The sequence below is a fragment of the Sarcophilus harrisii genome, chromosome 1 (assembly GCF_902635505.1).
Source record: "Sarcophilus harrisii chromosome 1, mSarHar1.11, whole genome shotgun sequence".
NCBI classification, from domain to species: domain Eukaryota; kingdom Metazoa; phylum Chordata; class Mammalia; order Dasyuromorphia; family Dasyuridae; genus Sarcophilus; species Sarcophilus harrisii.
In genome coordinates, this window is record NC_045426.1 from 162,130,150 (window position 1) to 162,706,865 (window position 576,716).

Genomic DNA, 576,716 nt, shown 5'->3' on the forward strand with positions numbered 1-576,716 from the left:
CCTCATTTTTAGATATGGATACTGAGAACCAGAAAGTCCTCAAATAATTTGCCAGAGCTCAACTACTTAAGCTAGTAGCAGAAGGACTTGAACAAAGATCATCCATAACTCCAAATCCAATACTCTTTGACCTATACCAAGTTGTTCATATGGTTATGGCTCCTTTTTGTCCGTGTTAAAATATACTACATACAGGTGGAGATGTCCTGTAATTTGAGGTGGGCATCTGAAGTTCCTAGGAGATTCAATGCTGGGGACTATATAAATTAGTATGTACTAGCACTGAGGATTGTTGAAGATTAGGATGTGACAGGAGGGAGTATACAGAGAAAGCACTATAGAAAAAACCTTCAAAAGTATCCAATTTAAGCCCTTGAAAAGAGATCCAGGAGCTTCAGAGGTTGGAAATCCCCCGATATTACTGTATGCTTAAAGAATTGGTATACTGTACAATTGTTAGATGAAATTCTAACAAAGGTGAAGTCATTAAAATAAAATCTAGAAAAGTTGGATAGATAGATAAACCTGGAGAGAAGCAGATTCATTAGACCCAGTCTCCTTGTTTAAATCAGCTCCTCAAACCACCAACCTCTGCAACTGGAACTTAGCTTTCCAATTCTTACAGTCATCTTTTAACTTCTGAATTATCAAGTTTTGATGGCTTGGCTACAGGTAAGGTTTGTGGCTGTTGCTTTTCCTATAGATTATTTTGTTTTTAATAATTTAGTAATTTTAGTATTTAGTAATTCCATAGTTAATATGAATTCATGGTGGAAATAAGTTTCATGAAAAGAGATCTTGAGACAAGAAATCATTTGTTTTATATCGGCCCATCTCAGCTTAGTGCCCTTTCTCTACAGGAAAAAATCCAGCACAGCAATAAGTACATTGTGTAGACAGGACCGAGGCCTGACCAAATTGTGACAGTCTGTTATCCTTTTTTCCCCCTTCTCTATTTCCCTTCTTCCTTCCTTCTCTAAATCGGTCTCAGAGTTCACAGCTGGAGAGGGCAAGGCTTTTTGCCACACACCCCCATCCCATTTCCTCTCTACTGTCGGTGGACTCTGCTACATCCCTCTGGCTCCGGGATGGCAGCTGGCACATCTTCTTGTCCAGCTCTGGGCTTCCCCCCCCCCCTTGCCAGCACCGTTCGGGCATAGGGGAGGTGCCCCAGGACTCCGCCCTCGTCCCTCCCTAGCCGGCGCCAGGGGCCGGAACTCGGCTTGGCTATTCTGCAGCTTGGAGTTCGCTCTTGCTCTCGTGAGAGAGTGGGTCTGAAACTACTTCTGCGTTCCCGGGGGATTCCCCCAGTCGGGTCCGGCCCAGGCGTATTCGTCCCCGGGACTCCTGCAGTTAGTGGGCCAGCTTTTAAACCCCTAGGTAGCCCGACCTCCAGTTCTTGAGCCCAGGGGCACCTGGGAGTGATGACTACTCCACACACCAACCAGATCCGTTGCTCCCTCTTACCACCCCGCTGCCTGACCCACAGATGCCCTCCCAGCGAGCGCTCCCAGGCTTTCCAGTCCCGCGTTAATCTGCACTCCATTGGGTTCCTTTGCCCCTCCTCTTCGGGATCCCCTTTCTGCAACACACTCCCCCTCTCTGCAAGACACACCTCTCTCCCCTGCCCCCATCCTCCCCTAGGACATCCCCTCGGTCCCTTCCCGCCAGCCAGGACCTCTCTTTTCTCCACTCTATCCCTTCCCCCGGCCCAGATCTTTGACTCTCCGCCCCCCTTTCCCCTGTACATCTCCCTCCGAGCCCCCGTTGGGCCCTCCTTTCTGTTCCTCCCAACTGCCCCGCCCCCAGAGGAGAACCCCCTTCAGCTCTCTCCGCCCCTCCCACCGGGACACCACGCCCCCCCCGGGTTTCTAGGGGACTGTCTGCAGGGCTGGAGACAAGGAGCTGGGAGGCAAGACCCTGGTGAATGGAGAGTCAAACTCTGGCCAATCCTGGACCTTGAGGCTCGGTTGCTCTCTGTCTCTCTGGGCCTCCGTGGTGGTGGAGGTTAGAGCTCTTTTAACATTAACCCCCGGTTCCTCTCCTCCCCCAAACTCTGTCGACCCCCCTTTCCCCTCCCCAATCCTGTTGCCTCCTCCTCCTCCTTTCCCTCGTCCCTCCTCCACTTTACAATCCCGAGACTAGCGGCCAACCGGGCCAAGAGCGAGGTGGGAAAGAGGCGTAACGGGAAGAAAAGGCTTGTTGGCGAAGTCCCGGGCCACTTCCCGGCCCAGGGTCCGAGCCCTGTGGGCTCAGTTGGCGGCCAACTTCCCAGCAAGGAGAGCGGCCGCTCTCATTCTGCTCTGGGCGGGCGGGTAAGTGGAGAAAAGGAATTGGGGGGTCAACTCCATTCATTCACTGGCCAGTCCGGGAGAGGAGGGGCATGGGTAGAGAGCCTTAGGCTTCTTTGGCAGGGCAGGGGGCACCTCTCTGTTCCTTCCCCTCCCGCCCCCCCGGAAGCGATTTATTTCTCTGATTTAATTTGGTGGGCTTGGCAAGAGAAGCCTGTCTGGAGGAGAGGCGGCGGTGCCGGGAGAACAGCCTGTGGCGGGCCCAAATCTAGCAAAAAGTGGAGATGCAGGACAGCGGCTGCTGAGTCCTTTATTGCGGGCGGGCTTTCTGCGGAGTTTCACTCTCTCAAAGCCGCTTCCCTCCTACTCGGGAACCTGGGTTGGAGAAAAGTGGAGGAAGGGTAGGGGGGGAATCCCTCTGCTGAAACCTCAGTGAGCTCCCTTTGGCCTGGAGTAGGGGCCGGAGGGTTAGTGAGAATGGGAAGGAAGCAGCTTCTTCTGTCCTTGGCTCCGGCTGCTACTGCCTGCAAAAGAATTAAAAAAAAAAAAAAAAAGGTTCCTGGAACCGCTTTCCCCGGGGATGCTGGAGGGAGGCAGATCAGTCCGGCCCGCCCGCCGCTCCTCTTGGGCTCTGGAGGTTGCGGTTGGGTGCGTGCTTCTGGTGGGCTGGTGCTCCTTGCGCTCCTCTCCGATGGCCGCGTTGGTCCTTCCTGGGCGCTCCGAACGCCCAGCTGAGGTTGGGTGCCAGCGCCTTTTCCTACAGTATTGTGTGGGGGTTTCAGTCGCGCCTGCTACAAACGCCCCGGCTGCATTTTTGTGGGAAGCGGTGGGATGGGGGTGGGTATGGAGGAGTTGCGGGATGGAAAAAGATGGGCGTGGAGGTGGGGCAGACCACATCTGGGCTGATTGTCTCTGTGGGTTCAGCCTGGGTAAAGGACTGAAAGGCGAATGTGTGTGTGTGTGTTTCTGGATTTATTTAAGCACATGCTTGCTTGCTTGCTTTTTTTCCATTTAGCGGTCCAGGGTTCTTTGAACTTGGAAATACTAAAAGATTCTCACAATTTCCCCCCAACCCAGACGTGTAGGGTTATTTCAGGAGGATCGAGATTTTTAACAACTGGAGATGATAACTTTCCAAGGGGAAGGGGGGGCGGGAGAAAGTGCGGACATGGGTTAAAGTAAAGACTTTTCCTCCACTCCCACTACCCCCATCCCAGAACCATTTCCTGTATTTCTCGTTTTCTCCACTGTGATTGTGTCTACAATTTACCATTAGTGCCTTGCTAGAAAATGTGTAACTTTCAAAACAACACCAACCAGAGAAAAGGCAACAGCTATAGGAGAGGGGGAGAGTAAACCTCCAGAGCCCCAGATTGAGGCTCGAATTTATCAGGAACCTATTGCTTTCTGACTTGTGCACTAATCAGGGATTTCCATCCATTCCATGGCTAGTTTTCAAAAGGGAATGGATACTAGCTATTTCCTCTCACAGTGTTATTTTACTGGTGTATCTGTTCATTACCTCCCATTTACCTCTGCCCTCCCCAGTGGAGAGGAAGGGAGGACTAAAAATATATCTAGTGAGAAATGCAAATAGTTAAGGGGAAGAGAAATGAAATGTGAGATTATCTCATTTATTTGAACTGTCATTAAGGAAAATCATAGCGCTTGTGATATTCTTGAAATTGTTTACCTGGCAGAAATTTGATTCTAAAGTGGATAAAATTTGATGGAATTGAATTACTACTAAATAAAACCGTGATAATACTTTATGCTAAAGTGATAATTTAGATATTGAACAAAAGGGATTTTTGTTGCAAAAATATAATGAATGTTTTATGTGGGGAGGGGAAATAAACATTAAGACTAACTAATTAAGGACTTGTGGGCAGGATAGAGTCTGGAAGCTGTAAAAATCCACTTTTTCCCAGAGCAGAACCAAATAGCAGTAGTAATGAGTTTTCTAAAAAGGGTCTACTTGGAAGATGATGGGAATTATGAGACACAACTGATCTCAAACTACTGGATAGTAGATGCAATCCTTTGTGGATAAGTGCAAAGTAATGCATGCTGAAAACAGTAATTTACACTGCTCATCTATGCTGATGGGTTCTGAATTAGTGATAGTCTCCTGAGGAAAAGTTTGGAGTGATGAATTAAGAGTTTTACTGCATAGTATTCTGCCAAAATGAATAAATTATGAGTTTATTGTTAAAGTAATATGGAAAAGTGTATCCATTAGTAGTGTTTTCTTTACCTTATAACTTCTAAACTTTTGTTTGTGCATTAGCACAAACCTCTGTACTTAGAAGAAACTCCTTCCTCACTTCTGCTTCAGGTCTCAGGCTACCTACTGCTCCTTCATGAGATTTTTTTCTCCCCTACCCCTGCTGAAAGTGATCTTTTCCCAATCAGATTTGCTGTTTGCATTGATGTCTTTTTTTCTTATATTGCATTATTTATTTGTGTATGTGTCTTGTATTCCACCCCCATTATATTTCAAACTCTGAGGAAAAAAGACTAACTCATTTTTTTCATCTTTCAATTCCATCTCTGATCCTATTTTTGTATAACTTTGAATAAGTCAGCCCTCAATATCTCATCTGCAAAAACAAGTCTATAAAGAAAAGAGATGGCAGCTGAGATACCTTGGAGTTTTTTTTAAGTAATAGCTTTTAATTTTCAAAATATATGCAAAGATAGTTTTCAACATTCATCCTTGCAAAACCTTGTGCTCCAAATTTTTCTCACTCCCTTCCCCCACCCACTCTCTTAGACAGCAACTAATCCAATATATGTTAAACATGTACAATTCTTCTATAAATAGCATAATTCCACAATTATCATGCTACACAACAAAAGTCAGATCAAAAAAGGAAAAAAAAAAAGAGAAAAAAAACAAAATTCAAGCAAACCACAACAAAAATAGTGAAATGCTATGTTGTGATTCCCCACTCAGTTCCAGTCCTCTCTCTGGTTACAGATGGCTCTCTCCATCACAAGTCTATTGGAATTGGCCTGAATCACCTCCTTGTTGAAAAGAGCTAAGTCCATCACAGTTGATCTTCATATAATCTTATTGTTTTGTATGATGTTCTCTTGGTTCTACTCACTTCACTCAATATTAGTCCGTGTCTCTCCAGGCCTTTCGTTTTTATAGCATTTTATTTACAAAACATATGTATGAGTAATTTTTCAGCATTGACCCTTGCAAAAACTTCTGTTCCAACTTTTCCTCTCCCCCCCCCCCAGATGGCAGGTTGACCAATACATGTTAAATATGTTAAAAGTATATGTTAAATACAGTATATGTAGACAGATCCATGCAGTTATTTTGCTGCACAAGAAAAATCGGACTTAGAAATAAGGTTAAAAATAACCTGAGAAGGAAATCAAAAATGCAAGCAGACAAAAACAGAGGGAGTGAAAATGCTATGTTGTGGTTCATACTCACTTCCCATAGTTTTTTCTCTGAGTGTAGCTGGTTCTCTTCATTATTGAACAAATAGAACTGATTTTTGTTCATCTCATTGCTGAGGATGGCCACGTCCATCAGAATTGATCATCATATAGTAAGTATTGTTGTTGAAGTGTATAATGGTCTCCTGGTCCTGCTCATTTCACTTAGCATCAGTTCATGTAAGTCTCTCCAGGCCTTTCTGAAATCCTCCTGCTGGTCATTTTTTATAGAACAATAATATTCTATAATATTCATATATCATAACTTATTCAGCCATTCTCTGATGGGCAGCCACTCAGTTTCCAGTTTCATGCCATTAAAAAAGGGTTGCTACAAACATTTTTGCAGTGTGGATCCTTTTCCTTTTTCTATGATCTCTTTGGGATACAAGCCCAGTAGAGACACTTCTGGATCAAAAAAATATGCAGAGTTTGATAGCCCTTTGGGCATAATTCCAAATTGCTCTCCAGAATGGCTGCATTCCTTCACAGTCCACCAACAATGTATCAGTGTCTCAGTTTTCCCTAGTTCCCTCCAACATTATCATTATCTTTTCCTGTCATCTTAGCCAATCTTGAGAAATGTGTAGTGGTACTTCAGAGTTATTTACATTTCTCTGATCAGTAGTGATTTAGAATATTCTTTCATTTGACTAGAAATGGTTTTATTTCTTCATTAAGAAGAATCGGTTCATATCTTTTGATCATTTATCAATTGGAAGAATGGCTTATATTCTTTATAAATCTGAATCTATTCTCTATATATTTTAGAAATGAAGCCTTTATCAGAATCCCCTCCCAGTTTTAGAGCTACAATCCTATGACTTTGAGTACCAAGCACATTTTAGGGACTTAATAAATCTTTGTGGCATTATTTACCAAATTTATTCTCCAAACCTGTGATTTTGTCAGTGTGCAGACAGCTTGTAATGAGGAAGCTCCACTGCCTAATGTACCTAATGTACCTCTCCCCCATTTAGAAAGTTGCCTGGATAAATAGTTTGAGAGCATTTAGAGGTTAAATTGCTTTCCCAGGGTCATGCAGCTGCTATGTATCAGAGTTGAGACTTGAACCAAGGTTGTCCTAATCCATGTTAACCTCACTGTCCACTATGACAGGCATCCCACCCATCCCTTCTTTCTCACAGCTCAGGCTCTATTGTGGTTGTCTGCTACCTGTCAGTCTCTTGTGCAGATTCATCATCCTTCCCCTTCCCTGTGTGGTCAGGTTTACCCCTGGGCTATGTTCTGGGCCCTTTCCTCTCTTTTCTCTTGGTGATTAGAGACAAGTAAGTGGCACTGTGGATACAGAGCACTGGTCCTGGAGTCAGAAACACCTGAATTCAAAGCCAGCCTTCAGATACTAACCATGACTCTGAGCTATCAACTGACCAGACCTCTGTCTGCCTGAGTTTCCTCTCTTGTAAATTGTTGTGAGGATGAAATGGGGTATTTGTGGAGTGCTTAGTAGAGTACCTGGCACACTATAGGTATTTTAAAATCTCCATTTCCTTCTTTCCTCCTGATATAGATGACTTCCAGATCTACATATTCAGCCTTCATTTCTCTCTTGAGCTCCAGTTCTTGCTTGACAGTTTCTCCAGAACATTCCACGGGTAGATACAATTCCTCATGTCCAAATCAGAAGTCTTTCTCTTTCCCTTCCCCCTAATTTCCCTATTTCTGTCTAAGGCACATTCTTCTTGTCACCAAGGTCCCTTGACCTTTCACTTTTCCCATTCCCTCTCCCTCTGATCCAGTCAGTTATGTCTTAAAGGTTCCACTTCCTTGACATCCCTCATATCCACTACCACAACCACATTCAGTCTCACCTGTCACCTGGACAGCATTGTAAAATACATAGGTTCCCTTTATCCAAGAGTCTCTTCCCTCTCTAATCTATTCTCTCGAAAATGGCTAAACTCCTATTCTTAAATGGATAAATGTGACCATGTCAGTCTCCAGTCCAAGAAACCTCAGTTCCTTGTCCTCAGGAGAAAATAAAAACTTTTTGTTTGGCTTTTAAAGTCTTGTACATTCTGACTCTAGATTTTCTTTTCTTTTACTTGGACTAATTACATATTATTCTCCTTCACAGTCTTTTTGTCCTAGCTTGACTAGCCTCCTTAAATGTTCTTTACAAGTATATTCTTTCACACCTATGCTGAAATATTCTCCCACATAATTTCCACTTCTTGGAATCCTGGCTCTCATCAAGGCTTACCGCAAGTAATACTCTCTTTAAGGTGCCTTTCCCTCAGTCTCCCTCAATTATTAGCCCTAACCCCAACACTGTATATTTATTTTCTATATTTTCCTGCATGTGCTCTTTTGTGGGACACTAGGTGGTGCCATAATGCACAGAGCACTGGACCTGGAGAAGGGAAGATTCTTTTTCCTGAGTTCAAATCTGGCCCCAGATACTTACTGGCCGTGTGACCCTGAGCAAATCACTTAACCCAATAAGCTTCAGTTTCCTTATCTATCAAATGAGCAGAAAGAAATAGTAAATCCGTCTTTGCTAAGAAAACCTTAAAAAAGGGATCACAAAGAGTTGAACATGAGTGAAAAACAGCTGAACAACAAACCCTTTTGTAAATATCTTATATACCTCCAGAAGGATGGAAAGTCCTTGAGGATAAGGTCTCTTGTGTCTGTATCCCAGCACTTAGCTCAGTTCTAGGCATTAAATAAAAGCTTGTTTACTTCATTGAGATGAACCTGACTGCTCAAAGGTCATTTCAGTGAAACAGATGAAGGGCCTTTCAAGTTGGAAAATGTTCAAGGGCAGCAGTGGACTGTGTGCCCATTGTCTGAGGATGACCTTGGCCAAGAGTAGTGAGGCTTATCACTAAGTCACCTACCAGGTGGTGAATTTTGGGATCATGGAGACTGGCAACAAAGGCATGTAAGACTTTCATCCTGCAGCCTGCATTGTTCAGTAGAGTGATTAGATATTCCAGTGTAATCTTGTTGAAGTGAAAAAGATCTAGGATAATAAGGTAATACACTGGATAAAAGTGCCAGGCCTGTAGTCAGGAAGACTCATCTTCCTGAATTCAAATGAAGCCTTAGATACTTAGTAATAGTGTGATCCCCTTCACTCCATTTGCCTCAGTTTCCTCATCTGTAAAATGAGCTGGAGAAGGAAATGGCAAACCATTGTAGTATCTTTGCCAAGAAAACCTTAAATGGAGTTATAAAGAGTTAGACATAACTGAAGTAAACTAGGAAGAATTTTTTTATATCCAAGGGTTCTGATAAAGGCCACATTTCTAAAATACATAGAGAATTGACTCAAATTTATAAGAATACAAGCTATTCTCCAGTTGATAAATGGTCAAAGGATATGAACAGACAATTTTCAGATGAAGAAATTAAAAACCATTTCTAGTCATGAAAAAAGCTCTAAATTACTATTGATAAGAGATATGCAAATTAAGACAACTCTAAGGTACCACTACACACCTCTCAGATTGGTTAAAATGACAGGAAAAGGTACATAGCAACATGTGTATGTGATGACCAATTCTGATGGTCATGGTTCTTTTCAATAATGAGCTGATTCAGGCCAGTTCCAAAAGAACTTGTGATGAAGAGAGTCATCTGCACCCAGAGAGAGGACTGTGGGGACTGAGTATGGATCACAACATAGCATTTTCACTTTTTTGTTGTTGTTCGCTTGCTTTTTTGTTTTCTTTCTCATTTTTTTCCTTTTTGATTTGATTTTTCTTATGCAGCATGAAAAATGTGGAAATATGTATCGAAGAATTGCACATATTTAACATATATTGGATTATTTGCCATCTAGGGAGAGAGAAAAAATTTGGAACATTAAGATTTTGCAAGGGTGAATGTTGAAAATTGTATATGCATATGTTTTGAAAATAAAAAGCTTTAATAAAAAAACATGCTGCTGAAATGACTCAATAACAAAAACCTTTAAATCATATTCTCTATGTCACAATTATTGTAGGAATCAAGAGAGATAATGCCTTTCAAGAAAATATTCTATAAACATGAACTTTTGTTCAATATATTTTTGCATGCTAGTTCTTTGAAAATTAGTAATCAATATATAATAGATAAATATCTACATATATGTATATGTATTTAGCATTTCTCAGTTTATTAAAATATTAAATTAACCAGAAATCTCTATTCCATTCTAGAAAGACCCAAGGGCGGCTGCACAGAACAGCTATTCAGTAAATATTTTTAGCCTGGTTAATTGGTCAGCTAACAAGCATTTATTAAGCATTGCTAGTTCCTTGGACCCTGAGAACCCCTCCTCCAACTCTGAGTTCTGATAGGTGAGCCTTCTTATATTTGCCCTAAAGCAGGCTGCCACTTCACCTGCCCTTTCCACCCTATACTTTTTCCATTTTGTCTTCTGCTGTTAAAATATAAGTTCTCTGAGAATAATGACTTTGATTTATTTAAATCAGCAGTTAATACAATGTTTGGCATATGGTAAGTGATTAATAATGTTTATCTATGTATATATATATATATATGTATACGTATATATACATATATATGCATCCATTTATATTTATGCCTAACTAAAATGGGGGGAAAGTGTCAGCAACACGCAGTCATTGAAAGCTTGAAGGTATAAAGCCAAAGCACCATTCATGCATTCCACAAACATTTACTTAAATTCTTAACCACTGTCTGAGGTTTGGAAATACAAAGTGAGTATGTGTGTGAGGGGATGGCAGTGTTTTTACTAGAGGGAAAACAATATCTGCATCAAAAATTAAATACCAAAGATTTATAAAATAATACAGGGTAACTTTGGAGTCGGGTTAGTGCTGGGGTCAGGAAGACAAAGGTCTTGGCAACTCCATCATCATGAGTTTCCTGGAGGAGATAGCACTTAAGGTGAATTGGGGCTAATACTAAGCAGAAGTAAGGGTTTGTGCATTTCAGGCAAGAGAGATACTTAGCTCCCTCTCTATACTTATAAGATGAAGGGATTAAACTTTGAAGACTCCTCCAGCCCTGTAGATCTATGACCCAAAAGACAATGTTGAGTATGGGGAATGGCAAGTAAGCCAATCAGCTACTAAAGAGAAATATAGAATAATAGATAATAATTAATTCAGGAAGCTCAGTTATAACCCAATGGCATCAGTCCATAAAAGAGATGAGATTGGTCTGACTGGTGCTTGAATCCCTTTCCTGTTATCTTAGAAAATGTGGCTGATAAAGTGAAAGAAAAAGTGGGTGACTAGACCCATTAGCTTTTAAGCCACACAAACCAAGTGTTGTTTTATCATTTCATGTCTGATTTCTCATGGTGCCATTTGGAGTTTGCTTGGCTGAGATACTGGAGAGATTTACCATTTCCTTCTCTAGCTCATTTTACAGATGGGGAAACTGAGGCAAATAAGATGAAGTGACTTAGGCAGTGTCACACAGCTAGTAACTGAGGTCACATTTGAACTCAGGTCTTTCTGGTTTCAGGCTAGTATTCTCTAGCTACTGTATGACCCAAGTAGGTCTGGGCTTATTGCTTATGATTTTCTATAATCTTCATACTCAATATTGTTCTTTGGCTCATGGGAGACACCATCTAAATGTCCTCCATATCAGAGGTCTTTAGGATTGTGTCTGACAAGAGTGAATGAGGGATATAGCAGGAAAGTGAATCCTAAGCAGGTATCTAGAAGTCAGTGTTAGGATAGAATTAAGAATGGGCCTATGAATATGACTTAGTTCAGAGAGAGATGGAAAGTGAGTGAGGATGAGGTACATAACAGGTTTAGAACTGGGAGCAGAACCAGGGTTGAAAGTGGATACTTGAAGATATTTTTAAAATTTTTACTCCTTCATTTAGTCGACATGTGGCTCTGCAAACCCAGTTAGGAGCTCAAAAATCTCTTTAATAGTTATTCAGTTGTCACTAGATTTAGTTGTTATTAAATAGATTGTTTTGGAATATTGCTTAGCTCTCACTTTTTAAATTTGCTTTATCCTCTTATCTTGAGCAGATGGTAAATTTCTCCAAAGTAGGAACCACATTTTGTATTCTTTTTGTCTTTTACTCTCCATTAAATGGACACTTAATAAATGTGAGTAAATATAATGATAATAATAAATACCAAATATTTACATGTTACTTTAAGGTTTGCAAAGTAGTTTACAAAAACCTTTACTTTCACAACAACCCTGAGAAATAGGTGTTATTATTATCATCATGTCCATTTGCAGATGAACAAATTAGGCTGAAGGAAGCTGAATTCACTTATTACCAGGGTCATGAAATTACTAAGTGTCTGAGGCTGAATTTTACTGAACTATGTAGCTGCCTGTGCACAATGCAAAGATGCATTTGAGACACAAACCAAATACAACAATAACAATATTATACCTATTGCCCAATTATTATAGTAATTCTTCATTTAGGATCTTTACCTACGCTGAGAATAGATTTTTTATATCATATTCCTCAATATACTCTTTAAAAAAATTTTTAGTAAATTTTTAATAGAGATAGTTTTCAGCAAAACTTTTCTATCCTTTGATTTCACTGAAAGATGTGAAAGATATAGTCTTCATAGGTTAAAAAAACTATTTATAATAGTTATGCTCTGTGTTTTTTTGCTTTTAAAAAATAGCTTTTTATTTTCAAAATACATGCAAAGATGGTTTTCAGCATTCACCATTGCAAAACTTTGTGTTGCAAATTTTTCTCCTTCTCTCCCCATCTTCTCCCTCCCCTAGACAGCAAGTAATTCAATATAGAATAAACATGTGCAGTTCTTCTAAACATTTTTCCACATTTATCATGCTGCACAAGAAAAATCATATCAAAGGGAAAAATGAGAAAGAAAAAAAAAAAAGCAAGCAAACAACAATAAAAAAAAAAAAAGGTGAAAATACTATGTTGTGATCCACATTCAGTCCCCATAGTACTCTTGCTGGCTGCAGATGGCTCTCTCCATCACAAGTCTATTAGACCTATATATTCTTTTATTTCACCATGCCTTATTCCCCCTTCTGTACAGAGAGGATAATTCAGTGTATATATATTGCATTTAGGTATGGAATCAGCCAAGATTGTATCTGGGTTCTGCCTTTTTTTATAGTGACTGAGAATGTGAACATGAGCTAGGTATTGATTTCTCTGAGATTCAGATTCATCTAGCAGTGTTTATTGCTACTGTTATGAGCATATCCAAATAATTCTATTGTTCAAGAAAATTGACACTAAATAATAAAGTTTCTACAAACATTTAAACTCCACAAATTTTATCTCACAGAGTCCTCCTAACCACACTGTGAGGTAGGTCTTTTTTATTCCTATCTTATAGATGAATATAAGGGAAATGAGGCAAAGAAAGAGGTTTAGGAGATATCTAGATATATCCCAAATGGCTGGAGAATTTATGAAGAAGTTTAGATTGACTGATATACCTTCAGTTATAAACTACAAAATACTCTATTTATCTTGGAAATTCTACATAATTTCCTTATAGAGTAACAGATAATTCAATATCATTGCCCTGATTTGGCAAATTCTATTTCATAGTATATAATGTATCCCAAAAATCTTAGTTTAATTTTAAGCTATTAAAAAAATCAGGCAAAACAGGCCTCCAAACAGCCAAAAATATATATCACAAGATTTCTACCACTAATGAAATTTTGTGCACTTTGTTTTTTTTTTTTTTTAATACCCTTTTGTTTACAGGTTATATGTATGGGTAACTTTACAGCATTGACAACTGCCAAACCTCTTGTTCCAATTTTTCCCCTCTTTCCCCCCATCACCTCCCCCAGATAGCAGGTTGACCAGTAGATGTTAAATATATTAAAATATAAATTAGATACACAATAAGTATACATGACCAAACCGTTATTTTGCTGTACAAAAAGAATCAGACTCTGAAATATTGTACAATTAGCTTTTGAAGGAAATCAAAAATGCAGGTGGGCATAAATATAGGGATTGGGAATTCAATGTAATGGTTTTTAGTCATCACCCAGAGTTCTTTCTCTGGGCGTAGCTGGTTCAGTTCATTACTGCTCCATTGGAAATGATTTGGTTGATCTCATTGCTGAGGATGGCCAGGTCCATCAGAACTGGTCATCATATAGTATTGTTGTTGAAGTATATAATGATCTCCTGGTCCTGCTCATTTCACTCAGCATCAGTTCATGTGAGTCTCTCCAGGCCTTTCTGAAATCATCCTGTTGGTCATTTCTTACAGAACAGTAATATTCCATAATATTCATATGCCACAATTTATTCAGCCATTCTCCAACTGATGGGCATCCACTCAATTTCCAGTTTCTAGCCACTACAAAGAGGGCTGCTACAAACATTCGTCACTAATGAAATTTTGTGCACGTTGTTTCTGAGAAGGCTTAGCAGATCCTCATTCAGAGCCTATTTACTCTTATTTTAAATATAATTCAAACAAGCTTATTTATTCAATTTCCCAGTTCATAGCAATCTATAAAAACCAAATTAGAAAGTGAGGAGAGAGCAACTACTTGAGGAAGATCCATTAAAGTAAGGAAGAGGTAACAGCTGATGGTAGCAAGAAAAGCAAAAAGGAAAATTATTCAATGCAAGCACAAAAACTGAAAAAGTATAACAATCTGGTGGACATTTCTTATAGGGACATTGTATTACAACATGGTATACAATTAAGTCACCTAAAGATAATCCTGAGTTATCTTGAAAATGATATAAATATCTTTTATCTTCTGTTTTAAAAGACAATACAATGAGCAGTATATTTTTATTTTATTTTTATTTTTTTGTTGAGGCAATTGGGGTTAAGTGACTTGCCCAGGGTCACACAGCTAGGAAGTGTTAAGGGTATGACTCTAGATTTGAACTCAGGTCCTCCTGACTTCAGGGCTAGTGCTCTATCCACTGTGCCACCTAGCTGCCCCAGCAGTATATTTTTAGAAAGATTTTTATCAAAAATAGCTCTGTTTTCATTCGTGATTTTATTGACATAGTATGAAGAATTATCATTTCTGAAGGCTGATATAAAGTAAAACTAAACATATGGGATCATGTAACTGAATATGGGAATTGAGAAATTATGATTTATTATCAGTAAATGTTTAATTTATATATATCTATTTTTATATCAATATCATGTAAACAATTTTCAGTTAGTAAGGGGTTGTGAGTAGAACTTTACAAATTTGGGACCTTAAAAATGAATTTAGGTAGAAAAGCCCGCCAGAACAGCGCTAGATAAAGGTACCTTACTCTAGATCGATTACCTGTGCACTCATATTTCATTCATTGAAATTTTAGAATTTAAAAAAATCTGTTTACTCATTTTATTTTGAAAAGTTAAAAAAACACTCCAGTTTATCTCATGTATTAGTCACATTTTTAGCTATTTTTTTGTATGCGTCTCCTTGTACTTGGACCTTGGTAAATAAGTGAAGGAGAAACTCAGTGTATTTAATCTTTTTACATTGACATGTCCTCTTATTGTTTGGTATAGTTTATTATTATTGATTGAGTCTTCTAAGAAGTCTTATAAGCAATATTTGGAAAAGCATTTAAGTTAAACTTTTAAATAACGTATTTATTCATGCTAGGACTTTGAAGGTGACATTTAGAAAGGTGTGGCAACTAGATCAATATTTAGAGGTCTTCACTGAGTTCCTGAAACAACAGTTACTGAAAATGATGTGTAGTTACAGTATTTAAAGAGAGAATATTTAGGAATACCAAAGGGTACTTTTACAATTCTGAAATCTAATTTGAAAGCAGGAATAACTAGGTGGTGCAATAGATTTGGTGATGTCAGGAAGGCTTGAGTTCAAATGTGACTTCAGACACTTACTAGCAATGTGACCTTGGACAAGCCATTTTCCTTATCTATAGAATGAGCTGGTGATGGAAATGGCAAACTACCCCAATATCTTTGCCAAGAAAATCCCAAATGGGAGTCACAAAGAGCCAGGTATGATTGAAAACAACTGAGCAAAACACCAATGTATAAGTAGAAGTCCCTCTTTAGCTCTGTTTTCATTCGTGATTTTATTGACATAGTATGAAGAATTATCATTTCTGAAGGTTGATATAAAGTAAAACTAAACATATGGGATCATGTAACTGAATATGGGAGTTGAGAAATTATGATTTATTATCAGTAAATGTTTAATTTATATATATATCTATTTTTATATCAATGTCATGTGAAAAATTTTCAGTTAGTAAGGGGTTGTGAGTAGAAAAAAATTAAGAAATCTTGATATAGAGGATGTAGCATAGGACAGATTGGAAGAGGATGATGTCTCAGCCCAGAATAAGAGCTATGAGGTAGATGTTTTTTCAAGAACAAAATTTTTAGGAAACATGTTTGTATGCTTGAAATGTCTCTGAAAGTGTTATAGATTCCATTTTTCACCCAATATACTCCAATGTTCACAGATATCTTGGGATAATTGATGGCTATCTGTATACATGTTGCAGAAGATGATAAAGATATTACCTCCTTAATTTCTGACTTGAAGCTGACATCTTTTCCACTCCTCTCATAGTAAAAGACCATTGGTGACTTTGACACTAAGTTCATTGCTTTTCTATATGACAGAGTGTGAAGAGGAGTAAAAAAGTGACATTTGGGAGAAATCTTTTTTAGGGAACATAGGAACCAAAAAGGCAAGTGATAAGTGGTGTAGTGGTTAAGACACAGGACCTGCAATTGGGAAGATGCATCTACCTGAGTACATATTCATCCTCAGAAAACCATTACCTCCGACCCTGGGCAAGTCACTTAATTCTATTTACCTCAGTTTCCCACATCTATAAAATGAACTGAAGAAGGAACTGGCAAACCACTCTATATTTTTGCTAAGAAAACCCTGAATGGAGTCACAAAGAGTCAGACATGATTGAAGCAAATAAAAAAACAGTAACAGAAAGGGGCAGAGAGACCCACTTTCTGGTTGTATGCCCATGGACAAATCATTTTCATTTCTCATCTGTAAAATGGGGATAATGACCAAACTAATTTGTAGATTTGTTGTAGAAATCTGGAAAACTCATGGAAATATGAACTATAATTGACCATTCTGAGGGCGTAAATTGTAAATACCAGTGGGTATTTCTAGTATTTTTTTGAGGGAGGGAGGAATGAGGCCTTGCCATCAGTATATACTTTAAGTCAGGGAAGTAATTACTAAAGTAAAGAGAGAAAAAGTTCATGACACTGCCCATTGACAGCTGCCTGAAAGATGAAATAGGAAAGAGAAGGGATGGAAATAATAGCCATTTATATGACACCATCTAAGGGCCAAGCACTACATATAATTATTTTGTCATTTGAGTACCCTCAGACATTCCCCTTTTCAGAAAAGCACCGCCTGCATACAAAGACTTTCCTTTCTAATGAGTAGAGAATATATGGGGAAATACCAAGGTTGGGGAATTGGAAATGCTTCATAATTTTTACTAACAATAATTAATATTAAAATACTAAATAATTAAAAATTAAACATGGTGATGAAGGGCTACCCTAACTGATAGAGAGGCAGCTTGGCACAATGGGTAGAGAGTTGGCCTTGACTAGGTTTGAGCTTTGCCTCTCATATACTGACTGTGAATTCTGGGAAATTTTCTCTCTCTTTATTTCAAATTTTAATAATAGTTTTTTATTTTCAAAATACATACAAAGATAGTTTCCAACAATCACCCTTGCAAAACCTTGTGTTCCAAATATTTTCTCCCTCCCTTTTCCCCATTCCCCTTTTCCTAGACAGCAAGTGATCAAATATATGTTAAATGTGCAATTCTTCTATATATATTTCCACATTTAACATATTGCACAAGAGAAATCAGATCAAAAAGGGAAAAAAATGAGAAAAAGAAAAAAGCAAGCAAGCAACAACAAAAAAGGTGAAAATACTATATTGTGATCCACCCTCACTTCCCATAGTCCTCTTTCTGGATGCTGTCTATTGGAATTGACCTGAATCACCTCATTGTTCTCCTAATCAATCAGGCTTAAAGCTAGGTATCATTCTCAACTCTTCATTTCTCTCACCACCCTCTCCCCATAGTCAATCAGTTGCCAGATCCTGTCTTTCTACCTTTTTAAGTAAGAAATGTGTAGGCCCCCTTCTCTTCTATGACACTGCCACCACACTGACAAAGCCCTCATCATCTCATGAATGAACAATTGCAGTAGTTTTCTGGTTAATTTCCCTGCCTCAAGCCACAGTCCACTCCAGTCCATCCTCCATTTAGCTGTCAAATCGATGAAGGTCTGACCATCACATACACACACACTTAATAAAACCCCAGATTGTCCCCTCTTATTTTTATGACCAAATATAAAATCTTGTTTCACTTATAAAATTCACTGTGACCCAATCCTTTCTTACCTTTCCAATCCTCTTCCCCCTAACCTCTATCCCTATATTCTGGGTCAAATGAGACCAGTCTCCTTGTTATTCCTCCATCTCCTAACCCCGGGCATTTTCACCAATTGTCTCCCAAACCCGAAATTCCCTCACTCTTCATCTTTACTTACTGGCTTCCCTGCTTTCTTTTAGAATCCTGTATTCTGCAACAAACTCTTCCCAGTTCTGCCCTCTGAGATTATCTCCACCTTAAATCTGTGTATATCTTGTTCTTACATAATTATTTGCATATTGTCTCCCCACATTAGACTGTTGCTCCTTAAAGGCAGGGACTATTTTTTGCCTTTGCTTAGCATAGTGCCTAGCACATAGTAGGCTCTTAATAAATCCTTGATGATTTTATATGACTTGGTTTAACCTACCCTAGGCATCCAAGACTATAAATTGTGGAGAAGTTGCCAACCTGCAGAGAAGAGGAAGTTTTCTCCTTCATTATTCCCATAAACTCAGATCTGGTCCCAGGTCTACCCACCAAATTGTCTCTGCAATCTCCTATACAACACACCCAACTTGCACAGAGAGTGGTCAGGGCCATTCTTTCTCCAAGCATATACTAATAGAATATTGTCCAATTGCTAATCAGCCTTAAGTGCTTGGGACCTCAGTACAATGAGAGCTTCAAGAGCTTTCAGCCCATTACATCTAAGCTGAACATTGCAATAGATGTTACTCAAGCAAACTTTCAGCCTTGAAAATCCGATTCCACGTTATCTGGGCCAGGCATATTACAATATGAATAAATACGAATGAAATGAGCAATTCCGTATCTTCAGGCAGACAAGCACGGTGTAGGGAAAGACAAAAAACTTGGGATTCAGTACAATTTAGGCCAGGAACAAATTAATGCATAAATGAAGATGATGGTCCCTATTGCCAGGAAGGCAAGTATGGTATATGGGAGAGAGCATTGAATTTGGCATTCAGAAGGTCTGGCTGGGTTCGAGCTACAGTATCTCTGACTATCTTTGTGACTTTTAGCAATATAATCAATATCTCTAGTCCATAATTTCTTCATCTGCAAAAATGAAGGGGTGTTGACCAAGTGATTCATAAGATCTTTTTCACCTATGAAGTTCTCTAATCCCAGTCAAGGTATGTTCTTTGAGTCATTTTTTCCAGGAATGGAAAGGGAGTGTCCCTCTGACCTGTTTGTTCATCCCTCCTAGTCGAGGGTATTTGCCAGAGTTCTAGCCAGGGGTAGGGGTGAGGTCTGTAACTAAGGTACAGAGGAAGTTAATCAAACCGATGAATGAGCGACCTTGGCCTTATCAGCACCGTGTTGTAACAAAGTTACCTGATATTCCATGGGCTTGTTTACATTGTTTCAATATTTGTTTTGCTTATTTGGTCGTCCCCAAGGGTTTATGATTATAGGGTTCTGTATTCCTTTCCTCTGGGCAAATTATTTCCTTTGTTAGCAGGGAGTTAGATGAGGTTCAAGGGAGATGAGTGATCTTCATTTCTGCTCTTTCCTTTACTGAAAAGAAGGCTGCTGGGCCAAGTGCCAGTTGCCACTGGCATTGCCCCAAGTCAAACTGGACCTGAAAAGTGAAGGAAGAGCTTGAGCTTGAGGGAGGATAATTTATTACTCAGAACATGGAAATCAATGTCCAGCTTACTGCTGCTGATATATAAAGGTAGTGGAACAAAAATAGCCTTTAAAGGTCATTTTTCTCTTCCCTTACCTAATAATAATAATAACAGGCAATTATATTGCACTTTCCTTACAATAACCCAGTGAGGAAGGGACTATATTATTATCATTTTACACTTTAAATTTGAATTTTCATCATTCTTTCAGTGCTTGTTATTAGGGCAAATGATAAAAAAAAAATTGGTATCTGAGAACTAAGGTACAAATTCTAACTTGGTCAGTGATTTTAACCTCTTTGAGCCTCAGTTTCTCCACCTTAAAATTAGGATATTGGACTAGATCATTATTAAGGCTCTTTTTGGCTCTAGATCTGAGAGACTATTAAATGGATCTCCCAAAAGTGAAAAGGGAATCCCCAGTTGTCTGTTATCATAATGTAAAATGGAAATGCTCTTTCATCATTATACTCATTATGTACCCAGAAATGAAAAATCTGTTTTCTGCCAGTTGGTATCATCAACAAACCATATACATTTCAGCTGTACTAAATTATTTGAGAAGATGAGTCTTACTTAGAGATGCTTCATAACTCTTAACATATGATCTTTAAATTTTGTTTTGTCTGTCTCATCTGCGTCATTTTCTCTACTCCTTGAGAAAATAGGTCTTTAGAGGTCAGGGATTGTCATCTGTCTAGTTCCTTGCCTTCCACCTTTAACTTAATTTAGGACTTTATTTATTTGATTTACTGAGGCAATTGAGGCTAAGTGACTTGCCCAGGGTCACACAGCCAGGAAGTGTTAAAAGTCTGAGGCCAGATTTGAACTCAGATCTTCCTGACTTCAGGGCTGGTGCTCTATCCATTATACCAACTAACTGCTCCAATTTAGGATGTTTTTGATCTTAGATGAGAAGTTTTAAATTCTGTGTTAATAGATTGGACCAAATCAAAGAATTACAGAATCATAGATTAAAAGCTAGAGGAGGCACTAGAGTTTGTTGACTACAACCTCATCAATTATTGATGAGAAATAGAGGCTGAAAGTGAGTGGTTAAGTCACTTGTTCAGGTCAAAAGACTTTAAAGTGTTTGGGCAGGATTTATATTTCAGTCTTTCTGAATCCAAGTCCAGCACCTTATCTAGAGTCTTTAGTTACTACCATGAATGAATGAATGATGAAAAAGAATTTATTAAGGGCTCACTACTTGCCAAGTCTGGTGCTAAACTTTGGAGATTCAAATAAAAAAGTGAAGTATTTCCTTCCCTCACAGGATTTATGATCTTTTTTTTTAAAAAAATAAATGTTATTAAAGTTTTCTTGGCAAAGATACTGAAATGATTTTCCATTTTCTTTTCCAGCTCATTTTACAGATAAGGAAACTGAGGTAAACAAAATTAAATGACTTTCCCAGAGTTACATACCTAGTAAGTGAGACCAAATTTGAATTCAGGAAGATGAGTTTTCCTTATTCCAGGCAAAGTGTTCTATCCACTGCACCACCCAGAGTGCCCCAACTTTTCATATTGCCTAAATTTTCCCCAGAATTCTCCTTCTTTTCCTTTCCAAAGAATCAAGCTCTTATGTTAAAATATTTTTATAATAGCTTTTTATTTTTCTAAATACTTGCAAAATAGTTTTCAACATTCATTTTTGCAAAACCTGGCTTTCCATATTTTTCTCCTTCCACCCTCTAGACAGCAAGCAATCCAATATGGGTTAAACTTGTGCAAAAGAATTTTTTTTAATGAAAAAAAAAAAAGCAAAACTGTTCAATATGTTGAACCATCCCCTCTTTTCCTCTCTCTCCCCCCTTCTCCACTGTATATGCAATGTTTCACACTTGTGTAAAGGAATGCATAGGTGATATCTTCTCATTTCTCCAAGAATCCAACTTCTTTGCAATATTGTGATTGTATTATTGTATTGTATTCATTTTAGATTATTTTTGGTTGTTCTATCATTTACATTGTTATACTATTGTTTATTTTCTTTTCTTGACTTTGCTTGCTTCAGTTTTTACCAGTTGTCATCTTTTCCTGCTTCTCTGTATTCATCGTACTTGTCATTTCTCTTGGCACAGTTATATTCATTATATTGATTTACCACAATTTGTTTAGTTATTTCCCAATTGATAGGGATCTACTTTGCTTTTAGGTCTTTGCTACAGCAAAAAATGCTGATAGAAATATTTTGGTATGACTGCAGTTTTATGCTTATGAGTGAACTCTTTAAAGTATATGCCTATCAATATATCAATATAATTATTATTGCTTGATTATTGATATTTATATTTTAAAATTCCATCTCTTATAGGAAGCCTTCCCTAACCCCTCATAATTCCAGTGCCTTCCTTCTGTTAATTATTTTCTATTTATCCTCTATGTAGCTTGCTTTTTATATATTTGTTTGTGTGTTGTCTCCTCATCAGATTGTAAGATCTTTGAAAACAGGAACTGTCTCTTGCCTATTTTTTGTATCCCCAGGACTTTGCACAGTACCTGGCACATAGTTGGTGCTTAATAAATATTTATTGAATATATGAATGGACTTCCTACTTTCTTTGCATACTTTCCAGTTGCTTTCTGGAACAGATGAATTAATTCACAAAGAAGGTTATATTCTAATGGGGAAAGCAACACATATACATGGGAATTGTGGCCAGAGAAGGGGATATTTAGAAAGTCATAGGAATAGTGAGTTTTATCCATAGTGTAGTCAGTTGGTATGTCCTTTTCAGTAATGGCACTATGATAATATGATATAATTACTGAATTCCGAGCAGAAGGAGGAATATAGAGTTAAAGGGTTGCATTTTAAAAGAAGGATGGATTGGAAAATATAGTGTAGTTGGGGGTGGGAGTATATAGGGATTGTGCTTGCTCACCAGTTGCAGTATTTCAATGAATTAACTTCCCCAAAGGGCAATTTTCACCAGGGATTGGTGTAATTTTTTCTGTGCTTTATCCAGAAGTGCTCATCCAAATGAGGAGAATTTGGCCACAGTAGAATAGATTACAATTCTCTAGCAAGAAAAGTTCATGTCTAGAATTAGAAGGCCATGCTAAGAGCTCATCATAAGATCAGAAACATTTTAAGTTAAATCAAAGAGACACTGATGAACAAATGTTCTCTGCTTTCCTTGAAATTACTGGTGCTCTAAAAGGCAGACCAAAGAATGAGAAAGATTCTCCTGGGGAGTTAATTCCCTTAGCCTTTTGGAAGGTCTTCTTTGGGCCCAGCTATTCTGATTGGTAGGAGTGTCTACTGTCAGGAGATGACATTTCAAGTCATATTTTTCATTTATTATAGTCACTAGGAATGTTGACAGGTAAATAGTATGTATATACTCAGAAATTGGATGGCTGGACACTCTTTGAGAGATAACATCTGGAAAGCACTTTGCAAACCATATAATGCTATATTTAAATGCTATATATTATTATCCTAAGAATCTAGGAAGAATAATGGGTGAGGAAGAAGGAACACTCAACATGATGATGTATTCATGCTTCCCACTGTTCTGCAAATGAAAGTCTCAGTTGGAAGAACAGAGGCAGGGCCAGCCTTACATATAAATGAAATTGGCAATAGTCTCGATGATCTTATATGCATAGCAGACCACTTACCCCTTATTTTTTTTCCAGCCACTTAGTAATTAAAACTTTGTTATTAGTAATTAAAACAATGCCTATCCCAGATTCTAATTTATCCATTCATTCATTTTACCCATCTTTAGGTCCAATTTTTTAAAAAGCAAATAATCCTTTGAGAGTTTTATACATTAAACTGCTATCAATCATTTATAATTTATTGTATTAGGTATTTTTAGGTGCTTTCTTGGATCAATTAGCTGAGATCATGGCACTCAGGAAATGAGACTTTTGATGAGGGAGGAGGTAGGGAGAAATTTGGAGCTAGGGACACTGTCCAGAAAAAAGAAAGACTGGTCTGGGTGGGGGTTATAAAATAGGAGACAATAGCCTTGTGAAAAAATGAAGGGGAGGGGACTATTTCATTAGGCAAAACAATCTGACTTGGGAGCTGAGCAGAAGGAATCCAGTTCCTCTTGCAGAATGGGGATACGAAGGCAGAACTGTCTATCTCTACTTTGTGGGTGAAAGATGAGGTGTAAATAAAGGGGGAAAGGGACATACATCTAAGAAGTGGTATGAAGGAAGCCTGTGCCTGAGCCACTGGGGACTAACTGCATGGGGTGAAGAACAAGGTTGGTTTCAGATGGTTGGCTAAACACTGGACCTAAGATTAAAAGCAATTCGGCATTTGTTCTACAAAGGGCAAGTCAGTCATGGGTTTATAGTCTGCAAACTAGAAGTATTCTTAAAGGTCATTTTAATCTCTTTTAGCATCAGTTTCCACAATAAGATTTGTATTCTATATTTTATGGTTGTTGTGAGTCAACAAGTATTTAGCTACCCCATATATAGCACTTTAAAGTTTACAAAGCACTTTATGCCTATTATTCTCTTTGATCTTTACAACCATTCTGGAACATAGGCACTATTATTATTTCTACTTTACAGATGAGGAAACTAAGGGAAACAGAGGCATGCCTAAGGTTACACAATGAATGTCTGAAGACCTATTTCAACTGAAGTTTTCTGACTCCAGGTCTAATACTCTGCAGTCTCTAGTAATTACTTGCTGTGGGTCAAGCAACATTCTAAGCCCTTGGAATACAGAGAGAGATAAGGAGAATTTAATAAGATAACGTATATAAGTGCAACTTCATGGTGTACTGGGTAGAATGCTGGCCCTGGAGTCAAGAAGAACTAATTCAAATCAGTCTCATGTTTAATTGTATGACCCTGGACAAGTCACTTAACCCCATTTACCTCCCCAATAAAATGTGCTGGAAAAGGAAATGGCAAACTACTCCAGTATCTCCAAAAAAACAAACCAACAAACAAACAAAAAAACAAAAAACCATATAGGGTCCTGAAGAGTCAGACACAATTGAATTTACTGAATAACAATAACATACATGTATGCATACTCTGCAAATTGTAAATGTAAGCTATTTTAATAAAATTGTTTATATTATACTTCTAAGATTGGATCTTGGTAAACATTTGCTACATGTTACTTATATGTAAAAGGAGTGTCATCTTTGATACTTAATTTGAATGCTAAGTTCTCAGCTTTTGAGAACCCCATGAAGTGTCTTTCATCCTTGAGGAGAGCTCTCAAGTTGAGAGAGGAAGAAGAGAGGAAAGGGAAAGAGGGAGAAAGGAAAAGAAAAAGAGAGAGAGAGGCAATGAAATAGAGACAGAGATAGAGACAGAAAGAAAGGAAAAGAGAGAGAGAGAGAGAGAAAATGAGAATATCCATTCAAAATGCAGCCATAGAAGAGTAATAATAGGTTGCTTTCCTTTGGTGGGAAAGGAGGGCGTGAGTCAGACTTACTACAGCACTATCTGAAATTCATTTGAGAGAAGGTAGGCTTCAGGACTCTGGCACTACATGCTATTTGGTCCCAGAGTCTCACCCAGAGTCTTGAAGTGGCTGTAGAAAGAGAAAGCTAACCTTGAAATTAGACTGCGGTTCTGACAAATGTTGTATCTTCTTACTGGGTAAGCTGTCTTTATCCTTGCACTAGTTTTGTACTTTAAACCCTTTCTTTCTTTCTCTCAAAGGCAAACGAGATTTAAGAACATAAACCAGGGTTTGTGAATTTGTCTGATGTGCACATAAATATATGTTGTTTTGATGGGGAGACTGTTTTCTTTGAAAAAGGAGCAGAGCTATAGATATTCAAAGAAAGAGACCGACTACTAAATAGGTTGTCCTCAGTACCAAATTACTTCATGGCATCTAGGACTTGGTGGCTGTGTAGCCACAGGATTTGTTCCATATTCCAAAAAGAAACTTGGCTCTTTGCTGAAACTATGTAATGCTTTCCAGGACTGTGGGACTATGCTTCTGCCCTAAAGTAGTCGGGCCCCTTTCAGTTCAGAGGAAAAAAGCTGACTTAAAGGGCTAATGCTTCTTTCTTTCTGACTGAATGTCATTCTTGAATAAGTAAAACAATGCCAGTATACCAATGTTCACCAGATGAATATATCTTGTAGGTCTGAGAAAGTTACTAAAGGCTTCTTGGATTTTTTTGTATGTGGAAATGAATTTTTTTTGAAGATTTTTTTCAGTTGTCAAGCTTTTTTTTTTTCTCCCCCCCCTTTCCACTTCTCTCCATCCCTTCTCTGAAAAAGAAAAAAAAGAAAAACAAAACCCTTCTAGCACATAAGGACAGTCAAGGAAAACAAATCCCCATATTTACCATATCCAAAATATGTGTTTCATTTGCATGGTTGTCCATCACCATCCTGTCTATCATAGGATGGTTAACATTCTTCATCACCAATCCTTTGGAATCATGGTTGATCATTGCTTTGATTCTTTAGTCTTTTAGAACTATTCCCTTTTGCAGTATTGATGTTATAGTATAAATTACCTTCCTGGTCCTGCTCACTTTGCTCTGTGTCTGTTCGCACAAGTCTTCCCAGGTTTCTTTGAAATCAATTTTTCATTTCTTAATAACAAACAGTAGTCCATTAGATTCATTTATGATAATTTTTTCAGCAGTTCTTCAGCTGAGGGGCATTCTTCTGAAAGTCAATTTTTAAAAGTCTTTAACACTCTTAAGCTCTTTGAAGACAAGGATCATATCTCAAAAGATTTTAACCTTGGCTTTTTCAGTCCTGAGACTCTCTAATCCATTTAGCAACCTTACTGGTAGTTTTCTCAGCCCAGACCATGGTACTGTGATCCTGATCACCCAGATCATGGTGGAGGAATGCCTAGACTCTATAGACTTATTTACATTGAAGTGGGGCACAAGAAACGCAGATTATGTGCCTTTATAGTTTTGCTCCCATCTCTCTGTCTGCTGGGCTAGAGGCACTCATTTCTGTAGAAAGAGCTAGCACACAAGTCTGAAACAATAATTATAGAAGAATTGCTACATAGTAATCCAGTTTTTAGAATATCCATAAGATAATATAATCAGAAGAGACCCTAATAGTGATCTAGATGGTGAAATTGTAGTCAATGGAGGTTATGATTGTCCAAAGTCACTCAGGTAAGAGGTATCAGAGCCAGAATTTAAAACCAGGTTCTATGGGTCTAAACCAAGGATATCTTCCACTGGAGAGTGTTATGATATAGTAAAACATCTTGAGTTGGGAGTCAAGAAATGAGGTGTTGTCTTGTCTCCTCTGTTAACTTGGAAGCCTTAGAAAACTCCTACAGGGCAATGATCTTATTATCCATCCTCCTGAATGTCTTACCCAGGGACCCACCCATCCAAGGATTTCATAGCAGTTGGCAGGGACTTTTCTAATCATTTCCTCATCCCAATTCAGTAGTATTACCAATAATTCTTTTATGCCTCTGCTTTCATGCCAGCATACTACTCTGTAAAACAATTTGGGAAGTGGTTTTTACATCTACCATTATGCCCCTGGTACAATAGTACAAGATTCACTAGATCCATAGCTAAACCTGGTGTTTAGCTGACTTAGTGACTACTGGTACAAAAGATGAATACTAATATGGATCATCAAGGATGGGCCCTCAAAAGGCCCAGAAATATTAATGATGCATAGTAGATTAGTCAGAAACCTTTCCCTTCCCTTGAATTTTTCTTATGAAACTTGTCAAAATTAATGCATCCCCTTCTAGCTTTCACTATAATAAGAACACTTTCCATTCATAGGCACATGTAGTATTATACAAGAAAACTTCTTAAAAGAAGAAGGCAAGAATGAGCATCCAATGAGCCCAGAGAAGTACATAAGTTGTAATTTGTAGTTGTTACTGAACTTCTAACAAGTCAGGAAAGAGGAAGGAAGAAAAGAAGGAAAAAGGAAGCAAGGAAGAAGGAAAAAAGAAATAATAAAGGAAAAGAAGGAAGTTGTTGATCTTCTAGGGATGTTCTCTAGTTCTCAATGTCCTCCTACTCCAATAAAGTGGTCTGAATATAGAGAAATTATCACCTCCTTATTCCTTATAATTCTCAATGAATCCTAAAGTCATGTTAGCTTTTTTGGTTGCTATATCCTTCTGCTAAATCATATGGTACTAAAACAGTCCATATATTTTTTTTTGGACAGACTACTATCTACTTATGATTAATCTAGATCATAAACCCCCTGAAGGCAGTTTCATTTTTTTTCTTTGCATCCCCTATCACAGTGCCTACCACAGTAGTAATTATAATTGAATTTACTGCTGAAGTTTTCCCAATTATGAGCTATCGCCAAGAAGCCAGATTCTTCTCACTACTTTCTAGATAACTAGGAAGAGAAAAGGGTTAAATAATTCTATACAGCCTCTGTGATGCTTTTTTTAAAAAAAAATTATGAAATAAAACAAGCATTTTCATAACATAATAGAATAAAAAGAGATGATTGCACATAAAACTGAAATCTATTGTGCATTTTCTTTTAAGTATTTCTTTTTTTAAGTATATAATAAAGTTAGTATACATACATATGTATGTATATATGTATAATCATTCTATGCAAGCTTTTATCTCTTCTTTCTCTTGATGAAGATAGTATCTTTTTCTTCCAAATAAATTTTATTATATTTCTAATTCAGTAAAATAATTTTTGGTAATTTAATTGGAATGACATTGAATGTATAAATTAGTTAGGTTAAATTGTCATTTTTATTATATTAGTCCTGTCTGCTCATGTGGTTTCCTTAGCATGACTGGTGCAGAGGTGTCATGAAATCTCTCCATATATATATATATATATATATATATATATATATATATATATTAGCCAATTGGTGGCAGAAAGACTTCAGTTTGACTCCTACTTTAAACACTTATTAGTTATGCATGAGCTTTGGTAAGGCAATTGGGACTGAGGAGCCTCTCTAGTTCTCAATCTTGGATACTGGCCTTTTCTCCTAAGTCAGTGTGTTACCATTTGTCTGATTTTCTTTTTTACTAAGTTAAAAAGGACATTCTTTGTCACACTTCTTTTTTATTTAACCTTAAACGCTGAATGGGTATTCCCTCAGTCTAACTGAAAACTGAAAGACCTTAGCTTAAAAAGGCCAAGGTCTCCCACTGGATCCAGGGCCATCTCCAATAGTATTGATCTATATCTGGACACTGGACCCAGATGGCTCTGGAGGGGAAAGTGAGGTAGGAGACCTTGCAGAGTCCTCCCTCAATAAATCCAATTCCCTTGCATGTCATGGCATCACATACTTGATGTCATGGTCCTCTTGGAGAATGAAGGAAAAACAACATTTATCTGATAGATGACAAGTAGATTAGGGGACTTGATAGAGCATAAAGGCCAGTATGGGACAGAGGAGCAAGGGAACCAGTTTAAATTTCCCAGGACAATGACTGGCTTAGCTAAAGTTTGACTTCTGTGTCTTTGTTCATGCTGACCCCATGGCTTGCATAAACTCTGTCCCAGTCATCTCCACCTATTGAAGTTTTTCCCTCTTTTATGACACACTTCATCCTTGAAACTTTCTCTGACCCTAGCTGAAAGTGAGCTCCCTATCCTCAGATTTCTCAAAGCTCTCCTTCTCTTCTTCTTTGCATGCCATCTCTTCATTCTTCCCCATGGACCCCCTACTATTAAATGGTAGGGTAATCTATTGCATCTGTCTCTGAAGGACCAGCACTTTACACTATGCCTTATACTTAATAAGGATGTATGCAGTGTAAGCTCAAACTTAGTTTGTTTTAAGTTTATAGAAATGACCATTTCCATTTGGTTTTACAGGTAACAGAGGAGATAGAGTCCTCAAGTAAAGTTGAATTCTGCAGTTTTAACTTCTTCAATTTGGAGATTTCTGTATATTCAGGTAAGAAATTTATCCCATATCTACTTCCCATTTACTGATTACATATTGGAATTCCTAGCTCTTGATCTATTTTTCCATGACATTGTAAAATAAAAGTATGTTATATTACCCCTAAGAAAAGCAAAAGAATCAACTATATTTTACGATTATATAGTAAAAAAATTCTTAATTCTGAGTTAGTAAGCAAAGCTGGGGGCTGCATGTGGCATGTGTTGAAGAAAAGAAAAATCATTTTAATATTAGCAGAAGACTATTTTAATTTATATATAATATATAATACATATTATTTATAATACTATAAATAGTATAAATATATTTATATAACAAATATATAAAAATAAATATAAATAATATAATATATAATATTATCATTATATTCATAATATATATAAATGTTAACATTTAAATATTGTAGTATATTCCAGAATTGTGATTCCAAATCCCTTATCTTCCTACCTGAAAGTAGTGTCTTCCTTATTATGATTTTTAAATATAATTTTTTTCTTTATCTGTCTTTATCCTTTTATATAGTCTACTATTTGTTATTCTTTTATGTGTATGTATATGTCTCATTTTCTTAATGGAATGTAAGCCCCTTGAGGTTAGGAGTTGTATCAGTGACTTTGTCTGATTCATAGTCCCTTATACAAAATAGCTGTTGGTTAATCAATTGTGTTTTGAATAGAAATACATGGTATCCCAACAGTTTCAGTACGATTCAAAGTCTTTAAAATTCAATAACATTTAAGCTTATATTTCATAGTTTAATATTTATATTTAAATAGTTTATAGTTTGGAAAAACTATAAAAGATTAAAACCATACTAAGACTTTTGAGGGAGAGTGAGGCAATGCAGTAGATAGAAGATCTAAGTTCAAATGTGGCTTCAAACTCTCACTAGCTGTGTCACCCTGAGCAACTTACTTTATCCTGTTTACATCAATTTTCCTCATTTGTAAAATGAGTTAGAGAAGAAAATGACAAATCACTCCAGGGTCTTTGTCAAGAAATCCCCAAGCGAGGTCATGTAGAGTTTTATATGATTAAACAACAATAAAAACAACAAAACTCTTGGGACACTTGTATAAGGAATTAAAAAAATACTTATATGATAATAATATTATATTATCATAATATTAATATATCATATTATAATAATTCTATAATAATAATAATAATCATTTAACAGTCATCTATTAAGCTTTGTGCCTACGCCTTGTGTTTGGGGGCAGAAATGAATCAAAACAGGCCTTGTCTTCAAGAAATCTCATTTTCTAGGATGATAATTGAGGTTTCACTCTATTGCCAATATACAGACAGGTTTTTGAATCCTACTACTCTCCTCACCTATTCAGACCCATCAAGGTTTCCTAGAAAGTGAGTGATAATTTCGAAGAGGCAGTGTGATGTAATGAAAACATAACTAAACCCAGAGTAGGGACTGCTGGGCTTAGTCCCCAGTTCAGATGCTTCTTGTGCGGTCAGAGTAAGCACTTAGCCCAGACAGATAGCATAATGTACTTCATAGAATACTGAGTCAGAAAGATGTAGGTTAACATGCTGCCTTTTGACATACTCCAGTTGGGTGAACTCTGGGCAAATCCCTTAATCTCTCTGAACCTCAGTGTCCTTGCTGGAGTCTGACTAAGATCCTTTCTAGGTCTAAATCCATGATATTATGAGCTTCCCAGAGCTTCAATTTTTTCACCTTTTAGAGCCATAGTATCTATTAGCTTTAGATATGGAAAGAGCTTTAGAGGGAATTGTATCCAACTTATTCTACAGATGAAAAAAGAAGTGGAAAACCATATACTTGTTTTATTCCATAATTAAAAATAAAATTTAATAATTAAAAAACCACAGGTACTACTCACCTCACAAGTTTGTAAGGAAAGCATTTGGCAGAGTTTTATATGTTCTATAAATGTGTAGTATTTGTTTTTTTTTTTTTTTTAATCCTAGTAGCTAAGTCTCTGTCTTTGGTAGTCAGTCAGTAATGTTTGCTAAAAGGCATTAACATTTTTAGGGCTCTGGTATACAAAGTCACTGAAGCCAGTAATGTACTAAATGGTAGCCTCGTGGCTAGAAATTATTAATTTGCCTCCATAGAAAGCTCTACTAATGACCCATAAAAGAAGTGCCATTAGGCAGTCCCAGAAACCCGGCCTCAGGTATTCCCAGGGAGGAATAGACCATGCCCCATTAGCTCAGTGGTTGGCAGACCTGAATGGCCCTGAGTTGGAGTCATAGAGGTCTTTAGAGAAAAGCAGTATCTTGGAAGCAACAAACCTTTCAAATTAATGGGCTGAATAAAAACCACAGACTCAGTTTTCCTCTGAGTCTAAAGGGCTGCCTGGTAGTGAGTGAAGAACATTGTGGGCCCTGAAGGGACTGTGAGGGCCACTGAGCATCGTGTGCTTTGACATTAAGAGGGGAGGAACTTTGGCTGGGGATAGCGGGGCAAAGCATGGTTTGTGTGAGGCTGGAAGTATTTATTAAGCCAACTTGCTGTGTGGTAGGGCAGTGGATAGAGAGCTGGACCCAGAGTTAGGAAAATTCAAATCCGGCCTCAGACACCTGTGAGCCATGTGAGCCCAAGCAAGTCTCTTCATCCTGTTTGCCTCAGTTTCCCCATCTGTAAAATGATCTGAGGAAGGAAAGGGCAAAACACTCCAGTATCTTTGCCAAGAAAACCCCCAAATGAAGTCATGAAGAGTCATCCAGATCTAATGCAAATGATTAAACAATAACAATTCTGGGTGATTTCTTAAAGTTTAAGGTGTTTTTTCTTAGTTTCTACTGTAGCACTCCAGGTCTCTGTGAATCTCTAATGATTATAATGACAAGTCACCACAAGGAGAGATGACTCGGTGACAGATGAGATTATTTCTATGTGTTGTTCCTACTCATGCAAGCAGCTGATTATCAGGAAGATGGGATAAAGAATCCTGTCTCTCCTCAAATTTTCTTCTAGAAAAGTTGTTTCTTCTTGGCCCTTCCTACAGTCTGGTCAAGTCTGAAAAAGAAACAAAACAGGAAAAATAAAACTAGCTTTAAAATGTGCTCAGTATTGATTTATATGGGCCTTGTGACTAGATATGTGAAATTTTTCATACAGCTCTACCATTATCCTCACGTTTCCTGAACTCTGCTGCTTGGCCCAGAATGTGAATGCTGATTTTCCATGGGAATAGTTGCAGTCCAGCCAACCTAATTTCCTTGTGACCAAGGATAGATATTGATGCTGACCTCCTAGCTTTGTGACTAGCAAGCAAGTCATGGGATTCAGGGCTGAAAAGAATCCTAAAAACAATCTGGTCTTTTCACCTTTCTGGGTTTCCTTTTTTCATCTTTAAATTATGGGGGTGGAACCAAATGGTCTCTTAGGCCTTGAATAGGACCTCTAGAATTTTGTGATTCTGTAAGCTTTTAGACCAAGTAGAAGGGTGGAATTTGGGAACAGACCAGAACAAAGTTTGCTGGTCCACTGGGGAATCAAATTCTTGACCTCATTAGCTCTGTGCTCTGAACAGCTATTGATGATTTACTTTATATCTCAAATATTTCCTACTTCTTTGTGTGGGTTGAACAACAGCTGGCTACAAAAAAAAAAATTAAAATAACCTTTACCCTCCTTTGATGTTGCTAAAGTGATTTTCTTATCATCAGCTCTTTGTTTCTGAAAGACAAGTCTTTCAAGCTTCATTTTAACCCTATTGGATTTAAAATCTACTCGTATTGTTTGTAGCTTGCTCTTTTACAATTCAGAAACTGAAATTGTGTGATGCAACAAATATATTCAACTTAATAAGGTCATTTTCTATGACATTTTATTGATTTTTAGTAGTATTTTTATCTTCCCAAATACATATAAAGATAATTTTCAACATTCATTTTTGTAAAATTTTGTGTTCCAAATTATCTCCCTTTCTCTCTCACTTGCTTGCATCTTCTCCCCAAGAGAGCAAGCAAGCTGATATAGATTAAGTATGTGCAGTTCTTTTAAACATGTTTACATATTTGTCATGTTGTGCAAGAAAAATCAAATCAAAAGGGAAAAAAATCATGAGAAAGGGAAAAAATCAAATAAACAAACAAAAAGGTGAAAATACTTTGATCCACATTTAGTCTCCATATGATGTGGATGGCATTTTCCCTCCCAAGTCTATTGGAAGTGTCACATTTTGTTTATTTATTTTCTTTGTTTTCATTGTTTTTTCTGGGTCTTTTTTTAAAATCTTAACTTTTTATCATCAAAAGGGAAAAAAATCACAAGAAGGGGAAAAAAACAAATAAACAAACAATAACAAAATGGTGAAAATACTATGCTTTGATCCACATTTACTCTCCATATGATGTAGATGGCATTTTCCATCCAAGTTTATTGGAATTGTCACATTTTATTTATTTATTTTCTCTATTTTCATTGGTTTTTCTGGGTCTTTTTTTTTAATCTTAACTTTTTATCATCCAAGGGCCTTATCCAGCAGGTGCTTCTTAGGTGGAAGAGTTAGTTGGTCCCAAATGGAATGCTCTAAGATTTTACTTTGCTATCACTGGGAGATAACCCCAAGGCTTGGCCTTTCCATTTTGTCAGGCATAAGATTTTTTATCTATTTTACTTTATCTTGCAGTTTATAAGGGCTGTGAGCCAGATCACAGCAGGCCTCTTAGGAAATGAAGTAGTTGAAGATTTTTTGAAGGAGGAGCTGATAAAACCATATTTTTCCAAGTTAACAAAGGTGGGTGGAGAATTGGAAATACTTTTTTCTTCAGTCCTTGAGTGATAATGTTAGCAATAATTAATACTGGACTTTTTAAAAAAGATTATTTTACTGTTATTATTTGTTTTGCCTAAGGCTCCCTCTGTACTCTTCCCCTTTCACTTCTCCTAGAAGGAATTCTGGACTTTAAAAAAAAAATGCAGCACTAATTTCCTCTAAAACAAGTTTTGATACCAGGCACTTTGAGGTGATTACTTAATTCTGGATTCCCAAACAAATTTTAAGATGCATCCCGAGGCTCTGTTTAAAGTTCCTATTAGACCATTTTCCCCCTTCCCTTTTCCATTGATCTGTATCTCTCTATTTTGTTTCCTGATTAGCAAAACAGCCTAGTGGATTCCCTGGCTTAAATTCTATCTGCCTGCCTGGGGTGACTGAAAGGTAGGACTATTTCCCTTTATGGCCACAATTGGAAAAAGAAAACAAACAAAAGGGGCTCCAGTTGCTGCCCAGCAGGCCAGGAAAATAGTTCTAATTCTCTTTATGCTTGGGTTCAAAGAACACTTAGCATTTTATGGGAGTGACCAGCCTCCCTAGGTACTCCTGGTTTGTGTGAGTCTGTGTTTTAGCCCAGTGGACAATTAACTATGTTGATCCCTGCCCCGCCTCCCTTCTCTCTATCTCTGTCTCTCTGTCTTTGTCTCTGTCTCTGGCCCTTTGTGGACTGGAAAGAAGAGAATTGATGCTCTTGCTTTGAAGATTTAAAAGAAGGGACTAGTGCCCCTTTTGAGCAGAGCATCAGGCAAGGGTGGGGAAGCATTTGATCTGGTTCAAAGGAGATGTTCCTGAAGCATGAAGATTGAACTGATTGTGAACTCACTCCATGGAAAGAAACTCAGTCTGGAAAACAAGTCATCAAGGAAGAATCCTTCCGTTATGAAGTCCATTGGCATATAGATCTTTATTCTCATATCAGTATAAAATAGAGAGGAGGTGAAAGTGAAATAAGAAACCATTCCCTAAAGTAGAGAAAATTGAACAACTTAATGGTCATTTCTAAAGAATAAAATGCAAAGAGAATAATTTTGTTTAATTCATTAAGCTCCATCCAAAATGAACTAGCATTTTTGGGGCACAAGACTACCTGAAAGCTGGAACCATTTCTTCATATTTAAGTATAAGGCAAAGTTTTTTCTCTTACCAAGTCCCATGCTCCTCTTCCCCTAATTTGAACCTCACAACCACCCTGAGAAATAAGAATATTTTATAGATAAGAAAACTGAGGATGAGATTAAAGTGATTTACCAACTAGAAAAATGTCAAAGGCAACATTTAAATTTAGGGAGAAACAGGAACATATCTAGAAATTATTTTACCTTATTAAAATCTCTATAAATAAGCCTACTTGGAGGCCACATTAACTTTTTTTTTTTTTTTTTTTTTTTTTGCTGAGGCAGTGGAGTTAATTGACTTGCTCAGGGTCACACGGCTAGGAAATGTTAAGTGTCTGAGAACATAATTGAACTCAGATCCTTCTGACTTCAGGGCTGGTGCTCTAACCACTGCACCACCTAGTTGTCCCCCACATTAACTTTTCAAAAAATTGATATATTTTTATTGATATCTTTTGTTTTGACATCATCTAACTTTTCCAATGTAAAGATCCCTCTCCTCCTCCCAAAGAGCAATCCTTTAGAAACAGTGAATATAAAAGAAAAAAATTAAGTTCAATAATATTAGCCAGCATATGGAAAAAGCCTCACATAGGTAGTATTCCATCCCTGTGGCCCCTCCTCTCTGCAAAGAAGCAAGGGAGGGATATATTCATTATTACCTAAGAATTGCATTTTTGAAGTTGTCAGTTTTCCACTGACTCTTCTTACATTTCAGGATGCTAGTGTGACGATAACTAGAGGTTGGAAGACTAAGAAGAGATATAGTTACCTTAGTTACTGAGCTATGTCTCCCTTTCTCCAACATACACTTTGATTGTTAAGTATGTAATGAAACTGTTTAATGTCCATTAGTTGGAAGAACAAATATCAGATCTCTAATTGGGAGATGAGGTTTTGGCTCAGCTATTGCTTAGCTTCACGACCTTAGGCAAATCTCTGAGCCTTGGAGTTTTTTGTTTGTTTGTTTGGTTGGTTTGGGGACTTTTTAAAAATCTGGAAATGTGGAGACTATATTGCAAGATCTGTAAGGTCCCTTAAAATTCTAAAGTTTTAAGATTTCCCTGAGGGACAATGTGGCATAATGAATAGAGGGCCAGCTTTTTTGGTAGCAAGTAGACTTGGGGTAGTTCAAATTCTGGCTCTAATGGGATCCCTGCTATATGACCTTGGACAGCTAATATCCGCTCTCTGCTATAGGCAAGTCTTTAGGATTAGATGTTACACACAAGGAGCCAATCTGCATCAACAGTTCAGCTTTTTAGAAAAAAATTCTTTAATGATCTGTGAGTCCTAATACTAGGAACTATTAAAATAATATTTCAGCCTCTAATCACAAGAACTCAAAATAAGAGAAAAGAGTCCAAGTCTTTATAGAAGATTTGTCAGTTTTGTATTTAACTTAAGGATAAGTATTCCAAATTGTTATTTTTGATGTTGTTTGTCCCTGGTTCTAAAAGAGAACCATGACATTATGGAGGTCATGCTGTGACATGCAAGTGAATTGGATTTAAGTGAGGGAGGGCTGTGCAAGGTCATCTGCTTCACTTTCCCCTCCAGAACCATCTGGGTCCAGTGGCCAAATATAGATCAGGAGGACTGGAGATGGCCTTGGATGCAGTGGGTCTTTTAAATGGGTCTCAATTTAGGTAAACTTTCATTAGATGTTGTCTGTATGCAAAGCTCAGTATTGTGTATGAAGAAGAATTACAAGAGATTTTCACTTTGAGATCTGGGCTTTTGAGAGAGAATCTGGTCAAGGGAATCTGGTTGGAAGAGAGAGATAGTAAATAATGGCTCTAAGTAAGAAAAAATGAGTGTATGGGGGACAGACTGGAACCTTGCATAGACCATGAAGTTTCAACCCCCACCCAACATAGCTTGGCAATTGTTCATAAGGGATGGAGAGTAGGATCATGGCTGTAGAGACTGAAGGAACTTATAAAGACCATTGGATCCAACTCCTCCTTCTCACAGATGAGAACACAGGAGCTGTAAGTTGCCCAGGGACAATCACCTAAGGGTCTGCAGCACAATTTGACCTTGAGATCTTCCTGAACCCAGGCCCAGCCAGCCCTCCATATGTTGTGCACCTAGCTGCCTTAACACACTGATTTCTGGATTATTTAAGAGAGAAGGATGTAGTAAATGATTTTATACTTTGGACTTTCACAAGCTGGGTGTTCATTAGTCTGAGAAGTGCCTGTACGTTCATCAGAAAGTGCGGAAATCCAAACACATATATAACTCCAAAGCTTGTTAACAGGCTGATTTCTGAATTCCCCTTCCTGTGCCCCTTTCCCAGAGGCATAACAGCCCTGGTTCAGGCCCTAATAATCTCATGCCCCACAAATGGCCTCATTTCTCCAGTTTCATTCTCTCTGATCTCCAACACATTCTTGCTAACTATTTTAGGGTCAGGTAAGGCTTCATTTAAATTTAATCAGCATTTATTAAGTGCCCATCATGTCCTAGACAGTTCTAGGTGCTTGGGATACAGAGATAAAACCAAATTGTTTCTCAAGAAGCTAATGTTCTAATGAACGGGTACATAAAGAACAACAAATACATAGATAAGTAAATATGAAAGACACACCAAATACAGTGATTTCCTCAATAAGACTTTTGAAACTTGCTAATACACTATTAAGTCAATGTTCATTTAACATTTACATTTATATTATGTTATAGTTTAGGTGGCTATGGGCTTGAAATCAGAAAGATCCAAGTACAGTGATGGTCTCAGATAGCTATTGGATCATGTGGCCTTAAACATGTGAATTCACATTGTCAACCTCAGTTTCCATATCTGTAAAATCTGTAAAAATCTAGGGCTTACCGCCTAGCATTGATGTAAAGATAAAATGTGTTAATATTTACAAAATAGCTTATAAACTTAAGGTGCTATAATGTTGTTGTATCCAACTCTCTATGATCCCATTTGGGGATCCTTGGCAAAGATACTAGAGTGGTTTACCATTTGCTTCTTCAGCTCATTTCACAGATGTGGAAACTGAGGCAGATAGGGTTAAGTGATTTGCCCAGGCTAGTAAGTGCCTGGGGCTGGATTTGAATTCAGGTCTTTATGTTTCTATCTGCTGTGCCATCTGGCATATGTATGTAAATTTTAATTATCATTATTTTTTTTTAAGATTGTAAGAGAACTTTCACATCTCTTATCTCTTTTTCCAGAAGAATGTTGTTGTTTTTTAACTTTATAACTATATAACTTTATAAGTTTACAACTTTTATAATTTTATAACTATATGTTTTATAACTGCTGTTGTAGAAGTGAGCATAGCTTGCTTATAGCTTATAATTACATAGATTTATATACTCATTCAATCCTCATTACAACCCTGGGATCCAAGTGGTTGAAGTTCCATCACACCCATTTTACAAATAAGAAAGTTGAAACTTAAGATGTAAATTGCCCGAATAATAAGTTGAACTCACATCTTCTGACTCTGTGGCCACTGTCTCTAGGACTTCTAAGTCTATAAAATCCTAATCCCCTTCAGCATTTTGCTCCATTGAAATGCTATTTCTGCCAAGTTCACAAAGAGATATAGCTGAATGTGCTCAATCAGTGCCTTCCTTCCCATCTCATAACCATAGTAGTAGCACCTAAGTGGTATAATGGATAGAATATCAGCCCTGGAATTAGAAAGAACTGAGTTCTTTCTAGCTGTATGACTCTGAGCCAGTCATTCCAACTCTGGGGCAGAAAAATTCCATTTTCTCATCTGTGAAATAAAGTAGAGAAGGAAATGCAAGTCCCTCCAGATTCTTTGTTGGGAAAACTCCAAATGGGGTCATGAAGAGTTGGACACAACTGACAAATGACTGAGCATTAAAAAGCCATAGTTACAAGAATTGTCTTGTTTGGGTCACTTGTTGTGAGTTGGCTGGATGACATTTCCTCCTATAAGCTTTTCCATAGAGTCATGTCTAGTAAGTTGAAGCAGAGAATCAAAAAGGAGATGACTGGATAAAGAAGAAATAAATAGACATGGGATGCATGCGGGAAGTCTCCATGTCCCAACCTTGTGCCCTCTCAAGTTCATTCTTCAACAAGCTGCCAATGTCATTTTCTAGGCCAGACATCTGCTCAAGGGTCATCTTCCACAGAGGCTTTCCTGATTTTTCAGCTACTGGTGATCCCTTTCCTTCTTTCAGTAACCTTTTTTATTTTGTATATGCTTATATGGATATATTTTGTCTCTCTTGATAGAATGTAAGCTCCTTAAAGACAGGGAATATTTCATTTTTGTCTTTGTTTTCACAGTTTTAATATAGTATGTATGTACATAGGAGGCTTTTAAGGAGCTAAATGTAGTTTAGGTAGCAAGGTGTCACAGAGGAGAGTGTATTGGATCTGGGGTCATCAGGAATTAAATTCAAATCCAGCCTTTGATACTTACTAGCTGTGTGATCCTAGGTAAGTGACCAACCTTTGCTTGTTTGTAAAATGGGAATAATAATAGCACTTTTTTACCCCTGGGGCAATTGGGGTTAAATGACTTGCCCAGAGTCACATAGCTGGGAAGGGTTAAGTGTCTGAGACCAGATTTGAACTCAGGTCCTCCTGAGCTTTATCCTGAGCTTTATCCTGAGCTTTATCCATTGTACCACCTAGCTGCTCCAAAAATAGCACTTTTATAGCGTTTTTGTTGTAATAATCAAATGAGATATTTGTAAAGCAATTAGCATAGTGCCTGGAACATAGGCACTTAATAAATGCTTTTCTTTCTTTCCTTTCTCTTTCCTTTCTTCCCTCTCTTTTCCTTTCTTCTTCCCCTCTTCTTTTCTTTCTTCCTCCTTTCCTCCTTTCACTCCTTCCTCCATTTTTCCTTTACCTTTCTCTCCTTCCTTCCTTCCTTCTTTCTTATGTTTTTAAAACCATAGTACTAAGACACCCTGTTTCTCTAAATCTCACATTGTTCTGTAGAATTAAAAAAATTGCAGTTATTTTAAGTTGGTATTTCAGTGCATGTTCAGATTTATCTTTTTGGCTTATCTTACACATGATACAAAATAATCATACAGGAGAATACTTTTCAGATATGGTAATATGACTGCAGGAAGATTAACTCTGATAATACAGACAATTGGAGACTGAAGGAACTTGGGAGGCAACAATCTTTGTGTCAGTCTCCAAGAGGTGACATGCTGAGACTTCATTGTCTGTTGCTATGTAACTTTCTTTTTAGCTCTTGACTGATCATCCTAACCATCCTAGGAAGGAGGGTGGAACTCTGTGTATGTGTCTGTGTGTTTTAAATTGACCCTTTGGAGACGCCACATGTGGCCTTTGTGTCTGGGAGAGTATGTGGGAATTCTTGTTAGTGCTTTCTGGAGCCTGTTTCATCTCAGCACTGCTGCCATAGTCGCTGATTCCTCTGATGCTTTCCTTTTAGTTTGAGCTTCACTTGTCACTAACTTGTTTGACTTCTGCTGATTCTGTTTATTAGAAAAGCAATCAAAACTTTGAGGCCTCTTTGTATTTCTCCAGCCTCATTCTCTCTCCCCCACCTCTAAAGCCTTCACACCCCTCCACCTCTGCTTCACCCACCCATCAGGAAGCATGTAGCCAATTTTAAATCTCCTACTGGATCATAAGATAGCCTCAAGCCTTGCCCTGATTTATTACTACAGAAGGAGAAAGCTGTGCATCCTGAGTTATTGACTTGTGTTGTGCATTAAAGATCATATAGCTTATTGATCTAAATTTGGCAGACTTACAAATGCCTGGGAGTGGGCTCAATCCAGATCTATACTGATAAAATAAAGAATCATAACCATTTTTCAAAACTCCAAGCTAACCCTAGTAGTGATTTCAAAACAAAACAGAACAGACAAAAAAATTGATCTGGACACAAAAATCAGTTCTCTACTTTCATTTTCTGGTTATTTTAGAATTCAATATATTCTTTGTATAAAAATCATGAAAATCAGCAACAGAATATTCAATATTGTATTCAAATACATTTATTAAAATATCTTATTTGGAAAAGTTCGTTATCTAAATTGTCAAGTTAGCCAAGACTTCTTTTTGGAAAAAAAGCTTAATCATTCTTTCAGTATTCATTAAATCACACATTAGTTTGACAGGGGAGAGTTATATTATTTAATTATGGACTGACACTTTAAAAAAGGCTTATTGATGCCTTTTGCTTTTGTATTATATTGATTTCTGAACCTTATTCTATCCCCTACCTAGCAAATCTTCACTTATAATGAAGATAAAACGAAAAAAACATTTCACTAGAACCAATCAACATATTTATCAAGTTTGACAGCACACACAACATTCTACATTCATGGACCCCTATCTCTTTCATGAGGGGAATGTGTGCATTTTTTTATCTCTTCTCTGGATCTAAGCTTGTTCATCATTCTTGCCCCATGTTCAATTTCATTTTATTGTTCTCTCTGTTTACATTATTATAGCCATAGTTTATGTTTTCCTGTACTGACTTACTTTATGCTGTATCAATTCATATAAATCTGTCTATGTTATTTTCTGAATGTCCATATCTTTGTCATTTCTTGATGGGACAACATTATTTTATTATATTCAGATAGTTGTTGTCCTTCATTCTTGAAGAGGACCAAAATGACATTACTCTGTAGGGTATACCCTCATGTCCCATTGTGACTAATCAGACCAACATGAGCTCTGAAGTTTCTACCACAAGTCAGGCACAAATAATCCATATAAACATTTGGAGTGGAGATGTTTCTGAATTTGCACATCTCATATTTCTTTTGAGCTATTGCAATTCTGCTTTGTTTATAGAGCATATCTTTTTCAATGCAGCCATATCACATTGTGAACCTATATCAATTATCTTCCATGTCTTACAATTGATTACAAAGTTATTTAAAGAGATCTTGAGAGTGACCTTGTATCACTTCTGATCTCCTCTTGAGCATTTGCCTTATGTGAGTTCTCCAAAAAAAAGTAGTCTTTCAGGCAAGCTTACATTTGGCCTTCAAACAACTTGGCCAGCCTATCAGAATGCTTTGCAATTCACCTTGCGAAAGAACTTCAGTGTCTGATACCTTATCTTGCCAGGTGATCTTCACAATCTTCCTGAGACATTTCAAATGGAAGTGATTCTATTTCCTAGCATGGTACAGGTATACTGTCCGGGTATCACAAGCATACAATAATAAGATCAGCACAATGGCTCTGTAGTCCTTCAGTTTAGTAATCAATTTAATACCTTTTCCCTCCTGTTATTTTCTTCAGAGCCTCCCAAACATGTTTACAGAAATACATCAGCTGTAGGAAAGATACATCTTCTTGGTTGAGTTCTTTTGTTACAAATGAAGAATTTCTAACCCAATAGCTACCTTTCATTCTCTTTTTCCTTTGGAGGCTGAGATGAGAGGAGAATCTATAGCTTCAGTGGTGGTGTCAAGAAAGCTAATAGATTTCAAAAGAATTTTCTTTTGAAAAAAATTGAACTTGAAAATATTGAAATGTGAAGCTATCCTGTCTCCATGGACTTGGAGTCATTTATTTATCATTCTAAAGCCATTGTTAAACTTCAACAAAATCTGTCAATTCTACCTTCCCATTATATCACTAACTCACTACTTCTGATTATTATTGTCATCCCTGCTCACTGCCCACACCCAAAGTCCCCAGCAATTGTCCTCAATTACCTGCCTGAAAGACCATTAGGTCTTCCTGAATTTATAGTTTTCTCCATCCATCTATCTTTTACATTGCTGCCAAGATAATTTATCTTACACACAGAACTGTCCATTTCACCCCTCTCTACAAGAGCCTTTGCCAGATCCCTAAAGCCTATTCAATAACATCCTAATTCCTTAACTTGGTTTTTGAAGTCCTTTGTAATCTGATCACTTTACCTTTCCAGTCAACAATGTGCCAACCAAACGAAATGGCTTAACATCCCTTTTATGTAGCGTGGTACTCTCCTGCTTTGTCCTTACATATATGATTCCTTTGATTTTGACTTCCCCTTAAATCTTTCGATATTCCTATCTGTTGAAAGTTTACCCATTTTCAAGATCCAGTAGAGAATGCCTTCTCCTTTCTCTTGGACCTCCTCAATCAGGAATGATTGTTTCCTCTTGAGACCTTGATTAAACATTTGTTTGTATCTCTTCTGGATACTTTACAGATTTTTATTTTGTGAAATGGATTATATATGTATATGCCTTATTTCTTAATTTAATTCAATTTAATTTAATTCAGCATACTTTTATTACTAGATTGTAAGTTCTGTGAGGGTAGATACCATGTGTTGTATTTTGTACCTTGTGCCTAGCCCTAGTCATAGAGCTCTTTATTGAGTAGAGAATTGATAAATGGTAGTTGAAGTGAATCTGTTGAGATTGAAGGAGGCTGGTTTGCACCAATGATTTCTTTATTCTGAAAAGATTATTCCAAAGATAAATCACTTTCATCAACAATATTAAGGTGACTCTGTGTAAGAATCATAAAAAATAAATAAATGGAAGAAGGGCATTTCTCTCTCATGCACAAGGCATTCAAAGTAATCTTTCACTAGACTATCTCCAAATTCTTATATATTTATTTTTTTCTTTCTATTTTCCTGTTCTATGACCAAAAGCTTTGGCCATCTCAATGCTTCTGCTTATTTAACAAGTATTTTCAGTACCTAGACCAAAGGTTCTTAACCTAAGGATCACAAATTTGCATTTTTTAAAAATTAACTTGACAAATGTATCTCAACATAATTTATTTCCTTTGTAATCTTTTGTATTTATTTATACACTTAAAAACATTGTTCTGAGAAGTCTTATAGACTCTATCAGATTAGCAAAGGGGCCCATGACCCAAAAAAGGTAGGAAGCCACTGGCCTTAGATGTAAATTCTTTTTGATTCTATCAAAGGCCAGTTATCTCCTTCCTGGTTCATACCAACTGCTACTACATGACCCCATTTATATGCCAGTCCCTAAGTACCACCATCCATTACTCTGTAAACTTTTCATTGGCAAGATTCTACCTCAGACTGGTCTAATCATAAACAGCACTAGCTAGTTATGAATTTAAGACATTTGTTGTTTTTTGTTGCCTGCAAATGTTAATGATTAAACAAAAGCAATGAATACTATCCAATGGTTCTGCAGTCTGTTTAAATATTTCACTAATTAAGAAGCAATGGAGAGACATTTATTGGCTATTTTGAGAGAATTATTAGGTAACTATCATTTCTGGGTTTATTTTTTTTCCTGTTAGGAACTATAAGCTACTGACAGGAATTTTTAGGGTTTTCCCAAAGGACCTTCACTAAAATGCAGATTGTCTAGTGGGATCTCATCATTTCCCAATATGGCTGAGTTTCTTGAGTTTTATCTCCAGAGGAGCAGAAAAGTGTATACAGTCCGATTTAACATTTTCAAACCCATGGTATCATCCCCTAAGAGGAGTCTTAAGCACCCTGAGACACCACTATGAGTTGATTCAAAACTTTTTAATGACTGAATTTCCTGTTACTCTTGTGTCCAATGCTTATTCTTTTCTCTTCATCACATGCTGATTCCATAAACTGGCATTTCCATGAGATTTCCTTCACTTTCAGGATCAAAGGCGTTCCAGAGCTTGTATTTTGACATGATTTAAAATTGATAGGCACTTAAAAATTAAATTTAACCCTGTCGTGCAACTTATTAGAAAACACTTATTTTACTAGAGGAAACTCCACCCAAATAGGGAAGATATTCTTTGTGTTAAAAGTGCCTTCTTGGAAGGTCAGGAGCTAAAATGCCCTTCCAGGGCATAACCTGCTCAGTAAAGAAGGAGCAAAATCAAAAAATTTATATTTTAAAATGATTTCTGTGTATCTCTGGAAATAAATTGCAAAAAATATGATCCAAAATAAGAGTCTTAAAAGTCAAGAGAGATTTTTAAAAGTCTAATTAAAGTTCCAAATGGAAACAATCATTTTTGATTTGGGGGATCAAAGAGAGAGAAGGAAATAATTCAATTTTAAAAATTACATTCCTTAGCTAATATATCCAACAAGTTGAACAATTCTGTACTAATATTTTCATCAACCTAGAAATGTAAATTTTTGCCTTTCATTGGTACCCTTGAAACCTCAGTTTTAAAAGGATTTAAAGCTTGAGGAGAGCTTAAAGGCCATCTCATCTAGCTCCTTCCTTTAATTAATAGGTTAAATGAATTACCAGGGCCACACAAATCATTTGCTTTAGAGGTAGAATTTGAACCCAGAATGTCTGACTGACTTTCTATGAATTTCTAAGATTAATGCTCTTTCTGTGGTGTTATGCTGCTTCCTCAGAATAATAGCTGCCAGTGATGTAAAGCTCTAAAGCGGTGGTTCTCAAACTTTTGTTTTCAGTATCTTTATCCTATTAAAAATTTTTGAGGATATCTCCAAAGCATTTTTGTTTATCTGGGTTATATTTATAGACATTTACCATATTGGAAATAAAAATGATTTTTGAATTTGTAGACCCCTCTAAAAGGGTTTCAGAGATCCCCAGGATTCTCTAGACCATACTTTGAGAACCACTGCTCTAAAGTTTACAGAACCACTTGGCTCACAATGGCTTGCTAAGGTCTGGAGTGCTACTATTATCCTCATTTTTCATATAAAGATCCTGGGGTACCCAGAAAGGTTAAAGAAAAGAGCGAGACATTGTCCTCAGATCTTCCCAATCCAAATCGTGCCTCTTGCCACTAATACTCTGAAGAGGAAAGCAGAATTACAAATAGTGGTTGAAGAGATTTTTTAAAATGGACTCTTCAAGAGATCCCCAGAAATGAAGGTAGTAGCTTGCAGATATGGTTGTTTGACCATTGACTCCCGTTCAGTGTAAAACTATGTCTTGGGATATTCACTTGCTGCAAAATTCTGATCTTTTCTGACTTCTACACCTGCTTTTGTTTTTAAGGACTCATTATAAGAGCAAGTAATTACTGCACCAAGTAGATAAGGGAAAATTGCTGCAAAGTGGAAAGTGATTCCATTGTGAAATACAAACATCTGTGTTGTCTTAGTAGCAGCTGGCAGTAGACGGCAGTAACCCGGCTATATTGGGGTTGTGTCTGTGTCATTGCTGCTATTGTTCTCCTGCTGTGCAATGACAGATGGACTGGGCCATTCTGAAAAAGCAGGGGTTAATTTGCAACTCTTAGTCTGCTTGCACACTCATGCATAAAGATGCTTTGATTCACTCTTAAAGAAATAAAAGGTCAGGTTGAATGGGAGCAGCTGAAGACTAGATCCTGTCTCCTTTTTGAAGGAAACTTCAGTATATAGCTGCTCAAGCTAAACTTAATATGACTCCCTAAAATGGTAGTTGAGTGAGAATAGATAGGAGTTAATCATTCCAATGATACCTTCGGTTTTAAAGCTTTGTAATTCACTCTTTCTTCCCTTAAAAACACTCTTGTTAATTAAAAAAAAAAGGCACAGATTAGGAATGACTTACATGGTAATTAGCAGTAGTTTGTAAGTTAGCTTATACATTGAGTGGGAAGAAAAATAAAAAATGTAGGTTTTTTAAAGTATATGTTTGAATACACGTGTACCCTTATTTTCATTGCTCTTTACAGGCAGAACTATGTGTTTATAGGCTGATCAGCCCTATTAGTCAATTTGGCCAAATTGGCTATTTCAAAGCTGTGTCATTGGAGTAATCACAGAACTGCATGAGAAACTGAAATTGTTGGTATTCTAGTAAGGAGAAGAAATAGAAAAATGAAACCCATGAAAAGATGCTTGTGAGATACTGAGCCTTTGTTTCTGAGGTAGAAGTCAGCAGAAGTGGAAATCGTTTTGCCAGGTAGCATCCTCTAGATCATAGCGGAGCCAGGTGATGCAGTGGGTAGAGTACCAGGTTTAGATTCAAGAAGACTCACTTTGACTTCAAGTCTCAGACAATTCCCAGTTATGTGATCCTGGGTCAGTCACTTAATCTTGTCTGCTTCAGTTTCTCATCTATAAAATGAGATGGAGAAGGAAATGACAAACTATTCCAGTATCTCTGCAAAAAAACGCTAAATGGGGTTTTGTAGAGTTGGACCTGACTGAAACAACTGAATAACAACTAAAAAATTCATAGCTAGACACTATAGGATCACAGATCTGAAACTGAAGAAAGGCTGTCCAGTCCAGTTTCTTCATTTTTTAAGTAAGGAAATTGAGACCCTTTGACTTTGCTCAATCAAGAGTGTCCGAAGCAGGATATGGACCAGGTCCTGCTATGTTACTCTGTCCCCAGATGACCTTAGACCATTTTCAGAATAGGAGCCCATGAAATGTATATTCAATATATGTACAGAGAGGTGAGCAAAGAATTCCTAAATATAATAGCAGATTACTTTCCAGTTTAAATATTTTACTGAAACACAGGACATTTTTAAAAGTTTTTAATAGCATTTTATTTTTCCAAATACATTCAAAGATAGTTTTCAACATTCATTTTTGTAAAAACTTGTGTTCCAAATTTTTCTCCCTTTCAGAGGAAAGGCCCCTTCTCCCTCCCCAAGACAGCAAGAAATCTGATGTAGATTAAACATGTGCAATCCTTCTAAATATATTTCTATATTCATCATGCTGTGCAAGAAAAATCAGATCAAAAGGGAAAAAACACAAGAAAGGAAAAAAAATAAGCAAGCAAACAAGAATAACAAGGATGAAAATACTATGCTTTGATAAATATTCAGTCTCCATAGTTCTCTTTCTGGATGCAGATGGCACTTTCCATCATAATTCTACTGAAATTGTCTTGAATCAACTCAATGCTGATGAAAAGAGCCAAGTCCATCACAGTTGATCATTATTACATAATCTAGTTGTTTTTGTACAATGTTCTCTTTGTCACTTAGAATCAGTTCATGAAGTCTTTCCAGGCTTTCCTGAAATCAGTCAGGACATATTTTTTATAACACTGTGATATGAAATAGCTAGGCTCCTAAGCCAGTCCCCAAAAGCCTTTTGAACTAGTATTGTTTTTTTTTATAATAGTTTTTATTTTCAAAATATATGCAGATAGTTTTCAACATCCACCCTTGCAAAACCTTGTGTTTCAAATTTTTCTCCCTCCCTTTCCCCACACCTTCCCCTAGATAGCAAGTAATCCCATATATGTTAAACACATGCAGTTCTTCTATACTTATTTCCACATTTATGATACTGTGCAAGAAAAATCAGATCAAAAAATGAGAAAGAAAACAAAAACAAGCAAACAACAACAAATATAATGCTGGAGAAACTAAGGCAAGATAGAGAATAGAATATTTAATATTTTATTTGAAAGGGAGAGATTTACTAGGACCAAATGGACTCTTGGTTTGGTCCCAGGGCTGAATGAGACTTTCCTCTCCAAAAATCCAGCAAACAATGTAAGTTCTCAATGACATATATACACGTGGCTCAGACTCAGGGGATAGACTGAGGCAGGGGCTAAGTCAAGGTGCTAAGAGTGGGAACTGGACTCTTACAGGGTGGGGAGAGGCACTGGAGATGGGGATGACATAATGGGGGGAGGAATCCCAGAGATTGGGAGAGGCATCTGATAAAACAGTATCTGATATTCTGATAGCTTGGGATGGGGAGAGGCATTCTGATATTCTAAAACATAAGATCTTTTATCCTTATCAAATATTCTGATCATTAAGAAGCAGGGGTGGTTTTGTAAGATTGAGCAGAACAATTAGAAACTGAGGCAGAACAATTCAGGGAAACTGAATCAGGACAATTAGGGAAACCAAGTCAGGACAATAAAAGAGAACTGAGGCACAACACAAAGAGTGAAAATGTTATGTTGTGACCACATTCAGTGCTCATAGTCCTATCTCTGGATGCAGATGGTTCTCTCTTTTACAAGTCTATTAGAACAGGGAAGGTGTTAAAAAGAGCAAAGTCAGTCAGAGTTGATCATCATGTAATCTTGCTGCTGTGTGCAATATTTTGTTGGTTGAATTAGTGTTGTACTGTTTATAGTCCTATTGAAGCTGATATCAGTGTTTTTATTTAAAAATACATTCAGAATCTCAACTTGAAATCCGTGGTCAGTCCTAAGTATTGTTAACCTCCCCCCCCCACACACACACACATATATTAACAAGAAGGGATATATAATAGCATTATAGATTTAGAATGAATAGGATCTAAGAGGTCGCTACCCTTTATCTGAGAGATGGGGAAACTGATACAGAGAGCCCAAGTGATTTGCCCAGTGTCCCATGTCTAGCTACTGAGTTTGAACCATGGTCCTCTGATCCCCCCAAAGCTTCCTCTCTTTCTGCTTGACTATACTACACCCTGAACAAAGTGAACATTAGCATCCTTCCTATCTACCTTTGTTGGTGTCCCTTAACGTAGAGAGTCCTAGGCTGCCACCCAATTTACCAGGACCTTGGAATTCCTGGTGCACAATTCTCTCTGTTCCTCCTTTTCCCTTTCCTGGCTCAGTGGTGGGATTGGAGTTGGCAACCCATTCCCTCCTCAGTCTCATATCTGCCAGACAATGGAAAAGGAGGAAGGAAGGAAATGAGCACTTATTAAGTTCCTATTGTGTGCCAAGTACTGTGCTAGTACTTTACAATTATTATCTTTTCTCATCTTCTCTGGGAGGTGGGTGCTGTTGTGATCACCATTTACAGTTGAGGAAATTGAGACAAATAGATATTAAATATCATGCCTAGGATGATACTGCTAGTAACTGAGGCTGGATTTGAGCTCGGGTCTTCACTGCACCAGATCCAGTACAGAGCTAACTGTAGAAGAGTCTTCTTTTGCCTTTTCTGAAATCTGAGAGACACCATTATAGTCTCTGTATGCTTTTGACTTTGCCTACTGTTTGTCCTTCATTTTCCAAGATGACCATGATATCAGGGAGGCGATGATATGACTTGCTAAGTACCTTGGATTTGAGGGAGGGAGGGAGGGCTGTGCAAGATCACCTACCTCACTTTTTTTCCCCTAAGGCAATTGGGGTTAAGTGACTTGTCCAGGGTCACACAGCTAGGAAGTATTAAGTGTCTAAGGCCAAATTTGAACTCAAGTCCTCCAGACTTCAGGGCTAGTGCTCTATCTACTGCACCATCTAACTGCCCAACCTGCGTCATTTTTAAAGGAACAGCCATATAATTCATATGAAGAGATAGTCTTTCTTCCTCTCCCCAAAATGAATCACAGAAAAAGGAAGGGGGAACAGCAGAGACTGAGAACTAACGGAGGAAAATTAGGGATGTTGCCTGCTAAGTCTAAACTAATGTCAGTTTTCTCCTTATTGCCTATTAAGTCAAGTTAAATCTTCTTAGCCCATTATTCAGGGTTATAGCTTAGCTATGTCTTAGGTGGTAAGCTTTCTCAGAAGCAGGGCCTGAGTCTTGCCTGAACTCTGGTTTGTCCTTAGACTATTGCAGTGATCTATCCACACTAGTAGGCACTTAGTAATTCTTTATTGAGTTAATTGAATAGAATTCTAGAGGTGTTTCTCTTAACCTTACCTCTGAAAGTTTATTTTTTATCATTGTGTCACAGACTTATCCTCTCCATTTCAGCCAGACTGGCTTACTAGCTATTTCCCCATTGCATCTCCTGCTTCCATACCTCTGTATTTGTGATCCTCCATCTCCAAAATGTACTCCTTCCTCTTCCCCTTGGAGAATCATTAGCTTCCTTCACAGTCCTCCTTAGTTGCCACTGACTTGAGACCTTTCTTGATCTCCCAATTAAATTAATCCTTTCTTGAAACAACTTTGAATGTACATTGTATTTGTATATCTTTGTACATATTATATCTCCTTGCCCTCCCTTGTGTAATATGAGCTCTTTGAAAAGTAGAAGCGGTTTCTTGTGTGTTTCTGTAAGTGCCTAGCATAGTGCCTTGCACGTAGTAGGTACTTAGTAAATGTTTGTTATAATTTTGTAGGGAGAGTTCAATATTTGTTGCATTGAATTGAAGGCCAAAGCAGAAGTATACTGCTAGATAAGGAAGGATCTCCAAACAGGCAGATGAGTTAAAATCCAACCTTAGGCACTTATAGTTATGTGATTCTAGGCATGTCACTTAACCTTCTCTCTGCCTCAGTTCTTTCAACTGTAACCTAAAGTTTTTTCACCAGTTCCAAAATAGAGATAATAATTGCACTTGCCTCCCAGGGTTGTTGTGAGGATGAAATTTGATAATATTTGTAAAGCACTTAAACACAGTGCCTGGCAGAGAGTAGGTGCTTAATAATACTTATATTCTTCCTTTCTAATAGTTCTTGTGATAAACTGTATGTGCAGACCATTCTTAGGTAGCAATTCATATATATATATATGGAATATGTGGACATAAGTCAAGGACTCACTTTTATATTTATAGGTACTGTCATTATTAGCTAACATTTCTATCATTTTTATGTATGAAAAGCACTTTAAATGTCGTTGTATCCTTGGATTCTTACATGCAGATGTTAGTCTTTGAGAAGGGTTAGCTTCAGAGTGGTAAGAATCATTTCAAGAAGAGACTACAAAATCTTAACTGAGAGACAGAAAGAGACCAAGAATAAAAAATTGGATTTATTCAGGTGGACTATAAAGATCTCTCTTAGCCTTTGTCCTTTTTAATCACCTCCAACATGGGATAATTTCTCTTCTGTTTTCTCTCTCTCTCTCTCTCTCTCTCTCTCTCTCTCTCTCTCTCTCTCTCTCTCTCTTTCTCTCTCTCTTTCTTTCTTTCTCTGTGTGTGCCTGATATCTCTATTTTAATATAATTTTCTAATGTATCACTTCAATTTTCTAATGTAGAAAAGTGAAATTTGGGCTTCCAGATCCCCAAAATACAGAGGGCTGCCAGAACTAGATTAAAACATGGTTGGAAAATATTCAACAAAATAAATAAAAATATAATACAATTTAGATAATGTTAATTTGTGGTTTTCTAAATGAATATGGATCTCTTCCTATTTAAATTTTATGCCACTGCTTTAACGTGGTCAATAACATGTGTTTGCCTCAGTGTTTATATCTTCCTTCCGCCTTTAGAGAATAAATTATCATATATTTCACCCCCAGGATAGCTCTTTATGTCCATTTATAAATGTTTGTTTAACAAATGAGAGGGTAAAGAAAGGAACTAGGAGAAAACATGTGTTGAAACAGAGAAATGAGAGTGAGGAACAAAGGAAAGAAATAGAAGGGAATGAATGTGAGGAAGGCAGTGGGTAGAAGAAGGTCAAAGGGATACAGTAATGACAGGTCTGTTTGGCAAGTCAGTGCAATAGATCAACTGTGCCAGCCCCTCCACCACGGTTCACAAGACTGTTCACTGAAGATAAACACAATAAATACACAAATTAACCACAAAGGACCTATAAAGAAAGATACTATCTGTATCCAGAGAAAGAATTGATAAATGGAAGTGTTTACAGAATGATTTTACATACACACACACACACACACACACACACACACACACACATCATCTCTAGGACCTGGAGGGAGTGATGGAGAAGAAGGGATTGGGGGAGGGAAGGGAGGGAAGAAAATTAAAAAGAAATTTACACAATAATGTTATATATATTAAAGAAATAGCAAGTTGTATGTAGTAGATGCATAGTTTTATGGGCAATCATTTTCTTTTTTATACTGTGTTATGGAAATGTTTGTTTTATTCCATAAATTATTTTTTTTTAATAAAATTAAAAAAAAAACACTGCATATGAAGATATGTTCTGGTGTTACTCTGAGAATTTCTTTTCTTATGTAGTTGGATACCAGGTATATAGGAAGAGAGGACAGATAGTCAAATGTAGTCTTTAGCTTTTTCTTGTATACAACCTTTACCTAGTCCTTTTGAAGGTTATCAGTGCTTCTACTGCCAAGCATTGGTAATTCTGGTAGGTCAGAATGTAGATTCCTCCCTCCCCTCCACCAAACACTTGGCCCCCAACTCATATTCCTATGTTTTAAAAGCTAGACTTTCTAGATGAGGCAGTACAAGAGGTAATGTGTCCTTATTATGCCCTCATAGGAAGGAAAATGCCTCTTGCTTTATCTTGCAGGCCACAAGTTGCTTTGGAGTCTTATGCTTGATGTTTTCATAATAACAAATGAAAAATGTCTACCATATATGGTTTTGTTTTCAGAAAATAGTTCTCCATTAGCAACTGAGCCTTACATTGTTTTTAAAATCGAGTTTGTTTTTGGTTTAATTATCAGTTTAACAATGCAGTGTTTGATTGCAGGAAATGGGATGAAATCAAGCATGCCTTCTTCCTATGATATTATTCTCTCGTCTCCCTCCCCCACCTCCTTCTTCCCTGGCAGGCCTTATTGATTCAGATCTCCATGAAGACTGGAAGAGTACAGCTCTGCCCATTTTATATAGATGGCAAATGTACCAAGTAAAACCCTATAAACGAGAAGAGTGATAATATTAAGAACTGATTATTGTTAGCTAGTAGAATCTGTGTTTACATCTTGAGAGGACAATAAAAGAAGGCTAAGGGGAGTAGTAATTCAAGTATATATGTCTCATAAGTATAGAGATGAAAAGGACCTTAGAGACAGGGCCTGAAATCAGGAAGGCTCATCCTCTTAGTTCAAATCTGGCTTTAGTACTTATTAGCTGTGTAATTCTGTGTAAGTCACTTGACTCTGTTTGCCTCAGTTTCCTTATCTGTAAAATATGCTAGAAAAGGAAATGACAAACTTATCTAGTTAGATATGACTGAACAACAAAAAAAAGACTTTATAAGTATGTCATTTAGCTCCTTTCATTTTACAGATAAGGAAACTGATACTCAGAAAAGTGAAATATCTTGTCATAAGTCATACAAATCATCCAACAAACATTTATTAAGCATTTTCCATGTGCCAAGTGCTGTGCTGAACTATGTGAATACAAAGAAAGGCAAAAACAATCCTTATCCTTAAGGAGCTCACATTTGAATGAAGGAGAAAATATGTAGATACTGTGTATAAACAAGATAGATATAGAATATTTGGAAATAATTTCAGAAGGTAAAGCACCAACATTTGAGGAGATTGACAATGGTCTCTTTTACAAAATAGAATTTGGGCTAGGATGTCAGGGAGACTAAAAGGCAAGAGATGAGAAGGGAGAGTTCCAGGAGTAGAGAACAATCTAAAGGCAGAATCAGGAGTCAGAGTGTTCTATGCTAGGAACAGCAAGGAAGCCAATATAACTAGATCATAGAATGTATAGGATTAAAATGTTACAAGATTAGAGAAGTAGGAAGAGCTAGGAATTTATATTTGATCCTAGAAGTAATGTGGAGTTGTTGGCATTTATTGAGTTGGAGGTGGAAGGTCCCTTTTATGTCTCAGTTTTTCCACATCCCCTCCAACATTCCACATTATCTTTCCCTGTCATTCTAGCCAATCTGACAGGTGTGTAGTGGTATCTCAGAGTCGTCTTAATTTGCATTTCTCTGATTAATAATGACTTGGAGCATCTTTTCATATGGCTAGAAATAGTTTTCATTTCTTCATCTGAGAATTGTCTGTTCATATCCTTTGACCATTTATCAAAGAATGGCTTGATTTCTTATAAATTAGGGTCAATTCTCTATATATTTTGGAAATTAGGCCTTTATCAGAACTTTTGACTGTAAAAATGTTTTCCCAGTTTATTGCTTCCCTTCTACTCTTGTCTGCATTACTTTTGTTTGTACAAAAACTTTTCAATTTGATATAATCAAAATTTTCTATTTTGTGATCAATAATGATCTCTAGTTTATCTTTGGTCATACATTCCTTCGTCTTCCACAGGTCTGAGAGGTAAACTATCCTATGTTTTTTAATTTATTTATATTCTTATTCTTTATGCCTAGGTCATGAACCCATTTTGACCTTATCTTGGTATACAGTGTTAAGTGTGGGTCAATGCCTAGTTTCTGCCATACTAATTTCCAATTTTCCCAACAATTTTTGTCAAACAGTGAGTTCTTATCCCAAAAGTTGGGGTCTTTGGCTTTGTCAAACATTAGATTATTAAATTTATTGACTGTTTTGTCCTTTGAACCTAACCTATTCCACTGATCAATTAGTCTGTTTCTTAGCCAATACCAAATGGTTTTGGTACCGCTGCTTTATAATATAATTTTAGATCTGGTACAGCTAGGCCACCTTCATTTGATTTTTTTTTCATTAATTCCCTTGAAATTCTTGACCTTTTGTTTTTCCATATGAACTTTGTTGTTATTTTTTCTAGGTCATTAAAATAGTTTTTGGGAGTCTGGTATAGTGCTAAGTAAATAGATTAGTTTAGGTAGTATTTTCATCTTTATTATATTTGCTCACCCTATCCAAGAACATTTCATATTTTTCCAATTGGTTAGATCTGACTTTATTTGTGTAGAAAGTTGGAAGGTCCCTTTTAGGGAGATTGCTTTGACAGCTGGGTAGAAGATGGATTGTGGTGGGGGAGAATCTTGGGGCAAGGAGAACAGTTAAAAGACTCTTGTCTTACTTCAGTTGATGATGATCTGAAATAGAGAGTTTGTTGTAGGAATGCAGAAAAGGAGACTTATGTTAGAGATGTTTTGGGGTAAAATGACAAGATTTGGCAACAGATTGGACATGTAAAATGGAGAGCAAGGAATCAAAAATAACCCTAATGTAGTGAGCCTTTGTGACTGGGAGAATGATAGGATCTTTGATAATGATGAGGAAGTTGAGTATGAGAAGAGAATTTAGAAGGAAAGGTAATAAGTTCAGTTTTAAACATTTTAAGCATAAGATGCCTTAGGACTATTCAGTTCCAAATGTCCAAAAGACATTTAATGATGTGGAACTCTGGAAAGAGGTTAGAGAGATACAGTATTTAGATCTGGGAATCATTTGCACTGAAAGGCTCATTGGATTTTTAGGATTTGATGAGATCATATAATAGTGAGACAAGATGACAGTAGTGAGACAAAAAGATTCTCAGGATTGGACTTCCATGATTCATAAATATTCCATGGATGAAGATCTAGCAAAGGTGATTAAAAGGTGGTAAGATAAATAGAAGAGTGGTTGATGGAAGCCTAAAATATCTTGGAGGAAAACAGGGACTTTGTCAGATATCGTAGAGAGATGAGGAATGACAAGGATTGGGAAGAGCCTATTACATTTTGAAGGGATTTGTCAGATATTGTAGAGAGATAAGGAATGACGAGGATTGGGATGAAGGGAACAGTTCCAATTGAATTATGAAATTGGAAGCCAAACTGGAAAGAATTTAGAATAATTGTGAGAGGAGGAGTGGAAGCATTTCATGTAGGTGGCTGTTCAAATGAAGTGAGACTTTTCTAGGAATGGATGATAGTTGAACATATTTTTAGGCCCCAAAGAGGGAAATGGTAGAAGGGAGGGCTTGAAAATTAGAGAGAAGATTATAATGATTGTGGGAAAAATCACTCAAAAAGATGATCATCAAGAAGATAGAACCTAAGGGTATGTGCAGAAGGATTCATCTTGGAAAGAAAATGGGCTACCTCATCATCCCAGACTGGAGTAAGTAGAGAAAAAGTAGGAAAAGACCTCCAAGTCATATGAAATGAGGAAATGGAGGGCAGAGGGAGAATCTTTTAGTAAATAGTCTTAAATTTTCAAAAGTCAACAAACAAGAGAGTTTGTTAAATATATAATAGGTACTAAGGTATTCTGTTAATACTAAGAATACAAATACCAATGGGAGGAAAAAGACAGACCTGCTTTCAGGGAGCTTACATTTTAAGTAGAGAAGAAAACTCTTAAAAGATGAATGGAAATCTGGGCAGGTGGGGATAATAAGGTACATGAAGACATGATCAACCTGGAAAACTGCTAGAAGCAACGGGTTAATTAGGGGCTGCAGGGATATAGTGAACTTTCAGGCTAAGAAGATTTAGAGGACATACTAAATTTCCAGGGTAAGAAGAAGGTTACTTGGGCATGTGGGAAAAACTAGAATTCTAACCCAAGTTCTATAAATCTATCACTCCTTCACTGTCCCCAGCTCCTGCCCATTGCCTTCCACACCTCTTCTTTACTTGAACCTTTCCAGACATATTTAGCCTTATGTCCCTGTCTTTATCTAAGCAGGACTAAAATCCTACCAGGCCATGCTACATGGTGGAACCCATTCAAAGTACAAGGAAGGAATCAAGCCAATTCTGTTCCAAAGCCATTAGTGGATTTTTTAAAAATCTGAATTATTCAGAGTGGTTTTGTAGTTACCTTTGACTCCACTGGAAAATTGCCATCTCTTCAGTTCACTTGTAGTGAAGAGAGCTGGTCTTTAAAGAGCATTTTAAATGTAGCTCTTAGTGCTGATCTAAAAAGAACAAGAATTATTTTTTTTAGCATTTGACAGTTCCTGGCATTATTATGCTAAGAGACCTGGAATCTTAGAGTTGGAAGGGATCTTTGTGACCACTCTGTCCATCCTTGTCATTTTACAGATGAGAAAACTAACTTGCTCCTGAGGGTGGGAAAGGTAGCCTTTGTGCAGAGTAAATGTGTCACAGGTAGGCAGTAGACTGCTTATTAAGGCACTTCACCATCCAACCCATTTGTATTATAGTTAAAAATTAATTTTAATAACTACTTTAGGATTGAACTTTTGAATAATCAAGCCAAGTTTTCATGTTGTATGCACTTTTATAATGAACTCTATTGACCTTGTAGAGAAGTTGTGAGGATGTCTGTAAAATATTCCAAATTGCATAAAAGCAGACATTGAATAATATCAAGGCAGAGTAATATTTAATGGCTTCAGAAAATGCATATTATTATTACAAAAGACATGAGAGGCACAGTGGAAAGAAAACTAGATTTTTCTAGAGAGCTAGATTTGGGAAGGTTGGATTAGATGGCCTCTCAAAGGTCCTTGTTAACTCTAGATACATAATCCTATGATTTTTAAAAAATTGACTTTAAAAAATTGACTGTGTTCATTTTTTTTCACCTTTTTAATTTAAAAGGGAATCTTGAGGAGAACAAGATTTATTTTTTAGAAGACACCACTGTATTTTGGATAGCTCAACTTATTGAGAAACTTTTTGTTATTATGGATTGAAATCTGCCTTTCTACAGCTTCTAGTCAATTTGTCATGGTGGAATGAGTTCTGGATTTGGAGCCAAATGCCTGGGGTTTGTATTTTAGTGCAGTCACCTATTCCCTGTTTGTTCTTGATCAAATAATTTCTTCTCTTTGAGCCCCATTTCCCCATCAGTCAAATGAGGGAGAAAAGACTCTTAAGGTCCCTCCCAGATCCAAATCTGTGATTCTCTGGTTCTGCCCTCTAAGTAAAATGAATCAATTCTAATCCTTTCCCTATATAATCACTCCTAAAATACTTTCAAGATGGCCTTTTTTTTTCTCCCAGATTAAACATTCTGAGTTCCATCATACAATTCTCCTTAAGGAAGTACCCTCCTCTGCTTAGTAACTTTCAACTTGTGAATGCCCTTTCTAAAACATGGTACTCAGAATATTCTGCGTAGCTCCACAGGAGAGGATGCAAATATTATAAATGTATGTATTTCAGAGTTCCTGGCAACCACATGTGGAAACATTTTGGAGTTATGAAAATAACTCCCCCAAATCTTTGTAGTCTCAGTCAGGTTGAACTTTATGAAATGTATTTTGAGGTTCCACAATAGACTTTCAGTTAATAATTATAACTGCTGAGACAGTTTAAAAAAAATTGCAACCATATGTTCCACATTATCAATAAGGTGAAAGATATTATAAATAAAGTCTTTAAATCTATTTTTAGATTTATTATTAAATCCAACAAATCCAACAAATTAATCCAACAATTAAATCCAACAAATCCAATAAATCTCCAAAAAATGAAGAAACTTTTGTTACAGAGATTTTTTTATCCGGGTCTTGTGAAATTTTTTTGAGTGTTGAGTGTATATGCATATATATATATATAAAAAAATATATATATACATATTCACATACACAATGTATATATGTATTTTAGTAACTTTCTATAGAATTGGTTTTCTCTTAATCTTATGTTTTATATTTATACATTTAGAAACATTATTCTGAGATGTAGTCCAGAGACTTTACCAGACCCCCAAGTGGGAATTCTGACATAGAAATGGCTAGGAGTACCTATTATTCTCTGATTCTGCCAATTCGGTAAGGAGATTCTGAGAACACTTATCAAACACCCGTTTTATGTCAGACACTATTTTAGACCCTAGAGACACATAAAAAAGAAATCTACATATTTGCAGCTGTTGACAGATATCTCTACGGCTCCATTGGTTGGGACATTCACACTGAGCAATTGCTCTCCATTCCCATATGTTCCTTTTTTTCCCCTAGGCCCAAAAGTCACTCCTGCATTATAATGGTAGTTTATAATATTTAACAAAAGTGGAGGAGAGCCTTTTCTAAACTGTCATTTGCTTCTATACTTCTAATATGATAAAGGTGAGGCACAGAGCATTGAAATGGGGATTGGGGGGTATTCTGGAAATTTGGTTTCTAGTCTTGTTTTGGCCACTAAGTTGCTATGTGGTCTTGGGACTGTCATTATACTTCCGTCAGTCTCAGTTTTCTTTCCTATAAAATGTAGAGGAAATGTAAGAGGAAAATCTTGTCTAGTCTTTCTTCCAGCCCTAAAATATCTATGGCTTCTTATACCATTGTAACAGCATGGCTTTCTTAAGAAGTATTAGTGAGAAAAATTAAAGAGTTGAGGGGATAGAAGAAGAGGCTGGAAAAAGAGGGCTGGGGATCCAAAAAGAACCAAATATTTTAATCCAAGAAGAGTCATGTTGACTCAGGAATTCCGATTCATATTAGTGACTCATTTCTGAACTAGCAGCCCTGGCACATAGTAGGTGCTTAATAAAGACTCATTGATTGCCTTTTCTCTTTATCCTCCTCTCTACCCTCTTTTTTTTTAGATTTCATTTTTATAAGTCCCGTTTCCTTGCTTTTTTAACCTCCATAGAGAAAGAGAGCCAGCTCTGAGAGCTCAGCGTCATGAGTCACTGTTGCTGCTACTGGGACAGCCCCCCCCCCCAAATCCCTTGCTGTGTTGTCATTGTTTACATGAATAATCCTGGCGGATGGATCAGCTGGAAGTCCCTCCTCTCTCAGCAGGCTAGTCCCAGCCTTAAGAAAGCTCCATCCCTGCCTCTCTACACCATTGGCTGCTTAGGTTGTAGAATAACATTTCATTTAGATATGATTTGTTGACCCTACCATCTCTGTCAATCATAGCTTGAATTCCCTTTTGTGTTTTTCCCTTTGCACTCCAATTCTCCAATCTATTTTAGTCCTTTTTTTATTCCTCTTTTGAATCTTAGTTCTCCAGATGTACAGGGTGAGGCAAAAGTCATTATACAGTCAAGCACTTTTGTTAATCTAAAAGAAGCTGAAACATGAAGCATGAAATAAGCAATTTCTTTTAAACTGCAGACACAAACAGAGCACGTTGTGTTGTTCAACTGGGCCATGACTTCTGCCTCACTCTGTTTGTGTTCTTCCACAAGTTGTATTTCTTCATGGTAGAATGAATCTACAACCCTACACAAACCCAAAAGATTTGTGTTTTTGTTACAATCTATCTATGAGATCACCATTTTGTATCCTTTTGTAGCCAAATGAGCATAGAGTCTCATGGGGCTCCACAGTAGAATGTGCCTTCTATTTTAGAGAGTTGCATTTTTCTTTGGTAGTGTCTTTCCATAAGCTCACAGCTTTGTATTTTTCCATGGGGGTGTACACATACATCCTCATATTTATTATTGTACTTCTTTTGTGGTAGATTTTACATACAGCTTCACAGAATTACAGTTTCTGGGCACCTAACACTTGTAGCGTTACATGCATTTCCCAATGATAGAATGAATCCACAATTACTTTACAGCATTGTCTGCCTATCTCTTGCAAGACTGTTGAGAGAAATTTTCTTCATCAACCAAACTGAAATATTCTAATGTAAACTATTATTATTGATCTAGTAGGATTGCTTATTCACTTACACCTATACCATTTCTTAGGTTGTTTATATCATGGGGTATTTGGCACATAAAAATAATATAAAAATTATATGCTAGGTACTATGCTAAGTGTCTTATAATTATTAATCTCATAGTAGATATTATTAATTTCCTTATTTTAAAGATAAGGAAACTGAGGCAATGAGAGTTGCTTAGGTCTCTCAGGTATTAAATAACTGTCATATGTGAACTCAGTCTGGCACTCTACTGCATCACCTAATCTATCTTATGTTGGCCACTAAGAAGCTGTATGACCTTTTTATTTTTATTTTTATTATTTATTTTTTAATAGCCTTTTATTTACAGGTTATATGTATGGGTAACTTTACAGCATTGACAATTGCCAAACCTCTTGTTCCAATTTTTCCCCTCCTTCCCCCCACCCCCTCCCCCAGATAGCAGGATGACCAGTAGATGTTAAATATATTAAAATATAAATTAGATACACAATAAGTATACATGACCAAACCGTTATTTTGCTGTACAAAAGAAGCTGTGTGACCTTGAGATAGTAATTAAACTTTTATCAGTCTCAGTTTTCCTATCTGTCTGCTGCACATTTAATCGACAAGATAGCTTAGAAGAATCACTGACCTAAGTCCTTATCACCACCCTCAGCTGATAGTAGTAGCATTTAGGATAGTATTAAACAGGATTGAGATGTTCAGTTTTATTTGTTCAAATGGCAAATTTTTATAAAGCTCTGATTTAGCAGGAGCTAGTACTAGCTTAACCCCAACAATCCAAGAAGGATATTGAGGGAACAAAAATATCCAGACTACTTGTTCTAGACCAGGTGCCCCAGATTCCCTTAGGAAAAGTTTTTCTAAAATCCTGATGAGCTTAGGTTCCTTCTCACTGGGACATATCAGCAGAAGTTACACAGTGGTCTATGAGGTGAGCCTTCTCACAGTGAACCACATTCCTCTCCCAGGCTTTGGAATATCCTGCTCCTAGATAAATCCATCCTTAATGTTGCCACCCAAGTACAAAGCATACATGAATCCTACAGTAGTAGCCTTTATATTAGATGTATCTCTTTTTAAGAAACTTACTTTATATTAATTTAAAATATAAAATCTTTGTAAAAATTTATATGTATAAATTTAAAATATAAAATCTTTATAAAGATTTATGAAAATATAAAGTTTTCATTTTATAATGGTTTCTTTTAGGTGTGCTCTCTTTTTGTCTTAAAAATGATTTTATTTGTTTAATTTTTTTTTACTTATTTCTTTTTTTTTAACTGGTAAATAGAATAGTGCCTTCCCCAGAATAATTGCTTAAAAATGTTTGTGAATTGAATTAGATAAACAAAGTAAGACATAGTTGCATTTGGAAATGAAAGCTTTTACATCTAATTAAAGAAACTGTGACTAATTTTAAATGTCAGTTAAAAAAAACCAAAGGATAAACATATTTTGTATTTCATTCTAGGAAAATAACTTATTATGTAAAATAGATTAACATATTTTTGTGGTCACAGAGCCCATGACTTTTATCATCTTATTTTTCCTCATGAAATTTGATAGGTACCTTTCTACATTATTCAGTAATCTTAAGATTCCAAGCCATTCAGGATCTCTCCTATGAAACTCTTGGCCATGCCCTCCTACCTACACTGTCATTCTTCTTCTGGGTCTCTTGGTATTATATAGCTACCAACATAATGAACTTTTTATTATTCACCCCTCATTCCCCACAGTCACTCTCTGATGATATCTCTTAAGCAATTCAAGATTGTTGTTCATTTGAGAGCATAACAGCCCAGTACTGTCCATTTCTTAGAAATTTGAGGTTAATAATATATTAAAGCCAATTCAGGCCATTTTCCCCTTTCCAATGTCCATTGGGCAGGTAATTACAAACAATAGCTTACTTATATAAAGATTTACATAATTTTCTTCACAAAAAAATTGTGAGGGAGGTTATGCAAATGTAATTTTAATGGACTTTTATTTAGAAGAGGATTGATTTCTAGGAATGTGAAATGATCTGGAAGAATGCATGGAGATAGGAATGATAGACAAGGACCAAGAAAGTGAAGAAAGTTAGATTGACAAGAACAAAGGAAGTCCTAGAAGAAAGCCTTGTGGTATTCACAACTACAACAAATAGTTACAACTTAATATAGCATTTAGGTTGTTCATTAGGGTTTGAAAAGAGATTTTAAAATATCATGTCAATTTGATCCTCACAACAACCCTACAAGGTAATGCACACTATCCCCATTAAGTGACTTACTCAAGATCACATGGCTAGTAAATATCAAAGTTCAGATTTGACTTTAGGTCTTCTTGATTCCAAATTCAACCCTTTATCCACTGAGACCCCTATCAGCTTACTATAGTAAGCTTAGTCATCATTGTTTGGTAATTAGAGTTTTTTTAAAGATCACCCAACTGTGTAAAACTAGAATAAGATTTAAACTATCAAATAGGTTAAATCTGAGCTTTCATCAGGTGTTCTTCCACTGGGATAAAGGAGATGTCTTTTACTATTTCCTTAATGGTGTCATCAACAACTAATAATCAGTTTAATAAATATATACTAAATGTCTATGATTAAAAAAGAAAAACATCTCAATTCTTTCCTGTAAGGAGCTTATAATTTAGTGAAAGAAGGGAGATATATGTACATACATACTTATATATTTACGGGGTGGGGGGGGATGATAGGGAAGAAGAGAGAGAGAGAGAGAGAGAGAGAGAGGCAGCATTTACATGTTAGAATATGATTGACTAGAGAGTTTAGACAATTGCCTAAAAAGATTTAAGGGAGAAGGGATCAATAGAAGTTGAGGGATTCATAAAAGACTTTGTGAAAAAGATGATGCTAAGGTATGATCTTGATTCTTTGGCTACCTTGGGCTACAGAATATTATAGGGGGGTCTACAAAATGCTGGAGTGTAAGGGAGGGAATTAGGGGGGCATGTTGAAAGAAAAGAGGTCTCTATGCAGTATGATCCAGTGGAAAGAGCACTGCATTTGGAGCCATATAAGAGGATTGTACTAAATGGCCATCAAGGTCCTTTCCAGCTTTAATCTGATGACAGTAGTAACTTAATCAGTTGCCTACCCATACATAATTACTGAAAGATAGTTGAAGGTCATATCCTGTTTAAGATGGAACATGTAATCAGAGCACAAGAAATTTGGAAACAGCCAAGTTCCTCCCTGTTTGTAAGCGGAGCACCTTTAAAAGCTATAAGAAGTGACTCAGGTCACGAGGGTACCATTTAGTAAATTACTGTTTCACTACCATTTAATAAATTAGTACCATAGTAGAGTAAGTGGTACTTAATTAGTGACTTTTGGGTCACTAAGGGACCATTTAGTAAATTACTCCTTCATTACCATTCAATAAATGACTGTCTCAGTGCATTAAATGGCGATGAAGCAGTAATATACTCAATAGTCCCCTAGTGGTCTAGAAGAGTTAATACATCTTACCAGAGCATCTTTGTTGACAACTGCCAGGTTAGACACTGGGTGAATAAGTCTTGATTTTGTTTAATTTGGAAGTTTAATGTGAATATTTAATCTAGAGTATCCTAGTTGTAGAACCTCATATTCTCAATTAAGCAGTCATTTAGCCCATCCACAGGACCTTTCGTGCCCTAAAGAGCACAAAAATGAAAAAAATAAACATTGTTATTTTCTCAATGAACAGTAATCCTGTCAATTTTTAAAAAAACATTTATTAAACACCTTCTTTGTGCCAAGTACTTTGGTAAATACTCATAGACAAAGATAAGAATGAACTTTTGATTTACTCAGCAAGGCAATGTGCCTATATAGAAGTTTTTGTTCTTCAGTTGTGTCAGTTGTGTGTGACCCTCTGTAACCCATTTGGGGTTTTCTTGGCAAAAAGACTGGAATGATTACAGAAGGGAGAAATGAGACAAAAAGGGTTAAGTATCTTGCCCAGGGTCATATAGCTAGGAAGTGCCTGAGGCTGGATTTGAACCAGTACTTTAATCCCCTGTACCACCTAATTGCCTTAAAAGTATATAAATATAGAATAAATAAAAGGCAGTTTAGGGAGGGAAAGCATTAGGAATTGATGTGAAGGTGTCTGATTCGGAGTCAATTCTTAGATATTTCTGGATGGAAACTTTGCAAAAGAAATTTTAGTTTAGTATTTGGATCTATTTTCATATCTGTTAGTGTCATATAACTCAAAGCAAGAAAATATTTTAAAAATCATTAGGATGATCCCCTTTAGTCTAACTATTCAGGGTTTTGTGGCAAGCTTTGCTTTTACAAAGCTAAAGCAGAATAGTCCCTAATTTAAAGGAGCTTTTTATATATTCACAGGGCAGCTAGGTGGTACAGTGAGTGGAGCTTTAGGATGGAGTCAGGAAGACTTAACTGCATGAGTTTAAACCTAACTTCAAACACTTCCTTAGCTGTGCGATCCTGAGCAAGTCATTTAACTCGATTTGCCTCAGTTTCTTCATCTGTCAAATAAGCTGCAGAAGGAAATGGTATTCTAGAATATTTGTCAAGAAAACCTCAAATAGGGATAGAGAGTCAAACATAATTGAGAAAGATTTACACACACACACACACACACACACACACACACACACACACAATTATTTTATGGAGAGAAATGAAATAACTACAACATATATTCAGAAAATTATTATTAGATTAAGAATTATAGATATATTCTGGAGAGAGGATGCAGCAGGCATAAGAGAAGGGAAAGGAATAACCAATTATGTAGTGCCTACCATGTACCAGGCACTGTGCTAAGTGCTTTACAAATCTCTCATTTGATCTTCACAACAATACTGCAAGGTAGATGCTGTTATCATCTCCACTTTACAGTTGAGGAAACTGAGGCTGGCAGGCCATGTGTCTTATCCTGGGTGATATTAAGTGTTTGAAGCTGGATTTGAACTTGGGGCTTCCTAATTTTGGACCCAGCAATCTGTCCACTGTCAAACCAAAATTAAAGGTCACTATGATAACATATACATGCATTAACCCGTGTCAATATATATATAAAATTAGCCCATCTCTTTCTCTCCAGGGACCTCTCTTCTTAAGGATCTATACACCTTAAACCTTATGACCCCAAGTCCTAAAGAGATACACAGGTATTTCTGGGTTTTTGCACTAAAAAGGTAAACTATTGAAAAAGTAAAATGGGAAAGAGTTAGAAAAAAATTTTACATTGAAGAGTAGGAATAGGAATGTTTTGTGCTCTTGTTCATGTTGGAAACAAAACATACAGAAAAATGATCTATCTGAATTCCAATTCAAACACTAATAGGGAGATGCTAGCATAAAACTTTTTTAAAATCCTCAAGAATGTGTTCAAGATTAGCTGATAAAATGATTGACAGCCTTTTATAAATAGTAAGTGACACATAAGACTAAATTATACTGATGGTGGATATGTACTGGCAGCTTCATGTATTATTCAAGACAACTTTTGTCCATTAGAATGCCTAGACAGTGGGTCAAATATTTTTCTTTCTTACATGACCTACTACTTTTTGACATATTGATTACCTGGACAATTCTATAAAATGCCTGATTTCAGGCTCTAATGAAAGCCCAATTGCTATAAGTTTGTAATAAAAGCAGATTTTCACTAATTAAACTCATTCCCGATGATACAATTTTCAGAAAATGAAAGCTCCATAAAGAATATCATGATTTCTGGGACTAAAATCAAAATCTGTAATGAGACTAAAAAACTTTTTCTTGTGGCAATTGTTGGGCCATGAAAATCCCACTGTCATTAAAGTAAACCAAGAGTATGTTTCCTTCTTAAACATATCTGTTTGGATCAATTGGTCTATTTGACCAAAGGATTCATTCAGCAAATCGCTCCACTACTGGTATTATTTAAACATACCTTTTAAAAGTCTGCTAAATTAGTGCAACATTTCAAAGTATCTGTGGTTTCATCAATAAATGTACTCTTTCCATCCAAGCAATTACAATTTTGCTCCACTAAGATCCTTTTTCAGAATCAGTGTTCAAATTAAGCACACCAGAATTTTTTTTGCCTATTTGTAAATGTTCTTATTCAGTGGGTTCAGTTGCTTGACTCTTTGTGACCTCATTTGGGATTTTCTTGATAAAGATACTGAGTGGTTTGCCATTTCCTTCTCCAGCTCACTTTACAGATGAGAAAATGAGGCAAATAGGCCAGGGTTATACAGCTACTACATTTCTCAGGTCAGATTTTAACTGAATTCTTCCTGACTCCAGGCCCAGGGCTCTATTTGCAGCACTGCTTAACTGCCCTGTTAATTGTGTGATTACCAGTTAATTTTGAGTCTGTGAAATCTTGTCTGCTTTTTATCATTATTCACAAAAGACTGTTATGTTTTCATCAAGAATCCACCATACCGTATGGGTCATTATCATAAAGATTCTAGAGATGAAACAGAATAAGAATATTCAATGACCTTTGAAGTGCCCTTTTAAAAGTAATAATACAGTCTGAGGTGTTTTTTTTTTCCCCTTTGTCATTTGATCTCTTCTGAGGCAACTCCATTCATCCTTCTACCATTGGGTTGGTGCCTAGGTAACAAATTCTTTGGCTATAGTAACCTATTGGTGTTACAAGTTATATTAAATAAGAGTATTTTAGTTTAATTTCTTATTTATTCTTTATTTATTCTCTACCTATTCCTTTCTCCATTGCATGTCATTTTCATAACTCTGTCCAGTTGATATAAAATCATCTTTAAACCTTATAATACTTTATAATGTGAGTGAGCAGAATTTTCTAAAGGCCAAAAGAATTTTGTGAATGATGTATGACTTTAAATTCTTGGCTTGCCTTGCTTTGGGGCCAGAATTCTCAGGGGACAGGTTTCTGAATATAGCAGAAACATCCTAGTTTAGTAAATCTTCTCAAAGCAAACACATTCACCACCCCCTCCAAAATACATTTGTTCTGTTACCCTTAAAGAAGTCAGTAGTACAAATATTTATCATTCTCCATGACACCTCATCCCTCCTTTCATCACAGAACCAAATGGCTGGAGTCATTCTCCTAAATTGCATTTTCACAGTTTTTCCTCAGAGGTGTCTAAGTTTTGACTGTTATTTGATCTCACAAGCTCATACCAAACCTCTTAATGCTTTTTTCATCCTTATGGAGAAGAACTCCTAGTGTGTGATACGGGCAAACAGCAAAGAAACTCATCAAGGACCAGGGAGATTCAAATGTGGATCTCTTGGATTCTAGTATTTGCTATAAAACAAAAATTTTTGTTAAGCTAAAAGGAAAAGTGTTATGCTATTATATTCTGTCATAATAATTTTTTAACAGCCAAAGCATAGGCTTTCCACTCTAAACACAATCTACCTTAATGTTATTTGGCATTTGGTTGTGTGATGCATCCCTGAGGTCATAAGTGTATCCTGTTAGCTTGCTATTCATCATTGTCCTGCAGAATGTTGTGTGGAGTTGTTCTTTAAAACTCCAGGAAGTTAGGATAATTTTCTCTTTTGACCTAGGGATTTAAATTTAACTTCCTCTTTCCTTACTACCCCTGACCCCTAAATTGAAAGCCTTATAAAGGCTATGTGCCTTTTCTTGAAAGTCTGGTGGTATTAGACATTGAGGGAATTGTATGAAACTGCAGGGCGTCAGTGAGACTTAAGGTCTGTTTTTTGCCAAGCTTAACAAAGAACAGATTTTTATTGTGCAACAGAGGCTATAAGCTTGTTCTCCTTAAAGTGAAAGCATGAATACAAGTGCTAAAATTTTCAGAGATGTTAATGGAATTTAGAGATGGTCAACTGGACCTTTAAGGTAATATAAAGGGAGGAGCACCCTTTTTTATCTCTTGCTTATAAAAATAATTCTTTTGAAGTAATGTATTATGGCCTCATTATTTAGCCCAGAGGGAGGTTAATTGCTTTATGTATTGACCAAGGAATAAATAATTAAAAAAAAAAAAGATTTACTTGATTATTTAAAAATTTCTCAGTGCATTTGGGAAATCAATGAAAATTAATGTCTTTTTAGGTTTCATAACAAGGAGTTCTCCAGGGAATAAGCAGGCAGTTTGAGAACCAATTTGAAGAGTTTGGTTCATTATTGATTAAAGCAATACTATACATACAAAACAAAGTCTCAAACTAGGTTCACGATTGCCCTTGTTAAAGCTGGGTTTTTGACAATAGCAAACTATATGAGTGAGCAATGTTTCCTGTGATTTCCTTACTTAGTTACAGAAAATGGCAATAAGAAACATTTATGAGATAAAAATTCCAAAGAAAATTAGTCTGTTTGGTGCCTGTTTGGTCATCTCAGTGCCAGTGAAACTGTATTAGCTGCCATTTATCTATTTGCTGAGATCCTCATCAGGTCTTATTAAGGGAAATAGGAAAGATTTAAATCAATGGTACAGTGATTTTTGACTTTGATATTACATCATTTCAGAGGGTTATCTTAAAAGGCCTAATGAATATCTCAAAACAAAATGCATTAAAATTCACTTTAATTTTTAAAAAATGTTCTCTAGTTTTACCCTCCAGAGTGATCCTAAACAAGTCTGATTCCTTATAAACATGAAAATTTCTGGTTCTTGAAGCCAGTGATTGGATCCTGTCTTAATCTTCTTGACTCTAAGCTAATAGACCCAATTCCTTCACCTAATCCTTTTTTGGTGTGGTTATCTCCCATCATTTTGGGCTTCTTCTTGTGAGTGCTCTCCAACTTTTCAATATCCCTCCTAAATTGTGTTTCTCAAATTTAAAGAAAATATTTTTTCTGATTATGGACTAACCAAGGCAGAATGCAATGGAAATATAACTTTTGGATTTGGGGCACTACTTCTATTATCTATTCTATTATAACCAAAGGCCACATTCACTGGGGAGAAGGGGAACAAGCTGCCATATCACACCCATGAAGTTGTAGTCTACCCCCAGGTTAAATCAAGAAACATTTTTTAAGTAAACTGATATGTAGCCATGAATCTTATCATTCTAGCTCTTTTTAAATTGAGCTTCTGTAATTCAATGTGAGAGATCTCTCTTATCTTAATATCATTCATAAATTTGCTTTTTCATTATGAAACTTGATATACAATAAAATTAATCTTTGTCTAGCTAAATAGATTGTATATGATACTTTGAACCTCTACTATTTGCAGCTTTTTAGAGTATATTTTAAATTTATAATATATGTAAAGTATAAAATATAAAGCATAGTATGCATATAGAATAAAAATAATTTTAAAAATTAAATTAAATTAAATAATGGTATATATACTGCCCTGCTTGTCTATGTTCCCTTATGAATCTTCTTCCACCTTTTTGGTTTTTTTCTGCTTAAAATGTTTCACTGATTATTTTTCTTTCTTTTCTTATATTTTTGTTTTTTGTCTTCACTAGTACTAATCCCCCACAGCTTTTCCTTCCACAAAAAATTACTCTCTCTTGAACAAAAAATATAGACAAGCAAAATAAATTCATATATTGGTATTGTCTAACTGTGAATTTCTTATTCACAATTTTGTAACCATAGATAGCTATGCCATTGATCTAAGTCACTGCTAAAAATGTCAAAAACTACAGGACCAAGAACAGAAACATTTGGCACTCACACTTCAAGATTGATACAGATCCATTAATCAACACTTTAGATTTTTAGGAGTTCAGTGAATTCCTATTCCATTATTGTTCTCTACTCTTTGCTCCATCTGAGACTAGATAGGAACTCAGGAAGATGAGTTTTCCTGATTCCAGGACAGGCACTCTATACACTAAGGTATCACCTATCTGCCTTCTTCACTCTGCATTAGTTTTTACGTCTTCCATTGCTTCTCTTAAGTTCTTCATTCACAACACTACCCTATTGAATTTATATCCTATAATTTGTTGAGACATTTTTAATAGATGGGCACCTTTTTTGTTCCCAGTTTTTTTTTATTTCTGCAAAAAAAAGTATTACTGTAGAGATGTTAGTGTATATATGTATGTGTGTGTATATATATAATATATATATAATGTGTATGTATATATATATATATATATGCAATCTTTTTAATAAGATAGAGAGGTACATGGCTAGGAGTGGGATCACTGCATTAAAGTATATGAAAAATTTAGTAACATTAAATTTAATGTAAATTTCAAATTTTAAATGATATTTTATCTTCTACAATTGCTTGTAAATTTTCATTAATTTTTAAAATTTTTTAGTTTTTCAAATAGAGCTGTAAGCTACTAAACTTATTATTTCATATTTACCAGTTTATGACAAGCAGGTTAAAAAGTGGTGAAAAGAAGAAAACATAAAGCATTTTAACAAAAAAGGAACAGTTAATTTTCTTTTCTGGGATCTCTGTCATATAAGTCTTTAACTGTCAGAAGATTGAGAAAACAAAAGGAGGAAAAATATTCCCAAACTAATTAAATTCAATTTTAAAATGCTGGTGATATTGAATTGAATTGATATCCCTCTGAAGAATAAGGAAATATATTACTCTCTGTAAATTTTCCAAGGAACTGAAATTTCCTTTTTGATTATGAAAGATTTTTTATTTTGATGGAAGTTCTCCTAAACAAGATTTTTAAAAAAAAGTCTCTATTGAGGGATGGCTGGGTAACACAGTGGATAGAGCCCCAATCCTGGAGTCAGGAAGATATGAGTTCAAATTCAACCTCAGATACTTGAGAGTTACTGGTTGTGTGACTCTGGGCAAGTTATTTAACCCCAATTACCTACCCCCTCCACCCAAAAAGTCTATATTGAACATAATTGAACGCCAACTTGTATTCATCATTATAAATATAAATCTGAACCTCATATTGCTATCAGGTATTTTTTATCCCATCACTAAGTATCCTATACCAGTATGTTGCCATTTTTTACTATTAACAATCTATTTGCTTCTCGCAGCAGTGACCTGTCCTGTTCCTCCTCTCCTCTACCATTTAATTTGTTTCTAACTCTTCTGTGGCCTGAGAAATTGGGCAGCCATTCTTAAAATGTTGTATGAGCTGCAGTAAATTATTCCTGTGTGTGTGCTTATGTGTCTGTCTGTCTATCTACAGGGATTTATTTCCTGCTTGGTTTTTTGAAGGATACTTCACTGCTCATAAACCTTTATTTAATTTATTTATAGGTTCTTGGCTGTGTATTGGGTGACTGAGGTTGTAGGAAATCTGATCTCCTTATTAAGCAGACTCAAATATATAGCTTCTCTCCCCATGGGACTCTGCTGTTTAGCAATAATAGTTTATATATCATTTGCAATCCATAAGTTTTTTCCACACTTAGTACTATTTTTTTTCCAATTACATATAAAGATAGTTTTCAACATTCATTTTTATTAGATTTTGAGTTCCAGTTTTTTTCTCTCCTTCTTCCCCCTCCTCAAGATAGCAAACAATTTGATATTGGTTATACTTGTACAATCATGTTACATATATTTCTACATTACTCATATCATGACAGAAAAATCAGAACAAAAAGGAAAAACTATGAGAGAAAAGAATGAAAATAGTATGCTTTGATCTCTATTCAGATTCCATAGTTCTTTCTCTGAATGTGGATTGCATCTTCCATCATGAGTCTTGGAATTGCTTCAGTGGCACATTTGGTTATACGGCATTGCTTCATTGTATTGCTGAAAAGAGCTAAGTGATCTATGGTTGATCATTGTACAGTGTTGTTGTTACTACGTACAACGTTCTCCTGATTCTGCTCATTTCACTCAGCATCAGTTCATGTAAATCTTGGAATCCATAGTTCTTAAGGGCCCATGAAATATTAAAAAAAATTAATTTTGGAAAATTATAAGAAACAATCTCAACTCCAGAGGACATATATGAGACTTATTCTGCTTCTCTTGGAGTAGAGGGAAGGAAGTCTGTAGGTATAGAGCATTGCATGTAATGTTAGATTTCTTTTTTTAGTGCTTTTTCAATCACTTATGCTAGATCTTTTTCCTCTTTTTTCTTTTTAATTCTTTGTTATAAGGGATAACTCTGGGAGAAAAAAAGATATGGAGAAATCTTGTCAGTCATGAAATGATTGAAAAATTATGGAAACTTGAATTTACTATCACCTTTTTTTTTGAATCCACGTGAAACTGACCCATAAGGTATCAATGATAAGGTTAGTGTGATGATCGTAAGCATGATCTTTTTCCTTGGCCCCACATTGTTTTCCTGAATCTGGTCCAAAAAATTATATCTTTTGTATAACCAAGGCTGCGTTCTTTATTTTGAAAATATTTATAGCCATTTAATCTATGATTTTTAATTTAATAGTATTTTATTTTCCACTAATTTCATGTCGACAATTTTTAGCATTCATTTTACAAGATTTTGAGTTCCAAATTTTTCCCTCTTTTCTCTCCTCCTGTCTCCTTAACATGGTAGTCAATTTGATATAGGTATACATCTACTATCATGTAAAACATTTCCATATTAATCACAGTTGTGAAAGAAGAAACAGATCAAAAGGAAAAAAAAACGCAAAAAGAATAAAATAAGTAGGGAAAAAAAGTATGCTTCAAACTGCATTCAGAGTTCATCAGTTCTTTCTCTAGATGTGGATAGCATTTTCCTTTGTGAGCCCTTTATACCTGCCTTGGATTATTGTGTTGCTGAGAAAAGCTGAATTATTGATAGTTGATCAACATACAATAGTCTCAGATACTGTGCACCATATTTTCCTGCTTCTGCTCATTTTACTTTGCATTCTTTGGTACAAGTTTTTCCAGGTTTTTCTGAAACCTTCCATTACGTCAATATACCACAGCTTGTTCAGCCATTCCCAAACTGATGGAATCCCCTCAGTTTCCAATATTTTGCCACCAAAAGGGCTACTTCAAATATTTTTATCCTTTCCTCTTTTTTATGACCTTTTTTGGGATAAGATTTAGTAGTAGTATTTCTGGGATATACAGAGTTTGGTTGCCCTTTGGGCTTAGTTCCAAATTGTTCTTCAGAATGGTTGGATCAGTTCATCATTCTAACTGTCCTTATTTTCCCACATCCTCTGCTACATTTATCATTTTCCCTTTTTGTCACATTAGTCAATCTGATAGGTATAAAATAGAACCTCAGAGTTGTTTTAATTCACATTTCTCTAATCAAAATTTTCTTCATATGTCTATAGATAGCTTTGATTTCTTCATCTAAAAACTATTCATAACTTTTGACTTTATCAGTAGGGGAAAATGGCTTGTATTCTTATAAATTTGACTCAGTTCTCTATATATTTGAGAAATGAAGTTTATAATGGAGACTTGCTGTAAAATTGTTTTCCAGCTTTCTGCTTTCATTCTCATCTAGTTACACTGATATTGTTTGTGCAAAATTTAATGTAATCAAAATTATCCATTTTACTTTTTATCATATTCATTATCTTATCTCATAAATTCTTCCCTTCTTCATAGATCTGACAGGTAGACTATTATTTCTTGTTCTTATTTGCTTATGGTATCATTCTTTACATCTAAATCATGGACCTATTTTGACCTTACCTTGGTATATAATGTGAGATGTTGGTTTATACTTAATTGATACCCTATTATTTTCTTTTTTTCTCAGCAATTTTTGTCAAATAGTGAAATCTTACTAAGATCTTTGGGTTTATAAAAACTAGGTTATTATGGGTATTTACTACTGTGTATTGTGTTCCTAATCGAATATATTCCACTGATCCACCACTCTATTTCTTAGCCAGTACCAGATAGTTTTGATGATTATTGCTTTATAAAACTTTTTTTCTTCCAGATGAATTTAGTTGCTGTTTTCCTAGCTCTATAAAATAATGCTTTTGTATTTGGATTAGTATGACACTAAATAAGTAAATTAACTTAGATAGAATTGTCATTTTTATTAATTTGGCTTGGTTTACATGTGAGCAATTGATATTTTTCCAATTATTTAGATTTTAATTTGTTTGTATGAAAAGTGTTTTATAATTGTGTTATTTAGTTTCTAGGTTTATCTTGGCAGAAATTCTCCCAAGCATTTTATATTGTTTACAGTTATTTTAAATGGAATTTCTCTTTCTGTCTCATATTACTGGGCTTTGTTGATCATGTTAAGAAATGCTGATGATTTATATGGGTTTATCTTATGTCCTGCAACTTTGCTAAAGATATTATTTCAGGTAGATTTTTAGTTGATTCTCCCAGGTTCTCTAAGTATACCATCATATCATCTGAAAAGAATGATAGTTTTGTTTCCTCAGTGCCTATTTTAATTCCTTCAATTTCTTTTTCTTCTCTTATTGCTAATGCTAACATTTCTAGCACAATATTGAATAAAAGTGACTTTTTTTGGCTTTAAAGTGCTTCACAACCTAGTCCCAACTTATTTTTCTAACATTATTATGTATTTTTCCCTTCTTGCTCTCTGCAATCTGGCCAAAATGGGTTTTCTTGCCAGGTTGATTTTTGAAAAATTTATAGCCTTGTAGGTCTGTGCTGTATAATCATATAAGATCTTGGAGAACCCAGTATGATACCCTATACAATAATGAAACATCACATCTTGAGCAAAGGAGTTGATTTAAATAACTCAATAGTTCTTTTCATATAAGCAGGGGTTCTGCCTCTTCTAAGGTTCAAAAGGAGGCTGCTAACATGCTCAAAGTAAACTCATTCTCTTTTCCTCCCAGACTTTTCTTTCTACTAAGAATCCCAATTTTTGTAGAAAAATTACCATTCTTGTAGTCTTCCAAGTTAGTAAACTCAGTCTTATCCTTAATTGCCTCATTCTTCCTCACCTTCCATAAACCTATCAGTTGCCAAATATTATCGTCTCTGTTTTGACAGCTAGTCTCAAAAATCAACCCTTCGTCTCTAGTAACAGCTACCACCCTGACTGAGATCCTCATCATCTCTCACTTGGACTTGCAATAATTGTCTTCACTACTTCCAAATCTCTCTACTCCAATCTATCCTCCATTCAGCAGCTACAGTGATTTTCCTTAAAGACCAAGTCAGACCTTGTCAATCCCCTACTCACTGAACTCTAATGTAGTTATCCATTTTCTGAAGAATCAAATCTCCTCTCTTTGTCTTTTAAACTTCTCCATTACTTTGTTTCAACCTCTCTTTCTTGCCTCAATTTGTAATATGTCCTTTCCTGCAAAAAAAAAAAAAAGCCAAATTGGCTTTTTTTTTTTTTTTTTTTTTTACAAAATCCTTCATCTCCCTTTTCTATATCCTTTTTATAAACTAGCCTCCCTGTACCTGGAATGTAGTCTTTCCTCACTTCCACTTCACAAAATTCTTAACTTCCACCAAGACTTAGCTCAAACTTTACATTATATACAAAACTTTGCTTGTTGCTCCAATTAATAATACCATTCCCACCATTCCTCCACTCTGGCATTCCTCTAAGCAGAACCTATACTCTTTTCCTAGGACACTGAACACTGATAGCCTTATGTAGCTTGAACCTAAGACCTCCCCGTGACTTCCTGACCATTTCCAAATTATATTGACAGGTTTATCTTCCCATTCCCATTTTCTAATTCTCCTTTCATCTTTTTTCTAATTCATCCCCATCTCCTAATTCTCCACTGTAATATAAATACCTTGAAGGCAGGGATGGTCTTATGCTTGCATTTAAATAGCACCATAATTTTTCTTTTTTTATTTACAAAACATATGCATGAGTAATTTTTCAACACAGACCCTTGCAAAGTTTTCTGTTCCAATTTGTCCCCTCTTTCCCCCCACCCCTTCTCCTAGATGACAGGTAGTCCAATACATGTTGAATATATTAAAATACATGTTAAATCCAATATATGTATACATATTTATACAGTTACCTAACAGCACCATAATTTTTCATAAGAGAAGGGAGCTTGCTTCCCCACTTTCCCTCAACTGTGGGAAGGAAACATGGAAGCTTCTAACATAACCCAAATAAAACTCATTATCCCCTTACCCACAATTTCCTGACATAGTAAACATATAACCAATACTTTTATTAATTCTCTTGTCTTTACCTACCTTATCTGCATTTTGTATTTATTCTTCATATATTTATATACATGTTGAACACAGAACATAATAAGTTTGAGATCTAGAATTGTTTTATTTTTTGTTTTTAAGACCCTACAGCGCTTTACTCAGTGTCTGGCGTCTAGTAGGATGCTTGTGCTGGTGCTTATCGAAGTGTTTGCTTTTGGAACGGATTAGAACTGAAGATATTTTGTAATCTGCCCTTTTTGAAGGCTTACAAAAGGTCCGGGATTTAGGACCACCTGGAGCCAGGATAGTGACAGGGATTGGGATAGGGGGAAGGGAGTAGAGAAGGGTTACTTTAGAACAAACAGCGGCAGAAGCAAGCTGAGCCGAGTTACTGGAAGAGAGTGATAGCGAGGAATGTGATGAGTTTGTCCGACAGTTGGGGCCTTCCTGAGGACTATCACAGTGCAGCTTGAAAGGTTATTAATTCATCACAATCACCCCTGGGCCTGTTTGGGAGTAGGCAGGCCAGAGCAATATGAAGAGAGGAGCAGGCAAAGTTCTACTCAAGACAAAAAGTATATATAGATCTTTGAAGCTGCAGAGGTAACCCAGGTCAAAATCTCTAAGAATTGTCTCCCCTCTTATCTCTTGAGTGATGAAGGTAGGATTCATGGCTCCTCAAAGTCTAGACCTTTTCAAACAGAAGCTAAAATTATTAAATTCTGTTTATTCCATCTCTGATGCTCTCTCTACCTCCTTGACATATTTATTTATTTATTTTTTCTCCTTGTCTTATTTAAACTGATAAGCAGTCTTGTATCTTTATACTTTCTTAATCCAGTTTTGGATTATAGACCTTGATTATAGAAACAGAAAATATTGGAGCCTGAAGAAGTATATGATCTAAATTCCAGACTAAGGGTAATTTAAATGTCATAGGAAGCTTTCATTTTGGCTCTGGCCACTGGTGCCCACTGGACCCTGAATGCCCCAAGGCTGCTCTTTCACCCGATCTGGATGTAAATTTGGGTCTCCTGGGTACTAGGCCAGCCTCAAGCTATGGAATGTTCGCTTAACTACCAGGAATGCCCTAAAGCTACTTCCTCAAGAGCTAGTTAGGCAAGAATTTAGGGAAGGCTCAGGTCTCTGCCTGGCTACATCCTGGCCTCAAAGGCATACATAATTCATAAAATTATAGATTTAGAGCTAGAAACAGGGAATTCATCTCCTAAAGTATTCAAAAGAAGCAAGCTTCCAATATTCCCCCAAATAAAACTTAATCTCTTCTCCTGCCTCCTCCCCAACTCTGCCCAGCAGCAAGTGACATATATAGCATTTTATAATTAGCATTTATTATTACATATTAGCATATATATTTAACATTTAACAAATTATTAAAAGTTTACTATCTTATAGGTAAATATGAGTATTTTGTATTTATTCTGAAGCATTTATTTACATATGGAAATCAAAGTTCAATGAGATTAACTTTTGAGAGTCCATTTCTATTAAACAGGAGAGCAAGCATTCAAACCAAAGACCTCTGACATTCCCTACATTATCTGGCACTGCCTCTGCCTCTCATATTATCTATATTTGCTCTTTTAGTTAGCTATTCAGTTGTTGTGGGGGAGGAAGTGGTGGTTGAATCATATCAGTATACAATTCTTTGTGACCCCATTTGAGGTTTTCTTGGCAAAGATATTAGAATGGTTTGACATTTCCTTCTCTAGCTCATTTTACAGATGAGAAAACTGAGGAAAATTAGGTTAAGTGACTTGCTCAGAACCACACTGCTAGAAGCCAGAATTGAATTCAGCTCTTCCTGACTCCAGAGCCAGTATAATATCCACTGTTTCACTGCCTGGATCTTCAGTACATTATAGTAACTGATGTTCCTGGTGCTGATTCTGAATCATCATAGAAATATTAAAATAGGGTCATTGATAAACTATTTGAATACCCATACAGACCCTCTGATTTTACTGGTATTAGGAGTTCCCAATGAGAAAACACCCTTTATCAGTTCCAATCTGCTACTTGCCAAGGGCAAGGGTACTGGTATGGTTTGCCATTTCTCTCTCCAGTTCATTTTATGTAGGAAGAAATGGAAGCAAACAGGGTGATGTGACTTGCCCAGGGTCACATAGTAAGAAGTGTCTGAGGTTGGATTTGAAGTCTTACTCACTGCACATCTAGCACTCTTATCCAATACAATACCTCCCTGTCCAGTTCAAATCCTATCTCTGACACAATCAGACCCTGGACGAATTATTGACCTCACAGAGTCCTAGGCAACTCACTCAGTTCTAAATTGCTAAACAGTCACTAACCTGCATGAGTTTTACCTTTCTGGACACTCTATACCAATATGTCTCAGTTGGGGAAAAAGTAGACTGTTAGCTTTGAATTCAGAAAAAAATAGGTTAAAATTCTGCCTTTGACATTTAATAGCTTTATGACTAAAAATGTGTCCTGTCTGAGCCTTAGGCAACCAAGATTTACTACTAATTTGTAGATGGATTGTAATCTGTGGCAGTTCTCACATTGTAAAGTCATGGATCCTTGACATATATTGACATTTACTCTACTCAAATAGGCAAGGATGTATAAAATATATTTTAGAAAATTTTCTATTGGGAACCCCAATTCAAGAATCTATAGCTTAAAAAGCTAACACACACACTATGTCTGGATAGCTCTACTCACAGTTCCTTTATGCCAAGGACTCCAGAGAGTTAAGGTTCTTGTGAAAGAGAAGAAAATTAAATCATTGAATATAAACATGTAACATTTGGATTGGCAAGTACCTCAGAATATAAACCAGTAAACTCAGGTGAGGCAATTGTGAGAGGTTTTCTCAGGCTTTCCACAAGCTGTTGGGCTTCTGACTGGCTCAGAGTTCCATTTCCAGAGTATTTCAAAGATTATTCACAAGTCAACTTTTCCTACATAGATGCATCCAAAACTAAATTATACCAGTACAGGTCAACCAAAAATTCACTTTGATAGGAAGAAAATGTACAATGCAGCCATGTAAACTAGAAATGGAGTCTAAAGTCAATAACACACCCAAATGGGAAGCCATTGATTAACAAAAGACACCAATGGGTATGTTGATAAAATATTTTTAAAATATTTTAAACCATTTGCTGTTGTTCTAAAGATACCATGTTCTAAGTGGCTTCTGGAAGGAAGACAGCTTACCTTGTTTATCGGTCAGAAATAAGGTATAGCCGTTGGATCAAAGATCAGTAAAAAAGGAGCAATGAGACAACTCTTCTCTTCATCTGACATCAAAACTTTCATTCCCCAATTCTACCTCCTGTTTTCCCTACCATTGAAACGTTCAGGAATAGTGAAATGTCCCCAGAGGGGAAGATTTGAGAGAAAAGACTTGCTGCTATGTATTTCCTGAATTACTAGAGATTGACCATGCAGTCTTCCTTTATTAATATGTGCTAACTCAGTGTAAGGACCAACCATATGTTTAAAACATCTACTACAATGGAATCAGAAGGTGAACTAATGTCACAGGACCGTCTGTCCATCGTATTGGATTGTCTGAGTCTTTTGGCATAAAAGTGGCTTAAACTGTATTTGACCTGTTGCTTCAATTTCCAGCCCAAAATGACTCATTATTTCAGATGTTTAGTTTGCTCTCTGATATTTGAAGTGTTCTGAAAGAAAAATGAAAAAGCCGGCTTTGAAAATATAATTTAGTTTTCAAAAAAGAGAATTCTAGTACAGGGGCTTGGAACCCAGTTTGAAGAAGTCTTGGAGAATACGTATGAGTCAATATAATTTGAGGGCCACATAGATTCTTCTTATTTAATCTAATATAACTAAAGCATTCTGGTTATGAAATCTCCACAGAGGTAGTAGTTTGCTGAGAAGTTGGGTGGGCCAGTTGGCTCTCTTTACTATCCACCCCCCCGCAAAGGAAACCTCACCAATGCCTCAGCATTTTTAGATTAGTTAAGTCAGATGCTTTTCCTTGAAAGTTATAAAGTGAAACATGCATTTCAAAATCTTTCTTTGGGTTCTGGAATCTCTCCAATAGATCTATGTATAATTTGTTGTTTTTATTCAATCATTTCCAACTTTTCGTGATGCCATTTGGGGTTTTCTTGGCAGAGATACTGGAATGATTTGCCATTTCCTTCTCTAGCACATTTTATAGAGGAGGAAATTGAGGCAAACAGGGGTAAGTGACTTTCCCTGGGTGACACAATAAGTAAGTCGGAGGTCAGTTTTAAACTGAGCAAAATGAGTCTTCCTAACCCCAGGCCCGGACCACCTAGCTGCCCAAAATAATGTCCCTGTGTGAATTCAAATAACCGAACAGATTCTTCCATAGAAATTATAATATCTGGACTTTAGCAATCATTAATTGTTTTTCAAGAATCAATGATGAGTATATTATATAACCTATATTCTTTTGCAGGCTTTCTCTTTATCACTGAAGTCTTAAAGGGAATAAGTCTCTGATGAATGAATTCACTCCTTTCTATATCTTGGCACTTAAATGTCAATATAAATAGGAACACTTATGAAAAACTACAGAACCTGTACCCAAGTGTTCCTCTGGTATTTCTGCCTGTTGAAATCCTACCATCCTTCAAGATCTAAAAGTTACTTCCAACTCAAGTCTTCCATAGTCCCCTCCAGTCAGAAGTGATCTATGATATCTTAATCTCTTATTAAACACTTTGTCCCCATTTCTCATATCATTCTTTGTCGTATTCATATTTTTTAGTCTGAACCTGTTATAGGAAGCTCCCAGGTGAGAAAACTCCTTACAATGCAGACTAGCATATTTTCTGTCCTGACTACTAAGAGCATTTCCTCTAACTACTAGGCCCCCACTACCTACTTATTGCATATATATAGATAGATAGATAGATAATGTATGTATATATGTATATATGTATGTGTGTGTGTACTTTCACATATATATACCTACTTCATGTATCTTAATATATAAAATAACATATACATATGTTTATATATACTTTTGTATGTATTTGTGTATATATTCCTTCCTAGGCTGAAAGCTCCATGAGAAAAGGAAAGGATTGTTTTAATTATATTCATATATGTTCACCCAGTACATAGTAGTAGAGGCTTACATGGTTGTTGAACAAATGAAATAATTAATGAATGAAAGTGATTTCATCATCACTCCACTAATTGGCTTCCATCTATCTCCTTATTTTATTCTGAATTCTTGAACTTGAGAAGTGGGAGAATGTGGATTCTTAGAAAACTGAAGCTGGAAGACGCCTTAGAGATCACCTGGATCCATGCATTTTCATTTTACAGATGAGGACTGTAAGCTTGAAGGTAGAAGGTTGCTTGCCAGAGTTCATGTGCTTATGTTAATGACCACTTAGGCCTGAATTGTAGACTGCTCACTCTTAGTCTAATGACCTTTCCACTAGATCACAAAGGAGCTTTGAGAATTTATTGATCACCAGGCTGTGAATCAAAATGAGGGTACGCTGATTTGATTTGAAGGGCTCCATGGCCAGACCCAAAGTAGGTCATGGACCTTCCATAACTTTCTTTATTTGGGCACATCTCCCCTACAGTGCATTCACTCTTTTTTTTTTTTTTTTTTTTAATTTAATAGCCTTTTATTTACAGGATATATACATGGGTAACTTTACAGCATTAACAATTGCCAAACCTCTTGTTCCAATTTTTCACCTCTTACCCCCCCCGCACCCCCTCCCCTAAATGGCAGGATGACCAGTAGATGTTAAATATATTAAAATATAACTTAGATACACAATAAGTATACATGACCAAAACATTATTTTGCTGTACAAAAAGAATCAGACTCTGAATTATTGTACAATTAGCTTGTGAAGGAAATCAAAGATGCAGGTGTGCATAAATATAGGGACTGGGAATTCAATGTAATGGTTTTTAGTCATCTCCCAGAGTTCTTTTTCTGGGTATAGTTAGTTCAGTTCATTACTGCTCCATTAGATGATTTGGTTGATCTCGTTGCTGAGGATGGCCTGATCCATCAGAACTGGTCATCATCTAGTATTGTTGTTGAAGTATATAATGATCTCCTGGTCCTGCTCATTTTACTCAGCATCAGTTCCAGTGCATTCACTCTTAACCTGTACTTTGTATATTGTAACTAGCTCACCACCTAATCGTACCATCATTATTCTGCCATCCATTTGTTCAGTGCTTATATATGCACTTCATTGTGATAGGTCAATGGCAATGAACTCAAATAGAAAATGGAAGATCCTTTGGGGCTTCATATTGACTTAGTTTTAAAATGTAATATTATCTATTTTATTATATCTTTATTGATTTTATTGAATATTTCCCAGTTACATTTGAATCTGATTTGGGCTACACTTGGAAATGTTGTGGGCCCACAAGCCTTGTGTTTGACATTTCTGTCTTAAAAATATGTTTTGGTGATAAACATGATCATATGAAGAGGGCAAAATGTAAAGAGATGTTAGTAGAATTGGCTGATGGAACTTTCTGCCTCCTAGATCTTGAGCTTCTTCTCAAGCTGACATAAGGCAGGTAAGATGGCTACTATCAGAGAAATTTAGGAGGACTCTTCCAGGGCCCTCAAGTCCACAAGGCCTTTGTTGTGTTCCTTTTGTCTTTCCAGAACATGGTCTCTGCAGTAGTCATCTTCATTCCACCCTGACCCTTCCTGCAGTAGGTTCCTTTTTTTTTTTTTTTTTTTTACATGACCAAAGCATTATTTTGCTGTACAAAAAGAATCAGACTCTGAATTATTGTACAATTAGCTTGTGAAGGAAATCAAAGATGCAGGTGTGCATAAATATAGGGATTGGGAATTCAATGTAATGGTTTTTAGTCATCTCCCAGAGTTCTTTTTCTGGGTATAGCTAGTTCAGTTCATTACTGCTCCATTAGAAATGATTTGGTTGATCTCGTTGCTGAGGATGGCCTGATCCATCAGAACTGGTCATCATCTAGTATTGTTGTTGAAGTATATAATGATCTCCTGGTCCTGCTCATTTCACTCAGCATCAGTTCGTGTAAGTCTCTCCAGGCCTTTCTGAAATCATCCTGTTGGTCATTTCTTACAGAACAGTAATATTCCATAATTTTCATATACCACAATTTATTCAGCCATTCTCCAACTGATGGACATCCATTCAGTTTCCAGTTTCTAGCCACTACAAAAAGGGCTGCCACAAACATTCGTGCACATACAGGTCCCTTTCCCTTCTTTATAATCTCTTTGGGATATAATCCCAGTAGTAACACCTGCAGTAGGTTCCAAAGTACATAAAGCTCATTTCTGTGTCAGAAAGGAATGATTAGCTTGTCATCTCCTTTCCTCAAAGGAAGTGCTCCTTTAGGCTTGGATATAAATACTAGAGGAAAAGAAATTATAGACAAACTTGCCTCATTGGGTTTCTCAGTCTTATTTCCCATATTAATGTCAGGAATTGGCAAGGACATAGCTTTGTTATTGAAAACCTGTGCCTAACTGAAAACAGTGTCAGTGATTATGTGCAAAGCCGGTGACTGCCAAAATCCAGGAGTATAAATTGCATGGTGACTTAGCTCTTATGGTGCATTTGTGATTTGGGATGTAGTCCATTATGAGGGAACTTTTATTGTGAAGCATTGGAGTTTTAGAATGGCCAGAAGAACAACTTAGATGCCTGAGGACTACAGGAGAGTGTAATATAAAGACAAAAGACATCAATAAAGCATTAAAAAAAATAATGATAGTAATAATCCAGGAGAATGTGTGTCTGTTTATGTGGATTTTTATAGAAGTCTAAAGAATAATAATTTATTACTTGGTGCAGATGAGAATGTGATTGAATAAAAGGGAAAATGTCCAAAATAATCAAGCTATAACAGCACATAATTTTGAAATACTTTTAGTGTGGAAGGGGAATGGAATGGGAGGGAGGAAGAAAGGAAGACCTTCTACCTCAGGGGGTAGCAGAATATAAAGTTGAACTTGAGAAACATAAATCAAACAGTAAATGAAAACCAAGATCTTACTGACTTTGTGTTATTACTAAGTGTGGCTTTATAAAAATGAGTATTCCTTGAACAAATTTTGCTACGGATTTGCTCTAAGCTTCCTTTCCTTAGTCTGAGCCATTAATCTCCGGGTTCCTTTGTGCGAGGAGTTTTTCGTTGCTCTTCTGGAGTAGTTGTAACAGAATTTTACCCAGTCTGAATCCACCTCAGGTCTTCTCAAATCCCTGCCTGAATTTCCCTGCCCTCATCATAATATTTTTGTTAGGGAGATTACTGAAGGTCTGAGCCATCCACTGGAATGAATATTCTGTATCTTACTAAATCCAAAGTGTATATTCCTGACCCTTGTCCAAGGCCGTGCCTGGATCACCAAGAACAAATGATGAGAAGGAGACAATTGCTTTCCAGAAATCATCCTGAGGCCTACAGGGATTCAGCCAAGCTTCCCTGAAGCTCAAAGTGAGACATGTATAGGACCCTCGATTTAAAAATATAAGAAACAATAAGAAATTTAAAGGAATAAGAAATCTTTTGTTTCTTAGCCATGGTTTGACATGACCAACAGCGCAGGATTTTCTTGACAAAGATACTAGAGCAATTTGCCATTTTCTTCTCCAGTGTAATAAGACAAATAAAGCTTAGGTTAAGGGACTTGCCCAGGATCACACAACTAGTAATTATCCAAGGCTGGATTTATACTCAGGTCTTCCTGATTCCAGCTCCAAAACTCTTTTATCTATCCACTGAACTTTGCCTCTAAGAAATCTTAGAAATTATCTAATATAACCCTTTCATTTTTCAGATAAGGAAACTGCCCTTGGCCAAGAAAAAGAGCGTTTTCCATCAAGCATAAATTCATGCTGACTGTTCGTGTTTGGTAAAAAGGTATGAGATGCAGTTATGCTGCCTTTTCTTTTCATCCACATCTTAAACCTGTACATCTTGCTCCTTTCTTGCCTCAGATAACAGGTCTGCCCATCTTCTCCTTGTTCTGTGTGGTGCTTGTGCAAAGTCTCTGCTGATTTCTCCTTGGATCACTTACCCACCAGAATACTTTGTACTAACAAAATGTTTGGCACAAAAAAACATAGTTTTAAAGATATGAATTCTAAGCCATAAGAGGTGGAGTTGTAGGGAGGATAGTTTTAAAGATTACAAAGCAATAAAACAAGAGAAAGAGAAAGCCACATTTTTATTGAGCTGATCTCTTAGAATGAATCTGGAGGGTCTACCTTCATTATACCATTTCTACAAAGGTTTTCCAACTTTGCTGCTGTAATTTCCCTTGAAATATTCAGTGAAGAGCAGTGGCGAATTGTGGCTCCCCTTTATTGTTTACTTCCAAATGTAAACTTTTTGGTAAGCCTTTTGCTTAATGAATCATTAATGTGACGATGAAAATGTCCTAATAAAGATAAAGAAAATGTAAACTATTCCAAAAGCTGTAGGGGAAAAAATGTGAAGGTCAAGTTAGTCACCCATTTCTCTGCATTCATTTGAGCTTTGGGCTATATATTCCCATGATCAGTGGTTTATGGGATATATATTGGTCTTTTATTTTCCTTTTAAAATACATGAATGCTTATAAATCAATGGACTGTCTGACTGTGTGGGCAATGGCTCTGTGGGTGGTGATTTTGTAAAAGGGGTATATCAGATTTCTTTTACCTCCTGCTCTGCCAGCCCATTAAATGCAGTAGGAGGTGAGAGCAAGGAAATAAATACCTGGATAGGTACAAAAAGCAACCAATCTGATTGTTAGAGATGTCAGATATACTCAGGTAGGATTTCAAGGGGGTTCCAATGGATGAAGGAGACGTTTAGATTTCTTGTGAGATTTTTTTTGATCATAAGAACAATTTGAAAGATCAAAGAGTCCCAAGAAGAGAAAAAACTCATTTTATAATACTGTGGCGCTGGATAAATTTTTTAATCTACTTTGACTTAATCCACCAGAGGTTCAATGACTGTGTTTTTCTAAATAATTTGATGAACACTTTAGTGAATGCAGAAGTTTCTATGTCTAGGAGTTTTAAAAATATCGAGTGTAATATAAATTTACACCCTTTAAAATAGTCTATTGCCAATGGTATATAAGTATGGAAAATCTTATTAAAATAAGGATAAAAAATAATTAATTATCACCTTTACAGGATATAGCCCCAAATCTATTAAATGTATGTTTGTAGTTAGAAACAAGAATCCTTTTATCTATAATTTGTTCCTGATTTCCTGTCAGACACTTGTGAAATGTGAATAAATGTATTGATTCAAAGGGAATCTTCCATTGAAATATGTATCTAAAATCATTGCTCATATTTTCCTACTACTAGTTGCATCTTATTAGTAAAATGTTACTTTTAGTTTTTCCAAAGTGAAATATAATGAAAAATTAACTCTTTATTTTAAAAGATTTTCATTTGCCTCTTTTCTTTATCACTCTTATTTTTAAATTTTTTTTAAAAAAACGTAATAGTATTTTCTATTTTTCCAAATACATGCAAAGATAGTTCTCAGTATTCATCTTTGCAAAGCCTAGAGTTGCAAATTTTTCTCTCTAATTCTTCTTCCTCCCCACTCCTCAAGACAGCAAGCAATCCAATGTAAGTTAAACATATTTATCAGTATCTTATATCAGAGAGCATATAACTGAGTTTCATGAGGATATCAAATTTTTTACTTTAGATTTTACTTATTGTATTTTATAATAGAGCATCAAGCTGGAAACTAATACTATTATAAAAGAAAAGAAATTGAATAATTTGTGATCATTGAAAGCCACTCAGAGCTTCCAGATATAATATAGCTATTTTCTATAACTATATATCTATCATATCTATCTATCTACTGCTAATAATGTGTCATTTCTATCCATGTGTATCATATCTGTCTATATCCATTCATAGCTATCGATCCACCTATCCGTCCATCTATCTATATATCTATCTCTTTGTGCCTTATCTCTCCCATCACAATGTAAATTATTTGAGGTTAGAGAGTTTCTCACTTTTGCATTTATATCTATAATTCTTGGCCTATAATAAGTGTTTTTTTCACTTATTCATATCACAATATGTCCACAATATCTTTTCTGAACAATATACATTTTTACCTGCTTTTTTCCATTGTAGATGATTAAGCCAAACATATTAGATTTTTGAAATCTTTTTTTAAAAGTATATTCATACAGAAATATTCAAAGTACAAAGGCTATATCTACTAAGCGATTTCAATTCCTAGGTGAAGAATTCAAAGCCTAGAGAAGTTGCCCATGGTCAAATCAGCTAGCTCATGTAAGGGTCCTCCTTATTCCTAGCCCAGAAAGTTTCCAAGTTTCCACCATCCCAAGCTGTCAGTCTACAAGACCTCAGTATTCTGAATTGGCACATATCAGTGACATTTAAATTCTGCAAGTCCAAGGAAAATTCCAGGTTGCTTTTTAATCAGAAGGCCACATGGTATAATGGAAAATTCATTGACCTTGGCCCATGGTAAGACTTGAGTTTGAATGCTGGCTCCTTCACTTACTGATTGTGTGACTTGGGACAAATGCCTTCATCTCCTTGGGTCTCAGTCTTTTCATCTATAAAGAAAGGAGTTGAGCAAAATGACCTCACGAGGCTCCTCTGGTTCTAGATGTAGAACTATATTCTGTTTCTAGATCCAGATTCCATGCTCTTATGGATTGCAGAACAAAACAACACTGAGAACAGAGCATTTCTTTTTCATGGACACTGGAGATATTGCTATTTGAATGACTTTTAAGTTAAAATAAACAGAATGGCAGCTATTTTATAGACTAAATGTCATTGAAACCACAGTCTATATAAACCAGGCTTCCTGGGTGATAAAGTCATATCCTTGTTACCACTTAGATGTTTCAAGGATTTAAGAGTGAGGTTAAGGGAATGGTGGGGGGAGGAACGGCTTTTTTCTAGTTACTTGCCATAATTGCCCAGCTTATTCCATTAAGCAGAATGACCCCCTCTTTCCTCCAGAGAGAGTCTTGTACCATGTAAAGCACTTACCTCAAATGCCACTAGGAAGTAGAATATCTAAGGCATAAAGAGATTGAATGAGAGTAAGGATGATAGTATTACTTCAATGTTCTGTATATTTTTCAAAAGTACTTTTATGGATATTTTGTTCCATTCACTGTCTGTAGAGCACACATTGGATTTTGTAAGTGAGGAAATTGAGATGTTAAGAACTCAATTAAGGGGAGAGAGAGACAGAGAGAGAGAAGATGGAGAGAGGGAGGAAAAGAGAGAGGGAGGGGAGGAAGAGAGAGAAAAGAGGGAGAGAGAGGAGAAGGGAATGGGGGAGAGAGAGATAGAAAGAGAAATAGAGCAAAAAAAGAAGAAACCAAGAAACCAAATAGCATTGGGCAAAAGTCTTCTCAGAATCATGTGATGTTTTGCCCTGTAGCTGGGGATCTTGTTACAGATGCTGGTGATTATAGCTTTTGCAAACAATTGTCAGAGAAATTCATAAGATTTCCAAAGACTGAAGAACAGCAGATGTGGAATTAAATTTCAAACAAAGTTACCCATAATGGCTTACATGTGGACACAGAGTATTTAGGACTCGGGCCCGGGTCCCTGTGTCCAAGAGGTGTGGGATGCAGAGGCAGAAACTGTGATTTGCTGTGCAAGCATCTTCTGGTAGTCTTTTCTAGTCCTATCTTTTCTTCTTGGCTTCAAATTCACTTAAAAGTGGTAAACATTCTTCTGTAACAGTTAGTTTGCAGTGTCTAACACTGTCATCCTTTGGCCATTCAAGAATAGAACTATCCCTGGCTTCTCTTCCTTTTTGCCAGCAAGCATGTAGAGAGCTATGGAATTATGGAAAATGTGAGTCCCTGTGACCACCTTGAATTGGCTGAGCAACAGACATTTCAACTGAAAGTTGCCAGCAAAAGTTCAAGTGAACCCAGCTTTATAGATTTCAGTCTTTACTCTTAGCAGTCAGTGTGGTTTGGGCATTAAATGAAGGAGTATCAGAAATGTCAGTCACCAAGCTTTTATTAAGCATTTACTAGATTCAGGGCACTAGGCAGAGTGCTGGGGGTACAGAGAACAGTTTTTGCTCTCCAGGAGTGTCCATTCCAGTAGGAGATACAACATAAAATGAACTAGTTTCATATAGAATTTCTAGATGGAGAGATGTTCCTCAGAGCAGACAGAAGGTAATCTCAAGAGAGAAGGCAATAGGAATAAGGAGGACCAGGAAAAGACTCTTACAGAGAGATTTGAGCTATCTTGGAGAAATCTAGAGAAACTAAGGCAGAGATGAGACGGGAGAGAGCAGCTAGTTCAAAGGACTGAGGAGATGGTATGCTGGATAGGAAGAAGAGAGGACAGCTAGATGGATCAGTGGATAGAGTGCTGGGCTTAGAATCACGGAGATTAAGTTCAAATCCAGACTCAGACACGAAGTATGAGTTGTGTGGGGAAGTCACTTAACCCTATTTTCCTCAGTTTCTTCATCTGGAAAATGAGCTAGAGAAGGAAATGATAAACTATGTCAGTATCTTAGCCAAGGGAAAAAAAAAACTTCAGTTTCCTCATCTGTAAAACGGAAAATTGTCCTAATAGTGTATTGTTGTAAGAATTATTGTATATGTTTAACATATACTGGGTTATTTGCTAACTGGAGAGAAGTTGGGGAGGGAAGAAAAAAATTGGAACATATGGTTTTGCAAGGTTGAATGTTGAAAACTATCTATGCATATGTCTTGAAAATAAAAAGCTTTATTTTAAAAAGAGTCAATATATGTAAAAAAAAATGAGATAGGTGGGAGGATGGGTCTGGAAATGGGAAGATTGGAGTTCAAATATGACCTCAGATACTAGCAGTGTGATCCTAATCAAGTCACTTAACCCTGTTTGCCTCCATTTTCTTATATATGCAATGAATTGGAGAAGGAAATGGCAAAACACCCAGTAGTTTTGCCAAGAAAAGCCCAAATGGGGTCACAAAGAGTCAGAAACTGAACAACCACAAATATTAAAAAAAATGCCATGGAATATTAAAAGCAGCATAAACATTCTTATTATCTGTTCTTTCGCCTCCACACTGTAAGACCACATGCCTGAAGACATAGATAAAGTGTATTTTATTCCCACTCATTCTTGGTGCTCTTAAAGTGAGACTTAAACTCACAGGTGTGGTTTCCCAGGGGGTCAACATCCCCTCTTTATCCTTGTGAAGTAAAAGAACACCCACTGTGTCCTGACTGGGCTGAATCTCTTGGGAAAACATCCTCTGAATCCCTCACATCATCATTTCTTCTTAAACCCCCCACTCTCACCATCTGAAGTCCATTGCTGAGATTTCCCCCACCCCTGTCAAGTTGAACAGGCACCTGGGCTGAGGATGTAGGATGCCAAAATTTCTTCTAAAGGCCCTAAACTGTTCATGGTATTTACTTTCTCAGCATGTTCTCTCATATTCTCTGTTTTTAATTTAATTTAATTATTTGTAAAATTAAATTTAGTATCCATCCATGGAGCGCTTTCAATCCCAGCTAGGTAGCTGAGTATAAGCAGCGAGGTAGCTCAGTGGATAGAATTCAAATGTAGCTTCAGATACTTATTAGCTGTGTGATCCTGAGCAAATAACTTGATCTCACTCTATCTCAATGTCCTCCTCTGTATAATGGGGAGACTAATAACCTTGACCTTGGAGTGTTGTTATATATGTTAGCATATATAAGATGCTACATCAGTGCTAATTAACCCCAAGGAGTTTCAGGTATTTCACTCATATTTCTCCTTGTCTCATGCTATTTCTCCATCAGAACCCTAAAGCTTGTGTATTTGTTTAACTACAAGGGAAGAAGGCCCAGCAGGACTAACATGATGTAGGAATTGTAAGTCAGAATGGTGCAGGACCCAAATTCAGTAAGTTTAACAATTTAGTCATTTGCCATCTAGGTGACTAGAAGCAAGTTGTTATATCTCAGTTTCCTTAATAGTAAAATGGGATCATAAATCTCACACTTCCTACTCACAGGATTTTTCTGAGAAAAGCATTATGGAACTAAAATATCATTATTATTGAGAATAATAATAAGGAAACCTAATTCTTCATATTGTTAGTTTGAACCTTCTTTCAGAGGGAGCTAGGTGCCTCATTGGATAGAATGAAATACCTCAATTCAGACAGACCTGCATTCAAATCAACCTTAAATACTTGTTAGTTGTGTGATCCTGAACCTCTGATTCAGTTTCTTCATCTGTAAAATGGGAAGGGGTTTGTAATAGCTTCTAACACCTTAGATTGTTGTGAGATAATATTTGTAAAAACAATTTTCAAACTATAGTTATGTGAGTGCTAGCAATTATTGTTATTAATTTCCATACAATTCTATAACTGTTTACTTCCTTAATTCAAGTAGCTGTTCTTTCATCTCAAATTCTTGGTTTCAATACTCCTGCCTAATGAATCGTTCTATAAAGTATTGGGACTCATTTTGACCAATTGTTCTAGATTGATGTTTTTGTGGAATCTGTGATACCATAATTCTAGAGACTACCTTCTACAGTAAGAGTTAGAACCATTCTACAATACCTCATCCTGTGTGATTTCCATTCATGTTTTCTGAAAGAATCTTCTCAGAGAGCTATTTGAGGTGGAACTGAGTTATTTAACATATTAAGAGAGGAAATTTGGGGTTTGTGTTTTTCCCCCAAGGAAAAAATGTTTCTTTAAAAACCAAGCCAAGGGGCAGCTAGCTAGGTAGTGTAGTGGATAGAGCACCAGCCCTGAAGTCAGGAGGACCCGAATTCAAATCTGGCCTCAGACATTTAACACTTCCTAGCTGTGTGATTCTGGCAAGTCACTTAACCCCAATTGCCTCAGGAAAAAAAAGCCAAAAACCTGCCTGCCAAATCTATAAATTAAACTCAGAAGAAGAAAAAATAAAACAAAAAAGAAGCACCTCATTTTGAATTCTTTCCCACTTGGGTTTATGAGAAAGAAAAAATATATTTGCTGAGAGATCCAAAAAGAAAGAATGCAGCTATAATTTGTTGTATGATTATTAAAAGGGTTGGCAAAAGGCAGATGTGAACTCTTCCACTTCATGGCTTCTATTAAGGATGTGGATATGGACCTAACTTCTGCCATCTTGATTCTGATAAACCCCTATGGACTGAAGAACTCAATTCATAGGCCAGTTTCATTGGCTTTGTGATGTGTTCTGATTTATATCATCATTTTTCTCCTTCCCAAATTCTGTCTGAGGGAAATGACTAGCATATAAGATTTCTATATTGAATAAAAATTATATGTAATACATTTCTTCAGAAGCATCATAACTGGATTCCAAATAGCATTTGGCAAGTCTTCCAGAAATCAGTCAACAAATATGTATTGAGCACTTAGGACAATCACTGCTACATGTGATTTATTCACATTCCTTTTGTTCCTGGAATCCATGAAGATTTTAGACTAAGACACCAGTTATCTGAGTAGTCTGGCTAATGGTGTCAGAGGAATAAATGAGATCTAATCTGTGTCCAAACCATCTACCTTGAGACAAAAGAGATCTTTTATTATTTTGTCTTAGCAAGTTTCTGCATCTTTCTCTGTCAAAGTCATTTTATCTTCCCTGTCGTTATTACTGACTTCCTTCCCAAATGTATATTGTGAACTGATGTATAACTATAACCTTGAACAGTTTTGTCTCTAAAACTCCCATCGCCTATTATTTTTGTGTCATAGGGTTTTTTGGAATTTTTTTTGGCACTTATTGCTTGTGTTTCCTGTAGGCACACTATATTCTTTTGGAATATAGGCACTCCATCTTATGCATATTTGTACTCCCTACAGAACTGGGCAAAGTGCTTTGTATGTGATAGATGTTCAGTAAAGATTTGTTGAAGAAATGAATGAGTGAACTATGGCACACAATTGTTTTTTTTCTTTCTATTCAAATAAGATATTTGTAAAGCACTTAATATATAGTACTTAATATTTGTTTTCTCTTTTCCTTTCTTCCTTCTTTCTTTCCTTCCTTCCTTCCTTCTTGCCCTTGTTGCTTTCTCCCTCACTCTTCTTTTCTTCTTCCTTTCCTTTCCTTCTCTTTTCTCTTCCCTTCCTCCCTTTCTCTCTCTTTCCTTCCTCCCTTCTTGCTTTCCCTCCTTTTTTCCTTCCCTCCTTCCTTTATTTACTTCCCTTCCTTTTCTTTCATACTTCATCTCCTTCTCTCCTTCCCTTCCTTCCCTTCTTTTTTCCTTCCCTCCTTCCTTTATTTACTTCCCTTCCTTTTCTTTCATACTTCATCTCCTTCTCTCCTTCCCTTCCTTCCCTTCTTTCCTTCCTTCCTTCATTATTTTCTTTCTTTACTCTTTCTATTCTTTTATCCTTCCTTCTATTCCCTTCTCTTCCTTTCCTCCTCCCTCCCTTTCTTTTTTCCTTCATTCCCTGCTTTCTTTCCCTCACTCATAATCTTCCCATCTCCCTTAACAAAGTGTCTGACACATCCCAAGCAATATAAAGGCTTGTTGATTGAATAAATAGTGATTATAATCTTTTGAGAGGAAAGAATGGGAAACTTATGAATATACTTTAGAGATGTGGTACAGGGGTAACGTGGGGAAATAATATTCTTGGCCATATCCACTTAAGGGATAGGAGAATAACATTGTTCCTTAATGATCCTAGATAACAATTTTCTAGAACAACAGAAAGTGTTGATAGGAGACCAGCTGACTGATCAAATCATGTAAACTCTCATCAGCTTCCTCATTCAGAAAATGAAGGTGTTGGGCTAATTGACCACTAAGATCTCTGCAACCCCAGCATCCTGTGATATAATGCCAAGGTAGAAAAGTGAATTTGTAGCTCCTGTCCCCACCTATCCCTAGGATGAGATTGCCCAGGTTTTAAATATGCTCGGGCAGCCTGTCCAGATGAGATTGCCCAGGTTTTAAATATGTTTGGGCAGCCTGTCCAAAGTAAGTTTAGAAAAAGAACCACAGCAGAAGCTGCCAGAAACTTGGTGCTAGAATGCTTCTTCTATTAAGCCATCACTTAATAAAAACATGTTGGCAGCCACCTGTGCCTAGTTTTCTCAGGCTATAAAAACCAGCTTCTAAGCTATTCTGTGCCATATATGACATTCTTACCTGGAATCTTCAAACAGCAGTAAATGCCCTAAGTATTTCATCTCTCCTTACAAACACTTACATCTTACAACACCTCTGCTTAACAGATCTTACTGTTCCTTGCTTTTTTTTCAATAATATATGTATATTACCCATTTCTTCTTTCAACTGTTCACATTTTTTCCCTTTATGTTACCAACAAAATTAGTTGCCTTTTTTTCTTCTTCATCAATCCAGCGAATCACCACCAGAGGGGAAAGAATACGGCTATGGTTTTGTCTGTGTTCTTGAGAAACTATTAGACCTCGATTATCTTGGTGTTTGCCATTTGAGGTTAAGCCAACAGCTGTACTTTGCTTTCTTTCCCAGCGGGCATGACAAGAAAAGGGAAAGAGAAGATTTCAAAGAATTAAAAACAGAGTTTCCATTAGGATAACATTGAGGGTCAGGTAAACATCCCCTTCAAGTTTCATTGAAAAATTCCAGGAGGCCATGGGCAATCTCCTGAAGACTCCTTTCATGGCATAAAGTTCTACAGACATTTTGAAAGAGAATAAAGAAAGAGGAAGGAAATAAGACAGAAAGAAATATTTTTTTGCTTTGAAAAAGTACAAATTCAGGACAAAATACTCCCAACATTAGATTTAAGCAAGCAACAAACATTTATTTTTTAAACACCAATTATATGCCAAGAACTATGTTGTCAGGGGAGATACAAAGAGGTGAAGAAAATGTTCATCCCTCAAAGCTGACATTATAATGGAGACTTGGTCTTCAGGAGTTTTTTGCTGTCCTTTAATTTTCTAATGTCCTCAACTTTTAGAGGAGAATGTATTTTTCAATTGTATCATCTAATAGTGTTGCCTGCAAAACTGTGGGATGAGTAAGAAGTTCCTCATTTAGGAATTGTGAAATTGGGCGTCTCTAACTACCCTCCCCCCAACCAAAAAAAAAAAAAAAAAAGTAACACTTGGATAGTGTGGAGATGACTTGACTGAATGTATTAAAAAAAATAATCCCCAAAGAATTGTACTTGACAAGAAATAATACATTATTAATGATGAAGTTGCTGACATTAAATGCTCTGCAAAATGCAAAGACATTGTTGGTTGCAATGCTGAGGGAAATTGTTAACTCTGAAAAATTCAAAAAGGTTGTCTGCAGTAGGATTTAAAATAGTCTGGCTCCAACGTGAGCCTAGTATGACAAAAATCAAAAACCAAAGAAAAGGTTCTTTGTGGTAAGCAAAACCACAGTTAACATATTTCTCAGTGGCTGTTGAATTCCCAGTGTCCCTGGGGCAAGCTACTCCATCTGCAAAATCAGATCCAACTTTTAACTCCTACCACATAGTGGCAAACCGGTTTCCCTTCCTCCAGCTGACCTCAAAGAGACACTACTTTATGGGCTTGTAAGCACCTGTAAGAAGAGCAAATAGGCTTAGAGATGGGAACTCTTGGAAGCTGTGGGAGGTACCCAAGAGACAGGGATGTATGAGGTCATTGTAAAGCCTATTTCATTTTTTTTTTTTTTTGCTAAGGATATGTAAAAGATATCTTAATGGTTTTGAGGGGGGGTTAAATGCCCTGTTTTTCTGCTAGTTTGTCTTTATAGGAATTTATACTAATTGTTTAATTGCTTTGTTTCACTTATATATTCAAACTGTTGATAACTCTTAACTGCATATAAGATCAAAAGGAACCTAGATCACTAGGTCATGTTCTAGTGACCTAGAACATGAAATATATTATTGCATCCTCTGTTTGGCTTTTCTTTGAAGGGAAAAACAGTAGCTACCCTGACTTTTTAATACCTTACTATTTTTCTTTGTTCCAAGCACAAAAGATTCATGAAAGAAATAATATGTTTTATTTCTTACTCATTTTCTCTTAGTTCTTTCTTTCCAGATGAAGTGATAAGTAAGAGTATTGACCAAGGTAAAATGGTTATTGAATGAATGGATTCGAATTAGCATTGTGGAGTGGGAACATAAGAGCTTTCTAAGGAAGAATTATTTTATTTCCATGGAGGCTTCAGTAATAGGGGAACAAAAGCAAAGAAACCAAAACGAATATATTGGCAGACTTTGTTCTGAGGAAAACATTTTTTTTTCAGAGATTTTATTGAGGCATCAATACTTTTTAACAGAAGAATTTGGTGGAAACAAAAAAAAAGTCTCCCAAAAAACCAAACTCCAACAACCAAACTAGCTGTGGGTTGTTTTCCACTGAATGCGATTGAACTTGCTGCTAAATGTTTTAGCTATTAATAAAATTTTTAAAATTCCCTTAGTAAGGGAAACTATATTCAGTCCTTTTGTTTCTACTTAAAAATATGTTTGATGTAGTATATGGTTGGAGAATCTGTGGCCATTTAACCCAGTTGTTTAGAGCATGGTGTTAATGAGACTAGGGTCATGGGTTCAGTCCCCATATGAACTTTGCTGTACTCCACTGCTACAGACTGCACTTCTAACCCCAGACATCTCTCAAAAATGTGTGCTGTTGGTCATAAGGGGAGTGATTCATTCAATAAATTCTCATTAAAGCACCCACTATGTACAAAGCATTTTGTGGAGCAGTATGAACACTGGAAGAGATACAGAAATAAATGACAAAATCTTGAGTAGAAAGTTTTAGGAGATCAGGGAAGGAGATAAAAGTGAAGATTATAGATGGGGCTGAAAAGGATGAATAAGATAGAGACTTAACTGGAGATTTCTTTTTTAACATTATTTTTTATTTTGAATTTATGGAATAAAACAGGTATATCCATGGAATAGAATAATAAAATGAAACTGCAAATTACATACAACTTACTGCTCCTTTTAAAAATATATAATAAAGTTATCATGTAAATTTCTTCTTTTCCTTCCCTTGCATCCCCTTTTGTTCATTAGACATAGTATGTTTGTATGTGTGTGTATTGTATATGTGTCTGGGTGTGTATGTATATATATATATATATATATATATATATATATATATGTAATATATTATACATATAAGCACACACATATAAATATTCCATACATACATATTTCTATCTATCAATTCTTTCTCTGGATGTAAATAGTTTCCTTCATGTCCTTTGTAGTTAATTTTATAATAATCAAAAATGATTTAGTTGCTCAAAGTTGTTCTTAAAACACTATTGCTTTTTTATATAGTGTTTTCTTTGTTTTACTCATTTTATACTATATTGTTTCATGTAAGTCTATCCATAGTTTTCTAAGTTTATCAAACTCATCATTTCCATTGAATTCAATATTCCATCGGACCTGAGATTTCACTGGTGTTAGTGAACTTTCTAAAGAGAAAATACCTATCAAGACTGTAAAGGAATCAGTTATATCCATATGAAGGAACAAACCATAATTAGTAATATAATTTTGGTATGCTAAGATATATTTTACTAAAATATACTATATATCAAGGAGAGGTCATCTGTAGTTGGAATCTATTAACTTTAATAAATAAGAGGCAAACAGGAAATATTCAGTATTAACTACTTTTTTTGTCAGACCAGTTCAATTTGTTTCAATCAGTAACTGTTTTGCTAATGGGAGTCCAAGTGTCAACACAGAGTTCCATAGCCAATGCAGAGAAAAGGCTGGAACTAACCCAGTTCTCTGGAATCACCCAGTATGCCATAGTGTCTCTCACAATCACAATGGTATTAATTAAAATTAGGGTTTCTTTGATTTAAAAAAAATAGCTAAACTATCTTTAAAACCAGAAATTTAAATGGTGTCTATAGTTCTCCTATATAGTGCCCTTTTCTCTTGTTTAAGAAGAATGAGGAGAGAAATCTGAGGCTATTTAAAAAATATATACACACTTTTAACGTCCCTTCCTGCCTACAATTGTAATTTTTTTCTGATTTAGTGTTTGTGTTATGCAAATAAACCCTATTTTGAAATTCAGTAAAATTGAAACACCTGATTCTCATCTGAAAAAGAATCCCACACAGGATCTTACAAAAATTATTTGGGAAGGAATAACATAAATCCAATGCTTCAGATTTCCTTGGAGAATGGTGCTGTGTAAATAGAGAGTTGTGGTATTAATTAAGCATGGAGATTTTCTTTTGGTTCTTTACCATGGAGTGTTTTCTCTTATATCTTAAGGGCAGTAATGTGGGAGGTTTTAGGAAAATTTGTCATTTTTGCCCAGTAAAGCAATTAGTATTATTTATATTTTTCTCTTCCATTGTGAAAAAATTAAAAAGAGTCTAAAAAAATTCTCAGACAGTCCTGAGTCTAAAGTAAGAATATATGTGCACTATTCAAAATTGTAAAAGAAAGCTGCATCTGGATTTTTTCCCTTAAGATTCATTGCTGTTAAATACTTCACTACTGCATGATAGAAAATAATCTTTCTACAAAATTAAAATAGATTCTCTAAGGATGTTTCTTTTATCACTTTGATCCTCAGAAATGTGTGTGTGTGTGTGTGTGTGTGTGTGTGTGTGTGTGTGTGTATGTGCATGCTGGGTCTAGCTACCTATAGAATTTTAAAAGTATTGAATTTTTGAGCCACAAGGATCCATAGCAGTCATGTAGCTTAGATTTTACATTATACAGAGGAGTAAACTAAGGCCCAGAGAGGTCAAAGGACTTACCCAAAATCATACTCCTAGCTTCTGGAGGTCAGAGAACAGTTTTCCTTAGTTCATTTATTTTGAGTAGCTTTTTAGTTAAGCTAAAGTTAATTGCAGACTTAAAAGGCAACCAGTAATTTTCTCTCTTGAAAATAAAGCTTTAAATTTAACTCCAATCTCTTCTAAATTTAACTTGAATGCTACTTTCCTTTCTCTGATGCCTTTATTTTGTAACAAAGTTTTTTTTTCTTTCCTGACCATTCAGGATTTTAAAACCCCAATTGCATTGAGGGGGACATTCATGCTTATGCACCTCTTTAGAATAAATTTGGCCATTATGAAATACATTTGGTGCAATAATGTTCTTTGATTTCTGCTTTTCCTGTCTTCTCATCTGATCTCAGACACTTACTGAGAAAGTCACTTAATTTGTTTGCCTCAGTTTCCTCATCTGTAAAATGGTAATGATAATAGCATCTATTTCCCAAGAATTTGGTGATGCTCAAATGAAATATAATAATAATGTGTCAGTCCCTGACACATGTTGTTGAGTGGTTTCAGACTATTCACAGCCCCATTTGGAGTTTTCTTGGCAGAAGTACTATAATGCCATGATGAAGAATGAAGGCACACAGACTTAAATGATTTGCTCAGGTTCACACAGCTAGTAAGTGTTGGAAACTGGATTTGAACTCAGGAAGATGAGTCTCTCTGATTCCAAGTCCAGCACTTTATCCACTAGCACCTAGTAATTATTGTATAAATGATTGCCTTCATCATCATTATTATTATCTCTACATATCAGTGAAAATTATTGCAAGGCCTACAAGTAAGATCTTTGACTGAGAAAAAAATTATATTGAATGAGTAAAATAAAAGTAGCTCACATTTAGGTTTTAAAAATCATTTTATGTCATAATTACATTTGATTCTCAGCCCTGTAAACATAATTATCTTGACTTTGCAGGTGAGAAAATAGACCTAGAGAGGTTAGAGGGCTTATAATTTTATGAGTATTTAACATGTGTTATCTCAATGGATCTTTATAACAACCTAGTTAGGTAAGTCATAAAGTACTTGTGTCTCTGTTAGAAGCAAAAATATCCAATTTCCAGGGAATTCCATTGCTATGTATTATTACTTAATGTGTATTAGTGTGGGATTCAAACCCAGCAGTGCTATAAGGATAAAATGAACCAATTTGAAAGTTTATCCATTCTTGATCTTCAAGCTTGTTTATGATTCACTCATAGAGATCTAAAAGGAATTTCCAAAAATATACTGGTTTTACTACTTCTTAATGGAGAGGTATATGTCTTGCATAAAAGTCCAACCAAAATTCAGCAGGCATTAGGGAGGTGAAGGGAAGAAGCATTTACAGAGCACCTAGTACTAGTTCACAATAGCTCTGGGAGATAAGTGCTTTTATTATCCCCATTTCACTATTGGGGAAACTGAGGCAAACAGATTAAGTCATTCATTCAGCTAGTTAGTGACTGAGGTTTTATTTGAATTAAGGTTTTCCTGACTCCAAGCTCACTGCTCTATCCATTAGCTACTCTCTAGCAAAAAAGGCATCAAAAAGAGACAGTTTTATAGGAGGTATTTTAGAGATCCTTCTTGTTGGATCCTGTGCTCATTCCTGCCCATCTCTCCCTTCCTTTTGTCCTTTATCCTTGATGATAATAGTAGTTGTAACAACTAGTTTTTGAAAACTCAAAGAAAACAAGCCTGGTCTCCAGCCTGGTTTCCCAACCACTTATAATATGTTTATAAAAAATTCCTTTTTATGTTGAGCCACACAGGACAGAGAGATTGCTGGTTTTCAGTCAGCCAACACTTAGATAAAAATGACTAAAAGCTTGATGAAAAGAAGACATTTTTATCCTCACTCCTAAAGATAACAGTGCAGTGGGGAAAAGAAATGACTAACTCTTATATGTTATAATTTTCTTTTGTTATATTATGTTTTTCCACTGGCAACCTTTTTTTTCCTGAGAAATTTTTACATGAACCCAGGTGCATAAAACAGGTATACAAATAAAATACTTACTTCTAATAAATCATAATTTCATGACCCCCACATTCTGTTATGAGAACTTTTATGGAATTGTGAATCACAGTTTAAGAAGCTGGGTTCTAAATTTAGTAGCATTTACTTTGGGTGATATCTTTATGCATATTAGAAAAGGGAAAAATCACCTTGTTATTAAAGTCTGTGTAAAGTTTTGGCCATTTCCACATATAGTTTTGATTTTGGTTTTGTGGGCTTGTTTACTCTCATTTTTAGTGGAATCCACATTTTTGAATGATTTATAAATATGCCTTCTGGTTTTGTGGGGCAAATTTTATTTAAAAATACCACTTCCTTGCAATATCTGTGGTCCCCTTCCCAATGAATGCTGAATCTTTTCTTGGTACACTATTCTGGAGTGAACCCCCCCAACATTCCAAGTGCCCATTCCACGATGGATGAGATGATGTGGTAAATACTTCATAATATGCCAGTGGGAATATTGTTATTTCTCTGGTGAAGTCAGTGGTTTTACAAAAACAAAACAAAAACTTAGACTTCACCATGGGATTCTACCATTGATAAAATTTTCAATGCTTTTCCTATTTGAAATAGGAAATTTTTCTTTTGTCAATAAGTGAAGGAAAGACTATTATAAATCTTTCTGAGTACCAGCAATGCATTTGCATCACATAAAAAAAGAAGCAAATATAGTATTTTTCAGAGGATGGACCATGTAAGTTTGACACATAAATAGGAAGATAGAGGTTTTGTAGTTATTACTATAGTTAATGAATTCATCTGCTATTGGCTAACCCCACAGTGACGAGTCCCTCTGTATTTGGCAAAGCTAATGGTTAGTAAACAGACACATCCTGTTGCCATGACTCTGCTTGAATTCTTTCTAGGATGACAGAATCTTCCAGAGTTTATGTTCTGGTGATAGTCTTCCAAAACCCCTATCTTAACCTCAATGAGGATTCAGGAGAGGGCTTTTGGATAAGAACTACAGGTTATTATTATCCATATTTTATAGGTGAAGAAACCAGAATCACAAAAATCAAATGACTGTCCATGGTCATATAATTAATAAGTGACAGATTGGACTGATGACTTATACTATCATAATAGAGTAATGTTACATAAATAATATCATTATGCTTTCTCCACTTAGTTGAACCTTGAATTAAAAAATTTACTAGATTTGTAAAATCATTGTCTTCTTAAAATTATCAAGAATTACAGCTGAGCTTCTTAACCTGTGGTCTGTGAACTTTTTTAAAGCTTTTTATTTTCAAAATATATGCATAGATAATTTTGAACATTCATCCTTGCAAAAATTTGTGTTCCAAATTTTTTTCCCTCCCTTAGATGGCAAATAATCCAATATATGTTAAACATGTCCAATTCTTCTATACATATTTCCACGATTATCATTCTGCACAAGAAAAATCAGATCAAAAAAAAAAAAAGGAGAAAAAAAAAGCAAGCAAACAACAATGAAAAAAGTGAAAATACTATGTGGTGATCCACATTCAGTCCTGACAGCCCTCTCTCTGGGTACAGATGGCTCTCTATCACAAGTCTATTGGAGTTGTCTTGAATCACCTTACTGCTGAAAAGAGCTGAGTCTTTTATAATTGATCATAATATAATTTTGTTGCTGTGGACAATATTCTCTTGGTTCTATTCATTTCACCTAGCTTTAGTTCATGTAAGTCTCTCCAGGTCTCTCTGAAATCATCCTGCTGATAGTTTCTTATAGAATAATACTATTCCATAACTTTCATATACTATAACTCATTCAGGCTTTCTCCAACTGGTGGGCATCCACTCACTTTCCATGACTTTAATTTTTAAAAATTCTGATAATCTTTATTTCAAAAAGAATTGGTTTCTTGATTCTATGCATTTTGTTTTATTCACATAAAAACATCATTCTGAGAAAAAGGGGTCTAGAGGTTTCAACAGACTGCCAAAATTATCTATGATACAAAAAATGTTAAGAGCTCCTGCTTTAGAGTTATTATTATTGCAAGAAATGTCATGAAGCATTAGACAAAGCTAGTTAAACAAACATGGTCCCTGACTCCTAGAGGCTTAAAATCTTGAGTACTCTGAAAGTATACAGATCTTCTCAGCAAAGGGAGTAGTTTCCATTTCCTTCACACAATTTGTTCCAGACATTTTCATTACCCATTTGAAATATCTTTTTATTGATTAGACTTCCTTTGTTCCTAGTTTTATCTCGGCATCTGGCTTCAGAACACAGGCCTGTAACTACTTAAAGTTTATGTCCAGTTTTGGAATGCAGACTGCTAGTTAATAGATGTCAAATCAGAAGAAAGCATGTCAACACTTTCAATCAAGAGTATTATTTACTGTTGCCACCTATATTTTCCATAGCACATAAAACTCTTGGGTATTATATACTAGTCTGTCTGCCTCTGTTGTTTGTCTGTCAAACCTAGAGGAGCTATCCTTTGACCATATTTCCTACAGCTTTGTATAATGCAAACACATTGTTGATGCTCAGAAAGATTTTATAATAGTTATTCATGCATTAAGGTCATATCTTTATTGACAAAAGTGAAAAAATATTTTTAGATGAAATAATTATATCAGAAAACTTCTCACTCTGGTTTTCCTTATTGGACTTCTTTACTTCTATTGAATTCTCCATATTCTTGGAGTCCTGGCTTCCTTGGGATGTTTCTTATTGCCTGCTGTTTTTTCCCCCCTTAATGGCTGCTTGCTGTTGTTCAGGATTTCCTCCTGATATTCCCCACTCTGCTGTAAAGTATGTTTTCTGATTTCCCCAGAATTCTCTGCTGCTCATGCAGGAAAATATCTCATAAAATTTTTATAATGCCCTATTTAGGTAGTTTCAAAATGGAAGGGGAAATTGTGAACTGCTAGATGAATCAAGTACAGGCCATGGTAGGAACAACTGCCATTCTCCTCATGGTGGTTCAGCCTCTGCAATATCAATTATAGTAGGAGATTTGATTTAACTATAGGACATTGGGAAAGTATTACATGGTCAAGATGTGTGGTTATAAATCTATAAATTTAAATTTCTAATAGGTTCTTTATAAGTGGCTTGGGTTTGAAAAAGAATATTTTCTTTTCCTAAGAGTAACTCAAAATTTCACAATATAGAAAATATTATCTTTAGTTTAGGAATTATTTTAGTAAATTTTATTCAGATGAATAATATGGTGATTGTTTTAAGACCATGGTAAGCAGAGTTTAGCACTGCCCTTTCCCTTAAATCCAAGGGTGAATGTTCAAGGAAAGTCTCGACATGAGTTCTTAGAGAGGTTATGAACAGGTTTGGACAACTTGCCATTGTCTTTTCTGCTCATTAGAAAATTTTACGAAACCTGATATCCACATGCTTTTCCCCTCAAATATTTAGAGATATAACAGCTGTCCATAACATACTGTAAATGTATAGTTTTGATTTAAACTCTTAAGAAAAGGATGTGTGGTTATTTTTGGACCCTTGGCTAATGATTAATAGTCTTTACACAGAAACACATATTATTTAGCTTAAAATTCAATAGGAATTGGACAATTATCTAGTTAATCTGCTGAGTAAAGACCAATGATATCAAATTCAAACAGAAAGGGGACTATTAAGTTCTTCCTATAGATGGATATTGACTTAGAAAACCTCATATTGACTTTACCTGTGCTTTTTTGCATTTTTACTTATTTTGTTAAATATTTCCCAATTACATTTTAATCTAGTTCTGACAACTCTGGTGTAGACAATGCCATAAGTGTTCAGTCTCTTGAAAGTATTGAGTAACCATTGGGATTGGGGAGTTGGAGAAAAGGGTACATTTTTGAAAACTTTAGAATTCTTAGGATATTTTCTTCTATTTGGTACATTGTTAGAAATCACCTCAACCATTTCTAAACCTGTTCTTTGATTCTGGGAGCAAACATTTGATTTTTGCTAACTCAACAATCAGGCCAAAGACACTCAGAACCTAGAAAATGATGGAGAGCAGTGAACTATGTCAATAGTATTAGAGTCAGAGAATTCTGTCCTATTCTCTCCTCTCAGTAAGGAATCATTTCTGCAATATCCCTAAATGATGACCCTCTGCTTAAGTACTTGCAGTAACATAGAAGTGACTGCTTTGAGAGACTGTCCATATCATGATGGTTACATTAGAAAACCATGTATTATTTAAATCTAAACTTTCCTCTTGGTAAATTTCATCCATTAGTTTTAGTCCATTTTCCAATGCACTAGAGGATAAATCTCTCAAGAGAATGTGAGCACCTTTACAGCAGAGACTGTTTCATTTTTGTATCTGTATCATCAGAGCCTTGCATACTTCCTGGGACACAATAATTAGATGTTAGGATTTAATCAATTAGAACTAGACAGGACCTGCAAATCTCCACTAAACATATGAAGAAAGCGCTCATGTTTACTCTTAATTTTCTCTTCCTATTCATACAGCAAAGTGTCTTGCAAACAGCAGGAGCTTAATAAATGGCATGGATTTTTTAAAAAAAAACTGATTTGGGTTAGCATAAGTAAAAAAAAAAAAGCATAAGCAGAGCAAATTAACTTGAAAATGAAGAGAAAAATATTTAACTCTTAAAAATAAATCTCAATGATTTAAATTTGATTTAAAGTATCTGCTAGATTGTGGAACTAATTCTATTCCACACTGATTATGTTAGAGGTTTGAATACACACACATATCCTTTTAGGAATCATTAACATTCAAGTGATTTCATTTTTACAAATGTTCACGAATGTATATATCTGCACAATGATACATTTAAACACACACATATTGTTGCATTGCATACATTGTATACATTGCAGAGTGATGCTGGATTCTCAAGGTTGTGCCAGTAAAAATCAAACTTTGGTAGATTCTGTGAGTATAGAAAAGCCTTGAGTATAAAGTCTTAGCTTTAGAATGTTTCTACAAAAGTTTGCTTGTTCTTTTCTAATTTTTCTTAATCAAAGATGCACTCTGTACATCTAGAATATCCTCAGATAATCTATTGCCTGTTTTCTGAAGTTCAGGTTAACATAATAGAGAAGCTCATGAAAAGTCAGTTGACCATTTCGTAATGAATTCTTTGGAGCAGCTAGATGGCTCAGTGTGACTCTGGGCAAGTCATTTAACCCTCTTTGCCTCAATTCCTCATCTGAAAATGTAATGAAGAAGGAAATGGCAAACCATCTCAGTGTCTTTGCCAAGAAAATATCAAATGGGGTCACAGAGTCAGACATGACTCAAATGACTGAAAAATATCAACCATAAATGAATTCTTTCTATAAAATAAAGAAAAATATGAACTGGTTCTGTGTCCTCCAGGGGCCCTATCCATTTCTAGATAAGAATTTCATCTCATGATGAAAAATGGAGGACAAGATGCTAAGAATCATATACTTTTTATACCACCTAAAAATATTAATTTAGCTTTTGTTATTTAAAATAAGTTCCTTGTCCAATAACCAATAAATAGATAACATCAGAAGACTCTGAATCATAACTCTCTTGACATTTTTGAAAGGAAGAAGGAAGTTACAGCTAAATGAAAGAATAGGTCATGTTCTCCTTGGAAAAATAAACAAAAGAATTGATCAAGTTGAATTTATTTATATATCTAAAGCCAACAAGAAACAATTTCATAGGACATTTGGTTATATGGCAATGCTCATAAATATTTACAATGACATCATTATGAAAATAATTGCAACTTATTTACTAACATTTGTTGTAGAGAATGAAGTAAAAAAGGCATTTTACAAAGAACATATGGCCCTCTCAATTAAATCAGCATACATTTTGGTAGTCAGTGAATTTAATCTGAAGATGCCCTAGGTAAAGATGATTTTTTAAAATAAAGTTGGAAAATATGATTTAGGAGTTCAGAATTTATCAGGGCAAAGATTTGCATACCACAAAGAACCTTCATATTTCTATGCATTTAATATTTTCTTCAAAATAATTAGAATATTCTAGATGTGATGAGTGGTAAATAATATCTTTTTTTTTCCCTTGCTTTTGTCTTAATTTTTATTTGTCTACACATACATGTAATTTTTATGAAACTAAAATAGCTTGTTTCAAAGTTATTTCTATACAAGGTCCATAGTTCTTTTTTTTTTTATGAGTGGTAAATAATATCACCAAACATTGAAATTTATTACATTTTCACATTCAGAAAATAGCTTGTTATTGGTATAGATATCATTTCATTAGCAATTAGCAATAAATAGCACCACTTGTTAGAGCAGTGATCTAATGGCATATTGGGCAGCTTAGAGACACATTAGAAAGAGCACTGGACTTGGAATCAGGAGGACCTGAGTTCAAATCCAGCCTCCAATATTTACCAGCTGTGTGACCCTGGGCAAGTCACTTAACCTCATTTGTCTCAGTTTCCTCATAATGTAAAATTGTAAACTGGAGAAGGAAGTGACAAACCATTCCACTATCTTTGTTAAGAAAATCCCAAATAAGGTCCCAAAGTATCAGTCATAACTGAAATGACTGAACAACAACAACTAAAGTAATGCAAACAAAAAAGAACAAAAATTAGAAAAAGATGGTATCTCATTTAAACACTCTAGCTTAACCCATTTAAGCAACTTAATGATGTCAAATAATATTGACACCAATTATAACAATTTTACTGAGAAAAAAGTAGACATGAAGTAATTTCCATAACAAAAATACCAAAAAACTTGACCTCTGCTAAATAGAGATAATAAAGCAGCCAAAAGCACTGCTTTTAGAATGTAAGCTTATTTATAAAATCTTGTGGAAAAGGATGATGGTAGATCATGGACAATGTTCTCTCTGGAATATTCTAAGTGTTTAATAAATGTTTATTGAATTGAATTGATATTTTTATCATCAGAACATTCAAACATGATAGTGTGAACTTGTTCCTGAGTGTTGTCATTTTCTGGGCTCCAGGATGGTGATATTTGTATTTTAGGAAAATTGGAACAAGTAATGGTCAGAACTGGAAATAATGCTGAATACAACTCCAGTGCTATGAGTGTGGTATTTATTTCATCATTCAAGGGCTCTGTGTATGTGTGTTTAAAACTGCAAAAATTTTATCTTCATTTTTTAACACTGCAGAATTTCAAATGATTTTGTGACCCATTTGGTTTTCAGGGGTCAGGAAATAGGGACCAAAAAGATCAAGAACTCTCTTCACAATGAGCGTTTACAATCTTCCTAGGGGCTTGTTTCAATGATATTTTTCAGATAATAATTTCCCATTAATATCAACAACAGAAGAATGAACAATTCAACTCATTAAATATTAAACATGACTACTTTTTTAGGGGAGAGCTAGGTGCTAGAGATAGAAAGATAGATTGGAAAAAATCTGTAATCAAGAAGCTTACAATTTAATAGGAGTCAATGATGAGTTTTATCCAGTAATTAGGTTTGAAAACTGTGGGTTTTTTTAAGATTAACTTCCTTGAAACTAACATAATACAGAGAATTAGTTCTGTAATTTAATACCTCCTTTGGAGCTTTTATTTTTTTTGAAGGGAACCCTAATGACTTGTTCAGTAGCTTTTAGTTTGGCACCTAATTAAATTGATTTCAGAAGATTGGGGAGTCATTGAGTTAAACACCAATGTTTCTATTCAGGGTATTTCTGATTAACACTCACTCTGTAGACACCAAAATAAAGAACAATTTTTGAGTGCTAAGATTAATTAATTGGTATTAAATTGCCTTTCACTTATAAGTACCACAGCATGCTTTTTAAAAAAAATAGTAGGTTGGGTAAGTCGAGGATTTTCCTCCTTCACTGTAATGATCTACAATATGAAACCCAGTCTGCTAAAAATTTAATTTTTTACCTGTTGATCTTTTGGTTTGTAGGAGATAACCAAATTTCTTCATTCCATTATAACTCAAATATTTCTTCCACATATTGAGATTTCCACAAATATCAATATCTGATATATAGCCAACAAGAATAAGATATGTCTTAATGCATCTGATATATATATATATATAACCAAATCAACATGGTCTTGACTCAAAGGGAAGTAATTTTAAAATGAAGAAATATACATTTATATATGCAAAGAACTGATTTGTTTTAATCTGATTTGGGCTTAAGAAACTTAGGTGCATAAGATCATCTATTTTGAGCCATTGGTTACCATAAGAAGGAGAAACCTCTCATTTTGCTAATGAGAGATCTGAGATTGTTAAATAAGATGCCTTCGCTTGGTTGAGAAATCCAGTGCTCTTCCACTGTTCTTTCTCTTTGATTACCTAGAAACCAGAGAGAGCTGGGTTGATGGAATTTCATAATGGGCACTACTGAAATTATCCCCTTTTTTCTTTAAATAAAAACGTGCTGTTTATTCTGCAAATAATCAATTTTATAGTTAGTATTTTTCCAAGTATGTTTTTTTCTCTTCTTGCAAGGAAATAAATTGAGCATACAGTTTTTTGAATGTTGCCTAAATTCACTAAAGAGTGACTAGGATCTTTGTTTATGACCTCTGTTCAGATGAATCAGCATTTTTTTTAGCTTTTATTCTTACCTTTCAGCATTTTAGCATCCTTTGCCTCTGGCTTTTATAATTCAAGACTTACCATGTTCTCTTTGAGTTTACTTTTGAAAAAAAAGAAAAGTTATTAATGAAAAGGATAACAAAAGATACTTGTTAGGATTATTGTGTTAGTATCTGTCGCAGTGGTTAACAAATGCTCTCTTGCTTTATATCGTTCACAATTTAATTCCTTATTTTTAAATGTATTGTTTCATCCATTTGAATCTTTCCCATCTGTTCAGAAAGTGGCCTCAAGGACAAAAATTGTATTTTGAAGTTAGTTCTGGAGGACAAGGGAAAATATATAATTTGATGCATGTTTAATGGGTTACACATCCTTCCTTACCCTGTTTTATTATTCCAAGTCCATGAGTGGTTTGGCTCTCTAGGGAAGTAGGTCAGTATTTCAGTGAAGGAACAATTCTATGCTAATGAAGGTATAGAACTTTGAGAAGCCCAAGAACCAAAACTTGTAATTCTTGATGCTGTAACTGGATGGAACAAATGTCTCAATTAATGTTTGGAGATCTGAGACAAATTTCTTATATTTTTAAAAAATTTATTTCTCCAGGTGTCACTTTTTTCTGAAGCTGTCCACCCAGACTTCTTGGTATTTCTGTGGAATATTAACAGGTAAGTCAATGAAATTCTGTTTTCTTTAGCTGTTGTTAGTGCTTTGCAAAATGTTTCCATTTGGGAAATGGTTTAATTTATGAAAGATATAAATGCTAACTTTCATAATTTCTGGCTCTTGCAGACTAAAGATTGATCTTTAAAAAAAATAGGACTATCAATGTTAAGGGTCTTTGGTGAGGATGAAAGAAAGAATATTTTGCTGCCAAAATGAAATTTAATGCTGCCCTTAATCTTTAATCATTCCATCATACTAGTATTCGGTTCTACCAAATTCTATTTTGATGCTTCAGAAGTTTGTTTTGTTTTTAACCACTTTTTAGGTACAGGTTTTCTTGTTTAGTCATCAAAACCACACAACCTGAATTAATAGGGATGTTGGGGCCATAACATACAACCACACTAGAGGAAACCCAACTGGTTATTGTGCCAATGCTTGAAGACCTCCAGTATGGGGGAACTCACTACTTCTTGAGGTTTTCCATTCCATTTGGGGAGAGGTCTTATTGTTAGATTTTTTTTCTTAACTTGTAAAATCTGTGCCTTTCTAATTTCTTCCTGTTGCTTCTCATTTTGCCATCTAAGACCAAACAAAATAAATCAAATCCCTCTTCTACATGTTGGTCTTGTCCAGTTGTTTCAGTTTGTCCAACTTTTCATGACCCTAATTGGAGTTTCTTAGCAAAGATACTAGAATGGTTTGCCATTTCTTTCTCCATTTCATTTTACAAATGAGGAAACTGAGGCAAACAGGGGTCAGTAACTTGGCCAGGATCATACAGATAGTAAATGTCTGAGGCTAGATTTGAACTTAGGAAAATGAATCTCTCATTCCAGGCCTATCCTTCTATCCACTGGGCCACCTCCCTGTCCCCCTGATAGCTCTTTAAATACTTGAAAACGTCTCTTCCCAACTTTTAAGACTTCTATTTTCTAGGTTAACCATCAGAAGATGGTTCTTTCAATTCATTGATATTAGATCATAGATTCCCAGCTTGAAGGAACCTTTGGGATTTCTAGTCTGACCCTCTTATATTACAGATGAAGAAAATGGGGTTTGGTGAGGCTAAGTGATCTGCCCAAGATCACACAGCTTGTAATGGAGATAGCATTTGAACTCAGTCCTTCTGACTCCAAAGACACTGCTTTCTTCCACAGTACTCCATAATTGTCTCTTGTTTTATTTGTTTTTATTAAAGGTTTTTAATCTTCAAAAGATATGCATGGGTAAATTTTCAACATTGATCCTTGCAAAATTTTGTGATTCAATTTTCCCCCACTTCCCCCTCCCCTCTCCCATAGATAGCCAATAATCCAATATATGTCAAACATATTAAAAATATATGTTAAATCCAATATATGTATACATATTTATAGTTATCTTGCTGTACAAGAAAAATCAAATCAAAAAGGAAAAAATGAGAAAGAAAATAAAATTCAAACAAACAACAACAAAAAAGAGCTAGAATGCTATGTTGTGGTCCACACTCAATTCCCATGGTCCTCTCTCTGGGTGCAGATGGTTCTCTTCATCACTGAACAATTGGAACTGGTCTGAATCATGTCTATCACAATTGATCATTGTGTAATCTTGTGCTGTGTATAATGAACTCCTGGTTCTGCTCCATTGCCTCTTTTTTAAAAAAATCTTCCTAGGGTTTATTTAAATGTTTGACCCCAGCAAGGAAGGCCTGCTGCTCTGGATCAAAAGGTCAGACCATTTCAAGGTGGAAAACGTGTTCTGCTTCTTGAATGTCAGCATCCACAGGAATTCTGGATAAATGTAGCACCTCGTGGTGCACTCTCAGGGTCTCTGGCCTGTCTTCATTAGGGTTCGATTTGAGGAGGTTAGCTCCTCAAATTTATGCATTTGTCGGATGCAGAAGTCGGCCCACCTTGCTGCTGGCAATGTGGATCATGTCCTTGTCCCTGTGGAAGTCCACCTCCAAGGCTGGCTGGAACTCCCCATTCAGAGCCGAGATGCTGCTTGTCCCACCAGATTCTGCAGGCTTGAAGACTAACAACCGGGTGCAGAAATGTTGCTCAGTGAGGTCCAGGAAGCCAGCCAGCTTGGCCACTGCATGGTGGTGGAGAGCTTCAGGGTGTTGTGGGGGGCGGAGGGCTGGACCTCTGCTGCAGGAAGGGCTCCTTGAGTGCACACTGTCATAGCTGGGCTCCCCGCAGGGACTGGGACTTCTTGTACACTCCTGCATGTGCAGCATCTTGTCACCGTATTTCTCCTGCAGCTGCAGCTCTTGTCGACTCTCCTGGAGCACGTGGTCAGGGCAATGGCCAGCAGAGCGTGCATCTGCTCATTCTGCTTGTTGATCAGCTCATGCTTGTACGTTGTGCTCTGGAACATGTTCTCAGTCCTCTGGATGTGGAGCAGAATGTCATCAAGGCATCATCAAATAGGCAAAACCCCCGGGGGTGACCCCTGCTCTCCTTGTAGAGCTCAGTGTTCTAGAGCACTCTGATGACCTGCCAGTCATCTCCCAGGAGGGAGAGCTGCCGGAGCAGCCCCACAGGAGAAGCTGAGCACCTTGTAGGAGAGCCGGCCGTATTCCAGCTACGCTCTCAGGTCACCTCCGCAAATGGAAAGAGTCCATCTTCTCTTCTGACTTCTTGGCTGTCTTGCCCCAGTATTGGCTGGATGACCGAAACTGGTGGATGAATTCATCGATGATATCCCACAGTCCCTGGTGGCTCAAGCCCCTCGGCATTGAGAATGTGGTTAAAGAGGTTTCAGTGGTTGTATTGTATCGTATCCTGATTTAGGATTCAAATCTCTGGGCCAAGGAAGGCCTGCCACTAACTTTGGCCTAAATGTGTCTGAATACAGTTCCTCATAGAGAATCAGGAAGACTGCATCATTCCCAACTTGGGGGCAACAACCTCTGCTTCTGGGGGTTCTTGAAGAACCTTTCAGCCAGCTTGGTCCGGCTTTTCTCAGAGATGTCCTGGATCTCATGGACCTTCTGGAGCTCATCAACTTTTTGGTCAATGAGGTCAGAGACTTTTTATGGAAATGCTGGACAAAGTTCTTGATGGCTTCAACCTTCAATAGATCTGCTGCTCACATCAGTTCATGGGCCAGGTCTTGCTTCAGGTCTCCTGTGCACATGTCACGGTTGCCAGGATAAGTGTTGTCGTAATTCTCAGCTGAATAGGACCTGGTGGCGGATCAGAGTCATGGCTCAGAGAAGGTATGAGCAATCCATCATTGCCCCTTGTATTGGAATGACCTCACACCCTGGCTTCCTTCCTCAAAATGCTCTGTAGCTTATCAATGTCCTTCCCAAAATGTGATGGCACTCAGATGTCTTCCAAATGTAGTCTGACCAGGGCAGAGTCCACTGGTACTGTCACCTCCCTAGTCCTGGACAATTCACTTCCCTGATTGCGCCTCCTCTAACTATTCATCCTTAATTACCCTATGGTAAAAGTAAGGAAGAAAAATTAGAAAGGGCAAATTTACATTTCTTACTTTTGCTCCTCAATGACAATTCTTTCCAAAGAATTAAGTAGACAATCATTTGAAATGGCCAACCAATGAAGGATTTGGGAGTAAGCCAGTTGGCTTGACTAGTCTACTCCTTATATAATTATATAATTTCACTTATAAGTGAAAATCAAGATTGAGAAAAGTTATTTTTCCAACGGACCCTTTTGGCCAGCGTGTGGATCACTTATGGGAAAGGTCCCATGCCACAAAATGTCTTGGAATGAGAGAAGGTTAAGTTTCTGTGGAGAATTTAGTCCAGCTCTAAGTTGAAGATATAGGCAGGAATTATAAAGTCAGGAATAGAACCAAATTAGCTTATTACAGAGAAGTTTTGACTTCTCTGGGACAATGAGAGAATGTAAATTTTTTATTATTAAATTGCTCTATTGATAATAGTAATTTGTTCTTCTGATAGTTCCCATTAAATGGTTTAGATTAAGTTACTGTGGAGTTTTGTTTTTGTATTTACATCAACAGATTTGAGTCTGAAGATACTTTGGAGAGAAGGATCATCCTACATGCTATTGACCTCCTCCATTTTCCTCAAACACTTCAGGACTGGAACTATATTCTCCCATGACCTCTACCCTTTTCTCTGCACTTCCCCTGTTCTGACCCTTTTACAGTAATTGATGGGTCTTTAAGACACTCTTGTTATATGCAGAATAAATATTTTGTTATCTGCATGCTTGCTCAGTGCCAAAATAATGAGGTCTAAAGCAGACAGGGAAAATTAAATGCTCCAACTTCTCAGTTCTATTGGTTCCTATCTGGAAATTTCTTTTTATGTCAACCTGATCTGTGTTTCTTATCTAAGAAACCATTCCATGGAAGGTCATTTAAACTTCAATTCAGTCAGACTAGAGGGAAAAACAGTATGATTTATATAGTATTTATAAATCAAAGAAATAGTACTACATTCAATTATGTGCTATAACTCAAAACAGAAAAGTGAACTCTTCTAGGATTTCTACTTTTTTAATGAATAAATAAGAATGGTTTCTAATTATCATATAAATGAGTACATCTCATAATGCTAGAAATCCAAACCACTCTTCTGAAACCTTAATTACTTTATTAATTTGTGTCATTGATGAAGAAAGGTTTTGCTAAGCAAAAAGGAATTACTCTAGCTCAGTCTCTATTTAATAAATTTGAAATCAGTAGAACTGATATTAATGAAATTATACTGCACACTAGAAAAATATTTAATGGTGAGGTTCAAAAAAAGCCCTTTTGTTATTTTTAGTTTTGTTAAAATTGAAATCTGAATTAATGGGTGATTTAGATTTTGGGTCACACTTTTTCTAGAAAAACTTGGTATAGACATAATATCTAATCAGTGAAGATAGCTTTTTTTCCCTTATACAAGGTCACCAGTTAATCACATTTAAATTGAAAAACAGTATGGTAATAATAATTATAGTTGATATTTATATAGAAATTTAAAGGCTAAACAGTGGTTTACATACATATTTCATTTGTTCTTTGAAACAACCCTGTGCAATAGATACTACAGATTTTATTATCTGTTTAACAGGTAGAGAAACTGAGGCTGAGAGAAGTTAAGAAGTTTATTATAATCTTACTAGTAAAAGTCTGACAAGATTTGAACCTCTCTCTTCCTTACTCCAGATTTGTTGTTGCTGTTCAATCATGTCCAACTCTATTCGGTCATATCCAACTCTTTGTGATACTATTTGGGGTTTACCATTTCCTTCTCCAACTCTTTTGACAAATGAGAAAACTGAGGCAAACCACATTAAGTGATTGTCCTAGGGTCATACTGCTAATGTCTGTGGTCAGATTTTGAACTCAATTCTTCCTGACTGCATCCTACACTTTATCCACTGAACTACCTAGCTGTCCCATCTCCAGATCTTAAACTGGTTGCTTCCTGGTTTATGATGGTCACACTGCTTTCTTTTCTGTTATATCTCTGGCATATTATCTGATCTTGAACAAGTCACAGATGAATCAAACTTTACCTCCATTATTGGAAAGAGAATAATTCATAAGGAATAAATCTTATTTATAAAGCATCACTTTGAATGAAAATATATAATTTATGAATTATTCAGAAATATATTATTTGCAAGTACTTTGAAGAATCAAAGACAAATGGAGTTCATAGCCTCTTGGTTCAGAACTTGTCACAGGAATAAGTCTAACAAAAGCTGTTGTTCATGTTTAATCAATTAGCACATGTGTAAAGAAATCTTAAATATCCACAAGTGGAAAGAAAAATATTTAAATATAAAGAATAAATATTCCCTACCAAACCTGAGGGATAATATGGCATAATATTTCAGGATATGGCCTTGAAAACAGTATGATGAAGGTTTTATTTCTGCTTCCAGTGGTCAGAGGGACATTGATTCTAACCTCTTAGTGTTCTAAGCAACTGTTTATTAAATGTCTGTCTGACTCTATATAGACACACATGTATATGCATATTCGCATATATACATATATACTTATACCTATATATATACCCATGTATTTTCCAATTACATATAAAAATAATTTTCAATATTTGTTTTTAAATTTAGTTTCATATTCTCTTTCTCCTTTCCTTCCCTCCTCAAAAAGGCAATTTGCTGTAAATTATACATATATAGACATGCAAAACTTATTTCCATATTAGCCATATTGCAAAAGAAAACACATAGAAAACCCCTAAAAACAAAAAAAAAGTAAAATTTTAAAAAGTATGATTTGATCTAGATTCAGACTCCAGCAATTCTTTCTCTAGAAATGTATGACATTTTTCATCATTAGTCCCTTGGAATTGAATTGAATCGTTGTACTGCTAAGAAGACCTAAGTCATTAAGGTTGATCATATAATATTGATGCTATTATTGCAATGTTTTTTTGGTTCTTCTCACTTCACATTGTATCCATTTATATAAATCTTTCTACATTTTAGTGAAAACATTCTGTTTGTCACTTCATATAGCACAGTGTTTATCATAAACTACAATGTTTTTGGTTACTTTCCCCTTTCAGTATCACCTCAAATTCTAATTTTTTGCTACAACAAAAAGAGCTAACATTTTTTGTAGGAATAGGTCTTTTCCTCTTCCTTTGATTTCTTTGGGATACAAACCCAGGAATGATATTAAGCAGTTATCTTAAGATTCTAAGTTGCTGGTTGGTTGCTGACCTGAGCAATAGTGAGCATTCCTTATGACAGTGAAACCATAGGTCCAATTCCTAATACTTCTTAACTTAGACGAGGCACTATAGAAATATAGTATGTGTATATATGTTATATATGTTCATATGTATATTTAATTATATAATTATAAATTAATTCATGAATCCTATGATGTATCATTAATATTTTGTCATCTTCTTTACCTTCCCTAAATTTTCATTTGAAATATACAAAGTTATCTCAACTCTATCTTCATTTAGAGTGATTTAGGTTTGTGCACAACTTTTCAATCAGTACTTTTTTCCTCCTAAAGAACTTAATCTCAAATATATAGTAAAATCTCAATTCTGGAAACTGCTAGATCTTTCACTTACTTGCAACAAGTCTCCTGGTCACCAGAATGAGATTTTATTTGTATCATACAAGATCAGTTCAAAAATTCTTATTCAAGGGAAAATAACTATTTAACCACCAACAGTTTATCAGGGAGTTCTTTCAGGAAGCCTTCTTGCTATAATGCCAAGAAAATCAGAAGTTTATTTCTATGTTGATATATTATAGTGGTAACACTACAGTGTAGATATTTAATCCAGTCATTATAAAAGCCTCATCCATGAGACACTGTCAAGCTGCAATGCAATTAATATTTATTTTAAATACTGCCTTTTAAATCTTCATTCAGGTCTTTCCCTTGTTTTAACTCCTTTCACAATAACTGATGGGTCCTGTAATAAAGATAATAAATATTTTGTTATCCTTATACCTACTTAGTGCCAAAAGACAAATGTATTATTAGTCAAAGAAATTAAATACTCCCAATACATTTAGTCTTGTGGGCTTTTTCCAAAAAATGTGCAAGCAGTGTCAATATTTCTGTATAAATAAGGCTCCAGTGTCAAATCTTATAATGGTGTGTTAACTAAAGAAAGAGTGGATATTTTTTCCTTTGCAATTGCCTTGTATAGAGAAGTAGCTTCTGGAATCAAACTGTTAAAGGGTCTTTAGAAAAATTTAAGAGATCAAAAGTCCCAAGGAAGGGAAAGAGCAAATATGGGAAAAGTAAGGAGTAGGGAGGCTCTGGGGGTTGTGGTTATAGTAGAGAATTTCAGAGTTTTAGATCTTGGATGAAGAATACTTCCAAGTGATGGCAAGGTCCAGATTCTGATTATATTAGTGGGTAGCTAAAGGAAAAGGGAAATGGAGTTTATACAAGTAAAAGCATTCAAGGAATTGTGATCAGAACAGTTATTGTAGATCCAAAGGGATAAAAAACTAAACTGAGTCAGGAACCAAAGCCACTGAGAAAAATGGGACAGCATTCTGAAGATCAATGGACCTCACAATGCCGTGACTTCTCTGACTTCACATAACTTCCTTGGGAGGGAAAATGAGTTCTTGTAATAATCACTTTACCCCAAGGAAGAGAGTCCTGAGCTATGAAGGAAGTTCTCCTGCTAATATTGCTTTTGGCACTGTATTATGCTAAATTTGGTGTAAGGCCATGATGCTGTGTCCAGGAACAGAATTCTGATGAGGGCATACTTCTTGTTTCAAAATTACCACTTTGATGATCTGAAATTTGATAGTTTTTAGACCAAAAAATGGGAGGAGAGAACTGTAAGCCTGCAGAAGTGTCTATTCTGATGATTTTGACAATTAAACATTCATTCCGCTGGTATTCTTTCTATTCTGAGACCATGAGGAAGTATTCATTCTAGGAGATAGTCTAGCTATATTTGGTCTAGTGACTAGTGTACTTGGCCTGGCATTGGGAAACACTTTATATCCAACCTCAAATACTAATTAAGCAGGTGACTTTAGGCAAGGCATTTAACTTCCATCTACCTTACCTTAAAATAAGGCACAAAAAAAGGATGATAACAGCATCTACCTCCTTATTGTTGTAAGGATCAAATTAAATAATTTTTTGTAATTTTAAAAATTTAAATAATATTATAAAAAATATTTGTAAAAAATACCAAAAATATTTGTACAGTAGACACTGGTAAAGTAGACACTATTTAAATGCTTATTCTCTTCTTCCCCCAACACCTTTTCTTGATTTCTTTTATCTTGATAAGTTCAAGCTTACCTAGAAATTACTCTTAGGCTTTATCAATTTTGACAAATTTCTCCATAAAGGGAAAAGGTATTACTTGTACTTATGTTGGCATGAAAGATAGCATGGGATGGAAAGCTAAATAAGAGTACCTTGACTGACAATTTATGATCATGGAAAAGTCTTTGATTCTTTCAGTGCTCCTAAATAAGTCTCTAAGACTCTGAAATGTAGAGAAGGTATAACCTGTATTGGTAGAAAGCATTTTCTCGCTGAGGAATTCCCTATAACAGTGACCTTATAGATCTAAATACCTACTTTAGTTCAATACTCTCAACAAAATGGTTGCTTTCAGAGTATACACAGTTTATATATTTATACATATACACATGCAACCCTTTCCCAGCTTTTTCAACCCTTTATAGCAAATAAAAGTCATACAAAAAATAGATAAGACTCATAACAACTCAGGTTTTCATTTGAAGATTTTCTTCTAACAGCTCCATAAGGTAGGCAGTACAAATACACTTAATTTTGGAGGTGCACATTTTACAGATGAGGAAACCAAGGTTCATGGCAGTTGGAACATTTCCACAGTCAACAGCCAGGAAAATCTGCAAGTCTAGGAGGTGGTCCCAGTGTTCCTGACTAAAGATTCCACACTATTTTTATTTTGTCAGGGAATACATCTGAAAATACTGAAGCCTTATCTTAAGGAAACCTTTCCTACTCTGTAATATTGTAGCAAGAATTTTCCTTACTAAAGCTTTCCTCCTTGTGAGGAACACTTACTTAACATAATTTATTCTTTTTGATGAATTTAAACAACATAAGGAATTGCTTTTATGATTTTCTTTTTCTCTGCAATGGAAAGTTAACACAAAAAGGATTTTCCCTTTTTGGATCAATTCAAGTCTTTGAGTACAAACTGTGAAAAATGTTAACATTTAGCATGGGGGACTTGGAAAGCTCAAATAGTCTTGGAAAATGTGACTAACTTTAATCAAAGTTCTATACACATAGCCTACTTGTCTTTGTTAGGAAATGGACATTTCCTGTCACTCATTGCTTATATCATCAAATTTATGTAATAAAGACTAATACTTGAAAAATATAACTGAAAATGTACTTCAGAGATCCAACATAAATGACTGAAATGAGCCAGTTAATTTTTCTCTATTTCTTACTTCCAGATTTCTGCTCTTTGAAATTTCCATATCCTCATTTTCAGTTCCCTTTCTTAGATGCTTTGTCAGTCAAGTTTGCTCTTTAGGCTCGTAGGATGAATGTCTGGGGAAAAAAAGCCACAAATTCAGATTGTGAGCTAAAAAATAATAAAATGCTGAGTCTGATTCCCGATTATATTGGATTTGATTATCTGTGCTCCTTAAAGGCAAAGTAGGTGAATTTGAGATCCTTTCTTCTAAAAGGAAGGATCTCTTTCCTTGATAGTTAGGCAGGAAATTTGTTGTGGAAGTTAAAACAAATAACTAAAGATTGGGGATGAATAAGATTCCAATTATCTGTTCTGGTTCTTTTCCCTCATTCTGTATTGAGGTTTTCTTGGTTAAGATACTAAATTGGCTCTCCATCTCTTTCTCCAGTTCATTTTACAATTGAGGAAACTGAGGTAAATGGGGTTAAGTGACTTTTCCTCTCTCAAATTTTCTATTACTGTTAAGGACATCATCATCTTCCCAGTTACCCTGGTTCACAACCCAAATGATATCCTCAACTCCTTTACCCACTCCATCTAGTCCGTTGCCTATTGTTTAGTGAAAAAATAACTTTTAAGTGGTTTACTTCTTATTATCTTGAAGTTGTATCTTAATTTGTACTAGATCCTCAGAATTTGATTGGGAGAGGAACAGATCAATCAGAAGCCAGTTTTAAATAGGAATCTATGGCCTATGGTCTGAAGTTATTATCTCAATAACAGTTGCCAACCCCTTGTAACTAAATACAACATAAAAAGAGGATTCACTATAAAAACATGAATTTACATTTTATACTGCTTGTAAACATCCTTTTAAAAATATTTTTCTGCTTCTTTCAGCTTTATCACATTCTTGTTATAGCTCTGGTATAGCGTTCCATGGAGAGCATGGTTCCAGCACAAAGACTTTATCTCTGAGAATAATTGCTCTGAGAGTAACTCTCCACTGTATGATGAGGAGACAAGGTTCCTCAAAACTAGGAGTCAGAGGCATCTTGTTCAACAGTATTTGGCAAACAGATTAGATGGATATGTGAAATGAGTGGGTAAGGAGTTGAGGATGACATTTGGGTTGTGAACTAGGGTAACTGGGAAGATGATGATGTCCTTAACAGTAATAGGAAATTTGAGAGGGGACAAGTCAGTCATTTAACCCCATTTACCTCAGTTTCCTCAATTGTAAAATGAACTGGAGAAAGAGATGGAGAGCCAATTTAGTATCTTAACCAAGAAAATGCCAATAAAGAATTGAACATGGAGATGAGTCAGCAACAGCAACAACAGCATCCAAAATGAAGAAATGTAGGCTAAATGACAACACTGGTTAAATCCAAGGAGCGTTGATTAATGCATCAATATGAATCTTTTGAAAGATGTTTATTATAGCCACCAGGACTTGCCCTAAGCCCTTGTGTTCCATGCTTTTACCAAAGATTTTTCAATTCTGTAATCTTTTCTTAAGTGTCTATTTTGTGCTAAGCATAGTGCTGGGCTTTGGGAATACAAAAAGAGAAAACAATTGGTACCCTTGAGACATTTACATTTTAACTTCCATTATAGGGTCTGACACAAAACAGGAACTTAATAAATGTTTGTTGATCAATTAATTATATGATACTTTAAAACAAACTTATTAAATTTACAGATGGATTGAGTTGTCAGTGTTTTGGATGATAACATCAGGACAATAACCCAACAATTTAATTGAACTAAAAGTTAATAACTAGCATGCTAAGCACCATGCTAGGTGAAGATACAAACAAAAAAATTAAATTAAGTTTTTTTTAAAAGAAACAGACAGACTGTAACGATATCAGATGACTAATAAAATAAAACTTAATGAAAATAAATGTAAAGTTGGGCATTTTTGATTTAAAAGATCAGCTGTAGGAGTCAAAGATCACAGAGATGTGGCTAAACTATTGATCTAAATTGTAAATAAATAATGCATAGCATATTGCAGCTACCACAAAAGCAAATGTCATCTCATACTATATACATTAGGTGATAGTTCTGCTCTTTTCTATGTGGTCAGATCATATTTTGTTAGTTTGAAGAGGAGGACCAAGAGGGTGAGAGAATATGAAACAACATTGTATAAAGATTAATTGAAGTAATTGAATATGTGAAGCCTGAAGAAGTAGAGACTTAAGGGAGTCATGGTAACTATTTTCTTATATTAAGGAGCTGTCATGTGAAAGAGGTATTAGATTGATTTTTGTGTAGCTACAAAGAGCAAAATGAGGAAGAATGGATAAAAAATAAGCAAATTAGCTTTACTGAATATAAAAAGAGATCTTGATAATTACTTCTCTCTGAAAATGGAATGAGGTGAGTAATGATTAGTAAGTTTTCCATCACTGCTGGTGATGCTCCAATTAGAGCCTATATTTATACTTAAAAGAGACATTGTAGATAGAATTCATGCATCAAATGGTGTTGGAGTACTAGACCTTTAATATATATCCCTTCCAATTCATACGATTTTGAAAAAGGACAGAAACATTTTAATTTGTTTATTCCCTGTACGTTTGGTTTTTGCATGGTAGGTAATTAATAGCACAGTGAACAATGATGATGCAAAAAAACTTTAAGATGAAAAAAGTCTGTAAATATTATCATATTTTTAAATTTTAATGAAGTCCTTGGGTTGACAAATAAATGTGGAGAGTATCAGAGATACTTCTAATGTCTTATTAACAGTTACAAGACTATGAGCTTCAAATACAAATAATTTCTAACTAGTATATATATGTCAAAAAATAAAGAGGTAAAATCAAGAATAATTAGGCTGGATCACTAAGGGAAAAATATTCCACACAAGGAGAGTTATGAATAGAATACATAATTCTCATATATATTTTTTAATTTCTTACAACATGATGCTTAGAGGAATACCAGTGATGATAAAAAAAATTATGAAAGATGACATCGGTTTGAATCATAGGAGACTTAGTATATACTTTTTCAAATTATAATCCTTGTAATTTAGCCTCATTTATTGGAAGGTCCTTTGGGTCTTTCCTATAAATATATATATATATGTATATTGTATATTATGGAAGACTTATTCCTGAAAAATGGACAAACTTTGGATTTTACATAAGATTATTCAAAATTTATCACTGGGCTAAGTCCTTTTCAGGACTAAGCCCACTAAGAGGTACCTCTCTCTCCCTCAAAGCACATTTGCTTTAATGGTGTCTTTTTCCTTACTAACTTTGGTTAGTGTGCTAAACTCTTCTGTGGATCTAACCTACCAGTCAATGGCATACCCAGACTTCATGGCATATTCTATTTAATGGTTTCTTCCAAATTCCTTTCCTTGATAATGATAACCCTCTTGCTCTCCAACTCTCTTCCATATTCACTACTTTCTGGTGCCTGTTTTACCTCTTGTTTTGTCTATAACCTCTTCCCCTAAATAAATCTACCTTTTGTCCCTCCCCCCCAAAAAATTATCACTGATAGCTTCCTATTTTATATAATAAAATTATATGTTGCTTCAATGTTCACAATAAATCCATGTGGACAGAGAAGTTTGTTATGAATTCTTTTGTAAAGAAAATAATCATTCCAGATTTTATTTATCTAATTTGCTGAAAATAGGACATATTTTGTATAGTATCTAAAATGAAAATAAAAACTAACTCTTAGAGAATGCCTCTCATCTTTATTTTAAGAGCATAGAAATTTTACTTTATGTTTTTGGCTTGTTACTTTTTTTGGTGTAGCTATTATATAGATCATACTTTATTACCTTTTCAACTCACTCTCAGAACTTATGGGAATATTTTACCTAATGTGAATTAAATGGATCACTGAAAACTTAATGTTTGGTGAAACAATGTTAGAGAGGGCAGTTAGTTCCCTAGGTACAATTTGCAATTCAACTGATTGGCTAAGTTATATTAGGGTATATTTTCACAAAGATTGGGTGGGCTACAATTTATTAATGAAGTTACTGTAAAATTATTTTGATAAGGAAAGTGTTACAAAGGTTATGATTTTAAACAAAATAAAAATATTTTGAATAGCTGGAGAGGGTGGAGGACACAGTGAATTTTTTTAAAATGAAAATATAGTTCTATTAACTCAAGAATTAGAAGGCATTATTAAACTAGTAAACTGGCTCCCTTTTGGTGACAAAGTTACTAGATGGTTAGAATAGTAGAGTATATGTATTCTACCTAGATTTCAGCAAAGCATTTGATGGAGTCCTAGAGAAAACCAGTAAGCAATATGACTATGGACTAGAAGATAATATAGATATATAACTCAGAAATTTTTGAAGAGCCAGATCCAAAAAAAACATTAATGAATTGAAGTCATTGTAAAAGGAGATCTTTAGTTCTATGTCTTAGGGATATATGATCAGAAACACATTGTTTATAATCATTGACTTGGATGACATTATAGATTGTTGTGGTGTTGTTCAATCACTTTTAGTCATGTCTGACTCTTCATAACTCCATTTAGGATTTTCTTGGAAAAGATACTGGAGTGATTTGCTATCTCCTCTACTTTGCGATTTCCTTTTTCAGATATAGATTATATGCTCATCAAAATGATAGATCTGAAGCCAAGGATGGCTTCAGGATGTCCTTAGATGAATCAGGAGTCCCCCCCCAAAAAATCTCAAAAGGCAAGAATATTTGAATAGGATCTATAACATTATTTTAATAGAAATTAAATAAATGTAAAGTCTTCTTCTCATGTTGAAAAAGTCAACAGCTTAAATGAGACGAGAGTCACCTACTGTGTTCCTTCTGGTGAGATGAAAGATAACTAGACCTTTCCATCTACCTGGTCACTATTTCCTAAGGATCTCCAGGGCTTCAGAACTCTGTAGTCACTGACATCAAATCTACTAATGTGACCTAAAGATTTCTGGGCTTTTTCATCCACTTCAATTCTGAATATTTAGGAGTTCTGGGCTTTTTCAAGTGCTTTGCAGCTGAATTTTATTTCATATGTAATTTCCCCCTATAGAAGTATGAGTACGTTGAGTTAAGATTTCTCATAATTTCATTTGTATACCCATTACTTAGCATGGTGCATGGCACATGGTAAGTACTTAGAAAGTGCTTTTTCATTTATTCATACATTTGAAGATATTGATAAGTTGGAGAGTAGTAAGAGGAGGATAGCCAGAGAATATTGAAGGAAAAAAAATTTAAAAACTTCCTAGTACAGTTTTAAGTACTGAATGTTCTATACAAAAATGCCTTTCTATTAATTAGAATTATCTATTAATTACAATTAATTAGAATGGAGTGTTCTTATAGTAGATCACAAAAGGTCTTCAGGCAAAGGCTTCTTTCAACTTTCCCAAGCGTTAAGTCTCTCTGTCTCCTGTATGTGCCAAAATATTTGTGGCAGCCCTGTTTGTAGTGGCTAGAAACTGGAAAACGAATGGATGCCTATCAATTGGAGGATGGTTGAGTAAATTGTGGTATATGAATGTTATGGAATATTATTGTTCTGTAAGAAATGACCAGCAGGATGAATATAGAGAGGCTTGGAGAGACTTGCATGAACTGATGCTGAGTGAAATGAGCAGAACCAGGAGATCATTATATACCTCAACAGCGATACTGTATGAGGATGTATTCTGATGGAAGTGGATTTCTTTGACAAAGAGAAGATCTAACTCAGTTTCAATTGATCAAGGATGGACAGAAGTAGCTACACCCAAAGAAAGAACACTGGGAAATGAATGTAAACTGTTTGCATTTTTGTTTTTCTTCCCAGGTTATTTTTACCTTCTGAATCCAATTCTTCGTGTTGTAAGAAGAGAACTGTTTGGTTGTGCACATATATATATTGTCTCTAGGATATACTGTGACATATTTAACATGTATAGGACTGCTTGCCATCTGGGGGAGGGGGTGGAGGGAGGGAAGAGAAAAGTCGGAACAGAAGTGAGTGCAAGGGATAATGTAAAAAATTACCCCGGCATGGGTTCTGTCAATAAAAAGTTATTTAAAAAAAAGTCTTTCTCTCTCTCTCTCTCTCTCTCTCTCTCTCTCCATATATATATATATATATATGTATATATATATATATATATATATATAATAGATAGATAGATATAGATATGTAATAGATATTATATATAAATATAGACAGATTAATAGACATAGATATAGACAAATATATAAAATAAGTTGAAACCACTGAATTTTTTGATATATCACATTGAGCATAGTTCTTCCTTCTGAGAAATTGGATGTAGTTCTGGTCTCTTCCTGAGATTGTCACATTGATTTTGAGTATGACAATGAAAGGTTCTTCAGCATTTTACTTAATGTAATCAGTTAGGAAACCTAAATCTTGGGCCTTCCTATACGATCCAGCTCTGGCATCTGCTGATTAAACTGCAGGTAGGTCCCGATCAGTGTGAATGTTCTCATGTGTTCTAATTTGCACTATTCAAAGTTAAAATTACATAAAATATGGTAATTGGTTCCAGGCCAATGGAAATATGTCATGTGAATTTGATTCATTCATGATTCCCATTAATCTAGACCACACTATGCCTTTCTGGTTGCCTTTCACAGTGTATAGCTAATTGCCTTATCTGTCTGCTTGAAACACGTTAAAGCACAAAGAGATATTGCTAAGAGAATGAATTTAAACATTGCCAGGCATTTCAGAGAATTTAAAAGGTGACAGTAGTTCAAATGTCAGCTTTTCTGGGATGAAAAATAAAGGGAATCAGGAAGATAGGGAAGATTTAAATTTCTTCTTTTCCAGGAATCATATATCTGTGCTGATGGTGGTTCTTGATTTTTTTATTAAGAATAAATATTGCCAATTGTGTCTATGACTGTTTTTTTGGCAACATGAGAAATTGCATTTGCATGTCTTCTTGCAGGTTTTATTTTTTTCTTAAAACTAATCAGCCTGCAGAGTCATAACATCAACAAGGAAATCAAAAATTTTTCCATGCACTCAGATCTGAAAGAAAAACAATTTCTAACGGAAATCTGTGGCCCACAAAGCAGAGCCGTTTTTATAAAGTTGGGGAATTCCTGGGGAAAGCAAAAAAGATGCAACTAATCTGTTAGCAGACCTTTTTTCTGAGCCATACATCCTTGGTTTCCTTTCTCTGTTCTCTTTCCTTATGCTGAATTTCCTGTGCCACTTTTGATCTTGGGAAATTCATTCCACCTTGTTATATATTTGTTCCAACTATTTCACTTGGGGAAAAAATATCCATGAATCTAAAATATAGGTTAGGAGAGATGGAACGGAACTGAACCAATTCCTATGAAAAAGTTGAATATGAATCCAACAATGTAACATAGAAGCCAAATGAGCTAATGCTGTCTGACAGTTCCTACCCTCAAGGAGCTTATAGTCTAATAGGGGAAAATGCAAAGGGAAGCAGAAAAGCTATGGGAAGGGAGTGGGGCAGGTGTAGGGAAATATTGCTTCATGGAGTCAAAACCAACCAGGGCTAATGATGGAAAACGGAGAGTTACCTGGCAAAGTCTGGAAACTCTGAGCCAGAGTTTATTGCTCTGTCCTCCAATCAGAGGGAAAAGGTAACCAAGGGACATGAGAAGGCATTGAGCATCAAAAGCTGAGTCAAGCAGCGTGGTGATGAAATTTCATGTGATCAGCTTACCTTAGGATGGGTATCCTGGGCACAGAAACCAAGCAGATGGAAAACAGAATTATCAACTAAGCAAGCAGAAGTACAGAGTGGTAATAGGGGAGCCAGTCTTGGAATTATGGATAGGTGGGTTCAAATCTTCCCTTTATATTCCTGGGAAAATCACTTCTCTTATCAAAGAGGGAACTCCTTAAGATGTATTAGAAGAGAAAGTGTCAACCTGTTTTTGAGAGAGAGAGAGAGAGAGAGAGAGAGAGAGAGAGAGAGAGAGAAAGAGAGAGAGAGAGAGAGAGAGAGAGAGAGAGAGAGAAGGAATTCCTTATACCAAGGAAATCAGAGGTCTATTCACTATTCCTCTATGTATATGTTGTGTGTATATCTATATCTATATGTCTATATCTATCTATATCTATATCTCTATATACATATCTATATAGAGATATAGATATAGATATATGTGTGCCCCATACACACACACACACACACACACACACACACACACACAGACACACACACAGACACACTATACAGTCCAATTTTAAAAGTCTGTATTCCTTGGTCAGGCCATATGTGAAACATTGTCTTCAGCTCATACTGAGCCTTCTATATTTCTCCAGAGTTCCTGCCCTTTACAGGAAATCCGTAAACAATCTTGAATTTGTTCAAAAGATGGCAACCATAATGGTATAAGGACTGGAAAACATGAAGATTATTTAGAACTTTGGGGGGATTAGCTTATAAAACTTATGAAGAGCATAATAGCCATTATCAAGTTTGAGAAAGAATTGTTCTGTGGGAGAAGGATGAAAGCTATTCTTCTTGCCCTCAAGGAGATCTAGGAGCTATGGGATGGCATTTTCACTTGTTTGTTGCAGATATTGTAGAAAAGTGGAGTCGGGTATGGACTGCACTAGATGACCTCTTATAAATCTTGGATTCTGACTCCATGAAAATACTCTCTTCTCCAATGCAGACATGCATGTTGTGTTTAGCTTCCTGAACTGCTTAGGGGGAAAAAAGATCATTGTTAAAGTTTTCACGCTTCTGGCCTAGTCTTTATGATACTTTATCATACTGAAAAAAACTTGAGTAGAACTTAAATAGAGGAGATATATGCATATGTGTGTTCATAAGAGAAAATATTTTATCTGCCACACAAGGAAGAATCAGGATCTGAATTGTAAAGAGACTAATCAGAAATATCAGTACAAAACTTGTCTTTTCCAACTCCCTGATAACCATAGCTGCCATGCAATAAGTAATGATATAATATATATAATAATATATTAAATATTATAATATATGCAATATACATAACATTAAATTATTATCCTCTAGAGTCAAGACAGGAAATATTATATATGTATATAATATAACATTATATATGTAGACTATATTATAATATATAAAAACAATATGTTAATAATAATAGTAATGATAGTGATAATGACAATAATAACTAACATTCATACATCACCTTCTATGTGCCAGGGACTGTGCTTTACAATTAATATCTTATTTAATTCTCACAACAACCTTGGGAGGTAGATGCTATTATTCTTATTTTATAGATATGGAAAGTGAGGCAAACAGAGGTTATGTGATTTAGCCAGGATCACACAGCTAGTAAGATTCTGACATCATATTTGAACCAACGTTTTCCTGATTCCTGGCTCAGCACTCTATCTGTTGCATCTTCCAGGAACTTTAACACAATAGTCATTCCACAAACCTTGGGTGGTAACAAGTTCAAATTGGATCTGAGAAAGAGTAGATTTATTTGCTCTAGTAATTTTAATTCTAAAAGCAAATGTTGCTTTGGGGTGGGTTAGGGTAAGGATAGAAGAGGACAGAGAATGAGGAGAATGTTTTGTAAACATCTAATTGCTGGATAACTTCATGACTATTTAGGATCTTCACCATCATTCAGCAAAGTTACACAGGAATTGGTGGCAAAGTATAATGGCATATAAATATCATATCTTTGCTTTTGCTTTACCCCAAATAAGCATATCAAACTTTCTGTTCCTTCAGGAAAGAAAACATCAAGGTACCTTGGGTGGAAGCCTGATTGCCATTATACACTTTTTGAGTAATTGGGGAGTGGTGAAGGAAAAAGGAGGATAAAAAAGATTCAGCCAAGTCCCAATTGGTGCAAACAAAGGATGCTGATAAATGATTGCATTGTTCAAATTCCCACCACATATTTTCATTGGACCAGAACAAATGACCATATATTACTTTGAATAGTGTGAATCTGACTTTATGCTACCATTTGGAGGGATTCATTATTTTCATTAATCAGGATTCGGCTTTACATGAGGGAGGGGATGGAGTAAGAATGATGTGAAAAAAATGTTTTCTTTAGTTTGTTGTCAGAATGAGGGAAGGAAAGAGAATTTTTGTGAAGGAATAAAATTAATGAGTCAATCTATAACCACAGCATTCTACACCAAAATCATTAGGGTAATGAAAAATTCTCTCTGAAAACTCAATAAATTCCAGGGTTTATTTTCAGCTTAAGCACTGGAAAGCAACAGGTCATTCAGACAAGGCAGACCTCGAGTACAAATTCTTTCAGATTAAATAAAGAAAGCAAGATCAATCTGTCTGTCTCTTTCCCTCCTCCTTGCTCAGGGTCCTTGGAAATGAGCCTGGGAATCTACTTCAACCCAGGTTCCTGAATTATTATCCTCTAATCAAATAGAGGAAAGGCAGGAAAGGGCAGGATTTCACAGGACATTCTTCACCTAGTACACCAGCCACATTGTACATTCATCTCTAACAGGATTGGCCACTGCCAAGGTAGCAACTGTTATCAGTAATGAAGAATGATGGCTGCAGCTGAAGTGATTTATCAGCATCATATAATACAAGAGAATATTTCCCATTAATTTTTTATTTTGTCTCTTTTTCCAACTCTCATAATGAAGTGATTCTTCCTTATGAAACACAGTGCAAACATACCAATAGTTTATTAAAACTAAGACAAAGAACAGAATAAATTGGGGGGGGCACAAAGAAGGGGAAGAAACATTAATAATTTTTAAATGCTTCTTTAGAGTAAGCATTCCAGAAACTTGTAGCTCTTGGAGTAGGAAGGGGGGGAGAAAAGGATAGGAGGGAGACCAAAGATTTAATGGGATCTTTGGCAAAACTCTTTCTAGATGTCATCGGAACTTGTTGGTTATTTCTCAGGCATCTGTTTCAGTACAAAAAAGTCAAGTATCTCTAGAACATGCTGGGGTAGATGGGTCTCTTTGGGATTTTCAATAGTTGCATGAGATGTGCTCCATTGCCCACATGCCTCTTTTCCCAACCATGTCCTATACAAAGATCCTTTCTCCCTTCTAGTCAGCCCCCTCATTTCTTTGCCCCCTCCTCCTGCCTTCATTCATCTTGAAGAATCAAAAAAGCATAATGAAAGGATAATGTCTTGTTTTGTGGTCCATTTTTACTCAAATAAATGTTGGCAAATGTTGTCTTTTCCCTTCTGGGCAGTGATGTGGGTGTTTGTAAGTGGTTTTCTGCATCAGATCTTCTTCCAGTTTTCAAAATGAAAGGGCCAGTATAGTATAATGGAAGGAATAACTAACTGGACATCAGTTTCTAGACCTGACTGGGTCATTAACCAGCTTCATTAACGGGGCAATTCTCACCTCTGGCTTTCAGATTCCTCCACTGTAAAAGTGGCCAGGGGAAGGGGGAATTAGCTAACATTGGGGGTCCCTTCTTCAGATCCAGACCCAATTAGAAATCACAGGTTTTGTTTCCAAAGGAAGGTTGAACACAGAACACAGAACCAAAGAATGAGTGCAAACAATTACTATTTATCACATGAGAGAGTTATTGAGAAAAAACAGTGACAAATTGAATGTTCCTGCTTAGTTATTTTTCAAGCATCTATAGTTTGGACCTATAATTTCCTTAGAGAACTTGAAATGTAGAAATTCATTTTACTAATGTATATGGACAACTCTCAATTCATTTGTAATTGTGTGAGTATATACACATGTGCATATATGTATCTAGAAACACAAATATATGTGTATACAAATGGGTGCGTATATATAATATACGCATTATAATATAATATATATAATATAGTATATTACATACATATAAACATATATGTATATTTGTATACATAGTTGTGACCAAGCAGTTTTGGTGGAGATTATCTGTCTTCTCTATATATGCATTCATTTATAAATCTTAGAATCCCCTGTAATAATTTTATAATATTATTTAATGATAAAGGTAGTATTTGAACCCGTCATTTTCACTAAACATACTCTCTCACAATTATATATGTATTATACATACACATGTATTTTTTTCTACTTTTTTTTAATTGATCAGTCATATTCAATTCTTTGTGACCTCATTTGGGGTTTTCTTGGCAATATACTGAAGTAGTTGGCCATTTCCTTCTTCAGTCCATTTTCAAATGAGGGAACTGAGACAAAAAGAATGAACTGCCTTGCTCCTTTAATAGCAGGTATGATACTTATACTTATATCTTCCTATTGCTTTAATAACAAGTTAAGCTGAATCCTCATATTAAATGTATTGGGAAGGGATTCTTATATTCTTGGTGATCAATTATTGGGGCTGGTAAAAAATAAAATCCCAAAACTTTGCATTCAGCTCTAAAACTCTGTCCCTCCCTGTCTTCCGCTCTCCCCCACCTTCATTCTTCTTGGGGAATCAAAAAAGCATAGTGGAAGAATAATGTCTCATTTTGTGGTTCATTTTTACTCAAATAAATGTTGGCAAGTGTCTTTTCCCTTCTGGACAGTCATGTGGGTGTTTGTAGATGGTTTCTTCATCAGATCCTCTTCCAATTGGTGTAATGGAGGGAGCACTTAACTGGACATCAGAAGATCTGGATTTCTAGACTTGACTGGGTCATTAGCTAGATTCATTCACTGGGCAGAGTGGTTAAAAATTATGGTTGATATATTTTAACATGTATAACACATTTTGGATTACTTGCCATCTAGGGAAAGGGGTGGGGGGAAGGAATGGAAAAATTTGGAACACAAGGCTATGCAGGTTTCAATGTTGAAAAATTATCTGTGCATATGTTTTGAAAATAAAAAGCTTTAATTAAAAAAAAAGAAAAATTATTGTTGAGTAAAAAAAAATAACAAAAAAAAAAAACGATTAGAGAACAGATTAGTAGAGTAGAAAAAACTTGGAAACATTAACACAGAAAAACGGTCAAATATTTGTTCAATCTGGAACTTCTTTTAAGAACTGAGAGGTCTCTTTTCCAATCCAAATAGGGATATTCCAGCAGTCTGAGCCAATATTCAGATGAAGAAGACCGATTAGACAGTTTTGAATATTATTAGCAATAGCAGAAGGCAGCACCCAGCTTCCCAATGAGTCACCCTGTCTGCGTCCTGCCTGCTAACTGAGTGTCTGGTGATCCCTCAGAATTGTTTAACGGCCTGTCTGGAGAGGTCTCAGCCTTTCGGCCACTTCCCAGAGACTGCTTGGGGAGTGCAAGTGCCGATTAGACCAACGCTATTCTCATAGTGGAGGCAGTCATCTTCATTTAGACCTCATCCTCCTGGCTTAATAATTAAATTTAAGCAAGAGCCATTGCCTCCGATAGGGCCCATCTGTTCTGCTAACTGCCCAGCTGTGGACGTGTAAAAATCCTCCTTCCACGGTGCTCCTTGCAGTATAGCAGGTTTAATTGTTACAGGCTCCTAGGAAGAAATCTGATTAGCAGATGTTAAAGGGGAACGTTTTCAACAAGCCCTCGGTGTGAAGTGGTAATGTGAGAGGACTTATGCCTTAGCTTGCTGAGCCCTGATTGATGGGTGCCTGGCTCAGGGAGCACGGGGGCCTTGGAAATGACATCAGTATTTCTCCTCAGTCCATTGAGGCCAGGTGGAGCTGTTTACATGAACGTCAGCCAGGCTGCAATCTGATGCAGCACAGCTGGAAGGCTGTTCACCAGAGCAAATCAGAGCCCACTTCAATAGTTACACCCTGGCCAGAAGGCCTTCCTCGTAAGACCCCGGCATCCTGGTGCTTTCCTAAATCTCCTGAAGCCCACTTCTCAGTAATTATGTCATGAAGAAGCAAGAGAACTTGGGAAATCACAAGAAAAAGAACTGGGAAAAAATCTATTAGGTCAGGGAAGCTCTTCTCTCGAGGTTGCAAGATTATTCCCCATGGTATATTATTTTACAAAGTTCTTTGTCCAGTATTTTTTCTGAATGACTCAGGCTAGGGGTCTTCCACCAGTTCCCTTGGGAGATGGGAAGCTTTACTGTTGAGGAAATATTTTCCTGATAATCTGGAGAAATTTGTGTTTGGCTGACTCCCTCCTCAACACTCCTTGGCTATTTTTCCTCGGACCACCCTGAATAAGTCCCCTCCTATCTTTTTGGGTTCCCACACTTAAACATTTGTCATGCTTCCATTTCAAAGCAATTAAACAATGAAAATGTTGGCTCTGTTCACTTGGCACCTTCTGTAATGATTGCTTTTCTCTAGTTTCTTCATCATTTTCTGTTTCATATAGTAATCTTAGTGGCTTTCTTTTGATTGACAAGCTTTGCATTTGATATATTTAATATTATGGCTTCTTTTCAGGGATGGGATAGGGGGCCTGTTTCTGTTCACACAGGTGCACCATTTTACTTGAACCTATTTAGAAGTATTTTTGGCAACTCCTTTTTGCTTGGTTGGTTGTTTTGGACCTGGGTTGAGGTATTACAGAATAATGGGTATAAAATACTGTGAAATAGAACATGACTCCTTTATTACCAGTAATAGAAATCTTGTGCATCATCCAAATTCTTTGGCATAACTACATAAACACTTGTGGTCTCAGGCATTTCATTAGGGGATTTGCTGGTAGCCCAGCCTACATTTAGCAAATGTCAGTAAAGTAAAGAAAAGAAGGGTATTTGTATGGGCAGAAACCACAACAATATTCATACCTTTTTTTAAAGCAGAGGATGGTTTTGTTGATATTCCCTTTTATCCTCAGAAAGGAAGAGCTGGAGTTGACCACTAAGACTTTGAGTTGAAAGTATAGAATGGGAAAGAGATCAAAACATTATTAGTTCATTGGATTTGGGTGATCATAACTTCTAGTAAAAGTAAATGAAGGAAATGCTAATCAAGCACTTCAGAATTGTTTTGGGATGTTTATTTGGAGTATTCAGACATTTGGGAGAAATGAAAAAGAAATCACCAGAGGAACAGATGTTTTGGTAACTGCCATGTCACCAACATGCAATCTCAATGAACTCAGATGGAAAAGAATCCTTATGAGGCAGTGGGAAAAAGAAGTGACTGCGAGGTATATGAGCCAAGTCATGCTTTTCACTAAAAGGGACTTTTGCACTGTTAGAACTGAAAGAGACCTTAGAGATGTCTGGCCCAGCCCCCTCATTTTATAGATGTGGGAATGAAGAAGGCCTGGAGAGTTGAAATGACTTGCCTAAGATTGTAAAAAATAATTTGCAAATCTTAAGTGTTATAGCCAAAGATGCAAGACAGCTTTTATAATGCTCTTTGTCCATTTTCCAAAATTCTTGACCATGTATTTTAATTGTTCTTAGGAAAGAGAACAGATAATCAGGTTGAGTTTTAGAAAATGTCTTTCTTGGATTTGTTTTTAGCGTTGCTGCTACTCTGTGCCCATCCACTAAAAAAACAAAAATAGCTCTTATGAACTTGGAACTTAATGATCTGTAAATGGCCCTCAGAAGGGGAAAAAGGAAGGAGATAAAAAATGGAACTCACTGAGTGTGTTCACAGAACGAGACTATTAAAGATATGTGTGTAGCTTTGAAAGTGTACATTTAAAACCCAGGTTCACATGCATGAGCTTGCCTGGCTCGATACAATCCAGGTTGCATCAATGTTAAAAGTAACATGACCAGTTGAATCCCTTGAAGTGTCCGCGGGATACTTTCTGTCTGTGATCTTGCCTTTATGAATTTTCACATAGTTGTGTTTTTTCCTCCAGCCTTTGGCGGTCTTTGTGAAAAGTCTAGGCAAAAACTTACAGTGGATTATTCTTTGAATAGAGTGCAGCAGAGCCAGACACATTGAGTATCTCAAAAAAAAACCCTCTTGGAGATGGTTCTATATACTCCTAAATAATAATCCTGACACTTATATAGTTTTAAGACTTTGAGATGTTTGGCAAATTTCATTTCTGTGGAGTCTTATAATCTTGTGATATAGCTGTTTCAGGTTTATCCTACTTTGCAGATACTGAACAAGTTTTAATGTCTCACCTATGGTTACACAGAAAATAAGTTTTGCAGGCAGGATTTGAACTCAAGTCTCTGAGGACTGTTTTTAGCATTCTTTGCTATACCATTTTACTCCCTGATAACTTAATATCTATGCTAAAGAAAGTAAAATAGGTTCCTTATGGACTACTCTAATAGGTGATTTATTAAAGAAGATGTGTGTAATATTTATATTAATAGCATTTATGTCAATCTTGATTTTTTACCCAGACATTCTTCTGTCTTTGTGATTATACAGATCATCTTGTAGCCCTGGCTGAAGCCAAACATCAACTAAGGATCTGTTCCATTCCTAGTCTGGGACCTTTAATGCATGTAAAATGGTAGGATGCTACTTATTCCTGCTAATTGACCAGATCTATATATTAAACAAATTTGTGGAGTTTTTAATGAAGCATCTCCCTGGTCATTTGGATACTTTCAGGAGCAATGTTTTATAGTCTGATGTCCCTAAAAGTTCAATTCAATGTGTGTGTATATATATATATATTTTTTTTTTCATTTAATCGGGGTATTTGGAGGGAAAAAAAGTTGTAAATTCTTGACAGGCCTTTCAACACTTCATCCAGGTGGATCTATTAATGACCTCAGTAGTTCTGCTGAGCATCCTATTTTTAAATGAAAGCAAAGTTTATATTAAATTGCTTTGGGGGAATAAGGCACTATGAGAAGAGCAGAGATTCATGTGGGTGCTTAATATGTATTAAGCAATAATTCAGGTCACCAGAGTACCATTTAGTAAACTAAAGTAACAATGTACTAAATGGTGCCCTGGGGCTTAAAAGATTTCATTTTCTTCCCCAACTGTCTAACTGACTTCCTGAAAGTAATTTATTCAGCAAAGGATCTGAACACGGTATAAGTTCATCATTAGGTGCAAAGCAGGACATTTTTGACATTACATTTTATTCTGAATAAAGACTCCTCTGACATATATGTTTAGCTTTTACTAACCTACCCTTTCTCAAAGGAAATATTATTTTTGCTTGAAGAGAACATATAAAACAAGACTGCTAAATAGCTAAGTATTTGAGTTCACAGCTAATATTTAGCTTGAAGAATAATTCATTGTAAAGCTTTAGAGATGAATGGATTGTAAAAATGCATTATGTGCTTTAATATGACAAGAATCTTTTTAGTGGTTTCCAAAACATCTGTCTTGAAAAGGGTTGTTGAAATTCTTACATGTGAGTGTTTCCATTCATTGTTCATGAGAAACAAGAGAGAATGGGAGGAACCAAATCACAGATCCAGAGGAAATGAGAGGACTTTCCACTTGGGATTATAATGCAAATGAGTTCCATATTCAGATCAGGGAATGTTTTCCTTTCTCTCCTCTTATCTTTCTATCCCCCAGATTCCTAATTTTTGCCCTACTCACTGCAGAGGGGTCTTTCCATGATGCCATGTTTCCTTTAAGCATTACCAACTTTAGTTCTTTTATATGTACAGAAAAATGGCATGAGTCCTGTTGAAATAACAAGACTAGAAAATTGGTCAGAGTTTCTAAAATCAACAATTTTATCCCAAAATAAATGCTATTGGAGTCTCTTAGTTTAAAACAAGTGTAATCAGCAGAATAGTGGTTATCCTGACTACATATTCACAGAACAGTTTCTTATGTATTTTCAGAAACAAATGTGCCTCACCAAATAATAGTTTTCCTTATCCAATTTTGCCATTACATTTGAAAAGGGAAACCATGTACAGTCAGTCTCATAGTTTCAGTTGAGGGATTTTTCTCCCCTCTAAAATCAAAGTACAGCTAAGTTCCAAATTGGTAAAATAATGAATCCCATTAAATGGTAGCATGTATTTGAATTCACATTATTTGAAATTATAATTATGTAAAATATGGTAACTGGTATCAGCTCAATGGAAACCTGCAGTGCATATTCAAATAATTCAGCCACATCTCAGAATTTTTTATTCACACTAATCCAAGACTGAACTGCATGATAAATTGTTTGCATAATTTGGTGTATTATGTTCTAGAAATATAGCCTTAAACTATGTCAAATAAAACACAATAGTGGCCACAATATCCTTTACTAATGGACTCTGAACTCCTGAAGCACAAGAGATGGGTGTGTCTCCAGAGGTGCCAACAGAAAGAAGTCTGTCATAAGTGAAAGGCACTATGACATAGTAGTCTTGACTGAAGTCAAGAAAGTTTGAGTTCAAGTGATCTTGGGCAAGTCACTTAATTTCACATTGCCCCAAGCAACTCCTTAAGACTTTCTATTACAGAGAAAATGCCAATCTGTGATTGTAGGGAAAAAAATTCCTTAGTATAAATATTTAATTGTATTGTGTTAAGCATTGGGGATACAAAGAAAGGCAAAAGATATCCCTGTTCTTAAAGATCTCATAATTTAATGAGGGGGTTCTCACCTAAAAGTTCCCAGTATCAATGAAATCCCGAGTTCAGTCCCTTTTCCTGATGCTGTGCAATTAATTAAGTCCTCTTCATCCTGATCCAGGCACACTCTGGCTCATGTTCTGATATCATAACCAGTTCATTTTACCTCCACACAATACTTTCTTCACAATGTTCTTTTGAGAGGCTCTGAGTGATTTACCCATGTTCACATCCCTGATAAATAATGGAATTGAGATCCCAAGCCCAGTGATCTTTCCAATATAAACAATCATATTACCATTGATTTCAGATCATTACAATCTTCTGAGCCTGTCAGATCTTCTCTTAGATCTTGATTCTTCCAAGCAGTGAGGAATCACTAAAGTTGTATTCAAACTTTATTCTCATGGCATGGCTCCTCCTTGGGTTTCACTTTAGAGTTGGCTCAGAACTATTTCCTATTTCCTCCTCCAACCCCTTCCCACATCCTCCTACTGAAATTTGTCCTCTACCTAATCTTTGTGAACAGTGCATGGCAAACAATAAGTACTTAATAAATGCTTGTTTATTTTTTTTTCCTTGTATCTCAGCACTACCTTGCATAGTGCCTGACATAAAGCAGGTATATAATTAATGTTTGTTGAATTAAATTGAGCACATTCTAAATGAGAAGGAATGAGATGCAGACAGGAGAAGAGAAAACTTCTCTTAGGAATATTGCACTTACTCCTTTTCCTGCATGATGCTTTGCCTAGCTCTTTCTGATATTTTGCCCTCATTTATACATCTCACCATGTTCTCCACTCCTGACTCCTTCTACAGGTAACTCCATTGGGGGGAGAGGGGCCATAGGTTTTTTTTTTTTTTAAATCATCTTTGACTTGACTTGTGACTTGTGCACTCCAATAGTATGGCCTCTAAATTTGCTTGATTTGGCATTTTTTTTCTTTCATTGAGAGGAGAAAGAGAAAGAGAGTTGAGTAATACAATGATGGAAGGGACTTCTGTAGTTCACTTGTTCCTCTCACCTACAGAAAACAAAGTCCACTGCAGAATCAATTATGGAGAAGGAAGGGGAAGAGGGCAAAAATTCTGATTAATGACCTCAGAATTTTGTAAGCATCTGAAAAAAATATGGAGTTTTTGAAGGGAGGAAAGAAAACAGAAAATAGCCCCCTAGAATGAATGAATGAATAAGAAAAAGCATTTATGCCTATATAGTGCTAAGAGAAGCTTAGGTAAATAGAGATCAGATTTGAGAGCTAGAAGAGATCTTATCATTCAATCTTATCAAATCCTTATCAATAAGGAAACAAATCTGGAGAGTAGAAGTGACTTGCTCAAAGTAAAATAACCAGATGATGAAACGATCTAGTCTGAGACTTAGATCTCTTGACTCTTTTCCGTTCTAACCCCTTCTGCTACGCATTGTGAAAGAAGAAAATCAGATTCTTTCTAGAAATCACGGGATTGATTTTTACTTAGAAATATTTTTGCTAAGTGCATTTAGACAGGCAGATAATATGGGGAGCAGAGATGCTAAAAATTCCAATGAGAGTAAACAAGTAAGAATAGGACTTTTGCTGAAATCCTGGTTTTGCAACTTAGTACCAATATGTCTTTGAGCAAGCCACTAGACCTGTTTCCTCATCTGTTATAGACTGGAGACAACCCTGGATGCAGGAGAAAAGCTTGGCTTTTTTTAAGCAAAGGTCCTTAACAGTTCTCCAATTCTCAGTTTGATTGGAGAAACAGCCCATTCAGTGATCAAGGCTAGGTAAAATTTTAGGTAAAGGATGACCTTTTTGTCTAGTAAAAAAAATCCAATAAACAAACATCTGTAAAAAGAGACAGTTGATTTAGCTAACTTCTGAAGACCTTTCTTTACATCAGTGATCTTTTTCAAATCAATATTTCCAATTCTTAAGCTTTTGCCTGGCCAGGGAAATATCAAGATAAAACAAGCCATAGATAATATATCATTTCATGAGGCCTAAATTTTTTTTACCCAATTCATAAACAAAGCCATTTTTGAGTAATCATATAGCTTGTAAGTAAGTATATTTAATTTTTATTTATTTATAAGAGAGTCAGAGATAGATGAGCAGTTTTCTTTTTAAAGTGGATTTCAAAGGTCATGAAGCTATTAAATTTCAGTAACCAAAGAATTCTAGAATTACATGTGCCGCCCTCATACCTATCTTGCTACAAGGAAAGAACTCTATAAATTGTAAAGCCCTATAGAAATGAAAGCTATCATGAAACTTTCCATGATTTATCCCTAGGAAATAGTAGAAGGACCTTATTTCTCCCAAAACTCTTAAATAAAGGGAATAGGATATAATAAGAGTATAAAACTTCCATTTTCTTTGATTAACTACAGCTAGCTCTGGTGTCCCAGGGTCCAAGTAGAAACAACACAATGACTGGCTTTTATTTAAATAGTATTTAAGCTGTGTTTTAATTATTACTCTTTTCCTATAATGCAAGTCTGAACTAAAAGTTATCTTGTCTGAATTTTGCAGCAATCTCCTGAATTTTTTGTGGATTTGTTTTTGTTTTTTTAATTTGTTCTATTTTGAATATTACTATGACTTTTCCCTGAAGCCAGAAAGCCCAAAGTCCACTTTAGTAACTGATTTATCAGATGCCAAAAAGGTAATACACCTCACTACAAATCATGAAAGTAACACCTCAGACCCAACCTTATCCATCCTCCTTGTCTTCAATATGCAGTTTCAGGAAACCTTTCACCCATGAACCCTTCTTAAGTGGAACTCATTGGTGTATGATCTGCTCATATTTTTTGGAGGGGGCAGGTTTACAGAGTAGTAAATTTGAAATGGCTTTTACAATCTGCAGTTCCTTTTGAAATCCAAATCTGTGACCTCCTCCCAGGCAGCATTCCTACTCCTGGAATCTGTCACAACCACATCCAAATCCATCTGAATGAGGAACTACAAGCTAGTTACAATTTTCTGATTCAAGTTAATATCTTAATATTTGATAATCAGAAGGTACTTCTTCCTCTATCTTCAATCACTCAATCACTCACCCATTAACTAAAATTCTGATGAGAGATAATGGCAAACTTCTTCCATTATGAGCTTTTCATTTTGTAACTGTGCGGAGTACAAGTCTGTGGTGATCTAGGACTTAAGTGGAGTGTAGATGGCGAAGAGTTGGGAAGTAGGATTAAGGACCAATTCTTGATTTAAGGAAAATGCTTCCATAAGTGGGTTTTTTTTTTTTTGTTTTTTGTTTTTAAGTGATAATAATAAAGCTTCGCTGTGTGTATGTCTCTATGTCTCTCCCTCTCTTCCCCCACTTTTATTTCCCTACTATCTCACTTAACATTTCAAAAGATGAATGTTATCTTACTGAGGGCCCCAAAAAAGACACAAATGGTGCTTGTTTCAGGATATTTAAAGGGAGTTTTTTGGAGTATTCCTTTATTATAAGAACCATGTAGGTGCTGCCCAGTACTTTCCAAATGATCTCTGAAAGTCTCTTCAATAACACCATTGTTTGCCTCACATAATGGTTACCTGTTGTCCAGGTTGCTGTTAAAACGCTGAGCTTTATAAGAGCTTTAATTTGTCACTTAGAACTCAAAGCTGACCTTAGAGAGACAGCAATTGAACAAATGCCAATGAGTCCTGGTGCCAAGATTTATGCCAAATACCACCAGCAAGCAAGAAAAGCTGACCCAGAATCTATTCTTGCTGAACTGTTGTTCACCAATGGTTTTTTACCCTTCCAGTTAAATTAAGCTGATGCGTATAATAGACAATAAATGTTATTTAATTGAACAGGTAACTTTGGAATCATAGTGGACATATGAGAGACAGCACAGTAACAAACATTAAACCTGGATTCAAAAGACAAATCCTGGCTCTTGATGAGGGACCTCGAATAGGTCATGTAGTTTTTTCAGTTTTTTCATCTGTTAACTTGAGGATGTAATAACACTTGCATCTCCTACCTTACAGGGTAATTGTGAGGAAACTATAAATTATAAGATGTTATAGACATTGGGTTTTGACAAAGAACTTGCCATTTTAATTTAGGTATGTAGTTGGTCTAAATTGATGACCTAGACTTATGAAATTCAAAGGAACGATTGTGGACAATTTAAAGTTATATTATGTGCTCTATTGGATACTGTTGTTTTTGGAAAGATATTTCATGCTTCTTCCCTGAATTTTGAAGAGTTGGCAAATAAAAGACATCAGTCCCTGAAATCATCAGTCCTTTTATAAAAAGAAAATAAACAGACAGTGACCTAATTCAGTCCCTTTTCATTTCTTATACAGTATATGTTTAAACAATAACCCCCCAAATCTGGCAGCATTCCATTTCATAGTCGAGTTAACTTAAAACATGTTTATATGTGCATATGGAAAGAAATGTCTATTTTTTTTATGATGTATGTATTATAATGTGGGTGCCCAGCAAAGATAAAAGCATCTAGCATGTTTTACTTACCAGAAGATAATCATTTCAAGCATTTTTAAGGACCTACTATGTGCCCATGATCCATTCGAGGTGCTTTACAGGCCTCTAACAAACCCTCCCCCCAAAAAAAGAACCCCAAACATAGCTTCTGTTCTCAAGGAGCTATCATTCTAGATGGAAAGATAAAACCTTCACATACCTATGAGGGAGAAGACAAACAATGCTGACCTGTGTGCTGCACACTGTAAGCAAAATAGAAAAGGAGCTCTCTTTCCTCACTTCCACAAGTCCAATTGTTCGCCCCACTGCTTTTGTTGCTTTTCAATGAGGTCTGATTCTTTGTGATCCCATTTGGGACTTTCTTGGCAAAGATACCGGAGTGGTTTGCCATTTCCTTCTCCAGTTCATTTTACAGATGAGGAAACTGAGACAAAAAAAAAAAAAAGGTGGTGACTTGCCCAGGATCACACAGCTGATAAGTGTCTGAGGCCAGTTATGAACTCGGAAAGGTGAAACTTCCTGACTCCAGGACCAGTGCTCTCTCCATGGCATCACCTGGCTGCCCCCTCGTTGCTTTTGGGGGACTCCCAAATAGCCAGGTTCTACCAGTTCACATTTTACTTTCTCCTCTTCCAGGATATAATTAAGCTAATTATCCAAACCTTTCACCATGATCTTGCTTTATCCAATAAAAAAACTGGTGATCTGCCACAAACAAAATAAAAATCCATACCTGATCACATCATCTTGTTGATGGAGATGGGAATAGGGAGATGATACATAAATACAAAAGACAGCTATACAAATCCTGCTTTTTCTCCATATTCTGGTATCCCCAGATTCTCAGACTTATCAGAGAATTATTTTCCATTAGAATCCACACAAAGTTTGTTAGTAAAATTGGATGTGGGGAGGGAGGGAGAGGAAAGAGTCAAAGATAAGCAAAATTTTACATCTGATATATTGGAAGGATGGTGGGGCCATCAATCTATCAAGAATCAGTTATTAGTTGTTTCATGTGCCAGGCACTGTATTAGGTGCTGGAAATGTAAAGACAAAAATGAAGTAATGTGAACTCTCGTGGAGCTTATGTTCTAGCAGGGGAGACTAGTACAAACAAATCAAGAGAATAAAATAGATTTTGTGTAGAAGATGATGACTTCAATTTTTGAATATGTTGAGTCCTGATCTATCAAGACACTGCTTTGCCAAACTCAATTCTTCCTTATTCCAAATCCTCTTCTCTACTCATCATGCCCTGCTGCATCTCTAAAACTGGGGAAATAAGATGTACACATGTGAAAAGATCATTTTTGTTGTTGAGTCATTTCAGTTGTGTCCAACTCTTTGTGACTCCATTTGGGCTTTTCTTGGCAAAGATACCAAAGGAAATTTCTGTTTTCTTCTCCAGCTCATTTTACAGATAGGGAAACTGAGGTATGATTAAATTATTTGCCCAGGATCACATAACTAGTAAATATCTGGAGCCAGAAGGATTTCAGATTTGAATTCAGGAAGATGACTCTTATTGATTTCAAGCCTAGCATTCTATCCACTAGAGACCCCTGCAAAGATAATTGAGCCTCCTTTATTATTTCATTTCTGATAATTATGTTTTATAATATAGAGTAGAGCTGTCAAATATAATAGCCCATGGGCTACAGAGGCCCACAACATTCTTTTTTTTCTTTTTTTTTTTCTTTTTTTTTTTGTTGTTGTTGTTGAGGCAGTTAGGATTAAGTGACTTGCCCAGGATCACACAGCTAGGAAATGTTAAGTGTAACTCTGATCCTCCTGACTTCAGGGCTGATGCTCTATCTATTGCACCAACTATCTGCTCCCTGGCCCACAATATTCTTAAAGTAGCCAAAACCAAATTAAAATGCAATTGGAAAATATTTAACAAAATAAATAAAAACACTATGAAATTTAGATAATAAAAGATTTTCTCAGTCAATATGTAATGCATATATTGATTGAGAAAACCATGGTATTTATAGATTAATAAGTAAAAATGCTATAAAATTTAGATAATAAAAGATTTTCTCAGTCAATTTGTGAGACACATATTGACTGAGAAAACCATGTGTTTATAGATTTATTTTGTTAAGTATTTCCCAATTATATTTTAATCTTGCATGTTTGGTACCTCTGGCCTAGAGAATGTTTTGTATCATCCTGTCATTTGATCTTCACAGCAGTCAGAAAATAAGCAACTTTTTATGGGCCAGGCTCTTTGTTAATCATTCACAACAACAAAGGTGGATATTGTAGGGTATTGAGGAAATTGAGGCACAGTGAAATTTGAGGAGTACTCAATTTGCTTAGCTGTTTACCAGGATATTCTGGCCATAGTTGTTTCCAGAGTGTTTTGGGAGTGGTAGCAAAAGCTTTAAGTCTGTCGTGCTTCCCTGAATCAAAAATCTAGATTTTAACTGTGGCTATATCCTTCCTGCACAGTTGCCTTCTTTTAATGAGCCATTGGGGAAAACCTTTGACTCCATAAAGGCCACGGGGCATAAAAGATGAGGTAGATCTTTCTAGGCAGCATTGAATGAGCAAAGTGGACAGTTTCTGTTTGAGGACATCTATTCCATAACCAGTGCTAACTGAATGTTACAACTAAGAAGAGTCATACTAAATCTGGAGTCAGGGAACCTGGGTTTAAATCTCACTTATTTATTATCTGTGTGACTTTGGGCAAGTCATTTTAATTCTTATAACCTCAATTTGTCCATAAAATAAAGGGGTTAGACTAGATCAATATATCAAACTCAAGTAGAAATGGGGCCGATTAAATCATATACAGGAATCTCTGCACAATGCACGTGGACTTTAAAAAAATCATACATAAAATCGATGTTCTATTGTATTTTTATTCATTTCTCAGTTATCTTTTAAACTGGTTTGACCATCACTGTGAGGAAGGGCGCAGCATGTTGGACACCTTGCAGCTTTAATCTATGATCCTAAATATAATCAAATTTCAGAAGAGAAAAGAGAGCCCTTTGACCAAAAGATGTCAGGAAGCAATTCATAGACATGAGCTGGTTCTTGATGGATAGTCTGCCTTTTAAAAGGGAGTGAGAAAGAGAGAGACAGAGAGAATGATCAGTACATGTATATGTTTTCTCTTCCTCACTTGATGCTTTGGGAGCCAAGAAAGTATTGCATTGTGGTACTAATGGGAAGATCTGAGTAAGAGTTTGGGGTGTTGGGGATCCTATTCAGGAATGATCAGGATCACCAAGAAAGCAGAGGAAGATGATGAGTAGTCTGGGAGCTATTCTTATAGCCCCATTGCTCACTCCCCCTTTCCTCCACCTCCCAACAATCTGGATTTGAAAACAAGTTGAGAATTAACCACTTCTGAACTCTAGGAGTCTTAGCGTTCACTTCAGATTATAAGGTACTGGAAAGTTAACTGATGGGCATCATGTTCTTTTGAGAATCCTTTGAAAGTATAAAGCTCTTTGCATGTGTTTATATTTTTGTTATTTTCATTTTTGGCATCCCTTCAGGATGGGTTCCATGGTGGGAGGAAAGGGTGGGTGCTGAGGAAATTGTTTTGAGAAGAAATCATTCCCAAATCATCTTGTTTCCATTCACTGAGAATTGTTTCATAAGAATATCACCCCAGCCCTTGCATGTGTTCAGTGGCCCCCAGAATCTTGAGATGGGAAACATGTTCTTCTTAGCTAGTCAAGGAGGGGGGAGACCAAGCCTGGCCAGGGCAGCAAGGCTACTAATATCTAAAAATAAATCCTCTTCTTCACTGTTTAACGTATGTTATTCCTAACCATTCACAACAGATAGACTTAACCCCAAAGGACATCACAATCCAGGAGCTAAGGAGGAGAATCCCAGTGTGTGTGTGCCTGTGGTAGGTGGGTGAAATACTGTCCAGAGGTAGCTCCTTGGGTTTTGGAGGATGAAGACTTTTAGCAGTTTGCATTTAGCAAAATAATAATTGGAGTAATATTGGTTTCTCTCTGAGTAAGAGAAGCTATTTCCATCAACTGGCCTAAATTAAGCTTTTTTAGGAGCAAACTCGGGGGCAGGGGTGAGTTAGTGGCTCTGAATTCTAGTCCGATTGCTGTCACTGATTAAATGAACAGATCCAGATCTCAATTTTCTCAGTCATAAAATGACAATATTGAACTCGATGATCTTTGACATCCTGTGATGTTTACATAAAGATCCACCAGCAATTTATTTTATTACCCTAATTACTCAATCTAGTAAACATAAACATGTATTGGATCAAGTAGGATCTAAGGGAATAAAGCACTGGATAAGACTGACTAAGAGTATAACATTAGGGTTATGATTGCTCATCTATTATTTTGCTTTTACTCTCCCAATATGTGATTTAAGGTAATCCAGGCTATCTGAAGTATTTTCCCTTCTTTTGTTCCTTTCATGATATGTTTTCCTGTTCTAGCTTTAGTTAGATGCTTATTCATCCTGGCATTTTCTCCAAGCAAAAGAAGAGAAACAAAATTTTCTTTCCATAGTTATCACCATATTGGAGAGATACATCATCTGTAATATTGACATCCTCCGCAATCTCAAAACAGAGCAGGACTTCAGGGAGACAGTTCAGGATAATCAAAGACTCAGAGACTGGGAGGGAGAACATGGCATTCTGGTTTCAGAATGGAAAGTTGTAAGAATAAAGGCAAAATATTCAGGTAGATGGGTTCAAGGTCATGAAAGATCTCAATTAAAATGAGGTTAAGAATATTGTTCTTCCAGATAACTATGTAAGGTTCTTTCCCACTAGATCCTGTTTCTTTGTTAAATCCATAGGGAACGGGAGTGGAAATGTTTCAAATAAAAAGGAATTGTTATGTATTTGGAACCAGTTGCTCATTTCAGAAGACTGAAGAACCCCTGGATGGTTAAATCTTCTGATCTCAGATCTCAAGGCATAGAGGCCAAGAATTTCATTTCACTGAATGTTGTTTGATTTGGTTTTTCTCCCTGTGAAAGAGGAAATAAAAGAACAAAAAGAGAAGTCAAATGTATTCCCCTATTGGAAATCTCCTTAAAAAAACAAGGGAAGTTCCATGACCCAAGGCCTCCAAGACTAGACTGGAAATATTCCTACAAATAGCATTGCAAGGCAGTCTAAGAAACCCATGTGACTTCCCATCTTTTTGGTCCTCACTCAGAGGAGATGACTTGGTATGATCAACTAGTAATGCACAGCAACAGCTAGTGTTACTTTTAAGTTCATTAATTTTGAGACGTACAGATTCTTTTGGTACAACAAAATAACTGTATAGACATATATACATATATTGTATTTAACTTATACTTTAACATATTTAACATGTATTGTTCAACCTGCCATCTGGGGAAAGGGGTGGGGGGAAGGAGGGGAAAAGTTGGAACAAAAGGTTTTGCAATTGTCAGTGCTGAAAAATTACCCATGCTTATGTCTTGTAAATAAAAAGCTATAATAAAAAAAATTTTTTTGACACTTAGAGACAAATGCAAAGCAGACAAGAGTAGCCTTCCAATCAAGATAATAAGTCTTTGTATCTCCTCACAATGTAGGAACCAAGTACTTTGACAGCTGCTTCTAGTCTATGTTGGTAGTGAAACTTTAACTTAGGCTAAAGAAGGAACATCATATAGTTCATATTTGTATTTCAAATGTAAATAAATGTGGCCAAATCAAAATATCTTTTATGCATAGCACTAATCTAGTACTCTGTGATAAAGTATCAATTATTCAAAGCCAACTACTTGTCCCCCTAAAAGGGATAAACTCAAAAATTATGAGAAAAATAAGGTTTTGAGTTAAAGTCCTATTTATACCTTTTTTTAAAAAATGAAGAATGAAGGTGATTAATGCTTTTTGTAGTTATATCTATGCATGAATTACATGCATATCATATGTATACATTGTTATAAATACTTGCATGTGTGTATAGAGAGAGAGAAGGAGACAGAGGACTTTAGGGGGAATCCAGATGAGAAGTTGGGACTGCTGTCAAAGCTTTGATCTAGTCAAGGGCCTTTCTGATGGGATGTGCCATCGGGGGAGAGAAATGCAAGCTATACCCATTAATATTGTAATCCCAGTTCTTCATGATGCATTCAATTGAAGTTTTCTCCATGAGCTGAGTAGTGAACCAGATTGCACTGTAATCTTGTTAATATTCTTTGCTATGTCTTCTTTCAAATGAGCTATGAAGTCAAATTAGTCGACTACATGGTTATCATAGCTCTGTACCACATTTATCAAACAGACATTGCCTCTGGTCTCTTAACCTTTATCCTTTTTTGGATGAAAGCCTACCAATTTCTTCAATCGAATCTTCTTTCTATTCAAGGTTGTCCTTCCCTTTGTTCTTTGTAGCATGATGAATCATTGCTTCGTGGTTTCCAGCCTCCAATAGCTGGTGTTTGCTCAACTCCCTGAGAGACAGGGACTCATTCTCAGTTCCTCGCACATTGTCTGGCACATGGTAGCTTAATAAATGCTTGTTAATTGATTAGTTGATTAGTGTCTTGTTTTTTATATTTTGAGCTGGTTTTTAATGCCAGTTTCCAAGTAGCCACTAGATGGCAGACGTAATGTCTAACTATAGTTCTAAAAGGATGAACATACACAGAAACACAAAATGTTCAATATTTAAAGTATACACACTCCACTCTATCAAACAGATGAACCGTCCTTCTCTTTTTGGCCAAATGCCAATTTTTAAGGGATCACAGTAAGACAATTGTTGCTTCTCTAACCTTAGTAAATGAGATTCACTCATTAATAAACCCTCACTGTCTCTAGATATTTCTTTACGTCTAGGACCACTTTCTGGTGATCCTTAATTTTACTCTGTCCTGTACCAAGATATGACTTAGTAATTATATAAGGAGTATTTAGAGATGTGATTTTTTTAGGATTTAAAGTTTAAATTTTAATGATAACAGAACACAATAAATCCTCTTTTTCTTTTGTGGACTAAAGAAAATAATACAAAGGAAAGTGATTCTTGCTTTGTTTCATTCTTATTTCTAACATATTTATGGTTGTGCTCTTTTTTTTCTAGCAAACTAACTAGCCTTGAAAAAAGTGGTATTAAGATTCTTTATTTTCTGCCATGGTTTAGCTCATAGTAGAAGGCAAAAATAATAATCTAAGATTAAAAAGCTTAAGTCAAGGCAGCTGTTATTCTGGCACTGGTGCACCCTGAAAATACCTGGCCTCGTTCCCAAGCTCCAGCCTTCTTTTTCACAGGTTGGCAGGATCAAGGACGTTTGCCAAAGCAACTATTAGATAGGAGGGAGAAGGTCACTAGAAGGTGAGGCTCTTGTAGTCTCATGACCCTACTTGGGACCTTTTCCAAAGGAATCTTGCTTATAAAGAAGAAATATTGGTCATTTCACTATGAGACCGTGCAAAGATACACAAAGACTAGTAAAGGAAGTACTTCTTACAACAAACTGTGTCAGAGGTGAAGCCAAAATTTAGGCTGTTGCTTCCCCTGAAATCTAAGGTTGCCTCAAGAACATTGGAAAGACTATAAATGATGTGATAAAATAACTTATATTTCTTTTTTGAAACTAAGGATGATCAGGAAAAGTGAAGTTAATGATCATTCTTATTGGGAATAAATGAGCTTTCTATATAACCAAAGCATGAATCTATAAAATTACAGAATGTCAGAAGTAGAAGGGAGATCTTAGAGGTCATTTTTTCCAATCTCTTATTTTATTTTGCATATGAGAGAACCGAGACACAGAGTAGTAAAGTGACTTGTACAAAGCCAGTTAGCTGGATCCAAAACAACTAATTCTTTTTTTCTCCTCTTCCAGTGAACACTATTTGCCAAGATAAAATTTAATTCTCCCCAGGTAAGAAAGTGCCTTTTGCCTCTCTATCTCAGCCCTTGATCCATGCAACCCCTTTGCCCAAGGACACCAGCATCTTAGAGTTCTCTCGCATCACATCCCAGGAGAACTCCTGTTATTCATCTAGCAGTGGGCACTCCTATCCAGAGAACTAGACAATCCTTGAAGATCACTAACATCTGGTGAACCTATCCAGTTCCATCCTTGGGAAGAGGGAAAGAGAGATTGGTCTGTTATATTGGCTAAACCCTGTCCCATCCTCATCTCTACTCTCCGAGCATTATAGAATTGATACCACAATAACCATGTAGCTTTTGACCTACTGAGATTTTTATCTGGTTGCCAATTCTGCTGGTCAGTAGAGCTCTTCCCCGCTAATTCAAACTTCCTGGATTATAGAAGGGAAAATGTGTAGGACTGGGCTTAACTCAGCAGCCAAAATACACACATCAAGCATATGCTTCTGTTGTTGCAGCATCTTAGCTTTGCTAAGAAAAGACTCAGGATGATTTCACTCTTTTGTACATATTAATACCTTCTCTAGGGTTTTTGTTTTTACAAGGATGGCTCCAAATTCAAGTAATGACTGTTTTAGTCAGGCAAGGGGTTTAAAATATTTAATGAACTGCCTTAGTGCAGAGAATGTAGAGAAGCAATTTTAGGTGTTGATAAATCTTTGGCAAAGGTCTTTTCCTCTTTTCAGAATTGATCCTGCAGTCTAGGCTTTTGGCACATGGCACTTTACCTAACAACCCCTACAAACAACTAGAAATGTAAATTAGTTGCCTTTCTTTCTTTCTTTCTTTATCTTCTTTTTTCCTTCCTTCCTTTCTCTCACTCTCTCCCTTTCTTTCCTCCTCCTCTTCTTCCTTCTCCTTTTTCTTCCTCCTCTTCTTCTTATTTGTCTGACTGAAAAGGGAGCGTTGACCTTATAATCCCAGGTTCTGGTTCAAAAACTACACCTTCTTGTTCTCTTGAAGCCTTTTCTTCTCATCCTTTGTTCTTATAGAACCTTGAACTCTCCCCTATCTGTTCCCTTGCCTTCTTCCCACTGTGTACAGTAAAAGTACAAACAATTGATATGGTAATTACAAAGCATTCTTATCTCACCCATACAGCTAGTTCTCTCAGGACTTCGTTTCCTTGGCCAGGCTTGAGTTATTTTATATAATGGAAAGTAATAAAACTATATTTATATAAAATATTTTGTCACTTAGGCTCTTTCCCTCCACACTGGCTTTCTACATGGCCGTTAATATGAATCAGTGAGATTTTTATTATACTTTTTTTTCTTTTGAAAGAATAAAAATGTGAAAGAAGAACAGTTGAGAAATTGCTAAAAACTCTTAGCTGTTTGAAGAGCCAGTTCTGCCTTTGTACTGCCCAAAGGCTTGTCCTCCATTGCATTTAATTTACTTTTGATCCAGCCCAGTATCCTTCTTTGATGATGGCCTGATAGAGCAAAAAAAAATGGGAACTTAATCCTCCCAATCTCCTTTTGTAATGCTGCAAATGGAAGCAGTGACTAAGAGAGATCTGTAGTGGGAATCAATTATTCTCACATTAAAAAGGACCATTCCTAAAGTCCATTGATTGCCAACAATTTGTAGTATTTGACTCCAGAAGAAGGATACTAGAGTATCCCTGTGTGTTATATAGAAGCATATGACAACCTCTCCCCACACCCACCAATACTAAATTTAAAAATTGCTGATCCAAGTCCTTTTCTTCATCATCTCCTTTCCCCTTTTCCCTATTCTCCTAACTTTAGATCTTTCTTGCTCACCCTGTTACCCTCGATTCAATTTCTGGAAGTTAAGCAAAGTAAGATGAAAGGAAATTTACTGCTTCCTCACAAAGGTGGCTTTTAAGTTTTGACTAAAAATTTCAAGTTTAATTAACAAGCATTTATTAAACACCTACTATCTTTAGTGCTCAAGGATATAAATATCTACTCTCAAAGAGGTTTCCATTCTAAGGCAAGTGTGTATATAAATATATGTAGAATATATACACATAGAATAAGATATAAGGTAGTTGCCAAGGAATTTGGGATGGAAGGCTCTAATACTTGGGAGGATCAGAAAAGGCTTAAGTTGAGTCTTATAGAAAGGGATTCGCTGAAGGAAATTTTCCTTAATATGAAATCCGGGGCCTGAGGGAAAGTTTTAAAAATCGATCTACTTACCCATTGTTAATGGTGGGAAGGAAATTTCCCCTTCTGTTAAATTATTTGCAGTATAGAGACTACATGAGCATTACAGTATTCACACCAATTCAGTTTCATTCAACAAACATATTAAGACCCTACCTAGACAGCCTAGTGTTCTACACTGGATCCCAAGGTGGCGGATTAGTGTTTGTAACCCTGTTCTGAGATTTGCTAACTGTGTGACCCACCCAAGCATGCTGACCTCATTTCATTATCTCCAAAACAAAGAGTTATGACCAGATGACTTCCAAGGTCCCCTTCTAGCTTTTAAATCTTTGAACCTTTGCCAAGGTATTTTACTAGCTACTGGAGATCCAAAGTGAAAGATGGAAAAAATCATTTTGGCCCAAATTGGTGACAAACTTGATCCCCCAAATAATCCCAGATGACAGAGGATGTCATAGCAAAGGGCCAGCGCTTGCAAGTTGAACCTGCAGTCAGGTTGTGAATATAGTGAGTGGCAGGGAATTGACTACAAGATGATAATAGTCAAATGAGCCAGTGTCTGACCCAGCCATGTATGTGGGCTGCCAAATTTGGTCATTTTAGGGAGATTCTGACTATACTTGTCTGGCCACATGAAACAAACTTGACTGCAAGTCAATTTTGGTTGAATTCTTATTTGGTCCCTCTTATTTTCCATCAGTAAAGGTCATTGTATAATTAATTCAACTTTAGTGACTGACTTTGTCCCTAACGTGGCACTGCATGCCTTCCCCATGTGTAGACAGATTCAGCAAGCATTTATAAAATTTCTGTCACATCTTATCATTTTAATATACTCAAGGGTCAGAGGGATTAAATGACTTATCTGAAGTCACACAAAGTATCAAGCAGCTAGGATTTGAACTCTGGACTTCCGAAATCATTCTAGGTTGCACAATGGATAGAATATTGGGCCTAGAGTCAGGAAGATCCCAATTAAAATTCTGTCTCGGACATTTACTATCTGTGTGATGCTGGGTAAGTCACCTAACTTCTGTCTGTATGTTTCCTCATCTATAACATGCGAATAACAATAGAACCTATCCCTCAGGAATGCTCTGAGGGTACAATGAAATAAGAAAGTGCTCTATAATGCTAGCAACCACCATGTTTTCAATCTTTGAGTCACCTGCCATTTTGATTTTTCTGAAATCATAAGGTTTCCTAATTTTAGCCAAATAGCATTATTGGGGTGTGATGGGGGTGAGGAACAAGTAAAGGAAATAGCCTCAGTTCAGCTTAAGGATGCTTGGTTGTACATGTGTGTGCCTTTGACTAATTAAACCAAAAAAATAAAATAACAGTTTAGATTTGATAGTTTATTTATTTAAAATAATACCTTTTATTATCAAAATAATGCAAAGATAGATTTCAACATTCCATCCTTGCAAAACCTTGTCTTCCAACTTTTTCTTCTTCCCTTCCCTCATCCTCTCCTCTCCCTTATTCCCTCCCCTCCCTCATTCCCTCCCCTAGAGAGTAATCCAGTTGGTAATTTGTTCATTGAATTAGAACCATCAGAACCAGTAAGATGATCATTTCCCTTTTCTGTTATGTTTTTTGTGCCAACTAGGCAGCAGTAGAGCAATTCTTGTGTCTGTGTTGGAATTAATTTTGTTTTCTTTTCCTGGCTTTCAGAAATTAGTCTCCAGATTATGTTATGAATTTCTTTACTCATTACTGAAAATATTCAGCGTGAGTCAGTGCCGACAACAGAAAGGGAACTGCCTTTGGATGAGTTACCACATCACTAGGTGTGATTTTTGTCAGAACGTTAAAAAATATTTTCATATATATATGATTCACGCCCTGTTGCCATATAAATTCTTGCGCAAACTGGTGATTCAGTCGGTCAGATGATTTTTCTTTCCCTATTCTTCTCTTCCCTTCTCCCCCAATCCAAATTTTGGGTACCAGCATCAGCAACTGCAATCTGATGAGGAGTTTGTTCCTGAATCCTTTTCATCTGCTTTCCTATATGCTGCCTTCTATTTGTAAACCTCTGGGGGCTCCAGCCAGTTACATACCCAACCCAAAAGATGAATATTGTTGCTTCCCACACCATCTATGAAATGTTCCGTCGTCAACTTGTAATTTTTCCCTTCTGTGATGAGTGTTACTCCACTCTTTGTGTGGATTTTCCTTGTGCTTTTCACAGAGATGTTGTGAGAATGAAATGAGATTAAAAAAAGATGTCTTCAGTTTTTAGGAAGACAAGCAATACATAAAATCAGGACTATTATTATGACAAGCTTATGTTTTCTTGAAGTTACTGTGGCAAAATTCCATAAGTTTCTACGTTGATTTTTAGTTGCTCCACTTTAAACACACAAATACACACACACACACACACACACACACACACACAAACACACACACACACAAACACACACACACACAACATGATTTGTAAAAGCAATTAATTGTCATATGTTAGGAAGAGAATAATCGAAATGAAAGCATTTCTGTCAACAGTTATTAAGCACCTTGTATATACAAAGTATTTTCCTGGGTCCTAAGGACAATAAAAATTTACATCACAATCAACTTTAGAGACAGAACATACACACACATGACACAACTGTCAAGCACCCTTATAGAACAGTAACTTGACAAGTTCATATTAATGTAGTAAATCGAGTACATATAAATATCAAGGTATGGAGAGTATTGCATCTTTGGTAAAAACTAGAACAGAGAGAAGTAAATCTGTAAGTCTCCAAAAATAGTGTTCATGAACCTATCCACCAGTCATTCAACAATTAAATTAATTAAATGCCTTTCATGTGCAAGGCACTATTTGCAGATATGGTTGTATGATTAACCTCCTACGTGAAACGTCTTCCTTTCATCATTGTACTAGTTTTTTTTCTTTTTCTCTGCAAACACAATTAAGCTAAACTGTATTCTCTTCAGAACATGGGAGGATTCACTATAGATTGCTAATGTGTTCTTAAGTTCAGAAGATAAAAGGGAAACATTGGGAAAGGAGGTTTAAGGGGAGGGAAAAGCAGAGAAGGAATATTGGAGAAAATACAAAATGTCCCAAAAGTCTTCATGTAGTTATAAGCTTTAATAGCCTAAAACTGGATCAAGATTTTAAAGACATTCTGTATGTAGACAGTATCTTTCCTATATTTCCATTGCTTAACCTCCAAGTTTGGGGGTTCAGAAGTAGAAAAGGTATTTTTTTAAGAGAAAAAATCTACTTCATAAATGCAGATCTAAACATGCTGGCTTAAGTCAATTTGGATGGGATAGCTCAACTGTTTTAGTTAAACAACTATCTTTACAATTCCTTATGTGATGAAAGCCCCAGCTTCTTAAACAATAGATTGCAATTTATATAGGGTCCATAACTGGATGTGAGCTCACAAAATTATGATTTTTATCAGTAAATGTTTGATTTGCATACCGATTTTATATACCTGTATACTTGGGATCGCATAAAAATTTCTCGTGTGAAAAGGGATTGCAAGTGGAACAAGTTTAAGAAGCTTTGGATTAAATTGTTGAATTACTATGATTTTGACCATTTGGAGAGGACAGAATTGCTATCCTCTTTCCTCCCTTCTTGCCTTTGACATTTCCCTTTCTCTTCAACTACTTCCTCCTCCCTTTAATCCATTAGTCTTTGGCTTTGTTTGAAGGAGAAATGCTCCAAAATAAATTACCTAGTCTTCATTTCTAGTTGATGAACCATGCTGAGGTGTTAGAAGAAAAAAGAAAGTCTGTGATTGCCAAGTCTGTAGACCAAAAAAGTATTATATGAAAAAAAGGAGGGGGTGGGGGACTTGAATTGTCTCCAAATCTCCCATCCGTTTGAAATTGCTTTTGCCACAGAACAAAAAGAGGCCACATAAGGAGTAAAGTGAGCTGACATTTGCACATCTAAAGATTATTTTATGTTGCCTGGCTTAGCTCTCCCTACTTACAGGGCTATTTTATGGCGTGCACACCTCTCAGCTCAGGAATATCTGAACTTATCAAAAGGATGCTTCTCAGCATTAAGAGCTTTCCCGAGGCTCACTCAGCAATACCTGGCTACTGAGGGAAAACACAGGAACTCAGACAAATGTTTCTGCCAGTGAGCTTCCCATTAATCCTCTTACACAAAGGCCTGTATTTCAGAGGTAGAGGAATAGTAGTTCAGTTGAAATGCAGAAATGAGAAGAAACTGTGGGTATTCCCCATTGACTGGGGAATTTCATTTACAAGCAACCAGGACTTAGTATCCAAATATCACGTGACAAAGATGAGTCCAATGTGAAGCTTTGTATCATGTTTTAAAAGATGGCTTGAGATCTTTGAATTGACTTCATCTGTATTTGTTACTTATTTTCTAAATTCTAACTCTGCTCCTCTATTCTCCCTCTGCTTTGGCCGCACATTTGAATTGCATATTTTTAGTGTTTTTCTGTTAAAAAAAAATTTTGTTTTTTAATCTCATAAAAATTACCGTGGAATGTAAACACCAAACGATTCTTAAATAGAATCCCAACAGGCCTCTTTGACTACTTTGAGTTAATGCTGGGGTCAAATAGAGTTCATTATGTTGCTTTCCCTTCAGAAATAATGAAAGGGTTTCTAATTTTTGCCATTTGGTTCTTAGAGCTCATTCAACTGACAAGAGTATAATAGCTTATCAGAGTCAAAAGTCATTGGGGGCCTCTACAAAGCTTTTGTGTAGAAATGATGTAAATACCAAAGTGTTAAATGTGTATCTCCACACATTTTGTTTTGATGTTTACAACTTTAAACATTTCACACAACACTATGAATATTCCAAGCTATTTACACTTATTTGAAAGTTCTCTGAAATTAAAGCCATAGGTTCAAGACTTTGCTCCTAGCCTTTCACTGAGACCTGGCTCTTTCCCAAAGACACTGATGTCCAAGCCATCCTTTTCAGTAGGCACTTCCTTTCATTCTGTCAATTCATTGGTTGCAATGAAAAAGTTGGAAAACTTCCATACTTTCTCTACTAATGTCACTCAGTAGCTTCTCTTTCTTTGAGGTTCATGTTATTTAATTTTATCTTCCAATCCAGATTCTGGTAATGTAATGTATGGACCTTCCCTCCTCACCTCCAGGATATCTTCCTTCTTTCCTCAATGAATTCAACACTTGGCTTGCCACTTTTCTCTCCTTTTCCATTTTTTATTCTCATATTAGGCAACATATATACTGATACTCCCTCACCTACTCTAAAGTTCTCAGTTTCCCAAGTTATTAAATTCTCAAGACTTACTAGTTTGCTAAATTCACCTATACACAGAGATTTTTTGTATATTTTTTGCTTCATTTTGCTATTGCCAATAATTATTTCATGCCAATATTTATAAACTCTGAAATATCTTTATCCAATCCATAATCTTTTATCATCTTTCTCTACACTTCACAACCTCCAACCCTGGACTTTATCACAGTGACCTTTGATTCCTCTACTATATTGTTCCCTCCAGGGTGATTGACTACATTGGCTGTATTCTCTCGTGTATCTCAATTCCTTGGTGAACCAATTCAACTCCAAACTATCTTCTATTCTTGAATCCTCTTCTCCCTTATCCATTTAACAATCATATCTTAGTAAATCCCTAACCTGGATCACTACCCCCACTGTCTACCTCCTTGGCATTTATTTATGTACCACAACATGGAACTAGAAAAATTCTCACAACCATGTTGATTAGGTCCACTAAAGGTTTTTTGTTATTTAATCTCATCTGAACTCTTACTGTGGGGCATCTAGATGGTATAGTAGATAAAATACTAAACATGGAGTCAGAAAGACCCAACCTCCTGAGTTTAAATCTACCTTTAGATACTAGGTATGTGACCCTGGGCAAGTCACTTCACTCTGTCTCAGTTTCCTCATCTGTAAAATGAGCTGGAGGAGGAAATGGCCAACCACTCCAGTATCTTAATAACCTCATTACCTCCCATGGGTTCAATTTTTATTCATATATAAATTACTCTCAAATATAAATATCTAATCCAACTCTCTCTACTGAGCTTCAGTACTATACTATCAAGCTGCCTTTTAGACATCTGATGACTTTTCAGAATGTGAGCTCCTTGAGGACAAGGACAGTATTTGTCTTTTGTTTGTATGCTTGCTAAGCTTCAAGTTGTCTTTTGTTTGTATGCTTGAAGTTTAATACAGTGTCTGCTCATTCTGTAATAAATACTTTGACTAACTAGACATGTTACAGTTCTCTATTTTGCCATCCACAAAATGGACTAATAATAACTGTACCTGTACTACTTATCTCACACAGCTGCAGTGAAGAAAAGAACTATATAACTGTTAAAACCATATATAAGTGAGTTTCCTTTATCATTTTTAGAAATCACAGCTTTTAATAATTTTTCCCAGAAACTGGATCCTGAAACAAGACTTTTAAAAAAATTCCTCTCAGGTTTTTCTTTGATTTACAACATAAAAATTTGAATTGGGTATTTCTCCCACTGTGCTCAGTTCTTTTTTAAAACATGAATATCTTTCATTTTTATATCACCTTCCTCTTTACCCCTTACTACAAAGAATAAAAGAGAGGAAAAGAGTTGAGCCAAACTAAATAACTTATCAGCTGAGCCAGACAGTGTATTCAATATTCCATACCCATAGTCCTTCACTCTCACTGTATACCTTCTTTGTACTTAATTCTCCTAGAACTGAGTGAATATAATTAGGCTTTAATATGTCTATCATAGAATACCTCCTCCCCACCCCTGTTCTGGTGAACTCATGGGAAGACATGGAGGAGAGAGGTATACAAGGTGAGCAGCTATGGGCAGGCTATTATCTACATCACTGGAAGGAATGACTACATCAATGAGACCCATTGGTCCATATATTAAATATTAGATTTTTGCTATTGTTTAATCATTTTTCAGTTATGTCTGACTCTTCTTGACTCCATTTGGGGTTTTCTTGATAAAGACACTGGAGTCTTTTGCCATTTCCTTCTCTAGCTCTTTTCCCAGATGAGGAAACTGAAGCTAACTTGCCTGAAGTTATAAAACTAATAGGTGTGTGAGATCAGATTTGAACTCAGTAAGACATCTTCCTGGTATCTATTGCGACATCCAGCTGCCACCAAGATAGCAGATTAGCATTAGATAATGGAAGAGAAGGATGTTATTAAGTGTTTCCAGGCATTTTCTTATCACAACTTTTGATTGTGAGATGGAGCTGTTAATTGGGAGAAGTATCCAACTCAGATTTTCATGTTGTAAATCAAAGAAAAATCCAAGAGGATTTTTATAAAGCCTTGTTTCAGGATCCAGCTACTGGGGAAAAAAGCTATTTCCAAAGCAAGGAGTATTGTTAAGTCGATGGACGAGTAGCATTTGGATTCCGGCCTTTTGACCAAAGCTCAGTCTGTGTGTGAATCATAAACTGGGTAGGCAGCTAAAACTGAAGTGCCAGGACTGTGTGTGGTGTGACCTGATAGGGGCCTGGGGGAGGAGGAGAGAAAGAGCTTGAAAGGGAGGTTTCCACATATGGTTGGATTTCCCAGTGGGAAATGTAAAATATCACAAATCTGGGTCAAATCTGGATCTGACTGGAGTAGCCAAGGAGTAGCTCAGTGGGAGAGATCCGGGTTTGATGCCTATAATCTCTAACCTCAGAGGCCAGCAGGAACTAACAAGGCTGTGAAGGCCATTCATTTGGCCCTGCAGGGAGAGGGTACTTTGTGTTATTTTCTCTAATATCCCCTTGGGCAGGCTCAGCTGCACTGCTCCAAAGAACTTCTGGTATAGTCCTTTGTTAGAAAGTAGTTCACAATGCTTACTCTTTCTCCTTTCTCAATTTTGGGCCAATATTACTGTGTGTGGCTCTATTGACTTTCCATTTCTCTCTCTGGTAGGTATGCTAATGATTCTTAATGCAACTGTAGGTCGTTCTATTCAAAGACACACAAACCATTCTGTTGTTGTCCTTTCTCCTAGAAGTATAAATTTGGATTGTTTTGTCTTTTTTTTGGTAAATTCTGCAGCTTTTTTTTTTTCATAAGTGGCACAGTGAATAGAGTGCGAGGCCTGGAGTCAAGAAGATTTATCTTCCTGAGTTCAAATTTGGCCTCAGATACTTACTAGCTGTTTGATCCTGGGCAAGTCACTTAATCCTGATTACCTCAGTTTCCTCCTCTGTAAAATTATCTGGAGAAGGAAATGGCAAATCAATCCACTGTCTTTGCCAAGAAAATTCCAAGTGGGGTCACAGAGTCAAACACAACTGAAACGACTACTGTTTTAAAAGAATTTTTTTTAAATTGTTCTATTTCTCATTCTTTCCTTACCCGCTTTTCTCTTCCTCATCTCTGCTTTTGCCTTCAGAAGGAAGAATATGTCACCTGGCTTTTCCCACCTCAATGCAGGAGATAGGATACTTTAGGGCAGGATTTCTGAACCAATTTTTCCATCACAAAATGCACAAAATAAATGCATAGAATTAAAAAGGAACCCAAAAGTTAGTGAAAATAAAAATATGATTTTTCCCCTCCAAATTCACAGACTACTCCATCTCCCAAAACCTATCCACAGATTCTGGGCAAGTATGGGGAGTAGTGATGATGCATGGATCCCAGGTTAAGAATCTTTGGCATAGAAGCAGAGTGTCTTTCATACTTATTGCCTTACTAGGTTGGTTCAGGTTAGACCAACAAGCCTGGATTGAGAAAGATTTGAATTTAAATAAGGTGTCAGATACTAACTGTGTGACCCTTGGCAAGTCACTTAAAAAAAACCCAAACATACATTTCTCTCAGTTTCCTTATCTATAGAAATGTAGATAATAACTGCCTACTTCTCGGGGTTGTTTTAAGGATTGAATGAGAACATAATTGTAAATTGTTTAGTACAGTGCCTGGCACATCGCACTATACAAATGTCGGGTATTGCTGCTGCTATTGTTATTCCCCACTGGTACACTGGTCCAGCCTCTAGTGGAAAGTGGTTCTGAGTAGAGCCCTTTTGACTAAACAGTGTCTGACAGGGACAAAAGGATGTCCTAGGAGAGCAAAGACTAGAGCTACTTTCTTTCCCAAGCATCTCTAGAGAGTTGCTTAGCTCAACAGCTAAGGATGATTCATCATTTTTCAGGTCCAGTTTTTATCAGTCCAACCAATGGTCCATGTGATCCACTCCATGAACTTCCTGATATTTTTTCATCTATGTCCCTTCTCTGGAAAATCCTTTCTCCCCATCCTCCATATTTTGAATCAGTTCTATTTTAAGAGGCTTCTAAACCCCTCCCCAACTAGTATCTCCTTTGCCTGATATTATAAGGAAACCAATCAAATCTGTCTCGGTAAGCTCTCATATTCGGATAGGCTGATTCCAGAGTTGTTCTGATCCAGAAGGGACCTGAGCTGCCTTGAAGCCTGGACCCAGAAGTCTCAGCAAGAGCTTAGAGCAACAGCTTATGTACCATGTTCTGGGGGGGGGGGCAGCTTCTCACACATCCGTGGCTAGTTCTATAGCTTCGTGCCATCCTGGCTTTGCTCCCTGCCCTGCCCTTCATCAGCCCCAGGTCCAGTGTGCACTTCAGACTTGAAGGGACATGTCAGTGGGTAGACCTAGAACCTTTGTCTTACTATCCCTGACTCCCCCCCGAGCACTCCCTTGAATGTCTCCAGTTGAGCCACATGGCTTCCCCTGGAACACACCAAAATAAAGGGCTTTCTGCTTTCAGCATTGACAGTTCCGTTTAATTCTTCTGCAAAGCCCATTTAGCCTCAGCATAGGATCCTGACTCCATCCCGGGGAATTTTCTGTTGAATTGACCGTCCCAACCTACTCCCTGTGTGTTTTTATAGCTCACAGGTTTGAGTGAGATGTGGCTTCTTACAGTGATAGTTTGTTTTTGTTTATTATTTCTATAAAGCAATGTTACCACAAACTACTTGAAAAAAAAAAAAGACTCTTTGTTTCCATAGTCTTTAAATTAATTACAAAATTACCTGGGATGGGGATGGGGGAGAGATGGGAATGGTAGTAGTGTTGGTGGTGGAGAAACCACAAATTATTTACAAGGGAAAATGGGTTCATGAAACCCCACAGTTGGCAATGTTCAAAGAAGTTTTCCTAAGTCCTCAGTATCTTTTGTGGCATAGTTATGAATGTGTGCTGTGTGGACAATCCCAGAAATCAGGCCCTCTGACTTAGCTTGGTAAGCAGATAAAAGCAGGGTTTTTTTTTTTTGGGGGGGGGGGATATGACTTGAGATTCTCCCTCTCCCCCAATTAGAACCTGGCCCTTTCTGTTTATTTGAACCCAACTAGTGTCCAAATGTCTCTTATTCCTAGAATGGTACCTGCATGGAAGGTTCTAACCCCAAGAGTCTCTACCAATCAAGTAGAGAAGATGCAGCCTAGAATAGAGTTAAGAGTGGCTTAGGTCCAGGTTCCAGAGAAGCCAAGTTAGAATTATTTTGTGGAAGGGAGGCTGGGATATAGGTTGTGGATGGAATATTTTCACAGCCCTAATCACAACCTTATGTTTTTATATTCCAGTCATGTGCTTGGCCCCTTAGTCTCAGAGCTGCTCATCAAGCAAAACCTAGTTTTCCCTTGTTATAGAACTTTGAAGCCTTCCTGTTTGTCTGTGCTCCTGGCAGGGAGAACACAGACATCTGTGCATTGTCCAACTGATTTCCTTCCCTGCAGCCCCCCCAGTCACATCTACAATATTTTATTGTTCCCATTCTCCCTTATCTTGATCTTGTGCAAGCAGCCTGTTTATTGTAATGACTCCGCAGACACAATATTCTTTGCTCCCCCTCCACCTTTAAGTCTTGGGGTAGGATAATTAAGTAATTAGAATGAACAAACAAACAATATATAACATTTTGAAATCTATTTCAAACTACAGTGAGACTCAATTCAGTCCCATTTGCTTATGTGTCATTCTTTTTTTTTTTTAAGTATTTTGTTTTATTTTATAAAATAAGAATGTTATCAGTGTCAAAAGATTCTTCTTCCTGCACGTGTAGAGACAGAAAGAGAAAAAAGACAGAGACAGAAACAAAAGACCAGGCTGATCAATAGGTGCCGACAGGGAGATTAGGATAGGGAACAAGAAGGGACCAAATTACAACTGGATAAGAGGGGCTAAGTCTAAATAATGACCCTTTGTCTCTCAAAGAGCCTTTTCTCTTCTGCTCTATAAAATAAACATGTTTTATCTGAGCCTTTTGTAAGAGAAACTTATGCTTATATTGTACTTAACCAAAAAAATTCAAAATAACAAATTTGTATCTAAGGAGCATACAAACTATAACAAGTTGATAATTGTGGCTGTTGACTCAATTTATTTCAGTTCTCTACAGGGGATAATAGAGAGGGAAAGTAAAATTAAAAAAAAAATAAAAATGCAATAGAAAAAAGTAAGATTAAGATGTTTCAAAGAGAACTGTTGGATATTTCTTATTTCCCAAAGTCTCTTAAAACTTTTTTTGATAATTCTAGTGCTTCATGATTTGCATTTTAAAACAGATAAACAAAAGAAACTGATAACAGACATTGAATTGAATTGCTTCTTTGGTTATAATTTATATAGATATTGATGATAAAACATAATAAATATCATCATAATAAAAGCACACATTTATATAATATTTTATGGTTTACAAACCACTTTCCTCCAGATAGCCCTATAAGAAAGTATTGTTCCTCTTTTTCAGAAAAGAATATTTAGATATATAGTCAGACTGAGACTTGTATAAGGTCATCCAGCTAAAGCACATCAATGATAAATTGAGTTTTGTTTTCTTTCCACAATCCCAAATTTCATGTATGGTATATTTCATAAAAGCAAATTCAAAGGAGTGATATCAAGAACTCATGACCAATTTAATCTTTATTTTTATTTTATTTTTATTCCTATGTTCAGAGATCGGTCTGATATCAGATGTCTGGTAGAGCTGCCCTATTTATGTAGCATTCTCTCTTTCACATGTTAGAAACAACCATGAAAGCACCATGCATAACCACTCACCCATTTTACAGAACATAGAGAGAAGGTTAAAAGAAATATTTAAATAAACCATTTAATGTTATATACAAGGAGCAGTGATGACAAAAAATCCAGGATTTTTATTGTTCCTTATTTTCCAAATCCATCAACTTTCCATTTGGATGAATTAATCATTTCTTTGTGGCTGCTTTATTTACTCTTAAAAAAAAGCCCAGTATATGCCATATTTACAACAGATGGAACAGAAATATTTATATACATGTAAACTCAACTGTAAGTGCCTTGAGAGCTGCATTCATTCTGACCCTGATTCATTTAGGAAGCCACTTCATGCTTCCACAAGGTGGAAGGGCCACCTTCTGATTCTTGTCCACATTGAAAAAGCTCTATTTGGTTTTATGAATGAAGGGGGAGATTGAAATTAGGATCACAGAGGGCAGGGGAGAGAAGAGGGAGGGAGAATGGAGCTTAAGGCAAGTGTGCCTCACCAGATGGGTGTGTGAGAAGCTGGAACAGATTTGTCCTCCATCACTTGCTTGCCAAGTTCAAATGCATGTGGTGGCCTGCCAAACATTTTATCTTACCATCATCCCTTACCCCCTATACTCTGCTCCTGTAATTATCATTGTAATCAAGCCAGCTTTACTTCATTCTATAAGAAATTGGCCATACATAATAACTGGAGCAAAAAAAAATTAATCATTGTTAAGCCACTCACAATTTTGCTGATATATGTCCAAGTGAAATTGATAATCACTGTAAATTAGTATCTGACAATAAACTTCTGTCATTGAGGCTGATGAATTATTTGGGGGGGGGAGGCTTTTTGGTTGTGGCGGGGGGGTTGAGAGAGGAAAAGAATGATATCATTTGATTAGTTTGGTTGATCATAATAAAAACAGGCATTTTACTATATCATTAATAATAGCAGTTATCAGAGATAAATGACCCTGCAATATATTTGTCAGTCTCCTGAAGTCATTTATAATTGGTGAGAGAATTATTCAGCATAATTTTAATGATTCACTAAGAAATAAAAGATAAACAGCAACAGACCACAACATCATGGGACACTGTCATATGGTTCATATTTGACATAAAAAAAGGATATAACTTTTGACTCTTCCATGTTCTTAGCACATTCCAAGAGAAATCTGGTTTCCCAAATAGGAAAATCAGCATTAATACAACATCCAGCTTGCTTGAAATAGGCATTTGGATTGAATTTAAGGCTTTTTTGAGCATTATTTTTTTTGTATATGATCAGGAATATGGGGCAAGAAGGCGGCACCATGGAGAGAGTGTTGTATTTAGAGTCAGAATTCTGCCTTGGTAATATTATGTGACCTTTACAAATTGCTTCACCTCAGTTATTACTCAGTCTTAGTTTTCCCAATGTAAAATGGGAATAATAATAGTTTTTATGAGGATCCACTGAGATAACTTGTGAATTCCTTGGCAAGTCTCAGAGCACTATGTAAATTCCAGCTGTTATTATTAAAATTAAATTACAGTTTGGAAAGCCTAAATGAGTAATTTCTATTGATCAGGAGAACCCTTGCTGCAAATGGACTTTAACTCATAAATCATTCATTTATTAGTAATCAAGTTATAGGATTTCAAGTATCCTGCTGAAGGCACTCAAAATGCTTTCACATCTTAGAGGACTATAAAATGTTCTCCAGTTCAGGAAAGAAAGTGAACATTTCAAGGAAGAAAGTTGCCACTTTTTAAGTAGGAGCAGATTACTCCAAATGCAGGATTGAATTGCAGCTTTTATCTCAGAAGCTGAATGCTCCTATCCTGAAAAATGAGACATAGAAGATGTTGGTTTGGGGCCTTGACCTTTTAGGAACAATGACCCAGATATTGGAGACAAGCTAAATTCTACTTTATTCAGCTGCCCAGAAAAGGCAAGGCTTGGATTTCTCAACAAACAAATCAATTAATAGATGGCTAATGTTTCTATTAGTTCATTCGAGCTCATTCTCCTTTACTGGAGAAGTCTAAAGGGCAACATCAAGGGTGCTAATGAGTCTTCTCATTAGACAGAATAGCCTTCTTCAGATGACCTTCCCCTAGTCATTAGATAATATCAGTGAAATGTTTTGTTCTTAAACTGTGAGCTCGTATCTGCAAAGTTCTTTGCTTTTAAACTATTCCCCATAATGTTAGCTGCCATCATCATTATCATCATTGTGACCCTCTACCTCTTTGACTTTTCTGGGGCTCACCCCATTTCCTCAGCATCCTCCTCAATGGCCCCACACCAGGTTTTGGCTCTCAACCTGTGGGAGATGAGTTTATGGTCCTTTTCTCTCTAGCCTGGCCTTCTGTCACTTCCAAGTCACCACCCACGTGGAGCTGCCCTTCTCATGGTCCCTGTGGGGAATGGGAAGACTTCCCAAAGAAGGGAAAATCAAACATCCCTTTGATTTTGAGAGATTTATCACAGCTGATTGTGATAAGAAACCAAGCCAATGTATGATGTTCACTATCAGGAAAAGAGCATTAGTTGGCTCATCTGTTCAAATACAAGGGTACAAGAACCCCAGAAGGATTTCTATGGAAACATTGAATCTGGAGACTAAAGTGACTTCACCAAAGCTAGGATCAGGAGCAGTACTCATCCGTCATGCTCCCAGTTTGTACATTCCTGAATTGTGAGACTATGGTAGTAATGAAGGCCAAGGCCCAGGCTTATGACTGTTGGTGCAATTTGCAAATTTCCCCTGGAACTGATAACCAAATGCATCTTCCAGTTCTTTTCCCTTCACAGAAAGCTGAGTTTGGAATTGAATGTACTCTGGAATATATTTCCAAAGCACAGATTGAATATCATGGCCCTGGGAAATTCTTCTAATTTATAAAGAAAAAGGAAAAGCTATTTCTAATTTTAGAATCTGGAGGCCCAACTGGGAAAGTCAAAAAATGTGGATGGATTACCTTAGAAAAGCAGCTTGATTCAGTTGATAAAGAGATGATCTTGGAGTGAGGAAGACTTGGGCTCAAGTCCTGACTCTGATGCCCTGATTGTGTGATCTCTAGCAAGTTATTTAACTTCTCAATGCCCCTAGGTCACTCTCTGAGAAAACAAATTAAAGAAAAAAGTACTGAGGGACATTGGGAAAGAAAATTCCTTACTGGGAACTCCCTATACTACTGAAAATCTTTTTAAAAAATCAAGCCAATTTTATCCCTGCCTGTTAAGTCACTGAAGTATGTAGTGCATGGTGGAGCAACAATGGATCATATGAATAGAGCTAGAGCACTGAACTTGGAATTAGGAAAACTTAGATTAAAATTCTGCCTCAGATAATTTAATTGCTGTGTGATCTAAGACCTTGCTGTGCTTTAGCATTATCATCAATAAAATGAGAGAATGGGACTTACTAGTTCCATTCAAGTTCTAAATCCATGATAGTATGACCCTATGATACAACAAAAGAACCTCTATCAAATTGCCTAGATTTTCCTTGACTTTTAAAAAATGTTGGCCTGCAACATTTAACTTCCTTGTTAAAATGAGTCAGTTTTCTGTATATTCACCTGATATGTTCTAGTTCAGAATGTTACTTGGTATTTATTATCTTTGCATCTATGATTAATTTGCATTCTTTCAGGAAATATAACTTTGGGGAAATATAAAAGCCAAGGATGGACCTTGGAATTCTCCTTAGAGTTCTGTCTCCAGCCATAAATAAATATATGATGTGTACATATTCCTTTGTAAGTAGCTTAAAACCATAAGGTCCTGAGCTATTTCTTTATTAATGGAAATTCTTTGAAAATAAGCCATAGTGTTAATGGAACAAAAAGAAAATGTGAAACTTGTTGTTACTCAGGTAGGTTTCAACATTTCAACAAAGCCCAATTACACTTGCCATGTGCTTTGTATACTAAATATTTCCAAAGGGTTTAATTCTGTCACCCAATATAATGAGCAGTATTATAAGTCAGAATTTGGAATCTGAATCAGAAGCAAGCCTTAATACTACTAACTGAAAATGTAAGAGTTTTAAAAAGGTGATATAAAATGGTATTGCCATTCTCATCTCATTCCTAGAGCTAGATATTTATCTCAGGATCCTAGGGTTATTATCCTTGATGCCTTTAGCTTGAAGAGCCACCAGTGGGTTCTCCCTTCTGATGATAATCAGTTAGTGAGCCTTGAGCAGTATTTAGAAAGGGATATTTACTAATGTGGTATAATAGAAACAATGGGTTTAAAACAGTCTCCCAAAAATCTGTGACACATTCTCTCTTAAGAATATATAGTGCCTAAAAAAAATTACCCTGGCATGGGTTCTGTCAATAAAAAGTTATTATTTAAAAAAAAAAAAAGAATATATAGTGCCCAGGGAAAAGTGGGTTTAAGATAGCACATGTAATTAAGGTTAACACAGTTCCTTATTGCTAGAACCTTCTCTCCCTTCTGTGGAGTCTTCAAAAATTTTTCTTTAGGCAAAAATATAATCTCTTTTCTGGCTCTTGATAGCCATGAATTCCTTGGTTCCCAATAATAAAGACTCTGTTGCTACCTAAGCTGGAATATTGATGAGAAAATGGGAAATCCAGCATCTTCTAGACCCCAGCTTCTTAAATTGTAGGGTCTTGTAACTAGATGTGAGGTCACACGATTATGAATTATTATTGGTAAAGGTTTGACTTCTATACTTATTTTACATACCTATATACCAGGGTCATGTAAAAATTTCTCTGATAAAAAGGAGTCATAAGATCCCTGCCCTAGGCCCTTTCTAAGCTAAAAGACCCTCCTGACAAAAACTAAGACATTTCCTTCCTCGCTCTACCCAGGTGATTCTTCCCCAGCAATGTACCAGAAAAGCACCTATTCTAATTTTGGGGAAAGCCTTCCTATTCTAGCTAATTCAATGCTTTTTTTTTTAATGGGACCCCAAGAGCGTGTAAGGAAATTCCACTGCCAATTGAACAAAACTCTTGTATGGCATCATTTCACTTCTTCAAATGGCTTTCAAAAACTTCATAATTAGTCTAAGGCCTTTTTATGGATTGATTGAGACATGTTTTTTCTCCCTAGTTAAGATATCAAGCCAAAATAGGATGGAGTGGTTTCAAGCCTACCTACCCTTACACTTTAATAAGGAATTAGGTTAAAATTCTTGTCTTCCTACAACCACCTTTCCTGGCTATTCGTGGAAGTTTGGGTAACAGTAATGTGGGTGCTACGTGTTCTCCTGTAACAGCCCAAGTCAATCATCAGTCCCCTGAGTCATTTTTCAAGGAGCAGAAGAGACTTGTTTTACTGCTATTCACGTTCCTATCACCAGTAATTCATTTGCTTTGCATCTTTTGGCTACATGACACATGAGCCACTCCTTCCCTGTCCTTCTCTAACCCTGCTTCTGACCTAGGTAGGAGATGCTATAAAGTTAGGATAGATTCTGAATCCAATTCTTCCTGTGTAACAAGAGAACTGTTCGGTTCTACACACATATATTGTATCTAGGATATACTGTGATATATTTAACATGTATAGGACTGTTTGCCATCTGGGGGAGGGGAAGATCCAGAAAGAAGCACATTCCAATTCTTCCTGTGTAACAAGAGAACTGTTCGGTTCTACACACATATATTGTATCTAGGATATACTGTGATATATTTAACATGTATAGGACTGTTTGCCATCTGGGGGAGGGGGTGGAGGGAGGGAGGGGGAAAGTCAGAACAGAAGTGAGTGCAAGGGATAATGTTGTAAAAAATTACCCAGGCATGGGTTCTGTCAATAAAAAGTTATAATTATTTTAAAATAACTAAATAAATAAAGCTTATCATCCCACAAAAAATAAATAAATAAATAAATAAATAAAGTTAGAGTAGAAAACTATATCCATTGTCTTTGTCTTTGTCTTTTTAACCATCTTGGGTTTATTTCGATTTACTATTCCAAGTTACATTTGTTAGCTAACTCAGAGAACTTCTTTTCTTCATCCTGAAGCCTAATATAGGGATGAACCTCTCACACCATAGCTAAAGTGCTCGTCAGATGAGTTTAGAACTGTATTCAAACTAAGCACTTTTCACTTGGTAAGACCTATCAGAAATATGCACACTGCTGATTTTCAAAAGCCAGGTTTTCCCCCCAAAAAAGCTGGTTTTCAAAAATTACCTCGGGGCAGCTAGGTGGTGCAATAGATAGAGCACCAGCCCTGAAGTCAGGAGGACCTGAGTTTAAATCTGGTCTCAAGACATTTAACACTTCCTGGCTGTGTGACTCTGGGCAAGTCACTTAACCCCAAAGTTTTTGGGGTTTTGAGTTTGAGTTTTTGCCTCAGCCAAAAAAAAAGTTACCTCTATATCACGAGGAAGTCTTATGTTCTTACAATTTTTAAAATTTGCTGAAAATCCATGGTTGTTGAACATGTAAATAACAACAAGTCTATTGCAAAAATGCCTGATATATGAGAATCATTTCAAATTGACCACATAACTAAAGGACAACTATTTTTCCTATGCCTTAAATATTGTTGTCCCCATTTTTGCATCATAGTCATGTCTAAATACATTCTTCTCCCTCCCCTATACAAGCAATCTTCCCTGATAACAACGAAGAAGAAAAAATTTAAGGAAACTAAATACATTGCTCATATCTAATAGAGTTTGTTACATTTTATCGGAAAGAAAAGAGAGAGGTGCATTTCCTTATTTCTTCTCTGGAACCCAAATTGGTCATTATACTTACATAGGATTCAATTTTGTTTTATTTTTCTTTTGGGTTATATTAATGTAGGCTTTACCCTTTTCTCTGTTGTTTTTATTGTTGTTTGTTTGTTTAACACATTACCCTGGAAAATGTTGATGTATATGGAACTGTCCAGCTGGATGTAGTTCAAATGATTCCAGCTTTATTGTCAACATTCAAAGCATCATAGTCTGAGGCAAGTCAGATGCAGATCTTTCTTCAGACTCCATCAGTATATTGACCTTGCTTGAATAGACATCAAAATATTAAAAAGCTTCTTGACTAACTGCTTAATCTGTTGTTCACTAGCCTTGATACCCACCATGAATACCAAGGAGGTGCTTCTTTCTAGCAAAGTCACTGGGTCAAGAATAACTTGATAAAGTCATAGAGTTCAATCTTGTTCCTCCTCAGGCACTTTTAGAAAGGCATTCGGACTATCTTTGAAGTTAGAATTTCTCTGATCACTGGAATGAAGGGGTATATTTGTATCTTCCTTCTTTCAGTGACTAAGTACATCCTTCAACATTGCCTTCATGTTTCTTTCTTGAGAATGTTGTGGTTTGAGGGGAGAGAGGAAATATATGACTACTTCCTTCTTTGTATTTAGTGCCATATGGGGGTGAGAGCCTCACACAGAGTTCTAAAAGGGGCTGTTTTTATAAGAGGGATGATCTCTCTTTTCTTATAGCACTTCTGTGTATCTTAGTTGTCTTTAATGCATTCTGTTTTGTATTGTTGCCTATTTGTAAGTGTTTTATCTTTTGTTCACCTTTGATTTGTAACCTCCTTGAAAACAGAAACTCCAGTGCTCAGAGGTCAAAGGATAGAACAAGGATATCTTCTTTATTCTAGTTGATTGTGGAGTCTGCAAATATATTTATGGTTCCCTTTTTTTTTTCTGTATGAGCTGTTTATAACCAAAATAAGCAGCCTTTTCCATTTCCCTTCTTCAGGGGATTCTCAAACTGTGGAGAAAAGAACATGTCCCTTTAAAACAAATGTCTTTGTGACTAAGAGTTGGTTCTCTTTTTGCCAACAACAGAAGGAGAAAGGGTAAAAGCAAGAGCTGAGCTCAAATAGGGGCTTTCTTATGTTTGCAGTTGCTTTCATTGTGAAAAGTGGGTATTCCCTCAGCCTCTGGGAGCTTCTGTTCAGCTGTTCACTTAACTAAGCCAGAAGCCTCTTCTCTAAAGGTTATTTATTCCCAGAGTTGAGTTAACAGAACAGGAGGCAGTTTGGTCAAAGCCCCTGACATCTCAGATTTGTGAACTCATAAGAAAGGAATCTGTAGAGACCTGAATGTGCCAGTGGAAGAGGCTGCTTTATGGCATTTTTGTTTTCAACCTTTCCCTCTCAGCTGCCTTCCTTGTTTTTAACTCTCCCCATATAGGAAAAGAGCTTCTATTAGGTTCCATAACAATAAACAAGATCCATTTTAGACCTTTTTTACTATTTTACAGTGAAGGACTTGAATTTGAGAAATGAAAAGGACAGAGCTTCAGAAGAATCTAGCCTAAGCCCCTCATTTTGCAGAGAGGAGAGCCGAGTCCTGGAGAGCCCCAAGGTCATCCTGCCAATTGGTGCCAGGGGCAACATTAGGGCCAAGTTGTCCAAATCTGAAACCATTGATTTCTGCCACACTGCACCTTGTATAATTGAAGCCTCCTGTTTATTTATAATAATGTCATATAGAATAGGATTAGGAACTGATGAAAACTTCCAACTGTGACAGATTAAGATTTGTAGTTTTGGATTAACTAAAGACCTAAGCACAATTTTGTTTAGACAATTTGCCATTCAATGTGGAGCATCAATGTATCCTGTTGGCCCCTGGGGAAAAGAAAGAATATCAGCCCTCTGTGCCTGAACCCATGTCTGCAACATTCCTCTACTTACAAGTATCTGCCAAGGTCTAAGACTTGGTACGAAAGGTCATCTGTAATTTTTTCCAAGCTTATCTCACAAGTTCATTTCTGACCTTTCTCACCTTATTCCATTGCCCACATTATTTGTTTCCCCAGAATGCCTGTCCCTTTTCCATCTCCATTGATACATTCATATAGCTTTCTAAGCCCTGTTCAGATACTACCTTCTCCATGGAAGCCTGATTAAAACTATCTTTCCCTTATCTTATCTCGTGGTCCACAAGTCAAATCAACAAGCATCTAGGAGTCCCCATGGGGAAAGGCCAAAACAGATCCTGCCTTCAGGGAGCCAACATTCTAATGGGGGAAACAATATGCAAACAACTATCTGTCTACCTACCTATTTATCTGTCTGTCTGCCAGTTTGTCTGTCTGTCTATCCACACACAGCATTTTGCATTCATGTAATCATCACATCAAAATATTTTAATATTAAAGTATATGAAGTCAGTCTTTTTTCTGTGCTATAAGTGTCACCATGGATAGATAGAGTGTCAGACCTGGAATCAGGAGGACCTTAGTTCAAATATGGCTTCAGACAGACTAATTATGTGACCCTGAAGAAGTCACTTAACCCTCTCTGCCTCAGTTTCCTCATCTGTAAAATGGATTGGAGAAGGAAATGGTAAACCAATGCCAAGAAAACTCCAAGGAGAGTCATAGAGAGTTGTACATAAATTGATAATTGATAAAATGATTCAACAATAACAATATCAAACTGTAAACTTGATAATGGGGGGGAACTATCTCTTAGTTTTATAACATAGCATATTGCATAAAATAGGTGACTAACAAATGTGTTAGGTTACGTAATCAAAATGTGATGTTAAAGAAGAAATACCTGCATCCTGAAAGGTTGTTTTAGCTGATATTACACTTTATGAAATAAATAAATGACTGTAATCAGGGGAAATCTATCTTTGGCTAAGAAGAGCTTCAACTAGGTAATGAAGATTATTCCTCTTTGGTGGAGGAGTACTCCTCCTCAAATCTGCTCTTTCAGCCCATCACTTATAGACTTGTTCTCCCAGCTCTCATCACTTGAAACAATTCAAGACTTAAGTTGGATGAGAATGGAGCATCCCCTTTTTTTGTTCTACAAGCTAAGAGGGCAGCCTAGATTCTCCCCAAAACAAATTTTAATTTTCTTTAGAAAATTCCCCACATTCAAATAATAGAAGAAAATGCTTTCTCTATTGGCCACTTTATTTTTGCCTGTGAATGTGGTCAGATTTTCCATATCCAGTAATAATTTGTTTTTCTTATTATTGTAAAAAACCTTTTCTTGATTTTTCAACCCCCTTAAATTGTCATTTCATAGCTGTCAAAAGATTGTCTATCTCTGTGTCTCTATTCCCTTGCTCTCTCAAAGGTCTGGCATAACCTTTATTACCAAATCCAAGGGTCTTTCCTCACTCCCCCCCCTCCCAACCTTTCTACAGCATTGGACACTCAGCTCCCCTTCTTCTTGGATACTTTCCTTTCTTGGCTTTTGTGACCCTGCTTTTTCCTGGTTCTCCTCCTTTGGATCTTATTCCCACTTCTCAAATTCATCTCCCTTCCTCTTTCTCATTAGCATAAATACCCCCCAAGGCTCTATTTTGGGCACTTCTTCATTTTTTATTCTTTCTTCTAGTTCCCCCCCCAGGCATTGTCAAGAACTGTTGATTAGACCTCTCATCTGTCCCCTCTGCTATACTTAGGCTGCCACCACTTACATTACTTCTGGCCCAGATTATCATACTAATATCTATCTGGACTTTCTATATCTATTATGTCTATCTCTATATATTCTCTCTCTCTCTCTCTCCTTCTCTCTCTCTCTCTCTCTCTCTCTCTCTCTCTCTCTCTCTCTCTCTCTCTCTCTCTCTCTCCCCCCTCTCTCTCTCCCTTCTCTCTCTCTCTCTCTCTCTCTCTCTCTCTCTCTCTCTCTCTCTCCCTCTCTCCTTCTCTCTCTCTCTCTCTCTCTCTCTCTCTCTCCCCTTCTCTCTCTCTCTCCCCCCCTCTCTCCTCTTTTCCCCCCCTCTCTCTTTTCTGTCTCTCTCTCTCCTTCTTCCTCTCTCTCTCCTTCTCTCTCTCTCTCCTTCTCTCTCTCTCTCTCTCTCTCTCTCTCTCTCTCTCTCTCTCTCTCTCTCTCTCTCTCTCTCCCTCCCTCCATATCTATGTGATGGTTTTTCTGATCCATTCTTCAGTTTCCAAAATAAGCTTTGTTATTCCCAGGTTTCCCTTCAGTGACTCACAACTTTCCATAGCTTAAAAGACAAACACCTTATCCTGATGTTTAAGGCCTTCTACAATTTGTCCTGTGAATTTCATTTTCATTATCTGGAAAATGAAAACGATGATATTTGTCCTGTTCATTTTACAGAGTTGTTGTGAGAATCAAATGAAATGACTAATGCTTGTGAGACCATTTCATAAGCTAGAATAAAGTCAAATATATTATCGCTAGTCGTCAAAACACCTCCCTTCTGAATAAATATGAACTTTGTTCCTATGTTCCTGAAAGTATGGTTCTGTTTTGGTGCTATCATTTATATCCTCATAATGAAACCCAAATAATCATTTTAACATATGTTTCCTATTGATCTACAATACAAATGGTGATTCAGTCCTGCTAAGAGTTTCCATATTTCCTTTTCAGCATTGGGCTCCATACAAAACACTCACAAAATCATAGGATTATGAGATGGAAAGATTTTTAGAGAATTAAAATTCAACCCATTCACTTTTTTTTTTACTAATGAGAAAATTGAATCTTAAAAACTTGTCCAAGATCACACAGGCAGTAAGTAGCTGAGCAAGAATATGACCTTAGATCCACTGACTTCAAATGCAATGCTCTCATGTATCTAAGTAAAGAGATGGCTCCTTCCCTTTGCCAAGTCCAGTGTCTTTGTGACTTCTGCTCAGTTGTTTTTCAGTCATGTCCAACTCTTCATGGCCATATTTGAGGTTTTCTTGGCGAAGATACTGGAAGGCTTGCCATTTTCTTTTTCAGCTTATTTGACAAATGAGAAAACCGAGGCAAATAGTTAAGTGTCTTGTCTATGGTCTCTTAGCTAGTAAGCACTGAGACTGGATTTGAACCCAGATCTTTCTGACTCCAGACCCTCTACTCTAACCATTGTACCAGCTGGCTGCTCCTTCCCCTCCTTTACTTGAGTCCTTAATCCCATTTCTGCCCATCACCTCTAGGAGGTTCCCTCTTTAATCAATCTTTCTTCTCGGCTCCTTCCTTAAGGAAGGTAGCTAGGTGATGCAGTGTTTAGAGTATCCACTCTGGAGTCAGGAAAACTCATATTCCCAAGTTCAAATCTGGCCTCAGACACTTACTAACTATGGGAAAATGGGCAAGGCACTCAGTTTCCTCATCTGAGAAATGAGGTGGTAAAAGAAATGGGCAACCACTCCAAAGTCAGACATGACTGAACAACAATCAAAACAACTAGTTTAGGTCTTCTTCCATCCTTAACTTTTACTTTTTGCTACCAATTTTGCTGCCTGAAAATTAATAAAAAAAAAAAAATCTATCTGTACTAGTTTCCTCTGCTTCCTTTTTTCCACTCACTAATCCACCCTTTACAGTTTGATTTTATCATGTAACTGAAACTGTTCTTATCATAGTGACCTATGAACAGTTAATTACCAAATCATATGACTTTTTCTCAGTCTTCATCTTCTGTAATGTCCCTCTAGCATTTATCACTTTTGATCTTCCCTTCTTTTTCTTTGGGGTTTCATTTTTCCCTGTTCTCCTCTTACTTACCCAGTTAGTTCTCAGTTGTTTTTGTGGATTATCATTCTTGACTTGTCTTGTGTCTGTGGGCATATCTAAGGCTTCTTCTCAGACCTTCTTCTCTCTATCTCTGTGTCCTTTCAGTGGATTTCATCAGTTCCTGTGAGTTCAGTAATCATCCTTGTAAGGATGATTCCCTTGCCAAGAAAACCCCAATGGGGTCCCCCTAGATTGAAAATGAACACCCCCAAAAACAACATTTAAGTTCATATTACCCTGCCTGGGAAATATGTTCTTTCCCCATTTCTACCTCTTAGAATCTGACTTCCAGGCTTGGCAGGTACCACCTCCTAAGTGAACCCCTATCTGATCTCCCTCTTTTGATGGGGCCTTTCTCCCATATAAAGTAATAATAATTAATATATAATAAATCTATTACTTTATATTTACTTTACATATATTTTCTATTTATTTATCATTGCACCAGTTTTACTGTACTATAATGTACCAGTGACTGGTTTTGTCTTTTTTATCCCTGGGCCTGCCCAATACATAGTAGATACTTAATAGATATTGAATGAATGAGTCAAAGGGACTGATTTCTGTAAACCAAACATGAAAATCAGCTTTATGGTACCAATGTGTTGTTTATAAGGTTCTCCCTAGATTTGGGGTAATGATTCCTTGAGAGGATACATCTTAATTTGGTTTTAGCATTTTTTTTTGTTTATAGTTTAATTTAACTAAAATTTAATTTTTAGTTTTTTGGTGGGGTTTTTTTTTTGTTTGTTTGTTTTTTAGATTTCATGTATATAAGGAGGCCCTGATGAGGTGTTCTCTCAATCAATGCAGATCAGCAGCTGCCATAGTAGTATTCTTATTCTTAGCAAGCAGCTTATGGGGATTAAGGAGTAGGGTAACAAGGAGGAGGGAGAGTGACTTGCCCAAGGATACACAGCCTGTATGTGTCACAAATGTGATGTGTTTCGAACTCTGATTTCACTGAGAACAAAGCCCTCTTCCTATCTATCCATCACACTCCCTCTTGAAGGTATACTCTGAAGACATGTTACAAGTCAGTTCAATTCACTATCTATTAAGTGCCTGATATATTCAAGGGCAGCCAGGTAGCACAGTGGATGAAGCACTGGGCCTGGAGTCAGGAAGCTTCATCTTCCTAAGTTCAAATCTAGCTTCAGATACCTACTAGCTGTGTGACCTTTGGTAAGACACTCAGTTTCTCTTCTGGAAAATGAGCTGGAAAAGGAAAAAGCAAATCATTCCAATATCTTTGCCAAGAAACAAATAAACCCAAATGGCTCCATGAAGAGTTGGACCCGAGTGAAATGCCTGAAGAATAACAAAGTATGTTCAAAGTGGATGTTAATGATACAAAGCCAAAAGTTATCCAGAAGCCTACACTCTGTTGGTGGAGGTTGGGCAAGGGGGAAAAGAAAGGAGAATTGAATATGTATATCCCATTACCAAGAAAATTGAGGAGTCCTAAGAACAGGGAGGATCAGGAAAACTTCACGGAAGAGGTGGCAGTGATATGTGTAGAAGGGAATAGAAGAAAAGAGGAACAGTATATTTTCAATTAGTCATTTTCCTCCAGATAGTGTCAGAAGTACTGACAGGTGTTCTGGGAGAAAAATATTTATTTAGTTACCCATGAAGAATGCAAGGAAGCTTTTAAGGGAAGCAGGAATGCATAGTTAGCTTTATTAAATGAACTGCTTTCGTAACCAGGAATTACGGTTAACAGTTGAAGATGTCTGTATTAAGAGGTTCCTCCTCTACCAGTTTTCGCTCATTGTGGTTAATGAGGGAGTATTTATTTCCCCTTTGATGCATATGTTGTCTCGGCAAGTACCTTCTTCCCCTTCATATAGTCACAGCCTCGATACAGCACATTTTATGGAATACAGAACTGCTGTAGAAAACTGTCATCAGGTTTTCAGATTCTTCTCACCTGCCTGCATTTGGACACTTCTTGGAATCCAGCTTCAGTTAGGTCTGGTTGGATTTCCTTGTATCCAAGATTATAGGAACAAAAGACTGCTGCTATGTCTTTTAGTACACAGAATTGTCGGGGCTACCAGAACCGTGGCTCTCCGCTTTCCAAAGAAGGAAAGGCATCTCATCCTTACTTAGACCCAACTGGTGTACAAATGGATGGAAATCATTGCATTGAGAATACATGAGTTATTCAGCCAAAAAAAGAAAGCAAGACAACATGACAAATATGGAAATATGTTTAAAAGAATTGCACATGTTTAATCTATATCAGATTACTTGCTGTCTTGTGGAGGAGTGAGATAAAAGGAGGGAGAAAAATTTGGAAGACAAAACCTTACAAAAATGAATGTGCAAAACTATCTTTATGTATGTTTGGGAAAATAAAACACTATCGAGAAAACAAAGCAAAACAAGGAATCATTTTCTCCCAAACTTTAGAAACTTTGGGCATTTTATTTTCTCTCCTATGTTGGATTTGGAGCAGATCCTTTTGCAATAAATATTAGTAATTTACATGGCAGGCATACTTCAAGGTTGCCAAAGAACTTTCCTTGTCACAGTTCTGAGAAAAGGGGTATTTATTACATATCTAATCATCCCCTTTTTTACTGATGAGGAAATTGGTGGCAATGGCCAGCATCACTAAGAATGAACGTAATCTCTTCCCCACAATACCCTTCCTGCCAAGATTTCTTCATCCTTTCTACTCAGATGTTGCAACTCATTTGCATTCCTGACTTTTGGAAAAGAAGTTTTCTCATTGGGATCAACTTTAGTCTGATATTAGAACACAAGCCCCAGCTCAATCAGTGGAGGGGGTCAAAAGTCTAGAAAAGTGAATCATCAAATCATCACCATGATCCATCATAGCTAACATTTATGTAGCAGTTTAAGGCTTATAGAGCACTTCACAAATGTTCCAGGCTGACAACAACCTCGGGAATTACATGCCATTATTATTATTTCCATTTTATAGATGAAGAAATTAAAGAAGGAGGAGATTAAATTATTTGCATGGAGGGATCACTTTTCATATCTAGAAAAAAGACTCACAGGAATCAGATCCCAGAAGATAGCTTAGAAATGGTCTGGACAGAGGACTTAAATTGGTTTTATCTTCATTGGAAAACTGTACAAGTGCCTTGCATTTTTTTTTTAGCCTATCAATGCCTTCCCCATCCCCATCTCCTTTTACCTTCATGATTTTGAGCCACTAATTAGTAACTGTTCAATTCCTTCAGGCCTACCATGTTACCTTAGCAGGATCATTCAGGAATGATGACAAATGATAATCTAAATATTACTATTTGAAAATGATAGCAGGACCACTTAGAAGTGATACCCCCAAGAGAACACACAGATGAAATCAGAAAGCCCACTCGCTAGGCTTGCTGTGGAATTGCTATATCTTCATAGCCCTTCTATCCTTTCTCAAGTGGCTATTCCAAATAAAGAGTCTTCGTTATCCATTTAACTCCCCATCCCCTATCCCCTCACACATTTCCCCCACACCTCTAACTGATGGCTCTTTCAGGAGTAGCTTTTTTATGTGCCTTTATTGGAAGGGAGGAGAAATTACAGAGACCAAGAAGGCTCCATGCACTGTAGTAGTGATTTAAAATGTATTAAATTCCTCCACCACCACCCCTTGCATCCAGTTTCAGGAGAAAGGCCAAACAGGGACAGTCTCATCACCCCGATACCGTCTCTTACAACATCTTACTCTGTTCTCAAATAGCTTTTGCTTTTCAATTAATTCCTATCCTTTTGTTATCACTAGTCCTCTGTTGCCCAGCTGTTCTTTGGGCTAAGGTCATCCATTTGAGCTAAAAAAAAAATGTGTAAGGTGTAAGGCAGGGGTCCTTAACTTTCTATGTCATAGACTTTTTGAGGGCCACCGGAGGCAGTTGTTGGCACAGGAGTTGAGTGTTGGGCCTAGAGTCAGGAAAACCCAAATTTATTTTTTTTCTGATACTTAGTAGCTTTTTGAGTCTGGGCAAATCACTTAATTTCTGGTTTGCCTCAGTTTCCTTAACTGTAAAATGGAATAATAATAGCATTTACCTCTTCCAGGATTGTGATAAAGATCAAGTGAGATAATATTTGTAAAAAGTGCTTAACAGTGTCTGACACATGGTAGACATTGGCTGACTAATAGTTTCTTTCTTAGAATAATATTTTTAAATAATTGAAGAAAATCTTAAATTTATTACAGGTTAGTGAAACTTAAAATTTGATTTTCCCCATAAGGACCCTTGAGATAGGTGAGTGTCTGTGTAGTCCAGGATAAGAACCCATGGAATGTTTGATCTCTTTTGCATAATGCCCAGCACAGCCCCATGTAGCCATGAATGGGAAGGAATCTGGGAAGTACCCCCATTTCTTGGGAAAAGAATATACCATGAATTGCAGCATGGAGATCCTTAAGGGGCATTCAGGGGGATATTAAACTCATGACTTGTGACATAGGAAAAAAGGAATTAGTGGGAGACATGAATTTTGGGATGTGACTGACATAAGAATTGTTTCCCTTGACAATATATATTTATTTATTCCCATCCGTTCACTCTTACTGGAAAGAAGTCAAAAGGAAAAGAAAATAAATAAATAAATAAATGACTGCTAATTGAATAGAATTATTTTTTTTTAAAGGCCATGAACTATCATTGAGGAGACTAGCTTAGTCTTAGGTCTTCCATATTGTCACTTATTATCTTTGTGACTTTTGGCAAATCACTTAATTTCTATGGGCCTCAGTTATCTGTAAAATAAAGAGGTTGAACAAGATGGTCTCTATTGTCTCTTCTAGGTCCAAAAGCGGATAAGATCATATGTCCTTTTGGCATCAGTTCTTTCTCTAAGCCTTATTTTGCTGCTGTATAAGAATAGTAACAATAATAATTATTCAATTCAGTAACCATTTATTAAACACCTACTATGCGCCAAATAACGTACTAAGTGCTGGGGATACAAGGAGTTTGCAGCCTAACAGGAATGACAGCATGCAAATAAATATATACAAAGCAAGCTAAATACTGGATCAATAGGAAAAAATTAGTAGAGGGAAAGCATAATACTAATAGTAATGTCTGGGCTAGCTTTCTGGAGGATTTCAAGCCCAACCTTGGTCTTAGTGGAGGAGTGCAGGAGGCAGGAGAGCCACCAGGAGGATGGTCAAAGATAGAATGTCTCATTTCCAGTCCTCTCAGCCCTTATATACCTCAGTATGATTACATCATTACAGCACACTAAGTATGTGCCATTATATCACCATACTTAGTATATGTGAACTAGAGAACCATTATCTCATCAATCACACTGAGTTAACACCCTGTTGTAAGCATTTTTGCTTCAAGTCTATTTTTCTCAGAGTTCCCCAATATCTGTGGTCTTCTACAACTAATAACCAACATATATAAAATATTTTAAACTTTGCAAAGTGCTTTACATACATAGGTTTGATGGATATTCACAGAAACCCCGTTAGATAGCTATTATGATTAGCACAATTTTTATTGGAACAAAATCAATTGAATGACTTGCTTGGGGGCCCAGGGCTATTAAGTATGAAGCAGAATTTCAAACCCAAGTCCAAATAGTTTACACTACTCATTATACCAAGCTGCCATGTAAAACGAGGAGTTGGAACCAGTTTTAAAAAACAAACAGAATGAACCAGTTGATCTTTGAGGTCATTTCCAGGTCTGATATTCTAAGACTCCTCTTTGAAACTAGTGACAAGCGTTTAATTGATTCTTATTGGGTTGTTTGTTGGGTTATTTACAATAGCATTTTTCTAACTCGGATATTCTGATTCATTTATTCTTCCCTGCTTGCCTCCCCCACAGCAAGGACCCTGCACATGCTCGGGGTTTCTCTGTGGTTCCCATGGAGCTGACATGACCTCCGTTGATAAGCTCAGATCATTCAGAATAGGTCCTTGAGTTGATAGGTCAGATGCAAGATCCTCAATTTATCTTGACCCTGGGAGGCAGAAGGACTGCTAACCCAACTAAGGAAAAGAATGGGCATGAAAATCAGAGTTCTTGGTACTTGTTTAGAGCTAGGTCACCTCTATTGGAGGCTTTGGTTGTTCAAGTCCTCTTGAAATGAAGCTATTTTGGGGGAGTGGGGGGTCAGAGAATAAGTTCTCTGTGAAATGGAAACAATGGGAGTTTTTAGCCCTCGACCTGTGGTGAACTAAGCCCTCTGAGCAGAGGAATGGCCATTTGCACATGGCAATGAATTGGAACAATTCAAGACTTTCATTCTGCTGTGGTCCTTAAACAAGTTTCTGTTGTCAACAAGTTGACTCCATGATAGCAATCTTTAATTAATGTTCCTTAGAAAGGGATGCCTCTATTTCAGATCGTTTCCTAAAGCTGGATGAGTCATTAGCTCTTATAAGACCTGTGAGTCAGTGTGACTTAATTTTTTGGCTAAAACATGCTGTGGGCGTGCAATGGTAAATACTAAATAATCACCAGCTAGCCTATTCCTATTATGCAGTCCATCTTCATGGAATAGTTTGTTCCCTTTCACACTCAGTCTCAAACATAGCAAATTGTACTTTCTGATTTTCCCTTTCCTATCTCGGTATCTGAGTAACCTGCTTATTCCTAGTGATTCTATTTCCAAAGTATTAAAATTGGCTAATTAGATGCTGCTTCTTATGGTTGACCTCAGTAACAGTTGCTGGAGACTGCTGCTTGCCTTTAGCAGAGTGAAATATTAAAACTTTGCCAGGCTGCCTTTTTTCTTTGGAACCAAATCTGTCCACAAAGATTCTTACAAATAATAAAAATAACAATAATAGTTAATATTTATGTAACATTTTAAGGTTTGCAAGGCGCCATAAATATCATCTCCTTTTATCTTCACAATCACCCTGAGAGGAAGGTACTTATTAGGGTCATTTTACAGATGGGGAAACTGAGATAAACAGGTTGTGGAATTTGCCCAGTGTCATACAGCTAGGAAAATTCTGAGATCATATCTGAACACAAATCTTCCCCTGACTCCAGGTTCAGTGTTTTATCCCATGCACCACCTAATTGCCTTTAAATGAGGAAAGAGGAAGAGGGAAAGGCCATTAAATGCAGAAGTTCTTTGAAACTCTTTTCCCTCCAAGCCATGCTCAGAGAGAAATTCCAGTGCCCTAGAACCATGGCTCTTATTGCTTTGTTTTTCTTATGTGAAATGTTGGATTATAGTTTCAACCAAGTCATCCTCAGCGACATTGAGGAAGCCCTCTGGATTTTGTGGGAGGCACCCAATTTGAGCTCTCTCAGGTCGTGCTACCTGTTAGACTCCCCACTCTTCAGACTGCACATAGAAACTAGCTGGCAATTAATGTGCTCCTGAGAGTGAGGGAAACACAAACTGGGATTGCTGTGAGAAATGACTATTTCACACAGGTTGGGACAGTGACGGGAAAACTGACTGCATGGGTTCAGTTTCCCACCCCCGGCAGCTGTTACTACCTGTGTGAGTTGGTGAGTTGGACTGGCAGAACAGCCTCTAGCCGGGTTATCTCGTGACTGCCGTAAATAATCCGCAGGACTTTTCTGTTAGCGGAGAAGTACCTTTCCTAAGCCCTGACAGCTGCTCCTTGGGTGGGAGGGGATGGGGCCGGGAGCTCTGTGGGGCAGCGGGCAGTAGTCACCCTCTGACTCTCCAGCCTGGGAATTTTCCTGCGCTGGGGACTCGCTGAGCCTCCGTTTCGGATTCTCACATGTTGCTTTTAAGAGCCTGTTGGGCAAGATGAGAAGTTTTGCTTTCGGCAGAGCTGGGGGTGGGGCAGGAGCGGGGAGTGCTCACCGTTAACCCCTCCCTCGTCCTTTCTCTCCCATAGGTGTGTGATGTCAGAGCAGGAGGCAGTGCTTGGGACCTCCCCCCCAGAAGACTGAGCGCCTGTCATCATGAGCCAGTATGAATGCTAACAGAGCAGCTGGAGCTGTCAGGGGAGGGGAAAGAGAGGAGGGGCTGAGCATGCTGGAAGTCAATGACTGAATCACCCAACTTCTTCCCAGGACTGCCTGGACCTCAGTGACTGCAAAACTGCCTGGAAAGGAGCCCCGAGGTCTCCTTCTGCCTTCATTCCGCGGTTGGGGCGGCTGTGAGCGCCGCCCGTGTATTTACCCTTTGGATTTCTGACTTTGGATTCTGACCCCCCCTCCCCCAAAATAGCTTCATTTCAAGAACAGACATCCAGTGGACATTCTGGTCCACTGCCTTGGACCTCAAAATGTGTCATGTCATTGTCACCTGTCGCTCCATGCTGTGGACTCTTTTAAGCATCGTGGTGGCTTTCGCGGAGCTCATCGCTTTCCTGAGCGCAGACTGGCTGATTGGCACTGCCAAGCCCTCCAGCAATGTGGACGTGGACAACAGGACCGGGGGCTCCCAGCAGCCTTACCACCCCACCTTGGGCATCTACACGCGCTGCATCCGCATCTCCCACATCCACCACTCCAACCGCAACACCCTCTGCGGTCCCTACGCCGAGAACTTCAACGAGATTGCCAGTGGCTTCTGGCAAGCCACCGCTATCTTTCTGGCCGTTGGGATCTTTATTCTCTGCACGGTGGCGTTCATATCTGTCTTCACCATGTGTGTGCAGAGTATCATGAAGAAAAGTATTTTTAATGTCTGTGGGCTGCTACAAGGAATTGCAGGTAGGTGCCGCATGAACCTGAAGGGACTGGGACTCGCTGAGGGAAAGGTGTGCAGGAAGTAGTTGGGGAGAAACTGTTTATGGCACATTCCCCTCCTTCATTCATTCTCAAGTCAGCCTGTCACACTTTGGAGCTTTTCTAGACCTCTCTCAGTTATCTTTTCAGTTAAGGGGCACAGGTCCAACGGAGATGAACCGGCGAGCCGAGCTGGCCCAAGTTTCCTGTATTTCCTGTTTCTGTCATCTTCGGCTGACACAAAGGCAGCCTCTCGTTCTTTTTTGGCTTTAGCCAAACTCTGGCATTAGCTGGTCCTAGGGAGTTATAAATTGTTAGCTTTCTGTTTGAGTTACCACTTCTTTTTTTTATTACTTTCTCCCATTAAATTGAAAGCATGCACTCCGTGGCAGCCTATTCTATGGTGAAGGATTATGGGGAGAGCAGATCTCAGCCACAGGATTTTATTCTAAATAAGAACCTTAAGTGCTTGGAGTTCATTAAGAGTCCCTAAGTCCATTCTTACCATTTTACTCCTCCCCATGTTCTCCCTCTCTCCTCAAACTCTCTCTTCAAGTCACCAAATCATTTTAGTTGGAAGAAAGAATTAGGCTCAGCTGTTCTATATTAATTGTATTCTGTTTTAAATTGTCAGCCTCCTGGAGCCTGACGGAATATTAGACACAGAAAGTGAAAGGTAACTCATCTAATTTCACGAGAATTCTCACTGTGATGTTTTTTTTTTAGAAATGAGCAGAAAAGGACAGTTAGAGGGCATTGTAATGATCACAGGAGAGAAAGCCAGGAGTGGGTAAGAAACCTACCATTGTTTTCAGACTTTCCCAAACTTCACTCTGGGGATCTGGGTCTGAGAATACTTGAATTTCAGTTCCAAAGAAGGACAAGCTGTCCACTCAGACTCCTGTGAACTGTAAGAACTAATATTCTGTTTTCTTGGCAGCACTCTTTTTCTTTCTTAAGGAAAAAAAAAGTTGAATATTAAGACATCTCATGTAGGTAGATCTTAAAAATGGGATTTTGTCTGGCTTTTGAGAAAAGTACAAAGAATGTTTTTAATAGTTATATCCAAGATATTTTCCAGTCTCCCAAGTTACAATCAGCTGTATTGTCTACAGTCCTCAAGGAAGAGCCCAGGCAGCCCCTAGTAATTCATCGTGCCAGTAGGATATACTAAAGCAAATTTGCAGAGGAGGTTCTAAAGCCCTGGCCCCCAACCCCACCATGACAACCACCACTGACCCCTGGGCCCAAGACTTGAAAGAATCAAGGAGCAGCCCTAGAGAAAGGAAAGATTCCCTTTTTCCTTTCTGTTTGGAGAACATGATTTTCTGTAGCACTTGCCTATTCTTGTTTCCTAGATACCACAATGGACTTGAGGGAATCAATAGCCTGATTGCTGAGGTGTACCAGCCCACCACCTCCAGCTTCCTGCTAGCCACTGGGATTTCAGAGTCAGTTAGGGACCAAAAACCCTGTCCCAAGGAGCCCCACCTTTACTATAATTTACCTTGGAGATCTTTCCTGAACCATTTACATCACTCAGTTTTCAAGGAGCAAAGTCAAGGTCCATGGGTCCAGATCTACTTGTTCATTATAGCTTGCACTATTTCAAGTTAGGCAAGGCCCCTTCCAGAGCCAGGAAGCTCTGCAAGGAGAAAGTCACAACAAATCACAATAAGAACTCATATTTGTGTATCAGTATGTATGGTTTCCAAGGTGTTTTTTTTCACAACCTGCTTCCACATGAAGTAGATAATGTGTTTTTCACATTTTACAGTTGAGGAAATTGAATCACAAAAGATGAGGTGACTGACATCCTGGTTCCTTGTGCTAATGCTTCTTCTTGAAGAAGAGTGTATTATCTTCTATTTTCAAAATAGCTACTTGGTAGGAGAGAGACCAAGAACTTGTTTCCAAAAAAACTTGCAAATCCATTATCTCACTTTTTATATCTTAATTTCCTCATTTTATTTTTCCTCTTTCATCTTTTATTTACTATCATGCTGTGTATACAGGAAGTACTTCATAAATGAATGGAATTTAATTGAATTCCCTCCTTAGATTAACATTGGGAAATAGATAGGTGAGAGATGACCATCTTCATTTTGACATGGACAGCAAACTTTAAGTCCCTCAGAGTCTAAGGGACTTTCCTAATGTCTTAAAGAGAATTATTGACAGTCAGCAATGGAATCCATGTCTAAATTCTAGTGTACTCCTCTTAGTTTCCAGACTTCATTGTCAGTGATCAGTGTGGAAAGTTCTTAATTTTCCTGCTTTCCAAACAGCCAAAACTTGATATGTTCTCAAAAGAACTAACTTTTCAGATAATGGTTAAAAGGACAAATCTCTTTTACTCTTCCAGAAGTTTTGGGAGGAATGGGGAGAAGCAGTGAACTACTGATTCACCCTCCCAGTACAAAAGTAATTTATACCCTGAGTCTACAGCCCCTATTCTCTGTCCTCCCAGACAGACATTTCACAGAGTCAACTCTCTATAATACATATCTCCTTAAAGGATACAATGGGTGACAAAGTGGATTGATAATCAGGAAGATTTAGATTTTAATTAATGTTTTTTGCTACTAACTTAGACTTTCTGAACCTCAATTTGCTCATTTATAAAAATGAAACTATTAGACTATTTCTGAAGTTTTGAGTCTGGGAAGATCTTTTCAACTTAGTTCTACACCTTTGTGAGGTCATTCTATAAATATATCCTGCTTAGCCTGGCATTCCATTATGTGGACATGTGCAGTATCATCTTTAACCTAGAAGATTTCACTTAGTACTCTCTCTGCCAAATAATTTATTAAAATGTTAAATAACATTCCTGGGGAATCCTCTACTCATACTTTTCTGGCCAGAGACAAATCCATTTATCCCTACTTGTTTTTCTGTTTTTAAACTAGTTTTCTACCCACAATAAAAACATTTCCTAACCACAGGTTTCCTGTTACTTGTGTTCCCCCTTCTCTTCCCCCCCCCCAAAAAAAAACACACAACAGCTCTTAGTGTCAAATCTTATCAAAGATTTCTTAGTAAGTCTTAGTAAATTATCTTCACTAGTTTCCCCTTGGCTGGCTTGTTTTACCCAATTAAAGAGCTCTTGAGATTAGAAAGGCATACTCCACTTACCTTTCTCCCTGGAGGACATACTTACATAGATTTTTAATGATCTTCCCCTCTATTATAAATATTACCAATCTGCCAGGTATGATGGGGAAGTGGGCAAGTTGGTCTATATACCTAGGAGTTCTTGGGGGTAAGATTCAGATGCACCAGCCTTTAGTTCTCTGGCTATTTGTAATGAGAGATTATATTTGGGCCAACACTTCCATGATTTCATTTTTACAGTCAGGACTCTTGGGTGGATGCTATCCAAGATAGATTATTTTTTAAAGAACCAGCCTACCAATGCCAGGTAGCTTGATGAGTTAAAATCCCCAGGAATCTCAAAGTCTAACTTTCTTTAATTATCATAACCATTTCACCTGATCGTTTGATCACTTCACTTTGACTCAAAGATCAGCCCCGTTGGTCTTAATGACTTAATGACTAACTAGTCATTAAGCACATGTCAGGCACTTTCCTAAGCATTGGGACAAAAGACAGTCCCTTTCCTCAAGGAGCTCACAATATAATGGAGGAGACAATAACAAGCAAATAGGGAAAATAGGAAATAATTCCCAATGTATATAGTAAATAGGAATAATGAACAGACAAAAGACATTAGAAGCAAAATGGATTGAGAAAAACTTCTAAAGGTTAGATTTTAGTTGGGACTGGAAAGAAGTCCTTATCTGAGGCCATATTCACACTGTCCATTGAAGAATACCCTTCCTTCTCTACAGCCTACTGGGAGGAAAAAAGAATTTAGAAATCTAAAAATTAATTTTTCATTAAAACTCATTTATTAAGTATCTGCAAAGAGGAGTACATGTCCTTGCCATCAAGGAGAGTTTATGATCTAAGATAGCTGTTAACTTTTTTTTAAAAATTGGGCTTTGTGTTTATTTCTTTTCACTTCTTCATCTGCTAAACTATAGGAAACAAGAAAGAGCCAAACAGGGAGAGAAGAAATCTGGGTTCATGTCCTGACTCTGCCATTTATGTTGTGTGTCAGCTTATGAAAGTCACTTCCCCTTTCTTGGTCTCAGTTTCCTCAGTTGCAAGACTAGATGATTTCTGTGGTTCCTTCCATTTGTATTAGTCTATGATTCATCTTTATACTCTCCAGGATTTGTCCTGTATGTAAATGATTTTTGTGGAATGGCTTGTCAAACTGTATTTAAGATGTCCTTTATTCAGACAGTCCAGACAGCTCCTTCCAAGATAACTGAGTCCTTTATAGTTGAATGAGACTTCCAATTATAGCATTCCTTACATGGGCATTGTTTTAAAACACCAAGAGCAAGATCAGGTGGGAGAAGTCTAATGGAAGAATGTGATTTTTTTTTTTTAAAGATCTTTTCAGCCTTTGACAGAGTGGTATGGTGTGAGAAGGGAGGGACATGCTACCTGAGGGTCTTATCCACATGAAAACTATGTTTTAAATTCTAACTTTCCTAAAAGATTCCCCTTTTTTTGGTCTTTCTTCTTTCTTGAATAGTCCCTCCTCCCCAAAAGAATATTTCAAATTTTAAATTTGGCGGGAGGCAGAGATTCCTGTTCAGCCAGAGCCCCTCTCTTGGGACCACTTCATCTTGGCTCTGAAATGTTGGAGAGAAATCTATCCCCATTCTGTCTAGCCCAGTTGGGCCTCTGGGAGGAGAGAGTATATAAAAGAGTGAACTAACTGATCAGGGAACTACTTTTCTTGTGGAAACAAGATTGCAGGGAGGCCTGGATGCCTTCTCTGTATCCCTGACATGCAGATAGATCCACCCAGTTTCAAGTAAAGCTTTTGGCTCTGGTTCCTGGCCCTGTTGCTGTGAAATCTGCCCATGGGTGTCTGAAGCCAGCTGCCTCTGACCACTGACTTACTTCTTCAGTGCATGCGCTGGTTCTTTCCCCTCTGCCAGCTGTGTGGCTGGTCTGCATCTGGTTAACAGCAGCACAAGTTTAGCTGATGACTTAGTGCAGCTGTGACGTGTGTTCTTTGGGGTTTTCCCCCCTTGTCAGTCCTGGATCTGGAAGACATGAAAACAATTGGTGTGAGAAAGGGTTGTTGCCAGAGCAAGGGAGCTTTCAGAAACAGACCCTAGACTATTCATTCCTAGCTTGGCAAGCATGATAATTTTGTTTTTTTTTTTTCTTTTCTTTTTAAAAGAAAAGCTTTTTCATATTTCAAGACCATACAAGAGTTAATTTTTTAATGACTAAGTAAGAGTTTAATGATTAAATAGACTATAGGCCTGTATAATCTTTGTCATCCAGAAGAGCTGGGCACGAGTATATTAATAGAAGTCATTATCTAGCATCTTGATGCTTGGTTAAAGGAAGTAAATTGGTTATAAAAGAATCTGTTTCCCAAAAGGAAACTTGAGGAAATCCTAAAGTTTGGCTAATTCAAACATATCTCAGTAAAAATAATACAGATGAAGCTCTTAGTTCCTAAATTAACCCAAACACTAGCATTTGTCTTGAAAGCCTAAACATGGTAGTCTTTTAGTGCACATTAAGCATTGATTAAGCACCTGTTATATACCAAATACTGTGCTAGGTAATAGAAATAGACAAAAGTGGAACAGTTCTAGACTTCAAAAAGTTTGTATTCAATAGACAGTAAGCAAATAATTAAGAAATCAGTGGTGTCCAGCAAGTCTTAGCTAAACTTGGGAGTGCACCCAATCAAAACCAGTTAAAAAGCAGTCATTTAACTGCTGTTCTCCCCCTACCTCCACCCCCATATATGGCTGAAAGAATAGCTAGTAGCTTTAGATTATTCTAAAAGCTTTCCTGAGCAAGCTCTGTTACAGATGACATTTTGATTTTCCCAAGATTCTCACAATTACATCATGGAAGGATCCTTAGAATTAACTTTATTTATTTATTTGTTTGTTTTTGCAGGTGAGCCTATTTTTTTATTTTTTAAAAACAATAGCTTTTTATCTTTTTTATTTTTAAAATAATAATAGATTTTTAATTTTCAAAATACATGCAAAGATAGTTTTTAGCATTCACCTCTGTAAAACCTTGTGTTCCATATTTTCCTTCCTGCCTCCCTCCCATCCTTCCCCCATCCTAGACAGCAAGCAATCCAGTATAGGTTAAATATGTGCAATTCTTCTAAACATGATGCACAAGAAAAATCAGATTGAAACTGGAAGAAAAAATGATAAAGAAAAAAACAAGCAAGCAAATAACAACAAAAAAGGTGAAAATAGTATGTTGTGATTCATTTTCAATCTCCAGAATCCTCTCTCTGGCTGCAGATTGCTCTCTCCAACACAAGTCTATTACCTTGATTCACCTCATTGTTGAAAAGTAGCTTTTAATTTTTCAAGAAACATGCACTTTTAGTTTTCAACATTCATTCTTGCAAAACCTTGTGTTCCAGTTCCACCCCATCTTTCCCTTTCCCTAGATAGCAAGTAGTCCAATATAGGTTAAATATGTGCAATTCTTCTGAACATATTTCCATATTTATCATGCTGCACAAGAAAAACCAGATCAAAAGGGGAAAAATATAAGAAAGAAAAAAACATTTACTATTTTAAAAATAACATTTGGTTAGATAAGGTAGTTCATAACACTCTGCCTTTCAAAAATCTTTCCTTTTCAAGATCTGAATGGTTTGTGTGAGATCTCTAAGGCCACAGAGCCATTTTCTGGACAGTAATATTAACATCTCACTTTGCCAAGCACTTTATGGTTTATTCAATGCTATACACATTTATTAAGTACCTACTATGTGTTAGGCACTTTGCTAAGTACTGAAGATGCAATTCATAAAAAGAAAGACAGTCCCTGCCCTCAAAGAGCTTATAAACGAATAGAGCAAGGGTAGGAAGAAGATAGCTCATAAAAAGAAGCAGAAAAGTGGTGGATTGTGGGAGGAGGACACCAAAGGGTATCCATAAGGCACATTTTGTTCTGTGGAAACAGAAACTGGAAAGAGCAGAAGATGCAAAAATGGAGTGAGCTAAGTTCAGTTTCTGCCTTCTGTAAAAGAAGGCATCAGGAGGAGTTTGATACTCCCCCTGCCAGGGTTCCAAACTGAGAGGAGAGATAGTGTCAGTGCAAGTTTGAGTTAGCATGGTGATAAGACTAGAAGTGGTGAACTTGTCCTAGAGAAGCATCTTGTTCCAATGGAGCTGAAGCCAGGAAGAGAAGCAGATACAAAGGGGACAGTTTACAAAACACTTCTGACACAAAAACCTTGGGAGTCAGTTTGCCAGAGAATTATTATCTCCATTTTATAGATGAAGAAGCTCAGAGGAGATAAGTGATTTTAGAGTTGGAAGAGACCTTCGGGACCATATAATCTAACCCCTTCAATTTACACTTGAGGGTGACTTAGTATCATAAATATAGACCTAGAAGGGACTCTTTGTTGTTCAGTCCTTCTTATGACATCTTTTGAGCTTTTCTTGGCAAAGACACTAGAATGATTTGCCCTTTTCTTTTCTAGCTCATTTTACATATGAGGAAACTGAGGTGAAATGACTTGCTCAGGGTTATGCAGCTAGTCAGTGTCTGAGGATGGATTTGAACTCAGGTCTTCAAGCTCCAGGTCAAGCACTTCTTTTATTGCTCCATCTTGCTGACCCAAGTGCTACAAGACATCCCATGAAATAATGCTTGTTTTCTTTTGTGCATGTGAGCCATCCCTCCTTTTAGGTGCAATCTCCTTTGATTATTTGGTTTCATTTATCATAAGAATAATTATAGTTCCAAAACTGGAGATTAATTCTTGGTCATTAAAGCTCTTTCACAGACATTATTTAATAACTATATTACCTTGGACCTCAGTTTCTTTCTCTGTAAAGTCAGGAGATTATACCAGATGATTACTTAGGTCCCTCCCAGTCTCAATTTTACAACCTTATGTAGAGTTAAGTTAATGCTATTAAGTTAATATTTATACATGGGCTTAAAATGACATCATTTTTATTCATCTTTGCCTTCTTTTCCACTACCATACCCTTCTGTGTCACCACAGAAGGAAAGGGGGTTGCCTAAGACCAAGGGCCATTTTTTGTTTTTCTTTGTTTTATAGGTTGCCATGGCCAAAATCCTCCCCACCCAAGGACCAGCCAACTTGTGTTTGAATTCCTTTGTACCCAGATTATTCATCAGAGAGCAGGCTCAGTCTTTTGCCAGGGCTAAACTAGATGCCATCCAAGCATAGTAGAATCTACGAGAACTTGAACTTCACCAGTTCATTCTTTGCAACCTCAGGGGCATCTGCATGCATATCTGCAAATCATTAGAGCAGGATTTTGTGGAAGGTTTGAGGCTAAAGAAACTAAAAATATTAACTGTAGAAAATTTAGCAGTAAAAGTAGAGGTCATTATTCTTGGATTTTTAACAGGTCACTGAAGAGAGACTCATTTTCTAGACTGTCTGCTAGCTAAAACTGACAATCAATAACCTTCATTCATTAGAAGTAAAGATTAACAATTGTAAATCAGAACGAAATCAAGAATATTCAAAATGCTAACCTTTAGTAACTCACAGGGGACTTGGATGAAAATTTCAGAATTATAAAAGAGCAAGACTAGAATTAAATTAAATATTTTTTGAATATCAACCATGTATAGAGCATTATACCAGAAACTATTAGAATGGTAATTTCTTGACTTTCTCAACTCTAGTACATTAATAATAGGGAATCTGCGTTGTTCAAGCTACACCCTCAAGAAATAAAAATTCATCATCTATTTCAGAGAAACATAGGAACCCACCCTTATTATAAGATAACTAATTACTGCTTAAAAGCAAGTGGATCAGGCAGGCATTAATTTGAGCATGGGATCTATTTTTGAAGAATCATTTGGAAGGTCTAGAAGTAAATTATATACTATCTTAAAATTCAAACACGGCAATTGATATGCAAATAATTCATGAGGGGTAGATTGTCATGGTAACCACCTAATTACAGGCATCAAATTATCACTGGTCCATGGGTGATCCATATACACATCCCATTAACAAATAATCTCCCAAGCATGGCTATGAATATTTACTCTAACATTTCAGAATATTTTGTTTGAAGAGCCCAAGGCAGCAGTGGTTGATGCCTGAATATCGTTTAGACCAATATTTTTTAAAAACCTGCCTGTTTGGGGAATAACACAGCTCTGCTTAGAAGGCTATTTTGATTATTTATCAAAATTTCTGCAGTGATACTACTGTAAGTAATCATTTAGAGCATACACTGCAGAGTCATAGAATGGAGAGCATCTCAGAGCCCATTCTAGCTCAGCCTATTCTGTAATAAGAACTATCCCCCCAAGCAATAACATCCCCCATATGTTGTCATTTAACCCTTTTCTGAAGACTTTCTGTAAGGAGGAACCCTCTTATTGGAATATGGGGTCATAGATTTGTAACTTGAAGGAATCTCAGAAAACTAGTCCAATACCTCTCTTCCCTGCCCCTGCCATTCTACAGATGAAGAAACTAAGTGATTTATTCAAGGTCTCAAAAGCACTAAGTGTCTGAGGTTTTTAAAAAGACCGATGACATCATGGTGATATCTTAACTTGTGAATAACCTGAGATTTAAGTGAGGCAGAATTGCAAAAGTTGTCAACCTACTCTTTCTGAGTCCTCAAAGTCCAGTGGCAAGAGAAAAATCAGGAGGATCAGCAATGGCTTGGGATGCAGTGGATGACCTTGGTGGCTTTAATGTCTGACCAAGCTCTAAATGCTCCACAGAGCCAGCATCAGTGGCCTTCATGGCTATTGGAACAAATTGTTCTCATCCTTCCATTCCTCTGGGGTCAATACTCTTCCCAGTATACCCAGTCCCTCCCAAGGCAGCCAGTTCCACTCTTCTAGAGATGAAATATATTTGAAGTACATTAAGAAAATAGGACCAGTATAAAAGTAATTTATGAATCAGTATGAGTAGGTGTCTGTGAATCTAAATAGTCTGTAAATAATTCACTTAGTAGCTAAGCAATAACTCTGCATCCAAGATATTTTATACTGATTTGTCTACAACATTAGTTCACTGTAGAGCTGAGATCTCTAGAGACATGCTGACCAAATCTTAAAAACTAGAACGAGATTAGGACCATGAACTATTTGGCATTATCTACATTCAAACACTTCAGCAGACAAGAGCGCTCCTTTATGAACTGAATATTAGAATGGCCCAAATTTGGAGAAAAAAATAATAAGTATTTCTTAATGAGCTTTGTAGGCTACATTCAGTTTAGATTAGCACTTGCTCTTAAATTATCCTCATATTTAAGGTATTGCCACCACAGAATTGCTGTCTTTTCAAGCCTGAAACCAGAAACTCTGGGTTTGAATCCTCTTGGTGTGGGATCTGAAATACTTTGCTTTACCTTCTGAGTTCCATTTCCTCATTTAGGAGAGTTAGCCTCGGTGCCTTGTAAGAGTTCTTCTTGCTCAAAATCTATGATTCAAGGATAATTTTTATTCTTGCACACTTAATAAAGTAGGACATAGGTTTATAATTTTCCTAGGTTTCATATAAATCAGGAATTTCATAGATTTAGAGCTGAAAGGGATTTAAGATATAAATTCCTTGACATGCCCAAAGTCACACCTGTAATAAACATCAGAGACAAGATTTGAACCTAGGTCCTCTGACACCTCCTCTCATATTTTCACTGTAAGATAATAAGGTCCCATAAATAATTTTTTCCTTCCTTCCTTCCTTCCTTTCTATATTTGTATGAAGAGTGTTTTATAATTATGTTCATATAATGCCTGTATGTTTTTTGGCAGGTAGATTCCTATGTATTTTATACTATATGTAGTTATTGTAAATGGAATTCCTGCTAGATTTTGCGGGTAATATATAATAATTAATCATCATTAATAACAATTGATGATTTGTATAAGTTTATTTTATATACTTCAATTTTGCTAAAGTTGTTCGTTGTTCTGACTAGTTTTTAGTTGAAAACTAAAAACATCACATCTGCAAAAAATGTTTTTTTTTTTGTTTCCTCATTGCCTATGCTTATTCCTTCTATGTCTTTTTCTTGACTTATTACTACAGCTAGAACTTTCAGTACAATATTGAATAGTAATGATGATTATGGTCATCCTTGCTTCATCCTTGATCTTGATAGAAAGATTTCTAGTTTATTTCCTGTTAAAGATAATCCTTGATCTTGGTTTTAAATAGCTCCTACTTATCATCCTAAGAAAAGATCACTTTATTCCCATGATTCCTAATATTCTCTTTTATTTTAAAGCTGAAACATGACACTCACAGGTTCTCAGGATAGAAGGGACACCTAATGCAACCTATACATAAAAAAAGAATCCCTTTTACAATTCATTCCACTTGAGAATTCTGATGACTAGCTTCTGAGAGAGCTCATTTCCCATTAGCATCATTCTTGCTAATAACTTCTATTTACATTGAACCTAACTGTACCTCTCTAGGTAACTTCTATTCATTGTTCTTGGTCTTATCTCTTAGAGCCTAGCAGAGTAATTCTTAGCTCTTCATCTGCATGTTGTGCTTTTTTTCATACTTGACTTTGACTATCCAAATGCCCTCATACTATATTTCTTTGAGAGACATATACCTGGTTTCTTCAAATAATTATCGTATCATGTGGTCTCCTATCTCCTCATCAACCTGGCCATCTTCCTTTGGACAAACTTATTGATTTCCTTTCTCAATTGCCGTGTCCAGAACAGAGCACAACACGACTTATAACCAAAAGAACAGAATGAATGGAAGGGAAAAAAAAAATCAGTTTCATAGAACAGTGTATAACTGACTTGCTCAGGGTCACCCAGCTAGTAAGTGTCTGGGGGCAAATTTGAACTCAGGCAGATGAGCCTTTCTGACACATTCTTTACTCTATTCACTGTACCACTTAACTGCCCTCTTAGGTAACAAACACATGCTTGATTCAAGCAGTAGTGGTGCAAAGCGTACAGCATAAATTTGTATTGTTTGAGAGGAAAATAGTTTATTAATTGTAAACTCTTGTAAATGTGTGGTTTTTGTGTGATGATGATGATGATGATGATGGTGATAATACTTTTAAAAAACTATTCATTTAGTTCCATAAGTTGAGACATACTATTTTGCTTCAGTTAATTCTTTCTGAAAGAGGTAGAATTCTGAGTTCATTGACAGAAAGGAGCTCCCTTGGCAAACTTATGGGGTGATGTAATGCCACAAATAGGGTGCAACTGTTTGAAAGATCATTCTTAGGAAGCTGGATTTTGTCCAGTGAGCTATTGATGGCTTATCCTGGAAAAGAGAAATTTATTTCTCTGTGGAAAATCTGATGACTTGGAGTAGTGGACTCATTTTCAGTGCTATTCCCATGGGTGGATTTATGTTTTACATTATTCCTAGACATGAACCCAGTTCCAAATGAACAACAACAAAAAAAAGAACAAAAAAGAAATGTGGGCAACTTTTTTCTCTGGCCTAGTAGTTTATATCTCCTAGCCTGTTTTTAGGAGCTCTCTGAATTTCCTATCAGACCATAGGTCATTCAAAGATCCATCAGTTCTCTCTCCACGTCATTTTGGCTGAGCTCATTTATTCCAGATGGTGATATTAGTAAGCACTGTCCTGAAAATGCCGTTGATACCTGAGATCTGGAGAGGATTCCATGATCACCTGTGGTTCATTAACATCAGCACCATCTTCATTTCTAGGGATTCTTTAAATTGTTGACTCCCTTCCCCAACTTTCACCTACTTTCTGGTTTTCTACAATACAGGTTAGTCATAAGACTGGGCTTTTCATCCAGTCTCTGGATGCTAATATATATATATATATATATATATATATATATATATATATATATATATATATATATATATATATATAGATATAAATATATATATATATATATATATATATATATATTGAACAAGAGCCAAAACAAAAACGCAAGATTTGAGTTGTTCTGGTAAATTTATAATTTGCAATAAATTAACATACATCTCCCCTTTTCACTTTTGAGTAAAATGCTCTTCTTGTACTTTCCTATACCCCATAGTTCATCTCATTGTAAGTCTGCATGGACTGTTTCCCCAGACCTTCTTTCTCCTCATCTCTACCTTTTAGAATCTCATTTCCATGTTGAAAACTATCTTTACATGTAATGGAAAAAATAAAATAAAATACTGTTGAAATTTTTAAAATTCCATTTACTTTAAAATTCTGCTCATTTTCTATGTGAAACCTTTCACAGATGCTAGCTTTCACCCATCCCCTAATTTTTTTTTAACTTATATTTATTTTATTTATTGGAGGAAGGTAATCAGCGTTAAGTGATTTTTCACAGGGTCACCCAGCTAGTAAGTGTCTGAGGTCACATTTGAACTCAGGTCTTCCTGACTCCAAGGCTAGTGCTCTATCCACCATACCCTGTAGCTGCCTGACAAATAGTCAATTTAATACCCGTTTTAAGAAGGACTTGCTATGGGCAAGGCAATATGCTAGGTGTTGAGAATTCAAAGATAATATGAAAAAGTATCTCAGACCTCAAGAAGCTTATATGTTTCTAAGAATCAAAAGTTGCTAACTCCTGCTCTTTCTTCTATTCATACTGTCCTGAAACAATGCATTGGTAGTGTGAAAGTATTTCCTAATGAAAAGAGACTCTCCTTCATAAATATAGATGCTACTTCAAACACATACCTACTTTTAGGAGAATAATGGATTTTAAATAGCTTTTTTGAAATGGGGATGGGTTTCACTAAGCCATCCAATCTCTTCCCTAATCTCCTTATAACCACTCATTTGGGCAACATTACTCTAATTATTAATAATTATTATTAATTAATAATATTAATTATTAATGTGTTTTTTTACAGACTTTGATAGCTTTGATTTCTTCTTCTGAAAACTTCCTGTTCAGATTCCTTGACCCTTTCTCATAGTTATTTTACAGCGATATTATATCTCATATTTGCCAAAATCCTTACAAGCTGATAAGAAAGCTAATTATTGTGATGGCTAGCAATGGAGTTCTTCTATTTCACGTAATGAAGCAAATGAGAGTTCATTGGGGGAAAAGACAGCATAGGGGATAGAACCAACTAAGGACCAATCTCCCTTCATCCCTACCTCTTTTCATTATTTCCTTCATATTCTAGACCTTTTGTTTTTCTCCTTTTCCCTTCAGTACCAAGAAAAGACATTGCCTTTTTTTAAACACTAGATAAATTATTGTTCAAGAAAAGAATAAATGAAGGATTGATACAGTGCTAACATTTTATGGGTTTGATGAATTTCCTACCCACTCTTCGGATTTAAAATGTTTATTTGTCTTAATATGATTCTAGGACAGTAGGGAGAAATAGGACCTAAGAAATTTCTGGTAGTTTAGTGGTCATAGTTTTTTTGGGCTGCAGAGTTGGAATAGTGTCATGGTCCTTGGATCTTTGCTCAGTGCCTGGGGCCATTGAATCTCAGGAGAAAGAAGAGGAAGAGGAGTAGAAAGAAGAAGAGGAAGAGGAGTACTTCCTGATCTACTAGTGACTGAAGGGCAGCCCCTAGTTAAGGATTCTGACACTTGGGGATGGGAAACCCTAAGGGCAGTTGTGAATCTGTTTTTCTCCAGTGGATTCCATGGAATACATTGCACAGCAACCAAATTAAGGGCCAAAATCAGGGTTGAAAAGGCTAAGTCCTTTAAGAGACATCATAGTGGTGGGGAGGGTTCAGTAGAAAAGAGGTGGTGAAGGGGATCATGACTTCAGTGTTCCATATTGGCCTGACCCACATAGAGAGGGGGGTTTTCCCTCAGTAGGGTCACTGATGGAACAAGCTCACTGTAGCATCTACCACAGTGCATTTTGGCAGGTCTGATCTTTGGCCTGTAACCTCCATTGTCTGGCATTTAAAGTTCGGATGCCAGACAATGCTCGGAATTCCCTCTTTTTCCCCCTATATTTCTCAAAGAATGCAGAGACTATTTAAGAGGGTGAATCTTTTGTTAAAAGACAGACCTCCTGGGCTGACAAGAGGCTGTTTTTGTTGGGAAAAAATGAGCTGTAGGACATGATTCAGATTCAGGAAAGGAAAAAAAATAGAAGCTAGAGCCATGATGTCAGGTTGACAATCGACACTTTCCTCATCGTAATCATTTAGCCAAAACAAACGGGATAAAAGATGAGCAGGAATCATTTGTGGCTTTTCTCCATGATGGTGGGGAGGCTTCACTCCAGTTGCTGGCTATTGTTACTCCCTGCTTTCCTCTCCAAATTTGAAGCCAAATGTTTCTGTGCAGGCTGATGGGTATTGTGAAGGTCACCCATTCACAAGTCACTCTTTGATGAAGATGTAGAAAGGCAAATGCGCATTCATTTCCCCAAGCACAAGAGTCAGATCTCATTCCAGGACAGCTGCAGAAGTATGGATTAAGCCTGGGAAGAGGGTGGATAGAGGTTACTTAGGTCTGGTGAAGCTCTAGGAGGCCTGAATTGGCCATGAATCACTCATATCCTAATGGCTTGTAAAGAGACGAAGTCAGTTATGGCTCAGCCTTTGGAGCAGACCTGAACTTAATTTTACCTCTAACATGATTCAATGTGTTCAGTAGGGAATTTCCTAAGGCTACCTCAGCCTAAATTCTCTCTCTTGCTTGCTTTTTTTGGAGGTAATCCAAAGTGAGTGATTTGCCTAAGATTACACAGGTAGTGTGTCTGAGACTGGATTTGAATGCAGGTCCTCTTAACTCCAGCACTAGTACTCTGTCACTTTTTTTTTTAATGAAAGCTTTTTATTTTCAAAATATATGCTTAAATAATTTTCAACATTCACCCATGCAAAACTTTGTATTCCAAATTTTTTCTCCCTCCTTTCCCCCCAATCCTTCCCCTAGAAACAATATATGTTAAACATGTGCAGTTCTTCTATATATATTTCCACAATTATCATGCTGCCCAAGAAAAGTCAGGTCAAAAAGGGAAAAATGAAAAAGAAAACAAAATACAAGCAAACAACAACAATAAAGGTGAAAATACTATGTTGTGATCCACACTCAGTACCCACAGCCCTGTCTCTGGATGCTGATGGCTCTATCACAAGAACATTGGAACTAAACTGAATCATCTCACTGTTGAAAAGAGTTACCTCCATCAGAACTGATCATCATATAATCTTGCCACACCTATTTCTGTTGAATATTTCTGGGTACCCAAGTTCACAAACTTACCATCCTTTTGGATCTCTCTGAAATTTTTGACACTCCTAATTGTCCTCTTCTCCTTGATATTCTCATCATTGTAGAGATATTATTTTCTCTTGGTACTCTTCCTACTTCACTGACGGCTCCTTCTCTCTCTTTTGCTGGATCCTCATCCAGATGAAAATCTCTAACTATGAGCTTTCTTTTCTTCTCTCTCCATACTATTTCAATTGGTGATTTCATTCAGTTCCTATGCATTTAATTACTATCCCTGTGCTAATAACTCTGATTTACCTATTCTGCCCCGACCTCTGCTTACCACCAATCTTGAATCTCCAACTACCTTTCAGATATCTTGAACTAAATGTCCAGTAAATATCATAAACTGAACTCATTATCTTTCCCCTTAAGCCTTCCCCCTACTAACTTCCCTATTGCTGTCAAGGGTTATACCATCCTCTCAGTCCTGCATGCTTGCGACCTAAATGTCATATTCAATTCCTCACTATCATCTCTTAAAATTCACGTCCAATCTGTTACCAAAGTCTGTCAAATTCACCTCTGCAACATGTTGCAAATATTACTTCTCTCCCCTAATGCTGCCATCATCTTAGTGCAGGCACTCATCACCTCACACCTGCAATATTGCAGGTAGTGGGTCTGCTTGCCCCAAATCTACCCTCTATTCAGCCACAAAAATTACTGACCTAAAAACAAGAGTCTGATCATGTGTTCTCCCCACTCAATAAATGCCAGACACTCCAGGTTAAGACAATTAAACAGGTATCTATCACCTCCAAATCAAGTACAAAATTCTCTGTTTGACATTCAAAGCCCTTCCTAACCCAGCCCCCTCCTAGCTTTCCAGTTTTCTTTTACCTTACTCCCTGACATAGACTCTTTTGTCTGGTGATACTGGCTTCCTGACTGTTCCATAAAAAAAATATTTTATCTCTTGGCAGCTTAGATCTAGATTAGTTTGTCAGTCAATAAACATCCACTTGTATGTATATGTGTCTTTGTGTATGGAGAGAGAGAAAGAGAGAGAGAAAGGGAGAGGGAGAGAGAGAGAGAAAAAGAGAGAAAGAGGAGAGAGAGAGGGGGGGGAGGGAGGGAAGGAGGGAGGGAGAGAAGGGGAGAGGGTATAGATATCTTGTTTTATGTTATTTGTTTGTTTGTTGTCTCCCCCATTATTATATCATAAGCTCCTTGAGGGCAGGATCTGTCTTTTCCCTCTTTTTGTATCCTTAGTGCTTAGCAAAGTGCCTGACACATAGGAGGCATTTCATGGATGTTTATTGACTGACAAACTAATCTAGATCTAAGCTGCCTTTCACATTCCTTCCTTTTCATCCCACTGACACCTTATGCTACACATCTCTATGGTAATAATTTCTAAACGAGTCTCCCTGCCTTTGGTCACTTTCTGCTTCAATCTGTCCTACATACAGTCAGCCAATTTAATATTCTGAGTTTCAGATTTCATCATATTTACTCCATTGCTAATGACCTCTCACTTAACTATTAAGATTCTAGCACAGAAAGTCCTCAATAATGTTGTTTTAACCCAGATTTCCAGACTGACTCCCGAAGGCTCTAACAAACTGGATTTTCTGCTACCCTGTGACCACAGTCCTCAGTTTTCTATCTCTGAACTTTTGCCTTTCACTATATTTGGACTCCACCCCCTTCCTCCATCTCTACATCCTTTGGTGGAAATAGAACTCATCTTGTAAGTCTCCACTCAAATACTATTTCCCCTTAAAAAGCCTTCCCTGAACTCCCCAGCTAAAAGAGCTCCTTTTCCTAAAGTCATAGAATTTTGTGAATAAAAATGTAGCAAGAATTTATATAATGATTTAAGTTTTGCAAAGTGTTTTACAGACATTACCTTACTTCATCTTGGAAGTAGATGATATTATTATCCCCATTTTACAGATGAAGAAACTGAGACAAAGAAAGGAGAAGTGGCTTGCTTAGGATCACACAAGTGTTTCCAACCTTTCTTCTATTGCATTCTGTATTTATATGTGCCACGCTTGAAGTCAGGAAACTTTTTTATGAGTTCAAATCTGACCTCAGGTATTTATCAGTGGTATAACCCTGGACAAATCACTTAACCTGTTTACCTATTTTCTCTTCTGGAAAATGAGCTAGAAAAGGAAATGGCAAACCACTCCAGAGATTTACCCAAATGAGGCTGTGAAGAGTCGGACGTGACTGAAAAATGAAAAGTCACAGAATTTTAGAATTGGCATAGAATTTAGAACTTTAGATATAATTTCATCCAAAACCACCAGTCATTGAATTTAGAACTTTAGACGTAGTATCATCCAAAACCACCAGTCATTAAATTTAGAACCTTAGATAGAGTATCAACCAAAACCACCAGTCATTGAATTTAGAACCTTAGATATAGTATCATCCAAAACTACCAGTCATTGAATTTAGAACGTTAGATATAGTATCATTCAAAACCACCTCATTTTATAGACGGGGATGCTGAAGAGCAGTTCCAGGATCTTGCCCAAGATCACATCCAAGTTCATGGTGAGAACTAAACTAGATTAGAATCTTTTTCTTGCCCCTTAGCCTGGTGCTTTCTAGTTTACCACACTCATTACCTCTTTGTTTCCAAGAGTGCAGGAAACATGCTAGGACCTAGCGCAATACATTTACCATAAGAAACAAATTTAAAATAGTGTTTGGATGGCAGAAGTTGTTCCTCAGATCTGGAGATTTCAAGTCCAAAACTGGAGGAGAAGGGCAAAAATCCAACCTCTCAAGAGCACCTGTCTCCTTTTTGCCTCTTCTCATTCTTCCATCATGTAGAAGCTAGCTAAGAAAATGCATCTTTGTCAATTGAAAGGTGGCTTAGTACAGAATTACCAGTTTCATAAGTTTTTCAACATTGCTATAAAAAAATCATCCGAAGCCAGACTACCCATTTGGGCCAAAAAAAGTTGCTGAAACCAACAAGCCCAGAAATAGAATAACACTGATTGGCAATGAAGACTGGTTGTGAAATCTAAATCCTTTCTTTCTATTCCCACATAGATGATTCTTCCTAAAATTGGACCATAGGATGTTAAGAGTTGGAAAGCAACTTCAGCACTCTTCCCACTACTTCCCACTTTCAAACTTTGAGATTGACCTCATCAAAGAATTTGCGTTTCTCAATGACATAAAAAATTATTTGTTACAAGGCTCTCTGGGAAAAGAGAGGGATGTGGAGAAATTTAGGTGAAATTTAAAAACAAACAAGGGCAGTTAGTTAGCACATTGGATAGAGTTCAGGGCCTGGAGAATTCAAATCCAACCTAAGACACAACTAGTATGATTCTGGGCAAGTCACTCCAGCTTGTTGCCTCAGTTGTTTCATCTGTAAAATAAGCTGGAAAAGGAAATGGAAACTGCCCCAATATCTGCCAAGAAAAGCCCAAATGAAATTACAGTCATTATTTTATGCTCCCTCTTCCCTAATTGGAACCTAGAAATTATGACAGGATATTAGACTACTGGACTATGCCAGCTTTATGGAAGTGTTTAGCTAATTTTCTGTTTTATTTTGTGGTATTTATAAAAATTTTCCTTCTTGCTATTTGATCAGGAATTTAAAGCTTGTTTGAGATCTGTCAGGAATGTGTCCCAATGTTATGGGACAGATGTGATAGAACATTGTATATGTGACACTGGGTATTCCATTTGAAATTCTTCCAGAGCCATGTAGCTACTTCTGACCAAGAGCAGTGCAGGGAGGGTTGGGAACTGGTTTCCAAGGTCAGACCAGTGGATCTTCTTCCTATCACTGAAAAATATCACTACTTAGTCTATTTCCAAAGATCATTTAGGAAAAAATGAAAAGAATCTATATGTTTCTAGCAGCTTTTTTTTTTTTTTAGCTTGGCAAAGAACTACAAACCACAGGGATGGCTGTCAATTAGAGAATGACTGAACAAGTTGTGGTATAAGATTGTAATGGAATACTATTATGCTATAAGAAATGATAAGCTCAGGGAGATGGATGGCAAAGTGGATAGAGTACCAGCCCTGAAATCAGGAGGACCTGAGTTCAGATTTGGCCTTAGATACTCAATACTTACTAGCTGAGTGTCCCTGGGCAAGTCACTTAACCCTAATTGCCTCACCTCCTTCCAAAAAAGAGAAAACAATGATAAGCTCAAGGATTTTAAAAAAACAGAAAGACTTGCATGAAATAAAGAGCAAAATGAACAGAAACAAAGAACATCATATAAAGTAACAGCAGTGTTCTTTTTAGAAAAACTTTTGAGTGATTATTTTAAATATTATAAATACCCAAATTAACTATAATTATAAATTATATAAACTATGATTATAACATTATATAAATTAACTGGAAAGGACATATGAAGATGCTAGTCGCATCCAGAGAATCTAGAAACGAATGAGTAGAAGTATGTACAGAATAATTTTGCCTACATATATGTGCATATATATACAAACACATATATAGCATATATATATAATACATATATATAGCATATATATAAATATTTGTGTCTACTAGTAGTCATCTTTATGGTGAGGGAAGGAGAGAAGGAAGAAAAAATGTACATGGTAATTTTGTTTTATTTTTGAAAGGAATAGCAAGTTGTGCATAGTAGTTTTGCAGGTTCATGTGCAATCATTTTATTGTACTGTGTTATGCTTATTTTATTCTATAAATTAAAAGGAAAATTTTAAAAAGAAAGAAAAATACATGTGGGCTCCTCCCACTAGAAATTTACAGGCATTTATTTCAATGAAAATCAGAGCTGTTTCCAAATCACCTAAATAGCAGTTTTCCTCAAGGTTACCTGAGGCACTGAACCTTTCTGTAAATCCTTGCCTGCCTTGGGAAAGAAAGGGAAACACTTAGTGAGAAGGCAAAGCCAAATGTTCCAGTGGGAAGGTGCAAATTGTTTCCTTGCAATACTCTGAAGTCTGCTAAAAGCTAAATATTTTGTTTGCTTTCCTAGTCAGAAGTTTGGTGTTTTCTTGGTTTGGATCTACGATTTACTTACATGTGACCTTGGTCGGTCTGTCAGCCAGCAAGGATTTGTTAAGTGTCTTTGGGCCCAAGCACTGTGCTAAGCCCTGGGAATCTTGGTTATTGTTGCTGTTGGTCCTTAGTGCTTGAGAGGACCATGACGTTGGGGAGGAGATGCTGTGACATGAAAGGGAATTGGATTGAAGTGAGGGAGGGCAGGGCAAGGTCACCTGCCTCACTTTCCCCTCCAGAGCATCTGGGTCCAGGGGCCAGGTATAGATGAAGATGATTGATGTAAAGATGGAAAAGACAAAAGGCAGTCCCTGCCCTCAGAAGGGAGGGGAGTCATTTGATACTGGGGCTGGAAGCCTATTTATTTCCTCCTCTACAAAATGAGGTGTTTGGATTGGATCTTGGACCCTGCCAGTTCTTCTTGACCCTGGCTGACATTTGCAGCCAAGGACCTTAAAGAAATGACCCTTCTCGGTCTGTGTGGCACTCCAGCATTCCTAGAAACAGGAATTGTTCCAGTGTGGACAGTGGTCACCAGTGAAAACCAAAGTAGCCCAGCCCCTGCAGGCCCCCGACAAGGCGCTCACGCTATTTTCTTGGGCTGTTTGCCCCAGGATACTTTGGTCTTCTTAGCTCTCCATTCACAACGGCACATGTTCCCTTGCTGGGTTTTTAGATTGTGTTTTTTTTTTCCTCCGTTCTCATATGCACTCTCTTATGGGCTTGTAAAAATCTTGGAGAAGGCTTTAAATAGTCTTGTAGGCACCAAATCATAATATAGAAGAAATCGGCCTTCTTTCATCATGAATTGAGGCCAGCAGTAGACAGAGCTCAGGGGCTTGAATCAGGAAGATCTGAATTCAAATCTGCCCTTAGACAAGTATTACCTGTGTGATCTTGGGCAAGTCACTTTATGATGCTCGCCTCAGTTCCTCATCTGTAAAATGGGCTGGAGGAGGAAATGACAAATCATTCTAATATCTTTACCAATAAAACCCCAAATAGGGTCATTAAGAGTCAACTGAAATTATTCAACAACACTGCTGACCTTAAACTTTGCCTTAGTAGAATGGAGACAACCAGAGACAGCATTTCCCAGGAAATTAGCAATGTCCTGTATGTCCCATCAGAGAAAGCCATCAGTAAAGAGTTCTTGGAGTGGGAGGAGGGTGGGAGGCAAATTCCTTGTTGGCCTAATCCATATCCAGAAGTCACTAGGTAGCCGTGCTCCAATCCTAAGGGCCCTTGACATTGCCCTTGACATTGCCACCCTCCTAAACCTGGAACAGGTACAAGGATTGTTAGCTCCAAGCCTGTGCTTCTGGCAAATATTAAAACACATCCATCTTTTTGCTAGGCTTGTTTAAACCATGTGAGGCAAATTAAGTGAAGAATTAATTTTTAATCAAAGCCACAATTCACACTTAAAGACCATGGTGGGATTTGGTCTTTCTGAAGGATTGGGTCCTGGGCCAGGTCAAGGATTCATAGTAAGGTGTGTGTAGATTTCTGGGTTTAGAGCATTCCCCAGAATGCATGAATCTCAGGGGAAAAGACAAGGGCTGTTTCTTCTTTTCATATTGTAGTTGGTGATATGGGGCACATGTGGTGCCCCAGAGTGAGGGAGCATCCCTAAGGAAAGCCAGAAAGCCTTATTATGATACAATTCTCCCTCAAAGCCAGCTTCACTGTCCCCCAGTTATATTCCATACCTGGAGCTGAAAATTGATGCAATTTCTTAGAAAGTACAAGTCTTCTTTGGGTGAGCTGATTAAAGATTCTGGCAGGGCTTGAGGGCATTGGGTAAAATATTAGGTCAGACTGACTGAGAAAAGCCACTTAATTAACTAACTAATTTTGGTTCCTACAAAGAATTACTCATTCTTCCATTTAAATGGTGTATTTCTAGCCTAAACTCAAACTGATTTCCTTCCTGTACTCTATACTGTAGACAAACTGGATTATTTCCTTTTTTTTTTTTTTTAATTTTCAATAGTATTTTATTTTTCCAAATACATAAAAAAATATTGTTTTCAACATTCATTTTTGTAAGATGGTGTGTTCCAAATTTTTCTCCCTTTCTTCCTTATTTCCCTCTTCCCCAAGACAGTAAGCAATTTGATTTTGGTTAAATGATTATTTCCTATTCTGAGAAATTTTTCCTCATTTTCTATCTCTGGGCCTTTGCTCACATAATTCCCTAGACTCAGAAATTTCCTTCCCAGGAATGTGGAATGTGTGATTTGGCATGTGAGAACCTAAGTTTCTAGTCTTTTAGCCCACTGAAAACCCTATGGGGCAACTGGTGGTACAGTGGATGAAGCCTACTTGAAGTCATGTTTATGTGTTCAAATCTGGCCTCAGACAGACAAATCTAGCTGTGTGACCCTAATCAAGTCACTTTGCTCTGTGGCCTCAGATTCCTATCTATAAAAGCAGTTGTAGAAAGAAATGGCAAACTACTCAAGTATTTTTGCCCCCCGAAAAACCCAAATGGGTTCATGAAAACAAGAAAGAAAATCTCTTTTCCCTCTATCTGTCCCCAATTTCCAGCTGTTAAAATAACACCCAAAGTCGTTTATATGATTTCCCCCAATAAAGGCATCCTTATTTTCCCAGATTAGTCAACCAGTTTTTCAAAGCCTTTAACATAGAAAAATAATGGAATAAGGGGTCTGATGTGTCCATGGGCAAATCATTTGAATTCTCTAGGACTTAGTTCCCACATCTGTAAATTGCAGAGGTTGGATTTTAGGGACCTATAATCTGTTTTGGAAGAACAGAAGCTGTTTGGTTCATATGCTTACATGTAAACACTAAAAGAGAACACAGCTGGTTTGTTCATATGTCAGACTGCTAGGTTTCTGAAGAACAGTCTGACAAAATTAATATTTAATGAGACTTCACCATGTTCCACCATTCTGATGTTTTACAGTCTGGCCTCAGTTTACCCTAGGAATGAATTTTATCTTACACATGAGTACTTCTGTGGTGGACTCTGTCCTTTGGCTTGACTTTGGGGACACACCCCAGAATCCTGTGCATTTCTGAGAGATGCTTTGACTTTCTGCATAGACTAAACCAAGTTCTCCTGATCCATTGGGTAGGAGGAAGATAGCCATTCAGAAGGCCATGGCAACTGGCAGTGACAAGAATGCTGGAGTTAGATTACACTGATGAATAACAACCTTTGGGTTTTCCAAGGTGAATCTTAGGAATTGTACAGTAATCCACAATCTTTCATTTCCAACATTCTGATAGCCAGATGCTATAGCATCAGTTCTTTCTCTGCCAGATGTCTCACATTTTCATGCTTCCCTGGTTCATCTTTATTGTCCTTATCCATTTCCTGAATCCTCAGCATAAATGACTCATATGGCTCCATTCTAAGGGAGAATTGGATACAATTCATTTCTATATCACAGCCTTTTTTGGGGTGGTGTAATTTGTGATTGTGCATAGACTTTTGATCAGTTGAAATAACCCTAGAAAGTCCTATGGATCCATCCTGTAGCAGGTACCAGTTTGTAGACTTTAAGAACTACAAGAAACTAAACATCAACTAATCCAATTACCTCATTGTTGATCAATCGCTTCAAGTTGTATCCAACTCCTCATGACCCCATTTGGATTTTCTTGGAAAAGATACTGGAGCAATTTGATATTTCTTTCTCTACCTCATTCAACATCTAGTTAAGGTAACTAAGGCTGTGATTTGCCCAGAACTACCCAGCTGGGAAGTGTCTGAGGTCAGATTTAAACTCAGGAAGATGAAGTCTTCTTAACTCCAAGCCCAGGACTCTGCGCACTGTGTCCCTCACCATCTAGCTGCCTCTGTCTCATATCATAGACAAAATAAATAAATAAGCCAAAAAAAAAAAGCCCCAAAAACCTAAACTTAAAGAGATAAAATATCTTGTCAAACATGGAGCCAACTAGGTGGTGCAATGGATGGAGCACTAACCCTGAATTTAGGACCACCTAGATTCAAATCTGATCTCAGACACTTAATACTTCCTATCTGTGTGATCCTGGGCAAGTCACTTAACCCCAATTGCCTCAGCAAATACATACATACATATATATATATATATATATATATATATACATAAAAATCCAGATCTCCTGACTCCAGATCTCATCCTAGAGTCAGTCCTAGAGAAAAGAAACCTCGGAGGCCACATAGTGTGGAACTCTCTCATTTTATAGATGAGGAAGCCTCAGGAGACTGACTTGTCCAAGTCAGCTAATACACAGGTACTAATTAAGGTGGGAATAGAGCCCATGTTCATGAGCTTAAAGATCCCAGGTCTTTTCCCTCCGTCCCATCAACATATGTAGTTAGGAGAATGGATTCAATGTAATCTACTTCCATTACCTTGACTGTGATGCATGATGCTGCTGAGAGATTAACTCACCAAAATGCCCTAGGAGCTAGGAAGGCAGCAAGCAATCTCTCCCAGCTCAAGGTATCTAGGTGGCACAGTGGGTAGTGCTGGATTTGGAATTAGGAAGGCTTGAGTTCAGATCCTACACTTACTTAGCTATAAGATCTTGGAAAGTCTCTGTTTCAGTTTCTTTACTGTATAAAATGGGGCTAATAATAGTTCCTACTTCAGAGGGCTATTGGGAGGATTAAACGAGTTAATATATATAATAAATCTTAAAGTAAGCAAACATGTATATAGTTCCTACTATGTGCCAGCTGCTTCCCAAATATTATCTCACTTGATTCTCACAACAACCATGGGAGATTGCTATAATTATCCCTTTTATAGATGAAGAAACTGAAGTAAAGTGACTTGCCCAGCATCATGCAGCTAATATAAGTGTATGATTCTGGATTTGAATTCAAATCTCCCTGCCTTCATACTTAGCACTCTAACCACTGTGCAAACTAGCTGCCTCTAAAACACTATATAATACGTATGCTATATAATAATATACTATGTAAAGTAATATGTAATACTTAATATACTTATAGTACTTATTAAAGTACAATATAAATGCTTAATATTATAAATGAAAAGCTGAGGGCTAGGGTGAGGTCCTAGCATCAGCTACAAACACAATACAATTGTGAATTCAGTTAAGAACTCCATAGAATAGGAGTCACCATGAAATGCTTTACATTCAAATTTCCTCTGTATAACAAACTGCAGATCTGTATGTGCTAAACGAATCAAAAGCATTTCAGTCCAAGTGAGAAAACTGACAAAGATATAGAGGCAGAAATAAGTTTATGTCAAGATTTCTCCTGCAGGAGCTTATTTCTCAATCCAGGATATTGTTACAGGTTAGAAATATGAAAAGAGAAATAAGAATACTTGGGTATATCTTGTAGGAGGAAAGGCCTTATTTTGTCTTTATTTGACCAAAGAACTGAGCCACTTCTGGGCTGAAAAAAATATAGAAGGAATGATCCTTACTCTTGCCCCCTTGCCAAGAGAAAACTCTGCAAGAACATATGCCTAAGTAAGTCCCTCTTCAAAGATTAAATCAATTCCCTTCCATTCTGACCTTGATCAAATTTACTTTCTATATAGTAAAAATTTAACATATCCATTCTACAGTAAGTGTTTTGTTAGGTAAGAGATAGCAGACTGAGTTCTGTTTCCCATTAATATATCTTGATTTAAAAAAAAAAAAAAAAAAGGCAGTTGGTGGCAAGATTGAATAAAACACTGGGCCCTGCATCCAGATCTAAGTTCAAACCTTGCTTCAGACACTTAATAGCTGTGTGACTTACCTTTGGGTTGTCCCAGTTTTCTCATCTATAAATTGGGGATAATAATGTTGAGGTGTACCAAATGTTGAGGTCAGGGAACCAAACGTTGAGGTGTAGATCGAATGTTGAGGTCTAGATTTGGGGTACCTAAATGAAATTAGGGTTTAGTTAAGGTCTAGTGGCAGGTTTGGGGTACAGGGAGTCAAACAGAGTTCCCCTGCAACCCCCTTGGATTCAGCGCAAGGATATGGCGGTAATTGAGATCTAGTAGTGGCACGGAATTCCCAATAAAAGCATTTATTGGCCCAGAGAGCTAGATTGATAAAAGAAGTTTATTACTGAGTTTAGAAGTAGGGGATAGGTGAAGGTAGAGACAAGGAGGGCACTGGACAGAGGGTCCAGTGGACAGAGGGTCCTCATATGGCTGCCATGTTTGGAATCTCTGCAAAAAGGGGTTCCCAGTGTGGCCCTTTTGAGTCAGAGACTTAGCTTGAGGGGCTTTGGGGTGTAGCCCCAAAGTTGGCTCAGATCCGGGTGGGGCTGGGACAGGTCCGATCTTCTATTGGAATTCAAAGGGACCAGGATTTGTGCATCAAAGGGTAATTTACATTAACTAGGGGAGTTGGGAATCAATGATTGGATTCTTTCCTGCATCAATAATAGCACCTATCTTACTTACAAGGTTGGTGTGAGGATCAGAGTTAATATTTATAAAAAGTACTTAGGTATAAGAAATGATGTGCTCAATGATCTCAGGAAAAACAAAGACTTGCATGAAATAATGAAGAGCAAAATGAGCAGAACCAAGAGCACATTGTATACAGAACCAGTAATATTATTTTAAGAAGAACTTTGAGTGACTAAGTCATTTTGACTTTAAATATCCAAATTAATTATGAAGAGCATTTGAAGAAAGATGCTATCTCCATACAGAAAAAGAACTAGAAATATATGTAATAAATGTCTAAAATAAGTTTATATATGTGATAATTTTACATATATAATATACAAATTTATATTTTATATATGCATATATGTATGTATATGCATATATACATGTGTCTGTATGTGTGGTACTTGGTTCATGAACAGAACCATGACACCAGGGAGGTGATTCCATGACATGCAAATGAGGAATTAAGTGTGGGACGGCTGTGGAAGGTCACCTCCTTCACTTTCTTCTCCAGAGTCATCTGAGTCTAGTGGCCAGATATAGATCAGGACATATACATACATACACACACACACACACACACACACACACACACACATTCCTATATGTATCTCTAGGGTGGGAGGGGAAGAAAGGAAAAAAGAAAAAAAAATTACATGGAAAGAATAGCAAGTTGTAAATAATTGATTTGCAGTTTCATGTGTAATCATCTTTTAATTATAATATGTTATAAAAATACTTTAGTCCATAAATTAAAAATAAAATAAAATAATTTAAGTCCTTAGGATAGTGTCTGGCATGTAATAGGTGCTATATGTTTCCAGCATCTTTAAAAAAAAAAAAAAAAAAAAAAAGCTTCTCAGCCAAGATTGAACCTACAGAAAAAAAATAGTTCCTCAGTAATGATTTGGTTTGTACAATGAATACTCAAATTGATGACTAGGGGAGATGAGTGTTTATTCTGCTGTCATGGCTGGTGTGCTCAGCAGGATGAAAACAAGTTTCTCTCTTCTCTTCATAACACGAAGCCGTATTTTATGCTCTGTTCAACCTCGGCACCCAGAGAAGAGGCACCACACGGAATTTGCAATTTGTTTTTTTATTGTGTAGGCAAACGATGCAAAAATCTGTCTGAACACTGGCTTGCAGTTGTTAATGAATGTCCCACAGAGGCAGCATCTTATCGACTTGAAGCAGAGAAATTCTAAGGCTTTTCTCATCCATAAAATGGGGTTAACCACATTTGTATGACCAGCCTCAAAGGGCTGGTGTGAACAAAATCCTTTGTACATTTGAGTGCAATGATTAGGATCTAAAAGGGGTTTTAGAAACCTTATAATCCAACACGGAGTAAGTGGATGGCATGGTAGATAGTGCTAGACCGGGGGAGTTAGAAAGACCTGAATTCAAATCCTCCTTCACATAATTACTAGCTATGTGATCTTGTTTGGAGCCTCAGCAGAGTAAGCTGGAAAATTAGTTGGATTCCGTGGTCTCTGACATCTCTAGTAGGTCTAAATACAATAAAGTCTCTGACTACTGGCCTCCCTGGCTTCCTTTAAGTTCCAATAAAAATTTCACCTCCTACAGGAAGCCTTCCCCAGTGCCTTAATTCCAGTGCTTCCCTGTTAATTATTTCCTATTTATTCTGTATATAACTTTTACAGATTATCTCCTTCACTAGATTGAAAGTTCCTTGAGGGCAGGAACTGTCTTTTGAATCTTGGTATCCCTCAAGCACTCAATACAGTCCTAGCATATAGCAGGTACTTAATAAGTGTTTATCGAATGAATAAACTTTTTAATCCCCCTAAGACAAATGTCCAAAACAAATTCTGAATCTGGGACTTCATTTCTCTAAGTACAGTATCCTCTGCATTGCACCAGCTGTGCTGCAGAAAAGGGAGCCATTACACCTTTCTCTTTTGTTTGGGTAATTAGCAGTAAAGTGCTGCAAGCTGGTAAGCTGAACAAAATGGGTACCCTAACATTAGAAGGAGACTTAGTCCTCAAGAGAATCTCTGCAATTTCTATCTGCTCTGTTAGGGTGTCCCTCCAACAGCAGGCCCCAGTAATGAATGGGTAATGATGAAAGGGGTAATGATATAGCGAAATAACCTTCCAGTCATAATGGGAGGGAACTGAACTAGACTACGTCAGGCTGGTCTCTGGTAGCTGCTCAAAACCCACAATCCATTAGAGGTCTGAGCCTCCAGCTGTCTGTTGCATAAAGAATACCATCAGTTGTAAGGATCTTCTGTGGTTGTCCACCATCATTGTCGGGAACACTTGAATAATCATGTTTCTGTAGCTCTGAACAGACAGTTCCACTGTCAGCACCTAATTGTATTCTTGTTTATTTTTTTCTTCCTTTAGGTCTGTTCCTTATTCTAGGATTGATACTCTACCCTGCTGGTTGGGGTTCCCAGAAGGCAATAAACTACTGTGGACATTATGCATCTGCCTATAAACTAGGAGAATGCTCCTTAGGCTGGGCTTTCTACACGGCCATTGGTGGTACTGTCCTGACATTCATTTGTGCCGTCTTCTCAGCACAAGCCGAGATCGCCACGTCCAGTGACAAAGTCCAAGAAGAAATTGAAGAAGGGAAAAATCTGATCTGCCTCCTTTAATTTGACAAAGAGAGAGAGAGAGATCAGAGCCTGTTCTTTCCTGATTAACTTTGGAAAAGGACCCACTTTCCTGTTTTCACTGACGGTGACCACCCGTGTGTCATGAGAGGCCTGTTTCTACCGAAGCCATCCTTCATTCTCCCAGATCTCTGAGGAACCAACAGGAAGAAACAGTCCATTTCAGAGAAGCTGGACACAAGCCACCAACGGGGCAAGGTGGGGGAGGGAGGTTAGAAGCATGTAAATAGCATATAAACCATGTTAAATAGCTGACAAATGCTGTCATTGTTAGATTGCATCTTCCCCCAGAGCCCCTGAAGGGTTCTGAGATAATAAAACCAGCAATCTTTATTCTGGACAGGATGAGAAAGGAAACTAGATTGGGGATGTCAAAAGGCTTCTCCTTTCTGTGTTTTGAGACTGTTTAGGGCCTTTATAAAAAGAACATCCATCAGAATGAGTTTTGTGGGGCGGAAGGACTTCAAATACAGCTACCTGCCTGTTACTGAACACTTTGCTGGGTAAAATGAAGCTATACTCAGTCCCTGCAGTGGAAAAACAAATGTTAAAGGGGAAACAGGATATTGTTACTGGGTCAAGCCACTCACCCTCCTTGGGTACCACAGAGAGGGCCTGGAAGTGATACTGACTTTGGGGGTGCAGCCCTTTGTAAACTCCCCCCCCACGGAGATCACTCAAGATGAAGCACCTTCTTGGGTTAGGTGAACAAAAAGTCAGTCTGGGATTACAGAAACTAGATAAAGGTTAAAGTCTTACCATCCAGTGGTTATGAAGTTACTATCTTTGATCTTTTCAACACTATGAAGGTTCCAAATTACATTCCTGTCAGCCACTTGCCCCACAGACACTGACATTTCTTTACACTTCAGTCTGCAATATTAGTGATTAATAAGACCCCCTCTCCTAGCCCTCAGCATCCAGACTTTCTGGACCTAGCTAAGCTGGTCCGTGATGGACCAGTCTGTCACCAGGGTTCCATTAAAGGACTTGCCAAGGCTTACTCATGGAGAAAGAATACAGGGTCACCTCCACATCTAGAAGAAGTGTCAGAGTAGGGGTTAGGTGGTGGCTCCCTTTAAATATTGGAAATAAATGCTTTTCTTTCCTGAACATGGTCAAATAGGCTAGCCTGTGGGGCTAGCGAGTCCTGAGATTGTCCCTGTTTCCAGTTCAAATGAAGATCATGTGTTTTTTTGCAAGTGTTAGGACTTGGCTTCATTCAACTGCCAAAGGGAAACTCATTCCCTTTCCTCATTCCAGAAACTGATGTCCTAGGGCCAGCTGTGGCCCATTCAAATGCTTAACGAAGAAGCCCTGCCAAATTCTCAGCATTTGTGGGGAGATATTTTCCCACTGTTTGTTCACCATGTTGCCGTCAGCTGTATTTCCAAATCCAGCAGCAACAACAGCAATACAGTTACCACAACTGACATTTTTTTTTTTTACCAAGAAAAAAGAGCTAGTCATGTGATTTTAGTTTTTCTAGGCAGAGCAACTCCTCCAGAGGACAAACTTAAAGAAGATGGAATGACTGCAATGGAGAAATTCTTCCCCAGAAGTTAGAATTTTTAAGTTAGTGAATCTGAAATCACCCCCTGCTACATATCCACTCCATGTGCAGGATACATGGACAAATTCAAGAAAACTCCTTCCTGTATTTGGAAAACTTCTGCCAATCTTGGAAAGTGCCTTGGGGACCAGAAAGCACATCTATGTTGACAACTTTATTGTTTTGCCATTCCGAACTTTTAACTTTTAAACCATATTCATAATATTTCTTTGCAAAACTAGTCAATTTGCAAGCATGAAGTCTTCATTTTGCTCCTTCATATTCATCAATTGGCCAAAATTTGGGGGTGGGCGGAAGGATTTTTGTGAAATTAATTGATACTGTTACTTTTTCTAATGTTTCAGAAAGTAGCTAAAAATATGTATCAGTGAAATCAAATTGATTGCCAAATCCCAAGGAAACTTTCAAAGAGACCAATAGGGACGTGTTCTTATTTTTTGCTTTCTTACAACATTACAGTTGCAAGCATTGACTTGGATGGAAACAAATGTAGCCCTAGTAGTCTGCTGATCAGAATTGCTTTCCATTCTGCCCAGTAAACGCAATTTATGTGTGTTTCTTTGATATCTTATATAAGAATCTTTAGGAAAATCATGACTTTTGGGGGGGATAGGTATTCCTCCTCTAATTCCTCTTCATGTTGTGAAGGTGACCCTTGATTCTTGAAGTTCTAACTTATTGCATCAATTCAATTTATTTTAAGCATTAAGCTGCTATTGTGTGCCATGCACAAAATCAAAAAAAAAAAAAAAAAAAAAGAAAACTTTTTGCTTGTAAGGACCTTCCATTCTATTAGGCACAAAATGCTTTGAGTATAGGCGCCATGATGGTCTGAACATTTCTAATTGCAGAGATAAACTTCACCAGAAGACTGTGGACAATAAGTGACAAATTATGGTTATAGTCATCCAACATTAAAAATGAATAATAGAGTGGGCAGCTAGGAAGGGGATAGAGCACCAGCCCTGAAGTCAGGAGGATTTGAGCTCAATCAAATCTGGTCTCAAACACTTAACACTTCCTAGCTATGTGACCCTGGGCAAGTCACTTAACCCCAATTGCCTCAGCAAAAAGCAAAAAAATAAAAAAATAAATAAAAATAAAATAAAACGAATAAAAGAGCATTGGCTCTTTAGTCAAGCTACCTTTGTGACTTTGGACAACTTACACCCAATAGATGGTAGACATCAGTTTTCTCATTTGCAAATTGGGGAGATTAGAGTAAATGGTATTTAAGATCCTTTCCAGCTCTAGATCTATGATTATTTTAATCAAGAGCTCCCAAAATAATTGATTAGAAGGCAGGGCAGGGAGGAGACTCAGCAAATAGTGAATCAAATGAAAAATGATGATCACCTTAAATAACAAACCAAATGACTATTCGAATTGTTTTCTAATCATCTAAAAAGATGACACTGCAAAGATCGTTGAAGTAAAGTACAAAAATCATCAAAAAGCTGATGTAGTACTCTGAAAACAGAGAAGGGCCTTTGGGGGTGGGGAAGTCTTCCACACTGTGGAACACTGTGCCTCTAGTTTTAGAACCCCTATCTGATCTCACAGCTTCACAGGAAATAGGATAAATTCACAAGTTTCATCTTAATTCTAATCTCCGGTGGGAATGAGTTCTGTGAAAGTTTCATCCTGTTTCCAGTAACTCATTTCACCCTCTGCTCTTCTTCCAGCCTATTCTCAGTAAGCTTCCAGACTCAGCTGAGGGGTAGAGCATTGAACCAACCAACTGGGAGATTTAAATCTTTTGAACTTTTAGAAATGCTCCAAAACTTAGGCTTTCTAAGGTTTCCTTAAGCAGTCCATTTTACAAGGTGTCTAATCACTCTTGGGCTCTTCTTGCCTTTCACCCAGTGATTGCAATCACTTGTGAGTGCACACACCTGCCGTAATGCCAGGAACAGCTACTGCTTGGCTGCAAGTTAGCCTGACTTAACTCTAGGAGCCACCAGGAGCTAACAGTGAGGGAAGTCAGCTCTGAAGCTGAGAAAGGCAGATTATTCAGGTCTTCTGTTCTAACCACTATTTCCCACTTTGATCAAAGGCCAAAGTAACTTGATTATAAATCCTGTGGCTCAGATAAAAAGGGAGAGGGGTTAAACTTGGTGATTCAGCTCTTTTTTTGAAGAGAGGATTCTCTCTCATTTTTTGTGGTCTACACTAATATCTTAGAATCATCGACTGTATCTATTACCACATATAATCTTAGGGTTAAAAAAGATTCAAAGTGGAACTGGGATTCAGTCTTGTATTAATGCTCTGTCCTTAAAGTTTCTATGTAGGCACATAACCCAGCTTCATTATTCAGTTATTCCTTTTAGGGCAAAGTACTGCAGTTTTATTCATTAGGCAAAGATCTTTTCTTTATTCATCAACAAAAGGTTCCCACACCCATTTTTTCCTCCTTCATTTCAATTCTCAAGATAATCTCAATCTCCTTAAAATCCAGTTAATTTCTATAGAGTTAAATAACTTCAAGAACCAAAAAGTCTCCTCTCTTTACATCATGTCATCATCACCATCTGTGTAATTGTTTCCCTGGCTGTAAAAATGCTGCTATCCCTACAATTATTCTTTTCCTGTCAATTATAAGTTGTAAACATTTGTGTCCAGAGCCCTCCAAAACATTTTCATTCCATTAGTTGAATTTTGCAGGATTTTTTTTTTTTTTTTTTTTTTTTTTTACTTAGTACCAAGAAAATAAAACCACTGAAAAACATCCCACACACCAAAAACTGACTATAACGAGACGCGAATCTACTTGGTGGGTAAAGGGTAGCAAAGGTGACATCAGACTTTGACAGCTCTACTAGACTGAAGAACAGAAAAACCAGCATCCATTCATCCATCCACCACCATGCATCTCCTTCCATCAAAAACCTTCCTGAAAATTGTTTGGCTTGGACTCAGGTTATTCTGAATAGCTCTTTTAAAACCACTCAAGATGGAGACTGTGCAGGGAAGAAAATGCAGATGTTAACTGTTTATTTCTCAGCTCTTCCATTTTTCTAGCAGTTATAACAAAATCAAAAAGATAGTTGCAATATTCATAATACATTTCAGCCGACCATCTCATATTGAAAATGTAAGGTGCTTAAACTATTGCACCAGAAGAGTCCTATTTATTTAGCCTACATCTCAACATCAGGCAAATTTGTAAGGTATTACCATGATGCTGAGTGAACTATAAGGCTCCTGAAATATTTGCTATTGATTCTGTGGATTCTTTAAACCTGTGTGTTAGCTCATCAGTATAACATATTGACTTGGGGTGGGGGGATATTTTTAATCATTTTCAATCTGTGGTTTGATAATCTTTTGTTAAACATGTAAAGTGCCATAGTCCTTCTTTTGAAGTGTAGCATATTTAAAAATATATATGTATGTGCATGTATATATATATATATGCACATATATACACACACACACAAGTCTGTGAGAGATGTGCAATAAAAAAGTATGTTTTTTTTGAAAACTGGAGAGAAGTTGGAAAAGGGTTGGGGGGAGGGGGGAATCATCCTGTTCAAAGCAAAGGAGAGCTAAGAATGTGGGCTTTGGCTTCATAAACCTATGGCAATCCTAATGTGCTATATAAACCATAGAGAGAAAATGATGATATGTGATTGTTGGTGTGAGTTTAATCTCGATCTATAAAATCACTAGATTTTTTTTTTTTTTTTGGAAAGTTAAGCCTGAGAACCCAGGTCCAATTTTTTGCTAGCCTTTAATTTGAAATGTGAAGCTGCCATGCTGCTTTTATGTCAGGCTAATCTCTAGTAGCAAATATAGTATATATAGATATATATAATCACTGAGAAGCTTATTTCTGAATATGCTTTTTTTTACACTTATCATCAATGTGGGACCACTGCTTTGAGGCTGTTTTCACACATCTCATCTTAGCCACACCAGTCTTGCTTCAGTACAGGCGTGTTAATAACAGTGAGTGGAATTGTATAAAAATCTTAGCCCTGGAGTCACACATTTAAATGTAGGAGTGATGATTCCATAGGCCAAAGGGATAGAAGGCAAGACTTATATTTTCTTTTGAGATTGTGGTGAAAGTACCCATTGGCCTGAGGCATTGTGAGGGAGTCGGGTGAAGGAGAACTTCAGAGCCACATGGTTATGTGACAGCCACTTGAGCCAAACAGAAATAAAAAACTGTGCTGATGGACTTAGTTTGAGCCAGTGATCATTTGTGGTACTCCTATTGTGTTCTCAACTAACATGTTTTTCTAGCATTGCCTAGGTTCCTGTGCACATGTATTTACCTTTTTTCCCCACCCCCAAAAGATTTTAATTAAACTAGACTTTATAAACCTATTCTGAATCTGCCTGATTATATTGATTTGACTGCTATGGATACCTTTGTGATCAAGAGAGTACGATACATATCTATAACTTCATGGGGCTTTTGATAGGAAAAAAAATTTCCAAATGCGTCAAGTGTTCAATTTATGGGTAGTGCCACATGTCTTCATTTAAAGATAAAAATTAAAGCATCCGTTGAGGAAAGTTTCAAAGTTAATAATTATAAGGGGGGGGGGGAGGAATAGAAAAGTTAGATAGAGGATTAATTTAGAAAGTAAAGCTGCAGTAATAAATACAAAGGCATCTTTTGGTTTTTGTTTCTAGGGGCAAGAGGGAGGTTTTTGACCTTCATTGCTGGAATCTTTACAAAGTGTTAAGGCATTGGAGTTGATAGAGACAATAGTTATCTGGTTTGGCATGGTTCAGTGTGATTAATTTGATCTTAGAAAGAGATATTTTGGGCCAGAACTCTCTATCAACTCCAATGTCTTAATAATTTGTAAAGATTCCAACGCTTCATTTCTGATCTATCCTGTTTTGGGAGAGGGGAAGACCCCCTACCACCTGCCTTATACAACCTGGTTCCCCTTCTGATCCCAGTTTCAACCTAGGGATATGTGTGTGTGTGTGTGTGTGTGTGTGTGAGGACATGTGTCATATAAACTGTCACCATGATTGGGAAATCTGATACTTTGCTTCACCCCAAAATATCCACGTCAGTCATATATAGCAGTTCACATTTCCTAAGGAAGCTGTTACCCACAAATTTCTACCAGACTTGCAATGCTGTCACTAATTCCCCTCTTAGTAATTACTGTGACTCAGCTTGTCGAGTACCATGGGACAGTACACATATTACTATAACATAATCCTTGTCCTGACCTGAAGTCTACAGGAGTCAGGGCTATCTTTTGGCATTTTGGCTCCTAAGACCTCCATACATGGCACTTCATAAAAATTTTTTAAAACCTTTCACGTATGATATCACAAAACCACCATCTGAGAGGTTATGCAAGGATTGTTTTCCCCATTTTTACAGACAAGGATTCAAATTCAGGTGACCATATAGCTACTAAGTGGAGAAATTACGATTTGAACCCAGGACTCTTGACTTCTGTTTCAGTACTTTCCCTTATACTATAATCTGTCTGTCTCTGTCTCTTCTCCCAGCCTCTCTCCTGCCCCCTCTCCTCAGCCTGTCTGTCAGTCTGGCACATGGCAGTAGCTATATAAATGCTTATTCCTTTCCTCTTATCTCTGTCTTTCTAATAACAATCTGGTAGAATTAGGGATAATTATCCAGATGGCTAAAACCAAACAGAAATGCTGCACAAATCATTATCCGAGTCCTTCAGATAAAAAGGTTTGTGATTCAGTTCCCTAGATGAGTACCTCAATTTTTCCTGATGTTTCTTGATTAGAAACCAGATATGCTAATTTATATTTTAATATATTTAACATCTACTGGTCATCCTGCCATCTAGGGGAGGGGGTGGGGGGGTAAGAGGTGAAAAATTGGAACAAGAGGTTTGGCAATTGTTAATGCTGTAAAGTTACACATGCATATATCCTGTAAATAAAAGGCTATTTAAAAAAATAAATAAATAAAAAAAAAAAAAAAAGAAAAAAGAAACCAGATATGAGGTTAATATGAGATTAAGAAATCTGCCTATGGCCAGGAAACATCAGGACTAGGGACATCAAAGATACTTTATCCTACTAGCTACTGAATCTTAAGTACCTACCTCTACTGTCATGGCCAGTTCTGTGACTCCAGAACCCCAATAGAGACCATAGAGTTTTCTTGGCAAAAGATGCTGAACTGAGAGGGCACCTAGATATTGCAGTGGACAGAACATCAGCCCTGGTGTTAGGACTTCAGTTCACATGTGGCCTTGGACACAACATTTGCTAGTTGTGTGATCCTAGGCCAAGTAACAACCCCAATTGCCTTGACGAAAAAAAAATACAGGACTGGTTTGCCATTTCCTTCTCCAGTGAATTAAAGCAAACTCGTTAGGTGGATTTGTCCAGGGTCACACAGCTAGAGTCTAAGACTCGGGTCTTCCCAACACCAAGCCCATCACTCTGTCCATTTTGCCATGTAGCTGCCTCACAGTTGCACCTACTTCTCTGAAATCATGATCACAATCTATCTAAACACTGATACTGTTATATTGATAATAGCTTTAAAAAGGAATAATTTATGTGAATATAAATGCATATATTACATGATGTGATTAAACGTTTAAGTGTACAACTTCCAAAAATGTTTTTGCTCAAATGTCTTCAATGCTCTTGCAACTCACATCAACGATCTTAATTGTAGAAAGTTGAACATACAGACCCCTCTTGTTTGGTCTTATTTTATCCAGCATCTGTTTATTGCACAAGTCAAAATAATTCACTGTTTGGAATGATTAGGAAGCAGGAAGAAAGGTGGGGCCAGCTTGCTGCTTCTCAATTTTTTTGAGGTTTTTCAGAAAGCACAATGATCATTCTACAATCAGTGACAGAACCCTTCATAGCCAACTTCAAAGTTACTCCTTAATATTAAGCCAGCATATCCAGATTTTTTTTTTGATATGTTACAAATATATCCAGATTCCTTGATTTATTATTTCAATTCTACCTACCCAATTCATTTACTTATGTGGATGTCACTTAGGATCATATGTCCCTGATGAAAAAGTCAGTTCATCTTTCAGCTCTTAATAAGTTGCGAAACCTCCAGATAAATTTTCTGCCCACTGTCCCAACTCTAGATCTTCATTCCAAAGGCTACTATCATTTTAATCATTCTGCCTGTATCCTGAAATTGCTGCCCAGATAAAGAGAAAGGGGAGTTTTTTCAGGATACAGGCAGAATTCTTTTTCTCACAACTTCCTCTTCCTCTTTACCAGGGAAGTTTTGCAAATTTAGTCTAAAGATAAAGTACTTTGAATATTTCTGTTAGAAAGGCACTGATCATTTGCCAATCCCCAGAGAAGTGAGAAAATGGAGGCAGGGGGGAAAAGTGTTGAGTTGAAGAATTTCTTGACAGATTCAAAAAGAGATGATGGAAAGCCATTAGTCATGGGATGTTTTAGGTTTATCTATATTATTTTAAGCTGTTTAAGGGCAACAGAGCATATCTTATTCAGGTTTGTACCTGCCCAAAGCACTAAGTGAATTGTATCTAATGAGGTTTTTGATATTTTAAATTAATAATGAACATAGGAATAGCTGAAGGTTTATCTCCATGATCTAGAGTAGTTCCTTCCATACTTATTGAACTGATCAACAAATGAAATGGGGATAATACAATGGTAGCATAAGACAAGGGCAGCCAAGTGATTTAATGGACAGAGTATCAGATTTGGAATCAGGAAGCTTCATCTTCCCGAGTTCAAATTCAGCCTCAGATACTCGCTAGCTGTATGATCTTGGACAAATCACTTCACCCTGGTTGCCTCAGTTTCCTCATCTGTAAAATGAGCTGGAGAAAAAAATGGCAAGCCATTCCAGTACCTTTGCCAAGATGACCCCAGATAAAGTGACAAAGAGTTGGATACGATTAAGAATAAACTAAATAGCACAGGCCTGGATTAGAACCATCAGAGGAAAATGAAAGAAAAGCATGACATATTTATTATGAAGCAGATAAGATTTGATGACTGAAGAAAAGAGATAAAGATGACCTAACCATCCTAACAATAGAATGAAATAAAAGACCATAAATGGATTGTTAGGAAGAGGAATCACTTTGCTGGAGGAGATGAATTCAATTTCCAATTTTGATATAATTATGGGAAATTCTAGGGTCAATAACCTGCAAAATAAATGTCAGTATGAGATTTAAGAGAGCATGGTTTCTAATGTTGACTTTGCCATTTAGACTATTTTCTTATCTCTAAAAGTGGTCATTAACTCTATTTGCCACCCCCAAAGAAATGCAATGATTTTAAATTAGATAATATATAAAAATATGATTAAAGAAGGGGATTATATAAATGACATCACTAACATGTCAAGTTCAGGTGATTCAATCAAACAAAACAATCACTGATTACATGGGTGCTGGTGTGAAAGGAACAAACTCTGCTCTCAAGGAGGTGACATTCTATTGTAGCCACACTATAGCGAACAAAAAGCAAGTTCAGTAGGGAGCAAATACTGATGGTACTGAGGGGAATTAGTGACAGCATTGCAAGTTTGGTAGAAATTTGTGGGTAACAGCTTCCTTAGGAAATGTGAACTGCTATATATGACTGACGTGGATATTTTGGGGTGAAGCAAAGTATCAGATTTCCCAATCATGGTGACAGTTTATATGACACATGTCCTCACACACACACACAACACACAAGGCTCAACTGAGCCTTGAAGGAAATTAGGAATTCTAAAAAATTTTCTAAAAGATTTGCCTTCTAGAGATGGTGGGTTGCACTTAAGAAGGCAAGGAGACAAAATCCCAAGCGGAGTTTGTACTTTATCCTACTGTCAGGGTTCTGAAACCTTTTCTTGTCATGCATTCCTTTGAACAAGCCAGTGAAACCTCTCAGCCTCTTATAGGCTCAGAGAATAATTGGAGAAAATACAAAATTTGAGTTATAGGTTAGTGGAAATAAAGATGTAATTTTTTTTTTCCATCCAAGTTCACAAATCCCATGAATTCTAGATGCCAGGTTAAAAACCTCAGTCCCTATTTCCCCTATTGGGATATATATATATATATATATATTAGGGGGTGGGGAGGATGTGACTTGTGGTCAGATGTTTAGGACTATCAGCACTGTGGAGGAAGCAATGGAGAGAGAAGTCTAGAAGCAGAAGACCAGATTAGGAAGATAGCAAAATAATACCCTGACTCTACCTTCCCATCATCTTCCATATTCAGTTGTTAAGTCATGTCAATTCTAATTCCACATCACACTATATCTGAAGCATTGTGTTCAATTCTAGCTGCCATATTTGAAGCAATACATTGTAAACTGGAGCATTTATGGAGGTGACAACTAGGATGGTGAAGAGTCACTCTGAGTCCATGTCATTGATGGAAAGTTGAAGATACTGTGGTTGTTTTTTAATCTGGAGCCCACATACAGATGTCTTCAAAGGCTATCTCATAGAAAGACCATTTTCACTTGTTATCTTTAACACTAGAGGGCAGAAGTAGAGCAAGAGATGGAAATGGCAAATAGGCAAATTGAGCCTTCCTAATGATCGGTTTTTCAAAGATAGAGCTGGAAGCAACCAGGGTTCCTCTTCACTGGCAATCATCAAGCAAAGAACAATTAAACGTTGTGTACAGGACAAAGGGAATTCTCACTCAGGCCTAACTTCTGGAGCCTGTCCATTCTAACTTACATTTTACTCCTAAATCACAATCCTCTCTCTTAGTCAAGGACCTTGTCACCCCCTTTACTGAGAAAATCTGGGTCATCAATCATGAGTTCCATTGTATTCTTCATTCTACTCCTTAAAATCTATTATATTACCTGTCTAGACTTGTTCTTGTAATCTATTATCACTCACCTATTATATTACCTGTCTAGACTTGTTCTTTAAACCTATTATCACTCTCCTTGAATTCACCCCATTCTTATCCTCAGAGACTCATCTTGAGCATCTCTCATCTTTAACATTTGCTCTTTTCCTCCTACCTAAAAACATATTCAAATCTCTACCAGGTAAAGTAAAGATGGATTGAAAGAAACTCCACTGATAAAAAGAGAAGAATGAGAACAGTATTTTCATTTTTCTACCTTGGAGTATTAAGCCAGGTGCTAAGGATTTCAGGTTAAAGCTTCTAGAAATCCAAGAATTTTGCTATTGTCAAATATCTGATGGTCACTCCTGACAAGAGAAATTCAGAAATTGTGATTGCCCCCTTAATAGAAATACATTAAAAGGCCGGACTGGAGGACTATAAGAAATGAGTAATTACAAATCTACTTTTCCGATTGTAAAAACAAAGTCTATCAGAGAATCTGGAGATTGCCTCACACAGGTGTGGACCCAACCGTGTCTTACCCTACCTGCCCCCCAATATTAAGGAATATGCAAAAATGCCAATAAGTAGACACAGTAGGAATGGTGTGATAGGAGCGTTAAGACCAAGCAGTTATAATAACATAATGGGTGCCCTTTTCTTGATTATTTTTTTATATCCTCTTTGGAATCTGGGAGATGACGGTTTCAATTTAGGTATTAAATGGATCAGGAAAAAAAAATTGGGTAAAGGTGATGAGTCGGAGAGCTTACCATCACTATGTTTCATCAACAGTTTCAATAGAAACCATAAAATATGCAATTTGGAATAATGGACAAGTATTCAGTCACACTGATTCTGTTACTATTCAAACACAGAGAGTCACTATATAGTAGGGAGTAGTAGTCAAGACCAAATAGAAATTTCCAAGTTAAGAGCAAAGTAAAGGCATTTTAATGATGTTTGCAAAGGAACATGGCATGGAATAGGGCACGACTGTTATGAGAATTACAAATTCATTTGAGATTTCTTGCCCTGAAGGACCTAAAATGACAAATATTCAAAATGTGGTATCTAAAGGCACGGGACATGATTAGGCATCAGAAATGTTTTCAAGCAGTTAGTAGGCTCAGATTATTTTGCTTCCCAGACTGAAGTATATAGTCAGATACATTTTGCAACAGTCAAATGGGTCCCATATAACTAAATGTTAACATAATTTCTGACACAAACTGACCTGGCAAACACTTTAAATGTAATGCCGGAGAAACTGAGCAAGACAGAGGTTAGAGAACAATTCAATAGTTTATTAAATGGAAAGAGATACTGGGACCAAATGGATCTTGGTCCCAGGGCTGGATGAGACTATCATCTCAAAGAATTTAGCCCAGAGTACTGGGATAGCAAGCTTTTTTATAGGATAACAAAAACAGTGACATAATGGGGGAGGTACCTAGGTGGGGGAGGCCCCTAGGATGACACAATGGAGGGAGGTTACTGATATTCTAATGACATCTAAAATGGATAAACCTTTATCCTGCCAAACATTAAGAAGGAATGTCTATAACCTAAAGATATAAAACCTTCCTCTCAGCCATTTAAGAGGGAATGATTATAGCCTGGGGTTTTGGGGCAGAGCAATTGAGGTAGACCTTTATCTCATCAAACATTAAGAGAGAAAAGTTATAACCTGAGGCAGAATAACTAAATAGGACAATTGGAGAAACACGGTCACGACATTCAACTTTGGCACAACAAAAATAACAAAAATAAACAGTTTTAGTTCAACTGATAGCTTCTCTAAATTGAACCAAATGAATATTTATTCTGTATTATATCAATTCTTGCTTTCCTGGGTCAAGGTGCAAAAAAAATTTTAATGGAATTTTTTAATTAACTATAGTCTCACTGAAAACTCTTTTCTCCTTGAAATTAAAATTTAGTTGTGTTAGTGGCTATAACTTGTTTCTGTTATATAATGTGTCAAAAAAAAAGAACTGTAGTAAGCTCCAAAGAAAAAAATCTTTCAACTCACACAATTATTTATTTGGTTGACATTTACCGCTATTTAATATACTTCCCCCTTCTGCAACCATCATCTCCTATTGCTCTATCACCAGGTCAGTATTGTTTAATCTAAGGGGTTGTACTCTTGAGAAGATATTAGGATAGAATTGCAAGGATGTCAGTAATATTACTTCATCTTTAATCTAATTCTGGGCCTTTACATCTAGAATGACTATTAAATGAACCAATAATTAGGGGTTATTTTTCTGGCAGAGATTTGATATGTAAGGACCCACCAATTATTACATGAAAAAACCTTAGATGAGCTCTGCTAAATTAGGCCAAGATAAAATTAGTCAATATATTTCAGCAGTTATGGGGGATTTTATGTTCCACATAAGAGTATTAACAATTAAGGGATCAGATCTGCAAGAATTCTTAACCTGGGTTCTATGAATTTGGTGTGCTTTTTTTTTTTTTTGGGGGGGGGTGTTAATATATTTTGATAATTATTTCAATGCAACTATAGTTTCCTTAGTAGTCCTATTTATTTATTTAGTGCATTAAAAACGTTCCAAGATTTAGGTTTTACCAGACTGTCAAAGAACTACATGATACCCCCCCCCCCAAAAGTTAAAAACCCTTAGATTTGAGAATAAAATCTGTGCAGATAAATTTCATAAATGACAAAAACATAGGATTAAAAATTATCTTCATAATCCAATATATAAAAAAGGAGAATTACTTTGTTTTATAATCTAGTCCCAAAGAAATAAAAGAATGAGCTTTCAACAGGTAAGATTTTAGATCAGCCATGTCATTAGGTTCAAAATGAAATGAATCAACATTTGCACATTAGGTGAGGCTATGAAATTCATATAATCTAAATATGACTTATTGCATTACTATACTGTAGCTTTCTTAATATGTAATATAATACTAATGGAATATTAAGAAAAGGGAATGGTACTAGTGAAAATCTGTTAAGTTGATTAAAACATTTTTAATGAATTACAGAACTATTAAAAGAAAAGTCTGGACTGACAACTAGAGGACTTAATTAATTAGTGTAATCTTTTGTTTGGAGAATTTAAATGAACAAATGTCTATCTATCCAGGATAGCTTAGGTGCAGTTTAAGGCTTAAAAAATGACTAGATCTTCTTAAGCATTAAGATTTACATTGATGAACCATCTCTGGAGTTAGCACAACAATAAACTGATACTTGGGCAAGGCTGGGGTGGGGTGGGGAGAAGTAATCCTTATCTAAATGAAACTAGTAATTTTTAACAAGAAAATATCATGATATTTAAAATAAACATTTCTATTCCTGTAATACTAAATTAAGTCATAAATATGAGTTGTTTAAATACCAAGTCCTAGAATATTATTTTGCTGTTTGAAATAAATCTTCACTGTATTCTTTTTATAGTTTCAAGATTTTAAATTACATTTTGTCCTAAATCAATGTATTATAGTAAATTAAATCCTAAAAGATAGGTTTGTGGAACAAATTTTTTTTTAATCCAACATTTTAGTTAACGATATTTATTTTACTTCTGGAGTGCTCAAACTACATTCAATCAACAGATAACTTCTAAAAATTTTACTAAACAAGTGGGGGAAATAAACGAGTGTACAAGTACCATAACAATTCCATACATAGGAACAAAAAAATGCTAAAGTCAATGAATTCTATAAATGAACAGTAGCAATAATTGTTGACTTTCACCTAATAAAAGTGTATAAATTGGTGTTGAAGCTAACATTGAGGAAAAAAACCAAAGCAATAAATAGAAAAAACTGCACGAACCACAAAGATATAGCTTTATAGAAATAAACAAAAAAAAGTAAAGAAAACTTTTAAAAATACAAACATTATTCAATGTGGATTAGGAAATGTTAATTAGGAAAAACATTTTCCTAATGATAAACTAGTTGTGAAAATACAAACTTACATTTTAAGGTAACACTCACAAAGTGAAAATACTATTTGTTTTAAAGTAAATGTGTCACCCAAAGTGAAGGGTACCAAGAACATCCTTTCAAATTGAGTTTTTGCAAAAAAAAAAAACATCTTTAGCTAAGAACATGGGAATCCAGCAATACACAGTAGGTATTTATTCTCCACACCAGCCCATAAAATGGTATTCAACAGTCATGCTGGGGGTAGGGAAAGGAGGACAAGGGCAAAGGAGGACATAAAGGAAACAAAAGCAACAGAAAAAATACTGATATAAAAGTGTCAATTAAATTTTTTTAAAAATCAAACAAGCCTAGTTTCAATTTTAGACAGGAAACATTAAATGTAGTTTTATTTTAGATTGGTCATCTGGATTTAATTACTTCAAAGAAGATTCCTTTTTAATCCAATATAAGACAAAAATATATCCATTGAATGTTTTTAAATACTTTCTTAAAACATTGTATATGGTCGGATTTTAAGTGGGTCTAATATGTTATTTCTTGTTTCAAAAGATTATAAAATTACCTATATATTTTAAAACTTGAAATGTGGAATTCTCTGTAAAGTAAGACCTATTGTGTAATTCGTGTCTTTAACATTTTAATATATTCTTTAAAACTATACAGAGCAAACATCCAGTAAACAGTATTTTATTTTATGACACTCTGTTAATACAATAAATATACAAAACTTTCAAACTACTCAAAACATGCAACATCAGAGGGACAGATGAGAAGGGCATTTATATAGAACCAAGACAGTCACCATGATAGCAAAGCATCATTAGTCATTTACAAAATATACAAACATCCTTTAGATAAATAATCCAAATCCTAAATTACAGACCACTAAGCAATGACTTCCAGTGTTCAAACTTTACTTTGAAATAAATTAGTCACAATTTATTATTAGAAAACAAAAATTAAATGGGTCTTAAAATTGCTCTGTGACTGGAAATACCTGGAAATCTTAGGATAAAGTATAAAACATTTTAACAAATAGCCCTGGCTTTCAAAGTGAACATATGAACTTTTTTACTGACCAGAGAAAAGTAATTCCTTTAAAACCCCTTTCACACCTGGCTATGGACAATCACACTATTATTTTAACACAAATTTTCTCTTTTAAAAACAATACAATTGTAGACACGAATTTGTAACAAGAGTATCCAAACAAATCAATTTCAAAACATTTCCCCACCCCTCCCCTACACAAAAAAAAAAAAGGATTTTAGGAATCCTTTTACACTTCATAATGCTAATTTGAACACAGCCCTTTTGGGGATATGAAAGCATTTCCATTCCAAAGGAAACAATAATTAATCTAATCTTCTTTTAAAATTTTAAATATCCTCCCCAAAATGAATTTTTATCTGTGGTTTAAGGAAACACCAAAATTGATTTGGAATATGAGGTGATGACTATGAATGAATGAATGCACTTGTGACATTTATTAGTCAATGTGTTTTTAACGAATAAAAAATTATTAAAATAAAACATTAAATATTCATTAAATACTCTGATATCTCTTAGCAGCAGGAAGAACTGATCTGAAAGATTTCATTTGCAATGTTTATTTTATAGCTTGTGCAGAAATTATTACTGAAGAAAATGATTTTATGAAAAAAATAGCTTTAAACTTTATAATGGGAACTAGATTTTCCTAAGGGTAATGTAGAAATGTATTCCAAGTAGACAGATTCGTCATAGTCCCAAATAAACTTAACAGAGCGTCATTTAACTAGATCCACATTCCTTGGCCAAGTTATTTATACAATGATTCTTAAGATCAGTCAGGTCGCTAAGTATATCCAGCATTTTATTTAATTTTATAATATAGAAAGTATGAGGGGGAATCTTTTTAAAGTATTTATTCATTGGTGTTGGATATGAATTTTTGAAAAATAAGGCTTTTGCATTATGCTCAAACATTATACTCCCTACATATAAATCTCCTTAAAATCAGGTTAATATATGCCGTTCTCTATAAATGTATTATTTCTCCTTAAAAACTGCTCAAGGACCTCCATGGCTTTAAAAGATGACTTGGAAAGGTATAAAATCAAACATTATACAATGAAAACTTCTACAGAGCATGGAGGCAAGTGAGTAGTATAACCTACACAATTAATACACTTAGCTTTATTTTTATTTCCTTTCTCAGTATAAGCTGAATATTTGAATGTTTTAATTTTACTACTTACTTCCACTTGGAAGTAGTCTTGTTATTTGCAGAATTTAAACAATTCACTTGATTTGTCTCAAACCCCAAAGATTGAAGTGCAATAAAAGGAATTCAAGTATGTGTGAAGCATCAGCTTAAAAAATCATTAGCAGTGACAATAACAGAAGAAAAATAAGTTAAAACACTGTATATTTATATTTGGGGACAAAGGGCAACCTGATTTGTAAAGGTAGGAAAGTAAATACCAATGTTAAAATTACCGTTTTCATTGTTAAAACACAAATTACACACACAAACTTAAGTCCTAAATACAACCAAAATTTCCCTCCAAATAAGGGTAGAAAAGACTAACCACAAGAGTATGTCAAGAAATAAGAAAACATCTTTTCTTTAACGGCATTTTCTCTAAGACATGAATACTGATTTTTTTTTTTTTAAAGAGCAAGTATAATCACTTAATTCTATTCCATCAATTTCTTTTTCTTTTAACTCAACTGTCCAATGCATTGCATATTCTACTGTTAGAATAACTGAGCCCCCAAATCAACTTTTATTTGAGTATAATACTCTATTTAAAACATTTTTATAATTGTAAAAACATTCCACCAAATCCTGTAATCATAAATGGTACAGATCAATGCTGAACCAAAATACTAATTTATTAAATAACTCAACAGTACTCATGCAAGCTTACAAGTTGATATCAAAAGAATTACTACTTAAAAAAAAATTAAAAGAAATTTACATCAGTTTTTATTGAATGCACACAGGCCCATCATCTTCAATTTTTAAAGTTTCCACACCAGCAAGCCAAATTGAAATTCCCAAACTCTCAGCCTATCCCATTTCTTTCCGTACAAACAGGGAGACAAGAATGAAGAATCAATGCACTTGCTCCTAAATGTTCCTCATATCTAATGAAAGATTCTCAAAGGAATTACTGCAGCTAAAACCTAAATATATTTTTAATCATAATGAAGTACCATAATAATTTCAGTGTTCCATCACTGAAATAAGTCATTGAAACATTCATCCCCCAGAAAATATGGAGAATATTTATTTATCATATGGTATAACCTTTTTCTTTGTGAGGGGTACTGAAATATTGTTCAAGAAAAAAAAAAAAGTTAAGGATTTAAAACAAAGAACTTTTCCTGGTTTTTGCCCATGCACAGGTGAACAGGAAACATACATGCTGTGGATAGTGTGTATTTCAAACATAAAAATCTTCATAGAATAATACAGTAACTTGAGAAAAAGTACAGTCAAAAGGTAACAATGCATTGTTGTCTGGAGATATTTCTAAATCTGGTTACCCTTGAAAGCATTTTGGGCTGCACTTGTTGCTGCTGTTGAAGCTGCATTTGCGGCTGCTGTCTGTACGGTTTTATTAGACATCACACCTGTTGCAAACTCTTGCTGGGCCTTCTCAAAACTAGCACCTGTTGTACGGTATAGTCCATGCACCTATGGAGGCAAAAGAGAAGGTAAATGGAAAAAAACAACTAAATACTAAATGTTCTGGTCAACTACAGAGATACAAAATTTTAAGTAGCTCAGAAAGAAGAATCTCAGAAAGAAGTGCTAAGAAGAACTGAATTACAGTTGGATTTATCACTTATATCTTAGAAATTGTGAAAAATAAATTAAAGGAGTGTGGAAAAAATTACTTTTCAGCTCTATATATATAGGGTAAGAATTTATTAGCAAAGAAGGGGAAAAAAAAGAATCACAAGAGAAAAAATGGACAATTTTGATTACATAAAACTATAAAGTTTTTGCATAAGTAAAACCAATTAAAGCTAAAATTAAAAAGACTTAAGAACTCTGATTAACAAAAGTGACCTATCAGGATTCCACAGGACTGATTATGAAGAATTTTATTTATTTCCTGATGAGGTAGTGATGGACTAAATGTCTTTTGATTTTTGAATAAATTGTATTATGAATTAAATATCCAGAATGATAAGCATTTTTTAAAGAAGGAATCTATTTTGCTTCACTATGCATATTTAATTATAAGGATTTTTTTCTTTTCTTCTAAATTATTTGTGAAGTTTGAAGGAAAGAAAATAAACTATTAAATGAAAAAAATTTAAATGCTGAAATAAAACATTGGTTAAGATGCACATTAAAAAAATATTAAACTAACAATAAGTGCCTTAAAATTGTCTAGAATCTCTAATAATCACAAAAGTGCAAATTGGAACAATCTTGAGGTATGAACTCATCCATCATGACTAGAAAACTTGAAAATCAAAAGGCTGGGCAAAGACAATAGGCTAATTCATTATTAGTGGAGCTATAAACTGTTTGGGAAAATAATTTTCAATTATACAAAATTACTAAGCTGTTCAAACTCTTTGGCCCAAAAATCCACTTCTGTGACTATATCCCAAGATTTTCAAAATGTTCAGAGCATCACCATTTGTGATAAAATGTTGGCTACTACATATGGAAAGAGGGCTAAATCAAGTATGAAATTTGATGTACTTTAAGAAATGAGAAATATGTTGAAATCGGAGAACCAAAGAAATAGAAAGAAGAAAGCAAATTCAAAATAATGTTGATGATTAAAACAACACAAAATCAAAAAGAGGCAACTGATGGAAAACATAACAACCAAAACTAGTATAATGATACCAAACCACAGGAAAAAATCTCCCTTAAATTAATAAGTCAATAATCTGTGGCATTTTAAAAGGTTCTTTTGAATGTTTGACAGAAAATATCTGCTGTGTCAAAATGAAATGTTAATAATTTAAAGCCTAGTAAGATGAAAAAACTACTTTGAATTGTTATTTTTTTAATGTAGTAATACTCAAACCAGTCTTTGTGTTGAAATAAAACACTGGTTAAGATGCACATTAAGAAAATATTAAACTATCAATAGCCACCTGAAAATTGTCATTATCAACCCTAACCTCTGCTATCTAATATTCCAAAGCATTCCCAACTTTCTGTAAGGCTATCACACATTTTTAAATCAAAACTAATTTTACTTTACTTCAGTTTTTAATTCATATAGCATTTTCATCTTATGATCTAATTCCCAAAGGGACACAGGTTTCTTTTTAAACTAGTAACTTATTGATGAGCCTGACCCCTGGTGGATACAATTAATGGCTAACAACATATGGACCTTAAAGGATTAAGAAAAAGTTCAGGTGTGAAAGAAAATTTAAAGGAAAAAACAAAACAAAACTAAACACACACACACACAAACACTAATCACCATCCAGTAAGTATTCACAATTATCTCACAATAAGACTAAAATCAAATTTATTATTTCCTTTGAAACCTGCTTCCTTGACCTTTGTACCAATATCACTTCCATTCTAAGACTGCAGTAAGCACTTTTTGTTGGTTCTTCTCATAACCAGAGTATGAGGCTCTGCTGAGGTCCTCAGCAATAACTTTGACAGTTATCCTTTCCTTTCTTATTTCTCTCACCCTAATTCAGATCACCCTTCTTGCCTGTTATAATAACTTTGAATGACCACATTGCCTCCAGTCTCTCCACTTTAATTCATCCCAGATACAACTTTAAAAACTTATCTTTTTATTGCATGAAAATGATTATGAATCAGACTAAGCCACCCTGACAACTTCTGAAAAAATCACATGACATAGGACTGGAGATAGGCAAATGTTCTACTTTTTAAAAAGGAAGAAGGGCTCATCAAACTATTAGCTAAGATATTTTACTTCAGTCCTTAGCAAAAAAATCTAGAACAAGTTATGGAAAAGATGGATCTGTGGACACTTCAAAAAAGAACTGCTATGAGCCATTATGAGTTCAAAAATATGTCATATATTAAACTCCTTTTTTTTTAATCACTATTAACTATAAGAGGACTAACAATAGTAGATAATGTATACTTGAAAGAGACTACATACAAGTAAAAAATTTTAGACAGAATACATACTTCAGCTGATCCTCAAAACAATCCTGTGAGGGTAAAGCTCTTCCATAAAATGACTAAAAGATTTTACATGATTCCATGTGTATATTGGATTGCTTAATGTCTGGTGCAGGGGGTAGGGAAAGGAGAAAGAATTTGGAAGTCTAAAGTCATACAGCTCATCTTACCTTTTTAAACATAACTAGAGAGATGACTGCAGATGCTGTGAAAAGTGCTGCTATGATCATCATCATGATTCCAACAGGAATACTTTTATTGAGGCCAGTTAAAGATGAAATCCAACCACTGTGTTGTACCAATAAAGACAAGGGAAACAGACATTTAAGTTAACACAGATGAATACATTAATACAGGTGAATGTCTCACTTTTTAAAAACCATCACTCATTTTGAAATCTTTTTACAATACATTGGATCTGCTTTTTGATTGCATTTTGATTGCAAACACTTCCAAAACTTTATGTATAAATGTTAATAATGACAATTAAATCAAATGTGTTAAAATGTTCACAAAACTTTCTAAGATACTTCTATGCCTATTTTGCAACAGAGATATCACTAAAGTGAGAATTTTCACCATGGATACCATCCCCAACCTCTGAAAGCCTTTTGCTTCTTTGTGTCAGACTCAAATAGAAATGGGAGACCAGTAAACCATACAAGAGGATTCCCTTCTGGTCACATATTGACTTAGTTTTAAAATGCATCTTATGACTTCTTCAGGTGTCATCTTATGTTTGATTTTATTTTTATTTAGTTAAATATTTCTTAATGACTTTTTAATCTGAGTTACGGGAAATGTTGGGGACTGCATGTTCCCACTAGCAGAGTGTTTCACATCTCTGCCTTAGTAAAGTGCTTTTCCTGAAATGTCATGGCCAAAACTCTCCTCTACTGGTAGATAATATTTTGCTAATAAGCCACTCTAGACAACACACAAGTGTTCCTCACTGACTCAAACTCAAGACATTCATAAGAAACATGAAAAAAAAGCACCTCCAAAAGTCAATCTCCATGAAATAACAGGCCATACCATGGCACTGCCTCTTAAAACTCCAGATCACTTCCAAATCAACATGAGAAACTGTAGTAGGTCTTGCATGACACAAAATAGTGTTTTAAGATAATGAGGTAAGGTGCTTCTGTTACATTAAAATAATGAGAAATGGCTGGTTTGTTAATAATTTCATAATAGTACATTTGCCTAGAATTATTATATGGTTAAATAAATTTAAATTTTCCTTTTTCCTCAATGACAAATGACTAGGTTCTACTTAGAATGAAGCTGGGTTTTTTTAGTATTTAAAAAGTTCTTGTAATAGCTGATGAAAACTATCCTCACATACAAACTAGCACAAATTCAAATACAAAAGCATGCTACAGAGAAATATATGTTTTAGAAAATAGAGGAAAATATTTTCAAGGTAATATCATTTGCTATTATAAGGAAAAAAACAACACATCATCATTTTAAGTTTTACCACAGAAAGGACTACTAAACAAATTATAAAAACCAAAATGCAAGATTGATTTCAATTAACCAACATTTATTGAACACCTAATTATATGTTATGTTAATTTCTTGATGCCAGAAATTCCCATTTTTGGCAATTGATATTGCCAAATATCATATGATATGGCATATCATAACATATGACACATTACATCAGCAGCATTATTTGAATGCTCCTTTAAAAAAAATAATTCATATCTATGACAAATACTAAGAAGAAAATTTCTGTATTTTTAATAATACAATTTCATATTTGACAATCAAGTAAAAAGCACTACTATGATTATGACATTATTGACATTTATATTATGTATTCAATTCTCAATTAAGCATAATAATAAAGGTCTGGTAATTTTTTAACATTATTTTATTATAAAATGCATCCGTTAAAGTTTTCATAAAGGATTACTCTAAATCTGTTTTTGCAAATTATAAAGTTATGTAGCATCTTAATCCTGACAACTACTCAATCTTTCTTACAATTATCTGCTGTATTCTAGAGAGAGCCTTTCACACTACAGCAGAAAGAGAAGACTAAGTAGGAGTCCTCTACTTCAGCTTGCCTATGCTTGAGACAGTGAAAGATAAAAGTAGTTCTGACTTCCTTCTCCAAAGTCACATAAAGACTTAGCCATTCTGACATTAGTGCACTGAATCCCTTGTACACCCTTATCCTATCACCATTCTTCTCTTGCCAAATTTGCCTCAACCTAGATTATACCCATCATCTACCTCCTCCACCACTACTCAAAACTTACTACATGAAGGTAAAAGAACTCTCACATGCTGATTGAATACATAACTCATTCTTTCTATTCAATATCATTTAGATTCTGTAGCAATGCAGTCATCTTTAATTCCCTCTTCTCAAGAACCTTTCTCCTTACTTTCAAGGATAAACAGACTATTCAATGTGAGCTCCATCTTCTTCCATTTTCTATCTCAAAAGCCGCTGACATCATCATGAACTCTTTCTGACAAAGAAATGGCTCTTCTTTTAGTCTAAATTCACTCCCTCTATTTGTGTATTTGATCATATCCATTCCATTTTCTCCAGTAGATTACCACTTTTCCATTAATCATCACTCTTCTTCTCTCTTGAATCTTTAACCTCTCCCCATCTACTAGTTTATCACCTACTGCCTTCAAACATTTTCAAGGGTCATGACCTCAAAAAACCTTCATTAGATACTACCCTACCCTCAAACTATTATCCTAGATCTCTTCTCCCATTCTCAAGCTCAACAGAAAAAATTGTCTACATTCACTTGCCTCCATCTCTGCTCTTCTCATTCACCACCACCCCAATCCTTTCAAATTAGAAATTACAATATCTGAATTCATCAGAATACTGAAATTATTCTCAAAGTTATCAATGATCTTTCTTTAAGAAAGATTTTTCTTGATACCCCAAATTTCCCCCTATATTTCTTTCCCTGTTCTCTTTTAGTAATCATCCCTCAGGACACAAAATTTAAAAAGAAAAAAATTCATCACAACTGATCAACAAATAGGAAGGGGAAAAAAGACATTACATATAATGTCCAAAACTTACAGACTCCCCATTCCTGTTCCCTTGCAAAACAAATTGGTTTATGGTTGTTATTCTTTCCGATTATGTAATTGTTATTGTGGCACTATGTATATAGTGTTCCTAGCTTTATTTACCCCATTCTGTATAAGTTTATATATTGTCCCATGCCTCTCTATATTTTTTCATCTTTGTCATTTCTCATTCCTACAATAATATTCCATTACATTTATGTACTATTAAGCCACTTTCCAATAAATGTATATATGTGGTTTTTTTTGTTTTTTTTTTTTTTACCAATTTTTTGCTATCAGAAAAATGGCATAAAAATTTTGATAGGCATGGTACCTTTTTGTCAATATACCTTCTTTGGAATGTATTCCTGAGAATCTTTTGGTCAATGGGTATAGGTACTTAACTATATTTGCATAATTCCAAATTACTTTCCAGAATGATTGTGCCAAAAAACAATTCTACTGTCTTTCCATAACCCTTCCAACAATGACTATTTAATTATTCAAGTTATTGGACTATCTCCTGCAAAAGATCACAAGAATTAGATTTAACCAAAAAGTACTTTTACTAAAAAAATATATCCCAATAACTCAATATACCCTTACTTAGAAGCAGATAACAAAGCAAATAAAAGCAATTCAAGAAGACAAAAACAAATAAAAAACTGACAAGAAGAAGGTTCCTCCAGGTCTAAGGATATGCCAAACTAATTGTTTTTATACTCTTTTAATATAAAGTATGTATAACTGGGTCCCAGATCAACAAAAACTCAAATTATTCCAGGTTTACATCACAATGCCTCTTACAACAGTCTTGGAGAGGTATGGTGGAGGTTAGGAATTAACTTAGGCTTACTCAGTATTAACATACTCAGCATCCTGGCCCACAACACTCATCTTTTGCCATCTTTGCCAATTTTCTGGATGTGAAGTATTGGATTATTTGGATTTTAATTTCTTTTAATAATAATGTTTTAGAGTATTCTTTCAAATGGTCAAAAAGTCAATAAATGTGTATTAAGCACTTATTATATGCCAGGAATCTTAAATGCCAGGGATACAAATGAGGGAGAAAACACCCCCTTGCCCTCAAAGATCCCATGGTCTCACACACACAATAATCAAACAAATATGTACAAAAAGTAGTCTGCAATATCTTTATTGAGAACTATTTATTTGTATCCTTTGACCACCTACCTACCAATAATTTCTTCTTGCCAAATATAATGGTATTTTCTCACCTCTAACACTTCTCAGCATGTCTTTCTCCGCCCCCACTGCTGCCAGTCTCTCTTCTCAGACTTTTATCTGTTCTTTCCTGATCTGCTTCCTACATGCCTGGCCCCTTCTTTTCAGTTTCCTTTGTTGGCACATCATGACCATGCTATTCCCTAAGGTTCTGTCCTGAGTCCTCTTCTCTTATCCTTCTTATACTCTCACTTCAAAGTACATCTCTAATCCCAGTTTCTCCTCTAAGCTTCAATCCCACATCATCACTTGCCTATTTCAGACATTTCAAAATGAATATCCCAGAGATTTCCTAAACTCCAAACATGTAAAACTGAACTCAACATCCCTTTTCAAACTTCCCAATTTCAATCAAAGGTCTCACTATCTTTCTAAAGTCTCAAGTTCAGTGTTATCTTGGACTCCTAACTCTCCCTTACTCCACATATCCAATCAGTTATTAAACTTTTATTACTTTCACATTCACAATATCTCCTACATCCCACTTCTTTCTATTCACAAAGTTAGACCCCAGGGTTCAGATCCTCATCACCTTTCACCTAGATGACTAAAACGGTCTCTTAAATTGGACTTCCTGCCCAGAACTCTACCTAATCCAGTTCAATGTACCCACTGCTGCCAAAGTAATTTTCCTTAAGTGCTAATATCATCATATGACAGTCCTTTAAAGTACTTAATAGCTGCCTAGCCCTGATTTTTGTTCTTATGATTCATTTCAGTCTTGTTTGATTTTTTATGACCCCATTTGGGATTTTCTTGGCAAAGATATAGAAGTGATTTATCTTGAGGAGACAGGGTGAAGGGACTTTCCCAGGGTCACAAAACTAATATGCATCTGAGGTCGGATTTGAATTTGTGAAGATGAACCTTCCTCTAGGCTAAAGACTCTAATCCACTGCACCAGCTAGCTGCTCTTTAGACTTTTTTTGCCTGGCCCCTGAGCAGTAATGGGTGAAAGTTACAGAAAAGCAAACTTGAAAAGACGGTCAAAAACAATCAGTTTGGGAGCAGAAAGCTTTTCTTCACTAGAAATCTTTAAACAATAGCTAGGTGATCATTTCTTCAGATTGTTTAGAGGGGATTCTGATTCAAGTACAGATTAGAATATGGTGGCTATCTTTCCCATAGCTGTAATAACTCTCGTAGCATGAAGTTTATAATGTAGGTATAGAGATTCTTGGGCACCAGCAATGTATTAATTCTCTAAAATCTACATTTATATATATAAGAGAAGATGCCTCTCTTAGTCATTAATTCCCCAACTCATCTCAACTGACATAAAAAGGATAGCTTTTTAGTCACAAATGGAGATTGCTTATGTTATGCCTCAGTTCTCTTTAACTGTTCTGACTCGGTTTCCCTAAACTAGATTCCTTTGTCTCAGTTTCCTTAGCTGTTCTGTCAAATCCCCTTAGTCATAAAAACTCCCTCTAGTCCATTAAGATTGGGAATCGTTTACTCTAAGGTTATAAATTGCTAGCAAGATAAACAAGAGAGCAGAACTCCTGTCCTCAAGAATTTACAATATCCCTCTAAAATATTCCAAGATACCTTACTGACATCTTTATCTCTGGGTATTCAGACAACCTGTCTCTTGGCTTTTAGGAGTTATGGTCTCCCCCCAACCTGACAGAAGCCTTCCCGCCTTTTTTGTCTCTAGGGTTATTTAAAGGAGGGGGCCGCTCTTATTCTTTGCTTCATTCTTTGAGATGACAGCCCTGGGACCAACATGGATTCCTTGGTCTCAGTATATCTTTATCTCTATCTGACTGGACAATTTGAGATGAGAGTCCTGTCCAGTCAATTATACTCTCCAATTAATAAACTATTGAAAACTCTCTAATCTCTCTCCTGCCTCAGTTTCTCCGGCATTACAATTACACCCTGAAAAAGTAGACCAAGATATAAACTATATTGCAGCACTTCACCACAAATAAACAAATTATACAATCTATGTTGAGGAAAAAGTTTCATCTTTTATTTGCTCAAAAGAAACACAAGAGCTAATGAGGCATAGCTAGACTTGAAGTCAACTCTATCAAATTACTTAACTTCTTAAGGTAAAGAAAAGAGAGAGAAAGGAAGAGAATATAGAACTCAAATTTTAAATGATTTTAAAATTTGATTTTAGAGGGCAACTAGGTGATACAGTAGATAAAGCACCAGTCATAGAGTCAGGAAGACCTGAGTTCAAATCCAGACTTAGATACTTACTAACTATCTGGGCAAATCATTTAACCCCAATCCTACTTGTACCACCCCCAATTGTCTTTACATATAATTGAATAAAAAAAAATTTTTTTTAAAGAAAAACCTGCATTTGATTTCGATAGGATAGGATCATTATCTAATCCACCTCAGTCCCAATGATTAGACAAGTTTTTCCTTGAAAGGGATCAAAGCTGCCCTTCTCCTGCTTGATTGTCTAGGGAAATTAAGGCTCAAAATATCCCTGAAATAACTTTCTTATATCTGTGACCATAATTAAGTGGCTTCCAGTTTACCCACGGACCTTTTTTAAAAGGCTTTCTACATGGAGACACAGTAAGGCATATCAATACCATTTGGGCCACCACATTACTCTGCTGACCAGACCCATTTTTAAACAGAGGGAGCACGTCTCTGATCTTTCTAACCTAAGTACTTCTATAATCATACTGAATATCTTTTCTAATTTATGACTAAACAACTCTCCTTTTTTAAACTTTTGAATGATGAAATTAGTGTCTCCTTCTAACAGCAAATCTGAAGTAGGCCCACCCATCACCCCTTGCCCCTGACCATCCTTGCTGTGTGTTCTGGGGGTAGTCATTTCAGCTCTCAATGCCCTGGGTCAGTAGTGTCAAAGTCAAATCAAAAGGAAGACCACTAAACCCTACATAAGGATTCCTGTGGGCCATGTATTGACTTGCAAAATTTGTTTTTATTTGTTTTGTAAAACACTTACTGATTTTATCTTAATATGATTTGGGCAGTACTTGGAACTGAGACATGGGAGTGGGGAAGAAAGGGAACATGCTTGATAGCCCTGCTCTCTATGAATGACTGTTTAAAAAAACTAGCAAGGTGAAGAAAAAGTGAAGACTAGAATTGGATGAAAAATTCTTCAACCAGGAGTTCCCTAGATCACTGAATTCACAGGTCCTGTCAGTATTCCCCAAGAAACACAGAGTAAAATATTCAAAAAATTATGATTCCATGACTGTAATACAAAACAGTAAAAAGCAGTGGAGGATAAAATAAACATGCAGAGGACTAGATGTGTGACCCAGTTAAGGATGGACAGAGGAAATAACTAGGAGTAAGGCAGAAGAAACAACAATAAATCAATGTGAGATGACAGAGATCTCTGTTGGCATCTGTAAGGGGATCCATTCCAACAAACAACTCTGCTACTTTGAGTTCAGAGTCTGAACTCAGACTCTACTACCTCATCAGCCTCATGGACCACATATGGAGGGTGCCATGTTATCTCAAAAGATGAAATTAAGGAAGAAAAAACAGAACAGGGCAAATATACAGAGAAGAAATACATGCTTTCTATGAAAGCATAAAAATTTACTTAAAATTTTAATACAACTTACAGAAAACAGATTGGTCTTTAAATTTCACGTTCAACCTATTTTAAAAATAACAGAGTGAATATAATCTACAAAACAATGATTCAGCCCAAGTGTAATCTTTCAACAATATTTTGATAAACTAAGTTAAAAAAATAAGTCAAGAAATATCATTTGCATATTTTTATGTTATAGTATGGAATTCCTTACCTTTATATTTTTGAAATCTAATATATTACATGAATGTGCTAAGACTATGACAACTAAGAAAAATTAAAGTTAAATAATTACCAATTGCCCCAGCTCTGAAATCCAGCAGCCTGAAGTACGTGGACAGCAAATTGACAAATATACACAAAGAAGAATACAAAGAATCTGAAGGAACTGTCACTCCTGAAAGAAAAGGAAAAAATAAACATTTTTCTCACTATACTTGACACACATTAATGTATAACATTTAAAATAACAGGAGGAAACAAGTATCTCAGACCCATAGAACCATTTAAATACCTATCACTGAAGGGAAAAAAACTCTTTTGTATTGCACATAGATATACAATTGAAGGAAACTGGGAAAAAGCCATGTTTTAACTCTTTGAAATTACCACCAATTTAGGAAGGCCTTTTTAGTGAATAAATATATAAACAGATTTATCTTTTGGTACTTTCCCCTCTTAAGAATACAATAACCTATGACAAATAACTTATTCCAAAGAATTGTAGCATTACAGAAATATATTCATAGGTTCTATGACTCCACATTTCCAGAAAATCATACTAATAAAACATTCACATTTTAAAGGAGTTTAAATTTAAACGATATTGTCTAAACTTCAACAGCAGGAGCAGAAGAATTCACGTTTTTGACAACTTTTACTTAATATTTCTTTCACATAAGTAGTATGAGAACAACAATTACATTCTTGCCATCAAGGAGCTTACAATCTGGTAGAGGTGAAAAATCAAGTATATATATTTAATTCAAACACTTCAGAATTCAATTCATAAATCACAAACATACAGAAATTTAAGAGCAAATACATAGAAGGGAGTACATACAAAGAGATTAAATGCTAAGGCTAAATAGAATGAAAGATCTGAAAAGGAAGAAATGAGCTGAGAAAATCAGAAAAAGTAAGATGGGAGCTAGGTCTTAAAGAAGCTTTCCACAGGCAGAAATATGGGGAGAAGTTTACTCTAGACATGGGGAATAAAATGGTCAAACAGTCAGAAGCCTCTGAAGGCTAGAAATGTAGGCTGGATCCAAAATATCAATGCTTTATTTGGCCTCACAACCTGGTTAAAGCAAAATATCTGGGGTTCGGGAATTCCAGAAAATTGATACTCAGGAAAATAATATAATCAAAAGCTTAATTGTTATATAGCACAGCAAGCAGGCAAAGAATATATATACCCACACTATATGGCAATATAAACAAAAGTTTCTCCCCACATGCAAGCAGCTCAACCCAGCCAGAGACGAGGGAGATATGTTAGAATAGAAACATGCTCAAAATTGGGGTTCAGGTTGCAAGGTTACATACCCTAAGAATGGGCTTAGTTAAGAATAGGTAATTGGTTACCAATGCATATATCCTCTAAATAAAAGGCTATTAAAAAAAAAAAAAAAAAAAAAAGAATAAGTAATTGATGCCAGAGGTAGAAGGGGGCATTTTTTTTAAATAGCTTTTTATTTACAAGTTATATGCATGGGTAATTTTACAGCATTGACAATTGCCAAACGTTTTGTTCCAATTTTTCCCCTCCTTCCCCCCATCCCCTCTCCCAGATGGCAGATTGACCAATACATGTTAAATATGTTAAAGTATAAATTAAATACAATATAAGTATACATGTCCAAAAAGTTATTTTGCTGTACAAAAAGAATCAGACTTTGAAATAGTGTACTATTAGCCTGTGAAGGAAATCAAAAATGCAGGTGGACAAAAATAGAGGGATTGGGAATTCTATGTAATGGTTCATAGTCATCTCCCAGAGTTCTTTCACTGGATGTAGCTGGTTCCATTCATTACTGTTCTATTGGAACTGATTTGGTTCATCTCATTGCTGGAGATGGCGATGTCCATCAAAATTGATCCTCATATAATAGTGTTGTTGAAGTATATAATGATCTCCTGGTCCTACTCATTTCACTCAGCATAAGTTCATGTAAGTCTCTCCAGGCCTTTCTGAAATCCTCCTGCTGGTCATTTCTTACAGAACAATAATATTCCATAACATTCATATTCCACAATTTATTCAATCATTCTCCAATTGATGGGCATCTACTCAATTTCCAGTTTCTGGCCACTACAAAGAGATCTGCCACAAACATTCTTGCACATACAGGTGAAGAAGGACATTCTTAATCAACCCAGATGTGATAGAAAAATTCTTGGAAGACTCAAATGTGGGAAGTTTCTTTATCTGGACAACAAACAGATCTGGATCTAATGTTAACTTAGAAGAAGAATGTCTTATTAAGATCCCTGCAGAAGTTCAAGAATTCATTCAAAAAGCTAGAGGACCTATGTACCTGACACAAGAGCTAACTATGGAGAAGAACAGTCTTTTGCCTATGTGTTTCTATTGACATCAGAACCATTTAATCTAAGTGATTTCACATTGGAGTCCTGCCATCATAAATATAAAATCAAACAATAATTATAAAATCAACAAAATAAAGTTTACAAATGGTCATGGTGAATGACTTCTATTGACAAGTTGCCTTTATATTTTAGTCAGGATATAATGGGGGATCCAATGAAGTTTTCTAAATAGGGAAGTGGCCTATTCATACAATTAGGAAAATTATTTTCAGAAGTGTGAATGATGGATTGGAGGGACGAAGGAAGATGAGGAAATCAATTATAAGGAAACCTATTATAAGAAACTCAGCAAGTGAATTATCTCTAAAAAGCAGATGAAACAGATACTGGTGGGTTATAAAGAGAGGGAGACAGAGAGAAAAAGACTGGTAATACAGGTTTGCAAGTTCACTAAATAGAAGCTACATCTTTGGAACTATACTCAAAAGGCTATAAAACTCTGTTTATCCTTTGACTTGGTAATACCATTACTAGGTGGTAAGGAGAGGATGGGGGAGGAAGACAAAAACTCAAGGATAAGGACTATAAAATACAAAAATAATTATAGTAACATCAATTAGGGAATGGCTGAACAAATTACAGTATAAGTTTGTAATGGAATACTATAGCGCTCTAAGAAATGAAATAAACAGGATGCTTCTAGAAAAACCTGAAAATAGTTATATGGAGGAGCAAAAAATGAAGTGAACAGAATCAGGAAAATACCATACACAGTTAACAAAACAATACTATATAAAGATCAACTGTGAATGACTTTCATTCTTAGCAATTAAAAAATCCAAGAGAATTCTGAAAGACTGGGGCAGCTAGATTGTGCAGTGGATAAAGCACTAGCCCTGATGTCAGCAAGACCCAAGTTCAAATCTGCTCTCAGACACTTAAAATACATCCTAGCTGTGTGATCCTGGGTAAGTCACTTAACCCCAACTGCCTCAACAACAACAACAACAACAAAAAAAAAAAATAAAAGAGCTAAGAGGAATTCTGAAGGACCTAATGAAAAAAACACGACTTACATCTAGAGAAAAGAAGTGGTAGAATTTGAATGCAGATTGAAACAAAGTTTTTTCTACTTTAATTTTTTTGAGTTTTTTTTTTTAATCTATGTTTTCTTTTACAACATGAGTAATAGGGAAATGTTTTATATGATTGTACATGTTAACAACTTTTATCAGATTGCTTACCTTTGCAATAAGGCAAGGAGGAGAGGATTGGAACCAAAAATTGTTTAAAATGAATGTTTAAATTGTTTTTATAGGTAACTGGGAAAACATTAAATATAAATTAAAAATTAAAGCTATAGGAGATGAATGAGATTGGGAGAAAATACCATGAGAGAAGAGTATTAAGGAAGAGAGGGGAGGAACAGAACCAAATTTAGAGGGATTAGCAGTAAAGACCAAGAAGAAACAGACTGGGCAGGAGAGATCAGGAACAGTGCCATGAAAGGCAAGGGAGAAAAAATTATAAAGATGATGCTCAAATGCTGTAGAAAAGAAAATGAGAATAAGAACTGAAAGAAGACTTAGATTTGATACTGACCTTCAGAGAACAATTAAGCATGGTAGGGATGAATGCCACACTTCAAGGGTTTTAAGAGTTAATAGTGCAAGACAGGGAGACAATCTACATAGACATAGATTAGCAGTATATGAAAGGAATCAAAGATATTAGCAGCTAAAGATACACAAAGATACAGAATAATGGTTTACAGAAGTGGAAGAATTAGAGCAAATTCTATTTTGTTTTTTAAATAAGTTAAAGAAAGCAAAAGATGTAGGGGAATGTGAATGAAGATGAGAGAAAAGGGAAAAGCCTAACCAAAGGAACAACATCCTACAGTATGTAAAAGGAATGGGATGAAGGGGACCAATAGATGGATTAACTTTGGAAAGCAGTAGACCATCTTATTCTCTAGAACTTGGGGATAAGAAAAAAAGTGGGAAAGGATTTAAAGTATAGCAGAGGGGAAAATGAGAAACTCATTTGTTTTTATCTTCTTGGTAAAATAGGAGCAAAAAAGGTATGCATGGAATTAGGAATTTAAGCAGATTTGAAACGGCAGCCTATAGGATCAAATACCAACTCCTTAGTTTAGTATATATATCATTACCTACCTCCTAATTTATCTTTCATATTATTATCCTTGTTCTTTTATGTTTTAGCCATACCATATTTTCCTATCTCCATGCTGTTCCCCATGCCTGGAATATATTCCTTTCTTGTCTAGAAACCTGTACTCATGTTCCTCTTGTATTTATCAACTCTCTGAAACCTTTCTGAACCTTTAAGTTCAAAATGACCACTTCTTTGCCTCTATCTTCTACTTCACATTCTACTTTATTTTATACTTACTGGTGTAGACATAGTTTATCCCAATGGTGTCAAAGTCAAATAGAAACAAGGGCTATTAAACTATACAAAAGGATCTCTATGGGCCACATACTGACTTAGAACCACATATTAACATTTATTTTTATTAAATACTTCCCAATTACATTGTGATCTTAATCCGGCTGCACTGTGGGCCAAGTTATTTGACACCTCTAGTGTATCCCATTCTTCTAATTAGACTAGAAGACCATCTGAGGATAGAGACTATTTATTTTCATCTTTATATCCTTCACACCTAGTACAATGCCTTAATAGCATTCACATTCAAAAATGCCTGGTGAATTGAACTGCAATAAGCCAATGATTTGTATGAAATGATGTACCAATAATAACATTTCAGACAGCGAATTCCAAGTTCTAAAACATTAAACACAAATGTTCATCTTAAGACACTCAAGAAATAAAGTAAATCTCACTAGCTCACAGAAATTCACTTTACCTAGAATAAATATTGATGGCATGCCTCTGCCATATATATATTTTCACTCTAAGAAAAGAATAATATAAGAAAATATAAGAAAGCTATGATATGGTTGATCTAGAATCAGAAAGCCCCTAGTTCAATTCAATCCAGCTTCAGACACTACTGTGTGACCCTTGGCTAAACCATTTAACCTCTATCTGCCTCTGTTTTCTTATCTACAAAATGAAGATATTAACAGCACTTACCTCCCAAGGATGTTCTGAAGATCAAATGAGATAATTATAAAGCAGTTAGCAGTGACTGCCACATGATATGTGTTATATAAATGTTAACTATTATTAATTGAAATCTTTCTTTTCTCAGCTGCCAGGAGGCCTAAAAATTACACAGTTCTCTTCAGCTGCCTTCTAATTCTGCTGTCCTTTCATTAACAGTGGTGCTCTCTGAATGCCTTCAGCCCTGAAGCAGAGAAACTCTGAAGGTCTCTTAATCACCTAAGTACAATAATACCCTATTTTTAAAAAGTTGTGATAAAGTTCTACTGCAGGTCAAATAATTTCAGGCCACATGGTAAAGGTCTTTTTTTGTTGTTCTGTTTTGATTTGCTTTTTTCCCAATCACATAATCAAAACTCCATAGGGTAAACATGATTTTTTTAAAGTATTAATATTAAGACAAATTTTGCCTGCTTCTGTATTATTGAAATAAGGATAATCAAAACATTGTTTATAGTCCATTTTCAGCATTCTTGACAATGTATCAATATCCATTTCAACCACTCACTAGTTCAATTAGTCACACCCCAGACCTTTCCCATCACTAGAAACTTGTTTCACCTTTAAGGTTTTGAATTTTGAGCACAAGATCATAGATTTAGATTTTAAAGATCTTCCAGAGCAATTGCCTAATTTTACAGACAAGGGAGCTGAGATTAAATTACCTGCCCAGGGTCAAACAGCTATTCTTGACATCTAGCCCAGTATTCTTTCTACCAGACCACTTAGTTGTTAATCCAAAATGTCTTTCCTTCTCTTTTGCTCCCTTACCCCTATTGAAACTGTTCTTACTCCTCATCTCAACTGGTGATCCTTTCAACTATTCTTTTTCTCCCAGTTAATCCCCATTTGGCTTTACTTAACTCTCTATATAGGTTAATTTAACTTCAAATCAATTTTCAATGCTTATTTTCTACCTTTTCTTTCATTTCTAATGAGTCTTATATTACACTGTACAACAACTGCTTTATGTCTGTTCTAGTCTCCTGAACTTTTAGCCCAAATTTCTAAATACCTACTGGCCAGCTTTACTTAAAAGTCCTGCTAGCAACTCAAATTCACTATGTTAAAAACCAAAATCATCATCTTCCCTGCCAAAATTATTCCTCTTAACTTCCTTTTCCCATTATTCAAATTTTTAAAATTCGAAGCTATCTTATCCTCCCTTTGCTTTCCCTTGTCCTCCAAATCCAATCGTTTAATACAAGGTATGCCAGTTTGAGCTGCCTATCAACTAGCCCCAATCTGAAGAGAGAGTACACACCAACTCAACAAGAAACAGCTTTCACCTCTAGAGATAAGCAAAGATTGATTTGGATGGTTTAAATACCAAAAGATCCCAGGAAACCTCTAACAGTCAAAAATATTGTTATTCAATAACCTCCAAATAGCCTAAGCTTTCCTTTTTTCATTCCCACCATCTCTTTTAGATTGCAACTAGGTTTTATCTTATGTGACTTTCTTCTAGCTGGACAGATACTTTTTTTTTTATTATAGTAACTTTTTATTGACAGAATCCATGCCTGGGTAATTTTTTTTTACAACATTATCCCTTGCACTCACTTCTGTTCCGATTTTTCCCTCCCACCCTCCACCCCCTCCCCTAGATGGCAAGCAGTCCTATATATGTTGAATATGTCCTAGTATATCCTAGATACGATGTATGTGTGCAGATCCAAACAGTTTTCTTGTTGCACAGGGAGAATTGGATTCAGAAGGTAGAAGTAACCCGGGAAGAAAAACAAAAATGCAAACAGTTTACATTCATTTCCCAGTGTTTTTTTTTTTTCCTTTGGGTGTAGCTGCTTCTGTCCATCATTGATCAATTGAAACTGAATTAGGTCTCTTTGTCAAAGAAATCTGCTTCCATCAGATTACATCTTCATACAGTATCGTTGTTGACGTATATAATGATCTCTTGGTTCTGCTCATTTCACTTAGCATCAGTTCATGTAATTCTCTCCAAGCTTCTCTGTATTCATCTTGCTGGTCATTTCTTACAGAACAATAATATTCCATAACATTCATATACCAAAATTTACCCAACCATTCTCCAATTTGATGGGCAGCCACTCAGTTTCCAGCTTCTAGCCACTACAAACAGGGCTGCCACAAACATTTTGGCACATACAGGTCCCTTTCCCTTCTTTAGTATCTCCTTGGGGTATAAGCCCAGTAGAAACACTGCTGGATCAAAGGGTATGCACAGTTTGATAACTTTTTGGGCATAATTCCAGATTGCTCTCCAGAATGGTTGGATTCGTTCACAGCTCCACCAACAATGTATCAGTGTCCCAGTTTTCCCACATCCCCTCCAACACTCATCATTATTTTTTCCTGTCATCTTAGCCAATCTGACAGGTGTGTAGTGGTATCTCAGAGTTGTCTTAATTTGCATTTCTCTGATTAATAATGATTTGGAACACTTTCATATGAGTGGTAATGATTTTAATTTCATCATCTGAAAATTGTCTGTTCATATCCTTTGACCATTTATCAATTGGAGAATGGCTTGGTTTCTTATAAATTTAGAGTCAGCTCTCTATATATTTTGGAAATGAGTCCTTTATCAAACCTTTAACTGTGAAGATGTTTTCCCAGTTTGTTGCTTCCCTTCTAATCTTGTTTACATTAGTTTTGTTTGTACAGAAGCTTTTTAATTTGATGTAATCAAAATTTTCTATTTTGTGATCAATAATGGTCTCTAGTTCGTCTTTAGTCACAAATTTCTTCCTCTTCCACAAGTCTGAGAGATAAACTATCCTATGTTCCTCCAATTTATTTATAATCTCGTTCTTTATGTCTAAATCATGGACCCATTTTGATCTTATCTTGGTATACGGTGTTAAGTGTGGGTCCATGCCTAATTTCTGCCATACTAATTTCCAGTTATCCCAGCAGTTTTTGTCAAATAATGAATTCTTATCCCAAAAGTGAGGATTTTTGGGTTTGTCAAACACTAAATTGCTATAGTTGACTATGGACAGATACTTTTTAAGTCTCCTTTACAAAATCCATCAGCTACACCTTGCTTCCTATACACGGGTGCAACAAGAAGGCTCATTTTCTCTGTATTCTATTAAGATAAGCTCGTGAGTTTCCCATGGGTTCAACTCTCATGTCTAAACAAATGATTTTCAAATTCATATAAACAGCCCTTCTCACCTCTTTCTTTCAAAATCTAATATTGCATGTCCAAATGCCTACTAGACAATTTCACCTGGATATACTAAAGACATCTCCAACTCAATAGTCCAAAACAGAAATCATCGCTCTCCCTCCACCCCTCAAACCTGCCCCTCTCTCTTCCTATCTTCTCTATCTCTGTCAAGGATTCCATTATTCATTCAATCATTTAAGTTCCCCAATCTTGATGCTACCCTTAACTCTACTCTTATTGCACATGTACCTCTAGAACATTTCTCCCATTGGGCTCTTTCTATTTACACAGACATACTACCTTATCTGGATTACTGCAAATCTAACTGGACTACAATGTCTAGCCTTTTGATTCTCTAACTCATCCTTAAAATAGATGTGAAATTGTTATTTCTAAAGTATGGATTTGACTATGTCACCAGAAAATCCTCTGGCATTTAAAGCAAATGAAAATCTGGTTCCAAATCTTTCTAAGCTACTTACCTGGCAGTCTCCTGTCAGCTTCAAAGTTACAGTCAAAGTGGACATGATGTTCTTCATGCACAATATTTCATTTCCCACCCACATGCTTTTTATACAGGTTTCCCTTTGCTTAGCATACTCTCCCTCTTCATTTACACTTTTTACAACCAACTCCTAGCATCTTTCAAAGTGCAATTTGAGTGTCATCTCATTCGAGAAGCTTTTCTTGATTCCCTCATTTGCTGATATTCCCACTAGAAAATCATGTCTATTCATCTTCTATATAGTTTATTCACTTATCCATAAGCCTATTGTATTCTTCCAACAGAAAAAGCTTCTTGAAGACAGTCTTATTTTTGTTTTTTATATTCCTAACAGAATAACAGGGACATGCTTAATAATGCTTTCTGACAAATTATAGATGACTACAAGAATTCTAGTCAATCCTCTTTCCAATCCAATCGTCCCTATGCTTCTTAACCTATTGAGTAAAGTTTAAACTTCTCAGTCTAGGATTTAAGATCATCTATACATCTATACATGTGGACATTTCCACATGTCTTTCTAGCTCCCTTCTGACCTTCTCTTTTGCATAATCTGATAGTGCTCTAGTCAATTTCTTCAGCATTCCCTGAAAAGAAAATCATAATCTCATAGCTAGAAGAGACATACCTAATCCCACCTTCAACACTCCTGATAAATGGAACACTAATCTCATGTCAAGGAATCTAAGTTCAAATCTTGGCTGTCATTCTATTACCTTGAACCAAACATTAAATATCTATGGATCTCATTTGTAAAAGTTTTACATTTGTAAAAACCATACTTAGCTCAAGGGCAGTCCAAAAACAGCCTGTGGGCCTGTCAGTTATGTAGTTGTCACCCTTATATGATCCAAGGTCCCTTTCTAGCTCCAGACCTTATGATCTTCATTGATGGGGAACTCATTACTTCACGAGCTAATTTATTCCTATTTTTAGATAGCTCTAATTATTAAAAAAGCACTTTAGATATGCTTATCTAACTCGCATTCACTGGTCTTAGTTCTGCCATTTAAAAGCAACCAAAACAGGTCTAATTACTCCTCCACAAGACAAAGTCTTTTCTGTATTCAATAACAATTGTCACATCCCACATAACTCAACATTTCTGATCTTTGAGCCTCTGCTTCTGCCACTGCTTTCACATGGAATATGCTCCTGATTCCACCTTTGCATTTCAAAATTTCATCTATTCTTCAAGGCCTACTCCTAATAGAACCTCAATATCTTTTCTGATCCTGATCCTCTCTACTCTCAGCCAGGTGTAATTTCTGTCTTCTGAACTTCCAAAACATGCTGTTTAAACCTTTTATGGCTACTATTACAAAGCCCTTCTTATAGATATCTATATATTTTTTATGTTCCTTCCTTGCATATAAACTCCTAAAGAGCAAAAATTTAGTAGTTTACTTCTAATATAGTCCTTTAATTAATAATTATTTTGAGAATAAATAAACATGTGAATAAGAATGGTGCCCAAAAGCATAAAGCCTTAATTACATCTTTTTATACCAATTTTCTCTTTCTATCTAGGTTGAGAGGATTTTATTTCACTTTTTATGTTCCTCTCTTGATATTCTAACCAGATATAATCAATTTAAAAAGTCACATTATTATCTAAAATAAATCAACTTTGCCTATCTGTTCAAGATTAAGCAGTGATAGTGATACAAATAATTTATAGAATTCTCTCAAATCTGGACATAAGTTTGTTAAAATGATCTTTGATAGAAGCAAGGAAAATATGACTCAGATAGCTCTAGGAAAACAAATATTTAGATATTAAATGCTTTATTTTTAATCAAAAAAGTAACATCGATAAAAAAAATCATTAGACTGGAGATCAACAGAAGAATTAAGAGCACATGCCCACACAATAATGATGAGGATTTCAAAAATTTGACAGCACAAGACTGAGCAGGAGATGAGGTTAATTAAGCAGATACCCTCTTACTTAATATTAAGATGATAGATATGCTTCTTAACAATACACTTGTTAAATATTTCTCAAATTTTGGTATGATTCTTTTGTACAAGAACAATTTTTGAAATAGGGTAAGGAACAACTACATGCTACTCTGGTTTCTAGCTGCCCAAGGTCTGGAATCATTACATATAAGTCAAAGATTTGCTCTCTTCATTCTAACTTATCCTTCCTTTTTTTCTCTTCATTCCATCAAAACCAAACATTTAGCTAGAGTCACTGATCAGACTAATTCACAAAAAATAAATTATCAGCTTCATGCAGCAGTTTAATTTTTTTGTTATTGAATTTTTCACAATTTAGTAAAGATTATAAATACCACACCAGAATATATTTAAATGCATAAAATAAAATACATAAAATTAAAAAGGAAACCAATTACATAATGAGATGCAGTTATCCAGATTTTTTTTAAGTTCACAGATCCAAGGTTAAAAACTCCTAATCTACTGTGTTAACCATACTAGTTTTCCTAGTTTAAAAAATCAATACGATAAGCTACAAGACTAAAAATCTCTCTTCTCCTTCTAACCATGTACCTCTACTAAGCAACACAAGGACAGAGTCATGCCTGTTTGTGAACAAGGACAGACTCAAATTACAAGAGAAAACTTAAAATGCCAAATTGTTAGAGTAAATTTCAATAGAAATTAAAGAACATTCAACATGTATTTTATGCATATAGCTTTACTTAATATCTATCTACTTAAGAAGTCTTCACATACTACCAAAATTAACTTTCCGAATAAAAAACTTTCGGAATAAATTTGGCATTCAATTAAATTACATCTACTAATGTGTGCCAAAAACAAAACAAAAGCCCCAGCGAACTGGAATAGGTTTCTTTTCTTTTAAGGTGAGTAATCACTAGACATTTAAACTTTTAGCCTCTATTATAATCCTACTCCAGACAATGCCAAAGAAGCACACACTCAGGCAAAGATCAAGATGACAAGAGCAAATAGATCTCATGGGGGCATACCTCCTAAGGATTAGCCTGATTATTGGATAAACTTATCACCAAAACACTGGATACCATATATCACGTTTTATCACTCCTCGTGAAGTCCTTCTACCTACTATTTAGGGGTTTAGATCTTTTTCAGTGAGGGGAGCATCCTTAGAGATAAATCACAGGCCCTGGAGATAATTTATTTTATACACATCTTCCTGGTAACAGCAGCTCTAATTTAAATTTTGTTGTTTATTGTCATTCAGTAGTTTCATTCATCTACAACTCTTCGTGATCTCATTTGGGGTTTTTCTGGCAAGGTACTGGAGAGGTTTGCCATTTCCCTTTACAGATGAGGAAACTGAGGCAAACAGGGTGAAGTGAATGGCCCAGAGTCACAGAATGCCTGAGGCCAGATTTGAATTAAGAAAAACAAGTCTTCCTGACTCCAGGCCTATAACTCTATCCACTGTACCACCTAGCTGCCCCATTTATACATGCTTGAGGTTTCCAAAGTACTTTACATAAATTAGTAGTATAATGGTGAGCACAAGAATCCTTGATGTGGGAAGAAATATTATTTGGGAAACTGAGGAACTTGACCATGGTCACAAAGGCAATTATGAGACAGTCTATCATGACTATAGCAATCAAGATTTGAACTCAGATTCTCTGACTCCAAAATCAGTGTTCTTCTCAGGTAATAAACAAGTTTAGAAAGTAAAAATGCCTTCTATGTAACAAGGTATTGCAATGACATTGAGAATACAAATACAGAACTGAGCCAACCCCTGACTAAAGGGAGCTCACATTTTACTAAAGGAGTTACTAATTCACTACAGAAATTACTAAATGAACACTACATGTTCACAAATAAAACAGATTAAGGATATATATATATATATATATATATATATATATATATATATATATATGTACAACTGGGTAAATCAGGAAAGATTTCTAAAAGGAAATGACACTGGATCTAAATCTGGAAGGGGAATTCCTGTTTCCAAGAAATAAAGGTAAGAAAGAACAATAAAAGTTTGGAAAGATAAATGAACTTTGTGAAAGCATGAGGGTTTGAAAAAAAAATGGCATTGAGAACAACAGGCACATCAGTCTAGAGAAAGATAGGCAGGAGCCCAATAGTTATGGAATATGTATCCTAAAACCAAATGTAGAACTACTGAAGCTTCCAGAACAGAAGAAAGGCAAGATCAGCCCTACAATTCTGGAATATCCCAAGGAGAACAGTATGGTGCAATAGAAAACATACTGGACTTTAAGTCAGGCAAAACCTGAATTCACCGCAACCTGCCTCTCCTGTTTAACAACTGAGTGAATAAGGCAGAGTCACTTAATCTCTTCAGTTCTAGTTTCCTATTCTGCAAAATGGGGTAATAAAAAAGGACATTTACTTCACAAAGTTGTAGTAAGTTGGGATAAGCAGCAATGTTTAGATAAATTTAAATGCAAATCTTCAAGTCTAGAGGCTGCCAGCTATTCTCATTCCCACCACATGACAACCCTGTGTAAAGTGAATGCAAAGAGTACGGGATTTAGAGAAACTATGAGCTCAAACTGTTTCTACTCTGCATTGCTTTTATGGCCATGGGCCAAACCCTTAGATTCCTACAGAATACATATTGATTTTAAAAACACATACTCTTAGTGTAAATGTCAATTATACTTTTATTTTGTTAAGTATTTCCCAATTTCATTTCTGATTCATGCCAAGGCCTGAGTTTAATGCCCCTGGACTAGAACTTGGAAATCACTTGCAAGGTTCAAAATTTATGATCCTATGTTCTTTAAAAACCTTAACCTCTGACCTTAAAAATGCATTTCTCTAAAAACAATCTGGGCCCTCCAATTCTCCCTCAATTCTTGAGCCTGATCTTGACTCCCAATGCAATCCCTCATTGTTCTCCAAATTAATCATCCTATTTTCAATGCACTTTCCTCACTTCTCAATCCCTTCAACCATGGCCATCAGAATGCTGGTAATTAATTTCTTTTTTTGAACAGATAAACTAAAAGAGGGTAAAATATGGTGCTATAAACAAAAGCATAAAGGAATCAGTACTTATGTCAGTAGAGAAGATGCTGAAACTAAGGAAATCACAAATCATTTAAATATTAAGAAAATATGTTCTCATATTCTGTACTGAATGCCAGCAGAATCAATTTAATAAAGAGGGAATCACTTTTCCCTTTCCAATTTGGGATGGTTCTAGGGATCTTCAACCTTATCTGACATCTAAACATGCTTCTTTCCAAATTCCTTCCTAACCTCTCTTCTACATGGAAGTCCTTCAAATAAGTGGGACAATTAGTACAATCTCTTGAATTTTCTCTTTTCCAGATCAAATATTCACTCCCTGTTTCTTCACTTAACTTTTATGTAAAGTAATCTGCTTCATTTTACATGACTTTACAAAATCAATGAAAGTGGTTCAGCAATTGTATCTGTGAGTTCTTTCAATAACTGTTGATATAAATGATCTAAGCCATCTTAAATCGGAGATATTTAGGTGCTCTCTTAATCATTTTTGTTCCATCCTTTCCAAATCCATGATCAAAAAGAAGCAGAATAACAGTAGATTACCTCTGCCTTCTCTCCACTTCTTGCCACTATCATTTCTTCTCTCCTAATCCATATGTTCCTCTACTTTGTGTTTTTTTTAATCTTTTTCTTTTTGAATGTATAGTTAAAGGAGTTTTTGTGGTTGTCCTTAATTTTCTTAATCAACCATAGCTCATTCTGAGCTTTAATACTCCCAATATTATGGGCTATGCCGGTCCCTGTATTCAGAATGCAAATATTCTGCATATCTTAAAAGTAATTTTAATTAATTCTTGTATAATAACCACATCGTTCTTTACAATCTTTCCCCTTTTATTCATCCTCATAATTGTTTCCTCATTCTTTGGGATTTCATTCATGAGAACTTTCTTCAACGGACTGATCTCCCCTCTAGTTTTAGAGCTATGATTCCGAGCCAGATTTCCTAACTTCAAATTCAGTATTCTGTTGACTACCCCACGCTGCATCTCTACCCAAATTCAAGTATTAATGGTTTTATAACTGCTAAGAATTCCCAAGAACATTTAATTAGTGAAGCAAGTTTAACAGAAATCAAAATTTTGTCCCTTGGGGGAAGAAAATGCCAAAGTTATCCACTCAAAAGATATACTAATGACACTTGCTTAAGGTTCTCCATAAAATATTCTTCTCTTTACTCTAAAAGTCTGAAAAATGAAACTTAATTAACTTCTTTGAAGTATAACAAAGCACTATTTGAAGTCAGGGGAAAGGGGAGAAAGAAGGGAGATTGCTAGTAGTCACTAAAGAGTTATAGTCAAGGTTCAGTTAAATTGATATTGCTGGAGTTCAAATTTTTGTCCCCAATATAAATAAGGTAACTTTAAGCTTCTTTGTGACAGGCCCCTTTTCTCTAGCTTCACTTTCTCCTTCTATTCCTACCTATTCCTATTCGTTTTCTTAATTTTACCCTTTCTCTGTCAAATACTTTTCTCTCTTTTTCGTTCCTTTCAAATGGAAAACTCAATTTTTTTATAGGTAAAAAACTCATTTTTTTAATAGGTAAGATACAGAGATTAGAGATAACCAAGTGAAACTAAGTTTATACAATTATAAGGAATAGAAAAATAAATCTTATGTACTTGTTAATGATTAGGTATATATAAGTATTTTTTAAACTATAAGGCAGATTTCTATATAAATGTAAAAATTTCAGGCAGAAATGCAGAAAGTAAAATACTTTTTTTTTTTTTTTTTTTTTTTGTGCTGAGTCAATTGGGATTAAGTGACTTGCCCAGGTCACACAGCTAGGAAGTATTTAGTGTCTGAGGCTAGATCTGACTTCATGGCTTGTGCTCTATCCACTGCACCACATAGCTGATCCTTTTAAAATGATCAATAGACCAAAAAAAATTTTTTAATAAAAAAATGGCATTAGGCCCTCTGCTGACAATTTTATAAAATTGTATACTAGCCCCTTAAATTTTCTATCATATAGCAAACATTATATTAGCCAAGGACTAAGCTAGAGATTTATTTTTGTCTCAATAAAGCTACTCTAAGGAAAAGAAAGGAAAAGTATGGCATAAATCTAATCAAATAAAAATGAAATGACATAGGAAAGCACTTAATTAATGGTTAAGTGCATACAACTATATAAGACTGCCATAAATTATTCCTAAATAACACTCATGAAAATATCATGCTTATTATTCTCACTATCTGAACAGCATTATTGCATATATTGCCTTATTTTGAAAATGAAAATTAACTGACATGGAAAATTACTAATCATAAACTAACAGGGATGAAACTACATTACATCAATTATCCACATATCTCAAAGACCATTCAAAATTAAAAGGTTATAAGATCAAACAACATTTGAGTAAAAAAATGACAAGAATCAAAATATTCTGGAAAAGTTTCTCACACACAATAGAATATTTTCACATACATAATGCTTTTACCTATTATGTTTCTATTGTAAAAAATTTTATTTTATCAACTTTTGTGTTTCAATTTTCTTTTCTTCACCGGGGCAAAGTGGAGTCACAAAATTCTAACAATGAAAGGAAGTCACATTTTTATTACATTTAAGATTTACTATTACAATTATTCATTTCATAATCATAAAAGATCACATTTGAAATTTTACCTGAAAGCTCCATAAAGTGGTCTGTACCAACAGACAAATGAACAAGGAGTAAAAAGCATGAACCAGAGGATACTCAATCCAAAATCAACTCCTCGTCCAGGCTCAACACAAAACCAAGCCAGGCATCCAAAGATATTTAGGAACAGTGTTACAGCATGGACTGCGGAATCAAAAAACACAAAAAGACAATTTAAATCAACATAACTGAGTTCTTTACATAATTATAAATTTTGAAAAACTACTTCCTAATGCTAAATACTTTAAAATGACATCCTATACTACTATTTCCAAGTGTTCATTATACTTCAATAGATCTCTCAGATCATCCATATGGACATGCCTTCCAGAGGTAGACTGCAAACTATCTCCACCTTCTTCTCAAGTGCAACTCTTGCTATGATTTCCAGACATACTCTTTGAAGGAGCATGTTGAAGGCCTTCCTCTGCTTCTTTTAATATATTACAAATATACAATCATGACAATTAGGCTATCCATCTATTATACCCTGCATGTTTTATACATGACCTATATACACTCCTAAGCCAAAACTCCTTTATGACAGGAGCTATTAGGGCCTTGCATTAACAAATGTTCAATGAATTGATTTTTCTAATTATATAAATCTTATAAAATCTTTGACAACAATTCTCAAGAAGTACCCATAGCAATAAACTGCATCTTCCATTGACCTTTGGGTCACCTGAAAATTTTGGCTCTTCTGCAATTATGGTCTTTAATTCATATACATATAGTATCATTGGGGGAGAGGTATATATGAGAAAGGGACCCAAGGCAATTGGGGATAAGTGATTTGTCAAAGATTACACAACTAGTAATTTTCAAATGTCTGAGAACAAATTTGAACTCAGGTCCTCCTGTCTCCAAGGCTGATGCTCTAACTACTATGCTACCTAACTGCCAATATGTAGCATCAATGAGAAAATTCTAACATTTAAGTGTTTATTTTTTCTTAATTTGAATATACAGGAAGGCTATATCACAATATCCTAATATTTAGCATGAATTCTGTTGTCCCTATTATGGTATCAAATGGTCCTGTTAAACTAGGCCAGCCCCATGAATTATGATATGTTCTCTTAAAGAAAAGGTTTAATGTATACTTATTTTGTATTTAATATATACTTTAACATATTTAACATGTATTGGTCATCCTGCCATCTAGGGGAGGGGGTGGGGAGAAGGAGGGGAAAAATTAGAACAAAAGGTTTGGCAACTGTCAATGCTGTAAAATTACTGATTTTATGTAACTTGTATATATATGTACTTGTAACTTGTAACATATATGTAACTTGTAAATAAAAAGCTATTAAAATTTTTTTAAAATGTCTACCCCCCCACCTCCCCAAAGATCTCTTTATTTCTCTTCAGGACTTTAGCAATACCTAAGGATAACAAAAGGATTCTGTCAATGAATTACAAAACGTTGCTAGTTAGTGCTGAAGTACTAGTTACACCTAGATACAGATTTGTCCAATGCAATTTGCAAAAAAGGTCTGCAGAGGTTTTTCTACAGAAACTGTTCAAGAAAAGGTACTGAAAGACACACAGTTAAGTAGAAAGAATATCACACCAGGAATTTTGATTTCCAGACACATTTTTCATTCTAATTTTAGTTTTAACACTCTATAATTCTGGTCATATCATTTCACTACTCTGAACCCGTTTTCTCATTTGCGAAACAAGGTAGATGAATCAGATAAATACTCTCTTAGGTCTCTTCTAGTTTTCAAATTCTATCAAGCCCCTTCTGAAAACTTCTTTTAAAATGGTCACTATATATATAAAAAAAAAATACACTGGTAAGGACCTGGAAGACTACATAATAGTCCAACTATAACAATTACTACTTCTCAAATTTTTATTAGCAAAAATCAATTCAGATTAAATGATAAAGTTGGACATTTGAGGAAATCTCAATCATGACTTCTAACAGATCCATGATTCTTAAAGGCTTAAAGTGAAAAATCTATGTTTCCATTACTGGGGCCTACTTTTCTTAGTTTCTTTCAATATTCTCAAAGATGGTGCAAACTCTTAAATATAACTCATTGTTTTTATGACAGAATAAGAATCTATACAAAATAGAAAAATGCAATCAAAGACCAAAAGAATTAAACTAATCCTTTAAACAACTTCGTGCCCTATTGATTAAAGTTAAAAGTTATCAAATAAAATCATCTATTAATCTTCAGTCCAACAAAGTTCCCAAGTGAAATCACCTATTAATAGTCAAAGACACACAATAAACTTTTATTTGAAGAAAAATCATAACAAGGAATCCTAAAATTCTTCAAGTTAAAAGTGGAAAGAAAATCATCAGAACAGAGAATCACAGATTTAAGAGCTACAAGAACCTTTAGGAGTTATAAATGGGAAAAATAAGACCTAAAACAATTAAGTGACATGTCCATAGTCTCAGAGATACAAGTGTAAGGCAAGATATGAACCAAAATATTCTTTATTCTAGGTCTAATGCTCCTTCCAATATGCCACAATTCATTTCTATTGGATTAAAATATAGTGAGAAGATTTTTAAAGGACATTTTTGATACTTTAAACAATACATTTTCAAAATTTTTATGGGGAGAAAAAAAAATTTTTGGACCAAACCCATGATTCCCATTGATACAGGAAATATCTAAGTATGGAAAATGCCTCTACTAATGCAAATCAAGAACTATTCTTCACTTATAATTTTAAAGTACTGTCAACAACACTGAGAATATCACAAAGCTAATAATTATCAGTAGTGAGGGTTAAATCTTTCCAAAAATGCATTGACATGCATGCAGCCTCTCACTATTGTAAAATTATGTGTGCGCACATGCACACACACACACACGCACACGCACACGCACATACATATGGATACATGCACATATATATTCCTATATAAATTTTCCTTGATTCTAACATATAATGCAACAAAAAATAAAAGTAATTATTTCTATCTCCTTAAAAACTGGAAATTTCAGGAATGCTATGTTATACTATCTAAGGTATTTACAAAATAGTCCAGAATTTATAAAGAACATTATACACAATTATCTCATTTGATTTTCATAACAGCTTTGGGTGATAAGGCATACAAAGATTATTATTCCATCCTCTAGACATATGTAAAATGAAGCCAGAATCTGTTAAGTGACTGACCAGTCTATATTCACACAATGAGTAAGTATTTAAAGAGGACTATAACATAAGTCTCCCCAGATTCTATGAACAGTGCTCTTCCTATTATATATGCTCACTACCAATTTTATGCTGGGACAGAAAAGAGTACAGCAGAAAACCATAAAGGATACCTATCTGATTTAGCCAATCTTACTATAAGAATACTATTACACAAATTACTTCAAGGTACTTAAGAGTTAATTCTTTTTTTATACACAACATTCTTACACTCCAGAAACCTCTATCCATAATTATAATCTTTAGGACTTTCCCCCCTAATCAAGTTTGATCATGAATAGGGCCAGGGAAAGTCTTCATATATATAAAAACTTGATACACACACAAACACACACACACACACCCAGCAGCAAATATGTTTTTCATGTAATAACCAATTAAGCTAACTTCAGAGAGACTCGTCACCAAACAGATTTTTTTGGAGAGGGGCAGAGGAGAATGTGGAAATTTACAAAAGAATTACAATCCTAATCAGTAGAAGGGGTAATAAAAACAATGAATCTTGAAATTTTGAAATAAACATTACAGTTATTTTAGAAATACTCTAGGTACCTCTAACAAAATCGGGAGGCTCTAATCAATAGCACTTCTTCCACTAATGAAAATTCATTTACTTTTCCTAAAAAATTACTATTTCAGTATCTGATTTGAGGGAAAAATTACCTAGAAGCTATGATAAAAGATTCAGTTCATTCTACAATCAAGTATTCTAAGTCTATTGTTGAACAAAGTCATGATACCTACATTTAACAGAGATACAAAAATAACTGTGCTTTCTTCTACATAAAAATAACACTATATGCTATTTTTAATGCTATTATTTTTAAAATAATCACTGCATAGAGAATACATTTTGAAAAAAGAAAGAATTGTTAGAAAAAGATTACCTATCAGATGCTAGGGAAGTTTTATACACATTTTTCCTCAAAAACATTCAAGTCTTTCCCATTATTTTTTCCCCAAAGGTTAAACAGATGCTTAAATAAAAATAGTTCCCTCTGGTAAGGACATTTGTTATGACTCGTATTTACATCTCTAACGTACATCTTGAATCTGACATTTGGTCTTTTTAAAAAAGGAAAAATTTTAATTTAATAACCTTATAACTCTTAAAATAGAAATGTCTTAAAATAGAAATGTTAGATTTTGATGACAAAATAAAAACTACAAAATTATATAATTTATTCTATACTTACACATCCACAAGTAGTACATAATTTTTACAGTCTTTTGAAATTCTACAGGGATGTCAACAGAAAAATCCTGATAGAAACAAGGTCCCACTGGAAAATTCCCAGGAAGAGGTGGCCAATTATTTTTTCTGCCTACAAAAATGAAAAAAACAAATCCTCTTAAAACTATACCATATGTGTTATTCTTATTTAGTACATTGCATCAAAGAGACCTATTTCCTCATTTAAAATATATTACCTTCCTTACTCTACAAAACATAACTTCTTAATGGTGGTTACTGTACTTCTTAATGTAGATTACAAATCTACTACAGATGAGTGATACTTTTTCACAAGTTGCTTATCCAACCTTTTGGATATTAGACTCCCCAAATGAATTAAGTTGGTTCCGATTCATATCTTTCACAGAGTATACACTTGAAAACCCTTTTAGTTTAACAAGCTTTCAGAACTTCCATTTCAATAGTTTTTGAGAATCCCAAGTCATCTTCATGCCAATGAGTTATCAGAGCAGCAGATTAGACAAATTACATTTGCTTCATGTCTTTTAATCATCCTGTAAATAATATATGATTAACCATATATTTCAACCCACGTCTCTATAAATACCAAATTCTACCAAAACTTTAACGGGAAACTACTTCTGAACAACAAGATTTTGTTATTTCTATCATTTCTCTCCAGACCTTCTCTATCATGCCCAAAAAATTCTTTATCCTGGAAATTCCCTCCAGGCCCCAAATTTACATACTTTGTGCCCTTGTGACCTCTCCTCTAATTGGACAGCTCCTCCTAGAACAATCTCCATTTAGGGAGGCCACCCAAGCCAGCCACATATAATTCGCCTCTAGGTTTTACTCAGGAATTTTTCTACCATGTTCAAGTATCTTCTATTCTCACATTTAACACTCTATCTCCCCTATCTTTTTAACTTCTATATGTTTCCCCTGTAGAATGTAAAGTCCTTAAGAACAGGACTCTTTCTGCTCCTATTTGTATTCCCAGCACTTAGAACGGTGCCTGGCACATAGTGTACATGTAAAGAATGCTTACTGGCTGACTGACATCTCTGAAATGGATATCCCACAGTAATTTGAAACTCATTATGTACAAAATGGAACTCATTATCTTTCTCTCTAAACTTTCCCTCTTCCTAACATCTCTATTACTATTATCAAGGGCACTGCCAGCTTTCAATCACCCAGTCTCACCACCTGTGTCAAATCTCCCACTCTTTCACCCCAACCTTTCTTTGCTTCAAGTGTCTTCTCTCTCCATTCCTCTGTCCACTGAGCTGTTAAATTGATCATCTTAAAGTGAAGGTTTGACCAGGTAACTCCCCTGTTCAATAAATTTCAATGGCTTCCTATTTTCCACAGGATCAAATGCCAAATTCTTTGACTTTTAAAGGCTTTCATAATTATGTTTCAATGTAAAATTTTCCAATGAAATCTGCTTTTTTCATCAGGAATGCTTGAAAGTCCTCTATTTCATTAATCTCCATTTGTGTCCATAATAAATAAGGGTGGTAGAGGGGGGTAACAAAACTATTCCAACAATTCTTATAGGACTTGTATCCAATCCGCATTTTTCTTTGATACTTTGTTTATAAATGTAAGTCACTGTATTCTGTGTGTTGTGTCTTGAGCTTCCCTGTCACTACAGTAACTTTTTATGGTCACTCTTTATTTATTCATTTTTCCAGCCTTCTTCTTAACTTTACAATTTATGTTAGTGATAGATTCCATACATTTTCAGTTATTCCATAGTGATGTGATCTGGAGAGAAATCATTCCCCCACCCCCTCTATTAAAGGTTAAAACTGAGACCCTCTCTCCTTCTTGGGTTTAGGACCACAGTTATTTCTGGAACTTCTTTGTTCCCTATATAGGTAAGGATCCTCTTCCCTCAAAACCACTGTGATTGTGAACTGTGACCCAGAACTGAATGGCTAACAGCTGTCAGATATCAATAGTTCCTGCTCCTAGTCAAGTATCAACAGTTCTTGCTCCCAGAGGTACTACAGGGGTTCCCTGGGATCTCTTTTTGCCCTGGTGCTCAGTTCTCTTACAGTGTTGGATTCCTTCTCCCTGTTATGCTATGCTCCTGGCCAGCCCCTATTCCAGTATCCATGGATCTCTTCATCTTCCTATGCTCTCTTGGACTATAAAAATGACTCAAAGTGATCTTTTTCCTTTTCTTTCTTGATCAGAATTCAGCCTGGTGTGCTTTTAAGTCACTGGAGAGTAGTTAAGGCAAAAAAAATACTAATTCTCATTCTGCCATCTTGATTCCACTCCATATTTTCAATCTTCCTATAAATACAAATGTATTCTAACCTGCCAAGAGAAACCTTTCTGACAAAGTCTTGAAAAAGCAAAGATAACTAATAAATTCTGTTCTTTTTTCTTAATTTAGAATTGTTAAACATGCCCACTAAATCATATCACCACAGGGGTGTTGAAAAAAGCAGCCACAGAACAAATACTGGACAAAAAAAATATTATTTATTATATTCAAATCAAAATATGAGATTCTGGAAAAATGCCCCTCCTTTTCTTAGGCTGAATAATCTACCTTATAAGCTCTCTAGCCCAATTTTTAAAAGCCAATGTTGAAATCTAGATAGGGGATCCACATTGTTTGTATAAGCTTCCTAAAAGCTGAGGCACAAGGCCTGGATAATACAAAAACCAAAACAATTACTATTGTATATGCAATTTTCAAACTTGCTTAAAAATTTCTGAAGAGTTCCAATGCATACCACCATGTTGATTGAGGCTCTGCATTTCTCTTTCCCGGCGATCTAACTCTGCTGCTTTTCTTTCTAGCTCTTCCTGGCGCTTAAGCAGTTCAGCTTGGGCCAATGCATGTTCCTAAAGAAAAAAGCCACAAGAATGCTAACAGGATACTCAAATGCAAACATTTAAAAAATTATTTCCAATGGCATATTTACGTCATATGATATAGAATTTAACATTTTAATTTACCTTTTCCCATGTAAGGGGCTGCATTTAAAAAATACTACAGTTTAAGAAAACATATTTGTAGGAAGGCTAGGTAGGCCTAGTTAGGACTCCTGGGGTCTGACAAAAAGTCTTATTGAGTTAGGATAAGTAAGGTGTTCAAAGGGAGATTTATTGCTGGGTAGAAGTTGATTTTAATATGTGTTATTAAGTCTACAAGGAGATAGTGTCCTAGTCACTGTGTCATACTTTCTATTACATTTTAACTTTCACTACAGCTCCCTCTTCTGCCAGCTTGTAATTATATAGCCACTTGATCCTATTTCCCATTTCACTACTCTTATAATACTATACTTTGTGCTAAAAAATAACCTGAAATAAGAAGCAGCCTTTAAATCCCTAAAATAAGAAGCCTTTAAAACCATAATGTAAGTTGCGTGTATTCAACAGTGAAAAGATCAGGAAGGCTAGTAACATGGTTGTCCAAGAGGTAACTATATTGGCCAACAGACATAAGAGTAATGAAGATTAACTAAATGGAACCATTTCAAATGTAGATATTAAAATGTAGAAATATAATATCAAATATTTGTAGAAATTATATTTTCCAAAGGAAATTTCCTTCATTATCAAGAACTAACCTTTGCGATTTGTGTATAAGCTGAGGGTTCTTCTGTTGGCTTCATTATCGCTGGCTGTGTACTAGGTACATTAGGCATTTTCACATTTCCTGGTGGTGCCTAATAAGGAGGAAGTATAAAAGTAAGTCATAGTGGAAAAGGATTTATCTTAAAATGAATGTTAATTTGAGGAATATATCACCCATTTCAAAAAGAAATGAAAACTTTAAAGAAAACTGTCAAACACACAATTTTATATTACTGAGAAAGAATATAATCTGCTCTTATAACTTGAACAAGGTTTGTTTGGTTTATTAAGCTGTTTCTTTAGTATAATTAGACAATATCTACTTGAAAAACGAGAATAAATACATCTTACTTTGCAATTATTAAAAGTATTTTGAATTCATTATAATGAGCCAGAATAATAACATTACAATAACCAGCATTTACCTAGCACTTTACAATTTACAAAGTATATTTTATATATATATTATTTTATTCTTACAAATCACTCTGGGAGATGGGTGCAATTCTTTTCCCCAATTTTACATGTAAGGAAATTTGAGTCAGGAAGATAACAAGTGATTTGCTCAGCAACACATGAGCAGATGTCTGATGTCAGTTTTAAACTTAAGTCTGATTTCAGGTCTTCTGGACCTCCTAGCTGTTTATGTACTTTAAGTACCTCTCTTTAATTCATGCACTTCTAGAGTACAAATACTCATGCAAGGGATCTAGCTTACTCTCCCTAGAAAATCATTTTAAATCACTGAATTACTTTCTACCTGATTAATCCTTTCAAAGCATGTGAAGAATAAAAATTACATAGGTGAGTAATTGTTATTTTCTCAATTTTTTAAACAGTGCTTTAGGATTTGTCTATTTTCCTTCATTCACATATCTTAAAAATTGATGTGTTAGTCTCAAAATCTTGCTGCTTAAGAGACAGACCTCATTTTTTTTAAATGGATGTAGTCCAGGTGCTATTCTTTCTTTTTTTTTTTTAAGTATCACAAATGATGTGAAAATTCAAATAATAAGGTGAGTCTAATGTCACTGATGGAGGAATTTGTTAAAAAAAAAAAAAAATCTTGGGAGATAACTTCCATTTTCACCCATTTATTTTCCTCTTCCCAATTCTGTCTTTAAACATTCTTGGAACATTGTGGCTTAACTGGCTTTGAATCCTAGTTCTGCCACTTTTATGCATGTAAGAAAAGACAAGTCAATTAACATCTCTGGGTCTCAGTTTTCTTTTTTTATATATTTCCAGATTGCTTTCTAAAAGCCATGGCTCTGATCCTAAGAAATCACATTTCCAGACCCCAGTGCTTTGCAGATCCAATTCTGTTATGTGACTCCTTTCAGAGAGCAAGACTACTTCACTTTTCAGGTCCTGAAATTAACTGTGTTTAGGCAACAGGAAAATTACTATACCAGATTATTATTTTGTATAGTATAATTTGCCACATTGTGCTATACTCACAAGTCAGCTTACAGAACAAAAACAAAGGCATCAGAGCTTCCTGGGGTCAGAAGATGTAGGAGATGATAGTTTTAGCAACAAGTCACAAGAATGTTGCTATTTATCTAGTATTTATATTTTTAAGTAAATGTCCTTTTACATTACCAAGATGCCAATAAAAAGGATTTTAATTCCTGGGATAATTTTAGAGTTTAATATATATATATTATAATTGGAAAATTTTGGTATATATATAAACCAAATATAAATCTTTGGAACCAAGAACAATGAGTAAAAGTTGCAAAGAGGCAAATTTAGACTTGCTATCAAGAAAAGTTTCCTAACAATTAGAGCAGTACAAAAGTGGAATGAGCTACATTAAGAGGTAAGGTATTTTTCCTCCTTAGAAGCCTCTGATGACCCCTTTTGGGGTGTGTGGATAGGTATTCTTTTTGCATGTGGTTTGGATTAGATGGCTACTGAAGTCACTTATAGCTCACAAATTCAGTAACTTGCAAGATTAATCACAGCTGGTTTGACGATTCATAGAGGAAAAAAAATATAAAGCGTAAACTCAAGCAGGTTTTAAGAAATGATAATACTTTGGGAAAAGCAGAGCATACTGTAATAATATACTGTAAGCTGAGAATGTAAGGTAAGTCACAAAACTTAAACCATAATCTTTGACCTAAGTGACCCCTTTTCTGCAAATAAATATAAAGAAATGATGGAAGAAAAACGGGTTTATTTATATCCTCCCCAAAATCATTGTTTCAAACAAAAACAACAAAAATAGGGAACAACAACTATATCCAATCATTAGAAAAATCACTAAACAAATTACCATGCATTGAATGTAATTATATATTATCATGCTGAAAAAGACATTTAATGGAAGGAAATATGGGAAAACATATAAAGTGATACAAAGAAATGAGCAGAATCATTTAATCAAATATTTATTATTTACTTACTAGGTTATTAGGCCCTTGTTAAAAAGAATATAATACTCTTTAAATACAACCATATTCAAAAAAGGAAACCAAAACCAAAAGTATTATAAGCTTTAAAAAGTACACAATTTAATTCAGAAGAGGACTCAGATAATAAAGTTGTTTATTTTGCACTGTTTGATTTGAATGTTAGAATGTATGATAATGTTTGGGTGCAGTTGTATATTCAATAATGGTATAATTGGCTAAAATTTTAGAATTTTGGTTGGAGATTATTTCATGATTAGTTCCACTCTGAATCTATTAGCATTTATTATATAAATACTGTGTGTGTTTGTGTATTACTATAATGAATACATGTAAATGAATGAAGTAAATCCAAGAGAAATGATAAGAAATACATATAAACTAGGGGACAGAATGAACAAAGGCATGAGAAAAGCAGAGGATCTGTATAGTTGTCAAATTTAGCAAGCATAAAGGAAATCCTGTAACAGAAAATTAGGAAAAAACTGGATCAGATTCTAGAAGGCCTTCTATGTCAAGTGGTTAAGTTTGTAAATTACTGTGTAACTAGCAGGAATTCATTAAAAATTTCCAAGTAAGAGAATAATCAGAATCACGCTTTAAGAAAACTAACACTACAATTTGTTTTTCAACAAGTGCGTTATAGAGCCATACTTCAGGAATATTAATTGGGAAAGGATACTCTGGATTAAACGGAAACAAAATAGGGAATAGAGAAAGAGAAATTTTTGTAAATATCCTACTAGTCCATTGCTATAGATCAGGTAAGGGGTACAGAAGTCTGAATTGTTGGCAATAAGAAAGAAAAGGAAGAGATAGGAATTAGATATCTTAGGGATTAAAGAGAGAATTTAAGTGATATATTTCAGATGAGGATGACATAAATAATAGTGATAGGAACCATCTAATTTATTGTATTTGTATTTTATTTTTTATGAAGCACCAACAATAGGATTTGGCACACAATTGGTGCTTAATAAATGTTTGCTGACTGAGAACTAAAAAGGAATTCAAGTCAAGAAACAGATAATTAAGAGACCAGTTTAGACAAGTGAAATTTGAAATACTGGCAGAATATGCAGGTAAATATTGCTAATAGGCAGTTCTGAACAAAAGAGACACTGCAAGCTACAAGGAAAGAACAGGAAAGTAAAGACTTTTAGAGTCATACACCTAAGTCAGGAGTAGAAACGAACAGTAAAACAGAAAAAAACCTAAAGAATTTCTACACTTGGGGAATAGGGAAAGAAGCTGAATTATTAAACTGAACAGGAATGGCCAGATAAGACAGGAAAAGACAAGAAAGATAGGACAACCATTCAAAGGTCAACAAAACTGAGAGTTTAAAAATGGTAGAAAAAGTCAACAATTTGAAAAGCAAAAGAAATGTTAAAAAAGTACAAAGAATAAAAAAGGGAAAAGGAGCTATATGTACAAAATAATCTGCAGCAATATTTTTCATGGTGGTAAAATATGAAAAATTGAGGGGATGACCATGAATTGGGGATTTGGCTAAACAAGCTGTGGTATGAAAATAATGGAATACTATTGTGCAATAAGAAATGATGAATAGGCAGATTCCAAAAAAAAAAAAAAAAATGTAAAGACTTGTACAAACTGATACAAAGTGAAATGAGCAAAATCAGGAACATTGTACACAGTATTAGCAATACTGTGTGACGATCAACTATAAATGATTCAGCACTTCTCAGCAATACAATGATGCCAGACAAGTACAAAGGATTCAAGAAGGAAAATGCTATCCACAACCACAAAAAGAACTGATGATCTCTGAATACAGATCTGTTATGGGCCAGAACTTGAAAACAACAAGGTACTAAGTGTAACTGAGAAGACAATGGTTAAATCTAGTTTGGCATTGATTTAATCCTACAACAAATAATGATTTCCTAGTGATATAATGATTTGTTTGTACTCGGTGAAGAGCACATAAGCTAGGAACCTCAGCCAGGATTCAATTCGGAGAGATTCAGAGGGCAGAGAAGGAAGCAGGAGCTCAAGCTCTCAGAACCAAGGAGAGAGGTAGGCCTCTAAGGAAACTAGCCCAAATGAAGGAGATAGGACTTTGAAAGAGATAATAAAGGATTTGGACTTTAACACCTGGCTACACTTGTGGTGATTAATGAACTGAAAAGAAGGCTGCCTCCAGGGACCCCAAAGAAAGAACCAAGAACAACATTACATTTTGGCACCCAACAGGTGTTTGTTAAGTAATCACCACAAATGTAGCCAGGTGTTAAAGTCCAAATCCTTTATTATCTCCATGCCTGGGGCCCCGGGCTAGCTTTCTTGAGGTCCTTCTGAATGTATCTTGGTTTCTGTGGGGGAGGCAGGAGGACCACCACCATGGTCTGTCTTCCCTAGTTCTGTCTCTCCTTGAGTTTGTCTGAGCTTATATGCTATCTTATCATAGGTAGGAATCTTGTGGAACTATATTAAGTACTAAGTACATGTACTGAACTAGAGAACTTTTAAGCACCATGCTAAACAACCTTTGTCTTTATCAATTCCACTGAGATAGCACTTTGTAAGAATCCTTGTTTCAGAGTTCTGGCCCATAACACAGATCAAAGCATACTTTTTTGTTACTTTTTTTTTTTCATTTTGATCTGTTTTTTCTTTCACAACTGTGACTAACATGGAAATATGCCTTATCTGATAATATATGTATAATATATCAAATTGTCTATCATTTTAGGAAAAAGAGAAGGGAGAAAGGGAGGGGAAAAAATTTAGAAGTCAAAATCTTATAAAATATCATTTCAAAAATTGTTTTGATGTGTAACTGGGGGGAAAATATCATTTTTTAAATACAAGGATGAGAAAATTTCTCAAAATTAACATAGGATAAAAAAGGTAGGAAAATGATTCAGTGGCTAACTCCGTTATTTTTAGTCATTCTACACTACCAGAAGAACAAAGGTACTATAATTCAACAAATCACCAAAATTAAAAGTCTTGAGAGAAAAAGGCCCAGAATGAAGGGAAGTTTGTTCATTATGGAATGGGAATTATATAAGATATAAAGGGGAATGTCCAGAGTTAGATTGGAATCTCAATTGGGTAGGATTGAAAAGGATAGGTTGCTCCAGCAGACAGGTTTTATAAGGAAAGACCAAAAGGGCACTGTCCAGTGCAAGTAGCTCTACTATCTTTAGATAATCGCCAGGGGATGTGGAAAGATCCAGAAAGCGGTGAATGGAAGGGACCAGATAGGTTAACTGCTTGGGGGAGAGGTTTGCTTGTATCTCTACAGATCAAGAAGGAACCCAATGAGTGCCAACAAGCCATATTCGCCTTGTCCATCAAAGAGAGAAGGGGCAGACTCTTGAAGTGAAGGAGAAGACCCAAGAAACATCGAGTGGTTCCCCTGCTGACTGTGCCCACCACTGAAAGATCTTGGCAGTTATGGCAATTGACTCATAAACATCAAAAATTGTTGATAAGACTGTTGCAGAACTTCAAAACCCACAGGAATCATTGGATTCCCTGACACATGAAGTAATGGAAAGTAGATTGGCTTTGGGCTATCTCTTGGCTGTTGAAGGAGGTGTATATGTGATTGTTGTTTATATAAGCTTATATGCCAGAACTCTGTACTTGAAACAAGGATTCTTACAAGATGCTAACTCAGTGGAATTGATAATACAATGGTTATCCAGTTTAGCATGGTGCTTAATAGTTCTCTAGTTCAGTATATGTACTTAGTACTAAATATAGTTGTACAAAATTAACACCTATTCTACAAAAGATTCACGCCTACAATGATGAAATCAGAGGGACAGAAGACTGGAGGCTAGAGCACAAGTCCCCGGGCTGAGATAGACTTAAAGACAGAGACCATGGTGGTGGTACTCCTGCTTCCTCCACAGAAACCAAGACACATTCCAGAGGACCTCAAGAAAGCTAGCCCTGGATCCCAAGCAAGGAAACTAGATTGTGAAGGAGATAATAAAGAATTTGGACTTGGAAAACCTGGCTATTCTCATGATGATTACTTTGTTAAAACAAAGGCTGGTCCAGAGACCTCCAGAAAACCAACTAGAACATTACAATATACCCTCCTTCCAGGACTTCTGGAAATCTTTTACAATGCCATGCTGATTCATATTGTTTGTTATATCACTACTTGCATGTATAATTCATGTTTGTTACAACACACTGAGACTGCAATGGCTGTGGGGAGAGTCATCACTGCTAACCTGTGCTTTATTGCTATGTAATACCCCCCATGCTGATGAGTTTCTGTATACCTGTTTCTCAATTTCAGCCCAGAGGAAACTTGCTAACATTATCTGGTTTGACACCCCATTTTCCTTTTGGTGTTTTCACCTCTCTTCCTGAGAAGTCAGGGAGGGCATGACGCACCTGTGTTCTAAAACAAAAGAAAGCGGGAGGTGTAGAGGGCTGGAACTCTGAAAAGCTGTACTTAAAACTCAGTATAGTTGATAATTCTCTAGCTATTGATGTATTCATTCTAGTCACATATATATACGTAAGATAATGTGACAGCTCTCCTGACAAGTTGGAGCAGGCTCAAGTGTGGTTGGGTATGCTCTGTGTGAGGTAGTGATGCAATTTTTTACTGGAGTAAAGGAGTCACAGAGGACTCACACTCTCTGGGCCACGGCAATCTCAGCCACAGAGAAGAATTCAGGCTCCAGACTCCAGAAGCCAGACTCTATCTTTGATCAGCCGCACATCTGCTGTCCTCCTTCACTTCACTCCCCAACTAAGCCCAAGGCCTCAGGCTGATCCCAAGGCCCACCAGAGAGCTAGGCTGGACATTACAGATAGAGATTAAAAGGAGGAGGTAGGGAGTGGGGATGAGAAGCTTTAGTCTAATCCTAGGTTAGAGAAACAAGTGGGTGGGACACAGGGGTAGTAATGACTAGCTAATGAAATAGAATATTCACAGTTTTACTGGATGGTGTGATAGAGTAAAGGCATAGAAGCAGAATCTTGTGAGTACTAGCTAAACCCTCATGCATATCCCCAACACATGAAACTGGAATATTCCTTGCATTTGCTACCACATTTAGACTCCTTTTGCTGCTATCATTCAGCAACCTCTTCTCATTGGAAGTTCATTTAATTAACATTTGCACACCTATACATAATGTAGTAATTATTATATACTTGTCCCCAGGTGAATTCTCTCTTACTCTAAAGAAGCACTGTACATGTACAATCTACATCAAATGGCTTGCCTTCTCAAAAGGAAGGGAAAAAGGAAGCGAGAGAGATTGAGGGGGAAGAAGAAGGGAGGGAGAGTTTAAAACTCAAAAAAAAAAATTAAATTCATTTTTTTATTTTGATAATAGCTTTTTATTTTCAAAATAGATTGCAATTGGCCTGAATCACATCATTGTTGAAAAGAACAAGGTCCATCACAGTTGATCATCACATAACCTTGTTATTGCTGTATATAATGTTCTCTTGAGAACTCAAATTTTTTTTAAATGATTAAAAATGTTTATATATAATTGAGAAAAATAAATAAATAAGTTCTGCTCCTGGTCCACTCTTTCTCTTCTTCAACTCTTTTGCTTTTATATTACAGACTTTTAACATTCCTATTGAAATTCAAACAACTTAATTTCTCAAATTCTCTATCTCCTCAAACCACATGATCTACATTACACTATACTTTAACCTCACAAAAAGGAAGGATATTACCCTGGAACTCACCATTATCTACAAGTATTGCATTTCCATAATCAGAAACCCTGATATTACTCTATTTTACCATAATCTCCAATCATTCCATTTCTTCCTTGACCTCATTCCTTATAAACTTATTTTTCACAGACTCAATTCCTCCATAGGGCAAGAGTTCAAGGGATTCAAGAATAAAGAAAAGTAAAATGATCAGAACCTAAAGAACACTGTACAAGTTAACAGCAATATTGTAATAATGATTAACTGTGAAAGACTTAGCTATGCTGATCAAGACAGGGATCCAAGGCAATTCCAAAGGATACATGATGAAAAATGCTTTCCAACTCCAGAAAGACAAATGATAAACTGAATACAAAATGAAGCAAAATATTTTTTCACTTTTATCTTTTGGAGAGTTTTGTGTTTTCTTTTACAAAATGGCTAACAGATAATTATGTTTTTCATGACTTCACATATGATATTGGTATATCATTTTGATTTTCCTCTCAATGGATATGAGGGGGAGAATTTGAAACTGTGATTGAAAAAAAAGGAATGTTTAAAAAATTTGTATATATAAATAGGAGATATTTAACAAAATAAATACATTTTAAAAATGAAACTAGATGTCTTCAGCATCTCCAATTATGAAAATAAAGTATGGCAAGCAACTAAAACTACTGCAAACAGATCCACTTAAAGAAGCTGAGATGGAAAACAGAAAACAGACAAAAGAACGGACATGGAATTATTATTTCTAAGGGAAACTTCATAGATATAAATGAAGAACAATAATGAAAAGACTAAAAAGAAACTAGAAACTGCTATTGTCAGTAACCACTTGATCACTGTGGCAAGGGAAAAGATATAAAGCAAATACAATTTTAGAACAGATAAACTAAGAAGTTCATCTAGTATAGCCAAGGGACTGAGGAGACACTAATGAGGATTCCCTGTAAAGGGACATTACCTCACATTACCACAAAGATGGTACAGATTTCAATAAAATATATTGTAAATACGCTTTTTTTTTTAATAAAAATACTTTTTAAAAATATCTTCAGACTGTTTTAATAAGATTTTGATAATAATTTTGCATCATTTATTGTCCCCATAGTTTAAAATAAAAAGCTCATAAATTCTAAATAACACTTCATTTAAGCAAGAAAATGCAATGTTTACATAATTTAAATAAATCACTGGTGATAAGGTAAAGAATATTCTTACCGTTCTAGAATCAGAAAATGGATTATATTCATCAAGTCCTGGTGGCATATTTCTTGTCACCTGTGTAACTGATGGATCCTGAAACAGAAAATTTAAAATAAATTTAAAAGAGTCCATTATTTTAATAATCCATCCCATCTCATACTGATCACAGTGAACTTAATAACGAAAATGGAAGAGGAAAGAGATTTTCTTATAATCATATCTAGTTTCTCAGTTTCAAATTTTTTATTTATCACTGTTACTTCCCAGTGACTCCCTCCCCTATTAAAAACTAACTTAAATAAAATTAAGTGAAAAAAATCAAGATATCTCAAAACACATATCTCATTCTGCATTTATACAATGAAATCTCTGCCAGGAGAAAGAAGACATTTTTCATATCACCAGTCAACTGAAGTCAATACTGATCACTGTATTGTAAGAGCTCTGAAGCATTTCAATACACAGATTTCTTGCTTTTATGAGATTATGGATATACTTAAAGAGTACAGGTATAATTCAATTTTATTGTGATAATATAAAATAGAAACTAGAGGTAGAAAGGAGATTGTACTGGAAAAAGAAGAAAAGTAAAATGAAGGAAAATACCTTTCAAGTAGAGGTAAAGATCTATTTATTATAACTGAAGGCAAGAAGGGAGGGAGATGAATATTGTGTGAATTCTACTCTTAAAAGATTTGGCTCAGAGAGAATATATGGCTTCAGAGAGAAACTTGTCTTTCTATATAGAGAAGTGGGAGAAGAAGGGGAAACGGAAAAGAAGAGGCTAATAGAAGTGAAAATAGAATAAGGGAAAGGTATAAGAAAGCAATAATTAGGAGCTATTTTGCCCAATTGTATGCCAATATATCTGATAATATGAGTGAAGTGGAGGAATACTTAACAAAAATATAGATTGTCAAGAGGAAATAAATTACTTAAATAGTCCCATTTTAGAAAAAGAAATTGAACAAACTTAATCAACTCCCTAAAAAAAAAAATCTCCAGGTCAGATTGATTTACAAGTGAATTCTACCAAACATTTAAAAAGCAATTAATTACAGTATCATACAAACTATTTGGAAAAATAAAGGAAGAAAAAGTTCAACCAAATTCCTTTTATGACACAAGATATAGTGCTGATACCTAAACCAGGTAGGGTCAACACAGATAAAGAAAATTATAGACCAATTTTCCTAATGAATAATGATATGAAAATCTTATACATTAGCAGAAATTACAGCAAGTTATCCCCAGGATAATATACCATGACCAAGTAGAATTTATACCAGGGCTGGTTCAATATTAGGAAAACTATGTCAACAACCAAACTAACAGAAATCATGTTTATATCAATTGATGCAGAAAAAGTATGACAAAATCCAACACTCATTCGTATTAAAAAAACACTAGAGAACATATGAATAAATGGAGATTTCCTTAAAACAAAAAGTAGTATTTATCTAAAACCATCAACAAACATATGTAATGGAGATAAACTAGAAGCATTCCCAATAAGATCATGGATGAAACAAGGTTACCCATTATCACCATTACTATTCAATATTGTATTAGAAATGTTAGCTTTAGCAATAAGAGAAGAAAAAGTGAAGGAATTAGAATAAGTAATACAAAAACAAAATTAATACTCTTTGCAGATGATATGACAGTATACTTAGATAATCCGAGAGAATCCACTAAAAAATTAATAACAAATTAACAACTTTAGTAAAGTTGCAAGATACAAAATAAATCCATGTAGATCACTGGCATTTCTGTATGTTACCAACGAAATCCAGCAGCAAGAGACAGAAAGAAAAATTCCATTTAAAACAACTGCAAATAACATAAAATATTTGAGAGTCTACTCACCAAGACAAAGCCAGGAACTATATGAACACAATTAGAAAACATTTTCCACACAAAATTAGATCTAAACAACTGGAAGAACATCAAGTGCTGAGGTAGGCTGAGCTAATATAATAAAAATGACAATTCTACCCAAATTAATTTACTTATTCAGGGTCATACTAATCAAGTTGCCTCAAAAATACTTTATAGAGCTAAAAATAATAACAAAATTCATCTAGAAGAAGAAAAGGTCAAAAATTCCAAAGGAATTGATGAAAAAAATGCAAATGAAGATAGTCTAGCTGTACCAGTCCTGAAACTATATAATAAAGCAGTAGTTATCAAAACCATTTGGTGGTACTATCTAATAAATAAGAGTAGTTAATCTGTGGAACAGGTTAGGTTCACAAAACACAATAGTCTTGTCAATGACTATAGTAGTCTAGTGTTTGTTAAACTAAACACTACAGCTTCTGAGGTAAGAATTCACTATTTGACAAAAATTGGAAAACAGTATGGCAGAAATTAGGCATTGACCAACATAATACCCTCTACCAATGAAGTCAAAATGGGTTCATGATTTAGACATAAAGGGTGATTAAAGCAAATTAGAACAACAAGTAGTCTACCTCTTAGCTCTGTAAAGAAAGGAATTTATGGCCAAAGAAGAACTAGAGAACATTATGAAATGCAAAATAAATAATTTTGATTATATTAAAAAGTTTTTGTACAAACAAAAAGAATGCAGCCAACATTAGAAGAAAAGCAGAAAACTGGGGGGAAAAATTTTATATCCAAGGGCTATGAAAAAGGTCTCATTTCTATATAGAGAATTGACTAAAATTTATAATACAAGCCATTTTCCAATTGATAAATGGTCAAAGAATAGGAAGAGAGAATTTTCAGATGAAGAAATTAAAGCCATTTTTAGAAAATCATATGAAAAAATGCTCTAAATCACTATTGATTAAAGGAATACAAATACCACTACATACCTCTCAGACGGCTAAGATGACAGGAAAAGATAATGATAATGTTGGAAAAAATATGGGAAAACTGGGACATTGATACATTGTTGATGGAACTGTGACTGACCCAACCATTCTGGAGAGCAATATTGAACGATGCCCAAAGGGTTATCAAACTGTGCACAGCCTTTGATCCAATATTTTCCTCTAAAGGATTACTCAGTTTTTCTGGGTAAATGATTCTTGGTTGTAATCACAACTCCAGTACTCTCCAGTATATCATACTCCAAGCTCTCCAGAGTCCTTTAATATAAAATCTGTTAAATTTTGAGTTATCCTAACCATGGCTCCACTATATGTGAATTGTTTCTTTCTTGATGCCTGCAATATTTTTTCCTTGACTTAAAAGTTCTGGAAATTGGCTATCACATTCCTGGGAGCTTTCATTTTGCAGTCTCTTTCAAGATGTGATCGCTCAATTATTTCAATTCCTATTTTACCTTCTTATTCTAGAATACCAAGACAATTTCTCTTGATAATTTCTTGAAAGATGATATGGATATCTTTTCTCATCATGATTTTTAGGTGGACCAATCATTTTTAAATTACCTCTCCTGGATCTATTTTCCAGGTCAGCTTTTTTTCCCCCAATGAGATTTCATTTTTTTCTTTTTTTTTTTTTTTTTGGTTTAACTTTATCATATTTTAATTTCTCATAAAGTCATTAGCTTCAATTTGTTCAATTCTATTTTTTATGGAATTTATTTTTCCTCAATGATCTTTTGGACCTCCTCTCTCATTTTGCCAATTTTACTTTTTAAGACATTCTCCTCCTCATTATCTTTTTGTATTTCCTTTTGCACCACTCTCAATTCTTTTCCTAATTTTTCCTCTATCTCTTACTTGATTTTTGAAATCCCTTTTGAGCTCTTCCATGGATTGAGCTCAATTCTTATTTTTCTTGGAGGCTTTGATTTTATTATCATCTTCAGAGTGTGTTTTGATATTCTTTGTCACCATAATAATTTTCAATGGCCAGAATTTTTTTTTTTTGGTTTATTCATTTTCCTAGCCTATTACTCAGCTTTTAAGTCTTTGTTATAAAATAGAACTACTTTCTCAGGGTGGAAGGTGCATTGTCCCCAGCTTCAGGAGTTTTGTGCATCCTAACCACAAGCACTCTTTTCTCCCCTGGAACTGTTAGGAGTTGTCCCTGCCTCACTATAGCTGTAAGATCTAGTGTGCTAACGCAACAGAATCCCGCTTTGCTTACACTAGACCAGGGCCAGGGCTAATGCTGCACTGGACTACATGCCCAGCTTCCACTCCATTGCCACAGATCCTCTCTGATGACCTTCCAAATCTTTGCTGGTGTCCCTGGGGCTAAGAACTCCAAAAGCTACCAGCACCACCACTGATCCTGTTCCACCTTACTGACTCTAGGGCCAGAGTGAGGGTCAGGACTAGGGCTGGGAATGAATACTGGGCTCCCACTATAGTTCCACAGACCTACTTTGCTGACCTCCCAAGTTCTGTTTAGTGTCCCTAGCCTAAGAAGTCTGGAAGCCATTAGTACTGCTGGTGATTCAGATGTCAGATTACCTAACACTGCGGCTGGGCCTGGGGACCCAACAGGGGCTACACTAGCTAGCACAGCCTTCACTGGAACTTCATATGAATCCAATCCTGGAGCCACAGACCTTTTCTGTTGAGCTTCTATGTTGCCTTTGGGTGGAAAATGCTCTACTATATCTTTTAAGGTATTCTGACGCTCTAAAATTTGTTTAGTCATTATTTAATGGAATTTGGAATGGTTTGGGAGAGAGGTTGGGGTTGTTCCTGCCTTTACTCTGCCTTCTTGGCTCTGCCTCCACAAATAGTCAAAGATATTAAGGCAATTTTCAGATGAAGAAATCAAATTTATCAGAAGCCATATTAAAGAAAAAAAAGGTTCTAAATTGCTAATAAAGCAACAGCTAATAAAGCTAGAGAAAAGTTAATTAAAACAATTGAGGTACTAGCTCACACCTTCCAACTAAGAAAACAGAAAAGGCAAACAACAAATGATGGGAGAACTTGTGAGAATAGATACACTAATGCACACTGTTGAAGCTGTGAACTGTTCCAACCATCCTGGAAAACAATTTAGAACTATGTCCAAAGACCTATAAAATTATGCATACCCTGTGACCTAGCCATACCACTACTAAATCCAAAGAGTTCAAAGAAAAAAGAAAAGGACCTATAAGTACAAAAATAGTAACAGCAGCTCTTTTTGTGGTGGCAAAAAAAAACAAAAAACAAAAAACGAGAAAACATCCATCAACTGGAGAATGATCAAACTTATGGTATCTGAATGAGATGGAATATTATTGTGCTATTAAGATATGATGAAGAGGATGGGGTTTAGAAAAACATGGGAAGACTTCTACGTGTCTAAGCAAAATGAAATGAGCAGAACCAGAATACCAATTTATGAGATAAGAGAAATAGTATAAAAATAATAAACTGTGAAAGGCATTATAACCCAGATCAATACAATGACCTACCACAATTCTAAAAATAATGAAAAACACTATTCACCACCAGAGAGAAAACTGATAGACTTGAGGTACAGAATGAAACCAATTTCCCCCTTATTTTACTCCCAGAACATGGTTAATGTAGAAATGTTTTCTATGACTTCATATTGTAATGGGTTTTGTATTTCTTATTTTCTCAATAGGTGGGGATTGGGTAGGGGAAGGAGAGAATTTGCAACTGAAAATAAAAAAAACTTAAAAAAAAAAAAAAAGAAAGAAAGAAAGTCCTGTCACCACTAACTCGAGCCCATTTATTATTCATTCATCTCACTGCTGCAATTTACCCTCACAGGACTCCATAGTCAGTTGACCATGCTCCACTGCCTAGAAACAAGATGAAGGTTTCAGTATATTCTTCATGAATATCCCAGTAAGAAACATAAAAAGCCTATGGTAAAGGCAAAATAAGGTCTAGACCTTTGTAAAACCCAGTTATTAAGGAAAAAAGGTGCTGATAATCTCAAAAATGTATAATGTCAACAATTAAGAGTCCCACTAACTAGGTTCATCTTTCCCAGAAACACAAGGCCTAAAACCCATCAAACATAAGCACTGATTAAGTGCAATTGAGGCCTTATAGTTAGTTCTCCCTTCTTGTTTCTTTCTAAAAGAACTAAATCATGTTAATAATGAAGAGCAAACAAAACACCTACCTTGTTCCATTATTTATATGGGTACACACTGAAAAGATTTCTTAAAATTTTCAGAGATCCTCATGGCCCAAAAAGCATCTTTCCACAATAGTATTTACATATAAAAATATTATTTTCTCATATACAAAACTTCCTTAACTAGGAAACAGAATTTTCTTTTAAAAATTAATAGATAACTAAATTCAACTAAATTCCTACATAAAACTCACTCATACTAAAGCATAAATCTATCAACAAACTTAAAGTGAAAAATTATCTTACCTTCCAACAAAACTTGTCTTCTTGCTGCTCTAATACATGTCATCTCTCATTTCTGTATTTTTTCATAGGCCAATTACCAAATCTGAAATATATGCTCTTTTTACCAGAACCTCACAAAATTTCTTCAAATAAGGGGGTTCAGTTTAAATACTATATCCTACATGTTTTCTATCCTAATCCCCTATGCAAATGTTATTCACTACACATCCTTTAAAGAAGATAATCTATTTTGAGGGCAACCGGTTTTGAATTTGCCACTGTACCTCATACCTTGCATAATGCTGTAGTCATAATAGACACTTAATAAATGCTTCTTGAATGATAAGGAAGCAGAAAAATAGGCAACGCCAAGTACTTGACAATTTCTCATTGCGGAAAAGATGGAGAAATATAAGTGAACCAGTGCCACAAAGGCCAGACCCAAAAGGTAGTTATTACTACTTATTATTATATTATATTACTTACTACCATGTCAAAATAGAAAATATTGGCTCTACTATTTACATTTTTATTGGTGACTTAAATAATGTTCTAAATGATATACTTATCAAATCTACAGAAAACACAAAGCTAAAAGGAAAGACAGCAAGGATGGATAACTGAATAAAGAAGCAAAAAGATGTGAACTTATAGGACTATTCAACTCACATTATACTAGGGGAAAAAAAAGGCTTCACCTAACAGTGAACATAAGAAAGGTGACTTCTGGCCAAAATGGTTATCTGAACAGAAGTGGACAGCCTAAGTCTCATAAACCTACTTTGGCTAAAAAAAGCACAGGACAGAATAATGATCTAAGAATCAAATGAGAAACTACAGGAAGTAACCACTTGAAGGCTGTACAAAAAGTCAATAACCTAAGGGCCTCAGAAAAGGAAGCTTCTGCTCCCTTGCTTCCCTTGTTTACAGGGAAACAAGCCAGAAGCCTCTCAAAGGCAGATCGGTGAGAAATAGTTGCCTTGAGAGGATATACATCCAAAGACTACCCAGAGATAAGCACCAGTAGAGCAGAAATCCAAAGCTTATATACCTTAGAGCTGACACTTCCAGTAAAAAGGTTGCAAATTCCCTGGCACTTTCTTATAAGAGACTTTAGAGGTTCTTGAAGATCTAGCATTTCGAATGCTCAAAGGGGCTACCACAGGAGAAATAGGTCACACAGAAACCTAGGTGACTCAAGCTAAGACTAAATAAGGTCTATTATTCAAAAGCACAGGCGCAAGCTTGGTCCTGCACTAGCACAAAGTCCCAATTTATAAATCAAGGCTGGAGAGATGAGTAAACTGAAAGAAAATACTGATCATTGTTAAGAATTATAACAGATACAAAAAAACCCACAAATTAGATTTTGATTAGGTTTCCAGGCCAGCTCACCAGAAAAAATAATAATTTCTTAAAGCATTAATGGTATTGGAGAACCTAATCACCATATAGAAAAAATAATTCTATCATTTCTTAAGCCCCTACTATGGAAGGAAGTCTAGCAACACTGCTAGCATTGGAGGAATTAGTTAAGACCTCTCATAGATGAACCAAATCAGTTCCAATAGAGCAATAATGAATTGAACCAGCTACACCCAGTGAAAGAACTCTGGGAGATGACTATGAACCACTACATAGCATTCCCAATCCCTCTATTTTTGTCTGCCTGCATTTTTGATTTCCTTCACAGATTAATTGTATACTATTTCAAAGTCCGATTCTTTTGGTACAGCAAAATAGCGGTTTGGACATGTATACTTATATTGTATTTAATTTATACTTTAACATATTTAACATGTATTGGTCAACCTGCCATCTGGGGGAGGGGGTAGGGAGGAGGGGAAAAATTGGAACAAAAGGTTTGGCATTTATCAATGCTGTAAAATTACCCATGCATATAACTTGTAAATAAAAAGCTATTTTAAAAAAAAAAAAAAAGAGACCTCTCATAGAAGGTGGCACTTCAGTAGAAGTATCAAAAAAAAAAAAAAAAAAGCTTGACCTTTGATCCAGCAGTGTTACTACTGGGCTTATATCCCAAAGAGATCATAAAGAAGAGAAAGGGACCTGTATGTGCACGAATGTTTGTGGCAGCCCTCTTTGGAGTGGCCAGAAACTGGAAACTGAATGGATGTCCATCAGTTGGAGAATGGCTGAATAAATTGTGGTATATGAATATTATGGAATATTATTGTTTTGTAAGAAATGGCCAACAGGATGATTTCAGAAAGGCCTGGAGAGACTTACACGAACTGATGCTGAGTGAAATGAGCAGGACCAGGAGATCATTATATACTTCAACAACAATACTATATGATGACCAGTTCTGATGGCCCTGGCCATCCTCAGCAATGAGATCAACCAAATCAATTCCAGTGGAGCAGTAATGAACTGAACCAGCTATGCCCAGAAAAAGAACTCTGGGAGATGACTAAAAACCATTACATTGAATTCCCAATCCCTATATTTTTGCCCACCTGCATTTTGGATTTCCTTCACAGGCTAATTGTACAATATTTCAGAGTCTGATTCTTTTTGTACAGCAAAATAACGGTTTGGTCATGTATACTTATTATGTATCTAATTTATATATTAATATATTTAACATCTACTGGTCATCCTGCCATCTAGGGGAGGGGGTGGGAGGAAGGAGGGGAAAAATTGGAACAAAAGGTTTGGTAATTGTCAATGCTGTAAAATTACCCATACATATAACTTGTAAATAAAAAAAACTATTATTTAAAAAAAAAAAAAGGCTTGAAATGTTAAGAAGTGGAGATGAGGAGAAAATGCACTCTAAGTAAATAAAAAGAAACACAGGTGAGGGATATATATATTAGTCTAACTAGGAGGAACAGAAAGATGAGAATTTCATAAAAATTTGTCCAGAATTTCAATTTAGAATGCCAGAAATTAATGTCTCCTCTCTCTCAAGGCCCCATGTTATTTCTATGAATTGTTCAGATAATATAAGCAGAAAGTGAAAGGGATTTTGCCCAGCAGTCTCCCAACAGAAGGAAGTACATCCACTGCAAAAGTCTAAAGGGTTATTTTGAGCATTCTGTTTCTGTATTTGTTCATGGACTCTGGTAACTCCTTTGAGTCTTACACATTTTTCTGCAGTGTAGAAAATAAATACTGTTCCATATAGGAGATCCATATTGTACATTGAACACTTGTGAAGTAGGGGAAATGGGATACCCACATTCTGGGGAAATCTTCCCTCTACAGGTTATACTGCTGACTCTTCTCCAGAAACTCTTCACCTCAGTAAGTGATTCCAAACTGGAAGTACTCTTGAGCCCTAAGGCCTTACTTTCTCAGTGACTGGTTTCTCCCAAAACCTTCAATTTAAGTAAGAGTCCTGCACCAAGTCTTTATTCTTCTCAAGGAGAATATCTCAACTCCACAGGGCTGTGTCTACCAAGCTCAGACAACAGTGTCTTCCCTCCCGTTCTTTTCAGCTCCTTCCCCATTAAAACATAAACTAATTGAGGGCACAGACTATATTTCTTTATGATTCTGCTAGTATCTGCAGAATTTAGGACAGTGCTTAGCATATATTAAGCACTTAATTGTTGATTGTTGACTGGCTTAGATATGTGCCATTCCTAAGCTTTATTTAAAATTTCCCAGAGTTTTACTTTGGGATGAGAACAAAATAATGAGAGAAAATAACCTCCTAGGAAGATGAGGGGAAATGTTCCAGGAACAAACCTAGTCCTAGTGAGCCCAAACTTCTTAGGGGGCAGGTCCTAGATCCTAATTAGACAACAGAAGGAGGAAGGGACTTGCCCAAGATCACAGGGTTCATCGTTAACAGAGCTATTACTCGTAGCTGCGAGTTCTTAGTTTCATTAACAATATTAAGAAATAAAACTTTTCTGTAAAAACCTCTTTCCACAATGGAAAAGCTCCTTGAAATAACAGCCTTTATTATCCACCTAAAGTGACTGGCACTAGAATTTTCAGGCTTAAGATATCAATGAAGATGGGATAAGATAGCAGTTTCTTGGCACAGCTCTCCTTACACAGTCTTCACCACACATAAACCACTTGCTTTCCCAACTTCCTTCAGACCCAGCTTCCCTAGTAGCTTCCTGGTAAAGTTCCTACTTAGGAAACTTGATTGGCTCCCAGCTTCTCTAACATGGGTGTAAATTAATAATTCCATGAATCATCAAGAATCAACAAAACTAGTCAAAAGACTGAAAAAATAGAATAAAATGTGAAAAATATATGACTTGAAAAACAACTGATCTGGAAAATAAGTCCAGGGAAAACAACTTAAGAATTATCTAAGACTACCTGAAAGTCATAACCAAAATAAGAGTCTAGAAATCATATTTCAAGAAATATAGGGGGCATCTAGTTGGTATGGTGGATAGAGCACCAGTCCTGAAGTCAGGAGGAAGATCTGAGTTCAAATATGGCCTCAGATACTTAACATGTCCTGGCTGTATGACCCTAGGCAAGTCACTTAACCCCAAATGCCTCAGCAAGAAAGAGAGAGAGAGAGAGAGAGAGAGAGAGAGAGAGAGAGAGAGAGAGAGAGAGGAGAGAGAGATCACCCAGATATCATAAAACCAGAGGGAAAAAAATTGAAATTTAAAGACTCCACTAATCATCTTCCAAAAAAGAACCCAAAATAACAACTCCTAGGAGTATTATGACAAAATTCTATAACTCTAAGGTCAAGGAGCCAAAAAGAAATCATTCAACTGTCATGGAGCCACAGTCAGGATTATGCAAGATTTATCAACTTACAGTATAATGGAGAAAAGAACTTAGAATATAAAATTCCAGAGGGCAAAGGATCTAGAATTACAATCAAGAACTTATGCAGCAAAATTGAGTACAATTTTACAAGGGAAAAAGGGACTAACAAAATAGAGATCTTAAGACATCCTAATGAAAAGACCTGATCTAAATTGAAAATGTGACATTCAAACACAAGACTCAAGTATAAAAAAGTAAACATGAATGAGAAATCATAAAGGATAATCATAATGAGGTTAAACTGTTTCTATTCCTATGTGGGAAAATGATACTAGTAATTCCCAAGAACTTATCATTATTAAGGCAGTTAAGAGTCTACCTTATCAGAGCACATGGAATATGAGTCTTATGTTGGGATGATGCCAAAAAGAATGAAAGGGTAAGAAAAGAAAAAAGGAGTGGGAGAAGGGGAAAAGAAAGGAAAAATGGAGAAAATTATCTAACGCAAAAAGTCATGAAAGGAAAAGTTTTTACAATACCAGGGGAAAAGGAAGAGGGGAAAAGAGATATCACATGAACCTCAATCTTATCTGCACAGGTTCAAAAAGAGAAATACACATGCACACAGAGAAAGAACTTCATCTTACCTAACAGGGAAATAGTGGGAAAATTTTAAGACAAAGAGGGGAAGGCTGAGTAAGAGGGAGAACAGATTAAAGGAGACAGTGATCAAAAAACTAATAGATTTTTGAGGAAGACAAGTCACAGAAAGAGGATAAAGAGAAGAAAACTAGGTGAAATAAAATAAATATACCACTAACATTCGTAACTGAATATAAATGGGATAAACTCATTAATAAACAAAAAAACCCAGCAGAATGAATTAGAAACTAGAATCCAACAATGATTGGTTTTGAGGTGTTTGGGGTTTTTTTGTTTGTGTTCGTTTTTGCTCAGGCAATTGGGATTAAGCAACATGCCCAGGATCACATAACTAGCAAATGTTAAGTGTCTGAGGTCAAATTTGAAATTAAGTCCTCCTGACTCCAGGGCTGATGCTCTATCCGCTGCCATGTATCTGCCCCAAACAATACATTCTTTACAAGAAACACATTTGAAACAGACACATAGAGTTAAAATAAAAGGCTAGAGCAGAATCCATTAGTCTTCAATGGTAGTTAAAAAGGCAAGGGTAGCAATAATGATTTCACACAAAGCAAAAACACAGACCACAGTAAGAGATAATGAGGAAAACCACATTTTGCTAAAAGTTACCACAGACAATGAAGTGATATAAACACTAAACATACAAGCATAAAATGTACTGCATCCAAATTCTTTAAGAAAAAGTTAAATTAATTACAGGAGGAAATATTAAAACTATAGTGAAAAAAATTTGGAACATAAAAGTTTTACAAAGGTGAATGTTGAAAATTATCTCTGCATGTATTTTGAAAATAAAAAGCTATTATTAAAAAAAAAAAAACCTGTACTAGTAAGAGACCTCATTTACCCTTCAAATCTAGACCAATCTAACCTCAAAATAAATAAGAAAATGAAATTTTAGAAAGTAAAATATGAGAGACCTTTGGAAAATACTGAGTATAAAAAAGTATTTCCTTTTCTGAGCAGTATATGACACCTTTACAAAAACTGACCACATATTAGTGCATAAAAATCTCATATATAAATGCAGAAAAACAGAAATATTAAATATATGCTTTTCAGTCCATAATGCAATAAAATAAATAAGCTCCCTATAGAAACCACTAGACAGCATAAGAATAAGTGAAGCTTTTCTTGAAATGATCAGTATCTAAAACTAAGGGCAAGCATCATCTGTAAAAAGTATAAAATAGAAGCCTTAGCAAGGATGTTCATTATCAACATTATTATTCAACATCATACTAGAAATGCTGACTATAGCAACAATAAAAGAAAAAGAGACTGAAAAGGCAACAAGAAAACAAAACTATCAGTCTTTGGAAATGAGATGATGGTAATATTTAGCAAATCCAAGAAAATCAACTATAAAACTAGTTGAAATTAGTAACAACTTTAGCAAAAGTACATGATACAAAATAAACACCTACATAAATCATCAGTATTTCTATCCATTACCAACAAAACCCAGTAGAAAGAGAGAGAAAAAGAAATTCAATTTCAAATAACTGCAGGCAATATAAAATCCTTGGGAGTATATCTGCCAAGACACACACAGGAATTATATGAACACAATTATAAAATACTCCATACAAATAAATAAACATTTGAAGAATTATTATCTGCTTTTGGGTAGGCTAAGACAGTACAGCAAAAATGACAAAGGTACACAAATTTACTTATTTAATTACTATAATAATCAAACTACCAAAAGACTTTTTAAAACTAGGGGAAAAAAATGAAACTCACCTGGAATAACAAATGGTCAAGAATATTGGGGAGAAAAAAAAAATGAAGCAGATTTTATTACAAACATTATTCATCAAAACAATCTGGTACAGAATAAGAAACAGATTGATTAATAAAAAAATAATAAATAAAAATTAAAAAAAAAGAAAGAAACAGATTGATTGATCAATGAAATAGATTTGGTATACAATCCATAATACAATGACCACAGTAAACTAGTGTTCGATAAAGGTACAAAGATCCCAAGTAATGGGGCAAGAATTAACTATTTCACAATAACTGTGGAGAAAACGGTTATGGCAGAAATAAATCACAAACCAATGAGCTCGCATTATATACTAAGATAAGGTCAAAATGGTGATATGATTAGACATAAAGGATAATACAAACAAATTAGGGGAACATTACTAGATTTATATGGATAAGGGAAGTGTTTGAGATCAAAGGAGATAGATGATGGATACTGGAAGTAAAATGGACAATTTTAATTACATGAAATCAAAAGGGGTTTGTACAAACAAAACCAATGCAGCCAAAAATGGAAGGAAAAAAGGAAACTAGGGTTCTCTTTGCCAGATATGAAGGCATTCTTCTCTCCAGATCTGATAACTGCTAAGCAATCTTCTGCCTAGATATTATCTCCTTTCTGAGTTTTTGTTATTGTTCTCGCTTTTGCTTCTCTTCCTATCTTCTGAGCCATTTGTTAGATTATCATCCATGTCACACTCTTTAATTGTAAGGTTCTGTCTTAGGCTCTCTTCTTTCTTTATGCATTCTCTTAGAAATCTCATCAACTCTCAAGGTCTCTATTAGCTTGTTGCAGATGACTCCCAGATCTACATTAATAGCCCAAAGTCTCTTCTGAATATTGTCTACTCAATATTTCCCCCAGAAATGTATCCCAAAGAGAATTACCTTTCCAAAAAACCCCACCTCATCCCAAATTTCCCTGCTGTAAATTTCCATAAGTATTTTTATACCTATATATTAAGAATATAGTCTTCAAAATGAAAAGGCAGCGCTGAATATGGAACTCAAAAAAGGAAAAAAAAAAAGCTATATTTAACAAAGCACAAAGAACTAACTCTACACTGAATGAAGACAATTTTAAAAACACCCAAGGATCAATCTTTATTATCTTGAAAAGGGAAAGATGCCACAAAAACAGAAATGATCATAGATTGTATTGTTCCTCAAAAAACATCTCAAACATTGTATAGAAAAATGAAATTGACAGTGTCTTAATAGCTAGTAAACAACTCATTATAGGTACACAAATCATTTCAGAATTAACTGTCTTGGGGGCAGCAAGGTAGGATCAGGAGGATCCGAGTTCAAATTCAGCCTCAGACACCTACTAGCTGTGTATAACTCTGTTATCAAGAGAGGGAGAAGAGTGGAGGAGAAAGGAGAGAGAGAGGGGGGGGAGGGAGGGAGGGAGGGAGGGAGGGAGAGAGAGAGAGAGAGAGAGAGAGAATAAACAATTTACATAGTCATATAATCTAGTCAACAGAGGAAAAAAAAATCAAAACCCAATTTGAAAAGAATAAAGAGTAAAACAATCAATAAATGTCACTGCTATAATTTAGTCTAACCTATTTTTAACAGGCTACTAAACTAAGAGAAATGAGAGACAAAAGCCAAAATTGTGATTGGTTAAATTTCTCTAGAAATTACAATGTAAAAAACAAAACAAAACAAACAAACAAAAAACTGAGACCAATACCGCAATGCTAAGAGAAATCCAAAAACTGACTCAGTCAGCAAATACTTAAACTTACAAAGCATAAAGAATACATAAGGAAAATATGAGTTTAGAATACAAGCTTAATGACGAATATGGAAACATGTTTAGAAGAACTGCATGTGTTTAACCTATATTGAATTGCTTGCTGTTTAGGGAAGAAGGGACAGGAAAAAGGAGGGAGAACATTTTGGAACAACACAAGGTTTTGCAAATTTTTCCATTTATTTGGAAAAATAAAAAATTCATTTTAAAAAAAGAATACAAGCTCATTTATAAAACCTTACAGTGAAGATAAATAGAAAATTACATCACTATCGTCTAGAGAAAAAAAAAGCAGAAAAATTCAGGAGAGAAAATAATCCTACAAAAAGTTAAATTGAAAAAAGAAAATCAAACCAGATTATGCCAAGAGAAGTAAATAAAACAGATGATTGAACACATCAGTCAGTAATTTCTCAATTATCATCTTTGACAGGTCCAAGGCTCTATCCAGTGCATTACTTAACTGCTTAGTGTTCTCTCCCCATCTCTGAAATTACTTTGAATTGATTTTTTATTTACCCTGCATATGTTGTTGCCTCCCTCCCTTGGTAAATTGTAAGCTACTCAAGCTCCTCAAATGCAAAGACTGTTTCATTCCTGTCTTTGTATCCCCAGTATCTGGCATACAGAAGACACTTAAATACTTCTTGAAAGGAATTTCAACTCAACATCTGTGATTTTCTCATTTTTTTACTCCAAATCTTTTCTCAAGTAGTGTCAAATGCTCAAAAACTTCCCTTTCTCTGGCTCCAATAGTTCAAGGATTTGTGATTTTATTAATATGGGTACTTCTCACACTAACACAGATCATAACTGTATTATGTATAACATAATCTTAAGTGGTCTGTCTTTTTGAGTAGCCGAATCTTTTTTAAAAAATTATCATGTGACCAACTTTCTGGTGATAAGTCTCTCCAAAGTGAGATTTGATATAAAGTGATCTTTGGAGATGCAAATCCATTGTCAGTCATGTAGTGAAAGTCCTAATTTGGTGAAAGGTGGCTCAGCAAGAAGGCTATATATCAATGGATCTTCTATCAAGTTTCTAAAATCTGTTCTGTTTCATGTTGACATTCATTGTCCTATATGAACTCTGCACATTATTCCCCAATCTATAACTCCATTCAAATTTGTCTGATTTCCAGGTTTGCAATAAATTTTGCATAGTTCTACTTCTGCAATTCTCATAAAATTCTCTTCACTTACAATACCTTCCTAAACTTCCTTATTCAGTCCCATTCAAATGATACTCCTCTTTAAAGATTCAGCTAAAAATCCCTTCTCAGTACAGATAACTTAAGATAATTTCATTACCACCTCCTCCTCTCTTCTCTGAACCCACTGTCCTATACCATCCACCTGGCAATTAATAATGCCCAACCTTGTGACATTTCTTTTACTTCATAATGCTATATCTTTTTTCATTTAACTTCACACATATTTATGTTTTAGCTTTCCATTTTAACAATTCAACCCTATCCTTGAAGAGTTTACCTTTCTTTGTATCCCATAAATTGACTAGCATACAAGCTATTCAATACATGTTTAACTGATCAATTAAAATTTCCACAATTAACTGCCTCCTCTTCCTACACATTTATCCTTGCCTTCTACTCTAAAATGCAATTATTTGTTATGCATATCATATAAATGATCCTGAATTGGTTCACCACTTTCATTTATTTATTATGGACTTTTCATCTTGTATATGGAAAACGTAATTAATCTTGTTCTATAACCTACTAAAGGCCAGAGATCATATGTATAATTCTTTTTATGTATTTTTACAAAAAAATTATAAATCCAACACATGCTTTTTAAATTATTTTTGTTTTTTCTTTAAAAAAAAGCTGTTTTATTTTTCAAAATATATGCAAAGATAGTTTTCAACATTCATCCTAGCAAAACTTTTGCATTCCAAATTTTTCTCCCTTCCTTCTCCTCCTCCCCCCTCCAATACAGGTTAAACATGTACAACTCTTCTAATCATATTTTCACATTTGTCATGCTGTGCAAGAAAAATCAGATGAAAGGGAAAAAATGAGAAAAAAAATCAAAAATGTTAAAAAGTAGAAAATACCATACTGGGATCCACATTCAATCTCCATGGTCTTCTCTCTGGATTATGGTTTTTTTAAGGAGAGTAATCTAATAAGAAGATGAGAAACTAGGGAGTAGAACTGACCATTAAATACTGAGAACTGTGATTGCCAGAGCCAAGATCAAAACAAAGTTTGCATAGATTTTAGAATAATAAAAACATTCAGCATTCTTATTAATTCATAAATTCAAATATTAAATTATCAGAAGAGTGACATTCATATTTATTTGTGCTCTGAAAGATGGAAAGCAATGTGGTATAATGCAGCCATAGCACCTGGGTCCAAATTCCAGCTGTTCTCTTTGGTACCTAAGCAACCCTGGACAAGTGCCTCATAAACAAAATGGGAGGATTAGACTAAATGACCTCAAATGTTTGTCCTTTCCAGCTCTATATTTCTATGATTAGGTGAATAAATCAAGGAAAATACTTTTAAGTGCTGACTATGTGTCAAGTGCTATGGTTGATAATACAAATAGATAAAAAAAAAAGAGACAGGTTCCAGCCTCAGCTTACATGCTAATATATACGTTTCTATAGATATGTCTATACATCTATAGAAATGTGGATGTGGGTGTCCATGTGTGTAAGGAGTGGAGGGTCAAGAAAGAGTCACAGGAATGAAGAATTGATTCATATGGCAATCACCTCACTTATGTTCCAGGAACAATGGGGTAAATAGCAAGGTAGCTAGGGAGGATCTGGTCTGTTAGTCTAATGCCAGCTAGACAGGATGGACTGAAACCTAACTAGTTTACAGATAACCTGCAGGACTCTTCCTGGTTTTTTAAAACTGTGATCCTATGATTCTGATTGTATTTTATTTTAACTAAAAGGTTAAACAAAAGAAAATTGATCATAGATCATAGATAACTTTTTAAAACCAACTTTTCTGTCTAAGTACACTCTCATTGATCAGGCAAACTCAAGTGAAAGTACATTTTTTTTAACCATTATTTAATTAGAACCGCAACACATACCTAAAAAGGGAAAAAAAAAAGCATCATAGATTTAGAATTAAAAAGACCTAAAATTTCAGACCAACCCTTTCATTTTGCAGATGAGGAAACTGAAGCAGCCAAGTAATTAAAAGACATGCACAGGTTCACAATGCTAACAAGTTGTCCGAGGTAAAATTTAAACCCAAATCTTCCTGGCTTCCACTCAAGCACTTACTCTACTATGCCTCACTGACTCTCTAATAACTAAATTAAAAGAATGAAAATAATTTTACTCAACCACCTGATAAACATTAAATTCTAACCTAATCATCTTTTATTGCTATTATTCCATGCATAAACATTTTACAAAGACACAATGTATATATATATATATATATATATATATATATATATATATATATATTTTTATGCTATGCATTTTTATTTAACATTTTATGTAAACATTTCTATGAATCAGCATAATATATCATTTTTAATGAATGATGAGATTTAGTCAAAATTTTACCTATAACAGATGTTTAAAAATAAGCATTGAATTATAACTTTATTTACTGAATAGATTAATGAAGTAAATTAACAAACATCCTTTTATAAAACTCTTTATCAATTATTCAACCTTCTGATCACACATACAATATATAAAAAAGTGCAATTAGTGTCAACAAGTGTCAATTAGAAATAATAAGTGTGCACAGAAATATTTCCTCTAAGTCAAAGATTATCATTTCAAATGTAAATTATTTCAATAACAATTCCTGAAACTGAGAAAAATTACTGATTTTTAAATCACTCAATATATGTGTTTCTTATTATACAAAGACAAAGTACACACTATGCCAAAAAGTGTTAAAAAAAAAAAGCCACAATCTTATATTCAAGATTACCTCATATGTCTGATTATAATTTAATCAAAGAAAGAAAATATTTCATTATTCTTTCAAATACCACCACAAAATTTTTGTTATACAAAATTTTTGATAAAAATTGTGGATTTGCCCTATATTCAATTCCTGGGTTTTACAAAGTTAAGAAAAATAAAATTCTTTTGAGGAAACTAACTTCACATAATACAATGTTTTAAAGATACTTCAAATATATTTTAAGTGTTTTTTGTTTCTTTTTCATCATGACAAATAACTTTCTTCAGTTAAAAACCTAGTAGAGAACAAATCCTCTATTCGGCAGTGTCCTTTTACCAACAGATCATTTAAAATGCAGATTTGGCAGTAATCAACAAATCAGGTTTTACCACATTAGTCCAACTGGATACTACCTACACTTTAAAAGAACTAAGATTATCAAGGGCCCTACTGACAAAACAGCTAAAAAATAGGTGGTTAACAATTAAAAATAACCTCTTGTAAAGAGCTCACAGAGACTTAGACACCAGAATATCAAGCTGGTCAAGTCCCTGCTGAGGCAAGCAAACAGACATGATGGAAAGAGCAAAAACTAGAAAATCAGAAGACTGAATGTGGTCCTGTTTTCTCACGTGCAACTTTAAGGGGATGGATCAAATAATCTTTAAGGTCCCTTATGGTCATAAAATTCCAGGGTCTTCTTATGGTAATCCTACACACACACACACACACACACACACATATACACACGTAAAACAAATATTTTATGAAGACTATATTAGCTTTTAGAGGTATAACCTAGTAAGAAATAAAATTTTAAAATAAATAGAAATAAAATTAAAGTTAATTATTTTCCTTCCAGATGAAGGTGCTGAGCAAAACAGAGGGCAAAAAAGTACATATCAAACACAGGATGAAACTTACTTATTTTGAAATAAGATAAACGGATTGATTTTTATCTGTATCACAATTAATAATTATCATAAACATTTTATCTAATACCTATTATGTATCAGGCTCAGTGCTAAATGGTTTTTTACCTTTTTTAATCTCAAAGCAAACCTATGAGATAGATGCTATTATTATCTCCATGTTACAATTGAGGAAATAATAAAGGTTAAGTGATTTGCTAGGGTCACACTGCCAGTAAGTATTTGAGGACAAATTTGAACTCCAGTTCTAACATTCTATTCACTAGCTGCCCTTAAAATGGAACTTTAATTTAATATATTTTCTTAAAACTCCCATCCAATAGGCCATATTTATTAAAACAACGTATTCAAGCAGTGGAATGGAATAACTCTAAAGAGAACATTATCGTGAAGTCATCTACTAAAACAAAGAAAAATAGACAAATCTCTCAATAAAGGTAACCTAATATAATAAAGAAAATCCCAGAAAAAAAAAAAGCAGCAAACCCATTCTGCCACTTTATCCTAGGCAAGTAACCTTTCTCAACCTCAGTTTCCTTGTCTGTAAAAAGAGGGATTTGGATAAAACGAATTCTTACACATGTCCTTCTAAGAAAAAAAATCCTATAATCCTATAAATTAGCACAGTAATAGGTGCCTATAATCTGTTTCTAACCTCTCTTTCCAGACTTATTATATCCTATTTCTCTTTAACTAGACTATTTACTTTTTCCTCATCTTCTATCCTTCCCACTTCTGTGCCTTTGTACAAGTCATCTTCCAAGCAAAAAGTCTTCCATTTCTAGGATGATTTTCCCAATCAGCTTCATATATAAGAACTTAGATTCTAGATTCAAGGAACCACAGAGGTCAACTCATCCAAAACTTCTCATTTTACCAATAAAAAAACCAAAGGTTCAATATAAACTGAAAAAATCTCAATTGCTTATGGACAGGCTGAGCGAATATAATAAAAATGACAATTCTACCTAAATTAGTCTATTTATTCAGTGCACTACCAATCAAATTGCCAAAAATTATTTTAGAGTCAGAAAAAAAATAAATTCTTCTGGACACACAAAAAGTCAAGAATATCGCAAGAATTAATGGAGAAAAAATGCAAAGGAAGGTGGCCTAAAAGTATATTATAAGGCAGCAATCATAAAAATCATTTGGTAATGGCTAAGAAATAGAATAGTAGATCAGAGAAATAGGTTAGATACACAAGACACAATAGTCAATGACTACGTAATCTACTGTTTGATAAACCCAAAGACTCCAGCTTCTGGGATAAGAATTTTCTATCTGATAAAAACTGCTGGGAAAACTAGAAAATAGCATGGCAGAAACTAAGCATAAACCAGTATCTCACATCCTATATACCAACATAAGGTCGAAATGAGTTCATGGCTTAGACATAAAGGATGATACTATGAGCAAATTAATAGAGCAAGGGATAGTTTATCTATCAGCTCTCTGGAGAAGGAAGGAATTTATGACCAAATAAGAAATAGAGAATGTTGTAAAATGCAAAATGGATAATTTTGATTAAATTAAAAATTTGTATTACATTATTACATTAAATTTAAAAGGTTTTCCATCAACAAAACCCAATGCAGCCAAGATTAGAAGGGAAGCAGAAAGATGAAAAAAAATTTCTTTTTTTTTTTTTTTTAACAATTTCCATCCCAAGTCTTTTTTTTTTTTTTTTTTTTTAATTTAATAGCCTTTTATTTACAGGATATATACATGGGTAACTTCACAGCATTAACAATTGCCAAACCTCTTGTTCCAATTTTTCACCTCTTACCCCCCCACCCCCTCCCCTAAATGGCAGGATGACCAGTAGATGTTAAATATATTAAAATATAACTTAGATACACAATAAGTATACATGACCAAAACATTATTTTGCTGTACAAAAAGAATCAGACTCTGAATTATTGTACAATTAGCTTGTGAAGGAAATCAAAAATGCAGGTGTGCATAAATATAGGGATTGGGAATTCAATGTAATGGTTTTTAGTCATCTCCCAGAGTTCTTTTTCTGGGTATAGCTAGTTCAGTTCATTACTGCTCCATTAGAAATGATTTGGTTGATCTCGTTGCTGAGGATGGCCTGATCCATCAGAACTGGTCATCATCTAGTATTGTTGTTGAAGTATATAATGATCTCCTGGTCCTGCTCATTTCACTCAGCATCAGTTCGTGTAAGTCTCTCCAGGCCTTTCTGAAATCATCCTGTTGGTCATTTCTTACAGAACAGTAATATTCCGTAATTTGATGAAAAAAAATTTCTATAGCCAATGTTTCTGAAAAAGTCCTCATTTCTAAAATACATAGAGAATTGACTCAATTTATAAAAATAAAAGTCATTTCTCAATTAATATATGGTCAAGGGATATGAACAAATGCATTTTCAGATTAAGATATTGAAGTCATGTATAGCCAAAAAATGGCTAAATCACCATTGATTAGAGAAATGCAAATTAAGACAACTCTGATTTATGACCTCATACTTCTCAGATTGGCTAAGATGACAGGAAAAAATAATGATAAATGTTTGGAAAAGGATATGGGAAAACTGGGACATTAATGAATTGTTGGTTAAGTTGTGAACTGGTTCAGCCATTCTAGAGAGCAATTTAGAACTATGTCCAAAGGGCGAAGTTTGATTCAGCAGTTTCACTACTGGGTCTGTATTCCAAAAAGATCATAAAAGAGGGAAAAGGACCCACAAGTATTATAGCAGCTCTTTTTGCAGTAGCAAGGAAATGGAAATTGAATGGATTCCCGTCAACTGTGGAATAGCCGAGTAAGTCATGGCATATGAATGTGATGCAATATCATTGTTCTATAAGAAACAATAAGCAAGTTAATTTCAGAAGAGCTGAAAAGATTTACATGAACTGATGCCGAGTGATGTCAGACTCAGGAGAGCACTGTATACAACAAGATTATGTGATTATCAAATGTGATGGACTTGGCTCTTCTCAGCAATACAAAGATCCAAGACATCTAGAACAAAAAATACCATCCACATCCAAAGAACTATGGGGTCTGAATGCATATTGAAGCAAAGTATTTTTACCTTTTTTTGGTTTTTGTTTGCTTTCTGTTTCTGGTGGTTTTTTTCCCCACAACATAACACATATGGAAATATGTTTAAAATTATTGATGTGTATAACCTATATCAGATTGCTTATTTCCTTGGGGAGAAAGGAGGTAAAGGAGGAAGGGAGAAAAAATTTGGAACTTTAAAAATCTTACAAAAATGATAGAGCACTAGCCCTGAAGTCAGGAGGACCAGAGTTAAAATATTGTCTCAGACACAACAGGTTCTAGCTGTGTGACCCTGGGCAAGTCACTTAACCCCAATTGCCTCAGGGGAAAAAAAGAATGCTGAAAACTATCTTTACATTTAATTGGGAAAATAAAATATTATTAAAGAAAGAAAGAAAGAAAGAAAAGGTTTTTTAAAAAAAAGTTCAGGGAGGTTAAGTTACTTGTCCACAGTCACTCTGGTAAACAATATCCAAGATGGCATTTGGTGCTCATCCTCTGTATGTCCTCCATTGTATCTCCCACTTTCTCTGTTTAAATCTTTTCTTTCTTTCAAGTCCCTGCTATAATGTCACTTCCTATAAGAAGCTTTATGTATATAAATTCTACATCCCAAATCTGGGGCCTTCTTTGTACTGCTAATTCCCCATGTCTGGAAAACACAGATTAGTTTTCTCCAAAGCACATCTTGGGTGCCACTTCCTGTACAAGATCTTTCTTGATCTCCCCAGTTGTTAGCGCACTCTCTCTTAAAATTATGTTGTATTACCTTCTAGATATTAATGACATATATGTAACTTTTTAAAGTTGCAAAAAGCCTTGTTAGCTCATGTAAGCCTTATAAGAAAATACTTTCTATTTACTTATTCTAGAGACACTGTATACCTTTTCTCTTCCCAGTAAATATAAAGCTCCTTTGAGGGAAAAGAATTTCATTTTTGTCCCAGCATCTAAAAGATAAATAGGTGCTCAATGTTTGATAATTTAGTCTTCTCAGGTACCCTTTATAACCATTCTGTTTGTGTTTCTTTTATATAAATTATGTTTCAACTTGTACTGGTTATCTGAGTATTTTTTCTGTCACAGAAATGAATTTTGGATTCTTAAAGACAAAGACTAGGTCCTGTTTCATCATCAGCAAGTGATGTATATATTAGGCACTTCCTATTTCTTGGAACTGAATTTTTAAAGGTCCTAGAGACCATTTAAACCCTACCATTGCACTATTTTGCCTCCCTAGTCTCTACCTTTTTAGCTTTAAAGTGTCAGTTTCCTCCCTTATAGATTGTAATTTCCTTGAGAGCAGGAGTTGTCTTTTTTTAGTATTAGTATCTCCAGGCCAAGCAGTTTCAGCTCAAAATAGGTGCTTAATAAATGTTTACTATCATCTATTTCTTCCTATCACAGTATGCCCTCATTAGTCACAAAATCACCTATTGCCTTATGATGTCGCAGAATGTCATCTTATACTATTATTTAGCTTTTTACATTATGGTTTCAATAAAAAATAGGGACACAAAGAAGATTCTGGACCTGTGACTTCACTGATTTAGACAACGCTTAAATGAGGACACTTCCTCTACCAATGAAGGCCCACTCTTTTCCTGAAATTTACAATAACAATTGTGTAGACTCCTGAGTTGCTTAAACTTGACAGTCAATTTATGTTGAACTTTGGACTTAAACTTACTTTTCTTGGCTCTGAGCCCAGTTCTATCCATTACAAGGCACTATCACTTGATTTTTAAAAATTGTATTTAAGAGGAGAATTTGTTTTTATTGACTGTAAAATTCAAGAATAGTAAAAAAGAAAAATTTCATTTTAGCAAATATTTATTGTCTAATGAACTTTTTTGCAATAAACCAGGTAATATCAAATCAAGATGGCATATTGAAACTTTTCCAAACCTCACTTTAGTTCTGGCCATTTTTTTTTTTTTTAACTAAAGAAAAAGCATTTAGTAAACATTTACTAATGCTGTGGATGCAATGCCAGGCCAGCAGTCAGAAAGACTAATCTGCGTAAGTTCAAATCTGAACTCAAGACACTTACTCTGTGACTGTGGGCAAGTCACTTAACGTTGTTTACCTCAGTTCCTCATCTGTAAAATGAACTGGAGAAGGAAACAGCAAACCACTCCAGTATTCCTGCCAAGAAAACTCAAATGGGGTCAGGAGGCAGACTCACTGAACAACAGCAAACATTTATTATGTGTCAAGCACAGTGCTGACCATTGGCCATACAAAAGCAAACAGTCGCTGCCATCAAGAAGCTTACTTCTGTGAAAGGAGACAAGATAGTTGAATGGTAATCAAGAAGAGGTATTTTAATTCAAAAACTGAGAATTCATAGAATCATAGAGGAGTATTTAGATATTAGCCTCACTCTATCAGCAAGTTAAGCATTTGGCTGGGGAAAAAGGCAGTAGGAAGAGTTCTATATAGTGGGCAAATGGAGTTGCCACTAATCCTAAGCATACTATATGATATGTCTAAAGTTACAAAAATGTCATTTATAATAAACTTAAAACAATTCACAACTATATATATGTAAAGGGTGTTTGTGAATTCACTTTGTAAACTAGAACCATGTAAACATGAATTGAGTCATTAAAATAATTGAGTAATTTTACAATAGCCTAAAAACTTTTAATGTCATATTGATACTGCCTCAAAAACTGACCCAGATTATCAGAAACTGGCATTGATTGTAAAGGCTCAATCAAACAAGATGTTTGTGATGCCTTTGTGATGAACATAAAGGAAACTCAAAGGAAAAACAGTTAAAGAAATACTAATTTTGGAAAAACAAAAATAAAAAACAACAAAGGGAAAAAAAATATATTTAAATAAGAGGGAGATAAAAAAGTTAAGAGGCTGAAAGTTTCAAAGCAAAATCTTTGTACATGGATTCAAAGGGTGAAAGGACCGTAAAGACAAAGGTTTTGAAACTAAACTGTTGCTGAAAATTGACCTGGTAACATTTTATAATTGGTTTCTACTTAAGACTAAGGTATTAGAAACTCAATTCAAATTCAAAAGCAGAACTGTGGACAGAAATCCTAATTTAAAAAAAAAAAAAAAGGAAAAATATACAATAAATTTGTAGAATTCTGAGAAAGAAAAATGGGCTTAAAGAAATTATGAAAAAAGAAAAAAACATAGGAGTATACCTATGTTGAAAAGAGTAAAAGAAATATAGATGAAAAGAGTGAAAAATTGAAGATGAGTAAAAATGTTCTAAATTAAAGTTTTGTCTTAATAACTATAAGTTTTACTTCCTTCAACATAAATTGTATCATTTAGAATTTTATGCGCTTAAACAATCACTGCCATTTGGATGCATCAGTTCTTAAAAGGTACCTAAGTTTTAAAAGCCTGAACTATGTCACATGGAATGATATTATTTAAAACTACTTTGGTATGGAATTACTGCAAAGTTTTTAGGGAAGAGTCAGAGCAAAACATAATGAAAAAGCAGCAGATTACGCTATAAAAATGTACTGAGTTAACAAGAAGTTAAAGTATGTAAAAAGATGCACTAGAGGAAATACTTATACTCAATTTTCTGCATCAGAAAAGGTCACAAAGACTAAGGTTCATATGTGCACACTTTCTAAAGGATTAGAAATAACTTTTATGTGGTTAAGAAAAAAATTTTTTTTAACATTTCGTGAATCTTATTATATCCATAGAGGCATATTGAACAGGAAAAAAAATAAAAGCCTCTGGCCATTCATAAACAAAAGCTGTGTTTAAAGGTGATATAGGCATTAAGGATTTTTTAGCTAAAATATAAAGTGAATTTTTTCTTTGGAAATGCCTAATAAAAGACAAAATCAACCTAAGTGTAAACAAGAAGGCAGAAACTTGCAAAATCACAGTTATTGCAAATGCATACTAATTCCTGCTATCAGTCAAATCATTCATGAGAAATGAAGGGACAGCCAAGTTAAATAATTCAGGGAAAGGGGTAGGATTCATGAAATAGCCGCATTTCTTTATGATACACAGAGCCATGAGACAGTAACTATTTCCATCTATTAAAACCAGGTTATTAGAGAAGCAATCCACAACGCTTTCATCTCACTGAAAAAACTAATGGGGGCTCTGACTGTTCCACCACAAAGTATTGCAGAAGCTCTAGGCAAGGGAAGGAAAAAAGGTGAGCTGGGAAATGCAACCAAGAGCCTAGGTGACGCACAAAAGGAAGAGTTCGGAAAGTATTCTGGTTTTACCTTGCACGGGACAATTGAGGTGCCTTGAAGACAACACTCATCTGCGGTTGGGGGTGGGGGAACGATTTTTCTTAAATGCTTATTGTATCAACTTTTGTTTTAAAATCAATATTCAGGATGCCCATCTCTCCCTCCCATTGAAGGGTGGCAGAGTGGGGCCAAGGGGTAGCAAATGCCAAAGCCCCCTCTCCCAGTGCAACGCAGTACCTGTCATCATCACCACCTCCTCCTCCTCCTCCTCCTCCTCCGCACTTTTCCCATCACTCCCACGCAGCAGCTCGCAGCCTTCACCAAGAGGCACCCCACCCTCCCCCGCTGACACTCGCCCGGGTCCCCATGACAACCCAGCCCCTCTCCTCTTCACCTCTAGCACCCCCCTCGCTGCCCTTCCCCCTCCCGCAGCCCCTCCCCCCGGGATAATTTTTTTTCTCTTCCACACCCCCCCCCCACAGCGCTCCTCCCCAGGGGGTTGTGACCCCTCCCCCCAACGCCAATAAGCCCCAGGGGGGTCCTGCTCCCCGACCCGGGGCGGGTGAGGGACTCTCCCTCTGAGGACCTGATAAACTTGTGCCGGTGTCCCCGCGGAGCCGCGTCCGCCGGGGCGGGGGGGGCGGGGAAGAGAAAACCCCGGCGAGGCCGCTCACCTTGAAAGGGTTGTTGAGATCCGGGTCCGCGAAGGGGTTACTGTCGAAATCGGACATCTCGCTCGCCGCGCCGGCCGCCGGGGCCCAGGGGCAGAGACAGGGAGATGCCGCCGCCGCCGCCGCCGCCGCCGAGGCTGCCGCCGATGCCGCCGCCGCCGCCGCCCCCCTTGCGCGCTCACGTCGCCGCCGCCGCCGCGGAGCCGATCCCGGGCCAGCGCGATGGCCGCCTATTGGCGAGCCGACGGGCCCCGCTACTGAGCATGCCCGGTGCGGCGGCCCCTCCCGGGCACCACTCCACCGCTCCGGGTTTTCGCGGAAGCTCGGCCGGGAAGAGAGAGGCGAGCGCGGAGGGAGGGCGCAAGAAATAGGGCTGAGCGCGAGCCACCACGTCTGCCTCGGAAAGGAGGGGGGTGCGAGTGGATGGCGCGGCTCTCTCCGGCCCTGCGACAGGAAGCAGGCGTGCGGCCCTGAGCGCTCCCGGGGGCCAGGAGGCGGGAAAGGCCTTTTGGCTGGGAAGGAGACGGCTCCCGTGACTCCTCCCTTCCCTCTGCCCGCCCCCCGTCACCCTCTTTTAGGAAAACCCCCGCCGCTTCCCAGGGGAGGGGCACGTGTGTGGTGAAAGCGCCCTGCAGAGCGCCGGGGTCCTATTAGTTGTAAACGACGACGTGGCCGGTGATAGCCGCAATTCTTTAAAAGAAGAAAGCGGGGCGTCCCCCTCCCGCTCCTCGGCTCCCCACCTAGGGTCCGCCTTAAAATCCTCAACTGTTTTTCTGGCACTTTGGGTAAACTCCAAAAGATGGAGAAACGGATAACGTTAGTAGGTGGCTCTCACTGAGCATGCTCGGGAAGCCCACAGGGGTTACCCCAAGGGGCATCCTGGCGAGACCTCCAAAAAAAAAAAAAGAGGCAACTACCTCGGAAGTGGCATAAACGGGAGCGGAGGATTGGCAAAGGCCTGAGACGAGGGTCTCCACGTGCTTTTTGCTGATGTGGAAAAAGGGTGTGAACCCCGCGGGCTTTTTGTTTGGAGTCCCACCCAAATTTCCTTCTCAGATTTGGAATTGGCAGTTATTGGAGAACAGGTGTGTCTAACTTATAAGTGAGGAGCCATTGATGCTTCCCAGAGAATCGCTGCTGCCTCACGGGACGGGTTTAATATCATGTTACTATATTTTATTATATTTATGTTTTGTTATGTTATAATTAATTTAATGACATTTTAATCTGCGCCTGCTTCACTCAGAAGGTTTTTTTACCCTTGGGGTAGAATTCAGTTCAATTCGATAAATATTGATTAAGCACCTATTAAGTGCCGTCAAGCTGAGGATACAAGAAAGAGGCAAAAAAAAAAACAAAAAAAAGGTCCCTACCCTCGTAGAGCTTACCCTGAGAAGAGTGGGGGTGGAGAGACAACATGCAAACAAATATATACAAAGAAAATGATAAGAACATGCAAGTCTCTTCTTTTGCAGCATGGCAAGGGGTCTAGGAAGATTTGGTAAATCTCCTTTTCTGAAGGTACTTGATGGCTGGGTGACACTGTTCAAACGTATCAGGATAGTCATATATACACAATTAACTTCTTAGTGTCTCCAAATAACTCTAAAACTGTAGAGCATTTGCATAGCAGTAGTAGACTACTCTATGTACAGACTACAAACAGTGAGACTAACTATCAACGCCTGATGAAGCTTGACACCAAGGTTTTTATGATCATACAGACAAAAGAGTGGAAAAATAAGTTTATCCCAAACTGGCAACCTAGTAACTAAGTTCCCTTCCAACTTTAAATCTATGATCTCATAACCAACAAATACACAGTTGGGGAAACCCTTTTCCCCTTACTACAATACTTATAATCTGTCCTTCAACCTCATGAATGCATCAGATGTCCTTCATGGGGGATTCTGTCCCTGGATTGATGAGGAAGAGTTCCACTTACACATACATACATGTACTTATACACAAACTCCTTTTGGAGTGTTCAGCTGAACAGTGACTGGCCCAAAATAAGCAGGCTTGGATGGATTGCAATCAGTTTCACCAAATGCAGATCTGGTTACAATATCAGATCTTTTTACTCCTGTTATTCTGGAGGGTGCCACCATCCTTCTAGGCAGGCAAGAAATCATTAGTTCTCTCTTATCCTATACATCCACTAAGACACCAAATCATATCATTTCTACCAATAAACATCTCTTTCATCTGTTCAGTTTCTCTTTTTACACTTTAAACCCTCCTTCAGACTCTCCTTCAGAGCCTCAACATCTCTAGCCTGGACTATGGCAACATTTTCATAATCCATCTCTCTAATCTTGCCCTCTCCATGCCCTACTCACACACAACTGCCAAAATAATTATTCCCAAAAGACCACGTTACTCTCCTATTTAAAAAATCCCAGTAGCTCCCTACTGAATATAGAACCAAATACTACTTCATTTTTATCCCATCCTTTTTTTATTTTCAATTTTTTTATGTTTTGTAATTATTAGTATCATAGTATGGATAGGTAACTTAAATAACTATACCTATAGACATCACACTATAGAAGAGCTAGTCCTAGAAGACCTTAGGGACCACCAGTCTGAGCATGTCCTTAAAAAAAAATTTTAAGCTGATAAGGAATCAAAAAGGTTTGGAGACTAGCCAATGAAAAAAATGGGAAAATATTTATTACCACATCTTTTGAATTTACCCTGAAGTGTTAAGCCACCTTTAAAAAATCAAAATAATTTGTCAGGTTCTCCATAAATCATTACCAATGACTTAATGACTGCTAACAAAATTCATCATCTTCACTATGACATAGAACAATTAGGCACCTTAAAGTTCTTTTTGTTTTATTTATTTTTTATTTATATTTTAAAAATCAAAATAATTTGTCAGATTCTTCATAAACCATTACCAATGGCTTAATGGTCGCTAACAAAGTTCATCATCTTCACTATGACATAGAACAGTTAGGCACCTTAAAGTTCTTTTTGTTTTATTTTTTAAAATACTGTAGCCTAGGACACTCCAAACATGTTACATTTTAATTACTCCTTCAAAAAACACCTGTCAGACACTAAGCCGTTGTTGGTAAAGTTGTGGATTGACCCAATTATTCTGCAGAGCAATTTGGAACTATGCCCAAACCATATATATCCTTTGATGCAATAGTGTCTGTACTGGGTTTGTATTCCAAAGAGATCATATAAGAGGTGAAAGGACCCACATATGCAAAAATGTACACTCTTTTTGTAGTGGCAAGGAACTAGAAATTGAGTAGATGCCCATCAATTGTAAAATCGCTGAATAAGTTATGGCATATGTGTAATGGGATTCTATAAGAAACGAAGAGCAGACTGATTTCAGAAAACTCTGGAAAGACATGAATTGATGCTGAGTGAAATGAGCAGAACAAGGAAAACATTGTACACAACAAGATTATGTGATGATCAACTGTGATAGACAAAAAGAATTGATTTTAGGCAATTTCAATAGACTTGTGATAGAAAATGCCATCTGCATCGAAAGAGAACTATGGAGACTGAATGGGGATCAAAGCATAGTATTTTCACTCTTTTTTGGTTGGTTTGTTTGCCTTTGCTTTTTTATAGGGTTTTTTTTTCCCCTTTTGGTCTGATTTTTCATGACAAATATGGAAATATGTTTAAAAGGATTGCACATTTAACCTATATCAGATTGCTTGCTATATTAGGGAGGTAAAGAAGGGAGAAGAAAAATTTGAAACACAGTCTTAAAAAAACAAATGTTGAAAACTATATATATACTTGGAAAAATGAGACACCATTGAGGGAAAAAATACTTGTCAGAGGTAATGCCCTTTCAATGAATATCTTTCTAGGACAGAATACCTGTGAACCACTGGCAGGAAAGCTAAACTAAAAACAGGACAACAGAAGAAAACATCTAAGTCAGTGATATCAAATAGTAGCTATTATTTATTTGTCTAGAAGACCAATAGAACATTATGGTATAACTAGATAGCAATAACAAACATTTTAAGTAAACAAGTAGCAGAAAAAGACTAAGAAAGATATCTTATACCCCAGAAGCATGCTTTGAAACATGACCTTTTCCCCTCAGGTAGCTTCATTTCAGTTCATTCAAGAGCTATTAAATACCTTTTGTGGTATAGTAGTAGTAGGAGACCTTGCAAAGTTTAGTTAAGATGTGCCTACTTCCTTCACACAGTTTGTAGTCTAGTCCTGTTTTTTTGCCCCCCCCCAAAAAAAAAAATTATTGTGAGCTTCTTATAGGCAGGGAGTGTTTTTATTTCCAATATTTAGCCTAGAATCTAAATACAGTAAGATCTTAATAAATACTTATTGAATTGGGGGGAAAATCATCACTTCTGATAATTATCATCACTTTCCTTTGTTCTTGTGACTGATTCTTTCTTTACCCTTCCTGTAATTTGTCAATGACTAAATATTAAGTATGAGTAAGAGATTTTTTTCATTCTCTGTATTTATGTCTCCAGCATCTACAACAGTACTCCGAAATAGTAAGCACTTAATAAATATGTTTATTAATTGATTGAGCAAAAAAGGTTTTATTATAGAGGTTCTATTATAGTTGTAAAGCATAAGTTACTCCCTGTAACTTAAGAGAATTAGACTGATAGAAATTTCAGAGAAGCATATTTCAGCTTGAGAAGAAAAAATCCCTAATCTAATAAATTGTTCAATTATACATACACTGTCCCTGGGGCTTCCTTGGCAAAGATACTGGAGTGATTTGCGATTTCCTTCTCCAGTGGATTAAGACAAACAGAAGTTTGCCAAAACCTTGTACTTGCCCAAGGTCACACAATTAGTGTATGATATTCAGTGTGAACCTAAGTCTTTCTAACTTCATATGACTGCTGGAAAAACGGCACCATATAAACAATAAAGTAGTCTCTAACTATGAGCTGATTAGTATTTTTTTCTGTATATTATAAATAATAATCATTGTGTAATGCAGTTTGCAAAGCCTAAAACTTCATTTTTAATTTTTAGGTAAATGGAATAATGCTTGAAATCTAAGGCAGTTCTTGATTGTCAGAAGACAAATACGAAGTAAATACTTTAGGACTTAAAGATGGTAGGAATCAACAGAACTGTCTTTGAAGACTTTATGAAGAAGAAGGGATCAAAATAGGAGAATTTGAGTAACTGGGGAAAAAAGAGAAGGAAACAACATAAAATTTCAAGAGTTTTGTAAGCATTCTTAGTGTGTCTGGAAGGGATTTCAACAGCTAATTGAAGATAATATTATTGATATAGATTGGAGGATCTTTGCTCAGAAGTGATTCAGAGCAACCTTGCAATAATTTATCCTTAAGAAATTGTTGTGCCACAGTTCCCTTTTAATGTCCTGACCAAGTTTCCCTAATTGTCCTATTCAGTTACTCTGCCGGTTATAACCATTCCCTCTTAATGATAAAGGTCTTATATGTTAGACCTTAGGTTATAATCATACCCTCTTAATGTTTGATGGGATAAAGGTCTTTATCCCTTTTAGACATCATTAGAATATCAGGAGCCTCCCTCCATTAGGTCATCCCCATCCAGGTACCTCCCCCATTATGTTATTGTTCTTGTTACTCTATAAAAGAATCTTGTATCTGACATTCACGACTGGATTCTTTGAGATGATAGTCTCATTCAGCCTTGGACCAAACATAGATCCATTTGGTACCAGTAAATCTCCCCATTTAATAAATTATTAAATACTCTCTAATCTCTATCTTGCAAAATCACAAAACCCTGAAATATATTGAAACTAAAATTTCTATGCATAACCAAAATCAACACTTCAGTTCCTATATTCCTGATCTTTGAGAGTTTTAAAGTTAATTGTTTCTAATGCTGGGCCCATGTTTCTTTTCCACTAATCTGTCCATTTTAAATTGTAAGACATCTGAGAAGAAGCTATATGTTAATTTCACAGTATGTACACTGCTTCAGGGTATAACTGATACTCACTTAACAATCATGAAGGGCAATGGGGTATTTATCTTACCTCAAAGGGATTGCCAAGGTCTGGATTCACAAATGAGTCAGAAATGTAAAGGGACATGTCTCTCACTGGGTTCATCCAGAAGAGTTATTATTGCTGCTACTGTTCATACATTATGGGATGATATGACCTTTTTCAAAGACGAATTCAACTCTTTCATTAACTGGTCTTCATTGTCAGAGGAGATGGTGATGCCTGTAGAATAAGAAAAGAAAAACATAATTGTTTTGTTTTGATTTGGTTTTGGTTTTTATCACAAGACAGGGTTCATTCTGCAGAGTAAAGGATCAGCAATTAAAATTTACAAAAATATTCATATGACTGGTTCCCAAGAGATTTAAAACTTCTGTTTTAAACAGAAGTTCTTAACCTCAGTATGTGAACTTTAAAAAAAAATTAAGTTTATTTCAACATAATTAGTTTCTTTTGAATTTATACATTTTAAAGCATTATTTTGAAGTGTCCATGGGCTTTACTGAACTGCTAAAGGAATCTATAATGATAAAAGAGATTAAGAAACCCTAATTTAGAAACAGAGGTTCCTTCTTAAGGGAAAAGTTCTATTATGCTTTTTAAAATTTTTTTTTACCTTTTAAATGCAAAATTTATAACATATGTAGCAAATACTCTCTGGTTTTTTTCTTCCAGAATCAGATTGTTGTCTTTCACTGTATTGTAAAGGCATCATAAAAGATTGAATGCTTCTCCTCTGCTGCTCTGAGCTCAAGTCCCAACTAGCTGTATTCTCTTAATTTTAAGTTAGAAACTGATAACTAGCATCCTAGTTCTGTTTAACATTGGGGCATATAACTTCAAAGCTACAAAAAGAAAAAGCCTTTAAACATTTCTCCCAAAATCTCCAAGGCTTGTTTGCTCTACATCTTTCAGACTATGATGGACTAGACTCAAAAATTAGCTCAGTTCCTACATAACTTTGGTCCTACCAAATTTATACACAAATGTGACATGACTACCATATTAATCCTTCACCTTGGCTGAGGTCCCAGAGATTCCTCCAAAAAACTATTCCTTGGGGCATCACTACCATTGGTACTTCATTGACTCTGGCATCGCAGTTGATTTCCAGATTCCTATGGTTCACTTTCTCAACTGGGATGGGGAAGTCACTGAAGCTTACAGGCCTCTTTGAATACCTCTGAAGCCAGTAAGAGCCTCATCTATTCACCACATGATCTGCTTACTAGAACTAGTTATAGAATTTCTATGCATGCTTTTCATTTTCTGCAATACATTTCCCTTACTCATCATCACAATTCTCCCAGAAGCAACTCTTTATTTTTTTTTTTAATAATTAAAACTTTTTATTGACAGAACCCATGCCTGGGTAGTTTTTTACAACATTATCCCTTGCACTTACTTCTGTTTTGACCTTTCCCTCCCTCCCTCTACCCGCCCCCCCCCTCCCCCCATGGCAAGCAGTCCTATACACGTTAAATATGTCACAGTATATCCTAGATACAATATATGTGTGCAGAACCGAACAGTTCTCTTGTTGCACAGGAAGAATTGGATTCAGAAGGTAAACAGAAGCAACTCTTTAACATCTTCTTCCACGTAGAGCAATTATATCAGCCAAGCAAACAGTTCACCTGCACGAGATCCCATTAGACATATATTTATAATAAAACCCAAACTGCTCACACAGCATTAATACCCAAGTAATACATGCTGGGAAGTGAGATGGCTCAATGGATAAGAGTACTGGGCCTAGAAACAGGAACACCAGTTCAAATCCAGTCTCAGACACTTGCTGGGTAAATCATTTAACTTTTATTTCCCTTAATCCACCAGAGAAGATGGCAAGCCAGTCCAATATCTTTGCCAAGAAAATCCCATTAACAGCATTGGTGTGCTATGGTCCATGGAATCACAAAGAGTTGGACAAAACTGAACAACAAATGTACATATTAGAAACATAGCATAGTCTGTATAAAGTTTACTCTTACTCTCTGCCCATAATAGAAACAGTGCTATGGGGCAAGATGCCCAAAAGGCTATGAAACTGTTACTTATTCTGATGAATTTGATACATATTGTCCTTTAAAAAAAAAAAAAAAAAAAAGGAACTAAGATCCTACAGAAGTATTTAAGAAAGTGAAAAATTAATGATAAAATCAGCACAAATAAGTGTGTTTCTAGAAATGCCAGGGAAAAGTTTTCTTTTTATTATTATTATCTGAAAAGGCATAATCCATATAACAATTTTCCCTTCAAAAATGGTTTCGAAAATTTCTCATCTTTACAAAAGCAAACTTTTTTTCATCTACATTAATTTTACTGAGAAAGGAATATAATGGCATTTACAAAAACAATTTTACCAAATGCACAGGATTAAAAATAAATCCAAAACAAAGCACATAGTAATAATTGTTATTTTCTAAAGATCTCCATGATTTCCCACAAGATAAATTAGATAACTAAAGTTAAGTGTTGTCAGGCCTCAATGGCAATATGTCTTGTCAGGTGATGCTATCCAAAAAATAAAAGATTTCTTCCTCATTCATGATATAGAACAAATACTAAGAAGTTAGAGACAAATGCCTGACTTTTCAGATAGTTACAGGAAATATAGTCAGAAAAAAGTGTGTTTCATATAGGTCTGTCCCATGTACAAGTTCTGTATTGATGTAGGCCTTGTAATGAATAATAAGGCATTTAAATACCAAAAAAAAAAAAAAAATGTTTTATACTTATGGAATAGGAGATTGGTCAATGAAAGTCCAGTGCTTACATCATACTCTTCCAAGTATCAACCTACAAAAAGCCTTAGTAAACTTCTTATAAGATATTACAATACAAAGTATGCCTAAATATACTTTGAGGACTTGCTGCATGTTGATGAAAAGCCTTTTAATTGGCTGCTAAGCCAGAAGTGACTGTGCAAAACAAACAGAAATAAAATGAAAAGATTTCTCTTGCTCTTTCTGGCATTTTTCAAGTAAGAAGGAAGAAATACTGTGTACCTCCAAGTAGAGAGTGAGGTAGAAAAACACCAGCAGCATGCACTCTTGCATCAGTCTTATCAGCCCACCTGGAATACCATATGGCCAAAAATGTCCCTGTTTCTTTTGTCCCTGGTGTATCTGTTCTTTGATGATCTTGAATAAGTATCAGCAACTAACACTTATATAATACTTTAAGGTTAACAAAGCACTTCATATATTTGATACTCAAAACAACCCTATTAGGTTAAGTGCTATTAGCCTTATTTTATTTTATTTTTAATTAAAGCTTTTTTATTTTCAAAAAATTTCAAAAAAAATTCAAAAAAATTTTAATTTTCAAAATTTATTTAATTAACCTTGTATTCTAAAATTTTCCCCTTAGCCTCCCACTCCCTCCCCTAGATGGCAAGTAATTCAATATAAGTTAAACATATGCAATTCTTCTATACATATTTATATAATTATCGTGCTGCACAAGAAAAATCAAAGGGAAAAACAATGAGAAAGAAATCAAAGTGCAAGCAAACAACAACAGATTGAAAATGTTATGTTGTGACACCCACTCAGTCTCCACAGACCTCTCTCTGGGTGTAGATGGCTTTCTTCATCACAAGATCATTGGAATTTAGCCTCATTTTATAGGTGAGGATTTTGAAGCTGACTGAAATCAAGTGATTTACTCAGGATCATACAACTAGCAAATATATCATGCAATATTTGGACTCGGACATTTCTGACTCTAAGTACAGTATTCTATCCATAATGCACCTATGAGGATATCTACTATTAATTATCTATTATGACATTTATTATTTTAATAGAGAAGAACAGAGAGGGCATATTAGTCAATTAAAATGTAGAATCAAAAAGTATAAAATCTGTTTTCACCTTCCATTCTACTGAAGGTAAAACAAAAGACAACAAAAAGAGCTGGGTTTGAATCCCAATTTTGCCCTTTACTATCTTTGTAAGGCTCAATATGTTTCCTGGGCCCCAGTTTCCTCAACTATAAAACAAGAGAATTAGGCTAGAAAATCTTTAAAGACTCTTCCAAATTTAAATACTATGAATGTAGGAGTAACCTGTTGGGTATCTTAATAATGATTTCCAAATATGTTTATAAAATATGTAGAATAAAAGAATTAAAAAGTTGGAAGATACCTAAGAATTCATCTAGTCCACTCATTTTATGAATGAGAAAATTGAAACCCAGAGACATAAATTTGCTCAGTCATACAGGTAACAAGTAGCAAAGGGAAAATTTGAACCTAGGGAGTTAACGCCAAGATCAGCATTCTTTCTCCTCTTCTACAGTGTCTCCATATCTCTTTCTTTCTCAGAAATGGCTATAGTATGTTGATCACCTGTTTTAAAATTAAAACCTATTATCTATTAGCAAGCAAATTTCAACAAGCAAATATTCAATACAACCAGCATTTATAATTCTACCAGAACTGATCTAGGTACTAGGAATACAATGATAAAATTATTTTAAAAGTTCCTACCTCAAGTAACTTACATTCAACTAAGGGACACAATAGATATGTAGCTAAGTAAATATAAAACTTGCAAAAAGTAAACACAAAGTAATTTGGAGGAAAAGGAGGAAGTATTAACAATCCGGGAATCAGGAAAGACCTTGAATAAGATGTGGCCCTCTTGGCAAGCTTTGAAGAGAGCTAAATGTAGCCAAGAGTTTGATTTGGCCCCCACCTTTGGAATGTGGACATATCCAACTACTTACTTCCTTCTCCCACAAAATGAGAACTTTTCTAGTCACCACTCCCAATTTCAGCTCTACAGAGCGATTTCTTTGAATTTTCTTGAGTGGGAAAATAATGAATTGAATACTGTGACTCAATAATGCCTATTCCCCATCACACACAGACACATGCTATACCTCCTGAAGAAGAAGAGAAGGGTCCAAATTTGCCCTACTTTCGACATCAATATCAATTTTTTTTTTTTTTTTGGTTCTTATAGTGCTGGATGAGGAAAGAACTTCTGCCCTTATATTCAGAGAAAAAGGGACCATTCTGTGTTTCTTTATCTTACTCTCATATTCTGCTATTCACTTTCTCCCTTCTCTCTGCTCACCCCTTTGCCAATAACAAAGGACACAACTGGGAATAACTATGAAATTAATAAAAAAAAAGAAGGTATGAACATAAGTATAAGTACAAAGAATAGGGAAAGTTAGGAATAGACACTGGTTTTCTAGGGCAGGGAAGAACGAAACAAAGAGGATAAAGAGGGATAAAGAGAGTAAAAGAGTCACCATCTTCCTTCTCAGCAAATTTCATCAGTCTTTCTTTAGCCTAGAGATGCCTCCCTGATTTAACACACACACCTATCACAACAGTAGCAATGAGAACTATTGCAACTAACTGTCCTTCCATCTTCTCACGAAACTAAAAATGATAGCCTAAAATTGAACTGCTCATGATAAAGCACTGGCAATTAGTTTCCCAAAAATCACACAATGAGCTTCCTCCACTCCTTCCCCACATTCTTTTTCTATCCGTTGATCATCCCAAGCCAAAGAATTACATTCTTGCCAGTTGGACATCATACCCAGAATGTATTTCTCTTTGGAAGGGAGAGATATTAAGAGTAAGATAAAGACTCCAAGATACAAGGTGAGACGGGAATTAATTTCATGTATTAAGACAACCTGAGCAGAGACATGGGGCCAGAAATAAAATTTATTGCTAAGCATTCTTAGCCAGCCCACTGTTATCAGCCCCAATCCTAACCATTTCTCATCATTAATATTGCAAAACAGTGACTGTTGGAATTAGTGATGTTGTGAAATCCAAATATTGATTATATATTTCATATTCAATTGTGTAACTGCAAAAACCCAACCTTCTTCTTTGAGTCTAAGTAAAGAAGCTCGTGAGTCCAAAAATTCAGTCTTTCTGAGCTAGTTGCCAGCCTTCCCTCATTCACTGTTAATTAAATAGAAATGCTGACCTTGGCTTTAGAAGTTTAATTTTCTCATTTAGCATTCTAATTCCATGGATACTGTTATCTCAACTACATCTGCAATCATTCCAGCCAAGGGAAGCATGCTATTTCGTTTAACTTCAGTCTCTGAGAAACTGAATGATTATTTGCATATCATACTTGAGAAGCATATTAGATGACCTAGTCCCATCTTAAGGCCCCATCCTTGTAAATTTTAGGTGGCCTTATCTTATGACCAGGAGCCTTTAAGTCTGGTGCTCCTGTCCAATATCAATGAGCTCAAAATGCAACTGGTGCCCATAAATTCACAAAAATAATCCTAATTGAGAAGTTAACCTCATTGTACAATATGTTTCTCCATTAATGCAAACAATCATGATCCTCCAACTCCCTGATGTTGCCAGTTCCATATGATTTTTGTTGTGTTCTTTGTTCGGTTTTTCTAAAAGGGTATTGCATCTTTAATTCTGGGTCTTTTGTCAGGGCAATGTTATTGACCCATTTATTAATCAGTTTTGTACTTGTTAATAAATAAGCTTATTTTTTATAGAATTATCTCAGTTTATCTTTTGTTAAGTTTCATACCTATGTGTGTGTGTTTGTAAAATCATATAAATATACTTCAGTCTATCAGTGGATGGAGTTGGATGCCAGCTTCCTTCACAGGACCTTTGTAGTTGATTTGAATATTTGTAGTATTCAGAATAACTTAATCATTCACTGTTATTTTTTAATATTACTGTTACTTTATGTGTTCATTTCACTCTTCATTATTTCATGCAAGTCTTTCCATGTTTTTCTAAAATCACTGAGCTCATTTTTTCTTACAGCACAGTAATATTCCTCACAACCATATATCACAATTTATTCAGCCATTTTCCAATTGATGGGCATCCCCTCAACTTCCAGTTCTTTGCCATTACAAAGAAAGCTACTATAAACATTTTAGAACATGAGAGTTTCTTTTCCTTTTTCTCTGATCACCTTGGGAAACAGACTCAATAGTGGATCACAGGATATTCACAGTTTTGTAATTCTTTAAGTATAATTGCAGTTTCAATAGTGGATCACAGGATATTCACAGTTTTGTAATTCTTTAAGTATAATTGCAGTTTATTCTCCAAAATGATTGGATCAGTTCTCAAGTTTACCAATTATGTATTAGTATCCCATTTGAAAAAAACATCCCTTCCAATATTTGTCATTTTCTCCATTATTTTAGCCAATCTGAAAGTGTGAGATGTCTCAAAGTTGTTTTAATTTGCATTAGAGCATTTTCCCATATGTACCTTTGATTTCTTCATTAAAAAAATTATCTGTTCATACTTCTTGACCATTTATCAATTGGAGAATGCCTCATATTCTTATAAATTTGGTAACATTCTCTATGTATTTGAGATATCTAAGAAAACTTTTATCCAAGAAAACTGTCCATGATTTTTTCTCTAATTTTCTGCTTTCTCTCTAATCTTGACTCATTGGTTTTATTTGTATAAAAACTTTTAAATTTAATATGATGTAAAATATCCATTTTAATACTCACATTTTCTGTCTTCTGTTTACTCATAAATTTTTCTATCATAAGTCTAATAGATTATATGATCTATGTTCTTCTAATTTTCTTATGCTATCTCTCTTTATATCTAGGTTATGAATCCATTTTAATTTTATTTTGGTAAATTGGATAAGTTATAGGTCTATACCTAATATCTGCCAGTTTTCCCATAATTTTTTCCAAATAGCAAATTCTAATCCCACAAGCATAAATCTTTACATTAATAATAAAAAAAAAATTACTCTAATTATTTACTGCTGTGTGTTGTATATCTACTCTGTTCCATTGGCCAGCCTTTCTATGTCTTAGCCAATACCAGATGATGTTGATATTTGCTATTTTTTAATACAGCCTAAGATCTGGTACTGCTAAACTTCCTTCCTTTTATATTTTTTCATTAATTTTTTTTATTATACTTGATCATTTTGGTTCTTCTTAATGAATTTTGTTATTTTTTTCTAGTTCAATAAAATGATTTTGATAATTTCGTTATGATGCCATTGAATAAGTAGATTAAGACAGAATTATCATTTTCATTGTATTAGCTTTGCCCAACCCATGAACAACTGATGTTTCTCTAGTTCTTTAAATGTGACTCTATTTGTATAAAAAGGATTTTATAATCATGTTCATCTAGTTCTTGGGCTGGTCTTGTCACATATATTCCCAGTTATTTTATGCTGTCTGTAATTATTTTAAATGGGGTACCTCTTAGTATATCTTCTTGCAGCATTTTGTTAGGGGCATACAGAAATGCTAATGAGTATGTAGGTTTATTTTATATCCTGCTTTCAAGATAGGAAACTTTGTTAAAATTAATATTTTTTTCAACTAGCTTTTTTAGTTGAATCTCTAGTATTATTCAAGTATGTAATATTATCTACAAAGAAGTAGTTTTATTGCTTCCTTGTCCATTCTGATTCCTTCAATTTCTTTTTCTTGTAATATTATAATATTTGTAATAATAAAATGGATATCCTTGTTTCTTTTTTAAAAATTTTTTTGATTATAGCTTTTTATTTACAAGATATATGCATGGATAATTTTTCAGCATTGACCCTTGCAAAACTTTCTGTTCCAACTTTTCTCCTCCTTCCCTCCACCCCCTTCCCTAGATGACAAATAGACCAATACATGTTAAATATGTTAAAGTATATATTAAACACAATATATGTATACATATCCATACAGTTATTTTGCTGCACAAGAAAAATCAGACTTAGAAATAAGGTAAAGATAACCTGAGAAGGAAATAAAAAATGCAAGCAGACAAAAACAGAAGCAGTGGAAATACTATGTTGTGGTTCACACTCGCTTTCCCATAGTTCTTTCGCTGGGTAAAGCTGATTCTCTTCATTCTTGAACAAATGGAACTGATTTGGTTCATCTCGTTGAAGAGAGCCACGTCCATCAGAATTGATCATCCTATAGTATTGTTGTTGAAGTGTATAGTGGACATCCTTGTTTCATGTGTAATCTTATTGGGAAGGCTTCAAGCATCAAAATACTTGCTGATGGTTTGAGGTAGCTGCTGCTTATCATTTTAAGGAAAAATCCATTTATGTCTACACTTCCAAGTGTTTTTTAATAGAAATGAATGTTGTATTTTGTCAAAAGTTTTTTTTCTGTATATATTGATATAATCGTGATTTTTTTTTGCTCTTTTAAATCACAATCAGTTATGGGAATAGTTTTCTCTAAGTTAAATTATCCCTGCATTCCTTGTATAAATCCTACTTAGTCACCATGCGAAAGAATTTTTATATTCATCTTCATTAAGGACATACAATTTTCTTTCTCTGTTGTTTTTTTCCTGGTTTAGATGTCAGCACCATATTTCTTTTATTACAGGAACTTAGTAAGACTCCCTTTTTGGCCTGTCATTGCAGATAATTTACTTAATATTGGAATTAATTGACTTTTAAATAGTTGGCAGAACTCACTTGTAAATCCACCTAATCCTGATGATTTTTTCTTAGGAAGCTCATTTATAACATGGTCAAGATCTTTTTTCTAAAATAGGTTTACTTAGATATTCTGTTTTCTCTTTTGTTAATCTAGGCAATTTTTATTTTTGTTTTCTTCCATTTCACTTAAATTATGAAATTTATTGTCATGTAATTGGACAAAATAATTCCTAATAAGTATTTTGATTTTATCTTCATTAGTGATATGTTCACCCTTTTCATTTTTGAAATTTGTGATTTGGTTTTCTTTTTTTAATCTTATGAACTAATGATTTATCTGTTTTATTTTTTTTTTTAACAAAATCAACTACTAGTTTCATGTATTAATTCAATCTTTTTTACATTCCATTTTATTAGTCACCTTTAATTTTTAGGATTTCCAATTTAATATTTAATTGGAAATTTTAAATTTGTTCTTTTTCTAGCTTTTTTTTTTTCATTGCATACTCAATTCATTGGTCTGCTCTTTCTTATTTTATTGATATAATCATTTAGAGATACAAATTTTCCCCTGATTACTGATTTTGCTGCATCCCATAGCTTTTGATATGTTTTCTTATTATTACCCTTCTCTTAAATAACAATTATTTGTTGTTTCTATGATTTGTTCTTTAACCCACTCATTCCTTAAGAGTAAGTTTTTTAGAGGCAGCTAGATAGTGCAGTGGATAGAGCACCCACCCCCTCCCCCCCACTGAAGTCAGGAGGCCCTGAGTTCAAATTTGGTCTCTGACACTTAACACTTCCTAGCTTTGTGACCCTGGACAATTTACTTAACCCCAATTGCCTCAGGAAAAAAAAAAGATTAGTTTATTTAGTATACAATTATTGTATTTTTATTGTCCTTTGTTAACTATAATTTTATTGTATTATGAGCTGAAAAAATGTATTTAATATTTCTGCTTTTCTGCATTTAATTATAAATTTTTGTGATCTCAATACATGTTCAATTTTTGCAAAGGTACCATGTACCAGGAAAAGTTTATCTTTTCTATATCCATTCAACTTTCTCCAAATACCTATGTCTATTTTATCTGAGATTCTAGTTATTTCCTTGACTTCTTTTTTATGTTTTGGTTTGATTTATTTAGTTCTGAGAAGAGAAGGTTTAAGTTCCCCATTATAATAGTTTTGCTATCTACTTCCACCTGTAATTTATTTAGCTTTTCCTTTAAAAATTTGGATGCTATAGCATTTGGTGCATATAAGTTAAATATTGTCTATTACTTATTATTTATAGCACCTTTCATCATGTTTCCCTATTTATCTCTTTTAATTAAAGCTATTTTAGTTTTAACTTTGTTGAGATCATGATTGCTACCCTTGCTTTTTTTTTCTATCAGCTAAAGTATAATTTATTCCAGCCCTTTATTTTTATTGTATATGTAGCTTTCATTTTAAAATGTGTTTCTTATAAACAATATAGTGTCAGATTTTGGGTTTTAATTCATTCTGCTATCCATTTTCATTTCATGGGTAAGTTCATCTCATTCACATTTAAAGGTCTAATTACTAATTGTATATTTCCTTCCATTCTATTTTTCCTCACTCTTTATTCTTCTTTTCCATTATTTTTATTCATCCCTCCTCAGATATCTAATTTACTCTGATTACTACTACCCAACTTGAACCCTTTCTAAAGATTCTTCCCATATACTCTCCTCTTGCCCTCCTATTTCTTGACCTGCATGCCCTGCTGAGAGTCCCTTTTTTATCCTATTGATGAGATTTAGATTTAGGAAACCAAAATGAAATTAGGCTTTCTGGTGGTTAGGGAGTTAAATGATAAGGTCTAGTGGCAGGTTCCTGGTTCAGGTAACCAAATGGAGAGAGATTTGGCTCCCCTGCAATCTTTTGGGATTCGGCGCAAGGAGAGGGAGTTTTGGGGCTTCCCTTCTGGCGGTGCAGAAGTTCTCTGTAAAAGAATTTACAGACCCAAAAACCTAGATTGATAAAAGGGTTTATTAAGGGGATTGGAAGAAAGGTTAGAAATTTTGACAGAGAGGCATAAAGTCTGGTTAGGGAAATAGGTGAGGGTAAAGAGAGGATGGAACTGGAAAGAGTATTCCAGTGGGCAGAGGCCCTTGACATGCCAAGCGTGGAGCTGGCATATTTGGAACCTCAGCAAAGAAAGTTTTAGTTTGTTTTGTTTTATAATGAGAGCTTTGGCTACAAGCTGAAGGGGGCTCGTGGGTGGAGTCCCAAGTTGGCTCCTCCCTGAGTTTCAGCTTGGGCTAGAATTTGAATTGAATTCAGTGAGTTTCAGGACTGAGTCAACCCCACCCAGCTAACAAAAATGGAACTGTTTGTCCTTTGGGGCAGGGTCCCTTATTGAATCAGAGTTGAAGGAGATTTTCTCCTTCAAGGATTTTCAGAGTTTCGGGGTCCCCTCTTCACTATCACATTACTCTCCTATTTCTGTTAAGACTTTTATATCCTCCTAGATGAATATGTTATTATCTCTTTAATCCAGTTCTAGCACTACCAGCCCTCCACCTCCTTTTGTCTGTCAATGTAATAATTCTTCCATTCACACCTCACATATATAATTGTTCCATTTTACCTCTTTTTACCCAATTTTTTTAGGATTATCCTATCATATTCAGCACAATACCAAAGCTTCTATTGATGTATGCTCTTCTAAAACTACCCCAATAACTATAACTTATCATATTCTTAAGAGTTATAGATCATGTTTTCTCATATAGGAAATAAATAGTTTGATCTTAATAATAAATCCTTGATAATTAGTGTTTCATGTTTATCATTTTATATTTCTTCTGATTCTTGTAGATCAAATTTTCCATTCAATTCTGGTCTTTTTCACACAAATACTTGAAAGTCCTTTAATTTATTAAATATCCATTTTTTTTCATGCAGGTTTATATTCAGCTTTAATTGGTAAGTTATTCTTGGTTGCAGACCCACTCTCTCCTTTTGCATAGCCTTTGCCAAGCCCTTCAATCTTTTAATGTAGAAACTGTTAATTTGTGTATTATAATGACTGTAATTTTACAGTAGTTAAATTGTTTCTTTTCATTTACTTGTAGTATTTTCTCCTTGACCTGGAAACTTCAAAATAGCTATAATGTACCTGAAGTTTTCATCTTTGGATTTCTTTCAGATGGTGAACAATGGATTTTTTTCTTATTTCTATTTTTATCATTTATTTCTAAAATTTCAGGCCAATTTTCATTCATAATTTCTTGAATTAGGGTGTTTAGATAATTTTTAAAATTATGATTTTCAGATAGTCCAACAATTTCTATTTTGTCTCTTGATCTGTTTTCCAGGTCATTTTTTCCCCTTATGAACTGTTTCATATTCTCTTCTATTTTTCATTCTTTTGATTTTGCTTTATTATTTCTGGGTGTTTTATGAATGCTTTAGTTTCCCTTTGTTCAATTCTAATTTTTAAGGAGTTATTTTCTTCCATAAGTTTCTGGATCTCTTTCCAATTGCTTGACTTTTTAAAAAATAATTTTCTTGATTTTCTTCACTTTTCTTATTTTTTTTCTAATTTTTCCTCAACTTATCTTATTTGATTTTTAAAGTCCTTTTTAAGCTCTTCTAAGAACTCTTTTTGGGCTTGTGACCATTTTACATTATTCTTTTAAGTAGATTTTTTTTTTTTTGATGTCACGATCTTCTGAGTTTGAACTTATATCTTCACTATTACCATAGCAATTCCCTATGATAAGGTTCTTTCGTTTTGCTTACTCATTTTTTTAGTGGTTTATTTTGTGGCTTTTAAGTTTGTGTTAGAATCAGACTCTAGTCCCAAAGTGTAGGGGATAAGATCTCAAGCTTCATGTTTTTCATGCTATCGGTTTTTTTTTTTTTTAACTTTATCTGGAGATTTGATCTCAAGTACTCCTCTCTACCCCAAACTCACAACCAGTAATTCTGAAACCACAAACACTGTTACTCTATGTGAATCCTCAGATGGCTCTAAGGTTCAGCTTAATTCTCTCCCTAGAACCAAAACCAAGGACTCCACACCCCTGCCTCTGCTCTTCTGTGACTATACTCACCAGCCTGGGACCTGTCTGGTCAGCACATCCAGGCTCTCAGCCAATGTCAAGCCAGAAGACGACCCTGGTGAATTTCACTGATCAATGGTCTGACTCCTACACTCTAAGTAAAAGTTCCTGAAGTTAAGGTTTCTATTTACGTAGCTGCCCCCAGGGCTTGTTGTTTGTTGACTCGGGGGTTCTATCCTCCTGGGAGATTAGATTTTCTTAAGTCCTCCCAACTTGTCACAGCCTGGACAAATTTTTTTTATTCTAACTTTTAATTATTTCTGCTCTGTCAAAGTTAACTTTGAGACATTATTTTAAATTGTTTCTGGAGAAGTTTTGGAAAGCTAAGTTCCTGCGTTATTTTTCCATCTTCCCTGAATCTTCTCCTGCTCCATCATTTTTGCCAGTCTCCTTACAAAGCATTTACAGAAACAAACCAACCAAGGTCCAGGAGAGTGGTAAAAAACAAAACAAAAATAACACCAAAAAAACAAAAAAACAAAAAACCTTTATGGACTTCTTTTTAAAATAATTTGATGAGTTGCTGGGGCAAAATATATATTAAAAGACTGAACGATGGAAGAATAATTAATTTGGAAAATGAGCCTAGGAAAGATTGAAGAAGGACCCCCAAAACTCAAAAACTCCTTGAAGGAGAAAATCTTCAACTCTGCCTCAGTGAGGGATCCCATCCAAGGGAAAAAAGACAAACAATTCCATCCTGTTATCTAGGTGATGTTAGTTCAGTCCTTAGCAAAAGAATTCCAACCCTATTTAATTAAAGAAACTCATTTAATTCTATTCAAATTTCAGCTCAAGCTGAAACCCAGCTGTCCCAGACCCAGACCCAATATAACAGCTTCTTCAGCAAAGGTCTTTTGCAAATGGACCTTGGTAGCACCCTTTGCTGTCAGGACCTTCTGTCCACTGAGAACTGCATTCTCAGTGTGAAACTTCTTTTCCATTGGATCTGTCACTATACAAGTCAGTCTCTTGGTAAAATGATTTCTATCTAACAATAAACTTTCATTTTGCAACTAATAATTCAGGAATGAGTGAATTCTTTCACTCCTAAAACCTGTGGCCAATTTAAAGGGAATTCTTTTTTTTTTTTTTTTTTTTTAATTTAATAGCCTTTTATTTACAGGTTATATGTATGGGTAACTTTACAGCATTGACAATGGCCAAACCTCTTGTTCCAATTTTTCCCTTCTTTCCCCCACCCCCTCCCCCAGATGGCAAGATGACCAGTAGATGTTAAATATATGAAAATATAAATTAGATACACAATAAGTATACATGACCAAACCGTTATTTTGCTGTACAAAAAGAATCAGACTCTGAAATATTGTACAATTAGCCTGTGAAGGAAATCAAAAATGCAGGTAGGCAAATATATGGGGATTGGTAAAGGGGATTCTTAACAACTCCCTTATAGCCACTAATCTAGACCACTCAAACAGCATCAAGATGATTTAAGAATCAGTGAAGTATATAAAAACTCATGAACAAAAAGAATTTGTATATCATATTTTTAAGGAATCATGAATGAAAATGGCACAGATCTATTAGAACCAGAGAACAAAGTACATAAAAAGACTCCACAAATCATCTCCTAAAAGAAACCCCAAAGTTAAAACTCCTAAAAACATAGTAACCAAAATCCACTACTTGCAAGTCAAAGATAAAAAAAATACTATAAGCAGTCAGAAATCAAAAGTTCGAAAACTGAGGATTCACAATTAGGATCACATAAGATTTAGCTGCTACTACTATATGAAAGTTGAGAAAGAATATTATTGTTCTATAAGAAATGATGAGCAGACTAATTTCAGAAAAGCCTGTAAAAATTTACATGAATTGATGTTGAGTGAACTGAGCAGAACCAAGCAAACATTGTACACAGCAATAGCAAGTTTATGTGATGATCAACTTTGTGGGACTTGGCTCTTCTCAGCAAAGTGGTGATTCAAGAAATTGCAATAATCTTAGGTTGGAAAATGCCATTTGCATTTAGAGAGAGAATTATGAAGACTGATTGTGGATTGAAGCATAGAGTATTCTCACTTTTTTTTTTTTTTTTTGCCTATTTGTTTTTTCTTTTTTGTGGTTTTTTTCCCTTTTGGTCTCATTTTTCTTTAACAGTATGTCAAACATGGAAACATGTAAAAGATTGTACATGTTAAACCTATATCAGATTGTTTGTTGTCTTGGGAAGAAGCAAGGGAAGTAAAAACATTTGGAATATAAAATCTTACAAAAATGAATGTTGGAAGCTATCTTTATATATAATTGAAAAAATAAAATACTATTGAAAAGAAGAGTTGAGAGCATGGAATATGATATTACAAAAGGCAAAATATATAGCTTTACAAGCTAGAATAACATCCAGCAAAACTTAGAATTATCCTAAGTAATAGTGATCTAGGAGGGGAGGGGGAATGGATTTTTAATGATATCAAGGGCTTCTAAGCATTACTAAAAAACAAAAAACAAAAAAACCCAAAATTTGTCTTCCTTTTTAAACTATGAGCTCCTTAAGAACAGAAATGATCTTTTGCTTTTCTTCCAACTCTCAGTGATTAGCGCAGTAACACATAGTAGGTATTTAATAAATTTTTATCGACTGACTAAGCAGAGAGAGACAAAAACAGAGGGGGAGAGAGAGAGAGAGAGAGAGAGAGAGAGAGAGAGAGAGAGAGAGAGAGAGAGAGAGAGAGAGAGAAGAAAGGGTCCTTTCCTATTATCATCATCTTTGGCCCTCAACTTAACCCACCTCCTTATGCCCTTATTTCTCTTAAGAGCATTGCCATCTTCAAGTCCCTCAAATTTGTATATCTTTATAGCATGATACAGTTTTCCTTTCCTGTATAAAGAATTTCCAAATCCTGATAATTTTATCCCTATAGCATCCATCCCATTTTCTCCATTCACACAATTACCATAGTTCCTCAACACTACTAGAAATCTCCTAATTGGCTTCCCTGGCTCCAGACTCTCCTTTCTCCATTTATTACTTTAGAAGGCTGCCAAAATAATCATTCTTAGGTGCAAGATTGACACTGTCGTGCTCCTTTTCAAAACAAAACCAAACAAAACCATCAAAGTGTTCCTATTTCCTAAAGAATAAAATATAAATTTAGCTTGATATTTAGACTCTTCATAACCTGATTTCAGCCTATCTCCTCAGGTTTATTTTATATTATTTCCCTTCCCACACTCTAAATTCCAGTCAAACTGGTCTACTATTTCCTGAATAAGCCGATATATTCATAAGAGCTGTCACACATGCCTAGACAATATTTGGACAATGTTGCAATACTCTATCAGAGAGAAAACACCTAGTCATTAAAGTGTGTGTGTTTGTGTGTGTGTATATGTGTGTGTGTGTGTGTGTTTATAGAGGTGTGGTTTTCATTTTGAAATCGCCCTTTTATACAATTAAATTTACTGATTAGAATAAAGATAAAAATCAAGACTAAAAACCATTACATTGAATTCCCAATCCCTATATTTATGCACACCTGCATTTTTGATTTCCTTCACAAGCTAATTGTACAATATTTCAGAGTCTGATTCTTTTTGTACAACAAAATAACGTTTTGGTCATGTATACTTATTGTGTATCTAATTTATATTTTAATATATTTAACATCTACTGGTCATCCTGCCATCTGGGGGGTGGGGGGTGGGGGTAAGAGGTGAAAAATTGGAACAAGAGGTTTGGCAATTGTTAATGCTGTAAAGTTACCCATGTATATATCCTGTAAATAAAAGGCTATTAAATAAATAAATAAATTAAATTAAATTAAAAAAAAAAAAAAGATAAAAATCAATACCAAATTAGAAAAATAGATAAGGATGAGAAGGCCCTATATACAATACAACAGCTTCAATCTGATCTATCTTAACAAGCTGTTTATTCTGGGAAAATGGATAAAACTACACATAATGACCCTGACTATCACCATCTCTTAAAATATTTTAACTGAGATAAGGTAAGTACTTAAAGAAAGCCAAAAGAGATCAGGAATCATGTCATCTAGCAGTCGATCTCTTTGCCAAGTGAAGATACCAGGTCATTATGGCTGAGTATGACAAAAGATGAACACTATCTCCTCACATAAGAGTTAAAAGAATTGTGAATGAGCTTCAGAAAGTTTTAAGGAAGAACAGCTGTCAGATCATGCCAAGAATATGTATAGATCAATCTATATAGATGATAATAAATTTGAAATAAATAAAGTAGGCCTACATTTCTATAACACTCTAGTCTCACCATTAATATTAGGGAAAGCCCCAATGTTTTCACTCTCATTTAATATTGTTATAAAGAAATCTTATATTGTTGTGCAGTTGTATTGTGCTTATATTCTTTTATTCTCCAAAAGAAAAACTTGTTTTTTCTAGCCTAGCCTTTCTCTGTCCAACAGGCTATTTATTACCCAGTCATGTCTACTTCTCCTGCCTGATAACCCCTTACTCATGCTCTGTTCTTTTCTAAAAACCCTTTCTATCTGTACCTTCTATACCAGAAAGCTTCTAGGCTAGTAACTTTTAGTTTCCTACCTAATTGATATCTCTCTGCCTATCACCTTTTGGTTTGAAAACCAATTAAGCCCATCTGAGCAGGACTGCTTCCTTCCTTATAAAACATTTGAGCAAGCCTGATGTAATGATTTGGAAAATGATTCCATGAAGCATAAACTCTGAAATCCTATATTATGGTGACATCTTTTTTCCCATGGCATGAATGATATCACTCCTAAGTTTTCCTTGTGCCATTCTTAGTTGTTTCATTTTTCTGTCTTTTCCTAGTCTAACTTTGGAAATGTTCATCCTAGCTCCATTGTAAGGGAGATCATTGGACTATCTTAGTTTGTAGGTATCAGTCAATTCTCAGGTTTAGAGAGTGGAGGCCTCTCTACCTTGGAAGCATCAGCCCTTGTCTTAATGTGAAGGGATCAGAATAACAGAATCATAGAATATCAGAGTTAGGAGAAATACAACAGGATCAACCAGAGAGAGGGGGGGAAAGGGAGAGGGAGAGAAAATGATGAATCATTATAATGATTATCTTGTTCCCCCCAAAAGAAAGCAGCAAATACACCTCCTTCTTTGAAGAAATAGAGAACTATTGGTATGGAACCATTTTATACATACACATATGTATATGTGTTTTATCAGGCTTAATTTATGTGTTGATTTATTTTAATGGACTTTTATTTTACTTTCTTGTTGGAGGGGAATATCTGTATAGGGGAGAGGTAAAAGATATTATTAGGGAAGTGAAAATGATATAAAAATTGTATGTACCTATATATTCTTTTTTTAATTATAACTTTTTATTTTCAAAATATATACATGGATAAATTTTGACATTCACTCCTAAAACACCTGTGTTCTAATTTTTTCCTCCCTTCCCCCTCAGTCAGCAAGTGATCCAATATATGTTAAACATGTGCAATTCCTCTCTCTATATTTCCATAAATATCATGCTGCACAAGAAAAATCAGATCCAAAAGGAAAAATAATGAGAAAGAAAATAAAATGCATGCAAAAAACAACAAAAAGAGTGAAAATACTATGTTATGGTCCACATTCAATTCCCATAGTCCTCTCTCCCTGGGTGCAGATGGCTTTTTTCATCACAAGACCATTAGCACTCTGGTCTGAGTCATCCCATTGTTGAAAAGAGCCATGTCCATTAGAATTGATCATCGTATAATCTTGCTGTTGCCATGTATAATCTCTTGGTTCTGCTCATTTCACTTAGCATCAGCTCACAGACGTCTTTTCAGGCCTCTCTGAAATCATCCTGATCCTTTCTTATAGAACAATAATATTCAATAACATTCATATACCATAACTTATTCAGCCATTTTCCAACTGATGGGTATCCACTCAATTTCCAGTTTTTTGACACTACAAAAAGGGCTGCCACAAAAAGATGTTTCTGGGATATAAATCCAGTAGAAACACTGCTGGATCAAAGGGTACCTTTTGATAACTTTTTGAGCATATTTCCAAATTGCTTTCCAGAATGGCTGGATCCATTCACAACTCCATCAACAATGTATTACTGTCCCAGTTTTCCCACATCCCCTCCAACATTTGTCATTATTTTTTCCTGTCATTTTAGCCAATCTGAGAGTTGTGTAGTGGTACCTCAGAGTTGTCTTAATTTGCATTTCTCTGATCAATAATGATTTAGGGCACCTTTTTATAGACTATAAATGGTTTTTATTTCTTCATCTGAAAATTGCCTATTCACATCCTTTGACCATTTATCAATTGGAGAATTTCTCGAATTCTTATAAATTTGAGTCAATTCTCTATGTATTTTAGAAATGAGACCTTTATCAGAATCCTTGAATGTACCAATATATTTTTATAATGGGTCTAAATACTGTAGTTCAGATATTTGTCCCTTAGTAATGTGATGAGTCTCAGAAAATTCAGTAGTAGCCTGAATTAAATATAGCTTTTTTTTTTCATAATCTTCTTATAATATAGGCTCTAATGGACAATAAAATGGGAGTAAAATTGTATGAAACATGTGGAAGAAAAGATGTGAATGATCCAAAAATAATAGTACTTGACCGCTCAGCTATGGTGAATTTTCCATTCACTTACCTTACAATAGGGGTTAACACAGTATCTGTAAAGTTGAAATTCTTGAACTAGGAAGTACAAAATATATTGTCAAGGACAACCAAGTGAGAACAGAATGTTGCCACTATTGTGATAAAATGTTCTAGGACAGAATTCATAAGGATAAATGGTGACTTCATAGAATACTATGGAGGTATTTTAAATGGTTAATGATTAAATCTAATCTTAACCTCTTTCTGCTCTCTCTCAAATCTTCATTTTCTCCTTATCTACTGGTTCCCTCCCTATTATTTCAAGCTTTGGACCTAAGATCAGGAAAACCTAACTTCAAATCTAGCCTCAAACATTTACCAATGTATGATCCTGAACAAGATAAACAGTACCTACCTTCTGGGGATGTTGTGAGGATCAAACAAGATAATATTTGTAAAAAGCATTTAGTACAATGCCTGTCATAGTAAAGAGTATGTAAAAGTTACTCTCTTCCCATCTTCCCACTGTGGTTCAGGGCCTAATCATTTCTTACCTGAATTATAGCAAGAGCTTCCTAATTTGTCTCCTTACCTTAAAACTCTTACCACTCCATTCCATCTCATACACTGATGCCAAAGATATTTTCCTTAAGCTCAGATTTGACCATGTGACTCCTTTCTTCAATCAACTCCAATGGCTGCTTTTTACCTCTAGGATCAAATGTGACTCCTCAGTTTAACTTTTAAAGCTTTATATAACTTCAATCAATCTTTTCAGCTTCAGTGGACATTACTTTTCTTCCTACACTCTTGAGATCCAACCAAATTGGTCTTTTCCCAGTTCTTCACATAAGTTCACACTGGCACTTCATTCCAGTGCCTTGGCACTAGCCATTCTTTATACCTGGAATGCTTCACTCATTCAAAAAAAACTCTTGCCTTCCTTCAAGAGATTCCTCAAGTACCACCTTCTACTTGAAGACTTTCCTACTTAGCCTAACTGTCAGTGCCTTCTCTCACAAATTACCTTGTAAATAACTAGTTGTAAGTTTTTGCGTTCTCTTTATAGCTTCTCTCTTATTTTCCTTGCATATATGTGTGTGTGTGTATAATGCACATACACAAATGTATGTATATATACATATGTAGAGAAATATCTATATCTATAAAGGTAGAAAGAGAGAGAGAGATTCATATCTATATAGAGAGAAACATAACTACATACAGATCTATATTTATGGAGAAAATTCTTTCTATCTATATATAGAGATGTCTATCTTCCTATATTTTGAAAGATCTGCATCTATCTATCTCCCTATATTTATTGAGAGGGAGGGAGAAAGAGAGAAATAGAGAGATAGATAGATAGAGAGAGAGAGAGAGAGAGAAAGAGAGACACAGAGAGAGTCTCTTTGAAAGTAAGAATTGGTTCATCCTTTGTATTTATATCCTGGGTTAAAACATGATATTTGGCACATGGAAAAATGCTGCTTAATTAATATGTGTTGATTGCTTGACTACTTGAAACACATTCAATTCTTTGTATACTGTGAAAATAGAGCAGAAGAAATATTTTTTCTTTTTAATAACTTTATAAGAAATAAGAATTTACTTTACTTCTTACTATTTTTGCCCTTTGAAATGTTACATTCTACAAAGTTTCTGGAGTAAGAGTATTTCACCTATAAATTGAAACTGAAGAAAGAATCTTCAGCAGAATCTTGAGAAATAGGAAAATAGAAGTATTAATCACATTAATGACCTATTTCCTTACTTCTAGAAAGAAATATATCCAAGTCTATCATGAATCCTTTAAGGAAAAAAAAAAAAGCTATTTTCAGGTTCTTCCACTTTTCTTTAGTGAGGGAAATTTTGAAAAATAATATTTTTAGAATTTATATTAAAACAGTAATTGTGACAATAATTGTTTTTACAGAATATGTTCAACATTTTTGTTATATATGCTATATTTCCAGATGCTCCAAGTCATTATTAATCAGAGAAATGCAAATTAAGACAACTCTAAGATACCACTACACACCTGTCAGATTGGCTAAGATGACAGGAAAAATTAATGATGATTGGGAGGGGATGGGAAAACTGGGACATTGATGCATTGTTGGTGGAGTTGTGAACGAATCCAACCATTTTGGAGAGTAGTTTGGAACTATGCTCAAAAAGTTATCAAACTGTGCATACCCTTTGATCCAGCAGTGTTACTACTGGGATTATATCCCAAAGAGATTATAAAGAAGGGAAAGGGACCTGTATGTGCACGAATGTTTGTGGCAGCCCTTTTTGTAGTGGCTAGAAACTGGAAACTGAATGGATGTCCATCAGTTGGAGAATGGCTGAATAAATTGTGGTATATGAAAATTATGGAATATTACTGTTCTGTAAGAAATGACCAACAGGATGATTTCAGAAAGGCCTGGAGAGACTTACACGAACTGATGCTGAGTGAAATGAGCAGGACCAGGAGATCATTATATACTTCAACAACAATACTAGATGATGACCAGTTCTGATGGATCAGGCCATCCTCAGCAACGAGATCAACCAAATCATTTCTAATGGAGCAGTAATGAACTGAACTAGCTATGCCCAGAAAAAGAACTCTGGGAGATGACTAAAAACCATTACATTGAATTCCCAATCCCTATATTTATGCACACCTGCATTTTTGATTTCCTTCACAAGCTAATTGTACAATATTTCAGAGTCTGATTCTTTTTGTACAGCAAAATAACGTTTTGGTCATGTATACTTATTGTGTATCTAATTTATATTTTAATATATTTAACATCTACTGGTCATCCTGCCATCTAGGGGAGGGGATGGGGGGGGTAAGAGGTAAAAAATTGGAACAAGAGGTTTGGCAATTGTTAATGCTGTAAAGTTACCCATGCATATATCCTGTAAATAAAAGGCTATTAAATAAAAAAAAAATAAAAAATATATATATATGCTATATTTCCACATCTTTTAATGTTCTATGATATTAAAAAATAATCCTTTCAGTTTTGTAATGATTCCCTGTTGACCTGGGGGAAACAACTTATCTTCAAAGTCTTTCAATCACTGCCTTCAAATACCTACTCTACTCCATCAATAGCCCTCCCATTAGCCATATGCCTCTCTACTTTTGGCTAAAGTAAGTTTTGTTCACAGCAAACCCTAGCTACTATCTTTACTATTTCATACCTTTTGGTTGTTGTAGTTTCAGCCATATGCAACACTTTGTGATCCTATTTGGGGTTTTCTTGGCAAAGATACTGGAGTGATTTGCAATTCCTTTCCAATTCTTTTTACAGAAGAGGAAACTGAGCAAACAGGGTTAAGTGACTTGCCCAGGGTCACACAGCTAATAAGTGAGACTAGATTTGAACTCAGATATTTATGACTCCAGGACCAGTTTTCTATCTATTGTTCCATTTAGCTGGCCTTTCCTACTTTTTAACCTGTGTTTTTGTATAGGCTTAGTTGTCAACTTACATTCTTTATGCTTCTATCTTTTACTTAATAAAGAACATCTATAGTAATAGATTCCTAGATATTTCTAAAAACCAATGAAATGCAAGAAAAAATAAAATCAGATTTTAAATTAGCCCTCCTTGTAGGATAGAAAGAATTCATGGGATTGTGGATAAAGAAGAGATTAATAATTAATCAATTATGATATTAAAATAAAATAAATTGGGAAAGCTCATTTTGTGTAAAGCACCTAAGAAATGAATTATATTATTACCACAGCAATAGTTCAGTTTCTCAGTGTAATTTTTTTTAAATAACTTTTTTATTCACAGAACCCATACCAGGGTAATTTTTTACATTATCCCTTGCACTCACTTCTCTTCCGATTTTTCCCCTCCCTCCCTCCACCCCCTCCCCCAAATGGCAAGCAGTCCTATACATGTTAAATAGGTTACCATAGATCTTGGATACAATATATGTGTGCAGAACCGAACAGTTTTCTTGTCGCTCAGGGAGAATTGGATTTAGAAGGTATAAATAACCCGTGAAGAAGAACAAAAATGCAAGCAGTTTACATTCATTTCCTAGTGTTCTTTCTTTGGGTGTAGCTGCTTCTGTCCATCCTTGATCAATTGAAACTAAGTTAGATCTTCTCTTTGTTGAAGAAATCCACTTCCATCAGAATACATTCTCATACAGTATCGCTGTTCTCAGTGTAATTTTAATGAGCATAAAAGGATGCAGTATAAGTTATGCATGGGAATTGATGACATTACATTTTTAAAATTAAATATTGGGCTTGAAATAATGTCACAATCGGCTTTATAAATGTAAAAGAAATAGTATTCTTTCTTTTGCCTTCCATTGTAAAGCTTTCAGGAAACAAGATGTGAGATGTCCCATATAACATCCTTTGGTATTTACAGGTAATGAAAAATCTATGTTATCTCAGAACTGGGGAGACAAAAATATTGCTTGCAACTATATTTTTCATGTAAATTATATTTCACATGTAGGTATTAACAGGCAGGGGTATATGGGATATTCAGGAAAAACTAGTATCTCTAGTGTGAGGGCTGCTGAGCTCTTTTTAATACTGCTTGTCCATCTTTGGTGTCCATCTTCACCCAACTTTCATCTGTGGCTCCAAAAAGCTATAGCACGGGCTACGTCCACACCCTAGTAAAAATAACTTGGCAGATGGGATAAAAGAGGTAGAAAGTAACTGGTTGACCTCAAACCTGTTGACGAGTAAATGGGATATCTACCTTCCCTAGTGAAATGGACAGATGAGAACAATTTCTTCCAAATCCATGAAAGAGCTGAAATAGGTGAAGATTAGAGCTTGGTCAAACATCAAAGACTCCAAGATCATTCACTCTCCCTGAGTTATCATCAGTTATCTTGACTTTTGTCTTGTCACTAGACTTCAATAACTCTGGAAGGGATAGTATGGTTGACAGCTTCATGCAACTCTGCTTCACTTAAATCCAACTCACAAATGAATTAAAATATCACCTCATGATGTTATTGGTCTTTTTCAATTCAAAAGACAACTTTTTTTTTCAATGATATATTATTTTTCCAAATACATGCAAAAATAGTTTTCAACATTCATCTTTGCAATACTTTGTATCCCAAATTTTTCTCCCTCCCTCTTTTAGTCAGACAGGAAACAATTTGATATGTTAAACATGTGCGGTTCTTGCAAACACCTTTCCATATTTCATGCTGCACAAGAAAAATTAGGTCAAAAGGAAAAAAACCACAAGAAAGAAAATTAAAAAGTAAACAAACAAAAACAATAACAAAAAGGTGAAAATACTATGCTTTGATCCACATTCAGCCTTCCTAGTTCTTATTCTGGATGCAGATAGCTCTTTCCATAACAAGTCTATTGGAATTGCCTTGAATCACCTCATTGTTGAAAAGAGCCAAGTCCATCACAGTTGATCATCACATAACCTTGTTACTGTGTACAATATTCTCTGGATTCTGCTCAATTTACTCAGCATCAGCTTATGTAAATCTTTCCAGGCTTTTCTGAAATCAGCCTGTTCATCATTTCTTATAGAACAATAATATTCCCTCTTGGAGCATCCTCACAAAAAGTCAAAAGTCACCAGGAATAGAGAGACTTGTTTGTACCTATGTGTCCACATGTTTCCATACTCAGTATAGTTCAGCAGTTAAAGGTTTTTCAGTTCAGTTAAAAGGTTTTTCTTTAGTAAGCAAATTAGGAGGCAGAGCTCTTCACTCTCCATGCTTGGAAGCAACCTCTCCAAGCATCCAAGTGGGTTGGTACTAAGAGCAAACAGTATGTGATCAAAGGATTTGGCTCTATTACCCAGTCTCCCATTCCATTTAAATATGTTTCTATTTTAACATAATAATTTTGATGAAAGCACAGGTGGCATATTAATCATGGATTTTTTAAATCCAGAAAACACAACTTACATGGGGAGAATTTCCCATGTAATTTGAAAAGAGTTGCTAGGAAAACTAGAAAACAGTTGGCATGCTACCTATTCCCTGATGAACTTCAGGTATAGATTGAGACATATATATTTTTGGAAAATATATCACTGTGATAATTTGTCTTGCTCAACTATACATATTTTTAGCTTATTTATTTTTGGTGAGGCAATTGGGATTAATGATTTGCTTAGGGTCTTAAATGTCTACATCATTTAGCTACCTCATCAACTATGTATATAAATTATAAGGAATTTGTTTTTCTCTTTTCCCTCAAGGAAAAGGGGTAGGAGGAAAAGAAAACAATTTTATTAAGCAAAAAAATTGCTTATAAATAAAAATTTGACAGAAATTATTTCTAACATCTTATACATAAACCATAAAACTAAGATCAAAATGGATTTCCACTCAATATTAAATAAAGATTATACCATAAAACACTAAAACACCACTAGATCATGTATCTATCTTTCATGGTGCAGTCTAATGTGAAAATTCATAACCAAGCAAGAGACAGAGACCATTGCAAAAAAAAAAAAAAAAAAAAAAAAAAGATAATTTTTATTATGTGAAATAAAAAAAAAAACTTTGGCATGAACAAAATAAATGCAACTAGAATAAAGGAAGTAGTAGATTTTTATTGGGGAAAAATTGCTTCAAATATGTGATCAAGTTCTTGTATTGATGTAAATTATGTCCCCCTTTAACCTTTGGGGAACCCTGAAACTTCATCCCTCTTTGGTGGGGGGAATTCCTGAGTCTCAAACTCTCCCAGCCTCTTGGGAGGGACCACACCCATTCATAATAAGCAATCTCATTCAATTTTGAATTGAAATGAAGCCCCAACCTTCAGCCGGCTAATAAAAGCCAACTCTGAACCCAGAATCTTTGCAGAAGTCCTAATAGGATCTTGCCCACTAAGAAGGCTATCTTACTAGCAAGCTGTCTTCTCAGTGTAAGTAAATCCCATTCTTTGCCACAAACTTCATGCCTGTATTCACTGGGGTTTGCCAATTCTTTGGCAAAGCCGGCCACCAGCCAAGGGGATCCCATTAATATTAGGGGATCTCTTACCCTCAATTTTCACACCTCATCAGTATCAAAGATGTATAGTGAAATAATATAAATACATTGGAAGAAATTCCCTAGTGAATTGAAAATCAAAGAATATAAATAAACAATCCTCAAAAAAAGAATTAAAGCCATTAGCAATCATTTGAAAGACTGATCCAAATCACATATGATAATAGAAATGTAAATCAAACCAAATCTGAGTTTTTACTTTATACCAGCAAATTAGCAAAAATGACAAAAGATGGCAGTGGTCACTATTGGAGGAGTATGGAGAGACAGACTTACTAACAGCCTGTTGGTGCACTGTGAATTGATCTATTTGGGAAAGCAATTTGAAATAATGCCAAGTGATTAAAAAGTTCATACTATTTGAACTGAGGTTCCACTAGTATGCACATATTCCAAGTATATATGACATTACATATAATGTTAGCTTTGGTTGGTAAGTTGATTAGCTTTCTTAAACTTTTTCTCCCTTTTCATTATTTTTAAGTTATGGTTCTTGGGAAGAGAGTATATTGAGAAATAGAGGACTAATAAAAACAAAAAAAAGTTCCATGGAACAAGGAAAATGATAATAGGACTGATGTGGGATGATGATAGACACCAAAAGCTGGGGTTTGGTCATGTGAAGAATTCACAATGGCCATTCTCTTTGGCAAAAGGTAGATTTATTTAGGGAAATACGTTACAGACAAAATGAAGGGGTACAATAGACACTGGGAATGATCAATATGAAATAGAGTGAGAGACCATATGAAAGACAAGTTCCTCAGTGGAACTCACAATTACCCCATAGCAAGAGAGCATTTCATGAGATTTAGCTAGCAGGCTAAATTCTGAAAGGAACTTAGCACCCAAAAAGAGTGAGTTAGCTATAAAGGGAAGTGGGGTTGAGTTAGGAGAGATACCACGTGGCATAGGGGAGGGTAAGGAGAAAAACATGTCAGAGTACCATGGCAGACTGACTCAAAGGAGGGAAATCGCCATGCGATAGCCCATAAGTAGATTTTATAGAGAAAATTTAATCTCAGGAACATCAGTGGGATTTTTGACAGAACATACTGTTGTGCCACACTTCCCTTTTATTGAGCCCCCCACAAACACACACACACCTTTGTTTAGCTACCGGAGCTTGAAACCGTGTGTGTGTGTGTGTGTGTGTGTGTGTGTCTATCTATCTATATATATATGTCATGAGAATTTCACATTTGCTACTAGGTGCTTTGGACATCAGCCCTGGGGGTATCAAACCCCCAGAATCTCTCTCTTTCAGAAATCCAAATAAAATATTAAAAACTCTCTAATCTCTATCTTGGCTCAGTTTCTCCCCCACATTACAATACAAAGAGAGATTGAGATGCCTACAGAGAATGGGTCTCAGGGTCTGATATAACTTGGATTTCCTATTAGTTGATCTCCCCAAAAAGGTGGGACCATGAAGCTAACTGATCTCTATCAGTGCCTTCTCCCTGCTTGCCTCATGGATCAATTCTTTGGTTTCTCTCTGTCCAACATACCATTCAGGACTACATCTAGTAGAGTAGGAGTATTGTGTTTAGTTCTGGATATTACATTTCTTTCCTACATACCTGATTTAATGGTTTAATTAATGTCATTCCCCTGGACCATCTTGTCACATGTTTTTAGAGAAAGTTCTACCTTTCTTCTATCTTCTACCATAAAATGTTTTAGTAGCTTATGAACCTCTAAATTCTGAAATACAAACTTTCTGTAATTGAGGAAAAGTTCTAGAGAACCTGTAAACGTTTGAACTTTTTTGAACCATATTAGCCTTAATTAATATTAATCTGAAAAGGAAAGGAAATTTGATTCTATGTATCTGGATAGTCTTATTATTTAAATTCCCATATTCTGAAGTCCTATGTCTTTCCTAGATCCAAGACAATTATTTCTATTAGAAATTTGATTTTCATTTTAAGATTTTTTTTAAGTTCTATTGCTTTATAAATAAATAAATTAAATTAAATAATAAAACCACAATTTACAAGCCTCCCAACAAAAATGAAATAACAAATGAAGTCATGAAAATATGATATATTATATAATTATGTGTATATGTATAATTAATGCAAGTATAATTACAGTAACAAGCTAAATTAAAAATTAATAAACAATATATCTCATCACTCAGATTGCCTTCCTTGTCTTGTTTGGATGTAGATCCCTCATAATTTTTTCATAATTTATTTTTAATGTGTAGCTTGTAGTATAGGGAAGCTAGTGGAACACACAAGCATTATTTAAATAATGACATTTCTTACGTTACTGAATTAGTTTTCTCCAAAGCAATTAAACACTTGCCCTTCACACTATTTAATTTTTACATTTCTTTCAATATCTTCATTATTGCTTAATAGACACTGGTAACCATCATTCAGGCCAGTAGGTCATGACTCATTAACCCTTGAAAAGTGCTGATTAAACTTTTCAGGTATAGATGTGGATTTAAAATAACAAAAATACAGAGTGTATTCTAGTTCAATCTACTGGGCTTTCCTGTGGTTGTCATGAATAGATGGTACTTGTCTTTCCTGAGTTAGAAACAAACAAACAAAAGAAATATGAATAACAAAAGAATGGCTCCATAGTCTTATATTTCTAAAGTACTGGAAGTTTTTTATGGCTTTGATTTCTTCCTCTGAAGACTGCCTGGAAGTTTTGCAGAGTAATGTAATTGGTAGAGTTAAAGAGGTATGAACAAAAAAAGAGGAAGCAACCCAGGATTGATGAGAAAGAAAGTACACCCCAATACTCAGACCCAGTCAAAGTGATAGGCTCTTAGATTCCTCACATACAAAAATCTATCTCTCCTGCTGGCCATCCTTCACGATTGGAATGTCTTTCTCATAGAATCCCTCTTCCTTCAAGAAGCAGCATAATAGAGTGGATGCCCATCAACTGGAGAATGGCTGAATAAATTGTGGTATATGAATATTATGGAATATTATTATTCTGTAAGAAATGACCAGCAGGATGATTTCAGAGAGGCCTGGAGAGACTTACATGAACTGATGCTGAGTGAAATGAGCAGGACCAGGAGATCATTATATACTTCAACAATACTATATGAGGATCAATTCTGATGGACGTGGCCATCCTCAGCAATGAGATCAACCAAATTAGTTCCAATAGAGCAGTAATGAATTGAACTAGCTACACCCAGTGAAAGAACTCTGGGAGATGACTATGAACCACTACATGGAATTCCCAATCCCTCTATTTTTGTCTGCCTGCATTTTGGATTTCCTTCACAGGCTAATTGTACAATATTTCAGAGTCTGATTCTTTTTGTACAGCAAAATAACTATTTGGACATGTATACATATATTGTATTTAACTTATACTTTAACATATTTAACATGTATTGGCCAACCTGCCATCTGAGGGAAGAGGTGGGAGGAAGAAGGGGAAAAGTTGGAACAAAAGGTTTTGCAATTGTCAATGCTGAAAAATTACCCATGCATATGTCTTGTAAATAAAAAGGTATAATAAAAAAAAGAAGCAGCATAATAAATACCACCATAAAAATGATGCTGTTCTTGATCACTCTAAGTTCTAGTAACCTTCCTCCCAAACTATCTTGTAATTAATCATATTTAATCTCTCTATATTTATGCCATCTTTGTGAGTATATTTGTATATTTGTATCCTCCATTAGAAGACAAATTCTTTGTAAAGATAATAATACCATCTTCTTCCCAAGGTTTTTGTGAAGAATAATGAGATAATTGTAAAGCATTTGGCACATTGTAAACTCCAAATTATTTATTGTTGTTATTATTATTGTAAGCAGAGATGATTTAATTCATTGCATTTGCATCCTTAGCACTTAGCCCAAACTGGCACACAGTAGATCCTTAATGAACAATTATTGTTGATTAATAAATAATTCCCACTCTTTCATTTAATAAGTTCTGGTCATCTGTTTGTTTTTCTTAATAGCATCCTTTTCTAAAAAGTTATTTATACACTTTTGATTCAAACTGGGTTATCTGAAATCACTCTTATTCAACTCATAATTTAAATGATAACTTCTTTCTTGAAACTATTCATTTTTTCAAGAAAAACAAATTGCAAAGATTATAATTTCCCATGACTCTTTCTAACTTCACATTCCCTATTAGGACAAGTCAGAATTTCAGGTCTCAATTCTCAAAACAATGAAACAGATCTGCAATCTCAATAATTTTTATGTTCTATACAGTGATACAGATCTCAACCATCCAAGCCTTCCCATCTCATGCCAATCTTGTCCATACATTCTTATAAATCCACAATAGGGTGATGAGTTCACCCTATATACAAGGGATCTTTTTCAATTTCTTCGGATACCAGTGGAATACTTAGGATGTCCTCATCTTCACTACATCCAGTCCAAGATATCTTCTCTTCCTGTCACATATTTCCCTATAGCCATCTCTTACTTCATTTTTCAAAATTCCTCTTTTTAGTTATTTGTAAAAATCTACTCACATCTTCCATGCACCTTTCCATTACCTTCTTGAAAACGACAAAACAACATGTCACAACCCAAGAGCTTTTAGGGAAATCCACAAATAAAGAGGCCTCCAGGTGCTTACATGTCTAACATACTAATCATTAATCTCATTCTTTTCCTGCCTCTATATCACTCCTTTGCAATAGCCTTTGCAATTGATTAACTTCTTTCTTTCATGATGAGGGACCAGGATGTCTTTTTAATGCATATCATCAGTATGCTTCCCAGCATGATTATCATTTGATATCAGTTAGCCAGCTTGACTTAATTAGCTTTTAGAAAAGGGTATTTACTAAGGTGATATAGTTGGAATAATTAGTATAGACTTCCTATCTACACCCAAGGCATGAAGCATTATCCCACAAGTATATAGAGTCCAGGAGAAAGATTAAAGATTAGAGAGCATATAGTTTTAAAAAATCATTTACAGAAAGATTCTCTGATAAATGTTTCATTTCTCATATTGATGAGGTTCGGCACAGGGCAGGGAGTTGTGGGAACCCCCTTCTGGTCAGTGCAGGTCCTTCATAATTTACGAACCTGAAAAGTTAAACTGACAAAAGAAATTTATTACTAGAACTGAGAAGTCAGCTTATGCAGGCTGACTTCCTTAGTGGCAGGGTCCTGACAGAGAAGTAAAGATCTAGCAGAGAAATCCTCTAGCAGAGAAATCCTGAAAGAGAAGTGAAACAGGTGAGAGAGATAAAGAGGGAATGACGTTGAAAAGAGAATTTTTTTTTCAGCAGGCAGAGGGTCACAGCTATGCCAAGGGGAGAGAGAGGTTCCTTGGCATGATTAAGTCCTCTAAAAGGAATAAGCCTCAAGTTGCCTCTTTTTATAATTGAAACTTTGGCTAGAGGTTGGGGGGCAGTTTGAGTTGAAATCGGACAGAGACTTTCAGAATTGAATAGAAATTTTCCTTTTGAATGAGTGTCCCTGGGACTAATCTCTAACTAAATAGAGTTGGATAGAAATCTCTATCTCCAGCTCAGGGCTAAGTAGGGTGGTCCAGGACTCAACTAGTCCCATGCAGATAACAGAATGAAACCACTTTATTTTGATTCTCTGGGGTGGGTCTCTCAGGGGAGAGCTTCTCTGAGGGAGTTTCCCAAGCTTTCCTCCCAAAGTCCGAGAGGGAGAGTGAGAGAGAGTTTTGGGGCTCCCCTTGTTAATATATTTAGGGGACTGAGTCAAATTTATAAGAATATGAGTCATTCCCCAATTGACAAATCATAAAGGAATAAAACCAGGCAGTTTTCAGAGGAAAAAAATCAAAGCTATAAATAGCTATATGGAAAAATGCTTTAAATCGTTAATAATTTTAAAAAATTTAAAACAACTCTGAGGCACCACCTCATATTCATCATATTGGCAAGGAAAAAAGGCAAATGACAAATGCTGGTGGGATGAGGAAAAATAGGCACATTAACATAATATTGGATCTATACCCTCAAAGCTGTAAAACTGTGTGCTCTTTGTTTCAGCAATACTACTACTAGGTCTATAGCCTCAAAAGATAATTATAGCAGCTTCTGGATTAGAAGGAAGCATGATAGGATCTGATGCTTTGTGTCTTTCCAATACCTTGATTGTCTCTATATTTATGGGGGATCAGAGGAATTCAAAGAAACTGCTCAGATGAATCAGTAGCGGAGTTTAAAGCTCCCAGACTTGTATCTAAAGTGTGTCTTTAACACCCCCTATAGTCATTCAATACACCATCACATAACCTCCCTAATCTCAATGACCTCATCTCTAAAACAAAAGGGTGGTAATAGATGATTTCTGAGCTCTTTTCCAGTTCTGGGTCTATGACCTTATTTAATTAGTGATTTGGGTTCTTTTCTTTTTTGAAGTCACATATTAAAAATAGAAACTTGGCTTTTCTTTTTCTTCTATAATACTGGATTATTTTCTCTGAAGAGATTTAATTTATTTCCAACTGGAATCTTCACTAATTAGAATAATTATTTACTGAACTGTAGGGCAGGCCACAGACAAGAGTGGAGGGAGGGGGTTAACAAAGGACCAGCTCTTCCTTTCTACCAAAAAGAATTATATATCTCTCTATAAAAAACCCCAACAAAACAAAACTTGGCAGTTCAACCAAACATTTTCTATAAATTGAATTTGTTTTGTGGGTTACTCATTGATGGAGGCTTCTCTTGTGGCAGAATGCCATTTGTTTAGGGCTGTTCTGAGGCATGGCTGATCTGGGAAGCTGCCCAGGGTGCCTCAAATTAGAAGAACTCTGTTGAAAAGACCATATAAATAGTTGAATGTATAACTATAAATTGCTTGTTTTTTGAGCTAACTAGATTACAGCATTATTTAGCTAAAGGATAACTCTGCAAGAAAAATGGAATTCAACATAAAGATGCATTCACTAATCAGTGTGTTCAATGTGGCATACACTCTGAATAGAATATTGAATACCCAATATACTTACTATTAATTCCATTTTTAAAAATCTTCAGGCCCCCTACTTTTCTTTTTTTTAAGTGTTTTTTATTAATATCTTTTGATTTTGTATCACTTCATTTCCCATTATATCTTTCTTTTTTCCCCACTCAAGGAGTCATTTCTGATAACAAAGAATGAAAAAGAAGAGAGGGAAAGCAGTTCAACAATATTGGGGCAGCTAAGTGGTTCAATGGAGAGAGTGCTGAGATTGTAGTCAGAAAGACTCCTCTTCCTGAGTTCAAATTCAACCTCAGACACTTGATAGCCATGTAACTCTGGGCAAGTTACTCAATCCTGTTTGTCTCAGTTTCCACATTTGTAAAATGATCTAAAGAAGGAAACAAAAAAATTACTCCAGTATTTTGCCAAGAAACTCACTAGAAGTCAGATACAACCAAAACAATTGAAAAACAATAACAAAATTAGTAATATTAAACAACACATCAGCCAAGTCCAATGGTACATGTAGTATTCCATGTCCATAATCTTTCACCTCTGCAGAAAAAAAGGATAGAAGTACATTCTAATAACCTCTTCTTTAGGATCAAGCTTAATCATTATAATTACACAGAATTCACTTTCAATTATTGTCTTTTTTGTTCTTTTCCATTTACATCTTTGTAATTATCATGTATACTTTTCCACCCAATTCTACTTACCTCACTTTACATTAGTTCATGTTTTCCTGTGCTTTCCTATGTTCTTCATACAGCAGAGTAATAATTCATTTCATTCATAATTTATTGATCTCTTTAGTTGAAGGGCATCTGCTTTGTTTCCAGTTCTTTGCAACAACAAAAAAAATGCTACTGAAAATATTTTGGATATCTTATATTCTATATTTGTTTAACCTTTTTGGAGCATCTACCAAGCAGTGAGATCTCTCAGAGAATCTTTATTTTTTGAGGTTATCACTCTGACATTAAGTAGATTCATATAGAATCAAAAACAATTTTTTTCTACTTTCCCCAAATAATCCAAGAGTCTGACTAATTCTGGACTTCATCCCAGGAATGCAGATCTGGCCTGGAGATGCTTTGAGAGACAATAGTGCCAGCAGAGTTTCTCAAAAGGCCCTAAAAACTAGCACAGGTAACCAGGTCTGTGCCCTGTTTTCTAACATCCTGGAAGGGGAGAAAGGATTCCCCTTTCATTTAGGTATAGTTCCTGTTTCTTAGCAGTACCACATAATAGCACTCTCACCAGGATCAAGCTGCCCCTCTTCCCCCCAAAGAAAGACAAAATACTCCATTCCCAGTGGCAATCTATGGCTTCTAACACTGAATAATCCACCTGATCTAAAGACATCTGCTAGATAGGATACCTGAGATGAATGCAAGATCAGTTGATGGATCAGCAGTGAAGGCTGCTCTGCTCATAACTGGCTGCACTGATCATCACTGTCCCTCTACTCCCCCATAGTAAATTCTGTCCTCATCTTCTCCCAATCACAAACCTCCTTCCTTTTCTTTCTGCTGTGCCCTCTGAATAATTTCTTACCTCTGTTCTGCTGCAGCAGATGGCTGAATTTAGATGCTAAATTTGAATTTTGGCTCAACCACTTGCCAATTTCCTCTACCTCTTTATGACTCAGTTTCCTCATCTGTAAAACGAGGGATTTAGACCAGAACACCACTAAAGTTCCTTCCAATTTTAAATGTATGATCCTTTATCTCTTTACCTTTCTTCTTTACATTTTCTGGTAATCATGAAAACCTATGTTTTTCCTGAAGGCACCATATATCTTGTTGCCCTTTCTAAGTCTAATTGCCCCTTTTTCCTCCCCTTTTCTAACATACAAGACCAGGAAACAGATACTGGCATCCTTTTTGCTTCTCACTGTCAGGAAACCACCTCTTTCCAAAAGTCTCTTCCACTTATCTAGATTTTGTTTTTGTCATCTATAAACCTCTAAGGATTGTACTGGCAAATGTTTAACAACCAGTTTAACAACCAGGAGGGCAGGGGCAAGTATGAACAGCATATTTTTTAAGTTTAATTTACCTTACTAACATCTTCTTACGCCTAGATCAGGGCTTCTTAAACTTTTTTTTTCCCACTCGCAATCCTTTTTCACTCAAGAAATTTTATGCAACCCTGAGTATATAAGTATATGAAATAGGCATACAAATCAAACATTTACTGATAATAAATCATAATTTTACAACCCCACATTCAGTTAAGAGACCTCACAGAGTTTTAAAAGTTTTGGCCTAGACAATCAATGCAATAAAGCAAGCCTTGATTTATAATATTTGCTGATTTCTGAAGTATCAATACTCATGCTGAAAATTTAAGAATTGGTTGTTGTGAACCTGTAGGAGCTGACTCCAGTCCCCCACATCCAAGTCATCCCTTTCCTTTCCAATAATTTCCTTTCCAAAGTCAATCTTTCTCAGTACTACAGATTTCTTCAATTCTGGGCTTTCTGGTTTAAGAAAGATATTGATAAGCTAGAACATGTCTAGAGAAAAGCAACCAGGAAAAGTGAAGAATCTTCCATCTGTGTCATAGGAGAATCATTTGAAAAAACTGGGAAAGTTTAGTTCGGAGAAGGTAAAAGGAAGGAGAGTAGATAAGGGGTGAAGGATGGAGATCTTTCTTTAAAGATCTGAAGGGGCATCACTTATGAGAAGGATTAGACTTACTTTGTTTGGTCCCAGAGGAAAGAACCAGGAGCAGTGGTGGTAAGAATTGCAAAGAGGCAAATTTAAGCTCAATGTCAGGAGATATTTCCTAACAATTTGTTGTCATTGTTCAGTTGTTTTTCCAATTATGTCTGACTCTCCATGACCCTGTTTGAGGTATTCTTGGCAAAGACATTGGAGTGACTTGCCATTTCCTTCTCCAGCTCATTTTATAGATGAGAAAATCGAGACCAATAGGTTTGAGTGACTTGTCCAGGATCACATAGCTAGTGAGTGTCTGAGGCAGGATTTTAATTGAGAATTTCCAGACTCCAGGCCTAGAGCCCTATCCATTATATCCCCTCCCCACAGTTAGAACATTCCAAAAGTGAAATGGGCTGTCTTGAGAGCAAGTGGTCTCACCTTGGGATTCTTCAAAACAATGTCAGTTAATTCCTATTATGTATGCTTTGAGCTAGATTACCACTGAGGTCTCTTCTAACTCTAATTCATCATTCTTCTCAAATACCTTCACCTTTTAAACTCCCTGGCCTCCCAGATCCTCACTCTTCTTTGATTATAATAATTAAAATTACTTACAAATACTTAAAAATAGATCCCACCTCTCCAACACCCTTACCTATGGGATAGACTCAAAGTCCTTTACAATCCTGCTTGCCCTACTCTAGACCAGTGGTTCTCAAAGTTTTGTTCTCAGTATCTTTACACTATTAAAAATAATTGAGGATCTGTCCAAAGAGTTTGTGTTTATGTGAGTCATATGTATAGATATTTATCATATTAGAAATAAAAGCTAATTTTGAATTTTAAGTTCTCTGAGTTTCAGAGACCCCCAGGATTCTCTAGACCATACTTTGAGAATCACTGCTCTAGACACTTTCCAACTTATCAATGGGATGTCTATCATTAATATACTTCAATCACACAAAGGAGTAATACCTTAGACCCCACTGTTCACCCTATCTGCTTTTTTCTTTTCTCCTTAATCCAAATTTAAATTAATTTGCCCTAACAGAATTCCTAGTTTTAGTTCTGTGTCTGTGATCCAACTCTGAATCACTTTTCTTCATAAGGAAATCATGAATGAATCCCATCAACACTCTCTAGAATCATCAAACATGAGAAGTGACTGGAATCATAGAAATAATTTCTTTAATCTAACAAGCTCATTTTATAAATAAGCAAACTGATGAAGTAACTTGTCCAAGGTCACATAAGTTTGCAAATTCTGTATTAGTGAAGTCTACATTAATAGATTTTATTGCATTTTACCATGGGAGGCAGCATGGTAGAGTGAAAAGCAAGTTAGATTTGGAATAGAAGACCTTGATTCCAATTCTGATCCTGCTATTTGCCTTCTCTGGGCCTCAGTTTCCTCATCTGTAAAATGAAAAGTTTGAATTATGTAGCATTTAAGGTTCCTTTCAGATCTACACCTCTCACAACAATCTTATGTGTACAATAGTTCAAGACCAAATTAACTAGTGTGCAGGCCCTTATAAAAATGTCATATATACTTATATATGTATATATACACACACATGTATGTGCATATGTATGTATATTTATGTGTATGTATATGAATATATACATATTTGTTTATTCATTCTTTGTGCTTGTCACCAGATATTATTTACCTTCACTTCAAATTTGGCTAACTCAGGTTCAACTTTCAGCATTCTTGTATTAATACTATAGATTTTCTTATCAACATCAGATAGCAGAAGAAAAGCTTAAGTTCAAAATGATATAAATTTTAAAATATTTTAAAGCTAGTTCCTTCATAATATTGACATAATACTACTTGTTTACATGGGCAAATTAAAAATTATAGATTAATTAATAAAAAAAATTTATTATAGTTATTTTAATTGGGGTATACAGAAAGTTTTCTTTTTAACCTGAATGTCATTACTTCATTGAGACCTATTAGAAAAATTGTTAGAAAAAAAGAAAATGGTCAAAGGTATGCTTGATTTCAACACCATGAACATCAGCCTTTCCCAGGCTGATCATATGAAGTCTCACCACTCTACAGCAGATTGACACCTTTTGATACTCAAGACCTTTTCGACACCTAGTTGTTTCTTCAATTTGATTGGAGGGCTGGAGAATGGAGCAATAAAATTTTCCCCAAGCCTTCCCTCAGAAAAGTCTGAGAACTTCTCAGCTAATTCTTCATTTTTTTTTTTTTTTTTTAGCAATTCTGCTTAGTTTTAATGCCGGTGCTAATTTTCTTTAGTACTCCCCTTTCAGCTTCCTTTTGTGTATTGTTCTCCCCTCCCCCCCATTCAATTGTAAGCTCCCTGATGCTGTCTTTCTTTTTCTTTTTTTTCTCAGTGCTTGGCATATAGTAGGTGCTTAATAAATTATTATTGAATACAAATTGAATTCAAAAGACTAACTATTAATAACCATAGTCCAAAAACCCTAATAATAAGAGAAATATAAATCAAAACAAATCTAAGTTTCATTTCACACCTATTAAACTAGTAAAGATGACATCTAATTAATGTTAGAGAATCTGTGGAAAGACACACATGTTAACTAAGCCTGACTTAGGCCAGTCTCATGATAGTTTAGTTTGAATATTGGAACAAAATGAGATATGCATAGATCATTCAACAGTTAAATGGAGATTTAATTAGCAATAGTAAGGGGGAAATATGCAATAAGAACACTGAGTTGATTTAGCTGAATGAATCATCATGCTTTGCCAGCCAAACCTAAGAGAGAGGATGAAGCACATCATGGTTGTTTTGTACTCCAGTGATGTCAGCAAGTGTAAACTGTTAGGACATTGCTTCCACCACAGATAGGAACAAAAAGATCTCAAAAAAGAATTGCAAATTATTAATAAGCATAAGAAAGAGTGATCCAAATTATTAATGATAAGAGAAATGCAAATCAAAACAAATTTGTGAAGCAGGATCTTTGGGTCAGAAGATATAAACATTTTGGTCACTCCTTTTGAATAATTCTAAATTGCTTTCTGGAATGGTTGTACCAATTCAAAGCTCCACCAATAATGCAATCATGCACCTCTCTGTCCATAATCTATCTTAAACATTGGATCTTTTCATCTTTTGTCATTTCTGCAAGCTTGTTTTTATTTACATTTCTCTTATCATTAATGATTTGGAACACTTTCTTATTCTTGTTAATAATTGTAATTCTTCTTTTGAGAATTTTTTGTTCTCAATATGTATCGCATGAAAATCAATGACAAAAAGAATATACAAATATATACCAAATAATTCATAAAAGCATTTTTTATGGTAGCAAAGACTGGGAAACAAAGTAGATATCGATTGGAGAACAACTAAACAAATTGTGGTACATGAATGTAATGGAATATTATTGTTCTATAAGACATAGTGAATATATTGAATACAGTAAAACATGGGAAGATTTACATCAACTGATGCAAGGGAGGGTAAGCAGAATCACTAAAACAATATATTCAACCAGTATAAGAATATAAATGAAAAGAACAAAAAGAATCACTAATTCTGAAAAATTAAGCTTGATCAAAATAAGCAGTTTGAGAAACTTCCCTCTGTTTTGTTTGTTTGTTTGTTTTTGTGGAAGCTGGGTATAGTTTGATATATGGGGAAAAGTAAGTGACATAAAAATACAAGGTATAAGGATAGATTATTTTTTAAAAAAGAAAAAAAGTGAATAGAATTTCTACTCTGATGACTCAATCACTAAGAGCAAAGGAAAAGAGACAATTTGTTGATTGAAAAAACACATTTCTACTGCACTTTGAGGCTTTAGCCAAGGACTCTTTTCCAACGGTATGCAGGCTACTTGGGAATGGGTAGTCTCAGGAAAAACTGAAGTGAATAGAAAAATCTGCACATCCTTATTTGACATCTTTCTCTCCTCTGACAATGTCCTTTTCAGTCTTCCTCTTTTTCCTCCCTGTTACATCTCCTTCAATCCATTCTCTGCCCCAACACCTACATCAGAAGCATCATGATATGATAGAAAAAGTTCTAAACTAGATATCAGGATGTATGAGTTATAATTCTTAAACTTTCTTTCTGTGATGTTGTTGAGGTCAGGAACCAAATGTTGAGGTGTAGACCACATGCTGAGGTCTACATTTGGGGTACCTAAATGAAATTAGGGTTTAGTTAAGGTCTAGTGGCAGGTTTGGGGTACAGGGAGTCAAACAGAGTTCCCCTGCAAACCCCTTAGATTCGGCGCAAGGATACGGCGGTATATGAGGTCTAGTAGCGGTAGGGAATTCCCAATAGAAGCATTTATTGGCCCAGAGAGCTAGATTAATAAGAGGTTTATTACTGAGTTTAGAAGTAGGAGATAGGTGAAGGTAGAGACAAGGAGGGCACTGGGATAGAGGTCCTCACATGGCTGCCATGTTTGGAATCTCTGCAAAGAGGGGTTCCCAGTGTGGTCCTTTTAAGTCGGAGACTTAGCTCGAGGGGCTTTGGGGTGTAGCCCCAAAGTTGGCTCAGATCTGGGTGGGGCTGGGACAGGTCCGGATCTTCTATTGGAATTCAAAGGGACCAGGATTTGTGAGTCAAAGGGTAATTTACATTAGCTAGGGGGGTTGGGAATCAAAGATTGGAATCTTTCCCACATCAATGTGATCTTGGGCAAGTCATACCACACCAGCACATACATCAATAAAAGGAAGGGGCTGAAATAAATGATCTGTCCAAACCTAACAATCTTTAACCTTTTTAAGTCGCTGTTTTATACTATGAAGAAACAACTATAGATTCCTGAAGGCCAGCCCATATCACCCCAAACTAGGAATATACAATAGTATTTGGCTGGAAAGTAGAGAAGACACTCTGAGTTGTGACTAAGATCAGGGAAGTTCCTTTTACATATGCTTAGAGATCCTATTTAAACCACAAAAATCCCCTCTCCTACTCATTCTCCAACATATTCATCACTTCTAACAGAAATCTCTATTTGCAAGGGCTGGATCCCCCAAGAAACTGCTAACTTTTCTTTATCAACATGTACCTCTCAATAATGGAAATCCCATCTGTGTATGTTCCTTGCACCATGTCCTAGAATTTCCTTAGATTTCAGGATCAATACAATCTCTTATACACAAAGCACTGTCAAGTACTAAGTATATAAATGTATTGAGGGTTGTGATAGTTCAGCCTATATGAGCACACAGATTATTTTATGATTGTTTCCAATTCTTGTGCCTTTTTAATTAGCTGTTAAGATGGAACTGGGTGTACTTACAAAAAAAATTCCCACAGGCAAATCACCCTTTTTTTTCATGACTGACTGAGTTCAAATGAAGATACAATATCTACTGAAACTCTGAGCAACAAATACAGCTATTGTTTTTAATCCCTGTTGTAACTATTCTTTTCTGTTTTATGTGAAGGAGTATTAGTGATAGAACAAATTGTGCTGCAATTTTGTGAGCTTCAAAATGTTGGAGAGCACTGGGGTCCCAGGAACTGAAGCCTGTGACAGAGTTTGATGTGATTAGTGATCTTTGGGATTCTGCGCAGCAATGAATCAGACCCCAAAGTGAGACTCTAGTTTTAATAAGCAAAAGAGTGACTTTGTCCCAAAATATTCATATGTAAACTTGGTGGAGCAAATGTTTTGTAGCAACTGCTTTAAGCTTGATCCCATTATTCCCAGGGACCAAGGCAAGGGTGGGGAAAATGTGAATCCTGATTTTTTTGGAGGGGAGGGTATATTTGTAATTCTGTTCTTTTTTATATCTTCTCACTAAATATCCTTTTATTAAATGATGCTGAGGTGCTACTTAATATTATTGATGAAGTTGTGGAGATGAAGCAATAGTGAATGATATTGGAAGAATACACCAGAATGGAGGTTTGAGCCAATAGCATTAAAAGCCTGAGGGGCCATAGTAACAATTCTTTGATAACCCGATTCTTCAGAGTGAAGGTGAATTAGGATAAGGACTCACAAAGTCTATAAAAGCTATATAAATGATAAAGACATATCCAGATATTTATATTTTGGTATATTGTTAATCAAGATTAGTATTTACTCTGTTAAAAGCAGATCATGCCTCCTTTGACTTTTCTTATCCTGTTGAATCTTTGTGTATGTTTTTCATGGAGAGATCTTCCATATATATTCTTCCTAATACATAGGAGAACTTCTTGGTCTCTTGATATCTCAAGGGTATTCTTCTATTCATCACTAGTACAAGATATACTTATTGATGGACTGCCTACATATACAGACCACACACACACACACACACACACACTCCATTTTCTTCCCAGCTGCTTTCCTAGACTTCATCTGCAGAAATTCATTCTGAAAAATGAAATCAACTCTGAAACTTTTACTTCTTCAGATAATAATTTCCCACTTCAGCTATAGGACTTAATCTTGCCCCTGAGTCCTGTAACCATCCCCTCCACACATCCTGAGAGAAATAATTATTAGCTTGGGGAGATTAAAGTTCCCCATTTTTCTAACGTCCTCATTCTAAAATCTCAGTCTCTAAAGGTTGAAGTAACTTTCTCCTCAGTTGTGGTCATTCTCCATCCAAATTCATAAGGAATTATCTAAGGTGAATTCCTGCCTATTCCTGCCCAATTCCACAATCAAGTCTGGGGGGGAGGTACATATTTTGTCTAGATTGCCCAAAGCTGGGGATAATATGGGTATAAAAAGAATCTCTCTGTTCAAGAATGACACAATGTCATTCTCTCAATCTCTCATTGAAGTAATAAGCACATTTCTCATTGTAATATTCATTTTCTAATTAATTATCAATCAGATTTGATAGCCACCCTTAGGAATACTTACTCTTCCAAAGGCATATAAACTATGAGTCCAGTGCCTTGAGTTGGTCAAGGAGAGACAGCCAAATGATCTTTCCTTTCACTAATAAAATGTTAACTTTGTTAATAAAATGATAAATTACCCAGAAACTATGTCTCTTGAACTTTTTAAATCTTGTAACCCTTACTCCTGGCTGGTTTAGGCTCCTTTTAATCTGTTGTTTCCCTCATTTGATTGTGTGGGGCAGGATTGTCATATGTGTTTCTTCTTATTCCCAGCATTTAGCACAGTACCTAGTACATAGTATGCATTTCATAAATGTTTATGGACTCTGACTCTGCCAGTATTCAGATATTATCTATGAGACAAAATCTAACTTATAGCTTTTAATATACATTCATTGCTAATATTTATATGGTTTGGGGGAAGGGGGTACTGACCAATTTGCTAACCTGCACTAATAGATAATCTGAAACAGTAGACAGTTCCCAATATATTGCTGGTGTTCCAGCTCTACACTTGCCAGTTCGAAACTAGGTCTCCTAGCTTTATATTCATCCTAGTATTTACCACTCACTGGTTTCTTCATTTTCATAATTATATTCTCTGAAATTCTCACCATCACAGATTTACTCACTTTCTTATTCTCTGATCACAGAGAATAATCTTCTGATACTTCTTCTCTCTACCTTCCATTTATCCCTACAGTCCAACTGTCATCAAACTTTCCAAGAACTCAGTGAACTGTATCACAAACTTTATCCCTCAGTTCAAATGCAAATTCCCTCCTTCCACTCAACTGAGCAAACACCAGCCCTCAAACTAAGCAATTATACTTTAAACTGTTGTCCTTTGGCAATGAATGTATATTAAAAGCTATAAGTTAGATTTTGTCTCATAGATAATATCTGAATACTGGCAGAGTCAGAGTCCATAAATTTTGAATAGCTTTCAAAATAAAGATTGAGCCTAAGCTCTCAATCCTTGCCCAAAGAGAGTTTTCAAGTCTCCATTTTGTTCTACCACGTAGAAAGCCCTCTTAAAATCAGTAAATAGTAAATATAGTGGGATTTATTTAAACTTTTTGGTCAGATGTAAGATAAAAAACGTAAAGACAGTTGTAGGAAATTGTCTGCAAAAGTCTGCCTATTCTGATTTCATGCTTTCATTCATTATGTGTGCTTAGAGCATTCTCAAAACTCTTATTGAAATGATAAAGCAAGTATATGTATCATTAGCTGTGAATATCTTCTCAAATACCTTTTTTGTAAGAAAAAAAAAGAAGCCTTTTGGAATCTTCCTTCATGTGATGTAAACTTTATGACTTTTTGAGAATTTATGAAATGCTCTGATGTCTATCAAAGCTCAGAAATAGTCATGGAGAACTAGAGCTAGAAGGGATTTTAGGGATCATTTAGTCCAAATCCCTCAGTTTACAAAAGTGCTTATCAAGTCTCCAGGAGGTATGGTGACTTTACAGAACTCTTGAAAGGAAGATTTTGCATCCAAGTCTGACTTCCAGCTTGGTGCCTTTTGCACTACAGCAAGACACTGGGTGCCTTTAAAATTGAGTTGTTCGTTTTGGTCATGTATACTTATTGTGTATCTAATTTATATTTTAATATATTTAACATCTACTGGTCATCCTGCCATCTAGGGGAGGGGGTGGGGGGGTAAAAGGTGAAAAATTGGAACAAGAGATTTGGCAATTGTTAATGCTGTAAAGTTACCCATGCATATATCCTGTAAATAAAAGGCTATTAAATAAAAAAATAAAATAAAATAAAATTGAGTTGTTTCTGACACAGATTCCTACTAACTTGAATTTACTTGGGTCCAGTCATTTTTCCCATCTTCATCTTCTTAAATGAAATGATTGCTTTCTCACTTGGTACATCAGGTACTGAGAAGAAAGAATCCAAATGTGGTGACTTCATTAATATTGTCAATGACAATAGATTATGTAAAGGTTATTCTGTTTGTTGTTCTTCTGATTTCATTATTGGCCAATTTTTTAAATTATTTATTCATTTTTGACATTCTTTTCTTTTAAAATTTTTAATTCCAAATTCTCTCTCTCTCAATATCAGTTATACATGTGAAATAATGTAAAATATATTTCAATATTAGTTATAATTTTTTTTTATTTAATAGCCTTTTATTTACAGGTTATATGTATGGGTAACTTTACAGCATTGACAACTGCCAAACCTCTTGTTCCAATTTTTCCCCTCTTACCCCCCACCCCTTCCCCCAGATGGCAGAATGACCAGTAGATATTAAATATATTAAAATATAAATTAGATACACAATAAGTATACATGACCAAACTGTTATTTTGCTGTACAAAAAGAATCAGACTCTGAAATATTGTACAATTAGTCTGTGAAGGAAATCAAAAATGCAGGTGGGCATAAATATAGGGATTGGGAATTCAATGTAATGGTTCTTAGTCATCTCCCAGAGTTCTTTCGCTGGGCGTAGCTGGTTCAGTTCATTACTGCTCCCTTGGAAACGATTTGGTTGATCTCATTGCTGAGGATGGCCAGGTCCATCAGAACTGGTCATCATATAGTATTGTTGTTGAAGTATATAATGATCTCTTGGCCCTGCTCATTTCACTCAGCATCAGTTCGTGTAAGTCTCTGCAGGCCTTTCTGAAATCATCCTGTTGGTCATTTCTTACAGAACAATAATATTCCATAATATTCATATACCACAATTTATTCAGCCATTCTCCAACTGATGGGCATCCATTCAGTTTCCAGTTTCTAGCCACTACAAAGAGGGCTGCCACAAACATTTGTGCACATACAGGTCCCTTTCCCTTCTTTATGATCTCTTTGGGATATAAGCCCAGTAGTAGCACTGCTGGATCAAAGGGTATGCACAGTTTGATAACTTTTTGAGCATAGTTCCAAACTACTCTCCAGAATGGTTGGATGTATTCACAGTTCCACCAACAATGTATATAATTTTTTTTAAAAATCAAGAACAATAAAATAAGAAAATAATACTTCAATTTGTAGTCAGAGTTCATCAGTTCTCTCTCTGGAGATAGATAGCATCATGAGTCCTTTGGAATTGCCTTGGCAGATATTCTTAGGGGTAAACAGGCTTGCTCACCCTTATTTGGAAGGTTAATTTTACCCTCAACTGTTTTGGGTTTTTTTGGTGACTTGGAATTTTGATTTATTTTATTTTGATTCATAATGCTTTGTTAAGGAACTTATGCTCTAAACTCAAGTTGTTTCTGGCTACCTTATCTCTCCCCTTTACAAGAAGATTGCTTGTGGACTGAGGTGGTTTAGGTTTTTGGGTTTGGGTTTTTTTTTTTTTTTTTTTTTTTTTTTTTTTTTTTTTTGTGATGACTGACCTCCTTACCATTTCCTAAAAAAGTTTAATTGTTATGCCATAGTTCTCAGTTTCCATAATTATCCTGACTCAGTTTCTCTGCTTCAGCTCAAAGCTCAGTCCTGCAAAACCTCCCCTGCTTCTTCATCAAGAATATTTGATAAGGATAAAAGATCTTATGTTTTAGAATATCAGAATGCCTCTCCCCATCCCAAGTCAGAACATCAAGAGGTAAAGGGATGTCTTTTGAATTCAGCTTTTCTGCTTTATCTGACTAGATAAGTGTAATTGGTTGCTGTTATTCAGTCATTTCAGTCATGCCTTACTCTTTGTGACCCCATTTCCTTCTACAACTCATTTTGCAGATGAAGAAACTGAGGCAAACAGAGTTAAGTGACTTGCCCAGTGTGATGCAACTAGTGTCTTAGGTTACATTTGAATTCAAGACTTTCTAACCCCAGGCTGACACTCTATGTTCTGTAGCACCTGTTGTTGCTCATGGAATTGGTAGGCTTCCCCAATTAACATACATATTCTTTATGCAGATTCTTCCCATAAAGTCCATTATTTAAAAACAATTATTCACTTACTACTGATGGAAAGCCCTTTTTGGAGCCTGATTTCTTAACATTCCTTCATTACTATCTTCTTTGCCAAATGGAATAACTCCTCTATGGGCAACAAGTGGTTACTACAAATAACCTCTATAGGGCTCTGTTTGTTTTCTGGAGCAATTTTTTTTAGCTTTATGAAAACCCAATATTATACATCAACATTACCAGTCAAATTTGTTTGCATCAATTTAACCCATTAGAGTTAAGATAATTAATTTCTTTTCTTTCTTTTCTTTTTTTTTTTTTTTTTTTTTTTGCTGAGGCAATTGCCCAGGGTCACATAGCTAGGAAGTGTTAAGGGTCTGAGGCCAGATTTGAACTCAGGTCCTCCTGACTTCAGGGCTGGTAGCTCTATCCACTGCACCACCTAGCTTCCCCAAGATGATTAATTTCAATGAATAAAATATTATAATTTTCTCCTCCTATTCTATTACTACACACAAAGTCACCTATTTCCTCAGTTCCATATTTCTGAATATTAGTGTTTCCCTTATAACAAATACATATTATTGGGCAAAACAAATCAATGTATTGGCCACGTCTGAGAATGCATATCTGGTTTTGTGCTTTTGGTCCATCATCTGTCTTTCCAAAGGATGAAAGATATATTTCAGTGTCAGTTTTTTGAAGTCACATTTGGTAGCTGCTTGATCAGAGCTCTGAGGTTTTTCAGAGTCATATGTGGTCAGAACATAAATTATCTTATCTCCATTTGCAAAAATATTTATAGCAGCTCTTTTTGTGATGGCAAAGAATTGGAAATTGAAAGAATGTCCATCAGTTGGGGAAGGGATGAACAAGTTATGGTGTATGAATGTAATGGAATACTACTGGGCTACAAGCAATGATGAGCAGGCAGGTTTCAGAAAGACCTGGAAAGACTTATATGAACTAATGCTAAGTGAAGTGAGAAGAACCAGGAGAACATTGTAAACAGTAACAGCAATACAGTGTGATACAATGATCCAAGAAAATTCAAAAAGTCTTTTAATGAAAAATGTTATCCACATCCAGAGAAAGAACTATGGGGTCTGAATGCATATCAAAGCATAGTATTTTCACTTGTTGTAGGTTTTTTTTGCATGGTTTCTCCTTTTTGTTCTGTTTCTTCTTTTACAACATGACATGTGGAAATATGTTTAACATGAATGTATATAATAACCTATATCATATTACTTGCCATCTTCAGGAGAGAGGGATAAAGAAAAATTTGGAACTCAAAATCTTATAATAAATGAATGTTAGAAACAATCTTTACCTGTAATTGGAAATAATGAAATACTATTTACAAAAAAATTGTTTTCCTAATTGTGCTATTTTTTCTCTGCAAATTCTGCAATTTCTGCATATTTCTCGGAATCCCAAATATTTTCTATTTTTTATGGCACAATAAAACTCTTTATATCCATGTAATTTATCAAGTTTGTTCAATTTTGTTTCCAATTCTTTGCTATAACTAAAAATGTTGTTCTAAACAAAGGTTTCATCCTTTTAGCTTGTCACATTGGATGCATCCTCTATTTTGGCATTTGTGATCCTAATTACTATGTGATAGATTAAAAATTATTGCTCTAAATGTTGTCCCCTGCCATTAAATTAAATTTAATTCAATGCTAGACGTTGTGCTAGTTGCTAAGAGTACAAAGACAAAAATGAAAACTATTTCTTTCCTCAAGGATCTTACATTATACTTAGAATAAATAACATCATAAAGTTAAATTACAAAGACAAATTATAAAGTAATTTCAGAGCTGAAGAAAGTACTGATTACTTGGGGGTTCAGATGTAAACAGGAATGTAAATAAAAATACTAACCATAGAGCTAAGTAGTTTCATGGGTAGAGTAGACAATATAAAAGGGACAATATAAGACAAATGTATAATTTTTGATACAAGAATATAAATAGGAAGCAGTATGTTTAGCTGTCATCCTCAAACATAAAGAAAAACTAGTCTCTTATGAATTCATTAGAGTGTACAATGATCTTAATTATCTTACTCACCTCTTTTATTAGCAGTGAAGAGAGAACCCCAAGACTCTGAAAAATCCTTAAAGGAGAAAACCTTCTTCGACTTTGCCTTTGTGAAGGGACTCCACCCCAAGCACAGTTTCATCTTTGTTATCTGGGTGGGGTCGGCTCAGTCCCAAAACACATTGAATTCAATTCAAATTCCAGCTGGAAGCTGAAACCTTGTGAGGAGCCAACCTGGGACTCCACCCACGAGCCCCCTTCAGCTTGTAACCAAAACCCCCTATTATAAAAGAGCCAAACTAAAACCCTGTCTTGGCAGAGGGTCCAAACATGCCAGCACCATGCCTGGCACCCCAAGGACTCTCTGCCTACTGGAATAATGTTTCCAGTGCTCTCCTCTCTTTATCTTCACCTATTTCCTTAACTAGACTTTAACCTTACTTCCAATCCCCATAATAAACCTCTTTTATCAATCTAGGTTTTTGGGTCTGTAAATTTCTTGGCACAGGGGACTCTTGTGCCACCAGAGGGAATTCCAGAACTCCCTATTCTTGCACTGCCACTAGACCTCATTTAGACCTCATTCAACTCCCTGACCATCAGAAACTCTAATTTCATTTGGGTACCCCAAATCTAAACCTCATCAGTAGAACTCCTATCCATTAATAACTGATATTATTCATAACCCAATACTTAGCAAATTCTTACCATCTTCTAATTCTTCTAGTACCTGAAATATTGAATCCCTAACTGCTAAAAATCCTCCTCTGAAACTCTTCCTGCCCCTCTCATCTCCATCCACCTCAAGACTACCCTTACAATATCCTACTCCATTTGTCTGCCCCTTCCATTTTATCCTCTGGAGTACCTTCTCTGTCATCAACAAATTTCCCTTCATTTTAGACCTCTATCACCAGTGCAAAGAAAGCAGGGAGAATTCTGGAAACATTTTTCCTGCTCACCTTTGCTTCTTGGAATCCCTGATTTTCTTTAAAACTCACCTCAAAGGTAAAACAAATACATTTTACTTCTGTTCTAAACATAATTATATCTGTATGTGTGATTTCCTAGGTTAAAATGTAAGCCCCTTGAGGATGAAGATGGTTTCACTTTTGTCTTTTTGTCTTATGCTTGGCCCAGTGCCTGGCACATGAAAGATGCTTAATTTTAAATACTAAATGGCTGATCAGTGATTGATTGATTCTAATTTTCAATTGCAGCATCTACAATACATATTCCTCAGAGGGTTATGTAAAGAATCATGCCCATAACAAGGGGAATTCTGACCACTCTAAAAGGCAAGTGTGTATTTAGTGAAGCCCTGAACCTCATTCTCTAGAGATGGAGAACCATCTGAAGAATCATCAACTTACTCCTAATCTCTTACATATCAGAAACCCTCCTAGACACATAAGTCTAGTATCAGCACACTTTCTGCTCACCCTCTTTTAATGACTGGAAATAACCTGGGTAGTAGTATAGAATTGTAGATTTGGAGCTGAAAAGGTTTGATTTAAACTAATGTTTTACTTTAAAAAAAAAAAAAAAAAAGACAAAGTAGAAGCTAAAAGACAGCAGTTAGTCAGAGTTTAGATTACAAAATTACCAAGATTTAAAGCACTATTTCTCCAGATGGAGTTTACATTTCCATATTGTTATATTTCTCTTCCCCAGGCTTCCTCTGCTCCTCACCAGTTACCAAAGGAAAAAGCCAATTCCAGCCCTGTCAGTCACAGGAATACAATGAGTCATTATTTGTTGTGTCCTAATTTTCAGTTCCAAGGAATACATTTTAGGTAAAAAAAGATTATCAGGTCCAACTCCCCAGGGAAGTAAGACCCTAGGTAGCATTCATTCAGAGCAGAATCCGGTTTCTGTTGAACAGTTTGCCTTGCCTTGTGAATCAACATGCACTTTTTTTTCTCAATTTCTCTCTCTCAACAAAATAGAGTAGGGATAGAAGACTTTCTCTCACTCAGAAGAGAAAAATCAACAAGATTAGTATCAATAGAAGCCAGATTTCAGCATCCTTGAGTTTAAAAAAATATGGAAAATGTCTTCTCTAAATCTGCATTTCATTTTGAGATAAAAGTAAGTGTTACTAGTAGAGGTGTCAAAACCATAAATTCAACTGTTTCTATCTAAAGGTATTTTTTAAGGGTCAAAAAGGGAACTGTGGAAGAAATTCAGCTTTTAATGAGTTTTCACACTTGCCTGACCTCCAAGCGTTTTCAAGTAGGATGACTTGCCCTTCTGATGACATTCTCACTGCCACTGCCCCCACATCATAGATGTGCTGGAAAAAAGGTTCTCTTCTCAAGATGAAAAAAGGGAGCGTGAAAACTAAATGTTATAAAAATAAGAAAAGCCTATGGTGTTTTCATTGGATTTGACCCAGTCGTGAGGCAGGATGAATTACCTCCTCTTGTGTTGTTATTAAATCTTTTGTTAAGGTAAGAATGGGTTACATAAGACACAGAGAGAAGCAGGAGCCTTATCTGTAAACATTTATGGAAAAATAAGATAAGTAAGAAGAACTTTAACAAAACTATGGTTCCCAGTGTATAGAAACCATAGATCACAGAATTAAAGCTGCACTATATCTTCTCATTTTACAAGTGAGGAGACAAATAAGGGATGGTGTGGCATACTGAATAGGCTATTGGACCTAAAGCCAGAAACATTTCACTGTGTTCAAATCCTACTTCAGATACTTGATGATGAGTTTGGAAAAGTTGTTTAATATCTTCTTGCCTCAGTTTCCTCATCTCTAAAATGAGGCAACTGGATCCTTTGTGTTGTGCCACAGTTTCCTTTTCTTGTTCTGCCTCAATTTCTCTAACTGTCCTGCCCAAGTTTCCCTAAAGTTGTTCTGCCTCAGTTTCCCCAAATTTTTCTGCCTCAGTTACTTGAATTGTTCTGCCTCAATTTCCCTGGTTGCAACACTCCTTCCTGACCATTAGAACTGAGATAATTACGTCTGTAGAGATCTGGCATTCCAAAAGACTCCAGATGTCCTATCTCAGATACCTAATTAACATCTTCTACCTCTGTCTCTCCAGACTTCCTGGCTCTAGTTTGACTATCTCTTTTACTCCCAATTTGTAAGAATTTATGGTCCTACCCCCAAACCTATCAGAACTGGATTGGTGGTCCCTTTCTGGAGATTCCTGCTCACCAGAGTTTGGACTCCATCCCCGTCTTTGTCTTAGAATCCTGATCTTGAAGCCATGGTTATAAGAAACGATTGGAATCTCACAATTCTTGCTGCTACTGAAGCTGCTGCTGCTGCTGAATGCTTTGAGACATCAGTCCTAGAACCAAAATGGATTCTTTGATCCCAGAAAATCTCTCCCTCTCAGAAATCCAAATAAAATATTAAAAATTATTTAATCTCTATTTTGCCTCAGTTTCTCTGGCAATACATTTGGTCTCTAAGTAAGGACCTTTGCAAATTAATTTTGTTATGGAGAAATTAAATGACTTATTCAGTGTTAGACAATCTTTTTTTTTAAGTAAAAAAAATTCATAATAAGAACTATCCTATTAGTAGTTAAGTGCTACAGTAGATGGAGAGCACTAGAGTCAGGAAGACCTGAGCTAAAATTCTGCCTCAGACACTTCAATGTAAAAGGTAAATATATTTCTAGCTCAATTATCTTCATCTGTAAAATGGAAATGGCACCTATTTCCCAGGGTTGTTATGAAGATTAAATGAGAAAATAGTTATAAAATGCTTTACAAACCATAAAGAACTACATAAATACTAGATATTTTTATTTATTAATCCTATTTAATTAAATTTTAGTTTCCTAAAAAAAATCTTTTTGAATTCAAAGGGACAAAGCAGTGATCTTGCATTTTTCAATGATAATCTACAATCTACAAATATAGAGCTCTTCTGTCAACTCTTATACTGTAGTGTAGTGTGGGATAGTATGGAGCAGAGGGATGAAGGGCTAAGTTTGGAGTTATAAATCCCACCTCTGAAACTAATTAGCTGTGTGCTTATGGTCACAGTGACTAGCTATACGCGTTGATGTCCTATTTATAAAATGCGCTTATAATGACACTTAAAGTATCTATCACATAGGGCTGTTTTGAGACTCAAATGAGATATGTATAAAGTTCTTTGTAAGCCTTGAAGATCTTTTTGTTGTTTTTTCCCCCTCAGTATTATCACTATTAAGCAGAGAAAACATTATTCATTGTATAGGACATATGTTTGGGTTTTTTTGTTTGCTTGGTTTTTTTTAATTACTGAATTGTGCTGTAGATTTTTTAAGTGATAAAGATCCTTATTAATGGCTTATGCATGTACAGATTCATGGAATCTTTTTTCTTCCTTCCTTTTTTTTTTTTTTTTTTTTTTTTTTTTTTGCTGAGGCAATTGGGGTTAAGTAAATTACCCAGGTCACACATCTAGGAAATGTTTGAGACTGGATTTGAATTCAGGTCCTCCTGACTTCAGGGCTGGTGCTCTATCCAGTACACCACCTAGTTGCCCTCAATCATGGAACCTTTTCAATTACTCCAAAATCATCCATTGGCCTTCAGGTTGGAAAACACTGAACTAGGGGAATAAAGAAAAATACAAATATTATTATTATTATTTTTATTATAGTAACTTTTTATTGACAGAACCCATGCCAGGGTAATTTTTTTTTTACAACATTATCCCTTGCACTCACTTCTGTTCCGATTTTTCCCTCCCACCCTCCACCCCCTCCCCTAGATGGCAAGCAGTCCTATATATGTTGAATATGTCCTAGTATATCCTAGATACAGTGTATGTGTGCAGATTGAAACAGTTTTCTTGTTGCACAGGGAGAACTGGATTCAGAAGGTAAAAATAACCTGGGAAGAAAAACAAAAATGCAAACAATTTACATTCATTTCCCAGTGGTTATTTTTTTTGGATGTAGCTGCTTCTGTCCATCATTGATCAACTGAAACTGAATTAGGTCTCTTTGTCAAAGAAACCCACTTCCATCAGAATACATCTTCATACAGTATCTTTGTTGACGTATATAATGATCTCTTGGTTCTGCTCATTTCACTTAGCATCAGTTCATGTAATTCTCTCCAAGCCTCTCTGTATTCATCCTGCTGGTCTTTTCTTACAGAAATACAAATATTATTAAAAAAAATAATTTGGGAATGAAGAGAGAACAGAGAAAAGATAAGTAAAAGAAATTGAAGGGAAGTAGGAAAGAGATGGTTTAAAAAAATTATTTAATGAAGAACAAAAGAGTAAATAATCAACAAAAATTATTGAGGGTCCACTATGGGGTTAACATTACCCACAATATGTGACATGAACAGAGGATATAAATAGACTATTTTTGAAAAAGAAACACAAATTATACATAGTCACTGGAAAAGCTATTCAATATAATAGTAATAATAATAAAATGTTAAAACAGTTGGAAGATGATCCTTCATGCCAATCAAACTGGCAAAAATTGGTTTAAAAAAAATCCATGATGGTAGAGCTGTGGAACAACAAACATTCCATTCCTCTGTGGGGAAAGCATATGTCTGTGGTAAAATTGGTATTATACAGGATTTCCCAAAAATCTTAGTACAATAGCTATAAACTTCACTAAGATTTTTGGAGTGTCCTATACTGTTAGTAGAACTATATTTGATACAGTATTTTTAGAAAGCACAATGACAATATGGAAAATCATGTTTCAATATAGCAGTGAACCCATGACCTCATTGATAGAATTATTCCCTTCAGCTAAGCAGATCTCCATCTATCCATGACTTCTTATCCTGAATAACTCTTGTTCCTGGTCTTCTATAATTCCTCCTTAAGTAGTCCATCCAACAATATGAGGGATTTCCTCTAGAGTTTTTAACAATATGTAGATGTAAACGGAGCACATAGGATATCCATCTGCTCTCCATTGTTCTTGCTACATGATTAGCCCACATCCTCTTCTGTTCTTCTACCATTTTGTTGACACATTTTATGCCATTTTGATCATATGTTACAATCTACTCATTTACACCATGTGCCCTTCCATTGAATGGATACCAACTTTAATTCTATGGAAACTGTAATATTTATTACATGATTCACAATCATGTAGCATCACCAGGAGAATATTCATCTTAAAGAGAATTTTTGTTTCAAGTTAAAACTTGGGTTATTTAAAACACTGGACACTTTTACAAATGCATTTTAATTCACGCTCTTCTTACTATGTAACTCTGTATCCATTTCACAGTCAATCTTCAGCGTTTGTCCCAGGTTCTTTTTGATAGTGAGCTAAGAAGTTAAGGAATTAGGTGATAGGAGATAAAGCACAGATTTAGAATCAGGAAGACTTACCTTCATGAGTTCAAATTCAGTCTCAGACATTTATTAGCTATGTGACCCTGGACAAAGCTCATTTCCTTATCTGTAAAAGGAAGTAGAGAAAGAAATATCAAACCACACCAGTATCTTGGATAGGACAACACTAAATGAGATCACAAATAGCTTCAACTGAAAAGCAATTGAACAACATCAAGGAGAGCAGCATTCCTGCATTTTTCAGTCAATTGTGTGAATGTAAACATAGTATATGCTATAGGGTGGAGGTATCAAATACATGTATACAATACTCCTCTGCAGCCTGAACCACATTAAAATGTAATTGAGAAATATTTAACAAAATAATTTACAATATGATGGAACACAGATAATGTTAATATGTGGTTCTCTGAGTCAGTTTGCAGGTGGCAGGGATCTTTATATACCATCTTTTTCTATTTGAATTTGATACCACTGCTATGGAATCTACAAGTTTCTTTCTCATACATTGAGGATGTCCTTGATCAACTATGATTGTCATGTACTATAAAGATTTAGAGGTGGAATAATTAGCATAAGAGTTGGCAACTATTAATTTTTCAGTGGGTCAACGTTTATGTGTAATTATGTCCATGATATTTATAATCATTTGATATTCTCTACTCTTTCAAATATTTTAAAGACCAGTTTTTCAATGTCCTTAATATTACATCATCTTCTGTATATACTGGATCTGGTTTAGCCACTTTTCCTATCTTTATTTTCCCTGTTGATATCTACTTCCTCATTCAGCACATTGGAGTCTGTGAATGCAAATGTAGGTCTCCATCAGCATTGATGAAGAAAAAAAATCTTGTTTTTATAACTTTTTTTTATACTTTCCTCCATTCTTCCATGCTTGTTGCTCTCTTCTGTTTCATTTTGAAATATTTTTAGGATAGTCTAATTTAATTGGGTCTCTTGATGAAATTCAAAATATAATAATTAATTGTATTTTTAAATGAAATTCAGGTCCACTAATGAGAAGAATAGAATTCTTTTGGGGAGTTTAATATTTCACTTAATGGGGATTCAAAATTAGTGAGCCCTATCATCAAAATCAATTGCAAATGTTCATCTAAAGCTCATCTGTAGTGACAAGATTTTATATATTTTATCTTTGAAAATGTCCGTAAAAGATAGATATTGCCAAATTATTATGTCAATACACAAGCATATAATTTTAACTGAACTAGAAGGCTAATAGTCTTAAACAAGTTTATTTTCTCTGGACACATTTCTTCTGCTGCTATAATCAAATTTGATATAATTAACTCCTGTCTCTGTCTCTTTCCTTTTTTCTTTCTTTCTTTCCTCCTCCTCTTCCTCCTCCTTTTCTTCCTCCTCTTCTTCCTACACCCTCCTTTCTTCTTCTTTTTCTTCTTCTTCCTCCTCCTCCTCCCACTTCTTCTTTTCCTTCTCCTCCTTTTCCTCCTCCTCTTCTTCCTTCTCTTCCTCTCCCTTCTCCCACGTGTTCTCCCCCTTCTTCTTCCCTTATTTTCAGCCTGCTGCTGTTGAAACAATTACTCTGACAGACTCTGCCTCCACTAAGAGTAGAGAAGTAAAAAGTTAAGGACTAAAGTGACAAAAATATAAGACTTTTTATTGTGAATGTTTACTCATGTAACTGAAATAAAAAAGATGACGGAATCAACAATCCTCTCCTTCCCCTAAATATATTTGAAGGAGATGAGGTGAGATCTTTCAAGACAGTTGTGAAAATCGAGTAAGCCTTCCATCTATTTCAAAGTTTGAGTAGGCCTGAAGGACTTTAAGCATCAAGTCAAGGGCATACTTAAGTTCCCTCCCTGCTATCCCCTAAGGGCATACTTAAATCCCCTTGTTATCCTCCTATGACATCAGTGTCTTTCTGTTAGGTCAAATATGGGCAACTATGTACTTATTGGTCAAGTTCAATTTCTTGGGTAGTTCCCGCGTTTAGAATGTAAGATCCTCAGCCAATAAGGATGAGGGACAGTGGTGGGAGTGGGTATTTGCGTTAGGGATAAAAAGTGTGGACCCTGCCCCCTATGGTGCTTCCTCCCTTAGATTGTCTGCTCCATGGGTAGGACGCCCTATTCTCGAGAACGTATAATAAACTTCGCTTAGCTTCTAGATATCTCTCCAGCTTTTTTTATTAAATGATGTACCACACATATTCTTTTATTAATTTCGTTATTTGGTTAAAGACTTGACCTGACTATTCTAATCTTAATTCTCAAAAACCTGTAGTAGTTTGGGGTTTCTTTATGTACCATGAATCACAGCATAGCTATAGGAGAATCTCCTAGTACAAGACTGAGGTAATAACTACTCCCACTGTTATTTTTTCTTTCTAGCTAGAAGTGTTATCTCAAAATAGTCATGTGTTTCATGGCAGCACTTTCAAAATCAGAATTGTTACAAACTTGGGCCTTTAAATTTTCCCCATTAGATTGTGAATCACATTTGCAACTTATAGTTTAGAGAGTGCTTGGGATAATGTCACTTGGGACAATGTTAAATGACTTGTCCAAAGTTTGTGTCAGAGTCTGGATATGACTCCAGGTCTTTTTAGTTCAAGGTTAGATCTCTCTAGGATGCTGTGTCCTAATTGGTTTGGGACGATCTGTTCTCATTGTGGGAAGGGACTTGCTCTTAAACTACTGCTTGTCTTTCTGCTCTTTATCCCCTAGGCATGGCCAATTGAAAGTGACTCTTAAGATTAACCAAAAAACAGGAGACCCTAAGGAATCTTGTTTCCTATGATTCAATGGTGTGGGGAAGTCCTTAAGTTTTTTGTTTGTTTGTTTTCAAGTCTCTGTAGTTTATAGTCTTAGAGAATTAGAGACACTGGGAAATTAAATGATTTGTCTAGGATTGCACAACTAGTAAATAAGGGAGTTAGAATTTGAACTTATGTTTTCCAAACTATGCCATGTTTGCTTCTCAACTGTATTATCTATGTACTATAGACTAGAATAGTCATATTTGCCAAAGCAGCTAAGAACTTAACTAAGCCTAATTAAAAATTGAAAAGGAAAAGTAATTGACCAATATTGACTTTATATTCAACAAAATTTTAAATGAAAAGCTAAAAAGAGAAGAGAAAATAATTTGTAAGATCAATAACTCATAAGATTATAACATCCATATAATTAGAAAAAAGAATAAATATGTAGAATTACTTTGGATATTTTCTGTGAAAACAACTACCTCTGGTGCCCATAGATGGAATTACATTCACATAAGACAAAATAAGAGCCTCTCGACTAACCATTCCAGAGTATAATTTTTGGTCTCTTTTCTCCTAATGAATGCAGGCATTTTCCATTAACCTTAATAGTAGTTGCACACGAATGGAGAAGGATATATCCTTTGGGACAATAAGATAACTGTATATGCAAATGTGTCACAAATGGTTGTTTGAGGATAATTGTACAGCATTGATTGCAATTATAAATGGAAAATAACCTTTCTCCATGCATTCTTCACTATCTCTGAATTAATCAAATCTTGGGCACATTTCCTATATTTCTATAAACATGTACAAATGACTTCAAAAATAGAATTTTCTCATTCCTGTTTAAAATTGCTGTTTAGAGATAAGGTGGTATGTAGAAAAGCACTAAACTCGAGAGTTAGAAGACAAAGTATTATTTTGCTAACCATTTCAGACTATAATTTTTGGTCTATTTTCTCCTAATGAATGTAGGCACTTTCCATTAACCTTAACAAATAGATGCAGCCCTGAACTTCTATGATTCTAGCCCTGAAATTATATAAGAAAATTATAATCTTATGAAGGTCATTTTATGATAGGGTTGCTATTTTTCTCTATTTTCCACATTAAGGCATCATCATCATTAACCTTTTTTGAGTACCTTCTACATGTAGAGCACCATGTCACATTTGAGAGACCTAGGGAGATATGTAATAGAGTCTTTGCTATTATAGAATTTACAAATTGTTTGGGATGGCCATGAATTATCAGAATAACCAGAAAATAATACAGAGAACCCTGGGTATTCTCTGCAGCTGTCCCCCAGCCTTGAAATGCTTCCCCTCCTCTGAACTACTGATTTTTTAAAAATTCCAACTAAATTTCATCTTCAACAGGAAGCCTTCCTTAACCCCTCTTAATTTGAGTACCTTCCCTCTAATAATGATCTATTTATCCTGTACATAGGTGGGGGTAAAGGGAGTAGTCAGGGGGAGTCATTGGGGAAGATTGAGGGAACCTCGGCTAATTAGGACTGCCAGGCTCAGCTGTGCTCCTGAGACTGGACCTTGGGCCAGAAGAAACCAGCCAGCATATTTGGTGAATATAGAAATAGTTGGGCAAGGAAGCTGCTGACTGTGTGCATTTACAAGAGGGTAGAGTTTTTGGTTTGGGGTTCCAGGACAGAGAGGAAAACTAAAGTGAAACCAGAGGTACCATCCCCCCACTACAGGATTAGAGGTGTTTAAATTAATACATTTTTTTTTTTTAATGAGCATGCAAAGGAAAAAGAACTCAACCCTAGAAACTTAATATAGGAATAAGAAAAATCAGGGTTCATCTTTAGAAAAGGACATTAAAGTAAAAAAAAAAAAAAAAAAAAAGCCTCTTCTATCCAAAAGAATAATGTTAAATGCCTCTTTGCCCAGAAAGAATTTATAGAACTCAAAAAGGTTTAAAAATCAAATGAGAGAGATTGACAAAAAAACTAAAAAGCAAAACAAAACAGAAACCCAAAAAACTAAGAATCATCCAAGAAAAACAACATTATGAAAAGAAAGCCAATCAATTAGAAAAGGAGATCCAGTCTTAAAGAAGAAAATTATTTTTTTTGAAAATCAGAATTTGGCAAGGGGAAACCAGTGAAACTAAGAGATCAAAAAATAAAACAGTGAAATAATAAAAAAAGAAATAACAAAAGAATGAAAAAATAAAAGAGAATGTGAAACAACTTATTAAAAACCCCAATAGATTTGGAGAATAGATCAAGAAGAGAAAACATAAGAATAATTGGACTACCTGAAAGCTGTGATAAAAAAAAAAAAGGAACTTTGACATAATAATACAAAAAAATAATCAAAGAAAATTGTCCTGAAGGGTTAAAACAAGAGGAGAAAGAAGTAATAGAAAAAAGGTTACCACTTCAAAGAGATCCTATGAGGAAAATCATATTAGAAAATCATTTATTGCTAAATTTTGAAACCCTCAAATCAAAGAGAAAATTTTACAGGCCCCAAAACAAAAAAATTCAAATATGCTGTAGCTACAATTAGAATTGCACAAAATTTATTAGCAGTTACAATAAAAGATCACAGATCCTAGAATATTATATATCAATAAAAAAAACAACTAGGGTTGTAGCCAAAAATATTGTATCCAACAAAATTAAGTATAATATTGAATGGAAAAAATGGATATTCAATGAACTATCAGATTTTTTAGGATTTTGTTGCAAACATACCTGACCCCAATAGAAAATTTGACATATAAGAGCCAACATTAAAAACTAATTTTAAGAGAATCAATAAGGACAAACGGTTTATGTTTTATAAGTAGAAGGGTAAACCATAGGTCTGAAATTCATACAAGTAATTGGATAGTCCAAAAGAAAGATTGGGGCATCACTTGAGTATGATCTAATTCTGAAAAGCAAAACCATTTAGAAAAAGGTAAAAATAGTAAATATGCTATATGAACAAGGTGCAGAGAAAGAACCAACATAGATTAGATGGGGGAGGAAGGCTGGTAGTTTTGAAAACCTACTCACATTAGGAATGGATTAAATAGAGAACTATATGTATACACACACACACACACGCACACACGCACACACGCACACACACACACACACACACACACACATCATGAAAGTTATGGCACCTTCCAAAATCTATAAAGAATTAAGGAGGGAGGGAATAGGATAAATTGGAGTATGGACAGGTGTCTAAATTAATGGTAGCAAGACAGGACGCATAGATTAATGGAAAAGGGATAAAGAGGGAGGGAAAGAATAGCATAAGATAAGGTGAGGTACAAAAGGGTACAGATTGACAAGATGATTAATAGGAATGGGACAAAGAAGGAAATGGTGGGGGGAGAAGTTAAGGGAGGGATCTATGAAGTGGGAGAGGTTTGCAGGGCTAGGAAATAAGAGATAGACACACAATAACAATAATCAGGAGTAGAATTTATTAGAAAAAAAGTAGGACTAATAATCATTGATCTCAAACTCAAATTTAAAGATTCAATCAAGAGAGAAATCTATATTATATCAGTCATATTAATATTGTTTTAGATGCATATCTATATAAATATATATATATATATATATACGTATATGCATGAAAGTGTATGTGTGTATATATATATACACACATATATATAAAATGTCTTCTATTATTATGTATGCTTTCTTGTAGTGGGAATTTATTGTTTCATCTTTTGAATCCTTCCTGATATTCTACTGGGCATATGATGATATTCTCTCCCACCTACTTTATGTCTTTCTTTCTTTTTCTATTTTGTTTTTTCTGATTTTATATTTAGTTTTAAATAAATAATTTTTAAAAAAAGAAAAAAAAATAGACTTGGTCAAGTTGAAGTTAATGCCATCATGAAACACCAAGAAACAATAAAACTAAATCAAATAAATGCAAAAAAATTGAAAAAATGTGAAATATTTTATTGAGAAAATAACTAACCTAGAAAATTGATCCAAGAGAGATAAATGAAAAATTATTGTGCTATTTGAAACCCATAATCCAAAAAAAAGAGTATAATCACTGCATTTCAAGAATTTTTTTTAAACTGCCTAATATCATAGAGCTAAGAGAATAAAATAGAAATTGAAATAATTCACTTCCTGAAAGAGATCCTAAAATGAAAACCCCCAGAAATATTATAGCTAACTTTCAAATCTCTGAGGTCAAGGAGAAAACACTTTAAGCAGCTAGAAAGAAATCATGCAAATATCATTGAGTCTAATCAGGATTATACACGATTTAGCAGTTAGCAACAAAAGAAATGGAGGGTTCAGAAAGTGATATTTAGAAGGCAAAGGAGCTGGGATTACAACCAAGAATAACCTTTCAAGTACGATTAATGATCCTTCAGGGGGGAAAATGGTTACATGAAATAGAGGACTTTCAAGCATTCCTGATCAAAAGATCAGAGATGAATAAAAATTGATATTCAGATACAAAACTCAAGGGAAGCAAGAAAAAGGTAAACATGAAAGAAAAACCATAAGGCATTTAATAGGTCAAACCGCTTACATTCCTATAACAGAAATTGATATATGTAATTTTTAAGATATTAAGGCAGAAAAAATCTACAGAGACATAAGGGATGGATGTATTTTTATTACATTGGTATGATTTAAAAAAAAAAGATTAGAAAGGTTAGAATGAAGAATGCACTAGGGAAAGGGGAAAAGGAGGGGAAGAATTAGAAAAATTATCTCATAATTATTTCTGCTCAAAAAAAGAATTTTAACAATAGAGAGAAAAATGTGGGGAAGGAGTGGGCAACACTTGAACCTTACTCTCATCTGAATCGGTTCAAAGATGGAAGAATATATACACACACTCAATTGACTGTAGAAATCTCTTTTCCAACAGCAAAGTATGGGGTAAAAGGACTAATAGAAATGTTGAGTAATAAAAAGAAAGAAGAAAACAAAATTACCAGGCTCAAAAATGAAAAGGGTAAAAATACAACCAATGAAGATAAAATTAAAGCAAAATGACAATCTAAGTTAAATGGATGAATATTTACAAAAATATAAATTATCTAGATTAATGAAAGAGGAAACAAAATACTTACATAGCTCTATTTTAGAAAAAGAAAATGAACAAACAGTAAATATACTCCCTCAGAAAAGATCCATAGAATCAGATGTATTTTCAAGTGATTTCTATCAGACATTTAAGGAACAATTAACTCCATCTTTTGTTTAAAAAAAAAAAAAGATATATATTATATATAATGCATTCTACTAAGGAAAATGGACTTAGGTTTAAAACAGAAAGGTAGCTAATAAGAATAATATACATTTTATATGCTATTAGAAAAAATAGGTAAAGGAGTCCTACCAAATTCCTTCTGACACAAATATAATTTTGTAATCTAACTCAGGAGCATAAACAGACAAAAAAAAAAAAGCACCTATAGACTGATTTCCCTGATGAATGTTGTTGAAAAAATTTTAAAGTAAAATACTAGAGCAACATATCACAACACAGAAATCATACACTGTGACCAGGTGAGAGTTATACCAGGATCAGAGCTTGTTCAATATTAGGAATCTAATCAATCCTATCAATAACAAAGCAGCAAAAATCATATGAGTCTATCAATAAATGCAGAAAAAGTTTTCACAAAATACAGTATCCATTCTTATTAAAAACATTAGAAGGCATAAGAAAAAATGGAACTTAAAAAATTGAAAGGGAGTATCTATCTAAAACTAAGAGCAAGTATTATCTATTATGGGGATAAAATTGAAGCCTTCCCAATATGATGAGGGTAAAGCAAGGATATCTGATTTTCCACATAGGCATTAAAAACTGGCATTCTTATTTATGCTTGGAACTATTTTATATATTTTGTGGTATGTAACTAAACAATGAGTGTGAAACCGAATCAAAGGCTTTGAGATAAATATTATAAAGGGTAATATAAAATATAAAACTTTTGCCTAGCTTGTTTAATAATCAACAAAATATAATAAGTTGCTCTTTTCAGGGCTAGAACTTGTCAGTACATACTTTTTGGTCTCTAACCAACATATATGGGGTTTTAATAAGTGTTTATAGATTTTCTGAACAATAGAAACTGTTAAATTTTTGGTATGTAATGATAATTTTTGGAAGGGTCACTAGTGTTCTCATCTTTTGGCAAAAAAAAGTAATATTTCCTATTAAGAGAGAGGAAATTGGTAAATTGCTTTGCTAATGATACATACACTACTATGAAATGCTTGAGCCAATAATTGTGGAACTTATTCAGACTTTCTGCCTTAGATTTTAATTCATTTCCCTTAATGTAACTGTTTTATTATTTATTATATTATAGATACACAAGCTTTATGTTTATACTCAATCCAACTTCCACTTTCACTGTGTTGGATGTCTTGGGGCCATTTAGATGATTAAAAATTTTCCATCTTCCTTTTTCCAGGATTTTTTCTCTACTCTGGTTTCTTTGCTTCTCAAGCCTCTATTGTATAATTTTTTATTGTTGTTGAAGTGTTTATTTTGTTCTTTCCACTATTTTGGCTATATCATTTTAATATTTTTTTCTTTTACTTTCCATTATTGATTAAGGGTATCAAAAATTATAAGAAAGTTATTTTCAAAATTCCATTCTACGTTTCCTTTTCATTACCTTTAATTAAATATTACAGCATTCAACTTTTCTACTATATGTTTTGGCCACGTATTGATATAATCTTTCAAAATCTTTCTTCAAGTGAACATCATTAGTTTTCTTAAGTGAATCCAATCATGGTAGTATTTGATATCATTCTTTAGAAGTATTTTTTGTTTGTGAGCATTGTTTACTCAATGCAACTACCAAAGCTGAGATGCAATAAAGAATAGATTGATTATCTGCTGCTTGTGCTAATTTTGCCTAATAATTAACACCAAGAAAATATAGATGTTCCATCTGCCAGCACCACATTATCCATATGTAGAACTAAGGTAAAACAAAAGCTATGGATAAGTTCACTTACCTTGGCAGTATATTTTCCGGGAATGTACACATTGATAATGAGGTTGACATATATTGCCAGAGTTTGGGAGGCTCTAAAGGAACGTATGGGAGAGAAGAGGTATTAGACCGACTACCAAATGAAAGGTCTACAGAGTCACTGTATGGCTGAGAATATGCTAGTATACTAGCACCATGCTAGGAAACAGAATTGTTTCCATTTGAATTGTTTCAGGAAGATTCTGAAGATCACCTGCCTGGATAAAATAACAGGTCCTTTCTTGAAATAAACTACCAAGCATTCAAATTACTGCAGAGAGCACAACACTGATGGGTTGGCCCCATTGAATGGCAATGCACACTTGCCAAAAAGACAAGTTTATGGAAACCTTACACAGGGCAACTACTCACATGGTGGTCAGAAAAAACAATATAAGGTCATTCTCAAAGTCTCTCTTAAGAACTTTAGAATTGATTGCATGACATGGGAGACACTAGCACAGGACCACCCAGCATAACAGAAGCTCTTGTGCTCTATGAGCAAAGCAGAATTGCAGTAACTTAGAAGAAGCACGAGATGTGCAATGTTAGAGAATACATTTCAAATATTCATATGGTCTATCTGTACCTAACTTGTGGTAGAGTATTCTGAGTTTATATTGGTCTGATCAGCCACTATTGGACACACTGCAACTTGACTTTAACATAGCAATGTCTTTTTTTTGTATTCTTGAAAAATGAAGAACAGCAAGCAATACACCTATATTACCAGTTATAACATAGTACTGGCATACAATAAAAACTTTCATATCTCCAGTCCATTGTTTGTCTACTTTACTGGTCAGAGTCATCTGAACCAAAGCAGAGTTGGGTCATGTGAAGTATTGAGATATTTATTTATTTATTCTGTAACTTCTTGACTTTGACCAGAACATATAGTTTTGCCAGTTCTACTGTACTCCAAGTAAAACAGGTCATCATGATAGTTTCAAGTAAGGTCATCCTGGTATCCTATGCCACTCTGTCTATTGCTTAGATTACTTAGATAGGAACAACAATTTTAGATTCTTAGATTGGTAGGAATATTTTCATAATACTGATTGGGATGCTAAGCCAGTCAAAGCCTGTGTGACCAGCTTTACTTCAATGCTTTTAGCTGACTGCTTTCATTGTTCTTCCTAGCAACTTTGATTTCAAGATACAGGTAAGTCTCTTCACATATTCAGATGTGGCTTTCTTCTGGATACCTAAATCTTTGTATTCAATGTGTCTTTTCTGAAGGAGAAAATGGTACAGGGTGTTCTAAAACGGTGCAATTTTAGGGTTTAACAATTTCAGAAGCATAAGTGCTACAAATTTATAAAAATCAGTTGAAAGATTATTTACGTTTAAAAATATTGATATTTTTCATTAAATTTAACACTTCCTCTATCCAGGTTATTTGTTGTTGCTCTAGTTGATTTTTGAAGGTTGTAAAAACAAAAATCAAAAAACTTTCCATCAGCGGCTTCTCAGTGACAAAAAGGATTACATTTATAATTCTAGCTGTAAGAGTATACAAAGAATGAGGTTTTGATGGTTTTATAGTTTTTTATGGGGTCACTTTTTCTTGGGACTCCACAAATAAAAGTCTAATGGAGAAGATAGATTAAGTGCCTGAGATGAAAAAATAAAAGGACTTTTATCTCCCAATACAGCATTCTGAGAAAGTATTATCCAGAAACTGGTAGATAGTCAGTACATAATAACAGGGAGACCTTTCGTGTTAAAATTAAAATTTATTTTTTAAAATTCAAAAACTAAATAGTAGTTAAAGAAATTTTAGTAATTAAGTTTTTGAATTATGTTTTTGAAAGTTTGTAGCATATAGATTTCTAAAATGATGAAAGCTTAAAAATATACTCAGACTTTTGGGTTTTTCTGTATTTGTAGGCATCAGTTTAATCCACTGGTTCAATGCGATCTCAATTTTTGTCTGGTAGCTTTATCTCAATTTTTTTTCTGGTAGATGTTAAGAATTTTACACTTATTGAGCTGAAATGATATTTTAGTCACATAGAAAGATTCTATAAGTTGAAGAAACCATATAACTTGTTTTTCCAGTGGAACCATATAGTGTGATCAATCTCATAATCAAATGAATAATAAGTATTATAGAAGCATCATCATCATCATCATCATTATTATAAGAATATGATCATCATCATAATCATTTCAAAAATATGAGTATATTTGTACTTGTATTTATGGATAGCTTTTGTTATCCAGCTAAACAGTAGGCAACTATTTTCTCTTTTGTACTTGTTATGTTTTTAGATAAAAGGGAACACAGAAGTATGAGCCTGGCTAGCATAAAACTGAGTTTTCTGAAATTAATATTAGGTTGAGAGTTTCCAACATCATTTCTAAAGGACAAAAGGACTTTCTAAAGGACTTCCTGGATCTTTATTTTGGAGTCTGAGTTTTCATTCTTCTTGACTGAGACTCTTAGCTACAATTCTAGAAGTCAATAGAGAGAGAGAAAAACCTACTAGCATAGATTGCTAGTCAGAGATCATTTGCTTGGTTTTTGTGCCAGGAAGTGGAAACCATTGACTGATGGGTATTCATGGTTGGTCAATTTCTCTTTCCTCCTATGACTTTGATATCAGAAATTCTAGTTGATGACTCAAATCTGTTTTTGCTGAAGTGGCTATTCCATAGGAAGAGAAACTTATTGCCAAATAGAGATATTAGTAAATCACTTAAAAACACTCCCCCTCAAACCTCTGTACTTTTTACTTGAAATTTAACTTAAACACCAAAAGAGTGACTCCATCTTTGTAATAAGATTGAGGAATAGTGACAACAAACCAAGTGAACTATGAGTTATTGTCAGAATAAACTTACTCTTAGACTTTAATCTGTGAATAAAGGCAATATAAAGGAAGCATAAAGGTTGAGACATCTGCATATGGCCAGAGCTATTTGTACATGACCAGGATGATTGAGATACTAATTTGTGGAGAATAGAATGTTCAGTACTTGTTCATTCATTAGAAGGATGCTGGAGCAAGTAGCTTAACTGTACAGTGTCACCTAGTGGCTCACTCAGACATAGCCATCCAAGTAGTTCTCCAAGCTAGGAAAGGTGGGGGGCAGTGCTGAGTAGTTCATGTATTTATATCTGTATTTTTTTAAAGTATGATCTGAGTCTCCAAAATGAAATCATTACTTCTACCTTACCTATTTGTATCTGCACCTGGTAATATTTCCAAGACTCTCAACCTCTCCATATCTACATTTCCCCATCTAAACAATGAAGAGTTTGGACTTATTGGTCTCAACAATCTTTCAAGCTATAAATCTATGATTCTTTTTGTATAAGGACCACATCATCAAAAAAGAACTTGACATATCAATCAACAACTGTACTTCCCTCAATCGGCCCATGTCTATAACAATGAATGATAACCCTCTTTCATTTAACTGGTCCCATTGTCCCCTTAACTCTTGGGCCCTTTCGGCATGGAAAAATACCACTGACTATTAAAAGGTATTGTGAATACAGATATGCAAATATAAACATGGTCATGTACTTGAATAATCAATCAATCTATCAATAAACATTTATTAAGCTCCTATGAGACAGGCATTTTGCTAAGTGATGGAGAGAAAAAAATTAAAACAAAATAGCCTTAGGCCTCAAGGATATTTTGAGAAGAGGAGAATTATCTGACCTGCTTTAAGTCACTTTTGTGGAGGGTCCATTGGTGAGAGGAGAGAGTTGAAGCAAGAAAATCAACTAGTAAACTATTTCTCTAGTCAACAAGAGAGATGATAAGGGTTTAATACAAAGTGGTAACCATGTGAGTAGAAATAAAGGAGTACATATGAGAGATTGTGGAGGTCTTATTAGAGTAATTTGATGAATTTCTATAGATCAGTATTTACAATATTAATTCATTTACAAGAATTGAGTGAGAAGGATAACATTTGCAGTTACAAAATTCTAAGGAGCAAACATATTACATCATTATTAGGGATTTAATGTTATAAAAAGTGAATATTATAAAAGCATTATAGCAACTAAAGATTTGCTTATCTCAACATAAGGAAAGGAAAAAAGTATTTTGGAAATATTGAAGTAAATAATCAAAAAGAAAGCATAAACCAGCTAAAATAAATACCTTTAAAAAAAAATTGTATTTTCATAGAAATAGCATAGGTAAAGGGGGCAGTATGATATAATGTTTTGTGCCAGGAAAACACTATTTTTTAAGTTAAAGGATGAGTTCAAATGCCTAAAATTTTCTCTCATCATCTCTACCTCTTGGTCTCTCTGGCTTCCTTCAACTCTCAACTAAAGTCTTATTTTCTCCAAGAAACCTTTTCTAGTCCCTCTTTGATACTTCCTCTGAGATATTCTCCATTTTATCTTGTATATATCTCCATTATTCATAGTGGTTTGTTCAGATGTTGTCTCCCTCTTAACCACAAGCTCCTTGAGAACAGGGACTCCTTTTTCCTTTTTTGATATTCCTAGTGTTTAGCAGTGTCTGGCACACAGTATTTAATAAATGTTTGTTAACTTGGTTTGACCATTGTATGATCACTTATTACTGTATGAATGAATATTTTAATAAGTATACTAATTTGACTTGCTTGAGTTTCTTGAATATCCAGATAACTGAGAAGAATTATATGAAAGCTAGCTGTATTGATTAAGAAGCACAATTGCTTGACATACCAACAATCCTTTATAGTGAATAAAACTTAGCTGCACATGCAGTAAATCAGCAACTCTGAAACCAAGTAAGCTCATATCAGCTTTGAAGCAAACCCTGAACCATTTGGTAGTTTAGGGACCTTTAAGAGACATCCCTACCTTCAAAGTCTTTCCTGACTACAGGTTGTGAAACTATGAATATATCCTGTTTTATGGGTTTTTTGGAGACAGTGTTATCACCAGAGACTCTCCTAGCTTTGGTTATGATACTTTTGGAATTATCCTGTTTTTGTAGATATCCCCTTATCAACCCTTAAACTATGAACCACTTATCACCAAGAAAGACTTCTGCTTTGTGGCCAAGGGCCACAGCCTTGACACTTGGAATTCACTCTCTTTCCCCTTGGGAAGAGGGCTCAATGACTTTTTCCTTTCCAAATTCCTTACCTTCTTTTGTTTAAAAGGTATATAAATTCCTCCTATCCATTAGCTGGTGTCCTATCCAGCACAGGCTTAATAGTACCCATGCACATGTTATTTTCCCTGCTTGAAAAAAACCTTTCTTTAATTTCACAATCAACATCTTCCTCATCCTCTTTTTTTTTTCCCTTTTAAGAAAAAGGGGAATTTAAATCTTGAAAACAGACCTTTATGTTTATAGGAGAGAGACATCAACATTTTCTCCACAGAACATTTGTCTTGGTTTACCTTACTAGTTGACCCTGGCAAGTTACTTTTACTCTGTGGGTCTCAGTTTCCTTATCCATAAAAGAAGATGGAACTAGAGATTCTCTGAGGTCCCTTACAACCATAAATCTATGATCTTCTAATATAAAATTGCTCCCTTTTACACTTCAGTAAAGTTGAAAGACATAAGGGACAAAGATAGAGGCAATAAAATGTAAAGATAAAGAATTTTCTGGTTCAAATAAAGCATTCCATACTTTAAAAAAAAATAATTATTGACTTTGAATAGCTGAATTGCATATGAAAAGGTCAGAAACAAGAAACTTGCCCTCAGAACTTGAACTACTCCAGTACCTTTTTTCCCCCCCACCTATTCACTTACATTGACTAACAGGAATTTAGAAAATATACTGGATAAATGGTATTGTGGATAGAGAGTGCTGGGTCTCCAGCAGGATGATTTCAGAGAGCCCTGCAGAGACTTATATGAAATGATGCTAAGTAAAACGAGCAGAACCAGGAGATCATTATACATGGCAACAACAAAACTATACGATCATCAATTCTAATGGACATGGCTCTCTTCAACAAGGAGATGATTCAGACCAGTTCAAATAGTTCAGTGATGAAGAGAGCCATATATACACAGAGAGAGGACTGTGGGAGCTGAGTGTGGACCACAACATAGCATTTTCACTCTTTCTGTTGATGTTTGCTTGCATTTTGTTTTCTCAGTTTTTTTTTTCTTTCTTGATCTGATTTTTCTTGTGCAGCAAGATAACTGTATAACTATGTATACATATGTTGGATTTAACATATATTTTAACCTATTTAACCTGTATTGGACTACCTGCCATCTAGAGGAGGGGGTAGGGGAAAGAGGGGAAAATTTGGAAAGGTTTGGAAGGGTCAATGTTGAAAACTTACCCATGCTTATCTCTTGTAAATAAAAAAAAAACTTTAATTTAAAAGAGAGAGAGAGAGAGAGCTAGATCTCAAGTCAGAAAGACTCATTTTCTTCAGTTCAAATCTAGCTGTGAGATCCTGATAAAGTCACTTAATCCTGTTTGCCTCAGTTTCCTCATCTAGAAAATTAGCTGGAAAAGAAAATGCCAAACCACTTTGTATCTCTGCCAAGAAAACTTCAAATGGGGTCACCAAGAATTGGAGATGACTGAACCACAAAAATGCTGGCTACATAGACATATGATAAAACATATAAAGTAATGCTTGGGACAAAAGTGTTGGTATCTGTGGGAATCAGAAAGGCTTCATGTAGAAGACTTGTTGAGTTTTGAGGGAAATTAAAAGTTCAAAAAGGCAGAGATGAAGAGATAGCGGGAGAAAAGGTATGGAGAGGGAAAGTGGGAGTACCATGTATGGGTGAAGGAGAGTTTGGTTATACCATAGAGTATGTGAAGGTGACAGGAATGGTAGCTAATTGATACATACAGGGGATAGAACATTGGGCTTGAAATCAGGAAAATTCATCTTCCTGAATTTAAATTCAGCCTCAAACACTTACTAGCTATGTGATCCTGGGTAAATCACTTAACCCCAATTGCCTTGCCCCTCCCCTGCCAAAAATATCTTTATATCTCCCCAGTGTCTCATACATGGAAGTTGCTAAACAAATGTTTGTTGGAATGAATGAATAAATAAGTAATACCTATAATGACATTTTCTATTTTTCTCTATAGATAAATTATAATGCATCACTCAACATTTAATAAATACCTATTCTGTGTCAGGTAGTGTGCTAAGTACTTCAGATATTATAAGGTTTAAAACATAATAGCAGATAAGTAAAAAACCTGCCTTTTTTCATTTTAAGAAAAATTATTTGTTAAAAAAGAGAAAAGGACCTATACGTGCAAAAATGTTTGTGGCAACTCTTTTAGTAGTGGCAAGAAACTGGAAACAGTAGATGCCCATCAGAGAATAGCTAAAGTTATGGTACTCATTTTATTGTTTTATAAGACAGTATCAGCAGGATGATTTCAGAGAGGCCTGGAGAGACTTAACATGAACTGATGCTAAATGAAATGAGTAGAACTAGGAGAACATTGTGCACAACAACAAGAAGATTATATGATGATCAAATCTGACAGACATGACTCTTTTCAACAACGAGGTGATTCATACCAATTTCAATGATCTTATGATGAAGAGAGCCATCTGCACCCAGAGAGAGAATTGTGGGGACTTAGTGTGGATGACAACATAGTATTTTCACTTTTTTATTGTTGTATGCTTGCATTTTGTTTTTTTTTCTCATTTTTCTCCGTTTTGATCTGATTTTTTTCTCATAAAGCATGATAATTGTGAAATATGTATAGAAGAACTGCACATATTTAAAATATATTGCATTATTTGGAACTATGCTCAAAAAGTTAACAAACTGTGCAAACCCTTTGATGTTGCAGTGTTACTACTGGGCTTATATCCCAAAGAGATTTTAAAGAAGGGAAAGGGACCTGCATGTGCAAGAATGTTTGTGGCAGCCCTCTTTGGAGTGGCCAGAAACTGGAAACTGAGTGGATGCCCATCAATTGGAGAATGGCTGAATAAATTGTGGTATGTGAATATTATGGAATATTATTGTTCTGTAAGAAATGACCAGCAGGAGGATTTCAAAAAGGCCTGGAGAGACTTACATGAACTGATGCTGAGTGGAATGAGCAGGACCAGGAGATCATTATATACTTCAACAATACTATATGATGATCAATTCTGATGGATCTGGCCATCCTCAGCAATGAGATCAACCAAATCAGTTCCAATGGAGCAGGAATGAATTGAACCAGCTACACCCAGCAAAAGAACTCTGGGAAATGAGTATGAACCACTACATAGAATTCCCAATCCCTCTATTTTTGTCCACCTTCATTTTTGATTTCCTTCACAGACTAATTATACACTATTTCAAAGTCCGATTCTTTTTGTACAGCAAAATAATTGTTTGAACAGCAAAATAATTGTTTGAACACGTATACATATATTGTATTTAACTTATACTTTAACATATTTAACACATATTGGTCAACCTGCCATCTGGGAGAAGGGGTGGAGGGAAAGAGGGGAAAAGTTGGAACAAGAGATTTTGTAATTGTCAATGCTGAAAAATTATCTATGCATATATCTTGTAAATAAAAAGCTATTAAAAAATATATTGCAATACTTGCCATCTAGGAGAGGGAATGAGGGAAAGGGAGAGAAAAATTTGGAACAAAGGTTTTGCAAGGGTGAATGTTGAAAATGATCTATGCATATGTTTTGAAAAAAAAAACTTTAAAAAAAAAGAAAAATGATTTGTCTTAGAAATCACTATTTGACAAAAATTGCCAAGAAAACTGAAGAGGAGTTTTCCTGAAACTAGGTATATAGACTGTAATATTCTTCTCTAAAATATAATGTTCTCTGGGAGCAGGTTTTTTTGGGGGTCTTCTGGGAGCAGCCTTCGTTTCAGTTCAGTAATCACCCCAAATGCAGCCAGGTGTTAAAGTCCAAATCTTTTATTGTATCCTTCAAAGTCTTGTCTCTTTCACTTGGGGCTTGGCTAGTTTTTCTGGAGGCCTTCCGGATCTTGGTTTCAAGTATTCTCCACAGTACAGCCTGCCACTGCTTCTCTGTCTTCCTTAGTTCTCCCCAATTTTCTTCTCTGGCTTCTGAATCTCCCTGACTGAATCCTGGTTGCGGCTCCTAACTTATATGTGTTCTCTTAAAGGTGTGGATCTTGTAGAACTGTACTAAGTACTAAGTACATGTACTGAACCAGAGAACTGTTAAGCACCATGCTAAATAACCATTGTCTCTATCAATTCCACTGACTTAACATCTTGTTTCAAGTTCTGGCCCATAACAGTAGACCAACATTTCTGTTGCTTACTCTGCAATGCCTTCAAAATAGGTACATAATTTACACATAAAGGATGTTGTGAAAAGCAAATTAGGGGAAATGGACTATTTTTCCTGTCAGGCTTGTAGATAAGGGAAGCATTTATCACCAAACAAGAGATAGAAAGCATTACAGGACAATAAGACAAATCATTTTGATTACATCAAATTAAAAAGGTTTTGTACAAATAAAACCAACATAGCCAAGATTAGAAGGAAAGCAGGAAATTAGGGAGACATAATTTTTATAGCAAGTTTCTTATAAAGGCTTCATTTCTCAACTGAGTTAAATTTATAAAAATATAAATCATTTCCCAATTGACAATGGTCAAGAGGTATGACCAGGCAGTTTTCAAAAGATATCAAAGTTATTCATAATCATATAGGAAAATGCTCTAAATCACTACTGATTAGAGAAATGCAGATAAAGTGCATCTGAGGTACTATTTCACACTTATCAGATTGGCTAATATGACAGAAAAGAAAAATGGCAAATGTTGGAGGGGGTGTGAAAAAATAGGGACACTGCTACATTGCTGATGGAATTGTGAACTGATCCAACCATCTAGAGAGCAATTCGAAACTATGACCAAAGGGTAACCAAACTGTACATATCCTTTGACCCAGTAGCACCACAACTAGATCTACACCCCAAAGAGATCAAAGAAAAAGGAAAATAACTTACATGTAAAAAATACTTTTATAGTAGTTCTTTTAGTGGTGGCAAAGAATTGGAAACTGAGGAGATGCCCATCAACTAGGGAATGGCTGATCAAGTTGTGGTATGTAAGTGTGATGTAATATTATTGCTATAAGAAATGATGAGTATGATGCTTTTAGAAAAACCAGGAGAGGCTTACATGAATTGTTTCAAAATGATGAGAGCAAAACCAGAAGAACTCTGTACTCTATACAATGGTCAGCTGTTAATGACAACTAATCTCAGCAATAACAATAATCTAAGACAATTCCAAAGGACATAGCAAGAAAAATGTTATCCACCTCCAGAAAAAGAAATGAAAGAGTATGAATATAGATTGAAGCACACTTTAAAAAAAATATTTTTTGGGTTTTTGGTCTGTATTTTCTTTTGTAGTATGGCTAGTATGGAAATGTACACTTATTTAATCTATATCAAATTGCTTGCCTTTTTAAGAAGGGATGAGAGGAAGTGGGGGGGGGAGAAAATGTGGAACTCAAAATTTTAAAAAATGAATATTGAGGGGCAGCTAGGTGGTGCAGTGGATAGAGCACCAGTCCTGAAGTCAGGACAACTGAGCTGATTCAAATCTGATCTCAGACACTAATACTATCCTGGTTGTGTGACCCTGAGCAAGTCACTTTACCTTAATTGCCTCAAAAAAAAAAAAAAGACAACAACCAAAAATGAATGTTGAAATTTTTTGCTTACATGAAATTGAGAAAAAATAAAGTAAAAATTAAATTATTTAAAAAGTAATTGTTTTTAGGAATATGTTCAAGATAGCATTGAAACAGGGGTTCAATTTAGTTTCTAATAATGTTTATCTGTGAATATTATTGACTTCTCTCATCCTCCCACCCCACCAGTTTTGTTTTCTCAGGAAAGTAAAATAGATTCAAATTTTATCTTCAAAGAGATGATCAGTAAATGTGACACTAGGTAAAAAGAAAGGCGGTCTAAGAAGTACTAAGTACTTCAGCTACACTGCCCAATTTGATTAAGCATTACTTTATTATTTCAGTTTCTTCTTCTAAAACTAAAGGTTTTAAAAATTCAGCATATTAGGGATGTAAGGAAAAGTAGCATAATAAAAATCATTTTACTTTTAGCTTTCCCTCCTTGCATAAATTATGTCTTCATCTCTAAGATTAAAGAGCACACCTTGTACTCATGGCTAATAAAATCCAATGGAAAATTTTAAATGACTGAAAATGTTCGCTTCATAATATCTAGTGATTTAATCTCTTTCCCTTCCTAGATCATTATTTCAAATAAACACTAGTCATTATCTAGCATAGAAATAATCACATCTCATTTTTCCTGAACACTTTCATAATTTTTCATTATATAATACAGTAATGAATTCAAAAAACTATCCATAATGGCACATGAAGCAGATGTACTTTTTGAAATCTCAAAATACAAAATAGGTACATTTTGGAGGCTATCATTTTCTATTAGAGAAGAATCCTTCATTTTTGATAAGTATTTACCATAGTTTTCCTTTAAATAGGCAGAGATTAGTAGAAGGAGTGATTAGAGTTAAATTTTTTATTTGATAAGTGAAAGCAAGTGTTAAGTGTCATGGGTAATTGATGATCAATTAGAAATTTATATCAGGAAGGAATCATGATGGTGTTCTTAGAAGGTTTTTGACTTAGGAAGTAGGATGGATAAGGCATTTGGAGAGGAGAAATTTGGGAGGCCTTGAGGTGAATTTGAAAGACAGAAGCTAAAGGAGGAAAAGGGCTTTGGAGATGAAGGAGGAGGATAGGGCTGAAGAAGATCAATTTGATCTATAAGAGAAGAACCAATCAACAAAAGGAGGATTTGAGAAGAAGAAAGTTTTTTTGTCAAGAGACCTAAGGAAAGGGAGAAGGAAAAGAAGATGAAGGATTTAAAAGAAATAGGAAAATTTTAGCTAAAGGAAAAGAAGTAAGAGAAAAGTAGAAAAGACTCATAGGAAAGGAGAAGTAGTTGTTTTTTTTTTTTAAGTAGAAAACTGAATAAATAAAACAAATGAGTAAATTAAGAAGAATCAGGAGGATGTGTGTGTGTGCATGTGTGTGTGTGTGTGTGTGTGTGTGTGTGTGTGTGTTTGTAAGAGAGAGACAGAGGGAGACAGAGACAGAGAGATAGAGACAGAGGTTGCCTTAGCAGTTCTAATAGCAAAAAGCATAACCAGTAAGGATTTCATTTATAACAAATATGTTAAGCTGGGACAATCTGGCCACAGTCTGTATGTTTATATTTCTGCCAAGGCTATGTGATAGCCTTGGATAGCATGCTGGAACTGTGGTCAGAATGTTCTGAGTTTTGGACTCAGGGGTTTTCAGATTCTACTTTTCAGATTCAGATATTTGATTAGCAGTGTGAAGAGTTCTAAGATGGTTACTTATTGATCTGATAACAGAAATGTTTGCTATCATCCTAGTCAGATATATCAAGGAAATTGTTGACACTTTTCAAAACAGATAACTATTATGTATTTTGGAGGATTGACATGGGAGCAAATGATACTGTCAGAAGGAACCTAGAAAGTATTAGTAAAGATTACAAAGTCTAGGGCACCTAGATGGTTCAGTGGATAGAGAGCTGGAACTGGAATTAAGAAGATTAATTAATTAATTAAGTTCAAATCACACAATGGATTTCACTACCTCTGTGAGTCTGGGCAAATCACTTGATTTCTATTTGCCTTAATTCACTGAAGAAGGAAATGATAGACCACTCCAGTATCTTTGCCAAGAAAACCACAGAGAGTGTCAGGAAGAGCTGGACATAAATGGATGATAATAGCTAAGTCTTAATCAAGAAGCTGAATACTTTATTATAGCTGGTTTTGTTTTGTTTTCACCACTGCCCATCAAAGACAAGATATACAGAAAAGGAAAGCTTACTGGGAAGTGAACAGCTCAATAAGAAGATGACATCTGACTTTTGTTGTTGTTTGCTTGAGTTTTTGTTTTCTTTCTCATGTATTTTTCCCCCTTTCGATTTTTCTTGGGCAGCAGGACAAATATGGAAACATGTTTAGAAGAATTGCACATTTTTAACCTATGTTGGATTGCTTACTGTCTTGAAGAGGGGGAAGGGAGACAACGAAGAAAACTTTGGAACACAAGGTTTTGCAAAGGTGAATATTGAATATTGAAAACTATCTTTGCATGTATTTGGAAAAAATAAAATACTATTAATTAAAAAAAAAAAAAAAAGATGGTGACTGAAAACAGCATTTCAATCTCTACACCGTGGCTTAACATATTGACATTATACTGGAGAGTACTTAACAAAGGCCATAAAAAAAAATAACAAACAACAACAATATTATACACATGAGATTTCTTCAGTGTAGGAAAATCCCAATGTGTTTATAAGTAATTCACTTATGATCTTAGATATTGTTCAGTGCATTGAGAGATTAATTGATCACCCCTGACCATCTAACTAATTATGTCAGAGGCTATTTATTCCCCAAATCTTTTTGCCTGGTGTCTGGCTAACCCTAAGTCCAGAGCTCTATTCATTAAAGCACATTGCTTGTCGATATTTGGCCAATATTTTAAAAATCTAACAAAAGGGGCTTTAAGTAAGGAAAGAAGTAAGGAAGAGAAAGAAAAATATTTTTGAAGCTAGATACTTTAAAGAGCAACTTCAATGTAGGAAAAATAATAATTAAGATAATCAATATTTTAAAAGTTATAAAACACAAGAAATGAACCAGTAATAAAACCCATGGCCTCAGAGATCTATGCAGAAATGCACAAAGTATACAAGTAATAAGCAAAAAGTAGAGATTCTAAATATAAGAAGGCAAATTTGACCCAGTAAATATCGCTAAAATTTGATGGAATGAGATACAGAGTAGCCTGTGTATAGATATGTCCTATTTAAAAACAACAGAATAGATAAAATTGCATGAGAGGGAATGAAGATCTTCATGTGAAGAAATCCAGGAACAGAAGGAAGAAGCAGGATGGAGAGCATTTGGGTGAAGATCCCTAGAGTCAGACACAGAAATGATATTGTGATAGAAGTATATTACAGAAAGAAAATAAATATGGACTCAAGAAATAGATCACAAGTCTGGCACAAAAAAATGGTTCAGTATCAATGAGAAAGGGGACAAGCTTTTATGAAACACCTGCTGTAAGAGAGATACTGTGCTAAGTGTTTTACAAATATTAACTCACTTGATCTTTACAACAAATTTTCAAGATAGGTGCTAGGTGAAAATGGGTTTCCTCTGCAGGGAATCTATGAAAAAGCTAAGATCCAGTAGCAGAGTCAAAAGACCTTCCATATGCTTTGTACACATGTACTTAACTAATAATATATTGACAAAGAAGTATTGAGAAAGATGGCTTAGTCATGTGGATATGTTTACAGTAATTGGGGGGGGGGTTTATGATGAAAATTCAGGATCAACTCTTCACCACCAGAAATGATAGAAAAGTTATCCTTAAGGAGACTGTAATTCTCCTTAATGTATTATGCAAAAAAGATAGAAACTTTGCAACATATTACTGGAGGATGCAAAAACAAACGAAACTAACAAACAAAACATTATCCCTTACTGAATTCCAAGTAAAATACAACCTAGTAACTAGAATTCTACACCAGTAGTTTTTAAAAATAAATAGATAAATTTCCCATATTAAAAATATAGATTTCAATTATTTTTAAAATATCCTTGAGAATTCAACAAATAAGCTGTCCTGGAACTAAACTCATCATCTCATATAGACCTACTAACCATTATCCCTCAGGTATAACACTGATCCACAAAATTATGAGTAATATTTTTGATAATAATTGTCACAGCAAATTATCACAATCTCCAAATGATATGGAACAAAAAGGTTTGAAATATGGAGTCCTAGAAGACTGTCTGTTACTACAATTCTCTCAAAGATTTTTTTCAATGAATTTATAATTCCTTTTTTTCCCTATTACAAAAAACCCCATCTATTTTATTCCCCTCTAATAATGATCCACAGAAAATTAAGCATAAAAGAAAAATAACAGAATATTCACTTGTTCTAGGACCATTTCTATCTGAACTCCATTGATAAATATGAAAATGAAATAACCATTATTAATAATAATTATTAAAATAACACTACTTAAAAATAGATCTTGTGGCATATAGGTAGCATGGTACAGAGAGTGCTTGCCTGGTGTCAAAAACACCTGAGATTAAATCCAGGTGTGTGGATACTTACTAGATATGTGACCTAGACAACTCACCTATCTGCTGCCTGTTTCAATTTTCTTTTCTTTTAAAATGAAGAGATCATAATAACACTTATCTTTCAAGGTTGTTGAGAAGATAAAATTAGAAAATATTTGTAAAACTCTTTTTATACATGTTTATGGCAGCCCTCTTTGTAGTGGCTAGAAACTGGAAACTGAGTGGATGCCCATCAGTTGGAGAATGGCTAAATAAATTGTGATATATGAATATTATGGAATATTATTGTTCGTAAGAAATGACCAACAGAATGATTTCAGAAAGGCCTGGAGAGACTTACACGAACTGATGCTGAGCGAAATAAGCAGGACCAGGAGATCATTATATACTTCAATAACAATACTATATGATGACCAGTTTTGATGGCCCTGGCCATCCTCAGCAAGGAGATCAACCAAATCCTTTCCAAGGGAGCAGTAATGAACTGAACCAGCTACGCCCAGAGAAAGAACTCTGGGAGATGACTAAAAACCATTACATTGAATTCCCAATCCCTATATTTTTGCCCACCTGCATTTTGGATTTCCTTCACAAGCTAATTGTACAATATTTCAGAGTCTGATTCTTTTTGTACAGCAAAATAACGGTTTGGTCATGTATACTTATTGTGTATCTAATTTATATTTTAATATATTTAACATCTACTGGTCATCCTGCCATCTGGGGGAGGGGGTGGGGAGTAAGAGGTGAAAAATTGGAACAAGAGGTTTGGCAATTGTTAATGCTGTAAAGTTACCCATGTATATATCCTGTAAATAAAAGGCTATTAAATTAAAAAAAAAACTCTTTCTATACATGAACTGTTAAGAAGTTGGAAGTCAGGTCAGGCAACAAAGGATGAATACAAAGGTGTGGCATGGTCCTGTAAGGATAGTGTCAAGAACACTAAGGATAATTTTAAAAAGTAGTTTTTTTTTTAAAACAAATTTTCTCTATTCATGAAAAAGAAAAACATAGGAGGGAGTGCATGCTTTCTTGGGATAAATAGAATGATGATGATAGAAGACCCCATTTATCGTCTTATTTCTCTTCTATTTCTTCTGCCAAGGAGAATGGCTTTTGGGTTGGAAAAGCCAGAACAATAATGGCTTATAGCAAATGAATACTCAAGTTAATAGAGAAAATGGTAAATCTGTAGTCAATCTGTGTTTGAGTTCTGGCTTTGCCACTTACTGTTTCTGTGATTGTGAATTTTAGTTTCATCAAAACTAAAATGAAGAAGTTGGATTAGGTGACCTCTAAAGTTCTAATACTTATGAGACTGTGATCCTAAGCTAATAATGGAACAAGAACCTAATTGCTTTTGCTAAATTCAGGTGGCCTAGTTCAAATGAACTCCATTTTTAGGTGCTGAAAGAATTGGAAGGGGTAGTTGCTTAATCATTGTTAGTGTTATTTAAGAGATGGTGGAAAATGAGTTGGAGGTGGGGAGAGTGCAAAATTGGAAAATTACATATTTTGACACAATTCAAAGAAGGGAAGAGAGTATAGTCTGCAAACTATTGGCCAGTGAATTTGTCTCCGATTGCCATCAAAGTTATAGAATCTAACATTAAAGGAATGGTTGGTGAACATATAGCAGAGAAAGTAGCAATCCTAAGGGACCAGCATGGCTCTCTCAAGAAGAGGTCATGCCAGAACAATCTATATTTATTTCTTGTAGATGAGGCCAATAATTCTGATATTGTTTTATTAGGGTATAGCTAGGCATGTGCTGGTAAATGTTTAACATGGTGGGGATGATTGGGAGAAACACTTTTAAACTTAATATGTATTATTAACATATCTTCATCATTCTTAAATCTAGAAATCAACAACCCATTTTACAGATGAGAAAACTGATAAGTGACTTATATAGGTCACATAGCTAATAAGTGTCTGAGGTCATATTTGAACTCAGGAATATGAATCTTTATTATTCCAAGTTCAGCACTTGAACCACTTTGCCACCTACCTACCCAACCACAAAACACACATGCCTAGGTATGAAATGGCAAAGCATTTCAAATCTATTTTTGTGGAAATGACAGAAATATATGGTCTAGAGTACACTCTAGATAGCATTCTAGAGCAATAGTATTAATTTCAAATAGAAACGTGATCACTATTCTATATAACAGAATTCTTGTGAGCCACCTATTGACTTAGAAAACCACATATTAACATTACCTTTGTTTTATTGTATTTTTTATATATTTTGTAAAACATTTCCCAATTACATTTTAATTTGGTTGGGCAGTTTTTGTACAGCCAGGGGCTATGTGTTTCATACATCTATTCAGCAGAAGTATCAAACTTGTAGCCAGCAAAACTCTGGAATACAGCCAGAACCAAATTAAAATGTAATTGGCAAATGTTTAACAAAATAAATAAAAATATAATATAAGTAACATTAATTTGTGGTTTTCTAAGTCAATATGCTGTTAGCAGGAATTCATTTCCATTTGAATTTGATACCAAAGGTCTAAACTTGCAGGGGTCCTCAAATTTTTTAAATAGGAGGCCAGTTCACTGTCCCTCAGACTGTTGGAGGGCTGGACTATAGTAAAAACAAAAACTTTGTTTTGTGGGCCTTTAAATAAAGAAACTTCATAGCCCTAGGTGAGGAGGATAAACGTCCTCAGTTGCTCCATCTGGGACACTGGCCATAGTTTGAAGATCCCCTGGGACTCTAAAGTGTTAAGAAGATACAGAATAGGTTCAGTTGTTGGACCCAAAGAATGAATTATTAATGGATTAAATAAATAGACTCAATTAATTGTTTGATGTTAGCTTGGGGATGCCCCAGAGATCTGTGTTTAGTTTTGTACTACTAGATATTATTAGATAGTTGGATAAAGGTATAAATAGTATACATATCAAATTTTCAGGTAACACAAAGTAGAGAAGGATAGATAATGAAATGGATAACAGAGTTAAGATTCAAGAAGATCTTTATAGGCTAGAACCTATTGAGCCAAATTGAATAAAATGAAATTCAATAGAAAAAATATAAATTCTTATGTGAGATCAAAAAAGCAACTTCACAAATACGATATGGGAGAGCCCTCACTAGAGAGCAGTTCATCAGCAAAGGACCCAGGAGTTTCAGGGATCTACAAATTCAGGATGAATCAATAATACGCTATATCAGCTTAAAAAGTAAATGCAATTTTAGAATGCACTGAGGATATAAGTATCACCCAGGAATAAGAAGGTGATAGTCCTACCCTCCTCAGTTTTTGACAAACTATATGCAGAGTATTGTATTCTAAGGACAGAGGAAGGACACTGATAAACTGTACAGTGTCCAGAAGGTGGGTAACTAGAATGATCCAGAATTTTGAGGTCATGTCATATGAGGATCAGCTGAAGGAACTTAGGGTAGTTAGCCCAGAGAAGAAAAGACTTGTAAGACACATGGTGTCACTTTCAGGGTAGCTACATGTGTAGTGGATAGTGTGCCAAGACTTGGAGTCAGGAACACTCACCTTCCTAATTTTAAATCTGAGCTCAGATACTTCCCAGCTGTGTGACTCTGGGTAAGTCCCTTAACCCTTTTTGTCTTAGTTTCCTCATCTGTAAAATGAGCTGGAGAAGGAAATGGTGAACCCCTCTAGTATCTGCCAAGAAAACTCCAAATAGTGTAAACCAAGAATTGGACATGATTGAACAGCAACAAAATCAGCTTCAAATACTAATATGAAAATCTTCTTTGTTGTCTTGGGGATGAGGGATTTGACTTGCTCCTTTAGTCTCAGGGGGTAGAAGTTGGAGCAATGGATGAAAGATGCAAAATACTAAATTTAGATTTGATGTAAGGAGTAGTAAAGACTGGATAGCTATTTAATAGATGTATTGTAGTAGAGGACATTCTTTTGGTAATGGATTGGTACTTAAAGGTTATCTTTTCCAACTCTGGTTTTCTGTAATTCTGAATCTCAGACAAAATACCAACTTATACAAAAACTACTTTTTCTACGTTCAAATCAGGATGATAATCTCAGTTTACTATCAGAGCTCTGTAAACAAGGAAAGAATGAAAAATCATTTACTTGATCCATAGAGATGCCAGTTTACGCCCTCCCAGAATTATCTTGTATTCATTTTTCATATTGCCTTGTATATATTTTTTTGGAGTCTACATTTTGTGCTCCCGTTAAGAATTTGGCTCCCTAGAAGCTTTAAATTTAGTACTTTGTCTATCTAGCACATGGCTAAGTGTTTAACTGACCAATTAACTATCTGGGAACTTCAGAGACTTCATATTAAAGTTCTTCCTAGTTCTTCATCATGATTCATATTTTATGTGTGTGTGTGTGTATATATGTGTGTGTGTGTGTGTGTATGTGTGTGTGTGTATAGTCGGCTCTTTTTTTTTTTTCTTTTTATCCTGAAGTTAAACTTCAAGTAAAATGAACATTTCTATACAAAATATGGAACAGGAGATGAGATTGTAACATGAAATTTTGATTGGTATTATGGATTTTTCTTTTAAAGCATAATAAAATGAACATATCACCTTTAAAGCTTCCTGTTTTTATATGATTCCTTTTGGCCTTTTTTCCTTTTTTTAAGGAAAGAAAATCCTCCTCTCCCTACCTTTTGAATAATATTTTAGATACGGAACGTTTCCTGAGGAATCCACCAGCTAAAGCAGTGGAGCGAGAGTACCGATTAGTTTGGCAGTACTTTTCCCACAGTAACAATATAGCGCTGTGTCTACTAGAATCCAGTTGACACAAGCTTGCACACACCGTGCACTTCTGGCTCCTGTCACGTAGGAGAGGCTGGGACCGTTCGGCCAATCTCCTGCCTTGGAATAGTCTTCAGAACAGGAGCAGCCACTTCCGGGTTCTAAAGCTATCAGCGCTGACTTAGCCGCAGGCTTAAGCTGGGCTGAACCCGCTGCTTAAAGTTTTGGGACAGTTTCAGCTACTGAGATCCAGTTCTCTGTTAGCTACCTCCGGGCGGGAAGAAAAGGGGCAAAGGGAGGAGTTATAAATTAATTCTACCTAAAACCCTATATTAAATTGACTTAAAACTCTGGTAAGGATGGAGATTGAATACTGATTGCAAGTTAGCTGTAAATGTATTTCCAGGAAGATCAAGTTTCTCATGTGGAATGGCTCATCAAAATGTAGCCCTTCTTTACCCATATATTTATGTTTCTGAAACCATTATGAAATTGAAGGACCTGTAACCTAGCGACTGGGATAGTGTAGTGATCAGTATCAGGAGGGAGATGGATAACAAACTGCCCAAAATGCATTTCTTTTCAGCTTGAACCCTACCCAGGCTAAATTTGGTGGTTAGACTTGCGGTGGTAATTCAACAAGACTTTACTAACAATTGTGCATTATATAGATATATGTGCAATACAGGTATATATATTTATATACACACACATGTTTTCACAACGCAATGTACACATATGTAGGTCATATACGCATGGGTTATGTACACAAGTGTATATTATGTTTATATGGGACTTTGAAGTTTTCCAAAATGCTTCCTGCAGACAGGGAGAACACACGGTTGACTCGTGATAGAATGTCTCCAGGACACTAATTAATCAATTCTTAAGGAAATTTCTTTGCGGAGTTTTCTGAAGGATGAAGACCTCCCCCCAAAAAGTGTGGTTTTAAAGCACCGCAGTGCGGTCTATCGTGGAGTGGAAAGATCTTTTTGAAAATACATTAGTTTGGGGTTATTTATAAAAAAATGGGAGGGGAAAAGAAAAAGAAATAATCTTTCAGATGTTAGTAAAAATAAAGCAATATTGGCAAAGGAAAGAAAAAAGCATGAATAAAGATTCAACGTAATAACGATGGATTTTGTTTTCCAATGAACAATCTCCAATGAAAAGAAAAAAAGAAAAGCAAAACTCTTGTAACCTATGGAAATAGGCAGAATAAATTGCGGGAATGGTAAAAGTCAAAAAAACAGGTTAGGAAAATTTCAGGAAATAGCAACTAGCTTACGCGGTGCAATCCAAGCAAAGGAATCCTTAGCCCCTAGTAGGTTAAAAAATGTGTCCGAAGCAAATCTTCCCCACTCTCTCCCAACCAGCGAGGGCAGAGTCTTGAAGGCGGCCAAGGCGCTGGGTGGGTTCTAGGGCAAACTCCGCGTCCAGAGAACAGGTCGCTAGAGCTCCAGGGGTAGCCGACCCGGGGGCGGTCCGTACTGAGCATGCGCCGGAGCTCGGCCTCCCGGCTCCCGCGGCCGCGGCGAGTCCCAAAGCGCCTGCGCGAACGTCGCGGCCCCTGAACTAGTTTTGTTCCGGGAGCCTCCTGCGGGCGAGGGAGTAGTCGAGGTCCCCCGGGTCGGACGTGAGAGGCCGAGCGGGGAGCGCGCGAGCCAGCGTCCCGGACCCACGGGCCAGCGGCAGCGAGAGCGAGGGCGGACGAACGAGCGCGCGCGCGCCGAGGCCAAGGCCATGTCCGGCAACAGCCTCTCGTACAATGAGCAGCTGGCCGGCGGCGAGCCGCCCGAGCTGGGCCAGGAGGCCACCCCCGCCACGTCCCCCTCGGGAGCCTTCGGCCTCTTCAGCAGCGACTTGAAAAAGTGAGCAGCCCGGGGGTTGGGCGACGCCTGGACGGCGTTCCCATTTTGCAGATGGGGAAACTGAGATTCAGGGGCGGTGCATTCTTAGGGGGTCTCGTTGGCGCCTGCTGGGGCTCGGAGCAGGGAGGAGGTGACAGCCACTAAGTCGTGCTGACGATAGGAAGGATCTGCCTGCCTTCCTCCGGGAAGGCTACGGAGGGAAATTCAGAGAAGGGTTGGGCGAGTTCAGAGAGAGCTGGAGGGAGGTGGGGGGGGAGGGCGGCGTGCTGGGAGCTTGGAGGAGATTTAGAGCTGCAAGAGACCAGGGAGACCAGCTCCTTCGTTTGCAGAGGAGGAAACTGAGGCTCACTTTCAGTGACTCACTTACAGCTGGTGTCTTAGAGCTCTTCCTGACCCATCTATCGGCAAGCATTTATTAAGCCCCGACTAGCTATCCGGCCCTGGATTCCAGTTCCCTATTCGCTGTGCGAATCACGTCGTCCAAACCTTCCACCCCTTCCCCCATTTCTTTTTCAAGAAAAGAAACTGTGGCCCAGAGAAGGTAATTAATTGTTCGGCACAGTTACAGATCCAGGATTCAAAACTCGAGCTCTTGGACAAGTCCCTTTCCTTCTCTCACCAGATGAGTTTCTTCCAGCGTGAGTGGGACTAGATGTACTCTTAGGTCATTGCAGGCTCTAAATCGATAGTTCTTTGATTCCGACTCAAAACCCAGGATTCTGGACTGTACTAAAGCTGTTAAAATTTCAAGGGTTATAGGAGTGTGTGTGTGAAAGTTGTTTTTCAAGATGTAAGGTTCTTGATTGATGCCATTTACAAAGAGTAAAGAGGGAAAAAAAATCGGAAGGAAAATATAAGAATGTTTTAAGTTTTTAATTACTAATTATAGGTTAAATTAAAAAAAAAAATTATGTGATTGGATTTGGAAAACATCAGTGGAAAGGAAATACCTCCAGATTCCATTCAGTGTATGATTGTCTTAAGTCAGGAGATCTGGGTTTTACTACTCTGCCTCCACTATTAACTAGCTGTATGAAGTTAGCTAAACTTCATCTTATTTTTGCTGGGCTTTAGTTTGCTCAGTTGTAAAATGAAGAAGTTGGATTTGGTCCCCGAGAGTCCTTTCTCTAAGTTTTTGAATTAGTTCATAGAGGTTTTTGTTTTTTTTTTTCTCCTTCTGTTAAAGGAGGGACATTTTTTAAAAAAAGCTTTTTATTTTCAAAATGTATGCATAGTTTCGCCTTTACAAAGGAGGGACATTCTTAAAAGAATTGAAATGACATTTAAGACAACTTTAGGGGGCACAGTAGATAGAGTACTGGCCTTGAAGTCAGGAGAACTGACATTCAAATCTGGCTTCATACACTTAACACTTACTAGCTGTGTGAGATAGTGGGCAGATCACCCCAATTGCCTCACCAAAAAAAAAAACCAAACCAAAAAAACATTAAATTTTAATAATTCATATTTGTAGTGCTTTAAAGTTTACAAAATAACTTGTCAGATAATACTGAGGCAGTGAAAAATTTTGTTATTCTCGTTTTACAGATGGGAAACTCAATGAGACTAACACTTCCAATTTATATCTGAGGAAATTTTGACCCAAGTGATCAAGTGCTAATGAACAGTCACACAGCTAGTATCTGAGATAGGATTTGAACTTAGGTCTTCTTGGCTCCAAATCCTGTGTCATAAATACTACAACATAGTGCCTTGTGATTTTCTCATGGTTGTTCAGCTAACAAATTAAATCCAGATCTCCTGACTCTAGATGTGGGATTTTTTCTATTCTACCTGTGGAAACTATCATGCAGTTCTTTTGAGTAACTTTTAACTAGAAGACATAAAAATGACATTTTTGATTTATGTCAGCAAGCATTTTATTAAGCAATTATTATGTGCCAGGCATTGTGCTAAGTACTGAGGATATGGAGGGGAAAAAGGGCAGTTAGAAATTGTGTTGCAAAAATAGAAAAGAAAAAAGCATTCTTTTAAATGCTCAGAAGAGATAAACTGAAGGAAAAAAGACAAGCAGGATAGCTTTACAAGAAGCAAGTTGAATTTATAATATACTTAAAAAAAACTGCAAGCTGTATATAATTGATTGTAATTTTCATATATAATGCCTTTTCTATTCTAATTTGTATGTGGAATTTTTTTTTTATTGTTCATTAATTTTTTTCTTCCCTTCCAAATTAAAAACAATGGAAGCCACAATCCTTGTAACCAATAAGCTTAATCAAGCAAGACAGATTCATAATTTGAGATATACCAAAAGGTATGCATCATTCTGAACCTTGCATTCATCACCCCACTGTTAGGAGGTGAATAGCATGCCTCTCATACTAGTTAGTCTTATGGAATCATGGTTGGTTAATCCATTGACCAAATTCTTAAGTGTTTTAAGATTCCTTTTTCTTGACACTATTGTCTTTACTATGTAAATTGTTCTCTTAGTTTTGTTCACTTAACGCTGAATCATTTTATATAGGCCTTCCCAGGTCTCTGGATATATAATTTTTTTTATTGCTTGTGGCAAAATAATTCAGTGAGGTTCATATTTGTGTTTATGATAAATCCTATGAAATAGTTATATTATTCCAGTTCTCATTGTATGTTTACATTGGGCTGGAAGCAGCTCCCCATATTTTATTTACTTACATAATTTGAATAGCATGAATTTGAATACATGCAGTCACTTCATAGAATTCATTTTTCTAAGTAAAAAAGACCAATTTCACTTTATTTATAGAGCTTAATTTGTTCAAACACTTCCCAATTAATAGACATGTAGTTTTCTTCTAATGAAAAGGGGGCTAACTATATTTTGTAATTGTATTTAAGCATTAAACAGATAATGCTTTAGTGCCCTGTTGAAGCAGTTTTTTAAGTGAGTAAAAGGAAGAGAAAATTATGGGTGCAGTATGTAAATTGTGCCCTTTTTCTTTGCCCTCTTTATGCCTATGCTGAAGAAAAAGGATATTTGAATAATATTCTTTTTAAGAATTTTGTTCAGTCTCTTAATTTGGAGTCTATGAATTTAAAAAAAGTTTTCGAACTATTTCAATATGACTTGTGTCCTTTGTGATCTCATGTATTTTATTATACTAATTTAAAAACATTCTGAGGAATCCAAAGATACCATTAAACTCTAAAGGAGTCCATGGCACATGAAAAAAAAAAAAGGTGAAGGGACCCTAATTTAATTGTTGATATGACTTTGTGTTACCAAATGCTTGAGTTAGTGATTTGAGGCAGATGTTATTTTTCTTTTGCTTATGATTCACCTACTAAGATTCCTTAATGCATTAAAAACTCCCTTGACCCGTTTTTTTTTTTTTTTTTTTTTTGTATAGCAACTACCATTATGCTGGATATGGCCAGTCTGCTTTTGGGAAGTTATGTGGCTTTGAGCCTGAGTAGAGTGACATGGTTGTGGTTTCCAAGGCACTTGTAAAAGGCAAATTTTAAGTGTTTTATGGAAATACGGATCACAGAATCATAGTATCTAGGGTTAGGGGAGGATCTGAACCCACTTGCTCAATTTCCAGATGATGACCCAGCATCCTTAAAAGATGGTGACTAAGTCATGACGGTATGACAGGAAGACTAGATATGAATTTTGGCTCAGTCACTCTACAGTTATTGAACTATACCTTAGTGGAACTTTTGTTACAGAAAATATACTAAAACACACTAGAACAAAAATTACTTTGATTGAGTGTAAGCCATTCTGAATAGGGATTGGCTACAATTCACAGGAGGGTAGTAAGGACATGAACCCCTGTTCTTTGTAAAGTTCTTATACTCTTCCTTCTTCCATATGCTCTAAGGATAGAAATTTCTTGATCTGACATTTAAATTCTCTTCCACTTCTCTTTTTAATAATTAAAAGTATTTTATTTAGACTTAAAATACTATATACTTTCTTTTCAGAGCTTCCTATTTTTAGTGACATTTTTTCATGAGTTAATATTTCTTTTTATTCTGCATGATCTTTCATTTCATTAAAAGGGTGTTAGGAAGAATAGAATACTGGTAGTTTTAGAGAAATAGGTATTTTTTTAAGAAATTGTTTTTTCTTTCTTTTGATTATACATGTATATTAACTTTTTAAATACACATGTTTTTATAAATCATGTTGGTAGAGAAAAATCAGGACAAAAGGGAAAAATCTTAAGAAGAAAAAAACAGGAAAAAAAATGAACATAGCATTTGTAGTGAAGCAGGTCTTAAATTTCATTATTTCATTTATCAATCAGCCCTGTAAATTAGGTAATGTTTTCGAGATTTGAATGTATTAATCTTCCAATGTTTCTCAATTTTTTTTTTTTTTGTAAATGTCCATAGTTTTCTGTTATTCTTCTTTGTACTGTTTTGCAAATAAACCAACATTGCATATCACAACAAAAATTAAATGTTTACTTGTTCAGGGAGTTTCAGGTTCTTTTGATCTCTGTTTTGGTGACTGTTTCACTTAGTTAGGACCTTCTCCAAGGAATAGTGATCTTCATGGTCTTTTGTTCATTTCTCATTTTCAGAGGCAACTTTTTCTAGGTTGTGTTAGAATTGCTGTAGTTGCATATGAGTATAGATATAATATATAATATAATATAAAATAATATAGATATGTTATTGTTTTTTATTATTTATTATTATATCATATTTACTAGGACCTTTAACTAATGGAGGATTTCACTACCTATTAAAGTATAGTCATTACTTCAGTGGATCCATGATCTCATCTATATGGTTAATTCTGTTATCTATCCTCATCTTAACCTATGCAAACCCTTTTCTGTGTCTTCTGAAGAGCCTCCCCTCCCACCCCACCTCCCATTTTCTCAATTACAAGTAAACAAAACATTTTAACCTTTTTTTAAAAAACATTTTGAGTTCCAAATTCTCCCTCTCCCTATCACCCTTTACCAGTTTGATATAGATTAAGCTTTCTTAAACTTTTGCTACTTGTGAAATTTTTATGTGACCTCAGGCAAATAGGTGTATAAATCAAACATTTTCTGATAATAACTCATAATTTTGTTGCAAAACAAACACGGATAAAAAAAAGCAAAAAAGTATACTTCAATCTGCATTTAGACTCCCAGAGCAGTTATTTTCTTGAAATGGATAGCATTTTTCATCATACTTTTTAAGAGATTATTTTAGATCATTTTATTGCTGAGAATAGCTAAGTCATTCACACTTAGTCATCATACAGTATTACTATTACTGTTTTTACTATTAATGCATATAGTATTACTATTGCTAATATTACTGTTACCGTTTTTTTTCCTGGTTCGGCTCATTTCATTTTGCATCAGTTCATGTAAATCTTCCCAAGTTTCTCTGAAAGCATTCTGCTCATTATTTCAAAGTATTAGGACAATAGTATTCAATCACACTCATATGTGGCAACTTCTATCATTCCTCAATAGATATACATTCCTTCAATTTCTAATTCTGTGCTACTAATAAAAGGCATAACTGTAGCTATAATATAAGATATAGTGATTAGGTCAAAGAATACCCATGATTTTATAGATCTTTGGGCATAATTCTAAAGTATTTTCCACAATGGTTGGATCAGTTTACAACTCTACCAGCAGTACATTGGTGTCCCTATTTTTGCATAGCCCCTCCAATATCTATCATTTTCCTTTTTTGGCATAATAGGCAGTCTAATAGGTTGGTGTGTGTGTGTGTGTGTGATAACTCAGAGTTGTTTTAATTTTAATTTTTCTGATTAATAGTGATTTAAAGCAATTTTTATGTGATTATAAATTGCTTTGATTACATTGTCTGAAAATTGCTTATTCAAATCTTTTCAATATTTATCAGTTCAGAAATGACTCATTCTTATGTTTTCCCAATTTCCTGTAATCTTGGTTGCAAAACCCTTTTTATGTGATGTGATCAAAATGATTAATTTTATATCTTGTAATGTTCTCCATCTCTTATTTGATCATAAATTTTTCCCTCATCCATAGATCTGAGAGTTTAAAATATTCCATGTTCTACTAATTTGCTAATGATATTCATCCTTTATGTCAAAATCATATACTCATTTTGACCTCATCTCAGTATACAGTGTGAGTTGTTCGTCTATACCTAGTTTGGGCTAAACTCCTTTCTGGTTTTCAAAGGATGATTTCTTTTTCTAAAATCTTGGATCTTTGGGTTTGTCAACCATTAGATGACAATGGTAATTTACTACTATGTATTTTGTTAACTAATCTATTTCACTGATCTACCATTATTTCTTAGCCAGTACCAGATTGCTTTGATCGCTTTGTAATACTGTTTGAGATCTTGTACTGCTGAGCCACCTCTCTTTACATTAAAAAAAATAATTCCCTTGAGATTCTTGATCTTTTGTTCTTCCAGATGAATTTTATTATTTTTCTAGGTCTGTAAAATAAATTTTTATTAATTTGGTATAGCATTGAAAAAATAAATTGGGTAGAATTGTCATTTTTATTACATCAGGTTGGCCCATGGACAATGAAGGTTTTTCTACTTATTTAGATTTGACTTTACTTGTGTGGAAAGTGTTTTGTAATTGTGTTTATATAATTCCTGGGTTTGTCATGGCAGGTAGACACTCAAATATTTTATATTGTCTGCAGTTATTTTAAGTAGAATTTCTATCTTTTTTTCTTGCTGGACTTTGTTCGCAATATATATAAATGCTGATGATTTATGTGGATTTATTTTATATCCTACAACTTTGCTGAAGTTGTTAATTATTTCAATTAATTTTTAATTAGTTCTCCAGAATTCTTTAAGTATACCATTATATCCTTTCATAAATTTTTTATAGAGGATTCTCCTCCCTTCCTCTCCTGCCCCATATACTTGAAATCTTCCTCTAATTCTTATCTTCCATGAGTATTCCTGTAACACTTGGGCTGTCTAGTATTCTCAATCATTTGTTCTCCTTATGTCATCAGCTTATTTTATTCTAATTGTGTATTTCTTAGGTAATATATTTTATGCTACTAACTGCATACAAATCATCATTGGTAATACACTGGAACTGTCTTAGGCCCATCATGCATCTTTCCACTGCTCTTGGAGTCTCTTGCAATTATGATTCTTCAGCGATTTACTCTTGACTAAAATTAGTGTTGAAAAGATGGGATTTTGTTGGGTAACTTTATTTTGTGTTTTTCCTTCCATTCAATTCTGGGCCCATTGTTAAGATGAACTTGTCTGTCTGTCTCTTATCTCTCGGCTTATCCTTTCATGTCTCTAATAATATACTATAGATATACTGTAACTTATCTCTCTATCTCACTTTATTGGCCACCCTTCTAACTGCATTCCATTTTTAAAGATCAGTGGTGGTGTCAAAATCTAATAGAAATAAGGCTATTAAACTGTACATAAAGATCCTGGCTGGCTGTATACTGACTTACAAAACCACATGTTAACTATTTCTGTTCCATTGTATTTTTATTTATTGGGTCCTGTTGCAGGCTGCTAGTTTTTGACACTTCTGGTTTAGATAATAGGCATTTATTCCATTTGCAAACTCTTGAGGTCTGTTAGGCTGATCTCTTGTTAGCTGGTGATTGTTCTTGAGTAGCTATGAATGTTTGGGGACTTTATACAATCAACAAAATTGCTATTTGGTTACAGATATCTTCCTCAGTTGTCTTTTTTGTGGTAAAAATATGCTGTCCTTTGTCTCTTCTCTCCTGTTTGGTATTTTCCTTTTATTTTAGAACTTTAATGCTTTCACAGTTAATATCTTCAATACCACTTTTGTTTACAGTTGGTGTGGTTTACATACTCTTTCTGACCTCATTTTTTAAAAATATCATTTCTGTTTTTATCAATGTATTGGGAATTGATGGTGGGAGAGTTCAAAAGTTGTGGTTCCAGTGTCATCAGTGATAAAAATTATTAGGGAAACACTGGCAGACATGCTCTTGTTTTTACAAAACTCTTGTCTTCTTTTTAGTTTGATCTGTAACTATCATTGCTATGTTTTGGGTTAGTTGAGTTTCATATCAAACTTTCTTCAGTTTTTTTTCCCCCCTAGACTATTCCTGTTTATGGGGCAGTACTTCTAAAATCTTCCACAAGTGTTATTTATAACATTTTTGCAAAAATGTTTCTCTGCTAAACTGACATTGCATTTGACACCATTTCTCCTTGGCCAGGAAATGGTGGATAAGACAATTTCAAGCTTTTGGTTTTCTTGTATGACGATTATTTTACATCAACTAAACTTCTATATGAAACATTGATAATTTTAGTTATTATAGTCTTTATCTAAGTTCATTTTCACTTTTGTGTTTAAATATGTCAGTTTGGAATTCTGATAATTGTAGACACATCTTCGTTATATGTAGGCTATCTTATTTTAGTCCAATCTTCTTATTTCACAAGTGAGAAAACTAACCACTTGAAGTAACTTATCCCAGATTATTCAGTTAGCAAATGGCAGAGCCAGACTTTGAGCTCATATTCTATAACTCCAAATATGGAGTGCATTACACAGTTACAATGACCATATTGCCTCTTCTGTTTTGAAGACAAAATTATTTTTATTTTAAATGCTGTGCTTCTAGTATCTAATATAAATATTTGAGGAAGAGAAATTTCAGAAAGTACTACTTGTGTTTAGTGACAGATATCACATGCACAAGATGAAATTGCTCATATCTTAAGAAGAAAAGATCATTACCAATAGGGGAATAAATTTGCATATCAGTTTTCTACAGTCAGATGAAATCAAAAGTCAAAATCTCCTTTGAACCAGAAGAAAGCATAATGATGAGAAGATAATGAGTCAGTTCTGCATCTTTATTTTTATGCTGTCAACAATGTGCCATATATAGAAAGAGAAAACAGTAATCATTTGACAGGAATGGTAGAAATGGAAAATGAATTTTACATAACTGTTTTAAAGAGCAGCAATCGTATTTTTGCCCCTCTTTGTATCTTTAGCACTTAGTAACAGTGTATAGCATCGAATAAACATTTAATGAAATTTCTTGTTGACCATTTGGCTTATAGGAGAATAGTAAGTATAAATAAATTTGGCTTCAACATTTAAAAGTCACAGTTAGCCTTTGTATTCTACTTGTGAGTGGAAAAGTTGTTGTGTCTTGAATTTTGTTGTCATGTATAGTTTTGGATCAAAACAAAATGATGTGATGAGTGGCGATTCATGACTGATACTTAATAAATGTATGCCATTGAGAAACTTATTTAAAATACTATCTTTTCTTATGTGAGATATAGAGATTGAATTAGTTAATCTTTAAGGGCTCCTGTAGCTTTAACATGCTATATGAATAGGTGAGACAAGGCTCCAAGTTAGAATAGTTCAATTGAACTAGGTTCCTTTCACTTTCGAGAAAATTACTTTAGTGGGGTATTCTCTCTTCCTCCTCCCCCCAATGTAATTCATAGCCTTATAATTGATTATCTCTGTTGTGGAAGTTTCTTTGTTGGCCAACTGTGCCCTTAGCTTTTGTTCTACATATATTTAGAAGTCATTTAGAGGCAGCTAGATGGCTCAATGGATAGAGTCTGGGACCTGCAGTCAGGAAGACCTGAGTTCAAATTTGGATTTAGCTATTTAATAGCTTTGTGACCCTGGGCAAGCCACTTTTGGCCTTAATTCACTAGAGAATGGCAAGCCACTCCATTGTCTTTGACAAGAAAATCTCGTGAACAATACTGGTATGGTGTGGTCTATAGGCTCACAAAGAATCACTGTCACTGGACAGCAGCAATAGCAACAAGAAAGTCCAAATACTTACTAACCAATGGATAATAGAGGAAAACACAACACATACCCTTTTAGTTTTGTAATATTTGGCAAGATTTTTTAGGTTCTTGTAGACTGTATCATTTCTGCCTACTTTAATACTCCAGAAGTGTGAAGTAGTCATCCATTTTTGAAGAACACCGGGAAGTGCTTTATAATATCTTGGATATATGTAATAGGAAGATAATACGGTGGTATCTCAGTACTTATTGTTAATTGGTGCCATAAGGCACAAGGAATATTGAAAATAAGCAGTACCCAATGAATTTTTCCCACAAGGAGTACATCTCTAGTCTGTAACTTCTCTCTCCTTTCCTAGTGCTCCGTTGAGGCAAATAGGGCTTCTAGCTGCTGAGTAACAAGCCAGCCCAGCCCAGTCAGCCTTCTCCCTTCTTGATCCAACTTACTTTTTTGAGAGGAACTCTTCCTCTTGCCTTTCTTCCCCCTCCCCCCTCCATGCTGTCCTACCTTTCTTGGGGGTAGGGTGGTAAATGTGCAGGCCAATGCTTTGGTCCTATCTTTGCAGCCCTGGGGTCCGGCTGCTGCCCTAGGGTTTGGAATTGCCGGGAATCTTGAGTCATCAGCTGCCACTGCCTCCACCTAGGCTACCTCTACACCTGCTGTTCCTGTTGTTGCTTTTACTAAGTATGTAGGTCTCTCTGTGCCCCTTCCAGTACTACTGTTTTGGGAGACTGAAGAACTGTATTTACATCATCCTACAGAAACTGCCCCAGACTTGTCTGCTGAGGCACAAAACCTCAGCATTATGGGCTCCAACTTGACAATTCTGTGTACTGCTGCCTTCACTGAAGAGGAGCTGCAAATGGCTGAGGGGGACTGGGCAGGACACCTGGCAAAAGGGAAAAACCATGGGAGAGATTAAGAAAAAAATTTAGAAAAAAGAAGTGAACATAGCATGGGTTGATTTACATTCAATCTCCATAATTCTTTTTTCTGGATGCAGATGGCGTTTTCTGTCCAAAGTTTATTGAGGTTGTTTTGGATCACTAAACTGCTAAGAAGAACCAAGCCTTTCATAGTTGATCATTGCACATTCTTCTTGTGATATTGTACTCGGGGCAGCTAGGTGGCACAGTGGATAGAGCACCAGCCCTGAAGTCAGGAGGACCTGAGTTCAAATGTGACCTCAGACACTTCACACTGCCTAGCTGTGTAACCCTGGGCAAGTCACTTAACCCCAAATGCCTCAGCAAAAAAAAAAAAAAAAGAAAGAAAAGAAAAAGAAAGAAAGATATTGTACTATATATTCTTGGTTCTGCTTATTTCACTCAGCATCAGTTCATGTAAATCTTTCCAGGCCATTCTAAAATCAGCATGTTTACCATTTTTTAAAAATACAACAATAATATTCCATTACTTTCATATATCACAATTTGTTCAACCATTCCTTAATTGACGGGTATCTAATCATTTTCCATTTCTTTGCTACCACAAAAAGAGCAAACATTTTTGCACATGTGGGCCTTTTCCCTCCTTTATGGTATCCTTGGGATACCAACCCAGTAATGGCACTGTTGAGTCAAGGGTATGCACAGTTTTATAGTCCTTTGGGGCATAGTTCCAGCTCCCCGGAATGGTTGGATCATTTCACACTACCACCAGCAAGGCATTAATGTCCCAATTTTCCTACGTCCCCTCCAACACTTAACATTATCTTTTCCTGTCATCAGCCAATTTGAGAGATGTGAGGGAATTATAGGAGTTTTGAAGTAGCTGAATGTTGAGGCACCATTATAGACTTTAATCTTGGTATGTAATTAAGGAATCAGGGTAAAATGTAGATGAGGAAGGGGGCTTGTTTTAATCCCACAGTTACATTATATTTTTTTCCACTAAAAATCTCTTCTGATACTTCTTGATGTGGTGACCAAAGACTTTGTCAGGGGCACACAAGCTCTAATTGGTTTGAAAAGACTTCAGATGCAAGCCTGATTAGAGACTATAGGTCTGTCATATTAAGGACTGTGTTCAAAAAGGCTCATCCCTAAGTCGTAAACATTTTTTGACCACAAAGTCTCAAAGATCAAGTCAAAGAGGAGTTGCATTCTTTGTTGATGGACAGAACTCTTGTTGACAAAACCACATGTTCTTAAATTATTAAAGTATATGTAAAGCACTTAAAGGTTTACAAAGTGTTATTTATTTATTTGTTTGCTTGTTTGTTTATTTTTACATCAGTTGTTCAGGTAGGCAATGCAGTATTATTATTATTTTATAGCTGAAGATACTGAGGCCAGATTAAGTTAAGGGACTTACTTATGGTTGTACAATTAGTAAGTGTTAAGATCCAGAATTCAAATTCAGGTCTCCTGACTCTTAAGTCTGCTATTATGTTTTTTTTTTTCCTTTTTAGATCAAAGATACTTTTTCTTTATTTTTCTTTATTTTTTAAAGTTAATTTCTTTTTTATTATAGCTTTTTATTTTCAAGATATATGCATGGGTAATTTTTCAGCATTGACCCTTGCAAAACCTTCTGTTCTAACTTTTCCCCTCCTTACCCTCACCCTCTCCCCTAGATGGCAAGTAGACCAATACATGTTAAATATGTTAAAGTATATGTTAAACACAATGTATGTATACATATCCATATAGTTATTTTGCTGCACAAGAAAAATCGGACTTAGAAATAAGGTAAAAATAACCTGAGAAGGAAAACAAAAACAAAAAAACAGAAGTGGAAATGCTATGTTGTGGTCCACACTCATTTCCCATGCTATTATGGTTTTAAATCATTCTCTTTCCCTTAAAATTTGTTTTTAAAGTTAATACATTATTGATATCTTTAGCTTTTATAAGTCATTGTCAAGTTGTAAGAAATACAATTGCCTTTATCTGTGACCACATTTATTAGAATATGCAGCATTTTGCACTCTGAGCTTCCTTAAGAAAAATACAATTTATTTCTTCCTCTCTTTTCCAGGACTGTTTCAGTATTTTTTTGTGTGTGTGTGCACATGATTATAGTTCCCTCAAGTCTGGTATTATTTCCAGTATATGAGCATGTGATATGTGAGCATGAACTTAATAAGAGAAAAAAAGAGATTTATATATTTTATGCAAATTGAATTCTCATTTTGAGCTGTGAAAAGGTCTTTCTGTTCATGTAATAATTGGACATTTGCAGTGACACTAATTTGTTCTTCATAAGTCAATAATAAAGAAAATGGCAGTTAGTGATCCTCTGATATGAACAGAAACAAAGCAGTATTTATTGGAACTTGAGCAGCCATTTTTCTGTGCATAAAATAAAGTATACCTTTGCTAAAGATCATTTAGCCTATGTAAGGATGACTGGTTTATTAGGAAAATCCAATTTCAGGTACAATAGAGTTACATTATAGTAGCTTATTACATAGATGTGGATTTACTTCATGTCAAATCATAGATGCACATATCTTCCTTTTATAACCTAATCTTTAAGATTAATATTAATTCTTTCTTCATACCCAAAATAAAAGATTCTGCCATTCAATTAACATCATTTAGTAAGCAAATGCTGTGTGGAAGACATTGTGTTAAGTTGTGGGGATTAAAAACAAATCAGTCTAAATATTTATTAAATGCTTATTATTATTATATTGCAAGTACTGTGCTAAATTCTAAGAATAATAAGAATGGCAAAAGGCAGTTCCTGTCCTTGAGAAATTTGTAGTCTAATGGTAGAAGACAATTACATTGAACGAAGTTAGAAGGGGCAGAGGGAAGGTACTTGGTGCTAAGACATGATGAAGTCCAGGTAGAAAATTAGTTGGTTGCCCTCCCTAAATGGAGACTCTAAAGGAATCCTCCATTGTCCACTCTCTCCGATCAAAACAAAAGTGAAGTGGTAGCCTTTAAGAAACTTGCATTCTCTTGTGGGAGACAGAATGTGTACATATATAAACAGATACAAAGCAAATATTAGGTAATTACAGATGTAAGAAGATACATGAAATAAGTTGGTAGTCATGTACACATGTAGAAATAAGGGAATGAAATTCAAGAAGTGTCATAGGAGTTGAATTAATGAGAGTTGGCAACTTGGATATGTGGGGTGAAGGAGAGGGAAGAATCATGTGACAGAAATAGGAAGTTCTGAAGGAGCTGTGGGATTGAAGAGAGGGCTGGAATGATGAGCTTTGTTTTAGATATATTGAGTTTTAGATGTTTGTATCCATTTCAGATCCTCCATTTGTCACTTGCTGATAAAGAAATCAAGACAGAGATAAAGCCTGAATGTATAGATCTGGTAATTATTTATATAGAGTCAGTAACTGAAATTATGTGATCTAATGATCCCATCTCTTCTGATAGAGAATAGGACCCAGTTTAAATGGAAGAGGAGAGCATTGAAGCTGGCTTGAAGCCAAAAAACTAAGATCTTGACAACTGCTCCCATCACTTCCAGGAAAATAGAGGGAGAAGAAATGGAAGCCGTATTAGATTTTATATTCTTGGGCACCAAGATCACTGCAGTCATGATCAGGACTGTGCCATCATCGGGAAATTTAAAGATATTTGCTCCTTGGAAGGAAAGCTGTGGCAAATCTGGATAGAATATTAAAATGTATAGATATCATCTTGCGAACAAAGGTCCCTGTGGACAGATATGGTTTTTCCATGTATGGGTATAAGGATTAGACTATAAGGGAAGCTGACAGCTACAGAATTGGTGCTTTCGATGGTAGTGTTAAAAAAGACTTTTGAGAGTCCCTTGGATGGCAAGGAGATCAAATCAGTCAGTACTTAAAGAAATTGGCTCAATCTATTCACTGGATGATCAAATATTGAAGTTTCAGTACTTTGGCCACATAATGAGAAGACAGGACTCATTGGAAAGGGACTTAATGTTGGGAAAGCTTGAAGGCAAAAGAAGGAGATGACAGGATGGGGTAGACAGAGAGTATCACAGAATCATGACGTGAACTTGGAGAGACTTTGGGAGGTAGTGGAAGATAGAAGGAGCTGGTTTGCAGTGCATAGTCCATGGGGGAGTCATGAAGAGTCATATGTGACTGAGTAACAAACTAGGATAAAGTTCATAGTTAAGGATGTGAGATATGGATGGTGGATTCAACAAAAGAGACTGAGGAGAGCAGACAGGTGAGAAAGGGACATGAGAAAATGATGTTATGAAAGTGATTATTTATTGCCTGTGTTTTATATGGAGACAATTTGGTAAAAAAAAAAAAAATGTGAATTTTGAAATTTTTGAAATTTTTGGTATTTATTTAAATGTTATTAACATAATTTTAAAAATATGAAATAAGTCATAAAATACTTTTTTATTATAATAAGCATATTATTATAGACACTAGATCCATTAAAATTCTTTGAGTAAAAGACTGGGTCACAAACTTCTAATATTTTTGTAAGGCTTGAAAATATGAAATACTATATTAAAATGTTTAGATCAACATTACCAAAAGTGGATGTTAAAAACAAAAAAGGAGACAGATGGTTGGATGAAAATGCCCTTTAAACTGAATGAGAAGTCATAAACCCTCACAGAATGACAAGTATATTATATTAAAATAATTTGACAATATCACGTTTATGAATACAAATGAACTGTTTAGAAAAAAAATTGCCTGCAATTCAAAATCAAAATTTAAAGCTGAGAATTCAATGAAGAATAATCATAAAAGAAATCATTTTCTTGTATATTGCATAACATTTATTTAGTATGCTATAATTATGATTAATACTTCTATAATTAAGGGCTCAGTAATTTTGTCAGTGTGAGAAGCACTATACCACTGTTGCTACTCCATTAGCAGATTTTGAAGAGTTTTTGTACTAGAAAAAGTTATTACCTTTCATTTATCCTGGTTTGAAAATCTCCAAGTTTAGGAAGGCATTGGACATTCTAAGCCATTGTTAGACTCATAATTAAAGCCTTTTGAGTTTGGTTAGATCTATCATACTGGCATACCTTGGAAGAACTCAAGACTTCTTTTTAAAGAGGCATGATGAATATTACTGAATATTTGTTTGATAATGAGGATCAAATGAGTTGCATGTAAAATCTTGTGCAAACCTTAAATAACCATATACTAATGCTGTTATTGTTGTTGTTATTATTTGTATGTTCAGTCAAAAGCCATTCAACCTACTATTGATTTGTACTATAGCCTGAAAGAGTTAATGTGCTTATAAAAAGGCAACAATTTTTATTCTTCTCATTATCTATATTACACATCATAGCTCAGGCTGTGATTTCTCCCATATATTTCTTTCCCATATACTGCATTCCTTCCTTCCTTCATTTATTTTTGTGAGGCAGTTGGGGTTAAGTATGACTTGTCCAGGGTCATACAGCTAGTAAGTGTTAAGTGTCTGAGGTCAAATTTGAACTAGGGTCTTCCTGACTTAAGGGCCTGCACTCTATTCACTGTGCCATCTAGATACTCCCCCTCCCTTTTTTATAGAATCTTTTTCTCAGAATCTTCAATCTTAGATATCTTATATTTCATGAAAGAGACATTGCATTTGATATAAAAAGTTGGGGAATGGAATTGAATCTATACTATTTCATTTATCTTCCAATCATCATGGGACAACCAACTTATTTCTCTGGACCTTTTATTTTTCTGTACTTGCCCTTAGTGTCAGGTCCATCTTGGGGACCTAGACTTCTTTATCTATGGGGAAGGGTAGTGGCACCAGTCAGTGAATAACCATTTATTTTTATTGATATAATTTGTTTTTGCTTGACTTTTATTTCCAAATATATTGATCTTTCCTCCCTACCCTGGAATGTGTCCCATGTATCAGAGAATGTAAAATAAGAAAAAAAAAGGAAAGCAGTTTAGCAGAACTAACCAAAATTAACAAAATTTGAGAGTATATATAATGTTCTGGACTTGGCTTCCTTGATGGAAATCAAGTTCTCTTGCCCTTGTTCTAGAGCAAGTTTGACACTGCTGAATTTTTTCTCCATTCCAGACTATTTATGTTTTCCTGTCCCTATCATTGGGGCTGGGCACATTCACAAATTTTCATCTGCTAAAGTGGGAAGTAATTTGGATGAATTTTTGTTAAGGGAAATTCAAGAGGCAACACTTTTAGGTTACCCCAGCCACAGCCATGTGGTTTATGAGACTCAGAGGAGGAGTTTAATGAGAAAATATAGGATTACTGATAGGGATGATGAACGAGTAATAACATCCTTATAAGTTACTTTTTTTGGGGGGGAATTTATTATTACTTTAATAATAAAACAAATGAAGAACATGAGGAATTCAGACAAAAGATGGGAAAACTTGTTTAAATTGATGCAGGGTAAAGAAAGGGAAACCAAAAAGATATCTATAATGGCTATTAACAGCATAAACTGTTAAAATAAAATGAAATTAAATATAGTATAATTATAATGAACCTTCTTGTCCTGAAAAAAACTTTTTTTTGGGTGGTGGGGGGAGAGATAGGAGATTGAGTATGGACCAGTTAGGATTGCTGTGGTTAGTTTTGCATAACTAGTTTCTCTCCCCTCTTCCCCCATTTAAGGGAAGACTCATTTGTAAACCTTAGGGGTGAAGAAACTACTTTGTTTCCAATGTTGCTGTCAGGAAAAAAAAATTTTTTTTAATTGTGTACCTTATAATTCTCTGCTATCTATATATGGCATCTTTCCCTCTCTCTTTGACTTACTTTGGATTTATGATATTTTCAGAATGGTTTACTAGATCAAAAAGGTTGTGTTTTTAGTGACTTTGGGATTAGGGGTATGGTGCCCTTGTGATCTGGAAAATCTTGTAAAAAATTTTTTGGCTGTCATTTCATACCAGAGAAGAGGTCTGAATTTTTTTTTTATTGGGTCTTTATAGTATCTTATTGTGAAATATGAGTTGATATATAATACTTTACATATATTTATGCTGTTTCTTAGTTTATAAACTTTTTCTGTTTCATTTGTTTGACTTTGCGTCTCATCCTTGGCTTCCATAAAACTCCCTCAAAATTTCCATTTAATTTCTTGTGTTGATCTGCAGTATATTAAAACTGTGATGGGAAAACTCATGATGTGGAAGGGATAACTGTAGTCCATTTCCAAATTATTTTTCAGAAGTTTGACAGATAATTTACTGTCTTCCCACAGCCTTCCCATTGTTATAAGGTGAAAGTTTAGAGTTGTGTTATGCATGGAAAGAATAAAATTGAAATAAGAGGACACAAGTTCTAACGGTCCTTATCTTTTACTAGCTTTGTGACCTGCTGCAAATCTCAGCTTCACTTTCCCAATCATTTAAATGGAGGTGTTGCACATTTTTCCCTTAAGGGAATGCTTTGTAAATAACAGAATTATTTAAATGTAGCTTATTTTTCTGATTTGCCTAGTTCAACTTGATCTGGGTTAATTAAGCCCATATCTTGAAAGGTTAATTGTGCTAGTTTTTAGGAATATGGAGATAAAAAGATTAAAAAAACAAAAACAAAACCAGCCCATGCCCTCCCTTGAGGGAGTTTACATTTGCTTTTGTGGGGTATAACATTCTCAAGTAAATATAAAACAAAGCAGAGAATAGGGATTAAGTGTACAAAATAGTCCTTTGAATTTGGATTTAAATTTAGAAGAATATGAAAAATTTCAAACTTCTGCTGTGAGTGAATACTAAAAAGAAATTATTACTAGGTGAAATACTAGGTATTATCAGAGAGGTTTGGGTTAAAGTCCAGTTGAATTTATAGTTAGTAGAGAGAGAATTGGAGTAGAAGAACCATTGTCCTTGAAATACTTGGAGGAGAGAGGTATCAATTTTGAAGCTTTGAATTCTATTAGATGTTTAAGTATCTGTGAGGTGGTAGGCACTGTATGTATCAATTAAGTGCCAGGCCCCAGGTATATGGGAGTTACTAAGACAAAATAGAAAGCATGGGTCCCTAAGGCATTATCCAGGTGCTCTTCTTCCTTTATATTGTTTCATTAGATGATCTCATCCCCTTGAAAGCTTTCTTTATACTGATGACTGTTAAGAGTTACTTGTTTAGTTCTGACTTCTGACCTTCAGTCTCATATCTCTAACTGGTTATTAGGCATGTGGAATTACATATCTTGAAGATGTCTTAAATACAACATGTTTAAAATTGAATTCAGTATTCTATCACACAGTAACACTGGCCTCCTTGCTGTTTCTAATACACGATCCTCTTATCTCCCAGTTGTAATTATTTTCATTGACTACTCCTTGGGACTAGAATGTTTTCCCTCCTCATCTCTTCCTTCTGCTTTCTCTGGCTTCATTCAAGACTCAGCTAGTTAATTTATACTCAGCATGTCCCAAACGGAACTCATTATCTCTTCTCCTTATATGCTTCCCACTTCCAACATTTCCTTTTACTGTTAAGGGACAGAAGGATTGTAAAAAGACAGACACACTACTGAATTATTGGTGGAGGTGGAGAACCAGAACTCTGGAGTATACTTCAAACAAGGTGTTAACTCAGTGGAATTGATAAGATAATGGTTCTCTAGTTTACATATATACTTAGTACTTAGTATGGTGATGTAATGGTTCTCTAAGATCACACATAATCAGTATGCTGTAATGATGTAATTGCAATAAGGTATATAAGGCTTAAGAAGGACTGGGAGATTGACATTCTGTCTTTGACCATGCTCTCCTGCCTCCTGCACTAAGATTAAGACTGGGCCAGAATAAAGACTCTAGACGCTATTCTTAACCATTCTCATTGTGTCTTTCCTGCTGAGACCAAAGCCCATCCGAAGGACCTCTAGAAAGCTAGCCCAGACATTACAGGTGGAATTCAGGAAGGCTGTTTGAAATTATGCTAGTAAAGTAAATAAAGTCACTTTAATAAAGATTAAAAGTCTTTATTCTGATTCAGAGATTCCACTGCTAGGCATATATCCTATCTTTTTGACAAAAAGAAAAACTCCGTATAATACTCCAAGATATTAGCATTTTTTGTGATTGCAAAGAGCTGGAAATCACGTAGAAACCCAGAGACTGGTGATTAGCTAAGCAAGTTGTGATGTAGAGATGTAATGAAATGTTCTTTAAGAAATAATAAATATTGTAAATACAGAGAAGAATAAAAAAAGTATCAACAAATTGATGCTAAATAAAGTGAGCAGAAACAGAAAAATAAACAGTGACCAACTTCTACAACAACAAAATGATCAGAATACTATTGCAAAATTGTGAAGAACAAGATTGACTCCAAATAAAAGATATGAGAAGACACTTGAACAGAAATTGGATTCTATGGTGTGGAACATTGCATATCGTGTCAGGCTTTTTCCTGTTGATTGGTTTTGCTGTATATTTTTCTCTTTTTAAAAAAGTTATTTGTTTTAAGGGTTGGCTCTGTGAGAAGGGAGGTAGATAAAGGAGTAAATCTAGATAATGTAAAAAAAAAATATGTCATTAAAAATCTATTAAAACAAATGAGGGGATTTGAAGGCCTTGTGTGTAGTATATCTGAGCTATGCCTTGAAGGAGGCTAAAAATCCTTAGGGATGCGCTCTTGAGTAGAAAGTACATCTTAGATATAAGTGACCACCTGTATCATGGTTGAAATATTGGAATATTTTTGAAATTGAAATCAAAATAAGAAAACAATAAGATTGGTTTTATTGGAATGGAAATTACATGAATGAGAGTGATATGAAAAAAGACTAGAAAATAGTTAGATCTTAGATTTTAGGGGACCTTAAATGTTAGACTGTGAAATGCTATGATAGTCAATTAAAAAACTGTAGAAGAATTTTGAGGAAGTGTGGTTGACATGTGTTAATAGGAATATCAATGTTTCTGTATGGATTGGAAAGAGGAAAGACCAATTAAGAGACTTGTGCAATAGTTCACATGGAAGATATTGAAGGCTCATGAAAGTGAAGAAAAGGGCAAATCTGTGAGAAATGTGGAAGTAGAATTGATAAGACTTGGCAGTTGATCGGATAAGGAGGTTAGGAGGGTAAAGGAGGGAGAAGGAGAGATGATCCAAGAATGACACTTGAATGAGAATGTGGGAAGGTTAATGGTTCCTTTTACCATCATCCACAAATATACTAATGCCTCTGTGTTCAAGAATTCTGAAATCTTCTTGTTGGATCCTACTCTATTGGTTTCCTCTTCTCCAGCTGTCTTCTATTTCAAAACTCTACTCTTTATCTGTCCTGTGACTTCTACTACCTTAACCTTTCAGCTCTCTCCCAGGTCATTTTCCCTGCAGTAACCATTTTCTCCTCTTCTCTGTATTTTGACTCTTTGAATTCCGACCCCTTAACATTTCGTTGATTATATCCGTTCAAGCCCCAGTCTTGGATCACTCCTACCATTTGCTGCCTTTACTCCTGTACATGTACTGCTGATGATGGTGGAGAAAATCACACAACTGTTCTAACTAGGTCTGCATCAAATTTATGTTACGCAACCTCAACTGACTTTTCCTTGCTGCTAAACAGTCTTATTATGCCTTCAATTGCATATTGACTTGCCATCCCGTTTTTGTAGCAGCTTTTTCAAATCTTTCCATCTCTCCTCAAACCTGCATGGCTCCTCTTGCCACCATTCTTCCAACTGAGATCCTTATTTCAGCTCCTTTTCCCTTCTTCCTCATTTATTGTCACTTAGGTTCTTCTGCTACTCTCCTTCTTTACCCATCTCATGTAATGAAATGAAAAGGCTAAGCCTTCTACATATTCAAGCAATGACCCCATTCCATCCAGTCTCCTCCAGACATATTGCTCCCTGTCATACATATTCTTTCATATATTTTCACTGTCTCCCCATCTTTTGGCTCATTTGCCATTGTCTACAAATATGGCGTGCCTCTTCTATTCTCAAATATATCCTCATTTGTTCTTCCATCCCCACTAACTGTTGACCTGTATCTCTTCCCTTTGTAGCTAACCGCCTCATAAAGACTGTCCATACTGATTGTCTCCATTTTCCTCTCTCATTCTCTTCTTAACCTCATGCAATCTGGTTTTTAGCCTTTTCACTCCACCAGAACTCCTTTTTCTGAAGTTATTAATGGTCTCTTAGTTGTCTAATTCAACAGCCTTTTCTGAATCCTTGTTCACCTTGCAGCCTAGGATACTGCTCATCACTTTCTCCCTGACACTTCTCTCCCTAGGGAGCAGGATACCACTCTCTCCTGGTACTCCTCCTACTTCCCTGACCACTCCCTCTGGTTTCCTTTGCTATTATTTCCATCCAGATCACACCCTTTAATAGTAGGTACCTCATAGGGGTCTGCCCTTGAGGATCTTCTTCTGTCTTTTACTACTAAACAAGGCAATCTCATCAGCTCCTTAGATTTATTTCATTATCTAAGGATTTTCTAGATTGCCCTAACCTGCCCCCTCCTCTCTGTGGGTTCCATCCCACATCTCCAGTTGCCTTTCAGATGTCTTGAACCGGCTGTCCTCTAAACATCCTATTCTCAATATGTCCAAAACAGAACTTCTTATCTTTCTCCCTAAACCTTTACCCCCTCTTATTTTCCCTATTACTGTAGAGAGCAAGCACCAGCCTCCTAATCCCTCAGGTATTTATAATCTAGGAGTCATCTTGGACTCTTCTCTATTTCTTATTCCCTTGTATTCAAATTGTTATCAAGACTTTTCGATTTCACCTTTGCAACATCTCTCATACATATCCCCTTCTTTCTTCTGACCTTGCTCCCACCACTCTAAAACAGTCCCCTCACCACTCCATGCCTGGATTATTGCATTAGCCTGCTGGTGCATTTGCTGGCTTTCCATCTCCGCCCACTCCAATCTCATCCTCCATTTAGGCACCAAAGCTCAGGTCTGATCATGTTACCTCCTCAGTAAACTCCCGTGGTTCCTATTGCCTCTAGGTTCAAATTTTAAAAATGTTCTGTTTGGCTTTCAGAGGCTTTCAAACCTAGTGCTTTCATCCCTTCCCCGCCTGATTAGCCCTAGTAACAATGATTTTTTAGCTGTTCCAGAAGATACCCCATCTCTCAGCTAAGGGAATTATTTCTGGCTTTTCCCTGGGCCTAGGATAAGCTTTCTTTATTCTGACTACTTACCTTCCTAGCTTCCTTTAAGCTCCAATCAAAAAACCCCCTTCTATGGGCAGCCTTCTCTAACCCCTTGTAATCCTCTTGCCTTCCATTTGTTAAATCATTTCCTTTTGATCCTGTTGTTTTGCTTTTGTTTGTTTGTTTGCTTGTTGTCTCTCTCTTTGGATTATAAACTCTTAGAGGGCAGAGAAAGGCGCATTTGTATGCCCAGAGCAGCATTCTGTAGGTGCTTAGTAAATGTTTCCTTTCTTACTGCTTATGTGGGTCCCTTTGGAGGAAGGATGTCCCACTGGCTGAGTTTGTGGAACCCTCTGGAAGTCTAGCTGGAGCTGTCCATGTTACCACTGTTTTCTCTTAGCATAGAAAAACATATTTTTTCTCCTCTTTCATATATATTAAAATATTCAGACTACTTATAACCCTTCTAGAATGTAGGAAAATATTAATTTGCTTTATGTAATCAAAAGAACTGGAGATTTATGTTTTTCTCTGAATTCTGACATTTGACAACTCTTGTTCAGTTGTTTCAGTAGCATCTGGTTCTTCATGACTCCGTTTGGGGTTTTCTTGGCAAAACTACTGGAGTGGTTTATTATTTCTTTTTCTAGCTAATTTTATAGATGAGGAAACTCAGGCATGCAGGGTTAAGTAATTTAATCCAAGATCACACAGCTAATAAATGCTTGAGCTTGGATTTGAATTCAGTCTTTCTGACTCCAAGTTGATCCAGTGCTTTATCTATTGCCCCTTGATAAAATGCAATGATGAGAAGATTTGTAAATTCTTATGTTGAAAGTTCTCTGTGGGCAACTGAATGCTTCCATGGTTAGCTATGAACATTTTATTTAAAGCTTCTTGGTTTATTAGGCTCTTATGTAGCTGAAGGAGAGGAAACATTAAGTTTTTTAATTGATTTCTTTTTGTTACCTTACATTACTTTTATTTCCAAATGTATCCCTCTCTTCCCAGACTCTTCCCAGAGAAACCCTTATAAAAAAGAATTAAAGAAAGAAAAGAAAAAAAAAAACAGTTTAACCAAACTAATATTATCAACTGGGTCTGAAAGTGTAGGCAGTTTTTACCTCTGCAAAGAAAGAATGTTAATTTTTTTCTCTCTTCTTTAAGGTCCAGCTTGGTTATGTTATCATTGTAAAGCTGTAATAAATTGCATGACATTCAGTTTTGTTGTATGAAGTGTCAGTGCTAAAATAATCTAGACTCTTTTTGTAATATTACAGCTTAAGGTATTTTAAAAGCTCCTAACAATCACTATTCATATGCTTTTACATGGGAAAAATAAGAATTCAGATGAAAGATAAATTGTTTAAAATGAGTTATAGAGTTGTTTCTTTTATTTGTCCAAGTTGATTGAAGTGTAATAAAGGAGTATAGGAATATGATCATCTGTTCAGTATGCCATGTTTGTAAAAAAAAAAACAAAACTTTTGCTTATCAGAAGTAACTCAACCATGTTAGAAACACAGAGGTGGAAAGGGTCAAACCTCTAGGTAAGAAGCCACATGATTGGGAAGAAATTACTCTAGTGCTTTGAAACAGGTCATAAAGCAGTTACTATTCTTTCTCTTCCCTAAAATTCCCTCCCCTTCCATAACCATTCCTGAATCCCCCAAGTTTGGTTATAAAAGAACTGGGAAATAGGAAGAAAATCTTAGATTTTTGTCCACCTTTGATTCTAACCTCATTTTAGATATATTCTTTCTAGAATGGAAAAAGAACTGAATTCTCATAGCCATTTAATCAAGTTAGGATCATCTCAGAAAACACTGAATTAATATAAAATTGTACTTATATGGTATACTATGTTAGAAAGTCTATAACAATGGAACTTTAAAATTAAATGAAAGAAGAAAAATTCATAGTAAATGTTTTAAGTTCTTTTTAAATTCTGGAAAAACTAGGAAGAACAAAGTAACAAATTAATAAATTATGCTTCTGTTCTCATCATTAATTGTTTGCTATTTCCTGTCTTTAGCACATGTGAAAAAGTTTACTGAATGGCTTGAAAGATAAGACCTGTGAAAAACATATCATTGGCGATAATTTCTGAATCAGACCTCTAAATCATAGATAATCTGTAGAGTACTGTAACTAGAAAGTATGTTAGATATCAGGTTATCTGATTTCCTTATTTTACAGAGATGGAGGAGCAAAGTTAAGTGACTTACTCAGGATGATATAGCCTACTACTGCGAAGTATTTAGTCTTGGGAATAGAAGTGTAAAACGAAAATATTATTCACAAATTAGCTAAATTCTGTTTCCTTCTGTGGCATTGGTCAATATTCTAATAGTGCAACAATGTAAGGGACAGGAATTTGGTTTAAAACAAATGAATCTTATTATTATTTTTTGGAGACTAGTTTTCCCAGGCCAGAAGTATAGTGCCTTTTCACATGCTTGAAATAGTTTTCGTGTGTGAATACTGTCAAAAGATTTAAGATGTAAAAAAATTAAACCAAATGTTAAAATTTATTAATAAGTTTTTTGACAATCACAAGTTGTTATTGACAAGTATTTGAGTATTATTTTCAACAGATGGAAGAATTTGAAATGAGTGTTTATACTTAAGTAATTTGCATTTTTAGATTCTATTTCTGCCAAATAAAATGCATTTGTAATTTATTAGGATGGTTTTTTTTTTTTCCATGTGGTCCTGGCTTCTGTATCCTGATAGTTTATTCATCAGGAAACTTGGCTGGACCATGTAACTTTTTAAAATGTGTTTTAGCTGAGATTTTGCAAGCACCTTTGGAGGGGGAAATTGTTGTTTTGGAGGTGATATTATGATTTTGGTTTCGCCCAATTCCCTGTGCAGAAAACTGATCCAAATTCATCAGATTGAAAACTTATTTTCTATAGTTATAGAAAGTTTTAAAAAAAGATTCTTCAAATTAACTCTAAGTTGGCATGTCTTCTTAACCACAGTTGTGGAGAACTTGCATAGACTACAGTTTATGAATTTCTTGGAGAGAAATCTAATCCTAATATTCAAACTTGATGCATAAACTGATTCTTTGGCATATCTACATTTATACCCATCTGTTACTGTGGCATTGTGCCTGTTAATATGGTGGCATTCCAGTTTCAACGAGCCATGTAAGCCAGCAAAGATGAATTGTTTGGATGGAGTGCACTCTTCTGTAATACTAATTAATTGAGCTGATGAATCTACATGAGATAATTCTGACCACATACAATCAAAATGATGTCAATGAAACTAAAATGTGTTTTGACTATGTAGAAATGTGTATCACAGATGTTTTAAACTATTGAGAACGATAAAATTAATAACTTAAATCTCAGAGATTTTCTTTTCATTTATAAATCTGAGCCTAAAAAATAACTGCTGTTTCCTTTGTGATAAATTAAGAAGGGATATTTTATAGGTTCTATGTTCTTTTTAGCATTTCACTTTGTATTTTTTGATAGAACTGTTAAGCTGTATTCTTGGATTAGTCAGTTGAATTTTTGTCAGGTTATATTCTTCTTTCACATCTGATTTCCTATTTCCCATTATTAAAAAAAATGGTATCTGTTCAAGGAATGAGGACTTTTTTAATATTATACTAATCAAAAGAAAATTGGGAATGTGATTCTTTAAAAAATATGCCAAGATCAAATATGAAAAGATTGGATTTTTAAAATTATTAAACATTTTTGGTACAGATTATCAAAAGTTTATATATTGGTTGGAAGTAGGTAGGTTATAGTGATGTTTATATTGGTTGGAAGTAGGTAGGTTATAGTGATGTTTTTGTATGAAATTTGGTGCTTATAATTTCACCTGTATTTCATTTGATAATAGCAACTCAGACAATTATATATGGTAATGATAATGACTAACATTTATGTAGTGCTTACTATGTGCTTTCACTGTATGAAATGCTTTACAACTATTGTCTCATTTGAGCTTCACAACTCTATGAGGTAGATGCTATTATCATCTTCATTTTATAGCAGAGGAAACTGAGGCAAGCAGGTTAATGGATGTGAAATTATTTATTTAAAGCAGAAGGGAAGTAAAGGCTAATAGATTGAGGGAACTCTGAAAGATCTCAATCTGAAATGTTGGAAAACTTTAGTAGTGGACATCTTCCTTAGACTGGAGTGCAGCTAAAAAGAGTTAGCTGGCTCTTCTGTGTATCCTGCTCTAGTGGTTAGATCCATCATTTTTTTTTTTTTTTTTTTTTTGAACAGGTTATCTGTATCTGTAGACACAGTTCTTAAAAGAAAAGTTAGTGAAGTGAAAAAAATGACATGAGCTCAGTCAGAAAGAGGGGAGCAAATAAGCTTGATGTGGCAAAAATCTTTCTTTGGAGATTTTTGGAACTAAAACTTCTAGTTTCATATAACTTTCAATAATTTTTGAACTTATTAAATCAGTTCTGTTGGATGTAGAATAATCATATCGTTTCTAATACAAGTAATCAATAGACAATCATTTATTAAGCATCTACTCTTATATCAGATACTGAACAATTGGTGTCACAAATGAAAAAAGCAAGACAGTTCCTACCCTTGTATAAAGTCCAAGCTAGCTCCCCGGAAGCCTCAGGATCAGCTAGAGTCAGGATAAGTGGTGGGAGAAGTGAAGGAGATGGACAAAACTTCCAAGAGTTTTGCCAAGGATCCCTCCTTGATTCCAGAGTCCAGAATCTCCACACTTTTTTTCTCCTCCTCTTTGTCCTGTGGCCAAGTTTCCTCTCTCACTCCACCCCCTAATCTTTTTTAGGATTATCTGTATACATCAAACATCGAGCCAGCATGGAACAATGAGAAGGGCCATTTTCCCAAACATATGCTAATAGAATCATTGTCCAATAGCCTTAAGAGCTCTGTTGTCTGATTCAAGCACACCTTTTAAGAGTTTCAGCCCTTTACACCCTTGTGCAGCTTATATTTAACTGATACCAACAATAAATGTCAACCTAAGAGGCAGACATAAATAACAACCAGTACTATTGTAGACTATGTTGATAAAAGTATATGTATATTAAATTGACTAGGATAAATATGAAATAGAATGGAAGGATTGGCAGAGATCTTAGAAATCATCTTTCAATTTTCTAATTTTATGAAATAGGAGCCTTAGCAAAGACAAGTCATTTGTTAAAGGTTGCATGACTCAACAACAGGAGAGTTCAGTAGTTTTTCCAGTCTAACACAGGTGCTGTTTAAGCAGCAGTAAATAGCATACTTGCATGTTGATTTTTTTTTCTGATTATTTTTCCTTTTTCTTTTTAAAATTTATATAGCTTTTTATTTACAAGATATATATGCATGGGTAATTTTTTTCAGCATTGACAATTACCAAACCTTTTGTTCTAATTTTTCCCCTCCTTCCCCCGCCCCCTCCCCCAGATGGCGGGTTGACTAATACATGTTAAATATGTTAAAGTATATGTTAAATACAATATATGTATACATATCCATACAGTTATTTTGCTGCACAAGAAGAATTGGACTTTGGAATAATGTATAATTAACCTGTGAAGGAAATAAAAAATGCAAGTGGACAAAAACAAAGGGATTGGAAATGCTATGTAGTGGTTCATAGTCATTTCCCAGAGTTCTTTGTCTGGGTGTTATCTGGTTCTATTCATTATTGAACAAATGGAACTGATTTGGTTCATCTCATTGTTGAAGAGAGCCATGTCCATCAGAATTGATCATCATATAGTATGTTGTTGAAATATATAATGATCTCCTGGTCCTGCTCATTTTACTCATCATCAGTTCATATAAGTCTTTCCAGGTCTTTCTGAAATCATCCTATTGGTCATTTCTTACAGAACAATAATATTCCATAACATTCATATACACAATTTATTCAGCCATTCTCCAAATGATGGGCGTCCACTCAGTTTCCAGTTTTTGGCCACTACAAAGAGGACTGCCACAAACATTTTATTGCATGTTGATTCTTTTGGCTACAGATGAAGACACAGCTTTACTTTTCAGCATAAAATTTATTATTATAGGTGTAGATAGAAACATGACCCTCTCCCTTCTCCCCCTCCCTTTTTGCAAGTGTCGATGTAGCCTATCTTATTATTCTCTTCCATACTAGCACCTTCTTTTCTATAATGGAAACAATAAGGTGATAATATAGAACAGATATCTGACACATAGAATATAAATTCCCTGAAGGCACCCCATTTTGTATTTTCAAGAACCCTCTTCATAAATGCATTTGATAAACTTTTCTGGTTCTAAAAGGCCAAGAATTTCTTTTTTTTTTTTTTTTTTTTTTTTTTTTTAATTTAATAGCCTTTTATTTACAGGATATATACATGGGTAACTTTACAGGATTAACAATTGCCAAACCTCTTGTTCCAATTTTTCACCTCTTACCCCCCCCCCCCCCCTCCCCTAAATGGCAGGATGACCAGTAGATGTTAAATATATTAAAATATAAATTAGATACACAATAAGTATACATGACCAAAACATTATTTTGCTGTACAAAAAGAATCAGACTCTGAATTATTGTACAATTAGCTTGTGAAGGAAATCAAAAATGCATGTGTGCATAAATATAGGGATTAGAATTCAATGTAATGGTTTTAGTCATCTCCCAGAGTTCTTTTCTGGGCATAGCTAGTTCAGTTCATTACTGCTCCATTAGAAATGATTTGGTTGATCTGTTGCTGAGGATGGCCTGATCCATCAGAACTGGTCATCATCTAGTATTGTTGTTGAAGTATATAATGATCTCCTGGTCCTGCTCATTTCACTCAGCATCAGTTCGTGTAAGTCTCTCCAGGCCTTTCTGAAATCATCCTGTTGGTCATTTCTTACAGAACAGTAATATTCCATAATTTTCATATACCACAATTTATTCAGCCATTCTCCAACTGATGGACATCCATTCAGTTTCCAGTTTCTAGCCACTACAAAAAGGGCTGAAAGGCCAAGAATTTCAAGGGAATTAATGGGGGAAAAAAAAGTAAATGAAGGTGGCCTACCTGTACCACACCTAAAACTACAGTCTAAAACAACGGTCATCAAAACTTTTTGGTATTGGCTAAGAAATAGAATAGTTGATCACTGGACTAGGTTAAGTTCACAAGACACAGAAGTCAGTGACTATAGTAATCTAGTTTCACCATTTGACAAAAATTTCTGGGAAAAAAAGTAGTATGGCAGAAACTATGCATTGATCAACACCTAACACCCTATACCAAGATAAGGTTGAAATGGGTTCATGATTTAGACATAAAGGGTGATACTATAAGCAAATTAGAACTTTTCAAGACCAAAGAAAAATTAGAGAACATTATGAAATGCAAAATGGATAATTTTGATTATATAAGATTAAAATGTTTTTGTATAAACAAAACCAATGTAGACAAGATTACAAGGGAAGCAGAAGACTGGGAAAACTTTTTTACATCCAAAAGGTTCTGATAAAAGCCTCATTTCTAAAATATATAGAGAATTGACTCACATTTATAAGAATACAAGCCATTCTTCAACTGATAAATGGTCAAAGATTATGAACAGAGAGTTTTCAAATGAAATTAAAACCATTTCTAGTCATATGAAAAAATGCCCTAAATCAGTGTTAATCAGAAAAATGCAAATTAAGACAACTTTGAGGTACTACTACATACCTCTCAGATTGGCTAAAATGACATGAAAAGATAATGATGAATGATGGAAGGGATGTGGGGAAAACTAGGATACAACAAAATATTTTTGCCTTATTGGTGGAGTTGTGAACTGATCCAACCATTCTGGAGAGCAGTATGGAACTATGCTCAATTATCTATTGTGCATACCCTTTGATCCAGCAGTCTCACACTGAGTCTGTATCCCAAAGAAATCGTTAAAAAAGGGAAAAGGATCCACATGTGCCAAAATATTTGTAGCAGCCCCCCTCCTTTTTTTTTTTGGTAGTGGCATCAGACTGGAAATTGAGTAGATACTCTGTAATTGGGCAATGGCTGAATAAGTTGTGGCATATGAATATAATGGAATATTATTGGTCTATAAGAAACAATCAGCAGAATGATTTCAGAATAGTCTAGAGAGACGTAAGTGAACTGATGCTGAGTGAAGTAATTAGAAAGTAGAGAATATTGTAACACTGCAGGGAAAAGATTACATGACGATCAACTCTGATAGACTTGGCTCTTTTCAATAATGGGGTGATTCAGGACAGTTCCAATGGTCTTGTGATGGAGAGAATCATCTGTATCCAGAGAGAGGAGTGTGGGAACTGAATGTGGATCACAACACAATATTTTCATCTTTTTTGTTGTTGTTTGCTTCTTTTTTTTTTTCTGCTTCTTTTTCATTTTTGATCTGATTTTTCTTGTGCAGCATGATAAATGTGGAAATATGCATAGATGAATTGCATGTGTTTAATCCAAAATATTGGGATTATTTCCTGTCTAGGAGAGAGGATGGGTGAAGGGAGGGAAAAAAATTTGGAACAAGATTTTGCAAGGGCGAATGTTGAAAACTATTTTTACATATATTTTGAAAAATAAAAAGCTATTAAAAAAAGAATTTCTACTGGGACATTGATGCATTGTTGGTGGAGTTGCGAACGAATCCAACCATTTTGGAGAGCAGTTTGGAACTATGCTCAAAAAGTTATCAAACTGTGCATACCCTTTGATCCAGCAGTGTTACTACTGGGATTATATCCCAAAGAGATTATAAAGAAGGGAAAGGGACCTGTATGTGCACGAATGTTTGTGGCAGCCCTTTTTGTAGTGGCTAAAAACTGGAAACTGAATGGATGTCCATCAGTTGGAAAATGGCTGAATAAATTGTGGTATATGAATATTATGGAATATTACTGTTCCGTAAGAAATGACCAACAGGATAATTTCAGAAAGGCCTGGAGAGACTTACACGAACTGATGCTGAGTGAAATGAGCAGGACCAGGAGATCATTATATACTTCAACAACAATACTATATGATGACCAGTTCTGATGGCCCTGGCCATCCTCAGCAATGAGATCAACCCAGTCATTTCCAATGGAGCAGTAATGAACTGAACCAGCTATGCCCAGAAAAAGAACTCTGGGAGATGACTAAAAACCATTACATTGAATTCCCAATCCCTATATTTATGCCCACCTGCATTTTTGATTTCCTTCACAAGCTAATTGTACAATATTTCAGAGTCTGATTCTTTTTGTACAGCAAAATAACGTTTAGTCATGTATACTTATTGTGTATCTAATTTATATTTTAATATATTTAACATCTACTGGTCATCCGGCCATCTGGGGGGGGGGGGTGGGGAGGTAAGAGGTGAAAAAATTGGAACAAGAGGTTTGGCAATTGTTAATGCTGTAAAGTTACCCATGCATATATCCTGTAAATAAAAGGCTATTAAATAAAAAAAAAAAAAAAAAAAGAATTTCTGGTTCCTATCCTAATAGTGATTTATATATGAAAAAATTATGAACTGCCCTTATTTGAGATATTTTTTCATATATATAGTTTTAGAAAAAAATTAGATCAGTCATAATATGTCTTTTTGAAATTGAGAAAACCGCAAGAGAGGAGCTTTAGTAATGATATGCTTCACTTTTATTTATTTTTAAATCTTCTTTGTAATTTCATGAGGTTAAATGACTTGCAGTTTTAAATGTCCAGTATATATATAGCAGGATTTAAACTGAGTTGTTCCTCATTTTGAGACCAGTTCTCAATCTACTACTCTCTACTTGTGCAAAAGTACTTAGCAGAGTGGCTGTCATATAGGCCTTAATAAATTGTTTATTTGACTTTCCTTCTGACTCCTATATATTCTAATACACAAAGAGAGAAAATTTCTTATTAAAAAGGTTTATTTTTTAAGTCAAAACTTAGAAAGCATTTTCTCATAGAAATAATACTAATAATCATCATAGTTAGTTTTTGTGAGAGCCAGAGCTCATTTAATCCAGATATGTACCTCAAGGATAATTTTGTGCTACTATTACTATATAACTTTATCTGGTACTTGTAACTGCTTCTGTCAAACATTGCTTTCAGAATTCCAACTGAGGATGTCAGAAACAAATTTCCCCGTTTTCGTGCATGGAGTCAATTCCTATTCTCTTGTATGTTCAACCTGTATTCTTTCCTTAATTGCTATAAAACATGATCAGTTTTCCCCATTCCTAAAAAACTTCATTAAGACTTAACATTCTCTGAAGCTATTATCCTGTATCTCTCTTTACATCCATTTTTCTGTCCAGGGAGAGAACTCTAAGCTTTTATTGCAACCTTAGAAATTTGCTCATACACTGTTATGGGATAATAAATGTTCTGAATTCTCTCCATACTGACCTTCCAGCTAGTTGGTCAAAAGTGATTTGTCCAATAACTCCAGCTTCCCTATTTCGTTGGGCTTGAATCCTATATAATTCATGATATTCTGAAAACCACAACAAGTTTTGTCCAGGTTCTAAACATGTCCTAGCTATGGATTTCCAATCATTCGGGGTTAAGATTTCATAAGACAAATTATCTAGTAACAGCTTAACATAAGAGGATGTAGCCCCACAAAGAATGTAACACTTCTGGGTTGAGGAGACTTTTCCCACTGAGATCAGGATCGGAGCTTTTCCACTGAAATCAGGTTCCTGTCAGTCCCACGCTCGGACGCCAAAATGTGGTATTCTCTTCTTTTTTATAATATAATGGTTCTCTCTGGGAGCAGGTTTCTTAGAGAGGTTTTCTAGAGGCAGCCTTTGTTTCAGTTAAAAGTAATAATTACTCCAAATGCAGCCAGCTGATAAAATCCAAACGTTTATTTTCTCCTTCCTTGGGACTGTGTAGCTTTCTTAGAGGCCTCAGCTTTCCTTTGTTCCAAGAGCTCTCCTTGCTAGTCTTTTGCTTCTAGCTCAACTATGACTCTTGGCAATCTTCCGAAGTGAACCGACTTCATTGACTCGCCTCCTTTTTATGCTCTTTTAGAGCTCAAAGGTTGACTCCTCCTCTGAGAAAGTGGTATTGTGGGTTTCTGACTTGTGAATCTCCCAAAAGTGTGAACTCCAATGAGTACTTAAATACATTAGTGAGCTAGAGAATTTGCTAAGTACCATGCTAAATTAGGCAACTGACTTATCACTTTGTAAGGATTCTAACACCTTCTCCCTTACCTTTTCCCAAACTTAAGTGGTTTTGAGATGGCCACCATGTGTCTTGTCTCCCAGATCTTAGAGTATTCTGGATTCCTACCTTCCTTGATCTACATGTTCAATCAACTGCTAATCTTGCCATTTGTCCCTCCACAACAAAATCTTTTAGCTAGTTCCTTCTTTCTATTCATGTTGCTGCCACATTAATTAAAACTTCACTTAGTTCTCATCTAGTATATTGCAACAATCTTCTAATTCTTTTCCTTACCTTAAGTCTAGCCCTAGACCAAATCCATCTTACATATTGTTGGCAAAGCAATTTTCCTTAAGAACAGAGCTGACTGGGTTACTCTATTCAGTCATCTCTAATGCTTTTAGTGACTCTGGGACCTATTAAATTTACAACCTAGCCCCAGCCTGTTTTTCTGGTCTTGTATATTACTCCTTTTCCTGCGATCTTTGATCCATCTTCATTAGTCTTCTCTCTGATCTTCACTTAGAGTATTCCATTGTTCATCTCTTTGCCTTTGCACTTTCTTGGAATTTGTCTCTACCTCCACCTGTACTTTTTTATTTCAAAATAGAGCTGAAACCTCCTTTGACAATTAAGAGATCATTGGTAATTTTGGAGAGATTGGTTTCAGTTGAATGATGAGATCAGAAGTTTCCTTTGGTTAGCAAAAAATTGATGTCCTGATTCTATCCAACTGCTAGTACCCTCCCTCCCAGACTACCATTTATTTAACTAATTTGCACATAATTACATTTATTTTTTTTGATATTTATTCTATATATGCTTCTATATACTTATTGCCTCCTCTATTAGAATGTAAGTTCTCCATCTATAAAGATCATGTCAATCTTTTATCCTTGTCAATTCTCTTCTCTACTGGAATACAATATTCCAGAAGGCAAAAGTTATAGGCTTCCAAGTGGGAATAATTTACTAGCAAGACTGAACATGATCCTACAGGGGGAAAAATGGATCTTAAATGTAATGGAAGCCTTTCAAGCATTTCTGATGAAAAGACTAGAGCTGAGCAGGAGTTTCTAAATGCAATAATAATAGTAAAGAGAAACCTAGAAAGGTAAATTTATTCATGCATTTAAAGGAACGATATGATGGTGGTTGTGCTAAATTCTCATATGGGAGAAGAAAATGTCTTCAGAGTCTTAATGTTTTTAGTGGGTATTGAGGAAGTTAGGAAAGTAAGTTTCTGTGGTTGATTCTGTTCTTAGAGTATTATGAGGAAAATAAAAGGAGAGATACCCTAATATGGGAAAGAGGAGAAGGGGGTAGAAACTACTTTTTTTCTTGAAATGGTACAGGTAAAAAAGAATATATACACACATGGAGGAAGGATGGGAGAAAGATACTTACTAACATGATTTTTACAAGAAAGACTGATTTCTTTCTTTTTTTCTCCTCTTTTTCTCCTCTCCCTTGGATATGCACAGGCACATATATAGAGTTTATTGTAAAAATATATAAATGCCTGGGATTCGATAGGGAAACAAGTGGCGATAGATGGGTAGAGTTAATTGGGGCAATAATACCAAAAAAGAAAAAAAGTCACATGAAAGATAAGCATGGTGATTCTGTAGTAGAGAAGTAATGGAGAAATTAAAAAAAAAAAAAAAACTAGAATCTTTGTTCCAAGTGGTATGACAGATGTGTGTGTGTATATACATGTGGGCGCGCATATGTAAGCATGAAATTGAAGAATATGAGCAAACTCAGATATGAATGTAATGGGATATTACTGTGTCCTAAGAAATAATGAAACAGATAATTTTATTATTTTTTTAATTAAAGCTTTTTATTTGCAAAACACATGCATGGGTAATTTTTCAACACTGACCCTTGCAAAACTTTGTTCCAAATTTTTCCCTCTTTCTTCCTTCCCCCTCCTCTAGATGGCAGGTAGTCCAATCCAATTAAATATGTTAAAATATATGTTAAATCCAATATATGTCTACATATTTTTACAGTTTTATCTTGCTGCATAAGAAAAATTGAATCTAGAAAGAAAAAAACCTGAGAAGAAAAACAAAATGCAAGCAAACATCAACAGAAAGTGTGAAAATGTTTTGTTGTATTCCACACTCAGTTCCCACAGGCCTCTTTCTGGGTGTATATGGCTTTCTTCATCACTGAACAATTGGAACTGGTTTGAATCATCTCATTGTTGAAGAGAGCTGTGTCCAGCAGAATTGATCAGTAAATGATGAGAGGAGTCCTTCATTCCCTATTTTTTTCAAATAATTTATATAGCATTGGAGTTGATTGTTCTTTAAATGTTTTGTAGAATTCACATTTAAATCCATGTGGTCCTGGGGATTTTTTCTTAGGGAGTTGATTAATAGCTTGTTCTATTTCTTTTTTTAAAATGGGACTATTTAAGTAATTTATTTCCTTTTCTGTTAATCTGGACAATCTATATTTTTGTAGGTATTCCTCCATTTCACTTAGATTGTCAAATTTATTGACATAAAGTTGGGCAAAGTAACTCCTAATTATCGCTCTAATTTCCTCTTCATTGGTGGAAAGTTCTCCCTTTTCATTTTTGGGACTAACAATTTGATTTTCCTCTTTCCTTTTAATAATCAAATTAATTAAAGTTTCATCTATTTTTTTTTTATAAAATCAACTCTGTTTTATTTATTAATTCAATAGTTTTTATATTTTCAATTTTATTGATCTTTTAGTTTTAGAATTTCAAATTTGGGATTTGATCGGGGATTTTTAATTTGTTCTTTTTGTAGTCTTTTTAGTTGCAAATCCAGTTCATTGATTTTTTTCTTTATTTATTGCAAGTAAGCATCTAGAGATACAAAATTTCCCCTTATTACTGCTTTGGCTGCATCCCACAAATTTTGGTATGTTGTCTCATTATTGTCATTCTCTTGGATGAAATTATTAAGTGTGTCTATGATTTGCAGTTTCACCCATTCATTCTTTAGGATGAGATTATTTAGTTTCCAGTTACTTTTTGGTCTATTTTCTCCTGGCCTTATATTGCATGTGATTTTTATTGCATCATGATTTGAAAAAAAAAATGCATTTACTATTTCTGCCTTTCTGCATTTGATTTTGAGGTTTTTATGGTCTAACATATAGTCTTTTTTTGTATAAGTTCCATGAACTGCTGAGAAAAAAGTAAACTCCTGTCTGTCTCCATTTAATTTTCTCCAAAGATCTATCATACCTAACTTTTCTAACATTTTGTTTACCTCCTTAACTTTTTTTTTTTTTTTTTTTTTTTTTTTGTGGTTCGATTTATCTAATTCTGAGAGAGCAAGGTTGAGATCCCCCACTAGTGTAGTTTTGCTGTCTATTTCTTCTTGCATCTCTCTTAACTTCTCTAGGAATTTCTATGCTGTACCATTTGGTGCATGTATGTTTAGTATTGATATTTCTTCATTATCCATGGTACCCTTTAATAAAAAATAGTTTCCTTCCCTATCTGTTTTAATTAGATCTATCTTTGCTTTTAATTGATCTGAAATCAGGATTGCTACCCCTGCTTTTTTTTCTTCACCTGAAGCATAATAGATTCTGCTCTTTACCTTCCCTCTGTATGTATCACTGTGCTTTAAATGTGTTTCTTGTAAACAACATATGGTAGGATTCTGGCTTTTAATCCAGTCTGCTATCTGCTTTCATTTTATGGGAGAGTTCATGCCATTCTCATTCACAGTTAAAATACTAATTCTGTATTTCCTGCCATCTTATTTACCATAGATTATGCTTTTCTCTTTCCTATCCCCCTTCCCTCCTCCCCTATTCCCCTTTCCTCCTCCCCAGTATTTTGCTTTTGATGACAACCTCCCTGAAACAGTCCTTCCCCTTTAGAGCTCCTCTCCCTTTTTTACACTTTTCCCCTCATTCTTCTGTTTTCCCTTCTATTAGTCTTTCCTTTTCTTTTCTCCCTTACCCTCCAACTTCCCTGTAAAGTGAGACAAGTTTTTTTGTGATACCAAATATGTGTGATATTTCTCTCTGTCAAATCTGATGAGAGTAAGATTCACACAATGCTCATTCCCCCTCCCTTCTTTCCCTCAGTTATAATACATTTTCTTTGCCTCTTGGTGAGATGTAATTTCTCTTATTTTACCTTTTTTTCCCAGTATGATCCCCTGGCCACCTCTAGTTTCTTTTTCACATTATCATAATAAAATAAAATTATACCCGAATTCTCTAAGTATACCCATAACCGAAATATAGTTCTCAAGAGTTCTTTCGTTTTTACCTTTTTTATGCTTCTCTTGAGTTCTGTTTGGAGATCAATTTTTTTGTTCAATTCTGATCTTTTCATTAGAAATAGGTGAGATTCACCTATATCATTGAATGTCCATCTTCTTCTCTGAAAGATAATGCTTATTTTAACTCAATAGTTTATTCTTGGCTGTAATCCCAGTTTCTTTGTTTTTGGAATATCAGATTCCAGGCCCTTTGATCCTTTAAGGTGGAAGCTGCTAGGTCCTGGATAATCCTAATTGTGGCTCCTTGATATTTAAATCGTTTCTTTCTGGCCACTTGCAGTATTTTTTTGTTGATACAATAGTTCTGAAATTTAGCCACGATATTCCTTGGGGGTTTAATTTTGGGATCTCTTTCAGGAGATGATTGGTGGATTCTTTCGATGGCTGTTTTACCTTCTGGAAAAAGATAATTTTAAAGATTCTTGTACTGATGTAAAGTGAAATAAGCTGAAACAGGAGAATGATCTATACAATGTTATACAGTTTTTGCAACATTATAAACAGTAAAATTTCTCAGATCACAACCTCTTGTCATTCTATCTCTTCTTGTTCTTAACTCCTAAATTTGTTTTTGGTCTACCAAACCACTAACCACCCCCAGCTATCTCAGTCATCACTGTGTTCAACAGTTTATACATTATTATAAAGAAAAGCAACTTTGAAAGCCTAAAAGAACTCTGTCTGACTAGTGAAGTGACCAGCCATGTATCTAGAGAATATATGATGAAGCATGTTACTTAGTCCAGAAAGAGAGGTGATAGACTCAAGGTGTAGCAAAAGAACTAGCTTTTTGGATATGACCACTGTGATTTTTTTTCCCCCTTTAACTGTTACAAGGACTTTTTTCTTTCTTTCTCTTGGTTTTTCATTTTTGATGTGAAAAATACCACCATCTGATGCAGATTTGCACCCAGACAATTGCTTGGAATATCTAGAGTTTTTTTTTTTTTTTTTTTAATTTAATAGCCTTTAATTTACAGGATATATACATGGGTAACTTTACAGCATTAACAATTGCCAAACCTCTTGTTCCAATTTCACCTCTTACCCCCCCCACCCCCTCCCCTAGATGGCAGGATGACCAGTAGATGTTAAATATATTAAAATATAACTTAGATACACAATAAGTATACATGACCAAAACATTATTTTGCTGTACAAAAAGAATCAGACTCTGAATTATTGTACAATTAGCTTGTGAAGGAAATCAAAGATGCAGGTGTGCATAAATATAGGGACTGGGAATTCAAGGAATATCTAGAGTTTAAATGACTTGTTAGAGACTCCTTTTCTTTTCTTTTTTTCTTAATAACTCTTATTTTTGCAAATACATGCAAAGATAGTTTTTAACATTCACTTTTGCAAAACCTTGTATTCCACATTTTTCTCCCCCAAGCCATCCAATAGATTAAACATGTACAATTCTAAATATATTTCCATATTTATTATGTTATGCAAAAAAAACAAAAAACAAATCAAAAGGTGAAAGAAAAAAAAAACATGAGAAACAAAAACCAAACAAAAAGAATAAAAAAAAAGGTGAAAATACTGTTTTGATCCCACATTCAGTCTTTATAGTTCTCTCTCTGGGTGTGAATGTTTTTCTATCACAAGTCTATTGAAATTGGCCTGAATCACCTCATTGTTGAAAAGAGCCAAGTACATCACAGCTGATCATCATATAATCTTGTTGCCGTGTACAAATATTCTTTTGATTCTGTTCATTAAGTTAGCATCAATTCATGTAAGTCTTTACAGGTTTTTCTGAAATTAGCCTGCTCATCATTTCTTATAGAAAATAATATTTCATTAACATTCATATATCATAACTTATTCAACTATTCCCCAACTGAGAATCATTCACTCACTTTCCATTTCTTTGCCACTACAAAAGGGCTGCTACAAACATTTTTCCACATGTGGGTTCTTATCTCATTTTTATCTCTTGGAGATACAGACACAGTAGAGACACTGCTAGATAACCCTTTGGACATAGTTCCAAATTGCCCTCCAGAATAGTTGGATCAGTTCACAATTCCACCACCAAGGCATTAGTGTTTCAGTTTTCCCGCATCTCTTCTTACATAGATCATTACATTTTTCTGTTGTCTTAGCCAGTCTGAAAGGTGTGAAGTAGTACCTCAGAGTTGTCTTAGTTTGAATTTTAGGGGCCTTACTTCTAAACCACTATAGTTAGAAAATATATTTTTAATTTTTTTCTAGTAACAGTGATAAATCAGGCCAGATTTATGCACACAGCTTTCTTTTAGAAGTTATAATTTTGGTATAAGAACACATGGTTTACTGAAAGCACAACTTGATTTTACAGGATATGCAAAAGTAGCTTGGTGGTAAGTATTGCTGAAGATTGGGGTAGATGGGAGAATAGGATAAAACTGTTGGAGCACAGATCTTCCTGCTTGTGGATTGAACCTGATTAAAATACAATTGGGAAATATTTAACAAAACAAAAGTGCAGTACAACATAGGTAATGCTAATATGTGGTTTTCCAACTCAACATGTAGCACATGTAGTACATGTATTGTAATTTTTAGTGACTTCAATTTTTCCTTGAGTTTGACATCACTGATCCAATAGCACTATCCATATTGATACCATTCATTAGTTGTCCTCTGTGACTTAACTCACTTGGCTAGAGTATAGTGCTAATCTCTTCTGAATCTGGATTAGCATAATTTTTTAAAAAATCACTGAAATGTCCTTAATTTTCTCTTAGTTTATGAGAATGTGCAACTTTTCTTGTAAAGGTCGAATGGACTTAATAAGAATTTGGTTGGATTACTATGAATCTATCATCATTACTGGAAAAAGCATTTAAAGGATATTCCCATCAGTAGTGACTTAACAATGTCATTTTTATATTTATTCCTCTTCATGTGTGTATACCATGCTAGGTATTGATTCATTGTGCTAAGATATTACATTGAAGTGTGGAATATGTTCCACTATTACAGTATTGTAAAAGTGTTGGTAATAATTCTAATAACTGTCATTTATATAGCACAGTAGGTTGCAAAGCTCTTTCCATTAATTATCTAATATGATTGACTATTACTAGGATTATGATTTGGAGAGTTTTTAAAAAGGCATTTATCACATCTAGAGGCAGGCTTTTTTCCTTCATGTTCGGATTTCAGGGTATTGACTGCTTTCAGATAATATTTTGCGAGTGTGAAGCAGATGAGAATTTACTAACAATGTTTTCTTATGAAAAATAACCACAAAATTTGGGGAGGAGCCAAAAGGTCTCTCACTGAAACCTGCTCCTAATTAGGCAGAAGCAACATCCTTTTCTTTCTTCATGTCTCTGAGGAAAGAGTTAAAGCAACAATAGTGTTTTTTTGTTTTTTTGTTTTTTTTTTAAAGAACTGAGTAAAGTGCACCTATCTTGTTTTTCCCAGTTAAAGCCCAAACTAGGTAATTCAGATCCTAGTATCTGATCACTTTTGTGATTTCCTGGCATAACTTTACTATTCTCACACTTAGCAACATATAAGAATAATCTTGTTGAGTTACAACAACTTTATAGTTGTTGGCTTTCTAGTTACTGGCAGAAGTCAGTTTGACATTTTCTTTCTTCATAGAGGCAAGAGTAGAAACTCTGGGCTTGTAGTCAGGAAGACCTGAGTTCAAGTTTAACCTCACACACTTAGGAGCTATATGCTTCTGGGCAAGTCACTTAACCTCTCTTTCTGCCTCAGTTTCCTCAACTGGAATATAAGGATAAAAATAGTACTAACCTCTCAAGGTTGTTGTGAGGATCAGATGACAAAATATTAGTAAAAAGTGCCTAGCATGGTGCTATATAAATAAATGTTTATACAGGTTCTGAAACCATCTGGAGAGTGTCTCTTGAGTGTTAGATTGTAAACTATCTCTTTGAAGGTCATGGTTAGAAATTTTGTATTCCCTTCAGTTCTTAGCATAATAACCTGCATATTGTAGAATTTAATAAATGTATATGGAATTGAAATAAACTCGCCAAAAGACAGCCTTGGCTACTCTCTTGTCTTTGAATAGGCATAAACATGGCATATATGCCTTATCTTATCCTTCTTTTGAAATGCACTAATATTTGGTATACAGTGCTATGATTTAGATCAGCAGTATCAAATAATAGATCTTTGGGGACTCCATTATTACTTAGAAAACTGAAAATTAATGTTATCTATGTTGCGTTTTTTTTTTTTTTTAATTTCTTAAGCAGTTCACAATTGCATTTTAATCCTGTTTGGGCCCCTACTTGGTAATCTGTGAGCTTTATACTTTAGGCAGTCTAATATAGAAGTAGAATCTTCCTCCCTTCCCTTCCTGTTTGAAACGCTACATATTTTTCTATCAAAATTGTGTTGTATGTGGAAGTTAAGACTTCCCAGCACACTTTGAAAATATGGATTTAGTCTAGTGCTACAGAATGCCATTATTTGATGTGCTTTCATAGAAAACATTTCTGACATGCTAAAAAAAATGTGAAATTATCTGTGAAATTCTAAAATATTTTCTTTAGCTTTTCTAATGCTAACAAGAATACTAACTACATATTTCAGGTGGTCATAGATTATAAATTTTATTTTAAAATAAAAGATAATTTGCACTGTGTTTAAAAAAAAACCCACAATAAATATTCATCTTTTCCTTTTAATTTCTCAAAGTAACATTTTTTTCATTTTGCTTTTTACTCGTTGTGCCATAATTTCATTTTGTGTCTCAGCTAGAGTTGCTTTTCAAGGCTGTTTTTCATGTAGCATTGATAGTTTTCTTTTCTTTTTCAGCTTTATATTACTGCCTTTGTAGGAGGGGAAAGGAGGGGAAATCAGGCAGATCTTTTTTTGAAAGGGAAAGTAATACTATATAACACCACAAGATGTCACTTGTGTAAAATAAAGTCAGTTCCTTATTATAAAGCTAGTAACATTCAAGATTTTAAAAGTACAGGATGAAATATTTTCAGGTAACTTTTATTTTCCAGAATCTTTCTATGAAAAAGGTGTTGGTGTTAATAGTAGAGTTTGTTGAACAATTTGGATACTTTATTATTGATAGAGAAAATAGAAAGGGCTTGCTAGATTTCTAAAGTTAGATAATGTACTTTGACATATTTCAGGCCATATCAAAGAAGTTTTGATGGAAGTAGAGAGTTTACATAGTAAAATCAGTGGTATAAAGTTGCTATAAATGTCTATTTTGATCATGATTCCTCTTGTCCATCCATTGTCTTTTTTCTACGTATTGTCACTAACTGCCCTTGTTCTAGTTTTGACAGCTTTTATTTATCTGTTTCCATATTTCTCCAGTAGAATTTAACTTCCTTAGGCCAAAGACTAAAACAATTTTAGATAGCTTTGTATCCTCTACATCTAGCACTGGGCCTTACTTAGCTTTGGTGCTTATAAAGTTAAATTAAGTAAAATTGAAGACCTTGGGCAGTGTATAGCGTTTAACACTAAAAGTAACTCTTGAAATGGAAGGTTGGACTCAATGACCTCTAGAATCTCTAACCCACTAAATTAAAGGAATACTTAGGGAGAAATATAAACTACTAGTGTTCCCCATTCTGGGGAAGACCTAGACAAGAGAAAGCATAGCATGGAAGGTGTGGTGGGGTTGCCACTCTGTAGACCAAAATACCTCAGTAACAATTGATGGTCGAGTGAAAGGTTGAATAACAATCAAAAGTTCATTGAGTTACAGAATTGTAAAGGATTTAAGTATCCTCTCATTTTACCAATGTGTAAATAAAAGTCCCAGAAGTGACATGTTCAGAAATTGCTACACAGCAATAAAGCTGGAATGAGAGCCCAGGTTTCCTGACTCCAAGTTTATAATACTTTTTTGGGCACACCAAACTTATTAAAGAAAGTGAAATAAAGTCAGATTTTCCTTATTTCTTTATTACAAACATATTAAGCTTCTGTTGGCTTGCCTACAAAGAGATGATAGTAATTTATAATAGTTTGGTAAGACTAGGTTTTGTGTTGCAGAAAATAGCTTATATATTTATCCAGTTAACTCACAGGATCATGTTTTCTGGGATTATACATTTCTAGAGCCTTAAGGAAGGTCATGGAGTTTAACCTCATTTTACATTACTGATGTCTAGTAAGATCATATGATTCACTTAAGGTGACACAGATATTAAGTGGCAGACTTGGGAGTGAAATTGAGGTTCTATTTTATTAATTTTATGTATTGATTTTAAAGTAAAATTAATTCCCTCATTTCCCCTCTCTTCCTAGGCCCCCCATAAGCACACACTAGTATTGATAACTCTTTTGGTCAGGGGACCAATACTTTTACTTCTCCCTCTCAACCCCTAGGTTATTTTACTTCTTGAGTCTTTACTGACAGTTTTTACTGTCAGTGATAAGGAAACACTGTCCAATTAGAAATGTTTCATTCGTTGTTAACATGGGAACCGCTAAAAAGGAGAATTTTTTTGAAGTGTCTGTATAAAATGATTGAAACATTTTTAAACTTTAGTAGAGATTAAAGGTTTTTTAAATTAAATTTTGATGATTAACCTTTTTTTTTTTTTTTCACATGGTCTCATACGAGTATAGAAGTAGAATTTGAAGGGATTTTAGAGGTCATCTAGTCCATCTCTTTCATTTGGGTAAACCAAAGAAAGAGACTGTTTGCTCTGCCTCACATTCAGTGGCAAAGTTGGGATTTGAACTCATATTTTTCAGACTTCAGCTTCAGAGCTCTTTCTTCTGCCTTTTTCATGTATAAAAACCAACCAGAAAGCAAGCATATCTTTCTTTGAACACAAAGATAGATAAAATATGATCTCTGTCCTCAAAGCTCAACAGTCTAATGGAGGAGACATTATAGTAACAATTGTATAGTAACACAAACAGTGTATATACCTCATAGAAGAAGGGAAGGAGAGTGTTTAGTGACCTGGAAAAGCCCTTGCAGAAAGTAGGATTTGAATTAAGTCTGGAGGGAAGCCAGGGAACCTATCAAATCAGTCACAAAGAGGCAAAAGGCGCCCTTTTCTCAGGGAACTTGAGTCCTGTGTGTGTGCAAACAGATATATACAAAGCATTGGAACTAAAAAGAATTAGGGAAGGCTTCTTGTAGAAGTTAGAATTGTGACTGGCTGGAAGACAGAAGGGAAGGAGGGAGAAGATGTCTCATAGGGGACATCTAGTGCAAAGTCAGTGATAAACAGGGAGGCCAGTGGATTGCGGAATGTGGGGAAGGGAGTGAAGTATGAGAAGACTTGAAAGATAGGAAGGGGCCAGATTGAGAAGGACATTCAGTGAAATGGATAACCTTTTGTATTTGATCCTGGAGGTAACAGGAGTCACTGGAGTTTATTGAATAGAAGACTAATATGGTCAGGCTGCTGAGTGGAGATTGGATTGGATCAGGGAGTCTTGATGCAGTAACAATAATAAGAGGGTTATTATGGTAGTACAGGCACCTATATTAGGGTTGTGGTTGGTGAGAGACATTGTGATGGTAGAAAAAACAAGATTTGGCAGTGTTTTGGATATATGGGTGACAGAAATGGAAGATGACAAAAGGCCATGAGGCTGTTTGATTAAGAGGATGCTAGTGCTGTCAGGGATGGGAAAGTCAGAAGAAGGAAGGATTTTTGAGGAAAGAGAACACATTCTGTTCTGGATATGTTGAATTTGGAATGCCTATAGGGTAACCAATTCCAGAATCCAAAAGACAGTTGATGATGTGGAATTGAAACTGAGGAGCTTATGATTAGGTATATAGATTTGGGAGTCATCTACATAAAGATAATTGAACTTGTAGTTCAGAGAGCCTGAAGAGTCGAGTCTAGGGAAGTGCCTGGGGTTATATTCCTGATTAATACATGGGATCTTGGATAAAGATATAGAAAAGAGACTGAGAAAAAGAGTGCCCAGACTGTTAGGAAGGACTTTAATTGGAGACAGAAATCATGGTCTTAAATTTTTGTTTTGTCAAGATTTAATTATTGAGCTTTCAGTAAGTCATATAACATCTCTGGTTCTCAGTTTCCTCATTTGTGAAATATATGGGTTGTGCTAGATAAATATTTTTCACACTTTTTGGTCTTGGGACCTCTTTACAGTTTAAAAACTTGAGGAATCCAAAGAGTTGTTATTTATGTGGATCATGTATTGTTATTTTCTGTATTAGGAATTGAAACTTAAGAGAAGGTCAAGAATTTCAAGTGAATAATAATAAAAAATGCAAACAAAGGCGGCCTTGCTGTTCTAGACAAAACTATATTACAAAGCAGCAATCATCAAACCATTGGTACTGGCTAAGAAAGAGTAGTGGATCAGTGGAACAGGTTAGGTTCACAAGACACAATAGTCAATGAGTATAGTAATAGTGTTTGATAAAGTGGAAGACTCCAGCTTCTGGGGTAAGAACTCACTATCTGACAAAAATTGTATGTCAGAAACTAGGCATTGACCAGCATATAACATCCTATATACCAAGTTTGGGTTCATGATTTCAACATGAAGGGTGATATTATAAGCAAATTAGGAGGACAAAGTTTAGCCTATTTCTCAGAACTGTGGAGAAATAGGAATTTATGGCCAAAGAAGAACTAGAGAACTTTATGAAATGCAAAGTGGATAATTTTGATTGCATGAAATTAAAAAATTTTTGCACAAACAAAAAACCAATACAAACAAGATTAGAAGGGAAACAGAAAGCTGGGAAAATTTTTTTATAATTAATATTTCTGATAAAGGCCTTATTTCTAAAATATATAAAAGTATAGGGATTGGGAATTCAATGTAATGGTTCATAGTCATCTCCCAGAGTTCTTTCGCTGGTTGTAGCTGGTACAGTTCATTACTGCTCCATTGGAACTGATTTGGTTTATCTCATTGCTGAGGATTGGCCAGGTCCATTAGAATTGGTCATCATATAGTATTGTTGAAGTATATAATGATCTCCTGGCCCTGCTCATTTCACTCAGCATCAGTTAGTGTAAGTCTCTCCAGGCCTTTCTGAAATCATCCTGCTGGTTGTTTCTTACCGAACAATAATATTCCATATTATTCTATACCACAATTTTTTCAGCCAATATCCAATTGATGGGCATCCACTCAGTTTCCAGTTTCTGGCCACTACAAAGAGGGCTGCCACAAACATTTGTGCACATACAAATCCCTTTTGAAGGGAAAGGTTGATAGAAGATAAGATAGTAGGTGAAATGGGCTAAGAAAACATTACTGAGAGAAGAAGAGAGGGGTGATGGGAGATAAGGTAGTGGGTAGGGTTGGTAAAGCAAAACAAAACAAAACAAAACACACTAAGGACTGAGTGGAAAGAGAGAGCAACAGTATACCAGGGAGAAAATAGGATGGAGGAAAATACAAAATTGATAATCATAACTATGAATGTAAATGGGATAAACTCTCCCATAAAATGGAAGCAAATAACAGAGTGGTACAAAAAACCAGAATCCTACAATATGATGTTTACAAGAAACACAGTTGATACAGAGATACACATGCAGAATAAACCAAATGGTACAGAATTTATTATGCGTCATCTGAAGTTAAAAAAAAAAAAAAAGCAGAGGTAATAATTTTGATCTTAAATAAAGCAAAAGTAAAAATAGATCTTATTAAAAGAGATAAGGAAATAAAGTAGATCTTGATAAAGGGTACCATAAATAATGAAGTAATGAGGATATTGAATGTATATGCATTAAGTGGTAGAACCGGCAAATATCTGGAGAAGATTTTAAGACCCTTATAGGAAGAAATAAGACACCAAAAATATTTTAGTGGGGGGCCTCAACTATCCTCTCAGAATCACACGATTCTAACCACAAAGTAAACATGAAAGAAACTAGGAAGGTTAATGGGATTCTAAAAACCCCAAATATGATAGATTTCTGGAAATAATTGAATAGGGACATAAAGGAATATACCTTTTTCTTGGTAGTACATGGCATCTACACAAAAATTAATCATATATTAGGACCTAAAAATTTCACAATCAAATGCAGAAAGGCAGAAATAATAAATGCTTTCTTTTGAGACCACAGTGCAATAAAAATTATATTCAATAAAGGGCCAGGGAAAGATAGACTAAAAATCAATTGTAAATTAAATAATTAATTCTAAAGAATGAGTAGGTCAAACAACAAATCACAGATGCAATTCTTAATTTCATTCAAGAGAATGACAATAATGAGACAACATACCCAAACCTATAGAATGCAGTTCTTAGGGGTAATTTTACATCTCTAAATAGCTACATGAATAAAATAGAGAAAGAGATCAATGAATTAGGTATGCAACTAAAAAGGCCAAAAAAAAAAAAAAAAAAAAAAAAAAAAGAACAAATTAAAACTGCCCAATTAAACTTAAAAAACTATTGAACTAATAAATAAAACCAAGAGTTGGTTTTATGAAAAAAACCCAACAAAATAGATAAACTTTTAGTTAATTTCATAAGAAAAAGGAAAGGAAAAACCAAATCACTAGCATCAGAAATGAAAAGGGTAAACTTACCACTAGTGAAAAAAAGAAATTAAAGCAATAATTAGAATCTATTTTGCCCAACTGTATGGCAGCAAGTCTGACAATCTAACTGAAATGGATGAATATTTACAAAAATATAAATTGCCCAAGTTAATAGAAATGGAAATAAATTACTTGAATAGTCCCATTTTAGAAAAAGATATTGAAGAAATCATTAATGAACTCCCTAAGAAAAAATCTCCAGGACCAGATGGGTTCACAAGTGAATTCTGCCAAACATTTAAAGAACAATTAATTCTAGCACTATATAAAGTATTAGGAAAAATAGGTAAAGAAGGGGTACTGCCACATTCCTTCTGTGACACAAATATAATACTAATACCTAAACAGGAAGAGCCAAAACAGAAAGAAAAGTACAGATCAATCTACCTAATAAATATTGATGCAAAAATTTTAAATAAAATATTATCAAAGAGATTATAGCAACTTATAAGCAGGATAATATACTATGACCAATATAATATGACTGTGATAATATACCAGGAATATAGGGCTGGTTTAATATCAGGAAAACTATTACTATAATAGACCACGTCAATATCAAACCCAACAGAAATCATGATAATCTTAATAAATGCCAAAAAACCTTTTGTCAAAATATAGCACTCGTTCCTATTAAAAACACTAGAGGGCATAGGAATAAAGGGAGCTTTTCTTAAAACAAACAAACAAACAAAAATAAAACAGTATCTCTCTAAAAACTTACAACATACATTATTTGTAATGGAGAGAAGCCGGACACATTCCCAGTAAGATCAGCAGTGAAACAAGGATGCCAATTATCACAGTTATTGTTCAGTAGTGTACTAGAAATGTTGGCGTTAGCATTAATAAAAGAAAAAGAAATTAAAAGAATAAGAATAGCAATGAGGAAATAAATCACTCTTTGCAGATAATATGATGATATACTTAAAGAATCTTAGAAAATCTTCCAAAAACCTATTGGAAACAATTCACAGCTTTAGCAAAGTTGCAGGATGTAAAATAAACCCACACAAATCATCAGCATTTCTATATATTACTGACAAAGCCCATTAGCAAGAGATAGAAAGAGAACTTCCATTTAAAATTATGGTAGACAAAGTTGATAAACTCAAGAACTGTATGAACACAATTATAAAACACTTCTCACACAAATAAAGTCAGATCTAAACAGTTGGAAAAATATCAGTTTTCATGGCTAGGCCGAGCTACTGTAATAAAAATTATAATTCTGCATAAATTGGTCTACTTGTTCAGTGCCATATCAGCCAAACTGCCAAAATATTATTTTATAGAACTAGAAAAAATAATAACAAAATTCATCTGGGAGAACAAAAAGATCAAGAACTAATGGAGAAAATTACAAAGGATGGTGGCTTAGCAATACCAAACCTAAAACTATAAGATAAAGCAGCGATTATCAAAACCATTTAATACTGACTAAGAAATAGAGTGGTGGATCAATGGAATAGATTAGATACAGATGACACAATAATCAAGGTCTATAGCTATCTAGTATTTGATAAACACCCCCCCCCCCCCAAACTTCAGCTTCTGGAATAAGAAGTAACTATTTGACAAAATTGCTGGGAAAACTGGAAAATAATATGTCAGAAACTTGACATAGACCTACATCTCAAACTCCATGCCAAAATAAAGTCAAAATGGATATATGATAAAAGATGATACCATAAACAAATTAGGAGAACAAGGGATAATTTACCTACCAGATATTTGGAGAAGGGAGGAATTTATGACCAAAAAAGAACTAGCAAACATTATGAAAAATAAAATGGACAACTTGATTACCTTAAACTAAAAAGTTTATGCACAAAAAACCCCACAGAAACAAGGTCAGAAGGGAAGTACTAAGCTAGGAAAAATTATCTTTACAGCCAATATTTCTTTTTTTTTTTTTTTATTTTTTTATTTTTATTTTTTTTAAATTTTTTTTATTATAGTAACTTTTTATTGACAGAATCCATGCCAGGGTAATTTTTTTTTTTTACAACATTATCCCTTGCACTCACTTCTGTTCCGATTTTTCCCTCCCACCCTCCACCCCCTCCCCTAGATGGCAAGCAGTCCTATATTTGTTGAATATGTCCTAGTATATTCTAGATACAATGTATGTGTGCAGATCCAAACAGTTTTCTTGCTGCACAGGGAGAATTGGATTCAGAAGGTAGAAGTAACCCGGGAAGAAAAACACAAATGCAAACAGTTTACATTCATTTCCCAGTGTTTTTTTTTTCCTTTGGGTGTAGCTGCTTCTGTCCATCATTGATCAATTGAAACTGAATTAGGTCTCTTTGTCAAAGAAATCTGCTTCCATCAGATTACATCTTCATACAGTATCTTTGTTGACTTATATAATGATCTCTTGGTTCTGCTCATTTCACTAGCATCAGTTCATGTAATTCTCTCCAAGCTTCTCTGTATTCATCTTGCTGTTCATTTCTTACAGAACAATAATATTCCATAACATTCATATACACAATTTACCCAACCATTCTCCAATTGATGGGCAGCCACTCAGTTTCCAGCTTCTAGCCACTACAAACAGTACAGCCAATATTTCTAATATAAGTGCCATTTCTAAAATATGTAAAGAATTGTATCAAATTTATAAGAATACAAGCTATTCCCCAATTGATAAATGGCCAAAGGACAATTTTCAGATGATGAAATTAAAGCCATTAATAGTCATATGAAAAAATGCTCCAAATCATTATTGATTAGAGAAATGCAAATCAAAACAACTCTGAGGGACTACCTCATACCTCTCTGATTAGCTAAGATGACAGGAAAAGGTAATGATAAATGTTGGAGGGGATGAGGGAAAATTGTGATACTAATACCTTGTTGGTGGAGTTGTGAACTGATCCAACCACTCTGGAGAGCAATCTGGAACTATGCCCAAAGGGCTATAAAATGTGCAGTACCTTTTGACCTAGCAATACCAGCCATTATTGGGTTTGTAACCTGGATTATGAAAATCATAAAAGAGGGAAAAGGACCCAAATGTCCAAAAAATATTTGTAGCAGCTCTTTTTTTTGCTGGCAAGGCATTGGAAAAGGAGTGGATTGCCCATCAGCTGGGGAATGGCTTGAACAAATTGTGGTACATGAAGGTAACAGAATACTTTCGTTCTATAAGAAATGATGAACAAGCTGATTATAGAAAGGTCTGGAAAGATTTACATGAACTGACGCTGAGCAAAACAAGCAGAATCAAGAATATATTGTACACAATAATAGCAGGAATGTGTGATGATTAACTTGATTTTTTTCAGTGGTTCAGTGATCCAAGGCAATCCAATGGACTTTGGTTAGAAAATGCCTTCTGAATCCAGAAATGAGATTGAATGTAATTCAACACATGCTATGTTCACTTCTTTTTTCTGTTTTTTTTTTTCTCTCCCATGGTTTTTCCCTTTTGCTCTGATTTTTCTCTCCTAACATGATTCATAAAGTGTGTTAAAATAAACCAATTAAAAAAAGGCTAGGTAGCAATTGAGGCAAAAGATCTCTTTTACCTCATTAAAAAAAAAATCTAAATAAATCTAAATAAATAAATGAATGAATCTGGGAGAGGAGGACCCTCAAGGTTAAAAAAAATAAAGAAAAGAAGTATTGTAATATATTTATGGCAAAGTCATTCATTGAGAAAGAAAGAAAAAAATGCATACTCCCCCTTTTTCCCTGAGGCAATTGGGGTTAAGTGACTTGCCCAGGGTCACACAGCTAGGAAGTGATGTGTCTGAGGTCAAAGTTGAATTCAGGTCCTCCTGACTTCAGGGCTGGTGCTCTATCTACTGTGCCAACCTAGTTGCCCAAAAGGAGTATCTCTCCTTTTGCAGAGTTTGAGGACTTAGGGAACAGAGCATGTTATGAATTCTTGGTTGTTATATTTAGTTTTGTTGAACTTCTTTTTCTCTTTTTTATTCTTTGTTGGAGATTGGGGAGGAATATATTTGAAATGAAGATGATATAAGCAGAACAGATGTCAATAAAGAAGAATAGGCATCTGGATGAATGTTATTTTCCTCCTTTCATTGTCATTACCTTTGTTCACACAGTTCACACATTTCTCTTTCTCCTATCTCCAACTGATTCAAGGGATAGATCATTTCTGTCTCTCTTTCCCACCTTAACTCAAGATTTTGTAATTTTCTTGTGCATTTAATATATTCTGAGATGTACTGTAATTATTGTGTAATTATTTTGTTATGGCTATGAGATATTTGTTATGGCAATGTCTTTGAGGACACCATTAATTTTTTAAATCTTCTTGCAGAACCTTTTAGAGTGGTAAGCACAGAATAGACATAGTCACTTACCTTAGCAGAGTTGAACAAGGCAGAGATGCTCTATGGGAAATTTGGTAGTTATGGTAGAGAAAAATCCAGAGAAGCACAGGACAGTAAGATTTTGAGCTGGAAGGTATTTTAGAAATGATCTAGGTGAATGTCTTTCTAGATGAGGAAACTGAGGACAAAGGTTGGCCTCTTTAAGATCATACAGTTAAGTTAGTAGTATTAAAATTGTACTTAGATCATTGAATATAGAAAGCCATAGCATTGCAGAAACCATAAAAGAGCCACTATCAATAATTTCCAGCTTTCATTGCTTGTCTTTATGTAGTGAGATAAAGATTGTTAAAAAAAAAAAAAAAAAAAAAAAAAGACTTGGTGAACTGGTTTATTAAATCTTTTGGAAACAAGTTTTGTTTGGTTTCTCTTTATAGATGAAACTAGTTGAATTTATGATATTTTGTAACCTGATACTTGTTACAAGTATCTTAATATTTTGGTGTTTGTTAGGAATACAAATTATTTCCTGTTCTACCACACAGTGTGAGGGATCAAAAAGTTTTTACAAACTGCCTATCTTTGTTTACTTACTTAGGGAAGTTGATAAGAAATTCTATTAAAGGAAAATGACCTTTGAAAATTATTAAATAATTTTGACTGCATTTGCACACTGAAAGGAGTGGGTATCCTGTGGAAATCTTAGAATTTAATAACCTTTTATAATTAAATTTCTAATGAAACAATCATTTGGCTTCTCCTGATTCAAAATAATGGAAGAAGAATTTTCATTCCTGGATCATTTTAGTGCAGTATCTTCTACAGTTAAATCTGTTTTGGGATTAGCAGAGAGCCTGCAAGTTACACTGAAATCTGAGCCTACTGTTGAAGAGAAAGGGCTCATAGATGCTGTTATTGAACCACTTGAATATACTTTTATTATTAGGTAAGTGTTTGGATTTTTCTAAATTATTCAGAGAAGTAGCCTTTCAAAGATATGATAATGTAACTGGAGATTTTTTGGGGGGGGCTCTTATGATTAACTTTAAAAAGGATAAATGATGATTAATGACCAAATAGTTAAAGACAAGAGGAGAATTTGATCTTCTTCATTATTTTTGCTTGATAAATTTGTTTCAGAATGTTTTTATGTGCTCATTTTTCAATATAAGATAATTTATCAAAGTACTTTAATTGTAATACTTAGGAAAATGTGAAATTTTTAAGTAAATTCTGGGGAAGGTTAAAGAGCAGTGAAAACATTTGTATTAGATAATGTAATAAACAGTTCCTGTCAGATATTTTTTAGAGTTGATTATTAAGGTTTTTTTGTTACCCTCTGAAATTGTCAACCTTTTTCTTCTAAGGGAACACTTCATTTAGTAATGAATAATATTAAATCTATGAATATCTTAAAGGTGAAAAACCATTTAAGTCTGAATCAGAACTGATTTTCATTTTTGCATAAAGAAATTAGTAGTTGCATGTAGTGTACCTCTGTGCTTTTAAAAATATAAGTTTAATACTATCAGCTAGCTCTGTTTAGTACTTTAATATTATAAAAGATCAACATTTTTCATTTTTAATATACCAAGTCTGTGAAAATTCAGTATTATAAGTACATTGAGAAGTTGGAAATTTCTTAATTCATATATGAAGCATGAATAGAAAAATGTACTGTTTTTGATATACTCACCATATAGATTCCCTATAGTATAAAATAATCCTAAGTGCTGAATTAAGGAAACAACTTTTTTGTTCCCCTACCTAATTCTGTCTCTGTCACCTCTTCTTAACCTCTTAAATTGAGGCATATTTGTTTTTTTCTCTAGATAAAAAAATCATTTCTTATCTCCAGTCCTTGCTGCCAGATTTTCAGTTTTCCACCTGGATTGAGATTTAACTCATTGTTTGATTTCACTTTTGAAATTAAGACTATTTATTTTCTATGCCACATGTACATTACAACTATACACACACATACAGACACTCACACATATATACACATACATATTATATTTATGCACACTTTGTTTCAATAACTTTGAGGTTGTTTTGAATATTGGTGACAGAGGAATTAGAGTTTTGTTTTTTTTTAAATCCTTATGACATCTATCTTTCCTTACTAAGTAAATTGAAATTGTTTCTTTTAAGATCAAACAATTATCAATTCCAAATTTTCTTATGTGTATCATTTAGTGTATGTTGGATGAGTAAAGATTATTTTTGATGGGGAATTTTGAGTTTTAGTTTCCTCATCTGCAACGTGAAGGCAGGATCTAGGCACGATCCGCGAACCCTCTTAGTCCAAAAGGCCTTGTGATTCTATTACATGAATTTTTGTTCCCATGATTTCATGGTGTTTAATAGAACAAAATTTTTTCATAGTAGTAACAAATAGATTAGAACTTTTTTTTTTCCTCTTTGAAGTATTCATTGGAAAACAGGATTTTTCTAAACTTTGTTTATTTAGAAAAGGAAAGGGTGGTGTTTAGAACAGGATATTGACTTTTTTCCATTTAGAAATTGCTCTGGTTTTGTGTAAAGGCCTGTGGAAAAGTCGTCATCTAGTAGTCTATTTTAGAAATATTCCACAGAGGACATTTAAAATTGCTGTAGCTAAGTGGCATCCCCTATTTACTCCTCTATTTTTAAATAAGTAGATATGTTATTGCTCAAAGGAACTCTGCTGTTAGAATGATGTGTATTCAGCAATATGGCTTACCTCAGCCATTGTTGTCATTTTCTTTTTGATAACTCCTTTTGTCTCAGAGACTGGTGGATTATATAGTTTAGCAGCCCTGAACAAGTCAGTCACTTTTCTTTGTTCTTTGATTTTAATTTTCTAAGTAGAGCTGGCAATATTATAGAATAAAATGAGGTAATTAATGGATGTACTTTTCAGTACACAAACTGGGTACAAATGTGTAAGGTGATATTTAGCTAACAGCATCATTCATCTTTACTTTTTCTCATTTTCTGAGAGTGCTGTCAATAAGTAATGAAACAGTTAAGAGGAAAATAAGGAGAAAAAAGGAACTTGAGCAATATACCTGTGATTTATTGAAAATCAGTTATGAAAGAAGGAGATTATATCAGTAAAAACTTATAGATATTCATTAATTCAGAAACTTTTAATTGGGGTTGGTTTTTTCCTTCTTATTTAGAGTAGATGGATGTTTCTTTTTATCCATTAATAATGATCAAATCAATAGTGTAAGCAAGAGGGACTATTTCATAGGAAATATTTAGTTTACTTTAAAAAAAAAAAGCATTTACCCCAAAGTTTCAGATACTTGAGCCAACATTCATTTGCAGAAAATATGCAAGCAAAAGATTTTTTCATAGCTACATGAGAGGTCATCATTATCGGCTAGTATAACAGATATATTTCTGTATCAATTTAAATTTTTTAAAGTGATTTTGGCACTTCTGGAGTATAGTTAGTTGGACAAGATTGTCAGGCAACATTTTAAAAGTTTCTGTTACTGGAAAATAAAACATGCATTTTTAAAAAATGTTTCATAATTCAGTCTAGTCTTCCCTCCAAGTATTCTGAAATAGTGGTGTATTGCAGTGATAGCTCTGTGTAGTGACTCTAGGAGCAATAACAAATTACAAAGAAAATAAGGTGTTTTTCTTTCCTGGGGAAACTCATAAGAGAGAATACTTATAAATTAATATAATGGACACTTCTTTAATATTTCAAATTATTTATAGTCTCATCTGCTGTGGATATTCTCTTCCCTGAAAATAGTTTATGTCCTTTTGAGAATGAGCTGATTGGAACTTAATAGGTGAACAGTTGAATTGCTTCTTGGTGTAGGACCTAGTTTATTGTGTACCTTTTTCAGGTGGATCTCTAATGAAGGATTATGTGTGTATGTAAGCAGCAGTTTATGAATATTAAACTCTTAATGAAATGATTGATATCAGCTTTTCTGGAAAAAATAATAATTGCTTTGAAAGAAAATAACAATAGAATGGAGAAGAGGAGGCCTTTAGGATTGAATAAAGCTCAACATCTGTGTTGGAATCAATTTGTAGATAAGTTATAGATTTGAGAGTCATTTACATATACTTCATAATTAAGTCCAGTAAATATTGACAAGTACAAAGAAAAAATCCTGATAGAGAATATTTTAACCAAATTGGAGCTGAATGTTTTGTTTTTTGATTTTTAAAGATACAATGTCTTTTTTTATATCATCATAATTTCCTCTATCATCCTTCCCATTTCCCCTTCCAGAGAGACATCCCATATAAAAATATTTTATTAAGATAATTTTTAAATGTCTTATATTTCTTTTTTTTATAATAGCTTTTTATTTTTTCAAATACATATAAAGAGAGTTTTTAATGTTCACTTTTGCAATTGTGTTCCAATTTTTTTCTCCCTCCCTGTTTTCCTTCCCTTTTCCCTAGACAGCAAGAATCTGCTTTAGGTTAAATATGTGTAATTATTCTAAACATATTTACATATTTATTATGTTGCACAAGAAAAAGTAGATCAAAAAAAAAAAAAAAGAAAAAGAAAAATGTCTTCTATTTCTTACATTATCATAAATATCCTCCTTTCACCCCTGCCCAAAGAACCATCCCTATAACACGTAGAATTTTTTATAGAAAAAAAAAATCAACACAACTGATAGAATGAATTCAATGAACTAATTCATTGAAAAAGTCAGAAAACATGTGCAATATGTAGCACTTGTGATTCTTCCACCTCCTTCCACCTTCACCAATGAGTAGGTTGGAAGTATTCTGTCATATTTCTTTGTTCACGTCTTGCTTAAATTTTGAAGGTTTGTTAGATATTCTTTCTCTCTCTCTCTCTCTGAGTCTGTCTATCTGTCTCTCTCTGTCTCTTTCTGTGTTTGTGTCTCTCTATCTGTCTCTGTCTCCTTTGGTGTGTTGCTCTTTCTATTTAGTTATTCTGTATATTTTTTTCTTGGCTCTGCTTGCTTAACTCTGCATTGGCTCATACACAAGCATAATTTCTTTTACAGTGCAGTAGTATTCCAAATTCATGTACCACAATTTGTTTAACTATTTGATGTCTACTCTCTTTCTGATTCTTTTGCTCCCAAAAAGTGCTGCTATCAGTATTTTGGTATATATAGGGACTTTCTTTTTATCAGTGGCTTCTTGGTCTATAAAGCTAGTTCAGAGGATAAGGATGGTTTAATCACTTTATTTGCATAATTCCAAATTGCTTTCCTAAATGATCATTCCATTTCAGCGCTTGACCAGCAATATATTCGTATACCTTTCTTTTCACAATCCTTCCAACACAGAGTATTGTCATTTTGCCAATTTGAAGGGTGTGAAGCTGAAATCTCAGTATTCTTTTAATTTGAATTTCTCTATTAATAATTTGGAAAATTCTTTTATGTAGTTGTGAATACTTTGCAATTCATCTTTAAGAATTATTTGTTCATATCTTTTGCCTTCTTTATGAATTTCTATTTGTCTTATGTGTCTTGGATACCAATTATCCTAGGTATGTTAATTTTGTCTGTGAAGAAACTTTTCCTTTCAAGTTGTAAAAGTTAGCTATTTTGTCTTTTGTAATTATTCCTGTCTTGTTGTCTCTGCCTTTGTCCTGTTGTCTCTGCCTCTTAGAATCTCTCACTTCCTTTAAGAAGCAGTTCAAGTACTACTTTCTGTGGGAATCTTTATTTTCCTGGTCATAACTCCCCGTGCTAGTGATTTATTCTCATTTTCTTTCTCTCTCTCTCTCTCTCTCTCTCTCTCTCTCTCTCTCTCTCTCTCTCTCTTTCCTTTTCACTTTCTCTCCCTCCCTCTCTCATTTTTATTTTCTAAATTTCTGTACTTAGATGTTGTAGAGGGCCAGTACTGAATAAGATCATGTACAGAAATAATCTGATTCAAGTAATACTTGGGACCTGCTCTCTGTAAGGGCAAACAGTTCATAGCATTGGTTCACCACCTACCTTAACAATGAATGAAAGACATACTTAAGATAAATTTAGGATAATCTTGATGGAGAATGCATGTGACAGTAACAAGGCTGCACAATTATGTTATCTACAACTCTTTTGACAAATACCTTGTTATTAATAGTTACTGTTATTTATGACCCTCTTATGATAGATATCTTGTGGTATATGAACTGATAGAATGTCAATTCTCTTTGAGTCAGAATTATTCTAATTTTTGGCAATATATGCCTACAACCTGACTCAAAGTAGCTATTTAATAAATAGCTGCCTATTTTGTTGGCAATTGATTTAATATGAACATATTTAAATTAGAAGACAAAACTTGGGTAGCTCATTGTTTTGCAGAGAACATGAATCTTGGAATCAGGAGATAATTAGACTTGGATCAGTTTTTCAAGACAACTTGTGATTTGATGAATAAACCATTTAACAATCACAATAGTAATAAAAATCACAGCATTTTGTCATATTTTTAGTCAAAATATGACCTATAATCCTATGATGTAGGTCATGTAAGTATAATTATCTTTATATTTCATCTGTGCAACTTGAAGCTAAAAGGGATTGAGTTTTACATGGTCATACTTCTTTTCTTTCTTTTTTTATTAATAGTATTTTATTTTTCTAAATACATGCAAATATAGTTTTCAACATTCACTTTTGCAAAAACTTGTGTTCCATATTTTTCTTCCCTCCTTTCCTAGACAGCAAGCAATATGACATAGGTTAAATATGTGCAACTCTTCTAAGCATAGTTCCATATTCATTATACTGTGCAAGAAAAATCAGATGAAGAGGGGGAAAAATATGAGAAAGGGGGAAAAAAAGCAAGCAAACAAACAACTAAAGGAAGGAGAAAATACTGTGGCTTTGATCCATATTTTGTCTCCATAGTTCTCTCTTTGGATGCATATGGCTCTTTCCATCACAAATCTATTGAAATTGCCTTGAAACACCTCATTGTTGAAAAGAGCCAAGTCCATCACAGTTGATCTTCACATCAACTTCTTATTGCTGTTTATAGTGTTCCCTTGGTGCTGCTCACTTAAGTTAGCATCAGTTCATTTAAGTCTCTCCAGGAGACTTTCTGAAATCATTCTGTTCATCATTTCTTATAGAACAATAATAGTATTCCATTACATTCATATGCCATAACTTATTCAGCCATTCCCCAACTGATGAACATTCACGCAGTTTCCAGTTTGACACTCCAAAAAGGCTGTTACATTTTTGCACATGTAGTTCCTTTCCTTCCTTTATGATTCCAGTAGAAATGTTGCTGGATCAAAGAGCTGTTTGATGGTCCTTTGGCCATAGTTTCAAATTGCTCCGCAGAATGGTTAGACATTTCCCAACTACACCAACAATGTATTAGTGTTCCAGTTTTCCCGCATCACCTCCAATATTCATCATTATCTTTTCCTCTCATCTTAACCAATCTGAGAGGTGTGAAGTGGTACCTCAGAGTTGTCTTAATTTTCATTTCTTTAATCAGTAGTGAAAGAGCATTTTTTTCATATGACTAGAAATGACTTTAATTACTTTGTTTGAGAATTGTTCACATCCTTTGACATGATCCTACTTCTTTAATATTAAGTTTCCTATTTTATAAAATAAATATAATAATGCCTCCTTCAGGATTGTGGTGAAAAAAATGGCCCAAGTGTTATTTGAGATTTCAGCTATTTTTATTAGCATGTTACAATGGGTTGTATTGCTTCATGAAAATAATATGAAGTAGCAAAGGGCAAAACAAGTTTATAGAAAGCTGGTCAAGAGAATCTACTTAAGCATATCATCCAGTGAGCATTTAAAGATGAAACTGGAAAGAAACCAAAAAAAAAAAATCGATTTATCAAAACTTTTGTAATGAACTATTTTTTCCATAATTGATAGTGGAGTCATCACATTTGGTGTTATTTTGACAGTTTTTTGTATGCTACAGGAGGAAATAGAGATAAATAGTGCTAAGGAAAGCAAAAGATGGAAAGGCATTGGATCCAACCAAATGTAGAGAATAGAGACCCACGATATAAGCTACACAATTTTGAAGACATTAAAGATTGATACACAAGATTTCTGAAAGAGGGGATAGTATTAAACATTTGGGAAAAAATAATGGATTTCTTATTACTATGAGGAAGAAAAAAAATCTTAATAATAACTAATTATTATACCTATTTTTGAATCTTTACAAACAAATTTAAAGATGGCCTTTATACATTAGGGAGGCTTAATATAGATTTGATCCTGGAATGGGCAGAGATCACTAATGAGATCAAGCAGAACACATTTTTAATGGGTACATCATTAGCTACAAAGTGTGGAGGTATAAATAAGATCTTCTTACACCTGGATTCTCACATTCTGGATTTTATTTATTGTGTTTATTGTTTATAAAGTCTAATGTTTACTGAATACAAAAAAATGAATTTCTAATTCATGTGAAAATAATATAGGACATTTATAGTATCATTTTCTATTTTTGACAGAAATGAAGATCTAAAACAAATGCTGGAAAGCAACAAAGATTCTGCCAAACTGGATGCTATGAAACGAATAGTTGGGGTAAGTACAATCATGGTTTTGGTAAATACATGGATAGTAATTTTATTAAATCTTACTGTTTTTTGAATCTTCAAATATATGAGTGTTCAGTTTTCCTTATATATACTCTTTAAGGATTAGCAGGGTAATTATAATAGACAAAAGATCAACCTTAGAGTTAAAAAGACATCTATTAACTCTGTGATTCTAATTAGGTAAGTAACTTAATCTTTAAGTGATCCAGGTAGGCAGTTCTTTATTATTATTATTAATTTTATTATTATTAATTATTTATTATTCTATGTGGGCAGGGGGAAGGGAATACAGGGGGGAAAGGAAGAGAAAGTTGGGGGAGAGAAGCAGTGAGGGAAGGGGTGGTTGCAGACTTGTAGAGGAAGTTTTTTACACTAACGAAATCACATCTGATCTCTCCTCCAGGAGAAGGATTTTAATATCTTATTTTCTTATTGTTTGTTGTTTGATTTTTAAAAATGTGTCATGTGATATTTGGAGGTTTGCTTTTTTAGGATATTTTATGTTGGTTTCAAACTCAAATAGAAACTGATCTCTGCTGCCGTATATTGACTTGGAAAATCACAAATTAACATTATTTTTATTGTATGTTATGTCTTAACTTTGTTAAACATTTCCCAATTATATTTTAATCTGGTTCTGCCTAAAATATCTCCAGTTTGGCACCTCTGATTTATATGTGTGTGATTTTATATTAGTGTGACTTCTGGTACTTTTATTATATCAGTATCCTTTACTTTCATTATTTTATATTTTGCATGATTTTAATTTTTTTCTGCTTCTGTCTCCTCCCCTTTCTTCTTTTCTCTCTTATTATCTCCCTCCTTCCTCTTCAAGCTGCTCCCCTTTTAAGTTTGATATGGGAATATAATAAAACATTTGTAAGATAATGAGCAGTTAGCTAAAAGGTTTATTTTGTCATAATCTAGAAAGGATATTAAACAATTATTTTGTAGTGCTTTACTTGAGATAAGCATGACTTTCCTCCAAATAGAAGCAGGTCCGGTCATTTGGGCAGAGTATAGTGGCCTTGGAATTTCCATCATCCCTGAATGGTTTCAGTTCCATGTTGAGTGGATCTGTTTGTGCCCTCAGAATCATATGATTACAAAATCACATCAGTTTGGCCAGAGTCCATCAGGATGCTCTTTTTTTCTTGAGTCTTAGTACCTTGGCCAATAAAATGCCAGGTTGCCTTTATTGCCTCTCAGGAACAAAAGAATCCTGATCTTACTTACTTAGGGATAGTATAGTGGGATGGTGGGGAGAGAGAGAAAGAACCCTGGTAGTTAGTGATCTTCTCATAAATTTCTAAAGAATTTTGTTGTTTCTTACTATGCTACTATGACTAGAAAACCTTCACTAATAATCTAATGTTGAATATATAGGTTTTTGAAAAAAAATTTTTAATTGAATTCTTACTTCAGAATAACTTTTGTTTAAATACACTGAGTTTTTTGAATTAAGCTCAGTATTTTGAATTTTATTGCACAAAAATTCAAAACAAAAATTTGCTGTGGAATTAGGTGGTAAGAAATCTAAGCATTATCAAACCCCTTGACATCTCAGATCCTTTCCAACTCTTAAGTCTATTTAACTAAGCCTAAAGTTTTCCTCCTAAGAAATTGGAAATAATGTTTCTGTGAAATAGGAATATGCAGTTATTATGATAGTAAGACAAACTAATAGAAAAAACGACTTTTGAATATTTTGGAAGAATGGTGTTATTTTTCCTTGTGAGTTTTTTTTTTTTTTGTGGGGGAGGGATGGTTTTTTAAATTTTTTTGATCATTTAATGATTTTGATAGAAGTGTCTTTCTTCCCAAGTATATGCCATATCTACTAGGAAGGAAAATATCCTTACTTAATTTCACAGCAAGAAATTACTACTAATAATATTAACCTCAATATTATTATGCATTTGTGGATTAGATGGAGAATCTGTACAAGACAGTATCTTTGTTTTAAAGATAATATTAATTTGAATCATAGATGGAATTAGAGCGTGCTTTTTAAAAGTATGTCTATTGATTAGTGACAACCCTGGTTATACTGAATAGAATTAGTTTGTGGCAAATTGTTTAAGTCCCTCTAAGAATTTTAAATTAAATCTTAGAAGAATAGTAAGTTTTAAAATTTAATTTGGAGCAACAACATTATGTTAACTCTAAAGAAGTTAAAAAATATTGTTAATCAAGTGGTCTCCCTGTCTCCCATAATTTTTTTTTTTTTTTTAACACAGCAACTCAAATTTTCCTAATGTGCATGTTTGGGTATGTTACATCCTTACTTAACCTCATCTAGTGACTCCATATAGGCCTCTGTTCTCAGTGGATCATAGTATTGATAGAAGGTAGTAGAACTTGTGCTTCCATATAAGTCATAATAGTAATTTAAAAAAAAATCTTGTTTTCTTGCTTTTTTTTTTTGATGTCACCTTGACTCAACACTTTTGTATATTAGGACTTTGTTAATTCTGAATTTCATTTTTTAAATGTTTTATCAGCACATCACTTGAAGTTAGGTCTTTTACCTAGGGGAGTCTTAGGCATATTTTTAAAATTAACTTTGTTTTTTTTTCTTCTTTTGAATTTGATTAAGATTAGATGTATATTTTAATTCTACTTTAAATTGGTGATAGTGAGAGATCCAGTCTTTGGTGGTTATGTAGCAAAGTTAGGATTTTTGCTCAATATTTGCTAAAATAGGTGCTGTCATTCATGCTTTGTAATTATATTAAATAAATTTGTGAAATAGACGAATACAGAATTAAGATTTTAGTGATGTCCCTCATCTTGTATATGACAAAGTATATTTGTTTAAAACATGGCATTTCAAGTAGGGGTTTTCTAGAAATGTATATTGACATGTTGATATCTCCTAGGTACCACAAATTCCTTGTTTTCAAAACAGCACAAAATTCACAACAGCAACAGTAGCAATCAAACAAATCAGTAGCCAATTAACAAACCAACAACCAACGAAATATCCCCAAACTATCAGTCAGAAACCAACCAACCAACAACAGCCCCCAAGTAAACCAGCAGCCAACAAACAACCTACCTACCTTTTCTCCTAAGTTCCTTCTAGAGCATGCTGTCATTTCCCTAGTTTTGTAAATTCTTTCCCTATAAAATCTCTCTTGTGTGTCTTTTTTTCTTGACTTATATTGCATTCTAATTCTGGTTTGCATTGACTCATTTGAACTTTTGTAATAGCTTCCAAACTTGTTTCTCTGCTTATAATCTGCTTGTATAATCTTTCTAATTATTTTTTCCTCCTGACTACTCAAATTTTCCTAATTTTATTACCTGGGGATGTCACTTCCCTGCTTAAAATATGTTATTTATATGATAAATTAGAAATTGGAGGTGGAGATGAGATGTTAGAGAAAAGACAGGGACTTGCCCAAGGTGTCCCAAATTCTTTTCCAAATAACTTAAAAATAACTGCTCAAAATGAAATATGGAGCAGCAGAATCCACAAAAAAGACAGGGTGAAAAATTTTTTGGCTCAAGACACGTTAAGTTAGCAGGAAAGGTCTGTTGTATAGTGGTAGGAATAGAGCTCACTCCACGGCAGGCTTCCCTTGAGCCATCAAGCAGCAAACCTTAGGGATAACTAAGCTGGTAGCAACGACATTCAGTGCCATCATCCCACAGATGGTAAGGGTTGGATTCAGAAGGAAATTACAGGAATCACTTTTACTGGTCCTGGTTGCAGAACTCTATTGCATTGTCCACAGAGCATGCCAGAGTATGCTAGAGCTTGCAGCTGCAAAAGAGTGGCAATTCTGGTCACAGTTCCAAATTGGAAAAGAGTGCTTTTTGTCACTCAGTCATGGTGAAGATCAGGACAGCAGTAAACATACTTCTCCTTAGATCATACTATCTTGGAAGAACTGAAAACTTACAGATCCCTCCAGATTGAAAACAGCTGCACAAAAAGCCTGAAGCTTGGAATAATGCCTCCTCCACTCAAGAAGCAGACCCTGGTTTTTATATAAAGTGCAAAGTCAAGAAATTGGTCAGAAAAATGAGGAAATAACAAGAAAAAAGTTTCTGACTATAGAAAATTGCCATGGTGACAGGGAATCAAAACACAAACTCCAAGAAGCTGACAAAATCAAAACTGCTACGTTTAGAACCTCAAAAAATATGTGAATTATTCTCAGGCCCAAAAAGTATTCCTAGAAGGGCTCAAAAAGGATTTTTAAAATCAGGGGAAAAAAAAGGTAGGGAAAATGGGAAAAAAATGAGAATGTTGCAAGAAAATCATTAAACAAAAAGAGTTATTAGCTTGGTGAAAGGAGACACAAAAAATATTCAAGAAAATAATGATAAAAGAGGCACAAGAATCTGCCAAAGCAAAAAATGCTTTCAAAAGCTGAACTGGACAAATGGAAAAAAGGTTACAAAAATTCCCTGAAGAAAAGAGCTCATTAAAAAAATAGAATTGGCTAAATGGAAAGATAATAGAAAAGTCCAGTAAAGATAATAATTCCTTAAAAATTAGAATTGGGCAAGTCGAAGATACTGAGTACATGAAACATCAGAAAACAAGAAAACAAAATGAAAATAATGATAAAAATACAAGAAAATGTGTACTATTTTATTGGAAAAATCAGCTGATATATATCTAGTACAGATAGCTTAAGAATTATTCGACTCTCTGAAAGGCATGATCAAAAAAAGGCTGGGCATGATTTTTCAAGATATTATTGAGGAATACTATCCTGATATTCTAGAACAAGAGGATAAAATAGAAATGGAAAGACTCCATTAATTACTTCCTGAAAGCAATTCCAAAATGAAAATATTATAGCCAAATTCCATAGCTCCCAGGTCAAGGAGAAAATAGCAATCAGAAAGAAACGATTCAGATACTATACAGCCATGGTCAGGATACCACAACGTTTAGTATGTTGTACATTAAACAATTGATAATTCCAAAGGACTCATGATGAAAGGTGCTAGCTATCCCATCTCCAGAGATAGAATTGATGGAGTCAGAATGCAGATTGAAGCATACTTTCTTATACTGTCTTTCTTTTTAAAATATATTATCTTTTTAGTTTGTGTGTTTTTTTTTTAACATGACTAATAGATAAATATGTTTTACACGACTGCATGTATATAACATATCAAATTATATGTCTTCTCAATGAGGGAGAAGGGACATAATAGAGAGAGAAAATTTGGAACTCAAAATTTTAAAAACTGAATGAATGTGAAAAGTGATTTTTACATGCCATTGGAAAAAAATAAAATATTAAACATTTATGTTAAAAATAAAAAATGAAAAAACAAAAGATAAAACAAAAAATTTCTTATCTTAGCATTTAAAACCTATTTTATACCTTTTCATCTTTAGTTCTCACTTTATTCTGTATTTCCTAAAGTTCTAGTTAATTATACATTGATCTCACACATTCTGTCTTCTCACCTATTTCTATCAATTTGTACAGTTTGTCTTCTTATACTTGGAATTTCCTTCCTTTATATGTCTGACCATTGAAATACTTCCTTTATTCAGAGTTTTGCTTTGGGAGCTTACCTTTTTCATAGTATCCACTGAATTTCTGCTCATATCTCTGTCTGAATCTTTCCTTTGAACCAATTATGGTTATCTTCCTATCATATAATACAAAATATGATATTCTTCTTTTATATTCCTCTCTGAGGAAGTGACTATTTTTCATTTTTTTATATCTATCACTTAATACAGTACTTTCTGTACTATAGTTTCTTAATATAATTTAGTGAATAAAATCTAAAAATATAGTTATGCATTCTGAATTCTCTTATTGTGTAGTACTATGGTTGAAGCTTTTGAATTTATAAGTAGAGCATCATTTGCTTTATATAAGAAGACCTATAAATTTGCTCGTCAATATAACTAATTCTCTACTGAATAAATTTAAAATCCCCTTGCTTTTCCTTGCTGTTTGATTACTTTCTTTAGTAAGATCTTTATAATGCTGTTCTACATCTATGTAGAGTATAACATAAATTCTTATTTCTAAGTTTATCCATTTTAAAAGTTGTAGAGTGAGCAGAAGCTTTCCTTTTCTGATATTGTGAAATGTTTGCCTTCAGTTTGTCTCATCTGCAATCCATCATCATCCAGATGCTAAGAAGATTTTCTTAATTCTCCTGTTTAGACATATAATGGGATAAAATACAAACTATTTGGTGTAAAAGGAACAACATTTTATGGAATCTAGCATAATTTTCATTGAAGATGACAACCAGATAATTCTTGGGATTTAATTGAGCTAGAGGACTAAGAGGATTTGTGGGATTCCCACTGTCTATAGGATTTTTTTTTTTTTTTTTTTTTTTTTTTTTTTGCTACTTTAATGAATGTGAAGGTCAACAGGAACAGTATTTATTTTTATTAATTATGTCCTTATAAATCAAGTTATTTTTATTGTTTTTATGGTACTTTTTACTTTGTCTAAAACAATTTGGACAAAGTACATTGAATTTGTCCAAAGCAATCAACAATGGACTTTTCTATGATATATATTTTTATTTTGGAGGAGTTTCAGAAGTATGCATGAGGGTAGAAATCAAATTGTGGGTAGTTACGAAAGAAGTTGAATGATGAGGTAGTAAAAGCTATGAAAGGAAAAAAGAATTAGTTGGAAGGACATATATAGAGAGAGACTTGGGCATGTTTTATCAGTTTTTAAATTTTTTTTTTAATTTTAGTAACATTTTATTTTTCCAACTACATGTAAGGATAGTTTTCAACATTCATTTTTTAAGATTTTGAGTTCCGAACTTTTTTTCTCCCTCCCTCCCTTATTACTCCTCTCCCCAAAATACCAAGCAACCTGATATAGGTTATACACGTATAATCATTTATACCATTTCCATATTAATCATGTTGGAAAGAAAAATAAGAACAATAAAAAAGAAAAGCTATGGAAAAAAAAAACAACAAAATAACAAAAACCTTGAAATATAAATGCTGTGATTGGTATTTCTGGGCGTGTTTTTAAAGCGATGATGTAGGAACCAGTGCAGTTGGAGAGGATATATGTGGGACTTTGGGCATCTTATCTTCTCCTTTTCTTTTTGCTCAGCCAATTTAGTTTTTATAGTATTCTGAGAAATAAGTTAGAGGATATGATATAATTTTTGAAGTAAGAATTCCTGAAATGAAGTTTAAAAAAAAAATAAAGTATATAGTAAGTGTTTACTATGTACAAAGCTTTGTGCTGATACTGGGGATGCAAATAGAAAAGTAAAAGACAGTTCCTGCTCTCAAAGAGATAACATTTTATAAGGGGAGACAAAACACATAAAAAGGATAAACATGATAAGAAATCATGTTATGTCATCAAGACATGGAATAAAGTAGGAAGTGAAGATAAATGTTTTTTAATGTCTTTCTGTGGCTGTTTCGTTCACAGAAAACTGATGGAGACTGTATAGAATAAATGTCTAACAGAATATAGAATAAGTGTCATCTTCTAGGCGTCCTAATTCTGATGAAAGAAAGATACTTTCTTATAAGCTATGTGAAAGAAGTAGACCTTGCCTATATTTAGAATTACATTTGGTAAATGAGCTTTTTTCCTCCCTTAAATTTATAAAACATTTGTCTGGGAGGCACTATAGTGCCAAGAATTCTTGAGTTACAAACAAGATCAAACAGCTTATATGTGAATGATATAATTATTCCAGTGGAGTGTTCTTGGGCTTTCTTAAATTTTTTTTTTTTTTTGCAACTATATTTCAATATAATTGTTTCCTTTGTAATTTTATGAAATTGAAATATATAAGTTCCTTTCCAATTCAAAATATGATGAGTTGTACATAACATTTTTTAGTTTATTATTTAATCTTGTTATTCTTTGTATATTGAAATGTTTGTATTTGCTTATGATTAAGTTCATTTAAAAAGTTTTTAAAAACCTTAACCTTTTGCTTTCTTAAGAAAATTCCTTTCTTTGAAGGACAGTATCTTGAATGTAATGAATGCTTAATAAAAAAGGTTTCTTTTTTTAATTAAAGCTTTTTATTTTTAAAAGATATGCATGGATAATTTTTCAACATTGATCCTTGCAAAACCTTGTGTTTCAATTTCCCTTTCTAACTCCACCCCCTCCCCTAAATGTCAAGTAATCCAATATGTTAAACATGGTAAAAATAGGTTATGTCCAATATATGCTTACATATTTGTACAATTGTCTTGCTGCACAAGAAAAATCAGATCAAAAAGGAAACAAGTGAGAAAGTAAGTAAAATGCAAGCAGTCAACAACAAAAAGAGTGAAAATGTTATTGTGGTCCACCTTCAGTTCTTACAGTCCTCTTTCTTCATCATATGATCATAGGAACTGGCCTGAATCATCTCATTGTTGAAAAAGAGCCACGTCCATCAGAATTGATCATTGTATAATCTTGTTACCATATACAATGATCTCAATAAAAATGTTTGAAGAAAATAAAGTTTAAAAAGGTGTATTTAATCTTGTTACCTACAAGTATTTTATTATGAAATTGATTTAATAACTTTTATCCATTCACAGAATTATTCAAGTCTTACACAATATCAATGTATAAAGTAAATTTTCTTTGAAATCTATTTTGTTTAGAAATTATTTTTGATGTGTGTATTTTATATTAAAACATTAATATTATACTTTGTGTTTCAGATGATTGCAAAGGGGAAAAATGCATCTGAACTCTTTCCTGCTGTTGTGAAAAATGTGGCCAGTAAAAATATTGAGGTATGTTCTGATATAGTATTGCTATGATTTCTTTTGTTATTAAAGAGTTTCTTGTTACTTTGAAATGTTAAAAAAAAAAAAAAAACCTTCTTAAATTAAACATCATAGGTTAATGGTGCTTTAATTTCAATGAGAAAATTTACAAATAAGGCATAATAAAAAAAGAGACACTACAGTTTACTTGGTTTAAGGTTATTGCAGAAGGCGAAATCTGATATTGAGAAGAATTTACCTAGAAGAATGATTAAATTATGCTATCCTATTTTCCTGTTTATAGATTCCTGTTCAATTTTGATTTAGGATTGAGATGATAGTATAGACCCATTGAGATAGGTGTCATAAAAAATATTTCTTGGAAAGCTTAAGATGATTTTAGATTGAACTATAGAGTGGATTAGACCGTTTGGTGGAATTTGGTATAAAGATAGAACCCTAATTGTTTCTCTGAATGTGAATCATTGAAATTGCTGGGTATCATTGAAAGAACAAATTTATAAGTTTCCTATATTGGAGTGAAAGGAAGATATTACTCATGCTCTAAAACTAAACATTCCTCCTGATTCTGGTTAGATTCCTTTTTTTTTTTTTTTTTTTTTTTAATTGCTAACTGCTTTAATTGTGCTAATAAAGATGTTTTAGTAGAATACTTTCCAGTAATAATCAATTTAATAATACTTTTGTGATAGATACTTGGGATATCCAAAATGATTATTATTGTTCAGATTTAAGTTTTAATAAGTAACATTTGGTCTATTGTCTATTTAGAGAGCTATGGTTCCTCAAGTAAGATAGACTCTATTTCTGACCCATCTTCTTAATTTAATGATAACTTTTTCCACCCCCTCTCCAAATTTTAAGTGCAAAATCAGAAAGAGCCACTTTGTGATACAGATTTAAAGGAATCTGCATTTCATAGAGGGTGGAATTTATTATTTCTTTGAAAAATGTCCAGAAGAAAACAATCCATGTGACTTCATGATCACTTCATTATGAGATTGAGTTGCTTCCCTAATGTACATCAGGAAATAACTGATTTAAATATAATCCATGAAAAATAATTTGTTTTATAAATTGTAACAGGTTATATATAAAAGTTTGTTGAAGTGAGGATGATATGATGTCACAGAAGTAAAAGATTCTATAATAAGTATAGATATTCTGTTACTTGGATGCCAGATTGTGGCAGAAGAGCATAAACTCCAGCAGGTCCTATCAAGTTAGAATGGCTCCTTCTATGGCTGACCATGGTAGCTTTTTGAGGACTGACCAGCCTGCAGATCTGACATGACAGTGAATGACACTTCGCCTCCTTCTCCCTGTGTATTCCTCCATCCCTGCTCCCTGTATACACAATAACTCTCAGTTTTCTACATCTCTAATCCATTTTGGAAATGATGGTGTCCTACTGATAGAAAAGCATGCAGAAGCTGCTAAGAATGATATAACTTGTAAGATATTTATGAACACAAAGTTAATTGTTATTGCTCTAAATGTAAGATGCTTGTGGTCAGGTGGGCACATCACTAGAGGAACTTAGTCATATCAATCTTGATTTTCTCATAAAAAATAAAACCACATGACAGAAAAAAGTAGCTGCTAAATTCAAAGACTTAAGGATTCTTCTTGGCTAGGCAAATAAAAGAATTGGTGGAATCTTATAATGCATCCCAAGGCAACAAGAATCATTGTTTGTGTGAAACAAGTGATCACTTTCAGTCATTCAACAAACACTTATTAAGTACTTACCATGTGCTAGGTAGACTCTATTCTAAGGGTTCAGGATACACAGGTAGAAGTGAAGTTGATTCTGCCCTTAGGGAGCTTCAGTTCCAGCAGAGAAAATGACATGTACATATATCAGTACAGCCAGCTAGGTAGTGCAGTGGATAGAGCACTAAGCTAGTTGGTGGGTAGATTCTGCGTTCCAATCTAGATCAGATACTTTCTGTGTGACCTTGGGCAAATTATTTAACTTTTCAGCCTCAATTTCCTCAGTTGTAAAATGGGGATAGTGACACTTACCTAGCAGGATAGGGAGCATCAAATGAGATATTTGTAAAAGCATTTAGCACATAGTGCTTGGTACGTATTACTCAGTTTGTTTGTACCCATTTCTTCATGACAATATGGGCTATAGCGTGACAGTGCTCTCTTTGAGGCTTTGTTGGCAAAGATATTGGAGTGGCTTGCCATTTCCTTTTCCAATGGATTAAGGCAAATAGATTAAATGACTTGCTTAGGGTCATGTAGAGGGGCTGAACTCTGGAGAAGTATATTTGAAACAATGTGTTAACTCAGTGGAATTGGTGAGATGATGGTTCTCTAGTTTACATATACTTGGTACTTAGTATGATGATGCAATGGTTCTTTAGTTCACAGATATTCAGCATGCTGTAATGATGTAATTGTACTAAGGTATATAAAGGCTGAGAAAGACTATTTTTAAAAAAAATTTTAATAGCTTTTTATTTACAACTTATATGCATGGGCAATTTTACAGCATTGACAATTGCCAAACTTTTTGTTCCAATTTTTCCCCTCCTTCTCCCCGTCCCCTCCCCTATATGGCAGGATGACCAATACATGTTAAATATGTTAAAGGATAAATTAAATACAAAATAAGTATACATGTTCAAAACCATTATTTTGCTGTACAAAAAGAATCAGACTTTGAAATGGTGTACAATTAGCCTGTGAAGGAAATCAAAAATGTAGGCGGGCAAAAATATAGGGATTGGGAATTCTATGTAATGGTTCTTAGTCATCTCCCAGAGTTCTTTTGCTGGGTGTAGTTGGTTCAGTTCATTACTGCTCCATTGGAACTGATTTGGTTCATCTCATTGCTGAAGATGGCCACCCATCAGAATTTATCATCATATAGTAAGTATTGTTATTGAAGTATATAATGATCTCCTGGTCCTGCTCATTTCACTCAGCATCAGTTCCTGTAAGTCTCTCCAGGCCTTTCTGAAATCATCCTGTTGGTTATTTCTTACCAAACAATAATATTCCATAACATTCATATACCACAATTTATTCAACCATTCCCTAATTGATGGGCATCCACTCAGTTTCCAGTTTCTGGCCACTTCAAAGAGGGCTGCCACAAACATTTTGGCACATACAGGTCCCTTTCCCTTCTTTAGTATCTCTTTGGGATATAAGCCCAGTAGTAACACTGCTGGATCAAAGGGTATTCACAGTTTGGTAACTTTTTGAGCATAGTTCCAAATTGCTCTCCAGAATGGCTGGATGTATTCACAATTCCACCAACAATGTATTAGTGTCCCTGTTTTCCCACATCTCCTCCAACATTCCGCATTGTCTTTCCCTGTCATTCTAGCCAATCTGACAGGTGTGTAGTGGTATCTCAGAGTTGTCTTAATTTGCATTTCTGTGATTAATAATTACTTGGTGCATCTTTTCATATGGCTAGAAATACTTTCAATTTCTTGAGAAGGACTATTTTTGACCATCTTCCTAGTGGCTCTCCTGCCTCCTGCACTCAAGACTGGGTCAGCCTATGACAGGCACATACTGTGAAGGAGACAATAAAGACTCTAGACTCTATTCCTGACCATTCTCGTGGTGTCTATCCTATTGAGACTAAGGTCCGTCTGAAGGACCTATAGAAAGCTAGCCCACACATTACAGGGTCACGCAACTATTAAGTGTCTGAGGTCACATATGAAGTCAGGTCTTCCTGACTCCAGTCCCAGCTCTCTTAACTGTTGAGTTACATAGCTGCCTCTCCTAGCATATGCTTATTGTTCCTCTTCCTTTCAATTTAGAGACATAATGAATAGACTGTATTTTTGGGCAGGAGTGTACTAGAAACTAGGGGTATCAGGAAACGTTCATAGAGAAGGTGATGGAAACTAGAACTTTCAAGAGGGCAGAGATAAAGAAGAAGGATATTCCAGGCAACGCGAGCACTCATGGGAAAAACATCAGGAAGACTGGCTTAACAGCCCCACTACTCAGGACTGTGAAACTTTTGCTTATTAGGGGAGAATCTTTTGTCTTTAAATGGAAAAGGGAGCCAGTTTCCCATTTGAAAGGAGATTGAGAACCATGTAGATTAGTTAGTGCTCTGATTGGCAGAGTATCATTGAACAGAAATAATTGCCATCTTTAGTTGGAAGAAAAATATGATTTGTGCCTACTGCAATATGATAACATGATTTTGTGTCCAAATTGGTAATACATTCACTTCCCAACTTCTGCTGTTGTTTTAAGGGCTTCAAGCCTGGTTCTTCATTTTAACAAGAGGCAGTTGATATCTCTGATGAGTGATAATAAATTCCATAACCAGTTGTATTTGGGAGAAGTATTCCTTATTTGGTCTCAGAAGAAGCCACTTAGAGAAAATGTCTTTGTGCTACTGAGTAGCTTCTAAGATGGTCAGAAGACTAAAAGGCTTCTTTCTATATCTGATCCTTTAATCACCTGCTTTACTTCCTCTGAATTCTAGAAAGAATTTGGTAAGACATTCTCTCCAATTAATTACCACATACCTTAAATATGTGGTGACTTTAGAATAAAGGAGAGGATGTTTCATCTGTTTTTTCAGACAAATTTTTATCTAAAATGTGTCCTTCATACCATTTCTCTTGCACACTTCTGTTGGCAATATATTACAGCCTGATCATGTCTGCTGTAATTCTTCAGATCCTATGATATTCTATGATCTTGAAAAATACATTTTGCTGGAAAAAGTATATATCCTTATGGATGAAGCCTTCAAATGTTTCTCTTTATGTATGTCCTTGTGCTGATTGTAGCAGGCTCTTGAATATTAAATCTCTGATCACTCAAAAAAAGCTTGGCCTAGCTATTCCCCAGGAAAAGAGTTATGGATTAAGGGCTCCATCTCTTTGCTTATATAGCTATCTGACTCATCATATACAAAATCTGTATGTACGTATATGTGTAAATGTACATATATAGACACACATACATATATATATATATATATATATATATATATATATATATATATATATATATATATTTGAAAGTCACTTTAGATGGGCTCAGGGTTAAATAGGATGAGGTAAGTGGATTATATTGCCCATGGGAAATTATGTAGTGCTTTTAATGACTTCAAATTTTTCTTGAAACAAAACATATCTTTTTAGCATAAGATTTCTTTTGTTTATGCTGTATTTCTGTGAATCTTGGAATACCACAGTCCTTAGAAAATTAAAGTTTATTTTCACCCAAAGGGCATTGGAAAGGTGCTGAATTGGGTATGGATAGACTGCAATATATTTTTAACATATCTTGCCTTGTCCTTGTTTGGAAATGGGCTGAAATAACTGTCGTGAAAAGACAAAAGATATCAATAAATATTAAAATTAAAGAGAAATATTTTATTCTCTCCCCCTGCCCCCCATTACCAATAAAGGAGCGCAGGAGACATGATATGAAGGACATTTTATTTAAGAGAACTTTGAATATTTATATAGGACTTGGGTTGATCTTGCTGCAAGAGAAAGATGTAACCAATGAAAAGACTTTAGGCTAAATTGTTATTTTGCACAATAAATTGATAGAGAAATACTCCCGGCACATTGGGTTCTTACTCCCAGGAGGGGTTATGGGAGGACATAGATAGAATTGGATGGGATGATAAAAAAGGTCATGTGTCATGGATTTTAGAGACATGGGACACAGATTCAGATCCCAGGTCTGCCATGTAGAATATGGTCTTAGAGAAGTAATATAAAATCCCTCTTGGGCTCAGTTTTTCATCTTTAAAATGAAGGGATCAGACTAGATGTCCTAAAGCCCCCTTTTAAGTTCTGTATAATGAATGTGTAAATAGGTTGTGATTTTATCAATCTGTGTTCTTGAGATCTCAGATCCATAATTATATATTATATATGGATAGCTATGTATTTTAATACATATAATATACATATAGCACATATGTAATGCATTTTGCATGTATGGTATATACACCAAACTGTGTGTGAAAGATATACAGATATATATATATATATATATATATATATATATATATATATATATATATACACACACACACACATACATACAGATAGACAGATAGACACAGGTATTCTTTCCTACTTTCCTGTCCTAGGTATTGTTACTATCACTTTTACTTGGTTTAAAAATCACCAAAAGGGACATGGAAAATATAGGATATTAGAATTTACCATGATTTTTGATGTATTCCAAAATGTAAAGCTCATTTAGTTTGGAATTAGTCTTCTAGAGCTCAGATTCTTAAACTGTGGTTTGTGACTCCCAAACTGGGATTTCCCCATATTGGAGACGGTTAGGTTTTCGAAAATGGCAGTCATTAGTTCTTTTGAAACTATTTCTCATAATTTCCATATAGAGTTTTTCTCCTGTTATATAATGGGAGATTCATTTTTACTTTTTCTCTCTTTTCTTTCACTCCTACAGGAGTTAAAAAGAAAATTTCAATAGCTAAAATATATGGAGATGAACAAAATATTGCTAGAAAATTTTATTGTCAATGTTTAAATAATTTCCACTTTTTCAAAGAAGATAAATTGAATGAAGAGGCTATATAAGTACATGGCATATTGACTCAATAAAATAACCATGAAGTAGATATGATAGTTGAATTTTTAATACAAATAGATGAATCAGAACAGGTAGGTATTAGTTGTGTATGTAATATACAGCTATGATTGCAGTGTCCAGACTAAAACTAATACCAGCTATCGGTTTAGCACTTAAAATTATTGAATTAGGAATCATTACTACATTAATAGCTTTTTCACAGATATGGCTAGAATTTACTTTTCAAGGAATTTTGAATTGAGATATTCAGAATCTAATAAAGTACTTAGAATTTTTTTTTTTTAACAATAGCTTTTTTTTTTTTTTTTTTCAAAATACAGGCAAAGAGAGTTTTCATCATTTACCCTGGCAAAACCTTGTGTTCCAAATTCTTCTCCCTCCTCCCTTGGACAGCAAGTAATCCAATATAGATTAAACATATGCAATTCTTCTAAATGTGTATCCACATTTATCATGATGCACAAGAAAAATCAGATCAAAAGGGAAAAAAATTAAGGAAAAAAAACAAGCAAGCAAGCAGACAGCAGCAGTAGCAGCAGCAGCAGCAGCAACAGCAATAAAAAGTTGAAAATGCTATGTTGTGATACACATTCAGTCCCCTTTCTGTATTCAGTTGATTGTCTCCATCATAAGTCTATTAGAATTGGCCTGAATCACATCATTGTTGAAAAGAGCCAAGTCCATCACAGTTGATCATCACATAGTCTTATTGTTGCTATCGAGAATGTTCTCCTGGTTTTACTCATTTCACTTAGTATCAGTTCATGCAAGTCTATCCAGGCCTCTCTGAAATTATCCTACTGATTGTTTCTTATAGAACAATAATATTCCTTTAAATTCATATACCATAACTTAGTCAGCCATTCTCCAACTGATTGGCATCTACTCAGTTTCCAGTTCCTTGCTACTTCAAAAGGTCTGCCAAAAGCATTTGTGTATACATGGGTCCTTTTTCCATTTTTTATGATTTCTTTGGGATATAGGCCCAGTAAAGACACTGCTGGATCAAAGTGTATGCACCCTTTGATAATCTTTTGAGCATTGTTCCATTTGCTCTCCAGAATGGTTGGATCTGTTCACAATTCCACCAACAATGTATTAGTGTCCCAGTTTTCCCACATCCCCTCCAATATTATCATTATCATTATCTTAGCCAATCTGAGAAGTGTGAAGTGGTACTTCAGAGTTGTCTTAATTTGCATTTCTCTAATCAATAGTGATTTAGAGCATTTAGAAAATAAATTTTAAAAGAATTTTTAGAAAAAAATTTCATGCATGAACTATTTTTCCTTATATGCTAACTTGATTAGAATAATTTAAAATGGAAGTTATTTTTTGTTTGGATTTTTGGTTCTGTTTTTCAGCATATGCTAAGTCAACTGAATTTACTGTCCTCTACGACAGTAAATAAATTGTATAGCTTAGCTGGGTGATTATTGTCATCACATTGAATAATGTTATTGTAAATCATTTTTAGAGTTGACTAACTTTGTTGATAAAACACAGCCAAAAATCTATTTTTAACCATTGGTGCCAATTTAGCAAGTAGATTAAATTACCTTTTTTTCTTTTGACTTATCAGATTCATTCTTTTTGGGACATAAGGATTGGAAAAGCAGATAAATGTTTGGAATATTATTTTCTTTCCAAAACAGATATATTGGAGCAGCATATCACATGAGATTGTTGATTTTTCTTTTCTTTATATAGCAGTCACATAGCAGTTATGTTCTTTGTACGAGTAAGTTTAGAGGCTTGAGGTCTCTAATAGGTAAATTTACGTGAAAATAATGATGTACTGTTCTGGTCCTACTAAGATTGGTCTGTCATTCAGCAAACATTTGAGTGCTAAATATTTATATAGCCCAATTCTGAGAACTATGGGAGATAGAACATGTGGCTGCTCACCTGAAGGCGTACATGCATGAAAAACTTATTGAAATTGTGTAATAGCATTTATTAAGTACATTCTGATTATTGGGTTAAAAGTGATTCTTAGACTTGAGTTAGAGCTTGAAGATGGGTGAAGTTTAGACAGGTGGACTCTGATATTCTCTTCTCTCTTTTCTCCTCTCTCTATTTTTTCTTTCTTCTATTTCATTCTCTCCCTCTGTTTTCTCCTCTCTCTCCTCTCCTGCTCCTGAGTTTATATACATACACATACATACATATATACATATATATGTATATAATGCATATACATCTGTATCTTCTCACCACTTTCCTCTGAAGGGAATTCTCCTATAACAGATTGGATGAATGTTTTTTCAGCTATGTACCAATCACTGTGCATATACAAGGGGGGAAATAGTCCCTGCCCTCTAGATGCTTGTAATTGAATGGGGGAGACAATATGTTGTTTTCAACTAAAATATATGCATAATAAATTGGAAGTGATCTGAGAGAGAAGGGCATGAGCTTTAAAAGGAAAAAAGGAACCATGCCCGGAACAAATTGAATCTCTCTTTCATAAGACAATTCTTTACATACTTGAAGATACAATTATTCCCAGGCTAAATGTTCTTAGTGGCTCATGCAACTTGTATGTGATATGGATCTAATGTCCTTTATCATCCTGGTTGCCCTCTTCTGGTTACTCTCTAGCTTATCAGTCTCTTTAGATGGTGGTGCCCAGAATGAAACACTATATTCTAGATAGAACCAAATAATAAACTTTCAGCCATTTGGAGGGCTATTAGTGATACTTGCAGAGCATGTGGTTTGGGTTGTTTTGGACATGGGTAACCTCTTCATTTTGATCCAGAGAAAATTTCTCTCTCTCTTCCTTCTCTCCCTTTGAGTAGGAGGTGGTTCTCTAAGGGAAAAATGCATCTTGAGTAAGGAATAGATGGATGGATAGATGCATGAATGGGAAGAAAGAGAGAGATATGGATGGATCAATGGGGTGTGTGCATCATGCATGAGTACAAATTTAGCCTCAGATACTTACTAGCAGTGTGATCCTGAACATTTCCCTTGACCCTGTTTATGTTAGCTCTTCATCTGTTAACATGATGTGGAAAAGGAAATAGTGACCTACTTCAGTATCTTTGCCAGGAAAAACCCTAAATGGGGTCATGAAAAGTTAGACATGAGGGAGGAAGGAAGGAGGGAAAGAAGGAAGGAGGGAAGGGGAAAAGAAGAAGGGAGGGAGGGAAGGAGGAAAGAAGATATTTTTCTTAATACTAGATTTTGAATATCTTTTCCTTTATTTAAAACTTTATTATTTTTATTTTTTCTACTGTGCCACTTCTTGTGATAATACTTGACTATTGAAAAGTAACATTGATTTTAATCTTAACCTTGTCTTTCAAGTTTCAGTGAGTTTTTTCTTAGTAGTAGTATTCCAGATTTTAATGAAAAAGTTCTTGTTCACCTTGACCTTCCATATCTTTAGCATTCTTATGGACTTTGGTCATGATTAACAACCCTCCCTCTGTGCCCTGTCTCCCTCGCCCCATCTTAGTTTTCAACTTTTCAGATTAGCGTGTCTTAAATTTTTAAGTTTGACATGTCTTCAGGGATTTTCAGTGATTTCTATATCTCCTTAAATGTAATTGATAAATGAGATTCTCTTTAGTGTGTATAATTTGGTTTATTTTTCTCTTAATGTATTTCCTTATAGTTGAAATTTGTGAAGGTTATCTACTTCCTTTTCTGCTCTCTTAAGAAATCATTTCGAAATTCATCCCTATCAACTTGGTGTTTCACTAAAGTTTTTAAACTTGTGCTTTGGATATAGTTTCTTCTTACAAAAAATAAATGTGGTTTATGTAAACCAAACAATATTCTTATATTTTTGTGTTTGTAGGTCTTTTCATCACTCTTGGGAAGAGGAGATTAAGAAAGGCAATGAATTGACTATCCCTTATAATAAACTCCTGGTCTCTTTGTTCCAGATAAGAAATTATATGTTTAAGTTGATATTGAGTGACTAAAACCGGAGTGCTGCTGATTATATAAGACATATTGAATTTAGAAGGAGTATAAATGTCAATAATTAGTAATGTAATTTTTTTTTTTAGTAATGTAATTTTAAGAACAGATGTGGTTAACTTTACAGACTATCAGAATTGGAAGTAATCAACACCTTTTCCTTTGCAATGAGAATTTTTATATATAATTTAGTGTTCTATAACTAACATTATCACAATAAGCATAATTAAAAATGTTCTTTTCTTGTGGCATTTTTATTTCATATCGTTGTTTTCTTGTCCCAAAATATATTACTATTTTTATTCATTGAGCCATGTTTAATCTTCTGATATTAGGGGAAAACTAAAAGAGACTTTTTATTATCTCCAGAGAATTGAAAGACGTTTCATTGTTTCCAAAGTATATTCTATAAATTTCATTTTTCTAAGTGCATGCTGCCCTAGGCTCAGTTGGGCTGTTCATCATATGTCATTAGATGTCAAAATATACCAAAAGTGACCTCGTAAGAAATCAGTCGTTATAGCACAAAAATAATCAAAGGTTTTAGTCAATAACTCATGAAGTTTGATGTACTAGTATTGATAAACTAATTAAACAGATCTGCCTGTGTTCTTCCAGCCTAATGTAGCCCTGCTATGATTAGTTTTACAGCAAGGAGTGTAGTAACATTGAATGAAGGTAACTGATCAGAGAATGGTGTAGTCACGAAACCCTAAGTACTCCCATTTCTGGTCACAGAGTGGTTTCAGGGAAAGAAGGCTTTCTCTGAACACCTGCAGCCATTCAGTGCATCGGCCTCTTGTGGTCAATATTGATTGGTTCTTATAGCAAAACAAGAACAAATTTAGTGTTTTGCAACCTTCTGTGATTTAATACTGTTATGCTTTTTGCCATAACTGTAGCAAAAATCTTTCTCCAATAGTGAGTAATTATAGCAGTGGCTTCTTGCACAGCTGTAGTTCTGAGTCTTCTCGTGTAGTCATTATAAACCCTGAATTATTCTGGAGTTTATAATTTAGCCATAAAAGTTGTCTCTGCAGTTGCTTTGTTAAAGAGAGGGTTTGCTTACGAATGAATTCTATGAAGGTCTTAAAAAAAAAAAACAAACAAGCCACTAAAACTCTTTTCCTACATTGGTCTTCACTTTACCTCCTTAAAGGGGAAGCCTGCCAAAAGCTTTTTATGGAAATATAGAATGGGATTTGAGTTAACAAGTAAGGAGAAAAAAATTTCAAGTTATTATTTCTTAAAAATCACATTATGACTTTCAGGGACATGGGCCCCAGAACCAAATATTTTCTTATATAGAGGATGTTCTTCATAATTACATGTTATTGTTCTATTTAAGTTTAATTGAGATTTAAGTTGAATAGTTTGGGGAGTTATTTTTTTTTCTTTTTTTTTAATAACATTTTGGGTGCATTGGTTGGATATAATATCTAGGTACATTAGACCTAAGTACTAAATCTAATCTAATCTAAGTACTAAAGTATTTCAGTACTTTAAGAATATATGTTTTTGTTATATTGGTACCTATCCTAAGTACTACATAGCTTTACTGGTTGGTCTTCCATGAGTTGTAGTAGTTAATAAAAAAATAATCTCACCTTTTGTCCAGCTTATTGATGAGCCCCTCTGCGTTTAGATAGGCTAATCTAATATAAAAGTCCATTGCTCTCTCTGTCTGTGTTAAAAAATTTTCCAGCTTTGAAAGGATTTGTCAGATCTTATATTCTGCTGAGAAAGTTCCTGATAACTTGAAGTTCTCATACCATAAAGAAGTGCCTGGAATAGGACTTTAGCTGATAATCATTTAAATATTCTCAAATGGTATAGAGAAGAGAGACAAAATATTCCTTCTCCTATGGAACTCATTATCTATCTAGTTGGGGGAAATACATAATAATAAAAACTTAAATTTATATAGTGCTATTACCAGCTACACATGTGAAAAAATAGAGAATTAAACTATATTAAAAATGTGAATTGTATAGTATAGAAAATAGAAGTTATAGAGGGAAAAGATCATTGAGACATGAACTTCATAAGTGTCATAATAGAAGCAGTGTTGTAATTGGGCATTAAATAATAAAGATTTAATAATTCAATAACAACTCTTTGGGGAAAAATTGCAGATATTTTAGAATGGATAGAGGATAGCATTCTGAGCCTTAGGAACCAGGATTAAAGAAGTAGAAATGCATATAGCTTATGAGATGAAAAAACTAAATGTGAAGTGATTGGCCCAACAAAAGGGCTAATGTTTTTAGTAGTGAGAAGATAGTAGACAAATTCTGCCCACGAAGGCAGAATTTGGGGCATTTTAATTGAAGGGTTAAAGATAGACATGATAGAGAATGGGAAATTGTGGCTGTTTTTTTTTTTTTTTAATAGAAAAGTGATATCATAAAAGTTTTATTTTTTTTAATTGAAGAATAATTTGGCAACCATATGCAGTCAGTTTTATAGAGAGATTTCCAGTACCCACAATCCTGGGAGCTGGGGTCATGAAGATAGAAACACATAAATTCGTGTGTGTGTGTTTGAGAGTTTGAGAGTTAATATTCTATCTTAAATGGATTTTAGTGTTCAAAAAGGACAGTGATATTTAGGAAATAATGGAAGAAAAAGGTAGGTTGGAGTCAGATAGTAGAGTATTTTAGATGCTGAACTGAAGAGATTGTATTTTATTTTTAGGAGCATTAAATAGATTGGGGGTTAGGGGAATAACATACAGAGCAATGGAAGGCAAAGTAGATAGACCAGCATGCCTGGAGTCACTAAAATCTGAGTTCAGATATAGCCTCAGACATATCCTAGCTGTGTGATGTTATGCAAGTCATTTAACTTTAGTTTGACTCAGTTTCGTCATTTATAAAATGGGGATAATAATAACTGCCTCTCAAAGTTCCTGCAAGGGTCATATGAAATAATAATTGTGAAGTGCTTAGCACAATGCCTGGTTCATAATAAGTGCTATATAAATGATAGCTATTATTATTATTATTATTATTACACCAACAAATCCTAGAGAAGGGACCTGGAAATAATAAGAATGAAGTAAAAGTAAATAAATTTCAGCTGGTATTCTTTTATTTTCTTTCTTAAACTTTTGAATATGACATTTTTCCATTGTAATTTTATAGAATAGAGCTTATATGATATAATAGATACAGAGCCAGCTTTAACCCTAGGAAGACTCAGAGTTAAACACAGTCTCTGCCCTTAGTGACTTTGTGCCCTTGGGAGGTCACTTAACCTTGCCAATACTCTGAAATTGTAGAAAAGTGTTGAAATGCACTGGCAGGGAAAATTTCATCCGAGTTTCCTTGCTAAGGAAATCACAGAATGAGTCCCTTTCTCTAGCTTATGATGTATAAAATAATTTTGACTTCAGGGAGACATAAGAAGTGTTTTAGACACTTAGTGAATTTTCAAAACATTTGCCTGTTTCCACATTTTATATATATGTGAAGATGAAAAACATCATCTACAGAACAATTCATGCTTTGTATATAATCACAAAACTCTTGTTGATATTTTAATAGTTATATAATGTTTTCCTTGGAATGCCTTTTTTAGACTTTCTGGATAATTAACAAATTAAAAGATTTATACTTTATAAGTACTTTGAATTGTTATTCCTTTACCGAGTAAAGTAATATCTTCTTATATAGATGAGAAAACTCAGATGGAGCAAGATTATATGATTTACCCAAGGGAAATTGAGAGTTAATTTGAAATTAAAAAACATTCAGTTTTACAAACTTCTTTAACAAAGCTATTTTATCTGATTATATATCAATAGAATTGATAATTTAAATGCAACAATTGGAATATTTACAAAAATATAAAACAAAACAATCAAATTAACAGAATAGAAAATTAAAACAACCTAATCTTAGAAAAGTGAAGTTAAATCAATTATAAATGAATTCAAAAATGAAAAGCAACAATAACAATACTCCAGCATCAGCTAGATATACAAATTAATTTTTGGCAAACATTCAGAAAACAGCTAATTCCAGTATTAAATAAACATTTTCCAAAAAATTTTTTCAGTGATTCAAATGGGGTCACAGAAACTAAACCAGAAATAGACAATTTAAACAACAACAACAACAACAACAACAAAATATATATATATATATATAGATTCATCATACCTGGTGAATCTTAGTGCAGAGATTTTAGATGAAAGAGTGACAAAAAACTGCAGGAAAATATCAGAAAAATTACTCAGTGACCAGCTCAGATTTATAAGGGAATTGAAGATTATTTTATTAGAAGTACTATAAACCTAATAGATTATATTAACAGAAAACAGTCAAATTCACAAGATTGCAGCAATAGACATTGAAAGGTCTTGGCAAAGTACCATACCTCTTTCTGTTAAAACAACAACACTGGAAAACATAGGAAAAAAGTTATGTTTTTCTTAACATGGTAAATAATATCGATCTAAAATCAAGGTAAATTCTATATGTTATATAGAAATGTTATAAGTCTTTCAGTAACATAAATGATAAAGATGTTCATTATCATCATTTTTATTTTACAGAATTATAGGATTTGTACCTATGGTCATTAGACAAGAAAAGAGAATGAAAAAATAAATCATAGACAGAGGGAAAACATTAGTATTTGGTAATTTTTTTGTGATTTACATAAAAAGCTTAGGAAAGGGAATCTATGAGATCAAAACTATTTTCATAATAATGCTAAAATATTTTTTACTATATTATCCCAAACTAATCTTCCAGTGTCATGGAAGATATAACCATTGCCAAGGAAAAATTTTTTTAAAAAAAAGTGCTGAGTTTTATCAATATATGTGTCTGGTATGCCAATCATATGTCAATATATGTGTCAATTATATGTCTAGGTAGCTCAACCACATTATACTCTAAAAAATTATTGAGAACTTACCCCCACCCCTATATCCAGTTTTTGCTTATGTGAATTGCATCTAATGGAAATTAAAAATATTTTAGCATTATTATGAAAATAGTTTTAACCTCATAGATTCCCTGCTCTAAGCTTTTTAGGTTTACAAAGTAAAGAAGCAAATGAACATAGTAACTTATAGTGTCCAATAAATTCCCAAAGTGCAAATATTAGAATAGGACTCACTATTCCACAAAAACAACTGTGAAAATTAGAAGGTAGCCTGAAAATTAGGTTTAGATAATCATCTCACAACATCTAGCACAATAATCTCCAAATAGATTATTGGCCAGATGTTAAAGGTTCCATAAGCAAATAAGAGGAATAAGAAGAAGATGTCATATACAAGTATGTATAGGAGAAGTGCATCATAAGAAGTAAAATGAACCGTTTTGATTTTGTAAAACTGAAGTTTTTGCATAAAATAAGATTATCACAGTTAAAATTAGAAGCAAAATAGTTAACTAGAAAAATATTTGCAGCAAGTTTCTCTGACTAATTGCTGATAAATCAGCAAACTAGATAAGAAGGTTAACCATTTACCAAAAGATAAATACATTATCAAAGTAGATGAAAAGACAGTATGCAAAGAAAGAAATCTAAGTTCCGAGTAGCTATATGGGAAAAAAAAAGATTTAAATGATTACTAATTAGAGAGATACAAATTAAATTCATTTTTACCTTGTAGCCATCAGATTGGCAGAGGTGATTAAAACCAATAGACAATTTTTAGAGAACCTGTGGAAAATAGTGATACTATTGCATTGTTGTTGGAGTTGTGAATTGATTCAGTCGTTTTTTTGTGAACAATTTGGAATTATGCCCCTAAAATCACAAAAGTGTACAGGCAACCTTGACCTAGAGATATCTCTAGTAGGCTTTTATTCCTCAAAAAAACAAAGGAAGAAGAAAACTATCCATAAATACAAAAATATTTATAACAACTCTTTCAGTGACAAAGAACTGGAAATTAAGAGCTTATTTATCAGAGAGCCCCTGAATGAATACTGGTATTATCATGTTCTAAGAAATAACAAAGAGAATGGTTTCTTAAAGATTTGAGAACATTTGAATGAACTGACATAGAGTAAGACAAGAATCAGGAAGACAATTTATATGATAACTGAAAGAAAAACAATATGGAAAGATATTAGGTCTTTGCCAATGTAATAATGAGCCATAATTTCAGAGGACTGAAGATGAAACAAATATGCCACTAAAATCTACTGTTAAGAAAATGATAGACTCATGATATAGAATGTTATATGCTACGAGATACATAAGTTTTCGGACCTGGCAAATGTATGGACTTGTTTTCTTTCACTCTGTTTATTTGTTTTAAAACAAAGATAATGTTGTTTTTTTTCTTTGGGGGAAGGAAGAAATAGAATACTATTAAAGTTAAAAGGAAAAAAAAAAAAGAAAAGAGGGCCATTGATCTGTAGTTTTTAAAATGCTAACTATGAGCAAAGAAATCTTTAAAATTAAAAAAAAAATCAATTCCACGGACAAAGCTCTGTCAGGCCCCAGTGGCTGCCAATGGAGAAATTAATTAAAGCCCTACTCATTTTTTTCCCTCTGAAGCCATTGGGGCTAAATGACTTGTCCAGGGTCACACAGCTAGGAAGTATTAAGTGTCTGAGACCAGATTTGAACTCAGGTCCTCCTGACTTCAGGGCTAGTGCTCTATCTACTGTGCTACCTAGCTGTCCCCCTTCCCCCACTTATATTTATATAAAATAAGAGCATTAGTGCATGTTGCAGCAACTGAGAATCTTTTTAATAAAGAGCATCATATGCTGCAGATCATAAAAGAAATGCACAGGTATAACAGAAGGAGATTCTCAAAAGGAAATACAGACAAACAGGACAGATTTGAAATTAATTTTTAGATTTAATAGACACTTAAAAAAGCAAATTATATATAACACACTTACAATTTTATATTCAGTTATACTGTTCTATTTTGCATTTGAAAGTTGAAAAAAATATCAAATAAAATATTAGCAAAGAGATTACTCCCCAGGATAAAATACTATGACTAAGTAGGATTTATACCAGGAATGCAGGACTGGTTCAATATTAGGAAAGCTATTAGCATAATCAACTATATCAATAACCAAACTAAAAAAAATCATATGAAAATATTCTTTTTAAAAGCACTTTGAAATGTTTCATGATCTAAATTAATATCCTTATTATAGAGATTGTGTGATTTTTCTTGGGGAAAATTTAGAATAACTATGACACTAAAAGATTTTCAATTCTAAAACCATTATTAAGCAGTTACTGTATTTAGGACTTTTTTTTTTTTTTTTTAATGTGATGAGTTCCTTATCTTTCAGTCTGGTATGATCAGACATGGTTTTTATCTTTCCTTTCCTGAACTTTCTTCTCCCCTCCAGATCAAAAAGTTGGTCTATGTTTATCTGGTCCGATATGCTGAGGAGCAACAAGATCTGGCTCTCTTGTCCATCAGCACTTTTCAACGAGCTCTAAAAGTAAGTAATAGCACAAATTGTTCTAGAGTAACAAGATGTTTGCACAGTTGAAGGAAGTTACTATTTAGAAGAGAAGTTCTATAATTTATTTAATGTCAGAATAGTGTCTTAAAAAACTTACAACCTTCTTGTCGTGGTGAATGAATTATATTCCCAAGGAATAGTTTATGGTCCCTCAAAATCTTTTCTCTTTGGGAGCCTGTGTTTGAGTTCTTGTCTTCATATCTATTTAAAAATGTTTAATAATGACTTTATTGGTCCCTACTACTATGTTGATTGGTGGAAGAAGAAAATGGTTTTTGCTTTTCTAACTCCTACTCTTTTGTAGGATGCAATTGCTAATAGGCATCTAAGAAAAAAAAAACATAAAACATTGTACTAAGTAGTTAAATTCTAGGAAATGAGGAAAAACAAACTTGTACAGTAAAATTGGAAATTATAGAAAAAAGCATAAAAAACAAAACTATGTCATTAAAATTAGTAATCTTACAAAAATAATTTAGTAAAATACTGAGGATTTAAAAATTTTTGCCCAGTCCTGTGATTTTACTGGTTATGTGGTATTCCCAATGAATCAGACCCTTTCTGCAAATGCTGACCAACAACTATTTTGCAAAATGTAGTCTTAGTTACATGTAAGCACATAATGAAAAACTAAATTAGGTCATTTGTCCTTGGTCAATCTGATGGTGTTTGACCTCTGAAAGTAGTAGTTACGATTTTTAATCTTTGGTCTAAAGTTAGTGCTTTTAATTTATAGTTTGAATAAAAATTTTAGTACAAAACTGATGGGTGTACCAAAGAAATCTAAATATTTGGAATTTTTGTTTTTGAAGTTTAATTTTGATTTTAGAAGTAGGTAAAAGATATTGATAATGTAAATTCCTCAGTTATATGAATGACTAACTTTTTTTTTTTGTCACAGAATACCAGCTTTATGATTACTGCTTTGAAAATCTAGCATTTAAAGGCTTTATTATTAGACTTTGTTTTTCTTCATTGGGAAGACAATTCTGATTTAAAAAATGACTGTCTTTTTTTACATTTTATTGTAGTGAAGACTTAGATGAATGTGAAATGATGAAATAAAGTTAATTTTTGTAGCTTAAAAAAATACTGCATCAGGAGTGCTACTTCAACCCACGTTTTAGATTTTGAGACTGGCTTTTCATTTTTCTATGTTGCTACTTCTTGCTATTGAATAATAGCTATGCTTTTTAAAATAATTATTTGTTTTTAGGTAGTAGCTACTACCTTTCTCTCATTAGTTTTCAAATCTTAATCAAAATTTATTTTATCCTTATGTTCCATTTTTTAAAAATACTATCTTATTGTGCCTTTTGGGCTAATGGACATATTAGCTTGAAAGACTACTCTGAAGCTTCATGAATCAAATTTTGATGAGCACCTTCTATTTGAAACTAAAAGAAAATGCCTTGTAAGTCTCCCTCTGTCATATATTAACATTACATGCTGTTTTAAAATGTACATGATTTTAGATAATATTATTATTAAAATTGTTTGTATTTTTAGGATCCTAATCAATTAATTCGTGCAAGTGCTTTGAGAGTCCTTTCCAGTATCAGAGTACCAATCATTGTTCCTATCATGATGCTTGCTATTAAGGAAGCTTCTGCTGATTTATCGCCATATGTTAGAAAGAATGCTGCCCATGCAATACAAAAATTGTACAGGTAAGAGTCCAAAAGATATGATAACAATGGAGAGGACATAATGTGGTATAGTTGCTGGAAGGCTGAATGTGAAGTCAAGAAAACATGTCATGCCATAAACACTTATTAATTATCTGACTATGTCCCATTTTCTTCACCTATAAGATCTATAATAAAGCCTATATCACTTTACAGGATTATTCTAAGTATCAGTTTACAAAATGAATGTAAGGGATTTTCAAGCTTTAAAGTGTTTTATAAATATAAGTTGTTAGTAATTTCTTATAGAATGGTAAAGTAAACATTGAAAGCCTGCTTAATTAACATGTAATTAATGTCACCTCTTTTAATTAGATCACAGTTTTTTGGTTTTATTTATATTAGAAAGCAAACATTGAAAGCCTGCTTAATTAACATGTAATTAATGTCATCTCTTTTAATTAGATCACAGTTTTTTGGTTTTATTTATATTAGAAAGCCATCTTATCCTGTGAACTTTGAGTTTCTTTAAGTTCTTTAATTGGTAAGAATTATACCTTTTTGTAACTTTAAATAATGTTTGCTTATTCTTATTCTTTCTCTCCCTGAGAGTTGTTTTAGTTAGGTATTTTTTTCTTTCTGAAGGAAGCTAGGTTTCCCAGTTCCTACTTCCTTCAGTTTTTGTCTTGGTATTGGGGACTGGCCCTTTTTATGCTTGTTGATGAATCAACAACAAATTGTTTTTAAACTTTCATGTTACAGTGTTAGTTTATTATCAGTGACATCTGCCATTTATGTCTTATTTTATCTTATTTGAGTCTCATAGCAATCATATGGAGGAGAAAGGACAGATATTGTTTTCCTTTTAATAGATGAGTTAAATGAGACTCAAAAGTTGTAGCTTGTCCTGTATCACTGGTTAACAATCAGAAAAACTAGCACTCTACCCTGTCCTTTCAGAATCCTGATTCTAGACTCTTTTTGCTGATCTACAATTAGGCCCTAAGTAAATATAAAGAAGAAATTAAATTTTATTTATTTAATGTTATTTATTTAATAACATTTTATCAAATATTAAATATTTATTTAATTCCATTTGGTAGGCAGATATAAATAAATTATGTATATATCCATGTGCTTTATATTTAATTTATTATCAAAATTATTTTGTTGTCAGATAATTAATAGGTCAAAGTCTAAACTTATAATGAAAAAGACTCTCAAAGACAAGGATTTCTGGGACTCCTTTCTCCCTCTGAAATTGATAAACACATTATTCTATACAAACAGGACAATCTGGGAGAACTAACCAGATTATGATTCTCATTTTATTCCTGATAAGCTAGTTGAAGAGTTCACATCACACATAATAATAGTGTTGATATTATTTATAATGGTAATAATAATACTAAAAACAACTAATAACAGCTAGCATTTATAAGATACTTTTAAGTATTACAAAATAATTTACAAATATTATTTTTACTAGGAACTTTACTGAGAGGTAGATGCTATTATTATTTCCATTTTACAGGTAAGCAAAGTGAGTCAGACAGATATTATTTAATATCTTGCATAAAGTCATACTGCTAGGAAGTCCATGGCAGGATTTGAACTCAGATGTTTCTGACTCTGGGTTTAATGCTCTACCCATTGTACCACCTAGTGAGATACAAATATTAAAGGTTGAGAGCTTGTCTTGATTGGGGAAATATACTTCATCCATATTTCTTAAACTAAATATTTGGGTCCAGGCAGGGAGAACAGGTAAAGTTGGGTAATAGAATTTCATTTACTTTCTTGGAACCATAGAAAGCTTAGCATTTTTCATTTTTCTTGAATTGGGTAGAATTCAAAATTGCTAAGGTGAACTTGGGACTTTTTCAGGGCCAGATTTTGTCTTGTGAACATAATCAGTTTAGTGATCAACAGTTGCATTTAGTTGTCAAATGTAGTTTTGTTATGTAGCTTCCTGAAGGTAGAACTAGATTGTTATACTGAACTTCTGCTAGATAGTAAACTTTTTGTGGACAAGGATTATCTCAATTATTTTTATAATTCTAATTTATAGCGTAGTATGTATATTTTGCTTAACAAGTATTTGAATTAATGAATCTTTTATTTGGACAGTATGATAAGTGAGATGACAGATGACTATTTAATTTTGGGAGTTAAAAATGTCATTAACATCTTATTTGCATATTTTAAGGGCCATTTTTCTTAGATACAATTCAATAAACATTTATCATGCTAGCTATGATGGCAGGATCTGTGGATAATATGAAGATTAAACAAAACTCAGTTTCTGCCCTCATTGGTAATTGGTAATTTCATGGATAAATGTGAAAGCCTTAACTAATTTCCTTAATAGTATTGCTATTTTAAAAGAAACTTTGAAGAGTAATATTTGTGTGCTCTTGACTGAGGAAAATTTCCTTGTTTTCTCTTAACTCTATTCTTTGTTGTTCATTTCTGGCTTCTCTGATAGTTTAATTCATTTTGCTACTAAACTTTAACAGCAGAGAATCATGCCATAATAATATGGATCAGAACAAGAAAACTATTTGATAAATATCATTGAAACATTTTATTTCTTTTTGTGTTTAGCCTTGATCCAGAGCAAAAAGAAATGTTAATTGAAGTAATTGAAAAACTTCTGAAAGATAAAAGCACAGTAAGTAAGCTTTACTTAATGGAAATACCTTTGTATCTTAATAACAAATAACTGTTCTCTGAAGGATTTTTGTTATTCTTTAGTTTTTCTATTTTTAAACTTTTAAAAAATCTTCATTAAAAAAAATCTCTTTTATTTGTATTTTATTTATATGCTAACAAACACTTTATTAAACTTCCTCCAAAGTGGGTTCCTCAAAATAAGGCAAGGAGCACCTAATTTTGTCATTTTATCTGAATGATCAGAATACTTTCCATTTTAATAACCAACAATTTTATTTTGAAAAATGTTAAATTAATAATTTTTATATTTTAACTAAGAACTACATTTATTTTGCAATATACCCATGACCCCATTTGAATGTTTTCTTATAGAAGTTAAGCACATCTTACTTGATAAGTATCTTAACAGTCTGTGCAAAATTATGTGCTTGTAGTCTATCATATGTTCTCTAGGACTACGACTGGTCAGTAAACTAATCAAAGTTGAGATGCCATTTAGTGGGATTTTCATTTGTATTTCAGCCACTACATATGTTGTTCTCCTTGTTTGACTTACTTTACTTAAATCTCATTTCATACAGGTCTTTCTACTTTTTTTCAGAATTTCTCATATGAAAGGCAAAACTATATTCCAATGTATTTTATACCACTTTCCTTATATATTTCTTAGGTTTTGTATATCATTTTGTTTGCATTTCTTTGGTAATGCAAAATATTATTATTTTATATATGATATATATATATATATATATATATATATATAATATAGCATATAGCATATAAATTATACGTAAAAATTATCTATTGTTTTCTTTCTCTATGAGATTCTAAGGAATATACTCATTAATAGGATTGCTCAAAGGGTAGGAAAAAACCTAGTGATTCTTTTTGCATGATTCCAAATTGTTTTCCAGACTGTTTGGAACAATTAAAATTCTTACCTTAGTTTATTAATATTACTTTTTCTACTACATCTCCAAATATGGATTATCTTTAATCATTTTTGCCAATTTGCTAGACCTGACGCACGGCCAAAAAAAAAAAATCTATTTAGTTGGCATTCCTTTTTAGCAAGAATTGATTAAATTCTTACCATGTTTTAGGCACTGTGCTTGTTGGGAGGATACCAGGAAAGGAAAAAAAAGTCCCTGCCCCCAAAGGAATGGTACAGTTCAATAGGAGACACAACATGTAAATAACTAAGTACAAAGGAAGTAGATCCATAGAAGGTGAAAGTAACCTGAACGTGTAAGGAATTATTAAATGGAGGAGGTGGGAAAGGACTTCTACAAAATTTGGGATTAGAGCTGAGTCTTGATGGAATTCATAGAGATGAAGAGACCAAAGAGAAGGGGTGAAGCATTCCAAGCATGGAGGATAGTGCAAAGATAGGAGAAAATCAATGATAGAGAAACAGTAAATAGGCCCAAATGAATGGCTTATGGGATACATGGAGACTGTAAGTAGTTGTTAAGAGGAAAAAGAAAAAATGGCTATAATATGAGAATTCATAATTCATGACTGAGAATTTTTTATTTGATCCTGAAGATGGGAAGCCCTCGAAACTACTTGAGCAGGGTTGTGTTTTTTTTTTTTTTCCTGATACTTAATGGTATTTACTTTTTTTCCAATCACATGTAAGATAGTTTTAAACATTCATTTTTTTGTACTTACATTTTAGAAAAATGATCTTGATATATGAGTAGAAGATGAATTGGAGTAGGGAACGACATGATCAGAGATACCAGGAGAGAGTTGATGCGGTATTTATATAGGATTACAGTAAAAGGGTCACAGGCCCTATATAAAAATGTAATGAAGGTAGAAATGACAGAATTTGATAATTAATTGATTATATAAGTTAAATGAAAATGAGGAACTGAGTATGATCCTGAAATTGTGGAGAGAATGATATTGTTCTTGACAGTATAAACCCATTCAAAATTGGAGAAAACTTTGACAGCAGATGATGAGTTGTGTTTTAAGTTACATTGAATTTAAGGTGTTCATGGGATATCCATTTCAGGAGGTCATAGAAGCAACAGGAGATAAGTAAGTCAGTAGAGAGATTAGAAGTGAATATTTTACGTTGGGAATCATCTATGTACAAATGGTTAATTGAATCAATGAAAAGGTAGAGGTTCAGGATAGAGCCTCTAACCTGAAATAGAGGGTGTGACATGGATGAAAATCTATCAATAAAGACAAAGAAGAAGCAGTTGGAATTAAAGAAGGTAAGAGAATCCAAAGAATAGTGATAAGAAAACTTGAGGAGGTAGGAGCTTTGAAAAGAATAAAATGATGGTATCAAATGCTGTGGAGAGATTAGAAGAGATCAGGATTAAGAAAAAACAATCCAAGTTAGCAATTTAGACAAAATTAGTAAAAGGAGAGGCTAGTTTGTTGAATAATGAGGTGAGAAACCTGCACAGAGTATAGAAGAAAGAGAGAGAGAGAAGAAAAGAAATGATATCAACTCTAGATGATTTTCTCAAGGAGTTTAACCTTGAAAAAGAGGTGAGATTTATGACTATTGCTATCAAGAATGGACAGATCAAGTGTGGGTTTTGAATTTTTTTTATTTGTTACCTTTTTTTTGCACTTAATAGTATTTTATTTTTTTCCAATCTCATGTAAAGATGTTTTTCAACATTTATTTTTGTATAATTTTGAGTTCCAAATTTTTCTCTCTCTTCTCCTGCATGCAATCTGATAGAGATTATATATGTATAATCATGCTATACAGATTTCCACATTAGTCATGATGTGAAAGAAGAATCAGAACAAAAGGGAAAAACTATGACAAAGAAGAAACAAAGAAAAAAAGTGAAAATGATATTCTTCAATCTGCCTTCAGACACCATAGTTCTTTCTCTGAATCTGGATGGCATTTTCCATCATAAGTTTTTGGAATTGTCTTGGATTTGTATTACTGAGCAGAACCAACTGTTAATAGTCTTATTATACAATGTTGCTATTGTGTACAACATTCTCTTCGTTCTGTTCCCTCAGCATCCATTCAAATCTTTACAGGTTTTTCTGAAATTATCCTCCTGATTATTTCTTATAGAACAATAATATTCCATAACATTCATATATCATCATTTATTCAGTCATTCCTCAACTGATGGACATCCACTCAGTTTCTAGTTTCTAGCTACTACAAAAACATCTGCTACAAACATTTTTGTACATGTGTATGTATCCCTTTCCCTTCTTTAATATCTCTTTGGAATACAAGCCCAGTAGAAACACTGCTGGGTCAAAGGGTATGCATAGTTCGATAGCTCTTTGGGCATAATTCTATACTTTTCTTCAGAATGGTTGGATCAGTTCACAATTTTATTAACGATGTATTAATATCTCAGTTTTTCCACATCCCCTTCAACATTCATCATTGTCTTTTCCTGTCACCTTAGCCAATCTGAGATATGTGTAATGATAGCTTAGAGTTATCTTACTTTGTATTTCTCTGATCAATAGTGATTTAGAACATTTTTTTCATATAATTAGAAATGGTTTTAATTTCTTCATCAAAAAATTGTTCATATACTTTGACAATTTATCAATTGGAGAATGGCTTGTATTCTTATAAATTTGAGTCCGTTCCCTATATACTTTAGAAATAAGGCTTTTATCAGAACTTTTGGATTAAAATTTTTTCTCTACATTGGTTTTGTGTACAAAAAATTTTTAACTTAACATAATCAGAATTAACCATTTTGCATTCCGTAATGTACTCTAGTTCCTTATTTAGCCACAAATTCCTTTCTTCTCCACAGAGCTGAGAGTTACACTAAGCTTTGTTCTTTTAATTTGCTTATAATGTCACTCTTTATGTCTAAATCATGAATCCATTTCAACCTTATCTTGGTATAAGGTGTTAGGCAGGGGTCCTCAAACTACGGTGCGGGCCAGATGCGGCAACTGAGGATGATTATCCCCCTTACCCAGGGCTATGAAGTTTCTTTATTTAAAGGCCCACAAAACAAAGTTTATTTTTACTATAGTCCGGCCTTCCAACAGTCTGAGGGACAGTGAACTGGCCCCCTATTTAAAAAGTTTGAGGACCCCTGGTTTTAGGTATGGGTCATTGGGAAGGATCACTTCTTCATCTAATCTGGGAGTGAAGGATAAATTTGAAGAAGAGCTCTGAGGAAGGGAGAATCTATTATTTAACAGTTTCTTTTAAAATATGAGACCTGGTCCTTGGCTAAGAGAATTAAGAGAGATGGAGGGTTCCCTGGGAGAGTTGAGGGGAGATGAACAAGTTTGGAATAACCACTAAGGAAAGTGGGATTAGAGATCAATTAGAAAAGAATGTAATGTTTTCTTGCTTCATTGAGGCCCCAATTGAGTTTAAATACTACAAATTTATAGTGTGAGCAGTCAGCATGATTTCATGAGTTCTTGAAGTTTTAGAGTTTTGTCCATGGAAGTGAAATACATAGGCAATGGCAAGATCAAGGATGTAACCATCTATGTATTACGTGGAATGGATGTGTAATGTGTAGGTTTTATATATATATATATATATACATATACACGCACACTCACACACACACAAACACACATTTCCTAGTTTGACAATAGCAGGAGGGAAAGATTGTGAGCCAGTTTTGCATCTACTGAAGATGGAAAAAGAATGTTTTGGGGGATCATTAAGTAACAATCAATCATATCCGGAGTGGCTAACAAATTTGGTTGATTGAAGAAGACTGAAAATATCTGAGGAAAATATTCTGACTTTCTGTCTTGACCAGTGAGTCAAGGACGGGAACAGAAGTTTATCTAGTGTTGCAAAAACTGACAAGGACAGTGCTGTTGTTAGGAGGGCACTATGTTTCAGTTAGGGCTAGAAGATAGAAGAAATGAGAAGGGAAAAATTCAGAATAAAAGAAAGTTTGTAACTTTAGAAACTGGCATTCTAGATGACACAGTGGACAGTGGGAAAGTTGAGTGAGATATTAGAAATGGGGAGTATAATTGAAGTAGTTGTGCCTGAGGGAATGGCAAGACAAGGATGGAGAATGTGACTTATGTATATATATGTCAGCCACTTTGGATTTACGATGATGTGAACATAAATATGAGAGTATGATAACCATTGAGCAGTGTATCTAGATAAAGTATAAGTGGTTGGACAAAAATATTTGATGGTAGGGAATCCTGGTGATTGGTCTAGGGTATCTTTCTTATCTTGAAGAAATCCCTGGGGGGCAGGAGAGAGTAGAAATCTTGTTCCAAAATGAGCTTGGAGAATTCCTTGGGGTTGGGCCCTATTGGGAATGGGGAACAGTGACCTTTCTCTTCCCTCACCCCACTTTAGGTACAAGAGAATTAGTTATTAAAGATTTGGAATAGTTTTTTTTTTAGGCCATTTGCATTTCTTTTTTTAAAAACTATTTTTTCTTTAATCTGTGATCACTCTATTGGAACATGATTCCTGGTCTTTTTTATATTTGTTTCAATTCCCTCTTATTTTGGTTATTGCACTTTTATCAAAGATATTTGCAGCAAAGAATTTCCCCTTACTAGATGATGTCTCAGTTTGTTCTGTTTGTATTATTGTTCACTCAAGAAATTTAAATATTTTTATTTGTACAGACATGAGGTTTTATTGTTATGAGGAGTTCCATGTTGAGAAAACTCCATCTACAAATTCAGATTAGCAATCATTTTACAACTTGAAAGTACTTGTGAAATATTTCAGAGAGTAACCATCTAAGTGGTTTCTTCAGAATTGTATAGATATTAAGAAGTGAGATTTGATATGTTATCCTGACTCTGAGGCTACCTTTTTATCCAGTATACCCCTTTAACTTTATGTAATTAATAAAAATGTCTTTTAACTTTTATGATCTCTTGTATCCTTCATTTGGTTTTAATTAGTCCCCTAACTAGAGATCTGAAACCTTTTGTTTTCTTCTAATTGTTTTTCTGTGATATATCTTTTTATGTTAAGATTATGTATCTATTTGAGTCTTTATTTTATTACATATGTATAATGACCATTAGAATGTGTAGTGATGACTTAAACCTATTTTCTTCTAAACCACTTGCTGATTTTTTCAGTAATCCTTGTCTAGCAAAATAGGCAATATATTGTATTTGGAAAAGTAAATTTTTTGAAATATCAACCTCCTTCAAAAAGGGAAATATCCTGATATTTAAACCTGGGAGAAAGTGGAGAAAGAATAGCTGTAATAAATATGGATATAAAGATATTATAGTAAATTATACCAAAGAGGCTATTATAACAGCATATTGAAATGATTATAACCTATCAGTTGATTGGATTTAAACCAGAAATTAAAGAATTAATTCAGTATTAGGAAAATTACAAGTACATTAGCAAAGAATATATTGCAATATAAATATAAAATAGTGTATGTTATGGAAAGTTAGTAAAACATGGTTAGTTAAAAAGCTGGCTTTAAGATCTGGTTTCACAATTTGCCTCTGGTTTTATAGCTCGGGGCAAATTATCTAACCTCTAGTGTTCTAAGCAATACTCAATAACTCTAAATTCAGAAAACATATTAACCTGCATTAATAGATTGTTTCCTCACCTAGTTCTTATACCAAATGAAATCTTAGATTTGGTACTTATCCATCATAAACACAATGACCATGTAGGATTTGTACCTAGAATTTAGGATTTTTTCAGTACATATAAACTATAAACATAATCATATTTATAATAGGAACAGTAAAAATCATATTATTAAAACAATGTACCAAAAGTGCTTTTTTGACAAAATGTACATTTTTTTTTTTTTAAAAGAATAAACTACATTTCAATCATTTATCACCTGTACTCTGCTGGAAGTGAATGGGGAGGAGAACAGAAGGACAAAGTAGACAATAAAGCTTTTGTGTTTCACATTGTATGGAGGGAGGGAGCTAAACACGAATATGAGTCATTTGCTTAGAGGCCAGAAAGATAAGGAGTCCTGACAGTCCTTCCCTTCCCCTTTCTCTTCCTCTCTACTAGAGGAAAAATTAGAGAAAAGAGAAGAGACAATATGTCCCAGCAGCAGATGTTATTTTCATCAGTAAATATTCTTCATTACCAAACCAGGGTAAGAGAGAGGAAGGTGGAGAGAAACTGGCATCTGCATTGCTAGGATTAAAGCATCAGACGAACCTTCAATGTCCATCTGCCTATGCTTACCCTGATTTTGTTTTTAAAACAATGAAATCGATTAAAATGATCCGTAGCCTTGCTACCCTGAAGAAGGAAGGGAAGTATGGAGTATTCTTAATCCTGTAGATGTGGGTGGAACGAATATATCATGGAGGAGACAAAGAATGGAAATACATAGGAATAACTAAACTTTTTTGTGCTAATAGTATATTTCCATCTACAATTAAGAACTGTCATCTATGAAGGAGAGATACCAATCTTTCCATTAGATCAAAAGTTAACTTGGGTATCTAAAGAAATTCTAGCTATATGGTAGATAATGTGCAAATTTGGCCCTATCTCCTCTCCTACTAATTAACTCCCTAGTGACTCCTTATTGCCTCTAAAATCCAATTGAGAATTTTCTGTTTACCATTGGCCTCTTTTTTACTTTCCTGTCTTATTTAGATAAACTCTCTTCCACATACTGTATCATCTGGTGATGCTGGTTCTTCACACATGATACTCCATTCCTGTTCACTTTCTATTCCTCATGCCTGTAAGGTTTTTGCTTTTACCCTTTCACTTTTGTCTCTTCACTTCCCAGACTTCCTTCAAGACTTGGTTCATATCCCACCTTTTGCAGGAGGCCTCCTCCATCTCAGTGTGAGCTCCATGAGGCCAGTAATTATGGCATTTTTGCCTTTTTTTATATCACAGGGCTTAGTATAGTGCCTAAGACATAGTAAGCCTTAATAAATGTTTGTTTGCTGAATGGCCTCGGCTACATTGAACTTTTGTGCTTTAAGTGACTGGGGTTGAATCTCTTGAACAAATTAAGATTCCGGCACAGTTTCATTGACTTTTAAAGGAAAGGAAAATTTGCTTACTTGGCAAATACTTTCTAGTCTCCTTAAGCCAGATGTGGTAAATCTTTACCTGTACAACAGGATGTATTACAGTGATTGTTGCCAGATTAATAGATTTTGTGGATTAGTGAATTCTTTAGGAAAGAAGATCTTCTATAAAAATATTGATTTTAAAAAAATTTTTTGAAAAATAACCCACAAAATATTTTTGTTTATATATCATATGAAAGTTTTGGCATAGCTCAAATTTCTGTTTTATAAATTTTTATTAAAGATTTCCCATGAATAATGTTTAATAGTAGCAATTTTGTTAAACTGTGTATTCGTGTTGTCTTCAAAGGAAAAAAATAACTTCTGTTTATAAGTTCTAGTTTTTAGGTAAATAAGACTAATTGTAGGTACAGTTACCAAGTGAGGGAAAGATTTTCTTTTATTTTTCGTTTCCTTGTGTATTTCTGTACTTCATCTTGTACTTTGTTATAGGCTTTTCCTGTAGCTATTGGGTTTTTTTTTTTCCCCCTTCCCTTAAACTAACCTTTAGATTCCTGATATATGACCAGCTTGGTCATATTGCCTAGCACCAGGCTTGAAGTCAGGAATACTCATTTTCATGAATTGAAGTTTGTGCTCAGACACTTAACTAGCTGTGTGACTTTAGATAAGTCACTAAATCCTATTTGCCTTAAAATGAGGTAGAAAAGGAAGTGGCAAACCATTCCAGTATCTTTGCCAAGGAAACTTTAAATGAGATCACAAAGGTTGGACATGACTGAACAGTAATTTCATTTCTGGTTCTTTGTTAAACACAAAAAATAATTTGAGTTGAGGAGTTTGAGAAAGAATGATCAAATGGAAGCAGACCCAAGAAATAGTAATGTTATATAAGCCAAAATAAAGAGAGTATTCAGGAAAAAAGGGATTGTCTGATGTGCTATTAGTGATTAAAGAAGACAGATACAATGTGAACCACTAAAAAACTGTATTTAGCATATAAGAATTTTCCCTTGGAAAGTACAGATTTATTTGAATAGTAGGAGCAGAAGCCATATTTCAAGGAATTGACAGGTGAGTGGAAGCCAAGGAAATGGATTCAGCAAGCATAGATCAATATTTTTAGTTTATGAAAGGGTGATGGGAAAAAGCCGGAGAGGGTGAAGGTGTCAGGATAAGGCATGTATTCATTCATTCATTCACTCACTTTTTTGAAACAGTGGGTGGAACCTGGGTATATTTGAAGGTGCTATAAAGAGAGATCAAAGATGAGAGGGAAAAAAGAGGGAATTATCAAGGGACAGCAGAAAAATGGGAGAGGATCAAAGACACCTCCTTTAATTTACCCCATTTTACCTCTCTTTTCCCTTTTCTTAGTGCATTCCTTTTTCTCATTCCATAATTTTATTTTTTAGATATCTCATTATATTCAACTCACACTCATGATCTCTCTCTCTATGTATAGTCCTTCTAACTGCCCTAATAAAGACAGTTACAAGTTAGTATCTTCCTATGTAGGGGTGTAAATAGTTTAACCTTATTGGCTAACTTAATTTTTTTCTTTTTTGTTTACCTTTTTTTCTGTTTGTCTCTAGTCTTTTTACCAGGAAAGTTTGAAAGTCTCTTATTTCATTGAATACCCTTTCTTTCCTGCAAGATTATGGTTGATTTTTGTTGAGTAGTTGATTTTCCTAGTTCTATCCTGTCCTTTTGACTAACAGAATATCATATTCCAAGCTTTCTGATTCGGTAATATAGAAATGAATTCTTTCATTTACTATTTTATCCTCTGGTCTAGGACATCTAGGGCAGTTTTCCTTGCTAACTTCTTGTGTGGATGATGGGAGTACAGGCATCTAGTCTTTGGCTTTCTACATAGAAGCCTCTAGACCTGGCCCCCTACAGCCATACTGGGGTGACTTATCTTAGTTTAGTTGGCTGAGCTGGGGCTTTTGGCCTTGCTGGCCCTGACTATTAGTTTGCAAGACTGGAAACCTCACAGTTGGCCTCCTGTCTTGCTGAACTAAGACCATGAGACCTTGGTTGTTGGGGCTTCCACTGGCTTGCCCAGACAATACCCACACTGTGTTTAATCCTACTTTTATTCAAGCGAGGCAGATCTTTCCAGAAGACCTTCTAAGTTATCTTGGAGTAGAAAATTGTCACCTCATCCTTTTGTGGGTTCTTTTGCTTTAGAGTTCATAGTTGTTTCATGGGAAATTGGGGAGAACTCAAATGCTTCCTTTCTTTTCTCTGCTATGTTGACTTTGTTTAAAAAAAAAAAAAGATTTATTTTGCAGATTTCAACATTCAGTTATAGAGACACTCTATAGAACTTGTCCAATGGTGTATATATATCTGGGGTAGATGGTGTGAATAGTAAGTTGGGTTCAGAGTGGAACCTGAAGAGAAAAGTGGGCCGGATTGTTTTTAGGATGTTGCAAAGCTCTTTTACTGAAAAAAATTTCAATTTTATTTGTTTTAAAAATATTTCCCTCCAATTACATGTAAAATGAAATGTTAAAAATTTGTGTTCCATATTTTCTCCCTTTCTGTTTCCCTCCCTTCTCTAATCTCTCCCTGAGACAGTAAGCAATTAGATATAAAGTATATATGTGCAATCATAAAACATCTCCATATCAGTCATTTTGTGGGGGAAAACTTGGAACTTGCAGTGTTCTATGACTGTGTACAGTGTTCTCCTGATTCTGTTTACTTCACTTAGTATCATTTTGTGTGTCTTTTCAGGGTTTTCTGAAATGAAAGATTGACTTTTCCCACATCCTCTCCAACAATTATCATTTTCCTTTTCAGTCATATTAACAATCTTATAGGTTTAAGGTGATACTTCACAGCTCAATTTGCATTTTTCTAATTAATACTGATTTATAGCATTTTTTTCTGATAGCATTGATTTTTTTGTCTGAAAATTAAAGCCTATTTTTACAATGCTAACATTTTTCTGTGTTTCTATGACAGTGATTCATGGAATACAACAGCCTCCTTAGAATCTAAAATATGTATCATACAAAAGGTAACAGATAGTATAGGTAGGTGGGTTCAATGAGGCATCAAGAAACTTTAAAGAGTAGAAATAAAAGATAGTATCAAGGAATTTGTGACAGAAAGGAGATGCAGCTTGGTCACAGCAAAACTAAGAATGGCTAGCCAAAATCCTCAATTGTTACCCTCCTGGTGTTGGGGGAAAGCTGGAAAGGCCTTCAGTAGTTTGGTATACTTTAGGTAAGCATGAATGAGTTTTAATTTGTATAATTAGAAGGCTTTTCTGAATTAAGATAACATCCTCATGTATAAGTGGGAGGATTGGGGTGAAGAGTCAAGTAGGTCCAAGTACATATTGGAGGAAACTTATTTTAATTTTATCTAAATTGTTTTCATTTTGCTTTTAGTAAAAATAAAATGTTTAATTTTGTTTATTAAGTTAATCGATTTAAAAGAATAGTCTTTTTTTGATGATGTTAAAATGTTATATGGTTTTCTGTTGCTAAAAATGAATATTTGAATGAGCTAGGAATTTTGTATAGTAGTTAAGGGGAGTATCAGTGGGAGGCTGCTAGCAATTAAAAAAACAATCCATGAATAGTTTTTCTTGTTTCCTTTTGGGGAATAAAAATAGTTTAATGACTTACTTAGTCATTAGTCCTCATAAATAGTGACCAGAGTAGAGGAATACATTTACAAATGTTAGACATACAAAGCTCTTACTCTTCTTACTCCAAATACTCTAAATGGTGGGCAGCAGTGCCCAGTCTCATTTTTATAGTAAGGAGCTGTCATGAACTACTTTTATCCTTTGTTGTTGGGGGTCAAATGTTTAAAAAAAAAAAAAAAAGAATGGTATTGAATGACCAAAAGAATGGATTTATCTACTTAAAAGTTTAAACAATCATCCAAATTGTAGAGAAGTTCTTAAAGTCCATGAACATTAAGAAAAATTATTTTATTGCGAAAATTTTTTTTCTGTGATCCTATTTATTTTAATTTATGCTTTTAAAGAAATTATTTTCAGAAAGAGTCTGTGGGCTTCATCAGATTGGGGTGTGTGTCGTGTAGAAGTTGTAGGGAAGAGGTAATGATACAAAAGATTAGGAATCCTCTGCCTTGAGCATAGGTGACCTAGGATATTGTGTGGAAGAAGTTATCAACAGCTTGCAAGTTTTTCTACAATGAATATTTTATTGCTAAGAATTTGTACAAATTTCTTAGAGGGGATTTGAAAAGATAATGTAGCTGTAAGTTAAGGAGACATGGTGTCCAAAAGATTGTGGTAATTATTATATTATATTTTTTTTCAAAGTTTTATTGATTTAAAAAATCTATCCCTTTCTAAAAGTCTGCTCTCCCATTTTCATTTAGAACAAATAAGTAGAGTTAAGAAAACCAACATATTGGTTACTTCTGACAATGTATTTTAATATCTGAACCTATCATCCATTACTTCTTTGATGAGAAGCAGGATATATATATATATATATATATATATATATATATATATATCATCATTACTCTGACATCAGTGATCTGAATTCATTGTTGTTTACTTTTGCGTTGTTTTCATAATCATGTTAATTCATCTCTTCTTGCTGGATCAGTTCATGCAACTCTTTTTACATTTCTTTTTTTAAAAAATTAATTATAATCTAATTTATTTCTAATGAATTTAGAGTAAAAAGTTTGTTATTTGTAATTTTCTAAGGATAACATTGATTCTTACTAATTCAGTGACTTTAAAGACATTAATATCTATTTTAATTTGGAGCAGGGGGCAGGGAAAGAATTTGTTTCAAATGTTCTGTTCCTTCCTTTTATTATTCTTACAGATATTTAATGAGTATATCAAGGTTTTAGTCAAAGTGTGTGGGTAAGACATGATTTTTGTAAGTTTAATATTGGTAAAAAGCTTCACTGTTATGGTGTGTGTGGGGGGAACCAACCTTAGTTTGTGCAGATGTTTTATTGTGATAGATCTATTATCCAGCTATTAGAAGATAAATGACTGATCTTTCCTATTTTCCATGTCTTCAGAAAATTGAAATAAGAAGGGGAATATCATTTGGGCTGTATGATTAGGGCAGGTGGGATGGCCATTAATTTAAGAGAAGGAAATCTTGGCAGCATTGGCCAACTTATACCATATTATCAATCAAACCTTGATGCACTTCTTGTGATGACCCAGCACTCTCAGGTTTTTGCAGCGTTAATTAGAATTCATGACAAAATAGATGCAAGGAAACGTTTTGTACCCTTCATAATTTTATAGAAAATTTATTGTTATTAGAGGAACCATTTGCTTAGTGTGATTTTTTTCATTACCAGCTTGTCAACTAGCATAGATAATCTAGAGAAAATATGAACTCCATAGATTGGGTGTCACTTTTGTTGATGGTTCATGTAGTTTATCTTGGAGCGCAGCTAATGGCTGAAGTTCATAGCAACAGCACAGAAAAACGTGGCAACCAGTGGAAGACAAATGAACCATGTTTATTGCTTTAATATAAAAAATACATAAATGGAAAGCTGCATTTGAATTTGATGAGCTCATTGCTAGTTTTGTTGCAGTGATTTATTTTCTCCCTTATACAAAAAGCTACTATTGATACAGTGAGATGGAAATTAACTGTCTTTATTTTGGAAACCAATATTTTTTGGTTTTAAAATCTGAGTGGATCATTTTGTTTTAATTCCACATGTTTTATGGAATATTGAACATTTAATAAACTTCAATTATCAACTATTTTTTTAGAATTTAGATATAGGTTCAAACTCTTAAGACAATAGTAGAATGAATTCTGTCAAATGGTTAGTTGTAGCTTTTAAAATGTTCTATTTGTATTTTCTTTTTTGAAATTAGAATTTACCAGTGACAAAATAAAAGCTTTTTTCCTTTTTAGCTTTTGGTAATAGTGTTTTCTTAATTAAATTCTTTAAAATTTTATGGCTTGCTTTCATAGTCATTTCAAATTGAATGGCATATGGTAGTCAGGTATGCTTATTATTTTACTTTTTACTGTTGTATTATATAAAAGATACATTAATTTTACTTGCAGGTCAAGTAAAAATTACTCATAACTACAATCATTCATTTATTCATGCATTCATTTATGTTTATTTACTTAATAATCTTATAGTTGATATGAAATTTAAGGATTCTTTTAAAGCTAATTATTATTTATCTATAAATTTATTTTTCTCAAATTATTTTATATGTATGTATATTTATACAAAGCATTTTACAGGCAGTACTTTACAGTTTCAGAAGAGCTCAAATTTTCCTGTTAATACATACTGTATTTAGTGATTTTAAGAGATGTTTAAAAGATACCAATTTTAATCTAGTGAAATATGGTATTTACCTAACTCATAATTTCTATTTTGAAGGAAGATTTAATGTAATAGATATCAAAAAAAATGTTTAAGGTATAAACAACTTTCCACATAAACAGAAAATGGAAAATTATTATAAGCATAATACATTTTGATTTAGTTCTCACAAATAATCAATTCTTTGCTTTCTGGAATGACTTGCATACATGCTGGGACCAGCAGGTAACAGTACATGGGCAGGGCTGGAGTCAATAAATGCGACTTCACGTTTATACTGATTGGTAATTCATAAAATCCCCACAGGACTTGAAACTTGTTTAGCATAATAGCAAGTCCATATTCTGAGCTGTTTTCTTTCAATTGTATTGTTGGGTGCATATTAATAAACCAAATGTCAGCCAGAAACAGGGAAAAACACTAAAAATATGAATATCATTGTGTTTAATATTTTTCAAAAAGTGCCATTTCAGTAAATTGTATTTTTATTTAATTGCTTACTTTAAGTCATTGGGGAAATTTTAGAGATTGAAATGAAGAATCCCTAGTGTTCTGAAAGAATATGGCTTTAATTTGCTAGTAAGAAAGCTGTATCATATTGCTAGCTAACTGCATACATATTAGTGGTTCATATAGATGCTTTATCATGTTAAATAGTCTACATGACAGACATATAAGTTGACAAAAAATATTAAGCCAATTACAAAAGAAGTGATTTTTAAAACATTGAGAGTGTTTCTGGTATGATAATTTATTTTTTTTTTAAAGTCATACTTTTTTGGATAATATGCTATTTTGACTGTTCACATTAATAGTTTTGATGAAATTTTGCTCATATTTTAGGCAGTTTGTTTTGTGAAGAGATTATCAGCATGAAAAGTTTCTTAAATGTGTAATCAGGAGCCTATATACCAAAATGTACCAGTATTTTTAAGTTAACTGAATAACTGGTATTAAAATTATTATTCAACATTAAATTATTATATATAAATTTTTAAATTATTCAACATTAAAAATGTTGAATTTTGTTTGGTATTTTGACTTACTTCATTTGTGTGGTATTTTAGTTGTTAATTATGTTTTTGAGACTATATTAGCTTTAAAAATAAGAAATTTGATTTATGTTTAATCCTGGTATAAGAAGTTTAACTTCAATTCATAAACCTTCACTGGAAATTTTTAAGCTTTCTATCTTACAGGAAAGTGTTAGGTTGCCAGATATATTTTAAAAATTATAAAGGTATTTCTATCGCATTAAGTTTTCTAATTAATGAATTGTTTAAATATTGAGTTTTTTCACCTTTGTGATATTGAGTATTATAAAGATCGCTATAACATTAACTATTTTGTTTTGCAAATACTTTTTCTTTTATAGCTGGTAGCTGGGAGTGTTGTGATGGCTTTTGAAGAAGTGTGCCCTGATAGAATAGATCTCATTCACAGAAACTACCGCAAGCTGTGTAATTTGCTAGTTGATGTTGAAGAGTGGGGGCAGGTTGTCATAATCCACATGCTTACCCGATATGCACGTACACAGTTTGTGAGTCCTTGGAAAGAGGTAAGTGTTAAACTTATCTGTCACCTTGTAAAGTTTCTCAGGAGAATGGTGATGGTTTAGTTTGAAAAGCTATGCATCAAAAAATTAAATCTACTGAAATAAATCTAAGCAAGAAGACCCAGGAATTTTGTTGGCAGTTTAAAAAAAACCTCTCCTTTAATCTATTCATTAATTTCACAGCATTTACAGTTCTAATTTGGTGCCTCATGAAAAGTCATTGTTAAGAGCAACAATGTGCATTATCTTCAGTCATGATTGTATCATTTCTACCACCCAAATGATCCAAATACTTGTTGCCAGTAGCATATATTGTTATATTTTCTACTTAAAGTAACTTAAAGTGGTGGAATTCAATTTTTATTTTATATCATTTTAAATCATATGATTGAATAATAATAGTTTTGTATAATGTTTTAAGGTTTGCAAAATACTTTCCATTAATTAACTTATCTGACTAAAGCTTATTAATTCTTCTGATGTTAGTTTTTTTCTCTCAATATCTTTATACATTTAAAAAAAATTAAAGTTGTTACTTCAGTTGTGCCATTATGTACCAAAAATGGATGTTAATATAGGCTAATGAAAATTAAATAATTTTATCTCTTGGATATTGATTAGTTAAAAGGAATTCTTTTATTGCTACAAGGTACTTCAACCACTTTTGTTTCAAAATAGTTTGCAGCAGCAGTAGACAACTTTTATGTATTGCTAAGTCTTAATTACTTAAAAAACTTAAAGTACTTTAAATGCTATTAAACTAGTACATTATTTCTCATGCTTTATTTTAAAAAGTTTTGGTATAGTCTTAAAGTCAAGTATATCAGACAACTTCCTTGACACAAATCTCTGAGTACAGTGGATGTTCAGTTGCTTAATGTTAAAAAAAGTATGTTATTTATTAAAGAGAAAAAAGTGTACACCTAAATAACTGAGATGAAATGTTAGTAATATTTCTGAAACACTCTTAAGCTAGTTCCAGTTACCAAATGTGTCATCTGTATGAATTGTAGAGCTTTATATTAAAAGTCATACAATCTGAGATTTTTTTTTGGGGGGGGGGCATCTTCTAATCAAAAATGTTTGTGATACTGGTTTTGTAGTTTTTATAGTAAAAAAAAGAAAACACTAAAGGTTTGGGTTGTCCACCAAGTGATGAATTTCTTGACTCTAGCAAGAACTTTCCCTTTGAAGTTGAGCAGAATGATCAGCATTGGTAGAAGGAATCTACACTAATAAAATCATGAATCTTTTGATATCTTAAAGTAACAATTTAAACTTGAAGTGATATCTAGAATATTATTTGTTTAAAGCTAATCGTCTAGGTATTTGCAGTGATTAAACCATTAATGGTCTTGATTCATTGATGATTAATAAATAAAAACAGCTAATAATATGCCAATGAAATTGAAATGTTGATTTTTTGGAGAGTGTAATAAAACTCTGTGTTCTCTTATGCTGAAAATAGTTTATCAGACCATAGATGGCATCTTAAAGAATGAACATTATATATAATTATAAGAAATATATTTAGTGCTTATGTACAAAGTGTTTTAAATTGTGTAATTATTGGGGAATGTTCATATAATTTTGAGTCTCTGTCTAGTTCTGAATGTAAAACTATGGTTATTGTCCTGAAATAATTTTATAATCATTGTGTCCATTTAATGATATTTATTAGCTGTCTTAAGTACAGGGTTGCCATCCAGTGCATTTTAAAGTCTTAAAATAAATTAAATTAATATATGAAATAATTGCAACACATTTGATTTATTTTTTATTTGTATTTATCCATTCATTTCTATTGTAAAGGTCAAAAAAAGGAGAAAAATTAAAATCAAGAAAAGTTCAATTTCTTCCTAATTATGTCTTCTAAAAAGAATAAAAAGACAAATATTAAGTAGCCTTGTGGTATAATAGTAAGAATTCGACTTATATTTAAAATTTTGGAGACCTGAATTAAACTTCTGGCTTCAGTTCTTACTAGATGCATGATTCTGGGAGAGTCACTTAACGTGTCCTTTATCTGATTAGTTTTTTAATCTGTAATGCAGGAATACTAATACTGTCTCAAAGTGTTGGAGGAAGAGTGTTCTATTACATGTGCATAAGAAATACAAGATGGAGTTATTAATCCAGTATTTAAGTGTTGGAATATTACAGTAATATGTAATAGCTGATGTTTACATAGTGTTTACTACATTTTGGGTACTGCTAAGCACTTTACAATTGCTATCTCAATAGATCCTTTCAATAACTTCAACAGGTGTGGCTTGTTGAATGTGGTTGCTTTTTTACAGATGAGGAAATTGAGGAAAACAGAACTTAAATGACTTGCCCAGGGTCACAAGGCTAGTGTCTGTGATTGGATTCAAATTCAAGTCTTTCTGACTTAAGGCATAGTCTTCTATTCAAATAATGAACTTCCTTGTTATAATCTTATATAAATTATATAAATCATATATATATATATTATATATATATAATATATATAATATATAAATCTTATATAAATTCGCACAATTTATAGGGTTCTGAGAGTCCCTGCTCTATCAAACTTCTGTCTTCAAATGCAAAGGGAATCATGGCAGAATGTGTGCATATGTGTGTGTACGCTAATGAGTGCACACAAATTCCACAAATTCCATTAATGCATTTTAAAGGCCTAGCATAGACTAGTATTACATGGCATGGATTATAAGATAGCCTTTGGTGTGGATTACCGTTTAAGCACCTGGTTATTTTTCCCTTCATATCTCTGATCATTTTTCTTTCATAGGCTTTGTTTCAGATCTTAGCAGCTCATTTTGTTTTCCATTCTTTGATTACTAATTACTGACAGAGGGTGATGAGGTAGCAGAGACATTGATAGTCTTGTGAGCTTCCTAGGACAAACTGGTGTTTTTCCTAGCATTTTTATATAGTTTGAATGATTAAAATATTTTTATCCATCACTGACTTATAGGTAGAGGTAGACTAAGCTGGAAGAAACTAGGCGACATCTATGACTCATGTTCAGCTTTCACTGGTTTAGGTGGTAAGGTCTGGCTGTGAGCACCAGAGTACCTTATAATAAGTCATCATGAAGAGGAGCCCTGCTGAGCGTCTGAAATATAGACATTTTCATAGAGTCAGGAAAGTGAAAGGTCTCTTAAGTTTTTGTCTTTCTTTTATATGTCATTCATTCATGTATGGGGAGGGGAGAGGGGGGATATAAACCCTTCTCTCCCTTCACAGTCTTTTATAGATATTACATAAACACCAACTTGGATACTTAACTAAATTAAGAAATAGTATAGACCAAAAAAGGGCAAAAGACAGTTTAAACAATAGTACAGTAGTTTCATAATGTTTACATTTTAATTATCAACTGACGTAATTTCTTTGAATTATAAAGCAATTTGCAGAAAAGTTGCATAAAACATTGATATGTCAAATGGAGTTGTGCAAAAATATCATCACATTTTGTATCTGTACTTAATTCTGTTTTGAAAGCTCTTTGTACAATATTCATGACCTTTAAAGCCAGCTGCCATCAATGATGGAGGAAGAACTGCTGCTGTTAGTGTTTGATACCTAGAAAGGAAAAATAAGTCTCAAGAAAGTTGTGACTTGCCCAGAATCACAAAACCAGTAAATGGTAGAATAAGGAATTTTAGTATGATGGTCTTTCCATTGCACCAATGTATTCGCTCCATTGCATTGATAGGTTTTAAATCAACGAATGTCTATTATTTATGGGATGCAATTTTCTTTTTTTCCTTTTTAAGATCCTAGTCAACCTTTGTGACTAAATATTTTTTGAAATGTATCAGCTGTTTGCTTTTTGTTCTGCCTCAAATTAGATTGAACATTTAGTCATTGAAATCATCAAACTAATCCATTTTATAAAAGAGTCATATTTTATATAGTGAATTAGTTTACCATCGGTATGTGTTTATATGCTTGAAGGCAAAACTGATTACGTTGGGAATTGAAAATTAGTAGAAATACTTTTTGAGATGAGCTGCTATGTGTGCCTTTGTCAATAACTTCTTAAAATGAACACATCATATACAACTAGGCATCTTAAGCAGCAGAAGAGATTTTTAATTTAGTTTATTTGCATCATTATAGATCAGTATTTAGGCTGTTTATATGTAAATGTATGATTTGAGGAACAATTAAGTGTTGACAAAGTAGATTGCAGTCATATCAATTGCAGTGCATTTTCCATAATTTTTCTAACTGACATCTTTGATGATAAATGGTGGATGCCAAGTCAAAGCCGATTATACAGTGCACTAGGAATTCATGGCGCTGTCAGGAAGAAGACCGATTGACTTTAAATTTACATATTAATGAGAAGATTTGTTAAGAGGGTGCTTGACTATAGAAAATAACAGCATATTTATAGGGCACGACATTTTATAAATAAAGCTGATGCAGGAAAATGGAAATTAAAGCTTTTAGGTTAATAAATTCAAGAGACTGCTAAAATGCATATTTGCATTTTTATTTTCTTAAATTTACCTTACTCTTTGGACAATATATGCGTTTTTTTTTTTTTTTTTTTTATTCTGGGTCGAGTTTAAATAATTCCCAAGGACTTAAAAATTTAGTTAAATACCATTACCCTTGTATAAATTTAAGAGGGAAGAAGTAGTTTGAGACAGAAATTTAAATATCTAAAACGGAACTTATTTTTGTTGTTGCTGGAATAAAGTATATAAATAAATATATAGTATAAAAGTATATAAAGAAATGTAAATGGATGCCATAAAAAATTGAATTTTAGAATCCATTTTCTTTTGTGTGTGTGTGTGTGTGTGCTTTAATAGCTTCTAGTAGCATTTATTATACTTAAGCTCTGATTTTTGGGACTTGACAATTTTGTTTTGTAAATTTTGAACTTTTAAAATACCACATAAAATTGTTTGTATTTTTTTTTTAGTATTACTAATGGTTCCCTTACCAAGAATCATTTCTGTATACTATATTTAAAAAAATTGGAACTAAGCAAAAGTTTTCATAAAGTTTCATTAAACTTTTAAGAGTTTGATCTCCCAATATTTAATGCTTGATTCTGCATTACTTAATTATATTAATTGGTTGTATCAACTATATAATATTGGTGTGCAATGTGAGTAGAGCAACTCATACATATCTAGGCCTCTGCAACTGTTCCAGTTTCAAGAAAAGTGAGTTTTTTTTTTAAAGAGCATTGACCATTTGTTACATTCAGGTGTTTTTAGTTTGGGAAATTTAGTCATTATTGACAATTTTATCTCTACCTTTTTTCAAGTCCAGGAGTCACAGATCTTGAAAAATTTATTTACATAGTAGACAAACAATTGTTTTTTAATAATTTTTTAAAAATTAAAAGTCTTAAATGTGTTCTTAATTCTCACCGAGTTTTTCTAGTGGTTAATTAAACATAAGCCCATTAACTCAAAGCTTATATACATTGCTATGGTTAAGAGAATACTTAATTTAAAAAAATAAATGTTTTTATTGAAGATAATTTAATAAAAATTACACAAAACACTCTCTAAAGTTATTCTCATAAAGTCTGAAAATTAAAGAAAGCTGAGGGTTTGCTTCAGCTAGATGAAGATGTCTTAGTAGATATGGTATCATTAGTAGATGTGGGTATCACTTAGTAGAGTGGGTATCATTAGCAATAGAATGATAATTATTTATGAGTTATACTATACCATGATGCTTTAAGATTGACCATTTGTGATGTTGTAGAAGATTTCTAAAGTTAGTGTATAGCTAATTTTATTAAAAGTAATAGTAGGAAAAATGATTAAGAAAAAGATCCTTCTGGAGAAAAATATTTACTATTTTTTTTTTTTAGTTATAGACCAGAACTGTAAATTAAAGGAGTACCCAACAATTAGGAATGGCAGAACATATTATAGCATATTAATGTAAATAGAATATTGCTGAGCTTTTTAAAAAATGACAGAAGAGAAAGTTCAGAGAAATCTAGAAGTAAGCATATGAATTGATAAAGAATGAAGTGAGTTGAGGCAGGATATCAATTTGTCCAAGAAGTAAATATGGAAAAACAATACTGCAATTCCTAAGAGCTCTGGTCTATACAAAGACCAATCATTCTAGAGGAAGAGTGATAGAGCCTATGACTCCCTTTTTGACAGAGGCATGATAGATGCAAAGTGCCAAAGAACATGAATGTTTCCAGACAGGACCAGGGTGAGAATTTGTTTTGTTTGACTAATGTGTTCTTACTGTATAGATATTTTTTCCTCTCAGTCTTGGGTGTTGGAGAAATTTAGAAACTAGAGTTACATTAGTAGTAGTAATGGGAGAAGGAAAAGGAAAGGGGATGAGGGAGAAAATGAAAAAGAAAGGAAAGAAGATTCATTTAAACACTTTTTGGAAAAATGTATAGAAGAGGGCAGCTAGATGGTGAAGTGGATAGAACACTGGTTCTGGAATCAGAGGATTTGGGTTCAAATGTGACCTGAGACCCTTGACATCCACTGTCACGTCTGGACAAGCCACTTAAACCTGATTGCATCTCTCCCAAAAACTTTTGCATAGAAGAGAAAAGAAGGAAGACCAGAAACATTCTGCAGATAAGCAAGACGGCTTTGAAAATTTTATGCTGTGTATGCTTATTGTGTATCTAATTTATATTTTAATATATTTAACATCTACTGGTCATCCTGCCATCTGGGGAAGGGGGTAGCGGGTAAGAGGTGAAAAATTGGAACAAGAGGTTTGGCAATTGTTAATGCTGTAAAGTTACCCATGCATATAACTTGTAAATAAAAGGCTATTAAATTAAAAAAAGAAAAGAAAAAAAAAAGAAAATTTTATGCTGAATATATTATATATAAAAAAACAAGAAAGCCATTTTAGCTATTTTTTTTTTTTTTTTTTTTTGGTTCTGCTATATACTTAGATGTCCATTTTATTTGATGTTCAACTCAGAATAATAAAAAAAAAACCACAATCTTTGCTTTCTGGAATATTATATCCAAAGCTCTTCACTCTTTGTAGTAGTGATAGCTGCTTCATTGTCTATATCTAAATTTTCTCCTAGACTTTTGAGCTCTGTATTTATTTGAGCTCTCCCATTGATATCATGGGAGTTTCTGTTTCTGTATTAGTTTTTCTCAATTGAACAATGAATTCTTTCTATTTCCACTAGGCCTTCTGGTTCTCACAGGTTTGGGCAATTTTCTTTTTCAGATTTCTTGGAATGTGATGTCTTCACTCTTTCCTCCTCCTCTTCCCCTTTAGATTCTAGTCTAATTTTTTTCTTCTTGATCTGATTTCCAGGTCAGTTTATTCCTCAGAAATAAATGAAATTGACTTGTTTCATTGAATGTCCATCTTTTTTCCTGAAAGATAATGCTTACTTTTGCTGGATAGTTGATTCTTGGCTGCAATCCAAATTCCTTTGCCTTTTGGAATGTCAGCTTCCAGGCCCTTCACAGAAGGGCTGTTAGGAGCTGGGTATCTTATGGCTCCTCAATATTTGAATTGTTTCTTTCTGATTGCTTGCTTGCATATTTTCTCCTTGATCTGATAATTCTGAAATTTAGCTACACTATTCCTTGGAATTTTCATTTTGGGGTCTCTTTGATTGGTGAATTCTTTCAATGGCTATTTTACTCTCTGGTTTTAGGACATCAGGCAAATTTTCCCTGACAATTTCCTGAAAGATAATATCTAGGCTCTTTTTTTTTATCATGGGTTTCAGGAAGTCCAATAATTCTTAAATTGTCTCTCCTAGATCTATTTTCCATTAAGGTATTTTACATTTTCTTCTGTTATTTTTCACTTTTTAAAAATTTTGTTTGACTGATTCTTGATGTCTCATTGAGTCATTCACTTCCATTTGTTATTTTTTGTTAGTTTTTTAAATTTCCTTTTGCATTTGATCAAATATATTTTTAAATGAGTTTTTATTTCACAAATTCTTTTTTTATTGAGTTGGTTTCTTTTTTGTATCTATTTTGTAAAAAAAAGTTGTATCCTTTTTTTCATGTCATCAAGTCTATTTTGTAAGATTTCTAGAGATGATTTCTGTGTTTCCTTTTCCAAATTCTTCTGCAACATTCTCATTTCCTTTTCCCATTTTTGTTCTAAGTCACTTTTAAGATCCTTTTTCAATTCTTCCAAGAGAGTCTTGTGAAATGGGAACCAGTTCATACCCTTTGATGCTTCATTGGAGATGATTTGCCTAAGAGTTTGAGGTCTATTCTTCTCTTTCTCCATAAAAGCTACCTATGGTCAGAGTTCTTTTTTGCTTTTTTTGCTCATTTTTAAAAGGTTGAGGTCTGCTCTTAGGGCAAAGGGGAAATTGTCCCAAGCTTCTTCTACAGGTAACAGTGGCTTTAGGCTGTCCTGGACCAGTGATGACTGACTTCCTTCTAGTGCTAAGTGAGTGTGGCCAAGACTCACATTATTCTGGGGCTCGGGGGCTCACCATTTGCCTTTTGTATTTATGTTGGATGTCTCACAGCTAATCTGCTGATCCGCTGGCTTCTGAACTAGGACAGAGAAGCCAACATTACTATATTTTGGTGAAAAGCCTCCCACTAGATTCCCCTGTTCCTCTCTGCCCTAGGTCTCCCTGCGCTGCTTCTGCACTGCTTGCCTTCTCTCCTGCCCAATTGAGATAGACCTTTCCTGAAATTCTTCCAAAATATCTTCTGCTGGAAATTTGTTACATTCCAAATAATTGTGGGTTCTGTCACTCCAAAAACCACTTCAGAGTCTTGATCTGGTGTTGATCTGAGGGACACCAAAGAAAGCTCAGGTAAAGACTTCTCTTTTCTCTACCATCTTGGCTCCCCCCTCCCCTCTATCCCCCAGTCAATTTATTTTCTATGAAATGTCTTACATTCTGATCTATATTTTAAAAAGTTTCTTAACTTTATTTAAAATTTTCTTATTGTCTTCTGGAGTCATTGGCTTCTGTTTATTCCATTCTAATTTTTAGGGAAGTTTGTTGCTTGGGTAGTTTTGTATGGCTTACGCTAAAAAATTAATTCCTTTTCCAATTTTTTAACTCCAGAGATCTTGACATTTTAACATTCTTTCAGATGCTTGGTTCATTTCTTCCAGATATTTTGTTGAATTTGTGTCCAAACTTTGTTTTTCTTTGAGGTATTGCTTGTAGGTGTTTTAGAGGTATTCTTTTCTATGTTTATCTTGAAAACCTCCCTGCCAGTGTAATTTTTTTTTTTTTTACTCATATTTACTATACTATACTACCACCCTAATCTTGTACTTGATGTTAGGGCTGAGTTCTGCCACACTTTTGGAGAGAAAGTCTTGCTGCTTCTTTTGTTGCTTTATTAGGGTTTCATGTTTTTGTTGTTGTTGTTGTTGTTATTTTAGAGTCTCAGGGACAGGGACAGGACAAGGAAAACTTGCAAGTTTTCACTGCTCCCAAAGTGGTCAGATCTGGACAATGTCTTTTTATTGTCCCCATTGTCCTATCTCTTTTGAGTCTGTTCATGAGGTAAATTGCTACTCCACCACTATTAATGATCTGGAAAGCTCTGTTGGTTCTGGCAGAACTTTTTGCATTTCCCTTTGCTTGCTCTGGGAGTCCTGCCTTGATTATTCCTCTGCAACTTGGGGTAAATGAACTATGGTGCAGAACCCACTCTGAGTCTGAGGTCTAGACTCCTGCCTTTGAACTTCCTCCTTTTTGTGTTTTCTGCCTTAAGCTGATCTTCTCACTTTGATCTAAATCTACAAATTGAAACTATGACTTGCATAGTGGGTGACAGAACTGCCATTTTTTTCCTGTCCTCCTGGGACATTTAAAAAATCTTTTATTTTAAAAATGTATCTTCCAAGAATTATTGTAGTGCTTATTTGCTGAATGGAAGTGTCTGGGACCCTGGTATCTTGACCCTGGCTTTGCTTAGTGGAATATAAGTGCTAGTAGTAGTAGGTTTGTCATGCTGGAAAGCCTTCCCTTTTGGTTCTAATGAAAAGCTATTGTGTCTGCTTCCAAGAACCAACTTTGTTAATTATGGAGAGGTTTATCACCAATAGACTGGCTATTTGGTGATGAATTCTTTGGCCCTGACAACCCATAAAATAAAACTAGAAGATAGGTGTTAATCACATGCAGTACTCATGCCCCCTGCCTCCTCAGGCTTTTTCAGGAATCTCTAGTAGAGTGACACTTTTTATAATTTTTCATTTTTAAATTGGGTGTTGGAACTCTAAGTTTGAGTTCTGTGTCCTGTAGTTGAATGCTTATTAGTATAAGTGATGTCATAGTCTTCTTTGGGAATGAAGGATAAACAAAAAGTATAAGTATAATTTTTGTATAGGAGTAATTTTTGAAGTCCTTATCATAAAGAAATTAAGGGGAAAAAAAGCATTCTAACTAAATGAAAAGATGGCTCATAAGCACCACTCAGAGCAGGAATTCCTAACTCTTTTTACATTACAGTCCTATTTGGCAGTCTGGTGAAGCCCACAAACCCTTTACAGCATGTTTTTAAAATACATAAAATACAGTATTAGGAATGAAACTTAATTATATTAAAAATTTTAGAACCCAACTAATTCATGGACTTTATTCTTAGATCTCTGCCTTAGACAAAGAAAGACATTGTTGGAGCTATTTTTTTTAACCCAACAATCAAATGCAATAATAAATAAAGTTTCTTAGAACATTTGGTCATTTTGGGTAATAATATTCATGAAAAATATTTTCAAAAATTTCACTGAAAATATCAGCAATTTATGTACCAACTTTGGTTATAGAGGCAGCTGGGTGACACATTGGAAAGGAAGCTGGAATACCCAAGTTCAAATCTGGTTTTAGATATTCACTAGTTGTGTGACCCTAGACAAGTCCATTAATAGCCCTCTTCCTCAGTTTCCTCAACTATAAAATGGAGGTGATAGCAGCGCCTACCTCAGAGAATTGTTGTCAAACCAAATGAAACAGTATTTGTGATAAGTACTTAGTGCATTACCTCACACATAATAGAGGCAGTATAAATGCTTCCCTTTCCTGTAGAGGATGAAGAGAAATTCCACTCATAATTCAGTGAGACTTTCCAAACTAGATGGACATATGCTTTAACTAAAACCCATTGTCTTATTGAAAAGGTCAAAATAATTGAGAATAGTGTAAATTATTTTATAAAGTATGTGTCAGAAGAAGGGATGACACAGGTTCAAAGACTATAGACTGGTATCATATCTCTACTCGAGTTTGATCTGAGAAAAGAATCAGTAGGTGCTGGATTTGGTGAATATTGAACATCTTTTAATGGATAGTGGAAGACTCATTGATGTTGAAGTCAATGCTGAAGCAACTGCCTCTGTACAGTCAGACCACTAACTTGTTTGAGAAATGTTCAAGATTAGTATATAACTAGAAAAACAATAATATCGAATAAAAGATATGGCATGAGATTGAAACAATTAAGTCTTGCTCTCTTTAAATAAATTATGAGATCTAGATAATGGATAGTAGAAATATCATTGGCCAGATTATCAATTTGAAAAACTTCATTAAAATGCCATAGCTAATACTGTAGCTTTTGTGCCATATATCTCAGCTAATTTCCTTAAAAAATTTAACATTTAGTGCTTTCACTTCCTGCCTTCTCACTTTTTATTTAACTCTCCATTATTGCTAATTCTTTACTAATCCAATGTTATTTTAATTCTCCAAGATTGCTAATGATTTTTAATCTTTTTTAAATGATCCCTAACACTTAGAATACTTCATGGCACATTTTAGGCACTTAATAAATGCTTGTTGATATGACTTTACTTGTTCTGAAACTCCCTCAAGTTGCCCATGATCCTTTAGTTGCCATATCTAAGGGTCTTTTCTCCTATCATATCTTTCATAAATTTAGAGCCAGAAGAAATTTTAAAGGGTTTGAAGCCAACCTCTAAGAAGGGGAGATTGAGGTACAGAGCAAATATAAGCTTTGCTCCATGGTCTCATATCCATTAAGTTTCTAGGTCTGGATTTGTACTCAAGGCTTTCAGTTTTCATGGCCAGTACTTTTTCCACTATATTATTGAATTTCAGATTGTAAAAAATTAGCAATTAACTAAATATCTTGTAGGACATGAGTAAGTGATTAGAATTGTTTGTCAGAAATGAGCTTTATTTATGAACCAAGAGATGGTAAATCCCTACATCACCAATATAAATCTCAAAATATTCTGGAGAATTCAACAGATAAACTATACTGAAATTGGAGAATTATCATAGGCTAAACCTTTATTTATAATTGTTTGGGTATAATACTGATCTCAAGAACTTAAACATTTTTAATATATAGAGCCATCCCAGATAGAGCTGGCCAAGATAAAAATTTTGTGTGACCTTTGTGCTATGGAACTTGTATCAGCCATGCTTTTGTAGTAGGCTTATATGTTTGTGGTGTGGTCACAAATATATATATCAACTTCTTATTAACCACATTTTTATTTCAAGGAACCCTTAGAAAAACTCTATGGCATCCTAGGTTACTATGGCACATCATTTGAAAACCACTATACTTGATTAGTTTGCAACTGAATGTAGAGCCAGAAGAAATGAGAAGTGTTGTGGGCTATTGAACACTGTGAATTTTCAGTAGCTCAACACAATGTTACAAAGCACAGGTGTTTCTATAATTGTGATATATTGGGGGAGATTCAGTGTTCAATGGGCCTCAAATCCACACTTCCACCTGTATAGTGTAGTGGTTACTGGGCTGTGGTATAAAACATGGAGAATGTTAAGAATGCTTGGAGCTTTACAGATGGAGAAAAATATCAAAACATTATCTAAACTGCATGATGCTTCATGTAGACCTGTTTTATTTTGAGCAAGGGTTTTTTATATTTGATAAAATAATTGGAAAAATTTCACAACATTTTCCTTGTGGAGAGAGAGCTTCTATGCTTGAGGGAGAGTCAGACCTTTTGGTCCACAGTCCAGAGATAGATTTTCTTGTGTGGGCAACAGCACGAAGGAGCAGTGTCTTTGGATTGAGTTCTGTGTAGGGAGGCATAAGTTATAAGAATCCTAGACAGGTAAAGGGGAGGGCAGTATAGGCAGGATTTTGATTGCCAACAGAGCATTTTCCTGGAGGTCCTAGGGAGCTACTGATGTTTACTGAATGAAGATCTGTTGGATAATTTGGTAGATTACTTTTGACAAATGAGTAGAATATGAATTGTAAGAGAAATTTGAGGCAGGTGGATTGACCAGCAACTGTTACAGTAAGCCCAGCATGAGATGATGATGGTCTGCACCAGACAGGTGGCAGCATAGCAGTTGTAGAGGAGAAAAGATGATGTATTTGAGAGATGTTACAAAATAAAATCAACAGGCCTTGACAAGAGATTGGATATGGAGGAGGTGAGAAAGAGTAAGGAATCCAGAATGGCATCTAAAGTTGTATTGGGGACTGACAGTATGGTGGTATCCTTGATAGTAATAAGTACAGTGCGGTGTGTGTGTGTGTGTGTATGTGTGTGGAAGATGAGTTTAGTTTTGGACATGTTGAATTTAAGAGTTGGAGATGTGAGGTTGGAAGTTATCAGAAAGATTAGGGTAGATAGGTAGAACTAAGAATGGGCCCTGTTGAAAGCACCTGGTGAAATAGTGCAGACAGAAGAGAGGAGGAACCAGTTTGGAAGGCCTACCTGTCGTTGAAGAGGACATGGTCTAGGCATGCATTCAGCATTGGAGACAGAGAAGGAGTCATCACATTGGTAGGAGGAAAACCAGGAAAGCATAGAATCCCCAAAACTTAGAGAAGAAAGTATCTGAGAGAGGAGGATGATCTGCACTGTCAAAGACAAGAGAGAAGTCAACAATGAGGATGGAGAAAAGGCATTTGGATCTGGCAATTAAAAGATCATTGTGTTACTTTAGAGAATACATATTTAGTCTATCATCTGTGTAAAAGGAACTGGTAGTATTAGGTACTAAGGATAGCTCGGAGAAGAAATACTAGATTTTTGACACTCATGAAATAAAATAGAAATGGCTATCCCCAAACTTGATGTTTGGTAAATCTGAAAAGATAGTTTCTTTATTCTGATTTAATCCCTTCCCCATTATGATCACTTTGAATTACAAACAAAAGTCAGTTGTATTGTTTTAGTTTCTATATTGATTCCTATTTGAATTTAAATATATACTATTTTGATATGTTCCTTCTTTATCAAGTTTAAAGTGATTTACTTATATTTTTAGGCTAATAGTGATGTAAATATAAAAGTTTTTAGCTCTTAATTAAATGAGTCATTACATAAAATTTAGTGGTAATAACATTTTCTAAATATACTCATTAAAGATTCAAGTAATAGCTAGCATTTATATAGTTCTTTATTGTGTAGGAAGTCTTTTACATATATTACCTTTTTTCATTCTCAGAACAACTATTTTAGGTTAGTACTGTTTTTAATCCTTTTTTATCTCCAGAGGCAGTTGGGATATTATATGCATAGTAGTGGTGGACTAGAATCAAGAGGACCTCAGTTGAAATCCAACCTTAAACATTTATTTAGCTGTGGACAATTATTATTACTGTGGACAAGTTACTTTATCTCAATTTTCCTCGTGTATAAATATGGGAATAATAATAACATCTACCTCCGAGTTGTTAGGCTCAAATCAGGTAATAATTGTAAAGCTCTGTATAAAGCACATTTCCTAGCACATACTAAATGTTATAGAAATATTACCAGCTACTATTATTATTTTACAGTTGAATAAACTGAGTCTGAGAAAGGTTAAGTGATTCATTAAGGGATAAAATTGGCTGTTTTTCATACGGGCTACAAAAGTTACTACCTGTGCCTTTGTAAGACAAATAACTAAAATCATGATGTCCTTTATTGGAATAATGGACTTAAATACTAAAGAAGAATATTAATTGATACAGAGAGACAAATGTGAAAAAAGAATAAAGGCTCATTAAAAAGTGACATTTTACATGTCTTTGAGGGCTTTAATAGTACTAGTTACCGTGCTGAGTGGATTACTAAGTTAATCATGTAGAAATTTGATGAGAGCGAGGCATATTTGTTTGATTTTACTTAACTATATATTGTTGCTGGGTGCTTAAGTTTTTAGAGTCTTTGGTTGTTTAGCTATCATTTTATTGGTTTCCTAATGCACTAAACAGAACTAGTTTGGGCCTAGAGCTATATAAAAGAAGAATCAGTCAATTGATTTTGACTTAGAGGTATAATTCAATTGCAGCCTTCTTTTAAGTACTCCTAAGAGACTAGTAATTTCTTTACTACAAATTACGCATTCTAAGAAAAGTGACAGTGTTATACTTTAGAATTCATTATCAAATCTAATTATTATACATTTTAAATGAAACAATTTCCTTTAAAAAACCAAGTCAAATATGTCTTACTTCTTATAATTTCTCATCTTATATCTTTTTTTTTTTTTTTTTTTTGGTTAGAACCCGACTTCCTTTTTCCCAACCAAAATCTGAAACTGTTTATATGTATTTATTAAGATAATTGCCATTTTTTTACATTATTGAAATAAAGAACCAGTTAAGAGACAACAAATAATTTCTTCTAGTACTGATTATCTTATTGAAATAGGAAAGTAAATATATTTTTGCTCTTTCAAGTTGTTCAATTAAAATAGAGTATTTTTGGCATTTTTTTGCAGTGGGAAAATAGGCTTATCTATGCAGGGTATTTTATCTTGAACTGTATTTTGAACTCCTTTTTTTTTTTTTTTTTTTTTTTTTTTGGCAATACATAATTCTTTTCCTTGTTGTGGTTTCTCTTTAGAGCCCTTGGTGTCTTATTGTGGATATAGTTACATTGTTTTACTTATTGTGCATAATTTTTATTTTGATATGATCTGGGAAGTTAAGACTATTAGGGAAAATATTTCTCCATCTTGTTGGTCATGTGACTCAAAATTATTTCCTGACTCAGAATGGACTGTCTTTTCCTTACCTTTTGAGTTCCTTTAAATTCTAGACTCAGCATTATTTTTATCTTCTATAAGAACCATTTCCTTGTCTTAACAAGCCATTTATTTTCCTCTGAAATTATTTTATGCTTCTTGGATATTTCATATAGCTTGTTTTCTCTGTCCTTAAAAGTATGATGTATTTATTTTGTATGTACTTGCATAATGTACATGTTGGCTTTCTTGATAGAATGAAATTCTTTTGAAAGCAGGGACTGTTTGATTTTTGTCTTTGTATTATCAGTACCTACCACAGTCTCAGATCCAAGATAAGCACATAATAACTGTTCAACAAGACAAAAGGAATTTTAAAAATACTTACTGGGATAAATACTTAGAATACAGTTACTGGCCAAAGGACATTCCCTGCACTTTGGGAGTTTACATTCTAACAGAAGAAGACAACAAAAGGACTTTAATATTTAATATTGAGAACTTTGTTTTCCAAATCTTCAATAGTCATAACTACTGAAGAGGCTAGGGGCCATAGCATCTGAAGGATCAGTTGTCAGCTTGCATTTTCACAAGATGTCCTTGTTGCTGTTGTTTTTTTCTTTTAAATTAAGAACTTGTTGTTGCTGTTGTTTTTTTTCTTTTAAATTAGGAACTTCACTGGAATCACCAGAATCTTTTACATTAGGGACTAGTAATATGCTATTCCTAGCACTGTTAGAATTGGTGTCCTTTGCTATCGCCATCAAAGTCTGAGGAGAGTAAGAACATGAATCAGATACTCAAGTTATTGAGAAAGTGGGTAGAATTCCTCAGATTTTGATAGATGATAGCAATGAGGATTGGAAGAAGATAGTAAGTATTAATTTCATTTACCTCAAAAAAGGAAAAGTTGCTTCTTTTTGTCCTTAAACTGAACAGTAGTTTCCATGCTTAATATTTGTGTCTTTGGAATTGAACTTATTCATGAAGTTTAATCTTTTCATTGCAGGATGACAACCTAGAAGAGAACAGTGAAAAGAATTTCTATGAATCTGATGAAGAGCAAAAAGACAAAACTGATAAAAGTAAGGTACCTTATGCTATGGATCCAGACCATCGACTGCTCATTAGAAATACAAAGCCTTTGCTACAGAGTAGGAATGCTGCGGTATGTTAAATGTTTTATTCCTTTTATATTTTTTTAAAACATCCAAAAAGTATTTTTTAAAAAGTGTAAGATCCTTTAATAAATAATCTTTAAATCTTTAAATGATAATCTCTAAAAATGCTTTCTTGGGGGCAGCTAGGTGCTGCAGTAGATAGAGTATCAGCTCTGAAATCAGGAGGACCTGAGTTCAAATGTGACCTCAGATGTAACACTTCCTAGCTGTGTGACCCTGGGCAATTCACTTAACCCCATTTACCTCAGGGAAAAAAAAAGCTTTCTTTATGTATTTGTATTAGTGATATATATTTTGTTTATTGATATAAACTAAAACAGAATAAATGAAAGTAGTGTGAAGTACCTTTAATAACAAAAAAAAAAATTGTGCATAACTTTTATCTTAATGTGACAGATACTTCCCAACAAACACCTAAAGACATTCAGAAGGAAATTCATTTGATCAGTTGTTAAGAGAATGAAGATACTGAGAACTGAATGGCCAACAGCATCTCAGTGTGTCCAGAATTCTACCAACCGTGGGCTAGAAAAATGACTCACTAAAATTTTTCTTAGCTTTCTCCATAAGAATTCAATCTTGTGCCCATATAGGTTACTATGGAGGAAAATATGAAAAAACAAAGGCAATTTTGCCTAAATTGAATAGTAGAATATAAACTAATTGATTAATTACAAATTCAAGTACTTTTCTTTTTTGAGGAAAATCACTAAAATAGTTTATTTTTTTAGTGGAAGTTCTTTTCTTTCTTTTTTTGGATAATAGCTTTTTATTTTCAATATACACACAAAGATAGTTTTTAACACTTACCCTTGCAAAACCTAGTGTTCCAAATTTTTCTTCCTCTCTTCTGCCCCTTGTCTTAGATAGCAAGTAATCCAATATAGGTTAAACATTTGTAATTCTTCTAAACATATTTTCACATTTATCATGCTGCAAAAGAAAAATCAGATCAAAAAGGGAAAAAAATGAGAAAGAAAGAAAAAAGCAAGTAAACAACAACAAAAAAAGTGAAAATACTATGTTGGGATCCACATTCAGCCCTCACAGTACTCTTTCTGGATGCAGATGGGTCTCTCCATCACAAGTCTATTGAAATTGGCCAGAATCACCTTGAAAAGAGCTAATTTTTTAAAAAAAATTTATTTTATTTTTGTTATAGCTTTTTATATACAAAACATATGCATGTGTAATTTTTCAACATTGACCCTTGCAAAAACTTCTGTTTCAACTTTTCTCCTCCTTCCCTCTACCCTGTCTCCTAGATGGCAGATAATCCCATACATGTTAGATATGTTGAAGTATATGTTAAATTTAATATGTTATCTTGTTTCACAAGAAAGATCATATTTTGAAAGAAGATAAAAATAACCTGAGAAGAAAAAAACAAAAATGCAAGCAAACAATAACAGAAAGAGTTGAAATGTTATGTTGTGGTTCATACTCATTTCCCACTGTTCTTTCTCTGGGTGTAGCTGGTTCTGTTCATTACAGATCAATTGGAACTGATTTTGATCCTTTTATTGTTGAAGAGAGCCATGTCCATCAGAATCGATCATCATGTAGTATTGTTGTTGAAGTTTTTAATGATCTCCTGATTCTGTTCATTTCATTTAGCATCAATTCATGTCTCTCCAGGCTTCTCTGTATTCATCCTGCTGGTCATTCCTTATAGGACAATAATTTTCCATAACATTCATATACCATAACCTATTTAGCCATTCTCTATCTGATGGGCTTCTATTGAGTTTCCAGTTCCTTGCCACTACAAAAAGGGCTGTCACAAACATTTTTTGCATATGTGGGTCTTTCCCCCTATTTTATGATCTCTTTGGAAGACAGGCCCAGTATCCACTGCTGGATTAAAGAGTATGATCATTTTGATAGCCCTTTGGTCATAGTTCCAAGTTGCTCTCTAGAATAGTTGGATCAGTTCACAAATCCACCAACAATGTGTTAATGTCCCAGTTTTCCCACATTCTCTCTAAAGTTTATTGTTATCTTTTCCTGTCATCTTTTCTTATGACTAGAAATGTCTTTAATTTATTTGTCTGAAAATTGTCTATTCATATTCTTTGACCATTTATCAATTGGAGAATGGCTTGTATTATAAATTTGAGTCAATTTTCTATGTATTTTAGAAATGAGGCCTTTATTAGAACTCTTTGATGTAAAAATTTTTTCCTAGTTAAGTAGCTTTTAACCAATTTTTTTGGTAGCTGTGGTTTACCTTCAGAAATAAAACTACAGCAAGGATTGATTGTGTGTTTTTTGATAAAGAAAACTGGTACTTGTAAGAAATATCAGTGATGAACTTAATTTTTTTCTTTGTTGTTTTAAGAGAAATGGAGCCTAAAGATGAACTTATTAACAGAATAAACTTTAAGTATATCTATCTACTTTGAAAATTATATTATCTTCTTAGGCCTGAAGTCTTAACTTTTCTCAAGGGCTTAAAGTGTTATTTTCTTAGTGAAATACCTTTCTTAGAGAAATTTGAAATATTAAGGTGTTTATTTCTTTAGTCTTTCATTTTTGTGAATTTGGGTGGGGGGAAAGAAGGGGAATTGGGAGCCTAAAATAACTTCCATTATCTGGTCCCTTAATATTTGCAAAGCATTTTTCTCAAGATAATAAATCTTGGTAGTCTTAAAATCTTAATAGACGTAATCTTACAATTTCTCATTAATTACTTATGTGGGTCATGACAATAAAGTGTTAACTAAAGTAAAGAAGAATATTAAACTTAATAGGAGATAAAAATAAATGTCTTCAGATACTTAAATAGATATCCTAAAGAAGAATGAAATTTTTTTATTTAGTCATTCAACAAGTATTTTGTGTCAGGCATTATGCTAGATGTTGAGGATTCAAAGAAAAATATCAAAATAACTCTAACCCTCAAGAAGGTAGCATTCTGTGGTGATTGGAAGTATACAACAATTACAAAAATAAGTTAATAAACATACAAAACAAACATACAAAACGCAGCAGTTCTTCTATCTCCATGCATATGTACAGGTTGTTTTTTATATCTAGAATGTCCTTCCTTGCCTTTTAGAATCTTTCAGAGTTTAATGGTAATGCTACCTCTCATATCTTCCAGCTGTTTTCCATTTCCATTCGTCAGTGATTCCTTCTCTGTTCTATGTTATTTCGTATGTGTAACATAATGTTTATGATACTGTTTTAAATAGTAGGTGGTACCTATATTTGTCTTCTGTTAAGTCTAATATTCTGGTATGTTATGTTAACACCTTGAAAATTGTGACATGATCAGAACCAAGTATGTTTGGGTGATCATCTTGTTCACAAAAACTTCTTATTCTCTTTCAAGTAAGCTACTCCCTAACAGATCTTGTTCTACTTATAAAGTCTATTTATTTATTTTTAAAATCTATTAGTAATCCTTTCAGTTAAAGGATTAAAGTTAGTCTGACATTATTTGTTCATCTCACACTGAGATAGAAACCCTTTTGGGACAATCAGGTCTTCTTTTTGTCTTTACTCACTTTATTATCATATCATTTCCTGTTAATTGTGTTTTTTCAAATCCTTTGCAGAGAAAACAGGACCAAATACAAATTAAGCTACTCTCTTCTCTCCCTTTTATTGGATAATACTTTTTTCATGTAACCCAATTTTTTCCTTTTCGTAAAGAAAAAAAATTCATTTTTCTTTCCTTCGCTTTAAAACAACAAGAACAAAAAAACTAACTAGCTGTTGATCATTCAGAGCTTTATTATTCCTGATACTGTTCTTCTGTAATCATCCTATGCTTTTTATTCATCTGTTTTCTCCTCTCCCTTCATCTTCTAGATTTGACTTTTAAAAATCTACAGGAGAGCAAGTAGAGAGGCAGAGTCAAAATGGGAAGTGATAGATAGCAATTTTGCCTTTGTTTTTTCATATTTTCCTCCATAGTAACCTATATGGGCACAAGATTGAATTCTTATGGAGAAAGCTAAGAAAAATTTTAGTGAGTCATTTTTCTAGCCCATGGTTGGTAGAATTCTGGATACACTGAGATGCTGTTGGCCAACTGTGTATTGTATGGCAGCAATAGGTGGAAGCAGCATTGGACATGGCTGCAATAGCCACTCAGCAACTGGGAATGGTAAGAGAACTGAACACCTGGACAGAGAGAGATCCTAAGGTATTCTTGTGTGAGTACTGGGTGCAGGACAGGTGCCATCTGGCAACTTTCTAACTCATTACCCACTTATGTATCTTGGTTTGAGGATGGAGAGGAGTGGTTGTAGAAGCAAGAGAGCAGGTATCCTACCTGTGTTGGGAGGAAGGGATAGTTTCCAGAAAAATAGCTATGTGCCTCTAAGCCCAAGAGCAGAATGGGGATTCATTTCTGATCTTCAGTTCTATACATAAGCCTAAAGTTGAATAAACCAGGGCAGGAGACAAAAACCAAGAGGTAGCCAGCAGTTCATTTACTTTGAACCTTTTGATGAGATATAGCATGATTAAGTCCAGCAGCATTTTATGGAAACAACCATACACAAGCCAACAGCAGATCTGAACTGAGTTAGAAATTTGCAGAATGCAAACAAGAGGAATGTGTAACAGACTTTTTCCTGGATCAGTGTTGGAAACACCGAATACTCATAGGTCCCCAGACTGGTCTGTGAAAGCATCAGAACAATATAAAAGATAAAAACTCAGGCGAGGCATCTCCCACCTAGATATGAACAAGAGAAAATAAAATATAAAGTTGAGAACTAAGCTGGAAAAATGAGCAAAAAGCAGAAAAAAGAATCTGATCATGAAAAATGACTAGATAGTAGAGAAGACCATATATCCAGTTATAGAAGAAAATTATTTGAAAACATTTATAAACAAAAATCTCAAAGAAAACTACATATTGGACATGATCCCAGTAAGAATTTCTAGAAACACTTAAGCAATTAAAAAAACTAAAACAATTTTCGAAATAATTAAATAAGAATGGGGAAGGAAAATTTGGGAAAAGAAATGAGAGTTACCTAAGAAATTATCTAAGTTATCTAAGAAAATTAATGCCTTAAAAAAACAGACACAAAAAATATGACAGTCATTAAAAATTAGAATCAGCCAAATGGTAAAAGAAGGACAAAAACAATGAGAAAAATAATTCCTTAAATATGAGAACTAAGCAATTGAAAGTTAATCACTCCACGAGACATTAAGATACAATGAAACAACATCAAAAGATTGAAAAAAAGAAAATGTGAAATACCTTATAAGAAAAAAATAACTAACTTGGAAAATGGATTGAGAAAAGATCATTTAAGAATCATTAGACTACCTGAAACTTTTGAATAAAAAAGCCTAGACATACTTTGAGAAATTATTAAACAACAACTACAAAACTGCCCATATATCTTAGAACCAAAGGCAATGTAGAAATTGAAAGACCCTGCCAGTTATCTTCTGAAAGAAATCCCAAAATGAAACTCTTGGGAATAATATAGCCAAATTTCAGAGCTTCTGAGTTACAGAGAAAATGCTGAATGTAGCCAGAGCAAACAGACAAGCAAACAAATATTCAAATATTGCGAAGCCATAGTCAAACTCACACAAGGTTTAGCAGCAACCATTACAAAAGTGGAAGATTCGGAATATACTTGAAGGGAAAAGAGCTAATATTAAAACCAAGAATAAGCAATCCATCCAGCAAAAATTAGTATAATTCTACAGAGAAAAAAACAAACAGGATTTTCAAATATTCTTGATGAAAAAAATCAAAGCTTAATTGAAGATATGACATTTAAACTTAAGATTGAATAAAAGTATAAGAAACTAACCATGATTGAGAAATCATAACAGGGTAGAGTTAAACTCTTTAAGTCTCTCTTTCAGAAAACAGTACTTGGGACCCTTCAGAATTTTGTCATCACTAGGACTGTTAGAAGGAGTATATTTAAACAAAGGGCATGAGTGTAATTTTGTTATATTGGGAGTATCTCAAAAGAAGAATGGAAGGGTGAGGGAGAGGGATGCACTGGGAAATAGAGGAAAGGAGAAGAATGGGGAAAATTATTTCACATAAATAGTGTGATTAAGCAACAGTTTGTAAAGTGGAGGGAAGAATGAAGAAGGGGGTTTGATGGGATGGCATCACATTTGAACCTCAATGTTTCTCATTTGAACTGGTTCAAAAAGTGAAGAAGATACATTAATACATAATTGGATATGAATTGGAATGGAATGGAATGGAAGACTTTTCATACCCATCATCTTGCCCAACAGGAAAATAGGAAGAAAAAGGATCATAAGAAAGGGAAAGGAATAAAAAGAAGGAAAAATTAAGGAAAGCAGTGATCAGAAGCAAAAACAGACTCTTAAGAAGGGGACCGGCTTAAAAAGAAAGTGATATATATATATATAAATACATATATATATCTCATAATGATATATATATATATATATATATATATATATGTATAAGAATAGAATAGATGTAAATATACAGTTGACAATGTTATGATTGGAAATGGGATGAGCTCATCCATAAAATAGAAGAGAATTACAGAATGCATTAAAATTAGACTAAAACAACATATTGTTTACAAGAATCATATTTGAAAGAAAAGTATAGAGTTAATATATGGACCTGAACACAATCTTTTATGTTCTAGCTGAAGTTTAAAAAAAAAAAAGAAAAAAAAAGGCAAGAATAGCAGTAATAATCTCAGGCAAAGCAAAAGCAAAAGTAGACCTAATTAGAAAAGATAATCAGGAAAGCTATGTTTTGCTAAAGGGTATCATAGGCAATAAAGCAGTGTTAGTACCAAATTGTACAGCATCCAGATTCTTGGAGAAAAAGTTAAATGGGAAGGATTCTGGGAAGAGAGTAGAGTAGGTTGGTAAATTTTAAGCTCTCTTGATTTCCCCCACAAATAGAACAAATTTTTGCCTCAGAGTGAAAATATACTGGTGAAGAATCTAGAAGACTTGGGGTAGAATAGGGGTTCTCCTGTTACTACTGGCAAAGATCCGAAGAAAGGCCCTGGGCTGGGAGTTTACCTGTTTGAAATGCAAACACCTCCAACCTAGTTCCCCCAAAACTTCTTGTGTGGATCCCTCAAGCTATCTAGATGTGGCTGGAGTTTCAACAGGAAACACAGAGATTTTTACGTCCCAGATTGTTGAGTCCAACGTTTGAGTTGGGGAAGAGCCCAGCTAGTGCTGCTGACCCTGGGCAAGAAAGAACCAGCACTGGGTGAGTGCAGAGCAGGGACACTGCTGGCTGTGGACTCTTGGAGGAGTTTGAAGCTCTTGGTGTAGAGTTCCTGTTCAGAGTGGATTGCTGAAGGGAAGCATGAGGCACCATTCTTCTCTCCCCCTCCCCCCGCCCCCCAATTAGAGGTGCTGCTTATACTAATACCTCTTATTTAAAAAAAAAAAAATGAACTGGCAAAGAAGGGAACTCCACCATTGAAACATATTACGGGAACCAGAAGACTCGGATTTATTTTCAGAGGAGGATAATTTAGTTTTTAAAAAAAAAAAAAAGCTTTTACTTCAAAGGTAATGTAAAACTGCTCCCTACCCAGAGAGAATTGATAGAAAAAGTCAAAAAAGAATTCAAAAATTAAATGGGAGACACTGAGGAAAAAGTAAAGAAAAAAATTAAAATCGTCCAAGAAAAGCAAGAAGAGTATAAAAATGTTAACAAATTAGAAAAAGAGACACAAAGTCTCAAAGATGAAAATAATGCTTTGAAAATTAGAATTGGGCAAGGGGAAGCCAGTGAAGCTTTGAGAGACCAAGACATAACAAAACAGATTATAAAGAATGAGAAAGTAGAACAGAATGTGAAACATCTCATAACAATATATTTGGAGAGCAGATCAAGAAGAGAAAATATAAGACTAATTGGACTAACAAAGTTGCGAACAAAAAGAGTACCTTGACACAATAATTCAGGAAATAATCCTAGAAAATTGTCCTGGAATGATAGAACATGAGGGGAAAAATAGACATAGCAAAACATTCACTAATATCACCACCTCAAAGAGAGCATTTGTGGAAAAGTCATAGGAATAGTATTGCCAAATTTTGAAACCTTGATATCAAAGAGAAAATGTTTCAAGAAACAAGAAAAAAAAATGCAAATATTCTGGCAGTACAATTAGAATTGTACAAGACTTCTCAGCAGCTATAATAAAAGGCTGCAGGTCCTGGAATCCTATATAACAACAAGCAAAAGAACTAGGCCTGTGGCCAAAAATAGCATATCCAGCAAAATTTTGAATGAGAAAAAAAAAGGGCCTTCAATGGACTTGCGGATTTTGGACTTGCAGATTTTCAGGACTTTATATCAAACAAATCCATATTTAACAGAAAATTTCACATATAAAACCCGGTATGAAATAACAGTTTTAAAGAACTCAACATGGACAAATTAGTTATGGTTTTTTTTTTTTTACACACAGGAAATGAATACTTTATGTTTGAGATATATATGAACTATAGGGCAAACTCAAAGAAAGATTGGCAGAGTAAAGGTAAAAATTGTTATACAAATGATTTGCAGAGAAGAATAGACAACAGAAGCATTAGAGGGGGAAGGAGGAAGACTTATAGTTTCTGAAAATCTACTCACATTGGGAATGGGTTCAATGGGCCATACTACATATATACCTTGAAGGGTATAGCACCCTCCAAAATCTATAAAGAAATAAGGGAGGAAAGATGGGTAGATGGGGAAGCAAAGGGTGAAGGAAGAAGGCAAGGGAGGGATCTATGGGTGAGGGGACATTAAGTAATAGTCAAGTTATGCAGCAGAAATTAATGAAAGAGTCAGCAGGGATAGGAAAGATATGTGTGTGTGTGTGTGTGTGTAGGTGTGGGAGGCATGAGTATGTGTGTATGTATGTGTATACATATGCATATGTAAATATATCTTTTTATTATAGCCTGGTTGAGGGTGGAAGGGGTGAAAGGGGGAAAGGGAGAATAAAGTAAAAAATGTGTGCAGCAGAGGACAAAAGAACAATTTACAAGGAAGTAAAGAAAAGATGAACACTCATGAGTATAATTTCTTACACACACACACACACACACACACACACAAATTGATATTTGCTATATATTTTGAATCCTCCCTGATGTTCTCTTTTCTTTTGTTTCACTTTGTTTTGCATTGTTTTTCTCTTTTTCTTGTTTCTTATTCTTATCTTATTATTATAAATTTGGAAAAAAAACAAAAATAAGGTTAAATGAGATACAAGAGGAAACAGATAGTAAAATACCCCAAGACTGAAATGGATTCACAGTTAAACTCTACCAAATATTTTTTTAAAAGTTAATTCCAATACAGTGTAGACTGAAAAAAATAGGTAAAGGAATCCTGCTAAAGCAAGTATGGTCTTGCTAGCCCAAATAGAGAAAGAAATTTGTAGATCAATTTTCTTAATAAATATTGATACAAAAATTTTTAAATAAGATATAAGCAAGATTATGTCATACAATATGATCAGGCTGGGATTATATTAAAGATTGCAGGGCTAGTTCTTGTAGAGGACTGCAGATATTGGGGAATTCTGGAGAAGTATACCTTAAACAAAAATACTTACAGCAGGGTGTTAACTTAGTGTGATTGATGAGATGATGGTTCTCTAATTCACATATACTTAGTACTTAGTATGGTGATGTAATAGTTCTTTAGTTCACACATACTTAGTGTGCTGTAATGATGTAATCATACTGAGGTATTTAAGGGCTGAGAGGACTGGAAATGAGACATTCTATCTTTGACCATCCTCTTGGTGGCTCTCCTGCCTCCTGCATTCCTCCACTAAGACCAAGGCTGGTCCCAAGATCCTCCAGAGAGCTAGTCTGGACACTGTATTTTGGCATCCAACGGGGAGCTCTAGAAAGCATAGTATATTTTGTCACCCCAATTTGGGGGCTCTAGAAAGCACACTACAAATTATATATTATTAAAACTTTAAGCATAATTGACTATGTTAGTAATAAAAAATAACAAAAAATATATGATTATTTCCAAGGATTGAAAAAAAAGTTTTGACAAAATACGATACCCTTTTCTATTAAAATCATTAGAATCCATAGCAAAAAAATCTATTTAAAAAAATAATCATAAGTAATATCCTTTCTAATATAAATAGCAATCATTATCCATAATGGGAATAAACTAGAAGTCTTTCCATTAAGATCAGGGGTAATGCAAAGATGTTCATTATCACCATTGTTATATGTGGTTACCTAGAAATGCCAGGTAATTTTACTAGAAATATTAGGTAAAATGTACAATCTGAGCAAAAGAAATGAAAAGAATAAACAAGGACAACAAGGAAAGAAAAGCATCTCTTTTTGCAGAGGATATGGTATAGGTATTATTACCTTCCCAAGAATCAGTTAAAAATTAATCAAAACAATTAACATCTTTTAAATATGTGAACTCAGTTGCATAATTCAATGACAAAGTCTTCACCTAAGTAGCCTCATGTAAATAAGTAGAAAAATATTAATTCCTTATGAGTAGGCTGAAACAATGTAATCAATGTGACATTTCCTAAATTAATTTATTCACTATTGTGCCAGTCAACTAAGAAAGAATAACCCTTGACTTAAAAAAATAATTTAAAAGTTAATCTGGAAGAACACAGTAATGTCTATCAAGGACTTAAATGAAAAAAGTGTGAAGGAAGGAAATGAAAAAAGTGTCAAGGAAGGGTGCCTAGAACTACCATATATCTAACTATTCTACAAAGCTATAATCATCAAAAGTTTGGTACTAGATAAAAGTAGAGTAATTGATGTATAGAAAAGATTAGGTACATAGTGTATAGACAAAAATGAGCCCAGTAATCAAATGTTTGGTAAACCCAAACATCTCGGCAATTAGGGCAAAAACTCATTATTAGACAAAACTCTTGGGAAAAATGGAAAATAATCTTTCAGAAAGTGTGAATAGACTACCATCTTATACCTTATATGAAGAGAATCTCAAATTGGGTAATGATTTAGATAAGAAGGATGTTATAAGCAAACTTGCAGAACATGGAAAAAATTACCTGTCACATCTATAGTTAGGAGGAAAGTTCATACCAAATAAGAAATAGGTTTTGATTACATAAAATTTTTAAAAATGCACAAAAATAATTAATGAAACTAGAAGGAAAGCTGGGAATTGGGAAGGTGTAATCATTGTAGCAAATTTCTTTGGTAAAGATCATAAGGAACTGCACCACATTTAGAGGTTAAGAACGATTCCCTGATTGATAAATGATCAATGATCAATGGGATATGAATAGGTATTTTTCAGAGGAAGAAATCAAAATTGTCAATAATCATTTCAAAGAATTCTATTAATAGTAACACTTGTTATTCAGTTATGTTTTATTCTTCATGATTCCATAGACTGTATTGTCTTTGGGCTTTTCTTGGTAAAGATACTGGTATGGGGCAACTAGGTGGTGCAGAGTATAGAGCACCAGCCCTGAAGTCAGGAGGACCTGAGTTCAAATCTGGCCTTAGAAATTTAATACTTCCTGTCTGTGTGACCCTGGTCAAGTCACTTAATCCCAATTGCCTCAACCCCCCCTTTATCGCCCTCCCCCCAAAAAATGATACTCTATGGTTTGTTATTTCTTTCTCCAGTGGATTAATTCAAATAGGTCTGTGGGGTGTTCAAAGAGACTAGCATTTCTTTTGTGAGGGCTTAACAGACCCTTTTTGAGGGCTGCTCATCTACCTTTGGTGTTTGCCTACCACCCAAGATGCCCCCATGAGTCCAAGAAGGTATAGCATACACAGCAGCCACACTCTGGTCAAATTGTCTCAGATGAGCCAAATCTGCCTGAAGGTAACTGACAGACCTCAAACCCTTTGGTAAGTTAGAAGGATATCAGCTTCAAACACATGAAGACTTCCTGTGATGGAATGGGCAGATAAAACAGTTTGTTCCAGTAGCCATGAAGGCATCTGAAGTAGGTTCTGTGGAGCACCTAAGTTTGATCAGGCATTAAAGATGCGCCATCTCTGGTAATCTTTACTTTTGTTTTGCCACCAAACTTCTGTGACTCTGAAAGAGAAAATGAGGTTGATGACTGTGCAAGTCTCTTACTTAAATCTATTGTATACACATGACAAGATATTACTTCCTTTATGTCATCTGTCATCTTAGAAAATTAAAGACCCACAACAATTCAGAGGTTAAGTGACTTCCCCACAGGGTCTGCGGCTACTAAGTGTCTGAGGTTGAAAATGAATCTGGATCTAGCACTCTATCTGCTGATCTACATACTTGCTTCCTAGTAATATTTAGAGAAATACAAATTTAAAAAGATTCCAAGGTACCACCTTATACCCATCAGATTGGGAAGATGATAGAAAAGGAAACTGATGAGTTAGGTAGCATGTGAGAAAATAGATACATTTTTGTACTGTTGGTTGTGGTGCTGTTCTTCTTTTTCTAAAATACATGATGGTTCTCTGGGAGCAGGTTTCTTAGGAAGGTTTTCTGGAGGCAGCCTTAGTTTCAGTTTAGTTCAGAGTAATAATCACTTCAATGCAGCTAGCTGATAAAATCCAAACGTTTATTTTCTCCTTCCTTGATTCCAAGAGCTCTTGCATCTTGTCCTTTTGCTCTTCCAGCTTCTGCCTCTAGCTCAACTCTGGCTCCTGGCAATCTTCTGAACTGACTGACTGACTGAAGCTCTAAGAAGAGTTTCTTATATATGATCTCTTAAAGGTGTGAACCCAAAGGTTGACTCCTTCTCTGAGAGTGGGATTATGGGAGGTGCGAATTCACAAAAATTACAAAGTTTTGTGTATCTCTCATACTTGTGAACTCCAATGTGTGAACCAATGTGTGAATTCTCAAAGGTATAAACTCAAGCATTGTTTCTACCAATACTAGTAACTTAACACCTTGTAAGGATTTGCTCTAATGTGTGAACCAATAAGCATTGTATCAATTCCATTGAGTTAACACTAGGATTCTAACAGTTAGTCGGGCTATAAAGTGGTCCAACCATTTTGAAAAGCAATTTGGAGTTAAATCCAAAACCTGTTTTAAGTGCATAACCTTCAACCTAATAGTACTGATATTTAGTTTCCTTAAAAAGATCAGAGACAAAGGATAAAGACCCTAAGTACATAAAAATGTTTGTATCAGCTCTTTCTGTTGTGTCAAAGAATTAGAAACTGAGGGGATACTCGTTAATTGGGAAATGGCTGAACAAATTAATAATGTATGAATGGAATGGAATACTATTGTGTTGTAAAAAATGAGTGAGATAAGGATTCAGTAAATTTGAGAAGACTTAATATGAACTGATTCAAAGAGAAATGAGGAGAATCAAGCAAATAACTTACCCATTAATAGCAGTATTGTAAAGGTAATCAAATGTAAAAGAGTAACGGATCAACACAATAACCTATCTCATTTCCAAATGGCTCATAAGGAGAAATACATTCTACCTTTTGATAGAGAACAGATGGATTCAGCATACAATTTAGGTTACATATATTTCCACTCTATCTCCCATTTCTGAATTTGTCTAGTGTGGAAATTTATTTTGAATGATTTCATAGGTTTTGTTATATTTTGCCTTCATGATAGATTGGACTACAGAGAAGAGAGGAATAGATTCTGGAACTGAAAATATAATTTAATAAAAATAAATGAAGTGCTATGCAAATGGATGCCACCTTCCACTTCTGAAAACAAAATAAAACCTTGCATTTGGTGTTGAATTTCTCTATGCATTTTCATTGCTCTTTAGACAATCCCTTTTCTTACCGCGTTTAAAAAAAATCTTCAACATTTATTCTTGAGAGATTCTCATTCCTTTCGGTCATGAGTTCACTTATTGAACTTTTTTCATGAAATCTATCTGATTTATGAAGTATTTGAGACCTTACTATCCAAAAGCTCAGGTATTTCTGTCTTAGAAACTCAAAGATAAGGTGATCAATTTCCCCTGAAACTCATCTCTACCCCATATATGTTTTGTATGTTTTTTCTTCCTGTCTATAAGGATCTGATTCATAAGAAAGTTTACCCCTCTTGAAATGGATCATGAAGACAAGTAAGGAAATTGTCAGTTACTCCATGTCAGAGTGTATGAACTCCATTAGATGTTTGTGTAATTAAAATACCCAATAATTATTACATCATGCCTTTTTTTTCTCCCTTCCTAAAATGTGTTTTTCAAATAATGTTTTTTTTTCCTGCTTGCATTTTATGCTGTGTTCTAGGAAGCTTAAATTTCTTCTCTCTCCTTTCCCTCAATCTTTTAACCAAGCTGTTCATTTCCCAAATCTCGTTTTCAGGCACTAAGGTTGGTAGCAGTGAAGAAAGCATTAAATTTTCTTTTTTCTCTTCATTTTCTTTAGTAAGACTCTGTAATCTGTCATTCATTCTAGATTTCTTCTGGCAGTATCAATTGGTTCACTGGTGCCCATGTGAATCTCTGGAAATAATAGTCATTAGATTCAACATATCTTAGGCATTTTTTTGTAATGTTCTGAATGTGTGTGTCAAATTTAGAAAGAATTATTGGTTGGTAGGAGCACTGTGGTTAGAGCACTAAACCTGGAGTAAGACCTGAATTAAAATCCAATCTCAGATCATCCTAACAGTGTGATCCTGCATAAGTTATTTAAACTGTGTTTGTCTTGAAATGGGAATAATAATAGCACCCACCTTTCAGAGTTATTTTGAGAATTAAATTAGATCTTTTCATATCACTTTCAAGCTTTGAAGCATTATAAAAATGCTATTAAACTATAATGATAAAACAACCTTAAGATGCCATTTTACATATAGATATGATTGGCTAAAATGTTTGAAAGAAAAAAAAAGACAAATGTTGAAGGTCATGTGGAAAATTGGAACACTAATTAGTGGAATTGTGATTGTTTTAATAATTTCTTTCTTTTCCTTGAGTCCTTCTAACTTCTGTGCTTCTTTCTCCTCATTTTTCATTTTCTGAAGTCGCTTCAAATTTTATATCCCTCAACTCAATCTTCTGCCTGTTCCTCATTTCTCAAACCTTCAAATTCTCCTTTACATATCTTTATCCTCCTTTAATCATGGTTTTTTACTCTTTTCTCCCAACAAAACCAAAAACATCAAGTTTTGCAGTGACTTGAATTTTTTTTCTTACACATTAACATTAAGCTCCAACTATAATTATGTAAAATATAATGTACTTTCCTGTCCATTTTCATGCTTTCATTAAATTTTAAAGGAGCATTTTTCAAGATCAGGACTCATGTATACTTATGTGGAAAGAGTACTGGATTTAGAGTCATAGGAAATGGGTTCAAAGGTTTTTGCTACCTGTGAGATCTTGGGCTTGTCCCCTCTCTTCCCTGAACCTCAGTTTCCTTATCTGCAAAATGAGAACAATGGATTTAGTGGCTCCTGAATTCCCACTGAACTCTAGGTATATGGTCCTGTGATTTTGGATTAGTAATTTTCATCTTGTAGTTCTGTTCTTTTAGATTTACATAAGCATAAAGACCTCAGTTCAATTTAAAGCAGATTTTAAAAGGAGTTATTAATGATATTTAACAATTTTTTTCAGGTCGTGATGGCAGTTGCTCAACTGTATTGGCACTTATCACCAAAATCTGAAGCTGGTATTATTTCTAAATCATTAGTACGTTTACTTCGTAGTAATAGGTAGGTCAATCCTCCTTCCTCTTGATTTTTGTCCTGTTTCTTTAGAAATTGTATTTAAGAAATTATGATTTGTCTTTTACTTTTTATGTTAATTTGCATTTGATTATTACAAAGAAGACTTTAGATACAATTTAATAATGATAAAAGCTTATTTTAAAATGATATCAGGTTTCGTGATAAATATTGATTTTTTTTTTTCCCCTACCAGATAGAGCTTAAAAATCTAGCATTTCATATTATTTTAAAAAAACAAAAAAATAATGTGGACAGAGTTTTGGTACATGGTTCTTGAAATTCCCCATCCCCCCTTACATTTAAAAAGTTTTATTAATTATTTTTGTTTTTACATTGCATTCATTTCTCAATATACTTTTGCTTTCATCACTTATCCAGTGAGCCCTCCTTTTTTTTTAAGAGTTTTTAAAAAGATTCAGTAAAAAAACCCAATCTATCTCATAGCCTATGTACAATTTATATCATAATTCCTATAAACTTTTCAGTGAAAGGTAGTACATTTTCTCTTCTCTATGGGCCAAACTTGTTTATTATAAATATACAGCATCCAGTTTTCTTCTGTTCTTTTTACTTATCTTATTCTAGTTATTGTGCATATTGTTTTTTTCATGTTAAATACAATATATGTATACATATCCATACAGTTATTTTGCTGTACAAGAAGAATCGGACTTTGAAATAATGTACAATTAACCTGTGAAGGAAATAAAAAAAGCAGGTGGACAAAAATAGAGGGATTTGTAATGCTATGTAGTTGTTCACACTCATTTCCCAGAGTTCTTTTGTTGGGATGGATATTGTTTTCTTGGCTCATCTTACTTATTCTTTATTACTTCAGTATTTCCATTTTTCTCTGCATTCTTCAGACTTCAACTATTTTTTAATTGCACAACATTATTTTATCATAGTAATATATCACCACTTATTTGTCTATTTGCCAATCTTTAGATTACATTTGAAATCTAATTTCAAATGTCAGTTAATGTCAGATTGACTTGATTAATATTTTGAATTTGACTTTTTTTGTGGCAAATGGTAAAAAAAAAATCTTTTTTTCTATTAAAGTTTGAGATTTTCTAAGAAGCTTTATGAGTATTAAATATATTTCTTATTTTCCTTATTTTCTTTTTTATTTTCTTTTACTTTTCTTACTTTAATTAGTGTCAATTTGTTGAAAAATATACCTAGTAAAAACTTTCTTTTATTTCTAGGGAGGTGCAGTATATTGTTCTACAGAATATAGCAACTATGTCAATTCAGAGAAAGGTATGTATATCACCTAAAATTTAGGAAAATGCCAAATGGATATGCCATTAATCTCCTTTTTTTTTCCTTTAAAAAATTAGGGTATGTTTGAACCTTTTTTGAAGAGTTTTTATGTTAGATCAACTGATCCAACTATGATCAAGACACTGAAGGTAGGCATTTTTCAACTTGTGAATTGTCGTTCACATAGTCTAAATCTTTCCTATCTATGCCCAATGTTTTTCCAATGAAACTGTGTCTCATACAGATGAGATAAACAGAGATATATAGGAAATGAAATAAAGTTTATATCTCATTGTTTTTTCTGTAAACATTTAACTATAAATATCCAACATGATTTATTTGTTTTTCTGTGAGAAATGTGTATCTTCTTAAATGTTCCATATAAAGTAAAATATAAAAGAAATATATCGAGGTCTGTAGGTGAATGTGAGATCCATACTTCTATTCTCACTGGTTTATGGCTTAATTTAGTCTGGGTTTCCCTATAATGGTAAATATTAACTTTCCAATTCATGCATAACTTTTTTTTTTTTTAATATTAAGAGTACATATCATCCTTCCAGAAGGACAAATGCTAGTTTAAAGCAATTTACTTTGAAAAATTGATGCCTAGACCATGTCAGCTTTGGAGAATCACACAATATCAAGTTGGAAGAGACCTTACATTATCTGAACAAGGGGCTCCTAATCTTTGATTGTATCATATAGCCATTTCATGATAACCAGGGTGACTCTTAGAATATTTTAAAATTTATTTAAATTTAAATTTACAAATTTAAATTTAAATTAACAAAATAAGTTTACATAGATTTACAAAAGAAGCTAAATTATATGGAAATGTGGGTCTAATTCTTTTTAGAATTTATAGATCATAAATTAAGTACCCTTAATCTGGACTAACTCATTTCTGAACAGCTTTTTTTTTAAACTAAGATCTTAGAGATCTACTTTGCTAGACACCATTTGTACATCTTTAATTCTTGGGAAGTTTTACCTATTTGATGCCAAAATCAGTTTTTTTTTTTTTTTTTTTTTTTAATCTTCTACCTAATATCCTATGGCCAGGTAGACCAAGTCTAATATCTCTTTCCACAGCTTCCTTTCCTATCCCCTCCCCAAATCTTTCCTTCTTCAAAGTAAACATTCCTAATTCCTTCAATTAGTTTTCCTATGCTTAATGTTCTATCATGTCAGTATCGTGTTCTTCCCCTGGTTGTTCCTAATCTTGTGAGTAACAGTCTTGGATACTATGCCTCTTTTAATGCAAATGAAGATTTTATTAGATATTTTGGCTGTCATATCATATTGTTGATTTATTGAGTTCACTGTAAGTACTCACAGCTTTCTAAGGCCTTTATAAAGTCTAGCAAATTAGTGATTTTTGTTTTTGTTTTTTGTTTGTTGGTTGGTCCATGATCAGGATTATCTTTTTTATTCTTTAAAATTGTATTTTTCTCACATGACTGGATTCCTCTTCCTTTTCTTTCCTGAGGGACAGTTGGGTATATGATCAGCATAATGTTTTCTTGAAAGTATCAAGACCTCAGTTTGAATCTTAACTTGTAACATTTCAGTAGTGTTGTGGTCATGGACATGTACCTTTATCTTTCTGAGCCTTAGTTTCCTAAATTTTAAAAATAGGTTTTTGTAATATATTAATTATCTTAGAGTTATAAAGCTTAAATAAACACTTTGAGAATGATAAAGTGCTATGTAAATGTCATCATTATAATTACTATTCTGGACAGGAACAGCCATCTTGGAAACAAAACAACAATTCTCTTTAGCTCAGGGCCAGATTTAGTTTTTTTCCTCAGAGATAAATTATTTGTGTTATTATCTCTGAATTTTAGTTAGTAGTTCCTATTTTCTTTTTTAGCTTTTCTTACCTTTTTTTTTTTTTTTTTACTGAGTAACTTTATTGACATTGAGTAAGTCTCTTTAGTGTGGTAGATCTAGTAGCAATTTAATTGTTTGATTTGGTAGCTTTCTATAGACTGTTATTGATCAAACCTTTTTTCCCCCTTTTTGAAATATAATTTAAGTATCTATTAAATGCCTTTCTACTGTGGATTCTAAATAGCATAGAAAATGCTTTCTATTGTGCATGGATTTAAAGGTGAAAATTATTCTTTTTTATTATAGTCAGTTATTTAATTTTATACTTTAACACCAAATAAAATGAGAATTTCCATATGCAAAGTTAGAACAAAAAGAGGTTTGCACATGAAATTATGAATCTTTGATTCCCTTTTTGGTATATAAATCAATTCAACATATAGCTTCTTGTCTTGCTTGTATTCTAGTCTTCCTTCTCATCTTTTCTATGCATTTAAAAATACATTAATGATCTTTTCCTTTCTTTTTGGGCAGTCAGCCCAGTCCCTAAACTTATCTTCTTCCTACCATCTTTGAAGAAAAAGAAAAAAATTCCTATATTGGATATGTGTAATCAATTAAAACAAGAAAATGAAAATTATTTTTAAAGATAATATTAATGAAATGTGGCAAAAAATATTCAGTAACACACATGAGGCTTAAATCATATAATGACTATAGAAATCTAATACTATTAAATTCTTATGGAAGTAAAATTGCTGTGAACTATTATTTTAATTCATATTTATAATTGAGTTTAACTTTGTTTTTCATTTAGACATCTTCATTTTCACTGAGAAGAGTCCTAAGATTTTAGAAAATACAGCAAATTTCTCCTTAATTTATTTAATTTAAAAACGTAATTTATGACTAGGCTTTGTCAGTAACTCAGAACCCCAAATATGAATACATGAAATGATAAGTTTAAAAGGGAAAAAAGTGAATATTGGGAAGATGACTAGGGCAACTAAACTGAGTAAAGGTCCAGGAACTGTCAGACAGACTGGATTCCTCAAATAATGATAAAATTGTAAATGTAGAACTGGTGTTATGAAAGAAGGGTTGACAAATCCCAAATTTAACAAGTTTCATTCTTGTATTAGTTGTAATTAACAAGTTTCATTCTTGTATTAGTTGTAAAAATCCTTTCCCAAAGTCATGACTTTAAATTGTTCATTTTTTTTTTAATAGCTTGAAATATTGACAAATTTGGCAAATGAAGCCAATATATCAACGCTCCTTCGAGAATTTCAGGTTTGTGTATAGAATCGTGTATTCTACTATTACTACTACTACTATTTCTTGATAAATCATAATGTTTAAAGCTTATGTTGTTTCAGTATTTTTGGCTTTGTAGATCTCATATGAAAAGTAAAATATAATTTGTTGCTTGATTTGATATCTAGAAAATGTAATATTTATTTTTGAGTGTCTGTCAGATTTTAAATATTTATATAAACAAAATGCAGATTGACAACTAGGCAATCATCAATTCCAGTTAAAAAAATTATGAACCAAGATGTAACATTTCAGAAAAGGGAATCGTAAAGTAATATCCTCACTATGGAGTTGTCTTCATTTAAAAAATTTGGCTATTGAGGGTGATTTGGAATAGGTGTGACTGGAAGATGTTGGTGCCCAAAAGTGTTATTTGGTTTTTTGCACCCTTAAAAATTGTCCAATTTATGGTTGTAGTCATTACATGCAAAGTTTGTTTTCTGAGATACACTGTTTCAGTCAACAATTCCATCGTAACCAAACAGAATCATTTCCTTCATCTGTTTGACCTTTTGGGATTTGTTTCTTAGAAGTCTGTAACTATGCAGAAGCAGATTTTTCATTGTTGCCTTTTGATGCTTGTCCTTGCAGTTCTTTCTTCATCTAGTATCTTCTTTTTGTAATTTTGTTTGCATCCTTTCTTTACTTTAGTTGAATGGTGTTACCATTAAATGTGAATTCCTTGAAGACACAGGACTATCTTTTACCACTTTTTGTATCCCAATTAGTATATGCCACTGTTTTTTCAATGCTTGTTGGCTGACTATTATGTCTTGCTTAAAAGCAAGTTGCTATCTTGCTATTTAATTTTCAGGATATTTTATTAGGTTTCTTTTGAAAGTTGATTCTATTTTTGTTACTTTGTCATGTATCTAATTAAATCAGGAGATATATTTGTATCCTTTTTGTTTATGGAGGCACACATATAGAACTATTGTATTGATTGTTGCTTTCACTTTTTGACTGACATTTAAAAAGTTTATAATACTTGATTTATTTCTTAAATCTACATTCATATCTTTCTCCCCTTTTTTTCTATTAAGCAGCATTGAAAAAAAAGTTTTCCTTTTTTTTTTTATAATACTTGTAACTGAAAGCAAAACATTTTATAGTAAAATAAAAATCTTATCATTTTGGAGCCCTTAAATTATTTGGAATTTTAAAGCAGAATATGTGTACCTTTTGGAATATTTAATAAATTTTATTTCACCAAAAGTGCATTCAAATTGAAATGATCTTAGATTCCTTCCTGTTATATTTGTAAGATGTTAATTTTAAAACTCCATATTAAATATTATTTGTGCAATGTATATATTCTTAAATTGCTTTCAAAATTTGATAAATACCTTTTTCTTAAAATGTAACTTTGACATTATATTGACAAAGTTTTTGCATATTTGTTATTTTCTATGATCATTGTCCTTTTTTTCTTTAGCTTTTATGTTTACTGTTTTTCCTGCTTGTCTGAAAATCTGAAAAAAGTTATTATGAAACAAGCTCTTAATGAAGATTAGATAGTGTTTTATGCTTCTTGTGAATTGATAGCACTGAAGATCATTATACTTCCCTTTCTATAATTTGAAAATAAAATATGTGTTATGAGGCTATATTATTTTCATTTTGCCTTTTCTACTTCATCTCAACCTCCCAATTCTTTGATTTGGTCTCCTGGAAAGAAAAAAAAAGACTCTTCTTTGAGGCAGGTAGGTCGGTTATTCATAGATTCACAGATGCTGCTGGTTAAATGGACTGAAACCTCCCTGAAGAGAGAGTTCTCATCAACTCCTTCAACCTTGCACTCAGACTAATTGCTGTCTTTGGGTGACTGCCCCCCACTATCTCTTGGGTAGTCAGAAACCACTGTGGCCACAGGTGACTGGAGCTAGCATAAAAACACATTCTTTAAATGAAAAACCCAAGTCATAGATAAGATATTAGTATAACTTCGTTGCTTTGGAAATTATGTATTTTTAGAATATATACTTATTTGATAAATGTTATAATTTTTATAAGACTACAATGTACAATTAATGGACAAATTTGTCTTGATTTTTCATTTAATAAGACTGACGTACAGTTAATGGATTTCCTGTTTTCCTTAGACCTATGTAAAAAGTCAAGATAAACAGTTTGCTGCAGCGACCATCCAGGCTATAGGCAGATGTGCAACCAACATCTCAGAAGTAACTGATACCTGCCTTAATGGCTTGGTATGTTTGCTGTCCAACAGAGATGGTAAGGCAGCTTCTTTTTTGTTTATAAGTACTTAATAATTTGAATCCCTTTGTAGGTAGATCTACAGGTAATAGATTATTAGAACTGTCATATATTGCATTTTTTCTTTTGAATCACTTGTAATGTAAGTAGTGTAGCAGAGCAGTTGCATCAAAGTACTATTTGAACCTTAAAGCACTTTTACCCTTTTAAAAAAATAATATTTAATTCACAAATGGTGGTAAACATAACATTACTGTCTACAAGTGATAATAGCAGTTTCTTTTATTGTTGTAGTTCTTTAAAATTTTAATCCCTTTGAGCTACCATATCATAAGAAATATTTTTTCCGTTCCATTCTGATAGATTGTAAATGTTGTATAATAATTGTTCACCTGCAGAGGGTGCTGAAAGCAGGCAAATACATTTTTTAAAAAAATGTAAAATTGATGAGATTAAAAATTATGTTCACTATTTTAAGTTAAACCCTTTAAAATTGGCTTGGTTTTTAAAGTGATTTTGCATTTAAATTAGATTAGAATTACACATTATTAGGTTGCAAAATTTAGATGGATATAAACAAAGCAAAAGTGTAAAAATATTGGCAACATAGATAGTTAAAAATCCATTCAAAAATTATCTATTCAGATTTTGATGATACATGCAGTTTTTGATATTTAGAGACATGAATAATAGACTACGGTTACTTTTAGAAAGGAAAGGAAAAAATTCCTAACTAAAGAAATTTTCATGATAATTTTCTTTGAGAAATTATTTTATTAATAGTATTTGTGTTTGAAATGATAAATTCTGCTTAGTGAAAATATTGTTCTGTGGGCAAAATGTAATAGAAATAATTTATGAAATTATGAATATTACAGATACTTTCATATGCACATGTACTTTTTATGTGTACTTATATATTCTAAATATAAAACCTGGAAATTTTAAAGATTAGCATATTTTTTTAATTTTTCTAAAGAGAAGATTGCCATGCAAATAATTTGGTATTGGAAATAGCCTTTCCCTAATAAAAGTTTTTATTCATATATGAAGTAATTTATTTTAAATATTCCAGTGCAAAAAAAAAAAAAAAAGAAATGAAATTTAATTTCAAAAGTGCTTTTATGGATGTTCTTTGATGTGAATAGAGATAAAATTGCCAACTTAGAGATATTCAACATAAGTTTAAAAAAAGCATAAAATTTACCTTTTCTAAATGGGATTAAGATTTTTTATTTTACTTTTCCATTTAGTAAAAATATTATTTACTTTGTTGTAGTTCACGCTTTAATTTCCTTAGCTCACATAATATTTTCATTTTAGACTTGTGATTGAACGTTTTAAACAACCCAAACTTTTTGGATTAATTCAAAAGTTATTATTTAAATTTATTTGACTAATTTTTAAAAATTAAATACTATTATTTTAAAGTTAAAAACTGTTTACCAAACTCAATTGTTTATATTGCCAGTAAATTTAATACTGATTGATTTCACAGTATGTAGATATAGATATAGATATAGATATAGATATAGATATAGATATAGAGACACACACAATTATATATTTATGTTTACACACAGACATTGTTGCTTTTTAGTGTTATTTGTATTTCCCTGTTTGCTTCTTAGAGATGTGACCACTGGTAATAGAATGTACATTTCTTAGGAAATATTTTTTTCATCTAAATATTGTCTTCATTTTGTTATTTTGAAGAATTTTGCCTTATCCTTTATGTGGAACCAAAATTTTAAGACTATCTAGTATTAGGTTTTGTCTTTCCATATTATTTACTATACATGATGTTATTTAAATCACAGGAAAATGAAACTAGATTGGTAAGTCAGGTCTATCAAACTGGTATATCAGAGGCCCTTGGAGTGCTCATATTCTTGTTTTGTAATTCATATTATACAGCTTCTATTTTAAAATTATCATTACTGTTTTGTAAATGCATAAAATTGAGTTATTTATATTTAATCTCAAAATTTTTTGTTAACTAGTAGTCCATTTTCTCATTCTTCTGCATCTGTATGGTATTATGATGCAGTTTCTAAGCATTATACATATTTCTATATCTTTAGTTAAATCTACAACTGAATTTACACCTACATCTGCATTGTTACATATATAAGAATTTAATCTCTTTTTAAGTTTAACCTATTTCCACAAGTTTTATTTTTAGTATGAGATGAGATTTTATCATTTCTATCTTTAATAGGAGGTGTTGCTTTTATTTTGCAAAATTAAATACTGACTTTGGGAAATTATCTAAGATATTAACAGTTATGAAATAAGACTTGTTACACTAGGTTTTCTTTAAAAAATTTAATTTAATGCTCAAAATTTATCTTGCCTTAATTTTGACCCTAGTATTTTAAAATTGTAATAGGATAAAAAGTGAACCTTTTCTAAGAGTTGTATCATGAATGCTAAAGTTCAAGTTCTGGAGAGGAAAGTCAAGAATAACAAAAGGGTCTAAGCTATATTATGGAAAAAAGATGATCACAGAAGGCTTTGAACTATTAGTGCTTTTTTGTTGCACAATTTTTGACTGGACTTGTCTTAACTGTATTTAATAAGGCACTTAATTTAGCAACTGTTGCTCTGTGTAATTTTTGTCTATTTCCAAAAAATAAATCTTTCATCAAAAATTGAAAAAATTTCACTATTAAGGTAATTGAGAAGAATATGATGCAAGATCTCAAAGTACTTCCAAAACCGTTTTGAGCAATGGTATCTTCTAGGAATTATGTAATACTTTTTGGTGTCATTCCTTTGACTTGAACAGTATTTTCCATATGAGTTTTAAAATTCCCATTCCTTTTTCATGACACTTCCTAGATATCTTAGAAATATTATTATTTCAAGAAATCTGTCTATGGATTTTTCCCAAGATTTTCTGGGCCTCCCTTCATCTCTACATGATACTTGAAGAATCATTGATTTGCCAATAAAAATAGTTGGCTGTAGATTCACAGATTATATTTTCTACAAATTATATTTTCCATATTAATAATTTTGTTCATTCTATAAATGTGAATTCCAGTAGTTACTGTGTATTAAGTGTAGTGCTATCTGACATCCCTGCCCTAAAGAAGTTTATAATCTTTTAAGAGATCTAAAATTCATTAGGTTCTTTAAGTTCTGAGAAACATCTTATATGCACAAGCAAATATGTGATAAACCAAAGTTCTCTGTAAATTCAAAGAAGAAAAAGTCAATGGTCCAAGAAGACTTCATGGAAGAAGTGGCATTTCAAATAGGCCTTCACAAGTTTGTAGCATAGGATACAGCATAATATGCAAGATGATTTTATCTACCCCCTTGAAACTATTTCTCCAGATAGTTTTATTTCTTACAAAATGCTTTTATATATAGTTTCTATATGAACATTTTCTAGAAAATTCTTTCCTTTTTGTAGGCCTTGTAACCTAGCCTACAAAAAATCTTTTTTGTTTCTCCACCATTTTCTTTACTTATAAAGAATCATTTCCTGGGGTATTTCCTTCCCTGCATGTCAGCTATATACTCCCTCATTCATTCAAATTCCCTTTCAGTTTCATAAAACATGAAGGTTTAGCTTTTTAATACTATGGAGTTGGTTCTTAGGCATGGATCTTTTTATTTAGTATATAATTTAGCATTATTGTCCTACGTGGCATATTATTGCAAATCTATCTCTCCTGTTGCATGTTCTAACTAATCACCTACATTCTGGAAACTTCTCTTTTCAGTGGTCAATTAAATAAAATTCTAAGATCATTGATTAACAATCAAAGGAAATCAAGTTTCGTAAGATTATATATTCCCTTTTGAAATGAGAGCCACAAGTATGTAGCCTGAAAGGTACATAGTATAGCAGCTTTAGGAGAAAAGGACCCAGGTTTATATTCCACTGTCCATGTAATTTTAGTCAAGTTTGTTGATCAGCAGCTCAGTTTCTCCATTTGTTAAGTGAGGAAATTCGCGCTGGTTGATTTTTTTTGGATCTTTTACAGCTTTAAACTTATGTTTCTTTGAGTATTTGTTGTTTTAGGGATAGAAATGAATTGTGTTGGGGGGGGGACACTTATGTGGACTTAATTTTATACCACAAAGGAAAATTCTTGGTTTGAAAGGAAAAGGGAGCATGCCATTTTGGACAGAGTTTATAATAGTAAAGAAGAGAATATTTAATGTAGTTTAACTTTAACGAAACAGATTTTTAAAAGTTAGGGAAAACATACTATGGTTCTGTGATCAAAGGTTCTAACAGAAATAAATGCTATTTAAGGAATGAAAGGTATCTGAAATGAAATTGTGCTATATAATTGTAGATGGTTTTTTATAAGAAAAAGTAGGGGGCAGCTAGTTGGCACAGTAGATAGAGCACCAGCCCTGAAGTCAGGGGGACCCTGAGTTCAAATCTGGCCTCAGACACGTAATACTTCCTAGCTCTGTGATCCTGGGTAAGTCACTTAACCCCAGTTGCCTCAGCAAAAAAAGAAAGAAAAACTAGGGAAATTATCACATATAATTACATGTAACAAAAAGCAAAGAAAAACAAATATCATTGATTATAGACTTAAGACTTTAAAAAAAATCCCAACTGGATTTAAGATAAAAACAAAACCAAACCAAAACAGTGGAATAGACTGGCCAATAAAATTTTATGATTCTAAAATTGTGGAAGTAGAGGATTAATAGGTATTTGGGAATTTTGTATATTCTTACATAGGGTCTGAGTTTGAACTAGGTGACTTTTAGATCTTTTAACTCTTAATACTAAAATTGTGTTGGTTTGCTATCAGCTGTATTGTAATTTGGCTTTTTGTTCCTTTTCCTTATAGCATGAATTTTAGTCCTGAAAAACAGTTTGCATCTGCATTTGCATCTGTTATTTTCAGCTTCAAGAACTGCATATTTCATTCAAGTGATTACTACCTGTTACAGAAAATAAGCACTGAAATGCATGATTTATAAGTCTTAGGACAGCTTGCCTATTTAAAATCCTCATTAAAATGTGCAGAAGAATGTATTACTGAACTAGCAGATAATCTGTATGTTTAAAAAAAAAAAGGAAGGAAAGCAAAATAAATACAAAACAGTGTCTTAATCTTTTAACAGAAACAGCTATATGATACATCATTATTAAAGTAAATTTATCATTTCCTATACATGTCATAGCCAAAGTTTCTACTCTTTTTGTTTAGTGGCTAAGGTAACATTGTAATGAGACATTGTCTAATTTTTAATTCGTGGTAATAAAAACAATGAAAATTTGAAACTGGGAGTGGCACATGGGTTTGGCACTCTGAAGGATTATCCTTTGACAGTGGCTACTGTCTTTGCTAGACTCTACCTTTGCTCTCATTTCTTCTCTTTACAGAAATGGAATGTTGGTGACTTAAGTGCTAAGATCTCAGAATTTCCTAATATGCTACTGAATCCCCTTAATCTCTAGAATTTTGAGGAAAAACATTTTGCTGAAAATCTATTAGGACATTTAGATTGTGTTTTTGTTGATTCATATGAAATGTGGAATATTCCTTGTCTGCTTTGTAAATCAGTGTGGCATAATAGAATACTAGACAGAGTTTGAAGACATGTTTTATTCCTCCCTATCCTCCTTTTGTAATTCTGGAGCTTTGGATAAGATTCTTACCTTCACTCAGAATAAGGCACTTAATCCATACAGTAGCGAAGAAGGGTGGAAAATGTTGAGATTTCCTTACCAAGCAGAGTTGTGAGCATTAAATAAGACAATGTAGGTGAAAGTTTTTGAAAACTGTGAAGTATTATATAAAGGTGAGGAAACTGTAACATGAGGAATTCTGGAGTACTTTGGTATAGGTAGTTTACATTATGAACAAGCATAAAGTTTTCAACATAGAGGAATTCCTGCTGCCATAGTATTTACCTCCACCAAACTGTATTGCAAACCATCTGTAATTTATTTTAGTGACTCGCTCAGTCATACAATTTCATAATTGTTGGTGAGATATGGACCTTGTTCTTCCTGATATGAAGAGCAGAATTATCCTCTGTAACACATTGCTTCTTGATTTATAAGCATATGTTATATTAACTTAAACATGCAATAATTAAAAAAAATTTTTTTTTTTTGTATTCATCAGAAATAGTAGTTGCGGAAAGTGTGGTGGTCATTAAGAAATTACTACAAATGCAACCAGCACAGCATGGTGAGATTATCAAACATATGGCCAAGCTCTTGGACAGTATTACTGTGAGTAAATATAACTTTATATATGTTTTCAAAGTAGAAAAGCTTCTCTTTTTTGAGAAGCATGAAATAATGATTTGACAACTACAAGAAATGAAGATACATAAAAGTCAACAGTATTCTCTTCCAGTAGCCAGGAAGTTGAAATTTATTACCTTCATTGCCAGTGTTATCAAACTATCTTTAACTGAAAGCTATGGATACCACAGCAAATATGACTCCTGAGTTAGGGGCTGCTTCATCTTTGGGATAACTGTAAAGATTTCTTTGCTGATTATCACTAATGATTTCATTAGAAGACAAACTGGAGATACTAATAGGAAAACTCAAATTGTCATTGAATATATCCTTATGGATAATAGTGGCCCAAAAGCTGTTGTATTGTAATGATATTGATAACCATTCTTAAGTGTTACCTTCCAACATGAAGGACATGATAAAGGATAATAATGACTATTAGCTACATTGGAATTTACACTTGGTAAAAACTGTGCTTGGTCATCCAAATCTGATTCCTAATAGTTCATGAGTTTGAATTCTGACTCCCAAGGATTTTTGTGATTAATGGTTTCTAAGAGGCTATCTCTGACATTTATATCATTATTGCAACAGTAAAATAACAATATCAAGTCTGGTTTATTTTCTTTTTTCCTAAAAAAAAAAGATAAGAGACACAATTTTTTTCCTATATAGCTATATATAAATTCTTGTAAAATAAACATCCTTATTGAAGCCTGAAATTTTTTTTTTGTTTGCTACAGTTTAGCAGGCCTTTCCTATTAGTATTGCAAAATTGAATTAGTAGCAGTAGTACTCAAAAGTGGTGTTTTAGTATGCATCATGTTTATAACTTTTATTAGCATGTTTCTTATGCTGTCATGTACTATATTATAAGCACCATTTCTTGTATTTTGCCTTATTTTTTGTATTGCAGAAAAATCATTATAATATCCTTGGCATGCCTTGTAGAAGTAACATTATTTAAATATAGTGTACTATCTATATTCTAGTTTAACTTGCTCTACAAATTTAGCTGATTTTTGTCTTTGTGAATAAGTATATGAAGATATATAGAAAAAAGACTTTCTTTGAACTTACAGTACTTATTTGGTTCTAAGTTATAGGTTAGTGATTATACTAAAAAAGGAACTGAACTTCATAAAAGAGATGACATTAGCTTTGTCTTATAAATAGTATTCAAAATGTTTGTTGTTTTAAAAAACTCAATATTTTGTTTCAGTAGCTGAAATTTGATTTAAGAAAAAAAAATAACTTATGAAAGTTGGATATAATTGATATGAAAACAATGCCTTCCAACTGATTCCTGAGTAAATTCTAAGCTCCTTAGTTTGATAGTAAGGGCCCTCCACCTTCTTCTAGTAAATTAGTCTATTTAGAGGGTACCAATATCTCTTTCTCATAGAACTAATTGAATTGAGGCCACTCATTTCAACATTTGAAATCAGAATTGTTTCTGAGAATTCTAGGAATATAAAAATGAGGAGACAAGATGAGTTTCTCCTATATTTTTTAATTTCTACATTTGGTGGCAAAGATTTCTTTAAGTGATTATGTAGAAAATAAGCATTCACATTAGGTATTGTATAGTTGTTGTCTTTTGTTCTCAAAGAGGACCAAAATGATGTCATGTCCAAGTCAAGTACGTTAAGAGTTAAGCTATGGTATGTCCAACTGCAGCAGATCAGACCAGTACAGTTTTGGAATGCTCTGTCACAGGTTGGGCACAAACATTTGGAGTGGATTCTCCAAATAATGTGCATCTTCAATTCTGCTTTGCTCATAGAATATAACACCTTCTCTAATGGTGCAGGCCATGTTGGGCAGTCCTGTGCCACTTCCTTCCATTTTGTATAATCAATTCCACAGTTCTTGAGAGAACTTGAGAATGTCCTTTTGTCTCTTTTTCTGACTGCTTGTGAGCACTTGCCCATTGTGAGTTCTCCACAAAATAATCTTTTTGATAAATATATGCCACACCATCAGAGCTACTCTCTCTGTGGTAGAGTTGAATGCTTGGAAGTTTACTCTGAGAAAGGACCTCAGTTTCTGGTATTCTATCCTGCCAGGTGATCTTTACAACTTTCCTAAGTTATTTCAATTGGAAGCAATTCAGTGTCCTGACATGGTTCTGATATACTGTCTGGGTTTCACAGGCATCCAACAGTGCCTTGGTCAGCACAGTGGCTCCGTAGACCATCAGTTTGGTAATCAGTTTAATCCCTCTTCTCTTCCACACTTTCCTTTGGAGCCTCCCAAATACTGAGCTAGCTCTAGCAGTGTGTCAACCTCATCAATGTGTACATCCCTGGAAAGTATACTACCAAAGTAAACAAACTTATCCCCAACATTCAAAACTTCTTCATTTTCTGTAACTGATGATTCCACATATAGATGGTGTGATGCTGCCTGATAGAGCACTTGCGTTTTCTTGGTGTTAATTGTTAGGCCAAAATTAGCACAAGCAGCAGAGAATTGATCCATACTTTGATGCATCTCAGCTTCAAAGGCTGCATTGAATGTATAAGTAGCTGCAAACAAACAAACAAACAAAAATTTGTGCATCAATACTCCCTCTACTTTAGTCTTGGTTTGTGACCTTTTCAAGTTGAAGAATTTAGCATTGATATGATAGCTGACTTTGATGCCATGTTTGTCCTCATTGAAGGCATTTGACAGTATGGCTAAAAACATTTTGGTAAAAAGCATGGGAGGCAAGCACACAGCCTTGTTTTATTCCATTGATTATTGGGAAGACATGAGAGCATTGTCCCTTATCCAAAATCTGGGCAACAATGCCTTCATAAAATTGACATTCAATCCTGATGAACTTCTCTGGGCAACCATATTTCGATATAATTTTCCATAAGCCCTCACAACTGACAGTATTAAAAGCCTTGGTCAAATCATTGAACATTATATAAAAACTCTGTTCTACTTTTGAAATTTTTTTCTGGAGTTAGCAGGTAGCAAACACCATATCGACCTCAACCTTTTCTGAAACCACACTGACTCTTAGTATGTCAATGACCATCTTCCAGGTACCAGGCTTAATCAATCTATTAAGGAAAATTCTTGCAAGAATTTTGCCAGCAATAACTAAGAGAAAGACTTCCCTGTTGATTGTCACATTTGTCACATTCCCTTTACCTTTCTAGAAATGGACAAAGGAGGTATCCTTGAACTCTTGGGGATTAGCCCCTCTTGCTGTAGTGACCTGGAAAAATTTCAGTCAATTTCTGTATGAACAGTAGCCCCCACACCCACCCCTAACTTTTTAAATCTCAGCTGGAATAGAATCAGCACTAGATGCCATTCAAAACCTCTTTGGTTGGAATTTCAGCCTGAGATCAGTGGCTTCAGCATTGAATCTTAATGATCTGTTGAGAACACTGTGGAAGTATTCACCATATCTCTCCAGGATTATGTCCTTATCACTGATGAATGTGGCTCCATCAGCCCTGAGTAGTTCAGATGTACCATAATTTTTGGTCCATAAATAGCTTTTAGGCCATCATAAAGATGCTTTGGATTGTTACCATCAGCATAAAACTAAGTTTCACCTGTCCATGTACTGAGCCAGAAATCCTTCATGTCTCTCTTAAGCTTCAGTTGTATTTTACTTTTGAAGAATTAATGGCTACCTTCATGGATATGAATGAATTGTCCTGTTGGTAAACACTGTGGAGTTCTCGTTTTTCATTTAGCAGTTTCTGAATTTCCCCATCATTTTCATCAGAGCTGTCTTGGTGTTTGGCAGTGTTCTGAACCATATGAGCAAATGCAGAGCTGTACACCAAGTCTTTGAAAGCTGCTTACTACTTTATTGTTTCACTGTTGCCAATTGTGCACTGGCTCAACTTTCCTTCCAATTTAGTAACAAATTATTCTCACTCAAGAGAAGTGCTCTAATTTGTTGACATTAATTATTCTGGTAGTCATTTTACATCGGGACTACCATTTTTGCCTTTATTGTTCTCATATCCTTTCTGTCTCTTCTCCTTACAATCCAACAGTTTTATTAAATGCTAATAGTTGCTGTGAGAATGTACCCACTAAGTTTTATTGTGTTTGAGTAAATGGAAGACAGTGTAGATTATGAGATGTACAAATGTTAAGTAATAAGTTACCATTGCTTTTGCTTTTTCCAACTTCATTCCTCCTAAGGACTCCCTGCCATGTTGTCTCAGTCTCTAGCATTAGCCTCACCCAGCAATATAGACTTGTTCTCTTGGCACATTGATGATAAGATTCTCCAGGTTTTCATAGAATTTTTCTTTCACCTCATCAGAGTGGCATTTTCCTCCAAGTGGCAATCACATTGTCATGAGTCACTCCTTTTGGAAGGCATACAAGCTCATTGACTAGATTAGTTTTGATTGCAAAAACTATACAAGCTTCATGTCACTCCCTTCACTGCAGCCATTTTAGAAAAATATATATCCATTTGCCAGCCTTTGTTTCACTCAGGGCTACTGATCTCTCTCTTAACAAGAACTGTTTATCTTTCAGACCGCCTGGTTTTTGTGTTTATTAGTATGTACACATTCTATGTACTGATGATGTGTGGAATCAATATTTCAGAAGGTTTTATACATTTTTTGGCATTTTAACCATAGGATGGGATCCCTGCCTGCTGTGGTAATTATGTATCTAGCTTTAGAGTATTTTTTTCTAGCCCCTTCATCACAGAAGTAGGTGAGCAGTGTGATCCTTAAATGCTTTCTCAGACGCCCAGAGGACTACTGAAGTCCACTGCTGGTTCCATTGAGAAGATGACCCTATAACACGGGCCATCCCTGTGCAGGGTTGTGACTATAGCTCCTAGTGTATCTGTACCTGCTGTGTTGAAGTTGCCTATCACCACAGGATCTAAACTGGCAAAATGGTATGTCTACCTTACTCTTTCTTCCAGCGTCATCCCTATCCACTGCTAGGACTGACTGAATTAGGTGGACCAAGTGGACACCAAAGTGGACAAGTCTTTAAAAGGCTTGGTGGCCTTCTCAGTAGAGATAGTCTTCCCTGAACATCCTGTACAATTCTCACTTAAGGAGGTAAAAAGAAAAATACATACAAGATCCATGTGTATAAATGAAAATCAAATATTGTTTTGTATAGATGTGTAAGGCTTTAGGAAGGCTGCAGTCAAGAGCTAAGACTATAGTCCTCCAAATCTGCAAAGATATTGAGGTGGTGATCTCTTAAGACAATTTCCCTGGGGAAAAAAATCCCATCTTTGACATGAATAGGGATATTAAAGAACAAAATTTAAGTTTCTGATTTAACTCCTAATTCTCTTGAACCAGTTTCTAGGGTCTAAAGCTTACTAAAAGTTTGTTGAATATGTTAACATAACTTGGGTCCTTTTGTTGAGTTCAGTATATGTTTAAGGGTCTTACTGTTATGAAGTGAGCCATGAAGCAGTTGCCCATAGTTAAAAGTCCCAATACACTGGGGTCCAAACTACTTTTCCCTGCCTTATTTTTATTACTTTTCTGTTTGCTCCACATTATCAGTGGTTTTTAAAGTAGAGGGTACAAAGTAATCTCTGGGATATGAGAAAAAAGTGTCAGGTGAGCTATACTCAGTTGACTCATATGTCCATGTGATACAATATGTGTAATGTATCAGCATTGTAGGGTACACAGGGAATATTGAAGAAAGAACTGAAGTTCCACAATACATGGGGATTGACAGAGGTGATCTCATTTATTTGCATTGCATAACAATGTTTTTAGTTTATGTATGTCAAAGTAAGTAGGTTTATTATTTTATTTAGTTTTTTAACAAAACCAGTACTTACAAAGTAAAAAAAATAACTTGGAGAAATTTCCCTTGAACAAACAGCAGATTGAAGATAATACTAATGGCAGAGCTGAACTTTATCTTGCTTGTGACATGAGCTCATTGTCAGGTATATTACTGGCTAAAAATAATTACCATTTAATCGAATTTGACAAGAAGTTGGCCAAAAAGATTTGGAATTGTCAAGAAGATTAGTTGAAATGCAGGTTTACATCCACTGTTGTTAATAGTGCACTTCACCCTGTGTTTGTTGTACCTTAGGATGTTAGATAATTAATAAGACATTTAGAAACTAAGCTTTTGTTGCAAGAAACGTTGTAAATGTGCTGTTTGTTATAAATATCTACTCAGTTGACATTGAAACAGAATTTTTTTAACCTGTTTAAACATCTGCTGAACAGAGTTTTAGAATCCATAGTTTAAGAATGTAAAAGTCTCTTTTACATTCTTTTTTTACATTCAGAATGTAAAATACCTTTTGATTTGTTTGGAAAAAAAACTGACATCAATTGTGGATATTTTACTAGCCAAATTTCAACAAAAACTTCTGACTTGTTGGGAATAAAAAAAGTGAATATCATGATCTAGTAAGAACAAATAATAAAGCATTTACATTTGGTTCTATGTATTTTTGTGAGATCTTTTCTCATTTATGACATTTGTTAAAACCAAGTATTTAAGGAAACGGAATTTAAAACTAGATTTTTGAACAGTATAGCCAAAGTATTAAATCAGGTTTTTAAAAGAAACATTACTTTGTGTTCAAGCCATTAATTTTAGTAAGAACAACAATGTTTGTAATGTAAAAATTATTTAATTCATCATCCTATTCTTTTAAAACTTTTTTGTGTTTTTATATTTCATATGGTACAGCAATACATTCGTATGAATTATAAATAAATATGGATATTTTGGAATATATTCAAATTTTACCGATAGGCACACATGATAGAGAATATTTGAAGACCACAGTTCTAATGCCTGAATATCTCCTATTATTTTCTCATTCTTTTCTCCCTTTGCTTCTCAGCTTATGCTTCCACCTGGAAAAACAAAAATAGGCAAAATAACTGCCTTCAATGTGCTAGTATATTGCCTAGAAAACCTGATTGCCCTGAATTCCTTTTAGCACTCTCTTAAAAATTGTAGGCTTTCAGAATACTAATAATATAAACAAAGTGAACAATCAGAAAAATGGCAGAGCTGAATTTTATCATAAGCCCCTTGTCAGCCACATTACTGGGTAAAAATAATCACCATTTAATCAAATTTGACAAGTTTTCAGAATTGGAAAGCACCGCAGAAGTTACATACTTATCAATTGTCTCTTATCAGGAACCTTCTCTATTACCTTCCTTAGAAAAGAAATTTTTCCTTTTGTGTCATGTTTACCCCACAATCTTCAAATTTTTCATCCTAGATCTAGCCTCTAGGGCTATATCTAATCTCATTTCTATGATAGCCCTTTAAATAGGTAGCAGTATTTTGCCCAACTCCTATCTTCCTTTTACCTTTCTTTTCTCCAATTAACCATCATAATTTCTTTTAGTAAAATATTATATGCCTTGATTTTAGAATTCCTCCCTATTTGGTTCCCTCATCTTCTGGAGATGATCCAATTTGATCACATTGATTATAAACTAGTGCTGGTTTACACATGAATTATCATGACATTTAAAATGTTATCTTGAGAATTAACTCCAGTATTCTCAATGTCTCATCATGGCAAAATGCTGGAGGAATATTTACATTTTGGTTTTGCACTTTTTTGCTTTGCCAATGCAGCCCAATTTAAAAATCTACTTTTTGAGATTGCCACATCACACTTTTGACTTTTATGGAGCAGAAAGTCTATTGACCCCAGCTTTCTATTACAAGAAATTCTTAGCCATACTTTTACTATCCTGTACTTGTTTAGTTGATTTTTTTGAATCCAACCATAAGACAAATAAAAAGAATCAAAACAGTTGATGCATTGATTCTGCAGCATTCCACATCTATAGTTCTTTGCTTCTCCATCAAAAGAAGAGAAAAAGTTTTTTATATCTTCTCCAAACCCAAGACTGAACATTATATATTATAATTTTGGTGTGTTTAAAAATATTATTGAAATTAGTCTGTAGATTTTCCTCTAGATTATGTTTACTTATTCTGACACAGTTTGTGCAGGTCTTCCAGTGTTTCTCTGAATTTTTCATATTCTTATAGTGCTTTAATATATCATTACATTCATATATTAGTTTGTCATTCCTCACTGTCAAGAACTTTTTGAATTCTGATTTTGTCATCCAACATGCTAGTTATCCCCTATAACTTCATGTCATCTGAAAATTTGATAAGCATGTCATTTATTTCTTCATCCAAGGCATTAATAAAAATGTTGAAGAGAACAAGGAGAAGGGTAGATCCTTGGGGCAATCCACTAGATACCTCTCTGCAGTTTGACATTGATCTCTTAGCGATTATTCTTGGAATCCAGACATTCCAACCAGTTCTAAATTCTACTGAATGTGCTGTCATCTAGTATCTGTCTTGTCCACTAGATATCACAAGAGACTTGTCTCGTGCCTTGTTGAAAATCCAGTTATATTTATTTCAGTAGCATTTTCATTATCTATCAGCCTAGTAACCCTGTCAAAAAGGAAATGAGTTTAGTCTGGCATGACCTGTTTTTCATAAAGCATTCTTGCTCCCTATGAGGTCTCTTTCCTTTCTAGATATTCAAAAACTATCCCTTTAAGATTTTTGACACAAATTGAAGTCAAGCTCATTGGCATATATTTGGAAGAGTCTACCTTCTTTCCCTTTAAAAATTAATGTACTATCTCTCTGGTTCTCCATGATCTTTAAGAGTTCACTGAGAGCAGCTTCTTTTCTGAGACTGATAGCCAGACTTTTCATCATGCTGTTCTCCTTATAAGATAATCTCTTTTCTGTTTCCTTACTGTTGGACAATTTTTTTCCAAGCTTAGAACATTCTTCCTTCTTGGCTCAGCTCAAGAGTTACTTTTTTAAAGGCATTTTTCCTGATTGACTTTGCATATACCCCCTCCCGAAAACCTTGTATTTATTTTCATTTCCTACAGCTCCCTTTCCTTCTGCTGTTTTTACACCTTCACTTAACAGGAGTGGTAAAAACTCTTATATGGCTCTTCAGGCTCTTTAGTTCCTTGTTAAGGTATTTGTTAATCCTGGCAATGTTTTCCAAGTTCCCATTAGCAGACCTATTTATTTCTTTATAAGTTGCTGAAGTGGTCATCGTATTCAGAGGTATAAGTTTTGAGAAGTTCTCCCTCTTTCAGAAGCACACTTTGGGAAAACAGCAGAATTTTTTTCTTCATTACAGGTCAATGTGACCCTTGGCTACTGCCATTTATCTCTTCTTTCTTTCATGAGTACTGAATGCTTCTTTGTTGGTGACAACTTTGGATCCCTGTTCTCCCTCTTTGAGGGAGAGAAATAAGCAGCCCATAACATGCCTTTTAGTTATCAAGCATGGTGTTAAGTGCATTATAAATACTGTCTAATTTTTATCCCCATAAAACCCATAAAAACAGGTATAATCACTGTACCCATTTTACATTTGAAGAAACTGAGGAAGCAGATAAAGGAACTTATCCAGAGTTACACAACCAGCAAGTATCTGAGGCTAAAAGTCAGATCTTTCTTATTTCAAGCTTATTTCCATTTAGCTTCCTTTGAAGTGTAGAAACCTGAGAATGTCATTTACTTAACTTCTCTCATTCCTCACATATAAAGGGAGGATTCTAGACTCCTTTTAGCTCTATCTTTTCTTCTTCTTTCTTCTTTCTTCTTCTTTTGTATTTGAAAACATTTATGTTCAAATTTATTTTACTTTCCTATGTGTAACAGAATGTTGTTCCTCTTGGTCATGAATTATTTCCTTTTTATTTTTGCATTTCAAGCATTTAGCCCATAACAGGTGTTCAATAAATGTCTGCTAAAGAGATGAATGAAAGCTCTGAATTTCTAATCCTTAATGTAGAATGAGAAACTCTGACATTCATTCTTGTTCACATTATTGCCAGAAGTCTTTCTGCTCCTTTTTTCCTAATTCTGATCATTATGGTTGAGGGAAAAAATGTATTGGAATTGACATTATTAAAAAGGGAAAATAAAAGTTAACATATATAATAACATACGACAATTTCAGAAATATTACTTATGATGGTGTGAAATTAGAGTGATATGAGATCCTTTTTTCTAGAGGGTATATTCTATATTCTTTGGTTTTATTCAGTCTTGGTTAATGTTTTCTAAAATTTAAGATTAATGATGTTAGGGATTTTTTCTTTGTAAATCAATTTTTATAACTACAGAAGTAATGATATTGTTTCTCAAATTTGCTGGTCATCTTATCTTCCTCATCAAAACAGTCATTTTTTTTTTTCTGAGAGATTTTGTTTTTTCTCGACTCATAGTATTCCCCTTGAAACATAATGATATCCAGAGAAAGCCTAACATTGACCATTTTCATCAGTTTAAAAGGCAGTTCTTAAATCCTATCATCAACATCATTTAAAAGAAATAAATAAAAGTTCTGCTTTGTCAATTAACTGTAGTTAAAATTCATGCTGTTTAACTTTTGGCCTAAATTTTACAACTTTATTGACACATTTCCTGGAGTGAAGGTTCATAGTATCCATTAATGCCTTAGAAACTTGTTGTACAGTGTTCCTGGTATTTGTGATCACTGCTAAATTGCTCCCCAGGTGGCAAATGCACTGGAACTTTACCAGTAGAAACCTGATCTAATAGATACATGTGCTTGATCCTTATCTTGTGCTTTTTTCTCTTTAGTCTAAGTAATAAGGTTTTTGTTTGTTTTATCTGAGCTTTCTTAGTAGTTTTCCATTAGCATACTAGATAAATGTACAGAGTCCAAGAAAATAGAAAGCTATAACATTTCACAAAATTTGCAGGTAACATCAGACATATTTTGTTAACATCATGATTCTCTTTTAACTCATGCTTTTCTCTGACAAATGGTCTCCCTCCTCACTCCGAGTTCTAGAAAAGAAATGCATTTTCCTGTTGTGATTGTGTTTTAAATACATAAGAAGATCAATGAGATAGTTTATTTTAAATCTGACAGAATGCACTTTATATAACACGTGAAAGTCATCAATAAGATTTCAGGAATCCTCTCATTTGTTATTCAACTTTCATGAAGAATTTTATCAATAAGAACTTTCTTTTTTCCCCCACTAGTCTTTATGCTCTTTCTAATGCATAAATATTTTGAGGACGTCTTTTTTAGAAACAAGGAGAAAAAAATGCCATATTTCTCAAAAAGTTCAAAATTAGGTAAAACACAAAATACATTCGTAAGATAATACCAAAATTAAAAGGAGGAAAAGAAATCTAGTAGGGAAGACATAGGTACTTCATTAATCACTTTTTTATTCTAAGTGCTTAAATAATTTTTAATATCACTATTACTCTTTTTACAAAATTTAAATTCAAGTTCATTTTGAGGCTTGCAAATTATTACATTCTTGCCTAAATAAATAAACACCAGAACCACTTTTTTATATCTCTTCAACATATATCCGAAATCCTTTAGCACTGTCCTACTCTAAACTTCATGAGGATGAATTTTGCTTTTTATCATTGTTTCAGAGAGCTAAACTCCGATTTTTGTGAGACTTTTTACAATATTCATCTAGTTGTCACTTAATATCTTAGAAAACTGTTTACATCTCAGACAGGTTGTAACTTGCTTCTAGTCAGACACAGCCACAGAGTCTCAGTGGCAAAATTTGAATCCAAGTTAGCTGCAAGTTCATTACCTCTATATTACCCTTCCTCTATAATGACACTGTGTGTGTGTGTGTGTGTGTGTGTGTGTGTGTGTGTGTGTGTGTGTGTGTGTTTGCTTACCTCCTGCTCTGAAAACTCCTAAGATTTAGTTCAGTGCCTTCACATAATAGGCACTATGTAAATGTTTCTTTCTTTCTCTTTTCTTTCTTAATGCATATCTACATTTTTTCTGCAGCTTAGTCTTAGGCAGTGGCTTAAGGCATTCTTAGATTTAAGTAGCTTGCTCAGCATCAGCCAAGATAGAATGTCTTTTAGGCAGCTCTAGAACCCAGTTTTTTAGATTAACTACCTCTCCTCATGGGTTTTTAACATGAGTTAGATAAAGAAAGATTCAGAAAAAAATGCCATCTAAAAGAATCAAGATTCTCATTTTATGTATATACATACATTATCTGATAAGTTATTAGAATATTATGAAATCAACTAAAATAATCTTAGGTCTGGGAGTGGAGGGGTGCATTGATTTTGTTATTTCAATAGTATAAGGATTTCCCCTAATGGGGAAGTTCTCTCTATTGATGTAAATTGTCAACTGACTCCTTTTTCTCTAATATCAGGTATAAACTCCTCTCCTTTACATTTAAAGCATCTCATAAATGACTCCCAACCTCTCCTTCCAATACTGTTGTACTCTTCCATGTAATTCTTCATTCCTTTTTTTTTTAATTATAGATTTTTATTTACAAAACATATACATAGGTAATTTTTCAACACTGACCCTTGCAAAACCTTCTCTTTTCAAATTTTCCCCTCCTTCTCCTCACTCCCTCCCCTTGATGGCAAGTATTCCAATACATGTTAAAATATATGATAAATCCAATATATGTATACATATCCATACAGTTATCTTACTGCACAATAAAAATTGGATCTAGAAAGAAAAAAACAAAACAAAAACCTGAGAAGGAAAACAAAAATGAAATCAAACAACAGAAAGAGTAAAAATACAATATTGTGGTCCACACTCAATTCTCAAAGTCTTCTTCCTGGGTGTGTGTAGATGGCTCTCTTCATTACTGAACAATTGGAACTGGTTTGAATCATCTCATTGTTGAAGAGAGCCATATCCATCAGAATTGATCATCATATATTCTAGTTGTTGGCATGTATAATGATCTCCTGGTTCTGTTCATTTCATTTAGCATCAGTTCATGTAAGTCTCTCCAGGCCTTTCTGAAATCATATTGTTGGTCATTTCTTACAGAACAGTAATATTTCATAACATTCATATACTATAATTTATTCAGCCATTCTCCATTGATGAGCATCCACTCAGTTTCCAGTTTCTTACCACTACAAAAAGGGCTGCCACAAAACATTTTTGCACATGTGGGTCCCTTTCTCTCCTTTAAGATCTCTTTGGGATATAAGCCCAGTAGTAACACTAGTGGATCAAGGGATATGCACAGTTTGATAACTCTTTGAGCATAGTTCCAAATTGCTCTTCAGAATGGTTGGATCCATTCACAGTTCTACCAACAATGTATCAGTGTCCCAGTTATTCCAAATCCCCTCCAACATTCAGCATTATCTTTTCCTGTCATCTTAGCCAGTCTGACAGGTAAATATTTTTATTTATTTAGTGGTATCTCAGATTTGTCTTAATTTGCATTTCTTTGATCCAATAGTGTTTAGCACTTGAGAGTATAGGAATAAATGAATGGATTTTTCCTTAAAATAGAGTATTGGAATAAATGGACTTTTCCTTAAAATAATCAGTAGCATCTATTTAAAACCAGCAGTAAGCATCATATGTAATGGGGACAAACTGCAACCATTCCCAATAAGATCAGGAGTGAAACAAGATTGCCCACTATCACTGTTACTATTTAATATTGTATTAGAAATGTTAGCTTTGGCAATAAGAGTTGAGAAAGAGATTAAAGAAATAAGAATAGGCAATGAGGAAATCAAATTATCACTCTTTGCGGATGATATGATGGTATACTTAGAGAACCCCAGAGAGTCTACTAAAAAGTTATTAGAAATAATCCACAACTTTAGCAAAGTTGCAGGTTATAAAATAAACCCACATAAGTCATCAGCATTCTTATATATAACTAACAAAATCCAAGAGTTAGAGTTACAAAGAGAAATTCCATTTAAAGTAACTACTGATAGTATAAAATATTTAGGAATCTATCTGCCAAGAGAAAATCAGAAACTTTATGAGCAAAACTACAAAATACTTTCCACACAAATTAAGTCTGATTTAACCAACTGGAAAAATATTAAATGCTCTTGGATCAGGCGAGCAAATATAATAAAGATGACAATATTACCTAAACTAATCTATTTGTTTAGTGCTATACCAATCAGACTCCCAAAAAACTATTTTGATGACCTAGAAAAAATAACAACAAATTTCATATGGATCCAGTAGTGTTTTGGAGCATCTTTTCATATGACTAGAAATAGTTGAAATTTCATCTGAAAATTGTCTGTTCATACCCTTTGACCATTTTGGAGAATGCCTTGAACTATAAATTTGGGTCAATTCTCTATATATTTTGGAAATGAGGCTTTTATCAGAACCTTTGAATATAAAAATATTTTCCTATTTTATTGCTTCCCTTCTAATCTTGCCTGTATTAGTTTTGTTTGTATAAAAGCTTTTTAACTTAATATAATCAAAATTATCTATTTTGTGATCAGTAATGATCTCTAATTCTTTGGTCACAAATTCTTTCCTCTTCCACAGGTCTGAGAGGTAAACTACCCTATGTTCTTCTGAATTGTTTATAATCTCATTCTTTATATCTAAGTCATGAACCCCTTTTGACCTTATCTTGGTATACAGTGTTAAGTGTGGGTCAGTGCCTAGTTTCTGCCATACTAGTTTCCAATTTTCCCAGCAGTTTTTGTCAAATAGTGAATTCTTATCCCAAAAGCTGGGGTCTTTTGGTTATCAAACATTAGATTGCTATAGTTATTGACTATTTTGTCCTGTGAACCTAATCTATTCCACTGATCAACTACTCTTGTTTCTTAGCTAATACCAAATGGTTTTGATGACTGCTGCTTTATAATGTAGTTTTAGATCTGGTATAGCTAGGCCACCTTCATTGATTTTTTTTTTTTCATTAATTCCCTTGAAATTCTTGATTTTTTGTTCCAGATGATTTTTTTTTTTAGGTCAGTAAAATAGTTTCTTGGGAGTTTGATTGATATAGCACTAAATAAATAGATTAGGTGGTATTGTCATCCTTATTATATTCACTCGATCTATCAAGAACATATGATTGTTTTTCAGAGTCTGATTCTTTTTGTACAGCAAAATAATGGTTTGGTCATGTATACTTATTGTGTATCTAATTTATATTTTAATATATTTAACATCTACTGGTCATCCTGCCATCTGGAGGAGGGGGGAGGGGGTAAGAGGTGAAAAATTGGAACAAGAGGTTTGGCAATTGTTAATGCTGTAAAGTTACCCATACATATAACTTGTAAATAAAAGGCTATTAAATTAAAAAAAAAAAGAACATATGATATTTTTCCAATTGTTTAGATCTGACTTTGTGTGGAAAGTGTTTTGTAGTTTTGCTCATATAGTTCCTGACTTTCCCTTGGTAGGTAAATTCCCCAAATTTTAATACTATCGATGGTTATTTTAAATGGAATTTGTCTTTGTGTCTCTTGATGTTGGATTTTGTTAGTGATGTATAAAAATGCTGATAATTTATGTGGATTTATTTTGTATTTTGCAACTTTTCTAAAGTTGTGGATTATTTCTAATAGCTTTTTAGTTGATTTTCTGGGGTTCATATGGGTATCATATCTGTAAAAAGTGATCATTTGGTTTCCTCATAATCTACTCTAATTCCTTTAATCTCTTTTTCATCTCTTATTGGTGAAGCTAGCATTTCTAATACAATATTGAATAGTAAGGGTGAGAGTGGGCAACTGTGTTTTACCCCTGATCTATTGGGAATGGTTCCAGTTTATCCCCATTACATATGATGCTTACTGATTGTTTTAAGTAGATGGTATTTATTATTTTAAGGAAAAGTCCATTTTTTCCTATTCTCACTAGCGTTTTAATAGGAATGGGTGTTGGATTTTATCAAATGCCTTTTCTGAGTCTATTGAAATAATCATATGGTTTTTGTTAATTTGGTTAATGATATAGTCAATTATGTCAATAGTTTTCCTAACATTAAACCAGCTCTGCATTCCTGGTTTAAATCCTACTTGGTCATGGTATATTGTTCTGGGGATGATTTTCTGTAATCTCTTTACTAATATTTTATTTAAGATTTTTGCATCAATAGTCCTTAGGGAGATTGGTCTATATTTTCTTTCTTTGTTTTCGCCCTACCTGGATTAGGTATCAGTACTATGTGTGTCATAAAAGGATTTGGTAGGAGTCCTTAATTCCCTATTTTTTCAAGTAGTTTATATAGTATTGGAGTTAATTTTTCTTTAAATGTTTGATAGAATTCACATGTAAACCCATGTGATCCTGGGGATTTTTTCTTAGAGAGTTGATTAACAACTTGTTCTATTTCTTTTTCTGAAATAGGACTATATAAGCAATTTATTTCCTCCGCTGTCAATCTGGGTTATCTATATTTTTGTAGATATTCCTCCATTTCACTTAGCTTATCAAATTTATTGGCATAAAGTTGGGCAAAGTAACTTCTAATTATTGCTCTAATTTCCTCTTCATTGGTGGTAAGTTCTGTCTTTTCATTTTTAAGATTAACTATTTGATTTTCTTGTTTTTCTAATCAAATTTACTAAAAGTTTATTTTATTAGTTTTTTCATAAAACCAACTCCTAGTTTTATTTATTAACACAATAGTTTTTTTAGTTTCAATTTTATTAATCCCTCCTTTTATTTTTAGAATTTCAAGTTTGGTATTTGATTGGGGGTTTTTAATTTGCTCTTTTTCTAGCTTTTTTAGTTGCAAACCCAATTCATTGTAGTTCTTCATTCCTAAGGAAAATTGGTTTCTTGATTATTTTTCCTACATGATATTCCATCGCCTGCCTCCAACCTTTTGCTTTCTCTTTCTGCCATTGCCTAGAATGCATTTCCTCCTTCCTGCTGTCTCTCAGATTCCCTGGTTTCTTTTAAGGGTCAGGTCTAAGCCTTTCCTTATAAACCCAACTGTTAGTACATATCTACTTTGTACATGCCTATAAATGTACATGTCCCTACTGACTAGATCACTCCTTTAGGTTAGTTTTATAGTTTATAGTGGTTTTATATCTCCATCTCCTAGCATAGTACTTAGCCTTATAGTGAACACATAGAAGTTACTTGTTTTCATTGCTGATGAATTTCAGTGCTTGATTAAGGCACTAAGATTTTAAGTGTCCCATTCAATATGTTTATAGAATTCATGCCATTCTAACTCTAATGCCATTTTTCTCTCTACCATGCCTCTACTTTATAGTATAAAAAGAATTTTTATCCTCTATGAAGATAAAGACTATTGCATAGGCTAATAAAAATATTTATGTATTTATTTTAGAATATATATATATATATATATATATATATATATATATATTTTTTTTTTTTTTTTTTTTTTTCCTGCTGAGGCAGTTGGGGTTAAGTGACTTGCCTAGGGTCATATAAGTAGGACATGTTGAACAGTGTCTGAGGCCAGATTTGAACTGAGGTCCTTCTGACTTCAGGGCTGGTGCTCTGTCCTCTGTGCCACCTAGCTGCCCCCTGAATAAGTCTTTTTAGTCACATGAAATTCTTATTTTGCATTTGATTTTTAAAATTAATATTTGTGTGTAACTTAGATATCTTAGTGTAGATGAGAGAAAGTTTTTTTTATGAAATTTTCTGCCCTCTTTAAGACTCCTATAGCACTAAAGATTTCAAATTTCTTTAGTTATCATCTTTAAGAACATGTTTGTCATTGTCCTGATCCAATCCTTATAAATCATTTCCCTGTAATTTATCTTTAAAATTGGTGTTTAGAGATATTTTTTGTATACAACACCTTATCCAAACTAACATCTATTTAAAAGCAAGTAAATTACCAACAGTATGAGAGAACAACAAAAAGAGAGAAATCAATTGAAGTCAGCATCTCACAGTTGAACTTAGATTATTTTTTGCTCACAGAAAATGTTCTGTACCATAGTTAAGCTGAAATTTAAAATGTAGAAGAATCTAGATGTCATTTTTCTTTAGGGATTCCTAAATAAGATTACATATGTTTCTCTTGTATTTCCCTTTTCAACAGAGAAGTATATTGTTGAGAATGTTTTGACATAATGTAGTGGAAACATCTAGTTTTGTCAGAAGAATTAGATTTGAATTTCTACTCTGACACTTTTGACCTCGTTGACTGTGAACAAGTCACTTAATCTCTTTGGATCTCAGTTCTTCGTTTGAATCTTTTTGGTTTATAACAACTCTAAAGTCATAAGGCCTCTGAGATTTTTGAACATTGTTAGGCTAGAAGGAGAGTCTGTCATGTTCTGTTCTCTTACAAGCTTGGACAGGTCATTTAGAGATTCCATTCTTTTCTATTCATTTATTCTCTCTTTTATAATTGCTCTTTTCCTCTTTCTTTATTGTTTGTATTATTTGTGTGCTCATAGTTCATAGAGCTTCACCAAGTGTCATAAAGTTTATTTTTGCAAAGTTCATAAGAGCATTATGATCATTATGCCCAGGAAACTTTTTTAGTAGAAGATTCTTACTAGAAGTAGTACTAACGGTGAGTATTTCTTTAGCTGATCACACTGTGAATTCAAAGTGTCCTTTAATTTACATTTCTTATTTTAAAATTTATTTTTCATGAATAATTTTTTTTTCCTGTTATAGGTAAAAATAACTTGAGGCATTTAAAAAAAATTTTTGATTTTCAAATTCTCTTTTCTCCTCCCTGAGATGGTAAGCAATTTGATTTAGGTTATACATGTGCAATCAAAGAAAACATTTGTATTTCTTTAAAAGAAAAAAAATCTAATGATAAAACAGTGACTTTTTCAGATCCTCAGAAAGACCAGGCGGTCAGTAAAATGCACCTATGTTGCATGCTACTGAAGGATAGTGATAATCAGTCAGTAGATATTTGTTGATTAAATGAGGGAAATCATATATATTTAAGAGAATGTCAACTTTGACATTTTCTTTATAAACTAAAAGACTGCAACCAATGGATTAATGTACAGGTTCTCTTTGTAGAAGCAAGTAAACGATGGAGTTGCATTTAAGAAAAAATTGTCACTTTTTTTTTTTTGGTTGAGGCAATTTAGGGTTAAATGACTTGCCTAGGGTCACACATCTAGAAAGTATTAAGTGTCTGAGGCTAGATTTGAATTCAAGTTCTTCTGATTTCAGGGCAGTATTCTATTCACTGTGCCATCTAGATGCCCCAAAGAATTGTCATTTCATGAGACATTTGATCATCTTATTTTCAGTGCTCAAGAAAAGCATTTGTTTTAAAAAAAAAAAAAAGAGGCATTAAAAATATTAATTCATGTGCTAGTATGTATTACAGGGGATAATGAAGTCATATTCTTTAAAAAACATAAGATAATTCATGTTAACGTAGCGTATGCTGTAAACTAGATGTAAAAAGATTATATAATTTTGCAGAAAAATGGTATAAATTGGTCAGAAAAACAGTTGGGCTAGTCATATAGTAACTAAAAAGGAATAAGCAATGAACAAATAGACTATGTGCTCTATTGGAAATCAGCAAGTATGAAGACATCTAAAGTAAGGACTTTTAACACAAGGGGTTGGACTTCCTCTGGAAGTTTTATGAAAACACATGGACAAGAGTCACAGGGGATGAGATGGCAGGAGTAAATTGCTCACAGTGCTATTAAGAGGAAGACTTGTTGATGAACTCATGTTTGATCAATAACTTCTCATGTTTCATCAATAACTTTTGTAGTATTCTCTTCTTTTATATAACATATGATTCTTTCTTGGAACAGATTTCTTGGGGAGGTTTTCTGGAGGCAGCCTTAGTTTCAGTTAAAAGTAATAATCACTTCAAATGCAGCCAGTTGATAAAATCCAAACGTTTATTTTCTCCTTCCAAGTCTTATCTCTTTCCTTGGGCCTGGTTAGTTTTCTTAGAGGACTATCTTTCTGCTTGGTTCCAAGAGCTCTTGCAGCTTGTCCTTTGCCTCTGGTTTCTTTAGCCTCCAGTCAGCACAAAGGTGGAAGATGGAATGAATCTGACTCACCTCTGAGAGTGGGCTTGGGGCTTCTGTATCTCCCAGAGTGCTCCTTGGCCCTGAGAGTTTCTTGCTTATATGCTGTACACTGAGTACACACCAATCATTATATCACTGGTAAATCATTATTTGTTGTAGTATTAAATCAATTCTAAACTAGATTTAAACATTGTCTCCT

General features: G+C 34.8%; 3 protein-coding genes and 1 pseudogene across 7 annotated transcripts in view; 2 read left to right on the forward strand and 2 right to left on the reverse strand.

The window, feature by feature from the left end:
- Positions 1–1,811: 1,811 nt before the first annotated feature.
- Positions 1,812–219,965, forward strand: LHFPL2 (LHFPL tetraspan subfamily member 2). Of its 2 annotated transcripts, none has more exons than XM_023495799.2 (6): positions 1,812–2,007; positions 29,540–29,621; positions 86,289–86,371; positions 111,379–111,440; positions 186,435–187,257; positions 217,341–219,965. In XM_023495799.2, the coding sequence occupies exons 5-6, from the start codon at positions 186,828–186,830 to the stop codon at positions 217,595–217,597; spliced, it is 687 nt and encodes a 228-aa protein (XP_023351567.1). In that variant the 5' UTR covers positions 1,812–2,007; positions 29,540–29,621; positions 86,289–86,371; positions 111,379–111,440; positions 186,435–186,827; the 3' UTR covers positions 217,598–219,965. The 2 variants fall into 2 exon arrangements, with proteins under 2 accessions (XP_023351567.1, XP_023351568.1); XM_023495800.2 differs by lacking the exon at positions 1,812–2,007 and adding an exon at positions 2,064–2,315.
- LOC111718968 lies at positions 113,303–114,624 on the reverse strand (annotated as a pseudogene).
- A 13,630-nt stretch (positions 219,966–233,595) lies between the features above and the next one.
- Positions 233,596–335,484, reverse strand: SCAMP1 (secretory carrier membrane protein 1). Of its 2 annotated transcripts, XM_003759421.4 has the most exons (10): positions 335,401–335,484; positions 315,288–315,479; positions 281,294–281,371; positions 271,958–272,056; positions 271,115–271,226; positions 268,354–268,482; positions 263,944–264,103; positions 247,229–247,330; positions 239,240–239,357; positions 233,596–236,612 (listed from the first exon to the last, which is right to left on the reverse strand). In XM_003759421.4, the coding sequence occupies exons 2-10, from the start codon at positions 315,360–315,362 to the stop codon at positions 236,448–236,450; spliced, it is 1,038 nt and encodes a 345-aa protein (XP_003759469.1). In that variant the 5' UTR covers positions 315,363–315,479; positions 335,401–335,484; the 3' UTR covers positions 233,596–236,447. The 2 variants fall into 2 exon arrangements, with proteins under 2 accessions (XP_003759469.1, XP_031822033.1); XM_031966173.1 differs by lacking the exons at positions 315,288–315,479; positions 335,401–335,484 and adding an exon at positions 309,272–309,404.
- Positions 335,485–402,271: 66,787 nt separating this feature from the next.
- The window catches only part of AP3B1 (adaptor related protein complex 3 subunit beta 1), a 309,786-nt gene continuing 135,341 nt past the window's right edge, over positions 402,272–576,716 (forward strand). Inside the window, exons 1-14 of one of the 3 annotated variants that reach the window (XM_003759422.4) lie at positions 402,272–402,563; positions 464,058–464,133; positions 472,816–472,890; positions 490,761–490,856; positions 492,390–492,550; positions 495,116–495,182; positions 510,891–511,073; positions 527,984–528,142; positions 543,719–543,816; positions 545,043–545,097; positions 545,178–545,249; positions 548,170–548,232; positions 550,359–550,491; positions 556,593–556,702. In XM_003759422.4, the coding sequence (XP_003759470.1) occupies positions 402,436–402,563; positions 464,058–464,133; positions 472,816–472,890; positions 490,761–490,856; positions 492,390–492,550; positions 495,116–495,182; positions 510,891–511,073; positions 527,984–528,142; positions 543,719–543,816; positions 545,043–545,097; positions 545,178–545,249; positions 548,170–548,232; positions 550,359–550,491; positions 556,593–556,702 (1,476 nt within the window). In that variant the 5' untranslated portion in view covers positions 402,272–402,435. Of the gene's footprint in view, positions 402,564–456,251; positions 456,546–464,057; positions 464,134–472,815; positions 472,891–490,760; positions 490,857–492,389; positions 492,551–495,115; positions 495,183–510,890; positions 511,074–527,983; positions 528,143–543,718; positions 543,817–545,042; positions 545,098–545,177; positions 545,250–548,169; positions 548,233–550,358; positions 550,492–556,592; positions 556,703–576,716 lie in introns of those variants that run through there. The other 2 variants (XR_004233861.1, XM_031966179.1) reach the window with 2 other exon arrangements.

Coding starts and splice junctions, on each gene's coding strand:
- SCAMP1 (XM_003759421.4), bottom strand. CDS start 315,362: ATGAACCCAGTGAGAGACATGTCCCTTTACATTTCTGACTCATTTGTG. Junction 264,104..268,353: donor TATGTACTACTTGTGGATGT/GTAAGTATAGAA, acceptor TTGATTCCGCAG/TCCATGCTGTAACACTGTTC. Junction 236,613..239,239: donor CTCTAGTTATGTTTAAAAAG/GTAAGATGAGCT, acceptor TTGCCTCCATAG/GTGCATGGACTATACCGTAC.
- LHFPL2 (XM_023495799.2), top strand. CDS start 186,828: ATGTGTCATGTCATTGTCACCTGTCGCTCCATGCTGTGGACTCTTTTA. Junction 187,258..217,340: donor GCTGCTACAAGGAATTGCAG/GTAGGTGCCGCA, acceptor TTCTTCCTTTAG/GTCTGTTCCTTATTCTAGGA.